At 46.9% G+C, this 423,993-nt stretch overlaps 7 protein-coding genes, 2 long non-coding RNA genes and 1 other non-coding gene across 16 annotated transcripts; 4 read left to right on the plus strand and 6 right to left on the minus strand.

Moving 5' to 3' along the window:
• Positions 1-5,165: 5,165 nt before the first annotated feature.
• On the minus strand, positions 5,166-8,247 carry LOC140216679 (uncharacterized). The gene is made up of 3 exons (XR_011893258.1): positions 7,686-8,247; positions 7,361-7,554; positions 5,166-6,588 (listed from the first exon to the last, which is right to left on the minus strand). It is a non-coding gene; the product is annotated as an uncharacterized lncRNA (long non-coding RNA).
• Positions 8,248-45,242: 36,995 nt separating this feature from the next.
• On the minus strand, positions 45,243-62,785 carry aay (phosphoserine phosphatase). Of its 4 annotated transcripts, XM_055065675.2 has the most exons (7): positions 62,697-62,785; positions 62,114-62,195; positions 60,607-60,845; positions 59,079-59,213; positions 54,372-54,517; positions 53,369-53,517; positions 45,243-46,023 (listed from the first exon to the last, which is right to left on the minus strand). In XM_055065675.2, the coding sequence occupies exons 3-7, from the start codon at positions 60,768-60,770 to the stop codon at positions 45,913-45,915; spliced, it is 705 nt and encodes a 234-aa protein (XP_054921650.1). In that variant the 5' UTR covers positions 60,771-60,845; positions 62,114-62,195; positions 62,697-62,785; the 3' UTR covers positions 45,243-45,912. The 4 variants fall into 4 exon arrangements, with proteins under 4 accessions (XP_054921650.1, XP_050025381.1, XP_054921652.2 ...); XM_050169424.2 differs by lacking the exons at positions 62,114-62,195; positions 62,697-62,785 and adding an exon at positions 61,007-61,129; XM_055065677.2 differs by lacking the exons at positions 60,607-60,845; positions 62,114-62,195; positions 62,697-62,785 and adding exons at positions 59,435-59,459; positions 60,193-60,391.
• Positions 62,786-122,790: 60,005 nt separating this feature from the next.
• LOC126520622 (tyrosine-protein phosphatase non-receptor type 11-like) lies at positions 122,791-370,933 on the minus strand. Of its 4 annotated transcripts, none has more exons than XM_055065673.1 (15): positions 370,741-370,933; positions 344,742-344,873; positions 334,028-334,222; positions 324,981-325,143; positions 307,938-308,165; positions 306,115-306,211; positions 305,968-306,047; positions 290,910-291,062; positions 287,348-287,479; positions 264,373-264,524; positions 243,046-243,113; positions 222,374-222,525; positions 194,944-195,067; positions 127,940-128,031; positions 122,791-123,047 (listed from the first exon to the last, which is right to left on the minus strand). In XM_055065673.1, exons 1-15 carry the CDS (start codon positions 370,752-370,754, stop codon positions 123,039-123,041), a joined length of 1,791 nt encoding a protein of 596 aa, XP_054921648.1. In that variant the 5' UTR covers positions 370,755-370,933; the 3' UTR covers positions 122,791-123,038. The 4 variants fall into 4 exon arrangements, with proteins under 4 accessions (XP_054921648.1, XP_054921646.1, XP_054921647.1 ...); XM_055065671.1 differs by lacking the exon at positions 122,791-123,047 and adding an exon at positions 208,865-209,052 and having other exon boundaries at positions 127,944-128,031; XM_050169419.2 differs by lacking the exons at positions 122,791-123,047; positions 127,940-128,031 and adding exons at positions 167,697-167,782; positions 208,865-209,052.
• On the plus strand, positions 255,136-257,267 carry LOC129382169 (uncharacterized). The gene has a single exon (XM_055065674.2). The coding sequence runs from the start codon at positions 255,356-255,358 to the stop codon at positions 256,076-256,078; it is 723 nt and encodes a 240-aa protein (XP_054921649.1). The 5' UTR covers positions 255,136-255,355; the 3' UTR covers positions 256,079-257,267.
• Positions 256,194-259,440, plus strand: LOC140216675 (uncharacterized). The gene is made up of 4 exons (XM_072287033.1): positions 256,194-256,209; positions 256,980-257,044; positions 257,593-257,766; positions 258,336-259,440. Exons 1-4 carry the CDS (start codon positions 256,194-256,196, stop codon positions 259,086-259,088), a joined length of 1,008 nt encoding a protein of 335 aa, XP_072143134.1. The 3' UTR covers positions 259,089-259,440.
• Positions 337,691-337,765, minus strand: TRNAS-GGA (transfer RNA serine (anticodon GGA)). Its single transcript has one exon. It is a non-coding gene; the product is annotated as a tRNA-Ser (tRNA).
• Positions 370,934-373,029: 2,096 nt separating the features above from the next.
• On the plus strand, positions 373,030-386,699 carry LOC126520628 (thioredoxin domain-containing protein 17-like). Its single transcript, XM_050169427.3, has 4 exons — positions 373,030-373,873; positions 374,391-374,469; positions 386,156-386,237; positions 386,581-386,699. Exons 1-4 carry the CDS (start codon positions 373,714-373,716, stop codon positions 386,644-386,646), a joined length of 387 nt encoding a protein of 128 aa, XP_050025384.1. The 5' UTR covers positions 373,030-373,713; the 3' UTR covers positions 386,647-386,699.
• Positions 386,545-396,160, minus strand: Psf2 (DNA replication complex GINS protein PSF2-like protein). The gene is made up of 2 exons (XM_050169426.3): positions 395,558-396,160; positions 386,545-386,764 (listed from the first exon to the last, which is right to left on the minus strand). The coding sequence occupies exons 1-2, from the start codon at positions 396,071-396,073 to the stop codon at positions 386,717-386,719; spliced, it is 564 nt and encodes a 187-aa protein (XP_050025383.1). The 5' UTR covers positions 396,074-396,160; the 3' UTR covers positions 386,545-386,716.
• Positions 396,161-396,418: 258 nt separating this feature from the next.
• On the plus strand, positions 396,419-397,894 carry LOC129382168 (uncharacterized). The gene is made up of 2 exons (XR_008610252.2): positions 396,419-396,592; positions 397,763-397,894. It is a non-coding gene; the product is annotated as an uncharacterized lncRNA (long non-coding RNA).
• A 3,630-nt stretch (positions 397,895-401,524) lies between these two features.
• LOC126520784 (uncharacterized) lies at positions 401,525-407,693 on the minus strand. The gene is made up of 2 exons (XM_050169564.2): positions 407,676-407,693; positions 401,525-402,151 (listed from the first exon to the last, which is right to left on the minus strand). Exons 1-2 carry the CDS (start codon positions 407,691-407,693, stop codon positions 401,525-401,527), a joined length of 645 nt encoding a protein of 214 aa, XP_050025521.1.
• Positions 407,694-423,993: the final 16,300 nt, after the last annotated feature.

Below are 423,993 nucleotides of genomic sequence, written 5' to 3' on the forward strand. Positions count from 1 at the left end.
AGAGGGAAGAAACCTGGTAATTTTGCACGCTGGGGTGAATGACGTCCTGCAGAATAGGGGGCGAATGCTGGGCAGACAGATCCAAGAGGGAGTGGCGAAATTAAGGGCGACCGCTGAGGAGGTGCACATTGCCCTGTGTACTGTCCCAGAGGTCAGGGCCCTTTCATTAAAGAACAGGTAGTGGCGGCAAATGTAGTGATTAGGGAGTTGGGGCGAGCCCTCAGGTGTGATGTGGTGGAGGTGAACAGAATGATTGGGGGGGAAAACTCCCCCCTTTCGGCCCAGATGGCATTCACTACACTACACCAGCGGGATGGCAGGTAGGAACGAGGGTGGGTCGTAGGGCTCAGGCTTTTTTGCAGGCACGCAGGGCGACCCTGCAAGCCAAAACGTAAAAGATGAAGGACAGGGGAGGGGGGACATGACAGGAGCAGGGAGGAGGAAGAGGAAGAAGGAGGCAGTAAATGTGGGGTTCATCAACATGCAGGGGGGAAGAAATCGCATTAAGTGGGATGAAATAGAAGAACAGTTACAAACGGAAAATTTTCAGGTATATGGAGTTGCCGAAACCCATTTAAGAGATGAGGAAGAGCCACCATTCATTGCGGGATACACCTGGGTTTGGTGCAACAGAAAAAGGAAACAACGCAGAGGAGGAGGCCTTGGGGCGCTAGTGAAGGGACAGGACTGGGAAAGGGTAAGGGAGAACTGCAGTGAGCACATGTGGCTCAAGGGCACCGTAGAGAATGTTGAGACAATCCTGGGAGTCGTGTATCTGAAAACGGGGAATGAGTCGAAAGAGGAGAATGCAAAATATTTCAAATGTATGGCCAAGGACATCAGGGAGTTAGCTATGAAACGGGAGATAATCATCCTAGGGGACATGAATGCACATTTGGAATACTTTGACGGGGCGACAGATGCAACAGGGCAGATGTTGGTAGATTTTTGTGAGGCTCATGATTTTGTGATAGTTAATACTGAAATTAAATGCGATGGGAAAATAACATGGGAAAGAAATAACACCCACTCGACAATCGACTACTGCCTAATGTCCCACAAGCTGTATGAACGGTTGGGATGGATGAAAATTGATGAGGAAGGTACAAAAAGCCTGGGCAGTGATCACAAACGAATCAAAATCAGTTTTGGAAGGACAGTACCACTGGTAGAAACTAAAGAAAGGAAAGGTATGAGCAAATTGAATGACAGGCAGATACAAGAAGTGGCGAAAAACATTGAAAGCATGGTATCCAAGCAACCGCAAAGGGCATGGACATACGAGTTAATAGGTATTTTTAAACGAGAGCTAGAGAAGGGACAGATTAGGAAACTAGGAAGTAAGCAGGGAAAATATAAACCGAAAGGCTGGTGGGACCGAGAAGTTAAGGAGGCCATAGAGCAACGCAAAGATGCGTGCAGAAAACACAGAGCAGCGAAGAAAAGGGGCGCCACACCAGAAGAGGTGGAGACAAAATGGGAGGATTACCTTGCAATGAAAAGAGAAGCATTGGCATTAATTCAAGCCAAGATAGCAAAAGTTGGGGTACAGTGGATGTTAGAGATACGAAAAAAAGACAGAAATGCCTCTAAGAAATTTTGGGAACACATAAGGCAACAGAGTAAGAAGACAGAGGTGGTTCAGCACTCACTGACCATACCAGAAGGAACAAAGGTAGAGGGAGAGGAAGCGCAGGAATATATTAGGTTAACAATAGAGGCAGCATTTGCAGAGCCAGTGGGTAGCGAAATGGAGAAGAATGACAACAGCAGGACAGAATTAGAGGAGGAGTACAGAAGGATGACAAGTAAGGAATGGGACAGAATTGAACACAAGGTCCCCGTGGGAACAGCGACAGGACCTGATAGCATACCTATGAAATTGATAAGCATATTAGGCCAGAAAAGTAAATTAAAATTACGACTTATTGAACAAATAGTAGTAGAGGGAGATGTTCCACAGGACTGGAAATAAGCAGAATGATATTAGTTTACAAAGGTAAGGGAAGCAAGGACAACATTAAATCCTACAGGCCAATAACTATCACATCAGTCATATACAGAGTAGCAATGCAGATGGTGAAAAAGAGAATGGAGGAATGCGCAGAACGTGAAGAGATCTTGGGAGAACTGCAGAATGGATTTAGAAGGAACAGAAGGCTAGATGATAATTTATTTGTTATAACACAGTGCATAGAGATAGCGACAGCCAGACAGAAACCGCTATGGATAGCTTTTTTAGACATTATAGGAGCCATGATAATGTAAACCGAGAAAAGTTATGGAGCCAGTTGAGGGAATATGGTCTAGATAGAAAGATGATTGAGTTCCTACAACAAGTTTATACAGATAATGAGGTAGAGATAACACGGGAGGGGGAAACTACAAAGCCAGCTAAAATAAGAAGAGGTCTCAGGCAGGGCTGTCCATTGTCGCCTCTGCTTTTTATGATTTACATGAGCCAAATGGAAAAGAGACTAGAACAGAGCACAATAGGAACTGACATAAGCTATATGCTGGAAGGGCAGAAGGTAGCTCAAGTACTAGCCGGACTGATGTATGCAGATGATATTGTACTGCTTGCTGACACCCGAGTAGGGCTACAGGAACTAATGAGCATATGTGGAGAGGAGGGAGAAAAATTGGGACTGCAATTCAGTAGAGAGAAGTCTGGGATAATAGCATACAATGAAGAAAGGGGGGAACCATTGGAAATACAAAGCACTAAGATTGATCATGTTGAAAAATACAAGTATTTGGGCATATGGCTAAACGAGGGCAAAAAGTACTTGGAAGAACAGGAAAAAATTATGATTGAAAAAGTGAAAAGGAACTCAGCGGTAATGAAACACAAGGCACTTTCGAACTATAATAGGTACGAGGTGGTTAGGGGCGTATGGAAAGGGGTTATGGTACCTGGCCTCACATTCGGAAATTCAGTACTGTGCATGAAATCGGAAGTTCAGGCATGCATGGAAACGAGACAGAGAAGTGTAGGCAGGTTGGCCTTAGGAGCACACGGGAACACCCCTAATGAGGGAGTGCAGAGGGACATGGGATGGACGTCATTCGAAGGTAGAGAGGCAATAAGTAAACTAAAATTTGAACAGAGACTCCCAGCACTGGAGGAAAAAAGGTGGGCAGGAAAAGTGTACAAATATCTGTACTTGAAAAGTTTGAACACAAAGTGGACACTCAGAACGAGGAAGCTGAGGAATAGATACCTACAGCCGAGGGAGGGGGTCAAACGTGGTTCTAGTGTGGGAAAGGAGGTGAAGGAGACGGAAAGAAAAATGTGGGAAGAAAGAATGCTCGGAAAGCCAGCGCTATCAATGTATAGGTCACAAAAACAGGAGATTAAGAGAGAGCTCTTATTTGATGACTCGCGGGGCAGCTCACTATTATTCGAAGCTAGGACGGGGGTTTCGAGAACGAAAACATACAGGGCTAAATTTGAAGACGTGGACCTTCGGTGCACAGCTTGCGGAGCCGAAATGGAGACCACTGAGCATATAGTGCTGAGATGCACAGACCTTCGCCCGACCCTGGCAGAGGGAACAGTGGCAGATATGGAAGGGGCATTAGGTTTTCCCGGGGAACGAGGGCAAATAGACGAGAAAAGAGTGGCAGTAACGAAGGGGAGGCTAGAGGATTGGTGGAGGAAGTCAAGGGATAGATAATACCATAAATCGGCGAGATAATGTCTCCTCTACTGTTTTAGATAGCTATATTGGGGGGAGGAGAGGAGTGAAAACTAGATTAAGGAAAAGAGGATATAAAAAAAGGAAAAAAAAGAATACTAAAATAGGAGGGGAAGCAAAAGGCTAGGTGGCGCCAGCCGCCGCCCGTTACAAAGGGCATAGCCGCCATCCATCCATCCATCCGGCGTCTCCCTTGTAGTGTCGTGATGTGTGCGTGCGTGCAGCCGTGTGTTTGGGCTTTATAAGTTGGTTCTTTACTCTATGTTGTGGGACGGTGTGGGTGTGGTCCATGTTGGCCGTACACGTGGCAGTTATGCAACCGAGGGATGATCCTGTTGAAGTTTCCGGCGGTATGCGGTTTTCAGCGGTGACGCCTGTTGCAGGAGTGTCACTCGACGAGGTTACGAGCTCGAAGCTGTGGTCAGATTCCTCGTTGGCGTTCCGTAATTCTCTTCGCACGGGCGCAGTATGTTGCAAAAGCCGCTTTCGCGATCTATCGTAGCGACGATAGATCGGGTTTTTTTATTATTATAAGTACTTATCCAGCTGTAGGGCACATGTAACCGACAAGCGGAAGTCTCAGGAGAGCACCTGAGATTATAATAAAGCAGGCGGCGCAGGAACTCCAGGGCACCCAAGGGACAGTGGAGGGATCAAAGCTCGAAGCAGTACGGTACGTAGGTTGGGGCCGCCGAGGCAGGTGCGTGCCAGGGAGTGTTCGCACGGACAGCTCCCCTGGCACGCGCAGCAGTGCCTCGCAAGGTCGAGATACTTTAAAGGCACCTGCGCCCATGATCTTTCTTTTGCCTCGGTGCAGTGAGCACGATTAACGAGAATAATATGGAAGGCATCCGGTGCAGTCGCGAATGCGTCATGGCAAATGTAGCTCGCGTCGCCTGGCGTGTGTAGTAATATCAGAGTTGGTTGTATGAACTTTATGCATAATACGCTTTGTTACGGTACCTTAACGAAATGGGTCTAGAGGACGGTGTTGGTACATTTTTTCGTACCGCCCTAATCCTATACACCCCCCCCTTTTTATGTATACATACAATTCCTTGCCATGACGGATCATAGCCTCCTTTATTTTTGAAAAATAGAGGAGGCTATGGACGGATTGACCAGTTCAAGTTGTCAACTTGTCGTAACTGCCATAGGAATCACAGTAATAAACACAATTCCACGATCGGATTGTTTACTTTCATTTTTTGTTGTCACACTGAGGACTACATAGAAATTTATTTTGCATATGTGAGAGAAGTATGTGGATGTCGCGAGCTTAAGCCAATGTGCGATACACAGACAAAACAGCTGCTACAAGATGAACTGCATTGAGGGCCACACAACACATATGTAATTAAATGTGCAAAATCTAGGGGGAAGCTTCAAAATACGCTCTGTAGCACTGCAAAGTATAACATATATTGTATGTGTACAATAAATGTTCAAAAAAACAATGCATAATTGTCCCATTTGCTTTCAAGTTTATTATCAAGTTCAAGCTTACTGAAGTTTATTATGAGCGTATGTACAACAAAAATATACTGACACACTCGCAGTCAAGGTGGCTGTTCGAGGTGTGCTGGCTGCCTCAGTGTAAGAAAAAGAAATTGGGTGAATGTCGACACCAGTGCCACTGCGCCTTGCCTCTGACCTGCACGTGCCTCCGCAGCATCTTTGTGCACAAGTGTACTGGCGTGGCGAGGCGTAGGAGTCATCTGAGAGAAAGAGTATTGTTTACATGGAGAAGTGGCTGTTCACATTGCCTGTCACTTTCCCTCAAATGTTTCCTTGGCGACTAGGGTGACACACCCGCAGTCAAGGTGGCTGTTCGGGGTGTGCTGGCTGCCTAAACAAAACAAAAAGAAAGAAATTAGGTGAATGTCAATACCAGTGCTATTGCTTCTTGCCTCTTGCCTGCATTTGCCTCCACGGCCTCTTGGCTTGCGGAGTCTGTATGAGGGAGCTGCTGTGGCTAGGCGTAGGCATTGTCTAAGCAAAAAGAAGAGGGCATTCCAATGGCGAATTACGGAAATAAATGCAGTTGTTATGTCTGCTTCTTGCACTCTTCTTGCCTAAAAGTTTTCAAACATAGTGTCCAGTACACACCAGCACTTTGACTGCTTCTGCTTTTTACCTCCAGGTGTTGCTGCGAGATACTTAGTATGGATGCGTACAGCATTGTAACACTTCGTGGAGGCATTTGAAGTGGTAGCCAAAAATATAAAGAATCATCCTTGTCTGCATGAATGCTTTCAATTTCTAAATGCAGTGGTAACTATCACTATTAGTGCAAGGCCCCCCACATCTATGCGGCAAGTGCCATACCACGTGGGAGCGGCCCGCTTCGTGAAGACTCACGATCTGCAGGACTTCTTTAAAGTTTCACCATACCGTACCATAGCTCGAAACTGAATTTTTTCCTTTAGTGTTTCACAAGGCGTCTGATATGTCCATATTAGATGTGATCCCAGTGTGGAGAGAGCATCATTAAATTGTCTTTTTTTGCGTGTCTTGTTTTTTGGTTTATTTCTGAATTTATCAAGCAGAAGTCTCATGATGCTAAAGTGACTTATGTAATGGCAATCAGCTTTTGTTTTGCAGAAGAACAACGCATTTCCTGACCTATTGTTTGACATCCCCTCACTCGCATAATTTTGCAGAGTATTCTACCTATATTGACTTGCTTGACCTCCACTAAAGATTCTTGCATTTTCAAATACGACGCTTTCCTTAACATCATTCGACACTTCTCATAATTTCTGTACCTTGGGCTTCTGATACTCTGCATTCACCATTTTTGCTTGTTTCTGACTAGAAATGTCTTCTTTAATTTAGAGCTTAAATTTTACCTTTGGAACACACGGAAGGGCTTGCCATTGCATATCTGCATAAAAGGGAAACATGTTTCTTTAAGCATTTGCAAAATCCAATTGGAGATTGATGAATGCAGCTTGCAGTGTGATATGGCTGAATGAGCTATAAAAGTAACTCATCTCACTTGGTAAATTAGAGCACATATTAGTGTGATGTACATGATACGTTACACTAATGTGGTGGGTTCTCTTGTTTATACAGCAAAATAATCGTTGTGCGAGAAAAAAATTATTTTTGCATACCCCTTGTACACACCGATTTAAGGAAAATGAGCTGGAGCTGTCCACATGATCTGCTTTTTTACCTGAGAGTATGGTCAACAAACATATGTCCCAGCTGCATAGTAGTATTAGAGATTATGTCAGTATTGCATATGTGCCTGTTGTGTAAAATAATTGAATTTTGAAAATGCTCGCAGGGATCTGATGTGCATATCTGCAGTTTATGGATACATGTAAAAGACTCGGCATCAAGTGAAAGTGAACGGTCCCACAGGCCCAGAGTCGATCATGCAAATAGATTCGCTGCACAAATTTGTGACCAGAAAAGATATTCCACATGAAATGGCATGCAAGGAAGTGTTGAAAATATTGCACAGTTAATAAAACGCCTACGCTACTAATATGTGGGTTGATGCACTCGTTATGCAAAACGGAGGTGAGGCGTGCAGACAGGACACAAGAGTAGAGTATTTACAAGCAAACAGCACGAGCGCCGCCCACTTCTCTACTCTTGTGTCCTGTCTGCACGCCTCACCTCTGTTTTGCATAATGAATCCTTACCAACTAGCTCAGCTTTCTGTCGTTCTAAGTCTCGATGTACTCGATTTCGTCCGCATTAGGCACTCGCCTCTTGATTAGTTCGTGGCACAGAAATACTCGGCATCAGGCTGTTTTTGCTTTTGTTTTTCTGTCTTCGCCAGTACAATTCCGGTGCGCTGGTCCGCCTGTCCAGCAATTTCCTACTGAAGGGAAACCTGCAAATAAAAACATCGCTCCGCATGTAGCAAAACGCTCTACTGTGACGCTTCTCAAATGATTGTGATACACCACAAGAGCTGCCTATTCGCGTGATATTCTCAACAAGGAGATACATTCGTTTACTTACATGTGAAGGTATATGCCAGAGCACTTCGGGGCTTCGGTGGCACATAAGGCACGAGTGTGCCATAGTGGCCATAGCGTCCGATGTCGACGCGCGATCGCCTGTCAAACCTAAACTGTACGAAACTACTACGCATCCAAAAAACAGATTCGAAACCGAAATTCGCGTCATCCTTTGTTGCATGAATGCGTACATCGTGATTTACATAAGTCACGGACTTATCGATCGCTTGGTGTAAACTTAATATTAACGCACCACCTTCATAAAGCCATCAGGTATGCGTTTTTAGATGACAAAGCATAAGGTGACCTGTACTTGTTTTCAGCTCTTTCAATAGTAATTGCGCTGGCCACATTGACCAGTAGCAACAGGGCGGCGCCCTACACAGGCGGTTTCGAAGGCCGCCGAGTCAATAGTCTATTGAGTCAACGGAGCACCTTACAACTCTATCGAAATCTCGATGGCCTTTGAGCAACGGAAACGGAAACAGCGCGAACATGCCCTCTCGTTCACAGGGTGCTCGTACTCACGGTTAGAATGAACGAAACAAATCAAAATGCTCTAAAATACTATGTATGAGTGTTATTAATTATTCAATAAAGTATTTTTGCAACTTGATATGTGCGAACCGCACGTACTCTCCACAACAGCGACATGCAGTGACGCAAACGTTGCCGCAGTTTCGCTACTCAAGAACTTAAAAACTAAACATCTATGTATGGCAATGTATAAACAATTTTTTTTGAATGTATAAACAAACATGAAAGAAATTATAGAACTTTTAAGTAGTTTTAATGTTGTTTAACTTATCATGACAAGAAAACGAAAATAAGGATCCGCAGCGCCACACAATTTTGCGAGAAACATCTGAACCACTCAGCAGCCTTTCAAAAGTGCCGTGTAGCAGCGTGACAACTCCTTTGAGTCGATAGAGTTGTGGCGTTCCGAAGGCCGTCGACTGGAAGGCCTTCCAAATGTGCCCGTGTGACACAGAAAGTTCAGAAAGGGAAAGGATTACCTTGCCCTCACGTGATTGGTCAGAATTGCGGTTGCGTCAGCGGCTGTCAGAGACAGCACTGCGGTACCGCAAATTTTGAACACGTCACGCACCTGTCAATAATTTTCAAAGCGAACCCGTCGTAGGCCATGAGTACATGCCATGAGTGGAACCGGCGAAGAGGTAGTCCGCTTTGGGTTCCGTTGCTGTGGCTTGGCTGTTTGCTTGCGACCATGGCCGCGCTGCCTCGGAGACGCGCGGGTGGTGCGCGCTCGCGCGCGTTGATCATCTCTGAGGTGCGACTCCATACACATGAAAAGATGGCGGCGTCCCCTCATTCTTTGCCTCTGGTTGCTCTCCCGAACCCGTCAACGACTGGAGGTGCTAGACGCGTTATCAGAGCTGACAAATGAGAAGTTTCGGCGTCATTATCGTCTGTGAAAGGGAACTATCCGATGGCTGTGCGACGAACTGGAGGAGACGAGCAGCCATCGCCCATTGCCGGTGCGAGACCTGCGGCCCGAGGAAAATGTCTCTGTGCGACGACATCATAGAATAAAGAACCAACTTTGAAAATTTCCGCACCACTGATGGCGATGGGGCTATTTCCTTGATTCGAGTGGTAACAATTTTTAAAGCGTGGATTACCACCTGGCGACGAACAATTCAACAAATGGTAATATTATATTGCCTAATGTAAAATAAAAGAATATGTCAACACGCGACGATAATTGAAAACTTTCAGGACAATATTTATATAATAGTTCATATTTATTGAGCAAGAAGAAACATTCTGCAATTCTTAACTCGATAACGCGGCCTAGAATCTGTGTGCATCAGCACTCGTCGGTCGCGTACGTTGCCTCGAGGTAGAAAACAAGCGCGTTGGCACCAACGTACGATGACTCATTCCGTGAAGCGAGAAGCGTTCTTGACGGAATAATCGTACGCTTTGAGCTATAGCTGCTCTATGTTTACTGGGGAGGAAAACTGCTATGCTTCATTAAGAACGTTAGGTTAGATGTCTTCATTTCAGTTTCTTAGGCAAAACGTCAAGTTTGCGTCACGTTACGAAAGTGAAACGGGGCTATCAGCGTCATTTTGAACAGTCGCGTCAACGTCACGCCTCGAATAAAATGGTGGAATGTCCAGAATAGCGGCTCCGGTTCGCATTTGGAACCGTTATAAGATTGCGCCCCTGGACTCCCTTACAATGCCTATCAATCATCCTGAATAGTTAGGGGAACCACTCCCAGAGGCATAGCCAAGGCCACGATACACGCTGTTGTTTCCTGCTTTTGTTGGGCTAGTACGTGCATAGCAGCCACGGCGAAAGCACGTGCCAGCCAAGCATGAGAGCCGCCTGTGTGGCCGACGAAGGGAGAAGGCCTCGCCCATGATGCGCTAAAATTACTCCGTGAAACTTCTGTTCAGTTGTCGACCTTGTAGATGGCGCGATTACAGTAGCACAATAGAAGACTTTTTTCTTTGGCTGACACAACGCAGTGGAATGGAGTTGCATTGGCATGTGTACTTGTTTATCATTCACCTGTGACCGCTTTTCACCGGGCGCAGAACGCGCCTGCATGTATCGGAAATTTCTCGAACGTTATCGATGCTTATATACGTTGTCTGTTGTCGCCAACGCTTATGTAATCTGATTGTATGAGCGACGCGAAAAGCACGCATGCTGTACTACTCAACGCGCAGTAAGACGAGACTGTAGAGAACTAATTGCACCCCATCCACACCGCGTGGTTTCACCCATTGGCCTGGGCCGGTATTATGTAGTGTTATGATTGGGGGCTCAATCCCATCGCTCGTGATCCGTTGTCAAGACTGGAGTCGGGCATGAATTAGAAGGTAGCTGGCCCATGCCGTCGTCCAACTTATCCACGCTGAGGACGTTGATGAAGGGAAGGACCGCTTCTCATCGAGAACGAGGAATATGGGTTTATTTACAGTATCTACATCAGTCTAGCATGACTGCTTAGAAAAGTACATCAGCCTAACATGACTGCTTGAGAGAGTTTCTTGAGCAGCCGCACAACAGCGGTTTATAAACGCTCGCTCCTCCCCTTGATTCCAAGGGGACGGAAACGTTCGTCCAGTGATTACAAACACGCCGCCTCTCCCCGGGACGGCTTACACACACACACGCACACACACACAGGTTCACGGTCCGAAACCGACATCACACGAATTTCCTTGAACTCGGAGCGGACCCTCGCAGCGCGCCCGGGTAGCCATTGTCCTGCGTCTTGGTCGGCGCGTGGGAAGGGGGCCCCGACGACGTTCCCGCGGCAACTCCCCCACTCGCGGCAGATCAGGTCCGCGTTGGTGGGTTCGGTAACAATAGTTGGCCCGCCGAACGCATTCAGTCACAATGGTGATTTAGTGACGCCGTGGCTAGAGGTTTGCGGCGGCACTCTAAGAAACGTTGACGCCCGTTGTCGCAACTAGCTGGCAACACTTGCACCTCAGCTGGGCCGTTCTTAGCAGCGCCTCCATTGCCCGGAAAGTCTCGACTGTCCAGCGCTGATAACCGCTGGGCAGGAAGAGAACGGCTGGTGGCCAGGGGGTGAAGTCTTGGCTCGCAGTAACCACTTCTGTAATGATGTTACCGCCCCAAAACATCCAACAAGAACAGGCAACTGCAATATGAACCCCACAACATGGCTCTGCGCCGAGATGACGTACCTTGGTTCTCACTTTAGACCCGCTAGGCTTCAAAGAAAACGTAAGTGCAGAAACAAAAAATGCTGCATTTCGCTATGCCAATTTTTGAAGCAATTTCGTGCTGACAAATTCAGCAAATTAATCATGAAGGGAATCCTGCTAAATGAGAGGGGAACTTCTTGGCTTAACAAAATTAACAATAGTAACCCTAAAATTTAGGCGGGACCCTCAAACGCAGAATTCAAATTAGCCTGCTCAAACCATCCGCATTGCTATGCAACTTTCCCTTCTTATATCTAACGGAGAAGTTGTACTCTTGGAGAGTGAGACTCCATCGGAGCAAGCGGCCATTTTTGTGTGACACTTGATTGAGCCACGTCAGAGGACAGTGGTCGGTCTCGAAGATGAACTTCGCTCCGTACAAGTAACACGACAACTTCTGGGCGGCCCAAACTAAACAAGCGCATTCCTTCTCTGAAGCGCTGTAGGCTTCCTCTCTTACATTTAGTTTACGGCTGACATAGAGGATAGGATGCTCCTCGTTATCGTCGCCGACCTGACTAAGTACCACGCCCATACCTCTGTCGCTTGCGTCGCATTGAACTATGAATTCCTTTGTGTAGTCTGGCGCGCGAAGCACAGGACGAGAAATCAATGGCGTTTTCAAACTTTGGAAAGCTTTCTCTTTGTCCTTATTCCAGGGTACGTTACTCGGTGCTCCCTTTCGGAAGGCGTCCGTTAATGGACTTGCCATTTGCGAGTAATTCCGAATGTACCGTTGATAGTACCCCACAAGTCCCAAAAATGAACGAAGGTCTGTTTTCGTGCGCGGCTGAGAAAATTCTCCAACCGTAGCTATTTTCAGCTCGGCCGGCCGTCTCATGCCCTGGCCGACAACATGGTCCAGATAAGTAACCTGCGAACAACCAAACCTACACTTTTCCGCTTTCATCGTTAAGCCGGCTTCCCTCAACCGTGAGAACACCTGTTTGAGGCGCGATACGTGTTGTTCCCAGCTGTCCGAAAAAAATGCTACATCATCAAGATATGGCAAGGCGAACTCCTGCAAGTCTTTTAGGACAATATTCATTAACTTATGGCGTTTTTCACTGGTCGATTCGGAGCAGGATTTCTTGCTCCGCGGCAACGAATCCGAATTTCACTGGTCGATCTGGAGCGGGTTCGCGCGTTCCACTGGTCGTTTCGGATCAACTCGCTCCGCGCCGGATCGCTTTCACTTGCTCCGCCGCCGAGGCGCGGATTCGGGCGGAAATACACACGTCACTTCCGTCTGCAAGCGAAATCGGTACCCGGTTGGTACGCACAACATTGTTATGGTGGCTAGAAGCCACCATAACATTGTGTTGCTTCGCAAAATGGCTGCGTTCGGTGCTGCTGCAGAGTTCGCGTTTAACGACGAGAGCTCAGACGACAGCGATTACGAGGTGACGCAGGGGCTGTACGAAGCCTTCTATGCACGTTGTCCATGCACAATCCTTGCGGGCGCGACATGGAAGTGACGGACTCTGCGACTACCGCGGTAAAATTACGCACGGGGGATGGCGAGTTTGGTTACCGTGGAAACGTACAGAGCGGAAGTCGGGCATGGTTTTCGGAACCGGTTTGTGCGACGGGTACGCAGACTTCTTGTGTGATCTCCCGCGGAGCGCTTTTGCGCTCCGCTGGCCGATTCGGATTTGTGAAAACCGAGCGCTCGCTCGAGGATTTCGGCGGCTGCTCCAGATCGACCAGTGAAAAACGCCATTAGAGAAGCTAAACGGCGCGTTCTTCAGCCCGAAGCTGAGTGCGAGAGGGCGAAAAGTGCCTACAGGTGAGATGAATGCGGCATAGCGGCTGGCACTTTCTGAAAGGGGAACTAGTTTGCCAGTACCCCCGCACGAGATCTATAGTTGAAATGTATTTAGCAGCGCTAACTCTTTCAATTCGTTCCTAAATGTTGGGCATCGGGTACAGCTGATCCCTAGTGATGGCATTTAACTTCCTGTAGTCAACACACGGACGAGGGTCCTTGTTAGGGGTTTCTACCAGTATTAGCGGTGACGTGTAGTCACTCTCAGCGGACTCAATAACTCTCAACTCTAGCATGCGCTGTATCTCTGCCTCCATAATTTCTCTCGGTCTTGGAGACACCCTGTGAGGCTTTGATCTTACGGGTTCGGTCGATGTCAGCTCTATTTCATGCGTTATTAGTTCGGTTCTACACTGTAAAAATGGATGTGGCTTAGCTAAGGTTAAGCCCAGGATGCGAAGCATACTAGCCTTTATTTTAGTTGTTGAACCACTGTTTAGCCTGGTGAACTGCTGTTGCTTGACTATATTTGGTTCGGCTAGACGAAGAAACAACTCATGCGTTACTCTGCTTCGCCTTCAAGAGTGGAACGCGACAGCGTTCCCGTCGACCCGCCAAGGGGTGTAAGACAATGGGCTACGGCGCAGCGACTACGCGCCCCGCATTGGACGCGGTGAGCGTCGAGCAACGCAGCGTTCAGCGCGGCAACGAAATGTGCGCCTGAGCAAGCGACGCACGCCTGAGCCTTAGAAACAGCTCGTTTCTAAGGCAACAACGCATTCACTAGAGGCGCTTTTGTACCGCTTTGAGGCATCGTACTCGTGGCTCAGTGGTAGCGTCTCCGTCTCACACTCCGGAGACCCTGGTTCGATCCCCACCCAGCCCATCTTGCAAGAGTTGAGCCAAAGCCACCTAGAAACAAGCGCAGCTGCTTATATACCGCCGCGAGCGACGGCGCGAGTTGGAGCCCCGTTTCTCCTCTGTCGTGACGTCACGTGGTCAGCCTTGAAGACGACGCCGCGAGCGACGGCGCGAGTTGGAGCCCCGTTTCTCCTCTGTCGTGACATCACGGTGTCACGTGGTATGGCATGGGGTCACTAAAGGTCACTGAAGGCGACAACGCCGCGCCTGAGGAGCTGGGTTGAGCTCTAGTAATATGCTTCGCATAAAACTAGAGAGGGTATCGTAGGAGTGAAGCGGCTGATTTACTCTTCAAAGCGTTGTTTTACTCTCTCAAAATGTCGAGTGGAGTGAAATGCATTGTTCACTCCGTCACCAAGGAGAGAGTGAAATGTGCCTTTCACTCTCCCCTTCAGAGAAAGAGTAGAATGCCAGTTCTACTCTTGCGGCAATAGAGAACAAAACGTAGCGTAATCTTCTGCTTCAACTGTAGGAGGCTGGCCCCGAACATGGCGATGTATCAGTCACGCGCGCTGAGCAAAGAACACACCGTTTTGCTTCTAAGAGAACAGGCAGCCACAGTTCAAAGGAACGCGTAGCGAGCGCTCTACTTTTTCACTCGGAGTTGCTCCACCGCGCACGCGCTCAACGTCGCGGAACAACACAGCACCGGAGAAAGGTGATCCGTCCAACAGCAGCAACGAAGGCCTTCCAAGAGAGATCGTATGTCAGCCACCTCGCGTCGCCGCGAAAACACGACAGTCGTTCGTCATTCGTTGGATACAACAACAAATCCTCCACGATAAGTGAATTCTAACTTAGGTGCACATTCTGCGTATATGATGCTATCGCCAGGAAGTCGTCGCTGCGCTTAGCCGACGCGTGTGACAACGGACTAGGCATCGCGCACTGTCTCTCGATGTCAATCGAAAAAGCCAGTCGTCGCAATAACTGCATGTGATTTTATCACTTGCCGCTATCCGTAAGAGCTTTGAAAATCGCGAACGCTGCCAGAACCATGGTATGTTCAATAAGACGCGAGGCGAGAGGACGCTTAAAATGGTTTGTTCACCAGCCCATGATTCCGAACCTATGCGGAGCGTGCTTAGCGTGCGTTTTGTGTGTGTGAATTTATTCAGTTTGTCAGTCTACTGTGTACGGAATGCTGCTGAAATAAGGAGTCACGTAACAGAAGGCGTCATTTTGCTGGCGGCATGCTTCCGTTAAAAATAAGCCGCGCGCTTCACGGTGTCTCGCCCATCGGTAATCTGCGACCACTGAAGTTACGTGCAGCACCAGTGCTAGGTAGAAACTTTGCCGCAGGCATTCAGCTGCATGCTGCAAGAGGTCAGTTGGGCGCGTTATCTTGAACTTACTGAAAATGCATGAGGAAATCATGTCTTATGCAGATATGCAGATATGCTGGCACAAAGTATAAACCCCTCATAAGTGATCTTGCGTGCGACAGCGACAAGCGATAGAGAGGCTGTCGCGTTCGCTCGTCGCCTACAAGTCGTACACCGTCCGAGCGACGATTATGAGCGACGCCTCGCCGGTGTTGCCGGTATGAGGGCTGCGAACACGCGTCGAAACTAGCGTGACGCGTGCTTTAGTAATTTAAATTTATGTATTTTACTGTAAAAAGTAGCATAAAATATTTCCGAAGGTCTTGCAGTAGCTTCTTATCCTTGCACGTGTAAAAATTCAATCGTTTGCTCGTTTCGCGCGACAATTAATCGGTAGTACTTGAGCCATTTACATCCAGTTCCGGCTTCGCGCTATTGGCTAGTCGCTCATAGCACTTCTTGGAGACGAGCAACGATTTCTAGATTTCCAGAACCGAACGATCTGTTCAAGCGACGGCCCGTTTTGTCGCTCGTCGCCGTCATTCACTAATAAATCGCTCTCATGGTGTTTAGCCCTAAGACTGAACTGTTTTTGCTCATGTATTGAAATGGTGTGATTATATCTCCGATTTTATGTCTCCTGTTGCGGTTTTTGAGCACGGTGCGAATCTGAAAGGGTGCTTATGTCTACGAACTCGGTGAATTTTCAAGCAGCGAGTTATGCATCGGCATCGAATATTACAGCTGCTGTGTGCAATTATAATTGCAGGGGCGTTTTGCATAGGCTTATTGTTTTGGACATGCTTGTGCATTTGCTAATATGAGTTGGCGTTTCAGAGTTCTGTCATATGAACAGCTAAATCACCCTTCCGCTAGCGATTACAAGCGTAATGGGTGCATCTTGATACTACATGGCAGATCAAAATGTGTTTATCGCTTTAATATTTTTAGTAAAGAAATAAAGTATCAAAATAAAACATTGCTTTAATTCTGTGTTACCAGTCGTCTGTCGTACACAAAAAGAAAGAGTTGGTCTAATAAACTAATAACTGCGGTCTATAACAGCAACTTTTACATGCCTTCAAGAATGTAAAATGCTAGATTTCAAACTGCAGCAGTAGTCGAGTCTGTCAAAATGAACTCCATTGCGCACCTCGTAAACGAAAATAAGTTCATGCCTTTTAAAAAGTAAGCTGAGATGCAAGGCCGCAGTGAACTTTCTAGTTATTGAAATGTGGGTAAGCTTGCCATAACAAGCCTTGTTGTCCTTTATTATAGGCACGTCCAGTCATATCCATTGAACTGGAGGACCATATTTTCATCCCTACTGAGCATCATGTTTGCAGATACAATCTTCAAATTATGGCTTGAGCAGCGGCACAACCAGAGATGGTGCGGGGGCACACTGGGCACGTGCTTAGGATGTCACAATTGGTGTGTGCGACACACACGAATATACCTATGACATCTGACAATGACCAATATTCTATTGATTAGCAGGAGTATTTTAACATTGGTGCCGAACGAGGATGAACTGTCCATTATTTCTTTTTTGTTTAAATCTAAAAATTGAAGTTACTTTACCACTTGACTGTTGCAGTCATTTAGATGTTTCGCATGCATTTCAGTAGGACGACTAAGAGCTAAGACTTTCTTTTAGTGCCATGACCTTGACTGTCTTGATGTTGTTTACTCCATGCGCTCGTGTTGACTTTTGCACTCGATATTTTTCAGGAACCCGCTTTATATAACGCAAGAAGGCAGCTGCAAGGACACAAGGATGCCAAAGCGCCAGCCCAGCGCGACTTCACAAAGTGCAGAGGAGCGCACGCCAAAGAATCAAAACACATCCCCATGCACTTTGGACAAGAAAACTAGAATGTGGGTATATTGGGTGTACCATTTGACCAAATGTCAACAAAATCAAAATACAGTATGTCACACCAAGATGAAAATTCTCACGTCCTCTAGGCAGTCATCTTAACATGGTATATTTATGTAATGTCTCATGGGAAAGTCAAAATCAAGTATGCTCTCTGGAGACAAACATAGTTTAGTAAGAGCCATTGAAAAGTTAGAAATGTGTTTAAAAAGAAGCTGATGAATTGTGAGAAGTGACTGCCTTTCGTCTTGCCTCTCAACAGATATATCCACGTGATAAAAAATAGTGGTACAATGAAATTGCACATTTGCTTAGTGTATGGGGGATATGGGGTTCTCCTCCGTGCTCTTGGGACAAAGGAACGACAACACAGTAGTGCAAACAATCACAAGGGCATTTATTGCACCTTTCATAGAGCAATGCCTGCTAGCCGAGTTGCTATCCACAAAACATGCCGATGGGCGCGCGACAAATCTAGAAGTCCGACTCACCGCGACCGAGCGAATATGTTCACCCCATGCTGGATTCCAACGCCTGGTCGCTCGCGCGTACTGTCACGCGAACGTTGTCCAAGGCGGCCACGCGAGACGGTCTCGCAGAAGCATGGTCGGCGCACGCGCGGGCGGCACGTCCGTCCCGCTTGCTTCCCGAACCCAAAGAGGACGCGCCTTGCCTCTCGGCGCCCGAGTAACCCCGCCGCGGCGCGACACTCGCGCCATCTCGCACCGCGCTTGTACCACTCCGACCGCCGCGGGCGCCAGGCCACGCGAGCCGTGCGGGAAAACAGCATATCAGGGGATGCGTGACAGTCGCGTATCCTCACATCCCCCCAACCTTCCCAGGCAGCACACCAGCATTGGTCCAACCATGGCCCAATGCTGGCAGAAATTGGTACCAATGTTGGACCAATGTTGGCATATTGGCAAAGTGCAACCCAATCCAATGTTGGCCCAGCGTTAAAGCCAAGATTGGACCAATGTTATGCCAATGCAGCAGCCATCGTAGGACCAGCGTTAAAGCCAAGATTGGACCAATGTTATGCCAATGCAGCAGCCATCGTGCTGCCAGCGTAGGACCAGTGTTGAGCCATATCGTTGCCATTATTAATGCCAGCTTTGAGCCAATGCCCTTTGCATGACGAATATTCTAGATATGCTGGCTTTAGAGCACGCACACATTCTTACCGCAAACATTTTGCTAGCGGCATTTTTTGTAGCAATTGTCCCCTTACCGTCTTCCTCAATAGTAGCTAGGAATGCTCGACAAAAAGATGTCAAGAAGCAGAAGTCATATATGCTTGCAAATAATAATAAAAGAATACTGAAATTGACGTTTATGACAATTTATTTGCGAATAAATTTTCACAAACAGGCATTTTCCGTGGACCTATATATAGATGGGTGACGCTCGGTTATCTTCAAACAGTTTATTTACAGGCACTGCCCTCAGGATAGGAATTGGGCAAGGTGCCGAGGACGGTGGGCTGGCCAGGGGTTTCAGGGCAGGGAGCTGACGTCGGTAGGCAGGTTGGTCAGTGCTTGGATTTCGGCGGGCTGATCAGGCCCCACGAGGACCACGATAACGCCGTGGTTTCGTTGATATTGCTACCCTATCCCATAGCGACTTCAGCATTACTTGGAGGAAATGCTTGCACTGTAAAATAAAAAGAAACATTATCAGAGATGTTGGTATGACAAATGTATGTGGCAGCGTTTTCATTTGAAAAATCGCCATACTGCAACAATATTATAAGTCTGATCAGAGAGTTCGAAGGGGTGAATCAAGAAACTTTCTTGCAAGAGATTTGTCAGGTAATACTTCTTAATATTTCGACATATATGACATATCTTGTACAAGGTGCAACGTAATATTTAGAACAGACATAAAATGCACAGGATCCGTCCGCCTTGTTTACAGCCCACACCTAGTCAGCGTAGCACTTTATAATTGAAAAATTGCAGCAAAACCTGCTACAGCACAAAAAGCTTAGTTTCAGACTGTGTAGACACAATGCGATCTTCGTGCGAAATTTTTAATGTGGAAACCGAGAAGTTCCGTCAGGAAACACTAGTAAAAGAGGCATTTATTATACGAAAAGAAAGAAATACTGTCGGCTGGAAATGATGCTTGACCTAGAACAGTGAGAAGAAGCGTGGTTCCTCGGTATCACTAGCAGGATCAGGCCGCGCGCGTGGCTTGATAAAATCATAGTCCTGGAATTTGGGTGAAATTCACAAAGATTTACACGTGGTTCTACTCCGGGCACTATTCAAAGGCTGCAAATAAAAAGAGCTATGTAATTACAGGCACTCTACATTAGCCAGGCCTGTTTCAGTAATATATATACCGAGTGATATTGCTTGGGTGATATTGCTCCTTATAAAACTTATAACATGCGCAAAACAAATGCACTCACCATTGTAAGATCTATGCTCCATGCGATGTGTATCCGAGTTCATCCCACATCGAAGACGGTGGCTACGAGCGCCGACTTTTTTTCTGGTTGTTGTTTCGCCTATATTAATTCTAACACTCACGAAAATTCGTGGCCACTTTGCTGTGTATTTCAAGATGCAGGCTTCTCGTAGGAATGACGACCGCAAGCGAGCATTTTTCACGATAGGAGTGCGCTGACAAACACGGACAAGACGGCAAGCACTCAGGCGGTGTTGCACCCAGTCGGCGTGCTAGCGATGCATAGAAGGAAAGAGTGAAAGGAAAGGGTGAATGAACAAAACGGTGTAAACGCCACTTTCCCCCACTGGACCTAGCCCGACCGCGTTCCTTCGGCGGCAGCGACGGAGGGAGACAAGGAGGACAATAGTGACCCCACTGCTTTTCCCCGTATTCCGAGAGCAGCCAATTCGACACAGCAGCTTATAGCTGCCTGAGTGCTTGGCTGATAGCTTTGAACAGGCTCACGTGGGTGTGTGGAGGAGAGGCGAGCGGGGGCTTAAGGACGAAAAGTTAGGCGGAAAAAAAAAAATCCGGAATGCGCCGTGCCAACTACAGGCAAAGACAAGAGGAAAAGCCAAAACGTGCAATAATTTTTTTTTTCTGTCAGGGGCATTCATACAAGGAGCTTACTAAACATGCTCGAAAAAACAAATATATTGGAATAGGAGCATGATGATTATGTCACCGCAACATGCCATGCATGCTAAACAAACGAGCAAAAGTTTCACGAATACATATGCGCTTCATCTCGATGCAATATAAAACGGTTCCATCAACTCTGTGGCACTGTAATGATCGATTCCCCTCGGAATCCTGATCATCCAAAGCCGCGGAGCGTACATGCAAAATATACAATGCGCAGACAAATTCGCAATACCGTTGCTTCTTATGGAAAGTTCATGTTCCCATGCACGATCAATAAAGCAGCGGCTAATTTTATGCGACTTCCCCTGCTTGCTACGTGGTGCACTGGCTTTTCTCTTTAGGGGGCGCATTTCGCTGAACGCGAAGTACAAAAATGGCGGTGTACCATGCATGGAGTTGACACGGGAGAGCATATTTCTGGTTCCTGCGCAGTGTGCCTGTGATCAGTGCATTAGTTTTCAAAACACGTTGTTCAATATCAGCAAATCGAAGAGCACTAAAAACCGACAATGGGAAAATTGGCTTATTACGGGCCAATGTCCTCCAATGAAAGCCAACTATTAACCCATATTGGCAAATCCGTTCGAAAGTCGGTCCAATAATTCCCGCCTTGTTGAACGGCAGTGCCAATATTGTTTACTCACTGTGTAATGTGGGCCAACATTGGATCTCTATCAGAATGGCACAGCCAATATTGTTTACTGACTGTGTAATGTGGGCCAACATTGGATCTCTATCAGAATGGCACAGCCAATATTGTTTACTGACTGTGTATTGTGGGCCAACGTTGGATCTCTATCAGAATGGCACAGCCAATATTCGCGCTACGCTGTTAACCTTAGGCCATCATTGGGCCAGGATTCAGAATGGCACTGCCAATATTGGAACCACGCTGTTAATCTTGGGCCGTCATTGGGCCAGGAAGTGCCAATATGTTTCCAACGTTGGCCCGACCTGACGTGCCGCCTGGGTTAAATCACTTCTTATTTCGGCGAAACATGTGACACGGTCTAACATTAACCCGTGCTTCGCGAACAAGGTGGTACATGCAACAGTGGCCGCGCCGGGGAAATGTCCACACGCTGTCCATAGACTGTCCTTGGGGTACACCGCTGGCGTCCGCCGGTCATAGCAGCAGCTTTGCAGACTCGACGACACGATTCCAGGCCAGGACTCCGGAAATGGCGACGCAGTAATAGGTACGAGCAAGTGTCGCTCGCGCCAACGTGCCCTGCTGGCAAGAACCGCCGTAGCTGTCGCTGACCGCTGGCTCCTTTGTCCGCCGCCGAGGGTTGTGAGCTGGATGCAGGAGGCCGCCGCAGTCGCTGCGCCGAACTGGCCACAGCATCACCATCGCCCGGGGTGGCTCGATCGTAGTCCGGGGCAGCAGCTCAGACGATGTGCAGGTGACAGCAAGCCAGGGGTGACTACAATCACGCTGCGTACACTCAGCACACTCGGCAAACACTAATGTAGTGCAAGGGAGAGGAATTCTGCATGCGCATCGCCCACGTGGTACGATGTTCAACTCGGCTAGCAAAAGATCGGGCAGCTACTCAGATGCTAAGTTCATGTGAACGAAGCTCGCTTCCTTGAGCCGAACGAGTAATTTCAATTCGTGCGAGGCTAAATAGAATGAGGGAAGCAAATTGCAACGCCTCAACGCCACGGTCCACCAGGTTGTGTCCCTCCACGTGCGACAGGCAGCTTCGTAAAGCCTTAGGCCTAAATCGTCGCTACCCTGACAACAACCGGCATCCAAAAACAACACCCAAAATGGGCGCAAAACAGGCAGCCGCGAGGAGACGTTAGCTAGCTCTTTGAGGTGGTCCTACTCCGCTCGGTGCACACAGCATCCGAGTTGACGGCACCCACTGTCCCAGACGGTGTCGGAGCGCCCGGTGCCAGGCCGCAATACCAGTCAGCCCGTAGTGGCACCCGTGGCCCGCGGCCACCCGGCTCCCAGAACCGCGACTTCATCCGAGTCAAAGAGATAGAAGAAGCTATTTACATAAGAAATTCGGACCACCCACGAGGCTTCCGTACTCACTCGCTTCAGGCTTGCCACTGCTCCGCGGGCGCTGAGCCTCGCTCTCCCAGGATGCAGACCACGTGGCTCTCGTACTGACGAATGTCATTAAAAAAAAAACACTTGCGAAAAGGCTTGGCATGTTGATAAGTTCAAACACACTACAGCCACCGTCGCCTCGCTCAAGAAAGCACGCCGCCGACGCTAGCGATCAAAATCCACGCTAGGCCTACGCTTCGGTTCAAACAAAGGTCTCGAACGAAGCAAAACGGTTAAATCTATCGTCCGATGCCCCAAGAGGCCCCACGTTGGGCAGCCAGATGTGGGGGATATACGGATATATGGAACGGTGTCCAAGGCGGCCACGCGAGACGGTCTCGCAGAAGCATGGTCGGCGCACGCGCGGGCGGCACGTCCGTCCCGCTTGCTTCCCGAACCCAAAGAGGACGCGCCTTGCCTCTCGGCGCCCGAGTAACCCCGCCGCGGCGCGACACTCGCGCCATCTCTCGCACCGCGCTTGTACCACTCCGACCGCCGCGGGCGCCAGGCCACGCGAGCCGTGCGGGAAAACAGCATATCAGGGGATGCGTGACAGTCGCGCATCCCCACAAGTGACATGATACATACTTGCAATGAGCACAGTACCTGTGTTCACTGTAGAAAGCAACAGCTCATGCTTGGTTAGATGCTTAGATATATTTAACAACTTTAATAGCTTACATTTAACAGCATGTGAATGCAAGTGTGCAAATAGAAACCACTGTGATTCTGTATTGTAAATGCTGACATGAAGCAGGCAGATTTTCATGTCTTCCTTTTTATCTAGTTTTTACACTTAATTTTAGAATTATGGCTTTTAGGTTCCAGAAAAGGGAAGCGTTGGGGGAAGAGCATCCAATGTTTAAGAAGTCTATCGTTTACGTGCATGCTTATGAAACCAGTTCATTAGAACTGCTTATGCCTCCCAAAGCGAAAGCAAGGAGCAATTAAGGCATTTAACTGTGTGCACTGTGGTGCTGCAAGCTCACTACTTATTACCGAGTAATCTGCACCTGTATCCACTAACGCGTTCACTTTCTAGCCGTCAACAAACACACGCAAATGGAGGCAACGTCGCTCTTACGGCACTGGTTTCTGAGTCCCTCGTCGTCGCTCGGAGTCATCGATGGAGGTTCTTGTCTTTTCGCGTCGGCAGCGACCTTACCTCCTGAGATCGCTGACTAGTTTTCCCGACGCGGGCTCTGTGAACGGCGTCTTGGGGACTTGAAGACGGGCGGGGGCTCGGTGACCGATGTCTAAACGGCGCTGCTGATCGAGGTTGGTGTTGCTGGTAGGCGTATGGGGAGCTCTGACGAGTGGACAGGTACTCTTCGATTTCCGATGGACGCTCACCATTTCGGGGGCAAGGTGCGTTCACCGGAAAGCCACGAAGCCCTGACTGGCGATAGTGGCCCATTCTGTTCAGGTGGCCAGCCTCCCCACAGTGGTAGCAGAGGGGTATTCGGTCAGGAGTGCGCCATACATCAGCCTTCCTGAATCTTCTCTCGGGTGGCGGCAGCGTAGTTCGAGGCATCGAGCTATTCATAGAGGAAGTGGCGGCGACGTCAGCACGTGCGGGAGTTTGCCGCAGCACATCGGCATATGAGACGCTCGGCTGGCGCAGTCGTGGCGCTTGGGGCTGCGCACTGAGCTGTGGTTCCCGGACGACCTGTCTGACCTCTTCACGAACCAGGTCTGCCAGGGAAGAGGGCTTTGGAGCGTTCTGGTCAAGCCGTAGCCGCTGGAGCTCTTCTCGCACTACAGATCGCACGAGCTCTCGTATGATCTCCACGCTATTTCCAAAGACGGCTGGAACTGTGTCTACAGAGGCGATGTTCATCTCCAGGTTGTACATCCTTGATCGCTGTTTCAACGTGCTTTCCATTGTCGCCTCTGAACGAAACTCAGCGACGGTGCGCGGCGGGCTCTGAGCCAACCCTGCAAACAGTTCCTGTTTTACACGCCGCATTAGATGGCGTAGTTTCTTGTCCTCGCTCATGTTCGGATCGGCTCGGCGGAATAGGCGGGACATGCATGTCTTCTACATACATGGCCACGCTTTCGTTATTACGCTGGTTTCTTGCTTGCAGGGTAGCTTCGGCCCTCTCTCTCCCTGCGGTCGGTACTCGGGTAAGTTGCCAGCAACTCCCGTCGGAAAGCATCCCACGACACAAACGTCGCTTCGTGGTTTTCAAACCACGTTCGAGCGCTGTTTTCTAATGCGAAGTAAACATTTCATAGCTTGCGCTCTCCATTCCATCCATTGAACTCAGCGACGCGCTCAAAGCGTTCCAGCCAGTCTCTGCGTCTTCAAATGTGTCGCCATGGAAAGGCTCTGGCGTCATTGGCGAGTTGACCACGATGTGAGTTGGCGTGGTTTGAGTCATCATCTCGGTAGCGTTTCCGCTAGCAGATGCTGACGCTCCGGTAGAAACCGGCAAAGGGGAAAACTCAGGGGGCTCACCCCGTAGGCGACGACTGCTGCGTTGGTGAACAGGAGTCAACTCGATAGGGCCAAGTCACCGTGAGTCCGGGCTCCTTTCTCTGGCTTGAGAAGGGCTTGAAATCATACCCCGCACCTCCACCAGATTTGTAACGCACAGTTGAGTGACGGTGCTTTAATCAATTTACCTTGGGCGAACTTGTGCCCGACAAACAGCTAAACGAGAGCCTCGCTAGAACGTCCACAATCTTTTCGCAAGAGACCCGCACCTCTTCTTCTTTCCTCGAGTCCTGCGCTGATGGCACGTTGCTCCGATTGCGCGTGCCTTGCGAGCCCGTGTTGCCCGCTTCAGTGCCGCTATCTTTCGCAGCTGGTAGCAGTAAACAGCTGGACGGACGCAGGAAGCGGCTCTGATGCCAAGTAAAATGCAGGACCCACTTCTCCGACGATTCATGCGCCATAACGGAGGCCTTGAGATGCCGGTGAAAACGTTCAACTAGTGCATTGGACTGCGGGTAGTAAGCAGTCGTGCGAAAACGTGTCTTTCCGAGTAGTTTGAGTAGCTCGTGAAGAGTGCTGAGTCACACTGCCGACCGCGATCGGTGATTATTGTGGATGGGCAGCCGAACCTTGTGATCCATGTAGACACGAAAGCTGCTGCAACAGTGGGCGCTGATATGTCAGATATAGGTTGTGGGGACTGCGTAGTCCATTTCGTTGCAGCGCCATAGCGCGGCACGTTTTGAGCATAGGAGCCGCAGCGCGGCGAGGTCGCTTTCGAACTTCGCACGCGCGGTCCACCGTTTTCCCTCTCCCCGAACGGTCCTGGGGCTCACCCGATTGGTCTGTTTGGGTGGGAACCCGCGTTCCCACTCTTCTGGCGACTCAAGCCGACCGAAGAGCGGAAACGCGGGGAGAAGCTCTCGGACAGCGAAACGGTGCGTACTGACTTCCGATTCTCCCGGTCACCCCTTTGGTTGGCCGGTCTTGCCGAAGGTCCTCGACCCGAGGCGGTTGCGTACCTATTCGCTGCTCCTTTTCTGAAGGCTACGCCAGAGACGCGGCTCACTTGACGTGCGCGGTCGTTCTGCGCCGAGTCGCCCTCGGAGGCTACTCCGAGCTGAAAGAACGTTGCCCTGGTAGCACGGTCGTTGGGGGCCACCCTCGCGTATAGCTGCGTGTTACCGCGTTTTTTTTATATACTGAGTGTCACCCTTGACTTGCGGGAGCTTCGGCTCACGGGCCCCGTGCCGATACGGGTGTAACAGATATCCTGAACGCCAAGGTGGTCGTATAATAAACGCCTTCCTTCTACTCTCGGCCTTCTCCTTGTTTCGCTCCCAGAGGCGACCGAACGAGCGTCCGCTTCGGGCACACGCTACGCACGCGGCTGAGCTGATCGGGTCCTCGGACCCGCGTGGTGGTCTAGGTGACTCCCGGCGGAGCACCACTATAGACTGAGACCACAAGGTGTAGCTTCTGGCCACCGTGTAAGTGGTCGATGCATGTCAGTATGTATCAGTAACCTTTCGAAGGTGAGAGAGGGCCGCCGTGGTCCGGGTGTACGGTGTCAAAACGAGCATAGGGTGGAAGAAAAGACTTGGCAGGCGGACTGGAGTGACACTGGACCTTAGAGCGTTTACACAACAAACAGCAGCGAACCCAATCGCGAACTTGTGCGCTTAGCCGAGGCCAAATGAAACGACTGGAAAGAAGCTTCTGTGTCGCGCGTATGCCAGGATGCGACAGATTGTGCACGGTTTCGAATAGACGTCTGCGAAGGGATGCCATAATGTACGGTCTAGGTGTGTTGGTAGAAGTGTCGCAGACGACGGACGTACCATCTGGTGTCACAAGACGTCCTCCAATGTCAGGGACGTTGACGGATTCCGGAGTGTACGAAGTTCAGTGTCGTCACGCTGGTGACTGGCGAGTAAGTCGACCTCGATGGTGAAAGGTTCCGACGTCAACGTGGAAACGGCATTGACGTGACTCAGCACGTCGGCTGGAATGTTGTCGGTGCCCTTGATGTGGCGGAACGTTGTTGTAAACTCGGAAATGCAGAAAAGGTGTCGAATCTCGCGGGGCGAGTAACAGGACGCCGACCAATTCGTTGCGTGCACAAGGGGCTTGTGTTCAGTCAAGACAGTGAATGCACGACCTTCTAGGAAATGGCGAAAATGTCTGATAGCTAGGTAAACGGCGAGTAATTCACGGCCGAACACGCTGTAGCGGGACTGCGCAGGTATCAGTTTCTTGGGGAAAAAAGGCGAGTGGATGCCACGCATTGTCGATGAATTGCTGCAGCACGGCACCAACGGCGGTGTTTGAAGCATCGGTCATGATGGCAGTGGGCGCGTCTGGCTTTAGGTGTCTAAGCAGCGTGGCACCGGCGAGGGCAGACTTGACTCTTGCGAAAGCGTCGGTGGCCTCTTCAGTCCACTGAAGCACTTGTTTACGTTTGTTTACCTGCAGAGTGTCTAGCGGAGCCATAATTCGTGCGCAATCGGGAATAAATCTGCGGTAGAAATTGACAAATCCGAGAAATTGGCGAAGCTTGGTGAGTGTGGTCGGTCGGGGAACGTTTTCGATGACGCGAATCTTGGACGGCAGTGGTCGAATGCCGTTAGCGTCGACGATATGACCGAAGAACTCGAGTTCGGTTTGACCGAATTCGCTCTTGGCGGCGTTGATGACAATTCCTTTACTGGCAAGGCGTGAAAACAACCGCAAGTGGTGAAGATGTTCTTCTGCGGAACAGCTTGCGACGAGAAGGTCGTCAGTGTATGCAAAAACGAAAGGCAAGCCTCGGGTGACGGAATCGATGAAACAAACGCTGAAGGGATTGGCCCGCGTTCCGTAAACCGAAAGGCATTCGGAGAAATTCAAAAAGACCGAAGGGTGTGGTGCTGGCGGTCTTGGGAATGTCTTCTTCAGCGACCGGTAGTTGATGAATAGGCGCGAACGAGATCGATCTTAGAAAAGATCGTCGCACCGTGCAACGCTACCGTGAAGTCCTGAATTTTTGGTAGAGGGTAGCGATCAGGGATTGTAACGTTGTTTAGTACCCGGTAATCGCCGCATGGGCGCCAGTCTCCCGTCTTCTTAGGCACGATGTGAAGTGGTGATGCCCAGTTACTGGAGGAAGGGCGGATGATGCCAAGTTGTAGCATGTGTTCGAACTCCGCGCGAGCGATCTTGAATTTCTCTGGGACAAACGCCGGGGTCGGAAATAGACCGGTGGGCTGGAGTTGACGATGTGATGGCACACGTCATGTTGCACCGGTTGCGTCCAGTCCGGCAGCCGCGTCAAAGTGGGAAACTCGCGTAGGAGCGCGGCGAAAGGTTCGTCCAACATGGCAGAAACAGGCGCGATCGGCGATGTGCCTGATGATGGGACGCCGGGAACTGATAGTTGGGTCACGGAGTCGATGAGACGGCGTCGTTGGACGTCGACAAGGAGTCCGTAGTTGTGCAAGAAGTCTGCTCCAATGACTGCACGACGGACGTCGGCAACCAGCAAAATCTAGCGGAACGCTCGTCGAAGGCCAGGGTTTAGCATGACGAAGCGTGACGAGAAAACTAGAATCTTGGTGCTGTTGACGGCTTGCAAAAACGACACAGGTGTCGCTTTTCGGTCGGAGTGGTGGGCAGGGAGAATGCTGACGTCAGCTCCTGTGTCGACTAAGAATTGTTGTCCCGTAACTCTATTCGTCACGTAGAAAAGGCGACTTGTGTGTTGGGCCGGACCACTCGTCGCCGTTAGAGGTCTGCCGGCCTGTTTCCCTGCCAAGCGCAGGGACGCCGACAGTGACGAGCGTCGTTTCCAAAACGGCGGTGGTAGTAGCAAACGCCAGACGTTGTAGTTGATGTTTCAGTGCGGGTGCCCGTGCGTCTTGATATGCTGGAATTACAGCTGCGTGAGCGACGAGATGTGCGGCGATGTTCCGCTCCACAGAAGATGCGTTCCAGGCGCTCACACAAGGAGTCGAGCGGAGACTGCGCTGCTGAAGAGCAGGGAAGGGTTTGCAGGGCTGTTGTATTGTCACCCGGAGACGATGTCGTGGCAGCGATGGTTGGGGTGGCTGCTTCTATGACTTTGTCGGCCAAATTAAGCAGCAAGTCCGGTAAGGTTCATGGTAGAGTTTGTCGCCAGGACCATCTGCACGTTAGCCGGGAGTCGTTGCAAAAACGATTCGCGCAACAGCGCGTCGTCAATGGATCTCGCGTTGTTTCCGAGCAGCTGGCTCATTCGGCGAAGAAGTTGACTGGGGCGTCGGTCGCCGAGTTCTTCAGCGGACAGAAGCTGCTCGATGCGAGAACGCTGTGAAGCTGCTGTGCGCTGTAACAGGGCTGCCTTGAGATCGTCATAGACGGTGGTAGACAATGGGAGTTCAACAAATCTGCTACCTCGTCAATACCTCGCGGCGACGTAATGAAACTTTGAGGCTTGAGAGCGGATACCAGCGACTTGAAATTGCGATTCAGCCTGAAGAAACCACGCTGAAGGATGCTGGTCCCAGTTGTGTGGGAGGCGGACAGCAATGGCCGAACAGGAGGGCTCATCGCGTTCCTCGGAAGGGTTCTGGCCTTAAGCCCTCGTAGCATTGGTCTGGTCCATGGTCGTCTCTACCACAGGAGCGTATGGAAGTATCACGTCCGGGTCAGCAAACTGTGGCGACGATCGAGCGGCCACGTAGACAAGTAAAGTCTCGGGCTCTCGCGGCAGAGAAAAAACCGACACTCGATCTCTTAGCGTAGTATTCTTTTTAATCTCCTTCGGAACGCTAGCCCGTGCCGGAGCGTGCCAGCCGCTCCTGTCTCATGTGGACGCGAGCGTGTACGTAACTCTCTTGCGACGCCGATGCTGCCGCCGCTGCAGGCTTTTCATTCGCATTATTACGCAATCCAGAAGCCAGTCCAGATTGTACTACATGCCAGTCCGTGGTACTACATACATTTCGTTGATTTGCGGCGAGCGGCTTGAAAGCATTGCATAACAGCAAGTCTTCGGTGTAATCGGTCTGCAAGGACGCCCTTTTCAAGTTCTGCACTTTGTCTCTTCAGTTTCTCAATACTTTGAGTTTAAAGTGACAACTTGGCTTTCGGCCGACAAGTGGCTTGTGCGTGCGCTCTTCCACGCTTTGAAATTGCTACAGCAGAAAAAGAAACGAGCACTACTTCCCACAGGTCAGGGCGCGTGGCGCTTACTGAAGCAGCAGAGCCAGGGCGACTAGCACCGGACGACGTGACGCGCGCAGCCCCTCGCGGCTCCCCTGTCGCTGGCTTCAATGCGTCGTCTCGTAGGCGCTGCGTGCTGCCACACATCCCCATTCTAGCCACTGTACCATTAGCCCGGCCGTGAGGTGATATGGTTTAGTACTGACGGGTGCAGCAGCTTCGCCCTCGCTTTTTCGTATTTTAAGGCGTAAGCCTTTAGTGGCTCATGAGTGTTCGGGCGCAGTCTATGGTGGACTCGGGAAAGCGGTGATCACCGGCAAGGGGAGCAAGGAGAGGAGGGGCAACCGGCGAGGGGAGCGAGGAGAGGAGGCTCCATGCCAGTAGGGCTGCGCGAGTGGGCGCGTGGGAGAGCGCGCACATCGGCGACAAACCTTGCAGCCATATGGCTATGATTGCATCCCATGCTCGCGGCCACGCCGGCGTCCGTTCACAGAACAGTTTAGACAACAGCAACAGAGGCAGTCATAGATAGGCTTTCGCCTATCGCAGTTTAGCTCAGCAAAGTGCCCAAAAAATCTATGCTTCTTTGTGGATAAATCAGCGAAACGGCCTATGTGCTCGAAGAATGTGTGTCTTGTGTGTTTGCAGAGATGACTGTACTTGCATTTTCTTAGAGGGATTGGTTATATCGACAAGCATCTGGAACGAGCAAGCGCTAATCATATATCTACAGTGTACTAGAACATCGTTCTAGTGCACTATACATGTATCGTTTCGGAACGGCTGCGCGTCGAAGCAAAGGATACGTGTTTGTGTTGCATTTCAGAGAACTATTTTTGAAGCTGAATCGGGCTGATCTATATGTTCGTATGTATCTTTATGTTAGCGAATAAATACACAATGTTCAATATCCCAGTAGTAGCACCACATTAACTTAAATGATTTTTCTACGTAAACCAATAAATAGTTATTGTATTTTGTGAATTGTTTGGTGGCATGCAGAGCGATTATGTTACGCGTTCGGACGATCGACTTTTCCACTCTGACCAGCCTCCATATTGGCTCTTGCCACTAGGAAAGCGATGCGCAAAGGCCGCATATTGTCGCGAGAAAAAGTGCGCATATCTCGTCACTATGAGTTGGCGCCATGCTCGTTTAGTTGCCACTTTGGACAACAGTAAAAAATGCTCCGATATATATCCGGGTCCGTGTGTATTCTTGCGCTTCGTGCAGCAAGAGCTGTAGTGTCGAAAAATGGTGGTATAGCACCGATTAGAATTATTTCACATTATGAAAAAATACAAACAATAAAGCCAGCTACTTATAGGCATATCTTTAAAAAATCATTGATACAATGCGTAGCTATGCGTCGAACTGTGTACAGAGCGTTATTCGCGCCCGTGTGGGTGTTTCATGTGCATTTACGCCCGTCTTTGTATTTATTCTGTGCCAAATTGCGTATTTAATAAAGTTTTGACTGATATTGGCCTATGCACGTACACGTTGACAATAGAGTTCACGCTGTTAATTTTACGCTCTATCCATGCTTTCTTTCCGTGATGTACGCGTAGACGCTATGACAGGGCACCAAGAAGTGCACGCATTTATACTAGGTGTAATCATTTTTGGATATGCAACAGCCGTGTAAGCCGAGAAAATCACTGAAATGTCTTTTTATACGTATCCAAAAACTGATTAGCACGGACATCTTCCATAAGTTTACGCAAAACATTCTCAAGCCATCTTCTGACGACGTTTTAAAGACGTATTGACAAGATATAAGCTGAAGAAATCTTAACAAGACGTCTCCGAGCCATTTTTCGAAGAACATCTTCCAGACATGTGCAAAAGGACGTCTTGTAGCCGTCCAAAATAGTTATGGACATTTTAGTTCATTGTGGCTAGTCCAAGACGTCTTCAAAACGTCTTGTGTTCAGTGGGTCTCAACATTCAGTCGAGTTGAACTGGTCCCTGTCCAAAAATAAAATAGTTGATTTATACGTCCCCATCATCACCGTAACAGAACATCCAGCATCACCTTGGTTTAACAACGCGTTAAACCGACTCAAAACAAGAAGAAAAGACTGTTTCGTTCGGCAAAACAATCTAACACACTTTCCGCATGAAATAGGTTATCACACCACTGAAAAGGAATTCGACTCTCTTGCTGCCAAAACTAAACGTTCCTTCCTATCATCCACATTACCGGCTATGCTACGAAACAATATTAAACAATTCTGGCAAGTTATCAACCCTAAACCTTGTCCGCCGGTCACTCTGTGATGACCTCAACTTTCCCGTGCAAAATGAGGACATCGCTGAAATACTAAACTCTACCTTCTCTTCAGTGTTTACTGAGGAGCCTGTAGGCGATCTCCCAGATTATTCCTACTCTGATCATCACGAGATGTCTGGCGTAACAGTTGAAGCTAACGGAATAATAAAAATAATCGACTGCTTGAAACAACATCGTCAGCTGGAATCGATTGCATCAATGCAAAGATCCTAAAAATACAAAATGCATTTCTGGCACTCTCTTATTGCAGGTTTTCCAGCAATCCTTCGTGACCGGCATTGTACTCATGACTGGAAGGTTAGCAAAATAATTCCTATGCGCAAAAACGGCCCCAAACCATCGCGAAAAATCTGTCGCCACATATCGATTACAAGTGTCTCTTCAAAAATAAACATTTTAATTATGAGGTTTTTCGTGCCAAAACCACTTTCTGATTATGAGGCATGCCGTAGTGGAGGACTGTGGAAATTTCGACCACCTGGGGTTCTTTTAATGAGCACCTAAATCTAAGTACACGGGTGTTTTCGCCCCCCATCGAAATGCGGCTGCCATGGCCGGGTTTCGATCCCGTGACCTCCTGCTCAGCAGCCTAACACGTAGCCACTGAGTCATGCAGGGAGTGGCAGACACATCGAATTAGGATAAGATGTGGCACATCGGCCTTGAGCTGCTGGTAGACTCCAATGTTCAACCCCACCATGACACTTTCATTGTCAATCCCAATACCAACTATGTTTTTGAGCTTTAGGCCGTGTTCCTCGAGTGTGCATTTTATACTTTCGACAATGCCATCTGCATTGCAGGCTCTTAGCACGTAGAGAGGAAAGTCGTCACGATTTCTGACCTTAGAGTGCTTTGATATATAACTGACACAGCCAGATACTTCGTGATGGCTGTCTGTGGACTCGACAATAATACTGCATTTACATGATGTCGGCTTTGATGTCCTCTTTATAGTGTGGGCACAATACGTCCTTTATAATTGCTGCAAATTTTGTCTTCATTCGATAATCCTTGTTGGCCAGACTGTCAAGGAATGATTTCCTGACGAATTATGTTAAATGATCGGCCATGACAATGCTGCAATGTTCAGCGATGAACAATGCTGCCCTGCCTTCCGCTGTGCTAGCAGAGCTGTGTTAACTTTTTTTTTTTTTCGTGAAACAAATTGCGCTTGCATCGTACAAAGTACTGTCGTCGCACGCTGGTGCTTCTTGCTAGCTTTGTGCGCTTTCAAATCGCTGTACTTAGAACCAACTTCACTGTTGCAGTACTTACACTCGATCGGCAAACTGTTCCGTGCTCGTCTGCAGCCACCTGCTGTCCGATCCGTTCCGCAACGTCCGGTATCAACATATTTTCGAAAATGATCGCTCAAGACCCGCTTCCCGCAGAGGCTGCGGATCTTTGTCGTGTGCTGCTATCTTATCGCGACATCTTTGATTTCAAGGATCGCTCACTGGGACAGACTTCGTTGTGACCCATAAGATTGACACGGCGGCGATGTTAGTCCTATCCGCCGACAACGTTATCGCGTCTCAAGAAGAACGCCACGCTGTCCAAGCTGAAGTAGACAAGATGCTAACCAAATGTGTAACTGAGCCCTATTCGAGTCCTTGGGCATTGCCGGTTGTCGTGGTCAAAAAGAGGGATGACAGCTGGCGATTTTGTGTCGACTACCTTCAACTGAACCAGGTCACGAAAAAGGATGTGTACCCTCTCCTGCAGATTGATGATGCTCTCAACTGGCTTCACGGATCGAAATACTTCTCTTCAATCAACCTCCCATCCGGTTACTGGCAAATTTTGGTTGGTGAACTCGACCGTGAGAAGACCGCTTTTGTTACACTGGCCGCGGCTTATAACATTTTAAGGTTATGCCTTTCGGACTTTGTAATGCCCCAGCAACTTTCGAAAGAATCATGGACTCTCTCCTTCAGGGCTAAAAGTGCTCCACCTGCTAATGTTGTCTGGACGATATCATCGTACTTTCCCCTATGTTTGAGAGCCACCTCAGTCGCTTGGCTGCTATTCTTGAAGTCTTTAGGGAGCCTCATCCGCTTGTTAACGTTGCGACCGATATTAGGCAACTTTGATCCATTTGCACTAACTCAAGTTTGCACAGATGCCAGTGGCCATGGCGTAGGTGCTGTCCTTGCCCAACAGCTGAATGGAGTCAACTGTGTCATTTCCTACGCCAGTCGCCTCTTGTCCCCTTCAGAGCAAAATTTTTCTATCAATGAGCGTGACTGCCTCGCTCTGGTGTGGGCAGTGGCTAAATTTGGCCATGCCCTGTGCAAGCTATTGTCACTGAGAGACCCTACTGGCCGTTTTGGTCGCTGGGCACTCAGACTTCAGGGGTATTGTTTTGTTGCGATGTACAAGTCAGGCCGCTTACATCAGGACGCCAACTGCTTGTCTCGTCATCCCGTTGATCCTCCTGACGACGACGAACAGGATGCTGACACTCGCCTCCTGGCCATTTACGATTTTTGCGACATTACTGAGCAATGAAAGGACGACTCTCAGGTCGATCACTGAGCGCTTGACTTCAGGACAATCTGATCGCTCAACCAGAATGTTTGTGCTCCACGACGATATTCTTTATCGACGCAACATCAGCTCTGCTGGACCAGATTTACTGCTAGTTGTTCGTCGTCTCCATTCTACTGTTCTTGCCGAGCTCCACGATGCACCCACTGCCGGACACCTTGGCACCTCCTGCACTTATGACAGAGTTTGATGTCGCTTCTTCTGGCCAGGCCTTTACCGCTCTGTGCAACGTTACATTGTGGCTTGCGACCCCTGCCAGCATCGAAAGAGGCCATGTGTGCAACCTGCTGGCCACCATAATTCAATAGATGTTCCCACGGAGCCTTTCTTCCACGTCGGCATGGACTTTCTTGGCCCCTTCCCCACATATATAACAGAACACAAATGAATAGCCATTGCCACAGACTATGCGACGCGCTATGCCATTACATGTGCCCTGCCCACCAGCTGTGCTACAGATGTAGCAGACTATTTACTTCAAGACGCGATTCTTCACCATGGTGCGCCAAGGCAGCTGCTAACAGATCGTGGCCGCTACTTCTTGTCCCAAGTTGTCGAAGACATACTTCATTCCTGCTCCACCAAATACAAGCTCGCAACTGCACATCACCTACAGACAAACAGACTGACTGAACGACTGAATCACACCCTTACAGAGATGTTGACTATGTACATTTTAGGTCATCGCGATTGGGACAGAAATTTGCCCTACCTGACATTTGCATACAATTCGTTTGGTCACCATCCCACTGTGCCTTTTGACACCTTGCTACCTTTGGTGTTGCGACATACCATGGAATACGCCCATGGCGTCATTAGTTGGGCTCGTATGGCTTGCCAGATTGCCTGTGATCAACTTGCAGTGGCTCAGGCGTCACAAAAGACTCGCTACGACAGTCACCACCGGAACCTTCGGTTCTCTTCAGACTTCAAGTCGCCATGTTGGCCTGTCTGAAAACCTGTTGTCGTGCTATACCAAGCTCTACCGGGTATTGTGATGATTAGGTGAATTAAATTACGAAATCACCCTTGTTGAAGACATGCCGTCCTCGTCCCAGCTACGAAATGGCGTCGTCCACGTGTCCTGTTTAAAACTGTACTGTTCAGCTAGTTCACTGTCATTCTAAGAACGCTGGGACGCTGCTCTAGGCTGCGGGGTAATGTTACGGTGCATTGAGACAGGACCGTGCGCACAAGAGGGAGACGAAGAGGAAGTCGTAGGCAGTCTCCTGGAGCTGTGACCTTTGTAGCAGCCTGCGTGATTACCACTAATTTTCCCCATGTAAATAGTTGTAAATGTGTTGTTCCCTCCCTAATAAAAGTTGTAAATTATTAGAAGAGTTTTTTTCTTAACCGTTAGCATTGCCTACTGGAAACAGAAGCAATACTGAGACACACATCATTCACGTGCATTTCACACGCTGTTGATAGGAGACTCTGCCAGAAGGGTCACTGAAGTCTGCAGGTATTTTTCAGGGTCAATAAAGCACACAAAGCAATTTGAAGGGAGGTGAACATACAGCCACGTATTCATCCTGTAGGCATAGACTATCCATACCATTAGAAAGAATTATTAGTTGGCTAGTTCCTTCGCTTTAAAAAGTATAATAAACTTTCTCCTGTGTATATATTTACATATACATGTACTCTCTCTGTGCATGTTGTTCACAGTGGAAATAAAAAAAAGAGAATGCTGAAGTGAAAAAAATACGGATGAGGTAGCCGCTGCTGGTGTTTTAATGTGCTTGTCCTCCTATTGTCAGAATTTGCAGATAAAGTGCAAATATGAATTAAAGGCCATGCTTCCGTGAAAAGGTTGAGGCAACTAAAAAAAAATCTCAGATGATGTGTGTAACAGAACTCTCGTAATGACACTTTGGGGGGGGGGTGCTTTGGCATTGCCAGGTGGGCCGCTCCCCCCCCCCTAGTCTGTGTCTATGCTGCAACTTGTCAAAGCTATCACAGATGCTGCCATGATAGGCACTCGCTTCTCCTTGAAGCTTGCTACCACAGAAAGTAGAACAAGCAGGACGGTGGCAACTGCATACACCATTGCCTCTGCAATCTGCAAAAGGGACATCGAAACTGTTCCAAGATACATCAAAATCCTTTTGTGGATTGTGAACAGGCATGTTGTGTACGAGTTGGTGCTGTCCTGTGGCAAGGGCAGACAGGACGGTGTCTTAATTATCACTTAAGAGGGCATAGATTAAATGTGAGAAATTACTGTGATGGTTATCTGTCTGTTCACTGTCATGAATGCAGCTCCTTTGTTCGGTGATCGTGTGGTTCTGGACAGGCACAGAGATGGAGATGTGCATGAAATTATTACAGCACAGGCTATCAATCGGAGTGGTCAAAGCTGTGGCGTCACCCCATCTATCAACCTGTTAGATAAAGAAACGGTTTTTTTTGGAAAGTTCAGCTTGATGTATTGATCAAGTGTGGCACTACTGTGCATGGTGTATAAAGGTTTTTTTTTTTTCGGTGAATAAATTGTTGAAGTTTGTTGTCAACATCTCCCTTCTGTCCTTGTCTGCTGGCACTAAAGATGTTATTCCCCCTTCTGTCCGCCCAAAAAAAGGGGTTGGATGATGCTGTGCGACATAGCATGGCAGATGGTCTGCACGAGTTCCCCTTCTCTGCGACATTATCTGAAATCTTTCAGATCTGAACCATGGGTCACCATGTCCTCAGAAAGCTGTTTCAACATACAATTACTTGGTTTTTATATTCTAATAAATTTGGCAAGGCAACTTAATGCTTGTGTGACTAAGAAATTCTGTGAAAAAGGTGGAGATTTATAATTTGCTTAGAAATTGCCTACAGAAAACCGCATTCAAGTTTCTAGATACTAAACTATCCTTTCCTACGTCATATCTATTCATTTTTCATGCATCATCAAACTCATATAGGGGCAGGAGCATTCCAAAAACTAAAGAAAGTCAGAGTAATCCCAATACATAAAAGGGGTGGCTGAACTTGCACTTCTACCTATCGACCAATCTTTGTGTTACTCCTTTTGAGTAAGGTAAAGGAACAATACATTAAAAATAAATTAGGCACATACCTTGTATGTGCCTAATTGAACATGTCATTCCCTAATAAATTTGTGTTCAGGTTCCGCTACTGTACTGACTTTTCGCTATTCTTTATTGACAAAATTGAACATGCCACCAACGAAGACAATTATAGTGATGCTGCATTCATCAACTTAACCAAAGCATTTGACATCCATTCATAGCATGCTATTCTATAAACTCCTTGCCATCAGTGTTGTTGAGCTTGCATTGACAATATTTAAGAGCTGTCTGTCTAATGGACAGCAAGGCGCTTATACTGATCTGCCACTATCAAACGTATCATTAAAGAATTGCTCATTCACAGGTGAACCCAGGGATAAATTTCTGGATCTCTATTATTTCTTATTTATATTCAAGTTCTAGTATGCAATCAATATCATTCTGCTTCTGCATTGCTGCTGTCTGATGAGCATGCTCATCTAGTTGCCTTTGACCAAACTGAACACTGGGTTAAATAATGCATTAGCGTGGTGTCAGTGTAACTCTCTTAAAGTTTACCCCCCCAAAAGCAGACTTACGAAATTTATGACGACTAAGTCAACACTTAGTCTTCCATGTAGCTTAATTCGTTTGTTGGCTTGAACATTTTTTTAGGGGGCACATTCAGTTCATCTCTATTAACAACAAAAGTTCTAACCACAGAAGTGTTACATCTGGAGTTCCCCAGGATGCGGGCTTATCACCCATACTATTTTTAATTTATATTGTGACGGTGTAGGAGATCTGCATGAGTGTTTAATTAAGCATAACAGCAAGGCCTCTGAGCCACAGTATCACAAAACCGTCGACCACGTCTTCTTTCATTCTTGCGCTTCCAGCACATCCCATACTGCAACATAAATCTCCGGAAGCAAAAGCACCGTCCCAGTGCTGCCTAAGGTACATGGTGCTAGTCTGAGTGGTAGGGCTTGAGCTTCGATATGTGTACAAGTTCTGTGGCCGAAGCCGCAGACACAGGAAAGGCAACCACACGGGATACCTTGTATGTCAAGTCAGTCACTTGGTGCACCAAGCGATAGGGTCCAACCTAACGGGGCAGAAGCTATTCGCAGAGATCCATGTGACGAGAAGGCTGCCAGCCAAGATCAAAGTGGGCATCTCGGTAGTGGCGTTTTATGAACAGTCTGAGAAACTACAAGATGGTCATGGGCAACGCGGTGGGCAGTTTCGGTGCGGGCAATGGCATCCAAGGCATAGAGAAAGTTGCAGACGAATCTGTGGGAAGCAAGGAATCAAATGGCAGGAGTGCGTTGCAGTCAGACAAAAGATAGGAAGGTGAATGACGAAGTGTCATGACGAAGAGTTATAAGTGAAGGTGACAAAGGGCAATGCACAGTCCCAATCCCAATGATCTTCCAACACATACATAGCGAACATGTCGGTAAGCACGTGGTTGAGGCTGAGCTCAGTCAGTCCATTTGTTTGGGGATGGTAAGCTGTCATGAACTGATGATAAGTGGTGCAGGATTGTAGAAGATCGTCATTGACTTTGGTGAGGAAGCAATGGCTGCAATCCATTAGGAGCTGACGAGGAGCACGGTGTTGTCGAATAACACCTCGAAGGAGAAAAATCGGCAACATCAGTGGCACAGCTCGTGGGAAGAGCTCGCGTGATAGTGAAGAGAGTCGCATAATTTGTGGTGACTGCAATCCAATGGTTGCCAAGTGCTGACACAGGGAAATGTCCAAGTAGGTCCAAGCCAACATGTAAAAACGGCTCGCCGGGAATGTCGGCTGGCTGGAGTAGGCCAGCTGGACGCGAGGAGGGTATCTTGCAATGTTGACAGCTCTCGCAGGTTGCAACGTATCGTTGAACAAAACAGTGAACAGCAGGCCAGAAGAAGCGCCAACGGACGCGGTCATAAGTGCAAGCGACACCCAAGTGGCCAGCGGTGGGGGCATCGTGAAGCTGTGCGAGAAAGTTCGAGCATAGGTGTTCCTGAACGACAAGAAGGTCGGCGCCGTTGGGATCAAAGTTGCACCTGCACAACACACTGTCTTTTAAAATGAAAGGCCGGAGTGGGGGGTTCGAGGGTTGTGTGGTGAGGCGATTGATAATAGATTGTAAGGAGGGGTCATGACGCTGCTCGATGGCGATGTTGAGAAAGTCCGTAATGGATAGAACACAGGCTCCAATGTCGTTGTCAGTGAGATCAGGTGGGCAAGCCGGATGTCGAGACAGGCAGTCGGCGTCCATGTGCAGTTGCCCTGATTTATATGTCCCATAAAAGGCGTATTCCTGTAACCGTAATGTCCAACGGCCGAGGCCTCCTGCAGAGTCTTTCAGCAAAGATAGCCAACGGAAAGCATGGTGATCCGCAACAACAGAGAAAAGTGTCACCCATAAAGGTAGAAGTGAAACTTAGCGATGGCCGACATGAGAGCAAGGCATTCACGTTCGGTTATGGAGTAATTCTGCTCAGAACAAGAAGGGAGTTAGCTGGCATAGGCAATAATGCAGGGCAAACCATTCTGTCATTGGGCAAGAATAGCACCGATGTTATGACCACTCGCATCTGTACGCACTTTGGTTTTGGTGGCTGGGTCAAAATGAGCCAAAATGGGCCGATTCGCGAGTCTAGTAGTAAGTCTGGAAAATGCGGTGGCCTGATCAGGTCCCCATAAAAGAGAAATGTCCTTCTTGAGAAGACCAGTCAAAGTGCAGGTGATGTCCATGAAGTTCCTGATGAAGCATCAAAAGTAAGAACTAGTCCTATAAAGGCAAAAACATCATTCGAAGAGCACGGAAGGGGGAATTTTTTTAAAGCCCGGACTTTATCAGGATCAGGCTGTATGCCAGCACCGTCGATGAGGTGGCCAAGGACTTTGATGTGACAGCACCTAAAATGGCCTTTAGCAGAGTTGAGCTGTAGATCGGCTTTTGGGAAAACGACAAAAATGGCTGAGAGACAATGGAGATGGCTTTCGAAGTTGGACGAATAAACAAGAACATCATCAAGGTAGCAAAAGCATATGGACCACTTAAGACCTTGAAGAAGAGAGACTCTCATGAGTTCGAAGATGACAGAGGCATTGCGGAGCCCAAACAGTATGACCTTAAGTTGGAAGAGGCCATCAGGTGTAACGAAGACTGTTTTCTCACAATTGTGTTCATCAACAGCAATTTGCCAATACCCAGAGTGGAGATCAATGGAGGAGAAGTACCCGGCACCGTGCAAACAGTAACACATCATCAATCCGTGGAAAAGGGTACACATCTTTCTTGGTGACCTTGTTCAGATGGCGATAATCCACTCAATACCTCCAAGTGTTGGCCTTTTTCTTCACCAGTATGACTTGGGAGGCCCAAGGGCTGGAAGAAGGCTCTACAATGTTCTTCTCAATAATTTTGTCGACCTGGGCCGTATTCTTTAACAGTTCACTTTGGAACCGGTTCGCTCTCACGAATGCCATTCGTCGATACTTCGTTGTCATCATTCCTGGTGGGCGTGACAAAAAATTTTGTTGTCATTACACAGGTTGTCAATCATCTGGAAAGGAACCCGCCGTCTGCTACAAGAGGAACTGCGGAGAAGTGGTTCGCTCGAGGGTCGCACACGATGGCGAGTACAATCTTGAGGGTTGCTAGGGCAACTGTGGCTGTCTGCTAGTCTCACGCTGGCAGGCACAACGAGAGGGATGCCGATAGTGGCTTCTTTGGCTCTGTTGCCGGTGAGCATTGGCCAAAGACAACGACGTGATGGGAGGCAACGGTACAACACGTACGACATGAGCGAAGGCAAGTTCCGAAGGCATTTCAGGCGCCCCAAAAGCAGAATGTGATGGATTTGCGACGAGCCGGAATATCACGGACAAGATTTATTATCGTTGACACTGCGATGTAAGTGCTGTGCGCACTTTTTTTTTTTTGGCTACAGGTTGTTTTCAGCAGTGCGTTTGGAATGTAGAAGCTATTGGGGTGTCGCAACCGTTAGTCGCATCATGACCGCCATCACTAGGGTCATTACGGTTGAGGGAAAAGAAAAAGGGTTGTGAGATTTCTCTCCATGCTGCAGGAGAAAGCCGCCGTCAAGAACGCTTCCTTGACTGCGGCAAGATTCTTGAAGTTGTGGGATGTGTGGACAGAACTCTCATCGCAATAGTCCACGTTAAGAAGTTCAGCCACGGCTAAACAAAATCCCATTAGAGCCGCGGCCTACGCACAGAGAACCGCTTTGATTGTTTAATGTATGGCGCACTACCTAGCGACAAAAAAGTAAATAAAGCAACGCAGATAAGATTAAACCACTAGCTGTCTGCATCGGAAGCTCAGTTATTACTGGAAATTAAGTGTGCAAGGGTTGTATACAAACTAATATTTTTTTATCGAACTAGCAACATCCTTCAATTACTATATCGTCCCCAAAGTAAAAACAAAAATGATGACATGACCTTGCAACAGAATACTGCTCGTTCATTGGTCTCCCCCGTGCCGCGACATTCCACTCTTTCTCCAAGTGACGTCACCTTGACGTAACAGCCAGACCGAACTGGTTCCAAAGCGAACCGTTACAGAATACAGCTCCTAGTTTTATAAGATGGTGCGTTCGGGTGCTGAAACACAGTGAGGTCTCCGGTGAATAGGAAGGGCATCACCTGTGTTTATGCTATAGGAAACCAGCGTGGTCTGACCCAACGGACGACCACCAAAATCGAAAATATCTTGGTGCGAAACTACGAGGGAGCAGAGAGCATCAGCGTAATCTGGTCGCAAGTCAGGGGAAATCATTCGGCGTTATGGGTCCTCAGCGTGGAAGTGGAAGTTGACTCTACAGCAGTCAAGTCAAGCTGAGGATCAGTAGCAAGCGCCGAAACAGTACAGTGCTGCAAGGAATGAAGTGTTGCTAGGGAAATATCTAGTGGAAGAACTTGCATCGATGAACTGAAGTTCAGAACGGGAAGGCACACTTGATTATTCCAAACTGAAACAATGGTGTTGGGTAACATAACACGGTGGGTTAAGAGAACTTCCATAACAGGATATGCCACGTAGTCTCCGTCAGGGAGAGCAGGAAAGGGCACCACTAAAACGCATGTTGTGGCATGGGGCGGCAGAAGAACGAATTGGCCAAATCTAAGGTGGGGCTCGTCTGCACCGTTGTTGGCAGTACATTGATTGGGGTAGATCTAAGCGCAGAACGCCAGAAGAGCAGTCGATAAGCACAGAGTGGAGTGTCAAAAAAGTCAATATCTAGAACCGCATCATGAGGGTAGTGGTCGTTGACAGCAAAGATGACAGACATAACACGACCGGCAATGTTAATACAGGTAGTATATAGGCCGAGAATGGCAGTTGTGCTGCCATTGGCAACTTGAACAGCATGGGGAGGCGGCAGGTGTGAGCACTTTCTTAAGACGTCGGCGGAAGGCAGAGTTGATTATGGATATCTGGGCACCTGTGTCTATTAGAGCGGTTATGGAAAGACCATCAATGAGAACTTCAATATGGTTGCGTCGAGGAGCAGAGGTCAAAAGAGAATTTTCAGTCCGGATCATCAGTGCAGCGTCACCTCCGGGCACTGCACTATTTCGTTTTCCGAGTTGCGACGGGGGTACGACGGAGACGATGAATGGCGACGCATCGGTAGGTGGGACTGTTGAGCTTAAGGCGAGGTCGAATGGCTGGGATTATGCGACAGAGCGGGGACATCATCACTTAGAGGATTGGAGCGAGCATAAAATTGGCCGCATGGGTTATATGCCGAGCTGCGATCAAAAGTGTTGTTGGGACGTGGAGATGAGTACCAGCGGCTGCGGCAGTACCAAGAGATGATACCTCATGCTTAGCAGCACAACAACAACACAGCGGGGTGTTAAAGAAAGAAGCTTGTGGTTAGGTTGTATGGCTCTACAGCTGCAGTTCAGGCAAGAATGCGAAGTTTAAACACACTTCTTTTGTCTGAGTGAAAGCCGGACTTGCAAGATGAATTATGACAGAAATTGTGTGCAGTGCTTCTTAGCCACATAAATCCATTGGAGTGTTTCAGTGCTGCTATGTGCTAGAAGGGACATGTATACAAGAACAGTGGTTAAATGCACAATGTTTGTAATAGGATGCTGAACTTAGTGGCAATGTGGGCAACAAATACTATAGTACGGCTATATTCTTTTGAGAACACTCAAGAGTACTCAGAAATGCAATACACATGTCTGCTTCCTTAAAGGTTGTGTGAAGTATCCTGCTTGAGCTTGCCATTCAAGCGAGCATCAAAAGTTCACGCTCGACTCCCCCCCTGCCAGTGTATCTTTCCTCTTATAGTTTTCAAGTACTTTTAGCCAGACTAAAGCGTGAGATTATCTTACCACATCAGAACACTTTGAGCAAAAACCTGTTAGGTCTGGCAGCTCATCCATGTTTGTTCTGTCCAGGTTCACCACATTGCTCGTGTTGGGCGATTTTCAAGCAATCACCACAGGCAGATGAGATAATGTGTTGAGGTGAAATGTGTCAACAACTGAGTCCACCTTTGCATGTGCCCTAAGGAGTATGTAATAAGTATCTGAAGCTCGTAAATAATTACCAAAGTGACTTCTGTAATGACAACCATCAATTAAATGTTCAGCTCGTCACTCCTCACATATCTTTAGGAGTTGATGCAGCTCATTCTGCTGCATTCCTGGCAGTGGCAATAAGTGAACTTTGATTTAGCCACCACAAATACCTCATATTCTACTTCACAATATTAATTATATGCACAGGAAAAGCTCCTCCATCACCACCTGCACCTACTGGGCCACTCTGCCATGCGCACAGCTGTGCCGAGACGAAAATCTAGCATCCAGCCAAACAACCGGCAAGACTGCATCTTCATTTAGGTATGACCACCACCAACAATACTATCCTGTGCCATTCATCCAGCACAGTGCATCACAAACGCGGCACCAGAGTTGTTTCGACAATCGCCTCCGATACTGCACCATCAAATCACATGCTCTTTGCAAGCAGATGCAACGAACTCATGCTGCTGTCACGTTAGCGTGCCAAAGTGCTCACAACAGTTGAGCCCAGATTATGGCAATGCCAGAGGAATTGATTCTGGTGGGCAGCCACCAGAATGAATTTTCTTTATTAGATGTTCTGTGTCCTGCAAGTCTTAAATATATATTGGTGACCTTTTGTCATAGTCTGCAGTGAGCCTGGACAAATACTGTTTATTTGACCAATCGAACAATTGTTGCTGTGAACTGCTTGAACCACCATTCCGAAGAATTGCAAGCCATAGGGAGTGCGAATTTTATTTAGCATAAAGGGCCGACCGCTCAAGTTATTTGACTAAGATGGCACGACAAAATTGGGATATGGTTTCGAGGTTTAAACTGCACGTCCAGAACAAACTGACAAGCAACTTTCTACTTCAGGTACCTTTTGACTTTCCATAAAATAATATAAAACAGGCCCATTGAACCCTTGCAACGAAATTCATTTGCCGTATTTTAAAACAACATGTATGTGTAAAAAAATAAAAGGTGCGCACGCTTGTGTTAAAACAGATCTCTCCTTGCCGTCACAGTAAGTGATTTTAAGAAATGCACTAGAAAATTTTTTTTGGCTAAGCTGCATTTCTTCACAGTGAGTGTGAAATTGGTTTGATCAATATGATCATACTTTTTGAGCACTCAGCCTTGTGGACCACCGTTGTCACTCCTTCGAAGCACATGAATGGATATCTTTGTAACACCTTTGCAACTTCCAGTTCCCATACCCAATCATTTTAGAATGAATTATGTCTGGTAGCAAGCAGGTGTCCCTGACCAACAATATCAAGGCAGCCGCAAAATGAAGCTCGGCCTCCATGCGCCCCCCCTTGTTTGAATAAGAACAGGCTACAAGGGCAATAAAATACTGTACAAAAATAAATATGCGGCACAACAAAGAAAAGTGGCGTCATGTCAGTTCCTGTTCAGCTCCTGCACTAGTTCATCGAAGCTGTAGACAAACCATGAAGCTGCCTTTTTGACTTTTTCACGCACTTGGTTTCCACCGTATCCAATGAAGGCATCCTGTAAACGGAAATGGAGAGCACAGAAAGTGTGAACGACCCAACCAGTGCATGCAACCTACATAGCACAAGACGACAAATGCGTGCCGAAATAAAACTGCCTCTGCCTAGGTCATGTGACACGCCCGCATGCCAAGGTGTTGTCCATGAGCACAGCCCCACCAAGATTTGTGCACCATAGCAGAGTGTTGTATTTACAAGCTGCTTAAAAAACAAGTCTAGGTGAGGTTTCGCATCTAGAATACTGGGTACCGTGCAGTACAATTATGCAGTACTGGGTCCTCTTTAATTTCTGCTTTGTATTAATGATCTCCCCCTACACACCTCAGTTAAAATATGCCTTTTTGCAGATGCTTAACATCTTAAACAATTCTTTTGCTGATTCTGTAACTGTTCCAAAGCATGGCAAATGAATATAAACTTTTCCAAGACCGTCTCCACGTCCTTTACATGACGTTCATGCCCTTCCTTCTTTGCCTATGCTTTTAATAATATTAGTTTAAATAGAGTGTTCAGATTCAAATATTTAGGTATCCTAACAACACAAAACTTGTCATGGTGAAAACACATTGATGTCACCAGTAACAAGGCCCTTAAAAGGCTAGGTTACTAGCATCGTACGCTGCGTCTTGCTCCTCAAGAAACTAAACTTCTAACGCATAAAACCCTCATCCATTCCAACCTCAAACATGACTGCATTGTGTAGAAATCTGCATAGACACCGCGACACCAAAAACTAGAATCTGTGCCCCCCCCCCCCCCCCCCAAAAAAAAAGGCAGCACTTTTTGTTTGCAGGAGATATGATGAGGCCTTTTCGCCATCAGATTTTCTTCCCCTGCTTGGTACCACTACTCTTTTAGCGCATCGCCATTATAAATTCCTAAAATTCGTTTATACATTAATTCTTCTGGTCTCTTTTCTCTTGGTAAATATTTGACTTTTTCCAAACCTTCATCTATGAGGAGTTGCCATGCCCTAATATTTCAACCTTTTTCGTCCACAACGACTCTGTTAAATACAGCTTTTTTCCCATCAACAATCGAAGCCTGGAATTCATTCCCGAGAAACATCCATTCACTACCACTGAAAGAATGTTTGTTGTACATCCCACTCCTGCAATAGCCTCATTGATGCTGCAGTATGTATTATTGGATCTGGAGGACAATCCCACCGCTGTCCACCAGTTATTGGATCTTGCCATTGAATGCGGGAGTTGCCCGACATTGACGAGGATGTTGGAATGAAAACTGGAGTTTTATTTACATTATTTACAGTAAGAATACAAAGAATTTAACAGTAATAAAGTCATCGATGGCCGGCAGCAAGCCGGACTCTGCGGCCCGTGGCAAGAAGCCCGAAAGAGATGAATGAAGGAATGCTCTCCTCTGCTCCCTGTCTCTGGCTTTTAACCCCTTTGGTGTCTCGGGGTCACATCATTTTCGGCCAATGGTAGTCGCCCGTGCAAGTGCAGTCACATACGGCTCAGGGGGTCGCTCCATGGGCTTCCCTGTTCGAGGGATGACTTGCCACCGGTATTGCCTCCAGATCTGCAGCTGCCGTCACAATCGGCAAATGGTGTGGCTCCGAGGACTTCACGGTGAATTACAGGTGGCGTTCCCTCCGGGTTTGCAAACGCTCAGCGAGGGGAGACTGGTTGTTTTCGAGTGACCTTTAAGAGCTGCAAAACAACTTCGCTCGGGACCCAGATTACCTGGAACCTTGCCAGGCTCCCGTTGCACTTTCCGGAAGAGTCAAGCAGTCGGACAATAGCTCCACGGACGGCGCACAAGGTGGGGGGGTGTTGCCAACTTGTCTGGACGTGCTGCGCCTCGGGAACGTGGCAGATGCGCTTCTGCACTCCTTAATTAGGTGCGACGGCGATTCGGTGTGGTCTGGTGAACTCGAAGGATGCCAGGAAGAGGTGCTGTATCTGACAGCTCCTCCTTGCCACGGAAGTTCGGAATGGCCGGTGAAATCAATTCACTGGCCATGAGGAACGGTAAAACAAACAAAACAACATAGCGCTGCAGCACATGCAAGCGCAGGCTCTTCACCCCTGACTTGCCAGGCTATTACTAGGTCAAAATGAACCCCGATCTTTTTTTCCCCAATTTTGATAAAGCAATTCCAACCACCTTTCTAAGCAAACTGCTTTCCATATCTCCTCGAATGCCGACAAGGCCAGAGTGATATTGTTGTTGCAAACGAAACGAGAGAAAGTTAAGCAATTAAGGAAGATAACCGAACATAACTTAAGCAGCCTAACTTCAGCGGCCTGTTCAGGAACACCCTATCGCAGTGGTGTACTTATCGCATGTACTGGTGCCACTGAACAGTCTGGTCCACTCCACAGGTACGTAATCACGATCACGCTAGCTTTGTGGTCCCTATTCAGAACGCTTATTAGCATCGTAAGCAAACGTTTCATAATGCCTACTCACGTTTCTTCCTCTAGTACATACAGGTCACGTAACTTAAACAACTAAACTTGCGTAACTTACGCACTCTGCAGAACTCTTTAAAAAAATGGGTCTTCTAATAACTATTTCCACGCACGCTTACTAGAGAAGTCAGAACGCAGCCGTCCTCAACACACACAAGCGACCCAGTCATAAACATTCTGCTTCCTTCCGTCCGCACAGGACACAGGCTAATGGAACTAAGAACGCTTTTCAGTGCAAATTATGCACTTACTGAAAACCTACACACTTAACCTTAGAAATTTCAAAAACACTTCTAAAAATAAAGAAGGTTAACTAATGCACACGCGCATTACTACAGGCCTCTCACCGATAACCTGGACGCTTCAGTCTACTCACAAGAAAAAGAAAGCCAATCTACTCATTAACACCTTGCGAAATTGAAGGTTTACATAAAACGCCTCTTTCAAATCCCCCGAGCTTCTCAAACGAAAACATAAACAAAGCTCATACATTACATAATGAAAGAAACTAGTCCTAAATCACGAAAATTTTCAAAGGCTAAAAAGAAGAAAACAAAATGTTTCACTTCTACGGAAGTTGTTTCCGTCTCCTGTTCCACACGTTTACGACTGACTCATACTTTTGAGCCGTACTCAAGGTGGTCGCGGTTCGAAAGCTAGCATGGCTACCCAGGAACAACAAAAGGACCGACACCCTATCAGCTCCATCCAGACGTTAGTCTCCTGCCAATTTGCGTCCTGGCGCCAGGCTTTCATCACGAACTTGACTGAACGTGTTGCAACTTCCTACCACCTTGTCTCATCTTGCCACCTTGCGCTCATTCGCACCACATGCTGCACTCCGAAAAGAACGACACAATGACGAGGAACATAACTGCCCCGTGCCCTTTCTCCGCGTTCACGTAGAACATGCTTTTTGGTCTCTTTTTGACCGGTGGCTCGAACGTGCTCGATATGCACATGTTGTCATCGACAACTGCACCTTTCTTTTCTTCGCCCCCTGCCTTCTTGCGTCTGTCGCCATCTTTGGCTGCGCTACATTATTCACAGCATACCGATCTTTACGGCGCTTTTTCCTTGAACTCCCTTCCATGCCACCTTCTCGCGCCTCCAGCTGGCCGGTACACATATCGTCGGCCCGGATCGCTCTCCTACCCACACAGTCCGAGTGATTATCCTTTAAATCAGGTTTCCCTTTGCCTCGACTGGCGGACAGCTCAACTGACTCTGGAACAATGCAGCAGGCTTTACTCGTGCTGTGCAACTTGCACTCCTGTGAACTGCCCTCTACAGCACTGCCCAGCTCACGCTGTGCATCGGCACACAACTTGTCGGTCCCGGTCGCTGTCTCATGCGTACAGTCTGAATGATCCATAACTAAATCATCCTTCTCTCGGCTACCTTGACTGGCGGACAGCTGCACCGATCCCTGAAAAATGCAGCTGTCTTCCCTTGAGCTACGCCGCTCGCAATCGTGCGAAATGCCCTCAGCTGCATCGTCCAGCTGGCGCTTCTCTTCGGCACGCAGATCTAACTCGACATGGGTGCTCGCATATGTTGGGACAGCAATACTCTGTATTTTGTTAACACCCTCATTAACATTACAAGCGACGCACATGCGCGGCGACTGTGCCAATTCATTCACAGCTGGCCTAGCTGTCTCTACAGTGCTTTGTTGGCACAGCACCTCGTCGCTCTCACTACGGCCTTTAACGGCCTCTGTTGCCATTAAGGCATCGTTAGCAGCTAGCCTTTTCCGTTCACCTATGAATGTGCCGCTAATCTCACAGGCACTACTCTTGTCCTCGGCTTTTGGCGAAAATCCCCTAGACACTTCCTTATTCTTTTGCTCTGAACTACCTACAGAATTTTCAGATAGCTGTTGTTTTTGGTCCCCTAACTGCCGACAATCTTGTATCTGTTTTTTCAATGCTGCTCTCTCTTTCTCGTGCTTTTGCTCATGCTCACGTTTACATTCTTGGTGCTCACGCTCACGTGTTTCTTGTATCACCTCCCAAGCACTCTTGATGCTTTCATCACCATCGCCACTACCTTGAATTGCCTTTATGATAGCTGGCTTTTTCATCTGTTCGTCCGCCTCAACTCCCAGCTCGTCGCACAACAAGTCTGACTTCGTCAACATTCCAAGATCCATGGCCGCTGCCCCGACTGGTGGTTAGAACTGTTTTCCTTAAATAATTTGTGCAAACACACAATATGCAACAAACGCCAGATTCCTAGAACTATCAAAATAAACACGCAACATTTGAAGTCTGGCGAATTGAAAGGAAAAACAAACCACGGGCTCACTTATGGATGCAGCACCCTGCCATCTAGTTCATCAGTCCGCTGTTCCGGTTCCTCAAGACTCTCTGGGTCGAAGGCTTGTTCTTCTTCGCTGTTCCCAGTTCCTCAGGACTTTGTTGGACAAAGGTTCATCCCTATCGCTGCCATCTGTTATTGGATCTGGAGGACAATCCCACCGCTGTCCACCAGTTATTGGATCTTGCCGTTGAGTGCGGGAGTTGGCCGACGTTGAGGAGGATTTCGAGATGAAAACTGGAGGTTTATTTACATTATTTACAGTAAGAATACAAAGAAATTAACAGTAATAAAGTCCTTGATGGCTGGCAGCAAGTCGGATGCTGCGGCCCATGGGAAGAAGCGCGAAAGAGATGAATGAAGAAATGCTCTCCTCTGCTCCCTGTCTCTGGCTTTTAACCCCTTCGGTGTCTCGGGGTCACATCATTTTCGGCCAATGGTAGTCGCCCGTGCAAGTGCAGTCACATTCGGCTCAGGGGGTCGCTCCATGGGCTTCCCTGTTCGAGGGATGACTTGCCACCGGTATTGCCTCCAGGTCTGCAACTGCCGTCACAATTGGCAGAGGGTGTGGCTCCGAGGGCTTCACGGTGACTTACAGTCAGCGTTCCCTCCGGGTTCGCAAGCGCTCACCAGGGATATACAGGTTGTTTTCGAGTGACCTTTAGGAGCTGCAAAATAACTCCGCTCGGGAGCCAGGTTGCCTGGAACCGTGCCAGGCTCCTGTTGCACTTTCGGGAAGAGTCAAGCAGTCGGACAATAGCTCCACATGCGGCGCACAAGGTGGGTGGGGGTCGCCAACTTGCCTGGATGTGCTACACCTCGGGAACATGGTAGATGCACTTCTGCGCACCTTAATTAGGTGCGACGGCGATTCGATGTGGTCTCGAAGGATGCCAGGAAGAGGTGCTGTATCTAACAGTATGTATGTGTGGATTTCGTGTGTGTATGTATATATGTATTTCATCATAGCATGCCATCAAAAGAAAGATACATGCTCGTGGACAACTTTCTGGGGCAACGATGGTAAAGTTATGGAGCGAAGGCCCGCACAAATATGAACACTCCAGAAAAAAAGAGAAAGACCCACATTTTCATTTGTGTTACTTTAGGCTGGAGAATAGAAAACAAACATTTCCTTTAAAACAATAAAATAAAACAATATACCCTACTGAGTGTTGGTTTATTGTTCTGCTTTTTTGCTTCCACATTTGGGTGAATGTGTTAAACCAAAAAGTGCTGCAGTGACACGTGCAGAAGCGCCACCCCTTTCCCTTCACTACCACACAAACTCGTCCACGAGTATGCCGTGGAACTCAGTCAGCACATTTTTTTATAGGGGACCATGGAAAAAAGAATGTATGACACGGGAAAAAATGAACTGCAGCACTACACAAAACCTTATTTGACGAGTAAAAGAAAGCCAACAAGCCATCGAAAACCCACTCTGTAAAGCTCATTATTACCACCTGGCAGTTGAATTGAACTATAAACCCTTTTCCCATCTTCGGTAATAAAAACAGCCTCTTTTTGGGTGTTTGCAGCCCCTTTTCACTTCCATAGACCAGTCTCTTCTTACCCTTGGACACCCATTCAGAGGGAGTGCACTCAATCTTGACCTTTCTTGCCAGCTGTTGGCACAGCCTGAGCAGGTCACTGAATTCGACGACAGGGCAGCTAACGACAAAGCCAATGGCGAGTGAACACTTCCGAAAAAACATACAATAAGAACTGGCTGAGCATTATCATGGCTGTTCTATCATTACCACCAGTTCTTGCAGTCCTCAGCAAAAGATGGCTGTCTCTTAAAGGTGCTGCTGATTCTAGCCCATATAGTAATAAAGCAACTGTACAAGGTGTCCGTGGTCACAAGACAGCATCTGTGTTGGCCATTTTGGCCATAACAAACAGAAGGAGAAACGTCACAAAAATAAGCTAGTACACATGACCTTATGGAAACTAGAGTAGACTGTTGCTTTAGAGTGCAAGAGCCAGGAAAGTGCAACAAGCAGGAACATATTGTCACGTGGTAGTGACGGTAAAGAACACATTAGCAATACTGTGAAGGACGAAACTAACTTTTATTGCGCGAACCTGTGCCCACAAAAACAGGCTACACTGCACAACGGCAACAGTGAACACAGTCGGCGATCGGCAAAATCTGATCAGCGGGTCAAGCGCGTGGGCTTTTATACATCAGTCATCGAAGGTTCCAGAGTAATCACTGGTGCCTGCGTGTCTTCCAGAAAGTTCTACACCATTCGTGTCGCACATACATGAAATCAGATTACATAAGGTTCGGCGACAACAGAGAGTAAAAAGAACCATTCGAGAAACTTCTGATACGTGCGGGTGCGTCCCGCGCTGAGCGATAACATTTGTTAGATGGTGAAAAGCGGTCACCCGAAAAAGACAAGTACATGTGTCAATATCAAACAGGTTCTACAGTATTTGAATTAGCTACAAACACTGCGAGGCATCCTGTACTAGTTCTGCACATATATGCTGATGGACCGCTGCTTATGGGGTGTCTAACATTGTCTATGCTATAAAGTCAGAAAGCAGTCTCTCAGAAGCACCTACCGCAGGAGGGCAAGCTGCCAGATCCGTTGCCCCATCACCGACCATGACAACTCGCTGGTAGCCATATTTCTGCTTTAGAAAAGACACCACCCGAGCTTTGCCATCCTGATGAGTTGTTGGCTGCTTTTCATCGTAGCCGGCATACTCGCCTGGAATGAAGTGAGCAACCCTGTACAATGTAATTAGCCCAGAGATGGAAACACGGTCACAATTTTTGCAGCAATACTTGATGTTGATAACCGTAAACTAGAACACGCTAGTTTAAATAAAATATCTGATAAAGGGCATCAGGCCAATGTCAAACTTTCAGCCTCTCAATCCTAATCCATTGAGAGTTGTTTAACCTGCTCCGTTAGCTTACAGAAAGAAAGCATGAGCGAACTTTGTAAGTATTATAAAACACCATTGATCCTTTCTTCTTCAAATAGCTGTGGAGTTCATCGATTTATCCTTCACTCCAAACTTTCCAAGCAATTTATTACCATGCAATTTACTTGAGGAAGTGCAATAATTTTTCAGCACTATTCCACTTTGGAGCACTATTTTGTTTGCGAGAGCATCGAAATGCTGCCGCAAGGTACCTGCTGGTAGTATAGGTACAAGTTTGCTCCCGGCCTGGTGCTCGGCCCTTATGGGACTTCAATGCTTGGAAAGGAGTCTTTGTCCACAACCCAAAGGGTTCCCCACCTCAATAGGTGCATTTGGGGCACCACATGGGAAATTGTCACCATGCGGGCCGTGGCCTAGTTGTAGAGCTGCCTTGGCTGCGGGAGGTCAAGGGTTCGATTCCCAATGTCGCCGGGCACCCACTGGTTCAATTAGGCACAAGTATTCCCCAGCCTGGCGTTCGGCTTTCTTCAAGGGTCATACACTTGGCCTGCTCCCATGGTGGCCATTCCCACGCCTTCGAGTTGGGGACAAACACCAGTTGGGGACAACTAGGCCACGGCCGCGGTGCAGAAACGACATGCAGAACCACTAAGTGCAAACTATATATACATACCATTAAAGTAGAACTTTATTTGATTTGCAAAAATGTTCTTGCGAGGAATGCCAATCTCATCTGCCACTCCCTCGATGATGGATCGGAAACCCCCAGAGACCAGATAAACAGCGACTCCACGAGATTGCAATTGTGCCACCAGCTCCCTGTAAAATTAAATGAAGCACGTACCTGTGTTCTCATTCGAATTGCATTTACAACAGTTTTCATGGAGCAGCACACTTCTATTCAGGATGACCATGCAAGAGGTGCTGCTTTAGAACAAGTGCCCATGTACACACAATTATCCAGCACCTCATTTGTGCTTCCTTATAGCTGGTCAGTGATGCTTGGGTGAATTAAAGAAACATTGTAAAAATGAACACTTATTTTCAAGGAAAATGACTTCTTCACAAATCTAAGGTAACTCTTTTTGTCCCCGCACATATTGCTTTAGTATATAGGATAAAAAATTGTAACAGAGGAAATTATGTAACCAGTAATGAAAGCTTAAAAAATTATTGCTAAATACTACAAATGCATTTGAAAACCTACATTTTCGGTCAGCAGTTGAAAAAGTAAGTACTATATAAAAAAATACTTGCAACTGATGCCAAAGGGAATCCAGAATATATGTTGCAACGATAAATGGTGCCAAATCGGCATCCCAGCCATGCAGTGAAGAAGTTTCTGTGTTGCAAGACAATTGTAAATTGCATTTGTGGCAAAATATGTTTGTATGCTGTTGACCTTGCACTACGTACAGCACTGGTAGCAGTGTTGCCTCTTCTCAGGTTGGTAATGTCTTCAGTGTTGCCCGCAACATCTTTACGAACTATGGCTTTCTCTCAAGTTGTAGTGCTGTTGTCAGTGCGTACAACATACACTTTCTCTAAACAGATGAAATCAACAGGCCCAATTTATCAATGCCAAGCATCCCAACACATTCAGACTGTCTCATCGGGACATATTTGTCGGTAGTGTGTGCAGTGGTGGTCATGTGTGCCATGCGCCTGCCTTTCTCCATGTGAACCACCCGACAACCTGATCACGAATCAGATGAGGCAATTTCATCTTTCTGGTGCTCGATCATAAAGATTCAAAGTTGATCTGTTGTAATTACAATCCGCATGCTTCCTTTTCAGACAAGGCAAAGAGCATCACAACTATTTTGTTCACTATGCGCACTTTAATGTTAATGCAAAGTTGTGTAACAAATTTCACCCTGGAAACAAATTAAACCAAATTGTGAAAGCCCATTGCTCATAAGGAAAACCCATTTAATTCTGGAACTTAATGCACCAAAAGAATGATCCGATTATGAGGCATGCCACAGTGGGGAACTCTGTCCACCTGGGGTTCTCCAATGTGCACCTAAAAGTACATGGACACTTTTACTTCTGCTGAGGCCAGGATTGAACCTGCGACCTCGAGCTCAGCAGTGCAATGCCATAGCCATTAAACCGGCTAAGTATACTTGTGCCGTCCAAGCTGTTTTAACCTGGCAGTAATTGGGAGTTTTGAATGATCAATCACCAGAGTTAAGGTGTCCGCATGCTAGAATATAGAGAAATGGTAATCTGTCAAACTGAACAGCTGCTGAAATGGAGTGATGGTCTGATATTTAGTTAGTTTTGCAGAGCATGCAATGAGAAATGTAGCCTAACTACACTGCAGTAAACGGAATTGAAAAATGGTGAATGTAAGTGTCCACACCATGCCGTTTCGTTTGCATGTGACCATGACCAAAAGAGCACATTTTGAAGCAGGACACAACTTTCGGAGCGTTTCATTTGACTTAGCACTGACAGCGAAGTTGCCGTCTGTTCCAAGAACATCTTTCAAGGCATTGCGGCTGAATGTCGCAGTAACATACTTGCATAAGGTGGCAATGAATTTGGGTGACAATAATGCAGCCATTGTGAACATGAAAAAGGCAAGTCCTGCACAGAACAAACAATAAATAATTGCTCCCTGCGGGTCTGGATTTTCCATGCAACAGTCTGGCCATAAGCAATGAGATTTAGAATAATTGTTTGTGAATGCTGAATCAAACAAGTATTTAATTTATAAGCCGAAATATTTAAAAAGCATGTGCAAAAGCAGCTTTTTTATTTTTGCTTCTGTTCTGCACAAAAGCTGCAAAACGTTGCCTCAACACGTAGAAATACACTTCCAGCGAGTGAAATATTTGCCCAGTTTTTTTAACACCAATACCAGAGATGCCACTGCACATGTACCTCAGCATTTGGAGTTATTTCAGAAATGCAATTTTAGCAATTCTTTCGGATCTAAACAAAATACATAAGAAAGATCACGTAAGCTTGATGTTTAGCAATTTTGAGCCACATAAATGAGAACAGAAAAAGATAGCCTTTCTCAAGATATAATATTCAAAACTTTACTCATACAATTTTCTCCAAAAGTGTCGCACTCAGCAGGCTTATTACACACTAAGTGATCCAGTGTATCTATAAGTCTTCATATTTAGCTGAAAAAAAAAATTCTCATATTTATGGCAGTGCAAAACAGCATACAACTGCTTAATTCCATTAAAAAATTATTTTGTTGATGCTCTATGGCCTATGTCTGTTTGCAGGTGAAAAGGTCACATTTTTTTTTTTGTGCGAAACGAAGTAATACAGCAGTGGAGTTAAAGATGCTTCTAGCATCTCAAGGAGTCTATTTGCAAAATTCACCATTTTCAGGGTTGGAAAGATCGCTATAGCAATCAGCCTAAAAATACAGAAATAAATTTAAAAAATCCTAAATAAATACCTCGGCTAAATGCTGCCAAAATAACAAAAATCTTACTTTTTTAAACAGGAGAAATATTTTTTTAAATGTCTCTCTAAACAATTTCTCACCACAAGTGAGCTAGCTAGAGGATCAGTTAGAGGGTCTCTGCATGGAGAATCAGTTTAACACTTTTTGACGGTATGGAACAACCCAATGGCATTTGCCTGCGTTGTTTAGCGGACAGCCTAACAAGATATGTCTGTTCTTGACAGCATCACTCTTGAAGAGAGATATTTTATAAGGGCATTTAGCAGACAGCACTGTACTGACTGCTGCATAAATCATCATCATCAGCCTATTTTACGTCCACTGCAGTACGAAGGCCTCTCCCTGCGATCCCCAATTACCCCTGGAGCACCAAATATACATTTCTGCTAAACCACTTGCTTGTTTGTGCTCAAGTTTTGCACAGAAGTAGCATTCTGCAGCGAGTTTAGTATTAGTGTCACATTTGTGGGCATTACTTGCAAGTTTCATCTGCAATATATTGAAAGTGGGTGTCATCTGTGACGATGCCATTCAAAACATGTCAATTCCACCATGTCAACCATCGGTCATATCTGCAGTAAGCGCTTTCACCATCGCCACTACAGATGGCATCAGCGTAATATGGCAGCAGAAGCAGCAATATTTAGTGGTGTCAAAACAGACAACACCAACGTAAAATTTAAGGCCCACAAAAGTGATACTAATACTAAACTCACTGCAGAATGCTACCTCTGTGCAAAACTTGAGCACAAACAAGCAAGTAGCTTAGCAAGAATTGTCGTGTATATTTTGTGCTCTTATTTATGCAGCAGTCAGTACAGCACTGTCTGCTAAATTCCGTTGTACAATATCCCTCTTCAAGAGTTATGCTGTGGAGTGATGACAGATAAACACACAGATCTTGCTAGGCCATTCCACCGAACAGTGCAGGCAAACACCATACAGTTAAAAAAAAATGGTAGGCAACCCTAATCTTTTACTTGGGTGTCTCCTAGTGGCACTTAGTGGCAATTGTTTTTTAAATGCACCTTGTTTATTGGGTTTCTGGTGTGTGTATTCTTTTTCCATGTGCTGTCACTATCTTGGAAAAAATCATTTCGAAGCCTATTTTTTGCATTGTTTCTGTGCTAGAAAAAGCTAAGATAGCTGAATATTTGAAACACAGTTTACACCTGTAGTCAGATCGACTACTTGAGATGCTAGAAACATCTTTAAACATCAAAACTATGACATTGAGTTTTGCAAAAAAAAATTCACTTAGAAGTGGGGATATCTTTAGCCATCGCCTCCTCTATTTTGTCAATGCCAGTGCAATCGCTCGTTCCCCATTGGGAGCCGTTGGTGCATCTTAGTTCATCAAGATGCTGCAATGCGCCGCTACCCAGACTACTTGCGTCACGCGTGCGTCTGAGCGCGCGCTGCTGCCATTCCAGTGGAAAAGCGGTGGACGCTCTGTCCCTCAGGTTACTACACATCTGTCAGTCTTCCTCCGACTTCACCCACGACCGCAAATGAGAACGCTAGCCGATGGGAGAGAGTAGGAAAGGACCATAGGAGAGGGTGATGAATGGTTGGATTGGCCGCATCTGACTGGCATTGAAAGAATTAGGGGAGGCACTGCTTTGGCGCTCCACTAAAAGAAGGCAATTTTTATTTAGCAGAAATAAGCAGTTATATGCTTATATACAATTTTTTTCAGCAACATCCAGAATCCGCTGGATCACATGGCGTGGAATGTGTTATGCTGACCATATTGGCAACACTACATAGCCACTGCAGGATAGTATACTTCCCAAACTTTGGCTGCTGCTCAATCAAGTAAGAACAGCGGAATTCTGAATGTGGAAGAAAAATAAGAAATTTAAGGAGCCTCTAAGTGCAGCAATGTAGGCTATACTGAAAGTGCACACATGTCGTCTCAAGGTGTGCAAAGCTACTCACTCAATGCCAACAGACAGCCGTGGTGGGTTTTGTTCGATGTATTCTTGAAGCATGCGTGCTGTCGGCTGGATGAGTTCTAGGCGCAGTTCCAGTGCCTCCTTGAATGTCATGCCCCCACGCATAGCCTTGTTTGTTCTGTGCACAAAGGGAAACATCCAGAAAATAGATGTCGGGCAAGGAACACCATCCTTCAGTGTACACTCACACTTGCTCCAGGTGCACATTTATGTGCCACCAGAGTTGCTGTGGCCGATACAACACTTGTGCAATATGCTTCGACATATCTGCTTGACTGCCATGTGTGTGACAGCGCTTGCAGCACGCGCAAGGAGAGTTGGAAGCATGCTTGTACTTACTTTTCCAGAATTGTGTACCTTCTTGCTACTAGAGAAAGTGCAGTTGACAGCACTCAATGAAATTTCACTTCTTGCACTGCACATGTAGCCATGTTCACTACTATATCAGCTAATGTTCATGCATTCAGTGTTTTTCTGCACTACACTGCTGCTGATTATGCAGGTATCTAACTTATGCAAACACAGCTAAGCAATTACATTCCTTGCTGCTTGATGTAGTACCACTGACAACAAACTGTGGTGCTGAAGAGGCCGAAGGATTGAGGGCATTCACTCTATTCGTGGCAATCTCTCGATTCCATTCATACCGTATATTCCACATTCACAAAATGCAACATTCAGCTGGTTGATGACACAGTAATGCGTTAGCATATTGGTCTAGCTAGGCAGACTGCTCATCTGAACAAGTGAAAACAAATTCACATTGGGTACATGCCGGCCTTTAAGCGAATAAAAAGCTAGAGTTGTTCAACTGCTCGCCAGCCTAGAGAGAGCACTAGGCCACGCAGGCAATATTGCATTTAGTTGTAACACTGCATAACCACTGCAGGATACAGACTACAGTGCAGCATTATTAATTATTTAAACAATGATCTCTTCAAAGTGCCGCACGCGAGTACACTACAGCCTGCACTACTGCTCAACAAGTACTTCCTTCAACCCCTCAGCTCCGTCTAAGCAAAAGCTCTAAGCTCCAATGATGAATCAGTTCAAGTGCAACAAAGTAATGGTCACGAGTGAGCGCGTCCCAATCCCACCTTTGAATTCTTGGTCTGTCATGCCAGCTAAACTACGACCCACCATAAAAAGTTAATTTCTGCCTATGCCCTGGTATGATCGAGCTGCCAGGTTGGACGTCATGCAAATAAAAATAGAAGAACTAGGTCGAAAATATGGCGGCGCCTACATATTTCGACACGCGTGTTGTCTGCGGGCGATAAGCTAGGCATTTATCAGAACATTTTTGCCTACTCACGACCCGGCCGCTGTGCGAATTGTTCGGCGGCGTATACGTCATCCCAGGGCAGCGCCAGCTGCATGCAGCCAGATGGTGCGCGCGCGGGAAGGTCCGCAGCTGTGCGCCATCATACGATACAGTTTTGGATAGGCGCAAGGGGGCGATAAAGCAGCGAACGAATATTTAAAGCTGAGTAAACGTCAAGGGCACTTACAATTCAGCAACTTCCTTGTCTCTGCCTGAAAACCGGGCAAGTTCGTCGATGGCTTCGTCCATACACACCGTAGAATCGACGTCGAAGCAGACGCAATCGGCTGCTCTCCACATAGCACGTGTTTGGCTCTCGGTTAGGTTACTCTCAGTCACCGATCCGGGCATGGTGCTGATACTTCGTACACTGTTCAGCTTGACGCCGACTCGAGACCGCAGCGGCCGCTGTTGAAGCTGACCCACCTGTACAGAGGAGAGGACAGCCGGCTCAGCTGTTGCGGCGTGGGAGGGAAACTAGCAGACGATGCTGGCGAGCAGACGATCTCCTGATCAATGCCTCTGGTGCAGCGTGTTTACACTACGGTTTCGACTGCAGATGCGTGACAGGGAATGACAGTACTCACACAGATGGCCAGAAATCTCGAGAAGAGATTGAGCATGAGGACAGGGTAGCGTAAAATAGACTTCGAGTGGCCAATCAGGGCCCGTCGTGCGCAGGGAGGCGACAGACTAGCCACTCTCCGCGCTCGGTTCCCCCTGGCGGCGTAGACCAGCGTTCATCAGGTGATACGTATATATATGTGTGTATATATATTTTTTTTTGCTCCTGCCACACTGTGAGTTTATGTATGCCGCCCAGCTGGGAACTTTCCACTACTCGTTTTCGCCCTGCATGATCGTCTTGCTGTGTTTGACCTCGTCACTGGTCCTTGCGGTCATTTGTTTCTTACAGTGGCGCGTCTGCGGCGCCGCAGAAAGCGGGGTATGTACGTAGATCGTTGCCTGGCTCTCTCTGGTCGCCCTTGGTAACACGGCGTCCCTATAGGTTCAAGGGCACGACGCAGCCGTTTTGTTTATTTGGCACTTGTTGAGGAAAGGAACGACAAACAGGTGTTCATTACGTAGCACCCCGTAACGAGCCACCGCCTACGGGTCGTCATCGGCGCTGTCTTTCGTTGCGTGGAGCGCGATTTGGCCTGTTGCCGGCGTCTCCTTGACGCTGGCATGAGAGGCCGGTCCTTCCCTCAAGAATAGTTTGTTTGTTTCTCACAAAACGTGGTAGTGCCGTTTTCATCGTTCATCGATGTGCTAACCTTCGGCGACTTTCGAATGTCCTTTATTAAGAGCTCAGACTCGGCTAAACAAATTTTAGCCAGCTGACTTCCGGTTCACGTGCTCAGCACGTGAACAATTCTCCTCCTCCCAGGGCATTGCTCAGGGCTGCTGCTATCGCTCTTGCGTTGGCATTACGTAGGCGCACCGCCTCCAATGTACGCAGTCTTCAAGAAAGCGCCTGGGTTCTTTGTCTGGGATGTTTTTCGAGAACTCGTGTGCAAAATTCCTCGCGCTTTTTCACCCTCTACCAGCTATAGTGGCGAGAAAGAACGCCGAATATCTGCAAATGCGGCGTGTAGTACAACAGTTGTTTTCGTTGTACGAAAGATAAGACGCGTTCGTACAAATAAAACAATAAAGAATAATAATGATAGGGAGTTGGAGGTCATACTCACAAATGATTCCTTCAAAAGGACAACAAGAATTTTTTTTCCCACCGATGTGGGCGATAGCGGGTGCGACGTCGTTTTGCGACACCTAGAGGAAAAAAAAAGCACGCCGCGTTGTATTCTGGAGGTGACGAAGAAAGTGCCTGAATTTGTTATCTGACAAGAATACTCTAATCGGGGGCACACACAGGGCATTTTGTCAGCGCTGAAGTGCTGCCATAGGCGTCTCGTGATATGGGTTTAGCAGAATGGGAGAAATAACTAGCTGCTCTTTTAGGTCGAGTGTTAAAACAGCGGAAGCATGCATGCCCATCTTCCTATTCTGCCCTCGTTGGTATCGTAATTGCGTAGTATGAAACATCACCCAATGTGATGTATCTACAACGCTCTTAAACATTGTGGCTAGCTGCCACCACATGTTGCAACGCTCATCTTTTGCTAGCCATATACAGCGTCTTCCGTATTTGGCCGGTGGACTTAAAAAGATTCCTGTCCACAAACTATTCGTCTAATCGAGAGCAAACATTGCTCACAGGGCAGGATATTGTAGTCTAAGTTGTTTGAGATGTATTTAAACATCGGTACTTGCCTGCATTTTGTAGAATGAAGCAGAAACTGATTTCGGCTACGAGCACAGATTTTGCAGACGGGAGCCAAGCTGCTAATTTAACAGGTTGCGCCATCTGGTAGACGGCGAGCGAAACAACTTCTCGGGGAGGATAAGAGCGAAGCGCGCTTGCTTCGCAGTTCGTCTGCCCCAACGCTCTTGTCTGCCCGTCGTCGTTGCTTTCGAACTGCATCTTTGATGATGATGACCTCATATTATGGCTCGTATCCACACTGGGGGATTGGCCAAGAAGTGCGTGCTGAAGCAATTACCTATTCTTTTGAAGTGTTACTTATTCTATGAAAAAAAAATAAGAAACATTATAAGGAAACCTACAAAAGCTAATAAATTACATTACAAGAGAACAATCAAAACGTTATTCGTTTTGTTGATTTTATGTAACCGCAAACGGCATCAAACATGTCCCTGCGGCTGACCCCTATAATTGACGCACCGAAAGATAGTATGATTTCTGATGACATTAACCCTAATTTAGCAAGCGGAAGTTCTAGACGTCTTTTTCTTAACAATTTGTATCGCCGACATACCAAAAAGTAGTGATCTAATGATTCTATTTCTTGGCAGTATGGACACAGAGGCGATTGCGTCAGACCAGGCCAGTGTAAATATAGGTTTAATAAAGGGACACGGCAGCGTAATCTCGCGATCACTACTTCTGATCGTCTTGATGGGCACCACTTGATTTTCCATGGAAATTTTAGGTGCTGATATTCTGTCCATGTTATTAATTCATTGACATCTCTATGAATTGAATATTCTCTATATCTAATTGCTGTTATGTGCGCCACTACTGGAATAACCGGCATTATAGGTCCACTAAGGGATGCATATTAGGATTATTATAATTAGACAAAGGCATTTCGCTCTCGTGAGCAGCAGTCCTTGGGACAGTTACTCGGGCTAGCTTCCCACGCTAAGCGTGCCGCGCTCGGCTCGCACCTGCTTTTTCCTAGTCTCTAGAGCCGCTCGAGTTCCCTCTCATCGACGGGCAGCCATTTTTTCCAAGAAAGTATGCCTTCTAACCACTCGACCAAAAATCAACCATCGCGGACATCAGTCTCTTGCCACGTAAGTACGAGGCTCTGGACAGGAGCTATGCCGCTTCAATATAACCTGGGGCCTGACGGACCAACTGGCTGAGCTATCTCCCCGGGCAACATCCAAGGGTCACGAGTTCAAATCCCCTGTTCTCTTCCTTTTCCCCCCCTTTTTCCTTTTTTTATTTCTTTTCTTCTATTTTATCAATAAAAAATATCTTTTCTCCTCTATTATTTATGGCCACTCATGTGCAGGTCATAAACTACCAGGTCTCTCCAGTTGAGTGCCATCTGTGCGGTTTAACAGAGATCAGATTGGTCGACCTTGACTGATCGAAGAAGGCACCACTGTAGGTTAAATGAGACGTACAACTCCTGCGGTGGCGAAGAGATAGAGCAGCCGCCTCGCGTGCAAGAGGACCGTGGTTCCAATCCCGGTGCCGCGCAATTTTCCACCGGATAAAAAAAAAAAAAAACGCGTGTGGATAAAATTGCATAAACAGGCATGGAGTGCGGCCTGAACCCGGTGACCAGAACCCGTAACGCACTCTCAAACCAGAGCAGGATTCGCCACAACCTCCTATATGAATACAACAATCAAACCCCGGCCCTCAGTCCCCAGCAGCCGCGAAGCAACTGACCACGGCGGCGGTCAGACCTGTGACGCAGCAGAGGGTGCTAAGAATCCCTGGCTACGGACAGGCCGCCATTGGAATCTGAACCTGGCAACGTTTAACATTAGAACGTCATCTAGTGAGGCGAGTCTAGCAGTGTTATTGGAGGAATTAAAGGGTAGTAAATGGGATATAATAGGGCTCAGTGAGGTTAGGAGGACAAAAGAAGCATATACAGTGCTAAAAAGCGGGCACATCCTGTGCTACCGGGGCTTAGCGGAGAGACGAGAACTAGGAGTTGGATTTCTGATTAGTAAGGATATAGCTGGTAATATACATGAATTCTATAGCATTAACGAGAGGGTGGCAGGTCTTGTTGTGAAACTTAATAAGAGGTACAAATTGAAGGTCGTGCAGGTCTACGCCCCTACATCCACTCATGATGACCAGGAAGTCGAACGCTTCTATGAAGCCGTGGAATCGGCGATGGGTAAAGTCAAAACAAAATACACTATACTGATGGGCGACTTCAATGCCAGGGTAGGCAAGAAGCAGGCTGGAGACAAGTCAGTGGGGGAATATGGCATAGGCTCTAGGAATAGCAGGGGAGAGTTATTAGGGTTTGCAGAACAGAATAATATGCAGATAATGAATACCTTCTTCCGCAAGCAGGATAGCCGAAAGTGGACGTGGAGAAGCCCGAATGGCGAGACCAGAAATGAAATAGACTTCATACTCTGCGCTAACCCTGGCATCATACAAGATGTGGACGTGCTTGGCAAGGTGCGCTGAAGTGACCATAGGATGGTAAGGACTCGAATTAGCCTAGACTTGAGGAAGGAACGGAAGAATTTAATGACATACAAATTGTCTGAAGCCATACCTCTAGCATACTCATGTATCTTTGTAATTTTTTGGTATAAAGTGTTAATGTCAGCGTCGACCGCAAAAAATGCAATGTCATCTGCATACACGTAAACGTGCACATCCTGACAAGTGGGGATGGAGCTCATTAATATATTAAATAATATTGGGGATAGGACCGCTCCTTGGGGAACACCTCAAGTCTGTCTGAATTTAGACGATGAACATCCGTCCTTGAAGCAATAAAATTATCTTGATGGCAAAAATTCTGCCAACCACGCGGTAATATAATTTGGGAAATTAGGACGCTGCAGAATATCCAGTAAAATTGAATGTTCAACGCTGTCATAAGCTTTAGCTATATCTGATTTCACCAAAGCAGAATATTCTCTCCTTTTCTGGGCAAGTTGGCTGCGGCTCTCTAAATCAGCATGGGCGCACCATATTGAGCAATTAGCTCTGAAGCCTATGTGATTTGGACTTAATATTAAATTATCCGTCATCCAGATAGTAATTCTGCAATGTAATACCCTCTCTATGAGCTTGACCATATTAGAAGTAAGAGAAATAGGTCTGATGTTTTCTTGTTATAACCGACTCCTGGTTTTTTAGGTATCTGGATTACTTTAGCTACTTTCCAATCGTAAGGTATCCAGGCTTTGTGTAAGGAATAGTTTATAACGTTTAGAAGGTCTCCAGGAGATAGATGGAATAAAATTTTTATCATGTGAACGGTAATTCTATCGGTACCAGGGGCTGACATGGGTAATTTTCAGATCACTTAAGCTAATTCAGGCAATGTAACTTCAGTAAACTCTGATGACGGGGCTAATTTTTGCAATTTATAGGACATCGATGACGTGAATCTACTCTCCAAGCCTTTAGCAAGGAGTTCAAGAGATTTGCTCATTTCATCAGGAGACAGATTGACATAATCAATATTAGTTGGCGATGGCAGAATTTTTCGATATCTCATATAACTAAACAACGATTTTTTGTTTTTAGATTTAGAAAGGAAATCGTGTGTTTTCTATCATAATCTTCTTCAGCTTGAGCAACTGTACGTTTAAATACAGCAGCGTGAAACTTAATAATCAGACCAATATTTTGGGGCACTGCAGTTGTACAGCTGCTTCCAAGCTGCCTGTCGGTGGTCTCGCGTGCAGCCTCTATTCCACCAAGAATTATAAGATGTTTTCTTTGCAGATGTAACACTAAATTCAGCCTTTTTGTATGTTCTTTTAATTACCGCACAAAGTTTCATAGCCTTGGTGTCTTCTTGCTCTTCAGAATAAGAAGCCAAGTGTACCTTAAGATCGGATTTAAATTTATTATAATCTACAAATATGCGTACCAGAGAGCATGATGGCATAATTGGGCAAATAATTTCAACCATTATTGGAAAGTGGTCACTGTTGGTGGCACAATCCAAGGCTGTCCAGGATGAGCTAGTGAAGGACGAACTTGCGAAACTTAAATCCAATGCGGAGCGGGATTGTTTACAAATATATGTAGGAATTCTAGAGTTCAGACAAGACAGATTGTTATCTATTGCCTAGTCCCACAAGCGTTTGCCACATTGCTCAATTCGAAAGCCCCAGCACATGTGATTGGAGTTGAAATCTCCAACAAGAGTTTTGTCCTTACACCATGAAGTCACTGCTGAATCCAAACATCGAGTGTTCTGCACACCCGCCGGAAAGTATAAATTTACTAACGAGAAAGGTAGACACCCTGGTATGGTTATATTTAATGCAAAAATTTCACTATCGGGAGACATATGTTTATATGAAATCTTCGAAGCAAGCGGGCTTCTTCGGCAACTGCGGGAAGTCTCGGACACTGTTGTAGCACGTGGAGAAGGGTTTCTTTTGGTGCACCACACAAGCGGTACGTCGGATCCACGCCGAATAGTTCGTGGCGGCGTTGGTTTGTAAGGAGAGCGCCAGTGCAGGCTTGAAACAGCAGGGCGCTGCCTCTATCGGCCGCATTTCGATGGGGGCGAAATGCGAAAACACCCGTGTACTTAGATTTAGATGCACGTTAAAGAACCCCAGGTGGTCGAAATTTCCGGAGTCCTCCACTACGGCGTGCCTCATAATCAGAAAGTGGTTTTGGCACGTAAAACCCCATAATTTAATTTCTTTTTATCTCCTCGGTAGTCTGGTGATGGGCACGGTTCCGGCTTGTGGTGGTAATATAGTGCCAGGCTTTGCTTTTTGCCACTGTCGTGCGCCAAATCGTTTTTTCAGCCTCATTGATTTCCTTGATGACTGCCTTGCGCCAATCTGCCTCCGTCTTAGTGTCGTGTTGTTTTGAATTTTCGCTGTATTTAGTGTCTAGGGATGTGTATTACCGAATCCAAGCCGTCTTGATGTCTTTGTATCTTAGGTGTAGGTACATTCTGCGACTGTAATTTGTGTTTGCCATGAATTTGAGTCTGCCGGCATATTGTAATTTGGACCGCGCCTCCCTTGCCTCGTACGAGGACCAGCTCATTTCACCGCTTACTGCTGCATTTGCAGTGGCTATGCTGCCCCCTAGCAGCCAACGGCCTAGTTCTGTTTGGTGACGATTCAGGCATTTTATGGTTTCACTGGACTAGGCCAGCACATCGTCTGCGTATGTTGTCGCTGGTACTGCTACTCCCTTCCACAGTGTGCGTCCGACAGTGTATGGGTTATATGAATGTCTGGCCAAGTGCCAGATGCGGCCTTTGAGGCGATTAGATTTATTTACTAGTGCTTTATGATGCGGATCCAGAGAGTTTGGTTGGTCACTGAGAGTTATGCCGAGGTATTTGTATTCCGATGTTTTTTTTTACGAGGTTTCCTTGGAGGGTGAATTCATTGTTAGTGTTGCTTGTATTTATCCCCATCCACTGTGTTTTCTCAGTGTTAAACCTTAACTGGTCGGTTCCTGTGACTTGGGAGCAGATGTCGAGCTGGCGTTGGAGGTCAGCTGCTGATTCTGCTAGCAGCACAATATCGTCCGCGAATGCCAGACATGAAATTTTGGTGTATTCTTCTTGTTTGTCAGTTGTTATCGTGGACAGGCGGAGGCCTGGTCCTTCATTGTCTAATGTTTGGAGTAGTTGTGTGATGTATATGTTGAATAATGTTGGGGACAACGGGCATCCTTGTTTTAGTCCTATCTTTTGCTCGATTTTCTTCGACCTTAGTTCATGTAGTGTGTACACTGCTGTGCAATCCGTGTATATGTTCTTGAGCAGGTCTATGCTTTTACAATCTATTCCATTGCTCAGTAGTTTTTGCCAAAGCCTCGAGTGGGGCACACCGTCATAGGCTCTTTCCATATCAAGGAAAGCCAGATAAAGCGTTGATTTTTCCTCATGTTTCATCTCCATAGCCTGGGTGAGAGTGAATATATGGTCACATTGTCCTGCGGTTTAGTCTGAAGCCGTTTTGAGACTCTGTGAATATGCTATTTGATTCACAGAACTTTTGTAGTCTTCTATTGAGGATTGCGCTGAACAGCTTTTGTACGTTGCTCAGTATAGATATCGGGCGATATGAATTTAGTTGTTCAATTGGTTTTCCTTTGCCCTTGTGTAAGAGGATCACTTTTGCCTCTTTCCAAGCTGGTGGAATTTGGCCCGAATCGAGGATGCTGTTGAAGTAGTCTAGTAGTACCTCTCTTGCTTTTGTCTTTAGTGCTTTTAGGAATTCGTTGGGGATATCATCAGGGCCTACTGCTTTTTGGTTTTTAAGGTCGCTGAAGCTTCGTTTCAGTTCTGCCGTGGATATCGGGCTCAGTATGCTATGTTCTTTTTTTCCCCTCTTCATCTTATCAGTCGCTGTGTTTAACGGCTGTGGTGTGTGATCTTGTGGATTGTCTTGGAGTGTTTTGAAGTGTGATGTCAGGCATATTTCCATCTCTTCTTGTGTTTTCAAGACAAGTCCAGACGCAGTGTGTAGAGCAGTTGCTTACATTGGGATCTCTTTTGGTTGAAGGGAGTCAATATACATCCAGAACCTTTGACTGTAATGTTTTCGTTTCTTTATTATGTGGCTTTCTTGTTGTTTGAAGGTGGTGTCGACTTTTTTGGCTACTGTTTAACCTTTTGTTTCTGGTTTAAGTAGGCTAGCCATGCATCGCAGCGCGCTCTCGCTACAACGTTAGAAAAGGGCTGCATCGCCTTGATTTGCACAAGCAGTCTCATGGGGATTACGCTGCTCGCAATAAAGACTTTTCTGAAACTGAGACACGTCGCATAACACTTTGGGCACGATATTTCGCTGCGCGCTCTCGCTACAACGTTAGAAAAGGGCTGTATTGCCTTGATTTGGACAGGCAGTCTCATGGGGATTACGCTGCTCGCAATAAAGACTTTTCTGAAACTGAGAAGCGTCGCATGTTAGGCCAAGGCTTAGCCCGTACTCCTCACCAGCGTTAACCCGTTAGGGTTAGAACCGCCCGGCGTCGCGAAAAGTTCAAGGTCGTTTAAAAATTCGAGCAAAGCACTTACCGATATAAATCCGGTACCGGCTTCCCAGGAGATTCCCAGGAGACTGCCTGCGCATAGAAAGGTGATGCAACCATTTTCTAAGGTTGTAGCGCGAGCGCGCAGCGATATATCGCGCCCCAAGTATTATGCGACGCGTCTCAGTTTCAGAAAAGTCTTTATTGCGAGCAGCGTAATCGTCAGGAGACTGCCTGTGCAAATCAAGGCGACGCAACCCTTTTCTAACGTTGTAGCGAGAGCGCGCAGCGATATATCGCGCACCAAGTGTTATGCGACGCGTCTTAGTTTCAGAAAAGTCTTTATTGCGAGCAGCGTAATCGTCAGGAGACTGCCTGTGCAAATCAAGGCGATGCAACCCTTTTCTACCGTTGTAGCAAGAGCGCGCCCCGATATATCGCGCCCCAAGTATTATGCGACGCGTCTCAGTTTCAGAAAAGTCTTTATTGCGAGCAGCGTAATCGTCAGCAGACTGCCTGTGCAAATCAAGGCGATGCAACCCTTTCTAACGCTGAGGCGAGATTGCGCAGCGTTATATCGCGCCCCAAGTGTTATGCGACACGTCTCAGTTTCAGAAAAGTCTTTATTGCGAGCAGCGTAATCCCCAGGAGACTGTCTGTGCAAAGAAAGGCGATGGAACCCTTTTCTAACGTTGTAGCGAGAGCGCGCAGCGATATATCGCGCACCAAGTGTTATGGCACGCGTCTCAGTTTCAGAAAAGTCTTTATTGCGAGCGACGTAATCGTCAGGAGTCTGCCTGCGCAAATCAAGGCGATGCAACCCTTTTCTAACGTTGTAGCGAGAGCGCGCAGCGATATATCGCGCACCAAGTGTTACGCGACGCGTCTCAGTTTCAGAAAAGGCTTTATTGCGAGCAGCGTAATCGTCAGGAGACTGCCTGTGCAAATCAAGGCGATGCAACCCTTTTCTAACGCTGTGGCGAGAACGCGCCGCGTTATATCGCGCCCCAAGTGTTATGCGACGCGTCTCAGTTTCAGAAAAGTCTTTGTTGCGAGCAGCGTAATCCCCAGGAGACTGCCTGTGTAAAGAAAGGCGATGCAACCCTTGTCTAACGTTGTAGCGAGAGCGCGCAGCGATATATCGCGCACCAAGTGTTATGGAACGCGTCTCAGTTTCAGAAAAGTCTTTATTGCGAGCAGCGTAATCGTCAGGAGACTGCCTGTGCAAATCAAGGCGATGCAACCCTTGTCTAACGTTGTAGCGAGAGCGCGCAGCGATATATCGCGTCCCAAGTGTTATGCGACGCGTCACAGTTTCAGAAAAGTCTTTATTGCGAGCAGCGTAATCCCCAGGAGACTACCTGTGCAAAGAAAGGCCATGCAACCCTCTTCTAACGTTGTAGCGAGAGTGTGCAGCGATATATTGCCCACCAAGTGTAATGCGACACGTCTCAGTTTCAGAAACGTCTGTATTGCGAGCAGCGTAATCCCCAGGAGACTGCCTGTGCAAAGAAAGGCGATGCAACCCTTTTCTAACGTTGTCGCAAGAGTGTGCAACGATATATCGCGCACCAAGTGTCATGCGACGGGTCTAAGTTTCAGAAAAGTCTTTATTGCGAGCAGCGTAATCCCCAGGAGACTGCCAGTGCAAAAAAAGGCGACGCAACCCTTTTCTAACGTTGTAGCGAGAGCGCGCAGCGATATATCGCGTCCCAAGTGTCATGCGACGGGTCTAAGTTTCAGAAAAGTCTTTATTGCGAGCAGCGTAATCCCCAGGAGACTGCCTGTGCAAAGAAAGGCCATGCAACCCTCTTCTAACGTTGTAGCGAAAGTGTGCAGCGATATATTGCCCACCAAGTGTAATGCGACACGTCTCAGTTTCAGAAAAGTCTGTATTGCGAGCAGCGTAATCCCCAGGAGACTGCCTGTGCAAAGAAAGGCGATGCAACCCTTTTCTAACGTTGTCGCAAGAGTGTGCAACGATATATCGCGCACCAAGTGTCATGCGACGGGTCTAAGTTTCAGAAACGTCTGTATTGCGAGCAGCGTAATCCCCAGGAGACTGCCAGTGCAAAAAAAGGCGACGCAACCCTTTTCTAACGTTGTAGCGAGAGCGCGCAGCGATATATCGCGTCCCAAGTGTCATGCGACGGGTCTAAGTTTCAGAAAAGTCTTTATTGCGAGCAGCGTAATCCCCAGGAGACTGCCTGTGCAAAGAAAGGCCATGCAACCCTCTTCTAACGTTGTAGCGAGAGTGTGCAGCGATATATTGCCCACCAAGTGTAATGCGACACGTCTCAGTTTCAGAAAAGTCTGTATTGCGAGCAGCGTAATCCCCAGGAGACTGCCTGTGCAAAGAAAGGCGATGCAACCCTTTTCTAACGTTGTCGCAAGAGTGTGCAACGATATATCGCGCACCAAGTGTCATGCGACGGGTCTAAGTTTCAGAAAAGTCTTTATTGCGAGCAGCGTAATCCCCAGGAGACTGTCTGTGCAAAGAAAGGCCATGCAACCCTCTTCTAACGTTGTAGCGAGAGTGTGCAGCGATATATTGCCCACCAAGTGTAATGCGACACGTCTCAGTTTCAGAAAAGTCTGTATTGCGAGCAGCGTAATCCCCAGGAGACTGCCTCTGCAAAGAAAGGCGATGCAACCCTTTTCTAACGTTGTAGCGAGAGCCCGCAGCGATATATTGCCCACCAAGTGTTATGCGACGCGTCTCAGTTTCAGAAAAGTCTTTATTGCGAGCAGCGTAATCCCCAGGAGACTGCCTGTGCTAAGAAAAGCGATGCAACCCTTTTCTAACGTTGTAGCGAGAGCGCGCAGCGATATATCGCGTCCCAAATGTCATGCGACGGGTCTAAGTTTCAGAAAAGTCTTTATTGCGAGCAGCGTAATCCCCAGGAGACTGCCTGTGCAAAGAAAGGCCATGCAACCCTCTTCTAACGTTGTAGCGAGAGTGTGCAGCGATATATTGCCCACCAAGTGTAATGCGACACGTCTCAGTTTCAGAAACGTCTGTATTGCGAGCAGCGTAATCCCCAGGAGACTGCCTGTGCAAAGAAAGGCGATGCAACCCTTTTCTAACGTTGTCGCAAGAGTGTGCAACGATATATCGCGCACCAAGTGTCATGCGACGGGTCTAAGTTTCAGAAAAGTCTTTATTGCGAGCAGCGTAATCCCCAGGAGACTGCCTGTGCAAAGAAAGGCCATGCAACCCTCTTCTAACGTTGTAGCGAGAGTGTGCAGCGATATATTGCCCACCAAGTGTAATGCGACACGTCTCAGTTTCAGAAAAGTCTGTATTGCGAGCAGCGTAATCCCCAGGAGACTGCCAGTGCAAAAAAAGGCGACGCAACCCTTTTCTAACGTTGTAGCGAGAGCGCGCAGCGATATATCGCGTCCCAAGTGTCATGCGACGGGTCTAAGTTTCAGAAAAGTCTTTATTGCGAGCAGCGTAATCCCCAGGAGACTGCCTGTGCAAAGAAAGGCCATGCAACCCTCTTCTAACGTTGTAGCGAGAGTGTGCAGCGATATATTGCCCACCAAGTGTAATGCGACGGGTCTAAGTTTCAGAAAAGTCTGTATTGCGAGCAGCGTAATCCCCAGGAGACTGCCTGTGCAAAGAAAGGCGATGCAACCCTTTTCTAACGTTGTCGCAAGAGTGTGCAACGATATATCGCGCACCAAGTTTCATGCGACGGGTCTAAGTTTCAGAAAAGTCTTTATTGCGAGCAGCGTAATCCCCAGGAGTCTGCCTGCGCAAATCAAGGCGATGCAACCATTTTCTAACGTTGTAGCGAGAGCACGCTGCGATATATCGCGCCCCAAGTGTTATGCGACGCGTCTCAGTGTCAGAAAAGTCTTTATTGCGAGCAGCGTAATCCCCGGAGTCTGCCTGCGCAAATCAAGGCGATGCAACGCTTTTCTAACGTTGTAGCGAGAGCGCGAGGCGAAATGTCGCGCACCAAGTGTTATGCGACGCGTCTCCGTTTCCGAAAAGTGTATTGCGAGCAGCGTAATCGTCAGTGCAAATCAAGCCGATGCAACGCTTTTCTAACATTGTAGCGAGAGCGCGCAGCGAAATGTCGCGCACCAAGTGTTATGCGACGCGTCTCCGTTTCAGAAAAGTCTTTGTTGCGAGCAGCGTAATCCCCAGGAGACTGCCTGTGCAAAGAAAGGCGATGGAACCCTTTTCTACCGTTGTAGCAAGAGCGCGCCCCGATATATCGCGCCCCAAGTGTTATGCGAGGCGTCTCAGTTTCAGAAAAGTCTTTATTGCGAGCAGCGTAATCGTCAGCAGACTGCCTGTGCAAATCAAGGCGATGCAACCCTTTTCTAACGCTGAGGCGAGATTGCGCAGCGTTATATCGCGCCCCAAGTGTTATGCGACACGTCTCAGTTTCAGAAAAGTCTTTATTGCGAGCAGCGTAATCCCCAGGAGACTGTCTGTGCAAAGAAAGGCGATGGAACCCTTTTCTAACGTTGTAGCGAGAGCGCGCAGCGATATATCGCGCACCAAGTGTTATGGAACGCGTCTCAGTTTCAGAAAAGTCTTTATTGCGAGCAGCGTAATCGTCAGGAGACTGCCTGTGCAAATCAAGGCGATGCAACCCTTTTCTAACGCTGTGGCGAGAGCGCGCCGCGTTATATCGCGCCCCAAGTGTTATGCGACGCGTCTCAGTTTCAGAAAAGTCTTTGTTGCGAGCAGCGTAATCCCCAGGAGACTGCCTGTGTAAAGAAAGGCGATGCAACCCTTGTCTAACGTTGTAGCGAGAGCGCGCAGCGATATATCGCGCACCAAGTGTTATGGAACGCGTCTCAGTTTCAGAAAAGTCTTTATTGCGAGCAGCGTAATCGTCAGGAGACTGCCTGTGCAAATCAAGGCGATGCAACCCTTTTCTAACGCTGTGGCGAGAGCGCGCCGCGTTATATCGCGCCCCAAGTGTTATGCGACGCGCCTCAGTTTCAGAAAAGTCTTTGTTGCGAGCAGCGTAATCCCCAGGAGACTGCCTGTGTAAAGAAAGGCAATGCAACCCTTGTCTAACGTTGTAGCGAGAGCGCGCAGCGATATATTGCCCACCAAGTGTAATGCGACGCGTCTCAGTTTCAGAAAAGTATGTTTTGCGAGCAGCGTAATCCCCAGGAGACTGCCTGTGCAAAGAAAGGCGATGCAACCCTTTTCTAACTTTGTAGCGAGAGCGCGCAGCGATATATCGCGTCCCAAGTGTTATGCGACGCGTCTCAGTTTCAGAAAAGTCTTTATTGCGAGCAGCGTAATCCCCAGGAGACTACCTGTGCAAAGAAAGGCGATGCAACCCTTTTCTAACGTTGTAGCGAGAGCCCGCAGCGATATATCGCGCACCAAGTGTTATGCGACGCGTCTCAGTTTCAGAAAAGTCTTTATTGCGAGCAGCGTGATCGTAAGGAGACTGCTTGTGCAAATCAAGGCGATGCAACCCTTTTCTAACGCTGTAGCGAGAGCGCGCAGCGATATATCGCGTCCCAAATGTCATGCGACGGGTCTAAGTTTCAGAAAAGTCTTTATTGCGAGCAGCGTAATCCCCAGGAGACTGCCTGTGCAAAGAAAGGCCATGCAACCCTCTTCTAACGTTGTAGCGAGAGTGTGCAGCGATATATTGCCCACCAAGTGTAATGCGACACGTCTCAGTTTCAGAAACGTCTGTATTGCGAGCAGCGTAATCCCCAGGAGACTGCCTGTGCTAAGAAAGGCGATGCAACCCTTTTCTAATGTTGTAGCGAGAGCCCGCAGCGATATATCGCGCACCAAGTGTTATGCGACGCGTCTCAGTTTCAGAAAAGTCTTTATTGCGAGCAGCGTAATCCCCAGGAGACTGCCTGTGCAAATCAAGGCGATGCAACCCTTTTCTAACGCTGTGGCGAGAGCCCGCAGCGATATATCGCGCACCAAGTGTTATGCGACGGGTCTAAGTTTCAGAAAAGTCTTCATTGCGAGCAGCGTAATCCCCAGGAGACTGCCTGTGCAAAGAATGGCCATGCAACCCTCTTCTAACGTTGTAGCGAGAGTGTGCAGCGATATATTGCCCACCAAGTGTAATGCGACACGTCTCAGTTTCAGAAAAGTCTGTATTGCGAGCAGCGTAATCCCCAGGAGACTGCCTGTGCAAAGAAAGGCGATGCAACCCTTTTCTAACGCTGTGGCGAGAGCGCGCAGCGATATATCGCGTCCCAAGTGTTATGCGACGCGTCTCAGTGTCAGAAAAGTCTTTATTGCGAGCAGCGTAGTCAGACTGCTTGTGTAAAGAAAGGCGATGCAACCCTTTTCTAACGTTGTAGCAAGAGTGTGCAACGATATATTGCCCACCAAGTGTAATGCGACTTGTCTCAGTTTCAGAAAAGTCTGTATTGCGAGCAGCGTAATCCCCAGGAGACTGCCTGTGCAAAAAAAGGCGACGCAACCCTTTTCTAACGTTGTAGCGAGAGCGCGCAGCGATATATCGGGTCCCAAGTGTAATGCGACGCGTCTCAGTTTCAGAAAAGTATGTTTTGCGAGCAGCGTAATCCCCAGGAGACTGCCTGTGCAAAGAAAGGCGATGCAACCCTTTTCTAACTTTGTAGCGAGAGCGCGCAGCGATATATCGCGTCCCAAGTGTTATGCGACGCGTCTCAGTTTCAGAAAAGTCTTTATTGCGAGCAGCGTAATCCCCAGGAGACTACCTGTGCAAAGAAAGGCGATGCAACCCTTTTCTAACGTTGTAGCGAGAGCCCGCAGCGATATATCGCGCACCAAGTGTTATGCGACGCGTCTCAGTTTCAGAAAAGTCTTTATTGCGAGCAGCGTGATCGTAAGGAGACTGCTTGTGCAAATCAAGGCGATGCAACCCTTTTCTAACGTTGTAGCGAGAGCGCGCAGCGATATATCGCGTCCCAAATGTCATGCGACGGGTCTAAGTTTCAGAAAAGTCTTTATTGCGAGCAGCGTAATCCCCAGGAGACTGCCTGTGCAAAGAAAGGCCATGCAACCCTCTTCTAACGTTGTAGCGAGAGTGTGCAGCGATATATTGCCCACCAAGTGTAATGCGACACGTCTCAGTTTCAGAAACGTCTGTATTGCGAGCAGCGTAATCCCCAGGAGACTGCCTGTGCTAAGAAAGGCGATGCAACCCTTTTCTAATGTTGTAGCGAGAGCCCGCAGCGATATATCGCGCACCAAGTGTTATGCGACGCGTCTCAGTTTCAGAAAAGTCTTTATTGCGAGCAGCGTAATCCCCAGGAGACTGCCTGTGCAAATCAAGGCGATGCAACCCTTTTCTAACGCTGTGGCGAGAGCCCGCAGCGATATATCGCGCACCAAGTGTTATGCGACGGGTCTAAGTTTCAGAAAAGTCTTCATTGCGAGCAGCGTAATCCCCAGGAGACTGCCTGTGCAAAGAATGGCCATGCAACCCTCTTCTAACGTTGTAGCGAGAGTGTGCAGCGATATATTGCCCACCAAGTGTAATGCGACACGTCTCAGTTTCAGAAAAGTCTGTATTGCGAGCAGCGTAATCCCCAGGAGACTGCCTGTGCAAAGAAAGGCGATGCAACCCTTTTCTAACGCTGTGGCGAGAGCGCGCAGCGATATATCGCGTCCCAAGTGTTATGCGACGCGTCTCAGTGTCAGAAAAGTCTTTATTGCGAGCAGCGTAGTCAGACTGCTTGTGTAAAGAAAGGCGATGCAACCCTTTTCTAACGTTGTAGCAAGAGTGTGCAACGATATATTGCCCACCAAGTGTAATGCGACTTGTCTCAGTTTCAGAAAAGTCTGTATTGCGAGCAGCGTAATCCCCAGGAGACTGCCTGTGCAAAAAAAGGCGACGCAACCCTTTTCTAACGTTGTAGCCAGAGCGCGCAGCGATATATCGCGTCCCAAGTGTAATGCGACACGTGTCAGTTTCAGAAAAGTCTGTATTGCGAGCAGCGTAATCCCCAGGAGACTGCCTGTGCAAAGAAAGGCGATGCAACCCTTTTCTAACGTTGTAGCGAGAGCCCGCAGCGATATATCGCGCACCAAGTGTTATGCGACGCGTCTCAGTTTCAGAAAAGTCTTTATTGCGAGCAGCGTGATCGTCAGGAGACTGCTTGTGCAAATCAAGGCGATGCAACCCTTTTCTAACGTTGTCGCAAGAGTGTGCAACGATATATCGCGCACCAAGTGTCATCCGACGGGTCTAAGTTTCAGAAAAGTCTGTATTGCGAGCAGCGTAATCCCCAGGAGAGTGCCTGTGCAAAGAAAGGCGATGCAACCCTTTTCTAACGTTGTAGCGAGAGCCCGCAGCGATATATCGCGCACCAAGTGTTATGCGACGCGTCTCAGTTTCAGAAAAGTCTGTATTGCGAGCAGCCTAATCCCCAGGAGACTGCCTGTGCAAAGAAACGCAATGCAACCATTTTCTAACGCTGTAGCGAGAGCGCGCAACGATATATCGCGTCCCAAGTGTTATGCGACGGGTCTAAGTTTCAGAAAAGTCTTTATTGCGAGCAGCGTAATCCCCAGGAGACTGCCTGTGCAAAGAAAGGCCATGCAACCCTCTTCTAACGTTGTAGCGAGAGTGTGCAGCGATATATTGCCCACCAAGTGTAATGCGACACGTCTCAGTTTCAGAAAAGTCTGTATTGCGAGCAGCGTAATCCCCAGGAGACTGCCTGTGCAAAGAAAGGCGATGCAACCCTTTTCTAACGTTGTCGCAAGAGTGTGCAACGATATATCGCGCACCAAGTGTCATGCGACGGGTCTAAGTTTCAGAAAAGTCTTTATTGCGAGCAGCGTAATCCCCAGGAGTCTGCCTGCGCAAATCAAGGCGATGCAACCATTTTCTAACGTTGTAGCGAGAGCACGCTGCGATATATCGCGCCCCAAGTGTTATGCGACGCGTCTCAGTGTCAGAAAAGTCTTTATTGCGAGCAGCGTAATCCCCGGAGTCTGCCTGCGCAAATCAAGGCGATGCAACGCTTTTCTAACGTTGTAGCGAGAGCGCGAGGCGAAATGTCGCGCACCAAGTGTTATGCGACGCGTCTCCGTTTCCGAAAAGTGTATTGCGAGCAGCGTAATCGTCAGTGCAAATCAAGCCGATGCAACGCTTTTCTAACATTGTAGCGAGAGCGCGCAGCGAAATGTCGCGCACCAAGTGTTATGCGACGCGTCTCCGTTTCAGAAAAGTCTTTGTTGCGAGCAGCGTAATCCCCAGGAGACTGCCTGTGCAAAGAAAGGCGATGCAACCCTTTTCTACCGTTGTAGCAAGAGCGCGCCCCGATATATCGCGCCCCAAGTGTTATGCGACGCGTCTCAGTTTCAGAAAAGTCTTTATTGCGAGCAGCGTAATCGTCAGCAGACTGCCTGTGCAAATCAAGGCGATGCAACCCATTTCTAACGCTGAGGCGAGATTGCGCAGCGTTATATCGCGCCCCAAGTGTTATGCGACACGTCTCAGTTTCAGAAAAGTCTTTATTGCGAGCAGCGTAATCCCCAGGAGACTGTCTGTGCAAAGAAAGGCGATGGAACCCTTTTCTAACGTTGTAGCGAGAGCGCGCAGCGATATATCGCGCACCAAGTGTTATGGAACGCGTCTCAGTTTCAGAAAAGTCTTTATTGCGAGCAGCGTAATCGTCAGGAGACTGCCTGTGCAAATCAAGGCGATGCAACCCTTTTCTAACGCTGTGGCGAGAGCGCGCCGCGTTATATCGCGCCCCAAGTGTTATGCGACGCGTCTCAGTTTCAGAAAAGTCTTTGTTGCGAGCAGCGTAATCCCCAGGAGACTGCCTGTGTAAAGAAAGGCGATGCAACCCTTGTCTAACGTTGTAGCGAGAGCGCGCAGCGATATATCGCGCACCAAGTGTTATGGAACGCGTCTCAGTTTCAGAAAAGTCTTTATTGCGAGCAGCGTAATCGTCAGGAGACTGCCTGTGCAAATCAAGGCGATGCAACCCTTTTCTAACGCTGTGGCGAGAGCGCGCCGCGTTATATCGCGCCCCAAGTGTTATGCGACGCGTCTCAGTTTCAGAAAAGTCTTTGTTGCGAGCAGCGTAATCCCCAGGAGACTGCCTGTGTAAAGAAAGGCAATGCAACCCTTGTCTAACGTTGTAGCGAGAGCGCGCAGCGATATATTGCCCACCAAGTGTAATGCGACGCGTCTCAGTTTCAGAAAAGTATGTTTTGCGAGCAGCGTAATCCCCAGGAGACTGCCTGTGCAAAGAAAGGCGATGCAACCCTTTTCTAACTTTGTAGCGAGAGCGCGCAGCGATATATCGCGTCCCAAGTGTTATGCGACGCGTCTCAGTTTCAGAAAAGTCTTTATTGCGAGCAGCGTAATCCCCAGGAGACTACCTGTGCAAAGAAAGGCGATGCAACCCTTTTCTAACGTTGTAGCGAGAGCCCGCAGCGATATATCGCGCACCAAGTGTTATGCGACGCGTCTCAGTTTCAGAAAAGTCTTTATTGCGAGCAGCGTGATCGTAAGGAGACTGCTTGTGCAAATCAAGGCGATGCAACCCTTTTCTAACGTTGTAGCGAGAGCGCGCAGCGATATATCGCGTCCCAAATGTCATGCGACGGGTCTAAGTTTCAGAAAAGTCTTTATTGCGAGCAGCGTAATCCCCAGGAGACTGCCTGTGCAAAGAAAGGCCATGCAACCCTCTTCTAACGTTGTAGCGAGAGTGTGCAGCGATATATTGCCCACCAAGTGTAATGCGACACGTCTCAGTTTCAGAAACGTCTGTATTGCGAGCAGCGTAATCCCCAGGAGACTGCCTGTGCTAAGAAAGGCGATGCAACCCTTTTCTAATGTTGTAGCGAGAGCCCGCAGCGATATATCGCGCACCAAGTGTTATGCGACGCGTCTCAGTTTCAGAAAAGTCTTTATTGCGAGCAGCGTAATCCCCAGGAGACTGCCTGTGCAAATCAAGGCGATGCAACCCTTTTCTAACGCTGTGGCGAGAGCCCGCAGCGATATATCGCGCACCAAGTGTTATGCGACGGGTCTAAGTTTCAGAAAAGTCTTCATTGCGAGCAGCGTAATCCCCAGGAGACTGCCTGTGCAAAGAATGGCCATGCAACCCTCTTCTAACGTTGTAGCGAGAGTGTGCAGCGATATATTGCCCACCAAGTGTAATGCGACACGTCTCAGTTTCAGAAAAGTCTGTATTGCGAGCAGCGTAATCCCCAGGAGACTGCCTGTGCAAAGAAAGGCGATGCAACCCTTTTCTAACGCTGTGGCGAGAGCGCGCAGCGATATATCGCGTCCCAAGTGTTATGCGACGCGTCTCAGTGTCAGAAAAGTCTTTATTGCGAGCAGCGTAGTCAGACTGCTTGTGTAAAGAAAGGCGATGCAACCCTTTTCTAACGTTGTAGCAAGAGTGTGCAACGATATATTGCCCACCAAGTGTAATGCGACTTGTCTCAGTTTCAGAAAAGTCTGTATTGCGAGCAGCGTAATCCCCAGGAGACTGCCTGTGCAAAAAAAGGCGACGCAACCCTTTTCTAACGTTGTAGCGAGAGCGCGCAGCGATATATCGCGTCCCAAGTGTAATGCGACACGTCTCAGTTTCAGAAAAGTCTGTATTGCGAGCAGCGTAATCCCCAGGAGACTGCCTGCGCAAAGAAAGGCGATGCAACCCTTTTCTAACGTTGTAGCGAGAGCCCGCAGCGATATATCGCGCACCAAGTGTTATGCGACGCGTCTCAGTTTCAGAGAAGTCTTTATTGCGAGCAGCGTGATCGTCAGGAGACTGCTTGTGCAAATCAAGGCGATGCAACCCTTTTCTAACGTTGTCGCAAGAGTGTGCAACGATATATCGCGCACCAAGTGTCATCCGACGGGTCTAAGTTTCAGAAAAGTCTTTATTGCGAGCAGCGTAATCCCCAGGAGACTGCCTGTGCAAAGAAAGGCCATGCAACCCTCTTCTAACGTTGTAGCGAGAGTGTGCAGCGATATATTGCCCACCAAGTGTAATGCGACACGTCTCAGTTTCAGAAAAGTCTGTATTGCGAGCAGCGTAATCCCCAGGAGAGTGCCTGTGCAAAGAAAGGCGATGCAACCCTTTTCTAACGTTGTAGCGAGAGCCCGCAGCGATATATCGCGCACCAAGTGTTATGCGACGCGTCTCAGTTTCAGAAAAGTCTGTATTGCGAGCAGCCTAATCCCCAGGAGACTGCCTGTGCAAAGAAACGCAATGCAACCATTTTCTAACGCTGTAGCGAGAGCGCGCAACGATATATCGCGTCCCAAGTGTTATGCGACGGGTCTCAGTTTCAGAAAAGTTTTTATTGCAGACAGCGCAATCCCCAGGAGATTGCCTGTGCTAAGAAAGGCGATGCAACCCTTTTCTAATGTTGTAGCGAGAGCCCGCAGCGATATATCGCGCACCAAGTGTTATGCGACGCGTCTCAGTTTCAGAAAAGTCTTTATTGCGAGCAGCGTAATCCCCAGGAGACTGCCTGTGCAAATCAAGGCGATGCAACCCTTTTCTAACGCTGTGGCGAGAGCCCGCAGCGATATATCGCGCACCAAGTGTTATGCGACGGGTCTAAGTTTCAGAAAAGTCTTCATTGCGAGCAGCGTAATCCCCAGGAGACTGCCTGTGCAAAGAATGGCCATGCAACCCTCTTCTAACGTTGTAGCGAGAGTGTGCAGCGATATATTGCCCACCAAGTGTTATGCGACGCGTCTCAGTTTCAGAAAAGTCTTTATTGCGAGCAGCGTAATCCCCAGGAGACTGCCTGTGCAAAGAAAGGCCATGCAACCCTCTTCTAACGTTGTAGCGAGAGTGTGCAGCGATATATTGCCCACCAAGTGTAATGCGACACGTCTCAGTTTCAGAAAAGTCTGTATTGCGAGCAGCGTAATCCCCAGGAGACTGCCTGTGCAAAGAAAGGCGATGCAACCCTTTTCTAACGCTGTGGCGAGAGCGCGCAGCGATATATCGCGTCCCAAGTGTTATGCGACGCGTCTCAGTGTCAGAAAAGTCTTTATTGCGAGCAGCGTAGTCAGACTGCTTGTGTAAAGAAAGGCGATGCAACCCTTTTCTAACGTTGTAGCGAGAGCCCGCAGCGATATATCGCGCACCAAGTGTTATGCGACGCGTCTCAGTTTCAGAAAAGTCTGTTGCGAGCAGCCTAATCCCCAGGAGACTGCCTGTGCAAAGAAACGCAATGCAACCCTTTTCTAACGCTGTAGCGAGAGCGCGCAACGATATATCACGTCCCAAGTGTTATGCGACGGGTCTCAGTTTCAGAAAAGTCTTTATTGCAGACAGCGTAATCCCCAGGAGACTGCCTGTGCTAAGAAAGGCGATGCAACCCTTTTTTAACGTTGTAGCGAGAGCCCGCAGCGATATATCGCGCACCAAGTGTTATGCGACGCGTCTCAGTTTCAGAAAAGTCTTTATTGCGAGCAGCCTGATCGTCAGGAGACTGCTTGTGCAAATCAAGGCGATGCAACCCTTTTCTAACGTTGTAGCAAGAGTGTGCAACGATATATCGCGCACCAAGTGTCATGCGACGGGTCTAAGTTTCAGAAAAGTCTTTATTGCGAGCAGCGTAATCCCCAGGAGACTGCCTGTGCAAAGAAAGGCCATGCAACCCTCTTCTAACGTTGTAGCGAGAGTGTGCAGCGATATATTGCCCACCAAGTGTAATGCGACACGTCTCAGTTTCAGAAAAGTCTGTATTGCGAGCAGCGTAATCCCCAGGAGACTGCCTGTGCAAAGAAAGGCGATGCAACCCTTTTCTAACGTTGTAGCGAGAGCCCGCAGCGATATATCGCGCACCAAGTGTTATGCGACGCGTCTCAGTTTCAGAAAAGTCTTTATTGCGAGCAGCGTAATCCCCAGGAGACTGCCTGTGCAAAGAAACGCAATGCAACCATTTTCTAACGCTGTAGCGAGAGCGCGCAACGATATATCGCGTCCCAAGTGTTATGCGACGGGTCTCAGTTTCAGAAAAGTCTTTATTGCAAACAGCGCAATCCCCAGGAGATTGCCTGTGCAAAGAAAGGCGATGCAACCCTTTTCTAACGTTGTAGCGAGAGCGCGCAGCGATATATCGCGCACCAAGTGTTATGGCACGCGTCTCAGTTTCAGAAAAGTCTTTATTGCGAGCGACGTAATCGTCAGGAGTCTGCCTGCGCAAATCAAGGCGATGCAACCCTTTTCTAACGTTGTAGCGAGAGCGCGCAGAGATATATCGCGCACCAAGTGTTACGCGACGCGTCTCAGTTTCAGAAAAGTCTTTATTGCGAGCAGCGTAATCGTCAGGAGACTGCCTGTGCAAATCAAGGCGATGCAACCCTTTTCTAACGCTGTGGCGAGAACGCGCCGCGTTATATCGCGCCCCAAGTGTTATGCGACGCGTCTCAGTTTCAGAAAAGTCTTTGTTGCGAGCAGCGTAATCCCCAGGAGACTGCCTGTGTAAAGAAAGGCGATGCAACCCTTGTCTAACGTTGTAGCGAGAGCGCGCAGCGATATATCGCGCACCAAGTGTTATGGCACGCGTCTCAGTTTCAGAAAAGTCTTTATTGCGAGCAGCGTAATCGTCAGGAGACTGCCTGTGCAAATCAAGGCGATGCAACCCTTTTCTAACGCTGTGGCGAGATCGCGCCGCGTTATATCGCGCCCCAAGTGTTATGCGACGGGTCTCAGTTTCAGAAAAGTCTTTGTTGCGAGTAGCGTAATCCCCAGGAGACTGCCTGTGTAAAGAAAGGCGATGCAACCCTTGTCTAACGTTGTAGCGAGAGCGCGCAGCGATATATCGCGCACCAAGTGTTATGGCACGCGTCTCAGTTTCAGAAAAGTCTTTATTGAGAGCAGCGTGATCGTCAGGTGTCTGCCTGCGCAAATCAAGGCGATGCAACCCTTTTCTAACGTTGTAGCGAGAGCGCGCAGCGATATATCGCGCACCAAGTGTTACGCGACGCGTCTCAGTTTCAGAAAAGTCTGTATTGCGAGCAGCGTAATCCCCAGGAGACTGCCTGTGCTAAGAAAGGCGATGCAACCCTTTTCTAACGTTGTAGCGAGAGCCCGCAGCGATATATCGCGCACCAAGTGTTATGCGACGCGTCTCAGTTTCAGAAAAGTCTTTATTGCGAGCAGCGTAATCCCCAGGAGACTGCCTGTGCAAATCAAGGCGATGCAACCCTTTTCTAACGCTGTGGCGAGAGCGCGCCGCGTTATATCGCGCCCCAAGTGTTATGCGACGCGTCTCAGTTTCAGAAAAGTCTTTGTTGCGAGCAGCGTAATCCCCAGGAGACTGCCTGTGTAAAGAAAGGCAATGCAACCCTTGTCTAACGTTGTAGCGAGAGCGCGCAGCGATATATTGCCCACCAAGTGTAATGCGACGCGTCTCAGTTTCAGAAAAGTATGTTTTGCGAGCAGCGTAATCCCCAGGAGACTGCCTGTGCAAAGAAAGGCGATGCAACCCTTTTCTAACTTTGTAGCGAGAGCGCGCAGCGATATATCGCGTCCCAAGTGTTATGCGACGCGTCTCAGTTTCAGAAAAGTCTTTATTGCGAGCAGCGTAATCCCCAGGAGACTACCTGTGCAAAGAAAGGCGATGCAACCCTTTTCTAACGTTGTAGCGAGAGCCCGCAGCGATATATCGCGCACCAAGTGTTATGCGACGCGTCTCAGTTTCAGAAAAGTCTTTATTGCGAGCAGCGTGATCGTAAGGAGACTGCTTGTGCAAATCAAGGCGATGCAACCCTTTTCTAACGTTGTAGCGAGAGCGCGCAGCGATATATCGCGTCCCAAATGTCATGCGACGGGTCTAAGTTTCAGAAAAGTCTTTATTGCGAGCAGCGTAATCCCCAGGAGACTGCCTGTGCAAAGAAAGGCCATGCAACCCTCTTCTAACGTTGTAGCGAGAGTGTGCAGCGATATATTGCCCACCAAGTGTAATGCGACACGTCTCAGTTTCAGAAACGTCTGTATTGCGAGCAGCGTAATCCCCAGGAGACTGCCTGTGCTAAGAAAGGCGATGCAACCCTTTTCTAATGTTGTAGCGAGAGCCCGCAGCGATATATCGCGCACCAAGTGTTATGCGACGCGTCTCAGTTTCAGAAAAGTCTTTATTGCGAGCAGCGTAATCCCCAGGAGACTGCCTGTGCAAATCAAGGCGATGCAACCCTTTTCTAACGCTGTGGAGAGAGCCCGCAGCGATATATCGCGCACCAAGTGTTATGCGACGGGTCTAAGTTTCAGAAAAGTCTTCATTGCGAGCAGCGTAATCCCCAGGAGACTGCCTGTGCAAGGAATGGCCATGCAACCCTCTTCTAACGTTGTAGCGAGAGTGTGCAGCGATATATTGCCCACCAAGTGTAATGCGACACGTCTCAGTTTCAGAAAAGTCTGTATTGCGAGCAGCGTAATCCCCAGGAGACTGCCTGTGCAAAGAAAGGCGATACAACCCTTTTCTAACGCTGTGGCGAGAGCGCGCAGCGATATATCGCGTCCCAAGTGTTATGCGACGCGTCTCAGTGTCAGAAAAGTCTTTATTGCGAGCAGCGTAGTCAGACTGCTTGTGTAAAGAAAGGCGATGCAACCCTTTTCTAACGTTGTAGCAAGAGTGTGCAACGATATATTGCCCACCAAGTGTAATGCGACTTGTCTCAGTTTCAGAAAAGTCTGTATTGCGAGCAGCGTAATCCCCAGGAGACTGCCTGTGCAAAAAAAGGCGACGCAACCCTTTTCTAACGTTGTAGCGAGAGCGCGCAGCGATATATCGCGTCCCAAGTGTAATGCGACACGTCTCAGTTTCAGAAAAGTCTGTATTGCGAGCAGCGTAATCCCCAGGAGACTGCCTGCGCAAAGAAAGGCGATGCAACCCTTTTCTAACGTTGTAGCGAGAGCCCGCAGCGATATATCGCGCACCAAGTGTTATGCGACGCGTCTCAGTTTCAGAGAAGTCTTTATTGCGAGCAGCGTGATCGTCAGGAGACTGCTTGTGCAAATCAAGGCGATGCAACCCTTTTCTAACGTTGTCGCAAGAGTGTGCAACGATATATCGCGCACCAAGTGTCATCCGACGGGTCTAAGTTTCAGAAAAGTCTTTATTGCGAGCAGCGTAATCCCCAGGAGACTGCCTGTGCAAAGAAAGGCCATGCAACCCTCTTCTAACGTTGTAGCGAGAGTGTGCAGCGATATATTGCCCACCAAGTGTAATGCGACACGTCTCAGTTTCAGAAAAGTCTGTATTGCGAGCAGCGTAATCCCCAGGAGAGTGCCTGTGCAAAGAAAGGCGATGCAACCCTTTTCTAACGTTGTAGCGAGAGCCCGCAGCGATATATCGCGCACCAAGTGTTATGCGACGCGTCTCAGTTTCAGAAAAGTCTGTATTGCGAGCAGCCTAATCCCCAGGAGACTGCCTGTGCAAAGAAACGCAATGCAACCATTTTCTAACGCTGTAGCGAGAGCGCGCAACGATATATCGCGTCCCAAGTGTTATGCGACGGGTCTCAGTTTCAGAAAAGTCTTTATTGCAGACAGCGCAATCCCCAGGAGATTGCCTGTGCTAAGAAAGGCGATGCAACCCTTTTCTAATGTTGTAGCGAGAGCCCGCAGCGATATATCGCGCACCAAGTGTTACGCGACGCGTCTCAGTTTCAGAAAAGTCTTTATTGCGAGCAGCGTAATCGTCAGGAGACTGCCTGTGCAAATCAAGGCGATGCAACCCTTTTCTAACGCTGTGGCGAGAACGCGCCGCGTTATATCGCGCCCCAAGTGTTATGCGACGCGTCTCAGTTTCAGAAAAGTCTTTGTTGCGAGCAGCGTAATCCCCAGGAGACTGCCTGTGTAAAGAAAGGCGATGCAACCCTTGTCTAACGTTGTAGCGAGAGCGCGCAGCGATATATCGCGCACCAAGTGTTATGGAACGCGTCTCAGTTTCAGAAAAGTCTTTATTGCGAGCAGCGTAATCGTCAGGAGACTGCCTGTGCAAATCAAGGCGATGCAACCCTTGTCTAACGTTGTAGCGAGAGCGCGCAGCGATATATCGCGTCCCAAGTGTTATGCGACGCGTCACAGTTTCAGAAAAGTCTTTATTGCGAGCAGCGTAATCCCCAGGAGACTACCTGTGCAAAGAAAGGCCATGCAACCCTCTTCTAACGTTGTAGCGAGAGTGTGCAGCGATATATTGCCCACCAAGTGTAATGCGACACGTCTCAGTTTCAGAAACGTCTGTATTGCGAGCAGCGTAATCCCCAGGAGACTGCCTGTGCAAAGAAAGGCGATGCAACCCTTTTCTAACGTTGTCGCAAGAGTGTGCAACGATATATCGCGCACCAAGTGTCATGCGACGGGTCTAAGTTTCAGAAAAGTCTTTATTGCGAGCAGCGTAATCCCCAGGAGACTGCCAGTGCAAAAAAAGGCGACGCAACCCTTTTCTAACGTTGTAGCGAGAGCGCGCAGCGATATATCGCGTCCCAAGTGTCATGCGACGGGTCTAAGTTTCAGAAAAGTCTTTATTGCGAGCAGCGTAATCCCCAGGAGACTGCCTGTGCAAAGAAAGGCCATGCAACCCTCTTCTAACGTTGTAGCGAAAGTGTGCAGCGATATATTGCCCACCAAGTGTAATGCGACACGTCTCAGTTTCAGAAAAGTCTGTATTGCGAGCAGCGTAATCCCCAGGAGACTGCCTGTGCAAAGAAAGGCGATGCAACCCTTTTCTAACGTTGTCGCAAGAGTGTGCAACGATATATCGCGCACCAAGTGTCATGCGACGGGTCTAAGTTTCAGAAACGTCTGTATTGCGAGCAGCGTAATCCCCAGGAGACTGCCAGTGCACAAAAAGGCGACGCAACCCTTTTCTAACGTTGTAGCGAGAGCGCGCAGCGATATATCGCGTCCCAAGTGTCATGCGACGGGTCTAAGTTTCAGAAAAGTCTTTATTGCGAGCAGCGTAATCCCCAGGAGACTGCCTGTGCAAAGAAAGGCCATGCAACCCTCTTCTAACGTTGTAGCGAGAGTGTGCAGCGATATATTGCCCACCAAGTGTAATGCGACACGTCTCAGTTTCAGAAAAGTCTGTATTGCGAGCAGCGTAATCCCCAGGAGACTGCCTGTGCAAAGAAAGGCGATGCAACCCTTTTCTAACGTTGTCGCAAGAGTGTGCAACGATATATCGCGCACCAAGTGTCATGCGACGGGTCTAAGTTTCAGAAAAGTCTTTATTGCGAGCAGCGTAATCCCCAGGAGACTGTCTGTGCAAAGAAAGGCCATGCAACCCTCTTCTAACGTTGTAGCGAGAGTGTGCAGCGATATATTGCCCACCAAGTGTAATGCGACACGTCTCAGTTTCAGAAAAGTCTGTATTGCGAGCAGCGTAATCCCCAGGAGACTGCCTCTGCAAAGAAAGGCGATGCAACCCTTTTCTAACGTTGTAGCGAGAGCCCGCAGCGATATATTGCCCACCAAGTGTTATGCGACGCGTCTCAGTTTCAGAAAAGTCTTTATTGCGAGCAGCGTAATCCCCAGGAGACTGCCTGTGCTAAGAAAAGCGATGCAACCCTTTTCTAACGTTGTAGCGAGAGCGCGCAGCGATATATCGCGTCCCAAATGTCATGCGACGGGTCTAAGTTTCAGAAAAGTCTTTATTGCGAGCAGCGTAATCCCCAGGAGACTGCCTGTGCAAAGAAAGGCCATGCAACCCTCTTCTAACGTTGTAGCGAGAGTGTGCAGCGATATATTGCCCACCAAGTGTAATGCGACACGTCTCAGTTTCAGAAACGTCTGTATTGCGAGCAGCGTAATCCCCAGGAGACTGCCTGTGCAAAGAAAGGCGATGCAACCCTTTTCTAACGTTGTCGCAAGAGTGTGCAACGATATATCGCGCACCAAGTGTCATGCGACGGGTCTAAGTTTCAGAAAAGTCTTTATTGCGAGCAGCGTAATCCCCAGGAGACTGCCTGTGCAAAGAAAGGCCATGCAACCCTCTTCTAACGTTGTAGCGAGAGTGTGCAGCGATATATTGCCCACCAAGTGTAATGCGACACGTCTCAGTTTCAGAAAAGTCTGTATTGCGAGCAGCGTAATCCCCAGGAGACTGCCAGTGCAAAAAAAGGCGACGCAACCCTTTTCTAACGTTGTAGCGAGAGCGCGCAGCGATATATCGCGTCCCAAGTGTCATGCGACGGGTCTAAGTTTCAGAAAAGTCTTTATTGCGAACAGCGTAATCCCCAGGAGACTGCCTGTGCAAAGAAAGGCCATGCAACCCTCTTCTAACGTTGTAGCGAGAGTGTGCAGCGATATATTGCCCACCAAGTGTAATGCGACGGGTCTAAGTTTCAGAAAAGTCTGTATTGCGAGCAGCGTAATCCCCAGGAGACTGCCTGTGCAAAGAAAGGCGATGCAACCCTTTTCTAACGTTGTCGCAAGAGTGTGCAACGATATATCGCGCACCAAGTTTCATGCGACGGGTCTAAGTTTCAGAAAAGTCTTTATTGCGAGCAGCGTAATCCCCAGGAGTCTGCCTGCGCAAATCAAGGCGATGCAACCATTTTCTAACGTTGTAGCGAGAGCACGCTGCGATATATCGCGCCCCAAGTGTTATGCGACGCGTCTCAGTGTCAGAAAAGTCTTTATTGCGAGCAGCGTAATCCCCGGAGTCTGCCTGCGCAAATCAAGGCGATGCAACGCTTTTCTAACGTTGTAGCGAGAGCGCGAGGCGAAATGTCGCGCACCAAGTGTTATGCGACGCGTCTCCGTTTCCGAAAAGTGTATTGCGAGCAGCGTAATCGTCAGTGCAAATCAAGCCGATGCAACGCTTTTCTAACATTGTAGCGAGAGCGCGCAGCGAAATGTCGCGCACCAAGTGTTATGCGACGCGTCTCCGTTTCAGAAAAGTCTTTGTTGCGAGCAGCGTAATCCCCAGGAGACTGCCTGTGCAAAGAAAGGCGATGGAACCCTTTTCTACCGTTGTAGCAAGAGCGCGCCCCGATATATCGCGCCCCAAGTGTTATGCGAGGCGTCTCAGTTTCAGAAAAGTCTTTATTGCGAGCAGCGTAATCGTCAGCAGACTGCCTGTGCAAATCAAGGCGATGCAACCCTTTTCTAACGCTGAGGCGAGATTGCGCAGCGTTATATCGCGCCCCAAGTGTTATGCGACACGTCTCAGTTTCAGAAAAGTCTTTATTGCGAGCAGCGTAATCCCCAGGAGACTGTCTGTGCAAAGAAAGGCGATGGAACCCTTTTCTAAGGTTGTAGCGAGAGCGCGCAGCGATATATCGCGCACCAAGTGTTATGGAACGCGTCTCAGTTTCAGAAAAGTCTTTATTGCGAGCAGCGTAATCGTCAGGAGACTGCCTGTGCAAATCAAGGCGATGCAACCCTTTTCTAACGCTGTGGCGAGAGCGCGCCGCGTTATATCGCGCCCCAAGTGTTATGCGACGCGTCTCAGTTTCAGAAAAGTCTTTGTTGCGAGCAGCGTAATCCCCAGGAGACTGCCTGTGTAAAGAAAGGCGATGCAACCCTTGTCTAACGTTGTAGCGAGAGCGCGCAGCGATATATCGCGCACCAAGTGTTATGGAACGCGTCTCAGTTTCAGAAAAGTCTTTATTGCGAGCAGCGTAATCGTCAGGAGACTGCCTGTGCAAATCAAGGCGATGCAACCCTTTTCTAACGCTGTGGCGAGAGCGCGCCGCGTTATATCGCGCCCCAAGTGTTATGCGACGCGCCTCAGTTTCAGAAAAGTCTTTGTTGCGAGCAGCGTAATCCCCAGGAGACTGCCTGTGTAAAGAAAGGCAATGCAACCCTTGTCTAACGTTGTAGCGAGAGCGCGCAGCGATATATTGCCCACCAAGTGTAATGCGACGCGTCTCAGTTTCAGAAAAGTATGTTTTGCGAGCAGCGTAATCCCCAGGAGACTGCCTGTGCAAAGAAAGGCGATGCAACCCTTTTCTAACTTTGTAGCGAGAGCGCGCAGCGATATATCGCGTCCCAAGTGTTATGCGACGCGTCTCAGTTTCAGAAAAGTCTTTATTGCGAGCAGCGTAATCCCCAGGAGACTACCTGTGCAAAGAAAGGCGATGCAACCCTTTTCTAACGTTGTAGCGAGAGCCCGCAGCGATATATCGCGCACCAAGTGTTATGCGACGCGTCTCAGTTTCAGAAAAGTCTTTATTGCGAGCAGCGTGATCGTAAGGAGACTGCTTGTGCAAATCAAGGCGATGCAACCCTTTTCTAACGTTGTAGCGAGAGCGCGCAGCGATATATCGCGTCCCAAATGTCATGCGACGGGTCTAAGTTTCAGAAAAGTCTTTATTGCGAGCAGCGTAATCCCCAGGAGACTGCCTGTGCAAAGAAAGGCCATGCAACCCTCTTCTAACGTTGTAGCGAGAGTGTGCAGCGATATATTGCCCACCAAGTGTAATGCGACACGTCTCAGTTTCAGAAACGTCTGTATTGCGAGCAGCGTAATCCCCAGGAGACTGCCTGTGCTAAGAAAGGCGATGCAACCCTTTTCTAATGTTGTAGCGAGAGCCCGCAGCGATATATCGCGCACCAAGTGTTATGCGACGCGTCTCAGTTTCAGAAAAGTCTTTATTGCGAGCAGCGTAATCCCCAGGAGACTGCCTGTGCAAATCAAGGCGATGCAACCCTTTTCTAACGCTGTGGCGAGAGCCCGCAGCGATATATCGCGCACCAAGTGTTATGCGACGGGTCTAAGTTTCAGAAAAGTCTTCATTGCGAGCAGCGTAATCCCCAGGAGACTGCCTGTGCAAAGAATGGCCATGCAACCCTCTTCTAACGTTGTAGCGAGAGTGTGCAGCGATATATTGCCCACCAAGTGTAATGCGACACGTCTCAGTTTCAGAAAAGTCTGTATTGCGAGCAGCGTAATCCCCAGGAGACTGCCTGTGCAAAGAAAGGCGATGCAACCCTTTTCTAACGCTGTGGCGAGAGCGCGCAGCGATATATCGCGTCCCAAGTGTTATGCGACGCGTCTCAGTGTCAGAAAAGTCTTTATTGCGAGCAGCGTAGTCAGACTGCTTGTGTAAAGAAAGGCGATGCAACCCTTTTCTAACGTTGTAGCAAGAGTGTGCAACGATATATTGCCCACCAAGTGTAATGCGACTTGTCTCAGTTTCAGAAAAGTCTGTATTGCGAGCAGCGTAATCCCCAGGAGACTGCCTGTGCAAAAAAAGGCGACGCAACCCTTTTCTAACGTTGTAGCGAGAGCGCGCAGCGATATATCGGGTCCCAAGTGTAATGCGACGCGTCTCAGTTTCAGAAAAGTATGTTTTGCGAGCAGCGTAATCCCCAGGAGACTGCCTGTGCAAAGAAAGGCGATGCAACCCTTTTCTAACTTTGTAGCGAGAGCGCGCAGCGATATATCGCGTCCCAAGTGTTATGCGACGCGTCTCAGTTTCAGAAAAGTCTTTATTGCGAGCAGCGTAATCCCCAGGAGACTACCTGTGCAAAGAAAGGCGATGCAACCCTTTTCTAACGTTGTAGCGAGAGCCCGCAGCGATATATCGCGCACCAAGTGTTATGCGACGCGTCTCAGTTTCAGAAAAGTCTTTATTGCGAGCAGCGTGATCGTAAGGAGACTGCTTGTGCAAATCAAGGCGATGCAACCCTTTTCTAACGTTGTAGCGAGAGCGCGCAGCGATATATCGCGTCCCAAATGTCATGCGACGGGTCTAAGTTTCAGAAAAGTCTTTATTGCGAGCAGCGTAATCCCCAGGAGACTGCCTGTGCAAAGAAAGGCCATGCAACCCTCTTCTAACGTTGTAGCGAGAGTGTGCAGCGATATATTGCCCACCAAGTGTAATGCGACACGTCTCAGTTTCAGAAACGTCTGTATTGCGAGCAGCGTAATCCCCAGGAGACTGCCTGTGCTAAGAAAGGCGATGCAACCCTTTTCTAATGTTGTAGCGAGAGCCCGCAGCGATATATCGCGCACCAAGTGTTATGCGACGCGTCTCAGTTTCAGAAAAGTCTTTATTGCGAGCAGCGTAATCCCCAGGAGACTGCCTGTGCAAATCAAGGCGATGCAACCCTTTTCTAACGCTGTGGCGAGAGCCCGCAGCGATATATCGCGCACCAAGTGTTATGCGACGGGTCTAAGTTTCAGAAAAGTCTTCATTGCGAGCAGCGTAATCCCCAGGAGACTGCCTGTGCAAAGAATGGCCATGCAACCCTCTTCTAACGTTGTAGCGAGAGTGTGCAGCGATATATTGCCCACCAAGTGTAATGCGACACGTCTCAGTTTCAGAAAAGTCTGTATTGCGAGCAGCGTAATCCCCAGGAGACTGCCTGTGCAAAGAAAGGCGATGCAACCCTTTTCTAACGCTGTGGCGAGAGCGCGCAGCGATATATCGCGTCCCAAGTGTTATGCGACGCGTCTCAGTGTCAGAAAAGTCTTTATTGCGAGCAGCGTAGTCAGACTGCTTGTGTAAAGAAAGGCGATGCAACCCTTTTCTAACGTTGTAGCAAGAGTGTGCAACGATATATTGCCCACCAAGTGTAATGCGACTTGTCTCAGTTTCAGAAAAGTCTGTATTGCGAGCAGCGTAATCCCCAGGAGACTGCCTGTGCAAAAAAAGGCGACGCAACCCTTTTCTAACGTTGTAGCCAGAGCGCGCAGCGATATATCGCGTCCCAAGTGTAATGCGACACGTGTCAGTTTCAGAAAAGTCTGTATTGCGAGCAGCGTAATCCCCAGGAGTTGCCTGTGCAAAGAAAGGCGATGCAACCCTTTTCTAACGTTGTAGCGAGAGCCCGCAGCGATATATCGCGCACCAAGTGTTATGCGACGCGTCTCAGTTTCAGAAAAGTCTTTATTGCGAGCAGCGTGATCGTCAGGAGACTGCTTGTGCAAATCAAGGCGATGCAACCCTTTTCTAACGTTGTCGCAAGAGTGTGCAACGATATATCGCGCACCAAGTGTCATCCGACGGGTCTAAGTTTCAGAAAAGTCTGTATTGCGAGCAGCGTAATCCCCAGGAGAGTGCCTGTGCAAAGAAAGGCGATGCAACCCTTTTCTAACGTTGTAGCGAGAGCCCGCAGCGATATATCGCGCACCAAGTGTTATGCGACGCGTCTCAGTTTCAGAAAAGTCTGTATTGCGAGCAGCCTAATCCCCAGGAGACTGCCTGTGCAAAGAAACGCAATGCAACCATTTTCTAACGCTGTAGCGAGAGCGCGCAACGATATATCGCGTCCCAAGTGTTATGCGACGGGTCTAAGTTTCAGAAAAGTCTTTATTGCGAGCAGCGTAATCCCCAGGAGACTGCCTGTGCAAAGAAAGGCCATGCAACCCTCTTCTAACGTTGTAGCGAGAGTGTGCAGCGATATATTGCCCACCAAGTGTAATGCGACACGTCTCAGTTTCAGAAAAGTCTGTATTGCGAGCAGCGTAATCCCCAGGAGACTGCCTGTGCAAAGAAAGGCGATGCAACCCTTTTCTAACGTTGTCGCAAGAGTGTGCAACGATATATCGCGCACCAAGTGTCATGCGACGGGTCTAAGTTTCAGAAAAGTCTTTATTGCGAGCAGCGTAATCCCCAGGAGTCTGCCTGCGCAAATCAAGGCGATGCAACCATTTTCTAACGTTGTAGCGAGAGCACGCTGCGATATATCGCGCCCCAAGTGTTATGCGACGCGTCTCAGTGTCAGAAAAGTCTTTATTGCGAGCAGCGTAATCCCCGGAGTCTGCCTGCGCAAATCAAGGCGATGCAACGCTTTTCTAACGTTGTAGCGAGAGCGCGAGGCGAAATGTCGCGCACCAAGTGTTATGCGACGCGTCTCCGTTTCCGAAAAGTGTATTGCGAGCAGCGTAATCGTCAGTGCAAATCAAGCCGATGCAACGCTTTTCTAACATTGTAGCGAGAGCGCGCAGCGAAATGTCGCGCACCAAGTGTTATGCGACGCGTCTCCGTTTCAGAAAAGTCTTTGTTGCGAGCAGCGTAATCCCCAGGAGACTGCCTGTGCAAAGAAAGGCGATGCAACCCTTTTCTACCGTTGTAGCAAGAGCGCGCCCCGATATATCGCGCCCCAAGTGTTATGCGACGCGTCTCAGTTTCAGAAAAGTCTTTATTGCGAGCAGCGTAATCGTCAGCAGACTGCCTGTGCAAATCAAGGCGATGCAACCCATTTCTAACGCTGAGGCGAGATTGCGCAGCGTTATATCGCGCCCCAAGTGTTATGCGACACGTCTCAGTTTCAGAAAAGTCTTTATTGCGAGCAGCGTAATCCCCAGGAGACTGTCTGTGCAAAGAAAGGCGATGGAACCCTTTTCTAACGTTGTAGCGAGAGCGCGCAGCGATATATCGCGCACCAAGTGTTATGGAACGCGTCTCAGTTTCAGAAAAGTCTTTATTGCGAGCAGCGTAATCGTCAGGAGACTGCCTGTGCAAATCAAGGCGATGCAACCCTTTTCTAACGCTGTGGCGAGAGCGCGCCGCGTTATATCGCGCCCCAAGTGTTATGCGACGCGTCTCAGTTTCAGAAAAGTCTTTGTTGCGAGCAGCGTAATCCCCAGGAGACTGCCTGTGTAAAGAAAGGCGATGCAACCCTTGTCTAACGTTGTAGCGAGAGCGCGCAGCGATATATCGCGCACCAAGTGTTATGGAACGCGTCTCAGTTTCAGAAAAGTCTTTATTGCGAGCAGCGTAATCGTCAGGAGACTGCCTGTGCAAATCAAGGCGATGCAACCCTTTTCTAACGCTGTGGCGAGAGCGCGCCGCGTTATATCGCGCCCCAAGTGTTATGCGACGCGTCTCAGTTTCAGAAAAGTCTTTGTTGCGAGCAGCGTAATCCCCAGGAGACTGCCTGTGTAAAGAAAGGCAATGCAACCCTTGTCTAACGTTGTAGCGAGAGCGCGCAGCGATATATTGCCCACCAAGTGTAATGCGACGCGTCTCAGTTTCAGAAAAGTATGTTTTGCGAGCAGCGTAATCCCCAGGAGACTGCCTGTGCAAAGAAAGGCGATGCAACCCTTTTCTAACTTTGTAGCGAGAGCGCGCAGCGATATATCGCGTCCCAAGTGTTATGCGACGCGTCTCAGTTTCAGAAAAGTCTTTATTGCGAGCAGCGTAATCCCCAGGAGACTACCTGTGCAAAGAAAGGCGATGCAACCCTTTTCTAACGTTGTAGCGAGAGCCCGCAGCGATATATCGCGCACCAAGTGTTATGCGACGCGTCTCAGTTTCAGAAAAGTCTTTATTGCGAGCAGCGTGATCGTAAGGAGACTGCTTGTGCAAATCAAGGCGATGCAACCCTTTTCTAACGTTGTAGCGAGAGCGCGCAGCGATATATCGCGTCCCAAATGTCATGCGACGGGTCTAAGTTTCAGAAAAGTCTTTATTGCGAGCAGCGTAATCCCCAGGAGACTGCCTGTGCAAAGAAAGGCCATGCAACCCTCTTCTAACGTTGTAGCGAGAGTGTGCAGCGATATATTGCCCACCAAGTGTAATGCGACACGTCTCAGTTTCAGAAACGTCTGTATTGCGAGCAGCGTAATCCCCAGGAGACTGCCTGTGCTAAGAAAGGCGATGCAACCCTTTTCTAATGTTGTAGCGAGAGCCCGCAGCGATATATCGCGCACCAAGTGTTATGCGACGCGTCTCAGTTTCAGAAAAGTCTTTATTGCGAGCAGCGTAATCCCCAGGAGACTGCCTGTGCAAATCAAGGCGATGCAACCCTTTTCTAACGCTGTGGCGAGAGCCCGCAGCGATATATCGCGCACCAAGTGTTATGCGACGGGTCTAAGTTTCAGAAAAGTCTTCATTGCGAGCAGCGTAATCCCCAGGAGACTGCCTGTGCAAAGAATGGCCATGCAACCCTCTTCTAACGTTGTAGCGAGAGTGTGCAGCGATATATTGCCCACCAAGTGTAATGCGACACGTCTCAGTTTCAGAAAAGTCTGTATTGCGAGCAGCGTAATCCCCAGGAGACTGCCTGTGCAAAGAAAGGCGATGCAACCCTTTTCTAACGCTGTGGCGAGAGCGCGCAGCGATATATCGCGTCCCAAGTGTTATGCGACGCGTCTCAGTGTCAGAAAAGTCTTTATTGCGAGCAGCGTAGTCAGACTGCTTGTGTAAAGAAAGGCGATGCAACCCTTTTCTAACGTTGTAGCAAGAGTGTGCAACGATATATTGCCCACCAAGTGTAATGCGACTTGTCTCAGTTTCAGAAAAGTCTGTATTGCGAGCAGCGTAATCCCCAGGAGACTGCCTGTGCAAAAAAAGGCGACGCAACCCTTTTCTAACGTTGTAGCGAGAGCGCGCAGCGATATATCGCGTCCCAAGTGTAATGCGACACGTCTCAGTTTCAGAAAAGTCTGTATTGCGAGCAGCGTAATCCCCAGGAGACTGCCTGCGCAAAGAAAGGCGATGCAACCCTTTTCTAACGTTGTAGCGAGAGCCCGCAGCGATATATCGCGCACCAAGTGTTATGCGACGCGTCTCAGTTTCAGAGAAGTCTTTATTGCGAGCAGCGTGATCGTCAGGAGACTGCTTGTGCAAATCAAGGCGATGCAACCCTTTTCTAACGTTGTCGCAAGAGTGTGCAACGATATATCGCGCACCAAGTGTCATCCGACGGGTCTAAGTTTCAGAAAAGTCTTTATTGCGAGCAGCGTAATCCCCAGGAGACTGCCTGTGCAAAGAAAGGCCATGCAACCCTCTTCTAACGTTGTAGCGAGAGTGTGCAGCGATATATTGCCCACCAAGTGTAATGCGACACGTCTCAGTTTCAGAAAAGTCTGTATTGCGAGCAGCGTAATCCCCAGGAGAGTGCCTGTGCAAAGAAAGGCGATGCAACCCTTTTCTAACGTTGTAGCGAGAGCCCGCAGCGATATATCGCGCACCAAGTGTTATGCGACGCGTCTCAGTTTCAGAAAAGTCTGTATTGCGAGCAGCCTAATCCCCAGGAGACTGCCTGTGCAAAGAAACGCAATGCAACCATTTTCTAACGCTGTAGCGAGAGCGCGCAACGATATATCGCGTCCCAAGTGTTATGCGACGGGTCTCAGTTTCAGAAAAGTTTTTATTGCAGACAGCGCAATCCCCAGGAGATTGCCTGTGCTAAGAAAGGCGATGCAACCCTTTTCTAATGTTGTAGCGAGAGCCCGCAGCGATATATCGCGCACCAAGTGTTATGCGACGCGTCTCAGTTTCAGAAAAGTCTTTATTGCGAGCAGCGTAATCCCCAGGAGACTGCCTGTGCAAATCAAGGCGATGCAACCCTTTTCTAACGCTGTGGCGAGAGCCCGCAGCGATATATCGCGCACCAAGTGTTATGCGACGGGTCTAAGTTTCAGAAAAGTCTTCATTGCGAGCAGCGTAATCCCCAGGAGACTGCCTGTGCAAAGAATGGCCATGCAACCCTCTTCTAACGTTGTAGCGAGAGTGTGCAGCGATATATTGCCCACCAAGTGTTATGCGACGCGTCTCAGTTTCAGAAAAGTCTTTATTGCGAGCAGCGTAATCCCCAGGAGACTGCCTGTGCAAAGAAAGGCCATGCAACCCTCTTCTAACGTTGTAGCGAGAGTGTGCAGCGATATATTGCCCACCAAGTGTAATGCGACACGTCTCAGTTTCAGAAAAGTCTGTATTGCGAGCAGCGTAATCCCCAGGAGACTGCCTGTGCAAAGAAAGGCGATGCAACCCTTTTCTAACGCTGTGGCGAGAGCGCGCAGCGATATATCGCGTCCCAAGTGTTATGCGACGCGTCTCAGTGTCAGAAAAGTCTTTATTGCGAGCAGCGTAGTCAGACTGCTTGTGTAAAGAAAGGCGATGCAACCCTTTTCTAACGTTGTAGCGAGAGCCCGCAGCGATATATCGCGCACCAAGTGTTATGCGACGCGTCTCAGTTTCAGAAAAGTCTGTTGCGAGCAGCCTAATCCCCAGGAGACTGCCTGTGCAAAGAAACGCAATGCAACCCTTTTCTAACGCTGTAGCGAGAGCGCGCAACGATATATCACGTCCCAAGTGTTATGCGACGGGTCTCAGTTTCAGAAAAGTCTTTATTGCAGACAGCGTAATCCCCAGGAGACTGCCTGTGCTAAGAAAGGCGATGCAACCCTTTTTTAACGTTGTAGCGAGAGCCCGCAGCGATATATCGCGCACCAAGTGTTATGCGACGCGTCTCAGTTTCAGAAAAGTCTTTATTGCGAGCAGCCTGATCGTCAGGAGACTGCTTGTGCAAATCAAGGCGATGCAACCCTTTTCTAACGTTGTAGCAAGAGTGTGCAACGATATATCGCGCACCAAGTGTCATGCGACGGGTCTAAGTTTCAGAAAAGTCTTTATTGCGAGCAGCGTAATCCCCAGGAGACTGCCTGTGCAAAGAAAGGCCATGCAACCCTCTTCTAACGTTGTAGCGAGAGTGTGCAGCGATATATTGCCCACCAAGTGTAATGCGACACGTCTCAGTTTCAGAAAAGTCTGTATTGCGAGCAGCGTAATCCCCAGGAGACTGCCTGTGCAAAGAAAGGCGATGCAACCCTTTTCTAACGTTGTAGCGAGAGCCCGCAGCGATATATCGCGCACCAAGTGTTATGCGACGCGTCTCAGTTTCAGAAAAGTCTTTATTGCGAGCAGCGTAATCCCCAGGAGACTGCCTGTGCAAAGAAACGCAATGCAACCATTTTCTAACGCTGTAGCGAGAGCGCGCAACGATATATCGCGTCCCAAGTGTTATGCGACGGGTCTCAGTTTCAGAAAAGTCTTTATTGCAAACAGCGCAATCCCCAGGAGATTGCCTGTGCAAAGAAAGGCGATGCAACCCTTTTCTAACGTTGTAGCGAGAGCGCGCAGCGATATATCGCGCACCAAGTGTTATGGCACGCGTCTCAGTTTCAGAAAAGTCTTTATTGCGAGCGACGTAATCGTCAGGAGTCTGCCTGCGCAAATCAAGGCGATGCAACCCTTTTCTAACGTTGTAGCGAGAGCGCGCAGAGATATATCGCGCACCAAGTGTTACGCGACGCGTCTCAGTTTCAGAAAAGTCTTTATTGCGAGCAGCGTAATCGTCAGGAGACTGCCTGTGCAAATCAAGGCGATGCAACCCTTTTCTAACGCTGTGGCGAGAACGCGCCGCGTTATATCGCGCCCCAAGTGTTATGCGACGCGTCTCAGTTTCAGAAAAGTCTTTGTTGCGAGCAGCGTAATCCCCAGGAGACTGCCTGTGTAAAGAAAGGCGATGCAACCCTTGTCTAACGTTGTAGCGAGAGCGCGCAGCGATATATCGCGCACCAAGTGTTATGGCACGCGTCTCAGTTTCAGAAAAGTCTTTATTGCGAGCAGCGTAATCGTCAGGAGACTGCCTGTGCAAATCAAGGCGATGCAACCCTTTTCTAACGCTGTGGCGAGATCGCGCCGCGTTATATCGCGCCCCAAGTGTTATGCGACGGGTCTCAGTTTCAGAAAAGTCTTTGTTGCGAGTAGCGTAATCCCCAGGAGACTGCCTGTGTAAAGAAAGGCGATGCAACCCTTGTCTAACGTTGTAGCGAGAGCGCGCAGCGATATATCGCGCACCAAGTGTTATGGCACGCGTCTCAGTTTCAGAAAAGTCTTTATTGAGAGCAGCGTGATCGTCAGGTGTCTGCCTGCGCAAATCAAGGCGATGCAACCCTTTTCTAACGTTGTAGCGAGAGCGCGCAGCGATATATCGCGCACCAAGTGTTACGCGACGCGTCTCAGTTTCAGAAAAGTCTGTATTGCGAGCAGCGTAATCCCCAGGAGACTGCCTGTGCTAAGAAAGGCGATGCAACCCTTTTCTAACGTTGTAGCGAGAGCCCGCAGCGATATATCGCGCACCAAGTGTTATGCGACGCGTCTCAGTTTCAGAAAAGTCTTTATTGCGAGCAGCGTAATCCCCAGGAGACTGCCTGTGCAAATCAAGGCGATGCAACCCTTTTCTAACGCTGTGGCGAGAGCGCGCCGCGTTATATCGCGCCCCAAGTGTTATGCGACGCGTCTCAGTTTCAGAAAAGTCTTTGTTGCGAGCAGCGTAATCCCCAGGAGACTGCCTGTGTAAAGAAAGGCAATGCAACCCTTGTCTAACGTTGTAGCGAGAGCGCGCAGCGATATATTGCCCACCAAGTGTAATGCGACGCGTCTCAGTTTCAGAAAAGTATGTTTTGCGAGCAGCGTAATCCCCAGGAGACTGCCTGTGCAAAGAAAGGCGATGCAACCCTTTTCTAACTTTGTAGCGAGAGCGCGCAGCGATATATCGCGTCCCAAGTGTTATGCGACGCGTCTCAGTTTCAGAAAAGTCTTTATTGCGAGCAGCGTAATCCCCAGGAGACTACCTGTGCAAAGAAAGGCGATGCAACCCTTTTCTAACGTTGTAGCGAGAGCCCGCAGCGATATATCGCGCACCAAGTGTTATGCGACGCGTCTCAGTTTCAGAAAAGTCTTTATTGCGAGCAGCGTGATCGTAAGGAGACTGCTTGTGCAAATCAAGGCGATGCAACCCTTTTCTAACGTTGTAGCGAGAGCGCGCAGCGATATATCGCGTCCCAAATGTCATGCGACGGGTCTAAGTTTCAGAAAAGTCTTTATTGCGAGCAGCGTAATCCCCAGGAGACTGCCTGTGCAAAGAAAGGCCATGCAACCCTCTTCTAACGTTGTAGCGAGAGTGTGCAGCGATATATTGCCCACCAAGTGTAATGCGACACGTCTCAGTTTCAGAAACGTCTGTATTGCGAGCAGCGTAATCCCCAGGAGACTGCCTGTGCTAAGAAAGGCGATGCAACCCTTTTCTAATGTTGTAGCGAGAGCCCGCAGCGATATATCGCGCACCAAGTGTTATGCGACGCGTCTCAGTTTCAGAAAAGTCTTTATTGCGAGCAGCGTAATCCCCAGGAGACTGCCTGTGCAAATCAAGGCGATGCAACCCTTTTCTAACGCTGTGGAGAGAGCCCGCAGCGATATATCGCGCACCAAGTGTTATGCGACGGGTCTAAGTTTCAGAAAAGTCTTCATTGCGAGCAGCGTAATCCCCAGGAGACTGCCTGTGCAAGGAATGGCCATGCAACCCTCTTCTAACGTTGTAGCGAGAGTGTGCAGCGATATATTGCCCACCAAGTGTAATGCGACACGTCTCAGTTTCAGAAAAGTCTGTATTGCGAGCAGCGTAATCCCCAGGAGACTGCCTGTGCAAAGAAAGGCGATACAACCCTTTTCTAACGCTGTGGCGAGAGCGCGCAGCGATATATCGCGTCCCAAGTGTTATGCGACGCGTCTCAGTGTCAGAAAAGTCTTTATTGCGAGCAGCGTAGTCAGACTGCTTGTGTAAAGAAAGGCGATGCAACCCTTTTCTAACGTTGTAGCAAGAGTGTGCAACGATATATTGCCCACCAAGTGTAATGCGACTTGTCTCAGTTTCAGAAAAGTCTGTATTGCGAGCAGCGTAATCCCCAGGAGACTGCCTGTGCAAAAAAAGGCGACGCAACCCTTTTCTAACGTTGTAGCGAGAGCGCGCAGCGATATATCGCGTCCCAAGTGTAATGCGACACGTCTCAGTTTCAGAAAAGTCTGTATTGCGAGCAGCGTAATCCCCAGGAGACTGCCTGCGCAAAGAAAGGCGATGCAACCCTTTTCTAACGTTGTAGCGAGAGCCCGCAGCGATATATCGCGCACCAAGTGTTATGCGACGCGTCTCAGTTTCAGAGAAGTCTTTATTGCGAGCAGCGTGATCGTCAGGAGACTGCTTGTGCAAATCAAGGCGATGCAACCCTTTTCTAACGTTGTCGCAAGAGTGTGCAACGATATATCGCGCACCAAGTGTCATCCGACGGGTCTAAGTTTCAGAAAAGTCTTTATTGCGAGCAGCGTAATCCCCAGGAGACTGCCTGTGCAAAGAAAGGCCATGCAACCCTCTTCTAACGTTGTAGCGAGAGTGTGCAGCGATATATTGCCCACCAAGTGTAATGCGACACGTCTCAGTTTCAGAAAAGTCTGTATTGCGAGCAGCGTAATCCCCAGGAGAGTGCCTGTGCAAAGAAAGGCGATGCAACCCTTTTCTAACGTTGTAGCGAGAGCCCGCAGCGATATATCGCGCACCAAGTGTTATGCGACGCGTCTCAGTTTCAGAAAAGTCTGTATTGCGAGCAGCCTAATCCCCAGGAGACTGCCTGTGCAAAGAAACGCAATGCAACCATTTTCTAACGCTGTAGCGAGAGCGCGCAACGATATATCGCGTCCCAAGTGTTATGCGACGGGTCTCAGTTTCAGAAAAGTCTTTATTGCAGACAGCGCAATCCCCAGGAGATTGCCTGTGCTAAGAAAGGCGATGCAACCCTTTTCTAATGTTGTAGCGAGAGCCCGCAGCGATATATCGCGCACCAAGTGTTATGCGACGCGTCTCAGTTTCAGAAAAGTCTTTATTGCGAGCAGCGTAATCCCCAGGAGACTGCCTGTGCAAATCAAGGCGATGCAACCCTTTTCTAACGCTGTGGCGAGAGCCCGCAGCGATATATCGCGCACCAAGTGTTATGCGACGGGTCTAAGTTTCAGAAAAGTCTTCATTGCGAGCAGCGTAATCCCCAGGAGACTGCCTGTGCAAAGAATGGCCATGCAACCCTCTTCTAACGTTGTAGCGAGAGTGTGCAGCGATATATTGCCCACCAAGTGTTATGCGACGCGTCTCAGTTTCAGAAAAGTCTTTATTGCGAGCAGCGTAATCCCCAGGAGACTGCCTGTGCAAAGAAAGGCCATGCAACCCTCTTCTAACGTTGTAGCGAGAGTGTGCAGCGATATATTGCCCACCAAGTGTAATGCGACACGTCTCAGTTTCAGAAAAGTCTGTATTGCGAGCAGCGTAATCCCCAGGAGACTGCCTGTGCAAAGAAAGGCGATGCAACCCTTTTCTAACGTTGTGGCGAGAGCGCGCAGCGATATATCGCGTCCCAAGTGTTATGCGACGCGTCTCAGTGTCAGAAAAGTCTTTATTGCGAGCAGCGTAGTCAGACTGCTTGTGTAAAGAAAGGCGATGCAACCCTTTTCTAACGTTGTAGCGAGAGCCCGCAGCGATATATCGCGCACCAAGTGTTATGCGACGCGTCTCAGTTTCAGAAAAGTCTGTTGCGAGCAGCCTAATCCCCAGGAGACTGCCTGTGCAAAGAAACGCAATGCAACCCTTTTCTAACGCTGTAGCGAGAGCGCGCAACGATATATCACGTCCCAAGTGTTATGCGACGGGTCTCAGTTTCAGAAAAGTCTTTATTGCAGACAGCGCAATCCCCAGGAGATTGCCTGTGCAAAGAAAGGCGATGCAACCCTTTTCTAACGTTGTAGCGAGAGCGCGCAGCGATATATCGCGCACCAAGTGTTATGGCACGCGTCTCAGTTTCAGAAAAGTCTTTATTGCGAGCGACGTAATCGTCAGGAGTCTGCTTGTGCAAATCAAGGCGATGCAACCCTTTTCTAACGTTGTAGCAAGAGTGTGCAACGATATATCGCGCACCAAGTGTCATGCGACGGGTCTAAGTTTCAGAAAAGTCTTTATTGCGAGCAGCGTAATCCCCAGGAGACTGCCTGTGCAAAGAAAGGCCATGCAGCCCTCTTCTAACGTTGTAGCGAGAGTGTGCAGCGATATATTGCCCACCAAGTGTAATGCGACACGTCTCAGTTTCAGAAAAGTCTGTATTGCGAGCAGCGTAATCCCCAGGAGACTGCCTGTGCAAAGAAAGGCGATGCAACCCTTTTCTAACGTTGTAGCGAGAGCCCGCAGCGATATATCGCGCACCAAGTGTTATGCGACGCGTCTCAGTTTCAGAAAAGTCTTTATTGCGAGCAGCGTAATCCCCAGGAGACTGCCTGTGCAAAGAAACGCAATGCAACCATTTTCTAACGCTGTAGCGAGAGCGCGCAACGATATATCGCGTCCCAAGTGTTATGCGACGGGTCTCAGTTTCAGAAAAGTCTTTATTGCAAACAGCGCAATCCCCAGGAGATTGCCTGTGCAAAGAAAGGCGATGCAACCCTTTTCTAACGTTGTAGCGAGAGCGCGCAGCGATATATCGCGCACCAAGTGTTATGGCACGCGTCTAAGTTTCAGAAAAGTCTCTATTGCGAGCAGCGTAATCCCCAGGAGACTGCCTGTGCAAAGAAAGGCCATGCAACCCTCTTCTAACGTTGTAGCGAGAGTGTGCAGCGATATATTGCCCACCAAGTGTAATGCGACACGTCTCAGTTTCAGAAAAGTCTGTATTGCGAGCAGCGTAATCCCCAGGAGACTGCCTGTGCAAAGAAAAGCGATGCAACCCTTTTCTAACGTTGTAGCGAGAGCCCGCAGCGATATATCGCGCACCAAGTGTTATGCGACGCGTCTCAGTTTCAGAAAAGTCTTTATTGCGAGCAGCGTGATCGTCAGGAGACTGCTTGTGCAAATCAAGGCGATGCAACCCTTTTCTAACGTTGTAGCGAGAGTGTGCAGCGATATATTGCCCACCAAGTGTAATGCGACACGTCTCAGTTTCAGAAAAGTCTGTATTGCGAGCAGCGTAATCCCCAGGAGACTGCCTGTGCAAAGAAAGGCGATGCAACCCTTTTCTAACGTTGTAGCGAGAGCCCGCAGCGATATATCGCGCACCAAGTGTTATGCGACGCGTCTCAGTTTCAGAAAAGTCTTTATTGCGAGCAGCGTAATCCCCAGGAGACTGCCTGTGCAAAGAAACGCAATGCAACCATTTTCTAACGCTGTAGCGAGAGCGCGCAACGATATATCGCGTCCCAAGTGTTATGCGACGGGTCTCAGTTTCAGAAAAGTCTTTATTGCAAACAGCGCAATCCCCAGGAGATTGCCTGTGCGAAGAAAGGCGATGCAACCCTTTTCTAACGTTGTAGCGAGAGCGCGCAGCGATATATCGCGCACCAAGTGTTATGGCACGCGTCTCAGTTTCAGAAAAGTCTTTATTGCGAGCGACGTAATCGTCAGGAGTCTGCCTGCGCAAATCAAGGCGATGCAACCCTTTTCTAACGTTGTAGCGAGAGCGCGCAGCGATATATCGCGCACCAAGTGTTATGGCACGCGTCTCAGTTTCAGAAAAGTCTTTATTGCGAGCAGCGTAATCGTCAGGAGACTGCCTGTGCAAATTAAGGCGATGCAACCCTTTTCTAACGCTGTGGCGAGAACGCGCCGCGTTATATCGCGCCCCAAGTGTTATGCGACGGGTCTCAGTTTCAGAAAAGTCTTTGTTGCGAGTAGCGTAATCCCCAGGAGACTGCCTGTGTAAAGAAAGGCGATGCAACCCTTGTCTAACGTTGTAGCGAGAGCGCGCAGCGATATATCGCGCACCAAGTGTTATGGCACGCGTCTCAGTTTCAGAAAAGTCTTTATTGAGAGCAGCGTAATCGTCAGGTGTCTGCCTGCGCAAATCAAGGCGATGCAACCCTTTTCTAACGTTGTAGCGAGAGCGCGCAGCGATATATCGCCCACCAAGTGTTACGCGACGCGTCTCAGTTTCAGAAAAGTCTTTATTGCGAGCAGCGTAATCGTCAGGAGACTGCCTGTGCAAATCAAGGCGATGCAACCCTTTTCTAACGCTGTGGCGAGAACGCGCCGCGTTATATCGCGCCCCAAGTGTTATGCGACGGGTCTCAGTTTCAGAAAAGTCTTTGTTGCGAGCAGCGTAATCCCAAGGAGACTGCCTGTGTAAAGAAAGGCGATGCAACCCTTGTCTAACGTTAGCGAGAGCGCGCAGCGATATATCGCGCACCAAGTGTTATGGCACGCGTCTCAGTTTCAGAAAAGTCTTTATTGCAAACAGCGCAATCCCCAGGATATTGCCTGTGCAAAGAAAGGCGATGCAACCCTTTTCTAACGTTGTAGCGAGAGCGCGCAGCGATATATCGCCCACCAAGTGTTACGCGACGCGTCTCAGTTTCAGAAAAGTCTTTATTGCGAGCAGCGTAATCCCCAGGAGACTGCCTGTGTAAAGAAAGGCGATGCAACCCTTGTCTAACGTTGTAGCGAGAGCGCGCAGCGATATATCGCGCCCCAAGTGTTATGCGACGCGTATCAGTTTCAGAAAAGTGAAAAACCAACAGTCCCTTGAATTTAAGTTTCTTTTTAAATGCAACAAACTTCGTCAAATTTGGTGGAGTGGTTGCCAGAAAAAACGAATTCTCCCTCTACATGTATTTAGATAGGAGCACCCGAGCTAAAGCTTCCCCTTAAGGAGGAGGCCGAGCTGCAACATGAGCCTCCCCCCCTCCCCCCCCCCCGAACGATATTTCTGGCTACGCCACTGATGATAGGGTGTTATGCATGTCTAGTTGCATGAGACGCGCGGTGCTGGTAGAGTGCTAAACCCAGCACGCGCTTGATGCTTTTGCGCATGAGGGCGTCGATTTTGGCCTCATCCCGTTTAGACCAGCGCAACGCGGAGGCTACCTAGTTAACGTGGCTCATCAGAAACGCGTGGCAGGGTCTGAGGAGATTGCTCTCGCCCTCTGCGGTTCGACATCCTGAGGATAAGCCGAAGCATATTCTCCGTCTTAGAGGTAATGCGGGCTATAGTAAGTGAGAATCTTTGGAGAACTGCAGAATGGATTTAGAAGCAACAGAAGGCTAGATGATAATTTATTTGTTATAACACAGTGCATAGAGATAGCGACAGCCAGGCAGAAACCGCTATGGATAGCTTTTTTAGACATTAGAGGAGCCTATGATAATGTAAACCGAGAAAAGTTATGGAGCTAGTTGAGGGAATATGGTCTAGATAGAAAGATGATTGAGTTCCCACAACAAGTTTACGCAGATAATGAGGTAGAGATAACATGGGAGGGGGAAACTACAAAGCCAGCTAAAATGAGAGGTCTCAGGCAGGGCTGTCCATTGTCGCCTCTGCTTTTTATTATTTACATGAGCCAAATGGAAAAGAGACTAGAACAGAGCACAATAGGAACTGACATAAGCTATATGCTAGAAGGGCAGAAGGTAGCTCAAGTACTAGCCGGACTGATGTATGCAGATGATATTGTACTGCTTGCTGACACCCGAGTAGGGCTACAGGAACTAATGAGCATATGTGGAGAGGAGGGAGAAAAATTGGGACTGCAATTCAGTAGAGAGAAGTCTGGGATAATAGTATACAATGAAGAAAGGGGGAACCATTGGAAATACAAAGCACTAAGATTGATCATGTTGAAAAATACAAGTATTTGGGCATATGGCTAAACGAGGGCAAAAAGTACTTGGAAGAACAGGAAAAAATTATGATTGATAAAGAGAAAAGGAACTCAGCGGTAATGAAACACAAGGCACTTTGGAACTATAATAGGTACGAGGTGGTTAGGGGCGTATGGAAAGGGGTTATGGTACCTGGCCTCACATTCGGAAATTCAGTACTGTGCATGAAATCGGAAGTTCAGGCATGCATGGAAACGAGACAGAGAAGTGTAGGCAGGTTGGCCCTAGGAGCACACGGGAACACCCCTAATGAGGGAGTGCAGAGGGACATGGGATGGACGTCATTCGAAGGTAGAGAGGCAATAAGTAAACTAAAATTTGAACAGAGACTCCCAGCACTGGAGGAAAAAAGGTGGGCAGGAAAAGTGTACAAATATCTGTACATGAAAAGTTTGAACACAAAGTGGACACCCAGAACGAGGAAGCTGAGGAATAGATACCTACAGCCGAGGGAGGGGGTCAAGCGTGGTTCTAGTGTGGGAAAGGAGGTGAAGGAGACGGAAAGAAAAATGTGGGAAGAAAGAATGCTCGGAAAGCCAGTGCTATCAATGTATAGGTCACAAAAACAGGAGATTAAGAGAGAGCTCTTATTTGATAACTCGCGGGGCAGCTCACTATTATTCGAAGCTAGGACGGGGGTTTTGAGAACGAAAACATACAGGGCTAAATTTGAAGACGTGGACCTTCGGTGCACAGCTTGCGGAGCCGAAATGGAGACCACTGAGCATATAGTGCTGAGATGCACAGACCTTCGCCCGACCCTGGCAGAGGGAACAGTGGCAGATATGGAAGGGGCATTAGGTTTTCCCGGGGAACGAGGGCAAATAGACGAGAAAAGAGTGGCAGTAACGAAGGGGAGGCTAGAGGATTGGTGGAGGAAGTCAAGGGATAGATAATACCATAAATCGGGGAGATAATGTCTCCTCTACTGTTTTAGATAGTTATTTTGGGGGGAGGAGAGGAGTGAAAACTAGTTTAAGGAAAAGAGGATATAAAGAAAGGAAAAAAAGAATAATAACGTAGGAGGGGGAGCAAAAGGCTAGGTGGCGCCAGCCGCCGCCCGTTACAAAGGGTATAGCCGCCATCCATCCATCCATCCATCCAACGCTAGAGGAGAGGTGCTGGTAGAATTCGCAGAAGGGAATAAGCTGAGAATAATGAACACCTTTTTCAGGAAGCGTAGCAACAGAAAGTCAACTGGAAAAACACTAATGGTGAAACAAGGAATGAAATTGATTTCATTCTTTCTGCCTATCTCAGCATAGTGCAGGATGTAGAAGTGATAGGTAGGGTAAAGTGCAGTGATCATAGGTTAGTGAGGGCTAGGATTCACCACAATTTGAAGAGAGAGGTAGTAAAATTGGTCAAGCAGAAACAGAACAACTTAGAGGCAGTAAGGGTAAAAGCAGACAAATTTAGGCAGGTACTTGCAAACAAATGTGCCGCCTTAGAACATACAGATAATGATGATGACATAGAGCTAATGAATGAAACCGCAACAAGTCTGACTTCAGAGGCAACAACTGAAGTGGGAGGCAAGGCACCAAGGCAACCAGTAGGCAAGCTCTCCCAAATAACACAGGACCTAATAAAGAAACGACAAAGAATGAAAGTGTCCAACTCAAGAGATAAGATAGAATCCGCGGAATTGTCAAAACTGATTAACAAGGCGAAAATAGGTGATATTCGAAAATATAATGTGAGAAAGACTGAAGAAGCCGTAAAAAAATAGACGCAGCCTGAAATCAGTGAGAAGGAAACTTGGCATAGGACAAACAAAGATGAATGCACTGAAAGATAAGCAACGTAATATCATCAGCAATCTCGAAGATATAGTAAAAGCAGCGGAAGAATTCTATACTGACCTGTAGAGTACCCAGAGAAGTCAGGATACCTCAATTAGAAACAGTATAATGAACAGAATACAGAAACTCCTCCTATAATTAGTGATCAGGTCAGAGGAGGAGGAGGAGAAACTTTATTATTGCAGAAACCGTTGCGCGGTTTATTCCTGGGTGGTTCCCTCTGACAGGGCTCCACTGGCGATCGCGGCTCGCCGGGCCTGGTCGAGGGTCGCCAGTTGGCTTCCCAGGTCCAGTTCGGAGAGTCTCGCCTCCCAAGACCACGTAGTGAGTGTGTGTGTTGTGACTCGTGGCGAAATTGCGTCGCCCGGACGGTCGGTGCATTCATGTGTTATGTGCGCGAGTGTCGCTGTGTGGTTGCTACACCAGGGACATGTTCGGGACGTATACCTGTCTGGGTATATTGCGTGTAGACGAGACAAGTGTGGGTATGTGTTAGTTTGCAGGCGGCGCCAGTCCCTTGCCTGGAGTTTATTGAGAGCTTTGTGTGGGGGAGCGTATTGCGTTCTTCCGAGCCGTTGGTCCTGTAGTATTTGTTGACCTGTCGTTAATAACTCGTGGGTCGCTCGTCGGTCTGTCGGGGGCTGAAGAACGGTGTGGTCTGCCGCTCGGCTAGTGAGACCTCGAGCTGCGCAGTCCGCCTCTTCGTTGCCCCGCAGGCCTTCGTGCCCGGGGCACCAGACGATACCATGGGTCCATTGTAGTGTGCGACCCAGGATTCGAATGGCTTGTATAGGGAGTGTTCCATTCAGGTATAAACGACAAGCCGCTTGTGAGTCAGTAAGGACACGGGCGGACCTTCCCTTGCTCTCAGCGTCGCGAAGTGCGAGAGCGATTGCTGCTGCTTCTGCTGCTGCGCTGCATGTGGCGCGGATGGAGGCTGAGGCTACCAGGTTCCCCTGATTGACAACGGCGATTGTGTATTTGAGCCCGCAACGTGGCGACGAGGGATACGGGCTAGCGTCCGTGTAGTACGTATCCGGGTCTCTGAAACAACGTTTGTGCAACATGCGGGCACGCGCTGCTCTTCTCTCCTGATTGTGGGTGGGGTGCATGTTCTTGGGGATAGGGTCTACTACAATGTTCTCTCTAATGTGGTTAGGCAAGAGTTGTGTTTCTTCTTTGCAGTACTGAGGTGTCAGCGGGTACCCTAGCCGTTGAAGAAGGTGTCTTCCCTGTTGAGTCTTGTTGAGGCGCTCCCTCTGCGCTATGAGCGTGGCACTTGCTAGCTCCTCAAAGGTGTTGTATACGCCTAGCGCTAGTAATTTCTTTGTGCTTGTGCTTGACGGTAGCTGTAAGGCCGTTTTGTACGCGGTTCTTATAAGAGTGTCCATGCGTTCTGTCTCGCTTTTGCGCTTGACTTGATACGGTAGCGCGTACGTGACACGGCTGATGACGAGGGCTTGTACCAGTCTTAAGGTTTCGTCCTCTGTGAAACCATCTTTGCTGCGCGCTACTCTGGCGATGAGTGATGCGGTGCTTCTTATAACGTGATTTAATTTCTCTGAGGCTAGCTTTATGCCGTTGTTCTCCTGGACGTGCATACCTAGTATGCGTGCATCAGGTCAGAGGGGCCTTGCAAGACATGAAACGAGGAACAGCGGCAGAAGATGGAATAACAGTCGATTTAATCAAACATGCGGGAGACATAATTCTTGCAAAACTGGCGGCTCTTTATAGAAGTGCCTAGCGAATAAAAACATTATACTAATGCACAGAAAGGGAGACGCTAAAGAATAGAAAAGTTATAGGCCCATTAGCTTACTCCCAGTATTATATAAAATGTTTACAAAAATAACCGCAAATAGAATAAGGGCAACACTGGACTTCAGTCAACCAAGGGAACAGGCTGGCTTCAGGAAGGGATACTCTACAATGGATCACATCCATGCAAATAAGTTATCGAGAAATCCGCAGAGTACAATAAGCCTCTCTATATGGCTTTCATAGATTACGAAAATGCATTTGATTCAGTAGAGATACCAGCAGTCATAGAGGCATTACATAATCAAGGAGTACAGAACGCTTACGTACACACCTTGGAAAATATCTACAGAGGTTCTACAGCTACCTTAATTCTACACAAGAAAAGCAGGAAGATACCTAAAAAGAAAGGGGTCAGACAGGGAGGCACAATCTCTCCGATGTTATTCACTGCGTGCTTGGAGGAAGTATTCAAGCTATTAAACTGGGAAGGCTTTGGAGTAAAGATCGACGGCGAATATCGCAGCAACCTACGGTTTGCCGATGGCATTGTTCTATTCAGCAACAATCCAGACGAGTTAGAACAAATGCTTGAGAACCTTAACCGAGAGAGAAAGAGTGGGATTGGAAGATTAATATGCAGAAGACAATGATAATGATAAATAGCCGGGCAAAGAAACGTGAGTTCAGGATCGCCAGTCGGCCTCTAGAGTCTGTGAAGGAGTACGTTTACCTATGTCAATTAATCACAGGGAACCCTGATCATGGGAAGGAAATTCACAGAATAAAAATGGGTTGTATCGCATACGGCAGACATTGCCAGCTCCTGACTGGAAGCTTACCATTATCATTGAAAACGAAGGTGTACAGTCAGTGCATTTTACCAGTGCATATTGGGCAGGGACTTGGAGACTGACGAAGAAGCTTGAGAACAAGTTAGGGACCGTGTAAAGAGCGATGGAACGAAGATCGCTAGGCATAACGTTATGAGACAGAGAGTGGGTTGGATCAGAGAGCGAACGGGTTTAGACAATATTCTAATTGACATCAAGAGAAAAAAAATGGAGCTGGGTAGGTCATGCAATGCGGAGGTTAGACAACCGTTGGACCATTAGGGTTAGAGAATGGGCACCAAGAGAAGGGAAACGCAGTCGAGAACGGCAGAAGACTAGGTGTAGCGATGAAATTAGGAAATTCGCAGGCGCTAGTTATCAGTTGGCGCAGGACAAGGGTAATTGGAGATCGCAGGGAGAGGCCTTCGTCCTACAGTGGACATAAAACAGGCTGATGATGATGATGATTCCGAATTCGATTGTGGATTTTATGGCTCGTAGGCCTAACACGGCTTAGCTTGGCTGGTGAAGGCACGTGAAGTTGGTTACTCAAAACTATGTGCAACTAATTGTTTGCTGCTTACACAATAACCTCTAAATTGTAATTAAACGTGAATACACAAAAGTCAAAATTACTATTCTCATGAAATGGTATATTTTATTTAATTATTTCAAATAGCTTCTTTTTGACGCCGTAGTGGCACTGTCAGTGCAAGACGCTATCCGCAAACACAAAGCCCTATTGTAAAGCTCTTCACTCCTATGTGCCCGAACGCTATAGCACCCGCAAAGCTAATTCGGGCCCCAAACTTTTGGGGCCCCTATTCTAAAACTCTCTATTAGGTGTCCTAGAGTGCTTGTGGTATGTTGACCTAGAACGATTCAAAGAACTTCATACGGATGCGTCAATAGTTTGTTCACCATTAATAAATTGAAACAAACTTTATTCGTGCTAGTTTTGTCCTACTTTGCAGTGTTAATAAACCGGCTCTTCTTTAATAATTCAGTCGATGAATCCGTTAACTTGTATGTATTATAAATGAATCTTATTGCCTTCCTCTACACCCCCCCTCCCCCCCTTATGAGTTCTTTTGTGTACCTAAGTCAAACAATACTGGCGTACTCCAGCACTGGTCGAACAAGCATTTTATATGCCAGCAGATTTGTATCTGCTGGCGCGAGGCGAAGACGTCTTCTCAGGAAGACGAGTAGCTTTGGTGCTCAGCATATACATTGATTTCTACTTAATGTTATCTTGTTAACATGGATTCCCATGGGAGAGCGCGAGTTAAAGTGACACCTACATATTTACCCTGAAATACACAAGTGAGAGGTGTGTCATGAATAATGTAAGTACAATCAGATATCTGTTTCTTTCTACTTACTGTTAGCATTACTTTGGGCATTTAGAGTCATCTGCCACTCCTGACGCCAAGAAAAGGTAGAATTTTGTATCTGGTGATCATCATTGCAATTAATTTCGCGGTACGAAAAACAATCGTCAGCAAATAGACGGATGTTACCATGTAATCAGGAAGACAAATCGTGTATGTGTATTAAAAATAAAACTGGGCGCAAAACACTGCCTTCTCGCACTCCAGATGTAATAGGTGCTAAATTGGAAGCTTCAATCTGAATATACACGAATTTTGAGCGGCAGAGGGCAGCACACTCATTCATGAGTGCACTCCACTCGCATTCACTTGCACTCATTTAAAAGGCGTGAGTGCGAGTGACTGCCAGTGAGTGTGAGTGGACGTCAGTGCGAGTGAGTGTGAGCGGAGGTGATTGTCAGTGCCAGTGAGTGTGGGCAGAGGTGAGTGCAAGTGCGAGCGAGTGAGTGGAGATGAGTGCGAGTGAATGCCAATGAGTGCGAGTGGAGATGAGTGCGAGTGAGTGAATGGAGGAAAGTGCGAGTGAGGGCCAGTGAGTGTGAGAGGCAAGTGAGTGAGAGTGGAGGTGAGTGCGAGTACAAGTGAGTGCCAGTGAGTGTGAGCGGAGATGAGTGTGAGTGGGTGCTTGTGAGTGGAGGTGAGCGTGAACATGAGTGAGTGAGTCCGGGGCCTGCAAAAATTATGGTGAGTGAGTAAATGAGTATTCTCCCACACTGCCGATCTATGCCTTTGTATGCAAGTGACGATGTTTCCATCCACAATAAATGTTGTAATTTGTTATGTTTATTTTTTTCAAAAGTTAGCATTGCTTACTGGAACGAGAAGCAATACTCAGACGCACAACATTCACGTGCATTTCACACGCCATTGATGAAAGACTCTGCTGAAGCGGGTCACTGAAGTCTACAGGTTTTTTTTCATGGTCAAAAAAGCACGCAAAGCAATTTGAAGCGTGATGAATATACAGCAAGATATTCACTCTCTAGGCATATGCAATCCATACTTATAGAAATAATCTATAATTGGTTACCTCCATCTCTTTCAAAAATATAACAATCTTTGTGGTGTGTTTTGTGTTTGTATTTATTTATATTGTGTGTATGCATGGTGTTTACAGTAGAAATTTAAAACAATGTTGAAGTCAGAAAATACGGATGAGGCAGCCGCCGCTGGGGCTTCTAATGCACATGTTCTTTCATTGTCAGGATTTGCAGAAATAAAGCGAAAGTATGAATTAAAATCCGTGCGTGTACATGTCAACAATGATGCAGTAAGCTATTAGCCCCAGTAATATTTCACATGAAAGGTCAAGAAAAGTCAAAAGAAACCTCAAATTATATGGGTGACAAAGCTCTGGCAATGGCACTTTCGGTGTGTGCGTGTGTGGGGGGAAGGGCTTCGGCATCACCCGGGGGGGGGGGGGTAGGGCTCCGGAGCCCCCCTCCCCTCGCAGTTGGTGCCTATGCCTAGAACTGAACTTTATCGCTCCTGTTTCTCCATAACCGCTGTCGTGTCTATAGTAGTAGCGTTTTATTGCCTTCGCACGTCACCTTTTCCCAATCCCCCCCACCCCCTTGTATGGGAACTGCGAAGTGAACAGTGGCAAGACTGTTTTGCGACCCTTTCTCTGCCTATTCTCTCCCCTCCTGTCTATCATTCTATCTAGGTTCCCTCTGGACTTCGGTATAGTAAAAAGGCAAGCGCTGCAATTTCTGCAGTGGTGTTGCGGGGGGGGGGGGGGTAACAGATAACAACAGCTGCCAAGAGGTTAATGTAGCGATTGATGCCCAGGGAGCTCGACCAGAGGGCATTATACATATTCGACGCGGTGCAAAGGTTCAAACGAGTTTCTCGCGTCTTCTTTCTTCTCTGCCATGCTCCTTCTGACGTGGGCAAACTTTCGAGAGAAAAAGAAAAGCTTCGATTTAAAAGAGCGCTGATTTGCGCACAGCAAAATATATCAAGGACGGGGGTGCTGAGCCAGGGAAGCTAAGAAACTGCCACAACAAACAGGTGGGAGGGCAAATAGGAGAATGACCTCGAAGTCCACACAGAAACAGAAATATAGGAATGCTAGCGGCCGCCACGCCGTTCAATTAACTGGTAAATGTTGAAGAGTGTGGCAGCGACTAACGGCAAAGAATGTTAAGGGGAGTGAAGTGAAGGTTACGAGTAGGGGGGGCGCGCATAAAAGGCATCAAAAACAAAGTTGGCGGATAATTATGGACATCTAGAGAACATTATCTAGAGAACAAATTATGAACATCATATCTATAGAGCGTCTCGTCACTGCCCGATCGCTCAACACCAGGCAGCCGTAGCCAGTCGCCTAGCCGAGGCTCACCTACCACGTGGTAACATGTGTTGCCTGCTGCGGAGAGCCCATCCTAACTAAACATCTCTGCAATTTTGAGAATACATGGTTGTCAGGAGAAACGATGGTTTCAAATCTCTGGGAGGTACCATGGCCCTTATTTTACTGCGAACAACGGATGCCGTAATTTTTACAAGGCTTCTAAACAGGAATCACCCCTGCTTCAGACTGTCTGCCTCATCAGTTCTCGAGCGTGATCAAATAACAATATACGTCATTTGACGACTACAATATCATGATCGCAAGTTACTTTCAAACGTCTCTTCAAACAAGTCGTACAGCATAATATGATACTATCGAAGTTCTAGTGCAAAGCTTCATTCCTTTATTTTTGGACCTAGAATAATATACCATGCCCACAACACCGTAACTGCCATTGAGTGATAGGAAACTTGCAACATAGTGCCCGCCTTATCCCGTACGTAGCCGTGGCCATACCACTCACTAGCTGGTCTGGCTGGAAAACAACGCTGATCTCTACTGATACCTGGGCTGGAACAAGCCTAGCCTACAAACGAGAAGACACACGATAGCGAATTGTCTTGTTTTTGTATGGCCCCATTTTTAGCGCTGTTCGTTTTTCCAAGTCATGTACCATCCAAGCAACAGAAAGTCCCCGTTACAATATCGGCCCGACGCCTCTGGCCGACTGCAAAACGGTTGGCCCGACCTCGGCGCCCGATGGAGGGCCGGTATCGGGGATTGACATAGGCCTCGCGTCCGCCGACCATCGGCAAGGGCCCGACCACTGGAGCCGACGTGGCCGAGTGCATCCTACGTGGACTACGGCCCAACACTTCGTAAGCACCGGTTTGCCGTTGGCCATCGGTCGGGTGCGGACGGTTTTGTATTGTTTTTTATATTAAAAAACACATCATGACATGACATGACAAGAACTTTGAGTCCTGAGGGACTGAGATCTTGGGGAGCTAAAACCGAAGGCTCCCGAAGATCAAGTCGGTGGCGCCACCCACGATGGGACCGGGAGATGAAGTTCCGCCGCATTGTCGTGGGCCCTCTGGACAGCCTGGAGTTGCATGTGGAGATTGCTGCTCTTGAGCGATTCCTACCATTGTTCTTTCGTGATGGGTGGAGAGGCGTTAAGGGCTGGGCACAGCTAGAGCATGTGTTCAAAAGAGCATGAGTCATGACCACATTTGGGGCACGACTGTGAGTGGGCAGGATCTATTCTGTTAAGAGACCGAGGAGTGGGATACGAACGGGTTTGCAGAAGTCTGAGTGTGCTAGCCTGAGGTTTGTTTAATTTAGGGTGAGGGGGTGGAAATGTCCTCCTGCCCAGTCGATAATGGGAAACAATTTCATGGAAAGTACATAATGGATCTTTGTGGATGTTCACCACGTTACGAGCCTGGCTACCCGCGACAGCGCGGTACGTGAAATCACGCGCTCTCCGGTGGGCCTGCTCGTTAGGATTACATCCAAGCGGGTTAACTGAGCTATCTAGATGGGCTGGGAACCACGAGATGTGGTATCCTTCGCTGCTCGCCCTAGTCTTTTGAAGTGCTTTAAGCAAAATACTCTTCGCCTGTTCAGATACGAGAGCGGACGAGAAGGATCTAACCGCCGTGCGCGAGTCCGAGAAGATGATAGCGGGAACTTTTGAGCTGTGAAAAGCCAGAGCGATCGCCGCTTCCTCCGCCACATGGGCAAACTTCGTATAAACAGAGGCTGCATTGACCAGGTTGCCTGCCGCGTCTACCACCGAGACAGCGAACTTATCCCCACTGTCATATCTGGCAGCATCGACAAAGAGGGCATCTAGTTTCTTCTGATTTATCTTTTTAAGGATGGACTAGGCTCTCGCTAATCTCCTACCCTCGTTATGCACTGGGTGGATGTTTCGTGGAACGGGCTCAACTATGATGCGATTTCTGGTTTCCCGGATCAAGCTAACTTTGGTCGCCGGTTCATGTCTTGGTTGGATTCCCGCTTCTTCTAAGATCTTGATCCCTGGCTTAGTGGATGAAAGTCTCATTATTTGACCCGCTGTGTGACCTTCTATTAGCTCATCGATGGTGTTATGGAGTCCTAGCTCCAGCAGCCTCTCAGTGGTTGTGGACTGCGGAAGGCCGAGCACGCGCTTGAGGCCGGTTCTGATTAGGGAGTCGAGCTTGGCCTTTTCCGCTTTACCCCAATTAAGGTACGGTGCGATGTAGATAGCATGACTCAGGAAGAATGCTTGATAGGCTCTGAGCAAATGGTCCTCTTTGAGACCGCCTCTTCCATTTGAGACGCGGGCTACAAGTCTTAGGACATTACTAGCCTGTCCAGTGAGCCTGTTGAGGGCCGTCGAGTTACAGCCCTTGGCATCAATGAGGAGACGAATTTTCACCGAGTCCATCCTCGGTATAGGATGCCCATTTTTAGCTCGAATTTCTATCGGCAGAGTTTCCAGAGGCGCAAGGTTTCTGACCCCCTGTCTGGACTGGCGGTATAACAATAGCTCTGATTTAGCGGGGGAGAGTTCAAGGCCCGTGTTTGAAAGAGTCTTCAGTAGCCTCCAACGCGCTCTGTAACGAGTGTTCGAGCATGGCTAGCGATCCGGCCGGTGCCCAGATCGTGATATCATCCGCATAAATGGCGTGACCAACGTTTGGGATTGCAGCGAGGCGAGTGGAGAGCTTGTGCATGGCTATATTAAATAAGAGTGGGGACAGGACCGAGCCCTGCGGGGTGCCGCAGGTGCCTAGTTCGTAGGGTCCTCCTGTGACCATGCCTAATCGGAGGTGTGCCTTGCGACCCGCGAGGAAGGATCTGGTGTAATCATGAAACCGCTGGCCCAGGTTGAGAGACGAAATCTCCGTCAGTATGTGTTTATGCGTGACCCTGTCGAAGGCCTTGGAGAGGTCCAGTGCGAGGATCCCTCTCACGTCGCGAGTAGGGTTATCAAAGATTGCTTTCTTAAGCAAAAGCATAGTGTCCTGCGTGGACAACGCCTGTTTGAAGCCAATTAGGTTGTGTCTAAAGAGCTCCTTGTTTTCAATATGTTCGGTTATCCTGTTATGTATCGCGTGCTCCGCAACCTTGGCGATGCATGATGTAAGGGAAATAGGCCGCAGATTATTTATATGTGGGGGGTTTTCCTGGTTTGGGTATGAGTACCACTTTTGCGGTACGCCATTCTATCGGGACCTGTCCACTTTTCCATACCTCATCTATTTTGGCCGTGACTATCTCGATTGCCCTATCATCTAAGTTCCTGAGAAGTTTGTTCGTGATTCCATCAGGTCCCGGGGCTGACCTGCCGTTTAGATTGAAGAGAACGTGTCTGATCTCTGACACGGTGAAAGGTTCGTCTAGATTAGGTGCCGAGAATCCCATGTAGTTCACACGCTCTACCGGGCGATCCGAGTCTTTAGCGAGGGGGAGATAAGTATGAGCTAAGTTGGCTAATTCGATGTCGGTGAGACCGATTGCAATTTGCTTCTTAATGAGCCTATCCGTTGCAAGGTTAAGGGTGTCCTTAGACTGTTTATCGTTGAGAAGACCTTTTAATAAGCTCCATTTGCTACCTCTTCGCATACGCCCGTCCGTTTCGGTACACGTCTCATCCCATTGCTGCCGGGCGAGCTGGGCCGAATAGGTTTCAATCTCCTTGTTAAGAAGCGCGATTTTGGATCTTAGTCTACGATTAAGCTTTTGGGTCTTCCACCTTGCTGAGAGGGCGTGTTTGGCCTCGAGAAGGTGAGCGAGTCTCGAGTCCATTTTAGGAACTTCAAGATCCGTAATGATTTCTTTGGTTGCTCCTTTAACTGCCAAGTTCAGATTCTCTAGCAGATCTGCATACGTCTCGTCTGGCGGGACTGTGTCATTTCTGATTTTTCGAAAGAGGTCTCAGTCCACATACTCATATCTCGCGGGTGGTCTGGGTTTGACACGCAACAGAATTTCAAGTATGTAATGGTCACTGCCTAGCCCCTCCTGGAGGTTGTCCCACGTGCCTTCGATACCTCGAAGGAAGGTGAGATCGGGGTCGTATCTCGACTGACCGAATTACCGGATCTGGTGGGGAGCCTTGGGTCTGTGACGAGTATTAAGCTGAGCTCTGCAGCGTTGAAGGCTAAGTGCGTTCCTTTTGCACTTTTGTAACCATACCCCCATTCCGTCTTGGGTGCGTTGATGTCACCCGCGACAACGAGAGGTGCGCTTCTCGCCGCCCTAGACGTGGTGCCTAATAATGTTTTGAAGTCTCTTTTCCTGTCCGATGGTGCGCTGTACACGTTGAGAATGAAAATGTTAGAATTGATTGTTCTGTTGGGTACGATTTCTATTAACTGGGCCTCGAGGCCCGCTTTGTACGCGCGGACATCGTGCTCAACGAACGAGATGTTCTTTCTGATTAGGGTAGCGATACCTCTGCCCTTTTCACTCCTGTATGCTATGGTGCGGTATCCCGAGAGTGAAATTTCTGCTGTACATAGCGTTTCTTGTAACAATACAACTTGCGGCTTGTCCGCAATAGACCTGATAAGCTGTCCCAATGGGGCCTTGCGCCTCTGGAAACTTGCGCAGTTCCACTGCCAAATTTTCAGGTTGTTGCTATTTGTGTTCGCCATTTTGTCTACTGAGAATGATCAATTAGCTCTTTAGCCCTACTTTCGGGGTTCGGGTTCGCCTGATTCTGCACTGTCGACACCGTAAGCCTGCCTTTGGCTTGGACCTTGGGCCTCTCTGGCTGAGTTAATCTCGTCACCATCCCAAGGAGCATTTCCATCATGCGTCCTAGGGTCTTTTCTATGGCAGCTAGCTTGTCTCTGTTGTTTATTTTGGTCGGAGGATCGGTGGCGGTAGCTGTGGCTTCGCTCGGCTCGGCCATCTCATCCTCCTCATGTCTCGCTCAACGGTTCTGGGTTGGGAGCTTTACGCTTGGATTTGCCAGCAAGCGGGCCTAGAGCTTTAATTTTATCCTCGTCGCGGTTCGAGATTTGCCCTCTAATGCTATTTAGGGCCTCCTTAAGTTCTGCAAGTTCGCGCCTGAGCTGTTGATTTTCCGCCTCAAGTGATTGAATTCGGGGATCATTCACTTGCTCTGACTGTGCCTCACCACTTGCTCCTTTGGCCGTCGTAGTCTTCTTTCCCATCGACGGCGCTGTGCCGGAGCCCTTGACTTTGTCGGCCCACGTGGCCCGCTTGGCGGGCTGGGAGCGAGACCGGGACCGGGATCCCGATCTGGATGCGCTGGAATTCCCGCCTTTCCCTGAGCCGGTTCGCCTCCTGGAGCGAGAGCGCCCCCTCGATTGTGAGCGGGCTCGCAGGGTGGAGCCACCATGTGCTGCCGCAGGTGTCGCCGAGCTCTGTGCGTAGGCGATCATGATGTCTTCGCCGCTGTCCATCTGTATTCTTCGCTCCATTTGTCGTCGCCTTCGACGCCGACGCCTAACGATATATGGGATCTGGTAGCGTTGTTTGCATGTCCTATCCCCGGTGATATGGGGGCCGCCGCATGCTTCACATTTGGGTGTGCATTGGTGTTCCTTCTCTTGCGATTCTGAAGACTTCATTTTCCCACAGCCACGGCACTTGTTCTTTTCCTCTTCGCTACTGGGGCACACGTCAGGTTTTTCTTTTTTTGCTGTGTGTTGCGTTTTCAGGTCAACGATATACAGTTTATTAGAGGCGTTTAACTCGCGCTGCCAATTAATATACGCGATATGCGCGTAATTCACAAGTGAAACATAATTAAACACCTCTAATTCTCTGTACTCGTTAGTGTAAATACGCAACACGCAACAAAAGAAACACGTGAACGCAATGTATTCTCTTTTTAGGTGTTTATTTTGCAATCATAAAATACATTATTTTTCGTGCAGCAGTGTTAACAATTTGCAAGTAGTCTTTATTCCCTGGAATAGTATGATACAGCTAAAGGACAGAGCTGGTCTGCTGTGAGAGTTTCCCATACTGCCCGGGAGGCTCTCTTTCATCCGTCCCCATGTTCTTGGCTCTGAACGGTATAGCATCCGGCATTTCTCTCACCGTCGAGTGGAGCTTGGATAGTTAGTGCTCATAAAAACTGAAACAAACGAATAAACAAATAATATAGTAATGAATAACTCTGTGAACCATGCAGATGATTTATAGTGGACTTTTTTCACAGTCGTGCGCAAGAAATCCCGATCCTGACATAGCCACACAGAAAATAATTATTTTGTCGTAGCACATGCATGTACGAAAATATACTGTGCACTTTCAGTGAAAATTAGTGCGCTCAACTTCTGCCACGTGATTCACGCTTTAGAGCCGCCCAAGGAAACATGAGGACAGGAAGGATAGATTTATTGACTTGGCTCAGAATATTGTTGCGTGTAGCTGATGTACAAGTCTATTTACAATATATTTACACGTAGACCAACGGTGGCAAAGATGGCGACGCAATCTCAAGCGGGGCCACGCCGTCTTCCTCTTCCTCAGTGCGGCCACACTGTCGCGGCTGTTCCGTAGCATCACTCCCGGCAGTAGAAGCACCGTCCCGGTGCTTAATCTACACATCCGCGGTTAAAGATGCGCGGTATGGCTTTAGTCTCGCCACGTGAACGATGTCACTTGCGGCCGACGATGACGCTGAGAGGTCGGCGGGGATGACTTCATACCGTGTGGGGCGACAAGTGACCGATGTCACGTATGGGCCAGTGTAGCGCGACAGCAGCTTTTCTGAAAGGCCCACAGGTGTAATGGGTGACCAGAGAAGCACCAGAGAACCCGGAGTAAAGTGCACGACACGATGGTGGCAATCAGAGGCGTCTCTGATGCTCCTGTGAAGCCTCGAGACGGGTGCGGGCGAGCTGGCGCGCGTGGTCGTAGTGTGCGATCGCGTCGCGGGCGTATTCAGTGGCTGAATGCTTGGCCGAGGGCAACGAAGTGTCTAAGGGCAATGCGGGTTCTCGGCCATATAGGAGATAGAATGTTGAATAGCCGGCGATGTCGTGACGCGATGAATTATACGCGAACGTCACATATGGTAAGTGAAGATCCCAGTCGTGGTGGTCGGTCGCGACGTACTTCGAAAGCATGTCGGTGATGGTCCGGTTGAGGCGCTCCGTGAGTCCGTTGATCTGTGGGTGGTAGGACGTGCTGAACTTGAGCTTCGTCGAGCAGGAACGGAGGATGTCCTCGACGACTGCCGAGAGAAAGCTGCGGCCACGGTCAGTGAGTAATTGGCGCGGAGCACCGTGCACTAAAATTATGTCATAGAGCAGAAAGTCAGCAACGTCAGTAGCACAACTTGTCGGTAGGGCTCTGGTGATTGCGTACCGCGTAGCATAATCAGTAGCGACGGCGACCCATTTATTTCCGCAGCCCGAGAGAGGAAACGGTCCAAGCAGGTCTAGGCCGACACGGAAAAATGGTTCCGGTGGGATGTCGACCGGCCAAAAGAATCGACGTCGTACACGGTCGTATGTGCGCGAGACGCCCAAGTGTCCAGCCAAGGGAGCGTCGTGAAGTTGTTGGAGGACAGTCGAACGCAGGTGCGATGGAATTACGAGTAGAAGGTCAAGGCCGTGTGGATCGAGATTGCGGCGGTATAATGTCCCCTCCTTAAGGAGAAACATCCGGAGAGAGGCGTCGCCAGGCGCTAACTCCAGATGGTCGATAAGGGCTCGTAATGAAGGATCGTGGCGTTGCTCGGAATACGTCAAGAAACGCTAAAAGACGGTCTAGATGCGTGTCAAAGGTGGGCGAATAAACGATGACGTCGTCCAGATAGCACAAACAGGTGGACCACTTGAACCCCTGAAGCAAAGAGTCCATCATTCCTTCGAAGGTGGCGGGCGCGTAACAGACCGAAAGGCATCACCTTGAACTGATAAAGGCCGTCAGGTGTAACAAATGCAGTCTTCTCTCTGTCCATGTCGTCGACGGATATCTGCCAGTAGCCGGACCGCAAGTCGATAGAAGAAAAATAGGTGGCACCATACAGGCAGTCTAGAGCGTCATAAATACGTGGCAAAGGGTACACGTCCTTCTTTGTGATTTTGTTCAGGTGGCGATAATCTACACAAAAACGCCACGTTCCGTCCTTCTTTTTGACAAGTACGACGGGAGAAGCCCAGGGACTACAGGAAGGCTCGATAATGTCCTTTGCAAGCATCTTTTTGACTTCCTGTTGGATAACAGCTCTTTCTGACGCAGAAACACGATATGGACGTCGGTGAATAGGGTTCGCATCGCCAGTGTTTATGCGATGGGTCACGACGGACGTTTGACGTAAGGGTCGATAGTCAAAGTCAAAAATGCCGCGATAGCCTTCAAGAACGCGGCAAAGAGCTTCAGCTTGAGCATGTGTAAGGTCAGGGGAAACCATCTTCTCAATGTCGACGTCAGTATTGTGCGATGACGTCACGGTATGGGCTGAGCTGTGACGACCTTCCACTGTGAATGGCTCGATCTCATCATCCTGCAAAGCGCTAATTATAGCCAATGAAATCCCCTGAGGCAGAACTTGCGTGGTTGGCGCGAAATTGACAAGGGGAAAGCAGGTGCGGTTGCCAGTAATTGTCAGCACAGTGTGCGGCACGGTAACACCATGTGTAAGGATAACTGCCGGAATTGGTGCGACCACGTAATTACCGTCAGGTACAGCTGGTGAGGACAACAAGTCGACGTGTGTCACAGAGTGAGGCGGTAGGCAAATAAAATCCATGCAGCTCAAACGGCTTGGAGGCGGGTCCACAGGGCCGGCAAGAAGAGGCAAGTCAAGGCGAAGGGAGCCGCCGGAACAGTCAATGAGGGCAGAATGATTGGCAAGGAAATCCAGACCGAGAATGAGTTCGTGAGGGCAATGCTCGATGACGGTGAAGAGAACGACGGTGTGTCTGTCAGCAATGGTGAGTCGGGCAGAGCACATGTCAACAATAGCGACAGTCCCTCCGTCGGCGACTTGTGCAACTCTGTTCGGGGCGGGCGTCAGAACTTTCTTGAGGCGACGGCGAAGAGCAGCACTCATAATTGACACATGCGCCCCGGTGTCAATCAACGCGCACACAGGAACATTGTCGACGAGAACGTCGAAAAGATTCTTGTTCGTGGGTAATGTGAAGCGAGGATTTCGTGCTAATATCGTCATTGCAGCTTCACCTCCAGAAGCTGCACTGTCTAGTTTTCCGGTCGGAGGTGCGGCGAGTAGGTCGGAGAAGGAGCACGGCAAGACGGGGCGAACGAGATTTACGACGGGAGGGAGAAGGCGAGCGGGAGTAGCGGGGTCGTGTCAAAGATGTCGCAGGGTCAGATGATGGAGCGGGCATAGAAGGGGCGAAGGAAAAGGATGCGCTGGAGGGGCGAGGGTGGTAATTAGGAGAATAGCGTGTCGGAGAAGTCCAGCGGCTGCGGCAGTGGCGAGCGACATGTCCAATGCGTCGGCAGTTAAAACAGATCGGCTTGTCGTCCACGGTTTGCCATTCGGAGGGGTTGCGCTGTCCATAAGAGTAAGAAGGGCGCGATGGGGCCGTGCGTGGAGAGAGAGGTTCCGAGCATACGGAACGAATGGAGTGCAGGCCGACGTTGGGCAACTCTTGACGGACGACGGCCTGGATCAAGGAGATTGTCACCGGAGAATGATCAGGTGATCGGAATGAAGGGGCCGCCGGTTGTGCGGCTTCAACCTCACGACGAATGATCCGGGTCAAGTTGTCACATCGCGACGGCTGGTGGAAGAGGTCCTCACAGGATGACGTAGCAGCTGTGTTGGGAAGTCGCGTGATGTGCTGGGATACCCTGCGGCTTTTGGCATGCTCGAGACGGCGGCATTCCTTGAGGATCGTATCGATGCTGGTGACGTTCGTAAACACCAGTAAATTGAAGGCGTCGTCAGCAATGCCTTTGAGGACGTGATTAACCTTATCGTCCTCAGTCATGGTCGGGTCAGCCTTGGCACAAAGGGCCAAGACGTCGAGAATGTACGACACGTAGGACTCGGTCAACGTCTGCACACGTGTGGAAAGGGCTTTCTTGGCATTGACCTGGCGACCGAACGGATTGCCAAACAGGTCGCGGAGCTTCTCTTTGAAGAGATCCCAGCTCGAGATCTCCTCTTCGTGAGTGTGGAACCATGCAAGTGGAGCTCCGTCGAGATAAAAAAGAACGTTCGCAAGCATAATAGTCGGATCCCACCTGTGACTGGTGCTGACACGTTCGTATAAGCGGAGCCAGTCGTCAACATCAAGACTGCCGACTCCGTTGAAAACACCAGGATCCCGAGGGGGGGAAACGGCGACGTAGGTCGGGGCTGCAGGCGGAGACGGCTGCGTAGATGAAGTGCCGCCAGCAAGAGCCGAAGCTGCACTGTCGCCGTTGCGACCGCTGCGAAGCTCCATGACGGGTACAGGGAACGTCCACCTCCACCAAATTAATGTTACGTGTAGCTGATGCACAAGTCTATTTACAATATATTTACACGTAGACCAACGGTGGCAAAGATGGCGACGCTATCTCAAGCGGGGCCACGTCGCCTTCCTCATCCTCAGTGCAGCCACACTGTCGCGGCTGTTCCGTAGCAACATCATTGCAAAAAAACATCCAGGCAGCGCGATAAATGAATACAACACATAGTTGCACAAACAGAATAGCACGCAGACTGCCACGAGACAAATGTATAGGTATACATAACGTCGAGACCGCGGTGACAAAGTATTACACATAAACTACGAAAACGCAACAACAGAAAAATTGAGGAACTTACATATGGGCTATCCGCAGGGTTTCACATACGTGTCTTCTTGTCTGATGTTCCTAGATCTACTCTAGTCCACATGCGGTGAAGCGCAACACACAATCCATTCTTACCTCCAGTGCACCAGACGTATATCGTACAGGTATTTACAGTTTTGTTTATTCATCGGTGGGAAGGAACGAAAGCAACTTCTAAATAATTATTACTTTTCCGGAATGACAACCAGACAAGCGTCTTACCTGATTTCTTCCCGAATGGTGATAACAGTTCCGAGCGTAGCAGGTCATTCGCACACTGTGCTTCAATTTAAGCAGTGTCGTTCCAGTGTTTCCTAGAGAAAAATTAAGGAAAATACAAGACGAAAGAATAATATTATAAATATATACATGAAAGTACGTCTCTCATTTCCCTGTCCCAACTCGCGAACGCTTGATCCATTCTCATATAAAGCCTTTTTTTTCTTCTTGTCAGAAAAAATAAACACAAAAAACAAGGAGTTTATCATACGTTGCAAAACCATTTACGCAATACAAAGCAAATTTTGTTCACTTGAAAATGACGGGTATGCATTACACAACATGAAATTAAAATGCCACTTACGAGTACGCATATCTTGAAAGGGCTTGCGCTGTTCTTGTCCATGTCACTTTTGTGTAGTTTGCGTTTATATGCGCAGTCCATGATAAGAGAAATGCACCAACTAGTCTACCAAGAGACGCGAGACGAGCTGGCATCCAGAGCTAGCATTTGCCGGCAACTCACGCCCCCGCGCCATTTGGCGGGAACTCGCCTGCGCCCCTGCGAGCAGGCTGCGTTGGCCTGACGAAGAAAAAATAGACAGCAAGGAAAGTCCCGCTTCGCTTTCTCGCCCCGTCCTCGCTGGTGGGAGCTGATGCTGACAGAGAGAATCGCCCGTCCCTGCTTTCCAAGAACCTCTTCATTCCTTCTGGGAGAGAGATGCGACAGCGCAAGACGACCTCGGTTCCCCACACTTTTTTTTTTTTTTTCAGGCGCTTCCTGTGAGCGCGTCGCCGTTTCCTTTTGGTGTGTGTGCTGTGCACGAGCGTGCGTGCGTGTGTGTGTGTAATGAAAATCTGTGTTCTATATTTTGCAAGGATTAGTAGCTCTATACGAATATGTATATAGCTTATGCAAACAATAATTTTGACCTCTTCAATGCGTCGAACAGTAATTTGGGTGCTATGTACGTTAGCATGTAGGTTCTGTTTTTTTTTTTTTGGGGGGGGGGGGAGTATTGTATAAATATTGTATAATGTTGTTTTGTTTCCTTTTGTACTTGCTCATTATTGTATACCTGTTATTACCGTGTGCAATTGTCTGTTTTAAAAGTCTCGCTGTAAAGGTTCTGCCAAGCGAAAGGGGGCTACGGCTTTGTCAATCTGTATCTGACAGCTTTTTCTGCGCCTCCGCTATCTGTGCCTTTACAAGGCTGAAATAAATAATTTGAATTTTAATAAATATTTATCGTCAAAGCATCACGTTTATATGTGCACGAAGTTCGATATTTGCGTGCATGCATACAGAGCCAATACGCTTTCCAGGGAGCTTTGCACAAAAATGGTAGATATGCTTCACAGAAGACAGCGCCTGAAAAAACCCTCATGATATACCATGCATTTATTAATTCTTAACTGCTTGATTGTTGAATGGCATTAGTTCATTGAGCAAAAATTGGAAGAATTTGATTCAACTCTAGTTTTTCCCAATCAAATCCACGTCGACAGCAGAAATGCTCCATTTTATGATTAACATTGAATGGCACACAGGCTTAACTATTCTTAGACGAATCGACAATAGCTACAAAAATTGCAGATTTTGCCATCTCTTCGCAATTCGGCTTCGTATAGTCGCTTCTTTCACCCTCCCCAGAGAAAACATCCAACTGAAATGTTTCCTAGAACTGTACAATCCACGAGTCGCCTGCGCTTAGATCGTTTGACGATTTTTGCTGTGCTGCGACACGGCCGTTTACAATTAACACGCCGTTCGCGAACAATTTTGCTTGACTCTTTCCGCAGTTTCGATGACTATTACGAGAACTGTCTAACGCAATATCCACTTGATTAAATTTTGTTCCCCGTTAAATAGGTATTTTCTCGATAATTTAACTACAAAAGAAGAAAGCAATAATGAACGATACAATAGTGTTGCAAACATATCCGTTTTTGAAGTATTGAAATCTTGTGCTTTTTGGTAAAGCAAATGTAATACGCGATGTGTATTCTTCTTGCGACTTGCACACTGGTCGCCACGAACTCTTGCTCTCACAATAGTGGTCGTTGCATGCGCACCCGCACATATGGCGGATTTGATTCTGATTTCATTATTCACTAATTACTAGAATTCAATCAGTCCAAAATAAAACACAGACTCATCCTTTAGCCGGAAGCTAATCTAACTGCCAGATGAACTGTCACTGACGTCTGTATGTGATGGTTGCTGTTTTTCCCCGTGTGATGAACCGCCGTCATCGCTTTTGTATAGCTGGTACATATTCCGTTATTATATATATTCGTCCGCCAACATTTGTTACGCAAAAGCAACAACAACAAAAAATTGCTGCTTCTCACTTCTTCAAAGCACTGCGCAGCCTGTCGGAACGCACTGGCTCGTGTGAACGCATGGCCTGAAGGCTCAATTTCAAAGTGTGGTTCAATTGCTGCCTGAACCACTCGTGAAGACTTTTCGCGCCACGTTACATTATTATGCTCGCTTTTCTTGTGACCGATGACAAGACATTAAATTTGGCGGCCTCTGCAAGACAACGCTGCATCAACACAGCTTCTTAAATATACGAATTGGCTGAGCGGCTGTCGGACAGTGTGCATGGTCCCTTGTGGCACGGCACTAAAAAAAAAAAAAAAAAAAAACACTTAGCGTATATGCACAAAATGACGCGACCACTAATATAACGTGAGAGGGGACTTTCGGTCCCACAAAAAAACTATTATATATATATATATATATATATATATATATATATATATATTACACGAAGCGATGCCGCAAGGAAACAGGAAACGACGTATATAAGCGGGTGCTCGCAAGGCGCAATTTATTCCTCGTTACTGCGAACTGCTGTCGCAAAGTGCCGTGAAAGGACGAGTGCCTGCACAATTACTCGTTGTTACTGCTGACTTCTTTGTCACCGTCGGCGATGACGGTTTCTCCCCCCATGCGACCAAAGTTATTCGGCAGGCAGCACTTCAGAAATACCCGTAATAGAATCGAATACGGCGAAGGCACTGCGCGACGATTCTCCGGGCGACTTCGAAGGCCGCTCGCTTGGCGCGCCTGCACATCACCGCCGATCGTCTTGCACAAGGTTTCGATTAATACGCCGTAACCATATTGATGCGGCACTAAGAGCGTTTTAAACCGGGCGGATAAAGGCGGCGCGAAATGAACAGTGAAAACTCCCAGCTCGCGTGCTCTTGCGCACGGTGAAATGTCAGCGTTAGATAAAGTAAAAGAAAATTGCACACGTTATGTTCATGTCACGAGCCCGAATATAATGCGAGGCGCGTTCCAAGGCTCGAAATGTCGGGGGGAAAACTCGCGCTATATTCGTGCCAATATTAGGTGCGTATCTCTCGTGTGTCGCCTCTTCTCTGGCTCACGCTGGTAGCAGCAAGTAAAGAACACCTCCTTTTATAGTAATGTTATTTCATTATTTCAATGGTCAATTTACACCAGCATTCAGGCACTCCAACTACGTGTGTCTCTGTGTGTGGTTGCACCCATTCGCTACATTATGTCATTAATTACAAATACTCATTTAGGCGTAAACCTCGTTTATGCATATGGTATATGTCTTTATCAATTAGACGTCATTTCGGACGTTCGGTGGTCTCGATTTGTCACGTAAGTGCACCATAGCCCCATATAAAAACCAGAAAACATGTATATTCGAACGCGGAAACCGAAAGTTCGATCACGTCAAACGACTGTTTATATATATATATATATATATATATATATATATATATATATATGCCAGCTAGAAGTAGTGCGGGATATCTACCGGACGTTCATATATAAAATATCCACAATGAGACTTCCGACGGATGCGATTTCGTATACTGAGGCAGTACACGCATGAGTCATATATTGTAATGACGAAGCTTTATTTTAGATGAGGTATAGGTTACGTGGCCGCCTGCATGCAGCGCGCAGTCTGCCATTTGGGAAGTGGTGCCATTATCGAGAAGGCCCTTCCTCTTGCGCAAGAGCGATATGAAACGTATGAAGTTGACAGCAGCAATTGATGGACAAGAAAAAGGAAACCTATATAATATTGCCTAATGTAAGCCGTTACATGTTTTCAGCCAGAAGCTTATAACTATATTAGGCAAAGCTGTATAGGTAAAACTATACTGTTTAAAAAATATTACAACTGTACATTTGTTGCGACGCAACTATAGCGTATGCATCCATGTTAATTCTTTCGCAAGCAAGTGCTTTTGTGGTGCTGCCTTGGGTGCGTTTCTGAATTTCTCATCTTGGGCTCAGATAGATCGCAACGTTTATTCAAAATTTACTGACACCGCTGGCTTCTCGGCCGCAAGCCCAGCCTACAGCGACCGACGTTTCCCGCGCTTGTCCGCCTGCCTTCCCTGGTTGCGCACGGTTTGTATTTTTCTTTCCCCTCCTAGCTCCACACTACGGTTACGCGGCCACGCTACTCGGCCTCGGTCCTCCCTTCTTGCCCGCATGCTTCCCCGCCTCTGGACTATTTTCCTTTACTTTTTTCCCTTAGTCCGAGTCGCCAGAAGCTATATCAGCTTGTCGTTGGAAGTAGGCATGCGCGTTTACATTGCTTGTTCGTTCGCGCTCAAATTTCGCAATGAGGTCGCATTCTTTCTTCTTGCATTTTTCACAGTGTTTAATTAGTATCTCTGCTTGCCACGGTTCATGCGAAAAAGACACCTCCTACCCAGTCGAACCGAACCAGCTGCGAACGAACCAGTTTAAAAGCAATGCAAAGCGTTTCACCAGTGCGGAGAAACAAAAAATGCCACCTTTTAGCGACACACGAGTTGAAACCAAGCAGCAACACGAGCAAACTCATTAAAAAGGAATTTAAAAAAAAGGTCCAGAGTTGCAGTCTGGTGCTTCGGCAGTGTGCATCAGCTGTGGCAGCATGGAAAATGCTTGTTATTATTGTAGTTATGTACTTAGTGCAATACATTTTATGCTGCCTAACAAAAAATAAATACGTGGAGCCAAAGTTCAGTCGGCAACTAAAGCGATGCATTGCCGGCTTGTCGCACCGACGAGCGTTTGGCGCGCTCGGCGTTCAGTCGTGCTCCGACGGAGGCCTAGCACGCGCGGCCGACCGCGTGCCGATGTAGCTGGAAGGAGACGTCGGGCCAGTGGAGCCGGCTGCCGACTATTTCCCAACAATCGGCCAATCATTGGCAGCCGGCTAGGGTTGCTTGGGCTGCAGCTACGTCATCGACATGCATTATATAATTGCATCAATTCTTCAACGAAATTTAATAGCATAATTTGATGCGAAGTGGCTGCAAAACGTGCATCCTTGTTGTTAAAGCATTCTTGACCGGGGAGTTCGTCTGCGTGGTGTAGAACCTCCATATACAGTGTCCCAGCAAAGTTTAGCCACAGTTTAAAAATATGCCGATACACTCTACACTATTATGCGTTGCATATTGCAATCACTCAGTTCAGCCCTTGGGCGCGGCCGGGCAGGCACCATTGACCTTTAGCGCAACCACGTGACGTGACGTCACGACAGCCGGAGGAAAAGCTGGGCCCCAACACAATATGCAACGCATTCTTGGCTTAACCAAGCTAAGCCTGGCCATTTTTTTGTAGTCTGCTTAATTGCATAATTAGTCAAGATTATTGAACCATCTTCTGAAGCAACGAAGTTAGGCGAAAAATTCCACTTAGAAGGTTGTAGAGCGCTTTGCCAAACGTCCGAATAAACAGTTTCTAACTTTCTATCTATTAGGTACAGTGTTTTCCAGCATACTGCAGATGCCCGCAAAATACCATGTGACATGCTCGCGTGCGTGTCGCGATTGCATCGCTCCCAATGTTTCTCGTTGAAACAAACGCAGCGTCTAGCAGGGTATGACGCCGCTTAAAAGGCGACAGGGCAGTGACGCAAGCGTTGGCAGTGCAATTTACGCCACCGATGCGCTTCCCTCATGGCGGTTCATGATAGCGAAGTAGGCGCAGCGGCAGCACACCCGGCTGCAGTTGTGCGCGGCGGCAGTAGGGCTGACAGGCGGTCATGTAGCGGCACGCATTTCACTTTTTTTTCCCAAGGATTTCGCATTCCATTACCTTTCGGCACGGACATCCAGCAGCCAAACTTCGCTACAACCGATAATGCGGCATGGAGGACATTGTTGTAAGCGCATTATTTCTCCATAGAAAATATACGAAAGTTGACAGTGCAGCAGCTTTTCATTGTTATAACCGATATATTGTTCAAACCGGTATGGTTAAAAGTGGGTTCGACTGTATTTCATCACATGAGTCAGTTTGAGGTTAGGGAGTTGACCATGCTGTTATCTTGTGGCCCAGTTTAGGCGACTACAGCAAAGCGCAGGACGAGTTCACACCTGCTGTATCGGCGCATAAGCGGAAACGAAGCACGCAGGTGAGTTCAGCGAAGAGGGGACGCGGGAAACACCCACGCGTGGAGAGAAAACGGATTAGTGGCTGCGCTCGGAACAAAAGGGTAGACGGCCCGAGCTGAAGGGGAGCGTTCGGGAAGACGGGCGTGAAGATGAAAGGTAGGGGGTGCTTGAGGTCACCGTCACCACTTTGTTTAACCTAGGTAGGATATTAGGCAGTATAATATCAAGAGCTTGGTGGCGCAACCTACCGCCCCGTTCCAAAGGGGACGCTCATAACATCCATCCATTCACCACTAATGCCCACGCGCTTCCCTTATGTCCTGTCGACCGTCTCGGAAATTGGGCGACGCGACACTGCCCAGCCGGTTTCATGTTTGGCATCCGCGTGCGCCTTCTGAGAATGCCAGTGAAAACGGCGGTAGCTTTACCAACACTTAGCCGGCTACGACCGAGGGATGCTTTTGTGTGCGATCGCCATCGGGTCCCAATTATGATGTTTGGATTTCAAGCGAACTGGCCCACAGCTGCATGGGAGACAGTTTTCTCAGTACTGGCATGGCAGCCCACTGCCCGGCAGATATGCAGTCAATAAGCTATGGTTTCATGGAAACATTCTAGCATCTTGCATGGCGGCCGCTTGCAGGTGAAAAAAGGAGGACATCAGGGGCCGATACTCGTAGCCCAACGTAGGGCAGAGGGAGATGACAGGTGTCTTCGAGAAATCCTATCCGCTGGCGTGTTGTAAAGAGTGCCACTATTTCCACCAATGCCATGTGCAGCACGAAGGTGGTTGTGCTATTGGTTACGATGCTGTGAAATCGCATGTCTGATTGGCTGGTTTGCGACTCCTTTGTGCAACTGAGGGCTTAAAAAGTCATGTTTGTGGTGAAGAGCGGAGCTCCGGGCTTGGACTCAGACAGACGCCTCGGCGTTTGAATAAAGCGTCACTTTATGGGACAACGGCTCTTCCTTCGCGCTCCCACCGTGCACTCGGATCATCGAGGGGCGCCGACTTCGGACCTTCAACACCTTCCCTCCTTAACTAGTGTTGAAGCTACCAGAGGACAGAGGGAAAGGAAATTAACTACATGTGTTGCACTATTTAGTTGCAATGTTTTCCTCGTCGATACTATGAAGTTTGCGAACCTATAAGTCTTGGTTCCTTCATACCTACAAGCAGCAGTCTTTTCATTTTATATCAGCTATTGAATGCAATGCCCAGATATGTTCTCAGTCTGCTTCAGTTGGAGTTAGTTACAACCACAATGAATTATCATGAATCATGCGTTTTTAGAAAGTGCATTCATGTTATGCGGCTGTGCATAATGCTATGTTCTCTTCTAGCACTGATTTCTTGACATGTAACTTCAAAAAATGAAGTCAATCGCATGGCATATTGCGAGACAGAATTCTCTAATTTGTTCAAATGAAAAATTAAATGGTGAAAGCTTCTTGAATGGTGCTGAGCAACACAGGTAAAAGGGACGCTTTGGAAAGTATTAAACGAGGCTTTCATTCACGCTGCATGCCTCATCCAAACATCAATTGCATTGAGAATTATTTTATGCCAGTAAGCGCACGAATATTTATGTTTAGTTCTGATGTTCCTCTTCCTTAATTACTTTCTTGGTTCAGTGCATATATATGAAGCAAGAGGTGCTGGCTTGCTTTTTCTTTGCATTAGCAAGTTACATTAATCATATAATAGCACACTTTACATAACTGAGCACACTAGAAGTCACTTGGCAAGCAAAACATGTACTTGTATTTTTGAATATATCCAGCATATGTTTTGGGGTGTGCAGCTTGAACACGATTCTTGAGAAGCACTACACGCCTGTTGCAAGTACGTGACGTATGATTAGTCAGCACAGTGGGCAGATCCGAGCTGTAGCAGACTGGTTCTTACCACACAGTGCAAATCTAACCATGCCTCAGGATTTCTTGCTTTTTTATTCATGATTCTTGAGAAGCACTACATGGCTGTTACAAGATGTGACGTATTAGTCAGTACAGCGCGCAGATCCAAGCTGTTGCAGGCTGGTGCTTATCACACTTTGCAAATCTAATCATGCCTCATGTTTTTGCCTCAACATAACATCAGTATGCCTCAGGATTGTAGAGGTGGATGCTGAATACATATAAGGGGGAGAGGGGGGCTTTGGCATGAACACTGGTAAAGGAAGTATTTGTAGAGGTGGACAAATATTTGAAGTTTTGAATATAAATTGAGTATTACGTGCTAACTATTCATATTCTAAAATAATAAACTATATGGCATTTTTGATTAATGTAAAACTAGCCAACTTCGCAATAACCGAGTGTAAAAGTTGTTACTGTTCTCCATCCGCTAACAAAGGTATCACAAATTATCAGAAGTGAAACAACAAGTTTTCGAAGCAATGCAGAAAAAAAAATGGCTAATGCAAGCTTAGTTTTTGGTTTCATGGCGGAAGGCTACTTGACAACCCCTGATTTTTGCTTATAGTTTACCAATTATTAGTACTGGCAGTCTAGTCGTGTAAATTGATTATAAATGTCTGAACTCAACCTTGCCAAATTGCATTGTTTAAATGCTATCGGCATCAGGAAAGGGAGTTTTATGTTGCGTTATTTGTCAGTAAGAAAAATGGCCTTTCCCTACTGAAATTTACAATATCCAATGTGAATCTGACATCAAAACAATGATAAGTTTGTGATTGTTTGTGCTGACGAGAGAGTACTCAGTTTTTTTAGGAGTATACCACAACATTTTTGTCTCGTTTTTACAGTACCAAGAATGGATAGCTGTAAACTCAGCAATTAGGCTATGGAGCCTCAATTACTTGTTTAATAATACAGAAAGATTATTAATTAATACATTACCTTTTATTGTTACAGATATAAACATGCGCAAAGTGTCAATCCACTTTGGACATGAAACAGAACTCTATTCATGTCACCAATACTCGATGTGGCGGTCTCATTGTACCAGACCCAACTGATGTGTGCACATGCACTATGACCATGCTGCGAAAACAGATCAATCAACACTCAACAGGATAACAGGGGAGAGAGGGTCCTCCTGCACTTCAAAAAGAAGTGCACAATTGGAAGGGTCACTTTGACAGCTTTTAGTGACAAGGTCATTATATCACTGTCAATTACTGCACTGAGCCAGCTATCTCGTGCTCGAGTTCTTTGTGACACTGCAAGAATTCTGACAATGGTTTCCGCGATGTGAATAGTCTCCTCCTTCATGTACGAAATAGTCCTGCAAATGGAATAAATTTTAAGCTAGCTGCATAAAATGTGATGTAATAATAATTTGTGCTGCTTAAGGAATTGAGGCTCCATGTCGTAATTGTGGCGTTAACAACTACCTAAAGAAGCACAATAGTGGGGCACAAAGTTTATGTGTGAGTACTCCCTTAAAGAAACTCTAAAGGCAAATACTAAGTTGACGTGGACTGTTTAAATACTATTTGAGACACCTCACAACGCTTGTTTCATGCCAAGACTTCGTTTACGAGGAAATTGCATCTGAAGGGTCCAAATACCTCTATTGCAATTCAAATCTCCCACTACCCAACCGGGGAGTGGTCACGTTGCATGACCCATGACCGTCCTTTTTGCTGCCTTCAGTGAGTAAAACGGTGCCCGACACACGGCGGTACAGATTTTTGCACAATTGCAAATGCACACCTAGAATAAGCGGACAGTGAACTACAGCCAAGTTGAGGCATGTTGATAGAGTGGGCAAAATGCAAACACGCGGCCATGGAGAAACTGCGAGCCAAGACAGAGCGGTGGATTCGCCGCTCCTTTTGGTCAAGGGGCATCAGGCATTCCGCAACATCACGTGGAAGTGGAATTCTCTGCTAGTTTCAGTTTGCGTGAGTTTTGCAAGCTAGCAAAATCAGCGCAGCACTATGCGATATCGAAAATACTGAAATGCAAAAGCACGTGCGGCGCAGAGTCGAGTGAAAATGAAACTGCATCGTTGTCAAGAGTAATATGCCAATGAGTTCTTTTAAAAAATGAAATAGAACTGGACAATGATGCTATACAATGATGTTTTTATAACGAGTGGCTGAGTAGTAGAGGGAGAGTTTAAAGGAGTGCCTCAGTCATCAGGCAAGTACTTGAATTTCCCGAGGGAGTCTACAACTGTGTCCTGCATTTACCTCAATTTCTCGATTAGTGAGGCTTTGTTCACGATAGTATTGACACCTTAGAGATTCTCAAGCACTAATCTATCACTTTAACTTGACATACTATTTGCGTTTAGTGTCCTTTTAATATGACTTTCTTCTAGGTGCATTAATTCATTTTAATAATAATTTCGATGCACAATTTGTTTTACACTGTTGATGTTTAACTCATGCAGAAACCAAATGAGCCCACCAATCCCTGCGTAAGCAGCTGCATCATGAAGAGGAAGTTCCGTAGCTGTGATCTCATCGACCAACTTTCTGCATGGGAGTCCCAGTTGTCCGCAGAAACTTGCAACAAAGTATTCCAGGGTGAAAATCAAGCCTTTCCACTTAATAGAAATGGTGGGCCTCCTATCAAAAGATGGCTCCAGGGCCCACAACAAGCTCTTTGTGGTAGGCCAGCCACAGTTAAGTTGTAATTCCAATTGGTAACTTTTGAAAGCACCATAAATCAGTTTGGTGTGCATGTGTGACAACGGTATAGTTTCTGCAGCCATGATTCTTTTTTTTTTTGCAGCCATGATTCTTTTAGAACATTGGTTACTGGAAAGATATACTTAATAGAGTTGTGGATGTTCCTTTGCTGCCTTTTAAGCTTACAATTCCATCCAAGAGCCTGTTCTTTCTCTGCATTGTTTACTTTATTTGAAAAGAAAGTCTACTACTTTTAGTGATACTCTAAAAAAAAGCTAACTGGTCCCTGCATCCATGTTATAAACATCCGAATAACCATTTTAACAAGGCAATTTATTATTTTTGGTGCATTGATAATTAAGATTTCTAGACTCTCTGTAAAGATTTTGCATATGCTAAGGAACTGCTCTAGTAGTCATATTCATAGGAACCATACTGATAAATAAATTATGGGGTTTTACGTGCCAAAACCACTTTCTGATTATGAGGCACGCCGTAGTGGAGGACTCCGGAAATTTCGACCACCTGGGGTTCTTTAACGTGCACCTAAATCTAAGCACACGGGTGTTTTCGCATTTCGCCCCCATCGAAATGCGGCCGCTGTGGCCGGGATTCGATCCCGCGACCTCGTGCTCAGCAGCCTAACACCGTAGCCACTGAGCAACCGCAGCGGGTACGGGAACCATACTGAATCACATATGTATTTAGTATGAAATAAACTGCATTTTTTTACTCCTCCCTTAAGCATCTATGAGCAATTATGCAAGGTGGTGGCTGTGGAGAGACCGGAAACAGCCTTTCTGCTGGCTTTCTTTAGCTTGCTTAATATGCACTGTCCACACACTTCCACTCAGTTCTACTGCCCTTGGCAATATATGCAACTGTTTAGAGTGCAGTTTACCTGAGCTTATTCGGTCATGGAAATGGTACATATGTGGTTTTTGCATATGTATACATGCATTTTCACACCAGTACAAGTCTACTGGCATATAATATGCACGTGCAGTGGAACCTACTCATGGCCTGTGGAAAAAGGGAAATAGAATCGTATATTTGTTGCCCTATTTCAGACATGCTTTAAATTTTTAAAAATAATTTATGGGGTTTGACATACCAAAACCACGATCAGATTATGAGGCACGCTGTAGTGAGGGACTCCAGTAATTTGGACCACCTGAGGTTCTTTAATGTGCAGCTGGGTGTTACAGTACATGTGTGTTTTCGCATTTCACCCCCATCGAAATGCAGCCGCCATGGCAGACATGCTTATTATGCACACTGCTATAGCCGGCATGCATGGTATAGTATGCTAATACTGATCCACCAGCATCACAAAACCGTGGTCTTTTCAGACTCTGAAAATGTAGAACTATCTACAGGCATGGTGCTCAAATGTTGAGAATGGCTGAACAAAATGAGAGGCCTGCAATGCATTACGTGCACTCAACGTGTGCTTGTTTGTCTAAGCTGTATCTTAAGCTCTTAAAAATAAAGGGGCATAATGTAAAGTCGTTTGCTCTGCTGTACACGTGTAGTGGCAGATGTCATACTTTGTATGAAAACCTCCAATAAGGTTTCATTACCAACTTTGGTACACATTAAAGTTGGTTAGTGATGATGCCATTAAATCATTAGACATGCATATACTTGCACGAGCTTAGGCGAGAACTGTTGTCTTGCAGTTTACAAGGAGTGGGAAAAGAATACAAAGAGCACAAATATACTTCTTTGTGAATGTTGGGATAACTATTTTGGTACAGGTGTTATGTACTGACAAAACATATTTTGTTGCACTGCATCTACTACTTCTTTAAATGATTATCAGTTCGATATTTGTCCAATATTACAACAGCATGAAATCAAGGGCTTGACAACAGCTAATTTGGTCGGGAATTAACTTGGCACAAGGAAGACACTGACCAGTCAAAGTGAAAATTTTACTGCGGTCGTTGGCTTTCTTGCACTTTTGTAGCGACACGTAAAATAAGAATAGGATCGTAACCATGGCAAGTAACGCTAACTGTAACACCTGCAAAGCTGAAACAAGCCTTGACATTAAATGTATACACCGCAGCTGCAGTAGTGCTTCCCAAGGTGGATACTAGCCGTAAGTGGAGGGAGCATTAGCTGAGCTACCAACTGGCTTGTAAAGGTCTAGGTCTAGAGTCATCATCATCATCATCATCATCATCAGCCTGGTTACGCCCACTGCAGGGCAAAGGCCTCTCCCATACTCCTCCAACTGCCCCGGTCATGTACTAATTGTACATGACCGCAACTTCTTTATCTCATCTGCCCACCTAACTTTCTGTCGCCCCCTGCTACGCTTCTCTTCCCTCGGAATCCAGTCCGTAGCCATTAATGACCATCGGTTATCTTCCCTCCTCATTACATGTCCTGCCCATGCCCATTTCTTTTTCTTGATTTCAACTAAGATGTCATTAACGCGCGTTTGTTCCCTCATCCAATCTGTTCTTTTCTTATCTCTTAACGTTACACCTATCATTCTTCTTTCCATAGCTCGTTGCGTCGTCCTCAATTTAAGTGGAACCCTTTTCGTAAGCCTCCAGGTTTCTGCCCCGTACGTGAGTACTGGTAGGACACAGCTGTTATACACTTTTCTCTTGAGAGATAATGGTAACCTGCTGTTCATGATCTGCGAATGCCTGCCAAACGCACCCCAGCCCATTCTTATTCTTCTGATTATTTCACTCTCATGATCCCGATCAGCAGTCACTACCTGTCCTAAGTAGATGTATTCCCTTACCACTTCGTGTCTCGCTACCTATCGTAAACTGCTGTTCTCTTCCGAGACTGTTAAACATTACTTTAGTTTTCTGCAGATTAATTTTTAGTCCCACACTTCTGCTCTGCCTCTCGAGGTCAGTGAGCATGCATTGCAGTTGGTCCCCTGAGTTACTAAGCAAGGCAATATCAGTATCAGCGAAGCGCAAGTTACTAAGGTATTCTCCATTTACTCTTATCCCCAATTCTTCCCAATCCAGGTCTCTGAATACCTCCTGTAAACACGCTGTGAATAGCATTGGAGAGATCGTATCTCCCTGTCTGACGCATTTCTTTATTGGGATTTTGTTGCTTTCTTTGTGGAGGACTATGGTGGCTGTGGAGCCGCTATAGACATCTTTCAGTATTTTTACATACGGCTCGTCTACACCTTGATTCCGCAATACCTCCATGACTGCTGAGGTTTCGACTGAATCAAACGCTTTCTCGTAATCAATGAAAGCTATATATAATGATTGGTTATATTCCGCACATTTCTCTATCACCTGATTGATAGTGTGAATATGATCTATTGTTGAGTAGCCTTTACAGAATCCTGCCTGGTCCTTTGGTTGACAGAAGTCTAAGGTGTTCCTGACTCTATTTGCAATTACCTTAGTAAATACTTTGTAGGCAACGGACAGTAAGCTGATCGGTCTATAATTTTTCAAGTCTTTGGCGTCCCCTTTCTTATGGATTAGGATTATGTTAGCGTTCTTCCAAGATTCCGGTACGCTCGAGGTCATGAGGCATTGTGTATACAGGGTGGCCAGTTTTTATAGAACAATCTGCCCACCGTCTTTCAACAAATCTGCTGTTACCTGATCCTTCCCAGCTGCCTTCCCCCTTTGCATAGCTCCCAAGGCTTTCCTTACTTCTTCCGTCGTTATTTGTGGGATTTCGAACTCCTCTAGACTATTCTCTCTTCCATTATCATTGTGGGTGCCACTTGTACTGTATAAATCTCTATAGAACTCCTCAGCCACTTGAACTATCTCATCCATATTAGTAATGATATTGCCGGCTTTGTCTCTTAACGCATACATCTGATTCTTGCCAATTCCTAGTTTCTTCTTCACTGCTTTTAGGCTTCCTCCGTTCCTGAGAGCTTGTTCAATTCTATCTATATTATACTTCCTTATGTCAGCTGTCTTACGCTTGTTGATCCACTTCGAAAGTTCTGCCAGTTCTATTCTAGCTGTAGGGTTAGAGGCTTTCATACATTGGCGTTTCTTGATCAGATCTTTCGTCTCCTGCGATAGCTTACCGGTATCCTGTCTAACGGAGTTACCGCCGACTTCTATTGCACTCTGCTTAATGATGCCCACAAGATTGTCGTTCATTGCTTAAACACTAAGGTCATCTTCCTGAGTTAAAGCCGAATACCTGTTCTGTAGCTTGATCTGGAATTCCTCTATTTTCCCTCTTACCGCTAACTCATTGATCGGGTTCTTATGTATCAGTTTCTTCCGTTCCCTCCTCAGGTCTAGGCTAATTCGAGTTCTTACCATCCTGTGGTCACTGCAGCGCACCTTACCGAGCACGTCCACATCTTGTATGATGCCAGGGTTAGCGGAGAGTATGAGGTCTATTTCATTTCTAGTCTCGCCGTTCGGGCTCCTCCACGTCCACTTTCGGCTATCCCGCTTGCGGAAGAAGGTATTCATTATCCGCATATTATTCTGTTCCACAAACTCTACTAATAACTCTCCCCTGCTATTCCTAGTGCCTATGCCATATTCCCCCACTGCCTTGTCTCCAGCCTGTTTCTTGCCTACCTTGGCATTGAAATCGCCCATCAGTATAGTGTATTTTGTTTTCACTCTACCCATCGCCGATTCCACGTCTTCATAGAAGCTTTCGACTTCCTGGTCATCATGACTGGATGTAGGGGCGTACACCTGTACAACCTTCATTTTGTACCTCTTATTAAGTTTCAGAACAAGACATGCCACCCTCTCATTAATGCTATAGAATTCCTGTATGTTACCAGCTATGTTCTTATTAATCAGGAATCCTACTCCTAGTTCTCGTCTCTCCGCTAAGTCTAGAGTACAGCTTACAAAAGACGATACTAGCTGTGGCCTTAGCTAAGCAAGCTGGAAGGTAGACGTCTACTAGCTAGCTGCGTGCTTCTTCCTGGTCCGGGACTCGAACCTGGGGGGTTCGAGTCCCGGACCAGGACGAATTTTTCTTCGACTGCGAGGTTTTCTTTCTCAGAAACTCATATAGGTTTCTTTTGTAGCTTCATGCTACAGTTCAGGTGGATGTCAATTTTTTCCCTTTCATGTACTTTCCTCCACCTTCCGAACTTCCGCGGAACTGATCTGTCATATTCAGTAGAGAGGTTTAGAATAGGGGCCCTAAAAGTTAGGGGCACCAATGAGGTTTGCAGATGCTAGCATTGGGGCATGCAAAAGCAAAGAGTTTTATAATAGGGCTTTGCGTTTGCGGATAGTATCTTGTGCTTGCAGTGCCACTACGGCGTCAAAGAAAAGCTATTAGGTATAAACAATATCGACGAAAAATAAGCGCACAGGAAGACACACACGAACAGCCGAGAAAAACGCAGGACAGGCGCCATCCTGTATCGCCTGTCCTGTCTGTATGGCACCTATCCTATGTCTTTCTCGGCTGTTTGTGAGCGTCTTCCTGTGCACTAATTTTTCGTCGATCTGCAATGCACCATCTAGCCCATCTGCAGGTGTTGTTAAACTATAAACAATATACCATTTTATGATAAAAAAAGTAATTTTGACATTCGTGTTTCTGCATTTAATTACAATTTAGAGTTATTCTATTAGCAGCAAGCAATGAGTTGCACTTAGTTTTGAGTAACCAACTTTACATGCCTTCACCAGCCAAGTTAACTCATGTTAGGCCTATGAGCCATTAAATCAACAGTCGAATTCAGAATAAGTGACATCTAATGAATCTATCTTCATAACATGCTAATTAAGAGGGAGCAATAATCACAGTCACTTCCCCTAGCTTGCGAACTTCATGCGTTACCACAAATTGAACCCAGTTTGGTGCCGTGTTAGAGCAGTCAGTGAAATAATGTGCCCCACGCAAAACCCAAATGCAGCTTACGTCTAGCGCATACGCAGTGGCTTCGACGCTATTTCTTTGGAGCCCCAAACATTTGGGGCCCCTATTCTAAATCTATTGTCTCAGTGCCTCGAGTTGTCTATTAGTTTGCCCTCGCTCTGCAATCGATCGGTTAGCCTCTTTGTTAGCTCAGATGGTAGATTGACTACCCCAGAAAGGCGTTGGTCCCGGGTTCAAGTACCGGACCAGGACGAGTTTTATGCGAAGCATACTAACCACACAACCACGCTCTTCCTTGCTGCGCCGCGCGCAGCCGCGTAGCTACCATATGACGTCATAACAGCTGCAAAAGCGGAGGCTCAACTCGTGCGCTCGCTTGCGGCCGCGTAGCTACATAGCCGGGTCTCAGCTCGTGCGCTCGCCTGCATGAGTTGTTTCTTCGTCTAGGCGAACCAAATATAGCCAAGCAACAGCAGTTCACCAGGCTAAACAGTGGTTCAACAACTAAAATAAAGGCTAGTATGCTTCGCATCCTGGGCTTAACCTTAGCTAAGCCACAGCCATTTTTTTTTTTCAATTGCGAAGCTTCCTTTCCGAGAGATCTATATGGGTTTGCCTTTGTAGCCTCGTGCTACAATTTGGGTGGATGCCAATTTTTCACTTTCATGTACTTTCCTCCATCTTGTTGGCTTCCAGAGAACTGATTTGCCACATTCATTGTCCCAGTGCCTTGAGCTGTCGATTAATTCGCTCTCGCTCTGCGATCGGCCAGCCTCCTGGTTAGGTCAGACGGTAGATCGACTGTACCGGAAAGGCGTTGGCCCCGGGTTTGAGCGTCGAACCAGGACGAATTTTTCAACTGCCAGCTTTTCTTTCTGAGAAACCTGTATGGGTTTCCTTAGTAGCTTCGTGCTACAATTCGGGAGGATACCAGTTATTTCCTTTCATGTACTTCTTTTATGACATGACATGACAAGAACGTTATTTGAGTCCTAAGGGACTGAGATCTTCGGGAGCCAAAACCGAAGGCTCCTGAAGATCAAGTCGGTGGCTCCGCCCACGATGGGACCGGAAGATCAAGTCCCACCGCAATGTCGTGGGCTCTCTGGACAGCCTGGAATTGAATGTGTAGATTGCTGCTCATGAGAGATTCCTGCCATTGTTCTTTCATGATTGGAGAGGTGTTAAGGGCTGGGCACAGCCAGAGCATGTGGTCAAAAGAACACGAGTCATGACCACATTTGGGGCACGACTGTGAGTGTTCAGGATCTATTTTGTTAAGGGACCGAAGAGTGGGATACGAACGGGTTTGCGGGAGTCTGAGTGTGGTAGCCTGAGGTATGTTCAATTTGGGGTGAGACATTTTTCACTTTTAGAGGGAAATAATGAAAAATATAAAACTAAGTTCATTGGAATTTCTTTTTTTCTAATGCTTGCGTCAGCTAACGGATGTGGCGAACACTAAGTGTGATGTGTTGCCAGTTTTTACAGAGTGTCCCTTCTTGAATTTCTTTCTCTATGCCGCCTTGTGATATGACCAGCGCAACATAACACTGGCGATGAGAATGGAATACATAGAGTCAGTGGACTGAAACTGCCACCGTGGAAGGCTAGCTCTGGTGCGTACTCTTTCTCAATGACAACCGCCACAACAGAGGGGCTTGAGCCTTTCAACATTGCCCACCCTGAAGAGTGGTAGGACATGCGCAACGTTTCGATCGAGTTCTACCTGAAGGTGCAGGACATTACGTACGCTGGCAAGAAGAGGTTGACATTCCTGAGCCACTGTGGTCCCGCCATGTTTCAGCTGGCCAAAGCACTCGTGGCACCAGCCCAGTTGAAAAATATCCCGTTCGAAATAATCCTCACCGCACTGCAAGATCACCTAGCGCCAAAACCACCGGAGCTTACCAAATGATACGAATTCCACTGCCAGGACCAAGCACCGAGTGAGCGTGCTGCCGCCCTACCTCGCTGCCCTTCAAACCACGGCACAACACTGCAACTTCACAGCCCACAACACTGCGCTACGGGATCGTTTCGTGTTCGAACTGCAGAATGACATGGTGAAGTGGCGAATACTGGTAAAAAAAGAGATGTCCCTCACCAGTGATGTTGAGGAAGCAGTCGCCGCTGAGGTCATTGCCCAGGAAACCAGCATACCCATGCTCCAAAGCACAAACACGCCGTAATTTGAGCCAGTGCACCAAGGGACGATGATGGTCGATGACGGCGAGCAAAACGCCGATGAAGATGTTCTTCGGTTACGTGCAAGTCCCAATCAGTGACGGGACACTGAGAAACTGGTGAGCGGCTCCTGTGCCAGCTGTGGGGGCCCACACGAACGCCACCTGTGTCGGTTCCGTGACGCCCAGTGCTGGGGATGTGGAAAAACTGGACACAATGCTAACATCCGCCAGTCCCGGAGACAGCTTGACCTACACTGAAACTCCGAAGCCGAAGGCCAGACGCACTGTTTCAGGACCACTCCTCGCACAAACATATTGTATTGAGATGACTTGGTAGTGATTGCCATCAACAATGTGCCTCAACCCGGCAAGAAGCTACACATGTGGGAGTAAGAATCAAAGGTGCGCAGTGTCAGATGGAGGTGATCAACTTTTTCAATCATCTCCAACGTCACCGCCAGACGTATCTTTCCAAAGAGGTGTCCCAAAGCTGCAGCCACTTGACATTATCATGAAGGACTATCAAGCCAACCGTAACGCTGAGTGTGATTGGTATGGTCCGAGTGCATTTCGAAGGTTCTGATGGCTCACTGGGCCTTGCCATCGTTAAAGGGAAGCTGAAACACTTTTAAAAAAAATGAGTTCCCTGTGGCATTCTACAGTTTTGAGTCCACCGAACACGAATATCTCATTTAAAAAGGGCGGAAGCAAACGCAAGCGACTGTTTTTTGCAAGAAAACACGCACCAGCGCCTCAGGGCATCGTGCGAATGCCGCTGTTGCCCGTTATTGAGCACCTTGCCGCTGCTTGTCTAAAGTCCCGTGGTTTTTTGCGTATTGATACATGATCGAGAACATAAGTGCCGCATTTCAAAGCACGCACATACAGTGCTGCGAGGTACAGTCATGGAAGTTGCTTATCATACACATCCAGAGATAGCTAGGGGAATTATATGTGCAATATTCATACTATGGTTCGACGACTTTGCGAATGTGACTCGATCAAGAATCAGTGTGCGTGCTGCATGCTAGTGTTGACAAAGATATTAGGCAGTTTTAGCATTCAGAAATTTTACGATAACTGCAACCAAACATCGAATGTCACTAGGCAAGCCTACACTTCATTTCATACCTCAGGTGCAACGCTGTTGAAGCTACGCACGAAGTCCAGTCACCAAAATTTATTACTCCGCGCGTTTCCGTCTATGCCTCGCAGCGTGCCAGCGGTGCTTGCTCGCGCGAGCGTGCACATGAAGATGCCGCAACGGGCTGCAATTAAAAAATACCGAAAAGCGAATTGATTTAAAACAACGTGTTAGCAGCCGTATAAGTACACGGATTGTTTCTATGGGTAAATTCTTTTTTTTTCTCATTCGGAACTGAGCTTATATAAGGAAAATTTTTATAAAAATCGGGTCACGAAACACCGAACTCTTTCTAAATGCGAACGCAGACACTGCAAGAAGTATCTCTAGCCTCCACAGCGTTGCACCTGATGTATGAAACGGAGTATAGCAACGCTAGTAACAACGCGTTTCCACATTCGTCGTAAGGCCATCCGGCTACGCCAAAACTGTGTTACCAGACGTTCATGGCTGCACATGTTCGCATTTCTCAAGTTCATCAATGTGGGCCTAATCACGCTTTCATTAAACTAGGTGCACCTGCATGTGCTGCGTATTGATGGAAGATGAAGAGAACTGCTTGTGCTGCCAGGAGGTGCAAGAGATCAGGAATACACAGGAGCGCACACAGTGCGTAGCAAGTTCAAGACTATTCAGGACCGTGTGCCTCAGCAGGGCAGTACTGGAAGTGGCACTTGCCCAGAAAGGAGTCGAACCAGCTAACCAAGGCAAGAAGTTTACAAACAGGTGTGAAAATGGTATAGCCAATGGAAAAAGAGTGATGCAAAAGCAATTTTTTTTTTTACAGGCAGTTGAGGTATGCAGCATACCGCCAGTTTGTCTGGCTAGTATGGAAAAGGTTAGGAAAGAACCGTCGACTTCTGCCAAGCTGTGTACTTTAAGTTGTTCGGAAGAAATACCCCTCCAGAACTGGCTCATATACAGGCTTCAAACATTTCTGGGATTCCATTTAGGCGAGTGCACATAGATGTGCTAATGTAGTAATGAAATACTCTACAAAATGCAGCAATTAGTTTTTCTCTATTTGAATTGTTTTGCGTGTTTCCAAAGAGCATTTCATGAAATTTTTTCCATTACCATTATGTATGCCATTACCATTGCTGCACAGAACGAGGGCATGTTGGGCGCCCTAAGCTGTAGGCACTCACGCAGCACAGAAAGAAAGAACAGTTTACGAAAACCGCAAAAGAAAACAAACGTGAGCGGCGGCAGATCTCTCGTAGCATCGTTCAGTAAAGCGCAGGACGGAAAGAGACATGCCAGCATGCCGGTCCGGCAGCACGGTCCCCGGGAATGACGTCACTGCGACCGGTTCTCTCCTCCGGCTGCCTCCTCACCCGGCGCTCCGGGAAGCGACGGGGGCGTGTCCGCAGGGGTGGTTTAGAAAGCGATTTCCACCCCTTATCTTAACAAAACGAAGAAAAAAATTTCAGAACCGTAAATTATTAGGTCTGTTCTTCCCAACGCCACCAATTCATGGCAAATGAAAACCGTTTCAGCTTCCCTTCAAGGGCGAGTGCCCAAAGCCTTCTCAAGGCTGGACTGGTTTCCGGTGCTAGGTATCCATATCATGGGGGTGCAACACATTGACCATAACATATTCCAGACTGTGCCTCTGTGTTTGACGGAACACTGGGCTGCTGCAAGGGACTGCCCGTGCAGTTTGCATTTAACCCTGAGGTTGTACCTATCTGCCTGAAAGCAAGAAGGGTTACTTTCGTGTTTTGACCCAAAACTGCTGCCGAGATAGACAAACTGTTACTATGAGGAGTCCTGCAGCCACATGATCACGCTCATTGAGAAATCCCTATTGTTACGCCACTGAAGGGAAATGGGGACGTCAGCATCTGTGTGTACTACAGGTGCACGGTCAATAAAGCCTTGCAGCAGCACTTATATCTGATGCCAGTGGTCAGCCACCTCCTGGCATCCCTTTCTGATGGAGCTGTTTTTGCAAAGCTAGACTTAGCAGAGGCCTACCAGCAGCTGCCAGTGACTGATGAATCTGGAGATGTAATGACCATTGTGACTCATCGGGGTGCTTTCCACATCCGGGTGCTTTCCACATCCACTGGTTACAATTCCTGGTCAGCGTCACACCTGGCATCTTCCAGAATTTAACGGAGAACCTACTGCACGGACCACCAGGCGTCATTACAAGTTTTGACGACGTCTTCATTTCGGGAGCCTCGCACCAACAATTGCTTAGTCAGCTTCGAGAGGTCCTCCAGTGGTTCGAAGATGCAGGGCTTAAGGTAAAAAAAAAAAAAAAAAAAAAATGTTGGCTAGGAGTGACTCCAGTGAAATTTTTGGGTTTCCGAGTAAATGCGGAAGGAATCCACCCCACATCGGCCAAGACACAATTCCTTAAGACACCGCAGCCTTCGAACAAAGCTGAGCTGCAGGCATTCCTGGGTCTTCTTAATTTCTGTCATGCATTTCTGCCACACAAAGCCACTATTGCAGAACCCCTGCGCTGTTTGTTGGATATGAAGGTGCCCTGGCTGTGGAGAAACCCACAACAGATGGCATTCGACTGTGTGAAGCAATAACTGGCATCCAACCAGCTGTTGGCACATTTTGACGAGAAGAAGCCGATCATCCTTGCCTGCGATGTGTCCCCATACAGAATAGGAGTGGTGTTGAGTCACAGAATGCTGGATGGGACAGAAGCACCAATCGCTTTTTATTCAAGGGCCTTGACCTCTATGGAGTGGATGTATGCCCAGATTGATGAGACACATGCTGTGGTCGCAGGAGTAAAGAAGTTCAATAACCATGTATTTTGCCACCCCTTCCAGATTCGTACGGACCACAAGCTGCTCCTAGGCCTGTTCACGTCAGAATGGCAAATGCTAGAGACACTTTCGTCACGTATGCTGCAGTGGGCTCGGTGGCTATGCCATGATGCAGTGATGCAGTCATCAAACCCGTTCGCCTTCGCTGCACAGGTGCCTGCCCCACTCATCACACAGATACTGTTCATGGTCCTGGTACCCGCATTTTCCGGCGCTATGGCTCCCAGCGAATCACTTCCCTTGAAGTGTCCCGCCAGCCCTTCTCAGCTGTCTAGAGCTTCAAACAGTCCGGCAGTGCAACCGCTGCTGTTCCTCAACCGTCGCCGGATTCCGCTATGGTCATAGACAGCAAGTGAATAGGCAACTATATAACAGCATCACCCATGCTCGGTGCTCTGTGGGCTAGGTGGCTGTGCCACGATGCAGTTATCAAACCTGTTCGCCTTCGCTGCACAGGTCAGTAACCAGTATCCTCTTTAAAAAATTCAAGCGACTCCTGTCTACTGCAGCTACCGAGCCCACAGTGCTGCCTTTTCATTGGTATTGAATGCGCTGACGTAGTATGTACCTTGTTGTTGTTGTTGGCTGGCAATGTTGAGACAAACCCAGGTCCCAACATGGTACTCGCAGAACTAAAGAAGCTGTCTGCTGGTCAGTCACAGCTACTCACTGAAGTTCAAGGTCTCAAAAATCAACTAAAAACTACTGAACAAGCTATATCTGACATCATTAACAGATTATTCAACCTAGAAACTCACTATCAAGATCTGGTAACACTGCGCGCCGTCATGCATACGATTTGCGCTAACACAACCTAAACAGCCAAAGAAATCGGAGGAATAAAAGCCTGCCTGGATGACACCGAAAATTGCTCGAGATGTAACAATTCAATTTTCTATAATAACACAACAATGCATCGGAAACTTACATCGATCCTCTGCATTTGCTGTGATCACCTGTACCTAACCATTGACCCTAAAGAAATCGAACGGGCTCACCGTCTTGGGTGCCATTCATCTGTATGCGTCCCCCGCAATAATAGTGAAATTTACATTTTTTAAAACCAACATGCTAATTCTTTCTAATGGCAGTAAGTTAAAAGGGACGGATTACAGCATTGGGGAGGACTTTTCACACCCTGTCCATGATGCGTGAAAGCATCTTGTTAGATCTGTGAAAACTAAAAGCACAAAATTTTCTTTGTGCTACAGAACATTGTTCATCAGTCCTAAGCGGTATGCATTCGACGTGTCATCGCAAACAGTAAAGGAAATCACATACAGCCCATCGTCATGTACCTTAACTTCCTTGTAACAGCCCTCATGATAAACTGCCAAATCTTTATTTTTCTATTAGCTTCACAAACATCCGCAGTTTCCTCCTCAAGCACGAACACATTTGTACCCTTCTTTCATCATCTGCCAGCAATATACTTGTACTAACTGAAACATGGCTAATGGATGATGTTACCAATACAGATGTTCTGGCGAATCTACCTCATTTTAATGTTTTCCAAAAGGACGGCAAAGGCTTGAGAGGAGGAGGTGTTCCAATTGCAACTAACCAGCAATTGCCTTGTTCTGTTCTTAACATCCGATCAGAGCTTGAGATATTATGGGTAATCTGCTGTTCCACACCTCAAACCATCATACTAGGTGCCTGTTACAGACCCCCCACAGCAATCTAAGTTTTTCGTGTAACCTAAATGATATCCTAAATCAACTTAATGCTACACACCTTAATGCACGCATTCTTCTTGGCAATTTTAATTTCCTGTCTATTGACTGGCAGGATTTAACACCAACAAGCAATACAGAAATAGATAACTTGACTGACGTCTATCTAAATTTCAATCTCACCCAGTTAGTAAAAGAACCAACACGTGTCATACGCCAATCAAACATCTTGGACCTTATACTAACTTATCACCCTGAAAGTTTATCAACTCTTACTTATCTCCGCGAAATTAGTGACTGCAAAATTTTACATGCTACTTTTGCCTTCATCCCAGAATCGTGCCAAATATTCCATAAAACAAATCGCCTTTACGACAAAGGCAATTACAATGAAATTAACAACCAATTGCAGGCTTTCTTTCCAGACTTCGAAAGAGACTTCCATGAGCGATCAATTGAGGATAACTGGTTGACTTTTAAAACCAAAATTGCATAACTACCAACAAAATTTATTCCCACGGTTACATTTCGTGCCAATCATAACAAACTATGGTTCACAATATCCTTGAAACCACTAACAAAAAAGAAACGGCTTTTCGGTGCAGTAAAACGAAACCTGAGCTCATGCACATGAAACAAATACTATGATGCCGAGTCAACATATCTGTAGTCTATTTGTAATGCCAAACGCGCATTTTTTCAAACTGACCTGCTGAATATGCTAACCAATAACCCCAGAAAGTTCTGGCAAATTCTAAATCCTTGTAGTGCCTAGTAGGGTGGCGGTTTTCGGGGTGCAGTGGAGGTTGTGGAACGGTCCGTTGTAGGCCGGAGTTAGGAGTGATCAGACAGCGTCGCGGAACACGAAAGCATGCATTTAAGTAGCCAGGTCGGGGTGCACGAACATTGTATTGTGGCGGGAAGGACAGGGCGGAGCGGGCCAGAGGTCCTTAACAGAGTCTAAGAGGCATTGTAGGAGTGCTTGTGGCTGGGCTGGTAGCTGCATTCGTGAAAAGAAGTTTCAGGGGAGACGCAGAGAAGTACCATACACCAGCTCTGCTGCTGAGCACTACAGGCTTGCCCAGAGGAAGGCCCATAAATCCAGGAGCCCAAGGGGCAAAGCATCAACCCAGGTGGTGCAATTGAGACTGGTGGCCAGTGCGGCCTTCATCCTGATCACGCGCCGATTGAATTGAATTGCATTTTTATTCTCCTTGAACAAACACACAAGGAAGGAGTAGCCACAAAAAGCTACTGAGATTAGTAGCTTGACGAAGTGGCTGCCCCTTTACACAGCAGCAGCAGCAGTAGTTATGAAAGAATTTTCATACATATGACTGCTTTCATACAGATGCAGGGAGAATGATTGCACAATGGAACATAAGAATTTTGCAAAATACAAAAGAAAGCTGCACATTAATGAGCAAAATATATGAAAATAGATAAATAAATGCATCATAGTTCACAGGGACTGATCTCACATTGTTTTTTTAGATAACTGTGACACATCTACAGATTTGTTGGCAAGATTATTGAGCAGAGCTGGAAGAGTAAAAGCGATTGATTGTTTCGCATAGTTGTTTTGAGGAGTAGGTATGTGCCAAATATTGTGGTGACGCGTAGTGTATACGGCAATATTTTCTCTTAATTTTGAAATCTCGCTGTAAAAAGAGTTGTTCTTTTTTATGGCCGAGCAGTATGTCTGGAGTAAACGATAATTATAAAAATCATGGACATTTATAACCTTAAATTGTTTAAAGAGTTGCTGCGTGTGAAAATCATATGGGACGTTTGCAATTATTCGCATAAACTTCTTTTGAATTAGGAACAGTCGGTTTAGATTCGTTTTTGTTGTTGTGCCCTATACTAGGTAGGCGTTGGATAACCGAGAAAGGGCTAACAAGTTATATAGTAGTAGTTTTATACGTTGAGGAATGATATGTCTACATTTGTTTAGCATACCCACAGTTTTGCACAATTTTTTATTAGTTTCATGGATATGGTCATTCCAAGTTAAAGTACCTGAAAAATATATGCCCAGCACTTTCATGCATTCTACTATTTCAATCACATTGGACCAAGTGTAATCATCGGCAAGTTTACAACCTTATTTTTTGGTCTGAAGAGAATTGCTTTTGTTTTTGTGGTATTAATAAGTAAGGAATTGCACTTTGTCCATTCCAGTAACAGCGGCATTGTTTCATCAGATATCTTTTGTATATCGTCAGTTGTTTTACCGGTGATTAATAATGTAGTGTCATCGGCATAGCAAATTGATGTTACATGTGGATTTAAGGTAAAGGAGTGTAGGTCGTTAACGTAAACACAAAACAAAAGTGGCCCCAATATGCTGCCCTGAGGTACTCCCATCTTTATGCATTTAATATCTGAAGAACATGTTCCTATTGATACGTACTGCTTACGATGCTTTAAGTAAGAAGCTAGGAGGTCATACGCAATGCCGTGTACACCGTATGACTGCAATTTATCAAGTAGTATTTCATGCTGTAATGAATCAAAGGCTTTCGATAAATCTACGTATACTGCCAGTGTTAAATTATGGTCTGAAAAGTTTTTTAAGATTATTTCCTTTTGCTTTAGCAGCGCGGTTTCCGTCGAACAATGCCGACGAAATCCATGCTGAAAATTGTGTAGTAATGATCGCTTAGAAAAATAGACAATCTTATATACAAGAGCTTTTCTATCGCTTTGGAAAAAAACAGGTAAAATCGACAAGAGTCTATAGTTCTTCAATACATTTCTGTCATCGCCCTTAAAAATTTAAGTTACTTTTGCAATCTGCATGTTTTTTGGAAATACACCAGTGCTAAGGAGAAGATTAAAAATGTGGATTAATGGACGCGCTATCTCATGCACTACATACTTTAGTGGTCATAATTGCAGGTTGTCTACGTCGCAAACGCTACTCTTTTTAAGGTTTATTATTGCAGACACTACCTCTTGAGCGTCTGTTGGGTAAAAAATATGGTGTTTGGGCTTGTGCAAGGTCTGTGTATACTTTTGTGTTGTTGTACTGCATTACTTGTGAATTGGTTAATGAAAAAATTGTTGAACAGATTGGCTAAAGCAGAACCAGAAACATAATCGTTACCGTAACATATTGAGTCAATTTCATTGGATTCTTGGTTACGCCCGAGCACAGTGTTTATATTTTTCCAGGTCAGGCTGGTACGCTTAGTGTCTTGTGAAAATAGATTAGAGTAATATGCCGACCTCGCTTTCCGGAGCAACGTCAAAATGTTGTTTCTAAGCCGCTTAAATTCAGCAAATACATTTAGGTCCTTGGTTTTAAGGAAGGTAGCGTAAAGTTGTTCTTTGGTTTTAATTTTATCGTATATATCCTTGCTTACCCAAGGTTTTCTTATTTTGTATGTCCGTTTAGCAGTTTTTGTGGGAAAACTTGCGTGATAAGCATTTTTCACTACATTAAGAAATTCGTCATATGCCTTATCTACATCTCTGATTTCATATATGCACTCCCATGTAACATCCTGCAGGGATTCTTTAAATAGCGTCAAGTTTGCATCCGAAATATCTTGATAAACGCGTTGATGTTTTGCTTTTTTTACGGCAAACTGTGTCTAAAAGTAGAAAAACGGGTAAATGATCACTGATATTGCAAGCTATGGTGCCAGCGGTAGTTTTTTCAAGCATGGTATTCGTTATGAATAAATCTAACAAAGTCTCTGATGTGTCTGTTATTCTCGTTGCGCTTGTCGGAACAATATCATAGCCATACATACTAACAGTCTATAACAAAGTCATTTGCTTGGAATCACTTAAGTAAATTAATATTAAAATCACCTCCGACAACAAGTTTCAGATTTTGCTCAGTTGAAAAACATAATAAGCGTTCAAAAAAACTAAAGAAATTGTCAGAGCTGCCAGCGGGTGGCCTACACAAGCCAACAAACATGTTTTCATTTGCACGGACCGCTACAGCTCCATAGTCATCAGTTACACATGTGTACTCTCTTACACATGTGTGGCCAGTGCGGCCTTCATCCTGATCACGTGCCGATCATCTCACTTATAAACTCGCAAAGGCGAGCAAATATCTTTGTGCAAAAATAATGTGCAAATATATTTAACACCGCATTCTCATCTGTCTTCGCAAAGGAAACTAATATATATATCATATAATATGTAATATATATAATGGTATATATGATATACCACGATCTGTCTCAACTGGCCATTCGAGATTGCTTATGCCATCAGTCACATTTTCTGCACATAGCATCACCGTTAATTTTATCTTCTACAGGTACTGATGGAATGACCAGCAAACTGTCAAAAAACACTCGGCACGCTTCCTCAGTGTATCTATTATTACTGCTCACACAATCACTTTCGACAGGTAGCATACCCAGTGATTGGAAGGTGGGGAAGGTCGTTCCGGTGTTCAAATAAGGTAACAAAAATCACCCCTTAATTACCGCCCAATCTCTTTAACAAGTGTGCCATGTAAAATCATAGAACATGTCATCTATTCTCACATATTGATTTTTCTTGGCTCTATTAATTTTTCATCCTTCTTAACATGAATTCCATAAGAACCTATCCTGTGAAACAATTAGTTATTTTCGTTCATGACTTGCATCTGAACCTCGATTCTAACCTTCAAACTGATGCAATCTTCCTAGATTTCGCGAAAGCCTTCGACAAGGTTCCTCACAACTGCTTGCTACTAGAGCTTTCTTGGTTAAACTTACATCCTAACATATTGCAGTGGAAAAAGAAATTTCTGGCTAACTGTACCCAGTTTGATCACATTAATAACCAAGCCTCTAGTTCTCTTCCAGTAACATCAGGCGTCCCCCAAAGGTCAGTCCTTGGTCCCCTTCCATCTTTAATATATATTAACGACCTACCAACGCATGTCTTCTGTGACATCCGCATCTTTGCAGATGACTGTGTCATCTACTGCATAGTCACTAGCCCCTCTGATCAAATAACTCTCCAAAGCTTAGTACCAAAGTTTAGTACCATGAGCCATTGGTTACACCAGTCCTGGACACAAATTGTGTCCAGGACTGGTGTAACCAATGTCTGGTGGTACTAAACCCCGATATATGCAAACTCGTGTCATTTAAACAAAAATGTAATACTCTCCTGTTCCCTTATACAATCTCGAACATCAGGATAGAATTAACAGTCTTATACATACTTTGTCATAATGTTGTCGAATGATCTAACCTGGAATGCGCATGTCACTAACGTCATATCATATGCTAACAGAAGCATTGAATTCTTAAACCGTCATCTACGTCACGCACCGCCAAACCTAAAATTGCTTGCTTACAAGTCACTCGTACACTCTAAACTGGAGTATGCCTCTGCCATCTGGAGCCCTAACCAAAAATGTCTTAACTGCTTAGAATCAATACAACATCGAGCCACAGGATTATTTCATGTTATTCATATAATGCCTGTGTATCAACGCTAAAGAAAGAATCTGGGCTAACAGCCCTCGCTTGTCGCCGTCGTGTCGCTAGCATGTACTTATTCCATAAGTTTTTTTACAGCTCAATTCATCATCCATGCGACATCAGTCCACCGGCACGCATTTCACTTCGCATTGGTCATCCTCTTCAAGTCACTCAATCACGTGTGCACGCTACCACTTTTGCCTCCTAATTCTTTCCATGATCAGCCTCAGACTGGAACAGCCTTCCACACGACATTGCCGCAATCACCTGCCCATCCACATTCTAGAACTGTATAACTACCGTATTTAACAGAGAGAAAATGTGTACTTAAACGTCTTTTCATTGCGTATTTAATCTGTTTACATTTGTTACTCACCCCTCATGTAATACTCCCAATCCGGAGAGTCTTTAAGGTAATAAAGTGAAGTGAAGTGAAGGTGGTCCATCTTTCTGAATGGATATCAGTATACCGTCCTTCACCGGCCAGGAAAACGGCTGGGTCACACAGATGGTCTCAGCAGATTGCCCCCTAATGAACCAGCGCCAGGATGACCCTTCCCCAGCGGAGGGCATCATGCTTCTGGACGTACTTCCAGAATCTCCAGTCCATGCAGATGACATGGCTAGGCACTCTGTCAAGGACGGCATCCTCTCCCGTGTCCTCAACTGGGTGTGGAGGTGGTGGTCGAGGTGCGCTGCGAGTTCCGAATTCACACCATTCGTGTGTAGGCAACATGAGCTGTCCACCCAATAGGGATGCTAACTGTGGGTTGACCGCGTGGCGCCGCCGCAGAAGCTACATTACCGTGTCCTCAAAGCTCTGCACACCGATCACCCAGGCATCGTCAGGATGAAAGCACTTGCCAGCAGCTATGTATGGTGGCCTGCCATGGATGCAGCCATTGAGGAATGGGCCCGGCAGTGCCTTCCCTGCCAGGAAACACAGCCAGCGATGCCCTGTGCACCGGTCCACCCATGAGAGGCGACCTGGACTCCATGGTCATGCCTGCACATCGACTTAGCTGACCTATTTCAAGGGCAGAGCTTCTTGATTGTGGTGGACTCTTATTCCAAATGGCTCGAGGTCATGCCAATGCCATCAATGACACTGGGCGCCATAATTAGTACCTTACAAAGATTGTTCGCAACACAAGGCCTGCCAGACACTCTTGTCTCTGACAATGAGCCACAATTTACATCCGCAGAGTTCCGGGAGTTCCTGGATGCCAACCTTATTTGCCAGGTGATGTCTGCACCGTTCCATCTATACAAGAACGGGCAGGCTGAATGGATGGTAAGGACCACCAAACAGGCATTATTTCACATAATCCAAGGGAGCTGGGCACAGCAACTGGACGCTCCCCACTAGAACTACTGATCGGCTGCCGCTATCTACCATGTTGGACCAGTTGCACCCAGAACGGGGCCCTGACAAGTCCTTCTGGCTGACAGAAGCTGTGCTTATGCCATACATTTCCCAGCCCGAGGATCCTGTCCTTGCACAGAACTGCAGCCACAGCCTCCCGTGGGTCTCTGCCATGATCTCCAGAGCCACAGAGCTTATGAGGTTGCTCTCCTGGACGGCCGCATGTGTCGCCAGCACGTGGGCCAGCTATGTCATCGGTGCAGTAGTTCGATCAGGTTAGCAGAACCTGTACCAGCAGAGGGACAGCCTGCGGTCCAGCCTGTGCCGAGCTCTATGCTTGGCGGAGTGAGCAGCAGCAAGGCATCAGAACACAGTGAACCTGAGAAGCAACCAGCGGTCAAGCTACCCTCAGACGAAATATCAACACCCCAGCCAGCACCAATAGAGCAAAGTGTAGAAACGCCAGGCCCTCACTGTTTGCAGCATTTCAGGAAAACACACCAACACCTTAGGGACTTTGTGCTGGCATTGACTGACTATTGAGCCTGAACTAAGGATGAAAGGTTGTGAACTGAACTTGGCCGCTGAGTTCAGAGGATAAGCTGGGCGTGGTCGGTGGACCTTGATTATGGGGAGTGCCATCTCTCGGGTACAGAAGCATATATATATACACGTGTTAGCCTGTTTCCGTCATGCCATGTTTGGTTGTTGTGATGGCAGCAAAGTGATATTTCCAATGCTGCCTCGTGGTATTACCCGCACTACATGACATTACACTTTGGCAGTCATGCTACAAATGCAATTCAACCGTTTGACCACTGGCGCTAACCGTGTCCGCCAAGGGAAAGCCTGTGACAGCAATGTCTACAGTGGATGCACAGGGAGGCATAACCTGAAGAAGAGAAAGGGCAGGTTTAAGCTCATCAACTCAAGATGCATAACAAACAACTTGAAGAAAGGGTGTTAACCGAGGGGCCCAATTTTTATAAGTCATATCATGAGAAGCCAACAAACACTGACACCAAGGACAACATAGGGGAAATTACTTGTGCTTAATAAATGAAATGAAGTAACAATAAATTAATGGAAATTAAAGTGGATGAAAAAACAACTTGCCGCTGGTGGGAACTGAACCCACAATCTTCGCATTTCGTGTGCGATGCTCTACCAATCGAGCTACCGTGGCGGCGTCACCCGTTTCCACAAACAACTTGTAACACATGGCCAACCATGCAGTGTGAACATGCACATCAAAGGTACATCATGTACATTTGCTGAATTTTCCAATGCTTGTTTCAGGAATGTCTAAGTACTAAAATTTTCTGAATGATTCCCAATTTGCCAAACTTATTGGCACACTGAAATGCAACACAGCACACAGCAGGATCGAGTCCTCATAGAGGATTAAGACAAAGCCCACACTGTGTTCTATTTGACAATATATTTGTGGTACGTACATTCAGACATCGTCTTTTTCATCATGCTCAATTACAGCATGCTCAGAACAAAAAACAGGCATACAAAATTTGTGTAACATCTGTAAGCCACTGATAGGCCTTTCCTCAATGGTGCAGTAACAATTTCCAGTTCATGTCCAGGGCACTAGGCCATTTGGGTTCTTTGGACAAGCTATCCCAAGTACTGCACGAATGATGGCAAGAGAACACAACATGCAAAACAACTGGGGAAGCAAGAAAGCACGTAAACAGCATGATCCACAAGCACAGCAGCTCAACATGATTGGGAGAGTTGGAAAGTATTCATGGTGATGCACGCACTAACATTTCGTACGTGGTCATCAGGAATGACTCAAGATGCACCTGGACTTTTTTAGTGTGCTGCAGATAAGCCATGGCCAAACAAACTGGACGGCAAACAGCTTTCGCTCTCAACAGACCAACAAGAGAGAAGCACGGTGAACATTAAAAGGGCACTACTTGCAAAACGCTGCTTGTACGAGGCTCAACAATGCACTTGGATAGGACAGCACATCCACGAAAGCATGTAGTGCACACCACAGCTGTGCTGCCATCGAAGAAAATGCTGTGCAGCTGCGCTGGTGATGAACAATGCAACAGTACACAATGCAGAGCCTTCAAGGCAAACACACTATTTTTCACTGAGTACAAAGCAAGCTGGTGCCAAGACAACATTTGTTCCTAATTCTAAGCACTCAAGTGTTCCTAGGAACATGAAAAAAAAAACCATGTGGGGATACATTTGGTTTTGTTTTCTCATTCACTGTCACAGTATACAGCAATAGAACAATGAATAGAGCTCACCAAAATGAACAAACATGAAGTGGACAATCCGCATGCTCCATTCATCCTTGAAAGCAGTTTCTTATATGAACGCCTGAAAACAAACTGAGCTCATGCTGCTATACTGCAAATAACATATATACAGGCTCTGTACATTATCGTTACTGACTGAATATTCCCTGGTCATACAAAGGTACAATCACTGTGTATGATAGAGAAACTTAAATAAAATCTGTCATGACATCTCATATTGCAATAACAGATGCGTTGTGGATGCTGCTTTTTTTTTTACCAACTTCCTGAGTGTACCACTCCTAACATGGATGCTCAGTATGAGATGGTCAATGAAGCACAACCTTTATGCACTAACAAAGAAGTCATTCACCCTTTCCACAGCCTGTTGACAAATACAGGTTCTAGGATTTGGTGAAAATCAGCCTTTTGGAACAGCATGCCAGTCAAATCAATCAAACAGCAACAGTCACTGAAAGAAACATAACCAAGTTCACAAGCACCACTCGCATCACTGTGTTGCTGTTGATCACCATGAAAAGTCAATTGTGCGCTTGTATTGGTTGTAATGGAACATACACACCACAAACTGAAGTTCATCCCACAGAAAGTTCAACAACAAAACAGTCACAAGGCAAATACTGCACCAGTCGCATTACACAGCAAGTCTCAGTGCTTTAGATAAAAGGTCTCAGCAATGAATAGTGCCCAAACCTTATATAAGAACCCTAAAGTAGCAACTTAAGCAAACAAATAGCATAACTGCACAGCAGATATTGGCAGGTAAGTTATGTGTTTTCGGTATTTTGTGTAGTCTGTTTTCAGAAGTGGGCATGAATATCCCACCAAACCAGCAGACACCCAGAGTGAGCATATTTCTCAGAAAACAGCTATCACCAACAGGGCAGGTGAAGGGTAGCAACATGCGGTCAACAAGAAATAACATGCCACATTACACTAGACTACATAAACAAACTCACAATAATGCATAACCACAAACACTACACACACAGGTCACCCTCAACTGTTCATCTGAGGGCGCAAATGTCCATAGGAAGAACCTAGTTGTTACAGGGCAGGAAGATGACAAAAACTGAGGAACACCAACATCAGCTCAACTCAAGAAAGCTATTGCGTATCAGGAGACAGAAGGGCCACTTTGCCCCCTCTAGTGCCTGCGGTCATGCTTTATTGAGTTTCACTATTCCCCCACTATACTTCGTGAACACCCACGAATGCAGTGGCAAGTAGACCACTTGTACTATACATGTCCACCAGCCAATTATATTCGCTCATTCACATGGTGTCATGGCAGAGGCAAACTTCAATACTGGTGGCCCTCATGAATTATGTTTTAGAACATGAATTCACAGAGGGTGTAGTGGGCATAGCTTGTACTGAACTTTCAAGTCGGCGCCAACTACTATAGGCCCTAAACAAGCCCTCTTCCATAAGCTCAATATATTTCAAATGCATGCATTACACGCTTAAACTTGCATACTAATGCTTTGGAAAAGCCCAACAATGAACAAATGTAGACCGAGTATGTGGAGGCATATTTCATAGATTTCTGTCACTACTGTCTTATTGTACATGCAATACATTAAAAAAATGTGAACAAAGCACTGATTTGTAAGCGGTGTACAAATTCCTAAGGTCAGTGTTAGCACAAGTACTTTGCACGGTCTACTTCCAGCAGAACAAGTATTCATGTGTCAGGGCAGAAAGGCAAGCTGCAGCAGCTGCTGGCTAGGGTGGCTTTCCTAATCGCATTCCCCAGAAGGCCATGCTTTTGTGTAGTGCAAGCGACCGAAGCGCACCATAGCCACCATGTTTTAAACACCACCTATACTGTAAAGCCCTGGCCATATGTTTATGACCATTCGTCAAGGTGAAGCAGCATTGATTTAACAGCTCTAGTTATTGAAAAAGCTTTGCACCTATATATTTAAGATTCAGTACCCCAGCGAAATAGTTGAGTGAAAACAAGCAAACTCAATGTTTGCTAGCCCTCATGGACAACATTGGAAAAATAAAAAGTTCAACAAAATGCAGGCTATGCTTCCGGCACTTTGCCTTGAGGTAGTGGCTAGCCCTTAGGCTGCAGTGTGGAAAGCGCCACAAACACCTGCGGTCACCTCACCACAAGAGTACAAGGCATTTTCAGTGGCAACAGGACAGGACTGCCCCATCTTCTTTTCCATCTTCTAAGGTGTTCGCTGCCCAAGTGCTGGAATTTTTTCAGAATTAGCCCGGCTTCCAGCATCAAGATACTATGCTTGCTACAAGCAGCAAAACCTGGTGCATAGGTCAAAGAGCTTTTGCTGGTTGTGATCAGGGTGTCGAACCTTAAAAATACCAATTCAGTGTGGGCTCAGGCTCAATGCGCTCCGATTTCGTTCAAGAATTCAGTTAGGTTCGAAGAAATAAAATTTTGTAATTATTCGCAAACTGATTCGCGAACCGGTTTGGCACAGTAAACATTACCTTTTTCTATGATGGCGACATGTTAGAAAATGCTATATTAAGGCGTCTCTGCATGATGCATACACAGGTTTTGTCAGAAGGTGGAAGGAATGGGCTCCCTGGCCCACCGATACGGCAGAAATCTACGAGGATGTTCGAATGGTGAAATTTTTCTAATTGAATTGAATATGAATATTTGAGGAAAGCGGCAATCGAATTGAATACTGTATACTCACAATTTCTAGAAAATGTGAAATGAAAAGTCTCACGAAGTCTGTTTGGCAACAAAAAGCTTCTTTACATTATTTGATACATGTGCACCAGATGTGATACAATACAGACACATCTGGAGCACAATGACAATAAAAGCAATGAAAAAGAGGAAGGGCACGTTGCAGATGCATTCAGTAGAGCAGTGCTCTTTGAAAGAGCCTAAAGGCACTACTACAACATTGCACATCATTTTGACGGAATCCAAATGTGTTGAGATGGGTCAAGTAATGAATTACTTTGTCTAAACTAAGGCAGTGAATTCATATGTTGCCTAACACGACACATGCTTACTCGACGACTGTTTGTCGGCATGTCTCTGTTTGCATCAGTCTTTTTCCCTGTATACTGCAAGAACTGTTGTTGTCCCTCATAGAATTCAAATGAAACTATAAGAATTGGCTTTGAGGATGTAGCATACATCCAGGCGTCGAGATGCTGACAACATGAAAAGCTGCTGCCTCGTCCTGTGCTGCATAAATTTTTTCTTTTATACTTTTTTAATCTTTTTCTTTACCGGAGAGAGCTTAAAATTCGAATTGTATATCATAAATTACAACTCCAAACTTCTAGTCTGTAGCCTGTGTAGTGTAGGAATGAAAGAAACTAGCAATTGACATCTTGCTCAGTTTTCTGTTGTTGTTTTTAACTAAAGGCATGTGAAAACACTGACCTTTCTGAGTGATGAACAACGACAGTTTGTGCTAAATATTGTGACATTCTTGTTTGCACAACTGCACGTCGCACAGTCTCATGCTGACTAAGCGTGGACAAAAAAGTCCAAATCGCGCACACTGTGCCTCAGGAAAGATTTGCGTAGTAATCTGCTTGGAAAGGCCAAATGCACATTGAACCATGGCACGCAGTAAGCACTGCTGCACACTTATAGGTGACTGCAATCATATGAGTGACCACAGTGTTTATGTTACAAGAAGCCAGATGAGCTCATTGGTTTTCTTATTTTCCCTTCGAGAATACCATCATTTTTATTCTCCGTGTATCCTGGCATGGGGGGGGCTTTACAGTTTATGTAGTAATAATAGCAAGCCTATAATGGCCAAATTAGGAGCTTCAACAGAAACAGTGATTCTGCAGACCACCTGAAACAATGTTTTGGCCATGAGACAGAACTGGCATAGCCGTGTTTGGAAGTGCAAGCGTCTCTGCCTAGGTCTATCCATATTTTTGCACACAACGCAAATCAGGAGTCGTAGAAACCTGCTAGTGGGGCGTGCCGCCTGAAGAAGTAAATATTTCGAAGAATCGCTCATATATTGAGCACCCACACATGACCCATGCCATTGAGCACCCTATATGCTTTAACTGGTTCAGCATGAAACTGTAACTGTTATTTTCTTTTGTTCAGGTACGGTTTGGTTCTAGGCACTTTCTCAAAATATCGGTTTCGGTGAAGTTCTGGATAAAATTTCGGTTTGGGTTCCGTTTGACACCTTAGTTGTGATGTCATTTGAATTGTTAGCCGCACAAGTTGCCCCCAAGTTTGCATTACTCACTGTCCAAATGCATGCCCACTATTGTTACAATTCATTTCAGTAACACAATGTGTTGCAGTTTTAAAATATTACGTCATCAGAAAATCGGGCTACATCAGCGAGACCTATTTCTGGAATGCAATATGAAAATGTCCCAGGGACAATAACTGCGCTATAAAACCAGTAGTGAGTGTAGTCATGTGCAATGGGACCATTTCCATCAACACTACTGCAGTGTAATTTAAAGGACCTTGCAAGTGGTACTGCCACATTCCCACCATCATAAAATGGCAAGCTGCTGGGTGTTTTACAAAGTGCACAAAAAACAGCCATATTCATTTGTGCATCAGCAGTGTTCTACCCACTGCTATGTTAACCACCAAAAGTTTAAGTTACGCAGGCAAGCTATCCTTAAAGTAGTGTCACTCAGAGAATGGACTTCTCTGCTGGCATGAAGCACGAGTGGTGGTCATACAGGTGGCAAGGAGGAGCTACAAAGCACAAAATGATTGACACTAATTTTGAACATCTACTTGATTCTATTTCTTTAAATACCTGTGTGCAGTGCTAGATCACATCATAATTCCAATACAATTACTCTCAAAATCATTAGTTTAAGAATCAAAACCTGTATCAATACATATCATTCTGTATCATTCATGCAAACACAATATACAGCTTTTCCAGCCATGTTGAAAACATGTTCTAGTGGACGTGGAATTCCAGTGGTAGTATTTCATTGCAAACAGCAAATTCCTCACATGTCATTCGCTATAGTTTATATAATTACTTGAAAAGTTTGACACCAAATCATACATGCGGCTTTTCCTAATACTACCCAGTGTTTGTGCTGGAGGTCCCCTTTAATGCATCCAACAATTGTAAGTTCATCAAACATTGCAGTGCAGCTTTGCAAAACTTCCTAGTCACAGATGAAGTGAAATGCAAAACACCTTCCCGCATCTTGCAATAGCTGCCAATTCTGTGCAGACCTTTTCAAAGTCATTTGTTGCTTGCTCACAAAGCTTCAAGACTGGTCACAGTTGGAAATCATTTGAGAAGACAATGTTCTTGAAAGAGGGCCACAACTGCACCTGTTATGCTCTTTGTGCCCTTCATTACACCTGATTTAAGCCTGATTCACAAAGTGGTCAAATGCCCATCCTGTCATCATCGTGGCCCGAGCATTCATCACAAGGTAGCATTTCCTTGCTGGTTTCTCCTCAAAAATGAAATGCCGGCGATTTTAAGAGCATTGACCAGCATCACTGGCGTGCTATTTTTGAGGAGAAACTGGTGAAGTGCTGCCTCATGAGGAATGCCATGACGAGACAGGAAGTTTGACATCTGTGTCAATTCAGCCTTACACGTGTATGGCCTTTGTGGTCACTGTCAAGCTTAGTGGAGCCCACCTGCATTGAATACAAGTTGCATTTAGATGTGGAATAATTGCCATTGAGTTGCTCCAGGGCTCTCTGCCACTGTAGTGGCTTCCACAGTCACTAATCAGTTCAACAACAATAGCTTTCCATGGTGCACATAGGAGATGCGCAGGAGGCTTCCAAAAGTAAAAAGCATTAATATTGATTTGTACTTATCCAAACAAAGTAGTAGGAGTGCATCACAGGCAAGCAAAGGTGAGCAGCACACAAGGAAGCAGTTGTTTCACAATCACATCAGTTTGCACACAAGGCCTTGTGTGCAAGTCATCTTGAAAGTGAGAGAGGGAAAATAGAGACTTAAACACCTACAGATGACATGCTAGCAGACAGGAGAGCAACAAAGGACAGTCGGGGGAAAAAGAAACCATTTAAGACTAGTGTCGTCCATGCTAGCTGGGGTGCTCCTCGCGGCTGCATCTATGGAATTAAATGCTGAAACGAAACGGAAAGGTCAATGCTATAAATTCTCATTACATCTCTAAAAGCATTGCAACAAAATGACACAAGCAGTGTCTTTTTATTAAGAGCACAAGGGAACTGAGACAATCGTTTATTTTTTGTTTGTTACAATTATGTGAAGCAAACAGACAATGAAGTCAAGGAAAGCCTAGGGGAATTTTATTTTTAATTGGAATCAAGAAATAAGGAAAATGGAAATAAAAGTGGACGAAAGCAAAACTTCCCACATGTGGGAGCCAGACCCACATACAGTAAAAACTTGTTAATTCAACCCTCGTTAATTCCAAAAATTGGATAATTCAGACTCATCCCATGGTCCTGCTAGGTGCATGCATTATTTATTGCAACCAAACTCTCGTTAATTTGGACGTATTTGGCCACACATCGATTGATTCGGACAACTCTCAGAGCACTGTGTAGCACAAATAAGCAAAAACAGTGCTAGCGTCGAACCAAAACGAAGAAGTGCAGTTCGCATCTTCCGCATTGCCATCATCAGCAGAAATCATATGTAAATGACAGCAACGCTGGAGCACGACGTGCCTATATGTGCCTTTAAAGCCTTTATTCTTGCATGGTCTTAAGTAGCACTAACTTGATGGAACACACGCACATCAGCCACATGTCTTTAGAACTGCAAGGTTGCTGTCTATGACCGTGTTGACAGTTACCGCGGTTTCGCCTGCAGTGGGTGTGGCAAACAGTAGTTTCGTTCTCACTCGGTGCACGTGTCGGCCACGTGCCAAGTCAGGGTGTCGAACCAAAACGAAGCAGTGCAGTCCGCACTGCTTCGTTTCATTGCCAAATTCCCTGACTTTTGACATAATAGTAGTGCGGGAACCCGCAAAGTGGAGAGAAGTAATTCAGGGAAAATGAGAGAGACATCCACCCAATCGTAGCAACAGCTGAGTTTTCCAGGTTTTCTCTCAGTGCCTTTGCAAAATTTCCTGAGTGACGCAGAACTTTGTTTTATGTCAAGACAGTCTGACACCATATCACCCGATGCTGTCACTCTCTAGTAAACACGTTAAAAAAAAAAAAGGAAGACCAACTTAATCCAGGTTGAATAATAAGTAGTAGTGTTTATTTTATTCAAAAAGGAAACAGAAGGGAGGGCTTACTAAAATGCACAGTGAACAAAATATCTTCCAAAAAGAATAAAAGGTAAAGCCCACTGCAAATTGAGTCGAACATTCTCGAATACGAATAAAAAGGAGATGCATACAGAAGCAAATATTTTTGAATGTGAGCTATTTTTATCAACTGATAGCAAGCTCATTGGTATGAGGCCCGAACTTCGTCACAAGCTAGATTCTCTCCCAATAGTTGGTAAGTCATCCTCAACTGTCCTGACATACTCTGAGCCCCCACACAATGTCTCAGTGTTGCGTTTCACAGCTTTAAAGAGTTTATTTTGGTTTGGATGAGAGACACCTGCATCTCGGCATCAGCCAATGCTTTGTTTTTCGAGCTCAAGTTCCTTCAAAGAAGCAGCGGCATGCTTCCCCTATCCTGGTCATTCCGAAATGCATAGGTCCCTTCTGTTCTCGTTCTCCTTCGGCTGCGCATTCGCCCCATGGACCATTTGAAGCATTCTTTTGGTCAGTTGTACAGTCAACATCCGATTTTTTTGGACTCTCTATTGGCCACGAAAACGTCAGAAAAATTGGGCAGTTTTAAAAAAGTTTGGTGGAGATTTAAGCTTTGCCTTTAAAAGTAGAGCAATGAATAAAGAGAAAATCAGACATCCACTTGTTCATAGCAATTGCTATGAACGGGTGGATGTCCAATTTTTTTTTGTTGATTACTTTTCTTCACCTTGCAGGTTTCCGCAGAACAATTATGTCAAAGAGTAAAGCACAATTGCATTCAAACATCCCTAACTGCTTCTCACGCTTCCTGGCAACTGCAGCGTATGTAACCGTAACGTTTACTGGGAAACGCTCGCGGTGAATGCTATGCACAATGGCAGGCTTTCTGGTAGAAACACGGCCTCTTGCCTGGGCTGCGATGTGAAGGAGGCAAGTGCCAACTGGAAGCATTTCAAGGAAACAGGCACACTGCTCCGTGGACTCCGATATATTAAAGCGCCGGCACACGCAGATGGCAGATGCCACGGCTGGTCTATGAATGGTAGAAATGCTAGATAAGGGGTCTGTTTGAGTTTTTGGGTTACAGCATTGTTTTCTCGTATATTCAAGTTACAATTCGACGCTATCATATCTGTAGGTTGTGTGTAAGTCATACCTTACGATTTTTCTACGCGTTTTAGCATGAGAAATACAGTTAGTTCAGTAACTTCCTTGCACCACATGGAAGGCCTTCGTATGGTTGGCTAAAAAATATTTTTACCGAAATGACTTCGACGCTGGACGCCGTCACCGAATCTTCCACAACACAAATCGCCACAGGCATACCTGAAGAGGCGTGCCAGTACACTTATTAGGCATATTGGTGCTTGTACTGTGACGGGTGATGGCGGATGAACGCGTGTATAATTAAGGAACACATACTGTGTCTCGTGACAATCGCCCCTTCTCCCGCTTATGCTTCACTGCTGTAATTTTGCATATGCTTCACAGCTAACATTCCTGTATTGAGCCGAAGCTGACTTTCGGGAACAGGCATAATGCAACGCATTGTGCTTTCCGAGCTTCGAAGCCAATCGCGAGGACCACAAAGGCATAGACGGTGCCATTGCTAACAGCGGCAAATTCTTTCAATGAAAAGCACGGCACAGAACGGCAAGAAGCTTTACAGTGAACGTTGAAGCAGCTAGGCCTAGCATTGCCGTGGTGATGGCGACGGCTGCCAGCGGATCTGCTTGTGAGAGCAGCGGTTCGAGGCAGCGAGATAGTCAAAATGGCGGCGGTGGTGGCTTCGATTAATGTTGTTTCGGACCTGTGGTCAGACGGTGAAGTGTTCTAGCATTCGAAATTTCAGATGTTCTTATACATTGCCTCTATGAGGTACATGGTGGTACTGCGAAGCTGTCCGAATGATCGGGCATCCGGAAGATCGGTTGTTGACTACACTGGGAACTCATCCAGAGAACGACACGGCGTTGAAGACGATTCGTTACTATTCCTCTCCCTTACTCAAGCCAGCATTACCGCAACTTTCGCTCCGTGTTAATAAAATTACAGCTAATTTTCCCTGATAGAAGTACAAATTCCCAGAGTTTTCCCTGAGTATTTACAGACTATACAAATTTCCTGAGAATTCCCGGTTTCCCTAGTTGGTTGACACCTGGCAAATAAATATCATGAGCCATTCCACTCTGTGAAGGTATATGACCAGCAAAGCTGCGCAGCACACGACAAAGAAGTGACACAGAATTTTGAACAAAGATACACATTATCTTGAACGGTGGTCATTGTGACAACAGGTACGCATACACATTTATTTTTATTAATCTACGTCTATTCATGTTGACAGGCCGCCATTGGAATCTGAACCTGGCAACGTTTAACGTTAGAATGTCATCTAGTGAGGTGAGTCTAGCAGTGTTATTGGAGGAATTAGAGGGCAGCAAATGGGATATAATAGGGCTCAGTGAAGTTAGGAGGACAAATAAAGCATATACAGTGCTAAAAAGCAGGCACGTCTTGCGCTACCGGGGCTTAGCGGACAGACGAGAACTAGGAGTCGGATTCCTGATTAATAAGGATATAGCTGGTAACGTACAGGAATTCTATGGCATTAATGAGAGGGTGGCAGGTCTTGTGAAACTTGATAAGAGGTACAAATTGAAGGTCGTAGAGGTCTACGCCCCTATATCCAGTCATGATAACGAGAAAGTCGAAAGCTTCTATGAAGACGTGGAATCGGCGATGGGTAAAGTCAAAACAAAATACACTATACTGATGGGCGACTTCAATGCCAAGGTAGGCAAGAAGCAGGCTGCAGACAAGTCAGTGGGGGAATATGGCATAGGCTCTAGGAATAGCAAGGGAGAGTTATTAGTAGAGCTTGCAGAATAGAATAATATGCGGATAATGAATACCTTCTTCCGCAAGTGGGACAGCCGAAAGTGGACGTGAAGGAGCCCGAGTGGCGAGACTAGAAATGAAATAGACTTTATACTCTGCGCTAACCCTGGCATGATACAAGATGCGGACGTGCTCGGCAAGGTGCGCTGCAGTGACCATAGGATGGCAAGAACTCGAATTAGCCTACACTTGACAGAACGGAAGAAACTAGTACATAAGAAGCCGATCATAGAGTTAACGGTAAGAGGGAAAATATAGGAATTCGGGATCAATCTACAGCACAGGTATTCGGCTTTAACTCAAGAAGAGGACCTTAGTGTTGAAACAATGAACGACAATATTATGGGCATCATAAAGGAGTGTGCAATAGAACTCGGTGGTAACTCAGACAGGATACCAGTAAGCTATCGCAGAAGACGAAAGATCCGATCAAGAAACGCCAATGTATGAAAGCCTCTAACCCTACAGCTAGAATAGAACTGGCAGAACTTTCGAAGTTAATCAACAAGCGTAAGACAGCTGACATAAGGAAGTACAGTCTAGCCCGGTTATAACGAAGTCTGCGGGAATCGCACGCGCATCCTGATATCTCCGGAGCGGCCACGCGGTTATCACGCGACAATCACGTGCTCGCTCGCAGATGGTAGCGGGGAGAGGGCACCTTCGCCGCTCCCGCTGCTCTTCGCGCCTGGCCGCGACGCCGCAGCCCAAGGCACCCCGTTCCCTCCTTTCCCTTTCTTGGAACCGGGGAGACTCCCTCTCCGCCGCTCGGGGAGAAGCGCTATTCCCCCGATGCACCTTGTCTTTCGGCTGAGGAGCTTGCGACAGGCCGCATTTCAATTCAGCCGCTGAGACCGCCGCACGCCGTCCCCCTGTTGCGTTCGGCCTTTGTGAGTGACTGACCACCCCAGGGCCCGAGCGCGGATCCACTCTGGGTGAGCTGAGCTCTTATCAGCCTCTTTTGTGGTTCCCACATTGTGCGGTATTTCGCCCCAGACGTGCGGAACGCTCCGCCGCTGTGGTTTTGTTTTGTGTTGTATTTGTATGTGTTGTTGCTGTTGTTGCCAGTTGGTATATATTTGTACGCTAAGGTGAATAAACACCTTAGGTCGAGACTCACCCTGTCCCCCCTGGCCTGAACCCGCCGTGGTCGCAACTCACTGCGAACCGCGGGTTAGGGGTCACAGCTCTGACTGTTAGGGCTGCTGCGAAAGTGCTAGGGAGCGACTGCCGCTCCGCTGGCGCTGTGCGATCCAGAGAAGGGTCAGGTGCGCACGCGCGAACTTGAGTAATACCCCTATAGAGTTTATTTATTTATTTACATGTACCTTACAGGCCTTCGAGAAGGCATAGTGTAAGGGGGGAAATACGGTAACATATTAGTATGGAGTCGGGAAAGAAATAAACATCAGCAACAGAACATGGAAAATTAATACGTTAGCAAATACAATATGTAGAGCAATAACAATAAATGGTAACCAATAACATAATAGCATAATAACATCGTAAACGTTTTTGCATGTTATACAGTAGTAAGTATAGTAAAAAAAAAAAAAAATGGGAGCACTGAAATTCTTTAACATTGCAGGAAAAATGTAAGAAAATTACAAAAGACATGACACGTTTAGACGGTTGAAACGGCATATTGATTGGTTAGTAGATTGCGAAATGCAGTGTGTTTAGTTTGGCATGCAATGGTATCTGGCAGTGCGTTCCATAAGCGGACCGCACGGGGCAAAGCTGAAAAATTAAAAGCGTGCGTGTTGCCATAAATTCGGGTGTAGCTGAACTGATTGTTCAGTCGTTGTGACGTCGAGGATGCTTTCTTCAGGTTTGATAATGTTAGGCCAACTGTGTGAACAAATCTATGAAATAATAATAGAAGGGAAATATCACGGCGAGTAGTTAGTGGTTGCAACGAAAGATCGATTTTTATTTGGGTTACACTTGACTGGTTACTATAATTTTTAGAAATGAAACGGCTCGCTCTATTCTGGATGCTCTCCAGGAGTTCGATGAGGTAATTTTGATGAGGAGACCATATACAAGAGGCGTACTCAATTTGTGGCCGTACAATAGATACGTAAGCTAGTTTTCGTAGCGGTGAAGGCGCACTTCTTATGTTGCGGCGCAGATATCCCAATGATCTGGAGGCGTTAGCTGAAATGGAGGTGATGTGTTTAGTCCATGAAAGATTGTGTGTAAGGAGCACTCCTAAGTACTTATATTCTGTGGTGTGGTCAACTATGTTAGAATCAAGATGATAAGAAAAGTGAGAGTTAACAGCTTTTCGAGAAAAGGAAACTACTTTGCACTTCGACACGTTTAGGGACATGAGCCACGTAGCACACCAATCACTGATATGTGCAAGATCATCTTGGAGTGCCGCGTGGTCAGAGGGACAGTTAATCGAACGGTATACAATGCAGTCGTCAGCAAATAATCGTACAGAAGATGACATATTGTTAGGTAAGTCGTTAATGTAAATTAAAAAGAGAAGAGGACCAAGTACACTGCCTTGAGGTACACCAGAGGTGACGTCAGAGAGCCCAGAGGAAAAGTTAGCAACAACAGTGAACTGTTCGCGATTAGTAAGAAAGTTACGAATCCATGATAGGGTTAGTGAGTCGAGTTTAATTGCTGAGAGCTTTGATATCAGGCGACTATGGGCTACGCGATCGAATGCTTTCGAGAAATCTAAAAAGATGCAGTCAATTTGTTTGTTACTGTTCATATCAAAGTGTAAGTCTGACGTGAATTCTAGTAGTTGGGTTTCGCAAGAAAATCCTTTTCGGAAACCATGCTGTTTCGGGTAAAAAAAGTTATTACATTCAAGATGAGAATATATATGGGATGCGATAATGTGTTCCAACATTTTGCAGCAAATGCATGTTAGTGATATAGGACGGTAATTATCACTAGAACTCTTGTTACCTTTCTTAAAGACAGGAACTACTTTTGCTATCTTCCAGTCTGTAGGAAGCATACCAGTTGTAAGCGATTGGTTAAAAAGGTGTAGCAGAATTTTGCTTGATACTAGTATTGTGTTTTTTAGTATTTTAGAATTTATACCATCTATACCAGAGGATGAAGACATTTTAAGGTTATCTATAAGATCGACTACGCCTTTTAGAGTGATAGTGATGGGTGACATGTACTGGAAATCAAACTCGGGAACAAAAGGTATGTTACAACTATCTTCTCTTGTAAAGATGGATGTGAAAAATGAGTTGAATACTGTCGGACATTGACTGTCAGGAATAGGTGTGTTGTTTTTATCCTGCAATGAAATATTACTGCCTTTATTACTAGGGTTAACTATGTTCCAGAATTTTCTTGGATTGCTTGTAAGAATTCCCGGTAAGTCTATTGAAAAATATTTATTCTTGGCGACCAATAAAGCTGTGCAGTACTCTTTTAGATAGCTTTTGTATTTATCCCAAGCCAATGTTGTTTGTCCACGCTTTGCATTTTCATATAGGCGTTTTTTCTTGTTTCTCATTCTGTGAAGAGTTTTAGTAAACCATGGGTTGGAATTATCGTTAGTTATAGTAACAAGAGGAACGTGCTTTTCAATCAATGTAGACAACTTATCTCTGAACAGAACCCAATTTTCGTTGACAGATCTGCTGTAAAAGGATGGCTCCAATACAGCAACAAAAAAGTTGTTTAGTTCTAAATTGATGATATCATAATTACCTTTATTGTAGTCTCTAATTAGCTTTGTTATGGAACCGGTGGACGCGCACGGAATATCGATGGTCACTTGGAGTAGCCGGTGATCACTGAATCCATCTAAGTAAGTTATATGTGTGACAGTTTCTGGAGCTGTTGTTAAAATGAGATCCAAAAGATTGGAATTACGAGTCGGTTGATTAACTACTTGAAATAGGTTAAAATCTAATGTTAAGGAAATAAAGCTTGTGCACATATGACACGAAGAGGATAGATTAACCCAGTCGATTGAAGGAAGATTGAAATCTCCGAGTAGGTACATTACATCTGCCTGATACAGAGCAGTTACCTCATTAATACTGTCATGTAATGCAGTTACGAAGGAAAAATCAGAATCCGGCGCACGGTAACAATTACCGAGCAGTACCTTCACGGTGGATACAGAGCAGGCTACCCAAATGATTTCGAGGTTAGTACGGGTTTGAACAACAAATGATGTGATATTCTTTTTAATTGCTATCATCACACCGCCCCCTCTTTTCTTATCTCGGTCTCGCCTGTATATGTTGTAGGTTGTGTTACCGGGGAAAATTTCGTTGTCAGTTATTTCAGGGCTTAACCAGGTTTCGGTAAAAGCAAGAGCATCCGAATTGCAATCGTCCAGAAAAGAAGCAACAAGATCGCGCTTTGACATAATACTACGGATGTTAGCAAACGATAATGATAAGGATGAAGAAGTAAACGTTTGATTTGGTTTATGGTGATTGCGCACATGCGTATTGTGCCGGAGCTATCTGTTGACCATGACAACTGCATCGGTTGAAACATCGTAGGTGTACGTCTCAGAGTCTATGCGCATTCGGTCGACATGCAACCTAAATGCCTTGTTATTATTCCTGGCAAAGCTAATTAATTTCCGCCTCGCTTGTCGCGTTGCGGGAGAAAAATCCTCGCGGATTGAAAACGTCGATCCCTTAAGTTTAGGTGCTGAAGCCAAGATACGCTCTTTGTCCTTGAAAAAAGTGACCCTTGCTATGATTGGCCTGCGTTTTTCTTGCGAATGTTTGCCCAAACGGTGCACGCGCTCGAATTGTTGAGCTGTCGTGTTGACGCCAAGTTTTTCTGAGCAAAACTTGATAATTTTTTGCTCGGACGCAGCCCAATCTTCTTTGGGATCATCATCTATTCCAAAAAACAAGAGATTCGAGCGGCGTAGTCTATTTTCAGTGTCATTACACCTTGAAGATATGGCTGCCAAATGCTCGGAAACGTTGCTTATAGCATCAGAATTTGTCCCGGCTTCGGCTCTGGAATGCGAAGAAGTGGCGGATTCTAATTTTATGATTTTTGCACTGAGCAGCTTGATTTCGTTTTCAGCTGCCTCTTGCTTTCCTTTAGTCTCCTTAAGTTCGGCGATTAAAGCAGCGTGACCATTTTCAAGCTTTCTAATAGATTCTAGAGCCTGGGCAAATGCATCAGCTTCAGTTTTGGACATTGGACCAGGATTTGGTTCCACGTCTCCAGAAAGTATGAGCAAAAGGGCAGAAAAAGCATTGTGAATGTTCGAATACAACAGCAAAAACCGCTTAAACAAATCATGAAGTTCTACAGGAGTTCTACTAAGGAGAATACCTTAGTAATTTGCGATTCGCTGATGATATTGCCTTGCTTAGTAACTCAGGGGACCAATTGCAATCCATGCTCACTGACCTGGAGAGGCAAAGCAGAAGGGTGGGTCTAAAAATTCATCTGCAGAAAACTAAAGTAACCTTTAACAGTCTCGAAAGTAGCGAGGCACTGTAAGTGGTAAGGGAATACATCTGCTTAGGGCAGGTAGTGACCGCGGATCTGGATCATGAGACTGAAATAATCAGAATAAGAATGGGCTGGGGTGCGTTTGGCAGGCATTCTGAGATCATCAACAGCAGGTTGCCATTATCCCTCAAGAGAAAAGTGTACAACAGCTGTGTCTTACCAGTATTCACGTACGGGGCAGAAACCTGGAGGCTTACGAAAAGGGTTCTACTTAAATTGAGGACGACGCAACAATCTATGGAAAGAAGAATGATGGGTGTAATGTTAAGGGATAAGAAAAAAGCAGATTGGGTGAGGAAACAAACGCGAGTTAATGACATCTTAGTTGAAATCAAGAAAAAGAAATGGGCATGAGCAGGACATGTAATGAGGAGGGAAGATAACCGATGGTCATTAAGGGTTACGGACTGGATTCCAAGGGAAGGAAAGCGTAGCAGGGGTCGGCAGAAAGTTAGGTGGGCGGATGAGATTAAGAAGTTTACAAGGACGACATGGCCACAATTAGTACATGACCGGGGTAGTTGAAGCATGGGAGAAGCCTTTGCCCTGCAGTGGGCGTAACCAGGCTGGTAATGATGATGATTCATCTTATACATTTGTTATATACATTCGTGTTTTTATTTCACAATATACTGAGCCAAGAAATTTCAGACTGAAATCACTGCCCCAACTGGCAGTGGGCCAGTGCCGTGAGCGCCTTCGCAGAGGGAGGGGCACAGTATGGAAATGCTAGCATGATGAGCGGCATCGCAGCAAGCTGTGGAAGATGATGACGAAGAACGCACGCGTCATGGCACGAGCGCGTTTGCATGCTTACACCGAGTGATGTCAACAACAGTCGTGGTAGAAGACAATGAACGCGCTTTGTTGTTGACAGATTTGTTGACAGAGACAAAAAATGCATAGAACCCTAGCCATTAATAGCTTCGCTGTAAAATGGCGGCAGGTGTTACTCTTGTAACACAAGAAGGTGAAAGGTTGCTGCACATTAGGTAACACACGAAGTTATACAATCGGGATTACTTTTTTTTTTACGACATTAGGTTGCACAATAGGGACTAGACTTCTTTTAAGACATAACGAGCCGCAATGGGAAGTACATGAGTGGCACTAAGGCGACCTCCTAACTAAGGCACAGCGGCACGTGCTTCTTCTGCAGTGGCGTACCTGCGCGGCTGTCCTCGCGATCCACAACAGAGCGCACGCTCCTCCATCGCTCGCTACTGCCACCGCTCCGACTGTAACGTCAATGTGCAGAACGCGTGCGCCCGCTTTTCTGCGCAACACATGGGGCGACAGCAATCAATAAACTTATAACTCGGCAGACACTTGAGACTCTTTACGTGTGGGAATGCGAAAGCATTATACTGTTTGCACACCTCGGAACGTCATCAACGTGCTCATTTTGTACACTCATGACGTGGAGTCACCTCCTCCACACCATCACGTGCGCCGGCCAACGACGCATGCACTAGTCAGCGACATGTCTGCGACGTGACGTGTACTATCAGGCAAGCACTGGGCACACCTTTAGTCAGCCAGAACCGTGGAGAAGTAAAAAATACCAGCCCGATTGGTATCAACTTTTCATTATAGTTTAAGTTCTTTCAAGTTTTTGTTGTGATGGAAGATGTTGCATTGTGTGACGTTTTCTTTGTATGTACTGCTCAGTGACTTGTCATTGGTAATGACCATATGGTGCTCACAATATTGTAAGTAATTCCTGTACGTACATCATTTATTGTAATAAATACCATGTAAAATAAAAGGAACCATTGCTTCGGGGAAGCGTGCTCATCTCGCACTCCGGAGGCTCAGGTTCAATTCTCACCCAAACCGAAATGCACAAACTTTTCTTCTCAAAGCTAATTTACTTTATTTACAGGAACCTCCCTGAGAAATGTGGCATCAACTTGACTATTTTTTGACGCGTTTTGACTCATTGTGGCGTCGGCCATTCATTGTCATGGCGCAGTTTCACCAAGAGCACTGCCAACATAGATGCCTAAGGCTTTCGCCTTAACTGCATAGTTGCCATTCATAATCAAGTCGATAGCGACCGCAGTTTCGTCTGCAGCAGTTGCGGCAAGCAGTAGTTTTGTTCCGACTCTGTGCACACATCGGCCATGTGCCAAAATGTAGTCGCAGTTTTGCCCGAAAGGCGAAGCATCGATTGCGATAGCAAGTTACTACACAGCTATAGAAAGTAAGGATAGTAGTTTTGTCAGTATTATGAATTTGTAAACATTCGCTTACTAACTGAATGAAGCATGGTGTCAGCGTGCAGAAGCAAATATGAACACTCCACACTCGATGAGCACGGACACTCGCTGCAAAACGCTGGACGCTGGTGTGAGCAAGCATGACAGCAGCAACGAGCAAAGTGAACTTCGTTTGGTATATCAATTCGACGCAAGAGCGGCTAGAACACAGAGCACACAAAGGCATGAGCCATCTGCCCTTTCAAGATACGTTGCCTGCGACTGTGCAAAGTATACACTTGGTGAAGTCGAAGCTGCCTCCCCCCTCCCCGTCCTCCTCCCACGCTGCCTCCCCATGTTCTTCCATATTTCTGGTGTGAGATTGAGGCGCCATCATCCGTTACCCTTAGGTCGCGAAGTGCACAGTTGCAACCGGAGCACAACGTCCCATGGCCTTTCGTTCGACGGAAGACAGCGCATTTTCTCTCCGCTTTCTCCTTCACGCGCGGCAGATTGAGCCGCAATCGCTGGTTTTTCTCGCGCTTTCACTCCCACATACAGCATACAATGCGTGGTGACGGTATTATCACCCTTGGACTTTATACGGAACAGTACGGATGGCAAAAATGCCCCTCGAGTGTCCATATAATTACTATAACAATAACAACTACATAGTCGCTATTCATAATCGCGTTGACAGCGACTGCGGTTTCGGTAAACAGTTGCGAAACGAGGGAATAACAACCTAGCCACTCTTCGCTTGCAGCTCCCATACAAGCGGGGGTGGGGGACGAGGGGGGGGGGGGGGGCGAAGGTGATGTAAGAAGGCAAGAAACGCTACCACTATGGGCACCACTCACAGGATGAGTTTGGACCGGTGGCACCTTCAGGTGGCGGCTTGGCATATGTAATGGCATGGGAAGGCCGAGCCGGGCGCAATAGGCACTGCTGCCAGTTACATTAACTTAAAGGGGCCCTGAACCACCACTCGGGCTTGGTGAAATAACATAGTCTGCGGGTAGCATACGCTGTTGTGAACATCTCAGCCAAATTCTGCTGTCGTAAAGGGTCTGTGGAGTTGCAAGTGGAGTGCGAAGTCATCTTTTTCTCAAACGCTCTCGTTTAAAAAACCCCATGCTCCTCGCTCTTTTCTGTGTGCTCTATTTCGTCATAAATCACACTCCAATACGCGGCTGCTATCGGTCGCTGCGCTCGACTACACCGCGGCCGCTGCGAGGTGCTGCCACGAGTCCAGTGGCTAAGCCCACTGCAGCTCTCTGAGGACAGCCACATTTGGCTTACGTTTAGCACGGCACAGGCACCAAGTCGGAAATTTTAACTGCGCGCCACGGTGACGTCTCCGCCGTAGCCTTTGCAGTGCCAGGCATTGGAGGAGGAAGGGGAGCACAGCCGAGGCCGTGTTTGATTGCCGACAACTCCGCTTCTGCTGAACGAATTGAAGTAGCTTTTGCGGCAAAGTGGTTCTGAAATAGCCTATTTTCAGTTCAAATGTCTTTCTTCATTGCCATTTGTTGGGCGTGTTGGTAAATTGAAAGCATATTTAGCGCCAGCAAACAAGGACGGAAGGGAGACGACAACACAATGCGCTAACTTCAACAACTTGATTTTTAGGAAGTACACCTATATAAACCATGCACAGTGGCGCCACCTCATCCAAATCTTATCCATCCAAAAAAGCCGTCTCCTTATCTAACAGGTCGATTGAAGGGGCACTAACACACGTGTCTCTATTCCGCCAGATAGTCTGCGCTTCAATGATCTCTCGCACGTCTTTATCTTTGTGCTTTGCAAGAACCCGACAGGATTCATAGACCGGCGCACAGCCGCATTCTTGACAGTGGGTTGACAGATGACCGATTTGCTTATTTTTCACAGTTTGGCAATGTTCCCGTAATCGGTCATTAAGACATCTCCCTGTCTGTCCGATGTATTTCTTCCCACAGGACAGCGGAAGCTCATATACAACACTTTCTGCGCATCCCACTGGCGCTTTCCGATGATTCGTAGAGCACCCGGCAGCTGGCTTACGGTACGGGTCTGTCAATCGACATATTTTTGCCAGCTTTTCTGGTGCGGAAAAGACCACTTTTGTGTCCACCCGGCTAGCCATTTTCTTAAGTTTATGTGCGGTTCTATGCAGGTAGGGCACTACCGCTACCTTCCTTCTACGCTCCGTCCTTTGATTTGCCGTGTCCTGAATTGTGCTATCCGACCTGCACCTTTTTAGCAGCCCCTCGACGACCGAAACTTGCACTGATTCCGGAAACCCTGCTGCTGATAGCCTTCCCGATTGATAGCCTTCCCGATCTACGCCAATTGCCAAGCTCGGTCACTTTCCTTCTACATTCGCTGCAAACATTTGCCCAACGAAGTCCTGCGGTTGTTTGGTGGCCTTGCTCCTTCCGTTGGCCATGGCATCAGAGTCCTCAAGATAATGAGAAGTGAGTGGCAAAGGCAAGCGAGGGTGGTGAAAGGTTTGCTGAGAGCGACGCTGGGCGCTCCAGGGAAACAACAGGGTGCCTGCAGGAAGTGGACCGACTTCCTGGCGATCATCAGTAGCGGCACGGAATTTCTGTGGCAGAGGACCTTACCCGGCCTGCGTGACAGCATCCCTAAGAAGAAACCTGCCGGACCTTGTGGCGTCAGGACCTTCGGCGAGGTTAGTCTTCCAGACTACGTTGAAGGTGTTCTTGAACTTGGCCCCAAGTTCGCCGTAGAACCAAGGTTGAGCGCACCGGAACTTCTGAGCATTGTGCGAAGGATTTCAAAGTGCGCCCCACAAGGTGAAGTGAGTCGATGTATCTCTGAAGGGGTCGATGTGGTTTCGCGCAACAAACCGATGGTCTCACGTGTACCGGTTAAGCGCGCAACTTCGTTTTTGAGGCAAAATGGTCTGTGTGTTTTGCCAGCGGACAAGGAAGGTGGCTTTGTTGTCCTCAAGGAAGGTGATTTTAATACGAAAGCCTGCTCTGCGATTGCCTCTGTGTTCGACCAGTGTAGTAATGTGTCTCTCCGAAAAATCAAGCTAGAAGCGAAGCGTCTTTGTAAGAAGGCAGACCTTAGTCACTTGGTTCGTGAAATTGACAACGCAAAGTCTGGTTGCCTTCAAATTATGTTTAGTGCGAAGACGCACAAACCCGATTACCCATTAAGGGTAATAGTTTCAGAAACAGGTTCTTGGCAGAAAAAGTTCGCTCTTTTCTTGCAAGATAAGCTGCGAATTCTTAATATTGACGACCCATTTTTGGTTAGGGGCTCTGCAGAAATCGTAGATTTCCTGAAAAGAAATTCTGACAAAAGCTTATCAGCTTGCTCCTTTGACATAAAGGACTTGTACTACTCCTTGCCTCAAAAGAAACTAATTACTTGTGTAGAAGAGTGCATAGACGAGTATGGCGTGGTACCGTTCCAAAATTCAGCCGGTTTGTCCGTTCAAGACTTTTTAGACATGCTTAGTTGCTACCTTCACTCTACATATGCAGCATGGAACGACGACATATTCATTCAAAAGCAAGGGGTTTGCATCGGTTCATGTTTGGCGCCCATACTAAGTGACATCTTTCTAGCTCACCACAACAGAATCCTGTCCCGTACCTTGTCGGAGCACAGGGTGGTTAAAGTTGTCAGATACGTTGACGACTATCTCGTTCTTTTTGAACCTGACGCACGTTTTACGGTAGGCGAGCTTTACGAAGTATTTTCTGCAGGCCTTAGCCCACTTACTCTCACGATTGAAGAGCCCTCCAATAACGTGCTGCGCTTCCTAGACATTCAGCTCGAGTTCATGGAACGGCACACGTGTTGGGAGTATAAACCTAGAGCTAATAAGCCCCTGTTATCATATAGGTCAGCCCACTCGAAGCTCGTCAAGAGGAGCATTGCCAACTTATGCTTTGGAAATGCTCTAAAGAAGTCTTGCCACCACAAGATCTATACGAGCCTTATGGATCAATCGGGAAGGCTATCAGCAGCACGGTTTCCGGAATCAGTGCAAGTTTCGGTCGTCGAGGGGCTGCTAAAAAGGTGCAGGTCGGATAGCACAATTCAGGACACGGCAAATCAAAGGACGGAGCGTAGAAGGAAGGTAGCGGTAGTGCCCTACCTGCATAGAACCGCACATAAACTTAAGAAAATGGCTAGCCGGGTGGACACAAAAGTGGTCTTTTCCGCACCAGAAAAGCTGGCAAAAATATGTCGATTGACAGACCCGTACCGTAAGCCAGCTGCCGGGTGCTCTACGAATCATTGGAAAGCGCCAGTGGGATGCGCAGAAAGTGTTGTATATGAGCTTCCGCTGTCCTGTGGGAAGAAATACATCGGACAGACAGGGAGATGTCTTAATGACCGATTACGGGAACATTGCCAAACTGTGAAAAATAAGCAAATCGGTCATCTGTCAACCCACTGTCAAGAATGCGGCTGTGCGCCGGTCTATGAATCCTGTCGGGTTCTTGCAAAGCACAAAGATAAAGACGTGCGAGAGATCATTGAAGCGCAGGCTATCTGGCGGAATAGAGACACGTGTGTTAGTGCCCCTTCAATCGACCTGTTAGATAAGGAGACGGCTTTTTTGGATGGATAAGATTTGGATGAGGTGGCGCCACTGTGCATGGGTTATATAGGTGTACTTCCTAAAAATCAAGTTGTTGAAGTTAGCGCATTGTGTTGTCGTCTCCCTTCCGTCCTTGTTTGCTGGCGCTAAATATGCTGTCTTTCTTCACTTCGATAAAAAGTAGTTCAGGGCCCCTTTAATATGTTCCGTCATTTCTTATGCTTTGCGTTGCCGAAATACCATGTGAAACCTAATCTTATCAAACAATGTGCGTTTTTCAATGCATGAACAGTTACTGAAACATGGCTGAAGCTGGCCATGCCATTAATTTCAATATATTTAATTGCAGCCTCACCAGATAAAACGGCAGAAAGATTACATATGCACGGCGTGGAGGCAACAGTACATACAGTGCTCAGCAATTGAAATGCAATACTTGAAGCATACGGTTGGCAGTGATTCTTGAACCGACTGAAAGTGCTCGGGACACTGAGTTGATGCATCATGGTATACAGTGAATGTGAGAACCTTTGTGACGCATTGAGACTGCATTTGGTCCCATGACGACCACCTGTGGTGCAAAAAACGACGGCATCTGGGGGCTCAGAGAATTTGTTTCATCACTGAGCACTCCACATTTCTGATTCTGCTTTGTTATGACCTAATTCTAACATTTATAAAGGAATCGTTCATACGCAACAGCTTAATGTCCCATGAGAATTGCCTGTCTTCGTTTCCATAGGTGTAATGGCTCCGGAGCTTGGGCACGGAAGGCGAACACTCAGATTTGTAGTCGTCATTTTACTGTCTTATCAGTGTGTCAGTCTTCCTTTCAGGGTACATTTTCCTTCCTTTCGCTTCCCAACTCTGGTTGCGTCCAGCACATGAATGTTTGCTGTGCACCGACAGAGAATGCAAACGCAGAGGCATGTTCGCACTCACCACCACCGACGGCTCTCGTCGCGCTAAGCTGCGTGAAATACACCATGACCAAAGGTTGAGCTAGTTTCTAAGACATTAAGAATGACAGAGCATTGCAAAGATAAAAATTACAACGGATAGAGAACGGGAACTTACGGACACATATGTGTGATTGACAAAGCAGCTCAAAGAACAAAAAGGGTGATGTAGGTGTCCTTTTACTTGTTAATAATTTTTGTGCTCTTCCCCTATTTACATGATAAAATACGTGGAAATGTTAATGTGCACAGCAAAATAACAACTGGAATATAATTGCTGGAGTTCCACGTCTTAGCATGCTGCTGTGAGCTTTGTTCGCAGGGTGCATTAGCACTGCAATTTCCACTGGTTTTCTACTTTATATATTACCCATTGCCATGAACGTGGCCTGCCTCGTACAAGTGGCGACCTTTCTGAAAAGCAGGCACACGAAAATGCATTCTCTGGTATGTCAGACTTTGAAACCCGCAGTGCAATATCACTGGAAGTACCAGGAGCGCCTTCGTCCCATCGTCTGCTTCACATGCCAATGCTACGACTGCTGCTGTTGGCGGCACCGTTCACCAGCACGTCGCTGGCGCCTTACGACAGCCGCCCAGTGCCTACAGACACTATAGCGGCTGCGGGCACACTGAAGGCACAGTACGGCACGTTTCTGCTATTTCTGAAAAACAAACACCCTGCAAATTTGTCAAGTGGATAGCTGACGCAGGGTGTAGGTGACACTACAGAAGTGGCAGCATGTCAAAATCAACACTTCTGGGCCAGCAGCGATAGCTTTGCAGCAATGGCATTGCTCGAGGTTGCAGGTTCGATCCCGACAATGGCAGCTATATTTCGACTGGAGCGAAATACAAAAAAATTTGGGGGACGCTTAAGCTTCGCCTTCAGGAGTGGAACAACACGATAGTGTTCAAAGACACCTTACTGCTTTTCATGCTTCCCGGCAACTGCAGCTTCAGGGTGTCTACCAAGTTGACATTTCCAAATCCCCCGAGTTTTCCAGGTTTTCCCTGAGTGCCTTTGCAATATTCCCTGAGTGCACAGAACTTTGTTTTATGTCAAGACAAGCTCCCTGTATCATGTCACCCAATGGTGCCACTCTCTAGTAAGCAAGTTAAAAAATAAAGAAACAACTTAATCCCGTTTGAATAGTAAGGGATAGTGTTTATTTTATTCAAAAAAGAAAACAGAAGGGAGGGGTTATGTAATATGCACAGCGAATAAAATATCTTCGAAAGAAATAGTAAAACCCATCGCAAATTGAGTCGAACATTCTCAAATACGAATAAGAAAGAGATGCATACAGAATATATTGTAATATGAGCTATTTCTATCAAATGATAGCAAGCTAATTGGTTTGAGGCCTGAACTTTATCACAAGTGAGAATCTCTTGCAACAGCTGGTAAGTCAACCTCAACTGTCCTGACAAACTCTGAGCCCACGCACAATGCCTCAGTGTTGCGTTTCACTGTTTTCATGTTTTTTTTTGCTTGGATGACGGACACCTGCATCTCGGCATCAGCTAACACTTTGCTTTTAGAGTGCAAGCTCCTTCAAGAAAGCAGCGGCATGCTTCCTTTCTCATTCATTTCTCAATGTGTACATTTTTTGTCTTGTTCTCTTTCGGCTGCGCATTCGCCACACGGATTATTTGAAGCATCTTCTTGGACAGTTGTACAGTCCGTGTCCGATTTTTCAGACTTCCTAGGGGCTGCGAAAGCATCCGAAAAAATGAATGCATGTCTTTTATAGCTCTTGGTGGCTCAAATCGCCACAGGCACGTCCGAAAAATCTATGAAGGCCTGCCAGTACACTCATTAGGCATATCGGTACTCGTACTGTGACGGGAATGACGCGTGCAAGTGTGCATAATTAAGGAATACATACTGTGACCCGTGATAATTGCTCCTTCCTGCGCTGGTTATGCTTCACAGCGTAACACAGCTGTAATGAGGCAAAGCTGACTTTCGGGAACCAGCATTATGCAACACGCCGTGCTTTCTGAAGCCAATTGCAAGGACCACAAAGGCGGTGTCGGTGCCATTGCTGACAGCGGCGAATTCTTTCAATGAAAAACACAGCACAGAACGGCAAGAAGCTTAATACCGAACCTCGAAGCAGCTAGGCCTAGAATTGCCGCGGTGGTGGCTACGGCTCCCAGCGGATCTGCGTGCGAGTGTGCCAGTTAGAGGCGGCGAAGTTATCAAAATGGCGGCGGTTGTGGCTTTGATTAATGCCGTTTCGCACCTGCGGTCACGGCAAGAAGTCCGAAAAATTGGACGGCGAAGGGTTCTTGTGTCCGAAATTTCAGACGTTCTTATACATTGACCCTATGGAGTACTTAGTGGTGCTGCGAAGTCGTCCGTCCGGAAAGTCGCTCGTTGACTGTACTCTGGCAACTCCTCCAGCCAACGACGCAATGTCAAAGACCATTCGTTATGATTCCTCTCTGTTACTCGAGCCAGCATTACTGCGACGTTCGTTCCCTTTCAATAAAATTACAGCTAATTTTCCCTGATAGAAGTGCAAATTCCCAGAGTTTTCCCTGAGTTTTCCCAGACTACTCAAAATCTCTGAGAATTTCCAGTTTTCCCAGTTGGTAGACACACTGAGCTTATGTAGCCGTAATGTTTACCAGGAAACACTGGCTGCGAATGCTATGCATGAAGGCAAGCTTTCTGGTAGAAACGCAGCCTCTTGCGTGGGTCGATCTCCTGTTATTGCTTTGCCCTTCTAAAATTTCAGCCTTAGAAGAGCTAACATAAAGGATATGTGCTGTCAGTGTTTTTTCCCATTACATTTGTTTGTGGGCTGCCATTCTCAATATTCCGAGGAATAACTTTGTAAAGAATGAAAGAGAAGGTATGAGCAACTTTGGTGGTAGACAGGTGGTTGGGTAAGCGTGGTATGGAATTTGGTTCAAAATTCTTTTCGCTGAAATGACGTCTAACACAGACGCCGGACGCCAACACCGGATTTTGTGCGATGCGGGCTCCTTAACGCTATTTCATTAAAATGCTCGTGTACATAGCTTAACGTGCTTGTTAAACAAAGCACGTTAAGGAGGTCAAAATTAATCCGGAGTCCACCACTACGGCATGCCTCATAATGAGATTGTACTTTCGGCATGTACAGCTCCATAATTAAAATAAACCTTAACACTTCTGCCATGAAGCGATATGCCATGCGAGGCAATGAAAATGCTCAATCCTCTCAGAGGTAATGAACGATGGCATACAACAATGCCAAAAAGCAAGCACACCTCCCTGTGTGTTCTGTGTACTATGCAGACAAACAGTGGTGCATGCAAGGTAACACTTATTACTTTCCTATTGGAGAAGTGATTGAAGAAAATAAACATTTGCCGTCAACATCACTGCTAATTATCTTCAATCGAAGTAAACAGCACAGCAAGCTTCGCTAACATCGAATTTCACAGTGCATGGCTTCGGTATAATTTTTAAGCTGGGCTTCAATACAGTACAAATTTACACAATACAACCAAATCAGAATTTAATTACTGTTATGTATAACATGGTCAAATGGTCACCTGCGGCCACTAACGGCCCACCGCAACAGAGAAAAACAAACAAAGTTGATGAGGGTAGCGATATTGGTATGGTATGGCATCTTCTACTTCGTTGTAGCGTAGGTGAAACGACTAGACACACAGAAAGGCACATCAGACAACACAAAGCTCTAATTTCTAACAATAGGTTTATTTAAAATTCTACAGCCATGCTTATACCACTCAATACGCCAAGGACATGTGTACATTGCTCAGTCAACATAAACAACACTGGAGCAATCACAAGCAGACACTTCAGAAGCCACACTGATTACCGAAGGAATGCATGCATTCAACTTGCACAAAGATATTCTAGCTCTTTTGTTGGCAATAAATGGATGGATTTCTGACACATGCATCGCCAAATGCTATGTTTCTTGCTTTCATAACCAAGCGTGTCATTTCGCATTTGCTTCTGCTCATAATAACAGCTTCTTCTAATTTCAGTTGGCAGTTACATCTCTGATAATGGAGGGCAAGGAAACCATCTGCCGCCACATTTTTTACTTTGTTACTGTGCTCCCATAATCTATCATTTATGCATTTCCCAGTTTGACCAATGTAGCTCGTACCACAAGTGAGGGGAATGTGATATACTACAGATGAGGCACGTTCAATGAATTTGTTTTTATGCTTTTTTTTTCACATATGAGAGTTAGTGATCCCTTGTCTTCATGCACAGGCTTACTAACTTGTTAGGTGGTGAAAAAAAAAACAAGGTTTATGTCAGTGTTTCGTGCAATATTTTGAGTCTGTGAGAGAACCCATGTATTTAAGGAATGATGGCAATATTCTTGTTAATGGTGGTGCTTGTACCAGCTACTTGTCTGGAACCTTTTCCTGTGCTTTCTCTGAATGCTTCTGCGACTAACACGAGCACGTGGCTAAAGCACCCAACACCTCCTAAGTATGGGACTTGTCGTCTAAAGTTATTGCGCATAAGATGCTGGCGCAACTTCTGCAGCACTTTTAATAGGTGATAACCCAAACGCACCGCCATTCCCTGCTGCAGGCCGCGATCATATGTTTTCTGGCCACTAGATCCCATGCAAACAAGAAAAGGTGCGAGGCGCATGGAATTGAAAACAGTAGCCACCCGCTCCATCAGCTTCCCCGCAATACCCACCCATCCATCTCACGTGAAAACGCCGGCGTGCACTGTTTCTCATTCCGGTACCACAATTCGCCTACCCAAGTCGTCGCACGGCGCATTCACAGCTTTAGAGTAAAAACGGGAACAGCGCAACACAGGACGAGGGAGTAAACAGGACAGAGCACTTGTTTACTATCTCGTCCTGTGTTGCGCTGTTCCTGTTTTTATTGTAAAGATGAACCAACCAGCCCCATTGAACACACTGCTAACATTCACAGCTATTGCCGCCAAACCTATCACGATAAGCATTTTCACCTATCTGTTTTACAGCACGTGGCGTGTAGTGCCATTGGTTGCATACTGCCCGCTTTTAGTAGGCGATAATCAAAACCCGCCGCCATTCCTCGCTGCAGGAGGTGCGATGTGAGCATCACGTTTTGCTTTGGCAGCATTCGGTGTCGCCCACCAGCCCGATTTCGTTTTGGTTTTGCTTCCCCGTCTTTAATCACTTTGCAATAGGAAAACAACAAAATGTGTCTCGGGTCACCGAAGCCCCCCCAGCTCGATGCGCGTTGGCATCTTGTGCATTGTGTGCAACGATTTGCATTATGTAGATGTCAAGCACAGGCGAGTCTAAATTTTTTTAGTTACTTCTGATTTTATGTTTTCTTACTTAGTATGTTTCATTGCATTTTCTTTTTCCCAAAAAGTATGAACGAGGTTCTACTGTACAAGGTGACAGCTTTCTACCAATTATTACCCTAAAGGCTACATCTTGTTTGCACTAAAGAATACTTACAGACACCATCCTTGCTTTTTTTGACGCCTTTCAAGACACCTTCTAGATTCATTCTTTTACACAATTCTATTGCTCTTGCTTTAACCTTAGTCAAAGGAATGTCTTTTCACATACTAAAAACTGCCGAAATAGCATTTTTCACCTTCTTGTTTAAGCTTTCATGTAAAAGTGCGAAACTGCCTTCGTCAACCGCAACCACAGAAAGAGCATGCTGTATCAAGTAGGGTTCTACGCATTTTACAGGTAATTTTTGGCATCATGGCTTACAGCATTTCAATTACAGAATGTGATGTAATTCAAGTAATTCAATAATTCATGTAATGTAATGTGAATAATGTAATAAATTGATGTAATGTGAAGGCATCTAGTGATGCCTGAACTCCCTTGCTTCTCTGATAATGTTTCAACACAACCAGAATATTGTCCGGCACATAGAAATTCACTGTGGGCACTACCACAGCGGTCCAGTTCCCGTCAGACTTGTTAGATTATCCATGATGTCGAATCCTGGCCATGGCAGCTGCATTTCGATGGGGGCGAAATGTGATAACGCCCGTGCACTTAGATTTAGGTGCACGTTAAAGAACCCCAGGTGGGTGAAATCTCCGGAGTCCCCCACTACGCCGTGCCTCATAATCAGAAAGTGGTTTTGGCACATAAAGCCCCATCATTTTCTTTTATCTATCATGTCAGGCAGTGATGACATTCATGACCCAGTGCTGTGAAAATGTTTTTAGATCTCCCCAGAAAGCGAGAGCTGAACCAAAAAAGCAGCCACATGCACCAGTGTTCAACCAAGCAGACAACAGAGCCTGCATCTCAGCGTTCAATTCAAAAGTGTATGCAATGTCAGGGTGTTTAAGTTGGCATTTCCAAATTCCCCGAGTTTGCAAGGTTTTCCTCGAGTGCCTCTGCAAAGTTCCCTGAGTGACACAGAGCTTTGTTTTATGTCAGCCAATGCTGTCACTCTATAAAAAAATGTTAAATGAAAAAAGAACTTAATCCAGTTTGAATAGTAAAAAGTGGTGTTTATTTTATTCAAAAAGAAAACACGGGAGGGGTTTATACGAATAAAAAGGAGATGCATACTGAAGCAAATATTTTCGAATATGAGCTATTTCTATCAACTGATAGCAAGCTCCTTGGTATGAGGCCCAAACTTTGTCACAAGTGAGAATCTCTCTCAACAGCTGGTAAGTCAACCTGAACTGTCCTGACATACTCTCAGCCCGTGCATGATGCCTCAGTGTTGCGTTTCACGGCTTTAAAGAGTTTATTTTGGTTTGGATAAGGGACACCTGCATCTCGGCGTCAGCCAACAGTTTGTTTAAGCTGAAGCTTCTTGAAAGAAGCGGCGGCACGCCTCCTTTGCCGTTCATTCAATGCGTAGGTCCGTTCTATTCTCCTCCTTCTTCGACCGCGCGTTTGCCCCACAGGCCATTTGAAGCATCCTCTGGGGGCTGCGAGAACTTCCGAAAAATATGGTAGTTCAAAAAAAAAAAAAAAGAATGCATGTCTTTTACTGCCATTAAGGGCTCAAAGTGCCACAGGAACATCCGAAAACGCTCTGAAGGCCTGCCAGTATACTTATTAGGCATATCGGTTCTCATACTCTGAAAAGAGATGGCGGGTGCACGTGTCTAGAACTAAGGAATACATACTGTGTCCCGTGACAATTGCCCCTTCCCATGGTTGTTATGCTTCCCCGCAATACTTTAGCGCATGCTTCACAGCGTAACATTGGTTTATTGAGGTGAAGATGACTTTCGGGAACCAGCATTAGGCGACGCACTGTTCTTTCCGAGCTTCGAAGCCAATCACAAAGAGCACAAAGGCGGAGTCGGTGTCATTGCTGATAGCGGTGCAAGCTAGGCCTAGCGTTGCCGCGGAGGTGGCTGCGGCTGCTAGCGGATCTGCGTGACACAGCGCCGGTTAGAGGCGGTGAGGTAATGAAAAATATGGCGGTGGTGGCCTTGATTAATGTCACTTCGGACCTGCACTCACGGCCAAAAGTCCGAAAAATGGGACGGCAAAGGGTTCATGCGTCCGAAATTTCAAACGTTCTTAACACTGGCTCTGTGGTGTATGTGGTGGTGCCGCGAAGCCGTCCGGAAAGTCGGTCGTTGATTACATCTGACAACTCCTCCAGCCGACGACATGGTGTCAAAGACGATTTGCTACGATTCATCTCTGTTATTTGAGTCAGCAATACCGTTAATTTTGTTCCCTTTCAATAAACTTATAGCTAACTTTCCCTAATAGAAGCACAAATTCACCAAGTTTTCCCAGAGTATTTCCAGACTAGCCGAAATCCCTGAGAATTCACCTTGTTCATTTTCCCGTGCTGCCCTCTGCCACATGCCACTGGAAACCTTTTGGGAGGGTCCCAGGGCATTTGCCGGTTGATTTGCCTACCTGCAGCCATGTTGAGTGTGCGTCGGCTGTGTGTCTTGTGGATGGTGAATAATTATTAATGACTTCTCCTGGGCTGTATGTCGTTCCAGGAAGCCATGTAGCACTCGCTGACTACCGGATGAGGAGGCCTGAGTGCACTGTTGTGCAAACAGTGTGGCCGGTAAAGGCATGCTGAGTTCCGTTTGCCGACACGGCTGCCTTGGAGTTTGTTGTCCGTTATTACGGCAATTGGAGCTCGCTTTTTGTATTTTTTTTACACATCACTCAGACATTTCGCATATTCAAGAGGTCTTCGAGCGCAGTCTTCCGCGTCGGATTCATCAAAGCAGTGCACATGTTTACATCGACATCTACAGCCACAGATCATTGTCAGCGTCAAATATTGTGGAAAAGATGCATTGTTGATATGAAATATTGTCAAAACGTAGCAAAGCATACATTCTACGCATATATGCCATGTTGTTCCACCCTGAGACGAATCAGTATAAGTGTCGGACCACTTAAAAAACGGCGACTGTGATACAGATACATATATTATAGGCTGTTAATTTATTACCGATTCTCGCTTTTCCTTAATTCCATCATACTTGCAGTTTGTGAGTGCCATAAAGCATTATTACATCAAACTGTGCTCGACATGAGCGCTCATTTATAGGCTGTGTTCTCCAGCGAAAATGCGGATGCCATCACCGACACCGTTGGTACAACTGAGCGAGACGGTTTTTTATGCTGCTGTATACCGAATGCACTGTCTTGTTTCCCATTTGACGCAGAGGCAAACAGCGAATCTTTGGAATTGAGAAATGTGTCAGTACAACAACACGCACACACCCACCTATCTACATAGTGAATGCGACCGGCAGCCTTCGGGTATGGTGACGTACAGATGTTGGCACAGCGCTACGTCACCACTTGCCGCTTATTGTGCACGTGATATGCGATACGAAGTGTAGTTGATTTCAAATCGCTAAGGCCAGAACTGAACTATAAAAGCAGCTTCCTTCGTTCTAACTGCTTACATTTCAGTTCAGGATTGCCAGTAGTGGGCGCACGAACTCCATGGTACTAGGCCTAACTTTTGCTTATCAGTATCAACATTGGCTCAGGCTACATGTGCACGGCTTGAGAGGGTTTGAGCTTGTGCATTTCAAATGAGTAGGCATGTTTGACTCATTTTGAGTGAGATTAATTATATTTACAAGCGAAGATGTCGCTATTGTGTTGTGGATTCGACGGCCGATTGCGTGGAGTTCAGTCGAACGATGGTCAGCATGCTAATTTTGTCGGTGCCGTCAGGAAAGCCCGTTGCAGTAGAACTCGCGCCTGTCGGTTACGTTATATATGCTTGCATCGTTGTCGGTCTGGTATGATAGTTTCAGTGACACACTGTGCTGAATATACGGTCAATCGTTGGCGGGAGCATCTTGTTGGTCTCGTATCAACCCGGTGTTACCGTGCTTTAAACGAGTACGCGAAGTAAGGCACGCGCTGCTACAACTAGCAACTGTAAGCCCACGGTGCAAGAAGACTTCGTCAGCAACATGATGTCTTTAATTGTCGCCCACGTGTAATGCATGGGTTTTTCATTAAATTTGCTAGCCATCAATGAAAGACGGCAACTACATGGCTCACGGTGTAGTCCGGACCACTCGGATGAAGCCCAGCTGGCCGCTTTCCGTTTTGAAGTGGAGTTAGTCTTACGCTACACACGTTTTCGGCACCATACCAACGTCGAGCTACTAGTGGAGTTTCAACACGGTACACGGCACAAGTGTTTGCAGCAGTGTATGTGCGAGCGCTTTTTTTTTTTTTTTTTTCGGAGGGCTTTCTGGCAGGCGGCCACGCGCGACCCTTTCAAAACATAAAACATTTTGCGACTAATCCGCTAGGCCAGAGCGCATGCACCGTCGCGCCATGAAAATGGCGGATTCCCGGTTGGTAGACACCCTGAATGTGCTGCACAAGCACCAACAGTGCCACGACCCACATGGGATACCCAAGGACAAAGTGCGTCCTATTTACTTTAAATATAAATTTACCTGTCACGATTTTTTTGGAGGTGGCGGTGGTGGTGGTGCAAAAGCTGGGGGTGGTCCCACGGGTGACTTCCTCTCTTGGAGCGGAATGTTCTCGTACATCTGCCGGGGCATTTCTGTTGGTGGCCTTCAATGAAAAAGAAACGGCACAAGTGCCAGCTTATTCAAATGAGGTTGATCAAAGCAGTGATAGTGTTTTCTTAATACCGTTTGTATTGACACATTACCAAACATGCATTGTTATATTTTTGACTCCAACCACAACTGAAACGACACAGCATAGCGCAAATGCGTTGCATGACAACTGCTCGAGACACATTGGCATCAAGTGAAAGCAATAAACTTAAGTTGCAACACTTATTAAACAACCCTGCAATGAACATTGCGTTTTTGCAAATTGACACACAGCTTCATTATCTTCTTGCTACCTGTTATGCGGCCCCTTTGGCCACATGAGGGGCGCTTCTATATCTGGCTGTTTTATGTCAAACTTCAGCAGCACGCAGTGTCGGTGTTATCCACCTAGAGAAGAGGGTGAGCAGTGGAGGCAGAGAGCATGCACTGAGGGCGAGCGGGGTTCACTGCATTCTTAGCGTTCAAGTGCATTAGCGTGTGCCACAGTCAGCTGTCCTGAATATTTTGCTCCATGGTCTGCGGGTTGAATCCTTAGGATTTTTGCTTTGCTTTATAACATGCATGGCCAAGAAATTCTCAGGGTGTTTGTGTAACAAACCTACACTGCGGCTTACAATAGTTGCTGTATTGAAGGGCTTGAGTTCACTAATCCTTCAACCCCCACATTAATTTTGAAAAAACATACCGAATTTTCCAAATCTTTTTATCTACCCATAATCTTTTCTGTCATTCCGATTCTGAAAGTCTATCAGTACTTGATTGGGAAAAAAAAAGCTTCTCTTGTGGACAGTTTTGACTAACTTGCTTTTGGCAGTGGGAGCAGCACATGAGGCTGAACGAGTGCGACTTGTCATTGGTGATATTGGTACAACCTCCCATGACGAGTACAGCTCGGGATTTGGGGTTAAATGGTTAATGTGCACTTGTACCTAACTAATCGCACAAGAAATTTAGCACTCTGCACCCAGCGGAATGTGGCTGCCATTGATGAGAGTACAAGTAGGATTCTATAAACACTTATAGAGACTAGCCTTTTGTATATGAAGTGAAATCCTACGTGTTGCATTTTGACTTATTTTGAACACTCGCATGCAATCATTATGAAAAAAGGTACATATGACCTACTGCTCAATCTAGATGTAATGCAGTCAAAGAATCTAAAAGATCCGTAAATCAAGTTGATTCAAGAAAAAATGTAATTCAGAAGTTTATGCGCAAAAATAATGACCTGATGATGAAGCACACTGTAGTGGGCTTACTCAGACCTGGACGAATTTTAACCACCTGGGGCTCTTCTAAAGTGCACCTAAATCAAAGTAAACAAGCATTGTTGCATTTTGTCCCCATCAATTCAAGACTGCACATAATTGTTAACTTGAAATCCAGCGTTCAACGGAAACCTGTCTGGTCGGGGAAAATTCAGGGCAAGAAATATTGAACACTGACCAGTCATTGAAAACAAAAAAGAAAAAAAAATGTTTCGGCCCCACTACGGAAGCCTTGCTCACAATTAAGGGAATGAAGTGAAGGTTGTTTATATACGCTTCATGATGTGATGTAAGCATCAGGTGTATATCAGAGGCAGATTGCCCGAGTTGTGATAGAGCATGTGTGACATCGTCTAGATATGAAAGGATTCATGGTAAAATCTTGCCACCTTGTTCTTTTCTTTTTCCAATTATCTTCATGCTATCCCAGTCGATGCCATGGGCCGTGGACACTGCGTTTTCAGCCAGCACATTTGTTGCCACGTGCTTGCTGTTGAGCACAATATCGTTGTCCTTGCTTTAACGGCACGCCAAACACGATTAGAAAACTTCGCTCGATTTCAGCTTTCAATTCCGTTAAATAGATTACTATCTGTGTTTCTGTATGTTGTAAACTCGGTGACTGACTGGGCATGTACTGTACTGCTTCATTCACAATTGACAATAAACAATAGAAGCACACTTGTCTGACGTGTGTTTTTGCCAGTTGAGGACTCTCGGTCATCTGGCGATATAATAAAGGTATCGGCAGCCATTTTAGAGTACTGTACACACTAACACCGCTCCGGAAGCGGTAGCACAACACCCAAAACCAGCAAGCGAGCAGCGCAACGAACCCCACCAGCTGCTACCGTAGCGGCCATATTGCTAACTACGTAATGACGATGATATTAGTTTTGATTTTGCCAGCGCCATCTCTCGGTGGCATGCTTTAGTTTACAACGCCACCACTACTGTTATTTCCGTTGCACTGTGGAAGGTACAGTTTCCCTTCTCTAAGTTTATATAGGTGTTCTGTGATAGAGCCACAAGGCGTTCAATATGCAGATTGCAATTTGGCCACCAAATGCACTCTCGAACACATTCTTGACAGTGGCGCACATCTTGATGCCCTTCGTGCAGCAGTGCGAGGATGTCTTAGCAATGAGCAGATGGAATGACGATACAGCGATCCAACAAAAGCAAGCCATCTTATACACTCAGTCTGTCTCTCTCTTTCCAGTACAGTGCTATGTGAATTGGTAACCTGTTTTTGGGTGACGAGCCTCTCTCACTGTGTCACAACCAAGGAACACTCTCCATACCGAGTGTGAAGAGGATGGATATCGTCTAGTCGACTCGCCACTAGTGGAGGTAGATCCTTGAGGACTTGACCTACGTAGATTTCCAAGCTGTTAATGACTTTCGAGTTTGGAGAGTCACAGTGTGCTCGTGATGGCATATCAGCCGTAGCTGAGAGTTTCCCCAGGTACATATTTGACAGTGTACTGATAGCGCATCAGCTTGATCCGCATTTGCTGTACTCAAGGTGGCAAGACTTTCAGGTCCTCGCTTAAAAGCAGAGCTACAAGTGGAAGATGATTCGACTCGACCTCAAAGCTTAGACCATGAATGTACTGGTCATGGCCCACGTGACAGCCAGAGACACCTGTGGGAGTGAGAGATCTTGAAGCACAGGCCACAGCACGTCGAATTTCAGAAGGTTGGTCCTGGAGCAAGATGGCTCCCAGGCCACGAGAGCTTGCATCAGCCGATACTATAGCCGGGTAACGTGGGTTGTTTGTTGCCACACCTGTATCGGATCTCAGCAACGAGGTAATGTAGGCGAAAGCTTGCTCTTGGTTGTAATCCAAATTCAAAGCGTTGTTCAAGAGTGAATGAAAGGGTGCAGAGATGTCAGACAAGTTTGGAATGAAGCGGGCCACGTGGTTGGCCATTCCAAGCAATTGGCGAACACAGCTGACATCGACCGGTGGTGGGAGGTCCACGATAGCCTTTACGTTATCTGGATCTGGTGAAATTCCCTGCACATTCACGACGACTCCTAGAAACTTGACTGAACATGCATGGAACTAACATTTCTTTTCGCTGAGAGTGACTCCTGTTTGATTTAGGTGAGCCAAGTTGTCAGCTAGTCACTGGTCTTGCTCTTGGTGATCTCTACCGAAGACTAGTACATGGTCTATTATATTGACTCAGGTAGTGCCTTCTAGTAGCCGCGACATAAAGCGTTGAAAATATTCTGTTGCTGACGCGATGCCAAAAGGAAGATGTCTATAGCAATAGTGGCCAAAAGGAGTGATGAATGTTGCGAGTTCTTCACTCTCACAACTTAGTTTGATTTCATGAAAGCTGTATCTCGCATCAAGCTTGGAAAAGACTAGTGCCCCACTAAGCTGGTCTAAGATGTCTTCAATTGTTGGCAGAATGTAGCGTTCCTGCTGGATGACCTTGTTAAGCTTCGTCAAGTCGACACAGAGCCTGTACCCACCCGACGGCTTTGGCACAACGACAAGGCCTGAACACCATGCGGTTGGTGCGGCAAGTTTTCGGTTAGAGAGAGGGTATTCGTCTTGGAACACTTAGTGAAAAGGGACAAACATCTGGACAAAGGCGGATATGATATTTCTCTTGCACTTCCCTTAGTCCACGAAAGATTTTGGCCTGGGTTGACGGAACGCTCTCGGTCGAGTTCAGGAACTGAACGACGCCAAAGTCTTCAATTTCCGGCAGTCCCGGAAGATGTGTCATCTGATTCTCAACAACATACAGTGTCTACACAGTCACCCAGTTACACCACTCCAAAATTGCAGTGAAAGTTCCCAGCACGTGCAACCTTCGATTTCCCGGACCAGGTACCTTGGCTTCTACTACATCCAACACGGCAGCCAATCTCAAGAAAAAAAGGTCAAACTACTGTTACTTCTGCCCCCGAGTCTATATTGAACTGTGCAAGGTGGCCGTTCACATGTACGTTACATCAGTGTATCTTGCCCGGTGCGTACTGTGCCCGTGAACTTCTTGGCCTTGCTTCTTGGCCTTGCAAAGTGACCTTGCTTCTTATGGAAATTGCACATAGCCTCAAGAGTGTGACATTCGTTCGGCCGCAGTAACCGCAAGTTGACTGAGTTGGCTGCGCCGAATTGCTACAGCGTGACAATGCGCCTGGTGCCTTCTTCTTGCATTGTGCCGCATCGGCGTTTAAGCTGTTGAAAGCTGCACTCTCACAGAAGCTTGCACGGGAGAGATGCTCTTTCTCGGCTTTCTCATGCACATGTCCTTGGCCCAGTGCTTCTACCGCCAAAAGTTTTGTACATCAGCACAACTGATCAGATACCTTTTCGTACCGCAATCCCACAACGAACTTGTCGTGAGGAAGGTCTTTCCACTTCAGGGTTTTTGTACCCAGAATGCTTGACAAGATTAAGAAGTGCCGTAGAAATTTCATCAACTGGCTCCCCTTGCTGTTGTACTAGACGATGAAATCGGCGGCTTTCATAAATTTCCTTGACTGGAGGGACGAAATGGGTGGACGTTCGATGAGGGGGAAAGTGGGCCTGAAGAGAATGATGAGGCTTGTCAACACAGACAAAAACATGTGAGCATGTTTGCAGGTTCGAGGGTAGGAAAATGTGCTTGTTTGTGCGAGCAGAGGCTGGCGATGGACGCCAGTTGTGCATGAAGATAAGTAGATGCTGGACAAAAGAAGGTGGATCTGAAGCATTCGGTGTAGATACGAGGTTGACGAGGTAACTGGGCAAACGGAGGGTGCAGCCGTAAACCGTCTCAGCCACAGAGCAGGCGAGTTCTGGTCGAAGTGTTGACTGAAGGCCAAGCAGCATGACTGTAAGGTGCGATACCCAATCCTCCGTGTGCGGCTGAGTGGTGAGTGCAGCTTTCAAGTGTTGACGTAGCCTCTCGATGATGCCGTTGGATGCAGGATGGTAAGCAGTTGTGCGAATGCGCACACAACCCAGAAGGGACGTTACAGATGTGAAAAGTGCCAACCCAAACTGACTGCCCCGATCAGTGGTCACCGTTGATGGCACACCAAAACAGCTAATCCATGTAGATAGAAAAGTATGAGCAGCTGTCTCCACCGTAATGTCAGGCATTGGAGCTGCTTCAGGCCACCGTGTGTGCCTATCAATACAGGTAAGCAAATACAAATAACCACAGTACGGTGATAAAGGGCCAAAAATGTCTAAGTGAATGGTGTCAAAATGTGCATCGGGGAGAAGGAATTTGTCCAATGGGGGGAGGCTTGGTGTGTCGTTGCACTTTGATACATTGACACACTGTACAAGTGCGGACCCAGTCGCTTATATCAGCACATATGCGTGGCCAAACGTTAACGTCAAGTGATAAGGAGTTGCGTGGCACGTATGCCTGGATGGCAGATTGAGTGCAGTGTATCAAAACCGGCACGAAGAACAGCAGGAACATAAAGTGGGCACTGTTAGGTGAGACGTCACACCAGAGTGTGACGTTGTGGTTGGGAAAGTTCACATGCTCCAAGCGGAGGGGTGTAGAAGATTGGAGTCGTGGAAGTTCATCATCGAATGCTTGAGCTGCTGCAAGTGAAAACATGGAAAGGTGGACAGAACTTGTCGTGGCATTGGTGGTAATACGACTGAGAGCAGCCGTTGCCTTGTTAAGGCTGCCTTTGATGTAGCGTATGTTCGTCGTGAATTTGGCTATAAAAGCAAGATGCCGGAGCGCTCTAGGAGTATGGGTGGCACTGCAGGAATGTAAAGCTGAAACAAGTGGCTTGTGGTCGGTGAGAATTGTAAATTGTCGCCCTTCCAGGAAGTATCTGAAATGCTTCACTGTGAGGTAGGCCGTGAGGAGCTCCCGTCTGAAAGTACTGTATCGGCGTTCAGTGTCGCGTAACTTGCGGGAAAGGCAGGAGATGGGCGCCCATACACCATTCATCCGCTGATGAAGAGTGGCTCCCACGGCTTCCAAAGAAGCATCCACCATAAGGCTAGTGGTAGTGGTCTGTGAAGGATGATGCAGAAGGGCAGCTTGTGCAAGTGCGGTATTAATGGCAGCGAAAGCTTGATCAACAACCGTGTTCCAAGGAAGTGCAGTAGACTCGGCTTTCGATATGGGAATGAGTGCTTCAAGAGGCTGCACAAACTTGGAGCATGTAGGAATGAAACGGTGATAAAAGTTGATGAGTCCGCGAAAACGTCGCACGCTATATGTGGACTTTGGTGGTGGGTAGTCGATGATGGCCTGAACCTTGTTAGGCAGTGGAGTGATGCCATGATTGGTGATGTTATGTCAGAGAAAATCGATCTCCAGCACCCCAAACTGATATATGTCAACATTGATGACGAGATCATAATCACGAAGTCGAGCGAAAAGCTGATGTAGATGCGCCTTGTGCGTTTCATCATCGCTGCTGGCGATGAGGAGATCTATGTAAGGAAAACAAAACAGTAAGCCTCTGGTAACTTCGTCTATAAAACACTAAGAGGTTTGAGCTGCGTTGCACAAATGGAAAGGCATGCGTAAATACTCAAAAAGGCCAAATGGGGTAGCTATAGCAGTTTTTGGAATGTCAGCTGCCTCAACTGGGATCTGGTGATACACTTTCACAAGATCGATTTTCAGATATGTTGTTGTGCTGGTTAAAAAAGCAGTGGTATCCTGAATATTGGGTAGCGGGTATCGGTCGGGAAAAGTGACCGCATTCAGTGCACGATAATGACCACAGGGCCACCAGTCATTGTTCTTCTTGGGCACCATGTGTAGTGCTGATGACCACGAGTTTGATGACGGACGAATAATTGTTAGTTGCAACATATGCTCAAATTCATTGCAGGCAACTCAAAGTCGGCGGGGGTGGCAGTGAACAGGTGGACTTGTGGTAACAATATAATAGGCTACAGTGTGTTTAGGGGTTTGATATATCGAAGACTGTGCAGTGACCTCCGGAAACTCGTTGAAAAGAGCTGCATACGGTGAGGTAGGCCGTAAAGTGGGGTTGAGAGCAGTAGCGTGTGACAGAAAACAGCCGACTGACAGACCCGTGATGATATCCACCAGGTGACAGCGACTCATGTTCACGAGCAGATGAAGATGGCTCAAGAAATCAGCCCCTACGATGGCATAGCGGACGTCTGCTATCCAAAATAGCCATGGCAACCTTTTCTTAAGACTGAGATCACGAGTATGGGACTACTGTCCGGAAGTTGTGGTGACGGTAGAGTTAATAGCTTGTAGGGTAGTTGGCTTTGGTCGGAGATGCCGGTCAGCTTTGGATGCAGAAATCACGCTGACCCCCGCACCAGTGCCTACCAACAAATGCAGTCCTGTGACGAAAGAAGCGGCTTGACGTATGGCCATGCTCGCTCGCCGCTCTTATTGACGACCGGCCCGAGCGTTTCCCACAAGAAGTGAACATGGTGACGCACATCAACAAGCCGCGGTGCGAAAATGCAGTGGTAGTAGCAGAGACCTTGTGATGAAAAATTGCACTCAGGCTGTTAAAACGGCCACTGCATAGAAAGCGGCGGGAGAGGCTGATGAGTTGGATAGAGTCAGTCATTGAAGTAGCAAGTGTTGCGCAATTCCCAACGGCAGTCGGTGAGTAGAGATGCAAGCTCTTTTACTGGCTCCCAAAGGGAATCCACTTCAGGAAGTAGAGAGCTACAGACAACATTTATGACTGCCAGAGCGATGTCCACCATATCGTCGGCCAGTTCGATGGGTTCCAACAAGGGCTTATGCTTAGCTGTGATGAGAGCCATGTGTATGCTGGCTGGAAGATGTTGTAGAAACAATCCACATAATAGGGTCGTGTCCAAGGAGTCTAGTTGGTCACCAATGAGGTGTTGCAGGTGAGGCAGAAACTGAGTTGGAGGTTGGTCACCGAGGTCTTCGTTGTTCAGGAGCTGCTGAATACGCCGATGCACAGACGGGACGAGAGGGCAAAGAAGAGCATCTTTGATGTCATATATGGCGTTTCCTGATGTGACTGGATGAGGACGTCATGTATCTCGGCCATGGCCTGCAGCAACAAAGCTTCAAGCAGGAGTTAATATTTGCGAAACTCTGATGTGACGTGATGACTGCGGAACTTGATCTCAGCTTGTGTGAACCATAACGTGGGATTGGTGAGCTATAGTTGTGGTAGCGTAATGGTAGCTGTAGCTTCAATAACGTCCGTAGAACGTATCTGACCGGTTGCAGAGGTACAGTCGAACCCGACTACAGTAAAACCTCGTTAAACTGTACCCGCTTAAACAGTAGTTTCGTTTTAAAAGTAGTAAAGTCAAATCCCCGACTCAGCGGCCATTGAACATAATGTGTTTTGTATCCGCATAAACCGTACCAGCTTATTGCGTACGCATCGGTTAAAATGTAGCGTTTCAACTTTTCGTCGCGCAAACATGGCGGTGCGTCGTCTCCATCGGGCGTCCCGGCAGAACAACAAGCCTCAGACCTCCAAACCTCCAAACAATGACCTCCAAACGCCCTGTGCGTTTGCACGTGAAGCCGCATCAACATCAGCATCATATCGACGCCGTGCCAGAGAGCGTTATGGCGTCGTGCGAGCGAAGACTCGCGTCATTCCGAAGCTCGGATAAAAAAGACGCCGGGTGCTCAGCATAGAAAAGTTAGACATCGTCCGTGCCATCGAACGTAACACGAAGAAGTCGGCGCTGGCACGTGACAAGGATCTGCTGTTGACTACGGTGTATGGCATTTGGAATGCGAGGAAGTTCCTCGGCAGCGCTGCTGCGACCGCGAAGACATGTCGGCTACGAGGTTCGACTTTTCGCCATCGTTGCCTCTGTTGTTACCGAAGTGTCGCCTAGCGACAGTGATAAGGACGACACGGAAAGCGACAGAACGGGCAATTCAGGTCCGATAGTGGCAAAAGCTACGCATTACGTCAGCCTAATGAAAGCAATCGTCGCGACGAGAACAGGAGCGCGATAATGTAACTATTCCAAACGGAATGTATTCTGAACTCCGGCACCCAGCAATGAAAATGCGCCCCTGGGACTTCTGCAGCACTACTGCGCGCGTGCACGGAGAATATGTAACGTCAACGAGGAATCTGCCATGCGAGCATTTGCCGAGAAGAGGAGGCTGGCTGAAAAGCTGGCACGCAGCTTCAGTAAGTTTGAATATGCTGTCGTCGTGCCAGGCCGCCGCGGCATCAAACGAAAACACTTTTGTCGCGCGAAGTGAATAAATACTGCATGTTTCTTTCCCCTTTTATCGCACTCTCTCTGAGTTTCGTTTTCGAGAGGTAAGTGGGCGACTTCATGCTATTTCGGTTAAACAGTACTACCGTTTAGTACGCAGTTTTTCCGAGCTCCGACCAACTATGGTTTAACGAGGTTTCACTGTATATCGAACCCGTTTACATCGAATTATTCTGTATATCAAACAATTTCTGAACACGGTATAGTTACAATGAGTATATATAGAGCAAAAATTACACTTAAATCGAACAAAAATAGCAGCGACTTCTTATACATCGGACAAGCAGCGCAATAGTGCCCCCAGAAGTTGGCTTTGCCTCGCCGTGGCAGTGAAACCCAGCGGTGCGGCTCCATCCAACCGCTCTCCTTACTGTGACCATGCTGCGTCAGGCGAGCCGTCAACACCCCCTTGCAAAAAATGATCCTGGCCCGCCCGCAGCACTTGCTGAGACAGCCAATCAGAGGCTCTTGTGCCCTCATCTTGCAAGGTGGCGTAAGTGCGAGTTGTCTTGCTGCTTTTCTGGTTCATTGTTCTTGTGCCTGGTGGGCCTTCTCCCGCAGTGTTGCTGTGATGAAGCGGCAGAATTTGATTTTTGCCATGAAGCTTGAAATCGCAAATTGGGACGAACTTGGTGAGAAGTCGGATGACCCCGCAGCGTGACAGATTCCGAGGAGCACTCTCAGCACGATCTTGAATAAGAGGAAGATTAGGGCTAAAGTGGAAAAACTCGCAATCCGGTGCCCGTGATGCCCGACACGTACACACAGCCGTGTAGAAGTGGTTCATCCGACGTTGCTTCAGACGTGCTGGCTTCCGTGCGCCCGGTGGTGACTGTAAAATTCTGATGAGTGCGACAAAGCCGTTGCCGGTGTTGCCGAAGTTTGGAGCGAGCTGTCAGAATTTCCGGAAGCTGTCAACGGTCAACGAGTTTGTGAGTGCAGGTGATGGTGTCGCGACCATGGGAGAGTCTGAAAACGAAGACTACATTGCCAACATCGTACCGAGCACAAGTGAAAGTGGGCACAATGAGGAAAGCAACGACGGTCCTTTGCCCACATCCACCGAGGTGATTGGTGCACTCGCACTAGTCCGGTGCTTCTGCACGAATGTGGAAGGTTGCGACCTCAGCCGTTTCAACTCCTTAGACAATGGGGAGAAGTGCGTGCATCACAAGCAGCAAAATTGCCCAAGCAGAAGAAAATACAGGACTATTTTATGCGAAACTAAGCTAGTTTCATCAATGGTTTGTGCTTTTATGATGTCCAATTCTTTAGCACGCTTATATTGAATTATGAAAAAACAAAAGCGTGCAATCGGTGGCTGTGCTGAGACTGGCGGCGAAAGCGTAGTCTTCGTATGCCACTATCCATGTTGGCCACTTCCCCAGGCTTATAAAGGTAAACGGTGGCGAGGGCTGAAGTCTGGGCGTTCCGACGTGCACGATGTTGGCCTTCATATCCTCAGCGTCCGCGCCAGCTGCCACATCCGTAACCGAAGCATTAAGTGGCTCGCACTTCTGACACCATGTTCAGGGGCGCCAAACGATGACATGAGCAACTACTGCCCATAAGAATAAGAACCTTTATTGCTGTCTGCATGCTAAGTACAGTACTTACACGATCGTAAATCGACCTATTTTTTTTTCATTTGAAAATCTGAAGTGGGGTGGTCGACTTACAGTCGAAACCAAAACGTGGCTCCGCAAAAAAAGCGAGATCAACGGGATATCAGGGGAGCTACAACATAGTTACAATATTATGTTTGCTCTACGGCCCCACCCATAGCTTTCCACTATCCCGCACGTTTGTCCGCTTTTCGGAAGGGTTTTTCAACATTTTTTAGAGTTTTGCAGCGCACGCAGCACTCATGGGGGGGTGTCAATAGTTCATGGAAGTGGCACTGTTCCATTTGTGGCGGCACCCTCAGAACAGTGGCGTTTGCGGAAAGTATTGATAGTTCATGAAAGAGCAGACACCGCTCGCGTGTTTCTCCTGCTGGCCACGTGCTACTTCCGTGCTTCCTCAGTCGTCATGAGTGCCACCAAGCATTCGGCACTCGTTCACAGCAACGTTGAAGAGGGCTGCCTTCCTTAACGCTGAAGAAACAAATAACTGCGCAGCCGGCCACAAGTTTGATGTTTCTTAATGGGTGGTGCGAGAGTGGCGACAGCAGTGAAGCAAAAGTTTCACCTGTGACGGCAAGCAAAGACATTTCCGTTGGCCGAAGTCGGGACGCTTCCTGGAGCTGAAGGTCATGCTTGCGGCATATGTCGCCGAAATGCGTGACGATCCCTGCCAATGACGTGCCACATGGTCATGAGACAAGCCTGGATCTTCGCTTTTTAAGGACCTGCTTCGCCGTGAATACGAGTGGCCGGAGGCAGAAGACCGCGAACTTACGCCATCCGGACATGTCAAAAGAGCCTCTCTGACGGCTCTGTGTGGTTAGGTGCTTTCGGCGTGGACTTATGTACGTATTAAATGCACTTATGTATGCAAATGCGGAATTTCACTGGATGACGATGTGCGGTGGGACCGTAGCAGCAATGACCATGCCAGCTACTAATCAATTTTCGTTATGAAATGCGCCCGCGGGTATGCTCTTCTTTCTTTTTTTCCCTGTCACATGTGATATGGGGGGGGGGGGGGGTCGACTTACATGCGAGTCGACTTACAATCATGTAAATATGGTATATACCGTGTTGCAAGGTACCACCCCCTTGCTCTTAACGCCATCTCACAGCTGCAAAATCAAGCACAAAGCAGCAACCACTACACCTGCACCGCTTACCTTTGCATTCATGCGCAACATCCACCCAGTGAAAAGAAAGAATGGTGAAGAGGACGTAGAGGAGATAGTGAATGGGGTAAAACCAATGCTGTGACAAAACGGGTGAATTGCCACTCTTCACTTGTGGCAGATCGCATACATGGGAGGATCGTGGGAAAAGGGAAAGGTGCCGCCAGACAGCATGCTTCATTTGAGGTCTATTCAATAAAGGAAACCTTGCTACCAGATATGGCAACAGATGTGGACAAACTGCATTATTTCATGGTACGGAATAGCCCGTTTCTGATATTTCTGAAAAATAAAAACCTGCAATTTCATCCATGGGGACAGCTGATGCAGGGAGTGCAGACACGAAGCTGCGTTAAAGCACCACAGCATCAAGACAACATTGCGCAAGCGGCCATCAGCAAATCAACACTTCAGCCATGATGCGATGCGCTGTGTGATGCCATGACGGTGCTGACCTCCTTTACAGGCTACAAAGAAAGGTGGACAACAATGCCTCGAGAAAACATGTCTCACTGTGTGTTCCATGCACTACATAGACAAACACAAGTGGTGCACGCAAAGTAACCTTTAAGATCAACTCATGGCTGTCGTACGCTGTCAAAATCGCCACCAAATATTGTCAGTTAGCGCAAACAGCACAGAAAGCTTTGCTTACATAGATTCCCACAGTGCATGGGATCTGCATAATTTTCTTTTCGGCTGTTTTCAGTATAAATTGGTGTACTAGTTTGCAAATGCAGGCAATTGTCACCGCGTCACATGCACACAGCTCCTGTCTGCTTGCAATGCCCAATCTTGGCATGTCCCATTGGGACTTCAGCACAGTTGAATAGCTTGTGCACAAATTCTTGGAAATCTCCCAGTGCAATAGAGCAAAAAAACCTGCATGATTTGCCAAGCATGTACTAGCACAGCCTGTTTGAAAACTGGCAGCAAGAACAGGCTTTGGTAGACAGTACACGATCTTGGAAGGTGCTTTCATCGAAACACACTAGCGCCAACACAACACACTCCACTAGTAGCACAATTTCTAGACAGTTTTGTATCATCTTTGCTTTTGTCATCTGCTCATGCTACAGTACAAGCAGTCAGCACCAAAAATTTACGGACCTCGGGACCAGGGAAAAAAAAAACCTGATTAATTCTGCAGCCTGGGCACGCAGTCTGGTATTCCAGTAAAGCAGTGGCACCAGTGAACTATCCTGTGAAAAAGGACACAAACGACTGACCATACTGCATTTTGGTTTCATATTAAAATGTGTCATGATGCAGCTTTTCACTGTTATTTGTTGACTACTATTTACCGTTTACGAGTGGCATGTCATAGGATCTCATGCAGTATCATCACAGAAGTGGTACTGATCTCATCCTATGTGTACACCATTTTCTCACTTGCAAAAACCGTTATCTTGGAGGGTTAGAACATTCAAGCTTGAGCTGACCTATGCTCCCCAATGTTCTGCTACACACAAATGAGTGCAGAAGCCACTCACTTGGGCACGCTACTGTCCGTAAGAAACGAGCGGGGAAGCACAGCGGGCTTCTTGCAGCTGCTGTCCAGTGGGGCCGGACTGCCGGTAATAGGGAGAGTGCCCCGACCATGTGCCGTGCTCTCTACTGCTGCTGGCAGCTCCCCAGAGTACTTGATGTTGGTGTACTCACGACCCAGCATGATGCTCTTCTGCAGCACACAAAGGCATTAGTTTTAGGCATTACTTCCCATCACACGTGGCAAGTAGCGAACTAGTGAGTTATACCAAATGTTGCAATCAATAACTTCTCAAACTTCACACTCAGGTACGATTTTGCATTAAAGTTAGTTCACTTTAATCTTAAAAAATTAATTCATATGAAGAACCTGCAGCACTGCAAAGGCATTACTGCAGGGGAGATGGGGATACAGGATGTATAAAAAAGAAGAATTAATTGTCAACTATGATAATCCCTAAAGCAAAATTTGAGTGCAGCTTTATACATGTTATATTGTGATATATTGCCTGGTAAAGACAATCTGTCTCGTGTGGCACGTTGAAAATGGAGTGAAGTGACGCGACTGCCTCGCTAATTGAGAGATAACGACAGGCAGCGGATGTGTTACGCGTGGGTGTGATTCACAGCAGCCGCCGCAGATAGACTTACGCTCATGCAGTGCATTGTTTCCATAAATGGTATCGTGTGACACGCTCGCCGCTTGCCATCGGTGAGCAGAAGACGGTGCACTCCTCTGGTGCCATCTCGTAGCAGTCGTCGTGAGTCTTGCACATCAACACGCTTTTCTCACGCCTTCGCCATCCACTTCTCCAGTTTCCTTCTCATTGTTCTGCTGCACCCTGCTCTCCACTTTCCTTCTCACACCTTTTCGCTCTTGCCAATTTTTTTGTGCCCCTCTGTGCTCCGTGTTTGCTTTCACCTTTCGCTGTGCTCGTTCACTTGGTTACGATGTAATACAACAACGATGCTTGCCGCAGGAACGGCCGCCTAAGAACTGCATTCTAAAACATGAAAGCCATGTGCACAGAAATAATATGCTGCGCACAGCACACTTTTCCTACCTGCGGCCGCCAGCCACCGCGGAAGAGTCAACACAAAGTTTGTTATCGCTGTTTGAAGTGTTACTATGAAATAACCGTCTCATGACAGGCTTATGACATTGTCAAGGTGCTGATATATTTCATGGAGGAGTACTTTTTCAAAAATTCTCAGAGATAAACTGGCCCTCTAAAAATTAGTATCGAGGAGCGGTTCAGCAGAGTGGTCTTCCTGGTTGCATTGACTGGCTGTGGCACCAGCGAAGTATGGAATCATCCACATATTAATTTCATATTTTTCGTTTTAAAAAAACTGATGCGAAAACAATGACAAGAAAAATGTTTCCAACTGGGGGGGAAGAATAGAGATCGAGATGAAGAGGAACTTCTGTCTGGTGGACTGAAGTTCACCAAGTTCGACCTCAGAGATGAACAGCAGCTGGTGCTCCAGGATGCCGCCCGGAAATGTGTCACAATATCGACAACTTGCGGGCTTTTCCAGTACACGTGCTTACCGTTTGGAGTGGCCTCAGCCCCAGCCATATTCAGAGGGAGATGGACAACCTCTCCCAGGGCAGGAGGCACGTGGCGGTGTACTTGGACGACATCCTGGTTACTGGCAGCGACAACGGGGACTACCTGCAGAACCTGTACAATGTCCTGGCACGACTGCAGGACACCGGTCTCAAGCTAAAGCTGGGAAAGTGCATTTTCCTGGCCCCCAGTGTTGAGTACTTGGGACATGTCATTTCCCAGGCTGGCGTAGCGCCGGCTCTCCGCAAAGTTGATACTGTTCGCAAGGCGCCTAAGCCACAGAACAAGAAGGAGCTTCAGAGCTACCTCGGCCTCATCAACTTCTACAGGAGTTTCCTGTCGAACCTGTCTGAGCATCTACAGCCGCTCCATCTTCTGCTTCGAGATGGTCAGCAATGGGTCTGGGAGAAGGAGCAGGACTGGGCCTTCCAACACAGCAAGGAGCTAATCACCAAGGCTCCAGTGCTGGTACACTTCGATCCTGTGCACTCCAAGAGTGTCACAGTGTGGTGCAGAACCTGGCAAGAGGTTGTCCGTTGTTGAGCCATTCTTCTTCCAGGCGACAGCCACTGGAGATACATATCTAAGCATGCTGCACGATGTAAAATCACTTGTTTACAGAGCAGAAACTGTGAGCTTCCTTGACGCTTGGGGAAAGGAGCATTCGCGAAGCCATTGCAAATGTTGACGACATGAGATAATCTGTTTTTATAGCATATGTCACTAGGGCACACAAGTGCACTGACATCGATGGCAGACTTGTTGAGTGCTGAGGCGTCAGTCCTGCAGCTCCGACATCAGGATGACAACTACTGTCTATAAATGCAGGGTGTCTACCAAGTCCACATTTCCAAATTCCCCGAGCTTTCCAGATTTTTCGCAAGGTCTTTACAAAATTTCCTGAGACACAGAGAACTTTGTTTGATGTCAAGACGGGCTGACATGATGCTCTCACTCTCTAGTAACCATATTAAAAAAAAAAAAAAAAACTTAATGCTGTTTCAATAGTAAGGAGTAGTGTTTATTCTATTCCAAAAGAAAACAGAAGGGAGGGGTTAGTAAAATGCACAGCGAATAAAATATATTTGGAAAAAAAGAATGGTAGAACCCTTTGCAAATTGAGTCGAATATTCTCAAATACAAATAAAAAGGAGATGAATAAAGAAGCAAATATTTTGGAATATGAGCTATTTCTATCAACTGATAGCAAACTCTGTGGTATGAGGCCCGAACTTTGTCACAAGTGAGATTCTCTCGCAACAGTTGGTAAGTCAACCTCAATGTATACTCTAGGCCCGCGCACAACACCTCAGTGTTGTGTTTCACTGCTTTAAAGAGTTCACTTTGGTTTGGATCAGGGACACCTGCATCTTTGTGTCAGCCAACACTTTGTTTTTTGAGCTCAAACTCCTTCAAAGAAGCGGCGGCATGCTTCCTTTTGCACTCCTTACTCAATGCGTAGGTTGTCTTCTTGTTCTCCTTTCGCTGCACGTTCGCCACACGGACCATTTGAAGCATCTTCTCGAACAGTTGTACAGTCAATGCCTAATTTTTTGGACTCTCTAGGGCTGCGAAAATGTCCGAAAATCGGGCAGTTTGAAAAAATGAATGCATGTCTTTTGCTGCTCTTACGCTCAGATCTCCACAGGCACATGCAAAAAAGCTCTGAAGGCCTCATTGTTACCACTACACTTATTAGGCATATCGGTGCTTGTACTGTGACAGGAGATGGCGGGTGGACACATGTATAATTAAGCAATACATACTGTGTTCCATGACAATTGCCTCTTTCCACGCTTGTTATGCTTCACCGCAAATATTTTGTGCATGCTTCCAAACGTGTAACACTGCTGTGTTGAGACAAAGCTGAGTTTCAGGAACACGCCGCGCTGCGCTTTGAGAGCTTCAAAGCCAATCGTAAGGCCCACAAAGGTGCTGTCAGTGCAATTGCTGACAGCGGCAAATTCTTTCAATAAAAAACACGGTACCGAATGACAAGATGCTTAATAGCAAACGCCGAAGTAGCTAGGCCTAGCATCGCCACGGTGGTGGCTACAGCTGCCAGCGGATCTGCATGCGAGAATGCCAGCTCGAGGCGGTAAGGTAATCATAATGGCGGAGGTGGTGGTTTTGATTAATGCTGTTTTGGACATGCGGTCATGGCAAAAAGTCCGGAAAATCCAACGGCAAAGGATTCTTGCGTCCGAAATTTCAGAAGTTCTTATACACTGACCTGTTGGGGTACGTGGCAGTGCCATGAAGCCGTCCGACTTATCTGGCATCCAAAAAGTCTGTCGTTGACTGTACAGTGGCAACTCCTCCAGTCGACGACACAGCGTCAAACACCATTCGTTACGATTCCTCTGTTACTCGAGCCAGCTTCGCCGCGACTTTCATGCTCTTTCAATAAAGTTACAGCTAATTTTGCCTGATAGAATAACAAATTCCCAGAGTTTTCCCTGAGCATTTCCAGACTACTCAAAATCCCTGAGAATTCCTGGTTTTTCCAGTTGTTAGACACCCTGAAATGGCTGTTCTCACAGGTACCAAAATTTCACTAGATGAGAGTTCCTATACAAATGCTGTGCCCTCCGTTTCCTATGAGGGCAAAAACATAAATTAAAGCAAGATCAACAAAGTATTGTGTCGGCAGCGGCAGCCAAGTGGGGGCCCACGCCCAGCGAACGCGCGGCGAGCGCCGACGCAGAGAGGGAGACACAGAGCCAACTGCTCCTGATGAAAACCGGACAAGGACTGAGCCGGCTCGCGGCTGTTTATTATTAAAAAGGACTTCACATGCCAGATGACACCTCCTGATTGGTCCCAGCTCGTCACATGACAGAAGGGGGGTGCGCCATCTAGCTAAACTACTAGAAACATAAATGTATTGACACGTGTACTTATATTTAACGGGCGACCACATTCGCCGGCTAACAAATGTTATCGCACAGCGCTGGACGCGTCTGCATGTATCCGAAGTTTCTGGAAAGTTATCGATGCTTCTATCCGCTGTTTGTTGTCGCCGAACCTTGTGTTATCTGATTTCATCGCGTGACTCGAATGTTGTAGAACTTTGTGGAAGGCATGCGGGTCCCAGCGATTAGTCTGGAACATTCGATGGCTGCTGTATAAAAACCGACGCACTTGACCCGCTGATCAAATTTTCGACGATCGCCGACTGTGTTCGCCGCTATCGTTGTGCTTTAAGTGTAGCCTGTTTTGTGGGCACAGGTTCGCCCAATAAAAGCTAGTTTTGTCTTTCACAGTACTGCTACTGTGTGCTTTGACGTCACTACCACGTGACAGTATGATAACACAGAGATCTGGCAGGGGGCGACGCTATACTACATCATCCCCCCCTGGAAACAAAGTAAGCATACAGTGAAACGCGCACACAAGACGCGCACTTAAGTCCAAGGACAAATTCAGTTCGTTCCCGCCCAAGTTCACATACACGCGCACCAGTCTTGGGCACCGAAACACAGGCAGTCAGTCAAAACAAAATCCGACAAGAAACACGGCACAAGACTCACTGCACCGCAACAAGGAACACATTATATACCTGTGTGAACGAAAACTGAACTGTCTCCTAAATGTCACAGCGAGGCCCCTAGCTGTGGCATTTCGAAGACGGCAATACGCTCTAGATTCAAGAGACATAATCATTGAGCCACGGAGGCCGTTTTCTGTCACGATGAGGACGCGTGCGTACCTCAGAAGAACTTTGGGGGTTGCGACGCGTATTGGTAGACTTTGAAGACCCAATCGTCCCACTACTATTTCCCTCCCCCTGGTTGGAAAATTGAATGTGATTGTCACTCAAAGCTGGAGAGGGTTGCCGAGGAAGCTCCTCTCGACGTCCTAACAAGTCCTGGGAGGCTACCGATTCCCCCACGGAATCAGAGACGACTGCTGACTGTGTAGACTCAGAAGTGATACAGTCAGACGAACTACTTAGCTGATGCTTATAACTATGAGAAGACGATGTCACTACAGACGAGTCATTGGAATGACTATCCAGGTTTGAATATGAGTACAAAAAATCTTTATCAGTTGTGGACAATGTACTATGTTTTGAATTACCTACTACTGTGGTTAACTTAGACGCATTCCACGTCTTCTCATCACTGAGTACAAAAGAGGATGGTCCTACCTGGGCCTTAACTGTACGAGGTTTACTGTACTTAAAAAAATCCTTTCTTGGCAAGTTTTACTTTGACGGTGTCTCCCACCTTGATACGAATTGCCTGAGCACCTCTACGTTTGTCTACATACTGTTTAGTTTGCCCCTGTTTCTGCGAGACTCTCTCGCGAACTTGAGGAAGAAAACTGTCCTGAACCACTATGTGCTTATGCAACCTGAAGTTGCTAATATCTATCTTTGAACGAGGTTGACAACCATGAAGTAGGAAAGCTGGGAAGAGACCCATTGTAGCATGTGGCGTAATCCTATAGGAACCCAAGAATTCTGAAATGATTTTCGAAGCATCTCGACCTTCAAGCCTTGCTACCTGCAGATGTTCCTTAATGACTCGGTTGAACCTTTCTATTTGACCATTTCCCTGAGGATAATAGTTGGGGGAGAAAAAATGAGCGATTCCCTTTTCCTTGAGGTAATCTTGGAATTGTTTTGAAACAAACTGCGGACCATTGTCCGTAACTATAGAGTCTGGCAACCCTTCACGGCTGAAAGCCCAGTCAAGAAGCTTAATGACATCATATGTGGAGATGGAATTAGTACCAAGTACTTCTGGCCACTTCGAGTAGTAATCAACGACGGCAATAAGCGATGATGGCGTATGGAACGTCACCATTCCGCAGTTGGGTAGCGGGCCATTTGAATTGCAATAAAGGTATTGGGACCCTTCAGATGCAATTTCTCATAAGCGTAAGTCTTTTCTTAGCACGAAACAAGTTCTGCGAGGTCTCTGAAATTGTATTTTAACAGTCCATATCGACTCAGCATTTGCCTTTAGTGTCCCTTTAAGACTGCTTATGTGTTGGAATGCGAAAGCATTATAGTCCCTTTGGTGAAATGTTTTTGACGTGTCATGAAGAAGACGTGCCCCTGTGTATGTGCCGACTAAAGAGGAAGACAAAGGACCGTGCCATAATCGCGTGCGACCCCGTGCTACGGACAGCCCTTGCAGCGCCTTTAGATACCTAGCGTTCCACAATACTGTGAACGACAATAAACCTCATCACATTTGGCGGAGTTTGCTGAGATTCTTTGCCTCGTCCTGGAGCTCTGCACTTGGACCCCGCCAACAAGGTCGCCTTGCCCTATGCCTGATCCCGCCATCTCGTTGCCTGCACGACCGGCTGCCACTGTTATCTGCACCGGCGTCCCTCATCAACACGACCCATCCATTTTCAGTGGGACCGCCGAACACGAGGTGGAAGACTGGCTGTCATCGTATCAACGTGTAAGTGCCCATAACAAATGGGATGACCAGTCTAAGCTGACCCACGTGCCTTTCTACCTCGCCGACATAGCCAAAGTTTGGTTCTTCAACCACGAATCCAACTGTACAAGCTGGTCAGCGTTTAAGACACTTTTTGCCGAAGTGTTTGATTGCCCAGCTGTGTGTAAGCTACGCGCTGAACAGCGTCTACGCCAGCGTGCACAGCAGCCTGGAGAGACATTCCCCAGCTACATCGAGGATGTTCTCAATTTATGCAAGCGGGTAAATCCCAGCATGTCAGAGGATGACAAGATCAAGCATATCCTCAAGGGCACCGACGACAGCGCATTCCAGATGTTGCTGGCCAAATGCCCAACTAGCGTATCTGTCCTCATTAACCTCTGCCAGAGCTCTGACAAGCTGCACTGCCAACGTTCCATCGCCTACCAGAACACTCAGCCCGCCGTTTCCGTCTCGAGCATCACGGTCTCTACCGACCTGACCAACTCGACTCTCTCGCAGCACATCAAAGATTTTATTCATGAAGAGGTGGCCAGGCAGATTTTGCTGCTGCCTCACAGCGACGCACCTACGGCACCTTTGGCTCCAACGCTGCAGCAAGCCATCCGGACTCAGATATCTGAAGCGCTTCCTGCAGCTCCTAGAGCCCTTTCACCCAATCCTATGAGTGTGCCGCTGTCCTATTCCAACTTTACCACTTTACCGCTCAGTTACGCAGCCGTGGTGGCACGGCCCCCTGCGCCAACAGCTACCTTTTCATCCCCCGTGCATCCGGCTTCATTTCCAGTTGTCCGACAGTCACCGCAGTTTTTTTGTCCAACCGAGACTTGGCGCACTCAAGACAACCGGCCTATCTGCTTCGCCTGCAGCATTGCTGGTCATGTGGCGCACTTCTGTCGCCGCCGCGCCCCAACTACGCATACCACCTTTGAAACGCCAAGCTACGCACCACAATACGCTGCCACGCCTCCATTTTCACCGCGATGTCTTGAAACTGATCGCCGGTCAAAAACTCGGCGTTCCTCTCCTCCTCGTCGGCATTCGATTTCGCCCCTGTGTCGTTGAGCTCCCACTGAAGAGGGAAACTGACTAGTGCAGTTCCTGAGGGAAGAACTGCAAATACATCGACGTTCTCAAGACCTCGATCATCGCCGCAAAATGTTATTACCGTTCTTGTAGAGGGAGTACCCGCAGTGGCACTAGTCGATACCGGAGCAGCCATTTCCGTCAGTCACGAGAACCTTTATCGCGAACTATGAAAAGTGATTTCAGCTCCCTTTGTCCTGCTGCTCGCCACTGCCAGCGCGCAGCGAATTCACCCTTCAGCTGTATGCATGGCCTGTGTCGTCATCAACGACGTTCTGTACATAATCAAGTGTTTCGTGCTAGCATTGTGCTCTCAAGACCTCATCCTTGGTTGGGATTTCCTGTCACCTCATCATGCTGTCATTGACTGTTCGCGTGCAGAAGTGTCACTTTTACCACTATGTGAATCACTGCTGACCAGCTCTCCTCACTTTGCCGACAAACTCACTGTTGATGCCGACACAACCATACCCCCTGAATCATCCATGGCTGTTGTCCTGTCCTCTGATGCCGCATCTGACGCCACTGTATTGATCATGCCGTCCGATGTGTTTGCTCAGCGCAAGGGCATTGTTCTTCCGTTTGCCGTGCTCACTATAACACCTGGGTCAACTGTGATGCTGGTAACCAACTACTACCAGTACCCGATCAGTCTACTGCGTGGAGAGACCCGAAGATACTTCCAGGCGGCCGACTACATTGACGATCTCGACGTTCCTACCGACTCCCTGCATTACGTTGACGCCATCGCTTCGGTCTCAGATTCATCCCCTTCAGTGGGTTTTGACAATGCCATCGACCTTGCTCTTTCCCCATCTCATCGCTGACAACTCCTCGCTCTCCTTCACAAGTTTCTCTCTTCTTTCGAATGTCATCAGACGTCATTGGGCCGTGCCACTGGTGTTTCTCACACCATCGACACCGGTTCCCATTACCCCTTGTGACAGCGCCCATATCGTGTCTCCGCCGAACAGCGCCGAATCATCACAGAGCAAGTGGACGAGATGCTCCAATGTAGAGTAATCCGTCCTTCTGAAAGTCGTTGGTCTTCACCTGTCGTATTAGTAAGAAAAAAAGATGGCTCCATTCGCTTTTGTGTCGTCTACAGACGCCTAAACCAGATAACAAGAAAACACGTTTATCCACTGCCTCGGATCGACGATGCTTTCGACTCTTAACAAGGCGCAGAACATTTCACTTCCTTGGTTCTGCACTTCGGGTACTGGCAAGTTCCAATGGCCGAACCCGACCATCTGAAAACCGCATTCGTTACACCCGATGGCCTCTACGAGTTGAATGTCACGCCTTTCGGGTTGTGCAATGCACCTGCTACTTTTGAGCGTATGATCGACCCCATCCTTCGCGGCCACAAATGGAAGACCTGTTTATGTTACGTTGACGACATTGTAGTCTTCTCAACCGATTTTCCGACACACCTCGCTCGCCTGCATGACATTCTGACCAGTCTCACATCTGCCGGCCTACAGCTTAACCTCAAAAAGTGCCATTTTGCTGCAAGCAAGCTAACCGTCTTGGGTCACGTTATCTCAAAAGACGGTGTCCTTCTGGACCCAGACAAGCTCCGCGCTGTTGCAGACTTCCCAACGCCCACGTCTATCAAAACCCTCAGAAGTTTTATTAGCTGATGTTCCTATTTTCGTCACTTCGTACGTAATTTCGCATCCATCATGGTGCCCTTGACATGTTTACTTTCCGCCAGTAACAGCATAGCAGCGTGGTCACCTGAATGTGACGCAGCATTTCAGCAGTTGCACCACTTGTTGACGTCACCACTGATTTTTCGCCACTACGATCCCGATGCTCCCACGGAAGTTCATACTGTGCCAGCAGAGTTGGCCTTGGCACGGTCTTAGCGCAACGGAAAGCTGGCTATGATGAATACATTGTCGCTTACGCGAGTCGTACTCTAAAGAAAGCAGAATTAAATTACTCCGTCACAGAAAAGGAGTGCCTAGCGATCATCTGTTAAATCAAATAAACATGTTCTGATCATCAAATAAACATGTGCAATCACAGATTCACAGAAAACTAGATCCCGCCCCCATTCCATCCACTCCCCCCGATGTATTGCGTGCGAATCACTTGCTCCCCGCTTTTCTCCTTTGAGCATGCAAGACTGAGTCACCATCGTCGGCTCCCCCATTCAACACCCCTCCCCCACGCTTTCACTCGCACATACAGCATGCGGCGCTCGGTCACGATGTTATCGCCTTTGGACTTTATACGAAACAAGAGGGCTAAAACGATGGCAGGGGTGTGCCTGGCGTATCCATTTAATTGCTATCGCATTAATATAATAACAGTATCCAGCAACTGAAGCGTCCCGTGGCCCATTACTTTCGGTAAAAGAAGTAACAAAATCGAACTTTCACCATGCGACAATTCACTGCGCCATAACAATGTATTTTTTTCCATTTTTTGGGGCGAGGGCACCGAAATGAAGAAACACAAAGGATAGTATGTTGGCTGCAATCGAATACCTACTTTGGGCACCTAATGTGGCTACCGAAGGAATATCGAAATAAACTTGAGATGCTTGGTCCACCGAGAAGCATACGCATACTGCTCGGTATCCTACGTCGACGAGATAAGACTTTGCCAAGAGGTTGCGCTCAAGCGAACACGGTGCAATCCGTCGAGTCCTCACAGTGATGGCGGTGAGCAACCATTGTTTCTTTTTCTCGTCTGCTAGCTAGCCAGAAAGTGTCCAAAATTCTGCCAGGTGAAAATCCACTCGGCCAGAGCAAACCGAACCCGCAGTGAAGTGCGCCGCGCGGTGGTCGGGGCAACACGAGAAAAACGTTTGCGCTCTGACTGGCTCTGGCAGCCCGTAGGTAGGGTAACGAGAACAAAATATTGGAGAGGCTCAATGTGTCCGCGCGAATAAAAGTCAAAGCAGAAAAAATAAATAAGAACGTAGTTACCTTGGCTGGCTTTAGTGTCTTGACATGGATGCTTTGCCGTAGGTGAAAAAAAAATGTTGGTATTTTTTTATGTGACACGACAGCACAAATGATCCACCACAATGCTTCGTCTCATCGGACCTTGCTGCGTGCTGTGTCAACTTATCTGATAGTGTGTTGATTTGGCTTGTCCCGTATGTTCCGATGTAAGACTTTAGAAAAGTCAATGCACCTTTGCAGCAAATATTTATAACAGCATTAAACCCACAAAGTTCAGCAACTGAAAATCTAAAGCACAGCATTGTAAATGTCAATGCACCTTTCACATCAAAAGTTTATTAGATTTATTTCCATAAAGTTTCGGAATTGACATCCATGCGCGCCGTACATTCTGAGGCCTCTGCGAGGTGCCGTGGCGAGCCTGCTCGCCATCAAAATGCCCTTGAAACTTTGTGCTCGGATAGGGCTGCTTGTGTTAAGTCACTCGCAGTACACGGGTGTTGCCGCAAAATCCAGACCGTGTTCGCAATGTTCGCGGTGAAGTGTCTTTTCGAACATGAAAAAGACATTCTAGACAAAATCCAGAATGATTTCCGGCACCGGGGGTTGCTCTGGTTGGCGGCATGTGGACTGCACGAAAAAATTTCAGGGGGAGGGGGGGTGCTGAAGCCCCCATAAGCCCTCCCCCCCCCCCCCCCCTGGCTATGCCCCTGGCCTGCCGGGACCAGAGAACGAGTTAGAATTATATGATTTTCTGCATTAACGAGGGTCAGATTAACAAGGTTTTACTGTACTGTATAATGCAAATCTCAGGTTGCTTTAAATGCAATTACCACTCATTTTTCGACATGCTCCACAACATTTTCATTGACACCTCGTCGACTCAGTGAGATTATAAAGTTAGCTAATTAGATGTATTCGTGCACTATGAACAAGAAATACTGACTGCGACAACCATGAACAAGACCCATCAACAAACAGTGAATCCTGTTCACGTAATTCCCTCAGGCATTTTTTAAATCCTTCTTGACGTTCAGTTGGCATAGCACAGTGCCACAGAACAGGTGTGAAGTTAATTTGTTGGTCATTGCATGTTTGCCAGTAACCTACATAACTTGGCAATAAGAAAAAAAAAAGAAAAACAAGAACTCTGACATTTATGAAAAGAATAAAGGGAAAGAAGAGCATTCACTGGTGCTCAGATAATGTCCCAACCAATATTTTGCACAAGCTCGATTATTAGGGCTTAGCCATAAGTCAGGACATGTCAGTCAGGACAGGCTTAGCCAACTTTGAATGCCAAACAATTGCTTCTAAATATTTTTGGACTTCATCTGCACAAGTCGCGTCGGGAACATCACTGTCGCGAACGCAATTTCTGTCGTTTGCGTTTTCTCTGACCATTTATTTATTTGACTATATTTATCTATTTACCTATTTATTTATTTAACTATTCATACTACTTATTTATTTATTCAGTCATACGGTCTGCCGTTACATATATTTTAGTTATATGACTGCCATTTGCCAAATAGGGTAGACTAAAACTGAAAGTTTAGATCCTCGGTTTGTGTTCTGCAACTGCAAAAACCTGATTTTGCATTGTGCAGTTTTGCAGAATACAGAGTACCTGGAGTGGAAATTCGAGTGACGAATACAGTTTCCATTGAATATTTCTGGTCAAGAAGTTCCATGAAAGCAAGCAGCTCTTTTGTCAGTGTGCCGCACTACCGTTCTGGTAACCAGACGTGGTGTAAGTGTTAAATATATTTTAATGTTACAAGCATGCCGTTTGCTATTAACCGCCACAGATTTATCAATGGGCATACAATCGAGCCCTAAAATGTATAACCATATGACTTATTCATTTAGCTGAGAGCGCGGCTTTCTTTCCCAATTGGTATAAAAGGACCGCCAGTTCAAATCATCTTTAGCTGGTCTGAATATTACGGAAACTTATATGAAGCATTCTTAATGCATTGTATAGCACAAAGGATTTTCATTTTCCTGCAGCCAAGTAACAATGTGCCACCAAACATACCCACACTCCAATAACACCGATGTCGAACAGATTGCTCTAGGTTCACTCTAGCGCTAAATGCTAGCCAAAACATGGCGTGGTTGTCACTGAACACGAACATCAGGCAAAATTCAGCAACTTCATTCGAAGTTAGTGTTTTGGTGCAAGTTGGTGCAGCTCGGTGGTTTGGCACAAGATGGCACAATTGGCACAGCACTTCCATTACTGGCCCTTTGCATTGGCGGCGCCCAACCTCCAACCACAAAAATGGGCGAAAGCTCCAAAGAAAGCTTTAAGGCTGCTGCAGGGCCCTTTTGATGTCCTACAGCAACGCACTGAGGCCATGAGAGACGTAGTGGAAAGCTCTGGATCAATTTTGGCCACCTGGGTTCTTTAATGTGCACACAAAGCACAGTAACTAAGTGTTCAACCACCATGAAAATGCCGCTACAGAAGCCAAGTATTGAACCTCATGAAAGCATACCTGTTCAGCCTGCATTCGCTGCTGCAGTGTCTCAATGTAGTGCTCCACAGCCAAGTACACAAACTTGTACTGGGCCTCAGTCTGCACCATGCCAGACCTCTGCATGCGCACCATCTGAATTGTCCGCTGGATGTCAATCTCACAACTTAGTCCTGCAAACAAGGAGAGAAAAAAACACTTGCTTTTACAACCCTCACGCATGCCTAATCAGCCTGAACACCATCAAAAATATAGCAGCAACATTTCAACAACTCTACTCCACTTCTTGGTGGGCACTACAACGATGCCATGTGCAGCTTGGCACACAAGCTCTTACAACAGCACAAAAGAGAAAACGCAGAACATGACACAGCATTTAACAAAAATGAAGCACAATTGTAGGCCCTCCTTCATACACTAAATAGGGCTCCAAGCAGTGTCACTACCTGTGGTCACTTGCACTGCTTGAAGTGAGACAATGCCTATAAGCAAGGAGACTTGCACATGCTGCATCCGTAACTTCACCCTCACAGCACCAAGTTTTCTCTCAGCACCTACATTGTTGCTGACTGTAGGATTTGGGGGTCGTGGTCTCCAGCATCACAATGAGGCTCGCTCTCTACACTACGCTGTCGGTGTGTCTCATAATCGGTAACTGGCTTATGCTACCGGGGCATTATACGGAGGCTAGGCGGGCCCACGTCGTCTGAGCTTTCTTGATGAGGGTTGCTTCTTCCGAGATGAGTACGAGGTCAAGACGTTGAAGTAACGTAACAAGGGGTTTATTTGCATAGAAGAGGCAAACTCGTTTACAGAGCAAGAGATACTCGTACTGGCCGGAGCAGGGAGCACAGCACATCGTTCTTGTAGCATGAGCTACATTATCAGAGCAGACTACATCTTTATGGGAGAGCACATCAGGACAGCTCAGCAGACTCGCTGCATCAAAGGTGTCCTCTCTTAAAACCATCATCTTCACTAGCTGACTAGAATAGGGAATCTGATGACTGTGCCTCGGCCAATCATAATCGTAGAATCATTCGCAAAATCCCTTCCATGACGTCTCACTGTTCCTCTGGACTCTGCCTCCAATGTTGCACAATCGCCCCCCCCCGGATATGGCGCAACCACATGGCAACCACATTGGCCCCTTGCATCAATTAGTGGGCTGATGGTCATCGTCACCTTGAATGGAGCTTCTTTGTTGACCCATCACAGTCTATGTCCAGCCTCGTTTACATCTGGGCAATGCTGGTGGGACGTACTCATCTAGGGAAAGCAGGAGTTGTTCTAAGGTTGCAGCCCCCACTGGCCTATCGTAACAGCTCCTCCATGGCCCGAAAAATCTTGACTGGCCAGAGCTAACTACTGGTCAGGACGAGAGTGGCTAGTGACGAACAAGATGGCTTGGCTCTCTGCAACTGCAAAGTTGGAATGCTGCCACCGATCACGTAACAACCTGCACGGAAGAGTCAATCCCAGCAACACAGTACCACACAGCGTGCAAATGCCCTGAATCAGCTGATAACTCACCAGGCTTCATACTGAAATTTAATATAAGCCGATCAACCGGGGACTGCAAATTTTGACCACAAAATTTTGTGCTCCTAAAGCGAGCGCTCAGGTTTCTTTTGAGTTCAACCAAATCTGACTGTCACGCTGGACGAGAGCAAAGTATACGTACAACTAAACAGAAGGCTCTACATAAACAATGCCTCAAAGCCCCTTAGGTAGCCTCACTTCATGAACAGCCTGTTCATACTCTATGGATACGTAATCAATATCGCGTTGGCTTTGGTCACAACTCAATGCATTCTTGCATCTCACGCATATGTTTTCTTTCCGTTTTGTCCTCGCAGGACATGCCGAAAATGAACAACAAAATTAAACTTGCATAACTTACGAGCTCCCAAGAATCTTAAAAAGATGTGTGTGCAATCAACTACTTCCACGCACGCATAGTAGAAAACTCGGAATGCTGCCGCTCTCACCCCGCACAAGTGACCCGACAACAATCATTGTTTCCTTCTGTCCGAAAAGGATGTGCGCTAATGGAAAGGTACCAAATGTTTTCAGTGCAAACTATGCACTAATTGAAAACCAACGCGCTTAATATAAAAATAAGAACTACAGAAACACATCTAGTAAAGGTTAACTAATACACATGCACATTACTCAAGGCCTTTAACAAATGACCTTGACGTTTCAGGTCGCTCACAAAAAAAGAAGCCTTACTCACTAAGGAACACTTCACAAACTAAATCTTTACACAAAATGCATCTTTCAAATTTCAGAATTTCTCAAACAAAAACATAAAGAAAGATGGTAACTTGCTAATGAAAGAAACTGTAGTCCCAAATCAGAAAAATTCTCAAATGCTCAAAAATAAACAAACAAAACAATACGTTTGTTTCTACGTAACCGTTCTTTTTGTCTATCATTCCAGTTATCTAACGACGGACTCATACTTTTGAGCCATACTTGAGGTGGTTGTGCCACGAAGGCTATTCTGGTTGTCCAGGAACAACAAAAGGCCTGACATTCTATCAGCTCTTTCCAGACGTAACAACCTCCTGCCAATTTGCATCCTGGCAACATGCTTTCCTCATGAAGTCGTCTGACTGTATCAAGTCTCCCTACTACCTCGTCTCATCCTGCCACCTTGTACTCCTGCACACCACATGCTGCACCCCGAAAAAAAAAAAAAAAAACAGAATGACAGAGAACATAATTGCCCTGTGCCCTTTGTTCGCGTTCGTACAGAACATGCTTCTCTGTCTATTTTTGACCAGTGGCTCGAATGCGCTTGATATGAAAATGTCATCAACGACGACCGCACCTTTACTTTCTCGTGCCCCGCACTTGCTGTTTGACGGTTTTCACTTTCTTAGGCCGCGTCACACTCCTTTGATAGATTCCGATCAATAAAACGCTTTTATGTACGGGACTTTTTCCTTGAACTTGTGTTGGAGCCTTCTCGCACTTCATGCTGACCGTTACACATTTCGTCGGCCCGCGTCACCATCTTACCCGCAAAGTCTGGGGAAAACATGGGGAAGGCGGGAGATGGAAATTCAAAACGACGAGCAAAACGGGAACAAGGTAAAAGCGGGAGCAAACATTTTGGCAAAGGCACTTGTCTTTTTCAAGGCGACATATGTTTTCTTCAGCACGGTATACATAGGTCGAGTTCTTCTAAAGGGGAGAGGGGGTGGAAATCTGTGGAACCTGTGGAAACCATGTGGAAATCTTGGAACCTGATGTCGACGCCACTGCCACACAAGACGATGGCCGCTTGCATCTACTAGTGGGCAGGTGGTCATCGTCACCTTGAAGGAAGCTTCTTTGTTAACCCGTCTATGCCGGCCTTGTTGCCAACGGGGTGATGCTGGTGGGACTTATTGTGAGCTTCATCAAGCAGAAGCGATTTGTCTCAGGAAAGCAGGAAGGGTTCGAAGGTTGCTGCCCCCACTTGCCGATCGTAACATTGCATACACACTTCACTGACAATCATATTTACCTTTACATGCGGCACGCAAGCACTAGCAAACAAGGAACAACAGAGACTGACAACCTTGTTTTTAGAGCATGGTGACTTTTTCAGCAGCTTAACTGATGCCGATCTTGCCTGCTTCAGGAACTTGTCTTCATAAACCTTTTCAAAGTGGGTATGTCTCTGGTAAACGTGTATCACATGTTGTGTTTCTATTAAAATGGGTGATGTAAGTATAATAACAATTTATTATATTGCAATAGCAATTATCTGGGCACTCCAGGTGCATTTCTGCCATCAGTGTCGTTATGAGGTTCCATATAACGTCTGTAAGGTCGTTGTGAATGTTCGGCTTAGTGAAGCTCATATGTGCATTATTTTTGTTGCTTAAGTGCGTGCTTCCCCGACTTCTCTGAGGCCCACTCTGTTTTTGTGTGTGTGTTTCATGGCACTGTTGTGCTGTTGGCTCGCACCCTGGCCGCTTCCAGAGAGCGCCTGCTTTGGGAAGGCGGTGGCCGGACGCTGTTCGGCGAAAAAGGGAGCGGCAGGGGTTCTCGCGCACTGGTTCTGGCGAGGGCCATAAATCGCGCAGCGAGCCGCTGCAGCGGCATCTGGAGAAGGGAGTAATTGGGGAGTGTTTTGCGTCGGGCCGAGGCGCCGCGGGGGGCTCGAGCGGCGGCCCACCGCCGGTGCGAGTTACGCAGCCCGGGGACATGGTCCCGCGGCTGGCTGGGGGGTGATAATGGGCGCGGCTGAGCGGGCAGTGTGAGCTGAGGCCTGAGAGACGACGGACCGTTCTCGTCAGGTGCCCGATCGGAGCGACGGACTGCTCCGAGGCCTTGCTCAGCCGCATTCGTAAATGTGAAGCCGTTTTCCTTGTTTGCTTGTAACTCCTTGTACTCCTTGTAACCGTTACTATCTGCCTGTAAATAAATCAGTTCGAATGATTGACGTCAAGCATCGTTAGTGCCGAGATACTGAAGCAGAGAGCAGAGAATCGGCTCAAGAAGAGCCGAGAGCGAACAACAACCACAAAGAAGGAAGAACCCGGCGGAAGAGGAAGAGAAGAAGAAAAACTTTACTGGCGCAGCCGACAGGATATCTGTTCTCGGTAAGCCTTCGGTGGACGGCAGTGGCAGATAGGCGGTAACCGATCGGAACTCACGAAGGTGACAGAACTGCGACGACGTCACAGAACTGCGACGACATCACAGAACTGCGACGACTTCATCACTGTGCCTGGGTCAGGCGAAGAAACGGAAAGCGAGGCTGCTGCTCACGTGAAGGCGAGTAGCGGAGATAAGCGTCAACGGGCCAACGGACCGAGCCCGGACAGTGCGTCGACGGACTGGCGCACGGGGAGCGCTCACTAATGGACTTGTGAGTGCGCATCGGACAGTGCAGCTCACTGATGGACTAGTGACCGCACTGCATCACCCTCTGATGGTCTAGAGGAAACCCGTGCAGAGCGGCGTGGTGGTGACGACCGGGAAAAGCGACTCCATTCATCTGCCTCCAGGGACTGGAAACAAGGTGGGTGACTTCCCTGCATGGTTCACAGAGACCACTAGCTGTAATCGGGGACTAGTGGGTGCTGATCATGAGTAGTGACGGCGAAGCTACGGGGCCGAGTGCTGGGGTGGGGTCGGGCACAGGCGCAGACAGGCAAGAGCTAGAATTTCAACATGAGGCTCAGATAGCTTCAATGGAATTGGAGCGGTTGAGGCTTCAGTTGCAAATTGAGCAGCAGAGAACGCGGCAGCTTGAAATGCGGGAAAGTATAGATGACAGAGCGCCGATCAGACATCCGGAATCCCGCGAGGAGACCCTAGGGCGTTTCTCCAAAATGTTGAGAAGCCTTCTAACTCCAATCCCATCGGATCCAGAGGTTCCGGTGTGGTTGGAGGGCATTGAGGGCGTCTTTCGGTCGTACGGAGTGCCCGAGAGCATCAAAAGTCACTTGGTACTGCCGCTGATCGCAGGGAGGATTCGGCACGTTTTTTCTAAGCTGTCGACTGACGAACTGAACAGCTACGCTAAAGTAAAGGAGACCATTTTATCCGAGCTGAGGCTGTCGCCGGGCGATTATCTCAGACAGTTCCGGTTTGCAACACCGATGCGAGACGAGACCTGGCAGCATTTTGCGTCTAGGCTCGAGAGCTATTATGCCTTCTATACGGCGGCGCGGGACGTAAAAACTTTCAAAGGTCTGTTTGCACTTCAAGTCGCTGACCAAATTAAACAAACATTGAGCCAGGAAGCGTGGAAGCACGTTAAGCGCGAAGAGGGTAACGGGTGGGCGACGCCACACGAAATTGCAAAGTTCGTTGAAGCTTATGAAGACATCGAGGGTAAGGGGTCTGCGCGGAGGCAGGTGACAACGTCGAAAACGACGGGAGAATACGGGCGCGCGGCGATCACAACGAATGACGCGAGGGCGGTTGCACCTTCTGTGCCGTCGGTGAACAAGGGAGCCGCTCCGCAGAAAACGCAGGCCGCGTGTTTTGTATGCAATGGACCGCACTTCGCGCGAAACTGCCCCAACAAAGCGGCGACCCATCGCAAAACCGTGAACCGGGTTGGCAAAGACCGGAAATCGGAAGCGGTGCCCGGTTGTCAGCAGGCGGTGTCACTCGAAAGCAGTGAGCTTGGGCCCGCCTGCGGGGGCACATCAACCAGAAATAAGAGAGAACGCGATATACCTGCTGTGGAGTATGTCAGATTAAGGTGTGGCGATGTATTAATTAAGGCACTGGTTGACACGGGTGCGGAGATTACGGTGCTCAGAGAAAGCGCCGTGCCTGAAAGCGCGAAACATGAGATGGGAAATGTGACGCTGGTGGCAGCCTTCGGCGCAAAAGTCGTGGCGAGGCTGGCGCGCGTTGAGCTAGGCCTGGATACGGGCGGGAGTGTCCACCTAGGTAGGGAAGTACCTGTAATCTGCGCGTTTACTGAGGAATTAGCGACAGACGACGCTGACTGCCTGCTTTCGGCGGAGGCATGGCACATGATTAAAGAAGCATGTGCCGGTACTCAAAGCGGGCGAGTGATCGAGGCAGCTTTGGACCTTACTTCCGATATTTGGGGAGAGGAGGAGAGCGTGGGCGACCCTGCTTCGAGCGCAGATGCAGACCAAGCTGCCAAAGTTGGCTTAGTGGTGCAGGGAGATGCGACTTTTGATTCGAGTAGGACAGAGCAAAATCAGGCCTTTCGGGAGGCGCAGAGAGCAGATCCGAGCCTGGTCGAGGCATGGAAACAAGGTAAAGCAGGCAGCCATGGGATGTTTGTTCGCGACGGGCTGCTTTTTCACAAGGACAAAATTGCCGCCAGGGTCTATCAGCAGTTAGTTCTGCCTGGTGAAAGAAGGAAGGAGGTTCTGCTTCTTGCGCATGAGTCACCATGGGGTGGGCACCTCGGAATAAGAAAGACAGCCAATAGGATAAAGATGTCTTTCTATTGGCCTGGCATTGACAGAGACATTAAACAACATTGTCAGACATGCCATGGTTGCCAGGTCCGGTCTGACCGTAAGGTCATGGACCGTGTTCCGATAACGCCACTCACGCGCCCAAGTTACCCGTTCCAGGTAGTTAACGTTGATGTAATCGGGCCATTGAACCCCCCATCGGCACGGGGACACAGATATGCTCTGTGTGTAACGGATTTGCATACCAGATGGCCGGAAGTGGTGTGTTTGACATCGCTTACGGCGCGAAGGACATGTGACGCGCTGCTAGAGATTTTCTCGCGGACCGGTGTCCCTGAGGCAATCTGCAGCGATCAAGGAACTAATTTTGCTGCACAGATGACGCAGATTTTCTGCGAGAGAATCGGGAGCTCACCGCGATTCTCCACCCCAGAGCATCCGGAAAGTAATGGCTCCGTAGAGAGGTGGAACCGCATATTTAAAAATATGCTGTTTCATGTGATCGAGAGAGACAGGAGGAACTGGGACAAATTTGTCCCCTTCTTGCTCTGGGCGTATAGGGAGGTGCCCCATGACACAACGGGCGTTTCCCCCTTTCAGATGTTGTTTGGTAGAAGCCCGACTGGGCCGCTGTCGATACTGAAGAATAGCTGGACAGGGGAGGTCGACATACCAGATAACCTGAGAGAGTCGGCAGCTCAATATCTAGAGAAGTTGCGTGAGCAGCTGCAGCTAGCTGCCGAGCTCGCAGGACTGACGGCTAGCAGGCAGCAAGACGCGTACGCCTCCCAGTACAATCTCCGCGCCCGAGTAAAGACGTTCGATATCGGCGACGATGTCCTATTGTTTCGCATGGGCGAGCACGGGAAATTACAGTCGAGGTGGTGCGGGCCGTATAAGGTAGTCGCAAAACCGCGCCAAAATTCCTACGAGATAATCGTGGAAGGCGGAAAACGAAGAACCGTGCATGCTAACCATCTTCGCCCCTATCACGCAAGGATAGGGCACACGAGCGTTATCTTCCACGACGATGAGGACTTTGGGGACGTCGAGTGCAGCCCATCCGTAACGGAACAGTTGGAAAGTGAGTTACCGGCTACTGCGACAGAGCACTTGTCGTCAAGCCACGAATCACAGATACGCGCGTTGTTCCGGTCCTACGGCGACGTGTTTTCGGGGCAACCAGGAAGGGCACGGATAGGTGACCATCGAATTGTACTATACGAGGGGTACACGCCGAAAAAGGGTCACCCGTATCGCGTACCTGAGCTCCTTAGGAAGGAGATAGCTAAGGAGATTGACGAACTTCTCGCTCTGGGACTTATTTACCCGACCACGAGCGCGTTCGGTCACCCTGTGGTGTGTGTCACCAAGAAAGACTGCTCCCTTAGACTTTGTGTCGACTACAGAGCACTGAATGCTGGTACCGTGGATGACGCGTTTCCCATGGCTCGCCAGGAGGAGCTTATATATCGAGTAGGAGCGGCCAACTTCATCACTCTTATCGATCTTAGGCGGGGTTATTGGCAGATTCCCGTTGATGAGGAAAGTCAAGACAAGACAGCGTTTGTGACACATTTAGGCCAATTCGCGTGGCGTGTCATGCCATTCGGGTTAAAGAACGCTCCCGCCACTTTCCAACGGGCAATGAATGATCTTCTCGCAGGACATCAGGAATATGCCTGCGCGTATCTGGATGACATAGCAGTGTTTTCCAGAACGTGGACCGACCATTTAGAACACCTCGAGCATGTGCTAATCGCAATGCGCGAGGCAAGCTTGACAGCCAATCTGCAGAAATGCCAGGTCGCGGCGCGTCAGATAAAATACCTGGGACATGTCGTAGGCTCAGGGCAACGTGGTCCAGACCCGGAAAAAGTTAGGGCCATTAAGGAGCTACAGAGACCACGAACAAAGCGCGAACTCAGGAGCGTTTTGGGTCTCTGCGGATATTACAGAAACTACGTAAGAGATTACGCAGAAATTGCTAAACCCCTAACTGAATTGACAGGGAGAAAGGTGCCGAATCAAATTCCCTGGGGTGTGGAGGCAGACCGGGCATTTGGCGAGTTGAAGGAAGCCCTGTGTAGGGCGGCGATGTTGTCGACTCCGGATTCCTCTAAGCCATATTGGCTGTTCACAGATGCGTCCGCAAACGCAGCAGCCGCTTGCTTGGCTCAGATGACCGAATCGGGCGAAGAGCGGCCCATATCATTTGCAAGCCATCGCTTTAACGACACTCAGATGAGATGGGCCACAATAGAAAGGGAGGCGTTTGCCGTAATCTGGGCCCTTCGTAAATTCGACACGTGGGTCTACGGCGCCCGAATAAATATCGTGTCTGATCACAACCCCCTAACCTACTTAACTACGACGCACCCCGCGGGCGCGAAGCTTGTCCGCTGGGCGCTGGCACTACAACGGTACAACGTCACCGTCAGCCACAGAAAGGGCACGGAGCACGCGAATGCCGATGCGTTATCACGTCTCACGAGAGCCGATTGGGTGTCTGGGGAGGGGTGTGTAGGGGACAAAATACGATAGCTATCCCCGTGGTCTCTGGGGGCTGAGCCCGGGAGTCACCCGGAGAGACTATATGTGCTTTGACAAGGAATGTACATACTTGGCAGTGCTTGATATTATGTCATTGCGGTGTGTTCCAGTGTTAGGGCAACGGCGCGTATATATGCCATATTCAATGCCGTGTTTTGTGTGTCATGCTGAACCTTTTTCGTGCGCCCAAGAGTGTTTTCACGTAACCAATTCCTCACGTAACCAATTCCTCACTTCTAGGTTAATTTTTCCCTTATATGGTATTGTATCCACTTGTGTGTATGTATCATTCACGACGACACCTTGAGTTAATCGTGCATTACAACCAGTAGGATGGTAATAACGATCTTGGGTGCGGGGTGTAAGGTCGTTGTGAATGTTCGGCTTAGTGAAGCTCATATGTGCATTATTTTTGTTGCTTAAGTGCGTGCTTCCCCGACTTCTCTGAGGCCCACTCTGTTTTTGTGTGTGTGTTTCATGGCACTGTTGTGCTGTTGGCTCGCACCCTGGCCGCTTCCAGAGAGCGCCTGCTTTGGGAAGGCGGTGGCCGGACGCTGTTCGGCGAAAAAGGGAGCGGCAGGGGTTCTCGCGCACTGGTTCTGGCGAGGGCCATAAATCGCGCAGCGAGCCGCTGCAGCGGCATCTGGAGAAGGGAGTAATTGGGGAGTGTTTTGCGTCGGGCCGAGGCGCCGCGGGGGGCTCGAGCGGCGGCCCACCGCCGGTGCGAGTTACGCAGCCCGGGGACATGGTCCCGCGGCTGGCTGGGGGGTGATAATGGGCGCGGCTGAGCGGGCAGTGTGAGCTGAGGCCTGAGAGACGACGGACCGTTCTCGTCAGGTGCCCGATCGGAGCGACGGACTGCTCCGAGGCCTTGCTCAGCCGCATTCGTAAATGTGAAGCCGTTTTCCTTGTTTGCTTGTAACTCCTTGTACTCCTTGTAACCGTTACTATCTGCCTGTAAATAAATCAGTTCGAATGATTGACGTCAAGCATCGTTAGTGCCGAGATACCGAAGCAGAGAGCAGAGAATCGGCTCAAGAAGAGCCGAGAGCGAACAACAACCACAAAGAAGGAAGAACCCGGCGGAAGAGGAAGAGAAGAAGAAAAACTTTACTACGTCCAAAGGCGATAAAATCGTCACCACGTGCCGTATGCTGTATGTGCGAGTGAAAGCATGCGCGGGTGAGCTGGCGATCGTGACTCAATTTCGTGCAGGCACAGGAGGGAAGCGGGGAGGAAGTGCGCCATTTTCCATCGCATGCAAGGCGCCATGAGGAAGGTAGAGAGGGATGAGAGGAGCGTTCTACTCCAGGCGGCCTGGGCCATTGTATGTTGAAATCCATCTGCGGCGAGGACACAGTCCACCGCACGCTGTTTCCACGGCTTAGTTCGCGCTGATGTGAGACGCAGCACAAAGGTCAATTGGCTCGCTGCTCCTGTTGTGCTTTCTCGCTCCAGCATTCTGACAGCGAGCTTCCGCAATCATCAAGTGAGATGTGTTCATGTTTTCTTGTGTGTGCGTGACAACCCGCTTGTTAATTTAGTTAGTATGCCCATGTTTACAAGTTTATACGGCTGATAAACTACTACCTTAACTTCGTACAGCTGTCCGCTAATTTGCAAATGCAATCGATGCTTCACCTTTCGGGCGAAACTGCTACCTTTCTACAGTGAAGCCAATCAATTCATCCATTCGTCTGTCTGTACCTTGTACCCCGAAAACTCCTCCGGCGCAACCCCGTGCACATGTGTGAAAAAAAAAAAAAATAAAGAGTGAGAGAGAAGGTTCGTTCGACTCGCCTGCACCACTGTGTACCAGTTCACGGCGGTTCACGAGAAGTTCAGAAATTGTGCAGCTCGATTTCTGTGGTGCAGGCGCAGCGCAGCACTCAAGACGTATGCCAAGGTGCAGATGTGGTGCAAACATGTTGTGCCCGACTAACATTCACGGAATGCATATGTTTCAGAGGCCCTGCACTGCAGGTATGATCAGCTACTGGGGCAAGAATACACACCACACCTGCGTAGACACATCAGACGTGCGTAAGCAGGGCTTTATGGCACTCGTGCCCGTCTGCTGCGTTGTCTGCTACACTGCTGCTTTGCAGCTGAACGCCTGCACCAAATCGGCACCGACAGTGGAGTGGGTGCAGCAAAATCATGAATCAGATCTGCACCTTTCCAGCACCTTTTGAAACAAACGGCTTGGGTCAGCGGGCGCCATTGCTGCACCGCTGAAACGAACGGCGAGGTGCAGCACCTCGTGAACTGGTTCCGGTGGTGCAGGCGAATCGAACGTACCTAGAGAGGCGCACGATTGGCTGCGCCAGTTGTGACATCGTTGCTCTCCATCACAGCTGAGTGCCTGCACTGCAGTTTCTCTCCGGCTCTGAAATGGGTAGGCCATGCATCATACATATTCCTGAGGAGCAGGCAGCTTTCGATCAGCAATGCCATGAGCAGAATCGGGAACAAGCTCATCGATGCTGTGCCAATGCTGCAGCCCAGGCACAAGAACAGGCTCGTGGAGCCAAACGCAAGCAGCAAATGCGCACCGAGGATCTGGCAGCCTACCAAGACATTGTTCAATGAACCATCGGGATTAACGCAGTGATCAACACCGCGGCCTCACACTTCAGCTTCGCTGGTTAAGCATCTGTACAGAATGCTTGGGCGGCCACGTTTTGTATGCCTATTAGCAATCTTACACAGCACCATCGTTCAACAGTTCTAGAAAATTGTCATGAACAGTAATTTATTTTTCGAAAAACTTCATGAAACATTTGCAAAATTATAGAATGAGCCAAACTTTACAATTCAGGAGAGTTGGCAAGTATGCCCATCTCTCTCTCCACTGTAAACATCGCATTAACGAACAGAGGACAGAAAGAGACTTCTCCTATTGGTTTGCTCCTGTTTACAACGGATTAGTACCAGCCAGCCCAGTCACACACTTTGCTTCCCACTCCACAATGGCCAAAGAGCGAGCTTTGTGATACACTGAAACCTCGCTATAACCTCGCTCTGGGAGCCAGGCGCAGGTAACGCTGGCTAGGAAGTTGGCGGGGCGCAGTCCCAGGAGTCCACTTAGAAGCTGTGTGTTGAGCAGCCAGCAGGGACCACTTAGCTAGGCCTGCACCTCCTTACAGCGGCTCATTGGAACCCTTTATAAGGCTTTTCTGGCATTGGTATCCATCATTGGCAAGGTTAAGCCTAAATTCCTTCGGAACTGCCGGTCGCATGTTCGAAGACGACCATGCTGTGTCATTTAGCAGTTGGAAATGGATTCTCTAGTTTTACTATACTCGCCCAAGCGGAGAAGCCTCGTCCAAAATATAAAGCTTATTTTGTTCAGATGAACTCAATATCTTACAGGCAGAATAACCGAAATCTTGGAGAACCATAGAGTTCAGACGAGCATTGCCCACTTTCATGCTGTAATCCAACCGGGAAAATTTGGTCAAAGCGAATAACTTTGTTGAAATGAATTGGATTGTTTTTCTTTGCTACGAGGTAGACATGTGGTTAGGCATCGCATCACACGGCCAACGCAGTAGCGTTCTCTACTGCCTTAATTCTAATAAGTGTTTGTGGAGTGCGTTTCAGCGACATTGCAGAACGGGTGAAGCTACTCGGACATGTTACTGCTGCCAGCATCCATGTCCCTGCCTGCTGTTTCGGCCTCAACTTACAGCGGAGGCCCATTCCTGTTCCATGTCCGACGCAGCAGTACATGGCAGCTACGATAAAGGAGAGCCGTCATCATAGACACCCACGATGACGTGTCAGTGCAAGGCAGCTCCTGCCGGCGCACACTGCTTCTTTAAAGCCCTGACCTACTGTTCCCGGGTGGACATTGCAGAGTGGACCTTGAGGGCAAGCTGCCTTCAGCCCCGGTCATCAACCTTGCGACAGCTGCATTGTCTAGACGGCTGCCACACAGGGTTCTGCAGCCTATTGATGTGGATTCTGCCATTTCCTGCCAGAGTGTAGCTTTGCACCTCTGCCTGGATGCTTCGTCAGCACTTTTCTTTCAGCGATCTCTGGCATAATGGAATATTGAAGGAGGGACGGATCGTCACAGCCGCCCCTATCCCAAGCCGGTAAGTCGGAAGCCCTTCCTTACCTAGTGTATTTTTCTCTTCTAGGAAACTCTAAGTGACGTCAACTATATAGCTAGTTGGCCTGTTCGAAGTGTTAGTTGCAATCACAACAAACGCTTTCCGTGTGTACACGTGGTCATCTAATGTTTTCTCAAGCTTGTACTAGACGGCGGTTGATGGGCAGGCATGCGCCAACCGCAGGGTTTGGTGTGCCGAAGCACAGCGCCGTTGGCACACCCTCCCCACCACTTATACTGACTTCGTTTGCACCAACTTGGGTCACTGAATATGTGCAAGTGAGTATGTGCTGTATTTCAATGAACCTCTTTGAATCCAACTTGGGTCGTTAAGTAAGGGCCAAGGGACATGTGCCACTTTTTAATAATAAAAAAATTATTTAAATTTCTCCTGTACTGGGCAGAGTAGAACAAATGTCATATATAACCTTGTCTGAATACAGCTGAACCTCGATACAGTGAAGCCTCGTTAAACCGTAGTTGGCCGGAGCTCGGAAAAAGCATGTACTGAATGGTAGTACTTCTTAACCGAAATAGCATGAGATCGCCCACTTACCTGTCAAAAACGGAACTCGGAGAGAGTGCGATGCAAGGGGAAAAAACATGCAGCATTTATTTACTCCACGCGACAAACGTGTTAGTTTCGTTTGATGCCGCAGCGGCCTAGCAGCGACGACAGCGGCCTCAAACTTGCTGAAGCTGTGAGCCAGCTTTTCAGCCAGCCCCCTCTTCTTCGCAAACACTCGTATGGCATATTCCTCGTTGGCGCTGCATATTCTCCGTGCACAGGCGCGGTAGTGTTGCAGAAGTCGCAGGGCCCCTTTTCGGGGTGCTGTTTTCATTGCGACAACTGCATTCATTCACGCGCAGCTTCTGCCACTGTATCGCTCGTGCTGTCGCTTTCCGTGTCGTCCTTATCACTGTCGCTAGGTGACACTTCGGTAACAATGGAGGCAATGATGGCGAAAAGTCGGACCTCGTAGCCAACATCTATTCGCAGTCGCAGCAGCGCTGCCGAGCAACTTCTTCGCATTCCAAATGCCACACACCATAGTCAACAGTAGACCCATGTTGCGTGCCAGCGCCGACTTTTCACGTCATGTTCGATAGCACGAACGATGTCTAATTTTTCTTCTATGCTAAGCACTCGGCGTCTTTTTTATCTGAGTTTCGGCATGATGAGAGTTCTCCCTTGCACGACGCCACAACGCTCTCTGGCACGGCGGCGAAATGATGTTGATGTTGATGTGGCTTCATGCGCAAACGCACAGGACACTTGGAGGCCGTTGTGCTGATCTCCCGAGGCTTGTTGTTCTGCCGGGCCGCCGATAGAGACGACGCACCGTCATGTTTGCGCGATGAAAAGTGGAAACACTATGTGTTAACCGATACCTATATACAAAACATATGTTCAATGGCCGCTGAGTTGGGGGTTTGACGTTACTACTTTTTAAATGAAACCACTGTTTAAGCGGGTACGGTTTAACAAGGTTTTACTGTGTAACGAACCTCATTTTAATTAATTTCACAATGTAACAATATAACTATTTTAATTTCTCAATCTTAGTGCTATCGAGAAGTTTTTTTTTGCATGGTTTAATGAAGAAATTTCGTGACATAGCTTTAATTTAACGAAGTTTCGGTCTTGTCAAGCCATTACTTAGAGCCTCTATCGCTGGAAAAGCTAACAAAAAACTATAAGAAGCAGATTAGCAATTAACTGAGCTACCTAAGATGAGTTTTGAACAGCTGAACTAAAAAATGAAGAACTAGGGAAGACAGACAAGAATGCTATTATCTGCCTTCCTTAGTACTTGTTTTTTCAGTTCAGCTGTTCAAAACTCATCTTAATTATGAAAATGTTGGGCAAGGCAAAAGTTACTTGCAAGTGTCCGTCCACATGAAAAGTTTCAGCGGCAAACACCATCGAAGCACATGTGCTGTGATGCTGTATGCAGTAAAATTGCAGAGGCCACGAGGTGTGCAGCTTGTAGCTCTCAAGAGAAACACGAGATCTTATGATTACTCAAGTGCAAGAGTGTTGGGAAGGGGGTGAAGGTGCGGTAACGTGATCAAGCACACGTGAGAGATCGAGGGGGGGGGGGGTGCAGGAGAGGCACAGTTATCTCCTCTCTTCCCCTAGCGGGTGCGTGTCCTCCTCTAGCCTTGCCGTAGCTGTGCATAGCAGTCCATGTGTGGACCACACGTTGTATCTTGGAGTTAATCTGCAGCAATTTCGAAGGTCAAGCAGAGATAATTGGTGCCTCAATGCACAGTGTGTTCCCATGCTAGTGTCGGCATCGTGTAATCTCAAGTTTCCGAGACGCGGTGCGAAACATTCGCTTGCATTGTGACAGCGAGTGTTCGTAGTCGTCGAATAAGATCTGTTCGTGTTTGCCAGGGCGAGCGTGACACCAATAAAACTAAGAACCTTACTTCATGTAGTTGCTTTTTTCCTATCGCCAGAGTCCTTCCATTTCTTTCTGGTCATGAAACTGCCGCCTGAGTTTCATATAGAGCCAGCACCCATCGCTAGAGGGGCAACTATGCATGAGCAGGCATGCGAACGCCGCTACCGCTGTGAGTGTGTGCGGGGCAGCCTCGGTATTATAACTTCCTAACTTCTGCAACTGTTGCTTTACTTTCACATAACTACTTACAACATTCCACATGCATCAATAACTGTCTGAGCACATCTCCTGCCATGAAATGAGCGCCCGCGGCAAAAAAAAGTAGCCGCTCATAACATGCAGCTTGTGGCGGTCTAAGTCCCCCCCAAAAAAAAGAATTCTGGGATTTTATGAGGAAAAAATTATATAATCATGAGACATGCTGTAGTGAGGGACTCCAGATTAATTTTGACCGCCTGGGGTCCTTTAATGTGCACCTAACCTAAATAAACGGGTCTTTTTTGCATTTCACCACCATCAAAATGTGGCCACCGTGGCCAAGTGGTCTGTCCCGATTTCTTTCTCAGCGCCGTTCTGCTCAACACTTTGATAGGTTCCGCTTTTTAATATTTGCGTGAAATTAAACACCGCGCATTCACTGCACTCAATCTTATTTCGCAACAAACATTTTATTTTATTCACCCTTCTTGTACAGTCGAACCCAACTATATCGAACCCGTTTACATCGAATTATTCTATATATCGAACAATTTCTGGACAAGGTATAGTTACAATGAGTATATATAGCAAAATTCCACTTACATCGAACAAAAATAGCAGCGACTCCCCATATATAGAACGTCAAGCTGCAGAAAAATGCCCCCAGAAGTTGACTTTCCCTCGTGGTAGCGGGGAAACCCGGCGGTGCGGCTCCATCCAACTGCTCTCCCTCCCTACCGTGACTGCGCTCAGTTGAGCGAGCCGCCGACACGCTCCTACAAAAAATGATCCTGGCCCATCCGCAGCGCTTGCTCAGACAGCCAATCAGAAGCTCTTGTGCCCTCGTCGTGCAAGATGGCGAAAATGCGAGTTGTCTCGCTGCTTGTCTGGTTGATTGTGTGTGCGTCTTGTGGGCCTTCTCCCGCACTGTTGCCGTGATGAAGTGGCAGAATTTGCCTTTCGTCGTGAAGCTCGAAATCATACATTGGGTCAAACGCGGTGACAAGTCGGATGTCTCCGCAGCATGCAAGATTCCGAGGAGCACGCTCAGCACGATCTTGAAGAATAAGGGGAGATTAGGGCTAAAGCGGCCAAACTCGCGACCCAGTGCCCGTGGCGGCCGACACGTACGCATGGCCGCGTACGAGTGGTTCATCCGAAATTGCTCCAGCCGTGCCGGCTTCCGCATTTTGGTGATGACTGTAAATTCTGATGAGTGCAACGAAGCCGTTGCCAGTGTTGCCGAAGTTTGGAGCGAGCCGTCAGAATTTCCGGAAGCTGTTGACGAATCAACAGTGGACGAGTTCTTGAGTGGAAATGATGGTGTCGCGATCACAGGAGAGCCCGAAAACGAAGACTGCATTGCCGACATCGTACCGAGCACAAGTGAAATTGGGCACAATGAGGAAAGCAACGACGGTCCTTTGCCCACGTCTGCCGAAGTGATTGGTGCGCTCGCACTAGTCTGGCGATTTTGCGCGAATGCAGAAGGTTGCGGCCTCAGCTGCTCCGACTCCTCAGACAATGTGGAGAAGTACGTACGTTGCTGGCAGCGAAATTGCCCAAGCAGAAGAAAATGCAGGACTACTTTATGCGAAACTAAGCTAGTTTCGTCAATAAAGTGATTTTATAAATGGTATGTGCTTTTATGACATCCAATTATTTAGCAGGCTTATATCAAATTATGCTCTATATCGAACTGATAGGCATTTCTTTTGCGAGTTCGATATAGCCGGGTTCGACTGTATATATTTGACGTGCACTAGCGAATAATAAACAATTGAAAGTTTGTGCACACGTGTGTCTGTCTCTTTTTTGTCCTTCGTATAACAGTACGCAGCAAGCAGAACGAAGCAAGCGAAGCATGTTTCTTGCTATGGCTGATGTTGGTACCTATCGAGGTCTTTCGTCATCACCGCCTTCACCGTCCCCTCCGTTTGCAGCCATCCCCGTGATTTCGGCAACAGTAAATTCACCCGGTACATCCCGGCCACATAGCCTGTACTCATGAATGCTCACGTCGCTTTCTGTGCCTATTTCTACGGCACCGTTTGCGGTAAGTCCTTGCTGCTTGCATTGCATACGCAAGCAACGGGAGCATTCCTAAGTACGCACTATGCAGGCAGAATGCATCGCAACACATGTACATAGCATGTACATTTTTATTCTATGTCGCATAGAATAAAAAATCCCTGCCACGCATGCTGCGTAGAATAATATTAATATGGAAATAACACCTCTTATGGTAAATTATGTGCGTTACATAAAGCGTCTAAAACTAACTGTGTCAAGCGTGCTAATATGCAGGACCCCTGCTTCTGTGCACGTCTCTCCCATCACATGACGTGCCACATGGTTGCTCGACAATGTTGTTATGTTGCTAGATTCAGACTTGACATTCGAAGAAAACGTCCACTTTGTGGTAGGCGCAGCAGACTCGCGCAAAGCTTCTTAGACAATCCGGCAGTGGAGTTTTTGTTTCACTCTCAGACAAGATTTCGAGATATTCGTAATTTGCCCAAAAATAATTTGAAATAAAGGGCAATAAATACATGGCACGTTGGGAAAAGGTTTGGTGCCGTCGAAAATTTCGACTTAGCCGATTTTTTGAGATGTGAGAGTTTGAGCTAACAAGGTATTTCTGTACATGGGAAATGTTTCTTTTGGTTTCATGAAAAAGTTAAACATTTCATTGGTACGCATCCTCTTCAGGGAGGGATCAGGGAGTGGAGAGAAACTTGAAGCCATAATTAATATCACATTTGGCACCGTCCACCTCAAAGCTCAACCAGGGCACGTCACAGGACTAGACATATCCTAATCTGCATATGCAAACGGTACATTCCCACTATAACTCAACATGAATAACCTAGAACGGTTATATCATAAGAAGCCAACAAACACTGACACCAAGGACAACATAGGGGAAATTACTTGTGCTTAATAAATGAAATAAGGAAACGATAAATTTTTGGAAATTAAAGTGGATGAAAAAACAAGTTGCCGCAGGTGGGAACCGAACCCACAACCTTCGCATTTCGGTTATGTCACACAAGGGTAATCGTCACTGCCTGGAAAATTACCAGTAAAAGGAAGTGAAGGGAAGACAGGAGAGACCGAAAGTGACAGAGGAAGCAGAAGCTTCGAGAGAATAAAAAACGGCAACTACCAATTCCCCTAGGCGGGTCAGTTCGGGAATGCAGTCTACACAAAGCAGAGGACAAAGAGGTGTGTCACCTCCATTGAAGGGCCTTAAAGGTGCAAATATACAGCACAGACTCAACCCGCAGGGTCCCCTTTTCACCCAGACACAGCTAAGCCGCACATGGTTAAATGGGGAGAGGGGGGGTGTCCAACCCTCATGTGCTCTGGCCCATGGTGGCGCAACACACTAAATGCCTGCTGCCGCAGATGCCCCAGTGGCGTTCCCTTGTGCTGGAGACAGCAACAAATCTTATAATAAGCAAATGTTGAATAAAAACAACATGCATAATTTGGGGTGCAGGGCCGCGTTAACCTTTTACCAAAGTTTGCCAAAATTTTCTTTAAATAGTTATATTATGTTCTGTCATTCTGATCCCAAGAATATATTACTTGATAGGTTTCTCGTTAGAATTAACACAGAAATAAGAAGAAAACGCTGCTCTTCCCCTCAATGCACGTCACATAATAGAATAGTTAATACAATAACCATAAATGATCCTGGCCACTGAACAAAAGGGAAGTTATGCAGATGGCGGGTTTTGGGTATTCATGCGCTGCCACTCACACGCACTACCCAGCGCAACATCGTAGCCATCATCAGCCTCACCATCACCTGAATCCATTTCGTACTGGCAAACAAAGACGGAGTCACTCTCTCAGACAAACTCAGGGTCTTCAACGCTGCTCTCGAAACTACATTTAGAAGGAGCTCTCTTTCTAGGGACATTGCCGCCACCATGATTTCTGATGTGTGCCGCCATTTTTATATCCCCATCTCCAGGCTAAACATATGGTTAAGGTGCAAAACATGTTTTTCGGGACTTGTACAGCCCGCTAATGTTGAAAATTGAAACCAAAGCCAATTACGGACCGTAACTTCTCGTTGGTGGTGGGAGCAGCCCAATATCGGGCTGAACGAGTGTGATTCATCATTGGCAATATTCGTACAACCTCCCATGATGAGTACAGCTAGGCATTGGGGGTTAAAGCGTTAGCAATGTTACTCAGACAGACATATTTCAGACCTGCAATGGGGCAGTGTCAGCAAGTCTTACCCAGCTGCACACATTTTAAGAGACATCCAGAATGTCTGCCACATGCCACTAACCATTGACACTATTCTGTGGTAGAAAATTGAAGGGCATCCAAAGGATTTCACAGGCACTGGCAATGCTCAACAAAGGTGGCCCGGCGTAGCCAGCCCCTTGGCATACACACAGCAGCAGCTGACCATTCCCACATAAAGGCATTTTTCTGAATAAATGGGTCCCTTTCTGAACACCTCACCTTGCTTCTTGATTAGGTCCACAATCATGTCGATGACAATAAATGTGCCCGTACGGCCGATCCCAGCACTGCAACATAAAATATTAATTATTTACACAACAAGCTTAGACATCAAATCTGAACTACTCCAACACTGAGTTTAACCTTATTTTTGCACCTTAATGAAATCAACATTGAAGTAAACAAATATTTTTAATATGCCAAATACAAACTTTAACTACACACATAAAAAATGACTACCCTTGAACCATGCAATCACCGAGACAATGAAATTCTCTGTCCCCCCAAAATACAGTGGTATCTTGTTAATTGGCATCTGCTTAATTTTAATTTCTAGTTTATTCAAATTGATGCTATGGTCTTGTCAAAATTATGTTTATTTCAATGTGTCAAAATGCCTGGCAATTGTAAATTTTTGGGGTTTTACGTGCCAAAACCACTTTCTGATTATGAGGCAGGCCGTAGTGGAGGACTCCGGAAATTTCGACCACCTGGGGTTCTTTAACGTGCACCTAAATCTAAGTACACGGGTGTTTTCGCATTTCGCCCCTATCGAAATGCGGCCGCCGTGGCCGGGATTCGATCCCGCGACCTCGTGCTCGCCTGGCAATTGTAACACAAGTGTTTGTGACGGTTTTTTCAAACATAATGTCCTGCCAACCATGCTTTCAGCATGATCGGTGTTAAGTGACAACAAAACATCACTAAACTGCAATCCTGCATAATGAAACTGCCAGAACATTAGGCGTTTTATCTACCCCAGTAATGCTAGCAGAGCAAAAAAGTGCTCGGATGCATTTTCTCCGCATTTAAATTGCATAAAATACCATGACAGTATGCTTGCAAGGCTGCAGCAATTTTAAAGTGAAACTTTCTTTGCATACTTTCGCGGGTTTCAGGTGGCTGCCTGCATGTTGGGTCGGCCGCTATCCCACCGGATACACACACACACACACTAGAGTTACTGTATATGCTACGAAAGGTAGCAGAGTTGCGCGTAGGTCCGCCATCTTGCCTGGGAAGCAACAAAATCTATGCGGCAAAGCCGCACTCCGCCTTTGCAGGCGGCATGTATACCGTATCGTCGATCGACTGTTGGCGGTTTCGCATCGCTTTTGGACTGCTTTTCCGCCTAATCACAAACAATGCACATCGAAACAGCTGACTGCATAAGATCATCAAGAAAGAGGCACTGAGATCGGTCCCCACCGAAGCTTAGGCCTAGCGTATCCGCCGAGTCCGTCTGCACGCTCTCGGCACGCCTAGGCTCAGGAATCAAGAAGTCTAACAAGGATAAATCACTCTATATTTCAGCTGTCGTATCGGTGTGCTTAAATAAACCATTTTTTCATGTTTACAGTGCCAGCACAAGTAGCGATGAGCGCCGATGTGACTCGTCATAAACACAGGTACATATGTGCTGTCACAGAAGGTATCCCGGCACTAGCCTGCGCTTCTCTGACGAAGATATAGGCCTAGACAGACGTGTCAACTCAAAGGCATCACTGAACTAAGAAAACGTTGCATATCCTTCGCGTGAAGAACAAGAAACAGCTATCCAAATCAGTAGTAACAGCCCATACAGCGTCCTGGGTCGACGGTTCATTTAGGACTTTTTTCGAAGTTAAAATGCCAGTCGCAAGTGAAAATTGATGTTGTGGCACTTCCGAGCATGCTACTGAATATGGACAGCAAAACTTTCTTTGTGGTACAGGCATAAGTTTTATTTGCTGGGCGTCAAAGACCCGGCGTCAAAGACTCAGGGTGTCTACCAAGTTGACATTTCCAAATTCCCTGAGTTTTCCAGGTTTTCCCTGAGTGCCATTGCAAATTTCCCTGAGTGATGCAGAACTATGTTTTACGTCAAGACGGGCTGAAACCATATCGCCTGATGCTGTCACTCTCTAGTAATCACATGAAAAAATAAAGAAGCGCCTTAATCCAATTTGAATACTAAGGAGTAGTGTTTGTGTTATTCAAAAAGAGAATAGAAGGCCGGGGGGTTAGTAAAATGCACAGCAAATAAAGTGTCCTCGAAAAAAATTGCAAATGGAGTCGGACATTCTCAAATACGAATAAAAAGGAGATGCATATAGACGCAAATATTTTCGAATATGAGCTATTTCTATCAACTCATAGCAAGCTCAGTGGTATGAGGCCCTAACTCTGTCACAATCGAGATTCTCTCTCAACAGCTCGTAAGTCAACCTCAACTGTGCTGACATACTCTCAGCACACGCACGACTCCTGAGTGTTGTGTTTCACTGCTTTAAAGAATTTATTTTGGTTTGGATGAGGGACACATGCATCTCGCCATTAGCCAAAATTTTATTTTTTGAGCTCAAGCTCCTTCAAAACGGCGGTAGCAAGCTTCCTTTCCCGTTTATTCCTCAATGCGTAGGTCATTTCTGTTCTTGTCCTCCTTCCGCCACTCGTTCGCCCCAAGGACCATTTGAAGCACCTTGGTCAGTTGCACAGTCTACAAGCGATTTTTAGAACTCCCTAGGGGCCGCGAAAACGTACGAAAAATCGGCCAGGTGAAAAAAAAAATGCGCGTAATTTAGTGCCTTAAGGGGCTCAAACCATACAGGCACGTTCGAAAACGCTCTGCAGGCCTGTCGGTACACATATTAGGCATATCGGTGCTAGTACTGTGACAGGAAATACCGGGTGCATGCGTGTATAATTAAGGAATACATACTGTGTCCCGTGGCATTGCCCCTTCCCACGCTTGTTATGCTTCACTGCAATACTTTTGCGTATGCTTCACCAAGTAACATTTCTGTACAGAGGCGAAGCTGACTTTCAGGAACCAGCGTTATGCAACGCACCGTGTTTTCCAAGTTTCTAAGCCAATCGCGAGGACCACAAAGCGGAGTCCGTGCCATTGCTGACAGCAGCTAATTCTTTCAATAAAAAACTCGGCATCCAACGGCAAGAGGCTTCATAGCGAACGTCGAAGCAGCTAGGCCTAGCGTTGCCGCAATGGCAGCAACGGCTGCCAGAGGATCTGCGTGCGAGAGTGCCGGTTCGAAGTGCCGAAGTAATCAAAACGGCAGCAGTGGTGCCTTTGATTATTGCCGTTTCGGACCTGCGGTCACGGCAAAACGTCCGGAAAATCGGACGGCGAAGAGTTCTTGCGTCGGAAATGTCACACGTTCTGGTACGTTGACTCTATGGGGTACGTGGCGGTGCCGCGAAGCCGTCCAAATTATCGGGAATCCGGAAAGTCGGTCGTTGACTGTACACTCGCAACTCCTCCAGCCGACGACAGGGCGTCAAAGACGATTCATTACGATTCCTGTCTGTTACTCGAGCCAGCATTACCGCGACTTTCGACCTTTTCAATAAAATTGCCGCTAATTTTCCCTGATAGAGGCCCAAATTCCCTGAGTTTTCCCTGACTTTTTCCAGACTACTCAAAATCCCTGAGAATTCCCGGTTTTCCCGGTTGGTAGACACCCTGAAGACTATTCGTTATGATTCCTCTCTGTTACTCGAGCCAGCTGGCATTACCGTGACTTTCGTTCCCTTTCGATAAAATTACAGGTAATTTTCCCTGATAGAAGCACAAATTCCCCGAGTTTTCCCTGAGTATTTCCAAACTATTCAAAATGCCTGAGGATTCCCGTTTTACCCACTTCTCCTGGTTGGTAGACACCCTGGAATTGAATCACTTCGCAGCCAGCATTCACACAACACCGACAGCTCGGACAGAGCAGCCATCGCATGGGCAATGGCAAATGGAGCAAACATGACCAACCAAAAACCCCAACGGCAGACAGAGGGAGCGCCACAAGAATGGGGGGTGCATGAGTTTGCCGGCACAGCGTGCGGAATGCGCTTACTAAATGCAAAATGGCAACCCGTAAAGAGGAGAATAAGCAACCATAAAAAAGAGCTTCAACATGCAGAGGCAGGGAGAGGGTGGGGTTCCCTAGGAGATAACAAAACATTAAATGGTGGAGAACCTTGCCTTAAGGTATGGCTTAAGGCACGCTGTAGTGTGGGACTCCTGATTAATTTGACCACCAGGGGATCTTAAGGTGCCCCCAATGCACAAGACATGGGCGTTTTTGCATTTTGCCCTCATCGAAATGCGGCTGCCGCGACCAGGATTTGCTCCAGCGACCTCGTGCTTAGTAGCGCACACCATAGCCACTAAGCCACCACGGCGGGTATGAACTATTAAGGGTTTTCGGTCAGTCTCATCTCGTCCACCATCTATGTGCAACGCCTGTAATGTCACTGCATGCAATTATTATGCCAGCATTGTGACATGCCTGGTTTTTACCAAGGCGCTATTCCTGCTGTCTCGCACGCTGTGTCACACCATGTTGCTTGTGTATTGTTGCATGTACTATTTCAAAACTGATCAACAAAGTGAAAATAAGCGATATTAGAAATTATAACGTGAGAAAGACTGAAGAAGCCGTAAAAAATGGACGCAGCCTGAAATCAGTGAGAAGGAAACTTGGCATAGGACAAACCAAGATGTATACACTGAGAGATAAGCAGGGTAATATCATCAGCAATCTCGAAGGTATAATAAAAGCAGCGAGAGAATTCTATACTGATCTGTACAGTACCCAGATGGCTCAGGAGTACTCCATTTGAAACAATAACGAACAGTATACAGAAACTCCTCCTATAGCTAGAGATGAGGTCAGAAGGGCCTTGCGAGGCATGAAACAGGAAAAAGCGGCAGGAGAGGATGGAATAACAGTCGATTTAATCAAAGATGGAGGAGACATAATGCTAGAAAAACTGGCGGCTCTCTATACGAAGTGTCTATCGACTGCAAGGGTCCCAGAAAACTGGAAGAATGCAAACATTATACTAATCCACAAAAAGGGTGACATTGAAGAACTGAAACATTATAGGCCCATTAGCTTACTCCCACAGTACTATATAAAATATTCACCAAAATAATGTCCAATAGAACCAGGGTAACATTGTACTTTAGTCAACCAAGGGAGCAGGCTGGCTTCAGGAAAGGATACTCTGAAATGGATCACATCCGTGTCATTAATCAGGTTATCGAGAAATCCGCAGAGTACAATAAGCCTCTCTATTTTGCTTTCGTAGATTACGAAAAGGCAGTTGACTCAGTAGAGATACCAGCAGTCATAGAGGCATTACGTAATCAAGGAGTACAGAATGCTTACATAAAGACCTTGGAAAATATTTACAGAGGTTCTACAGCTACCTTAATTCTACACAAGAAAAGCAGGAAGATACCTATAAAGAAAGGGGTCAGGCAAAGAGACACAATCTCTCCAATGCTATTCACTGTTTGCTTGGAAGAAGTATTCAAGCTATTAAACTGGGAAGGTTTAGGAGTAAGGATCGACGGCGAATACCTCAGCAACCTTCGGTTTGCCGATGACATTGGTCTATTCCGCAACACTGCGAACGAGTTACAACAAATGATTGAGGACCTTAACAGGGAGAGTGTAAGAGTGAGGCTGAAGATTAATATGCAGAAGACAAAGATAATGATAATCTGAATGATCACAGGGAACACTGACCATGAGAAGGAAATTCACAGAAGAATAAAAATGGGTTGGATCGCATACGGCAGACATAGCGAGCTCCTGACTGGGAGCTTACCGTTATCATTGAAAAGGAAGGTGTGCAATCAGTACATTTTACCGGTGCTGACATATGGCGCAAAGATTTGGAGACTGACAAAGAAGCTTCAGAACAAGTTAAGGACCGCGCAAAGAGAGATGGAAAGAAGAATGCTAGGCATAACTTTAAGAGACAGAAAGAGAGCAGTTTGGATCAGAGAGCAAACGGGTATAGACAATATTCTAATAGACATTAAGAGAAAAAAATGGCACTGGGCAGGTCATGTAATGCACAGATTAGATAATCGTTGGCCCATTGCGGTGACAGAATGGGTACCAAAACAAGGGAAGCGCAGCAGAGGACGGCAGAAGACTAGGTGGTGTGACGGAATTAGGAAACTTGCGGGTGCTAGTTCGAATCGGTTGGCGCAGGACAGGGGTAATTGGAGATCGCAGGGAGAGGCCTTCATCCTGCAGTGAACATAACTAGGCTGATGATGATGATGATCGTTAGAACAACATATCTTTCTTAAGGGGGGACGCGGTATTTGCATCGCCAAAAATTGCCAAAAAATCGATTGTTTTGAAAATCACATTTTCAGTATCTATAACCCTTTTTCTATCTGATACCCAAATATCACTGCAAACCACTTGGAAGTGCTCTAAAAAATTCGTTTTATCAGCCAAGGTGGCGATAAATCTCGCGGAAATCAAGAAATAACAGCGTTTTTCAAGCCACACTATCTCCAGAACGGCGCGACCGAGCGCCGCCATCTTGGTCTCTTTGGAAAGCGCGTTTCTCCGTCTTCAAATCTGCCGGTTCAGCAATCTCCTCCATACAGAAACAAGCGCACAAAAAGCAAATGATTGAAGGTCGTGCCAGAGTCTGCGATTGGCCGCGCCTGCCACGTGACTCCAGCGCGGTTCGCCATTGGTCCGGCGCTTGCGTCGTCTGCTCGGCTCTTGGCACCTCGCGAGTGTGGACGTCTCCACTCCCTGTAATCTCGACGTGTCAAAACGGGCGCTATGCGGACATCGCAGTAGCGTGGCCGATCCCTACGCTTGTGGACGTTTCAGACTCGCGGCTAAGCATTCCGAGCGTCGGCAACACGGACTTCGCGACCAAGATTAACGCGCGGAATCCTCGGACATGCGGCTAAGCCTTTCAGCACTCGGTGTTTCGGAATTCGTGACGAAGCACATCGCGCACGCAATCTTCGGGCACACGGCTAAACATTTCGCGCATAGGGAGTCTCCGACTCGGCGATCATGCACATCGCGCGCAGACCTCTCTGACCCTCACGTAAGCATTTTGTGCATCGGTGCCTCCGACTGCGCGAATAAGCGCATCGAGTGTCGACTCCTCGAGCCCGCGGCTAGAAATTTCGCGCGCCGGCACCTCGGACTGCGCGAATAAGCGCATTGAGTGTCGACTCCTCGAGCACGCGAGTAGGCATTTTGCGCGCCGGCACCTCGGACTGCGTGGCTCGATGCTTCGCGCGCCGGCACCTCGAACTGCGCGACTAAGCACATCGCGTGTCGGCTCCTTGTATCTGCGGCTAAGCATTTCGCGTGTCGTCAGCTCGGACCCGCAACCAAGCATATTGCGCGTTCACTCTATTGTCACGATAGCACGTAGCAATATCTGTCATACCACCCCTTCATAAAGAGAACCTCATCATGAGCTCTGTTCACTAGGCCCCTTGGGCCGGCACAGACACCTGGCTGAAGAAGTGATCGAGGCATCATACAAAAGTACAATTCTGGAAAGAACCTAGCATCTGCATATCTATCACTGGCTCTATGATCCTAAGTTCTACAGTCATTGTCAAGTAAAGATGACTTGCGAGGCTGCTGACACTCAGAGCCTTCATTCAGGAACATCGTCAATTCTACAAAAAAAAAAAAAAAAGCCTCACTGATTGTACTGGAGATTGCTATCAATCGGACAGCCTACGGGTACAAGCTGCCTGTATGTACACTGGAACTATATTCATGCCCACACAAAGCTCTGCACGTCACTTGGTTTGAAACCTAGGCACCATGCTCTTTGTAGAGCAGCAGCAGCAAAGAATGCCCTATAAAAAGAAAAGGGGGAAGGGGAAGCACACCAAACCAGAGGCCACATGTACAAGAAGCCCCACATCACAAAACACCCTAAAGACTACAAAGTTGGTGGCTTTTACAGAACTGAAGAGAAGGTGAAACTTTGAGAGCCGTTTTCTCAAAACTGTTTTTCTGCCTTTCTGCTCAGTTTCTGGAGCCGATTTCTTCGTTACCATTTAACATATTTTGACTCCGTCTCTTTTTTTTTTTTTTTTCCACCTTTCCTTGGGCTGCAGTGCAGGTCTTTTATGATATGGCTATTCGTCTACCCTGAAAGTGTGCTTGATGTGAAGGCACCATAAAATATGGCACTTCAAAAAATCTTGTGTTGCAAAAAAAAAAAGCAAGAATGTCACAACCTTCAGCGTGCATTTAGCTATGCAGTCAATACTTAACAAGCCTTCTATTACATTTTTTAAGTTCCCTATGCTCTCCAGAAAGTAAGAGGAAGAAAAATTCTGCTCAATAAAATTGAATAAAATGTTCTCAAGATATCGGTCTGAAACTTTTATGGAAGCATCAGGGAGACAGTCTAAACATTTGTGCCAATTTTCATCAAAATCCATGAAGAAATAAGGAAGTTGATTTTCAAAGCCACGTCCCCCCTTAAATTGCAGTTTCATCCGTCATATGAAGCGATGACACAATGGCCACCAAAAGTTTATGGGCACAAGGTTACCGATGGTATCAATAGGGGGTGAGCATTTGGATAAACAAGTGGCTGCAAGTGGTCAGAAAAACTTGTGTGCAGTGCACTCACGCACACACATCTGACTGCAGGAAAATACATTGTACATTGTACATCATCTAAACATTATTTGCTCAAAACTGTGTCTCTTGCAGCTGATAGTCCATTAAAGCCAAGTCCATTACAGTGGAATTCGTTAGGTACAGTAAACCTCGTTACAGTAGATACAGTAAAACCTCGTTAATTCGGATCTCATGGGATTGAAAAGAATGTCCGAATTAACCGATTGTCGAATTATCGAGGGTATCAAGAAAGCAGTAAACAAATGCTTACTACGTCAACACACTTATTTACTAAACGAATCGGCAAATCCCGTTTCTATTTTGCACAAAAGCAGTACGCAAGCTGCAATTCTCATCGTCTCATGTCTGATTAGCACTTGCAGCAGTGAAGGCATCGCGACTTGCTCCACAGTGCAGCCTCGTGCGTCTTTATCCAAGACCCACTTTTCACTACCGCTAGCACATTCCGATTATTTTTTCGCCAGGTCGCTGCCCATTGCGATGTAGACGGTGCTCTTCCTCCTTGAGAGCTTTGCACTGAGTAGGAACGAAACTACTGTTTGCCGCAACGGCTGCAGACGAAACCCCGGGCACTGTTGATGCGTTCACGGACGGCGAACCTTGCGTTTCAGAAGGCACGTGGCCGATGCATGCTCAGAGTCAAAACAAAATCGCCGTTTGCTGCAACTTCGGACGAAGTCGCAGTCATTACTGATGCAATCATGGATGGCGACTATGCAGCTATGAAGGCATGCGGCAGACGAGCACACCGAGTTAAAGCGAAACAACTGCCGCTGTGAATGAAACTGTGGCCGCTATCAACGCGACGCAATCATGGAAGGCAACTCGACTATGCAGTCGTGAAGGCATGTGGCCAAAGCGGTGTTGTGCACGGCGGTAAATGCAAGAATAAAAGCTTTAAAGACATAAATTGGCACGAAACATTATGCTGTTGCTGTCATTCAAGTACTATTTCCCTTATGACTTAGGTGATGCGAACTCCGCCACTTCGTTTCGGTGCACATCGATTTTGCTCTTTTGCTTCGGCGGCACTCTGCCCTCACTGAGCTCCAAGAGTTGTCCGAATTAATCAATGTGCGGCCCAATACATTGGAATTAACGAGAGTTTCACTGCATAAAATAATGCATACGCCTGCCGGGACCAAAGGACAAGTACAAATTATCCAATTTTCCAGATTAACGTGTCGAATTATTAAGGTTTTAACTGTATAGTGTGGGGATGCGCGACCCTCGCGCCTCCCCTGATGTTTTCCCGCATAGCGCATCCCCTGATATGCTGTTTTTCCCGCACGGCTCGCGTGGCCTGGCGCCCGCGGCGCTCGGAGTGGTACAAGCGCGGTGTGAGAGATGGCGCCACCGTCGCGGCGGGGTTACTCGGGCGCCGAGGGACAGGCGCTTGCTCTGGCCCGGCGGGTCGGCGAACAGCGCCGGACGTACCGCGCGCGCGTGCCAGTCCATGGTTCTGCGAGACCGTCTCGCGTGGCCGCCTTGGACACCGTTGGCGTGACTGTACACGCGAACGACCAGGTGTTGGGATCCAGCATGGGGCGAACATATTCGCTCGCTCGCGGTGAGTCGGACTTCTAGATTTGTCGCGCACCCATCGGCATGTTTTGGGGATAGCAACTCGGCTAGGAGGCATTGATCTATGAAAGGTGCAATAAATGCCCTTGTGACTGTTTGCACTACTGTGTTGTCGTTCCTTTGTCCCAAGAGTACGGAGGAGAAACCCGTATCTCCCACAATAGGCAAACCAAATAGTGAAGAAAAAACTAGGTAAAAATAGAGCACTTGATTGCAGTTCACACAAGTGTGGCACTCGAGTAGGTGTATCAAGGAAAGAACAAGTATAATTTTAGTAAAGCTGTATTATACAGTCAAACCCGGCTATATCGAACTCGCAAAAAAACGCCTATCAATTCGATATAGAGCATAATTTGATATAAGCCTGCTAAATAATTGGATGTCATAAAAGCACATACCATTTATAAAATCACTTTATTAACGAAACTAGCTTAGTTTGGCATAAATTAGTCCTGCGTTTTCTTCTGCTTGGACAATTTCGCTGCCTGCGACGCACGCACTTCCCCACGTTGTCTAAGGAGTCGGAGCAGCTGAGGCCGCAACCTTCCGCATTCGCGCAGAAGCGCCGGACTCATGCGAGTGCACCAATCACTTCGGAGGATGTGGGCAAAGGACCGTAGTTGCTTTCCTCAATGTGCCTACTTTCATTTGTGCTCGGTACGATATCGGCGTTGTAGTCTTCGTTTCCGGGCTCTACCGTGGTTGCTACACCATCATCTGCACTCACAAAGTCGTCCACCGTTGATTCGAATGTCCCGAAAATTTTGACAGCTCGCTCCAAACTTCGGCAACACCGGCAACGGCTTCGTTGCATTCATCAGAATTTACAGTCCTCACCGAGCACGCGGAAACCGGCACGTATGAAGAACCCCTCGTACACGGCCGTGCATACGCGTCGGGCGCCATGGGCACCGGGTTGCGAGTCTGGCCACTTTAGCCCTAATCGTGCCGAGAGTGCTCCTCGGAATCTTGCACGCTGCGGGGACATCCAACTTCTCATCGCGTTCGACGCGATTTATGATTTCGAGCTTCACGACGAAAGGCGAATTCTGCCGCTTCATCACGGCAACACTGCGGGAGAAGGCCCACAAGGCGCAAACACGATAAACCAGAGAAGCAGCCAGAGAACTCGCACTCTCGCCATCTTGCACGAAGAGAGCACAAGAGCCTCTGATTGGCTGTCTGAGCAAGCGCTGTAGGCGGGCCAGGATCATTTTATGCTGGGGAGTGTCGCTAGATAGTGATCTAAAGAAAGGAAGGACGCTTGATTCTGCAACCCGTGAGGGAGCACGGCGAAGCGTCGTCAGGGGAGAGGGGGTGGCAGGTGAAAGATGATAGAGAAAGAGGGAGGATGTGGCCTAATAGACTCCACTATGCGCGACAGGGGGAGTGTCGACGGCTCGCCCGAACAGCCCGAGGCAGCGCGGTCACGGTAGGGAGAGCGGTTGGATGGAGCCGTGCCGCCGGGTTTCCCCGCTACCGCGAGGGAAAGCCAACTTCTGGGGGCACTTTTCCGCCACTTGACGTTCGATATATCGGGAGTCACTGCAATATTTGTTCGATGTAAGCGTAATTTTTGCTATATATACTCGTAACTATACCGTGACCAGAAATTGTTCGATATATAGAATAATTTGATGTAAACGGGTTCGATATAGTCGGGTTCGACTGTATAGCACAGCTGATGCACCAATGCAACTTGTGCTCAAGAACAAGCTAAAAAACCCACAAAAACACTTGGCGATACAAATTACTATTATGGCTTCACTGGTAACTAACCCATCTAACCCTTTCCCCACTAAGTACAGCAGAACCTCGCTGACAGGTTCCCGTTACGTACGTTTTCATCGGCGCCAATGTTCACACTCTAGAATGCAAAAAACAACCCAATTGAGCTGCGCTCATTTACTATCAGTTCATACGTTCCCAGAAAACACAATTTTTCGGCAATAATGTTCAGTATGTCGCCAAATTGCGATTGTGTGATACATTTTCCGTCCGCTAGATCCCATGAAAATAAGAAAATGCACAAGGCACACGTGATCGAGAACCAACGTTACTAGATTCTTTTCAGTTGCCAAACTCCGCCGCGGCACCTGACCCCTTTCTGTCGCGCCCGCGGGGCGGCGCGCGCGACACTGTCGGCCCGAAGGCGGGCGGTGCGAGCAACGTTTGTGCGAGCGGACAGAGACGCCGACGAGTGCAGCAGCGTGCCACGTCTTGCGCATGTTTCTTATTTGTGTTCCAGGAATATCCTGCTCCCCTTGTGAGCAAGCATGCCTCGGTGTTTTGTGACAGGCTGCAGGAGTGGGTACAACTCAGTGCGATCTTCAAACGAGAAGAGACATTTTTTCAGGCCGCCGAAGACTCATCCCCGCCTTCGCGAATGGCAGCGTGCGATTCCGAGGCTCGACAAAGAACTTTCCAGCTCTTGTGTGGTGTGTGACGTACACTTCCAGCCAGAAGACATCGTTAAAGATTTCGTGCACAACATAAATGGTGAAGTGGTCGCCATACCACGTGATAAGCGGGCGTTAAAGGAAGACGCTGTACCATGTCTCTTTCCGAATTGCCCGAAATATTTATCAAAGCCCTCAAAGAAGCGCAAGCTACCCACTGTGAGACCAGCTCGTGAAGTTAAGCGCCGCAAGAAACAAAATGGAGGCGAAAATGAAAACGCAGTGCCCAATGATTCTGACCATAGTGAACGAGTGCACTCCACGGACGACGCGGTTGCCATCGAAAGCCCTGCATCGCTCTTCGACGAGCTTTCGACCATCGCTAAAGCGGGCGAGCGCGTGGAAAGCTGGTCGACGGAAGCAGTTGATGATACGGTTGTGCTGTTCAAACTTGTACTGGAAAACGCTATTCCTCGCATTGAAAAAGCCGTAACAATATCAAGCGAGCTTGAGCTAACTGTTAGTGCGAACGGCCTACTTGTACCGTCAACCATCTATGCCACAAACGCGTCCGTCCGTAACAATATCAAGCGAGCTTGAGCTAACTGTTAGTGCGAACGGCCTACTTGTACCGTCAACCATCTATGCCACAAACGCGTCCGTCCAAAGGACTTCACTTCGTGACTTGAAATATCTGCTCAGCTACACAGACCAAATGAAACCGTGCGAAGGTATCCCCGCCAAGCTCTATCCAGAAATCGAGTCATCAACCGTTGCCACGAAAGGCGGCGAGACGTGGAGACGGAAGACATGTACTGTCATAAGCTTAAACACCACCTGCCCAGAATGTAAGATGCTAAGTAAGCTCTTCATGGACCGTATGAAAAAGCGCCAGCACCGAAAACCAAGACAAAGAAGCATCTGTTTGAAACCATTGAGTCGCAAAGCAATACGGGCAACACTTAAAAGAGAAAAACTGAAACATGAGCTTGCGGTCGTGAAGAACTCCCTTCGCAATATCACTGAAGCGAAGATCGACAGTGCTCGCCATGTTCTCCCAGCAAAGCAGCAGCTCTTGTTTAAGACAGCTTTGATGGCATCGAGGGCTCGGGCCAAAAAAAGGAGGCGGTATGACGAGTGGCTAATGACCTGCCTATTGTTACGGATATCAAGTCCAAAAGCATACACCCTAATTTCGGACATGGAACTGTTGCCGCTTCCTTCCAAGGCACGCTTGCAATGAATAATCAGTGGCATCCCTTGCAGGTTCGGCTTCAATGAAGTTGCCTTGAGGAATATTAAGCTACACTTCCACGACAAGGATCAGCTTAAACAGTATGGTGTGTTACTGCTTGATGAAATCAAACTGAAGCAGGCTGTTGCATTTAACAAAGCTTCTTGCAGAATGGATGGTTTTGTTGACTACGGTGACCTGAAAGCTGAAAACCCGAATCAACTCGCAGATCATGCACTAGTTCTCATGTTCGTGCCGCTCTTCCAGGGCTGGGTGCAGCCGATAGCAAGCTTCGCAACAAGAGGAGCAGCACCTGGAAGGATCCTTTCAAAGTTTGTATTGAGCGCCATCCTTGAGTTGCGCAAGAACAATGCCTCGGTGCTTGCTGTAATCAGTGACAGGGCCGGCAACAATAAGTCAATGTGGAGTCATTTTGGGCTGTCTGGAAAGTTACATTCCGCACGTCACTACATTGAGAACCCTTGGGATCTCTCCCAAAAGATATACTTTGTCTGTGATGTTCCCCATATCATGAAGTGCATCAGGAATCATCTACAGAAGCACAACTATGGAATGGTAAGAAACAACACCGTAGTCATTGTTTTGAGTTTTAACGTTTTGTTTGTTTTCTTTCAGGCCGGTCATCATCAAATCAACTTTAAACATGACAGTGCACTCTATGAAGCAGAAAAGGATAAATACGTGCGAGTATTCCCAAAGCTGACAAAAGCCCATGTTTCCCCTGACAATCTTCGTAAGCAGAGCGTCCGACTAGCTACACAGGTCTTTATCACTTAGAACATGCATTTTTCATATAAATGGGTCGGTAAATACCATTGCTTCCTTTCATAAGACTAACTGAGATGTTCTTTCTTAACAGCTGTTTAGCCGTGGAACGGCCATTGGTATTAGAGTGTACAGAGAAGCCAAGGCAGCAGGCATGGAAGACTCGGAAGGCACAGAGACTTTTACCATGATGCTGAATGACTTGTTTGATGCACTGAACACAAAGCTGCCAGCCAGAGGAGTCAGGCGCCACTCGAAGGAAATACAGGTAATGCGTCATATGGGTGGTTTGTTGGGCGAGTTATTACATTATTGCGTCATACAATGCCAGTGAACAGCAATGAAACAAGGAAAACCACGAGATATAGGCAAAGTGATAGCTAGGGAGGGTGCAGCACCCTTCCTAACTATCACTTTGTTTTTACTCCTCTTTTTTGTTTGTGTTATTAAAAACTTGCGAGCATTCTACGACGAAATAGTGTACCAGACCACAGCCTTTGAACTTTGTGTGCATTTCCTAAGGGCTATAAACTTGTTACGCTATTCATTTCAGGTCATCAAAGATTTTTTGGAACTGCTAAACTTGACAGAGCAGAATGCAATCCAAAAAAATCTGAAGCTTTTTGCATCACAACAAACGACAGAGTCGCTGCGAGTAACTCTGATGTCCACTTTAGATATTGTTGATGATCTGCTGCGTCAGGGTGCGCTCTATGTTTTGACAGCTAAGTTAAATCAAGATCCACTGGAGGTAAGGCACACTGTTCACATTTGTTGTGACTGCATTCACATTGCACTATTTGCTAGAAAATTCACTCACTCTGTTTTTTTCAGTGACACTTTGGACTGGTGCGTTCCTTCGGTGGAGACGAGTCCCATCCAACTATAATTAACTTCACGCAGATATTCCGCCTTCTAAGCCTGTATACACCTGTTAAAGCAGCGCTACGTGGGAGTGTGGAAGGTGTGCCAAGCCCTGTGCTCGTCGGCGTCAACGACACATTCAAGCAGACCAGAGAAGCCTGCAAGTCAAAGCAAAGTAGTCTTCGCAGTGCCATTGAGGCGACGTTGATAAGTTGCCTGGAGCCAAGCAGTTCACCGGAATGTGCTTGCAATGAGCCCACCTATGCTCGAGGAAACATAGAGGACAATGTTGTTTATTATCTGTGTGGATATGTCATACATAAGGTCAGAAAGGGCGCACCATGTGATCTATGTATAGCGGACATAAGCTCTGAAATCCCAGCAGTTGGTTGCGACAGTTACTTAACTGAGTACAGAAGTTTCAAGCAAGGTTCCTTAAAGCACCCGACGCTAAAGATGCTGGGCTTTATGAAGACTGCTAACAAAAGTGTGTCAGCTTCCCTGGATGAGACAGGCCTTCGCGGAGAGATATTTTGGAAAGTTTTAGATGACCTAGAGGGGTGCTGCCTCCCTCTTCTTGGTTGTACAGAGCATATGTTCGCGTTCACGTGCGAAGTACTGAATTTCTTCATTGTTATGCGGATGCATTTTTACTCCAGGGATACAGTCAAACCCGGCTATATCGAACTCGCAAAAAAACGCCTATCAGTTCGATATAGAGCATAATTCGATATAAGCCTGCTAAATAATTGGATGTCATAAAAGCACATACCATTTATAAAATCACTTTATTAACGAAACTAGCTTAGTTTGGCATAAATTAGTCCTGCATTTTCTTCTGCTTGGGCAATTTCGCTGCCTGCGACGCACGCACTTCCCCACGTTGTCTAAGGAGTCGGAGCAGCTGAGGCCACAACCTTCCGCATTCGCGCAGAAGCGCCGGACTAATGCGAGTGCACCAATCACTTCGAAGGATATGGGCAAAGGACCGTAGTTGCTTTCCTCAATGTGCCTACTGTCATTTGTGCTCGGTACGATATGGGCAAAGGACCGTAGTTGCTTTCCTCAATGTGCCTACTGTCATTTGTGCTCGGTACGATATGGGCAAAGGACCGTAGTTGCTTTCCTCAATGTGCCTACTGTCATTTGTGCTCGGTACGATATGGGCAAAGGACCGTAGTTGCTTTCCTCAATGTGCCTACTGTCATTTGTGCTCGGTACGATGTCGGCGATGTAGTCTTCGTTTCCGGGCTCTACCGTGGTCGCGACACCATCATCTGCACTCACAAACTCGTCCACCGTTGATTCGAATGTCCCGGAAATTTTGTCAGCTCGCTCCAAACTTCGGCAACACCGGCAACGGCTTCGTCGCATTCATCAGAATTTACAGTCCTCACCGAGCACGCGGAAACCGGCACGTATGAAGAACCCCTCGTACACGGCCGTGCGTACGCGTCGGGCGCCATGGGCACCGGGTTGCGAGTCTGGCCACTTTAGCCCTAATCGTGCCGAGAGTGCTCCTCGGAATCTTGCACGCTGCGGGGACATCCAACTTCTCATCGCGTTCGACGCGATTTATGATTTCGAGCTTCACGACGAAAGGCGAATTCTGCCGCTTCATCACGGCAACACTGCGGGAGAAGGCCCACAAGGCGCAAACACGATAAACCAGAGAAGCAGCCAGACAACTCGCACTTTCGCCATCTTGCACGAAGAGAGCACAAGAGCTTCTGATTGGCTGTCTGAGCAAGCGCTGTAGGCGGGCCAGGATCATCTTTTGCTGGGGAGTGTCGCTAGATAGTGATCTAAAGAAAGGAAGGACGCTTGATTCTGCAACCCGTGTGGGAGCACGGCGAAGCGTCGTCAGGGGAGAGGGGTGGCAAGTGAAAGATGATAGAAAAAGAGGGAGGATGGTGGCCACGGCTCGCCCGAACAGCCCGAGATAGCGCGGTCATGGTAGGGAGAGCGGTTGGGTGGAGCCGCGCCGCCGGGTTTCCCCGCTACCGCGAGGGAAAGCCAACCTCTGGGGGCACTTTTCCGCCACTTGACGTTCGATATATCGGGAGTCACTGCAATATTTGGTCGATGTAAGCGTAATTTTTGCTATATATACTCATTGTAACTATACCGTGACCAGAAATTGTTCGATATATAGAATAATTCGATGTAAACGGGTTCGATATAGTCGGGTTCGACTGTATAAACTGTCAACTAGAAAGCAGCCACAAGGTATCTGTAGCAACCAAGAAAGCGCGTCTTTTGTGAATATCGATGCAGCACGCTAAGATTCATCAATCCGGCGTTGTACCGCTCCTTTTATATTTTTTTTTTCATGTGTACAGTGCTCACGGAATGAAACGCGACATGGAGCATTTAGTAGAACCCTGCATATGTGCAAAGTACGCGAGACGCACCATGTCATGTCGCAAGGAATTTGTTCATCGAAGGTGACTCCGACTCCGACGTAGGTGTATGCGCCAGAATTACGTCGTTGTGACACGAACTGCAGCCGGTGGAAACGAAAGTATGCGCATTACTTAGCCCTAAATTGACGCGTTTCATTCCGTGACCACTGTACATGAAGCGTGCTGCTGCCTTGGGAAGCTGCCGCAGCCAACCGGGCCAACCGTGGCGGCAGCGCCACCTCGCGAGTGGAGACGGCAGAGGGTCACGTTCTCGCGCCGCTCCCAGGCGGAGTTTTACAACTGAAAAGTATCTAGTAGCGGTGATCGAGAACAGTATATAGCTGCCAACCGCGGCAGCTTCACCGCAATACTCATTTGCCCGTCTCACGTGAAAATGCCGGCCGCACTCAGTTTCCCACTTCGGTAGCAGCAAATCTTCTCCGGGGTCATCACATGCGGCATTCACAGCTATCCCCGCCAATTATATTGTGATAAGCTTCGCCTATCTGTTTCACAGCGCGTGGTGCCGTCGGAAGCATAGCGCACACTTTTACTAGGCGATAACCGAAATGCTCTGCCGTTCCCTGCTGCAGACTGCGATTGCATACATTTTGATCATATGTGAACAAGAAAAGGCGTGACGTGTGAGCGATCGAAAACGTTATATAGCCGCCCGTCTCCCGTGAAAACGATGGCATGCAAAGTTTTTTATTCCGGTACTAGCAAATCTATGCCCGGGTGGTCGCATGCCGCATTCACAGCTATCACCACCAAACCTATTGCGATAAACATCTTCACCTATCAGTTTTACAACACGTGGTAAGTAGTGTCATTGGTAGCGTACTGCACACTTTTAGTAGGCAATAATCCAAACACACCACGGTTTTATGCTACAGGTTGCGCAATGTCGGCATCACGTATTGCTTCGCCAGCATCCAGCGTCGCCCACCAGGTTGATTTCGTTTCAGTTTCCTGTCACCCTCTTAAGGGGGGACACGGCTCTTTGCGGCGAAAAAAAATCGATTTTTTTGAAAACGAAATTTTCGATATCTACAGCTAATATTCCTTTAATTCACCAAGTTTCGAATCTCGGGGAAGAGTATTTCGTCCGCAATATCAATTTATAACATCACTGTGAGCTGAATTCCGCGCAAAAACAGCCCTTTTTATCGCGGCGCGTAGCTCTTTTTCTACGCGCGCGATCGCAGCCATCTTGGTCTCGTTGGAAAGAGGAGCCTTCCTTCTTTAATTTCCCGCCAAAAGTGACTCCGTCGATACACCAGTGACGTTGAAATACGGAGAGAAAAAAAAGCCCGAACGCGCGATCCGATTCGTTGAGTAGCGCACGTGACCAAAAACGCGCGCTGTGGTTGGCTGCGCGAGGTTCCCATCGTCTGCTCCACTCCGCAGGCGACGCGACTGCGCGTCTCGTAGGTTTGTTGGCACCATGCCCAACGATGTCCGATCCACCGGGAAAGTTCGCCACGAGGCACAAGTTCGGCAAAAAGAAGAAGCGATCAGCTTATAACTTTCAAAAGCGCTCCATTCCTTCTGAAAGCATCGAGAGTAGCTCGCCGCCAACCGCAAACAAGGCCGAAACCGCAGACGATGCCGAAGTAGGCCTAGCCAGCTCACAAATGAGTGAAATCGTTACGGACAGCGGCCGCGTTCGGCGTGACACTGCAATGTTGCAGCGTGCGGATTTGTTGCAGAGGGCGATGAATGCTCAAAAAAAACTTCGAGTTCTTGCGTCAACGCCAGCAACAAAGCGGGTGTTGGATTTGATCACTCGCGCCGACGGCGTTGCAGCCGCGCCAGTCGACGCCGAGGCAGGCTTTGCTTTCCTCAGTAGGACCCCGTGAGCGGACTGATGTCGTCAAGTGCAAGGTGTGCGGCGGCAGCGTCGCAGTAGGCAAAAGCGAACGGTAATCTGGCCTCGCCATAAAGATCGTTATCGCGTCGGCATGGAGCTCGACCCCCGTGAACAACCTCGCCGCGCGCGCGATGCAAGTCACCGGGAATCGGCGAACGGCGCTAAACGATGTTTTTGCCGCATTTGGGTGGCCGTGGTCAGAGCGACTACATTCCTGGTGGCTTTTAGCCACTTTCACTGCAAAGTAATGCAAAATTATTTCTGTACTTTTTATTAAAAGTGAATGTACTCCTTTTTTCTCGTTTTCTCAAAACACCGACTTTTCACTTGTGCACAATGTAGGGTCAGATTTTGGAATTTATGCTTTAAAAATTTTCAATTCTGCTTTAGGTCAGACAGTAGGGTAGCCACAATTCGAACAGTAAAGATTGAATTACTATAAAATTACTAATATTTGACATATCAAAATAGTATTCCTACCATTATGTTCCTTATGTTTTCTAGTACCCAGGCATGTGCCAATACGAACTTCGTAGCGCATTTTCCCCCCCTATTGTTTCTGCAAATTATGAACAATGAATTTCATTTATCTTCAGAACTAAATGGCCTATTGGAAAAATAATTACATATTTGAAATCAGCACAAAAGTCTTAACAAAGTTTCATGGAAACTTTTCATGGAAAGAATGGAAAGTTTCATGAATATTGATGGAAAACATCATGAACATTATTTGAATTAGTGTCCCCCTTAACGAAGCGAAAGTTTCATTCTTGCCTGGTTGGACCCCTGTATCATCCTTGATCAATTTAGTATTCAAGCATTTGCCGTAATCACTATAAACATGTCCTGAAATGTTTTTCTCGTTTTCTCAAAACGACATTTTTGATGGTAGTGTAGTTTTGGAGTGACAATATCTCTGGTTCTACTCATCTTATTGCAATAATTCTTTTTTCATCAGAAAGGTGGACAAATTGGGAGTGCAGTAGGCCTAAAATGTGAACAAATATCATTACAGAAATTTTGAAAAAGTAATAATTTCTCCAGGGTTTCACTAATGCCTTCTGCTTACAAAAGTTTGACATGCTGTAACTTCGGCATAAATCAGTTTAGAACATTCATTCTTGTAGCACTGCAACCTCTGATCATTCAACATCATTTTGATGTGCCAGTCTCCTTCATTAACAGCCAGCATTGTAGAGAGAACTTGCCTCCAAGTTAGTCCATACAAAAAAACATGAATTGCTTATATTTTGAAAAGTACTTGTTGCATGGGAAAACCAATTGAATATTTGAAATCAGCATGTCAAAATACATAAGTGATGGAAGTTTTATCAAATTGTGGCCACAAATAAAAAATAACAATTTAAGTGGGGTGTCCCCCCTTAAAACACCATGCAACAGGAAAACAACAAAATGCATCTCGTGCTGCAACGATCCGCGCGACACTTAACATTACATAGATGTGAACAATAATTGGGCTCGTCAAATTTTTTGTTACTTTGGATCGTACGCTTTCCCGGCAAATTCGTTTTTTTCTCGCGGTTTTTCTCCAAAGCATATGAACGAGGTTCTACTGCAAATGCTTCAAGACTCTTGTAAGAATGTTTTAGTGATTGACTTTGCTCCTTTCCGATAAAAATAAATGCGCTTAGCCTAAATAGTGCACTTCATTACAGTCTATCGAACTTTGTACCTCTGCAGAGAATGGCACATATCCTACCCACAAACCCACCTGCAGTGCACCACAATTGGTCCGGCATCAGGCATGGATTCTTGTCGCTGGTTCACATCATGCAGAAAGTTCAGCACACAACCAGGGTCAGACGGCACACCATGGTCAGGCCAGGCAGTGAAGTGGTAGTGGAAGACACTCCTCGACTCGCACTGTGCAAAAATTGCACTCATTAATATAATGCTCATCTGCTAGAATCACTTTTTCAGACATCACTCAACGTTACCAGTGATTAAGTAATGACCACAGCATTGGAATCACTTCAAGAGAGCTCAGCAAATGCGCTCACCAGAAAACTACTAATCACACACTTCCTGTGGCACCCTAGTACTCTGCCTAATTCTTAAAGGGGCCCTGAATCACCCCTCGAGCTTCGTGAAAAAGAACTGTCCACAGATAGCATACGTTCTTGTGAACCTCTCAGGCGAATTTTGCAGCTATGCATGGCACGTGGAGCTCACAAGCGGAGCGCAAGGTCACCTTTTTCTCAAATGCTGTCTTTTCAACAAAAGCCAGCTCCTCACTATTTTTGGGACACTCTATTTCATCATATAGCACATTCCCATATGCAGATGCTGCTGGCCAATAGTTGACATCAATCAAGAAGGGTATTTGGATCAGTGCACTTCTTCCTACTGTTACTGTGTGTATTTATTTATGCAGTTTAAAAACAAGCTGAAGTGAAAATCTGCTTACGAATTTCTACAAGAATTATGTACTTGCAGAAGCAGCTGACTGTGACTGTTTTCTGCTCACAGTCAGCCATGGCTGCCCGCATAAGAATCAAGCTTTGCCCACACTGCTTATCAGTGTCTTAGTCGTCAGGTCTCGCTCATCTCAAATAGTTTTAATGCCAGAGCATTAAATAGCTCATGAAGCAGAAAATCTGGCAGCATCCCAGGAGATGACACAAAAAGTCACGCGGTCACAACCAATCAACGATAGGCACATGCCACGTGAGCACTGGGTTCATTAAAGCACCACCACATGGCGCTCACGTCCATGCATTCGATTCGAGAGCTTGGTGGCGCAACCCACCACCACCTTTCAAAGGGGACGCTCATAACATCTATGCATTGAATCTTTTCAAGGCAATGACGAGGTGGTATTTGAAGACAGAAAGAGCATGAAAGCGGACCAGATGGAAGAGGAGCTGGTGCTAACAAATCTCAACTGGAAGAAAATCGAAGAGAAAATTCCTAAGCGCATACCCACAGGGCTAGACGAGGTTCCCGTTAGGCTGATTAATGAATTAGGACCAAAACGTGAGGAAGCTCTAATGAAAACAGTAGAAAAAACTTTAAAAGATAGACGAATACTAGAGTTGGCGACAAAGAAAAATTTATTTAATTTATAAGGATAAGGGGGAGAAAGATTTCACTCGTGTAGACCATGACATCGGTAATATACAGGCTAGCAATGCAGGCAATCAAATTAAAGCTGCAAGCATATGGGCAGAGAATAAGGGCATTTTGGGAGAACTTCAGTATGGCTTCCAAATAGGTAGGCATTTGGATGACAACTTATTTGTCCTTACTCAGTGTATTGAAATATCAAGAGTAGAAAGGAGACCATTATATGCGGCCTTTTTAGACATTACAGGAGCGTATGACAACGTAGACCGCAACATTTTGAGGGATATTCAGGAAAGGGAAGGCTTAGGCAACAATTGTCAACACCTATCGCAAGAGATTAACCTAGAAAATACCGTTTGCATTGAATGGGAAAGGATGAGGAGCAAGAAGAAACTAGATATCAACATGGGACAGACAGGGGTGCATTTTATCCCCACTGCTGTTTATGATGTACCGTAATTACTCGCACAATGATAGCACTTCTTTGTCAAAAATATTGGCGGATATTCAGGGGTGCGATTACTATATGACTTAAATGTCCCGCGAAAAGAAAAAAATCTCGCGTTTGCTGCGGGATGACAACAGGTCAATAAACAGGCGGCAGCCATTGGCTGCTGCTGTAACAGTGCCGGACACCAAAACAAAAATGGCGGCCGGCAGAGCAAGCCGAACGCGCTAGACGCGAATTTTTTTTCCTTTTGCGAGTACGTTACATGCATTGAAACAGTTTCTTCTGTATCAGTAATGAATAATATCGTTAATACTGGCAAGTTTGCGGCAATAACGTAGCCATGTCCACTTTGAGGGGGCAGAAACAGATGGGCACGATTAGCTGCCAGTGACATAGAAACACATGGCGGGCATGCTGTGGAAACTGCGGCATTTGTCTTCACTACTATCCTAATACGGCACGTTTCTGCTAAGGGTGGACGAATATCTTAGCTGTGTTACAAGTGTCGGCGTCTGAATTTGGTACACTTCTAATCTATCAGTGTAAATGTGGCTACTATCATTGCTGCTCGCGATTTGTTGCATGCCCACGAGTGCAGACGAGAAGAATACAAAGGCACTTTTTTGTTGTTGTTGTTGACCACAACCATTATAAAGCCTACAAATAATAAAGCGTTTGGTCATAGTTCTTTTTTTTTTCATGTAAATGCGGAAAGTGATTAAAGGAATGAAATTAGGCATTTGCTTAATAATGTCAGGTGCGTGCAGACTGCTTAGTATGACTTGAAGAGTCGCTTGCGTAGCACTCGACATCATTTGACAGATGGTAAGCGCATCATCATAGCTAGATTTGGCACACAACATATCGCTGCAGCAAGTTCGCAGCGCGATCATTACACGGGAAAGAACAAAAATCTAATTTCATCGACAAAATTCAGGGGTGCGATCACTACGCGAGTGCGATGATTATGAAACTAAACATGGTACGTGGCGAGGATAGTGAGGGCACTAGAAGGAAGTAATATTGTGTTTAATCTCTCATACAAACAGGCGGGTACAGTAGCAGTGCAGCAGCTTCCAGGTTTACCTTATGAGGACGACATTGTGTTGCTAGCTAACAAGCTAAGTGATTTGCAATGTCTGGCTAATACCTGTGGACAGGAAGGAGAGAATTTAGGTTTGAAGTTTAGCATTAAAAAATCAGGTGTTATGGTATTCAATGAAAACAGTAAACAGACAGTGGCAATACAGGGTCAGGAAATACCTTGGGCTCGGGTAAAAGAATATAGATACCTTAGTATAGAGTATATAGTATAGATACCTCAGTATAGATACCGATAGAGGCTGAAGTAGAATTAAGGACTGAAGTTGGGAGCAAGATCAGAACCAACCCTCTCCCCAGAAACATGCATCCAGAATATAATGTCGAAAGGAGAAAGGCAAGAGCTAAAGCACTCTTGAAGGAAATAGAGCAGCAGAACCAACTGGCAGCTATAGTTGATGCTGCCTGGGTGAACGGTAAAGAAGCCTATACGGCCATTGTATCAAATTATGAAGGGAAGGTGCAAGACGCTCTCACTATTTTTACCAAGGACCCCATGGTGGCGGAACAAGCGGCAATTGCTCTAGCCATCAGGAGTAATAAGCGGGCCTTCATTTACAGTGATTCGAAATCCGCTGTAAAGTGTTTTGATAAAGGCTACGTAGCTGGAGTTGCAGCTAAACTTTTTGAAAACATTGTGATTATGACAGCTGAAATCCGATGGTTTCCTGCGCATATGGGGAAAGTGGACGAGACTCGGGTAAACCTCAATAAGGTTGCTCATGACTTGGCACGAGGACTTGCTAACCGTGACAGTCACAACCGAGCCGTTCACCATCAAGCCAGGGAATCTAGAGATCATTTAATAACATACAATGATATTACCAAACATTACTATTTATGACGCAGACAATTCCCATTGCCACATTCAAAACTGAACAGGGCTCAGGCAGTCTCACTGCGCTTATTGCAAACGGGTACATATCCCACACCGTACACCATTAATAAAATATATCCAGAGAGGGAGATTAAGATGGACTGCAATGATTGTAATGGCATCATTGGAATCAGACATATGCTGGCGGGGTGTCCCGCGACTCTCCCCAACCTCGTTGAAGAATGGACACAGTGGGAGAAAAGGATTCAAAGCCCATTGTTTCAGGACCAACTAAGGGCAGTCCAGAGGGCCCATGATGTCGCTGAAAGGCTTGGCCTGACAGTGCCAACGTGGGAGTGGCCCACCTTGGCTTGAGAAGTCGAGCCTCCGGACCTCATTACAATAAAAGTTTTCACACACACACCTTAGTATATGGATAAATGAAGGAAGAGATAAATGGAAACACAGGAAAAAACCATAACAGTAAAGGGGAAGAGAAATGCAGCCATAATGAAGCACAGAGCGCTATGGGGATAGAATAGGCACGAGGTGCTTCGAGGTATGTGGAAAGGTGTAATAGTCCCAGGACTTAGTTTTGGAAATGCCATTGTTTGCTTGAAATCGGGGGCACATTCTGCACTCGATGCCAACCAAAGGTCAGTGGGACGCCTCACAATGGGCACTCACGGGAAAACTATAAATGAAGCTGTGCAGGGTGATACAGGCTAGACAACTTTTGAAGTGAGGGAAGCTCGCAGTAAAATTGATTATGAAGAATGACTGAGGAATATGGAAGAAAGTTAATGGGCTGGGAGAGTGTTGAGGTATTTGTAGAGGAAAAACAATGATTCACAGTGGAAGAAAATGACTAGGAAGCTTACCAGCAAGTATGCAGCCTGTAAGGTGAGCAACACAGCAACAAAGACCGTCAAGTGGAAAATCCGGGAGGCTGAAATAATCTCATGGGCAGCAGCAATGGAAAGGAAACCTGCCATGAGTAACTACTTAAGAGGAAAAAAACGAAATCAGTAAAGAAACAATTTATGATAGCTCAAACGGAAGCTCATTACTTTTCGAAGCGAGATCGGGATGCCTTAGAACACGCACTTATAAAGCGAGATATAAGAAGGAAGAAGAAGCATGTGCTTGCTGTGGTAAAGCTAGGGAAACGATGGAGCATGTTTTATTATAATGTAAAGATATCTGCCCAGTGGTTGATTTAGGCACCACTAGACTCCTTGAAGCCCTTGGGTTCAGCAAGAGCAGAGGCAAAGTAAACATGTCTGCAATAGAGATTAGTAAGAGGTGACTGGAAGATCGGTGTAAGAAAAGTAGGGAAATGACAAAAACAGATGTAGAAGAACAAAGTTCACAATAGGGGGTCAGAAGATTTGGTTATGAGAATTTATCGTGGCGTTAAAAAAAATTTTTTTTAACCCAGGTAGGACATTAGGCAGTATAACAGCAAGAGCTTGGTGTAGTGACCCAACGCCCTGTTCCAAAGTGGACACTCATAACATTTATCCATCCACATATCCATTGCCGCAGCGGCGGCACCAGCCATATGGTGGTAAGAAAGCCCAGAAAGCTTGCCTTCGCACAAAGCGTTTGCCGCCAAGCATTTCTCGGTAAATATTACAGTTGCATAAGCAGCAGTTGCTGGAAAGCGGCAACTGTGCGGCCAATATATGTACTATAGCGCCGCACATCACAGCTATGCCAGTCGGTAGGATGATTTCGGTAAGTACTGTTGTGCACTTCAATGGACGAACCTTCGACTTCTCAGTCAGTAGCTGTGCCCGGCTTTTTTGGACGTCCACACAAGTACGCGAATAAGGCCAAGGCGTTATTGGAGAAATGTAGGGTACCGTTCCCTCGATTTTTTTGTTTAACACTCAACTAGCCTTCGAACAATGTGAAACTTAAGGTCAGAGCAAACACGGGCTTGCCAGCGTGCACAGACTCCTGGCCACTCCTGGTTAGACGCCTTGCCAGACTTTGCTTCGTATTGTAATGTCAAACAGCATGTTCCGGAACGACACTCTCAGCCGAACGGCCCAATCATCTGACGTTCTATCCTTTTTCATCCTCTTTCTCTAGACTGAACCTGATGTGCCAGTCAGCTTATCCTTTTCAAAGCGTGCCGCTTGACACGCTACATTCGCCACCCAACTCTCCCCTAGAGCCTGTGGTTCTGGGCGAAAAGAAGTCAACGTCAAAGAAGTCAAACAAGAGGGATGTAGAGTTTCAGTTGGCTTGCATAGGCAGGGAAAACATGGCTTCGTCTTTTGGCGCCAAGTTTGGGAATAGCCACCAGATAGGAGGTAAAGAGCCCTATCCTTCACTAGATGAAACGGACTGGTGAACCGGGGTCACATCTACTGACAACGTTGCGGTACACGCTTGACACATTGAACCAGTGCTAGGTCTTCTGGCTGAAATGAAGGAAAGGTGCTTTGCTGGGAAGAAGAATACAGTTTTGCCTGTTGGAGGCCAGCAGAGCTCTGAATTGAGTTTTTCGAAGTTTGAAGGCACTGGCGCCAGGGGGATGGTGGTGCAACATTGCATAAAAACCAAAGAAACTTTCTTTCCGAAGCCCCAACGTCATTCCATAGAAGACCTTGAATGGCGATTCCCATGTGATCTCTTGCTGGGGCGTATTCAGTTATGCTAAATTTTTATGCTCCACAAGTCTGTTTATTTGTAGATACTGAGGGGCGGCTGCCGCATGACGAACCCCATGTTCCTTTAATAGGTATTTAAATGCACGTCACATGAAAGCAGGCCTGCAGTCGATGATGAGCAAGCATGGCGTGCCGTGGCGAAAAACGGTGCACTCATTAAGGAAGTTAGGACGTGCTGGGCTGAAGAGTCGGGGGCAGGTTTGACTACGGTCCACTTTGTGAAGTAGTCCGTGGCCGTGATTACCGCGAAGACGTACATGGAAACGGTCCCGAGTGATGAAGTCCCACGACTTCAAAGGGAGTTTGGGTGCACGGAGACCTGTGAAAGATTTGTTACAGTATTTGTGCTTGACACACCGTGCACAAAGAAACGTAGTGGGAGACAACAGTGCGCACGCCTGGCCACCAGAATCTTTCCTTAATATGTGCCAGCGTCTTGTGGAGCCCGAGGTGACCGGCAGTTGCAGTGCCGTGACAGATATAAAGTACCGGTTGTCGCATGGCCTGATGACGGGCAGGTACGACTCATTTTGACAATGCCGGCGACAAGGGATGCCATCTCAAACAACATACGAGACTAGAAGGCTTTCACGACGCTAGAGGGTGCGTACCTCACCAGACAGTCATCGGACGATGTCAAAATTTCTCCATTTTGTAGCTGTGTCGTGCGTAAATGAAGGACTGCCAGGACTGGTGAGAGGTTGCTTAGAGCCGCCTGGTTACTAGAGAGGGAGCCAGCGTCTAGGTGTGGTTCCACTGTGATGGATCTTGCAACTTGAAAGCCCACCTGGTGAACTTTGCATTGTGGTGTCTTTTTGTTGGCAGCCAGCGAAGGGCGACATTGTCAGTAACCACAGTGAACCTTTTAGCATAATTGTAGGCAAGAACTTTTTGACCACTCAAAATACCGCCAAGCACTCAAGTTCGGAGACATAGTACCGGCTCTGTAGTTACTGAGTCGGCGGTTAGCACAAGCTAGTGGCCTCTCCTGTCCGTCCGAGCTGAGTTGTAGAAGGACAGCACCGAGGCCGAAACAGTTTATGTCGGTGTGAAGCACAGTCTGCATTCTTGTCGTACTGTGCGAACGTCAGTGGTGTTGGAAGGGCAGTCTTGATGTCACGGAAGGCAATGTCTTGATAAGGACCCTATTTCCAGCGGGCGTCTTTCTATAGCAGCTGGTTGAGAGGTGCTTTGCGAGAAGCAAAGTGAGGGATAAAGCGGCGGAAATAGGAAGCAAATACCAGAAATTTTTTAGGCTGCTTTGCTGAGGTGGGAGGTGGAGAAAATGAAGAAGCACCTTGAAGGCTTAATGCGGACATGGGCATCTTGGAGAGCCTGCAAGAACATTCCCAAGTGTCTGAGGTGTTAAGGAAAAGTAAGGGCATAAACAATAATGTCTTCCAAGCAGACCAAAGCCATTGTACATTTCAGATGTCCAAGTACACTGTCCATTAGTTGCTAAAATGTAGCAGGAGCATTGGAGAGACCAAATGGCAGGCAGTGAAACTGGTACAGTTCATCCAGCATTATAAAGGCAATTTTTTCTGCGTCCTTTGGCTCTAGTTCTACTCGTCAAAAACCAGAAAGAAGATCCAGCGTAGTGAAAAAACAGGCTCCATGCAGGTGGCCAAGGGCGTCATCAAGACGAGGCAGCAGTTATACGTCAGGTTTTGTCACCCTCTTCAGGCGTCGGTAGTCAACACAGAAGCGGGTCATGCAGTCCTTCACGAGAACTACGGGGGACTACCACAGATTAAACAAGTGGGACCTAACACCCCACTTAAGCATGTGGTCCACCTCGCTGGCAATTTATGCGCATTCGGAGGCAGATACTTGAGGCGGGTGGTGCCGTACAGGAACTTGAGAGCCGGTATCGATCCTGTGCCGCAGAACAGAAGTGTGACAGAGTTCATTCAGCGATATGGCCACATAATCGTGGTATTTATGCAGCAGCGCTAGAATCTCGCACTTTTGTGACAGAGCTAGGTTGGCACCGAAGTTGAATTTGTTCCAGTCGAAGAAGGAAGCAGTTGGCATCTAAGGTGCTGCAGGCTGCACTAGTGCTAAGAGAAAGGGTTTTTCTACGTTGGTACAGGTTCCGAAAACGGTGTCTGGAGGCAGGCGCAGGTCAGTAATGCTGCTGGAATACAGTAAAGGTATTCCAGCAGCACTTTTTGTTGGGCTACTTGGTGCATGTTACTGGTTACTGGTGTTACTGGTTGGTGCATAAGAGCTCGTCCATGTCTCTGCTTGTGTCATCTGTTTGGCGCTATAGTACTTCAGTAACAGTAAAGGTGCTGCCTGAAGAGTAAAGCAGGGCACGTGGCATAGCAAATTCTCCTCCAGCTTTGGAAAAAATTGCGCTTTCCATGAGAATGTCTGGTTTGGACATTGCTGCTACGCCACACCACACAAGACACCCAGGCAGCAGATGCAAAAGGTGTACTTGTGGTTGTCGCAGTCACAGGTAGCAAAAATGGTGAGAATCCGCGAGCTTCAGGTCGTGCCACCCCATTTCATTCAGCATACAAGGCTGGTAAGCTTGAACCACACAGCCACGTTAAAATGCCAAATTGCGAAGAAAATTTTGTAGCTAAGTTTTTGAACATGTGGTACTTGTTAGCCAGCACAGCCTGCACTATGCTGAAAGCCCTGGAAATAAATTGATGCACTTGCATGTATGACAACCAACAGTGAGCTTTATTGGAGGCTTTGGGGATGGCAGGAGACTGTGTCAAAGTGGAAGAGGAGAGCTCGATGGCACAATCAGCTTCGCTAAACTCCAGATTGACACCAAACGAGGTGCACCAACCACATCAAAATATACCTGGCACACACAAGTTTCGGACGACAAGGAACCGTTGCTTAGCTTGTGGAGATGGGTTTACACAAGGCTCATTCTGTGAGCGATCGTCAGGAAAAGGCACAATGCTCCTCCTCCTCCACAATGCACAAAGGCGCTATGGCGGGGTTCGTCAACTATCCGACGTGGCGCAGAGAAGGCTCCAGAGTCAGATCGCCAACAAACGTGGGTTTATTCACCCACGGCGCTTACGGGCAAAGGCTCACCACAAGACCAAAGGAGTATGCGCACCTGCTGCGCTATGGCTAACCAGCAAGTTGTCCACCAAGCACGAGAACGAGGAGTCGCGGGAGCAAAGGTCCCATGTAGCGAACTCACTGTGGGCCTGTGAGTATCTGGCACAGCGATGAAGCACTCAGCGAAAGAGAGCTCGGGTGGAGAGGGCGCACGGGGGCCACCACTCGGGAGGCCAATCAGGACGCGTCCTGGTGACACTTGCTCGCATGGTGATTCGAGCTGGGGAGAGAGAAGCATGGTTTGCGCAAGAAATGAGCTCTGGCACGCTAACTGCATCTGCCACGTTGCCATTACGGCGGCGATTCCCGAAGATCGAGCAAAGCACAATGCGCGAGCTGGGGTATGAGGCGCAGGAAGGCACCTTGATCCCCACATTCCCCCCTCCTAAAGAGCGAGGCCAGCCAGCCAGCAAAGGAGTATGACCGAGGCCAAGTGGCAAGGTTGACTCAGCCAAAGTGGGCTAAGCCAACAGGGCAAAGCCCAAGAGAGTGTTGCCATCATCCTCAGAACCTGGTCAGGGAGAGGTGCCACAGTACAAAGAGGTGAAGATGCCGCTTCTCTTGATGCGAAGCCAGGGGGGCCAGCCATGGTCACAAAAGTTTCACACACCAGGAAGGGCCCACAGCCAGGAGGAAGGGTTGCCAGCCCAGGAAGGACGGGGTGGGGCAGCACCATCGGTCAGCTAGCAACGCTTCAGGTCTGCCGAACAGGAGCTGCCAGGGATGTGCGAGGCGTGGCTGCCATTTTGGTGCAGTGGCCACGACGAAAGTCACTGGGCACGCTATCCGGATGGTTCTCCGTGGAATGGTTCCCCATGGACCGCAAGGAGAATCCTATCTCATTAAGACAGACATCCCAATCGCTGTGTTGCTGGGCGAAGGCCATAAGAAAGGGCTTGAGGTTCCTGTTATTCCGTTTTGATGGGTTGGCCTGTGGGTGATACGTGGTTGTCTTGCGGTGCTTAATGCCAAAGGCAGCACGGGCATCCGCGAACACCTTGGCCGTGAAGTAGGACACATTATCCGATATCAGCTCCGCCAGAAAGCCGAAGGGGTTAAAGACCTTGGTCAACTTGTCCCAGATTGAGCGTGCCATTAACTTCAGAAGGGGAAAAAGTTCAAACCATTTTGTGAAGTGCCCTGTGACAGCCAGGAGAAAAACATAGCCTCACCGGGTCCTGGGAAGGGTCCCATAATGTCACAGGCCGCGACTTGCCAGTGTAGCTGGCTGTCAATTGGCTGCATGAGACCTCACTGGTTCTGCATCACGTTGGCACGTCGTGTAGTCGGCTTCCGGTTCACTAGGAGCGAGCGCGCGAAGCCTCTTTAAACTCTCCGCCAGCTGCTGGCAGTTGATCCCCAAGCGAGAGATATCGAAGCAGCCTGCGTTGCGAGCATTCTGTTGTAGCGCCTAACATGTCTGATATTCCGATAACCACAGGCGAGCTCTTCGTTTCGACGGATGGCTGGAGGCATAAACTTAAGCTGATGAAAGAACTTTAGCGTAGACATACGCGACTGATCGGTTCGCACGGTCCAGCCACCTGTTGGTGCAGAGCTTAACCAGTCAAACAAAGCGCTAATATTGCTCTAACCAAGTGTAAAACATTTTAAACATTCAGAAAAACCTTACACTCCTGCAAAAAAGTTACACCAGCAGCAAAGAAGAATATATTTCGTTACTGCTACTGTGTGTGTGGTTCAGCTCTGTGCCACCGGGTGGCTGCACTGTGCAAACCATTCACATTTGCGCTTCTGCTCATCCCGTGAAACAACATGGTCAAATGGCCAGGCCCTGTCGCCTCGTGCTTCCGTTTACCCTAATACCGGACTCGCGAAATGCTATTGTGTTAGTAATCTTCCAGTGTAAAGTGATGGCCGCAAACGCGCAAGTCCTGGCGCCGATTGAATAGCGGCAGTCCGATGCGCTGCAGCCAGTGCGCTCGTCTGCTGCCTTGCAGAGGGACAAGATGTCGCAGCTTGACATATCGCCAGTTACTACGCTTGCAGTCCACAATGCAACAAAGTCAAATCATAGTGCTTGCAAAAAGACAGACCAACTCAGACCTCGGAGCTCTCATCAAAATGGAGCACGCTGTAACACAAGCAGACAATGCTTGCTGTGTGCTGGAAGTGCTGAAGTGTAGTGAGAAATTGTTCTTGTGCATTCTTTCTGTTAATTTGTTTCTATAAAAAGAAAGTTAACAAAAATTCCAACTATTACGAACATCATTTGTTCACCATAAAGGTGTAAATATTATCAATGACGCGCCCTGGGCAGCCAATTGAGTAGCTCGCCCTACTGACGTCAATTGGGTGATTTACGTCATATGGGTAGGGGCGGCTGAAGATTCCTTTGAGTAGCGTGCTGCGTTCGGTAGCGATGTACATTTTTAAAACCTTATAATAAATTATGAACTTTACGTGGAGCGCTTACATGCGTCAATTAATGATCAGAAGGACCTACTCTAATGACTCGGTATGTTTGCACAAAATCGTCAAAATTGTTTTAGTGTCCATTTAAACGCCCTAAGGACAAGGTCGGTTTTCCTTCTGAATAGCCGATTAGCTCCAGGTCTGCTCGTTGCTGTTCAGCGAAGTATACTGCGCTTAATATTTTAAGGAAGGCGTCATCATTCACGTCATCTTGCGGTGGCAAGTCAATGGGCACGCGTAATAGGCTATCGGCATCAGAGTGTTTTCGTTTGGACTTCTAGGTTACAGTGATGCCATATTCTTGCGTCTGAGGCTCCACCGCACCAGCCATCCTGAATGGTCCTTTAAAATCGCTCGCCAACATAACACGTGACGGTCGCTGACGACTTTTAATGGCCTGCCGTATAGGTAAGAGTGGAATTTTCTGTAGCCCAAATGATGGCGAGGCATTCCTTTTCGATCGTAGAATAATTGCCTCCCACTTTTGACAGCGACCGGCTAGCGTAAGCTATCACCTGTTCAAGTCCGTCTTCCCTCTTTACTGGAACGGCACCGAGACCGTCAAGTGTGGGTTTCGTTATCTGCTGGCATCAGTGTGGCTCTCAATATCGGCGTCCTCGTCGAAGTGCGCAAGTATCGGCGGCGACCCTATGCATCGTTTGAGTTCTTGAAATGGATCAGCCTGCAGCATTTCCTACTCAAACTCCACATCACGTTTAGTTAGATGTGTCAGCAGCTCAGCAATATGTGAAAAGTTCTTGGCAAGCCGCCTGTAGTAGGCACACATGCCAAGGAATCTATGCACTACCTTCTTGTCAATGAGCTGCTGGAACTTTGCAATGGCAGCTGTTTTCTGCGGGTCGGGGTGGACTCCAGATTTGCTGATGACGTGACCTAGGAACAGAAGCTCATCATAAGCGAAGCAGCATTATTCTGGCTTCAGAGAGAGCCCTGATAGCCATGACTGAGAGCCCTGACGATCGCTCTTGCAACACAAGTTTCACGGTCGTGCAGTACACGTTGGTCACCCTCGATGATGCCTTCTACGTCTGCGGGTGTTTTGGTGTCTACGGAAATAACAATCCTGGAGCGAAGCGGGATGCTCACTTGACCTTCAAGCACACTCGCAGCATGGTGACTACGAGAGCTCTCCGGCAGTATCGCTTGATCTTCCAACAGCGTTATCGACTTCGGCTTCAGGTATATGATTGCACCGTGTTGGTTCAGGAAGTGCATGCCAAGAATGTCTTGTGAACATTGTTGGAGGATAACAAAGGCGGCAGGGTAAGTCTGGTCAGGAACGGTAATTCTTACCGTGTAGATTCCAGTCGGCATTATGAGTGGTCCGAATTTGAGGGCCTTCCCATGCAGTCTGAACTTTCTTCAACTGGGCAGCGATGGGTCCACTCAAGACGGAGTAATCGGCTCCTGTGTCGACTGAGGCAGTGACTGCATGGCTGTCGAGAAGCATGTCAAGGTCGGTGGTTCTTTGTCTTGTGTTACAGTTAGGTCTTGGCGTCGGATCACGGCTGCGTCACGTTGACCTGTGACTGGTATGTGGTGTCGTCAGGTCATCTTTCATCGGCATATTGTCTGCTTTCAGACTTCGTCGGAATGGCGGCGTCTGGTTGATATGTCGTCAGGACAGGATTTTCACTGTCTTCATAGGTGGCGGAGGATCTTCGTCAGTTCGACAAACAGCAGCCGCACCTCCATCAGTTACTTCTTTAGTTTTCCAGATGTTGGCTGATGGACGGACCCCGGGCTGCGCCAGTGTATGGACGACAATGCGGCAACAGTTAGCGGCCTGGTAACGTCGAACGGGACAGTCCTCGAGGGCTCTACTGAGTATAGGCTAGGTAGTCGGCGATATCACAAGGGCGTTTACCTTCCTCAGGGCACAGCACGTTGACGGTGAACCCTCGCAGTCCCATTTCGTGGTAAGGACATCTGCGGTAGATGTGACCACTTCTCCGCAGTGTGGCAGAGTGGACGGTGGTCGGGGGCTCGCCAAATGTCAGTCTTTGGAATGCTGCGCAGGGCGATGGGTTGGCGTGCTCGTGGAAGCGGTGGTAGACGACGGAACTGTGGCGTTACCAGGCCCTGGCACAGGTGCGAAGGGGTAACATGACAGTGGGCTACAGCGGCATACGTCATCGCTTCCAGCTGAGGCTGCGGCAATTGAGGTCCTCCGAGTGATTGTTGGAGCTCCTCACTTGAGGCTGTGATGAAGGGAACAGCTTATGAAGCTCCTCCCGCATGACCGCTATCATACCGTATTTACTCGCATAATGATCGCACTCGCGTAATGATTGCACCCCTGAATTTTGTCGTCAAAATTTGATTTTTTTTAATTTCCCGCGTAATGATCACACCCCGAACTTACCGCAGCGATATGTCGTGTGCCAAGTCTATCTAATAATGATCGCGCTTACCATCTGTTGAATGCTACGCAAACGACTATTCGAATGCTACGCAAACGACTATTCAAGACGAACCAAGTGGTCTGCACGCACCAAACATTCTTAAGTAGATGCCTCATTTCATTACTTTCATCACTTTCCGCACTTCCATGACAAAAAGAGGTACAACCAAACTTTCCTTTATTATGTGTAGGCTTTATAATGGTTGTGGTCAACAACAACAATAAAGGCGCCTTTCGATTCTTCTCATCTGCACTCATGGGCAAGCAACAAATCGCAAGCGGCAACGATATTAGCCACGTTTACACTGATACATTAAAAGTGTACCTTATTCATACGCCAACGCTTGTAACACAGCTAAGATATTCACCCACCCTTAGCGCAAACGTGCGGTATTAGAATAGTAGTGAAGACAGATGCCGCAGTTTCCGCAGCATGCCCGCGATGTGTTTCTATGTCACTGGCAGCTAAGCGTGCCCATCTGTTTCTGCCCCCTCAAAGTGGACATGGCAACGTTATTGCCGCAAACTTGCCGATATTAACGATATTATTCATTACTGATACGGAAAAAACTGTTTCAATGCATGTAATGTACTCGCAAAAGGAAAAAAAATTCGCGTCCAGCGCATTCGGCTTGCTCAGCCGGCCGCCATTTTTGTTTTGGTGTCCCGCACCCGCATCCCGCAGCAAACGGGGGACGAAAAAAATTGTTTTTTTCGCGGGAAATTTAACCCGCGTAATGATCGTACCCCTGAATTTGCGTCAATTTTTTCTGACAAAAAAGTGCGATCATTATGCGTGTAAATACGGTAGTCTCGCACTGGTCATTGGTGGCCAGTGACTGAATCCGGAGTAGTTTGTAGAGTTTGTGCGGCGGTTGAATTGCCAGTTTCGCATTTCCAGTGCTTGTCGATGCTTGTGGCCTCGTGAAGAAGCTCGTCGACGGCCTTCGGTGGGTTTCGTACCATTCCAGCAAAAAGTTCCTCCTTCACATCACGCATGAGTAGGCGGACTTTCTTCTCCTCGGACATTTCCGAGTCGCATGGTGGAATCGACAGCTCATCTCCTCCGTGAAGATTGCGATGGTCTCATTGGACTGCTGCACTCAGGTTTCTAGTAGAGCTTGGGCTCGTGCTCTGCATACGACGCCTGTGAATGTCTGCAGGAACCCGCTTCGGAACAGGTCCCTTGTCATTAAGGTGGCTTCTCTATTCTCAAACGACGTCCCGACGATGTCTTCCAATGCAAAAAAAGACATGCCGCAGCTTGTCATCAGAGTCCAGGTTGTCAAAGGTTGCAGTTGCAGTTGGTCGCTGCACGCAATAGTGTGCAACTTGCGCAGGCAATCCCTCTTTCAATGCTTTTCTGCCGCTGCACAAGCACTGCACTAAGACCAACATTACTGGTGTCTGTACGGACTTCCATGTCTGCCTCTTTGTCAAAGCGGGCCAGAACTGGTGCTGACAACAGGCGCTGTCAAAGTGCAGTGAAAGCAATCTCTTGCTCTGGGTCTATACGAACAATAAATTGTCCCTTGTGAGCGAATCAGCTGTTCCACCATCTTCTAAAAATTATCGATAAAACACCGGTAGTATGTGCAAAGGCCAAGGAAGTGCCGGACACTTTCCTTGTTGGTTGGTGTTGGAAATGTGGCTACAGTGGCAATTTTTTCGGGATCGGGGCTAACGCCTTCCCTACTGACCCTGCGTCCCAGAAGCATCAGCTCCTTGTAGCCGAAGTGACACTTCTGAGGCTCAAGAGTGAGATTAGCTAATCGGATGGCTTCGCAAACTCTCCAGCGTGGTTTCAGGTGTTCATCAAATGCCGCCGAAAACACAACCACATCATCGAGGTAGACGAGGCACCTTTCCCACTTCAGACCAGCGAGAACTGTGTCCATCACTTGCTGGAAAGTTGCTGGTGCAGAACTGAGGTCGAAAGGAATTACTCTGAATTCGTAATGGCCATCTGGAGTGACGAAAGCACTTTTCTCGTGGTTTCATTCATCTACCTCAATTTGGCAATAACCGCTCTTTAGATGCAGTGACGAAAAATACTTAGCTAGCCGCAATCTGTCAAAAGAGTCCTCAATACGTGGTGGCGGGTACATGTCCTTCTTGGTAACATCATTGAGGCACCTATAATCAACACAGAAACAAAGTGTTCCATCTTTATTTTTCTTGACAAGAATGACTGGGGAAGACCATGGACTGTGCAAAGGCTGAATGACGCCATCATCTAGCATCTCCTTGACTTGGGCTTCAATTTCAGAAGGGCAGCGGATTGGGCGAGTTGGTGTTCCATGGTAACAATAAAATTCAAACAGCGCTAGATGACAGGACAGGATGGTGTGAGGGTCGTTTTTTTCTGCTCCGATGAAGCTGGGTAAATTAGGGGCAGCAGTTCAGAGGAAGCAGGAAGGCGTTAAACGGAATGCGGCATGCAAGGTAAATCCTGTCAATAAGTACATCAGTTGCAGGAAGGGCGCTGTCTACCAAATTCCTTTATCTTGTGGTCAAACTTATAGGCCACACAGGCCATTGCATCAATATTAGACTAATGGAGCATGCCCATTCATTGGACAAAAAAGACACTAACCTGGCTAAGCAATGCAGTATTTGTAAATGCACACCTTTCTTTGACGATACACAATTGTTATTTTTTCATAGTGACAAGACTACCAGAGAAGTCGCTGAAGCATTCCATATCATCAGAAAATCTAATAGTTGCATTAGCAAAACATCTTTAATCTTGTCAGCGAAAGAAATGGCATTGCTGCATAAAGGGTAGATTGCAAGGCAGGTACATCGCGTGCGTATGTTGGCTGTCCGGAGTTTGTATCTGATCATTGATGTATGACCGGGCGCATGCGTGCCCAGTTCTTGTACGTATAAGTTGACTTCTTACTTCAAATAAATCAGTTGCAAGTTCAGCGCCGTGTTTGTCTCCTCCTCTTTCTGGTCCTGTCGTCTAGCGCTGTTTGAATTTTATTGTTACCTTGAATTTCCTCGCATTCTTTCGGCGAGACCCGAGGGGCCTGTTGCTTGATGGGGCATGCGTCGTCATACATTGTTGTTTGGTGCTTCGTGACTGGAGTTTGGCCCACCTTAGTAGACACAAAAACCCGCATGGAACTCTTTCAAGAGTTAATGCAGTGCACTCTTATCGTATTCCATAAGTTCGGAGTTTACATCGATGCCTCTGAGCGAACTGTCTGTGCCCAGTTCAGAGGCAAAATAATCAACGATGTCCACTGATGGTTTAGCATAGGCAATGCCAGTGCTACGAGAAATGTACCGATGCTCAAAGGTAAAGTTGGTAAGGAGGACCTCTGTCTGGCTATCACGAAGTTCAAGACGGCTTCGTGCTACAGAAATACCTTGGGTCAGCAACAGAGGAATGTTGCTTTCTACATTGGCTTCACCAGCTCATAGCTCGTCGGACTTGACTGGAACCATCACACTGATAAGCAGCAGTATCGTGTTCCTGATGCTCGAAATGCCAAATCCGAATTTGCATCAGATAGCATCCATTTGTGATGTTGCCCTCTTTGTTGAAAAAGTGATGCAGCGCTTGTGGAGGTCAATAAGGGCACCATATTTCCGTAGAAAGTTTATCCCAAGAATTAAATCGCGAGAACCCTCGCACAGAACCACACAAGTGGCGATAAAAGCAGCACCGCAAATTTCTATTCTGGCGGTGCATAAGCAAAGCAGTGCGATGACGTGGCCACCCGCTGTATAAACTGATGCACCAATGAATGAATGAATTTGTGTTATTTAGTGGCGTAAGGGCCAGGTATGGCCAAAGAGCACCAGGCCAGTGTTAGTGACTTCACACTAGAGCAATGACTTCTATGAAGTTGATGTGACGTGGCTGTAAAGGGGCCTTAAATATAGTCGCTGTAAAGTGCATAACATCTACATGTAATAAGATTACGGCAATGTCTAATGACATGTACAGTCAAACCCGGCTATATCGAACTCGCAAAAAAATGCCTATCAGTTCGATATAGAGCATAATTCAATATAAGCCTGCTAAATAATTGGATGTCATAAAAGCACATACCATTTATAAAATCACTTTATTGATGAAACTAGCTTAGTTTCGCATAAAGTAGTCCTGCATTTTCTTCTGCTTGGGAAATTTCGCTGCCTGCGACACACGCACTTCCCCACGTTGTCTAAGGAGTCCGAGCAGCTGAGGCCGCAACCTTCTGCATTCGCGCAGAAGCACCGGACCAATGCGAGTGCACCAATCACTTCGGAGGATGTGGGCAAACGACCGTAGTTGCTTTCCTCAACATGCCTACTTTCATTTGTGCTCGGTACGATGTCGGCGATGTAGTCTTCGTTTCGGGATCTACCGTCGTCGCGACACCATCATCTGCACTCACAAACTCGTCCACCGTTGGTTCGAATGTCCCGGAAATTTTGACAGCTCGCTCCAAACTTCGGCAACACCGGCAACGGCTTCGTCGCATTCATCAGAATTTACAGTCATCACCGAGCACGTGGAAACCGGCACGTATGAAGAACGCCTCGTACAAGGCCGTGCGTACGCGTCGGGCGCCATGGGCACCGGGTTGCGAGTCTGGCCACTTTAGCCCTAATCATGCTGAGAGTGCTCCTCGGAATCTTGCACGCTGCGGGGACATCGCGTTCGACGCGATTTATGATTTCGATCTTCACGACGAAAGGCGAATTCTGCCGCTTCATCACGGCAACACTGCGGGAGAAGGCCCACAAGGCGCAAACACGATAAACCAGAGAAGCAGCCAGACAACTCGCACTTTCGCCATCTTGCACGAAGAGCGCACAAGAGCCTCTGATTGGCTGTCTGAGCAAGCGCTGTAGGCGGGCCAGGATCATTTTTTGCTGGGGAGTGTCGATAGATAGTGATCTAAAGAAAGGAAGGACGCTTGATTCTGCAACCCGTGAGGGAGCACGGCGAAGCGTCGTCAGGGGAGAGGGAGTGGGAAGTGAAAGATGATAGAGAAAGAGGGAGGATAATAGACTTCACTATGCGCGACAGGGGGAGTGTCGACGGCTCGCCCAAACAGCCCGAGGCAGCGCGGTCACGGTAGCGAGAGCGGTTGGATGGAGCCGCGCCGCCGGGTTTCCCCGCTACCGGCAGGGAAAGCCAACTTCTGGGGGCACTTTCCCGCCGCTTGACGTTCGACATATCGGGAGTCACTGCAATATTTGTTCGATGTAAGTGTAATTTTTGCGATATATACTCATTGTAACTATACCGTGACCAGAAATTGTTCGATATATAGAATAATTCGATGTAAACGGGTTCGATATAGTCGGGTTCGACTGTACTATGAGAAATAAAATGCACTGCGAAAGAATGATACAATATACAAATATGTCACATGCAAAAATTGGCTAGAGCACTACTGCGTCATTAGAGCCCTTGTAACACAAGGGCCTGGAGGCATGTGCTATACAAAACTACTATTTATGGGGCTAATAACATGCAAGACATCTTTTGGGAAACCTAGGCCTGTATTGGTATAAAAAATAAACAGTTCTTGACCAAGATATATTACAGGATGAAGAGGGATGTGCTGCCGGTATGCTAGGGAAAAATGCCTTTCTCTCAGATTCGGCTTCCTGACACTCCAGGAGGACCTGGAGGATGGTCATCCCCCCCCCCACACCTACCACATGTTGGAGGTTCATTTCAATAAGTAGAAAATTATGGGTGCAAAATGTGTGTCCTATTCTGAAACGACAGAATAGGACATCTGTTTGGTGTGATGTTGCGGAGGGCCAGAAACCTAACTGTGGATTTATCATGTGCAACTTATTTGTTTCCACATCCCACATGTTTTGCCAGTGGTTTCGCAGCTTCTTTCATAATAAAGGCGGCCTCAGATCTGTGACAGGGACAGTAGCGTTGGGATTAACAGCTTGCGATGCAACTGACGTGGCCATTTGGTCCACCAGAACATTACCCTCGATGAACCTACGGTCAAACTGGCGCCTTAGCCCAGGGCAACATAACATTCTTCAGAACGCTCGCCAGTTTACCACTGAGAATTGAGTAATCTGCACCAATATTTACAAGTGCACTCATTTTCCTGCTGTCGATCAACACAAGTATGTCTAGTAAAATTTTGTTTTTGGGAACAGGTCCTGGCGTCGTCATATTGTCGTTGCGCTGCAGTCGGACCAATACGAGGTCTTCAGGCCTCATCTCGAAAGGTAATTGACGTCAGTTTTCCCAGCGTGGACTCGGTGATCACCCCTGCATCATCCTCGAGGCGATATTACTAGCAGGGAAATATCATCGTGGTGAGTGTTAGCGCGACTGCCGCTTTGGTGTGCCCAACCTGCGCTGCTTGTGAAGGAATTCTGTGATGTCGGAAGGCGTCTGGCCAAACTTTGGTCAGGGCAAATCAACCGACCCTGCAGTCCAAGTCATCGGTTTGGGCTCTCCCAATACACATGCCCAGCTTCGCTGCAGTGGCAGCACAGCGATCATCGATCAGGTGCTCACTAATCCTCTGATTTCCTCGTGGGTGTTTGGCGGTTGTCGAAGCACGGCAACGGAGTTGTCGGAGAAGCTCGCACCGATTGCAACGCGACTGCTGAAACAACATAAGTAGGTTCGAAAGCTTGGGCCGGGCACAGCAATGTTTCTGGGTAAGTCTTGCGCCGAGACTCGCTTGGCATAGGCGGTGCTTAACTGTTGGAAAGATGCCTCAAGCGTGTGCTGTACTTCACTGCGTACGACGCTGGCAAAGTAGCTGATTGGTGGTCAGGACATACCTTTTGCAGCTCATTGTGAACCACTGAGCAAATCAGCTCGCAAAGCAACGCGACATCGCACCTGATGCCTACTGGCGTATCCTGAGTGGAGGCGGCATTTACTTGCTGTTTGTACACATTTAAACACTGCTGAAATGTCTTCTCCATAGCGGTGGCTTTGGTAAGGAACTCCGCAACGGACTTCAGTGGATTTCGAACAAGACCTCCAAAGAGCTGTTACTTTATGCCTCCGATCAGATGACACACTTTCTTTTCTTCCAACATGCTTGGATCGGAATGCTGAAACAAACATGGCAGGTCCTCCACGTACATCATGATTCTCTCGTTGTGCTTGCTCCACTTTTACCTGCCAATCGGGGCTGAAGTAAGTCTCCAGTAGCTTGCGTTAAAACTCGGGCCATGATGAAAGGGCACTTTCGCTGTCGTTGGGCTTGCTCCACCTTTTCCCGCTAATCGGGGCTGAAGTAAGTCTCCAGTAGCTCCAGTAGGAACTCGGGCCATGATGAAAGGGCACTTTCGCGGTTCATAAACCATGTGTGAGCACCATCCTCGAGACTGAAGTTAACGTTTCCAAGTTTGGTGTTGTTGTCCCCCTCGTTAAACGCAGCTATGCACTCGAACTCAGCCAGCGAATATTCCATGTCTTCAAGGATACCGCCATGAAAAGTAGTCGACACTAGGAGGTTCAGCAGTGTCATGTAAGTCAGTGTCACCCTTTCCGTAAAGTTTGCAGTGGTCGCATTCAACACTTTTTTCTGGAAGGCTGGGAGGGCCCTTATTCCCCCCCCCCTCCTTGCACATGCTTGATCACGTTACCATGTGTTCCTCCCTCCCCGCCACCCTTGTGCAGCAGGAATCCTCGGCTCTTGTGTCTCTCCGAGCGCTGCAAGATGCCGCGCGGCCCACGGCCTCCACAAGTTGTTTAGCAACATGACAAAAGGTGTAGCGGCTTTTCTTGTGTACCGTGACTCGGAGCACGCACTTTGAAGGCTTTTTTTATGCTTTGACTTTTCTTGCAGAAAGACGCTTGAAATAACTTGTGCCTCAGCTGACACTTTTATAGTCTTCTTTCTTTTTCTAAATTTACAAGCCATACAGGCTCCAAATACCTGCGTGAAATGGCCAAAAACTTCGTTAAATCGAAACTGTGTCACAAAGTTCCTTCTTTAAATTGTGAAAAATACACAACAACACGGTTTTCAGTGATAAATGAAGACACATTGCTACTTAGCAAATTTCATTAGACTGAGCTTCTCTATATCAAGGTTTGACTTGTGGGGAAGTGCGACTCTCACGCGTCCCCTGATATGTTGTTTTCCCGCATTGCTCCCGTCTCCTGTAATCTGGCTTCGCCACATGGCTTGATGCCCACAGCAGTCGGTGTGGTTGAAGTGCAGTACGAGAGATGGCGCGAGTGTTGCGCTGCTAACGCCACCCAACGGCAGGGTTACTTGGGTGCAAAGAGGAGAAGGCTCTTCCTCTTTGGCTTGGGGTCGGCAAGTGGCGCGGACGTTCTGCACATGCGCCGATCCATGCTTCTGCGAGACAGTCTCGTGACGCCTACCTCGGAATAGACGAACACGAGCGTTCGAATGTGCCACCGTTTGAGTAACCGTACGCGCGAACAACCACGTGTTGATGTCCAGCATGGGGCGAACATATTCGCTCGCAGTTTTACAGCCAGTAACTGAATAAAAAAAAGAGTGGTACATGCCTTCGGTTGCCTTGTGGAAGGATGTTGTACTTGTAAAGCTGCCACCCCTGTTAATTATTTTCAGTGGCCGTACAGCCTTTTCATGCTAATAAGAACCACCACAAACAACTCACCTCACCATTTTTTGACATGGCAAACTCTCTCAGTGTGTAGTCTGCAGTGGATGAGTCAGCAATATGCTGCAGGCAGTATTTTCCGTACTCTTTCGTCTGGCCTTCATCTGGCCAGTACCGCACACACTTGGGCTGCAAAACACAGAAACAGCAATGGAGCTCCCTTAAACCAGTCATGACGAGCCACGTCTATGCACTGGGTAAACGAGACACTGCATGGCTGCATTTGAACGAGAATATTGGTCATTCAATATCTGATCCATGCTGCCTATCAATTCCCTCCCTATTGCTTGCTATAGCCGTCAGCTTCTAGGTTTATTTTCATGACTCCAGGTTTCAGCCAAATAGACCCATCATATAAAATTCTTACATATGGCTCAGACACCTGCAGAAGTTTTTAGAAACCACTTTGTGGTAGACAATGCAATTTAGAGGAAGAGTCAGACACAACATAACACTCGTAATTAGGCCAGAAATGTTAAAATTTCAGGACATATTACAATTAAGATTTTTTCCATTTCTAGTAAATATATTTTTTGCTTAACATAGAATTCTCTCAGGACACGGGGAAACAGATGACAATCCTAGTGTGACACTTTCAAACACTTGCTTAAAAAATTTTTTGCAGAAGAAGGCAGATGCAATTACCTTCGCACACAAGATTTGCAATAGTGGTCTGCCAAAATGTTTTTTAAAGTTGACCTTGGTGGCAGTCGCGGTTCTGCTATAAATTTGTTGAACCAGCATTTGTAGTTATATAGCATATATTGGCCATATAATGCTTTCGACCACTTGCTTAATGAATTTTTCAGGAAACCTGTATTTCATCCATGTGCATTTAACTTTGCATACTAATTTGCCATAGAGTTCCCTTATGTTTGCTAAATTTGATTGTGGTGGAATTTGTAGTTATGTCTGGGCAGCAGGCTAAATTTTGCGCCATTTGTAAACACAATCATAAGACTCCAGAGCACTTGCATATGTAATTTATTGCAAAAGCTGTGACTGACCCAAACGCTTTGAATTTTGCCTACACATAACCCATAATGTGTACCTTAATTTCACCAAATACAGCAGAACCCCACTGATACATTTTTCAAGGAATCATGGGGAAAAACGAAACAGCCCAGAAAATGTAACAGGGGGCAAGGCCACAATCGCCACACAGCAACATCAGTAATAGGCTTGAGTGGTTGCCAGTACAGTTATTAGATGCCTTGGCATTCATATTGTGACTGGAGACGGCTCATGCACGCATGTGTAATTAACAGACATGTACAATGTTCTGTGACAGTGGCACCTTTCCATTCTTGATATGCTTCACCGAGCTTTATTGCAGCGAAGCTGACTAAAGGGAACAGGCAATTATGCAACGCATACAAGACCCTTGTCGGCATGACGAGTTGCAAGTTCGTTTCTCCATTCAACATTTGTACTAAGCCGCAAGTACTACGAGTGGCTGATGAGGGAAGGCCACAAACTTATGCCAACCCTGTGCATGAGAAGAGCCTCCCTGATGGCGGTTGGGTGCTTTCAGCGTGGGTGGCTATTCTAACAGATGTCACGGTGGAGTCCTTCATGAAGTGCAGGATTTTACTGCGCAACGATGTACTGTGGGAGCGCTGCAGTCATGACTAAAGCAGCCCTAGTAAGTAGTAGTCCAGTGACTGATAAATTTTCATTGTGGTATGCACCCATGAGCATGCCACCTCCCCCTCTTTCTTTTCCCCCGACATGCAATAGGGGGGTGGGGGGGGTCAACTTATATTCGAGTAGACTTGCAATTATGTAAATATGGTAGTACTATAGTACCTATATCTTCATTCTTTTTGTAATTTTGTTGGCCCATGTATAAATATGTACATATTAACAAATTGTCTGAAATAAACAGTTGCTAGTTCGCATTCTATGTGTTTCCATCCAGTTCCTAAGCTGTCCCTTTGCATAACCGCATGTAAACGAAAATAGAAAAAGAGTGTCTACCAAGTTGGCGTTTCCAAATTCCCTGAGCTTTCCAGGTTCTCCCTGAGTGCCTTTGCAAAATTCCCTGAGTGACACAGAACTTTGTTTTATGACAAAATGGGCTGACACCATGTCATCTAATGCTGTCACTCTCTAATAAACATGTTAAAAATAAAAATATGACTAAATCTAGTTCGAATAGTAAGGAGTTGTGTTTACTTTATTCAAAAAGAAAACAAGGGTGGAGTTAGTAAAATGCACAGCGAATAAAATATCTTCAAAAAACATGGCAACATCCATTGCAAATCGAGTCGAACATACTCGAATACTAATAAAAAGGAGATGCATACAAAAGCAAATGTTTTCGAATATAAGCTATTTCTACCAACTGATAGCAAGCTCATTGGTGTGAGGCCTGAACTTTGTCACACGTGAGATGCTCTCTCAACTGTGTCCTGGCATCCTCTCAATCTACGCACAACGCCTCAGTGTTGCGTTTCACTGCCTTAAAGAGTTTATTTTGGTTTGGATAAGGGACTCCTGCATCTTGGTATTCGACAACACTGTTTTTTGAGCTCAAGCTCCTTTTAACGAAGTGGTGGCATGCTTCCTTTCCCATTCATTCCTCAATACGCTGTTCCTTTCTGTTCTCGTCCACCGCGTGCGTGCGCCGCTATGTTCCAATGGCACCCTCGGCGCGATCAATGCGTGCAGCTATAGTGCGCAGCAGTTGGGGATGCCCATCGCGCCACCGCTATCTTTGAGGGTGTTGCGGAAAAGCTCACTGCCTGTCAACAGAGCACATGCAGTCTGGGGTGGCGGAGTTCGATATATCCATTTTACGTCAGACCTCATTCGAAATAAGAAATAAAAAATGCATGCAATTTTCCACTTGATATAGAAAGTGTTTGATATATATACGCTTGTGGGTAAATGGCACTCAATAACATTTTTCACACAACTGACTGACCGACCGACCGACCGCTTCACTCAAAGGTGGCCTTGCCTCGTTAATGACTCTAGTAATATAATAATATTTGGGGTTTTACGTGCCAAAACCACTTTCTGATTATGAGGCACGCCGTAGTGGAGGACTCCGGAAATTTTGACCACCTGGGGTTCTTTAACGTGCACCTAAATCTAAGCACACGGGTGTTTTCGCATTTCGCCCCCATCGAAATGCGGCCGCCGTGGCCGGGATTCGATCCCGCGACCTCGTGCTCAGCAGCCCAACACCATAGCCACTGAGCAACCACGGCGGGTGTTAATGACTCTAGGCTTCATAGTGCATGGGCACAGTTGTATGCATTTACAAACATCGTGTCTAGTTATTTTTTGTGTTGTGCCATGTAAACTATTTTTCCCAACGGAGTGTCAAGTGTCCGGGCACCTTCACTGCAGAGTACTTTTTTGCAATGATCCAGGGCCCAGCTTTACCAATGCCATATTTCCAATGCAGCTGCTAATCACCATTTATAAGGCTGTGCTGCAGTTGCTGGTGGCCTTTGCTACTGAAATTAGGCTGACTCATCATAAGACCTCATAGCCAAGTATGCCATCCTTTTGACTTATCTACAGACTTCCTTCAATAGAAACTTACCTTTCCCCTTTCAACTTCCTTTGTAGTCATTACAATAACCCTCGTATTTCCTTGCCAGACCATGGACCAGAAGTCGCCGATGGTGTTCTGTAGGCAACCCTGTGTTGCTATGTACACTTTGCTGTGGCCATCAAAAATGGAATCGTCATCTACCTGCAGAAAGAGCACTGCAGTAGTCACAATGTGAGCAACAGGCAGACATGTCATTCATCAGAGGTCTGAGAAAAAAAAGAAAAGAAAGAAAGAAAGAAAAATGGCTTGTGCAGAACATAGGAATAATTTCACCTTAGTACCAACTTCCCAAAATTAGATGTGACACCAGAGGCTCCTAGTGCATGTATGTTGGCACCACTGCAAGTATTGTCTGCCTGTGTCCAATGCCAGGCAATTTTACCTGTGCCTTGGTGGCCTATCTCAAATACAGTAGAACCTCATTGATATAATGCCATTCTGTACGGTTTCCCAGTGTCAACGTCCACGATCAAGAACACACACACAAAAAAAATGAGGCAATGTAGTCACGCTTCTATTTTTCTTGTTAATATATGTTCCCTGAAAACATGGTTTCTCAGTACCAACGTTTAAGACGTTGCCACATTGCGATCGTATGATACGTTCTCTGACCACCAAATCCCACGTCAACAAAAGAAAGGCACAAAGGACGCAGCATTAAGAGCAGTAGACACCCGCCTCAGCAGCTTCCCCACAATACTTTCCTGCCTGCATCACATGAAAATGCTGGCACACTATCAGTTAAATTGGCTTTTACTTCTTTCAATACCACCAAATTTTACTGCAGGTCGTCGCATACCGCATTTACAGCTATCACCATCAAACCTACTGTTATAAGCACCATCACCTATCAGTTTCACAGTGCACGAGGCCTAGTTCCTTGGAATTGCACTGCACGGTTTAACAGGCATTGAACCAAACATTCTGCCACCTGCAGCAGGGAACAGCAGTGAGAAGTGAGCGTCATGTTTCATTCTGGCAGCATCATATTCCAGTGTCCAATCACTAGCTGGATAACAAAAGATATGTGCTGTTGGTGTTTTTTTTTCCCTTTACATTTGTTTGTGGGCTGCTGTTCTCAAAATTTCAAGGAATAACTTTGTAAAGAATGAAGGACAAGGTATCAGCAACTTTGGCCGTAGAAGAGTGGTTGGGTATACGTGATATGGAATTAGGTTTCAAATTCGTTCTGACGACGCGACGTCAGACACTGGACGCTGGATGCCAACACTGGATTTTCTGCGGCATGGCGCCCTTAACGCTCTCGTGTTAAAACAACAGCGTGTCTCGGGCTGCGCAGGCCCCACCAGTCAAAGTGCATCTGCGTCCCGTACCATCACAATGTGCACAACACATCATACAGTCAATTCTTGTTAAAATGGACCCTGATAATCCAACAAAAAACATCCGTTTTATCTGAAATCCCTAATATCCGAAATGCCTCCCTTCCGAAACTTTCATCACGATGTCGAACAACTTTATTGCAAAGAGTGAGTGGCGAACGTCCAAAGTAAGAAACAAACAAAAAAAGTCACAGTTTCGCTCGAAAGGCAAAGCATCGATTGCAATCGCAAATTAAGCAGGACAAGCGCTGCAGCAGCAGTGAGTGAATTGACCTTCGTGCTCTCTCTCGCTTGAACACAAACGTCAAAATCACAGCGCATACGAAGTTACCGGCACTGGGCACACTTTGTCCCTATCGCAGAGCACTTTGAAGATGAGGCCCGCGCGAGCACGCACTTTGTCCGCATAGCAGATCGCTTTTAAGATACGGCGCCCATGCGGGCGAGCACTTTGTCCACATTGCAGATCGCTTTCAAGATACGGCGCCCGTGCCTAAGCAGCAGCTGCTGGAGTAGAACGCTCTCTCTCATCCCTCATGCACGAGAGAAGGCGCCTTTCCACCCCGCGTTCCTCCTTTGCGCGCGCGATATTGTGCTGTGATCATCGGCTGACCCTTGCAAGTCAATTGTCAGCCTGTGTCGACATGGCAAAAGTAAGTTTTATACCCACGATTTAGAAAAAATTGCCGCTAATTTCGTCTGCTCGATAGTCCGTTGTAGCGCGGTCGGTTAACAGCGAACTTTGTTGTATTAATAAAATAGGTAGAACAAAGTAAGGCTGAAATATGGTCCGTTATATCCGAAAGTCTGTTGCACACAGGCACGTTGTAACAAGCATAGTCTGTATTTTGTAAATATGAGCTACAGTTGAGTCTTCCAAATCTTTTAATGACTTCGGATACTATGTTATACCAGTTAGGGGGGAGATGAAGGGTCCTTAAAACGTTTTTTATTTTTCGACATACGTTGCTTAAATTTTGTGTGGAGATATATTGTACAATGATGATTTCAAATATGTGTTTAGATTTAAAATATCTCACTTGGAAGAAAATATATGACAGAATACAATACTCCTAATTAGGTCATTTCTTACGGACCTTTTTAATAATTTCTCATTAAAATAAAGTGTTTTTAAGCATATGTAGACATTTCCAAAGGCCCACTACATATCCTAAAACTAAGCAAACACCAATAAAGTAATTGTAATTATCACAAATAAATAGCAAAGTTAAAAAAAAAGAATGTGGCAGTAATTAGCCCACATTTGATCTAATTAATAATCTATCACATTTAAGAAAAAACGAAAAGCTTTAGGATATAGCCGAGATATTACTAAAAAAATGATACCTAGTTCACTGAAATCAGTTGATGTAAAGATCATCATAACTTCCGTAAGGCAAAAGCACTTGACGAAAAAAAGAAGGCTGAGAAAATTGCATTTAAAGTTTTACTGCCACTAGCTCTTTTGTCTATTAAACAAATGGAAAACCTTTGGGCTCTAACATGTTGCCCAGGTGTCGCTGAGCACAAGAACACCAAATTTACCGAAATCAATTCATGGAAAGTTTACAAAACCTTTCATAAGGCAAAGCCACTTAGCGAAAACAACACCCAGAAAGTCACTTTCAAGTTTCTGAATGCTCACAAGTTCACACAATACCTAGGCAGTAGTCTTGCATCTTGTCAAGCTTGTGCTTCTCAGCCATTCTCTTCTTCATCTTTTCAGTCTCTTCGTGACCTTTGTTAGACCTGTAAAGCCCTTGTTTGTCCTTTTCAAGGCTCCTTCGAATGAGGGAGCAGCCAGGACTATAGCCAAGCTGCACTGCAACAGCCTTGCTGGTTTGTGTCATTGCCTGATTGTAACATGACACTGCTTCAGCAACACCCCTTTCCATAGCCAGCAATGAGTCATGTCTGTTTTTGGAGCATTGGGTCCAGATCACAGAGTACAGGCACTCGATGGCATTTTGTGTCATGCCATCACTGCAGCGCTCTAAGAGGGCCTGGTCACCTAGCCTTGCAAAGAGTGGCTCTAGTGCATAGTGAATAAACCTTGGTAAAGGGTTTTTATGTGGTGGTGGCTCCTCTTGGTTGGCCAGGGCACGATTGAAGAAGGACCAGGAGTCATTACCTTCGGGACAATGACTGATCAGGGGATTCGTCCGTTGAAGTCATGTGCAACAGTGTGGCGGCCTGCACTGCCTTCTGCATTGCAGGAACGTCATGCCTATGGCTCCTTAGAGCATACCCATAATAGATTATTATCTTTTTTTATTTTATCATGGGCAAGTCTCCCCTTCCCACCAAGAGACTCTCCTTCGGCTTTTTTTCTTCTCCACCAAGGTGCAAAGGGCTGTCCCCATTCGCTTATGGACGTGGTTCAGACAGCCTATATTTTTTTTTTTTTTCAATGTCTAAGTATCCGTGGATGCTGTCTTGAGTCAGTGCATGAAAAGTGCGGCTATCGCCATCCGAAAAAATCATTGCGTAGCGCAGCCCATTCTTCTGCAGGGACTGCCTGAACAGGATCAGTGCTGCTTCTGTCTCCATCTGTCCGGCATTGCAGTCAGTTTTTTTTAGACTTGTGGGTCATAGCCCAGTCACCGTAACCATCACCATCGGGGTCAGGTGTTCCTTGGCAGCCACGGCAATAACGAGAAAGGACAACATGGTCCAGCACCAGGCTTGTGTAAAGTTCAATAATGCACGCCACAGCTATGTTAGAATTGTGGCCACGGGTTTTCCAGGTACCATCAAAAATGACGTCCACGTTTCCTACAGGGTTAAGGAAGTCCTTGTAGATGGTTCTGACTACTTCCACGCTTGCTGCCTCTGTAGCTTGTGGGGATGCGCGACTCTCACGCCTCCCCTGAGATCTGTTCTTCCCGCATAGCGCGTCTCCTACAGGGCGGCTTCGCCCGCCGCGTGGCCTGGCGCCCGCGGCGGTCGGAGGGGTTGAAGCGCAGTGCGAGAGATGGCGCTAGTGTTGCACTGCTAACGCCGCCGACAGGCGAGGTTACTTGGGCGCCGAAAGGAAGGCGCTTGGTCTCATTGGGTTCGGGAAGCGAGCGGGACGGACGTGCCGCCCGCGCGTGCGCCAACCATGCTTCTGCGAGACAGTCTCGCGTGGCCGCCTTGGACACCGTTGGCGTGACCGTACACGCGAACGACCAGGCGTTGGGATCCAGCATGGGGCGAACATATTCGCTCGCAATGCGGTCGCGGTAATTCGGACTTCTAGATTTGTCGCGCGCCCATCGGCATGTTTTGGGAATAGCAACTCGGCTAGCAGGCATTGATCTATGAAAGGTGCAATAAATGCCCTTGTGACTGTTTGCACTACTGTGTTGTCGTTCCTTTGTCCCCAAGAGTATGGAGGAGAACCCCAAATCTCCCACATCTGGCGCCCAACGTGGGGCCTCTTGGGGCATCGGACGATAGATTTAACAGTTTTGCTTCGTTCGAGACCTTTGTTTGAACCGAAGCATAGGCCTAGCGTGGCTTTTGATCGCTAGCGTCGGCGGCGTGCTTTCTTGAGCGAGGCGACGGTGGCTGTAGTGTGTTTGTACTTATCAACATGCTAAGCCTTTTCGCAAGTGTTTTTTTTAATGATATTCGTCAGTACGAGAGCCATGTGGTCTGCATCCTGGGAGAGTGAGGCTGAGCGCCCGCGGAGCAGTGGCAAGCCTGAAGCGAGTGAGTACGGAAGCCTCGTGGGTGGTCTGAATTTCTTATGTAAATAGCTTCTTCTATCTCTTTGACTCGGATGAAGTCGCGGCTCTGGGAGCCGGGTGGCCGCGGGCCACGGGTGCCACGACGGGCTGACTGGTATTGCGGCCTGGCACCGGGCGCTCTGACACCGTCTGGGATGGTGGGCGCCGTCAACTCGGATGCTGTGTGCACCGAGCGGAGTAGGACCACCTAACAGACTTGACGTCTCCTCGCGGCTGCCTGTTTTGCGCCCATTTTGGGTGTTGTTTTTGGATGCCGGTGGTCAGAGTAGCGAAGCTTTAGGCCTAAGGCTTTACGAAGCTGCCTATCGCACGTGGAGGGACACAACCTGGTGGACCGTGGCGTTGAGGCGTTGCAATTTGCTTCCCTCATTCTATTTAGCCTCGCACGAATTGAAATTACTCGTTCGACTCAAAAAAGCGAGCTTCGTTCACGTGAACTTAGCATCTGAGTAGCTGCCCGATCTTTTACTAGCCGAGTTGAACATCGTACCACGTGGGCGATGCGCATGCAGAATTCCTCTCCCTTGCACTACTTTAGTGTTTGCTGAGTGTGTTGAGTTTACGCAGTGTGATTGGAGTCACCCCTGGTTTGCTGTCACCTGTACATCGTCTGCGCTGCTGCCCCGGACTACGGCCGAGCCACCCCGGGCGATGGTGATGCTGTGGCCAGTTCGGCGCAGCGACTTCGGCGGCCTCCTGCATCCAGCTCACAACCCTCGGCGGCGGACAAAGGAGCCAGCGGTCACCGACAGCTACGGCGGTGCTTGCCAGCAGGGCGCGTCGGCGCGAGCGACGGTACCGACTACTGCGTCGTCGTCTCCGGAGTCCTGGCCTGGGATCGTGCCGTCGAGTCGCAAAGCTGCTGATGGGACCGGCGGACGCCAGCGGTGTACCCCCAAGGACAGTCGGCTCGCATGTTATGGAGAGCGTGTGGACATTTCCCCGGCGCGGCCACTGTTGCATGTACCACCTTGTTCGCGAAGCATGTGTTGAGGTTAGACTGTGTGAAATGTTTTGCCGGAATGTGTAGTGATTTAAGGTTGGGGGGATGTGGGGATGCGTGACTCTCACGCCTCCCCTGAGATCTGTTTTTCCTGCATAGCGCGTCTCCTGCAGGGCGGCTTCGCCCGCCGCGTGGCCTGGCGCCCGCAGCGGTTGGAGTGGTTGAAGCGCAGTGCGAGAGATGGCGCTAGTGTTGCGCTGCTAACGCCGCCGACAGGCGAGGTTACTTGGGCGCCGAAAGGAAGGCGCTTAGTCTCTTTGGGTTCGGGAAGCGAGCGGGACGGACGTGCCGCCCGCACGTGCGCCGACCATGCTTCTGCGAGACCGTCTCGCGTGGCCGCCTTGGACACCGTTGGCGTGACCATACACACGAACGACCAGGCGTTGGGATCCAGCATGGGGCGAACATATTCGCTCGCAATGCGGTCGCGGTAAGTCAGACTTCTAGATTTGTCACGCGCCCATCGGCATGTTTTGGGGATAGCAACTCAGCTAGCAGGCATTGATCTATGAAAGGTGCAATAAATGCCCTTGTGACTGTTTGCACTACTGTGTTGTCGTTCCTTTGTCCCCAAGAGTACGGAGGAGAACCCCATATCTCCCACAAGCTGTAGCTACTGTCTGGCAAGCTCGCACCATGGTTTCCATGTGTGCCCTGAAGGTCTTGTGGTGAAGGCCTCAGTGGGAGAGGTTCATGGTGGCACAAAAATCTGCGAGGGCACTCACTCTTTTTCCTATGCTTTGTATGCCTTTCATTGCACTGAGGTTGACCTCAAAGGGCGTGATGTTTGGTGCTCCAGTGACTAGTGGTGACAAAAAGTGCGCTCCGCGAAATCGCAACTTGAGCACCTGAGCAGTAGCCTCACTGCTAGGCTGTACTGTTTAATGCACTTTTTGAGCTCGATAGTAGCCATCCCACACTTGCTGCATGTTTTGGATGCGAAAAGCGTCTGCAAAGCTTTCATGTCCACAATGACGTACTCTGTGCCGCGATCGTTATCGTCACTCACTGCGCCGACACCTAAAAGCTCGAACTACCGCGAAGTCGCACATTTTTTTGTCAAGGAAGACTTCATGTTGTCTGCACATTCTTCAAGCTCCGCACTCAGCCTCCGTGTAAAATGATGTGTCGATGCGATGCGCACGCGAGCTTGGTCCAGCTGCGCCCACCGGCGATGCCGAAGTTGACGGTCTCGAGGAGCTTGAAGCAGCCGCGTCGACCCTCAGTGCCATGGCTTCTGGCAACACCGAAGTTCTCGAGGAGCTTGTAACAGCAGCATTGATCCGTGGTACGATAGCTTGCGGTAAACCAAACTTGATGATCTGGATGAGTTCGGCGCAGCAGCCCCGAGGGACCACGGTACTACGGCTTGTGACAACACCGAAGTGGCCATTCCTGGTGAGCCTGGTGCAGCTGCGTCGATAGGTGGTACTGTGGCTTGCAATGACACCAAAGCTTCCATAGTTGTTTTCGACAACGCAGTTATCTTGTTCCAAGCACATCTCCTTTTGCCGACCATTTTCCACGTGCTTGATTTCTAACACGAGTCCCGCCACATCAGAATAACGGCACAAAAACACGCACGCACGTACGCACAGCAGCCTGGCTAATAAACGCAACAAAAGTGCGAGCTAAAAGAGAGCGAATTTATGATAAAAATATTTACATGAATGATGCGAAAAGAGGCTGTGGGGCGCGAAACACCGCACAACAAAGAGAAGCCTCGGGCGCACACACACAACGCGAAGGCACCACGCCGTCAGCACGCGGCCGCGCCGTTTCGAGAAGGAGAGGAGGTGTGCGCCAGGGCCAATCGGAGGGCTGCGCCTTGGAGAAGCGGGCGCTTCGCCCAATCAGCATCGCTCTTTCCGAATTTCGCCCTTCGAAAACGTCACCGATGCCGTCGCTCACAGAATGCCATAGAGTTTCTCACTATAACACCTAGAGGGAAATCTGGCGCCACCGTCTATCGGAGTTTCTTAAGGGGTGTCGTGCCGTCATGGGAATGACGGTATATGTGTCTGCGAGGCTTATGTTGGCTGGTGAAGAGGCTTCGTCTAAAACGTGGATATGGCTACACAAATAATGCGTTCTTAAAGTAAAATTTTCATAATATGTTTCCATTCATGCAAATTACATCTGTACTCGCCTACAATGCATGACGAAGGGAAGAAAAGCAAGAACAGACGACAAACTGTTTCAAAGCGAGCGCTAATTTTGTCGTCTGTCCTCCAACTTTAGGGGCCCACTGATACTTTTTACGTATCATATAATGGTACATGCAATAACAAGTTCTCATAGTTAAACAAAACATGTTTTTGTGTAATAATAAAGCTAAAACAGGTTTTTACGTGCAGTTTTAGCAGCACATGAGTCATTGTGAAAGACAGAACGATGCCAATCCGAAGTCATAATATACCAGCATTCCCATGCGTACCACAGTGCAGCAGCACCAGATTTATATTATATTTATATTATATTATATTTATATTATATTATATTTATATTACCTCTAGGTAATATAGTGAAAAACTATGCAGAATGCCTTCGTCGTGTTGAAAGGCGCCAAAATGAAGTATGGGAAACCAGCTTTCAAACGAGACCAAGATGGCAGCAATCGCCCTGCATCATCCGGAGCTTTGGTGGCTTGAAATTAGGGCAAATTTTCGAGCTGGGCCTTCAATTCCGGCCCACCGATGCTTACAAATTGCCATTTTTTTAATACTTCGAGAAGGAATTGAGCAATAATACTTTGTGAGGTAATACTTTGGACAATGAAGACTTTAAATTGCAATTTTTGAAAATTGACATTTTTTTGCATTTTCTGCAATTTCATAGCCCGCGTGGCCCCTTAACCCTTTCGCTGTCACGGACGTACCGGTACGTCATCGCGCTTCCCCCCCACGGTGTCAATGACGTACCGGTACGTTCTCTATCGTGCGTTCAAAATTTCGCGCCTGAGCGCAAAGCAGGCGCTCCTGTATTGGCCACGCCATCTGTTGACTCTTTCTACAAGTTCGTATATTCGCTCCGACCTGTGTTAGTCCATGTATTGAAGAGTACGGTGCGACTGCCACTCCCCACTTTCTCTTTGCTGAGTGGCGCGGTGGCTCCGCGTTCGCTGGATCATGCGTCGCGCGCGTGTGGTTATGGGTTTAAGGGTTGTTCTGTAATCTCCGCTGGTTTGAAGGTTTTTTTTCTTCTGTTGGTGTGCCTGCTACGGCGCGTCAAGTTCAGGCGCACGTGCCGTTGCCTCTCCAAAAAGGGTGACTCGGTTGCTGCTTTCGCTCTCTCGCCGCACCCTCGCTTCCGACTTGCAGCAGTAAACGTAAAGCCCTTCGAACTTTGTTTAGCCTTTTTCCATCTCCCTCTGTCTTCTTGATCACGCAACGTCCCATTTCTCTCCGTTGCGCGGGCGACTGAAAGCGCATCCTCCCTGCGCGCAGTTACTTTCGGATGGCTCGGCGCGCGGGACCTTCGTCTGCTCATGGGAGCGGTGGCTGAATTCCGATTCAGAAAACGAGCCTAGCTCGGATTCGGACTCGGACAAAGTCGCATGAGAGGAAGAGGGTTCCGCATCGTCAGATTCGGATGTTGAACGGATTTTATAGTCAGGCTGATGATGATGACGATGTTTACTAACAACAGCTGCAGAACACTGAAATGTGCATATTGCATTGACTATGTTATTTGTATACCAATCATAATCAAAAATAAATTGCTATGTTCATTCCCTGTTATGCTCGTTCCCTGAAACCAAGCCGACACTGGGGGTGCGTCACGGCCAGAAACGTCCGACAGCGAAAGGGTTAATATGTTTTTTCCACACTTATTTTCAAAATATATGAATGAGGTACTACTGAATTGCAAGACACAATTGAAAGGTCAGCTTCATTGATGGCCCTTCACTCCTTATTTTGCTTCGGCCATTGAAATGCAGCTTTTCATCCAACCTCAATCTCACGATGCGTGCAAGCACTACACATGCTGTTACTTCCAATGTCTCCTGTGCAGAGTTATGCATTGCGAAGTGTTTAATTCTGGTGCAAATACAGTGGAACCCCGATTATATGACTTTCTCGGGACCGTCAAAAAGCGTCGTAAAATCCGAACACAAATATTGCCTATAAAAATGTTACTCATTTCGCGCAACGGATTTACAAGAAACTCCAATGTAAACTACTAACATACTCTGCAGGTTTTGGAAACCCAAATTACCAAAAAAGTAAATGCAATAAGAATTATGTAATGCTGCAGTACAGGTACCAATTATGCTTTATTCAAACGAGCCTTTACGGCACTCCACTGCCTACTGCCACGATTCCCGCCAGCCGGGCACGAACTTTTATTAAAGTCGGTAAGTTTCTTTTGGACCTTGTTTGATACGTGAACCAAGAGCTTTCGCTCGAGTTGACAACGCCCAAGAGGAGGTCCTCTACGGCATAGTGAACAGATGAGGTTCCGGATGCCGTCTATGTGCCGCAGCACCTCAGCGAACGTGGTAGGCACAGGAACGGCATCTGTGGCGGTGTCGTTGTCCTCGTTCAATGTCGCAGCGGCGCCGGCACTAGGCAAAGCCTCCTCGATGGCGTCATCCATCAACACCTCGCCGCAGATCGCACCGTTGTCGTCGGCCGTGGTAAAGTTTTGGCGAAGGTCGTGGTGAGGTTTAAACCATCGAAAACGTTGTCGGCGTAGCCTGCATCAGCCTCGAGCGGCACCGAGGTTGTTGCGTCCCCAGCAGAGGAGGCGGTCTCTCGCTTAAAGCCACAGTGCTTGAATGAGTTAGCGATTGTGCTTTGCGACACCGCATTCGACGAACTGGCAATAAAATGCATGGCGTCGAGCACAGCTATCTTTTTTTCCGACTCGCTGCGATCCATAGCCGCCAGTTGATGCCGCACTAACCACTTCCGGTACCCTCGCTTGATGCACTTAATGATGACGGCATCCAGCAGCTGCAGCCGGCTTGTGCAGTTGGGTGGAAAAAAAACAATCTTTATGTTCCTCAGGCTGGACGTATCGGGTGAGTGGCATGTTGCGTTGTCCACGAAAAGCAATATTTTCCTCACCTTAGCACCCATTTTGTTATCCAGCTGCTGCAAAAAATTTTTGAAGAGCAAAGACGTCATCCACGCCTTTTTGTTGAAGTTGTAGCTGCACGGCAGCGTCTTCAAGTTCTTAAAGCACCGTGGCTTCGCAAACTTTCCAACAATGAGCATGGGCAGCCTCTCGGAACCGTCCTCGTTAGCACAGAATGGACGTCCGCATGACAAGTTTCATCCTAGATGCCAGCGCTCGTTTCTCCCCTGGCGGATCGATTTCACCTCCAACGGGTGTAGGTTTTCGCCACCACCGCTTCCCTTTAAGATCACGCCCGCGTTCAGTTCGCGCTGGGTGCGAAACGTCTCGTTTGCGACGGCGCCTCTTGGGATGACTGGAAATTATTATTGTGTTGTTAACTGTCACGACAGCAATGTAAACACGAAACAGTTGATGCCACCAGTGAAATTCTGCCAATTCACAATAAAATGGTGCGAAAAAAGCAGACGACAGACATGGATTACTGCGGTGCGCCGAACGAAGTAAACAATTGGCAAACGAAGCGAGCTCGTTCATTGATCACTCCCGAGTGTGCGACGGTTTTATATGTAACCCACATGAATTTAATAATTACTCTCTATATAATCCTTTTATTCATATAAAATGTTTCGTTTGTTCGACGAGAGCTTGTCTTGTCTTCCTTCTCGTGTTTCGTTTGTGTGAGCGCTGCCCAAGAATGGAAACCACTTCTGTTTTATGCGCTAGCAGTGGCCAAAGTTCACGCATGCCGAGAAATTGAATATGTACACGATGCATTGAACATGACCAGAGTTTATTCCTGCATCACCACTGCACTGATCGAGTTACTGGACGATACACACCCGCGTCTTGGTCGCGCCGGCATTGCTAAAGCAAAAATGATTACTAATACTTTCAAGAACAACAGAAAGCTGAGCTAGTTGGTAAGGATTCATTATGAAAAATAGAAGTGAGGCGTGCAGACAGGACACAAGAGTAGAGTGCTCGTTCGTGTTGTCCACTTCTCTACTCTTGTGTCCTGCCTGCACGCCTCACTTCTATTTTGCATAATACTTTCAAGTTCCGCCTCTTGAGCACTGTTAAAAAATGGCCAAGCTATTTACATTGCTGCCTCTATTCTATATTGTAGGGTACGTACTAGTTGAAGTTGTGTGCACATGTCGTACTTGTGCTATGCAGCGATATATTTTGTTTATTTCCACACAGTGTTGATGGAAGTCCGTTGTCGCCATCAGAGACAACACGGATTTGTAGCAAACATTTTGTGAGAAACTGCAAAAACGACTTTTATTCTTTACTAAACGGTGTGCGATTCCAAACTCTGAGCCTTCATTGGCGATAATGGAGTTCCACAAACTTCTTTTGACAGCATGCTTCGTTTGCTCTTTTGAAAGGCCGGGGTGCTGAACGTGTGCACGTATATTTCTTCACTGTGTGCGCGGAACGTGCTCAGTCTTTATTTGAATCGGAAGGAAAACAAAGCACTCAACAACGATAACTATGGGGGTCAAACACGATGAAACAAACGGATACGATTAAAGGAATGTTTTAGGTGAAGACAATGAGCTGGAAGTTATTTTTCTCAACACTCATTCACTACACCAGACAGACCCTGCCCACCGGCAAGGAATTGGACACCTCATGCTCCGAACTTCAGTTAGTATCTCGTCATGTCCCCAGCGGCAGCGATGACAGTGCTCATCTTGGAAGGCAGTGAAGTCTAGAGTGACTTGATCAGGGATGTGTTCATTCACAGCACGTCTCAGTCGCTCACGATGGTGGATTGAAGCCTATCCTCGGGCGACTGATGGAGCGGATGGTGCGCTAGCGATACTTTACAAGCCCCAGACATTTTAGATGATGTTGGCGCCCGGGGATTGAGGCGGCCACTCAAAGAGAGTGACGGCACGCTCTTTCAGCAGTTCTTGCACAACACAAGCAGCGCCGATCGGCGGCCTATTGTGTTAGAATATATCGTCGCCTTGCAGGAACGGGCCGTCAAGAACGTATGGAATCAGTACACCGTCTATGACTGCCTTGCACCTTTCAGCGATGAACTTACCTTCGAGGCGTATCAGTGGGCGTACAACGCTTAGTAAAGAATACCGGCTCATTTCATGCAATAACGATGAGATCAGCGCACTGCAACTGACAGCAGAACGCTTCCCGACAATGCGGCCAGCGCGCGCCGCCGTAGCAGACGACGCCGTTCAAGACCCCGCCCCTCAAGCACCTGAGCCTGCGTGAGCGGCCACCACCGCCCAACTCAAGCGCTTGCCGCATCGCGATGCAATGCGCTCCGAGTTTTCCCCTAAGTGTGAAACAGACTGCACATTGTCTTTCGAATAAAACGTCCACACACACACACGTAGGCACACACCACGCGCGGTACGAAACGTGCCCAAACACGCGCAGTGCAAGAGGCAATCAAGGCGGTGCGAACGATAGATGGGAGAGGCGTACCACCCACTAGTTGAATTTTGCCCCGCATGCGGCGCTCTCAACGCCGGCGCAGCAGCGCTGCTCGCGGTGCCGTTCTTGTCTATAGTGCCATCACACGCTCTTTACTACGCTTGCCACCATGATAGCTGTCGCCCTTAAGCAAGGGTTTGCTCGGGCTGCATATGGTAAAAAATACCACTCTCATCGGCGCTGAAAACGTCGCAGGGCTTGTATGCAGCAATCATCTCCAGCAGCGACTCCATCCACTCGTTCACCGTCAAAACGTCCATGGAAGTGCTTTTTCTGCAGGAGCAGCTGTACACAACCCTGTTTCGTTTTTATTAAAGCGATCCAGCCACCCGTTCGATTCCTGAAAGTCGTCGATGCCCAGACGCAATGCCACAAGGTCCGCCTTTTGTTTTAGAATGGCACCGTCAACGTTGATCGCAGAACTCGGTGCTTGATGCAGCCACTTGACATTTTTTCAAACTTTTCATGTCCTTTTGCTGCTTTCCGCTTGAGCCCGAACTTGTTGGCATTCTGCAATATCACTACTTTGTTTGCCAGGATCATCTTAAGCGAAGAATCGGGTATCTTAAGGTCCCGAGCAATGCTGGCTTTCGTGGCTCCATGCTGCTTTTCCCCTTCCTCGATAATATTCAGCTTATTGCCGAGCGACAGAACTGTCTGTTTTCGGGACATCGTGCGTCGCATTGCTCCACACAACTCAAGACCTCCGCTGAACTCTGGTCGCTAGGATTACAACAAAGAACACATGCGATAAATTTAGGCCTCTCCGTGCTACCTTGTCGGCGATCTGCTGCTTGGAAACTGGAAGGAGAGAAACGCTTCCCCAACGCGACGAGAGGCAACGCCGCCGAGAAGAGAGGGAGAAAGTGATTGTGGAAAAGAAAAGGCGGCATTTTGAGCACAGCAGGCGTCACAAGCGGCTGCTGATGTGGGGGAGAGAACCGCTTCACCAACGAGACGAGAGGCGATGCCACTGAGAAGAGAGGGAAAAAGTGATTGTGGAGAAATGACACTATTTCAGCACAGCGAGAGACGCGGGCGGCTGCTGGTGGGGGAAAGAGAAACGAACGATGAGACGAGGCAGGGAAGAAAGCTGTGCCGGAGTGAACCAGTCGAGTGATGTCAAGCGCTCCGCATGCAGAGAGACAGAGCGCAGAAAGAGACTCACGGCACTTTTCTTTTGTCCGCCGCTCCGTCCCGCGCTTCGCGAGGGTCGTCGTATAATGCGAGTCAGGCATAAAATTGCGTCGGATAACCAGGGTTTTTAATGCATTGCTTCTAAGGGGACTTCACCGGGACTGCGCTAATCCGTTGCAATACCGGGGGTCGTATAACCGGAGTTCCACTGTAGAACAAAGTGGAAAGGCCATCAGGAATGTGTTGCCACAATAACACTCCTGGTGCGTACCAACCTTTATGTAGTTTGCATTGATGTAGTCCGAGTATGGGGCGTCAGGGTCCACATCTTGCAGGTGCACTCTTGTTGCATCGACTGCACGAAAAAAAGGAATGCATGCAAAACCAGTGCAAACCCTGTCCAAGAAGACATGTGCACTTACATGGCAGTATGTTCTTGTACCGGTTCTTAGCTCGGTTCTCAGGCCTCTGTCCATCTTTCCTACTGTAGAGATTTTTGCACTCTTGCTGCTGCAAATGCTGTTCAAAAATGACCAAAAATGTTAGCCGCTGCTTGTGAATGCAATAATGTTAATGCCTTAATAAACACACAACAATGACCGTTCACAGGATGTGACACTACAGTAAAAGCTCGTTAATTCGCACCTCACGGGACCGGGAAAAATGTCCGAATGCTGAATTAATGAATGAACAGGAACAACAACATTACAATCAAGTTGGAGAGGCATAACTTTATTTACTGAAGTATTTTACAATAGTCGTCTGTTTTTTCACGCAGCTTCCGGCCGACATCACAATTTTTCTTAACTCTTCCAAGTGGCCAAAAGCCCGCAAACTGTCGGAAGTGCTCAGGCGAACGTCCTCCAATATCAAAAGCGCCTCCGTCACTTCTCTTGAGGTGCGATCAGGTCACGGCTGCACCTCCTCGCATGACTCTTCGTCTGAATCATAGCCTTAACGGGCACCCGTGATATTAATAATTTCTTCATCGGTCAGGAGACCAGTCGTGGTGACACAATCATCAATTGCGATGTAGTCATGAAGGGTCACATCTGTAACCCTTCACCCTTGTGACCCTTGCACGTTGTACTCTGTCATAATGTGCTGTTGCAATTTGCCATTCTTCAAAGCCTGCAAAATTTCCACCTTAGTCGCCAAGTTCTTGGCCTCGTACTTCTGCCGCATTGCCGGCGTTGCCATCACTGTAGCGCACGATCGTGGTAGCATGCAAAAGACGGTCACAATGAAAAAAGAAAACTCCGCAAGAAGAGATGATGCCGACTCGACAACACAAGGGAAAATGGCGTCGAAGGCGCAGTGGAGCGAAGAAAGAAGACACCGACGTTCGATGACGCTGTGATCACCCCCACTAATTGAAGACCATGGTGATGCCTCTCAGGTTTCAGGTTCACTCCAGTAATGCCAGCGCTGCTTTACCACACTTTCGTGTAGCAGCAGCCGTCAGAATTTGTCCGACTTAAGCGGTGTGGGGCCGAATCCTGACGAATAATGAAGGTTTGGTCCCATAGACTAACACGCACTTTGGCCGGGACCAATAGAGCCGTCCGAATGACCCGAATTTCGGAATTAACGGGTGTCGACTTAACAAGCTTTTACTGTATCAATCTACTGACAATTTTTAACCCTGGTTGATTTATGCATCTTATTCAATTATCTCACGTGAACAGGCCAACACAACCCATGATGGCAGTTCACAAAGGCCACAACATATTTTTCTGTCATACTGAATTTGGCCATCCCTTACTCAGCAAAATGAAGAGGAACTGCTCATAACACATGGTCACATGGTCACATGGTAGCATCTCAAGAATATCACGGCACCGTATAATACATTCACATCACCTGAAATTCTTATCACCGGGAGCAACAAATTTGTGTAGAAGCATAAAAATGCATTTGGTCAAATTTATCTACAAGTGAGAAGGTCTCGCATAATTACCAGCTCAATTTATAAACCCTGGATAGGCCACGAAATGTATGAATAATTACACACTCGTGAAACTGACCTGCAAGATACATCCTAACATAAAGACAGTGCAACCTTGACATACTTTCAGTATCGACTGAAATCTACACTCTCACTAGAGACAGGCCCTTGGTTTTGTCACAGTGGTGCAGAATTTGCTCTGCATTCCATGTGACAAGACCTCAAGAGGCTTGGGGCCAGGGCATTAAGACTTGTGCTGCAACATGTACACAGCCTCTGTAGCAGCAACACACCAACCTCGAACTCCTCCCAGAAGCCAGCCTTGCCGCTGTTTTGTCCGTTCTCTTTGGAGAGCTGCTTGACGCGGTTCTCAATGGTGGATGCCTTGATGCGGGTCGCGTTGAACGGTTGCTTGAGATGCACTACAGTGCCCGTTGTCTCCACCATCGGGTTCTTGCGATAGAAGTCCACCAGTTCACTGAGGCTGTCAAACTTCTCTCCACCGCAGGCATCAAATTTTCCTTCCTGTCAGCAAACGAGAGCATGGGCTATTTAATGTCAAAAGGCATTTGTTTCAGAAGACTACTGAGTGCACATGCGAAACTCACTAGTATTAAAAAAATTGGTGGCACATCCATCCTTTCGATGACTGGTGACATTAATGTGATTAGCAATCTAATTATGGTGGGTACACAACTGGTGACAATATTGTAGGGCTATATTTAACACCGCAAGTCCTCATGCGCCATAATCGTCAGTGCTGCACATGTGCATGTGGCCTGAGCCATGAGACATGTATTCTCAGTCAGACTGGCCGCAGCAGCCATTTCTCTGCTTTTCAATTCGCCTTCATGCTTCTTTCCATAATAAATGTAAGGACGACAGCACGCCGCATCGCCGCCATCACAGCGGTTCTTACAGTGGTGACTACAGACATCCGAACAAGCATACCAGCATGAACTGGCTCTGCACAGCCAGCCACTAAGCACCGCCTATAGCCATGGAGCAGTCAGTAGAAAAAAATTAACTGACGGTTACGATACTCCTTAATGAGAAATTGGACTGCAACTTTATACATGTTTTCATTTGGTGATACAGTCGAACCTGACTATACCGAACCCGTTTACATCGAATTATTCTATATATCGAACAATTTCTGTACAAGGTATAGTTACAATGAGTATATATAACAAAAATTTCGCTTACATCAAACAAAAATAGCAGCGACTCCCGATATATCGAACGTCAACCGGCGGAAAAATGCCCCCGAAGGTTGGCTTTCCCTCGCGGTGGCGGTGAAACCCGGCGGCTCGGCTCCATCCAACCGCTCTCCCTACCGTGACCGCGCTGCGTTGAGCGAGCCGTCGACACCCCCCAGCGAAGAATGATCCTGAACCACCCGCAGCGCTTGCTCAGACAGCCAATCAGAGGCTCTTGTGCCCTCGTCGTGCAAGATGGCGAAAGTGCGAGTTGTCTCGCTGCTTTTCTGGTTCATTGCGCGTGCGTCTCGTGCATCTTGTTGCCGTGATGAAGCGGCAGAATTCGCATTTTGTCGTGAAGCTCGAAATCATAAATCGGGTCGAACGCAGTGACAAGTCGGATGTCCCCGCAGCGTGCACGATTCCGAGGAGCACTCTCAGCACGATCTTGAAGAATAAGGGGAGATTAGGGCTAAAGCAGCCAAACTCGCGGCCCAGTGCCTGTGGTGCCCGACGCGTATGCATGGCCGTGTACGAGTGGTTCATCCGAAATCGCTTCAGCCGTGCCGGCTTCCGCGTGCTTGGTGATGACTGTAAATTTGCCGGTGTTGCCGAAGTTTGGAGCGAGCTGTCAGAATTTCTGGAAGCTGTTGACGAATCAACGGTGGACGAGTTCACAAGTGCAAATGATGGTGTCGCGACCACGGGAGAGCCCGAAAACGAAGACTACATTGCCGACATCGTACCGAGCACAAGTGAAATTGGGCACAATGAAGAAAGCAACGACGGTCCTTTGCCCACGTCCTCCGAAGTGATCGGTGTGCTCGTACTAGTCTGGTGCTTCTGCGCGAATGCGGAAGGTTGCGGCCTCAGCTCCTCCGACTCCTTAAACAATGTGGAGAAGTGCGTGCATCACAGGCAGCGAAATTGCCCAAGCAGAAGAAAATGCAGGACTATTTCATGCGAAACTAAGCTCATTCCACCAATAAAGTGATTTTATAAATGGTATGTGCTTTTATGACATCCAATTATTTAGCAGGCTTATATCGAATTATGCTCTATATCGAACTGATAGGCGTTTTTTTGTGAGTTCGATAACTGTATATTGGCTGGCGCAGACGATCTGTCTCGTGCGGCACATTGCAAATGGCGCAAAGTGTGGCGCAACTGCCTCGCTAATCTGAAGACTGCGAGAGCCAGCACGTGGGTGACGCGTGGGCGTGATTCACAGCAGCCAACAGATCTCCCAGACAACATGTGCTATTCTGGTGCCATCTCATAGCCATCGTCCCTGCACTACGCTTTTCTTCTCACCTTTAGCCATACCCTCCTCCTCTGCTTTCCTCCTCATGTATTTCATCACCGGCTGCGCCCTGCATTCACTTTCATCTTTTGCTGTGCTCGTTCACTCAGTTATGCATACACTCGCCGCAGGAACGGGCACCTACTAGCTGCACTCTAAAAGAATGGCAGCCTCCAATGCTGGACAACTCTTGGCAACTGCAGCTGTGGCTCTACCATTCGTACAGCCCTGTTGCATGATTTGTGCAAGTAGTTGCACAGCTCAACATCAACGGTGTGTCTTCTCAGCTCTAGCTGTACTGGCTTTTGAAACAAGAGATTCTCGCCAATATTTCCGCTTGGCTTGACCTCCCACTGCCAGATGAGAACCTATACAATGGCCTCAGAGGACCTTCTTCAAGCCCTTCAGCGTCACTCCACCATTGAGCAACTCGGTGCACCCACTTCTGAAGGAGCCTCTCAGCCCACGTCATCCTCTTCACCACTGGCCCCTGCTACAGATGGCAAGTCTTCCATCGTACTGACTCCAAATTAGTCGCTCCCTCAACCAACTTCCACCTCGCTGTCGGCCTCGTCAAGTAAGTCCACACTCTGAGCCCGCTACTGCTGAGCGAGGGACCTCCATACAATACCTCTTGCCACTGACACAAGTATGGCTCTCTGGGCCTTCTGCATCAGCACCAACCACATCTCCATCTGCTGCTTCCAAAATCCAGCTGCCAATCGACCCAACTTCTTACGACTCATCTTTCTGCCCCTTGACTAGCAGTCACAGGCCCCTAGCTGAGACAGTTGTCCCAAATGCCCAATTAGCTGGCTTACAAGTCATTGCCTAGGCCCTGTTCCGTGCAGTCTTTGCTATCGGTGCCAATGCTCACCGAAAAGAGGTTTATTGAACCTCTTCCCAGTTTATTAAAGAGCGGCACATACCCAGTGGCACATAACCAGTGATTCAAGTTCACTGAAGTCCACTCACTCACCGCCACTCTCACTCCTATTCATGTCCACTTTCACCGATACAGTGAAACCTTGTTAATACGTACCTGGCAGGAACATGGCATAACTACACACTAAACGGTAGCACGAACTAACCGCCATGTACTAATTTGCATCTCCTGACATGCACTGGCGCTACCTACGAATAAATAAATGTGATGCTAAAGAAAATGTTGGCCAAAATATGCACTTCAAAGTTTGTTTCTTTGTCCAAAGCGCAGAAAAAATGTGCACTCTCTCATGAACATGTGATAGCGCAGAGGCGGTACACCATAGTGGCAATACCAAAAGAGCATTTCTAAAGCACCAGCAGACATGGCAACACTGCGGATGACTTGTCCTGCTATAGCCAATGCACAAGCGCATGTTTGTACAGTTATCTGATATTCAGCCCAACCGGCGCCACTTCACTGAAACACAGTACCTGATGTTGTGGCACCAATCGTGCTGTGCGTTGTGTTTGGAACGCCTCCTCTATTAAGCGCATACCGTCATCAGGGTCAATCACTGTCCCGAGACTCTTGCTGCGGTGATATTTTCAGGAGGTCGCTTTCGGAGATAGTCACGTGACTTATTTCGCACGACTCAGCACTGGACTTGTCCACATACACAGACAGCGTTTCTGGCGGTGTGCCAAGCTCACTATTTAAGCAACAGTGCCATCAGCCGTATACTTCGAAGTGCCCAGTGCTGATCTCTCACAAAAGTAAAACCATCTCCAAAAGCAAACGCAAGTGTCCGTGTTTGATGGCAGACCAGAGTTTCATGGAAGCACTTGTGCAGTGAGCTTTCTTCATGCACAAGCTGCTCCTGGGCGTGCACGGATACGGCAGCAGCAGCATGTGCGATGTTGTTGCGCCAATGTGCCAACGACGGGCTGCTTTCGCTTCTGTAAGTGACGCGCACTTGAAGCAGTCTCGCTTAGGGCCCGTACATGGTCAGTCCGCCCGTCCGTTTCGCCCTAGCCCGCCCGTGTGCGGACGCCCAAAAGGCGGATGGTGTCGCAAAATTCGATGCACGCTTAATCTGCACGAGCGGATCGCACGCGCACTCTTATTGGGCGACGCGGCCTGTTGACAGCTGGCAACCGTTCGGCAGAGCAAAGGTGTTCAAGGTTGGCAACGACCTTTGACAGCAGACGACACTGGCATATTTTTGCAGATGTGGCAGTGGGATTTCAAGTTTCCGCGTACCGGTGAAAATGCGACTCTAGACTGCCACATTCTGTTCTGCAACCGTATATGTTGCATTGGCACCGTCATCCTTCTTCGAAACATTGCACAGTCGTCTTGTCTGCGCCACAATTAACAGATGTATTGCAATCGCATCACCTCGCAGCACGCGACGTATTCTCGGATGATTACTTTCAGTGCGCGCTGCCTATGCTGGTTGAACAAAACCTCTTTAATTATCCAACGTGCAGCGTTCTGCATCACGCGAAACTGATAGTGTCGCCGGAAGCGCGGTGGCACGGTTTCTGTAGTGCTAGTGACAGCTTGCAAAAATACGCAACACACGCACATCTCTCGCGGAATGCATTTGCGTAGGTCGCCGAGACACACCTTTCTACCACTGAGCACGCGAGTGAGGCTCCAAGTACAGGATATGCTTGCTCGTGCTTTTTTTTTTTTCAATCTGCCAATTTTATGAGAGTGCTTAAAGCAGTTGGATGCATGGAATGCCTTTTCCTTTTTTACAGATATAAAGGCACCAAAGATGAGGCATGAAACATGCACCTTATAGAAATTTAATACTTGCTGCTTGTAAACCTTCTAAACAAAATATAACCTTAAATGATGTGCTCAGCGATGAATGAAATTCTCACCGTGTGCAAGAAGGTTGTGCATAAGTGGTTAACTTCATGCAGCAAGGAATTGAAGGTTAAGCAGTGAGTGTACAATTCACTATGACTGGCTTAAAGCAATATGTATGTATAGCGGTGACCTTATGCAGATATATGTATACTCATGAGATGTTTCCAAGGGGAGTATTTATTTGAAAGCATATAATTTACATTGCTGATAAGAAAACTTATTTTGAGTGAAATCGAACAATTACATTCTTTCTTGCCAGCCTGGGTGGCCAATATTTTGCCACCTTACTACTTAACATACCTAATTTAACATTTCAACAATGTACAAACATTACCAAAGCGCACAAAATTAAGCAGTACCTTGACAGGCATGCTCCCTCTCTCGCCCATGGCACCAAACAAGGATGTTCGACTTGAGACTGTTTGATACTGTCAGCATCATACGTGCATGTTCTATTTTGATTGCTCTACATATAAATAAGCTCTACTCAGGTTATATGAGTTAGTTGGGCATGGGCTGCATGTTGTTTATGTATTTATGCAGTAACAACCTAGCTAGCTCATGCACAGCCATATTTTAGGAAAATGAAAAATGCATAGCATAACATAAACAGCTGGCCAGTGCCTGTATTTATTTGAAAGCAAACCGAAATTATCAAGTGTAGCTTAGCAGTGAGTTCAGTGACCTCTTGTGGTGTGAAAAGGTTGATGTAGTTAGTAGTTTTGTGTTTGTCTTCCTTAATTAGTTGCTGTTTCAACATGCACATGACAATGAAATGAAGGCACGTAGGGCAGAAGACAGGGCCACACAATAAGTGAGGAAACATTCATTGCCATTTCTTTTATTTCCATAACAAACCAGCGAATAGTTCCTTAGGTTCAGTTTTGTGAATAATACACAAGGTGTTCTGCGTAAAACTGAAAGATTGTAGTGCTCTATTACCTATTCACTACTCGGATAGCCAAATGAATGATACTACCATTAGCACTGTGAGAGCACAGAAATTTGCAGTCAAGAGGCCGTAGTGGCTCAGCCTCTGTGCCAAATGTAAAATTGTTCCAAAAGAAAACATGCATACTGGTGAATTGGGTATGCATTCACATCTACTATTCAAATTCACACATCACAAGTAATCTTTCATTCCTTGGTGCATTTCTCATCATTATACAGACTGTTTCAGCACTGTGTGTGTGCAGCAATATAACTTGGTAAATCAAAGCTGTGGTTATTCAGTACACTGAAAGCCACTTTGCATGTGGGTTAGATAATATAATGCTCCTACATATGGGTCAGCTTAGTATTATCAGCCGCTTTGTTTACTAGTTCACTGTTACGCCTGAACTATATGGTGCCACTGGACAATGCTGTATCTCTGCAGGTATGCTAGAACAGCTTGGCTATGCACAAACAACCCTTTACATCGCACTTAAATTAAGGTGGTGTAGATTTGCTGTCACAATGTGCTTGTAAGCATAACTGCCGAGCATTCAAAAAAGTGTTTGAAATGTACGGGTGGATGCTCAGGTTTGCAGGTGTGACGTTTTACATTTATAGTGCAAGGACACACCGATGAACAGGAAGGATACCACACAAATCCTCGTGTTGTCACCTCGAAGTCACAATGTAAGTATAGTCGAATGCAACTTTAGAAAAAAGGGGAGGCCCCGCCCAGATGACCGACGCGCGACAGCCGATTGCCTCCGCAACTAAAAAAGTCCCGCTCGAAAAATCGTGCTCCTTAAACGCGTAATTCTCAGTATAAATAAATACTTTTGTATTTTGATAACTGGTTTAGTAGAGATCTCATGTGCTACAGCACATGCCGGATATCGACAGAAAAATAACCCCGTGCCTTCTACAACGCTGCCCGTCGTCTGCTCTTTAGCTTGTGGGGATGTGCGACTCTCGCGCGTCCCCTGATGTTTTTCCCGCATAGCGCGCCTCCTGTAGTGCGGCTTCGCCGCGTGGCCGGCGTGATGCCCGCGGCAGTCGATGTGGTTGGGGCGCAGTGCGAGAGATGGCGCGAGTGTTGCGCTGCTAACGCCGCCGACAGGCGACGTTACTTGGGCGCCGAAAGGAAGGCGCTTGCTCTCTTTGGGTTCGGGAAGCAAGCGGGACGGACGTGCCGCCCGCGCGTGCGCCGACCATGCTTCTGCGAGACCGCCTCGCGTGGCCGCCTTGGAACGCGCCACCGTCCGCGTGACCGTACACGCGAACGACCAGGCGTTAAGATCCAGCATGGGGCGAACATATTCGCTCGCCATGCGGTCGCGGTAAGTCGGACTTCTAGATTTGTTGCGCGCCCAACGGCATGTTTTGGGGATAGCAACTCGGCTAGCTAGCATTGATCTATGAAAGGTGCAATAAATGCCCTTGTGATTGTTTGCACTACTGTGTTGTCGTTCCTTTGTCCCCAAGAGTACGGAGGAGACCCCATATCTCCCACAAGCTTCATTGCTAGTGACAAAAGTAGAAAGAGCAGCTCTGCATGGCTTTTGCGCTTGTTTACATGTACACGGCGTATCTACTACTCGCTTTCCAAGCTTTAAATGAACCAGTTGCTATTTAAAAAGTACTTGTATAAAACAATGCATTTATCGCAACCATTACAAACCTGGGGCGAGAATACGGTCGAGGCAGGAAGGTACAAAAACGCTTCATTCATCGTTTTAAATACTGTTGGTTTTAAATAGCATAAAGTTTACATTTTTTTTGGTTTTGTGTTTTCACAATTTCACAGCCCGCATTCTCCAGCTTGCGTGTGCAGTGAGCGCTGGTGGACAGCAATCAATCGACGGTGCTACACAACGCTCCAACACCGTCGCTAGACGCACGGCTATCTCACTACTGACAATGATCTTTCACGCTAAGTTGACGGCGACAAATATTTGCGTTGAAGGCTTCCTCTGCAAATATTTTCTGCTGAGACACTCATAGGTTTGTTTCATGCGCGTACAATTTTCTGATTTCTCCCGAGAATGGTTTTGCTCCATCACCCCGTCCAACGAAAAACGCAGCGACACAGTACACGAACACACCCGCCGCTAACAGTTGGCACCAGTACCGGGAAAACTTTTCTCATCGTAACTTCACTCAAGAGCGAAACAAAACAACACGGAACAAACACGCAGGATGTGTGTTTGTAGCGGTCGCCGCGGGATCCTGTTTTCAGTTAAAGCGTAGCACAGCACCACCGATGCTCGCTGCAATGTTCCTTCGCCGGATCACGGCTCAAAATAAACACATGCGGCACAAATGCCACATCGTAAGCTCGTAGTAATATTTCCGGCATGATAGACCATCACAAACAGTTCTGGAATTCACTCTGACGAGGCGCTGAAGCACACAGCTGACGCGACCTCGCCCAGTTCGAAGCGCGGGTGGCCATCTTCTCCGTCGGCGGGCTCGCCGGCCGGCCGGCTGGTGACGATAGTCCAGAGTGCGCGCCCATTGGTGGGTGCTCGAGGAGTAAACGCCCCCTTTTTTCTAAAGTTGTATCCGCCTATAGTTTTCTGTGGTTTTTAGCTATAAACATGTGAAGCAATCTGTAAATTCAAAACTGTATTAAGTAAACTGAGACACCATGAAAAGCAACATAACACTAAGGTGTACACATTTTTTGTCACATCAGCTCTTTGTGGTGCAGGTCAAATATGTATACACGCTATTTGTAGCTGAAAACAGCATGCACCACATTTAGAGCTCAGAATGTTCAATGCAAAAGATTTTTAATGTGTCAGACATACATATGGTACCTTGTCCAATGCTTTGCACACAGATAGCTATGCTTGGCACAACTTGAGTAGCACATTCATAAGGGACCACTACATGCAAAATCAGTTTTGCACCTCTCCTTTGATATTCTACCCTCCGACACAGAAGTACAGACTGGAATTTTTTTTTATGTCAATATTTAAAAGGCAAACAGGTTTTGGCATCACAGGTCTCAATCTCCCACAGAGGGCGCTTATTGCATGTTCTGAACGTGCATTAATTGCCGATGGTATATCTTCTAATGTGAAAATGGTTTGTTCGACATAGATTTACCTGTTTATTTTTGAACTTACCCACAAGTTCTCTGCCCTACTTGTATATACCTCCTTCAGTACTGGTATCTGTGCTATGCCTTCATTAGAGCAGTAAAGGTTGTGAAAGCTTTTAATTCATAAAGTAGGAAGCCTATCCAATATAAACAAGAAACTTGCAGGCAAGGTAATCATGACAAATCAGCTGAGACGGTGGTACTATTCTACCTGTTTTCGCTTGTGATGGCACAAGTGTTCCCACTTGTGCTACTGGATGGTTGTGACTGATATGCTCGCAAAGGTTTGGGTCATTCGCATTTCAAGGGATGAGTAACTGTTACATACGTGCATCATCTTCCTCTGCCTATATCAATGACTTAACTATATGTGGCAAGTTTAGCCGTGTGATTATTGGTGTAGCTGAAGTGGTGTATCACACATAAGTTTCCGCGCACTACCCAATTGGCGAAAAGCATGCAGGAATTGGTCTTTGAGCTATTGGTTCAGCGGTGGCTTTCCACTAAACTGACTTTTGAGGAGGCAGATTTCACTTCATCGAAAGGCCCCCATGTGAAAATTAGCCTAGACCTCATGACGCCAAATACTGTCACCATGTGTGACTGAAGAACAACACGTTACAGAACAATGAGCGGTGGAATTAATCTCACTAGTATACAAAGAATTGCAGCTGCATTCAGTATTTCACTGCTGGTATACTAAACACAAACCTTTATATGAGTCGTTTGGATGGCATAATCAACAAGATCCCTCTAATAAGCTGTGGCAAAAGCTAACTAAAAAGCTGCTACCCCAGGTACTGCATTGGCCTAAAATATGCATTCTCACATGCAGTGAATACAGTTCTTAAATTGGTTTACATACAGGTATGAAATGTAACTGCACCATGTGATAAAATTTCAATAAGATCAGCTGAATACCACATAGAACATCTTTAATGGATATAGTTGGTACAACGTGCCTTGATATTAGAAGTTGTGCTGTTTTATTCACACACACATGCACATAAATGCAAGGTACACATACATTTGTGTTCACGTGTTACTGTGTGCATCAAATGAACAGCACCACTTATACTACAAGCCATAAAGACATAATTTTTTCGTACGAGTCTAATTCCTATTAGCTATGCAGTGATTTTTTTTCGCACACGCAGCAACTCAACTCCATGCATAAGTTAAGCTGATGTTGCTAATCTAAGCTAGACATGGGTGTCATGTCCAGAATATCATAAGATAAAGAAGTGACCATGTGTACAGGCCAAAAATTGATGGTTTGGCAATATCTTGTCTGGCTGGGTAGTAAATTTCTGTCAAAAAAGAACAATTCAGCACACTGACAAAGCAGTGTGGCTAACATAATATAGGGAGCAGACACTCTGCCTGCAGAGTCAATTGAAAATTTTGCCAGCAGTTCGTGCTCATTGGCTGGCTTCGGTCACATAACTAATGCTTACATAACTGTGGAAATTCGTGTTCAGGATAAACTCATAGCAGCCAATAGGCACGTTTTATATTGTGATAGCAGCTGACTTCTCAGGGACAATGCACTGTGGCCATGAACATGACAAGAGGCGAGGTCCCCCTTTCTATAGTCTGGCAGCGCAGCTGAAAACGGTTCAGTTAATGAGTGGAACCATGGCCTATTCAAAATAAAGATCAGTCAGACAGCCACTTATAGCGTCCAACATCCCACACCCACGAATGATAGGTAGCAGTAAACTTACTGGCAGATGAAAGTGCATAGAAAAACATTTAATAGACATACTTTACAGGCCCAAGTCAGTTTAATGCACATTATTTGCTAATGACTGTTGGCAGAATGAACACGAGGAAAGAAAATAAAGCACTTATCAGGCATATAATGCTGGTACTTGTGCTATTGTTCGCTTTAAACTGAAGGCTCGTGCCAAAACAGGCGACACGAACCAGATAATCAAATAGGGTGGATAAACAAAGTAACCACAAACTTTCGCTTACCCAATTCTGTCTGCATTAGTAACGTGACCATGGCTGGCCAGTGAGGAAGAACTCTGGGCAAAATTTCTTTCGTGTAGTTCTGCTGGCTGCTAGCAGAATATTATATAACACCGCAGCTGCGAGACTTACTTGTTACTACTCGTCCTACGTGTTCATTTTTACATTCATATTGCTTTTTGTCAGCAAGCGTAAAATTTTTAGTTAATAAGAAGGTAGTATCCAGTTCTTACCTATAACATATTCATCTACCATGCCACCGGTGTCTTCACAAACAGACTGTGCTTAGTCACTAGTCAAAAACATGCAGCTCAGATTTTTGGCTATGTAAGCCGCTTGCATCACAAAATCTAAAGCAATTTACTTCGGGAAATCTAGAAATTCTTGATCTTCACACTAGTGCCAGAGTCCTTCCATGTTTTTCTGGTCACAAAACTCCGCCGTCACGCTATGGGAGAGGTTCATATGCTGCCCAAAGGTGCCGCGAGGCAGCGCCACTGTGCCACAGAGGGCATCGCTCGCGTACCGAAACGCGTGCGCAGTGCGACCGGTGCGAGGCGAGATGAATGATCGGGTGCGTTCTGTGCATGTGCTGCGCTATTTTTCGAGTGCTGGACTGTTGGAGTGGCGGGGTGAGTTGAAGTGGCGGGGTGGGACAACGATGCCGAACACGTGTTGCAAGTAACAGCTGAAGAAGTAGGATGTTGGTATCTCTAACAAGCCACTAAAAAAAATTGCTGCATTTGTGATGTGGCTACTTGTGTTCGTTTAGAGAGTTGTTTTGCCATGTGTTATAAAATGCTTATGCTTTACACTTTCTTGTTTATAGAAACAATCGATTATGCATTCTGTATTTATTGCCATTCGTTTGCTGGTGTTTGTTTCCTGCCCCGCAATGCATATATCTCATGTTTGATGTTATTTCTTTATGCTTATTATACCAGTGTCATGCTTTTATCAAACTTCTTGCATTGTGAAAGGTGGACCATTCGTGACCCGACGCCTCTGCGCTGTCTGTTTTCGCTCCGCTTATTTTAATGATAAATAAATGATCGTGCTTGTATGTTGTTTTTGCACCAACACGTTCTATTTCTTTTCTTAATCGAATTAAAGTTTTTAACATATTGTAAATAGTTGCGCATTAAGAACCAAAATACCTAGTGCCGTCGTTTCTGTGTTGGAACCACGAGCAGCGTGAATAAGTGCTGGGCTTTCTGACACTTCTAAACGACTGCTTGCTAAAGCAATTGCCTAATTACAATACAGCTAGTTTCAACTGTGCAAGTCCTAACACTTCACGTTCGCCTTAATCCGTTGCTAAAAGTCGCACCGAAGACATTTAGTAGCGAAGTTTGTCTTGCATTAATCCTACCTAAATCTCATTCAGAAATGGCATCGCTTTGAAGAGAAATCTTAAGGGCACGGAGCAGCTCCATTTCCTTTTCTTTGTTATTAAGTATTCTACGGCAGCAGCCCTTTGCAATAACAATTTCATTCTTTTGATCTTATAAGATACTGCCCACAGTCAGAGTCCTTCTCTGCCACAGTTTAACAGAAAGTGAACAGCTGTGCTCGGCGAACAATCTGGCGCTATGCGCCACGGAGAGTTGGCGATTACTTACGGGTAAGCGGGGGTGGAACAGCCCATATGTTTGCATCTGGTGATGAAAGGGACCACTGGCGCTTTGCTGTGAATGTGTTTAAATTAAATTATGGGGTTTTACGTGCCAAAACCACTTTCTGAATATGAGGCACGCCGTAGTGGAGGACTCCGGAAATTTTGACCACCTGGGATTCTTTAATGTGCACCTAAATCTAAGTACGCGGGTGTTTTCGCATTTCGCCCCCCTCGAAATGCGGCCACCGTGGCCGGGATTTGATCCCGCGACCTCGTGCTCAGCAGCCCAACACCATAGCCACTGAGCAACCACGGCGGGTGCGCGGTGTTTAATTTCAGGCAAATATTAAAAAGCGGAGCGCACCGAAGTGTTGAGGCGAACGGCGATGATGAAATCAGGACCGAGACCGCCCGGCCGTGTACAGCGGACGCATTTCGACGGGGGCGAAATGCAAAACACCCGTTTATTTAAATTTAGGTGCATTTTAAATATATTTAGTAGCGAAGTTTGTCTTGCATTAATCCTACATAAATCTCATTCAGACATTTATTTATGTTTATTTAAATTTAGGTGCACTTTAAAGGATCCCAGGTGGTCAAAATTAATCCTGAGTTCCCACGGCATGCCTCATAATCATATTGCGGTTCTGGCTCTTAAGATCCCAGATTTTAAAAATTTTTTTTGGTCTGAGACCGCCGCAAGCTCCATGTTATGAGCGGCTTTTTTCGTCCCGGACGCTCATATAATGGCAGAAGACGCGCTCAGGCAGTAATTTAAACATATTCAATGTTAAAAATAGTTACGTGAAACTAAAGCGACGGTTGAGGAAGTTCAGAAAGCTAGAATACCGAGGCTGCCCCACACACAACCACAGCGGTAGCGGCGTTCGCATGCCCTCTCATGCACGGTTGCGCCTCTAGCGGCGGGCGCTGGCTCTATATGAAACTGAGGCGGCAGTTTCGTGACCAGAAAAAAAATGGAAGGACTCTGCTAGTGCCCACATTATGAAAATCAAGGCTGCCAGAAATTTGCATTCATGACATTATTGCTCTCCGGCGCGTCCACATTTCACGACAGCGCTGAACGTCTTGACGTATGCAATTATTATGATGTTCCCTAATTTCTCCCCACCGATAGAAACATCTTCAACCGTGCAGTAACAACTTTTGAAACAAACGATAGATGTACGAAGCAGAAAAGGCCGGTGTGATAGGGCTTCTCTATCGGGCTACTACATAAGAAAACACAATCGGCAACACTTATGCTCAGTTCACTTCTGAGCACACGAACATCGCATAGTATGACCACTTCTACACCCAGTAACGCTGCAACACATCGCACATATATATATCACGATTTGTAGCTTGCAAATGCACTTCATAACAGCAAGAGCACAGCTCGAACGTTGCGGTAACCACGCCGCATCGCAGCCAGCAAAACGGCTCACACGCAGTATAGCACACGCACAATGGCAGCGATAATGAGGCGACAAAAACTTATCGCTACTGATCGTATCATTACTTCTGAAAGTTGCGAAGGGCTGGCGTTCACTAATTCGCGGCAACGATCCGCATACACAGAGCAGAAACCAAACGTGTACGCTGGGTGCGCCAATCAGACGCTACTTATTTCGCCACGCCTTGAACATGTGTGCTGCTCAGAATGCACGTGTATGTGATGGAGTTCTCGTCTGCGACGCGCACGCGAAGCATGGCACAAGAAATCACGAAGTCGACGGCTTCAAATATTTCTAATATATAGCTTCAAATATTTCCGACGCTCTCGTAAACACAACACACACTTCCTGCGCTCTGTCTGTTTCTGTTGGCGATCGCACGCACTGATGAGGTCTGGAAGGGTACACAGGCTTGCTGCTTTCAATGACTATCTCAGTGGGTGCCAGATAACTAGCAAAAATCACAAAAAGGAGAAAAAATAGACTGTTTCTGATGCGGCTGTAGCTTAGGCCTTACGTCCCCGCTTTGCTTCGAGCACGCGCCATGTTTGCTGTGACGACAGCCGAACCGTCCGCCTCGGACCACCCAATGAGAGACGAGCAGGCGTGCGGATGGGAAAGTTGCGACCGCTCCTCGCTCACCAGTAGAGAGCCATCAGTACGCGTGCAGACGAGGGCGGAACAGACGGGCGGACTGACCATGTACGGGCCCTTAAGGAGGTGGCAGAGATCGATGGTGCTTTTGGGTTATCACCTATTAAAAGCGTGCCGTAAGCTTACGCACTGCACCACATGTGCTGTCAAGCAGATAGCCACAGATGCTTATCGCAATAAGGTTGGCAGCGATAAGTCCCATTGGCACATCTGTCGATGGTTATATTCCTTGTGGAAACCGCCGACACGCCTTCATGCATTTCCATTGCCTATCCATAGAGGCAGCACCACACTTGCGCTGAATCGTTGATAGACTGGTCGCTGTATTTTTCAAAAAGGCGGAATATCCTTTGTGGTACAGCGGGCCATTCGCTACATTGCAAGTCGAGGTAGTGCAGTTAATGTTTACATGACAAAAAGTGATTGTGGTACCCACAAACCAATAGTCATACAACAAGCTACTGCAGCTTAAGCAATAAGCCAATAAATTAGGCCCTATGGAAGCTGGGTTAGGGATTTGTCACAATTGCGTTTTAATTATTAGTATGTTTTAAGTGGGTGCATATTAACGAGGTTTTACTGTACTGACATTCATGTTCGTACCTACTTGCCCTCACTGGCATTACACATCACCTCAGACTCGCCAGTACTTTCATTCATACTTACGCCCATTCAGAGAGACAGGAGCTCACTCATGTTTTTTCACACTGCAGCAATACTGCTTTACAGATACGTGGATTTCGGAGACAAGGCAAGCGTGAAGCAAAACAGTGATTTCGAAAACAAGGTTAAATAACATTAGAAATCAAACAAAGTTAACATATAGAGGCCTCACTACACCATACAAATCAACTACCGAGCCTTCCTTCGGCAAACCACCTCAACTGCGGCCTGTGTGCCCCATTTGTCCTGCAGCCACCTGTCTCCCCTCTTCACTCAGCATTCACTCTTTCAATGTCATTGTGTGTAAAGCACCTTCTGTTACAGGAAAGCTAAACTTAGCACAACAACAACAAATGGTGTTACGTGCCAGGAATCAGCTGGAATATATAAATGGCCTCACCACGCCGCCACGGCCCTTATGAATCAACAGCCGAGCCTTCCTTTGGCAAACCATTTCAACTGTTGCCCGTGCACCACATTCGTGCTGCAGCCACCTGTGTCCCCTCTTTGCTCAGCGTTCGCTCATTTTATAATGTCACTGTTAGCAAAGCACCACCCTTTAACCATTCCAGGAAAGTTATCTTAGTACAACAGATAGCATTACATGCCAGGGATCCCTACAATGCTCACCGATACTTACACCTAGCCACCCTTACAGGCACTATATGCATTCACACTCAAGTCAACTCGCACCATCTAGCATTCGCTCTATACTCACCTCATGTCCACTTGGTCACTGGTGCTCACTTACATTCAAATGTCCACTCAGACGCACTGACGGTCACTCACGCTAGCTGACAGTCACATTCATACTCAAATCTAGTCACACTGACCAGCGCTCAACCCGTACCTAAGTCCCCCACATGCCCTTTCTCACTCCCTCGTACTCACATCATGACTGTGCAATTAGTGCGAGTGAGCACACCAACCACCTCTGCAGACTTGTGGCGAAGAGAATGTCTGCTCATACAATTTATTAATATCCTACACAGATGCAACATGACAAAAGTAACCTTGACGAGAGGGGAATGCACCTATGCTTGCCACCTCCCTATACGTTCCCTCAAGCCTCTTGTCAGGGCAGCTTGCATTTCCAGCCACACTCTTATCGCTACTGGCATTTTGTATAGTTTACTTTCTTCAGCCTTTCTTTAGCTTTCATCAACTTGCCTGGCCAGTGTGAACTTCTACAGGGCCTACTTCCAGGATTGCAGCAGGTGCGTAGACCAGTAGGTGAAGAAAAGGTGGATGGTATAGGAAAATGAGCACAAAGCTTTCACAATAACATGCTATGTAGCGGCCAGGCCAAAAGGTTCTAAGCTGTTCAAAGCGATGGTTTTCTGAAGGCGTGACACTGTATTCTGCCTCTCGATTTTTTCTACTCTCAAGCTTGCTGGCATTCTCCTAGTATAACCATGTACCAACTAGCCCAACAAGCCACTCTCATGAACTATATTCTCATTGGTATGACTCCATAGTGCCTGACATGTTAATGGGTTCTGGGAATGCATTTTCCCCCCTTCAATGCTATAAAATTTCACCAATTAGAATGGAAGAGTAGCAATGTACGAGACCCTGCTGTGGTTGATCAGTTACTCAATTTCATGGGCAGCCTCACCTGGCAGCGGACAATGAAGTGCGTCACCTTGTCCTCAGTACGCACAGACAGAACGTAGTCACCTGGCTTGCTCCGACTCTCACGAACCAAGAAGCTGCCATTTTTTCCTTTCTCCAGAAGGAGCTTCTCTGCTTCCTTGGCCACTAGTGGGCCATGAAACCATCTGCACAGCAGTGCACATTAACACGATTATTTTAGAACACTATGAGACAAGTTGCAGATAACTCGTGCCAGTCTTCATAGAAAAAAGAAATGCAAGTGCTACACAAATGCAACCAACATTGTTTTGTTTCCAGTCTCCTGAGCCATTCAGCTTTCTTTAGTGGGCCTAGTCAGCCGCAGAACAAATTATTTTTAGGTACTGCTGAACCAAAGGTTGTTGCAGGGCAGATTAATATGCAGTGAGTACAAACAATAAAATATGCATCACAGGCAGTGATTTTAACCAACATTAACAAATGCCAACCACAAACTGACATAACTACAACACAATATCAATTCGCTGCCTCTACAAGTATCAACATAAAAGGCAGAGCTTTCAGTATAAAGTTGCACAGAGCAGTGAGAGGCAGTCCATAACATTCAAGACTACTTTCTCATAGTTTCTTTTTAAAAACGAGGAGAGGGGCATGCAACTTGTAGCAGCAATGCAAGTGCTTTGACCAAACAGTCGCTCCAGTCCAAATATACCAAAAGGTGAACCCGACGTAGCATTCACATCCACCTGCTGTGCTGACCTCCACATGCTTTTTGCAATCTCAATAGTACAGACGCAGCTTCAAATATTTAAAATCATATGAACAGATCGATCACCTTGGATACGACATTGAAGTAGATCCCTTTACACTGGCTAGGGTCCATTCATGTGTTGTAGTTGCATGCAGATGACATTGTCCATTTGCAGCTGGACTTAAGTTGCTGCCTCAAGACCGTACACTTTTAACGCAATGGTGTTAAGGGCCCTAATGTCGCAGAAAATACGGCGTCGGCATCCAGCATCCATTGTTTCAGCAAAAATCATTCCGAACCACACATACCCAACCATGCAGGCCGTCCATGTAGTACAAGGAAGTTACTGAACTAATTGAATTTCTCTATGTAAGATACGTCAGAAAAATAGTAAAGTACGACTTACAGACAACTTAAAGACATGATAGCGTCGTATTGTAATATGAATATACGAGAAAACATAATTCTGTTAAGTGGAGACTCAAAACACAGACCCTTTTTCCAACGTTTCTACCATTCATAGAGTGGCCATGGCCTCCGAGATTTGCATGCGCTGGCACATACAAATCCCAAAGGCCATAAAGCGGCGCACCCGGTTCCTTGCAACACCTCCAGATGGCACTCGCATCGTGGCCCACACAAGCGGCTGCGTTTCTACCAGAAAACTGGTCTTCGTGCATAGCGTTCGCCGCCAACGTTTCCTGGTAAAGATTACGATTACATAAGCTGCAGTTGCCAGGAAGCATGACAAGCAGTCGGGGATCTTTGAATTCTATCGCGTTCCACTTTTAAAGGCGAAGCTTAAGCATTCTCGAATTTTTTTTTTTTTTTCATGCTTATCAAACAATGTTGCTCAAGCAGGGCAGCTGTAGCCTGGCTTTTAAACTGCAACATCTTATTCTGAACAACTTTTCGATATCCTAGAGGTACAGCAGAAAGAACAAATGTGTCAAATCACACTGCATTTTTTGCTTTTAGTATGAGGGGCACTATGTTTTTCTTTCTTAAGAAAGTAATCCAGTGCTACATTTTTTGATGAGGAGAGTGAAAGACATGACAATAGTTCTGAACAAACATAATGAATTGTGACATTGCAGTTGTACAAACACTTTAAACCACCTGAGCTGTAACAAATACACGTCTGAAATAAATCCTAATTTTTGTACACATGCATTATAATGAGTAATATAATATGTACAGGCAGCCCAAGAACAAAAACATTACCACACTGCAGTATGTTATGGTTTACTGCAGTCCTTTACAAGTTATATCAAATTAAAATATAACCTTCTGTTCGTATGTTTTTCACTTTTTTTTTTTGCAGCATAGACTGCTTATACTATACATATGCCATGTTGGTCATGTAAACATATGTGTTATTTTATGCTTACACATGAAAAGCAGCACTGGGCAACAGTTGAGCCATGATCTGTCCAAATTGCTCTGTGTATATGCCTTACAGTGTGTCAAAAGAAAAAAAAAAGTCCTTTTGGAGACAACTATTTACCAAAGCAACCAGTGGAGGATTTGCAAGGAGAGGCACTATTCCACTCATAGATAGGTGACAATAGGTGACCTCCTTACGGGTGTCACGGGTTTGATTACTTGGCTGCTGACACATAAAAGTTTTCAACATTCACTATGTGCTGGTTGCACGACAGAGTTTCACACACAAGCACTACCGTGTTGCCAATGGGACTTGTCATATGGGATAAATTCTTGTGCCAAGGATGCTACAGAAAGAAATGCAACAGGGACAAGACTGCTCTCATCCAAAGTCTGCTGTGGGCTCAGTGGTTTTTGAAGACTTGCAACAAATTCGATGTGTTCTGCCTTCCTTTGTCCTCATCCAAAAAAGTAGCACTGGATTACTTTCTCAAGAGATGAAAATGCATCACCAACTAGCCCTGCATCATGTTTTGTTAGGTGCACTATGTTTTGGTCACCAACACACACAGTGCAGGCATTGCAAGGAGTGGCGCTATTCCACTCATTCTGTAGATAGGTGACAATAATTTCTTCTTAATTGCAGCTGCAACTTAAAAAGGCTATTTCTGGCTTTTATGTGTCTCATACTATCTTTTGGGTCATGCTATGTATGAAACAGTATACTCTTTCAAATGAACCAACTAACAAAAGCTACCTCGATTAGTTCAGCATGCTCTATCACTTTGGCTTTACATTTACACTGACACATTAATAAGCAGATGATTATTCCCTGTCAGTCAATTAGTAGCATAATAAAGATATGTTAAGCTGCTAATGCTAACAGTACTGCACTGGTTGCTTTTGAGCATCAGCCACTTTTCTAAACGTATGGCATGGGTAAGCTGCCATGCCCAGCAAAGTACCCTCTTTCTCCACGTTCCAATGCTACACGTGAATTGTGAAAATAAAATGCATGTTATTATTATTATCATAATTGTTATTTGTTTTGAAAACATACATACACTAGACAGGAAAGGGAAAGCAAGGAGCATGCTGGCCACCCGAAGGAGCACAACACCTGTTGCCAACCAAGGTCAAGCAAGTCGAATCAAGTCTGAACTTCCAGCTTAACTTTTTTAAAGCACACCTCCTACTATGTTACAGAAAACCATAAATATCTTGACTCGAGTGGCAAAATTCATCAGTAAACATCAGAGTGAGCAAAGCGACAGCAGCAGCGACACAATGTTAAAATGCTGTTTCTTCATTGTGCCGATCCTCGGATGCATCGTTGAGCCTGTTTTGCTGGAGTGTACGCCATGTGACATCATCTTCGCATGTTTCCCAGTTGATTCATCGTTCTACGAGCTACACGAGAAGCCCATCACTGCATCGCCCGACTGCCCTATCGCCCCTGTGTGTGATAGTTCTGGCATGCTCGGGAAATCAAAGACCTGCCTGCGTGTTCCATGGAACTCTGGTACTTGTGCGCACACCATGAATATCTGGAGCAATACACCGACATCACCATTCAAGGATTTAAAAGCGGTGCTTAAGGCTTCACTCGTCAGTAGGCAAAATGACAGCGGCGGCGAAACTATGTTGAAACGCTGTTTTTTCATTGTGCAGGTATGTTATTTCGAAAACTCTCGATGCTTGAAATCCGACAATTGATCACTGCTGTTGTTTTTTTGCCCACAAGATGCGGCTGATTTATGCTTGAATGCCTTGTACTGTATCAGTTGCCTTTTGTTGAGTGGAGACGTGGAGCTGAATCCTGGTCTCCACAAAGTTGATCTCTCAAAAAAGCTTGGCAATTCATCGAAAAGTAATGATACTAGTAACAGTTCTTCTGAACACTCTGACGTAGTAGTTCTACGGAAACCCGCAAGGTGGAGAGAAGTAATGAATAAAGGGAAAAACAGACATCCACCCGATGTAGCAATTGCTACGAACGAGTGGATGTCTGTTTTTCCCTTTATTAATTCTGAACACTCTACGTGCTCCACAATGACAATTCAACATTCGGCTACTGCGGCATGTTCAACCGAAAATGATGACATTGTCACTATGCTTACTGACGTTCTTGAATGACAAAAACTGATGGCTGAGGACCTTGTCAAAATTAAGTCATTCCAAGATTATGTAAACTCTCGTTTTGATGCGCTAGAAAACTGTGTAGCAGTACTTGAATCGCCTACAACAGGCCAAAAGGTTGACGCCAATGTTTCCGATCTGCTCCGCTCTGAGGTTAAAACACTGACTGGAACTGTGGCCAGTTGGTTGCCAAGAATGACGACCTTGTTGATCGATAATCTGCTGCAGCTAAACCTTCTAAGTCACTACATTCCACATCTGACTGACTGCCTCGTAATTCCAATTTTAACTTTTCAATTTTAAACTTTAATGCAAGGAGCATAACTAACAAGTTCGGAGACTTTTTGTCTTCTGCGCACTCGCCTGATGTGGTTGGTATTTATTTATTTCATATACCTCACAGGCTCCAGAAGGAGTATTGCGTGAGGGGGGCGGTACAGATAACAAAATGCGGAGCAAAAACATAGTGTTTGTTACATAAATATGAACAAAACGAGAATCAATTAATAAAAAAAGAACGCGAAGTAAACAAAGATAAAAGGCAAGGAAGGTAAACGAACAGGTGTTAGCTTTCAGTATACAGTAAAGCAAGCAACCTTAGAGCAAATGCTGACAAATTAATAACAATGAAGTTAAAAGTAACAAAACTGAACAGATACTTGTTTTTAGCTATGTACTAGCCAAATATGCAGTGATTTTTTGTCTGAAGGTTAATGGGTCATTAATGTCAGCGAGGTTATCAGGAAGACCATTCCACAGTGCAATCGCACGTGGCAAAGCTGAGCAGTTGAATGCATTGATGTGACCGAAGATGCGTTGGAAACTGAGATGATTATGCAGGCGTCTAGATGTGCGGGAGGGACGAACGAGTGGTAAAGTTGATGGACGTACATTATGCATGATTTTGTGCAGAAGACAAAGTAATGCTATATTTCTGCGCGATTCCAAAGATGAAAGAGACGACAGCTTGATGTTAGTTACGCTCGAAAATGGGCTATAATCTCTGGCAATGAAACGTGCAGCACGGTTTTGGATCGACTCGAGAAGATGGATTAGATATGCCTGATGAGGTGACCATATAGAAGCTGCGAATTCGAGCTGCGGTTGCACTAATGTCTGGTAGGCTATCTTTCTTGTGAGGGAAGGAGCGCTGCGAAGGTTACGTTTTAAATTATGTAAACTCAGAGACTTGTTGAATCACAGAGACTTGGCTGCATGATAATATACTAGGTCGAGTTCACTCCTCCTGGCTACATTGTGGTTCGCGCAGATCGACGTGACTCTAAAGGTGGCGGCGTTGCGTTGCTTTTTCGGACAGATCTCAAGTTTTCACAATTGTCACCACCAGGTGACATAGAATCAGTCTGGTGTAAACTTTATCTAGACAAAGCACATGTTGTGATAAGCGTCGTTTACCATCCACCAAGCTCCTCTGTAGAACATGTTATATTAGTCGCTATATTAACGAGCAGCAGCTAAATACGGGTAACCTCATTTGCATGGGTGATTTTAATGCCCCCAGCATTCATTGACCTACTTTAACACTTGTGAAAGAGACTTCCATAAATAGAGAACTAGTTGCCTTTTCTCTTTTATTCGACCTTGTCCAGATTACCAAAAAAACCTACGCGATGCGGTGCTCTGCTCGATTTGGATTTCGTTAGTTCTAACATTGTTGCAAAGGGTTACAGAAGCGATGTCATTGAGGGAATTTCTGAACACCAGGCCATTCTTGTCTCCTTAAATTTCTGGGTCACTAAGCAGAATTTTGTTTTCTCTACATTTCCCGATTTTAATTGCGCTGATGTTTCAATAATAGACAGTCTGATGGTATTGAAGAATTTGCTGCACTAAGTTCTACTTGTGATGTTAACGCATTGGTAACTTATTTCGAATGCTTGGTTAAAAAAAGTATTCAGTGTTTTATTCCTTTCGAAACAATGAAGAAAAATGTGAAAATTCCCTGGATGACGCGAGAGATATTACATCTGACACGTGTAAAAAGACTAAGGTGTAAGAGGCGCTCAAACAATCAGACAGCCATGATGAGTTTCATTAAAGCATAAGAGGAGCTTAGACTGAAAATTAACTGCGCTAAGGATTTCTTCTTCCATGTGCAGCTGCAGGACCTACTAAAAATCAACCCGCGTAAATTTTGGTCGTCCGTTTTGCCACATGACACGACGGCTACTTCTATGGTGATTAACCATGATTCCCTCAATGATCCATTTTATACATCAAACGCATTTAATGAGTATTTCCATTCCGTTTTCACTAGTGACAACACGTCATCCAACCAGACACCATTGCTTGTAGTGCCATATCCATTAATTACATCAACATTACCGAAGGTGTGTTGAACTTAATATTGAAACTCGATATTAAAAAGTCTGCTGGGCCAGATGGCATTCCGAACTTGTTTTTGGTAGGGTACTCATTATGGACCTGTTGCTACCTCACTCATATTTCGCAAGTCCCTGGCATCCTCTACAGTACCCTCATCCTGGAAAATGGCTCAAGTTCTTCCTTTATTCAAGACCGGCGACAAACACATTTTATCTCATTACAGTTGAACCCAGCTATATCTAACTTGCAGAAACATGCCTATCAGTTCGATATAGGGCATAATTCGATATAAGCCTGCTAAAGAATTGGATGTCATAAAAACCCATACCATTAATAAAATTGCTTTATTGGTGAAACTAGCTTAGCTTTGCATAAAATAGCCCTGTATTTTCTTCTGCTTGGCCAATCTCGCTGCCTGTGACGCAGGCACTTCTCCACATTGTCTAAAGAGTCGGAGCAGCTGAGGCGGCAGCCTTCCGCATTCGTGCAGAAGCACCGGACTAGTGCGAGCACACCAACCACTTCGGAGGACGTGGGCAAAGGATCGTCATTGCTTTCCTCATTGTGCCCAATTTCACTTGTGTTGCGTACGATGGCGGCAATGTAGTCTTCGTTTTCGGGCTGTCCCGTGGTCGCGACACAATCATTTGCACTCATGAACTCGTCCACTGTTGATTCGTCAACAGCTTCTGGAAATTCTAACAGCTCGCTCCAAACTTCGGCAACACGGGCACATCATCGCGCTCATCAGAATTTAAGGGTCATCAATGGGCACGCGGAAGCCAGCACGTCTGAAGCAATTTCGGATGAACCATTTGCACGCAGCTGTGCGTACGCATCGGGCGCCACAGGCACCGGGTCACGAGTTTGTCCGCTTTAGCCCTAATCTCCCCCCTTACTTTTCAAGATCGTGCTGAGAGTGCTCCTCGGAATCTTGCACACTGCAGGGACATCCGACTTCTCACCGCGTTCAACCCAATTTATGATTTCAAGCTTCACGGCGAAAGGCAAATTCTGCCTCTTTATCATGGCAACACTGCGGGAGAAGGCCCACAAGGCGCAAACACAATGAACCAGAAAAGCAGCGAGACAACTCGCACTTGTGCCATCTTGCACGACGAAGGCACAAGAGCCTCTGATTGGCTGTCCGAGCAAGCGCTGCGGGTGGGCCAAGATCATTTTTTGCAGAGGGTTGTCGATGGCTCGCTCGACGTAGCACGGTCACAGTAGGGAGTGGTTGGATTGAGCCGTACCATTATTTTGCCCATACGGACATTTTTAAATACAATTTATTTCCCTGTGTAATCGAATACTGGAATTCTTTGCCTGGTCCTACTCGTTCTCTTCCTTTAAACTTATTCTTGGCGGCCATTGAATAGTTTTGGTTTGTATTGGTTTGTATTGTGCGTATTGCCTGTATTATTTATTACTTGTCATTGCTCTGCCTTTCACACCCACTCCTGCAATAGCCTGATCGGGCTGCAGTATGTACAAATAAAAAAAAAAGCATTGTTGTGATAAAGCACACTGCCTGTCATATTGTATGCTATGTGTGCATAACTCGTCGAACAGTGCCACACACATCATTACCAGCAGCTAAAGCTCAATATTAATCTTTTGGTTGTTTACCAAATAATGAAAGTTTATTAAAGCCCACTTCATATCCAAACTATGACCGCAAGGTCTAACTTGTGGTCCAGGCTAGGGTATGCTTGTATTAGTACACGGCGTCCTACAATAGCACAAGAGGGCGGTGCAGGTGTAATGAAGGTTTCTTTATTGCACAAGGTTTTGAGCACCAACCACACCTTTCTTGCAAACAGAACCTGTTTCTTGTGAAATTGTTGAAGTTTGTAAACATAACAAAAAATTCAGGAGGGTTAGCATGTGCACAGATGCTTTATGGAAAGCCTCGAAGACTATGCATGTCTCACATGTTGTAATTTGATGTGTCAGTGAAGCTGAGAATTGCAATATTTATTTTGGCAGGTGTATGCAAGACTAATCTCACCAAAATGATAAAAGCACTGAGCTGTAATGAAAACATGTGTCTGGGTGTTTTTTTATTAGTGGGAAAAGATGGACTTGGGCTTTTACTGTGTCTTTACTCTAGTGCAGGAAGGAAATTTAGATCAAGAGTCTCCATTTGTCACTCTGGAAACTCAAAGGGCCAAAGAGTCAACTAAACATAGCAAAAAGGCGAGCAAACAAAATGTTCTAAGGAGGTTCAGAAACGCATCCATGCAGGCAAGCTCAATTTATATTTCACCACTACAGAGCAGTACTGTTATGCTGAAAAGTGGGATAATATGTCCCACTTTCCAACAAATGGCTTTACAAAAGAGAAAGGTAGCACACAGAAAGTAACAAGTGCATGTGACAAGTGCAGGAACAATCGATAAGCTTATCCTTCACACGCGAAGAGGCCATACAGCATCCCCACGCACCTCTCAGTGGTGGGGTCAGCACAGATGAGAGGGTACTTGAGTTCAATGATTTCGCCATTGCGTTCCTTAAGTTGGTCCTGGTTCTCCATGTAGTACTGGACCAGTTCAGCCAAGGTGGCAAAGTTCTCGCCACCATAAAGGTCATAGTAGTCACCTGTGTTGCGAATCTTGATGTGAGTGACCACACCATTCCTCCTGCACAGAACAATGGGACCAAACATTTGATGGTTCAGCTTCTTCCGTGACAAGATGCATTAACAAGCAGGGGTAAGTGCTCTACAGCCCAAAAGCACAGCTAGGCACTAACTCTCTGTTGCCTATTGCATGGCAGGCTTGACGGCTGCCTTCTTGCCACATCCTGCAAAACAGCTCAAGAGCACGTCTGCTGTAAAGTACACACCGTGCAAAGCAGGCATGCACCACGAGCTGTCTGGGATGCAGGTACAACAACATGATTCAGAACCATGTCAGCTGGGCTCTTCGTCCCCCAAATGCCTTTATGTGGAAGTAGAGCTTGCTCAAACTCCTGCCCAAACTGGCTAAAACTAAAAAGCCATTCTGGATAAGTGGAAGCAAGTCGGAAGGCAGTACTATGCCAACCTGAAGTATGCAAAAGAGCCCTTGTGTGGTTTTGTACCCCTGAAGTATCAAGCTCACATTTCCGGCGAGCTGCATGTGCCTCGTCCGAACTCTTCTTTTTCATATACAACCCCATTTAAGAGCGTGCGCACCATTGACCAACAGTGGCTAAATAGGCTAACGTGCTGGTCTCGCAACCCATAGTTCCTGGAGTCCAATCCCCGGCCCGTAATTTTATTTTCAGGTTATTGTTTATTTATTTATTGCCTTTAACAGAAATTTTCACTCACAGCCAACAGACGCCGACAACGTCGACACCGGATTTTCTGCGTGAAACAAAAACAAATAGCCATTTGACGGCTCAGGTTGACGAGCACGCCACTGGAACTCGGTACTTTTCCGGTGATCGTAGGTGTAGCAACAGAGAGACGTAGCTGGGGAGCTATCTTAAAATTTTGCCTTTATGGTGTATGCATTACGCGTGATTCAGTGAACATCTGAAATAATAATTTCCGGCGTCTGACTTTCCAGAACTACGATACGATTAAGAGGCATGCCCCAGTGGCGGACTCCGGATTAACTTTGAACCCCTGTGGTTCTGGCACTTCACCCCCATCAAAATGTGGCCGCCGAGGCCGGGGATCGAACCCGTGTCCTTGTGCTTAGCAGTACTACTTTTCAAATATAATGGCACTTGGCAGAACCACAAGAATAGTCCCAAATGATAGCACAAACACAAAAGCGAACAGATTATATTATACTCAGTTTGACCTGCCAACTGGTGTAAATGCTAGGATTACAGGTATTCTGGCCTGTTCACCATGTTTGTGATATTTGCGTCCAAAGTGCTTCGGTAGCAAAATGAAATAAAATCTGCCAAGATGTTCCAATTAACTAGTTTCTTCAGGGCTGAAAAAAACTATGCATAGAGACATATCTCCTCATCTCAAACGCTTTGCGGGCTTCCCCTTGTCACTTGACACTCGCCCTCCCAGTTTCGGCACTTCCTTGGGAGGCGTGGAGCAGCTTCCATAGAGTTTCGCAAGTTGAGACATTAAATAATAAGTTCTGCTGTTTGCGCATGTACTTTTTATTTTATACCGCGTAATACTTGAGAAACAATGAGAAAGCGCTGTTAACCTGCCCGAAGCAAGTAATTTTACAGCATTTCAGCAGACTATCTGCGTTTCTTCATTTTTTTTCTTCTTTTGTCGCGTTGTGTTGGCTGATAGTTGGAAGTGTTTTGAAACCAGGTCACTTTCTCCAGCCTTGAGAAATTTGCATGTACCACATTGCTGTAGTTTACACAGTTTTGCTGTGTTTTCGTCATTTATTGTGTGAATGGCTCTTCCACTCAATCCTCATTGTTAGGCGTGCCAAGGGTGGAAAAATATTTCGATTCCTGCAGCGAAACGAGCGCGGATTGAGTGCCCTCAAGCAGGCGAACGGAAGTCGCATAGCATTTATTAATTTTTTTATGTATATAATGCCGATCTCAAAAGAGATCATCGGAGGGAGGGCATACATATAAATACAAAAGAAGCCCAATCAAGTAATTTATACAATGGAGAACACTAAAACACTAGCAGAATTTATACATGAAATTATTAGTAGCAGTGCGCTTGTTTTAAGTAAAAAATAGAAATCACAAAATATACAATGACAGGATGCACGACGATGCGATCAGGTTATTCAACCAAAATCTCGATACAGGCTTTAAAAAAAAAAAAATTGCACTCTAATAAAGTTCTTGTCACTGTCACTGTCACTGTTCACAGAAACTGTTCAGCATGTACATTAACTTCCACCATATCTAATGTTACGCTTCGCTTGTGTGGCAACTGTTAGCGCAAGCGCAACGCGCAGAGACATTCAAAATGGGCATGGGAAGACCTTTGCAGATGGCGCCAAAGGACCGGGAAGCGTAAGGCTCCTCGACTTTAAGGAGGTGCCGACAAGTCGCCAAGACACGACAGTTGGAAGTCAGGCGAGCAGTGTGTGTGCATGCGGGTCTGCACCAGCGGCGCCTACTCTTCCTTCAGACGCTCACCCCTTCTCCCTGTCTGCCGATGCAACAAGTTGGTGCCGGGTGCTTGCTGGTGCGCATGATATGGTTATGCCCATTTATGGTCCAATCTTGCACCTGCGTTCCTCATTGGACCAAACCATGCTAGGGTGTCATAGAATACTGTGAGGGTGAAGCTTTTCCAGAGAACTGCCATGCCGCCGCACTGCTTTGCTGCACCCACGGGCTTTCTCCGCTGTGGAAGCTGCAGGCGTCTGCTATGCGCTTGAGATTTGGTCGCTATTAGCCAACACTGCAATAAAGAAGCTCCTATAATATACTACATAACTGCAAGATAATACTGCAGCGGCTCGCCACACAGAGAACGTGTTTGTGTGGTGTAAATACAGGGATTGTGTATATTTCCTTCTATGCTTGCAGGTTTGATTGTCACCAGAATAGTCCGCACTTACGGGGCTGTTTCAGGCACACATGCAGCACGCACTTCATCGTGAGCGGAAGTATTTTAATTTAGTTAAGTGTGACATGACGAACGTAAACATGCTGCAAAATACAATAAGCACGAGATAACGCGCCTAACTAGGAGAACGAAGAAGATATACATGGCTTGCTCATGCTAACGCTTTGCGCCTTTCATTTACTTTCATTTATTTCAGGTGTTCGATTTGCTTTACAAGACTGCCTCCCGCGCTCTGCTATTTCCTTCTTAACATGAAAGCAAATTTAGCAATTTTTTCCGCATGCTCGCTGGTTCGTACATAGCAACTATACTTGCTGATCAATTAATACATAGTTGTAATTGGATAATGAAAAGAGACAACTTAATATAAGGACATAAACTTTTCAATTTTTATTGCCAGTGAAGGCAATAGAAGTACTGATATTCAAGTTAATAGAAATATTTGTAGTGCATCAAGGGTGGTAATTTCATGCAAACACACAACATCATCACGCACAATAAGTGTTTGATAAACAGAAAATCAGACATTCACCCGTTCGTAGCAAATGCTACAAAGGAAACCCATACGGGTTCCTCGCCTCGCAGTTCAAGAAAAATTCGTCCTGGTCCGGGACTTGAACCCGGGACCACCGCCTTTCCAGGGCAGCCGCTCTACCATCTGAGCTAACCAGACGGCTAGCAGATGGCAGGGCGAAGTTGAATTTGTCAGCAACTCGAAGCAAATGCAACAGTTCGACGTAATAGTTCTGCGGAAACCCGCCAGGTGTAGAGAAGTAATTAATAAAGGGAAAATCAGATATCCACCAGGACCAAGAAGTCTAACATGTGCGCGAGTCAATGGGTCTCCCAAAACACAATGGCGCAATGAAACATGAAGGCCCCTTGCGGGCTGCGTTGCGATTCCGGACCGCACAGGGGTACGAAAAAGGGAGCAGCAACGGCCGTCCCAGGCGCTCACTCGTTGCCGGGGCGGAGCGAGAGTACATACATTGGCACCGGAAAGATAGTGAACTATGCCCGGGCAGGACAAAGCCAGAGGAAACTCTGGTGGAGGTCCGAAGCGATTCTGACGTGCAAATCGATCGTCCAACCTGGGTACAAGGGCGAAAGACCAATCTTGCTTCTCTTCAGCTTTACTTCTCTCCACCTTGCGTGTTTTCGCAGAACTATTACGTCAAACTTGCCTTTGCTTCGAGTTGTTGACAAATTCGACTTCGCCCTGCCATCTGCTAGCTGCCTCGTTAGCTCAGATGGAATCGCGGCTGACCTGGAAAGGCAGTGGTCCCGGTTTCGAGTCCCAGGCCAGGATGAATTTTTCTTCAACGGCGAGGCTTTTCTTTCCAGGAACCCGTATGGGTTTCCTTTGTAGCATTTGCTACGAACAGGTGGATGTCTGAATTTGCCTTTATTAATTACTTCTCTCCACCTTGCGGATTTCCGCAGAACTGAGGTGAGCGTGAACGTGAGTGAGTGCGGGGCCTCAAAAAATTATGGTGAGCGGGTGTGAGCAAGGATTCTCCCACAATGCCGACCTATGCTACACACACTATGAAAACATCGCAGATTGCTTTCAAGACACACAAGCACCGGCAACGTGTCCCTACGGCATCCGCCAAAGGCAACTACTACAGCGTCTACGATTCGCACGGCCAACACCATAGCAGATGCCAGGGTTGTCCCACTGTGTACAGACCAGCAGGTGAGGAGGACATCGAGGCACCGTAGCAGCGGCCGGAGAAGAACACCCCTCCTCTCTTGCCTCACCCCCCTGCCTCGCCCGCTACAGGAGAGGGCACGCAGACCGTGTTCCTCTCTCGCGCATGCGAGATTGAACTGCGTTCGTTGGCTCACCCTCACACGCTTCACTCATACGGAATCTCACAGAGATGGCAGAAATGTGCCTGGTGTGTCCATGTAATTGCTACCGCAATAAAATTCACTGATGATTAAGGTACTCCTTAATATGATATTTCAGCACAGCTCTATATGTGTTCTCATTTCACAATATATTGGCTGGCACATACAATCTGTCTCATGCGGCACGTTGCAAACGGTGCAAATTAAGGTGCGACTGCCATGCTAATGTGGATATAGTGTGAGACAATGTGTGTAACAGCACGTGTGACACATGGCCAGATTCACAGCCGCTACCGCTGACAGACCTACCAAACAACACACGGTAGTATGACACCAACTCGTAGCCACTGTCGCCACACTACGCTTTTCTTCTCGCACTTTCGCCATACCTTCCTCCCCCGCTTTCCGCCTATAGGTTCCTCTACACACTCCTCCTCACATCTTTCATCCCCCACTGCACTCCACATTCGCTCTTTCATCCTTCGCTGTGATCGTTCACTCTGTTACGCTGACAAAGAGCTGCGCTCTAAAACTCATTATAAGGAATGACTTGGTTGTGCACTGTGGAGTTCGAGGTGCCTTCCCACGCCTTATCTCTCAGCTCTCGCGTGGTACTTAGTTTGATCTCTGGGAGCCACCACACCAGTGGCAACATGGCAGACACGGCTACTGCAGCAGAGCCAATTTTCTGCTTAAACCATGCTTCTCCCACCACAATATTCCACAAAGTATTCTTTTATACTTAGACTGCGTTTGCCGAGTAAAAGTTCCTGAACCTTGCCAGGTTTATTTTTTGGCTCCTTTAGAACACAATGTGCACTGAAATCTCATTACTACGAAAACATTAACAAACCTTTCAGAAATCGTAAGCTTTTTATGGTTTCAATGTAAAAATATTTTAGTAATGTTGCACCCAGTTTTAACGATACCGGTTTTAATTATATATCGGTTATAACAATGAGAAGCTGCTGCATCGTGGACTTTTGTATGTTTTCCCATCGTGAGATAACCCGCTTACTACAGTGCAGTCCACTTATAACGATATCAAGGAAGACGAAAAATATGATCGTCATAACAGATGATCGCTATACCTGAACTGCAGTTGTTAAATAAAAATTTTTTTTCAACAAAAAACACGGAACATACCTTTGCAGCTCCGAACTCGAATTTGCTACTTGCTCTAAAGAATAGATGATGCAGAAAGTAGGCTGTGAAAAACAAACTTAATTTGTAGCGCCAATGACCGTGTCAAGGGTTAAGCGCGCCGAAATAGTCCGAAATCTGCACCTGCTTTTGCGGCAGCTTCAGCTTCACAACCACGGTGTGCATGGATTCCAGCTGCTGCGCGAACACTGGTGGCAATCCTTTAGCATACATAAAATCAATTAAGGAGTCGATCGACGACAGTTCACTTTGCGTGGACATCGAGGTTGGGGTCAAGGAGCCACTGTCAATCTCGTTGTCACTGTCATTGCTGCCTTCGCCACCGTCGCACAACTTTGCAGTTTGACGAGACAGCACAACTTCAGCGATCGCCTCGGCGGTGATCTCAACGCAGAACGAGGCAGCACTGTCTGCAGTCAAAAATTCCTCCATCGACGCACCACCTGCGTCACCAGTAGGAACGAGCTCCCCGAGCTCGGTTATGTCAGCAGCTTCCACCATGTTGGTCTCAGTGGGTTGGGGAAGTTCGTCTTGACGCACAAAGCTCGCCTTTTTGAAGCAATTGTACCGTATTTACTCGCATAATGCTCGCACTCGCGTAATGATCGCACCCCTGAATTTTGTCATCAAAATTCGATTTTTTTTTATTTCCCGTGTAATGATCGCACCCCGAACTTGCCGCAGCGATGTGTCGTGTGCCGAGTCTAGCTAATAATGATCGCGCTTACCATCTGTCGAATGCTACGCGAACGACTCATCAAGACAAACCAAGCGGTCTGCACGCACCAAACATTCTTAAGTAGATGCCTCATTTCATTACTTTCCTCACTTTCCGCACTTCCATGACAAAAAGAGGTACAACCAAACTTGCCTTTATTATCTGTAGGCTTTATAATGGTTGTGGTCAACAACAACAAAAAAAAGGCGCCTTTCGGTTCTTCTCACCTGCACTCATGGGCACGCTACAAATCGCGAGCGGCAATGATAGTAGCCACGTTTACACTGATACGTTAAAAGTGTACCTTATTCATACGCCAACACTTGTAACACAGCTAAGATATTCACCCACCCTTAGCGCAGACGTGCGGTATTAGGATAGTAGTGAAGACAGATGCCGCAGTTTCCGCAGCATGCCCGCCATGTGTTTCTATGTCACTGGCAGCTAAGCGCGCCCATCTGTTTCTGCCCCCTCAAAGTGGACATGGCTATGTTATTGCCGCAAACTTGTCGATATTAACGATATTATTCATTACTGATACGGAAGAAACTGTTTCAATGCACATAATGTACTCACGAGAAGAAAAAAAAAATCTCGTTCGGCGCGTTCGGCTTGCTCCGCCGGCCGCCATTTTTGTTTTGGTGTCCTGCACCCGCATCCCACTGCAAACGCCCGTCGAAAAAATTTTTTTTTTGCGGGAAATTTAACCCGCGTAATGATCGCACCCCTGAATTTCCGTCAGTTCTTTCTGACAAAAAAGTGCGATCATTATGCGAGTAAATACGGTATGTGGTTGACTGCTTTACTTCATACCATGCACCATAAACGAAGCGCATGGCTTTCAAAAGACTGATCTTCAGGTCAGGCGGGCCCGACTGCATGACCCGACATGCCAGGAGCTGCGCGGTCAATGGCTAAAACTGGCCACTCCAGCATGCGCTGCCGATACAAGACTTAAAGTTGGCGATCACGCCAGCATCCAACGGCTGCAGGCCTGCCGTAGTATTCGGAGGCAGAAACATCAATTCAACAAATGTTAGCTTCGGGTTAACGCTGTGTGTGCTACAGTTGTCAAGTAGCAACACTACTTTTCTTCCTTGGCCTTCAATTATACTGTTGAACTCGAGCAGCCATTCTTCGAACATGTCGCGGGTCATCCACTCCTTCTTATTGCTGCGATAGCAGACCGGGATGTGCTGATTCTTAAAACACGATGGCTTCTTTGATCGCCCGATCATGAAAGGCTAGAGACGATGGCGATGGCGAAGCGACTGTGGCCAACGCGCATGAAGCAGCTAGCGCCTACTCAGGTACTCTCCAGTGCACGGGCGGGGCAGGACGCGCTGCACGGTAATGGCGGCAGATACGAACTTACGGAGGTAAACGTCACCTCGTCTCGACATCGTTCGTTTCAGGGAACTAAGCATCGCAAATGTTATGATTTGGCACAGAAAACGCCATCCAGACGGCAAAATTTTTATCATTATATCCGATATGCAGTGAATAACCTATGGTTATAAATGGCTTTTTTTCCCAATAGACCTAATGCATAAAATGACACTCTCATGTCGACCCATCATTATAACCGATATATCGTTATATGTGGTATCGTTGTAAGTGGACTACACTGTACAATGCCCTGACACCGCATTATCGGTTACAACGATGAAGTCTGGCTGCTGGGTGTCTGAACCGAAAGGTAGCGAAATGCGAAATACTTGAAAAGAAGAAAAGGAAACGAGAAATTGGAGCTGCTGCACGATGGGCTGCCGCTTCAACAGCCACCACACGCTCATTTTCCAGCTGTCTCCTCGTAGCTCTCTCACGTCACCCTTCCACCCCTCCGAACACGAATGGGCTGCGCCCATAGCTCTACACCGTCCCACTCACTGAAACTGCGCAGGTGCGCGTACTCAAGAAAACTGTGTGGTTGTGCGCCCATCAAAAAAGCACAATGTGTGACAAACTTCCGCTAATCTTCATCTTATCGCCAACCAGAGGCAATTAGTTTTCGCGAGTGTCAAAAAAAAAAAAAAAGAGAATCAACGGAAACACATGCACAGCGGCACCGTTCCTATGGTCACCCCTGTGAGCACTAAACAAGCGAGAAAGAGGCGCTCGCCCTTTGACTGATTAGTAACGAGATGGCCATCAGTTTTGCAAGCACAAGAAGCCCAAACCACCCGCGGAACAAAACCCGAACCGCCACTCGCCCACGTGCGCCAATGCGCCAGCGGTAGTATATAGACACGCGAGCGCAAACTAGCTCTAAAACAAACCATGCAACGAAAACCGAGAGAAAGCGGGGCGCAAAAAAAATTCCCTGTATTCCCGCATATTGACAGCACATGATAGAAAAAAAAAGTTAGGACATTGGCGCGCTTTCTACACGTACAGACGGCACCGTAAATATACAGCATCGATCATTTTTGGACTTGTTCACAGCGCCGTATATTTACGTCATTGACCCTCAAAGGGTGTGGGGTGCGCGACTCTCACGCGTCCCTTGATATCTTGTTTTCCCACATAGCTCCTGCAGTGCGGCTTCGCCGCCTGGCCTGGCACCCGCGGCGGTCGGAGTGGTACAAGCGCAGTGCGAGAGATGGCGCGAGTGTTGCGCTGATGCGGGGTTACTTGGGCGCGGGTGAGACAAGGCGCTCCCTCTTTGGTTCGGGACAGCAAGCAGTGCGGACGTGCCGTGCCGCGCGTGCGCCGATCCATGCTTCTGCGAGACCGTCTCGCGTGGCCGCCTTCGAACGCGCCACCGTTCACGTGACCGTACACGCAAACGACCAGGTGTTGGGATCCAGCATGGGGTGAACATATTCGCTTGTTATCCGGTCGCGGTGAGTCGGACTTCTAGATTTGTCGCGCGCCCATCGGCATGTTTTGCGGGGAGCAACTCGGCTAGCAGGCATTGATCTATGAAAGGTGCAATAAATGCCCTTGTGATTTTTTGCATTACTGTACTGTCATTCTTTTGTCCCAAGAGCATGGTTGAGATGGTTGAGAACCCCACAAGGGTTAATAGCTGCTAATAATAAAGTTAGACAATTACCAGCCTTGCGGCTTTGCAAGATTACTTTGAGACTATAAGCCAGGCATTTATAGTCAATTTAGCACAGGTGAAAATTTCCTCGCAGTTGGCCTTTAAGTCACACCTTTGACAAGGCGTTATTCTATGCCGTTACAATGTGACAATAGCATGAACTGAAAGTTCCAACTATATGTCTCTCTATAAGGCAGGCAACAAGCATTTTATACTTCAGTGCAAACTCAGTGTGGAGTGTCACTCTACTTGGAGGCACTGCTTCTGTATTTAACCGTGACTCGAAGAAAGTCATTGACCACTGTGGATCCCGCACATTGAAGAGATACGGCATTCATTCGTGGCAGCAGGGGTAATAAGAGACGCACTGCTGCTTCAATGACTTTCCCTCCCCTAGCACACCTTTGAGCACTGCCAGGCATGTGAGTAAGGTATGCGTGTTTTATGCATTATCTAGTATTAGAGGGCCCACCAATCCAAGTGATTTTGTTAAGCTTGAACCATTATGTTTACCACAGGGGAAAGCACTGGGCATGAAACATTCACTGCAGCATTCCTTTTTAGTTGAACAGTCACTGCAGATACCATAGTTTAGGCGCAGCAGTATCGCAGTGGTGCTTTCGTGTGTTGGAATGTGGTTGGCAACAATGGGAGTGCTCAGCACAATGTGATGGACAATATAGCGGCTACCCAACCAGCTTGGCTACTTCATGGCCAGTGACCAACTGCTTGAAAACTTCACAGAGAAGGCGCATCTGCAAATGCACTCCCCAGCTTTGCAGTGATGCATACTCATTATGTGCCAAATTGCTCAAAGATGCATGGAAGCAAACTGGCATTGGTTCAATTAAAATTGACCACCTGACAGAGAGTGTAAAGTCTCCTTTCTTGGATTTGCTGGGCCGTGCGAGGAAGCTCCCATCACAGCCTTGGTCCAGGAGGATCTGCTCCGCTTCCAGGCCTGACAGGTTGGGATGGAACCATCGGCCATGGCTGCACAACATGCAGGCACCACAATCACCATGAGCAACTGGTCTGCAAGCACAACTATGGTGTCCAGCATCATGTGCTGCAGTTAAATACAGATGGCTTCAATTTTTTAATGGTTAGACAGCCATTATAAAATTTCTTCACATTCAAGCAGGTTACCCAACCACATGCAAGCTCTCCATATCTGTGATCCTTACCACACATCTGATTACTTGCTTAAAAAAATTCCCACATGGTTTCCACAGTTCCTTTTGGGGCAACAATCAAGGCAGTGGGTTACGTGTGGTTGTGCTACTACTTTTTCAGCCTCATTTTTCTTCAGAGCAGCATCAAACTGGAATGGCCTTCCCCACCAACTTGCATCTAAGTTATCTGTTTGTTTTGACAATGGCTAGCAGGGCTTGTATTTCAATAAAACAGCAAACCCTAATACAGGGAACGTTACGGAAATAAATTGAATTGAACTGATTTAAGTTTATCAAGGAGGAATACAAAGAAAAAAGAAAGCTCCATGAAGTACACATGCCAAATTGCTCCTGCTTCCGTTTCACTCAGGTTAGCTGCCAAGATGTCCACCATATTTTCTTTTTCATTCCTGTACAGAGAAAGTCTCATTTCCAGTACAACAGTGGAGCAAATAAGTAATGATTCAAACCACTTTATGTTCAAATACGCAACAAAATACTTATTCCAGACAAAAAAAATATTTCGACAAGAGCCAGTACTTTAATGAGCTCAGTAAACAATTAACACCCCCATGTCCTTCTGTACTTACTGTTTGCCTCGGTTTAAATGTATTTCTGCCAATTTTGTGACTACCTGACTTTTATATTGGTATCACAAAACACTACACCTGTCAGACCTTGCACTTTTTTTAGTAGCTTATATTTGCGTTGTAGTCTAAGCACATGACCAATATTCTTACTACAATACTTTCACCCGGACACTGAATGTTTTGCCGAGTTCTCAGCAGACTACTCTCAGCGATCAATGTCGTAGCTGATATGTGCAGTGAGGAAGTACACAGTTAATTTCTAGAGTACTTCCCTCGATACACTGATGCCACTTTTTACGCAAAATAAAAGCACAGGCAAATTTATAAGAAGCCATAGAAAACAAAGTGTGAACAAAATATGGATCCTTTTGTGAACATGTGAACAAACATGGAACTTTTGAGTCATCTCATGTCTGCTGGTAACCTGCGTAGAAGCTCCCATTTTGCTAAAATAATTTTAGAGTAGAAAAACAAGTCAATTGACATGGCAGCAGCGAAAAAAAGACACGGACGTAGACAAGGACAAGCGCCGATCGTCCGTTTGTCTCATTTCTCCTTATGCTGCCGCCTTTTAAAATATGTACCAAAACGCCCAATTTGCCACATTAATCCAGCGATTTCACGCCTTAGATCTCTGCTGCCAAAATCCTACATACACAGCCTCCAGGAAACACTTTCAGACACTTCATACCCTAAAAACACCTTCCACAAGGCACGAGAAACTGCTTGGAATGCTCAAATTCAAAGCACAATGTAAAATTACGTCTGCAATGAACTGGAAAAGTTGTCTATTAATGCATTAGCATTCTTCCTGCTTTCCCAACTACCTGTGACACTGGGTAGTCCATGGTCAAATGGGTAGCGCATAGGGCGGGCTACTGTGCTGAGCTAAGACGGTTCAAAACTAACAATCAGGCAAGCTTTGGTCACCGAATGTGTGGCAATGTGTGCAGACGTGCAGCTCCTGAATGAACCTCTTTCAAACCTACATGGGTCACTGTAAATGTGGGACTAGGTAGAGACTGCTGGTTTATATGGTGGCAATCTGTCGTGTCACTGTATTGATTCGACAGTCATCATGAGATTGGATCCGCTGATATTTATTAAATATATCAACAGGCTAGAGAGTGTCGACAGTCATCAACACAACAAACTTTTGTGGATGCATGTAGACAGTGATGCCAAGGAAGGTTGTGAGCAGGGATTACAGGGAGAAGCATGCCACCAAATCTTTGACACCACGATCAAGAAAGATCTACTTAGCAAAGCACGACAAAGTAGCTCAGGCATTTCTTAACAGCACCATGTACTGACTTGTTCCACTGTGATCATTCTTATTTTACTAAAACAACCATTGCATCCAGATTAATCATTAAATGCAGCACAACTGCAGTTAACAATGCATCAACACCAATGAGCCCGCCTATCCAGTTCTTGTTTCACTGCATCTAGGCATTGCAATCAGACACAGGGTGAAATAAATGAGGCATTCTACAACAAAAGGAAAAAAAGCATGTGTTAGCAACACATCAATCTTCGAGTTGGGTTTTCTGGTGTGTGAATGGCTTGTTAATGTCATGAGTTTCTAGGCATTTATCCACGACAACTAGTTGCAAGTAAGTGCTCATGTTGCCCGTAGCCTGTTGAGTTTCTTTTGCTACACCACTGCACAGTTGTGACATACCAGCTTCTAAGTGGCATCAAAACAATGGTGGCTGTCTGTAGACATGGTGCTAGCACCAATGCACCAACTAATCAGAGAAACACTCCGCGATTTCGCACGCACGAAGCACCACCAGAACTAGAAATATAAATTGCAGTTTGATAAGCTTATAATGGGCAACGGAACTTTCACAGTCGACCCTTCAGGCAATGAAGTGGTCGCCATCCCTAGACACGAGGCTCCTGCGAATGGCAATTGACGTTTCAATGCAGATGATAAAAAACTGTCTATTGTGGCAAATTTTAGAAGTCTTTTCAGAAATCAGGATCACCATTGTGCTTTTGTCAAGTCCTGCTGACCTGATATAATACTGGGAACTGAGACATGGCTGTCGTGCGATGTATCCGACAATAAATTATCTCTTTCTAAAAACTTTTTGTTTCAAAAAAACAGGGTAGTAACACGAGGCAGTGGTGTTATAATTGCAGTAAAGAAAAAATTCCAAGCACGCCTACTTGACACGGGTTCCTGTATTGAAATATTGAGGGTCATGCTTCAGATTTCATGTGTAACTTGTGCCGTTGGTGTTTGTTACCGTCCTCCAGACTCACAAGACACGTTTACTAAATGCCTTAACGAATCGCTAAGCTTTGTGTGTAACAAATTTCTAGGCTCACCTATTATTCTTGCTGGTGACTAACTACCCTGCAATTAACTGGCGGACAGTTGCAGCTGAAGGCGGCCCAAGGAAAGCTGAATGTAAGAATTTTCTTGACATCATTTCTTCTTACGGATTACGCCAAATAGTTTCCTTACCAACACAGGGGGATGCTATCTTGGATCTTGTGCCGACCACTGAACCTGTCAACATGTCAGTTCATGTGTTAGATTGCATTAGTGACCACAACGTCCTTCATTGTGAATACAATATAAAGCGCAAGACAAGTGTACATGAAAAAAAAAAAAAACATTTATGATTATGCGCGAGCAAATGTTGAAATGCTCACCAGCAAGCTCTCTGCTTTTTGTGTAGAATTCTTGAGCGGCATGCATGATCATGATAGCAATGATAACTGGATGATTGTTTGTAACAAGCTGACTGAACTTAAAGAAAAGTACATACCAAAAATACAAATAACTGTCTACTGGAAGTGCATGGTTCACCTCTCACGTAAGGCGCTGTATTAATAAAAAAAAAAAGCGCACTTATTCAAAAGCTAAAACTTCGACATCTGATGATGCCTGGAAGTGCTATCGGGAACAATCCAAGTTATGCACAACCGAAATTGAAGCAGCTAAGGACAAATTTTTCAACCAGGATATTTCCAACATGTTAGCCCACAACACAAAACAATTCTGGAAAGTAATAAACCCCAAACCGTCATCATCAGGCTTCATTTCAATAGAGAAAGACAATGAATTCCTTCCATCATCGGAGGTCGCTAGTGCATTAAATTATTTGTTCTGTTCTGTTTTTAAAAGTGAACTTCCCGTTCCCGCTCATGCTGAACTCTGTTCTGCTACCTCCATCATGAATGATATCATAATCACCCAAAAGGGCATTGAAGCTGCTATTGATCGTCTTTCTAACAGCTCAGCTCCCGGTCCAGACGGAATCCGTCCGAAACTACTAAAAATGACTAAACCAGTGATATCTCACATTTTCGCCGCTCTTTTTCAACAGTATATTGATTCACGATGCGTTCCTGACGAATGGAAAATAGCTAAAATAATTCCAATCTTTAAGTCCGCTGACCCGTCATCTGTCGCTAACTACAGACCTATTTCCCTGACCAGTTTTCCATGTAAACTATTAGAACACATGATATCATCAGCAATTATGAAATACCTAACCGATCACAATCTCCTCTTCATTAAAGGGACACTGAAGTGAAAAATAATTTATTCTGCATCCGTAAATTACCGTTCTGCAACACCAAAAACACCACTCTTACAACGATAAGACATTTGGTAAGCCAGAAAAAGCACAAGAACGAAATACGGGTGGTGACTCCTACTTAAGTTCCCGCACCTGGGGGCTGTGACGTCTTGGATTTTGATGGCATCTTCCAGGGCCTACTAATTATATAAAGCGGTACAGATTGACTACATTGTGTTCTAAAGGGACCAAATATTAAACATGGCAAGTTTCGGGAACCTTTATTCAGCCAACGCAGCCCAAATGCGCAAACATACTTTGGAATCCCTGATGTCACGCTGACATACTGGCGCTGGGGTATAGGCGCGAAATTCAAATACTGATACTTCGACCTTCATTTTCTCATCTAATAATCAAACTTTTTTTGAAGTGACTGCCTGCAGGATTCTCAAACAATGCTTCATTAGTCTAAACTGATTTATTGTTTCGCTTTAGTGTCATTTTAACCAACATGGGTTCCAATGGGGTCGCTCATGTGAGACGCAGTTATTCGAGCTAGTCTCTGACCTGCACCAAGCTATTAATGACTCCTCACAAACAGACGCCATATTTATTGATTTTGCGAAGGCTTTTGATACGGTAGCTCATAACCGTTTATTATTGAAACTTCGCTATTTTAATATAAATGGTAGGATTGCGAATTGTATTAGTTACTTTTTAACTAACCAGTACCAATTTGTAACTACTAGTGAATTTTCTTCTCCGCGATCACTAGTTAAATCCAGAGTGCCGCAAAGATCTGTATTGGGACCAATTTTATTCCTGCTGTACGTCAGCGACATCAGCAATAATATTAAATCTACAATAAGACTATTTGCAGATGATTGCGTAATTTATAGACGAATTATTAACTCTTTTGACACTGACATTTTGCAATCTGACCTCGGGAAAACTACCAACTGGTGTAAGCAGTGGCAAATGGAAATAAACGTTTCAAAAACTAAGGCTATAGCTTTCACTAGATCTAGTAACCCTAGGGTTACCCGTTACGTGATGAACGGCATTAGTATTGCACATGCGCAAACAATAAAATACTTGGGAATTCATTTATCTTCAAACGTTTCATGGAATCATCACATCGATGCGATTACTAGCAGCGCGTGTAATACCCTTGGCTACATTAAGCGTAACCTTTACTCTGCAAACAACTCCACCAAATTATTAGCCTATACGGCACTGATTCGTTCAAAAATGGAGTACACATCTTTTATTTGGAATCCGCATCAGTTGTACCTCACAAACAAGCTCGAGTCGGTCCAAAACAAAGCAGCCCGCTTCATCACGAAAAATTACAAATTTCTAGCATCACTAACATAAAAATAACTCAATCTCCCCTCGCTAGAAAATCGAAGGCTGATAGAACTTCTTTCCCATTTTGACAAGCTATATCACTGTGGGTCGTCTTTCAGCGCATGCCACATCAGGCCCGCCCATCGTATCTTCCCGCGCCTTGATCATTCCTTTAAAGTGCAGCCCGTTCTTGCACGCACTAACTTCTTGAGTCACTCGCCCCTCTTTCTCACAATATATCAGTGATATGTTACCAAATGAAATCGTGTCAGCTCTAAGTCATGATTTCCTAGCAAAACTAAAACACAATTTTAACGTACTAACATAGTATTCTCTTGCTCATTTGTTATAAGCATCACTGTGTTGTTGCGCGCCTTTCTTTTTTTACTCTTGTTTTACTTTTTTTTTCTCACCACATTTTGATGTTCCTTGTGCAAATGGTTTTGTGCTAGGTTAGCACGTGTCACTTGTACTGCACAAAATATTTTCTGCTTGTGCTTTTCTTTATTTCATGCAGTATCTGCTGGTATGTGTACATTTTTAGCAAGCATTTTTTCTTGTATGAAATGACCAAGTTACGTTGATTTTGTGTAACACCCATTTTCAATCTATATGTATCTTCAGTGTTTAGGACGTGTCATTGTATTGCTCTTACTGGTTTCGTCTTGTTTGTTTTCCTGTTTTTCCGCTTGTGTTCTTTTAATTGTAGCATGCATTATCTGTTTCAATGCATAGACTGTATCTATCACTAATTTATTGTAAGACCCCTATGTAATGCCCGCATGGGCCTTTAGGGTACTTGAATAAAAAAAAGAAAGACTGGGAGATGCTGGTTCACCCCTATAACAATATTGTGGCAGAACCCATCCCATGATGCCTGTTGACGGTAATGCGTTAGCATTCAATCAATATTGTAACACAATATATTACCACTGCCCAAACAATTCATATATATCAGGCATGTACTGTAGCGGGAACTCTCTTCCGCGCTCCCCTAAGAACACTACGTGCCTCCAAAATGCACAGCGCACTGGTGCATGCGGATGCTGAGATAACAGTCAGACTAACCGGTCGACTCTCTCACTTCTTTCTGGAGAAATTGAACCATCTAATGGGACTGGCCAGAGGTTCACATGTGGCCTCCGAGATGAGAGGCGTGGTGCACCGGTGCCTGCGAATGCTGAGAATGGTTCCCTCGCTTGGTGCACACTCAGTGGCACATACTCAGTGACCCAAGTTGGCAAGAGGTTCGTTGTATTCATGGTGCAGTTTGCTAAAGTGTCGTGATGAAAGGTGTTCATTGAAAAGTGGCATATACTCATTGCATTTGTGGCGCAGCCTGATAATGCACCAGGTTGCTGTTCTTGAGGAACACTTGTGATGCGAGTTGGACTGCGCTCAGCAATGGAGAAATTTAAGGGATCTTTTTCGTCATTAGAGAGCAACACATTTGCAGGGGCACACACCTAGTTACTCCAGTTGGCATTAAAGACGTTCATTGAAGAACGGCACCCACCTACTGGCACATATCCAGTAACCCAAGTTCACATCAAAGAGGCTCATTGGAGGCCAGCACAAACCGAGTGGCACATACTCAGTGCTCCAAGCCGGCGTCATAGTTTCTTCAAACAGCAGTACCTATGCAGTCCCGCGTCTACAGGGTCCCATGTCGGCATGAAAGACGTTCATTGAAGAGCGTCACCTATGCACGCACTGCCACGTACTCAGTGGACCTCTTTGATTTTCCATTTTTGGCTACCCGCGGGCTGCTAGATCCGGCCAGAGTGCCTTAATTTTTCTTGAGTTGTTCCGCGCAGTGCACGACGCACTTATGCCGCAGATTCGTTTTACTCAGGCTGGATGATTCCGGCTACCTACAGGCTGCCAGCACCAGCCAGGACGATTTTGGTCTGGCTGCTCTCTAAATTCTCTGGCTAGCAGACGACAAAGAGAAGCAATGAGCACTCGCTACCATCTTTGTGGGGACTTGATGGATTGCAACACGGGCACTTGAGGACTTTTACCTCACTCAGCCAACTGCATGGCTACGGTCACCTTCACATTTCCTTACTTCTAGTGGTACCTTTCCAAGGTGCTAACACACTGTTCCGCCTTGCAAGACGGTGCGATCGGAGCAGCGGCGAATTAGTTGAAGAAATTTTTCTTTGTGTATGTGTGTCCCATGAAGGCTTCTTCTGGGCCGTGAACAGTGCACCGCGCTCTTGTGCATGCATGCTATCTGCATCGGCTTGCGCGCAAGTCGTGGATGTTCATTCCCCTCACATTAGTGCCTGTTCGGTTCATCCTTCTCTGGTAGTATCCCTTTTCATACCTCTCGCGCATATGCGGTGTTATCTCCTTTTCCTGCAGTTAGCGAAGGCGTCGCAGCTATAGCCAGTGTTTGCTCTGTCTCTTCGTTGTATGTTTGGATGGCAGCTCAAAACCAATGTGTTCTAACTAGGCCCCTGATGTAAAAGAAAGCACTGCTTGAGTAATAGCTACACTTACATTAGCTTATTGTTCTCATGATGGCAACCAGTACTGTTTTTCGTGTGAAACATTTCGTTGGTCACAGGCAGCGTGCATTTTCATTCATTCATTCATTCATTCATTCATTCATTCATTCATTCATTCATTCAGGGGCAGAAGAGAAGCACCATCAGCCGAAGCCAAAACAAACTCTGAAATCGGAGCCCAAGCAGGTTGGTATGAAATTTTATGCATATCAGACGTACCCGATATCCTGCTTTTTCAGGTCTTGTTGAATGACAAAACACCAAATCATCAACGTTGCCCGATGGTGATGCGACACTGCGAGCAGGCATTCTTGAGCGACTGCTTTCGGGTACACCGATGGGATGACGAGAGTCCGACGAAGATGATAGACAACTTGGACTATTGGGTCGGTAATCAGTGGGGGTAATGGCCAAGAGAGTTTTGTAGCACATTTTGGAGCAAAAAGAATTGCAATTTGGAGCAGATTTTGTAGCAGCCAACAATGATGATTTTGAATGGTTATCAGCTAGACACTAATCCTCTATGTCAAAAATGGTTCCAGGATACTGATGCACATCACTGCGAATATTCTCAAGGAAGATAATCCGTGTAGATGATCAAACAATATTATGACCACTGCACGCGGCCACAGTGAGTCAATATGCACACTGGAAAAACAATACCGTGCGTCTCCAGTGGTAAAGCAAGCCACGCAAGGGAACAAAAAAACTCCTGGCAATGCAGTCATATCGTATGTAGGATGGCCATTGGAGCGATTTTATTTCATGCTTAAAGTCATCCAGTAAGTAAAATGACCAAGCTACAAATTAGCTGCAGTGCGAGCACACACAGATCACACGACACAGCAATTCAGCCAATAAAATGCATGGGAGCGAGTTTCAGGTTGCTGAGTGCTATGACACAGCCACCATGCCGAAAATGCATTTTTGGTTAAGTAACACCTCTCCCATCAAGGACACGCCGCTGATACGACATACGAGTATGGGTACACCAACACGAAATAGGTTGAGTGTGCGCTACTAGGCCAAGCAAACTTCATCCTAAACTACGTACAACCCACAAATAGGGTGCATAGTTTCCTAATGATGAACTGCAAACATCCACGAGTGCGCACTGGATTGCATTAGCTCAGTGACCCTTTAGGTCATTTGGCTTTACAAGTGACAGGAGATGTGACGGCCCTCTTTGCAATAGGTGGTGGAAAGCGCCTTCTGGCGTAGGCCACAACTCCTGGTAAAGTTGCTGCAGGGGCTAATTCGTGCGACTTCATGAATGAGCGCACTGCTAAGATTTGGCGAAAGACTGGTAAAAGAAGACAGACAAGATGATGCGCGAACTCAAAAGTGGTTTATTTTTCTTCCGGCACGCACCTTATGTATAGAATGTGAAAGACGATAAAAGAAAACAGGGCCCAAAAGAAATTAAAAAAGAAAGCTGATTACATTCACATAGCTCTTTCAACATAACCATGTGTGTTCAAGTCGAATGCGCTTTTCTAGATTTTGGTGCATTCGTGGCTTTCAAAATTGCATTTATTTTTTTGATAGAGAAGTCGAAGGCGTGCTCGCAAATCCACCAGTGACGTTTACTCTAAATGCCTGATTCATCATCGTTTCTGTCTGGTGCTTGTGCCAGAAGAAAAATAACCCAGTTGTCAGTTCACGCATCGCGCTGTCTGTGTGTCTTCTTATGTTTTCTTTTACCAGTGTACCAACAAAACTGCGAAGACACATCAACAAGGAAACCCACAAGGACTAATGTAGAGGACATGGCAGAGGCTCATTGCAAGGTACCTGCAAAGGCAACTGTCGCTATTACCGGTGGACAACCATTTCCGTATTCAAGGATCTGAGGAGGTGACCACATTCCTTCAAAATTATGTGCCAGTTCAATGTGTGTCAGTGGACGTCAAGGACATGTTCTTAGGTAACTCTCGGAAAGCCATGCTGAATGCCATTGAGGTGTGCATAAACAGGTTTGGATGCCCACAGTTCATGGAAAAAGCAGAAACTCAAGCGAAAGACTTTTGGACCTGGTTAACTTGTATTTGGACTCATTTTTTACTGAGTATGAAGGAACACTATTTCTACAACAGGAAGGTGTTTGTGTAGGTTCGTGTATTGCATCAGTATTGTCTGATATGTACTCGGCACAACTAAACCAATGTATGGAGACACAGATGCGTGAACTTTTAATAGCAGCATGCTTTCGGTATGTAGATGATTACTTGCTTTGTGCTCCAATGAATAATGGCAAAGTGTACCATAGGATGAAATTATGGTTTTACTTCAATGACACTCTGAAGGGTTGGTGTTCACATATGAAATGACCAAATGTGTCTAGATGCCAGAATTCACAATGACCTAACACCGTACGTGCTGGATTTGGTTTAGGACAATCAAAAATTGTTAAAAGAGCAGTCGCCTCTTTCTGCATGCAACATTCTATTAAAAGTTGTGCAAGCATCCACATCCAGAAGAGCCTGTGTGGGCAGGTTGAAGAGCTTGATCAGCTCAGTAGCTGAAAAGGCTCATCAAACCATTACTGCCAGGAACAATGAAAAATGCACATGCCTGTAGTTTCACCTCACGTATACCATGTCTCCCACAGACTAAAGAAAATTGTTTCTGGACACGAAGCAGCCGTTGATTTGGCAGCGTCACTAATACAAATGTCTGTGCAAGAAAGTAAGCTGTGATGTGGTGACAGCAACCGCTGTAATGCGAGACACAAAAACAAGTTTGTTGATTGTTCAGATGGGTCATATACAGTATACCGATGTCCTGTTGTGGAAGTTATATTGACCAAACAGGATAGTTGTATCAACGAAAGGCTTAGGAAACATAGTTATTCGTGTAATCAGATCACACACCCCAGAAATTAAGTTGCGCGCTGTGCAGCATGCATGTTTTAACCCCGTTTCCATGACAAAAAAGTTATCACACGATCGAAGGACCAGACAAAGGGGGATAAATGAGGCATTTCAAGTAAACGTCAGCGATGGATGTGTTCGACTGCTCTATCAAAAAAAAAGGAAATAGGATTTTTTGTACGCCACGAATGCACAAAAACCCTGAAAGTGCATATGACTTGAGCACACATGTTGATGTGGGCTCAAGTCGCACACCAACAGAGCTGTGTAGCTTTAATCTGTTTCCTTTTTCTTGGCCCTGTTTTCTGTTATCGTCCTTCAAGTGCTGTACATGAAGACCATGTCATAAGAAAAATAAGCCAGTTGTCAGTTTGTGCATCACTCTGTCTGTCTGCCTTTACCGGTCTTTTGTCAAGGCTTGGCAGCACACTTAGCCATAAAACCACAACTCCTCTTCGCCTTTAAAATAATGTAGCAGATTGAAGCAATTGTAGCAGCATTCCCACCACTGCTATATAGAGTGTTCCAAATCACTGGAGTAGGCTAAGAATGCTAATCACATTTATAAAGCTGAGGGTGGACAGAGGGCTAAGCCAACAATGCAACATTCTTTTACTGTGCAAAGCCATAATTCCTAAGGGAACCACAAAACACTTGGGCATTTGACAGAGACAGGGCATGACCATGGAAGGGTCAACATAGACAATCACCAAATAAAATACCTTTGGCCAAGTCTGTTACAAGTTTTTCAGTGCAGCAGTCATTGTCAGCTTTCCTCAGAAGTCAGCAAACAAAGTGCCACCATCAGCCCATCATTTTTGTAACCGCATAACGGTCTTCCTATGTGTCGTGTCACTGATTAAACATATTCAGGAGGTCAACAAAGGCTGTCCTTGTTACACACCCTTTGGGATTCCCCATGGAATTCTATCCGTGCACGCATTGCCTTCAAATTCAAAATTAAATATAACAAAACGTGACTCTTATTAGTATGAAGTAATGCTGTGTACAAAACAAACCACCGCTGCCGAATTCAATACACATTTACATTTACCCAAAGAAATGAAATGCTGAAAGCTTCACAGTGTGTGGGTTTGTTCCAGTTCATTCACAGGTCTGACACCTACTACATGCAGCTGTGACCACTTCACTGGGAAGCATTTTATCAGCAATAACGCAGGTCTCCCACCAAAGCATTTGAAGGAAACAAGCTTTCAATGCAGCCGAGTGTACTACCAATATGCCTGCCTGACAATGAGCAATGTTGAAAACCACAACAATGGTGCCATGATTTCTAGAACAGTAGGACCCTATGCATTTGCACATATGACTGCATGGTCAGGCCACTTGTGCAGGCAATGCATGAATGAAAAACTGGAGAACATTGCCAACTTTAACCGAAACCTGTAATTTTTTTTCTATTGTGCGTTTTTAGAATCATCATCATCAGGCTATCTTTTTATGTGCACTGCAGGATGAAGGCCTCTCCCAGCCATCTCCAATTATGCACGTCTTGCGCTAGCAAATTCCAAGTTATACCTGCAATCTCCCAATTTCATCACACCACCTAACTGCCGTCCTCAACTGCACTTCCCTTCCATGGGCACTAATTCTGTAATTCTAGTGCCGTGCAAGACAGGCTTTGCAGCGACGATGGCTACGAGATGGCGCCAGAGTAGCGCGCCTCTGTTCACCAATGATGCCACCAATACAGTATATGGAAACAAAGCGCTGCATGAGTGGAGGTCTGTCAGTCTGCAGAGGCTACTGTTAATCATCCTCCGTACACTGCCTCTCGCAATTTCCCAATCGGCGAGGCAATCGCGCCACACTTTGCTCCATTTGCAAAGTGCTGCACAAGACAGATTGTCCTCACCAGCCAATATATCGCGAAATTAAAGCACATGTACAGCTGTGCTTAAATGTCGCTTTAGGGAGTATCGTAACTGTCGGTGAATTTTATTCTTAATGTCAACTAGAATATTGGCTACACTCGTATGCCCAAGAATATTGGGTACCATATCCAAAACAATATACCAACACTATAGCTTTCTGCCAGACTAGTAAAGAACATTAGTTGTTAAAGACTACAGCAATAATGCTTCAATGTAACCCACTCAAAGTGTGTGTGCACATGTTCTAGGAATCATATGCTAATTATCACTGACCATTCACAACCTACAAGGTGCATCCTATGCCAGTTAGGAGTGAGAATATGGCAAAGCCGCTTTTGAAGGCAGTACACCAGGCTGAAAGGCACCCGTGGTTCGTGACGCCCTTGCCTCCATGTCAATTTGAGCAGATACATGCTGAACTTGGTAATCTCGTATCTCATACTGGAAGAACTGAGGCTTTGTGCTGAAAGTGCATAGTCTACAGTCACCTATTAAAGCAAGTAAGAAAATGCAGTTTCACAGCCATTATGGTGTAAAAGAATGCAAATTGATATCAAGTAACCACTATTTCATTTCCATTGTCTGATTTCAGTGTTTGTGCATGCTGGCACTTTCCTTATATAAAAAGCGAACCTCTGCTTCAATGAACTTCGCTGCTCTTTCTCAACTTGTTCACATTGTTTCACGTCCTCTAACACGACAATGTGAAGCCAGTGGCACCATTTACTATCTGCCCCCACTACAACAAGAAAAACACAGTAAACTTGAACCTCAACATGGCAAGACATTAGGTGCCTGACAGACTTGCCATACATTGTTTCCATACGACAAAACTTTCCACAAGGTGATATCTGTTTGAGCATGACAGTTCCAACATTGACACAAAAGCCCACTATGAAAGAACAAAAGCGGGTGTTAGGGCACTGCACAGCCTTCCCTACAAAAGTATGTCATTCACCTTTATTGCAAGGACAGTAGAAACAATACACACAGGCTTTTCAATGAGTGACATTAAATTTATCACTTCAGAAATAAATACATGTGTCAAGTGTTCGGGTAAAGAAATTAGATGAATGAATCGACCATAAATGTTAGACAAGATAAGAGGAATAGAAAGTCCGTGCAGTCTGCTTGGTTCCAATATATATATATATATATATATATATATATATATATATATATATATATATATATATATATATATATATATTGTAGTGAAGAGGAATGCTCAGCGCTGCAGCCACATTGCCAGTCATCCGGGAGGCACAAGCTCGAGATTGCCTGAGCTGCTCTCGTTGAGACACGCTGCCTGTTGCTCTCTTGCACTGTTTTCGTATTAGATTCTGGTGGAGGCACTGCGGTTTTCCCCCAACATGGAATTACGCACCCGAACTCTGCTATCCGTCATGCCTGATGACTCAAGCCTGACATCCCCACCGGTTACGAGAGCTCTCCGGCGGTATCACTTAATCTTGCGACAATGCTATTGATTCCAACTTCAGATCGATGATTGCGCCATGTTGGTGCCGGAAGTCCATGCCGAGAATGACGTCTTGTGAACACTGTTGGAAGATAACGAAAGTGGCAGGATAAGTCCGGTCATGAACAGTAATTCTTGCCATGCAGATTCCAGTCGGCATAATGAGGTGTTCGCCAGCGGTCGAAATTTGAGGGCCTTCCCCTGCAGTCTTAACTTTCTTCAACTGGGCGGCGATGTGTCCACTCATGACAGTAATTGGCCCCTGTGTCCACTAAGGTGGTGACTGCGTGGCCGTTGAGAACCACGTTGAGGTCACTGGTTCTTTGTCTTTTGCCTTACAGTTAGGTCTTGGCGTCGGATCATGGCTGTGTCGCATTGACTTATGGCTGGTACATGGCCCCGTCAGGTCGTCTTTCGTCGGCGTATTCTTTGCTTCCAGACTTCGTCGGGACCGCGGCGTGTCGTCATTATGTCCTCAAGATAGTCTCTTCGGCGGCGGCAGAGGATAGGATAGGAATAAACTTTATTTGTCCAATGGTTGTTGATGTTGGTGCCCAGGGCTAGGCTGCCAGGGGTCCATCGCCCGAGGAAAATCTTTCGAGATCCTCGGCAACGGCCCTGGCCCGCTGGACGGCCCACTCCTGGTCTTCGGGTGCCTCGCTGAGGAGGGCGGCTTGCCATCTCTCAGCGAGGCGCCCCGCTTCAGAGGGTTCTGCTGTTGTATTCCCCCTACCTCTTCATCCTTGTTCCACGTGGCGTCGGCATTCCCAAAGCACATGGGCCATATCGGCCCGTTCGTGCTCGCACCACGGGCAGCCGGGCGACGGGTGCAGCGCGGGCCACAGGCGGTGCAGGTGGTAGGGGTTGGTGAAAGTGCCCGTCTTCAACCGTCTCAGGTCGACCGCCTGGGACCTGTCTAGGCGCCCGTGGGGCTGTGGATATTTTCTTCATTCTTTCCTATAGTGACCAAGCACCTCCCGGTACGTTGCCGGAAACTCCTTGACATCGCAGTCGGCGTCCACGTGATCCCCAGCTCCGTCCGCCGCGATTTGTGTTGTATTGGTAACAACAGCAGCCGCGCCAGACGGGGTGGCAGCCGCCGTCGCGGCGGGTAAGCTGCCTCGCGACGAGGTGGGCGCGCTCGTTGTGGTTGGGTGGAGTGTCGTTGCGTCTTCGGCCGCTAGCATTGTTGATGTCGTTATTGTCGTGGCTGTTGTTGTTACTGCCAAGCTCACCGACGTGCACGGGGAACCACTTGAGGGACTTGTTTGTAATCGTGCCGGATCCGAAGTCCCCAGCCCGGACGTTGAGCATGCGTGCCACATCCACGGACACCCAACCTTTGGTGTAATTCCGAATCGCTGATTTGGAGTCGCTGATGATCAAGTTATCCTCCGCACCTCCGTGGAGTACCGCGAGGGCTATGGCCATCTCTTCCACTGCTTCGGCCAACGGCAGCCTCGCTGATGGCGTGATTCGGATCGTTCCCTTTGTATCTACGACTGCCATAGAGAAGGCGGGCGCCGCCGCCGTCGGCCGGCCGTGTCGATGTTGCCGTTGTTGCTGCCGCCGTTTTTGTCGTAGTAGCAGTAGTGGTGGTGGTGCTGGTAACTGCGCTTCGTCTCGCACATTCCCTTGTAGCGGCGGTGGTGGTCGGCGTTCCTCGTCGCCATCAGAGTCACCGACTGGCCGCGGGTACCTGGCTGCATCGACGAAGAGGACGCCTTCTTGTCTTCCATGCTTCTCGAGGATTGCTACCGCCCTGCGTTTAAGTCTTTGCACGTCATGCAGCGGGTGCATATTCTTCGGTATGTTTTCCGTCTGTATGGCGTCCCTGACTTCCGGTAGCAGTGATTCTTTCAGTCCACGCGCCTCGTGATATCGAATCCCGAGAAAGTCTAGGATTCGTCTTCCCGTTACGGTGCTCGACAGCCTCTCCAGCTGCGTGATTCTCTGCGCCTCGCCGATCTCCTCGAGCGTGTTGTGTACGCCCAACTCGAGGAGCCTGTGGGTTGGCGTGTACTGGGGTACTCCCAGGGCGGTCTTGAACGCCCTGCGGATCGCCACGTTTAGCTTGTCGGTTTCGCTCCTGTTCCAGTCGGCGAATGCAGCGACGTACGCTATGTGGCTCAGCGCGTACACCTGTATCAGCTTCGTAACGTTGTGTTCCTTCATTCCTTTTCTCTTGTTCGCGACCCGCCGCACGAGGTGTGTGGCGGCGGCCACTTTCTTCTGCAGTCGGGCAACCAGCTCGCGGTTGGCACCGTTCTCTTCCAGCCACAGGCCGAGCACTCGCAACTTGGACACCGTCGGTATTCGGGTCCCCTCTCTCGTCGTGACGCGGACGCCCAAACGACGAGCGTCTAGCACGGCCTGCGGAAGGGGCCCTTTCTTGCGCGGCCTGTGGAGCAGGATCTCCGACTTGTCGGGTGAGCAGACAGCGGCGGCGGCAGAGGATCTTTGGCAGTTTGAGGAACAGCAACCGCACCTCCATCGGCTGCTGCTTTTAGTTTTCCGGATATCGGATCGCAGAGCAGCCCCAGGCTGAGCCAGTGTATGGGTGGGGTTGCGGCGACAGGTAGCAGCCTGGTGATGGTGGACGAGACGGTCGTCTTGGGCTCCACTGAGTAGCCGCGAGGTAGTCGGCAATAATGCAAGGTCGTTCGCCAAGTTGTGGGCGCGGCGCGTTAACAGCGAAACCTGAGTCCCATTTTATGGTATGGGCATCGGCAGTAAATATGTCCGGCTACCTGCAGTGATAGCAGTCTCTCGGGCTGTGGTCAGGAGCACGCCAGACGTCTGTCTTCCTCGGGTAGTTGCGCTGGCGGCGGTGGACGAGGGAATTGCGACGTTACAGGGCCCTGGCGCAGTTGCGGAGGGGGACCTTGACGACTGGCGATGGCGACATAGGTCATCGTTTCCGGCACCGGAAGTGATGATTCAGGCTGCACTTCGGTAACGCCCAGTGACCGTCGCAGTTCGTCCTTGACGATGTCAGTGACTGAGGACACCTGAGGTTGCGAGGAAGGAAACATCTTGCATAGTTATTTGCGCACAATGGCCCTGATGGTCTCTTGGAGATCACCGAAGCCCATTGTTTGGATGGCGGACCACGGCGTGAGCACTTGGCAGTTATATTGCCTAGTGCGCATTTCTAGAGTTTTCTCAATCGTCGTTGCCTCTGTCAAGAACTCATCTACGGTCTTCGGTGGGGTTCGGATAAGTCCGGCGAAAAGTTCTTGCTTTACGCCTCGCATCAAGGAACGCACTTTTTTCTCTTCGGACATTTCCGGGTCAGCGTGCCGGAAAAGACAGGTCATCTCTTCCGTGAAGATGGCGATGGTCTCATGGGCAGTTGGCCTCGGGTTTCCAGCAGAACTTCGGCCCTTTTGTTACGAACAACGTTTGTGAACGTCCTCAGGAAGTTACTGCGGAACAGGTCCCATGTTGTAAGGATGGACTCCCGGTTCTCAAACCAAGTCCTCACAGCATCTTCCAAGGAGAAGTACACATGTCGTAGCTTATCCTCAGAGGTCCAGTTGTTGAAGGCTGGGATCCTTTCGAAGGTTTTGAGCCAGGTTTCCCAATTCTTCGACGTGGCTCCACGGAAGGTAGGAGGCTTTCTGGGTTGTTGAAACACGACGGGTGACACTGGGGCTGCCATTTTGGTTGTCTTGGCCACAATCTTCTTGGTCTTCTCAGGTAGAAGTCTGTGCACCGGGGGCAGCTGTTGTAGATTGTGGCTTGCTTGATGATCCGGGACTACGTTGGTGTCTTCTTTGCAGTCCGGGCTTGGATCACGGCTTGTCGGGAGCGTCCGGTACATGAACGAAAAGCACCTCCATGAGATGTCAGGTGGTAGTGACATATGAAGAACACCGTAGCAATACTGTGAAAGACGAAACTAACTTTTATTGGGCAAACCTGTGCCCACAAAAGCAAGCTACACTTGAAGAATGGCGACAACGGCAAACACAGTCGGCGATCATCAAAATTTGATCAGCGGGTCAAGCGTGTCCGCTTTTATACATCAGTCGTCGAATGTTCCAGAGTAATCCTTGGGACCCGCGTGTCTTCCACAAAGTTCTAGATTATTCACGTCGAGCATACATGCAACGAGATTACACATGGTTCGGTTACAGACAGCGGATGCTGATGATGAGATTGATGATGATGAGCGGATGAGATTGCTGATGATGTTACACTGCTGATCTTTCAGTGCATAGATATTGGTTTGTCTTATGCTAAGTACAGATTACAGGCTGAGACCATTTTTTACGGCTTCCTCAGTCTTTCTCACGTAATTTCAAACACGTATCACTTATTTTCGCCTTGTTTGTGGCAAAACGCTCCCTACAGGACACGCAAGAAATTCCAGTGTATAACCAAAATTTTCTATGGGGCCTGGTGAGGGGCCCTTTAACGTTATGCCTAGCATTCTTCGTTCCATCGCTCTTTGCACGGTTCTTAACTTGGTGTCAAGCTTCTTTGTCAATCTTCAACTATCTGAGGCTGACTAGTGATCCTGAACACTTGTTTCCTTGCCTGGCTATTCATCATTATCTTTGTCTTCTGCATAGTATTAATCTTCAACCCCGCTCTTACACTCTCTCTGTTAAGGTCCTCAGTCATTTGTTGTCACTCGTCTGCAGTGTTGCTGAATAGAACAATGTCATCGGCAAACCGAATTTTGCCAAGATGTTTGCCATCAATCCTTACTCTTAAGCCTTCCCAGTTAAATAGCTTGAATACTTCTTCCAAGCACACACTGAATAGCATTGGAGAGATTGTGTCTCCCTGTCTGACCATTTTTGTTATAGGTATGTTCCTACTTGTGGAGAATTAAGGTAGCTGTGGAATCTTTGTAGGTATTTTCCAGGATATTTATGTAAGCGGTCTGTACTCCTTGATTACGCAATGCCTCTATGACTGCTGGTAGCTCGACAGAATCGAATGCTTGTTCGTAATCTATGAAAGCCATATAGAGAGGCTTACTGTAGTCAGTAGATTTCTGGATTACCTTATTAATGACATAGAAGTGATCCATTGTAGAGTATCCCTTCCTGAAGTCAGCCTGTTCCCTTGGTTGACTAAAGTCCAGAGTGGCCCTTAGTCCATTGGAGATTATTTTGGTGAATATTTTATGTAATACTGGGAGTAAGCTAATGGGCCTATAATTTTTCGATTTTGTGAGATCTCCCTTCTTTCGGATTAGCATAATGTTTGCATTCTTCCAGTTTTCTGGGACCCTTGCAGTCGATACACTTCGTATAAAGAGCCGCCAGTTTTCCAAGCATTATGTCTCCTCCATGTTTGATTAAATCGACTGTTATTCCATCTCCTACCGCTCTTCCTCGTTTCATGTCTTGCAAGGCCTTTCTGACCTGATCGCTAGATATAGGAGGAGTTTCTGTATCCTGTTCTTCACTGTTTCTAATGGAGGTATTCCGACTCCTCTAGGCATTGTACAGGTCAGTATAAAATTATTCCGCTGCTTTTACTATAGCTTCGAGATTGCTGATATTACCCTGCTTATCCGTCAGTGCATACATCTTGGTTTGTCCTATGCCAAGTTTCCTTCTCACCGATTTCAGGCTGTGTCCATTTTTTACAGCTTCTTTAGTCCTCCTCACATTATAGTTTCGAATATCACTTATTTTCGCCTTGTTTATCAGTTTTGTTAGTTCCACGAATTTTACATCTCTCGAGTTGGACACTTTCATTCTTTGTCATTTCTTTATTAGGTCCTTTGATATTTGGGAGAGCTTGCTTACTGTTTGCCTTGGTGCCTTGTCTCCCACTTAAGTTGCTGCCTCTAAAGCCAGCATCGTTACGGTTTCATTTATTAGCTCTAAGTCATCATCATCTCTGTTCTAAGGCTGCAAATATGTTTGCAAGTAACAGCCTAAATTTGTCTGCTTTTAACCTTAATGCCTCTAAGTTGACTTGTTTCTTCTAGACCAATATTACTCTTTCTCTCTTCAAATTGAGGTGAATCCTAGTGCTTACTAACCTACGATCACTGCACTTTACCCTACCTATCACTACTACATCCTACACTATGCTGAGATCGACAGAAAGAATGAAATCAATTTCATTCCTTGTTTCACCATCAGTGCTTTTCCAGTCGACTTTCTGTTGCTACGCTTCCTGAAAAAGGTGTTCATTATTCTCAGCTTATTCCCTTCTGCGAATTCTACCAGCACCTCTCCTCTAGCGTTGGATGGATGGCGGCTATACCCTTTGTAACGGGCGGCGGCTGGCGCCACCTAGCCTTTTGCTCCCCCTCCTATTTTATTATTCTTTTTTTCCTTTCTTTATATCCTCCTTTCCTTAAACTAGTTTTCACTCCTCTCCACAGTAAAGGAGACATTATCTCCCCAATTTATGGTATTATCTATCCCTTGACTTCCTCCACCAATCCTCTAGCCTCCCCTTCGTTACTGCCACTCTTTTCTCGTCTATTTGCCCTCGTTCCCCGGGAAAACCTAATGCCCCTTCCATATCTGCCACTGTTCCCTCTGCCAGGGTCGGGCGAAGGTCTGTGCATCTCAGCACTATATGCTCAGTGGTCTCCATTTCGGCTCCGCAAGCTGTGCACCGAAAAGGTCCACGTCTTCAAATTTAGCCCTGTATGTTTTCGTTCTCAAAACCCCCGTCCTAGCTTCGAATAATAGTGAGCTGCCCCGCGAGTTATCAAATAAGAGCTCTCTCTTAATCTCCTGTTTTTGTTACCTATACATTGATAGCGCTGGCTTTCCGAGCATTCTTTCTTCCCACATTTTTCTTTCCGTCTCCTTCACCTCCTTTCCCACACTAGAACCACGTTGGACCCCCTCCCTCGGCTGTAGGTATCTATTCCTCAGCTTCCTCGTTCCGAGTCTCCACTTTGTGTTCGAACTTTTCATGTACAGATATTTGTACACTTTTCCTGCCCACCTTTTTTCCTCCAGTGCTAGGAGTCTCTGTTCAAATTTTAGTTTACTTATTGCCTCTCTACCTTCGAATGACGTCCATCCCATGTCCCCCTGCATTCCCTCATTAGGGGTGTTCCCGTGTGCTCCTAGGGCCAACCTGCCTACACTTCTCTGTCTCGTTTCCATGCATGCCTGAACTTCCGATTTCATGCAAAGTACTGAATTTCCGAATGTGAGGCCAGGTACCATAACCCCTTTCAATACGCCCCTAACCACCTCGTACCTATTATAGTTCCAAAGTGCCTTGTGTTTCATTACAGCAGAGTTCCTTTTCACTTTTTCAATCAATTTTTTCCTGTTCTTCCAAGTACTTTTTGCCCTCGTTTAGCCATATGCCCAAATACTTGTATTTTTCAACATGATCAATCTTAGTGCTTTGTATTTCCAATGGTTCCCCCCTTTCTTCATTGTATTCTATTATCCCAGACTTCTCTCTACTGAATTGCAGTCCCAATTTTTCTCCCTCCTCTCCACATATGCTCATTAGTTCCTGTAGCCCTACTCGGGTGTCAGCAAGCAGTACAATATCATCTGCATACATCAGATTCTGGTGTGGCTCCCCTTTTCTTCGCTGCTCTGTGTTTTCTGCATGCATCTTTGCGTAGCTCTATGGCCTCCTTAACTTCTCGGTCCCACCAGCTTTTCGGTTTATATTTTCCCTGCTTATTTCCTAGTTTCCTAATCTGTCACTTCTCTAGCTCTCTTTTAAAGATACCTATTAACTCATCGTATGTCCATGCCCTTTGCGGTTGTTTGGATACCATGCTTTCGATGTTTTTCGCCACTTCTTGTAGCTGCCTGTCATTCAATTAGTTCATACCTTTCCTTCCTTTAGTTTCTACCAGTGATACTGTCCTTCGAAAACTGATTTTGATTCGTTTGTGATCACTCCCCAGGCTTCTTGTACCTTCCTCATCAATTTCCATACATCCCAACCGTTCATACAGCTTGTGGGACATTAGGCAGTAGTCGATTGTCGAGTGGGTGTTATTTCTTTCCCATGTTATTTTCCCGTCGCATTTAATTTCAGTATTAACTATCACAAAAATCTACGAACATCTGCCCTGTTGCATCTGTCGCCCCGTCAAAGTATTCCAAATGTGCATTCATGTCCCCTAGGATGATTATCTCCCGTTTCATAGCTAACTCCCTGATGTCCTTGGCCATACCATACATTTGAAATGTATTGCATTCTCCTCTTTCGACTCATTCCCCGTTTTCAGATACACAACTCCCAGGATTGTCTCAACATTCCCTACGGTGCCCTTGAGCCACATGTGCTCACTGCAGCTCTCCCTTACCCTTTCCCAGTCCTGTCCCTTCACTAACGCCCCAAGGCCTCCTCCTCTGCGTTCTTTCCTTTTTCTGTTGCACCCAACCCAGGTGTATCCCGCAATGAATGGTGGCTCTTCCTCATCTCTTAAATGGGCTTCGGCAACTCCATATACCTGAAAATTTTCCGTTTGTAACTGTTCTTCTATTTCGTCCCACTTAATGCGATTTTTCCCCCCTGCATGTTGATGAACCCCACATTTACTGCCTTCTTCCTCTTCCTCCTCCGTGCTCCTGTCCTGTCCCCCCTCCCCTGTCCTTCATCTTTTACGTTTTGGCATGCAGGGTCGCCCTGCGTGCCTACAAAAAAGCCTGAGCCCTACGACCCACCCTCGTTCCTACCTGCCATCCCGCTGGTGTAGTGTAGTGAATGCCATCCGGGCCGAAAGGGGGGAAGTTTTTCCCCCCAATCATTCTGTTCACAATCATTCTGTTTCTAGAAACAACACCATAGTTGCCAATTGCCTGTTCACCCGCCTGCTTCTTCCACACTTTTGCATTGAAGTCATCCATTACTACTGTATAACAAGTTTGCACTTTTCTCATTGCTAATTCAACATCTTCACAAAACTGACCTACTTCCTCATCGCCGTGGCTGGATGTTGGAGCATAGGCTTGTACTACCTTTAATCTATACTTCTTATTAGGTTTGATCACGACTACGGCTACCCTCCCATTAATGCTATAGAATTCATCAATGTTCCTGCTCTGTCCTTATGGTTTAGGAATCCTACTCCGTATTGCTTCTCGTCAGGGACACCTCTATAGCAGAGGACATGCCCGTTATTCAGCAACGTATAAGCCTCGCCAATTCTAATCTCACTAAGGCCGATGATATCCCAGACAATGTCTGATAGTTCCTCGAACAGTACTGCTAAGCTAGCCTAACTCGACAGAGTTCGGCAATTAAGGGTTGACAGGGTCAGTTTCCATTAGCGGCCTGTCCGGACCCAGAGATTCTTAGCACCTTCTGCTGCGTTACAGGTCTGACCACCGCGATGGACAGGTGCTCCGGAGCTGCTGGGGACAGGGCCGTTAATTGTAGATATTACCTGTGCATCATATGTTACATGCTTGAATAGTAAGAACACCACCATAACGAAGAATTATTCCCACTAAAATGCTAATTTTGCCATCAGAAAGCTAAGTGGGCCTGCAAAAAGTCTTGTTTGACTCTTTGCTGAGAGCCTTCTTGTTTTACAAAGTTCTGAAATACAGCATATACTTTTGAGGACCTCCTGCATCAGGTCTTGCTTCAACAAAGGCCCAGCATACATTATGAGGTACGCAATCATAAGGAGTTAAAAGAGTGTGAAAATATCAAGTAGCAAATATTAAAAAAAAATCTAACTGCTAGATCTTTCTTGGACGTTAATTGGTTGACTACATTGAGAGCAGTCCAGCCTGTGACGTCAGCTAGGTCCAATATAAGAACATGGAAAGCAAGCTGGTCGGAATGAGAGCCAGACACAGTGCAAGGGGCCAGATTTCTGCAGTCGCTGCACAATGCACGGCTGCATGCATTTTTTCACACTGCTGTATATAGTTCGTGTTAAATGCAAGCACAGGTTGGCAGAGATAGGAAAAAAATGCCATCAGCTTTAAGATTGTTACCGTATATGAGTGAATGTTACATTCACCAAAGTCATCCACAAACTGTGTGTGAAAGAAACTAATGTAAGCACTAACAGTTAGGCATAAGTGGAGAAATACCAGCTTGAAATGGGCCAGTGAGCCTCAGAAGCCATTCCAACAGATCGAAGATACTGGAATTGGTGACAACAAAAGTGACTGACAGAACACATTGCCATGGATGCTCTTCCACCAATCCAGCCCATCGCATAAACATCAATGACAATGTTTACGGCATCACAGGTGCAACACAAGCTTATTTCCCTGATACTAAATTATTTGGATGCATATACAAATTGCAAATAAGAAACAAATGAAAAGGTATCTGGCGCCGCACCATGACAGCAGTGAAACAACACCGGTACATCACATCACCAGATGTTGAAGGAGCAAAGTACGTAGTTTGAAGGGAACGCCAAATAGAGTTAAATAAACCATCTGCAAGTAATACACTGCTCTGAATCGAAAAATTTGTAAGCTAGCCGAAAGGCGGTGCATCCTTATTGAATGACAGGAAATTAGTGAGCAGAAGCCATCCGCCCAGTGCATCTGCTTAGCACATGCTCGACAGCACTAAAATGCACACAACTAAATGAGTGTACTTATTGTTTCCAGCCTTAACGTAGTGCCAAGAGCTAGGTGGGAACACCGTGTGCTTCTAAGAAATGTGACACACAATCATTATGGTGAACATGCAACCCAACAAAGTAACGCGCAGAAAATGTGACCACTGGTCCGTCACGTTGCCAAATGAAAGCAGTGCAAGCCAAAGATCTTGTGATGCTTCTGACCGTGTGCTCAGCTTCTGTCCTTCGCGGCAAATGTCAGTGCCAACATCGCCGGCGTCAACCACTTCTATGGTCAATGCCAGCAAGCAAAAGTTTCGAGCACGCTCTGTTACTGTACCACCGACAATACAATTTCGATGGCACCCGGTGCTCTCTGGAGGCCTCTTTTATTCCAACTCAGAGCCGGTGCACGAAAATTTCCATTTTTTTTGTTGATAATTACGGCACCCCGAAGGTGGATGGTCCTTCAATAATTTCCCTTCCCTTTATGCACTTCCGCTTGATCGTCTTTTCGGGAACAAACCTTGCAAAGTAGCGCGGTGTTCGTGCGCATCGCCGTGTGTCCAATAGCTGGTAGCTCGTAAACGCGACCCAAATGAGCACGCAATCTCGTGCGTATAAAAGCGAAAAGTGGGCCACATCGTCGGCTCAGGCCGCTGGTTAACGAGCGAATCTCGGCAACAGAGTCAGGATGCTTATCTCCGCAACGCGTCAGCGTTCAGTCACGAACATGCTGCCGCTGACACAAGCTATGCACACAACAAAGCTTATCTGCAACTAAGCGCAGAAAAAAAGAAAGGGGTGACCTGAAAGTGACTTTCCGCAGCCTCCGTGAGCATGAATGAACTCCCAAAGCACGTCTCAAGTTATGCTAAAACAAAAAAGAGGGAAAGCAACTGCCGGCGAAGGGTTGATCGCACAGTACTTGCCTTCGCGCCGACATGGCAGAGCTGCTCAATCAGAGCGATTCAAACTTTTCTGACGGATGGGCGGAAACTCTCGGCTTGCGGTCAATGTGGTCAATACGAAGCGACATTATTTAGAATTAGCACCGCTCCTAGTCAATGGCGTTCATTTCTGCGCTGCCGAGGACGATCCCGCCATTGCCGCCACCTAGTGTCGAATAAGTGATCGAACTGTGGCCAGCTGTGGCATGCATAGAGTTTCTCACTATAACACCTAGAGGGTAAACTGGCGCCACCGTCTATGGGAGTTTCTTAAAGGGGTTGGGACAGCAAATTTTGACGCTATAAAAAGCATGTTGTAGGCTGCTTCCGTATGCAAGGACACCCAGAACGAGGTATTGGAGGCTGCAAACATTTCAAAATAATTTTAATTCAGCTCCAAAAAGTCATTAAAAACTCCTTCTTGTGGTCGAGACCCATCGCTATCGCGGCAGTTATGACGTCACAGAGAAGGAACGAAAATATTGACGTCATAGAACACTAGCACAAAAACGTGACGTATGATGAGTAGCGATGGAATGCCGATTACGGAGCCTGCTGAGCCGAGCGACCGAGCATAGCCTCCACTATGACCGAGCTACAGGCATATAGAAATCCTTTCTTAATGCAAAGAAGGGGTAAGGCGTGCAGACACGGACACAAGAGGAGAGAAGTGGACAAGACGAACGCCGCACGGCGGCCCGCGAACGGCAAACTGCGTGGCACTAGCCGGCCGAACCGAAATTGGGACCAGGATATGCGGCGTTCGTGTTGTCCGCTTCTCTCCTCGCATAGTCGCATAGTTCGGCAGCTCGGAGTGGTCTCTCGTTCGCTTGGCCTTTCCCAATGTGAGGGCCCGTCCACGTTACCGGCACGGATCCGAGACTCGCCGCAGGCCGTTTGCCGTTCGCGGGCCCCCGTGCGACGGCGGTTTTGCTCGCGAACAGCGACATTTCCTTGCCGTAGAGAGGACGGGCCCGGGACCCATTTGTGCGGTTGTGCTGCAGCCGTACGGCGAAGCGGCCAATCAGCGACCGAGGAGTGGTCACTCTGGCACCGACGGCAGCCTCACCGCCTCTGATCGTACGGCGCCGCCGATAACGTCGCTAGGTCTTTTCCGGTTCACTTCAAAGCTAAAGCTTACGGCGCTTCGGAATGAATCACCGACTCTCACAAGCCGCAATATATACTTACCGTTGTTGTCGCTCGTCGCAATAATTATAATTATCGCGACATGCACTTCGAATCGCCAGTTGTTTACCTCTGCTGGGAGAGCAAGCGTTGTTTACCTCTGCTGGGAGAGCAAGCGTACGCGCGAGCAGACGACGCAGCATCGTTTTACGTCACTCCCACGTGACCAAGCCATGTTGCGTTTCCTTCTCTGTGACGTCATAGCATCCCCCGGAGCCCCGAAACCGAAATCGCTCGGTATAATAATGCTATTATTAAATTATTTATCGGATATATATGAATCCCGCTGTGTGTATCGTGCTCACTGAAGCATGACGCAACGTTTGAATAAAGAAACGCATGAACGAAAATTTTGATGTCTCCACCCCTTTAACCTCGAAAAAGCGACACCTTCATTACTTCTGCGTCGTGGGCTGCCATGAACAAGAAGGCCTGAATCCCAACATCAAATTCTACCGTTTTCCTTCAAGGCCCCACGAAGCGGAGCGTCGGGCGCACTGGATAGCTGCAGTTCGTCGCGCTGGGTAAGCGAAACTTCGCGCCATGCTGACTGCTTCGCCTGTCTTGAAGCTTGCTTGATTATCTGCGTTCTAAATTTCGGTCGTTTGAACGTACAGTCACGACGGCAGACCGACATAGCAGCAGGCATGGCTGGTGATTCATGATTCGAGACCCGGCCACAGCAACAATTAACAATTCGAGCGGTGCGAAGTGGTGAAGTGACCAGACGTGTGCAAATGAGCACAAATGGTCGGGCTGATTCTGTGACAATTCACTACCCCACTACGAGCAGCACAGGTCAGAGAGTTAACTGCGCTCATCCTTGACCATTGAGTACTGCCTGAACGTGGCCAGCACGTTCAGGCAGCGCAGTAAGGTAGTATTGATTGCAGCACATCGATGTTCGAGCGCTGTCATTAAAAGCTACATCAAGCGAGCAGTGCACGAGCTCGCGCTGCAGCGCGATTCGCACGTACGTTGCTGCGAGCTCATATGCATTGCATTAGTTATTTATCAGTTGATAAAGGGACAGATGGCCGTTACTACAGTGCAGACATAACTACTTGTCTAGCGGCATGCAGTCAACAAAGATTGCAGCTAGGAGGCCCGCCGTTTCGCGGCATGTCGAAATACCGCTGCCGTCGAGGCGCGTACCGTCGTTCGCTCGAGCAGTTCCGTATACATGATGTCTGCTTATCGCTGCTGTGAATTCATTTATAGCAAGCATTTCCTTGCGTTTGTGCGCCTGAATCTAGCAGTGTGCAAACCTTACCTGAAGTTCAACTTCGTACGCGACTCGCTTCACTTGCCATTGACACCGCGCTAAAACTTCGCCGCTTGTTTCTTGAACGGCGTACACGTATTCGGCGTCGCATAATTTATTGCCCTTACGCAGCGTGCCACCCCTGAAAAAAATCTTCGGCGCCCGATATTCGCTGCAAGCCGTGGTACAACAAAACCGAAAGTGGCGGGTCCATATTGTAAACGTGCTTTCCGAAGCAGACGACAGAGCTCGGTACTACCCAGTTCAGGACAGAGGACGCTTTTTAGCACCATTTTCGCAGCGCCCCCTGGGCAATGCAAGAGCCCGCTTACCCTTGGTCTCAATTTCCGATCACAGCGCCGTTATTTTTCGCCGCTCGTACGCCTAAAAACCGGCCTCACGAACGTGCGCTTGTCCCCCCAGTCACGTGCACTGAATGGGGGGCGTGCTGTTCTTGAGTGTAGCGTCACGTCGTTCGCCGGCTTCGTTCCGTACGCTCAAAGATGGTGAAAAAAGTTGTGACAAGGTCTTTCGACGAGTTCCAGGATGCAATCAAATCGCTGGAAACCAAAGACGGAAAAGATAGACAAGATTTGGTGCTGTGCTTCTTCGCTGGGTCTGAAGATGCAAAGGGCAATAGCTGGTGTCCCGACTGCGTCGCAGGTATTCACGAATTCCAAACTTGCAGTGGTCGCATTGTGTGTGCAGATGACTGTCGCACTTTTTCGCGTGTTATGTAATGCTTCGGCTTAACCAGTTTTAAAGAATTTCTATTTAACGAAAATTCAAATTCTATTAATTATTTACACCGTTAGAATGTAACCTAAAAATAGCGAATTAAAAACACACTTAAGTTTACTACCGCATAACGGCAAAAAGCTAAAAAAATAAAGCGCGGCCATTCTGTTTTTAACACATCAGACGAATTCGGTGCATTACAGATAATGAGGAACTAATAAATGCATGTTAACACTATTGCCACTTCTTAAGACTAGTTGAAAACTTGCACTTTCTATTTTTAAAAAATTAAGCGATTTACCAGCCTCTTTTTCTTTACAAATACTGCTATATCATCTGGAGACATAGACTTAATTCAAATCGGTTAATTAGGTGCTTACTCTTTTCATGTCCTTGAATAGGGGGCTTTCTCTTAAAGCATGTAATCCACTCTCTTACACAGCAAAACCCATTCTGGAAGCAGCGCTCAAAAAGGCCCCCGAGAAGACGACACTGATCATGTGCTACATTGAGAGAGCAATGTGAGTTGTTGACAGGGTGACACTCTACATTACTGCCAATTTCTTTGAACAGGACCATCAGTGTTTAGTGTTGTGTAATTATACACTGCAAAACTGCCCCAGACAAGGTAGACATGAAGATTGGGTCTTTGTGCTACTGTGCTTCCCAGACCTTTTTAACGAAAGCTGAACATGCACTTTATACACTGCATTGTTCTGCACTGCGTGGGAATTCCATTAGGTTTGCAAGCACTCTCTTTGTTTTTGCTATTTAGACACTGCTGTACATCATAAGTGCAGTAGTTGGGCAAGTTGGCTCACCTTGGGTTGAGGATTGGGCGAGTTGGTATTGCTTTCTAAAACTGGTACAGCGCAATATATAAAGGAAGAAACAAGCCGAGCCAACCAGATAAGCGCTCTGTTCCTTTATCTGGCCAGCCCGGCTTGTTTCTTCCTTTCTATATTGCGCTGTACCAGTTTTAGAATGGTTCACCTTGACTTCAGGTACGTACTGCACGATAAACACAGAGAAGGGGCACATGTAGCATTGGCTTTCAACTGATTCTTTAATGAGGTAAACCTCGCATACGCATAGATTCAGCTGTGCATCCTCACTGCATTCACATTTGATGTGCTAAGAAATTTAAGTTCTTTTTTTGATGGCACAATGTTCACAAAGCCTAGCTATCAGTTCCATTTCACTAATCTGTCAGATTAACTGCTTACTGTTTTTCTCCTGAGGACGACAGTTCTATAAAGAAATGGTCGACTACCACACAATCTGTAATGAAGGTCAAGAAAGCCTCCATTGTCAATGTTGTTGCGATGCTCTTTTGGCCCTAAGAGATTGCCTGTTGACTATGGGACCTCCCTCTGTACGTATGTATAATCCCCATTTGTAACCTTATTCATCATCATCATCAGCCTATTTTATGTCCACTACAGGATGAAGGCCTCTCCCTGCCATCTCCAATTACTCCTATCCTGCACAAACCGATTACAACTAGCGCTCGTGAATTTCCTAATTTCATCCACCTAGTCTTCTGCTGTCCTTGACTGTGTCTCCCTTCTCTTGGTACCCATTCTGTAACCCTAATGGTCCAACGGTTATCTAACCAGCTCATTACATGACCTGCCCAGCTCCATGTTTTTCTCTTAATGTAACTCAGAGTATCGGCTATACCCGTTTGCTCTCTGATCCAAACAGCTCTCTTTGTCTCTTAAAGGGCCCCTCACCAGGTCTGGCCATTTTGAGCTGACAAGCGCAGAGGATACATTGCGCGATAACAATTATGTCTGCTAAGTATTACATTGCTATGCATCGCGGAAAGGTGTGAACACCGAACACAATCCGAACACAGTTTCACTTGAGGCTGCCGTGCTCCAAGCGGGACGGTGACATGATCGTGCCCCTGCATCTACGTAATCGTCTCTGCAGTGTGACGTCGCTCGTGGTGACACGTGACTTCGAAACTTATTATCTGTGCAATCTGTTGCTTGAATTGACGAATTGGAGTTTAGAGAAATAATAAAACACATAAACGGAATGTCTGCGTGTTTTTTGTTTTACTTCGCAATGAAGCAAGAGAGATGTACTTTCGCTTTGTCTGCTTGTTCCCACGGTTGTGCGGTCACGTGTGCAGGTGCCGAAACTGCCATTTTCTACCGTGTTCAAGCATGTGATCACGCTCTATAATCTGCTTGTTCTGCCTCAGTATTCGTGTAGCTTTGAATTATACTGATAGTTATGTCTCCTTGTGCACAGCGCGCAAAATCGTGCAACAGCTTGCGTGTGACGCCGTCTGCAAAAGTGAATAGTGCCGAAAAAATAAAATAAAAGCAAGGAGCAAATAAAAAAATGAAGGCGGGGCCTGTGATGCATGCATCACGCGATCCTCGAGGTCCGGTATGGGAGAACGCAGGGAAGGAATTTAGTTTGGGTAGGCTAGACTGGGTGAGTGGACAGAGCGTCTTGCTTGGCAGTGGAGCCTGCCTGCTGAAATCGCGGGTTCGCGGCACTGAAATATTTCTATCTCTGCCATTAACGATCCTATTTGAAAAATTTTTTCGGCACAACGCTCCCTAGAGGACATGCAAGAACTTCCAGTGTACTACTGTATAACCAAAATTTTCTATGGGGCCTGGCGAGCGGCCCTTTAACTTTATGCCTAGAATTCTTCGTTCCGTTGCTCTTTGCACGGTTCTTAACTTAGTCTCAGGCTTCTTTGTCAATCTTCAACTTTCTGCCACATATGTCAGCACTGGTAAAATGCACTGATTGCACACCTTCCTTTTCAATGATAATGGTAAGCTTCCAGTCAGGAGCTGACAATGTCTGCCGTATGCGATCCAACCCATTTTTATTCTTCTATGAATTTCCTTCTCATGATCAGGTTTCCCTGTGATTAGTTGACCTAGGTAAACATACTCCTTCCCAGTCTCTAGAGGCTGACTGGTGATCCTGAACGCTTGTTCCCTTGCCTGGCTATTCATCATTATCTTTGTCTTCTGCATATTAATCTTCAACCCCACTCTTACACTTGTGGGGATGCGAGACTCTCACGCATCCCCTGATATGCTGTTTTCCCGCACGGCTCGCGTGGCCTGGCGCCCGCGGCGGTCGGCGTGGTACAAGCGCGGTGCGAGACATGGCGCGACCGTCGCGCCGCGGCGGGGTTACTCGGGCGCCGAGGGACAAGGTGCTGGCTCTTTCCCGGCGGGTCGGCGAACAGCGCCGGAGGTACCGCGCGCGCGCGCGCCAATCCATGGTTCTGCGAGACCGTCTCGCGTGGCCGCCTTGGACACCGTTGGCGTGACTGTACACGCGAACGACCAGGCGTTGGGATCCAGCATGGGGCGAACATATTCGCTCGCTTTGCGGTCGTGGTGAGTCGGACTTCTAGATTTGTCGCGCGCCCATCAGCATGTTTTGGGCATAGCAACTCGGCTAGCAGGCATTGATCTATGAAAGGTGCAATAAATGCCCTTGTGACTGTTTGCACTACTGTGTTGTCGTTCCTTTGTCCCAGGAGTACGGAGGAGAACCCCCGTATCTCCCACACACTCTCTCTGTTAAGGTGCTCAGTCATTTGTTGTAACTCGTCTGCAGTGTTGCTGAATAGAACAATGTCATCGGCAAACCGAATTTTGCCAAGATGTTTGCCATCAGTCCTTACTCTTAAGCCATCCCAGTTAAATAGCTTGAACACTTCTTCCAAGCACACACTGAATAGCATTGGAGAGATTGTGTCTCCCTGTCTGACCATTTTTGTTATAGGTATGTTCCTACTTGTGGAGAATTAAGGTAGCTGTGGAATCCTTGTAGATATTTTCCAGGATATTTATGTAAGCGGTCTGTACTCCTTGATTACATAATGCCTCTATGACTGCCGGTAGCTCGACAGAATCAAATGCCATTTCGTAATGCATGAAAGCCATATAGATAGGCTTATTGTACTCTGTGGATTTCTCGATTACCTGATTAATGACATGGATGTGATCCATTGTAGAGTATCCCTTCCTGAAGTCAGCCTGTTCCCTTGGTTGACTAAAGTCCAGAGTGGCCCTTATTCTATAGGAGATTATTTTGGTGAATATTTTATGTAATACTGGGAGTAAGCTAATGGACCTATAATTTTTCATTTCGTAACGTCTCCCTACTTGTGGATTAGCATGATGTTTGCATTCTTCCAGTTTTCTGGGACCCTTGCAATCGATAGACACTTCGTATAAAGAGCCGCCAGTTTTCCAAGCATTATGTCTCTTCCATGTTTGATTAAATAGACTGTTATTCCATCTCCTGCCGCTCTCCCTCGTTTCATGTCTTGCAAGGCCTTTCTGACCTTATCGCTAGTTATAGGAGGAGTTTCTGTATCCTGTTCACCACTGTTTTTAATGGAGGTATCCTGACTCCTCTGGGCATTGTACAGGTCAGTATAGAATTATTCCGCTGCTTTTACTATAGCTTCGAGATTGCTGATGATATTACCCTGCTTATCCTTCAGTGCATACATCTTCGTTTGTCCTATGCCAAGTTTCCTTCTCACTGATTTCAGGCTGTGTCCATTTTTTACAGCTTCTTCAGTCTTTCTCACATAACAGTTTTGAATATCACTTATTTTTGCCTTGTTGATCAGTTTTGATAGTTCCGAGAATTCTACATCTCTTGAGTTGGACACTTTCATTCTTTGTCATTTCTTTATAAGGTCCTTTGTTATTTGGGAGAGCTTGCCTACTGGTTGCCTTGGTGCCTTGCCTCGCACTTCAATTGCTGCCTCTGAAGCCAGCCTAGTTACGGTTTCATTCATTACCTATATGTCGTCCTCATCATCACCATCTCTCTGTTCTAAAGCTGCAAATTTGTTTGCAAGTAGCAGCCTAAATTTGTCTGCTTTTATCCTTACTGCCTCTAAGTTTACCTGTTTCTTCTTGACCAATTTTACTCTTTCTCTTTTCAAATTGAGATGAATCCTAGCCCTCACTAACCTATGATCACTGCTCTTTACCCTACCTATCACTTCTAAATCCTGCACTATGCTGGGATCGGCAGAAAGTATGAAATCAATTTCATTTCTTGTTTCACCATAAGGGCTTTTCCAGGTCCACTTTCTGTTGCTATGTTTCCTGAAAAAGGTGTTCATTATTCGAAGCTTATTCCTTTCTGCGAATTCTACCAGCATCTCTCCTCTGGCGTTCTTAGAATTGATGCCGTAGTTGCCAATTGCTTGTTCACCAGCCTGCTTTTACATTGAAGTCGCCCATTAGTATAGTATACTGAGTTTGCACTTTTCTCATCGCTAATTCAACATCTTGATAAAACTGATCTACTTCCTCCTCATCGTGACTGGATGTTGGAGCGTAGGCTTGTATTACCTTTAATCTATGCCTCTTGTTAAGTTCGATTACGACTACTGCTACCCTCTCATTAGTGCTGTAGAATTCGTCAATGTTGCCCGTTATGTCTTTATGGATTAGGAATTCCACCCCGTATTCCTTCCTATCTGGGAGACCTCTATAGCAGAAGACATGGCCATTATTCAGCAATGTATAAGCCTCACTAGTTCTAATCTCACTAAGGCTGATTACATCCCAAACAATGTCTGATAGTTCCCCAAAGAGTCCTGCTGGGCTAGCCTCACTCGACAGGGTTTGGCTGTTAAAAGTTGACAGGGTCAGTTTCCATTGGCAGCCTGTGCGGACCCAGAAATTCTTAGCACCCTCTGCTGCGTTACAGGTCTGAGCGCCGCCCCGCCGCCTTGGTCAGGTGCTCCGCAGCTGCTGGGGACTGAAGGCGATGGTTTAATTGTAGGAATCATCAGGGAGGTAGTGGCCGAATACTGTACCAAGGAGGTCAATTCCTGTTCTGGTGATGGAGTGTCTTTGTTAAGCTTAGTGGGTCTTATTATTATGCACAAATAAAATATACTATGTAGCTAGGCTTGTAAAATGTATGTAAAAACCATCAATAGCACTACCAGAAAAATTTTTTTTTTAGCATGAATTGTGAGTACGGTGAGCATGCCTGTCTGAATCTATATAGTATGTAACAAGGTTTACGTCAATAAACAATCATCTGAAAGTCAGCACATGCTTATGTCCTACATATCTGAAGGCAAGATGCACTTCATATAATTGAGTCATCTTCAATGAGTCAAAAAACACCATTGCACTTGGATTTGAACATTACAAATAAATTATGTAAATGAACATTTGTGTGCAGGGAATACGATTTTGCTAGGTAAAGCTGTAGAGGTCAAATAAGGGAACTGGAAATTTGATGGGTGGCTGCTAGAAACATTTTAATGCAGAAATGTCAAAATTCAAGTCCCACATTTCTGATGACCCAGCTTGCTATAATAAATTTGTAAGTCACTTCAGTGAAACATTCCTTAAAATTTTATATTTCCTCATACTTATTCTATTCTTAATTTCTTCATTTTATTCACGACACCTGCACATTGATACAATCTCGACCTGGTGAGGTGGGTGTTCACCACAGGAACCAGGAGACAGCGACGAAGGCTGGCATTATGATTATGAAAAAAAAAAAAAGAACATATCCACCTCATTGGTACATGGTTGTGACTCTACCTGAGTCTCAAGCGATTCTGCCTAACCTGGGGGCCAGGACAGCCTGAAATAACCCCTTAGGGCCTTGTGGTCGTTGACGTCTTCTTGGAAAACTTGTGAAGTGCCAGTGCCTTTGCCAGGTTGTGAAGTCAACGACCTCTTCCCCTTTGCGTCTTCTCCTTTGGGTCCTTCCCTTTGTGTCTGCTCAGGGCGTAGAGGGCTGACGCCTTTTCGGGGAAAAGGGAAATGATCTTGACATGGAAAAGCATGCTGGAATATTTCCCACACTTGAGAGGTCGAAGTCCAGGCCGATCACTACAGCCCCTCCGCCACCACAGGAGGTCTCGAAGGGGCTGCAGCATCCAAGCACCTCAGAGAGACCGGTAGACCCCATGCCTCTGCTTCATTCTTTGTTCATTCCAAAGCATGCCAAGTGACACCTGGAAATAAACCACGCCAAGCCCAAGACAACAAACAGAGAGCACCTAACTAACTATGAGAACTGCCAGGTTCACACATTTTTAAGATAAAGCCTTAATAGAATCATACCTGCAGCCCTTGTTCGAGATTTCCAAGAATTAACAAAAGGGAGAAAACTAGACTTCAGTGCATATTTTAACCAACCTAATGCCTAATGTGATTTTTTGTTTTGTTTCACTTTCATGAGAAAGCCATGGCTATTGAGAGCACATTGAACATGATCTGAGAGATAAATGCTGCGTAGTGAGTTACTCATTCAGTCACTGCTACCTGCCAGTACCAGTGCCTCTAATGATTTTCAAAACGTACAGGGCTCTGCGGACCACTTCAACTCTAGATTAAACTGATTCATAAAGTGCCATTTAAAGCCAAAACCAAAAAAAACTACTCTATTTATGCGCAACACCTTAAAAAAATGCTTCTCCAAGAGCGCTTCAGCAAATCAAAATTCAGCAGTGGTAACTGATACACACCTACTTGTAAGCATTATATTACCCGAAATGGTATGTTTCTACCAGCCTTCTATGCAAATGCTTATCTGCAAAAATTAGTGTGACCATGAACCACCAGTGACGCATAACCTGCTTCACACTTTTATTCACATAACTGGCTCGTCCAAAACCAATACAAAACTCTCAGCCTAATGCAAAAGCTTGGAAAATAAAAATAAGTTCTTAATAACTAAAAGAAAAATGCATTGTACTCTATTTACAAACAAGAACCATATGGATGCACCCAATTCGACAATTACTCCCTCTTAATGCGCACCCGATTGGGTCGTAGTGTGGAATTCTTTGGGCCTTGCTGAGGGCAACAAAGGGCACCAGACATAGACTGCTCTCTGCAGTCACCTGCCACTTTGTGTGCCTGCAGCTTGCTTTCTTGTCCCTGAAAGGGAGGCCGTAAATGCCAGAAGAGTAGCCATTCTCCCTTTGTCCTCACTGTCGCGAGGCATTCCACTTCGTTGGCTGTTTGACTATTTAGCTGTTTGTAGGTGCATGTCTCAGCCAGGTTGACCGTTTCAGCCGCATCCTTACTCGCAGAAACGCACCCTGTTCCGTTGCCATTGGCCTTTGGCGATGCCTCTGTTTTTTCAACTGCCACAACCAACCCTTCGAAGTTCTGTGCGACGGCCCATTCCAGTCTTACGGGCTGCCGTGTCGCGTCCTTCTCGATTTTTCACTGCACCGAACACTTCGCTTGTTTGGGCCGTCTGAAATTTTTTGCCCTGCCAGGCGGTCACAGAGTGTGCCTCCGAAATCCCCGAGCGTTGGGTTCCTGCCTTGCTTCGCCGCCATGGCATTGTCCTCTCCTTTTGACGATTCCGGAACATTGTTCAAATGTGGAGGTACAAGCGAGTTTTTCAACACCTCCTTGGCCTTTTTAGGGCTGCTGAAACAAGACCCATCTCCGCAAGGTCCTCCACAATAGTCACTGGTTCTACTTTCGCCATGTAATCGCTCTCTTCTTCTTCCGCACTTTCGTTTTTATCAACCTTCAGTAGGTCTACAAAGCCCTCCGGATGTGGCAGCACCAAATTAGTCCCCAATTCCTCTGCTAGTCCTTGCTGTGGTATTCCACTGACCCGGACGCCTCCTCGCTAGCGGCTTTTTCACCACTTTCACTAGCTATGTGCTCTGCTTCCCGAGTTTCTATGTCACAAGGCACATTTTTGGCTCCGTTGCAATGTTTTAACTCTGCTGCAATCTCCTAAGCCTTGGAACACGCGACAGCTTGGACTGTCTGGTCACCAGAAATCAAGCCCTTTTACTTCAACAGTATGTCCGAGCAGTTTGAAAATAGGTAGGAATAATGTTTAGACAGATGTTGCGATACTGCGGCTTCAGTCGGCAACAGTCCAAATAGCCCCTCAATCTTCACGCTGGCTATGGGCAAGCAAACACTATTCTCCTCGACTACCTGTCAGATCCACGCACATTCCCCGGTGAAATCCTCACGTTTCACATACGCGGGGTGGACAATGTCCATTGTCACAGCTGAGTCGTTAAGTATCTTGCACGGCATTCCATTCACTGCTAGATCACGAAGGCAACGTTCTAAGAGTGCCAAGTTGTCGTCGTCGCTATTCATGAAAGAAAAAAAAGTACTCTAGGCTTCCGACAGCTGATAGCAAGGTGTCCAGGCTCCTGGCAATAGAAACAGATGACCGGTTTTCTAGCATCAAATGCTTTTTCTGCATTGCCATTTGTTGGGCGTGTTGGTAAACTGAAAGCATATTTAGCGCCAGCAAGCAAGGACGGAAGGGAGAAGACACCGCAATGCACTAACTTCAACAACTTCATTTTCAGGAAATACACCTATATAACCCATGCACACTGGCGCCACCTTATCCAAATCTTACTCATCCAAAAAAGCCGTCTCTTTATCTAACAAATCGACTGAAGGGGCACTAACACACGTGTCACTATTCCGCCAGATAGCCTGAGCCTCAATAACCTCTCGCACATCTTTATCTTTGTGCTTCGCAAGAACCCGGCAGGATCCATACACCGGCGCACAGCCGCATTCCTGACAGTGGGTCGACAAATGACTGCATTGCTTATTTTTCACATTTTGGCAATGTTCCCGTAATCGGTCATGAAGACATCGCCCTGTCTGTCCGATGTATTTTTTTCCCACAGGACAGCGGAAGCTCATATACAACAGCTTCTACGCATCCCACTGGCGCTTTTCGATTTGTAGAGCATCCGGCAGCTGGCTTACGGTACGGGTCCGTCAGTCGACATATTTTTGCCAGCTTTTCTGGTGCAGAAAAGGCCACTTTTGTGTCCACCCGGCTAGCCATTTTCTTAAGTTTTTGTGCCGTTCTATGCAGGTAGGGCACTGTTTTGCTTTCATCTTTCACTGCGGTTTTATTTTGTCCTGAATTATCAGTCGGCATGTCTTTTGTCCCATCTCAAGCTTTTTCACTGTGAAAAGGGTGCCTGTTTTCCTCTTTGCCAAATATAGTGAACGGTGTTTTCTCGGATTCGCAAGGTGCCGCAAATTCATTCGCTAGCACTGCACCACGTTCCAAGCCTTTTTCGCCCAACCTATCTTGAATCCACAGGCGCATCTCTTCTCTCAAGGACCCATAGAACTGCTCCATGCAGATTAGCTCAACAACCTTGTTGTGACAACCGAACGCATATTCCCCCTTTTAGCCACTCAATTAAATTGGCTTTCAACTTATAAGTGAAATCTTGAAATGACTCGCCTGTTCTAGATGCCTTCCAAAAATGGCGGTGGAAAGCCTCTGCTGAGAGCCGATATTTCCTTAGCATTTCTGGTTTTACTTTTCGATAGTCACCTGCATTGTCTCATTAACCTTGCATTTTGGTTGCTTCGCTAGGAAGAACGGTCAGAATCTGTCTTGGCTACCTCTCTAGTGCCAGCCGGTTTTTCTCGCAGGTTCGTTAAGAAGTAACGAGAAACAGTCCCATGCCATTGTCTGCCTTGTACGACAGCATGAGATCCCTCCTGCTTCACCTGAACGTCTTTCATTTTGAGAGGTTATTTGTCGATTGTCTGTCCAGATCTCGCTGCACGTCTACCTCTCTTAGCTTTAGTTCGTGAGCTTTCTGTTACTCTCGTTCCTTTCTTTCTGCAGCTTCCTTTCGATCAGCTCTATGCTGTTCCTCTGCCACGTTTTGTTCAGCTTTTTGCTTTTCTTTCTCATCTCTTTGCCTTTCTTCTGCAGCGTTTTGTTCAGCTTTCTCAGCTCGTTTCTCAGCACCGCACTTTTCAATTGCCTCAATAAGCTGTGGCTTCCTCAGACTTTTCCCGACTGAAATTCCCAGCTCTTCACAAAGTAATAACAACTCTGGCCTTCTCCATTTGCTCAAATCCACAGTCAATCCTGAACAAGGACTTTCTTTGCTGTGATGTGAGGAAGCTTTCAGCAGGAGCTTGGACGTGCAGAAACTAATTTGCCATTTTAGAAAACACACGAGCTAAAACCTGGCAAATTCTCAAAGAAAGTAAAACGCTCACCATTCCGCTAAAGCCAGGACGTAGGGTGGAGTATCCCATTGCTGCCAACCAGCTGATACGATTTCAACACGGTGAGGTGGGTCTTCACCGCAAGAATCAGGAGATGGCGAAGAAGACGGGCATCATGATGATGAAAGAAAGTAGAAAAGAATGTATTCACTTCATTGGTATATTGTAGTGACTCTATCCAAGTCTCGAGCGGTTCTGCCTAACATGGGGCCAATACGGCCTTAAATAACCCCTAGCGGTCTTGTGGTCGTCGACGTCTCCTTAGGAAACTTGTGGAGGTGTCAGTGCCTTTGTCAGGTTGTAAAGCCAACGAGCTTTTCCCCTTCATGTCCTCCCCTTTGTGTCTGCTCAGGGCGTAGAGGGGTGACGCTTTTTCGGGGAAGAGGGAAATTAGCTCGACATGGGATAGCATGCGAGAATATTTCCCACACTTGAGAGGTCGAAGTCTAGGCCAATCATAACAACATGTGACCGGCATATGAGTGGCCTTATAGAACCATGCTCTAATTAAAATTACTGACTAAAAGCAAGTGTATATAATGAGCCTATCAGCAGGAAGTTGCCAGTATGTTGTCAGGATTGAACAAACGCTTGCAGGATACCAAGATGCTGGCAGACATATACAAAATCTGTTATTCTATGGTTTGGCACACATACATTACTGTCACGCAACTGAGGCAAGATCTATAAAAATGTGCATAAATAATTTTCTGACATCTGCAATTTTTGCACATTTATTTTTCTTCTTTGCTGCCAATACTATGCGTCATGTTTCCAGAAAGTGCATCTCTTCATATCTAATTGAAGATTTCTCCTTTTCAGTATTTTTCAAATAATTATTGAGTTTTCCAGCTGCACTTATCATAAATGGCCCCTACTAGCCGTTGGCTGTGTGGCCATTTCGTAGCTGATACTGTGCAACATGTTTGCTTAAAGTATATCTCATCACATCTAATTAAATTATTGTTTTCTTTGGGTACCTTTCAATTAACTATTAGCATTGTCAACTGCATATTTTTGTAAGTGGCCCCCATAGTAGTCTTTGGCTGTAGGGCCAAAAAGATTGTGCATACCTTGTCATTGTGCCTGATAAATAGTAAAGAAATCAGAATGTTGCATTATTCTGATGGTGGGACATATGCTTTTTCGCACACAGCTGGAAAGACATGAGGAACCCATTCAGAACTGACAAAGAACTTGAGTTGAAATGCGTTCCAACACTGATCCGATGGGGTACAGTAAGTACGAGATTTCATATTGAGCTTTGTTCAAAATGGGCACAAACTAGTATCAATCACAGCCATAGTTTAGGTGAAATGTGTGAACAGCCATCTGTGCTAACCAGGAGACATTCTAATTGAAACTGTCGTAAAGAGAAACCTTGTGTTAAGGGTTTTGAAGGACTTGATGTACTTTTAGTATAATACAACTTGTTTATGTGTTTACAGTAGTGGAGTGTGCATAAGGAGAGGTCTACATGGATGATGATATTGCTCACTGCATTTAATTTGATTAACACAATGTGTCAAGACAGAGACTATAGCATACTTGGTCACCTTGCTTTCTTTCCCATTTTTACAGGCTCGGAGGTTAGATGACGTACAGTGCCAGGAAAGGGACATGGTTGAGATGCTCCTTGAAGACTAAGCCTTTCAACAGTGCTTGCACATGCAAAAATAAAGCTTGACTTGTCTCATACACTCTTGCGTGACAGCACCTAGAATGTTTGGCTTTGTGACAATGGTGGTGCCCCATCACACGGTCCCTGTAAAGAATAATGGTAGAATTACCAAAAGCTCAGTCTATGGCAGTGGTCTCCAAACTTTTTGGCCAGAGAGCCAGATCAGCAACCAGTGTCAAAAGCCGCACAATCAAAAATAAATTAATGTTTGCAAAATTAAATTTGTAAATATACATTACATTACTGGGCTCTTATACCAATTAATTGACATGCTTCTTAAAAAATAATTTATTTTATTTATTTGCGCACGGCTTCTGGCATGACGTTCAGAAAATTTAAAGATTAGAATTTTGCATTTACCATTGGTCTCCACAGGTATGTCAATTTGAAATATTAAAAATTCGTCGTGGTACACAAGCTTGTTCATGCTTCGAAGTGGCACGTAGTTTGTTTTATTTATTCACTGTCATTTATCTACACTCAGCCAACATGCACATGACTTTGTCTGACAAACTTCACTCTACAAAATGCCTGTTTTGCTTGTGTGTCATTGCTTTGACTCCATTATTTCCACAAATTTGTGTTGACTTCCTTTATATTGTTTGTTTTAGTAGTGTAGAAACATTGTGTATAGCATTTTCAGAAATAAACTAGCACAATATGGATGAGGTTGGAAAGAAAATTTAACAGAATTACAATGGCTTTCCATTTTTGACTAAGAACAATGGTGGGCGCTGGCTACAACCTACAATATGCAAGACATTTAACTATCAGAAAGGCACCAAACGTAATAGATACAAATTGCAGTGTATTAATGCAGAAGTGTCTGAATAATAGAAACATTAAAGGTGGAGGTGAATTATCGCTAAATATTTACGGGGAAAGAAAATATTAACATATTTATATTAGCACATTCACATATTTGTAACATATAAATATAGCCATGAGAAAGCATGCACAACAGCAATGTGCTCTAAGCAAGATGTAGTATGGTTGAATGCATGGGAATTGCGTCACGCTGCCGAGACGTACGACGGGGGCTAATCCAAGTGCTTTGTTCCACTGAAATATGGTGGCAAGCCTGATGAAGCAATAAAAAGTAGACTACTCGGGTTTTTGTAAGATAAATTCGCCCTGTCTTTCGACTTCCCATTTTTTATACTGGAGAGTTTGCTTACGAAGACAAATAGTGCCTGAAATCAGCATGCACCCACGGCTTAATTTCTTCAAGTTTGGGAACTGTTCAACAGCCTAGTAGTATATGAAAATTTCATTTTCTTCTTTGTGCTTGTCCTTCAAAATGTCTTTTGACTGCACTTTGATTAGATCTAATTGAAGGGAACATGGTAGCTTATCCACCTCACAGCTAAATACATTTTAGAACGTTTCTACTTCCTCCTTCCTGGCATCAAGGCCAGAGAAGCGCTTGCAAAATTGCCTGTGCAGATCGGTGAGAATTTGTGTCAGAAATAAGCACCACAATCCGCCCGAGTTCGTGAATGAGGGAGGGCTCGAGGCACCCCCCGTAAGAAAGACGCTCCGCCGCGTGGTGGTGATGAATGATGACTGACTGCCGTGCAGCTGTGCTCGCTGGTGTTTCTTTGGTGCGGTGATCAATGTTGCCCACCAAGTCTGGCGGGCCAACGAAGATTATGATGCGAGGGGGCGTCACATGCTTGTCACAATAAGGAAAGAAATGCTGTATTAGCATCCGCCCTAATCTGCGAACAGCAGTAGATGTGCTTCCACTTTCAATTTTGCATCTGGTTTGCACATGCAGTTTTGCCCCAAAGCCTTGTACCTTCATGTACGAGTCACGAATTAGGTGAGACTCTCCTTATAGCTTCACATTAAGTTATTCGTGTGGTTGGTTAAGCTGACTCAAAAGGCCAGTTTCTAATTGCACATGAATGAACACTGCTGATTCGAGGCAAGCTTTCTGTGCAAGGAAGTCTTACTTCATTTCCAAGGTTCAGGAAATGCAACAAGATTTTTCCGCAGATTAGCCGTCCAACTGTGATGTATCACATCAGGTCCGGGAACTTTGATTCCGTCTCCTTAAAAAATTCACTTAAAGGGACACTAAAGTGAACAATGATTTCTTCTGCATCAGTAAATTACCGTTCTACAACACCAAAAAAACCACTGTTACAATGATAAGACGTTTGGTAAGCCAGAAAAAGCGCAAGAACGAAATACGGGTGGCAAAGCCTACTTGAGTTCCCCCACCTGGGGGCTGTGACGTCTTGGATTTTGATGGCATCTTTTAGGGCCTACTAATTATATATAGCGGTACAGATTGACTACATTGTGTTCTTAAGGAACCAAATATTAAACATGGCAAGTTTTGGGAACCTTTATTCAGCAAACGCGGCCCAAATGCGCAAACATACTTTGGAATCTCTGACGTCACGCTGACATACCGGCGCTGAGGTTTAGGCGCGAAACTCAAATACTGATACTTCGACCTTCATTTTCTCATCTAATAGTCAAACTAATTTTTTGAAATGACTGCCTGCAGGGTTCTCAAACAATGCTCCATTAGTCTAAACTGATTTATTGTTTCGCTTTAGTGTCGCTTTAACTGCCAGTGATTGAGTTTATGTGACCTGTTGGTTGTGACTGAGTTTATGCGACAGCTAAAAGAACAAAAGACATGTCCACATATTTTCCACAAAGGACCTGCTGGTGAATCACGCAATACAAGAACATAGGCCTTGATAACCTGCCAACTTCACCTTTTATTATTAGCCCTACAAGTGTTTTTTTGGCACCAGACACGCTTTTCTCCCCATCAAATGCCAGAAATTTCAGTTTACCCCACTAACTCTCAGACAAACGTTTTTCTAGTGTACTCCTCTGTTACCAAACGATGCATATTGCGGAGTCAAGGAAGTAACTTTGTACTATCTCAAGCAATTAACGCACCTTCGTTTCATGGGCGAAAAACTCTGCGCTTATGCAGGCTGCTGCGTGCCTGGGTGTAGCCTTGAAAGCTTGGGCGCCTCCACTGACTGGCTAATTGGAGCATCACGCAATGGTCACATAAGGCTCTTGATTCGTCGGTGCCACCTTGGATGAGGTGGAATTGTGACATGATCATGTAACTGCAGTGAGGCTGCCTCCCAGAAAGAAGCGCAATAGCACAGCTTTTTGTGGGAAAGCCTCGTGCTCAGGCCGTAGCTTTACAGAGAAAAGTGTCCCGCCTTCAGGCCAGCTGTCGTCAAATGGACTTTCACCTGCCGTGGGCCAGTCAAAAGGCCCACACTTGCTGGATCTGGCCCGCGGATCACAGTTTGGATATCCCTCGTCTACGGTATCTTGGCATTTTAAGAATGCTGGACCAGTGAAGAAAAACAATAGGCAGCGGCAAGATATTGAAATGTGTATGCAATAATTAGTCTGCTGCTTGCCTAATCGATGGTAGAGCAATGGTAATTGTGGGCCTGCCTTGTGTACAGAGTACTTGTATTTTGACGCATGTTAAAGAACCTTAGCTGGTCAATACAGACCAGGATCTACAGTGACCAGCAGTTATTATTAGGTTTAAACAGCTCTTTCTGTAAAACAGGCCAGCCGAAAGTGCAGCTCTTGAAAGATGAACAATCATTGCTGCAACAGTGTCATTGACCACATACCAAAACTCTCTGCCACTGACTGTTGGCAAGTATAGATGCCAACAGGTATCGTCCACATTGCACCCTTCTGATTAATGGAAACAAATTTCGAAGGCTGGGCTTTTGCATACCGCACACACCGATTACAGGCACCAGAAGGAATGTCACGGCCTTCATGTTTTGGGCGTCATAACCAAGAAAGAACTCAAAATTAGTATATTTGTCTCAGTTTTCTGGAATAGGCCAAATATCGGCACATTCTGAAACATTATCAGTGAATCACTAAAGATGAAGCAATAAAATCTCTATATTCAATATTAAATGAGCAGCTGGGCCACCAATGGTTGCAACCCATGGCTCATCTCGTAGCACTAGTAAATATTTCTCACAAATCTCAGCCGACAGACCACTCCAGAATTCAATGCAATTGCCATTAATCTCTACGCAGGATATAACCATGGGTCAGGAGTGCTGAAGCCACATGATCTGGTGAGACAACACCTGCCAAATAATTCTACGAAGGTCATCTTTTGGTGCAGTCTGAACCTGCCAACTTTTAACATTTTATTGTAAAAAGCCAGATTTTTTGTGCTCCTTTGCGATTGTGGTATATTTTACAATTTTTCATGTGCATGTAGTTTCGGGCAAAACCACTTTCGAAAAAGACAGTTGCTGAGTGATTTTTATGGCCCAATTTTTTGGACCCATCCATTACATGCATGTATACCTGCATGGCAGCAACATCAGCCGATAGAACCAATATACGGTGCGCTTTTCTTTTACAATATATATAATTAACAGAATTTTAAAGAAATCACCTGTGGCATGCAGCACAATTCTACTACTTGAGCTGGATTACTCTCGCAAGCAGAAATTATTGGCACGAGAATGCATAATGAATATTTGATTAATTAACAAAGGTTTGCTATCTAACTTTTAAACTAATTATTTAAGGCGCATATTACAATTTACGAATTGTAGACAATAACTTAGAAAGTCATCCACTTGGAGCGAATTCTGAAGAAGACGCTAATTTTGAGATATGCATTCCAAAGTTGTGATGAAATAATGCAGTGGTCGTCGAATTTTTGAGCTTAAATACATAAAACATTCTGTTAAAAAGTAAGTAAAACAACAGTGTGTTTTTACCATGCTTCACAGTGCTTATCTCCAAACTGGAGCTAGTTTCAAGATTCATTCCAACTGGACGTGCCTTGTGAAATCACTGGTTTGAATTTGCCTAGTGCAATATGTGCACTAAACTAATTAGTTAAAAGTGTATTAGTACAATTGTGTTAATTATTCAATTATGCACTTTGATTTACAGGGTAACTAATGTCCACCTCTTCAATCAATGCAGCTAATAAGTACATTTGTGCTAGATGCCAAAGACACTTCTTTTAAATTCTGTAAATGTTAAAAAAAGCACCCACTATAATGGCAACTAAATTTTCAACAGCCGTTACGTGAATATTCCATCAATAAACTTCACAAGCATTTCAGACTGTCTGCGGTGCAGATAACTTTTGCTGTGACTATACGAAGGAGAGTGCATGTTTACAGCATCCATACGGAACAGTCTGTGAATCTTTAATAAACAGTCAACGTATTGAACAATCAAACAATCTTTAGTATTTTTCACAGAATTTTAGTATCTTTGGTTTTCGCTGTTGTGTTTTTCAAATTCTACGATTGGCAGGTGTGTAAAATGTAACAACGCCCAAGAGCCTGTAGCTCTCCATTATGCAACACATTAGGAAATGGCTTGCATGCAGAATCAAACCATTGCACAATAAGCTGTGCATAATTTTTGGTTACAGTGTTGCTTATAAAAGTATGATTGGAGTGGCCTTTCTACATAAAGTGTGGTATGGTATGTTTCATTTAGCTCTCGAAGATTTAGGCAATTGTGGCAGCCCATACCCTGAGGCTCACAATGCCTCTATGCAGTGTATTATTATGGGCATTCACGTAGTGCTAGCTGCAGCTTGTGAACAACCTGATAGTCGGACAACTGCTTACATTTCCCTCTGTATTACTGTCTTAAACACAAAACCATGCTTATTGTGCTTTAGTGACATGGTGGTTTAGGATGAAATAACATTTTTGGAAGTGTTGCCATGGTGGTGATTATTGTGGATGAGTTAGTACAGCAGTGCCGTGAATGCAGCTGCAATGTCCCTATTAAAAATATCCGTCAATTTTTTTTTTTTAACTTACACAGACTGCACGAGTGTAGCTAGCATGGAAGTCACCTTTTTTTTTTAAATTGGATTAGAAACACTAGCTCCGCCCACCTTCAGGAAGCCATTTTCAGTAGTGGAGCATGAAAACTACACTTTCTACACTGCAGTTTCGTTGAGTGTAGGCAGCAGATGACAAACAGGCTGGCGTCGCAAACATGTGGTGCCATTTTGTCTGTGACTGTCGGTGCTGATATGGTGACGATAGTGAATGTTCGCTGCAGACACAGCAGCGAAGCGCTGGCATGATCGTGTGTCACAGAGGATCTTACCTTACTCATGGATGGTGCAGGCTGGTTCAGACTCTTTGCTGTATGATATGCACAGAGAAGTTGTCTTTGTGCGCAGTACGTTCGCAATGTATTTAGCTACGGTTTGCCTATATTTGTTGCCGAAAGGAAACTCGTACATTGGCGTTTAGTTTCAGGCAAGGGCATATATGCAGCCACAAGTACAGAGTCAGGTGCTTTTCGTCTGCTTATGGAGAAGACGATGTGCATGCTGCTCTGAATGTCTGTAGTCCAGTGCACTACACTTGTCTGCATGAGCCTGCACAAAGTGTAGGTAAATAAAAAAAGAAATGACCCTATAGACAACCTCATGTGAAGTTTCGCGAATGTTTGTCCCGACTGGAACGAGGCGAACTTGCCCATGTGATCGCACCCGTTTCCTCTGCATAACTAGCTGCACCACGCTCGTGTTCCCGCTTTTTTATTCATGTGAAAAGATGAACAGTGGTTCAAGGGGCCTCTCTCAAGCCAGCCTTTCAACAAATTTCTTCGTCGAGGCAACAACTGCCACGAATGCTCGATGGAAACATGCAGCAGTGAAATTGATAAGTGCGTGTGTAGAGTAGAATGACAAAAGTTAGTGTGTTCAAAAAAGGGCATTTGGTTGTGTTAGCAACAAGAGGGGGAGGGGGTGCAGCTGATTTTTTCAAGTGCTAGTAAGAATACAAAATAGACAAGAATCTCCATGTGTAAGCAGGCCCTGTCAATCACAGGGATCTAATTTTTTTAGTGAAAACAGGAAAAGGTATACTCTTAACAGAACACCAACAATAAAAAAATTTGAGAAAAAAAGTTTGTGAGTTTTATCAACAGGCCCAAATTTCATTTCATTTCACTTTCATTTGACATTTAGCCTGCTTACTCAATCCATGCTGATTAGCACGAGGCCATGGGTTCGATTCCTGGCCAAGGTGGCCGCATTACGATTTAATGCAAAATGTGATGACATGCCTTATTGGAAGTGAAGTTAGGAACACACTCCTAAGACTTGGTGAAAGTAAATGCAGATGTGGTGTCCCTCATAGTACACTTTTCAGGTTCTGGACGTTTATTTATTATAACCGAATACTTTTCACAATGCTGTGCACTGGAAGAACAATGCAGCTTTATGCATACTTATCACATGCAGGACAAAAGAGAAAGTGTGAATGATCTATTAATTTTGCATTGACACATACGCGTCATGAAAAGAAACGCAATGTGCTGAGTGACAACGATTAAATCACAGCCTTCGGGCATTTAAAGTGCGGAATGTATATTCCCATGTCTATGTGCATTCACACCAGAATGCACATTACAAAAAAAAATGCCCACAGTCATGGAGTGGACATCACCTCCTATGGACTGGACGAATTTCATTTTGAAGCATTAAGTTAATATAGGTGGTCACCCTCGCCTTCACTTAAATCACAATAGTTTCATATTGTGGAAAAAAAGAAGAGAAGAACTAACTTGAGCTAAGGTTGTTTGGGTGGAAAATTACTGTATCGGAGCACATTTGGGCTTTAGATACAATTAAAATGTGCTGAGATAATGCAAGCAAAAAATAATAATAAATGAATAAATAAATAAATAAAAGCTCGACATGCATTTTCTTTGCACAAGCTCTTTTCTTTCTCATGACTTGCTTCGTGCCCTCATCTAACAATGCAGGGCTAGCTGTGCTTCTGCAGCGTTGGAATGGTCAAAATAAATGTTCGAGTTTGATCCAGATCGCAGGCTGTACATGTCCTTCGACACAAGAATTTGTGACAAACCGTCGCTGTAAAATTTACGCATGCAGTCAGGCGTGTGCCTAAAATTGTGCTCCCGTAGTGCATCGAAATGGCCAGCACTGCCCGCTGTACCCTTGGCAGTTATAAATTTTTTTATGTTAGTGGCTTCGTTGACTGACGCCACCACATGGTGCTATGGTTGTATATTGGACAAATACAACCCATAATAAGCTTCAATAAAACTTGGTGCTGGGCTAGTTGGCGATGCATTCTTTAAAACTGATGGCATACCGCTAAAACGGACGACCACACGGTGAAGAGACGACACAACGACGAGGAGGAAACGCTTCGTCGTCGTGTCGTCTTTTCACCGTGTGTTCGTCCTTTTAAGCACTACCACCACTTTTGAAGAACAACCCATAATCCCCGGCGATCTCTCGAGGCTACTGGTTACCCACCAGTGTGGTCTCAGAATATGTGGGAATAGCTGGTGCATGCTTAAGGGACGACAAGGCTCTCGCTTCGTCTGATACTAATGCCCAATTCGGTGAATTTGTACGGATGCGCCAGCCAATTACGTTAGCTCATTTCTGTCACATCGCGGCAGAGGGCAGGTGCGGTCTTTTGGGCGCATTGAGTGAATCTCGGGCTAGGTGCCGTAGATGAAAAACTCGGTTTGAATAACAGCGCAAGGACAGCAGAGGGGACAGAAGAGAGAACAGAGCGCGCTACTGTTAGCGTTCTCTCTCCTGGCCCCTTAGGGTTGCGCTCTCACTTCTGACCTCTCTGCTGTCCTTGCGCTGGTATTCCAACTTTAAAGCGTGTTTTACAAACAAGCCCAATCACCCTTCTTAATGAAAAACTCCTCATGCAGTCCATCATTATGTGCCCTGCGTTCGAGTCTCAACCTCAAGGCCCGTTTTTATGCCAAGTAGAACAGCTAGCGACTGTTGTTGTGTGCTGTTTTCGTTGGTTCTAGTCCACAAGCACTGTTAAGCTGTGCAAATGTTACCTGGCGCAGCTTGTTGAGGTGATTGAGAGCACCACAGAAGAGACGGCGGACGGTAACGATCTCCATCACGGTCAGGTGATCGACCCGGGCGTGCACCTCATCACTCTTGACGAAAGCGTCCACCGAGCTGCGCAGCTTGGCCTGCCGGATGTCCCAGATGTCCTTCACCAGTGTCCGCACTTCGCTGGCGTCCGGAATGTCGGCAGCGGCGACATCGAACAGCATCTGCGTCACCTCCAAGTAGTGTTCGCACGGCATTTCAGTGAAGACCGCCGAGTCCATCTCGTCCTGCTTCTTATCCTCGAGAAACTCCTTGCAAAGCCAGGCCGGCGGCAAAATTCGACACTGCTGTCTCTGCTTTAGGTTGAGGGCCATCCAAAGGGGAACGTTGAGCGGAGTGCCCGCTGCGAATGGACCGACGTCGCCGGTGATTAGGTAGAGCTTCTCCGCACTGAATGTGGGAATAACGCTAACCAGCGTTTTCTCCGCGAGGAACTCGGCGTCGGCACACTCCATGGCTCAGCTCAGTAGGCTCGAGAACACCTATGGAGAACACGGTGGTTAAACTAGCCGCGCAAACTCGGAACTCAAATCGAAGCAACAGAGCGGACACTCGGCGAAAATTGGAAACAGGAAACACGTCACGCTATAGTATTAACACCGACGAATTGGGGCTGCGAGCATCGAAAAAAAGAGGAATGTGAAATGAGATTAACAGAAGTTGTGTTATTTTTTTTATTCTTTCCCAAAGAAATTAAAAATATATCCGTATAAATTAAATTAAACTTTGCTGCTTACTTCCGTTGCCTAGCGACAGGCGAACCGGCGAATGACGAGCCAGATGTTTGCGTCATTCGTCAGACACACCGCCGAAGCGAGAGAGACCAGCCGCGCATCTGAGCGCTGGCCTGTTCGGGCACCCGTCTGCCTGTTTTTCTATTTCGGGATTTAGCCTGGTTTGGTGGCCTCCCGGCGAATTATTGCGTTCATTCGGAACTTCGACATGGCTGCACTGCACTATTGGACTACGGCAAGGTGAGAAACTTTGTTCGACAGTCTGCGACGCACTTCAAGCAATTAGGCTTACTGCCCGGCACCTAGGCTAGACTTGTGACGCAGTTAACGAAAAACAGCGTGGCCGTCGTGGAGCAGTTAATTTGAATTAATGAATCGTACTGGGGGATGTTTGCGACGCTTCCTAAAAGCCCCAATATTATTTTAACTAATTTCGGTAGTTTTTGGGCACGCTAGTCGCACAGGATGCTGTGACGCAGTTTCGCGCGTACTGAATTTTACTGCGACAAGTTTTGGCGCTTTCTCTGACTGCCAACATTATTGAAACTAATTTCATTACTTTTTGGGCTACCTCTCGAGCGCAGTGGGCGCGCCTGGCGCTGTGACTCGGTTAGAGAAAATCAGCTCGGCCGTGGTGCGCGGTTTCGCGCTTTAATGCACTGTCAAGTTCATGAGGCTTTTCTTTCTCTGACGCCCAACATTGTTGAAAATTATTTTCGATACTTTTATGTTATGAGGCCCGCTCGCCGCGCCTGTTGTGACGAAGCGAAAAGCAGCTCGGCCGTGGTGACAGTTTGGCGCGTACTGAATCTTACTGCGACAAGTTTGTGGCAATTTTTATGTCCCCGCAACAATTTAAGCCTTTTTTCGGTACCCACGCTTGTCGAAAACGCGAGGAGCAATCGTCAAGAGTGATAACATGGGAGTGCGTTGCTTGCGCCTGCAGAACGCACAAGAGATAAGCCAAGGAGCTCAAACACCAGGAACTAGTAACTCAAAAATTCTGTCTTCTGAACGGCCCCCACGCATTTTGTCTTGAGTGCGAGTAGAAGGAATTCTGCGAGCGTCCAGCATGCTCTGGTTAAGAGCCTGTCTTGTGGCCACCTCTGTGTATTCGTAGCGTACTATCGCGTCGGTTGTAGCCAAGTTCGCGAAACGCGCCGTTGCCCGCGCATTCGTGCTATTAAAGTGCAGGAAATAAGTATCGGGAAGAGGGGAATGCTTGGAATTAGGATGTGTTTGTGGTGTGTACGGTATTGCTTGGGATGAGTCGTGTATTTTCTACGCCGTGTGTGTAAATACGAACTGCTTTTGTTTGTAATGCCGCCCACTCGCCACTTTCGCACGCTTCGCCTCTACTGGCATTATTCTTACATGTTAATACCAAAATAGCGCTTGAAATTTTTTCAGCTCACGTCGTCTGGTGGAGCTTCCTGCGGAAACTGCTGCTTACCTGATGCCACAACGTTGGATGAATGCACAAAAGCCCGAGACGAGCATTTACAAAGAATAAAATAAAGTTAATTTTTCCTCATTTCACAAGGTGTCTTGCGTCTTTATGAAATTGCACGTGGAACATATTCAATGGAGGCTTGTGAAGATCATTCGCAATCAATTTTACTTTAAAATATGATTTGCAAATAAATATTTAATAAATAAAAAATAAATATAAATATTAGCTGCAAAAGCAAAAAAAGAATAAATAAATAAAACGGAGCCGGCGTGACGCGCACCAGCTTGTATTCAAAACGCGCGCGCACATAAACGAAACCGGAAGTGTGCTTCAGGTTTTAACACCCACGGCTTGGTGCGCTGTAGTCAATTCGGCCGCTGGGCTCTATGGGAGTGTCCGCTCTTGTTGTATTCCTTTCTCTATGTCGAAGCGCTCGTGGATACAACCTGCAACATAGACTGCAGTGTACTAGAGTAGGCATAGTGGCTAGCAAAAAAATCCGGAAAATCTTTGCGGCCGCGAGGTGACGCTACGGACTCTTTCACCAGCAAAAATGCAGGCACTGGTCAATGCCTACATTGCACTGATTCATGCCACCATAAGTTTCTCACTACATTACCTAGAGGGAAATCTGGCGCTGCTGCGCTGTGGTATGCAGCGCAGCAGAAGGAGCAGAAATACCTATACAGAAAGAGCGTTGACTCACAATGGCGGAAAAGAACTAGGAAGCTAACCAGTAAGTATGCCAGACACGAGGACGAAGAAAGAGAGCATTAAACGACAGGTTAAAAACGCGGAAGGTAAAAATTGGATAAATTCAATGGAAAAGAAGCATAGTGTGGAACTATATCGATGCTGGAAACAGCAGATCAGGAAGGAAGCGTTTTATGATAACTCAAGAGGCAGTGCCCTACTCTTTGAAGCTAGATCAGGGTGTCTTAGAACGCGGAGCTATAAAAAGAAATTTAACGAAGAAGAAGGCACATGTACTGTGTGTGGTAAATATGTAGAAACAATGAAACACCTCATACTAAAATGTGATGGTATCAAGCCCGATGTCGATGCGGCCACAGTCACCCTTCCTGGGGCCCTAGGGTTCAGAGGTAATAATAGTCATGTAAATAAATATGCGGTGGAAATTAGCAAAAGGCGATTGGAGGATTGGTGGCTCAAAAGCAGAGAGGTGACATAAGGTTAAAAGGGTAGGAAGACGTATTTAAAGAAAATCGAGAAATTGAATAACGCCCAACGCAGATAAAAACAAAAATAAAAGGCAAAATAAAAATCTGAGCATGGTGGCAACTGTCATCGCCCCGTTTCAAAGGGGACGCTCCTACCTTCCATTTATCCATCCATGCATGAGAACGTAGAGTTTCTGATAGAGTTTCCTACAAGAATTTTGTAGGAAACTCTATGGAGTTTCTCACTACATTACCTAGAGGGAAATCTGGCGCTGCTGCATGCATGGGAACTAGAGGGTAATCTGGCGCCACCGTCTATAGGAGTTTCTTCAGGGGGCACCGTGCCGCCACGGGAATGACGGCATATGTGTCTGCGAGGCTCGTGTTTGGCTGGTCTAACATGTGGATATGGCTATGCAAATAACGCGTTCTCAAAGTAAAATCTTCATAAAATGTTTCCATTCACGCATATTACATCTTTACTCACCCACGATGCATGACCAAGCGAAGAAAAGCAAGAACAGACGACCAACTGTTTCAAAGTGAGCGCGAACCTTGTCGTCTGTCCTCCAACTTTAGCGGCCCGCTGATACTTTTTACGTAACATGTAGTCGTACACATAGAGTTTCCTACAAGAATTACTAGAGGGAACTCTGGCGCTAGTGTCTACGGGAGCTGCAATGAGAGCGGTTGTCCCAGCATGGGAATTATGGGAAGTACATGGATTTGCCTAAACTTCGTCCTTTTGGCTTCAAACGGCATTGTGACTTTGTTCACTCGTCATTTTCAACAGTATAATGCGGAATAAATAATTAAATAAACATCATTAAAATGGCCCGACGGCAGGATTCGAACACGGGTACTCTAGCACAGAGGCCTGATATTGAAACCATTACGCCACGGACGCACGTATCGACATGCTAGTGAAACGCCCTTATGAATTTATCGCGGGCATGCCAGTGCCTTGAGACGCTTGGCGCGTTTTGATTTGGCCACCTGGACAAGCTCAATCGTTGCGATTAATAGAAACTGTACGCGTTCCCGGCGTCTTCTGCACTTCGAAGAATATAGATTGTGCCGAAATATAGGACAATAATATTTATATAGCGTAATATACAGAGCCACAAGAACGTCTGAATCCACAAGCACGAAGATCAGACAAATCCATGTACTTCCCATCATTCCCATGGTAGGACAACGACTACAGCGCCAGAGTTCCCTCTAGTAATTTTGTAGGAAACTCTATGGCCGTACACACAATAACAAGTTCTCATAGTTAAACAAAACATGGTTTCGCGTAATAATAAAGCTAAAACAGCTTTTTACGTGCTGTTCTAGTAGAAAATGAATCATTGTGACAGACGGAACGGTACTTGCCAAGCGCGTCTTCAAGGTGTCCTGTCTCTACGAGAACGATGCCAATCCGGACCCACAATATACCGGTATTCCCATGCATACCACAGCGCAGCAGCGCCAGATTTCCCTCTAGGTAATGTAGTGAGAAACTCTATGCATGGGAATGCCGGTATATTGTGAATTCGGATTGGCATCGTTCAGGGCACGTTGAAGACGCGCTTGGCAAGTACCGTTCTGTCTGTCACAATGATTCATTTTCTACTAGAACAGCACGTGAAAAGTCGTTTTAGCTTTATTATTACGCGAAAACATGTTTTGTTTAACTATAAGTGCTTTTTCACATCTGATATTCACATCTGGCGTTTCCTCGCGCGTCGTTCGTGCTTTAGTTTCCCTCTTAAAACTCAACTTGATACGTTTGTGGTCGCTACCTATACTTCTGGAGCCCTGTTCATCTATAATCATGGCTCCTAATCTATCGTACATCCTATGTGACATTAACGCATAATCTATTGTCGAGTGTCGACCCCCTACCTCCCATGTTATGATCCCGTCACACTTTTCAGTAGAGTTACAGACAACTAAGTTAAGCCTCTCACACATATCCAGCAGCATGTTACCTGTGGAGTCTGTGTACCCATCCATATCTTCAACATGCGCATTCATGTCTCCTAATACAATTACTTCACATCCTTTTCCTAGCTCATTGATGTCCGCTGCTATACAGTCCAACATTTATTTGTTTTCCCCTTTTAGCATTTGATCCTGTCCAAAGGTATACAAAGCCTAGAAGTGTTTTCGCCCCTGCTACTTTTCCTTTTAGCCATAAATGCTCCTTGCATTCCTGTTTGACCCTTTGCCAATTTGTATTTTTATGAATGAGTGCTCCAATTCCCCCACCCTTTCTGCTACCCTGCACTCTGTTGCAGTATTCCCATGCATAATCAAGGTTACAGGGCGGTTGTTCCATGTCCCAAAGATGTGTCTCTACAAACCCATAAACCATTAAGTTCTCCTGTCTTAGTTGTTCTTCGATTTCCTCCCATTTTAGCCTATTTCTGCCACCTTGCATGTTAATGAACCCTATGTCTGACTTAATTTGGCTCTTGCGCTTATTCCTGTCACCTCTCCTACAGTACCGATGTTTGTGTGTTTGTGGCTCCTGCCTCGAATCGTCCACGCCTACACTGCTTCATTCAGGGCTCTGGGTCCCCCTAAAAAAGCTGTTGCCTGGCGACCCATCCTGCCCCCTATCCTTTTGCCAGTGGCACCACTGTAGTGAATGCCATCCTGCACAAAAGGCCGGAAGCCCGTTCCGTACACGTCCCTGTTGAAATCCATCACGCTGTACCCGAGTCGTCCGCTCAGACTCCTAATGACCTGATTGGCCTCAACCACCCTCCTTTCTACCTGGTAAGCCTGGCCCTGGACCTCCGGGATAGTGCATATGGTCACATGCACCCTCCCGGAGGCCTCTCTAAGCTTACTCAGCCCAGTCTCAATGTGCCTCTCAAGGTCCTGGCTTCTCCCCTTAAGCTCGTCATTGAGCCCAGAATGCATAATGATCAAGCTGTCGCTCTCCGTGCTGACCCCAACTACTTCCCGCGCCTTGGTCATTGCTTCCGCCATGCCCTTGCCCGCTTGCGCCTCCACCTGTACTCGTCCATCCGCCTTCACTCTCGCCATCACGCCCTGTTCGGCCCTCCCCACATTGGAGTCCCCTATCACCAGGACCCTTCTACGTGCAAACCGTTCGACTGCAGCCTGTGTCCGCTGCCCCTCCCTTTGCGCCCGCTGGCGCCCCAGTGGCTGCAGCGTCACCTCACTCGGGGCGCGTTGTGCAGCTTCACTATAACTACGCCGTTTCACCGGCGGCGAGCTGAGGACGGCTTGCTCTGGCTCCCTGCCTCCCACTTCGCCTGTAGGTTCTACCCTACTTTCTGAGTTTTTGCCAGCACTTTGTTGTCCTGACCCGACCTTCTCCGCTGCCCGCGTCTCCAGCGCGTCGAGCCGCCTTTCCAGTTCGGCGCTCCTTTCTTTTTCTTGCTCAAGCTCGGCCACGGTCCTTACTAACTGCGTGGCCTGGGCACGAAATTGTCAACTTTCGCCTGCAGTTCTACCCGCTTCTCCTGTTCCTCCCTCAGGTCTGCCTTAAGCTCGTCGAACTTAGCCGCCCAATTCCCTTCCAGTTTTTGGACGGCTTCCCCGACGCCCTCGCACGACCTGCACGTGAAGCTAGACCCCTCCGCGTCTGCTGAATTCTGGAATTTAGTCTCGTCGAGGAAGCACCATCGCAGGCACTCGTCGCACTGCACTTGCTCCCCGTCCCCCTCGGCCTTCACGTTCTTCGATTTCATCGCTAGGCCTACGTCCCTAGGCCCAACGAGCATGTTCGCCAAATCACTCACGCAAAGCCGACCTCGACCGCTATACCAAACAAAAATAAAGAATTATCACTCCCTACTCCATGTAAGAATCCGAAGAGCTAGCTGAAAGAATTAAAAAAGCCTATCAAATAGGTCCCTCCTACCACGCCTAACGGGGGAGCCGCCAGACCTAGACAAAGCCGGTACGTTTACTACTCCTACCAAGAATTCAAAATTTGCGCCCCTACTCCATGCAAAAGAAAACACTTCAAAACACTAGCTAACAGGGGCGTAGCCAGGGGGGGGGGGGGGCTTATGGGGCTTCAGCCCCCCCCCCCCCCCGAAATTTTTTCGTGCTGTCCATGCACCGCCGACAAAAGCAACACCCGGCGCCGGAAATCATTCTGGATTTTGTCTGGAGCATCTTTTTCACGCGCGAAAAGCCATTTCACCGCGAAAATTGCGAACTCGGGCTGAATTTCGCGGCAACGCCCATGCACCGGGAGTCACATAGGCTCGCCGCGGCATTTCGCGGAGGCCGCGGAATCCACACTCTATCATGGAATTTACGGAGCGCGTGGATATCAATTCCCAAACTTTATGGGTATAAAGTTCTCAAAAACTTTTGATGTGAAAGGTGCACTGACATTTCCAAACGTGTGCTCTAGATTTTCAATTGCGGAACTTTGTAAGTTTAATGCTCCCATAAATATTTGACGCCAAAGGTGCGTTGACTTTTCCAACGTCGCACATCGGGCCATGCAACGAGACAAGCCAAATGAACACACTATCAGACAAGTTGACAAAGCCTGCAGCGAGGCCCGATGAGACGAAGCGTTGCGGTAGTTCCCTCGTGCCGTCATGTCACATAAAAAAATATAATTTATTTTTCACCTGCGCCAAAGCATCCAGTGAAGACACTAAAGTCAGCCAAGGCAACTACGCTCTTATTTATTTTTTTCTACTTTGACTTTTAATCGCGAGGACACATTGAGCCCTTTAAATTTTTTTGTTCTCGCTCCCCTACCCGCGCGCTGCCAGAGCCAGCCAGAGCGCATGCGTTTTTCTCGTGTTGCCCCGACCACCGCGCGGCGCACTTCGGTGCGCTTTCGGTTTTCTCTGGCCGAGTGCATTTTCTCCTGGCAGAGCTTTGGACGCTTTCTAGCTAGCAGACGAGAAAAAGAAACAATGGTCGCTAGCCGCCATCACTGTGGAGACTCGACGGATTGCAGCGCGTTCGCTTGAGCGCAACCTCTCCAGAAAGTCTTGTCTCGCTGGTGTAGGATACCGAGCAGTATGCGCATGGTTCTTGGTGGACAAAGCGTCTCGTGTTTTCTTCGATATTCCTTTAATAGCCATATCAGTTGCCCAAAGTAGGCATTCTATTGTGACCAACATACTTCGCGTTTTTTTTTTTCATTACGGTGCCCCCACCCCACAAAAGGAAAAAAGAAGCGTTGTTGCGGTGCAGCGAATTGTCGCATAGTGAAAGTGCTATTTTGTTACTTCTTTTGCGGAACGTAATGGGCCATGGGACGCTTCAGCTGCCGGAACCTCTTATTATATTATTGCGATAGCAATTATATGGACACTCTAGGCGCATTCCTGCCGTCGCCGTCGCCCTCATGTTCCGCATAAAGTCCAAGTGCGATAGCATCGTGACCCCGCGCCCCCTGCTGTATGTGCGAGTGAAAGCGTGTGTGGGGGGGGATGGGTGAGCCGATGATAGTGGCTCAGTCTTGTGTGCGCAAGGGTGAAAAGTGAGGCGCAAGCGCGCCACCTTCCGTCGCGCGCGATACATTGGGGGGAGTGGATAGAATGGGGGCAGGATCTAGGGTTCTGTGAATCTGTGATTGCGCAACATGTTTATTTGCCTTGTTTGATGCATTATATACGTGACTTTTTCTTAGATACGTAGATTTATTGGAGACTTACTTATACGTATGTTTAAATATCTTGTTGCGAGGTTTTCTGTGTACGTGCAGTTAACTTCGTTTCCAGTGGCACTTTTTTGCCCTTTATCCAGCTGTATCTTCGCATTTGTATATTCCATTGCATCTTCACATTTCTAATGTACGAGGGCGAGTCAAATGACAGTGAGCCTACCCACCCCGCGCAATTATGGTTCTGTTCATTATCTGCAAGGCCTGCGCGCAGCACACAGGCATCTCTCATTTACAAAAGTGGCACGTAGGTATGAGGGTAAATGTTCTTTAATGCTCTCATACACTGGGTTGAACATGGTTGCGTGCCGTAATGGACTCTCCAGAAGTTGAGCAGCGTGGTACCGTGAGGTTTTTGACAGCTGAAGGTGTTTCCCAAAAAGAAATTAGTCGCCGTATGGCTGCCGTGTACATGGAACATTGCATTTCATTGCCCACTGTGGAGCGTTGGAACAAACGGTTCAAAGAAGGACGTGAAAGTTGCAAAAGCGATCCGAGACCGGGCCAAAACCATCGTGCAATCACCCCCAACAAAATTGCGAAGGTTGATGAGCTGATGAGACAAGAACGGAGGACAGGCATCGATGAACTCGCAGAGCGTGTGAACATCAGTCACGGTTCGGTTCACACCATAAATCATGAACATCTCGGTTATGGGCTCCTGTGTGCGCAATGGATGCGCAAGATTTTTAACCACAGCCCGAGTACGAAGAAGATCAGCTCTGCCTTTACTCATCTGATCCGGTATCACAATAAAGGTGACGATTTCTTGTCTGCAATTGTGATCGGAGACGACCCATCATGCCACTACTAAGAGTCTGAAACACGTCGGCAAAGCTTACAATGGAAATATTCAAATTCACCTTCCCCAAAGAAAGCAAAGGCCATCATTTCCGCCAGAAAGGTGTTGTTGACTTTTATTTTTAGATCGTCAGGGGCCATTACTGATCAAATTTGCTAAATCTTGAGAGACTATCAATTGTTTCCGATATTGTGAAACGCCGGATCGGCTGCGTGTCACAATCAAGAACAAACTACGTGGAAAATTGGCGAATGGGGTCATCTTGTTCCACGACAATGCCCGTTCGCACGTCGCTGATGCGGTTAATACAAAACTGGCAAAGTTCAAGCGGGAAACGCTGCAGCATCCGCCATACAGCTCAGACCTGTCGCCTTGCGACTTCCACATTTTGGGGCAACCGAAAAAACAGCTCAAGGGAACCAGATTCGTCTCGGACGATGTCGTGAAAGTCACTTGCAGACGTTTTGAAGCAGCAACCCAAGGAGCTTTATGAGACGGGAATTGCGCGACGACTGTTTAGTCAATGGGACAAATGTCTAAATGCTCCTGGGGGCTACATTTAATTAAAGTAACCCGTTTGTTATATATTCGCATTGGCTCACTTTCATTTGACTCGCCCTCGTATATTCTTTAAAACTCCTGCTTTTTATACGTGGTCTCTGTTGCGACTATAATTTCAGTGCAATTACTCACGATACACGACCGGTGACAGCTGCTGCTGCGTAGTACATTGGAACAAATGGCAGCGTCATTGAGATTTTTCACTGGCCATTGCATATGTACAAGAATGTAAACAAGGATCTTGAATGACACACTGTCATTAACATATTTGTCCTCAACTTGTTCATTTCATGGCCCTTACATTTTTCATATCAGCGGCATGCACTGCTTTGCTGGCTTCGAACTGATGTAGTTCTAAAGTTTGTGTGATATTTTCTTTACTTATGAAATAGACAAAGTACATGGAAGCATTGACGTCAGTTATGTTGGACACAATTTTTGGCACATACGAGTATATTCTTTTATGAAAAAATGCATATTTTACTTGTATTGACAGTGCGTAGCGTTCAACAATTCGTTTGCAGCATCTTTGGCAATGGCAATGCAGTTACTATTCGTGTATTTGATCCTTAGGCAAATTGTTTAAGAGGAAGCTTTAGCTCGGGCCCTACTCCGACGCGGCCTATTCAAATACATGTAAAACGCAGAAACGGTTTTCTGAGATAACTCCTGAATCGCTTTTAATGAAATTTGTTGCGTTTGAGAGAGTATGTTAAATTTTAGTGTCTGTTGGAAGCGGAATTTCAATTTAGGGGCTGAACTTTGTTTAAAATATTTTGAAAATTTCAAAAGTTTGAAAAAACATAGAAGCACGAAGTTTAAATATTAATAGCTCCGCCTCAAGAACAGATATCGCGGTTCTGTAAACGGCATCCATTACGCCATTCAAAGTGGACAAATTCGATATGTCAATTTGTATCTTACGTGAATTGGTTAGGTTATGTACAAGGGTTCTGCAAAAGCCGTATTTCCATAATACTTAATGTTTTGAGACTCATGTGTAACACATCAATTTTGTCCGCTGTAGATGTACTATTATGTACAATTCACAGAATTGTGATATCAATTTTTATTGCTGATTTACAGAGTTGTAAACTTAATAGTTTCGTTTTCTGAAAATTTTCTATTGTTGCCACTTTTCAATAAAACATTGACGACCTAAATCGAAAATTCGAAACAAGCAGTCACTAGAATTTTAAGTTTTTCTTTTAAATGCAACAAACCTCGTCTAATTTGGTGCAGTGGTTGCCGAGAAAAACGAATACTCCTTCTACATGTATTTAGATAGGAGCATCCGACCTAAGGTTTCCTCTTAAGGAGGAGGTCCACTTGCAACGTGAGCCCCCCCCGAACGAAATTTCTGGCTACGCCACTGCTAGCTAATAAAGATAAAAGAGTACTTATAGCGTCCTCGATCACCTTGCCCCGGAGTTGCCCCGAAACCCAGAATGGTGCGCTTTGCACCGCCGTGGTGGCGCACTGCGGAGGGTCAAGATCGAGGACAAAACTGCACCCCGTGCAGGGTGCTTGCCTGCAGCGCTACATTGCCCCTGGTGCGAAAAACGTGCGCGAACGCGCGCGCGCGCACATTTAATTGTTTGCAGGTGCTGAGCATCTGCGGCAAGCGCTCGAACCTTGTCAAACTGCGTGCTCCGACATACCTGGTTGCAAGCAAACATCAATGGATTTTCTAATTAATCCTGACGACCTGTTCAACGAACCTGTCCACTTTCGGCCGCTCTTCACCAGATTGTTTTTGGACGAGGTCGATCAGCATGTCGTCTTCGCTGTCAGACGAACTTGAAAAAAAGCTCATCGATTGCAGCAACTAGGAGCGCTTCCTTTCTCATTGCCGACATCTCAACTAGCTAACTCTGTCAACTTCGTTGCAACCGCAGCTTGCGCAGCTATCGGGCCAGAGCGTCCGCGGTTCTGCAGTCGGCAGTGCGCGCGCGCGTCGGCACGTCCCGCAGTGCTTGCTGGGATTGCACCCCGGCGCACCGCCGATTTTCTCGGTGCGGGACGGGGCAGGCGTTTGTCAACGCCACAGGAGATGTTCAGAGTACAAGAAGGAAAGAAAGTAAGGAGAGAAAACACATAAAAGAACTTAAAACACAGTTTTATCACAGTCTGTGAGTCCGTCTGGTTGGTCCGGTTTGTTGTTTTCTATGCTCCAGTCGCCTCGGATTTCACTAACAACGGAAAACGGAAAACCGCTCCAACAGGGTGCGTTTCCGGTGATCGAGGATGGTCGGTGCGCACCGGTGCGGTTGATCGAGGATGAAAGTGCGCACCAAGGCGCACCGGTGCGGGTGATCGAGAACGCTATTAGCTACGAACGAAGTCGCTGAAGCCTCGTGCACCGGAGCGTCCGCGAGCCACCGCGAGACAGACCGAGTTTGAATATAGTAGCGGCGCCTGGTGGCGGCGCGCGTAACGTTATCTGGGTAGTACCAGCTTGGGTAGTATTGAGCACTGGCTGTGGCGAAGCACGTTTCTAGCCCGAGTTTTGCGTCGATTCGCGCTTTTTTCTGCCCTGTTGCAAGTGCGAAAAAGCTCGTCACTTCTCACAGACCACGCCGACCAGGCTGCGGCCTCGCTACAGCCTATAGTTAAACGAAAACGGACTCTCCCTGAGACGTAGTGCTGGAAGCAAAAGGGATCGGCGATGCCGATCCGGAGATCCGATCCGGAGGTGGCGCGCGCCGCCGCCGCCCGATTCAAAGGGTTGGGCCTCAATCATCTATCCATCCATCCATCCGTGCGACGCTTGTGACGGCCGGGCCGCCGGGCACTGACAAGGCTTCGCCGGCTGCGTTGACGCTTCGCTGTCGTCGTCTGTGAAATTTGTCTGCAGTGTTGGGTCGTCGCGTTACCACACGAGGAATGGACTCTTCAGATTCAGACTGTTGGATGTAATGAACCCTGCCGTCAAGCCGCTCAAGCACGTGCTTTATACCTGGATGCAAAGGCGGGTATAGATCTTTCTCGCAAAAGCTTTCTGTGTTTGAAAGCCCCAACTGATGTCCAGAGAATAGCGCCCCATGGGTGCTATTCTCGACACGCATGGCGGCTGCACGGCCGCCATTATCCGCCATGTTGACTCTCTGATTGGCTGTGGCGAGCTCACGTGCCTTGAAATTTGTGCCGGGAAACAGAAGTTTTGCGAAATGTCATTTTGCGTTTTCATCAAGATGACGAAACGTGACGTGGAGCTGCAAATTTTATGGACTACTACATTTTTTGGTCCTTGGCAGATATATTGTGATGTTAGCGCTTCAAAAAGAAGGTGAGCGGTAGCGTGCAGAAGCCAGTGCAATGCATCTGCAATTGCGCGAATATGTGCTGGCGATCCAAGATATGCGCCATGCCAGCTTGCTGATTGGCTGAAGGAATATCTCGTGAGGAGCGTCACAGGAAGGGCTGTTTCGTAAACGTCATTTTGACGATGCGTGACGTTGCGCTGGGCCGCCATTGCGGAGATTTTCCGCCATAATTTTTGCTGCGACGAGCCGCGCGAATTATGCTAATGAGCAGCCATATGCAATGACAGCCGAGAGGAATGCGTATCGCCACATTTTCCCCGCCGTTTGGCGCCACGAAAATATTTTGTTCATAACGCGTGCTCATAGTATTTGCATCGCTCTCGGGTAGTGTTGGCATTTGTGTTTGGGGCCATCATTTTTTAAAAGAACGAGTTTATACGAAATAAGATTGGTTGAACATAGCAACCTTTCGGAAATGTTGTCCACTTTTCACTGCTGCATTTGTATTGTGATCAAGATTAATGCCTTTTCGCACAATCAAAAGGTATGACAACGGCCTCTTTCTTATTTATAAAAAGAAATGTACGCTTCATTCGCTTCATTCCATAGAATAGCGCCCCATTGGCGCTATTCTGGACATTCCGCCATTTTCTTCGGTGCGTGACGTAGGCGCGACGCAAACAAAATGGCGCTGGTGGCCCAGTTTTGCTTATGTAACGTGACGCCAACTTGACGTTTCGCCTAAGAAACTGAAAAGATGGCACTGAATGTAGCGTTACCAGTAAAGCAAAACAGTTTTCCTCCGCAGTAAAAATAAAGCAGCTATCTCAAAGCATAGGATTATTCCGTCGAAAACGCTTCTCGCTTCCGTCGTCTGCTGCGTACAAGCCGTCGTCTGCTTCAATAGCTGGGATGCATGTCCCCGGAAAATGGAATGAGTCATCGCATGGTTGGCGCCAATGCGCTTGTTTTCTTGCTTGAGACAACATGCGCGACCTACCAGTGGTGATGCGCGCACGTTCTAGGCCCGTCATCGCTATCTCGTGAAACGCAAGAACTCGGCTGGCTGAGAAACGGCCGAGTATCACCGATAGCGTTGCGCGCGCCAGAGATATCCACTAGCGCGACGCAAGCGCCGGCGCTGCCATCTCTTGTTCATTTCGCTGGTTACTCGCACCGAGGGAGGAAACTTCAAGGCGCCGCCTTGCGTACATTTCTTTTTATAAATTAGAAAGAGGCCGTTGTCATAACTTTTGATTGTGCAAAAAGGCATTAATCTTGATTACAATACAAATGCAGCAGTGAAAAGTGGACAACATTGCCGAAAGTTTGCAATGTTCAACCAATATTATTTCGTATAAACGCGTTCTTTTAAAAAATGATGGCCCCAAACACAAATGCCAACACCACCCGAGAGCGATGCAAATACTATGAGCACGCGTTATGAACAAAAGATTTTCGTGGTGCCAAACGACGGGGAAAATGTGGCGATACGCATTCCTCTCGGCTGCCATTGCATATGGCTGCTCATTAGCATAATTCGCGCGGCTCGTCGCAGCAAAAATTATGGCGGAAAATCTCAGCAATGGCGGCCCAGCGCAACGTCACGCATCGTCAAAATGACGTTTACGAAACAGCCCTTCCTGTGACGCTCCTCATGAGATATTCCTTCAGCCAATCAGCAAGCTGGCATATGGCGCATATCTTGGATCGCCACCACATATTCGCGCAATTGCAGATGCATTGCACTGGCTTCTGCACGCTACCGCTCACCTTCTTTTTGAAGCGCTAACATCCCATTATATCTGCCAAGGACCAAAAAAATGTATTAGTCCATAAAATTTGCAGCTCCACGTCACGTTTCGTCATCTTGATGAAAACGCAAAATTGCATTTTGCAATACATCCGCTTCCCGGCACAAATTTCAACATACGTGACCTCTCGACATCCAATCAGAGAGTAAACATGGCGGATAATGGCGGCCGTGCAGCCGCCATGCGTGTCCAGCACGGAGGAAGGAAACTAAGGAGAGGCCCTGACGTCACTCTTTGTGAAGCAAAAGTGAAGCCGGAATTTGGCGTTGCTCATGGCGATGCTCCGCCTTTTGGGCCACCCTCCTCTCTTGTTTACATCTTTCGCGAAACCACGCCGCGCTGCGCGTGGTGTCGCGCGCGCTCGCGCAACATCTGGCAGAGCACGGTGCAAGTAACACAGCGCAACAAGACACGGTGACTAACGCAAACCCGCCCACTCAGCGCCTTTGCCACGGCCCGAAACCTACTAGAGCAACACGTGTGAGCGCTCAAAACCATAACAACGCCGCCATTGTGGCCCAAAAGGCGTGGCCATACACCAAAAAAATAAATAAAAAAGCAGCAAAAAAATGAGAACCTACTACGTCATTTCCGCCACACTTTTCTCCTAGCGCGCGGAGGGGGTAGGGCCTCTCCTTAGTTTCCTTCCTCCGTGGTGTCCAGAATAGCGCCCTATGTCTGCGAGGCTCGTGTTGGCTGGTGTTGTAAGAGGCTTCGTCTAAAACGTGGATATGGCTACACAAATTTCATTTCATTTCATTTTTATTTCCTTAAAAACCCCCTGCAGGGGGTTTTACATAAGGGGTGGGGTTAACGTGAGAAAATAAAACATGTTTTTTTTTCATGATGACAGGTGGGATGTAACTTTTTCTAGGAAGGTTGATGGACAGGTGATGGCTGCAATTTTATGGGGAAAACGTTCCAGTCGCTTGCTGTTCGGAGGAAGAATGACTTGGAAAATGTAGTCGTACGGGCACGTTGGCGTGAGACTTTCAGCGGATGACCGATTCGGCGAGACGTGCGTGATGGTGGTGCGCAGATGTATGGCTGCTGTTTGAGCTGGGAATAATAAAACTTGTGAAATAGGCACAGGTTAGAAATACGGCGACGGAGGGAAAGACTGCATAATTGGGACTGTAGCTTGAGAGATGAAACACTAATATAGGATGAGTATATATGAACGGTGAATGAAACGGGCGACTCTGTTTTGCACAGCTTCTAATGAGTCAATGAGGTAAGCTTGCTGTGGATTCCAGATGGCGGATGCATACTCAAGTTTTGGCTTGATTAATGATTTATAAGCAAATAGCTTTACATTTTGAGGGGCGTCGTGAAGATGACGTTTAAGAAAGGCTAGTTTTTTATTCGCAGATGATATTAGCTTTGTTACGTGCTGGCACCATGATAAGTCATTGCTGATAGTGATACCGAGGTAAGTATAGGACGGAACAAGTTCGACAGGAGAACCGGAAATCTTGTAAGTAAATAAATGCGGGTTGTGACGACGATGAAAAGACATGAGTTTGCACTTATTGGGATTAAGCGTCATCAACCAGTGATTGCACCATGATTGAATGCGGTTAAGATTGTCCAGAAGGGATTCTTGATCAGCTGTATTAGAAATTGGGGCATAAATAACGCAATCGTCGGCGAACAGACGGACATGACATGATAAAACATGTAACGCGTTCGTGTAAACAAATAACGCGTTCTCAAAGTAAAATCTTCATAAAATGTTTCCATTCACGCATATTGCATCTTTACTCACCTACAATGCATGACCAAGCGAAGAAAAGTAAGAACAGACGACAAACTGTTTCAAAGCAAGCGCGAACCTTGTCGTCTGTCCTCGAACTTTAGCGGCCCGCTGATATTTCTTACGTAACTTGTATTCGTACACGCAATAACAAGTACTCATAGTTAAACAAAACATGTTTTTGCGTAATAATAACGCCAAAACAGATTTTCACGTGCTGTTTTAGTAGAAAATGAATAATTGTGACCGACGGAACGGTGCTTGCCAAGCGCGTCTTCAAGGTGTCCTGTCTCTCCGAGAACGATGCCAATCCGAAGTCACAACATACCGGCATTCCCATGCCACGGCCGCTCAATGGAAGTGCGTTTCGATTGAGTGGCCGTGCCCATGCATACCACAGCGCAGCAGCGCCAGATTTCCCTCTAGGTAAAAGAGAGTCTTAGAATAGAGGCCCCAAACGTTTTGGGGCCCCAAAGAAATAGCGTCGAAGCCACTGCGCAAACTGCGTTTGGGTTTTGCGCTGGGAACGCTATTTCACCGATTTAGCGGGAGCCCAAATAGCGGCCCCAAACGCGTTGCGTCAGCAGACATGACGGCACCCATCGAAGCGACGGCTCTAATCTATAGTACCAAACTGGGTTCGATTCGTGGTAACGCGTGAAGTTCGCAAGCTAGGATAAGTGACTGCGGTTATCGCTTTCTCTCAACTAGCGTGGGTTATGAAGAGTGATTCATTAGACGCCGCTGATTCCGAATTCGATTGTGGATTTTATGGCTCGTAGGCCTAACATGGCTAAACTTGGCTGGCGAAGGCACGTAAAGATGGTTTGCTCAAAACTAAGCGCAACTTATTGTTTGCTGCTTACAGAATAACCTCTAAATTGTAATTAGACGCGAATACACGCAAGTCAATATTACTATTGCTATCATAAAATGGTATATTTTATCTCATTATTTCTAATAGCTTTTCTTTGACGCCGTAGTGGCGCTGTCAGCGCAAGACGCTATCCGCAAACGTAAAAACCTATTCTAAAGCTCTTCACTCCTGCGTGCCCCAATGATAACACCCGCACAGCTCTTTGGGGCCCCAAACTATTGGGGGCCCTATTCTAAAACTCTCTAATGTATTGAGAAACTCTATGGGTTGAACGATCGCTATTGGCGGCGAGGAGTTACGGAGTCGCCATCTGTCGGAAGCGCCTCCCTTGCGTAGGATGAAGGGTCACGCGGCGCGCTCCTCGTAGGTTTCGCTTACGGTGCTCAATAAAAACACCACGCGGCAGCCCTCCCGGACATTTATGTAAGTACTCTCAAAACGAGGGAAGTTTTTGACTGTCGATATACCAATCTTGGGCAAACTTAAAGGGCCCCTGAAACGGTTCGGACAAATTTTGTAGACGCGTAGGGTACAGCTTAAGTAGAACATTCACACCACAATTTAAGTGAAGCGTTACGTATTAATGGAGCTACAAGCGATTAGAAGTTACCCTCCTCCCTAGTCATGCTTTTCCTCCTCAACTCGTTTGCCGAGCGATCGGGGCTAAGCTCCGCTTTCACTGGTTTCGCGTCACGATGCGACGTCACATCGTCCACTTCCGGTTGTTTTGGAGCCCGCCCCCGCCCGCGTGAAACCTCTCCGCTAGCCGCTTGGCCGTCGACCCCAAGCGAGAGCTATCGAAGCAGCGTGTGTTGCGAGCATTCTGTCGTAGCGCCGAACGTGTCTGGTATTCCGGTAACCACAGGCAAGCTGGTCATTTCGGCAAATGACTGGAGGCATAAACTCAAGCTGATGAAGGAACATTAGCGTAGACGTACGTGCGGCCTGATCGGTCTGCACGGTCCAGCCACTTGTTGGCGCAGCGCTTAACCAGCCAAACAAAGCGCTAATATTGCTCTAACCAAGTGTAAAACATTTTAAACATTTATAAAAACAAAGTGTTGATGATTACACTCCTGCGAAAAATACACACCAAAGAAGAAGCCAAAGAAGAATACACTTCGTTACTGCTACTGTGTATGGTTGAGCTCTGTGCCACCAGGTGGCTGCACCGTGCAGACCATTCGCATTTGCGATTCTGCTCATCCCATGGCTCATCCCGTTACGGCACAGTCAAGCGGCCAGACCCTCTGCCCTTGCGCTTCCCAGGTAGCACAAAAGAGATACGTAACGTTTTCGTAGCGTTTATCCAAGACGATAAAAACGGGTTAAAGAAGACACAAATGAGAGAACTTCGGCGGGAAAACGTCGTATATCTCTGCTAATGTCCGGCTTAATTACTTTCTTGAGACGATCTAGAACAGGTCTGCAAGACGTATTCGAAAAGCTGGTCTAGAAATAGGATTGGGAAAGACGCAAGTAATCCCTTTGCCAAAACTATTCGTAACCAATTTCTAAACGTTTTTAGGACGTTATCAAAAAGCTGGTCTAGAAGCGGTCTTGAAAGGTTTACGATCATCTGAAGCTACTTTGCGCGGGTGACGGGCGCGATCAGACATCGTTGTTCAAAACACGCGTTTAGTTTCGCCTCACGCGACTGGCCTATGCCGCGCAGACGTCGTCAGCCGCACCCGTTGGCACGGCCTAGGCCAATCGCGTGAGGTGAAACTGATCGGGCGTTTCGAACAACGACCTCCAATTGCGCCCCAGATGAGTAGAAGCGTCGGTGTTGACTGTAAGAGCCATGGCGCAGTGCCAAGCACTGTTCCCCGCATGGCCGGCGCATCCTCTACCAAGTCGCACGAAAATGAGCCTGTTAGGAATAATAAATCCTTAATACCGCCTTTAGTAAGCTACAATGCTTACAACCACAATGGGAATGACATCCTGCAAAGAACAAATGGCCACGTCTTGGCAGGTGGCCAGACCAAGCCCTTCATGCCAAGAGTGCATGAAATGAGAACATTGTGACAAAGCAAAAACACTTTATTAAAATGTAATGCTTATGCAAGGTTCGAACAAACTGTGTGAGAAATGCAAATAGAAGTAAAAGTACATCAACAATGACAAAAGTCGCAGAAAGGATTCGTAATGAACTCGAAAGTGAACATTCACTAGCACATAAACAAAATTCCAAGTACACATACAAAAATGAACAGAAAAACCTGGAGTGTACTAAAGTGTCTAATTTATCATAGTAAAGTGCACGTGCTATTAGATGGACTAGAGTTATGCAGAAGTGACATCGGTGCGAATGGAAGAAGTAGACTGAAAAATGCAAGAGTATGAATTGGATGGTAACTGCCTCCAAGCAATGTTACCAATCAGCTAGAAGCTTGAAAAGAGCACAAAAAGAAATACCACCGTATACCATCATAAAACAATCCTGTGACAGAAATAAAAAAAAATGGGAACAATGCAAAATAGAAAATATTGCTTTTAGGATATATCAAAGAAGGTAATGGCGAGAAAAAATAGCCATACAACAAAAAAGAAATAAAGTGAAATTAGTACAGAATACTTAAGGGGATTCAGTGTAACAAGTGAACACTACTGTAGTACAGCGAACGATGAGACAATTAATTATGGGGTTTTACGTGCCAAAACCACTTTCTGATTATGAGGCACGCCGTAGTGGTGGACTCCGGAAATTTTGACCACCTGGGGTTCTTTAACGTGCACCTAGATATAAGTACACGGGTGTTTTCGCATTTCGCCCCCATCGAAATGCGGCCGCCGGGGCCGGGATTCGATCCCGCGACCTCGTGCTCAGCAGCCTAACACCATAGCCACTGAGCAACCGCGGCAGGTAACGATGAGACAGTAATGCTGCATCTTGCCACTCCAGAACGTGAGAAATGAATATGCAAGCCTCATATTAGAAACTTACATAAACATGGAAATAAACTGGAATGCACTGGAAGCTGCATTTGTGTAACAAAGGAAGCAATGGTCATAATAAATAGTAAGTGTTTTATCTAAAAAGCCCTTTACAAAAGGCAAAGTTGTACCTCTCTGGCAAAAACAAAGTTGCAAAGAATAATTTGCAAACCAGCAAATACATTAATTAGCACACTGACATGTCACACTTTGCGCACATCTCCAGTCTCCTAAAGTAAAAAAAAGCACTCTGAATGAGAAAAACGTTTAACACATGTAGCCCAGAGCAAATTCTTTGCCAGTTCACTCACACTTTCACATCCAAAAACATTTGCCACAAAGTCAAGGCACAGTTCCACTGATGTTTACCAATTCACCCCCACTTTCACGTCCAAAAATATTTGGCACACAGTCCAGTCAGAGCTTCATAGATAAACAGCTTGAGAGCACCCTACTGATTATTGTGCAGTCCCGCTGCTGGAAATAGAACTGTCGCACATGCTGGTAATGGTTTCAATGTAGACACACTTGCTGCCCTGGACAGGTATGCTCAGATATCTGCATTGGTGCTCCATTTTGTCGAAGTAGACACGTTGATGCACTACGCTGGTAATTGAAATGTTTTGAATGCACAAAAATTGGCTTCACCAGAAAGACTTGCCCACATACCACCACTGGCATATATATGCACTTGCTCTTCACTCAGTAGCATTGAACTTAAAGTGTTCCCTATGTGGGAGCCATGTGTAAAACCGGTGTCACACGACCACTCTCGATCGCGATCAAGCCCGATCCGGATCGAAATTATCGATGCGACTGGCTCACTCTCGTAGCTTGCGCAGAGGAGCCAATCACGACCGAGAAATTCGATTTGTAACGGACTGGATAGCGGCTAAAAGAGCCCCGTGTGAAACCGGTATCAAATAATGCACAGACGTACGCTAGGAAAATGTGTTGCACAAGGACAAAGAACTGCGACATGCCCTGTTGTGCGAAGCGCGCGAACAGAACACATGTATATATATATATATATATATATATATATATATATATATATATATATATATATATATATATATATAAACTGCGAGAGCGCTTCGCGAACTCCATGCGCACACATGGCACCCGCACGAACTCGGCAGGCCGCCGTAAAGCGCGAAGGGCGCACAGCGTACATTCCGACACATGTCCCAAACTGCAAACAATCGTACTACCTAAAGCATACAAGTTATTTTATACCAAGGGCATACTCGACTCACGTATGCAGTATCCACAAGCGAGTTATGCAGCGTACATGCTGTATCCATTCGCCAAATAGTAAAATTGATAACAAGCACAAAGCTACAAGGGACTGAATACATTACTACCATTTGAGGCGTCAAATAAAATCGAATTTGGCCGTTTCATATATTGGACACAATATATGGACACATGTGATAACCGGTAATACCATGAAATACCCATCATGTGGGTAAAGGGGGCGAAAACACAATCGAGAACCTGAAGCGCAAACGATAAAAGCACGTTATGGTGCACGCAAAATTCTGTCAGTGCGCTGTAGCGCGAGGGAAGAAAATAGGGCGAGCACTTGACCTCACCTTTTGGGATACCGCACTAGTACTGAATCATAAAAAAAAAAAGCCTGTTTGAACCAGTTCCCTTGTCTGCAACACTCTTGCTAAACGGGAGACTAAAATACCACGATGACGGCTCTATTGCGGAGATCGGCAAGGTGCGCACAGACAGAAATTTTGCCGCCTTTCTTCGCATACTGCAAAATGCTTTCTTGTTAGGATCACGCATAGCGGCCGACCCCGACGCTAGGGACACACAGGCACGATTTCGTCCCTCTAACTTTCGTCCTTATACTGCCCTTAACGCCTTAATTACAGCGTCAGTGAAAAGGCGCCTCACATAACATGACAATGAACTTGAAGAGCTGATGCCCTCCACTCCGCGCCCTCCAATTGAAAACACTACTGATTTCCAAATTAAACTACACAAACAGATCGCACAACCCAAACTAATCACAGAACGTCGTTTTCTTGACGGCAAAACCCTGCAACACTTACATGACAAAGGGCAGCGGCAGCACATTCAGAACAGCCGCTATCATACCACAGCGCAATGCAAGTGCGATAACGCTATTATGCCCGGCTCAAACAGATCGCACAACCCAAACTAATCACAGAATGTCGTTTTCTTGACAGCAAAGCACTGCAACACTTACATGACAAAGGGCAGCGGCAGCACATTCAGAACAGTCGCAAACAGACCATAGTGCCATGCGAGTGCAATAACGCAACTATGCCCGGCTTCACGAATAACGTGGCCGCCTTGGTCACATAACAATTGAAAACACTAGTGATTTCACAATTAAAACCACACAAACATATCGCACAGCCCAAACTGATCACAGAATATCGTTTTCTTGACAGCAAAACACTGCAACACTTACATAGCAAAGGGCAGCGGCAGCACGTTCAGAACAGCCGCAAACACACCACAGCGCAATGCGAGTGCGGTGACGTGACGACGCCATGACGACGCGACTATGCCCGGCTCGCCCGGCTGCCCGGCATCACGAATCACGTCGCCACCTTGGTCACATGATTTCACGACGGTATCGCCACCTTGCGCTAGGTTGGATCTCGTTGATGGGTTGTTGAATATTGCAGAAGCCGCTAAAGAGGATGACGCGCCGTGGCGTGGCGGTGGCGTTTTGAGTCGTTTGCAAAACGTATTCACCCCTCGTTTTTAAGCTGTCTGGCTTCCAACGTTATCCAAACGTATTCACCCCTCGTTTTTAAGCTATGTTGTTTGGAACGTCTTTGATGCGTCGATTTTGGTCAAAAATCTGTTTCAGACGTTGAATCCCTTAATACGACGTTTTCAAGACTTTGTGTGCTACCTGGGTTGCAATAGACCTCAGACTCTGCCCAGGCGGCGCTGCGGAAAAACCCGTCACCAGCGCCCCCATCGCAGCCTTGGCGCTAACTGGGTAGTGCAAGAAAAGCTGTCCGCAAGCGAAGGTGCATAGACCACAATGGACCCTTCTCTTGCGTTTGTGTTGAGGCACGGTTTCCTAAAAATCAAGGACCTGGAAAACTTCTTCCGCCTATCCACGCTTCGGAAAGGAAGCTCAGCAGGGCGAAGTACGTGTACAATATAAAATAAAGTCTCAAGTGTTATTTCGGCGTGCTGCAACTCGCAAGTACGGAGAGCATCAGGTTTGTCTATAGGCATATCAGCATAAAAATCTAAGGATTTCAAATTGGTTCATGTTGAATATGTCCTGAACACAAGACTTAAGTATCTCCTATATTTTTATGTATTTTATTGTAATGTTTTGTCTCGCAATTATTTACAGAGAGTAAATCTTTTAATAGCCTTTTCCAGGGCAGCAGACAGAAAACGGTTTCCAAGGCAGCGAACAGCTCTCATAACGAAAGTAAGCTTCCTACAGTGCCTACGCGCTGCATCTTTCTTTCTCGCAGGAGCTACAGCATCGCTCAGTACCTTAATTTGAACTTTTCGCAGACGCTTCGAGCAACAAGCGCGCAGAAATAAATGTAAATAAACGCGACATTTTTTTTTCTTTACACACGTGCGTTACCTCGCAATTACTCATCTAGTGCTCCTATACAGCAACTTTATTGCTCACATTTGAAAAACGCAGTCGAGCAGGCTCAGTACATTGCGAAGCGTGCTTGTTGTATCGGCGCAGGACATGCAAAATACCGAAAGTAGAAATGTGCTCGCGATACGACGATGCTCTAGAACAGGATTTTGAATTCATAAACGAACCAAAATGTTTGGTTACGCTGACCTGCCAAATCTCCCCGTTCCACTTGTTGAGTCAAGCGGACGCGGACGTCTGTTAAAAGGTGGAGATATCGATAGTACATAAGCAGGATGGTTCGCAACGTTGTTTTTTCTGTTACTAACGAAGTGGCGGCTGCAGATGCTTGAGTTTTCGCATGGTTACCACGGTCCTCCGTCAGGGCCACGCAACACAATTACAGAATAACAAAATTGTCGCACTTTCTCATGCGAGCCGCTGTGTTGTGGGGAATGCAAGTAATCCGATTAACCAACAGGTTGAACGGCCCGTATCCAGCGCTCTCGCCTTTCCCCTTCATACGATCGCACTGGAAATCGGTAAAACTGAACGTTGTTATCCTGCCCTTCACGTTCATGGCGATTTACAACACAACAGTAGCGTTGATTGCGGCGTTTCTTCGTAGCGCGCGGAGCTATCGTGGTTGCCGTCGCTTCCGCCATCAGTTTGAAGAGTGAGCCAGCAAGCGCTTTATGGCACTTCGGCGGCGCGTCCGACTAGCGTAGAAATTCATAGCTCTCTGTCTGGGTGTTAAATGCGCAAAACACTCGCAATATGGACCAAAATCTAGTTAAATCGTTGTTTCGCAGTTGCTATCTGCATAGGCAACTTAGCAAGGGAGTCGGGCTTCGCACTACTCAATTACTGCCTCTTCGCAACGGCAGGTGGCGCTACGTGTCTTGCAAAACTCCAGAGTCTGACGTCCATACCGGACTCGCGAAACGCTATTGCGTTAGTATTCTTCCGGTGTAAAGTGACGGTCACAAACGCGCAAACCCTGGCGCCGATCGGATAACGGCAGTCCGATGCGCAGCAGCCAGCTCGCTCGTATGCTGCCTTGCAGAGGGACACGATGTCGCAGCTTGACATATTGCCAGTCGCTACGTTTGCAGTCCACAAAGCAACAAAGTCGAATCATAGTGCTCGCGAAAAGACTGAGACCGACTCTGACCGCGGAGCTCTCGTCAAAATGGAGTACGTTGTAACACAAGCAGACGACACTTGCTGTGTGCCGGATGTGCTTAATTGTATTGAAAAATCGTTCATGTGCATTCTCTTTATGTTACTTTCTGTTTATAAAAACAAATGAACTAACATTCCAACTATTACGAAGATCATTTGTTTACCATAAAGTTGGAAAAATTATTGATCACGCGCCCTGGTCAGCCAATCGGATAGCTCGCCCCACTGACGTCATATGGGTGATTTTCGTCATATGGGTAGGGGCGGCTTAAAATTCCGCCGAGCAGCGTGCTCCAATCGGCAGCGATGTGCATTTTTAAAACCGTATAATAAATTACACGCTTTACGCGGAGCACTTAGATGTGTCAATTAATGATCAGAAGGACCTACTCTAACGACTCAGTACGTTTGTAAAAAATCGTCAAAATCGTTTCAGGGTCCCTTTAAAGCACAGAATGGTTTACAGACGCTATCGCTTTACCGAATACGTACAGCGAACGCCACTACGCGCGGTCGCAGCGATGGAGTATCCCGAACCGGCTTCTTGCGTGAAAGGTAGGCAAACGCTGAAAGTAAACTATGTGAAATATGTTCTTATAGTAAGCTGTCTGTATGTAGAGCATAACAGAATGAAGCCTCAGTGCAGCTATCGCACGAGTTCGCAGCGACCGACTGCGCGTCTGCATGCATGTCCGCCCACAATGTTTTGCTTTCGCTGTGAGCGCGTTTTCGCACCGTGCCGTGAGCTTTAGGCCGCAGCGTATGAGCATTTGGCAGCACACTAGCAGCCATTGTTGCGTTGGCGGTGTCAGAACTGTTCACAAATAATTTCGTTATAGAGACTTCGACACCTACGGCGACTGTGATGTGCCGTCGCGACGATTCAATCTTTCTTTGTCTTCTAAATTCTTGGACATTTCAATATTATTTTTCAAGTTGCGTCGCACAGTGTATGTTTATCGGTATTCTCAGCGTGCGATTTCCCTCTGCTTCTTTTTTGTAAGCCAGTGTATTAATTCATGCCACAAACATGACAATATACCACGCCTTTTTTTAATGTGCTTCTTACCGCTCCCTTTCCGTTTCAGTGAACTTGCCAGTATCTAGCATCACCAAGTTCATAGAGCAGACAGTCATGACATTAGCCGGGCAACGGGCGCAGGCGAGCGTATCAGTGCGCGTTTTCTGCTACTCGCCGAACATCGCAGTCCTGGCGCCGTAGCAGAAATCTTCCTCGCGTCTGTGCTTGCTGCGTACCCGAGTTGTAGCCGATGGCAGTCTGCCAGTTCTATTTCGCGAGCCAAGCTTCACGCAGCTCCTTGTCCTGCGGCTACGTGTCAATAAGGCTGACACCGGGCTCCGTTGCTTACGTCCGGCACTGCGGCACCGAGCAGTAGCCTACCATGCTGCACACCTCCAAAGGCAGCCACTACCTATTATAGTGATTTTAAATGTTGTCAAGCAGACACCCAAGGCGGGAAAGCCTCACCACTTAATCAGAACCGCGGCGCAGGTAGGACTTTAAACTTTCGTTTTCAGCTCGCTTCGGCGCTTCCGAAGCAGCCGACGCGGCCGCTGTGTCCACGTGATCGCAGACTCCGAAAGAAGATTTCGGAGCTCAACAAGGTCATCGATGACCACTGCAAGGCGCTATGCCAGCAGCAGTGGGACGAGCTCTGCGAATCCATCGACGGACAGATGCGCAACGGCAAATCCTGGGGTATGCTGAAGCACCTTCTCGATGAAAGGGGCTCGAAGTCAAATCAAAGGCATACGTTGGCCCTGGCCCTTCACGAAGCCACCAGGTCTAACACGGTCGATGAACTCGTCGCAAAACTCGTACAGAAGTACCTGCCTGTCCGTCGCGACGGAGATCCGTCGACCCAACTCCCGGACTACCGAGGCCCTCCACGCCCCGAGCTGGATGAAGACTTCTCCATTGCCGAGGTCAGACAGGCCATCTTCGCGCTCAACCGCAAGTCTGCGCCGGGTTCGGACGGAGTCACCAACAGAACGTTGAGAAACCTCGACGACACGTCGATTGTCTATCTGACCGACGAGATAAACGAGTCCTGGAAGAGCGGCATTGTACCTGCAGAATGGAAGACAGCCTGCACGGTGCTCATTCCCAAGCCCGGCAAGGCCCCGAACATCGAAAACTTGAGGCCGATTTCTCTGACCTCCTGCGTCGACAAGGTCATGGAGCGCGTCGTCCTCAACAGGCTTAACGGGTACCTCAAAGACAACGAGGTTTACACGTACAACATGATCGGCTTCCGTGCCGGACTCCCAACGCAGGATGCCATGAAACTAATCAAGCATCAGATTGTGGATGGCCGTTCCAGAGACGTCAAGGCTCTGCTCGGTCTGGACCTCGAGAAGGCTTTCGACAACGTGCTCCACACCTTGATCGTCAAGACCATTTCAGACCTGGGTCTCGGTTCCAGATTCCACAACTACGTCAGCTCTTTTCTAACTGACAGGAAGGCCAAGCTTCGCATTGGAGACTTCCGCGCCGAAGA

This window comes from Dermacentor andersoni, chromosome 3 (assembly GCF_023375885.2).
Source record: "Dermacentor andersoni chromosome 3, qqDerAnde1_hic_scaffold, whole genome shotgun sequence".
In the NCBI taxonomy this organism is placed as follows: Eukaryota; Metazoa; Arthropoda; class Arachnida; order Ixodida; family Ixodidae; genus Dermacentor; species Dermacentor andersoni.

Excerpts from the sequence above, each read along its gene's own strand:
- LOC140216675 (XM_072287033.1), top strand. Across the intron at positions 257,045-257,592 it reads CCTGGAAGGATCCTTTCAAA|CTGTTTAGCCGTGGAACGGC; the intron begins GTTTGTATTGAG and ends CTTTCTTAACAG. Across the intron at positions 257,767-258,335 it reads GCCACTCGAAGGAAATACAG|CACTTTGGACTGGTGCGTTC; the intron begins GTAATGCGTCAT and ends TTTTTTCAGTGA.
- LOC129382169 (XM_055065674.2), top strand. The coding sequence starts at position 255,356 with ATGCCTCGGTGTTTTGTGACAGGCTGCAGGAGTGGGTACAACTCAGTG.
- LOC126520628 (XM_050169427.3), top strand. The coding sequence starts at position 373,714 with ATGGTGAAAAAAGTTGTGACAAGGTCTTTCGACGAGTTCCAGGATGCA. Across the intron at positions 373,874-374,390 it reads GTGTCCCGACTGCGTCGCAG|CAAAACCCATTCTGGAAGCA; the intron begins GTATTCACGAAT and ends TCTCTTACACAG. Across the intron at positions 386,238-386,580 it reads CACTGATCCGATGGGGTACA|GCTCGGAGGTTAGATGACGT; the intron begins GTAAGTACGAGA and ends CCATTTTTACAG.
- aay (XM_050169424.2), bottom strand. The coding sequence starts at position 61,042 with ATGCTCAATCTCTTCTCGAGATTTCTGGCCATCTGT. Across the intron at positions 53,518-54,371 it reads AATAAAGTTCTACTTTAATG|GCGAGTATGCCGGCTACGAT; the intron begins GTATGTATATAT and ends ACTTCATTCCAG. Across the intron at positions 46,024-53,368 it reads TGGCAGCTTGCCCTCCTGCG|GATGCCTTCATTGGATACGG; the intron begins GTAGGTGCTTCT and ends TTCCGTTTACAG.
- Psf2 (XM_050169426.3), bottom strand. The coding sequence starts at position 396,073 with ATGGAGTGTGCCGACGCCGAGTTCCTCGCGGAGAAAACGCTGGTTAGC. Across the intron at positions 386,765-395,557 it reads ACCTCAACAAGCTGCGCCAG|GGACCGTGTGATGGGGCACC; the intron begins GTAACATTTGCA and ends TATTCTTTACAG.
- LOC126520622 (XM_055065671.1), bottom strand. Across the intron at positions 287,480-290,909 it reads AGGAAGTTGAAAGGGGAAAG|CCCAAGTGTGTGCGGTACTG; the intron begins GTAAGTTTCTAT and ends TGTGTTTTGCAG. Across the intron at positions 243,114-264,372 it reads CCAATTGTGGTGCACTGCAG|TGCTGGGATCGGCCGTACGG; the intron begins GTGGGTTTGTGG and ends TTTATGTTGCAG.